Source organism: Coturnix japonica, chromosome 21 (assembly GCF_054131305.1).
Source record: "Coturnix japonica strain WE chromosome 21, WE-NBRP24, whole genome shotgun sequence".
NCBI classification, from domain to species: Eukaryota; Metazoa; Chordata; class Aves; order Galliformes; family Phasianidae; genus Coturnix; species Coturnix japonica.
The window spans coordinates 8986722-9563437 of NC_140683.1; the positions used below are offsets into that span (position 1 = coordinate 8986722).

Consider the following 576716-nt stretch of genomic DNA (forward strand, 5'->3'; position numbering starts at 1 on the left):
AGTGGCTACAAGGAGATCTAAGCACCAGGGTATGGCCCTACACAGAAATAGATACTATTTTTTTTTCTTTTTTTTCAGGATTTCCAGTTCTGAAAAACAAAAGTGCTCTTCATCTCCTTTTAGACAGTCTGTCTTACCATGTGTCATTCTGTATGCCTATGCAATGCTGTTCCTTTGCTCACTCTTGCCTAGAATCTTCAAAACTAGGAAAAAGAAACCAGTGCGTGTGTAGTGACAGCAGCCTCAGCCAGTCCCAAACCTATCCATTTCCCCTTAAAAACAACACTAAGAGGATGGGTGGGGGAACCTTTGTTCTCCCAACCCAGCGCTCCCTGTGGATGCTCTCCATGGGGGCTGTGGTTGCTGGGCTATGAGCTGGAGCAGGGCACGGCCCCTACTATTTGTTTGCTGCATTTTCTCTCTGCCATTCTGCCCTTGTTGTGGTTTGAACAGTCAGTGACCGAGGTACCTCGGAAGGCTGTTTTGCCTCAATAGGCGTATGATGAATTGATCTTAATTAGCTTGTGGAAATAATATAAGCCTGAGCGTTAAGCACACTTTGTTAGGGTTTTGACATCTTCTTTTATCCGTACATCTACAAATAAAATCAGGTGGATTAGCAGTCACTCGGAAATTGTTGTTGTGAGTCATCAGCTCACAACTGCTGTGGGCAGCCCGTCCCCATTGCCGTTAGTCACTGCCCACCCGTGGGCAGCTCGTGCTGCTGGGGGCCACCTCAGCCCCATTGAATTGCCTGAGGTTTGCCTCCCAGCTGACCCCTGTGGTTCCAGCATCCCCCCACCTGCAATTCCAACCTCCCATCCCTCTTGGATCTGCTGTGGATCAAGGTAGAGCATGAGCCAAAGCCACACAGCTGTGGAGCTCGTGCAGTTGGTGTAAGCACGCATCCAGCCCTCGGACGGCATCAGGACACCCGTGTGATGGATGGATATGGGCACCCGTGATCGGACCTCAGCAGCATTTTGGCCTCTGGCTCCCATTGAAGCACCTTCTGTTAAAGACCAAGTCAAAAACCTGCTATAAGTCAGCGACGTGTCTGCTCCAGGCTCAGCACTGAGAGCCATCTCCGTGTGCCCACAGATGTCTGTTCACCTGTAATGAGCTAATTACGAGTAAAAGCTCACTGTGCCTATTGCAGCCAGAATGATCCTATAGGGAAGAATAAGCCTGTGGGTACATGCAGCAATGAGCTACATCCCATCGCCAGAGACTGAGCAGATGTAGAAGGGAAAAGCTGGATAAGTAGGAAAAGGATGGTCTGCAAAGGATGGTGGTGATGGGAGGGAGATGTGATGGCGTGGGGAGATGGGAGAGGATGAAGTGGTGGTGCGGGATGGCAGGAGGGGCATGATGGGGTGGCACAGAGCTAAGGAGAATCACCGGATCACAGAAGGGCTCCGGGGGCCTTAAAGATCGCCCTGCCGTGAGCACGGTCGCCAATCGGACTGCCTGGGATCCCACCTGCAGGCTGCTACAGGTAGCGAGGGAACCGGGGCCCGAGTTAACCTTAAAGCGAGAAAAAAACCGACGGTGAGAAAGGAACCAGCTGCGAAACTGAGCATCTCTGCGGGGGGTAACGGCGGGCGAGCGGGGTCGGGGGGCGACGGGCCTGAATCCGAACGGGGCCGGGGCGGGGTGGGGGAGGAGCCGGGGGCGGAGCCGGGCGGCGGCGGTGGCGGCGGGCTGGGGCGGCTCAGTGCGCCCGGCTCCGCTCGCATCTCTCCGCTTCGAGTCGCTTCGCCGCGGTTCACCCGCGCCCCGGCCCGGCATGGCCGCTCCGCCGCGCCGCCGCTCCGCGTCTCCGGCCCCGCTGCCGCCGGTTCCGCCGGTGCTGTTGGTGCTGGCGGTGCTGCTGCTCGCCGGGCCCGGCGCGGTGGTGGCGGCGGCGGCGGCTGCGGCGTCGCGGGAACCCCCCGGACCGTGCCGCGTGAAAACGGTCACCGTGTCCACGCTGCCGGTGCTCCGAGAGAACGACATCAGCTGGAGCGGAGCCCCGCCGCCCGCAGCCGCCGATTCCCGTCTGCTGCTCTTCGTTCGCAGCGAGCTGCCCGGCCGAGTCGCCGTGCAGGACGATCTGGATAACACCGAGCTGCCCTTCTTCACCCTCGGTAAGCGACGGCCGATCCCGGCCCGGTTCTGTCCGTAGCGCCCACAGCCCGTAAAGGCACCCGGCGCTGCTTGGCGGCTTTCCGTTCTTTCTCTTCTTATAGAAATATCGCTGCTATTTTTCTATTTCAGCGGGGCCTGAGAGCTGCCCGTGTTAACCCTGCGAGTCAGCGCTCCCTGCCAAGTGCCGCCCGTACTCGGGTTCAGCCCCGGGGGAAGCACCGCGGCGCCGGGATCTCTTTTCTCGGCAGCCCGCATTTCTAAACGCTTCGTCTCGGCTCTCTTCAGCTTCGTGCCCAACTCCCGTGTTAGGCTGTGTGAACGCCTGCCGACTTTCTCCCTGTTTCAACCTTTGTGTGTGTGTATTGGGGGGGATTGAGCTACAGATAGTCGCATGGCCGTGCTTTGGTGTCGGTACCGGGGATGCCCCGGCTTCGGTCCGGTCCCTTCCAGCCCTTTGTGTGCCGTAAGCAGCGCCGCTCAACCCGAGCGAGCTGCTCAGAATTCTGCGTGGAGTGCTGGCTGTGTGCTGTGCCAGAGCGCCGGCGGCTTGTGCTGATCTCTTTAGCCAACAGCTTTCTTGCTTTTTTGGTGTCTGCACGTTAAGGTAATCCCTGCTGAACTTTGTGTCTGAGCTGCTGCTCGATACAGCCGGGCTGCGTGCATTGGTTGCACTGTGTGTCCCCTCGTGCAATAACCGCCGTCCTCCAGGTGCAACGGGAGAACACCTGGCTGTGCCTCCCTCCCCCCTACCCCCCATGAAGCCTCGTAGCAAATCCCTCCAATAAATAAGTTGGTGGCACTTCTCAAACTGAGCCTCTTCCATTCTGCCTTTGCCATGTGCCTCAGAAAATCCCCCACAGCCCAGCTGCTCTATTTCAAGTAATGTAAGTAGGAATGACGTTTGCTTTATAGTGATTAAAAGTAACGACAAGTTTTGTGGTTCGCTGCCTTGAATTCCCCCATTAAAGCGCGGTTTCTTCAGGGTCTGGGTGTGAATTGGGCACTGATCTGAATGTATCAGAGGGCAGAGAAACCCCGTTGTGTGCAGTGTAGGTTACAGCTCAAGTTGGAGGAGAGAAATGTGTCTTGATAGATCCGAGACGTGATCTTGTCTCACAAATCCTATTGCTGTGACTGACTGCTGGTACAGAGACCACGGCTTGGGCTGAGAAATCCCATCTCCTTGCTCGGCGTGCTGGTTATGTGTGTTCTATGAAATAACAGGACACGTTTCTTGCAAATCTGTGTTTCTGTCGCTGTCACTTTGCAGATGTGAGACCCCTGGATGTGTAGTGCAGCTAAATGGGGTGGTGGGATGGCTGTTGTGGGCCTGAAAGCACTCAGTGGGATGCCATCCTGGGAAGGGAAAGCCCTCATCATTGCCCACAATGTATCTCATTGCCCACAATGTATCTCATGGATTGGGGTGGATGCTCAAATATGTTTCTTCCCATCTCCTGGAGTGGCATCTGAGGCTCAGGTTTAGCTGTGCTCTGGGTCAGTGCTTTGCAGGACCGCTGCTGGCCGTGAAGTTTTGTGCTGTTTCTTTTCCTGCTGCTCCGTCTCCTTCTAAACTGAGCGGTGGTTGAGGATTGACCTGAGAGCTGCTGCTGCCTCAAAGTGGGCTCTTGGAGGTAAAATTGTGCTTCTGGGGGGGAGATGAGAGCAGTCGCTTAGCTGGGATTGCTTTAAATACTTCCCTGCGCCGGGTTCTTTGGTAGTCCCCATTGATGGTTAATTTCTGATGTCTGTGTGTGTGTTGCTGGATGTGTTTGCTGGGTGTCGAGGCTGGAACAGAGGGAGATGTGTAAGGGCTGAAGTCCCATTGCTTTCTAGTGTGACAGAGGCTCCTCAGTGCCTCTGAGCCCAGGCTGCTGGCAGCTCAGTGGGTGAGGCTGCGATAGGGAGCTCTCCTACAGCCCGTACTCAGTGCTGGCATTGTGGTATCAGAAGTGAAATTATTTGGGATAATAATGTGATCCTGTCCATGTGCAGCACGGTGGCTGCTGGGCACTGCCCTCTCTCTGTAGCTGCCAAGCGCTGCTGCTTGCACTGCCCTGCTCCATCCCGGGGCCAAAGCCCTTCCAAAGCATTGCCCTGACATGGGTATGGGTTGGTTTGGGTGCTGTGGCTGCAGGAGATGGCCTGTCCTCTTCTAGATTCTGAGCCCCTTCGTGTTGCTGGAGGATGGGGTCTGCAGCTGGAGCCTCATCTGCAGCAGTGCAAAACTTCTGCTGGATTTAAAGGTAGACGGGTGGAGGGAAAGGCTGCTTGGAGCCAGTGTGTGCTGCAAAGCACAGCCAGGAGCCCTCCTGGGTGGGAGGTGGCTCCGTCCTGGGGTTGTCCCATTGGCCGCCTGCTTAAGGGGTGATGGAAGCCCGGTGTGGCCCCAAACTTTGTTCCCTCCTTGCAGTGCTCCTGGCTGTGGCAGCAGTGCCCGAGTGCAGCACTTGGGGCCCTTCTCTCCAGGTCTGAGCCATTTGTTCCCTCTGTGGATGCACAAAGGATGGGTCTCCCTTTTCTCCACGCTTGTATTACTTGAAAATCACACAGCAAAGCACAGTGATGGCAGGAAATGACAAATGTAACTTCGCCACCAGCGCATTATGAATTGCTGCGCATCCCCTTTCCTGAAGCAGCCTCCTGCCCTTTCCTTAACCTTGGGTACAGCCAATGCTTTGCAGTAGGATTTTTTTCCCCCCTGCCTCTCATTCTTCTGGTGTTACACAGCAAATGGTGCAGCGTGGCACTGACTTTGTTCTTGCACGACGAGGCTGTGTGAGGTGTGTGCTGTGCTGCAGTCCATGCCGTGCACCACGCAATAGCAGCATCCTGCCTGAAGTGCAGTTTGGGAGCGGAGCAGTTCGTTTCCACCCTCGTTTGGCTGAGCTCTGTGTGCACACAGATATAGGGGGAGGAAAGAGGCAGGCAGACGTTTGCTGCTCTTAGCTGATAGTGGCTTACATAAGGATGGTTTACTACTATGGTTTACTATGGCTTTGCTGGATGCAATGTGCCATACCTGGGGCTGTTGCAGTGGTGCTGTGCATCACCTGCAGCCCATCCCAGTGCAGGTATCCCCATCCTGGAGCCACGCAGCTCCTCCAGCACTTCTCTTTTTCTCTCCGAACTTTTCGCAAAGCCATCTTGGAAGTTCTCTTTTTCTCTGGGATAAGAATGCATTAAAATAATGGAAAGCACTTAGTTCCCTGTAGATTGTTTGAATTTACTGCTTTTCTCTTTTTTTTTTCCCCCCCTTTTGAGCAGACGTGAGCAGGGTTTTGCTGCCTTTTGCATTTGTCAACAGCTGCGGGTTTTGTGGAGCAGGTGGGGAGGCTGAGAGCTGCCTGGAACCCTGCTGGGAATGGAGCTTTTTGGTGCTGCTTTAAAGGAGGGCAGGTCCTCCAGGTGCTCGCCCTGCTGGGCAGAGGTTTGGTCAATTAGGTGCTATTTTTTTATTTCTTCTCTATTGCACTACCTGAGGTTTAGGTCAGATCTGCATAGATGGGGACAACCTGGGGAGGGCAGTGGCACTGCAGCGGTACTGAATGCTGCAGTTGCATTTATCCCTGTGAGCTCTGGGAGGAGGTCCTGGGCTTTGAGGTCCCTTTGCAGTGGATGCAGGGGAGGTGAGCACCCTGATAGCACCCAGAGGGCTGTAGACACAGAGGTGTTTGTTGGGGTGGGTCAGCCTTGAGGTGAATGCTGACCCCAAAGCACTCAGTCAGATGTGGCACATCCAGGTGGGCTTGCATTGGTTTGGTTTCATCTCCAGGAGAGACGTTCCCAGCTCAAACTGGAATCTGTAGTGGAAGCTGTACTTGGGGAATTGCTGCTTTCCAAGAGTACCCGTGTTGACCAGCTAGTGGCAACAGAAGATTAACTATAGCAAAGGCAGGCAGCGCTGCGCGGCAGGGCTGGCGGCTGGAAGGCTGTGCTGGGATCCCCTGCTCCCCATGGCAGCAGTGGGGTTTGGGATGTCAGTGTGCCAGGAATGAGCTTTGTTAGTGCAGGGAGGAATGTGCTTTTGTCCAGAATGAGGTTTCTCTGTGTGCACTGGGGTTGGGGGGTGGGGGTATGAGTGTCCTCCAGAGCAGCCTGTGCTCTGTGCAGGAGGGCACTGCCTCCAAAATGCACTGCCTATGCCTTTCTAAGCCCTGGGTATGGCTGTAAGCTGGGTTGGCTGGCCAAAAAGCCTCAGGGCTGCCATAGTGATGGGGTGCTGCTGCTGGAACCCCGCTGAGCAGCAGGGCTGTGCTGGTGCAAGGCCAGGATGAAGACAGATTGATGTCACCTGTGGGAGCAGTGAGGGGCTGATCTCATGCTGCTGGCACATATGTTAGCAGTCACAGGTGGCTGGAGAAGCACCTCCCAGCACAGCAAAATGCCTGTTGGAGTGTGGGGGCAGGCAGGAGCTGGAGGCAAAAAGGGTGGAAATAGAAATGCTTTGGTTGAAGCCTTTCATTGACAACACTGTCCCTGCGGTGCAGCTCCTGCAATGGGATACCTCGACCAGCCCTCCTCGCTGTGCTGGCATTGGGCAGGGATCTGTCTGTGTGTAACTGGCTGAAGAAGTGGTGCCACTTAAAAGAATTGAATGCTTGTGCTGCTGCTCGGGTCCCGGCTAATTTGGTTAAGGTTTCCAGTGTCCAGACAGTATGGAGACACTTAATGGTATTGAAGAAGCAGAATGGTATGCGGAGGGGTTGAGCAGCGATCGAGGCTTCCTGCGTCTGCTCTGCTGGGCAGAGCTTTCTGGCAAGGAGATGGGGCAGATAGGAGCAGACAGGGGCTGGTGGGGAGGCACAAGTCCCTGTGTTTCTCATTACCAGCTCCCTGCCAGTCTTACACCCCTCCCTCTGTGCCTCCAGCTCCGCTGTCTCCGTGCAAGACAAAGTCTGCATGAAACCAGACTGGCTTTGAAAGCAGCGGAGAAAGGGGAGAAATTTTCCATTAGCAGCATCAGCAGTAAAAGAGATTTCCCAGTCACCTGGTAACTGCTGTGTTTAGGAAGATTACGGGGCTGATGGGGTTGCTCCTAGGCACGTTCAGGAGAGCTGTTCTGGTAGGGACAGGGAGCAGCGGCCACTGGTTTTAGGATCTGGGACTTTTCTTTATATAGTGTTGGTGGGCTGGCAGTCCCCGAGGACATCCATGCAAGAACTCAGCTGTATTGCTGTCTTTGTGGCTTTTGGTCACGTTCTTTTTCCCTTTCCTCATCTCTTGGTGGGACAGGAGGGGCTGAGGCCATGGTACCTGCTCCAATCATAGCTCTTTCTCATCTTCTGTACCTCTCTGCTGTGTAAACTGGAGGAGTTTAAGCTCTGTGCTGCCTGGGGGGGTTTATCCCTGGGTTTCTCTGCAGCACTCCTGCTGGTGTCACTTTGCAATGGGGTATGAGGCTCTGAAGCTGACGAGGAGGGATGCTGCAGAGGAGCTGCTCACAGCATTTTGGGGACCTGACAGGTGCATTTGGAACAGGGAGACAGCCTGCAGGCTGCGGGGTGGGTGGCATCAGTCTCATCTGCTCAGGCAGCCCACTGGGTGCTGCATCCCCATCTCTAGTGATGCTGAGTTGGCTTTGTCACACACACACACACACACAGCCCCCAGGCTCTGGCTGAACTTCGTGTTCCAGCAATAAAACCAAGCTGGGAGCTGTGTGCTGTAACAAAGCCCACGGATGTAACACACCCGTCTTGCAGCACACCTTTCATCTCCAGGAGTTCCAGAGGAGCTTTGCAGACCTGCTGTGCTGCAAGTGATGGAGTGCCATTGGTGATGGCTGCAGATGCTCCCTGGGAGCTCTCTGGGGTCGGGTCTCAGCTTAGTGCTGCACTCACTTGTTTTTCCCTAAGCATGAGTTTCTTGGGAGTCAAAGGAGAGCGGTGCAGCTGTTTGTTATGCAAAAGCAGTGAAGAAATATTCTTCCTGGGGGCAGTAGGAGTGGGTGGGGATTACTTTTTTGCACGGCTTCAACAGCTTTGGATGTCGGCAGCAGAAGCGTTCAGAGGGGAACGTGCCCTCCATGCGGCCCCTGGAAGGTGGGTGATCCAGTTTTGGAGTGCTGAGAAATGGCTCCTGGCCTTAAGGACAGAGTTCAGCTGTGGGGTGAGGGGTTGCTTTGGGGGCAGAGATCACGTCTTGTCACCCCGCATCCCCTTCCCAAGTGACACCTGCTCCTGGCATCCCCAGAGCTGCGCTGGTGGGAGTTTGAAGTGCTGTCGTTGGTGGCAGCACCCAAAAATCCACATTGCAAGTGGGAGAAGTGGCACTAAAAGGAGCCGTCATCAGAGGCATATGCTTGAAGAGCTGAAGTTAGCTCGAATCTATTTCGGTTTGGAGTGGTGCTCACTTAGCCCGTGCTGTTTAAGCAGTTAGTTTATGGGATGCATTTTCCCATCCTGTGTTGCTCCTGCAATGTGTGCTGTAAAACTGTAAAATCTGAACTTGCCTTTGTTAGTACCCATTAAAAGGGCATCCCGGTGCACGGGGGATGGAGGATGTGTGCTGTGCAGCGTGGAGGGAGGTCAGAGCTGCTGCCTGTAGGGGCTGCTCACAGCCAGCGTGGGGATCAATGCACAGCAGCTTGCACCGTCCTGGGCTTTGATTTGCTTTTGCAGCAGCTGGCCGTGCTGCCGAACAGCAGGCTGTGCCTTAAGCACGCTGTGTCCTGTGCCATGTGGGAATGGGGCTGAGAATCACAGTGGCAGGGTTTGGGATTTGCTGTGGCATCCCAAAATTGAATTGCTCTACCCAGAATGTGTGTGTCTGGGGAGTTGGTCTCTGTTGTCCAAGCTTGCTGTGCAGGCTGTTGTAAACCTGCCCCTCCTGAGGGGTTTTACAGCATGTTTCAATGAGTCACTGAAAGGCAAAACAGGAAAATAATCTTGTTTGCAGCTCTGCTCCCTGCAGGGCAGCCCGGGGCGAGGTGAGGATGCAGGGTGCTTTGGGGGATGCTGCAGTAAAGCTGTGAGGTGAGACGTCTCCCTCTGCAGAGCGACCCTTTGGTGTTCCTCCACTGCTCCTCCCCTAAAGCTGTATTTGTTCCCCACTGGTGGGGACCTGCATTTGGCTGTTGCAGCTCTTTGGCGTATTGCTGCTCAGCCTTGGTGCATTTTTCAACCGACCTTGGTCTGCAGAGCCTCCCCTTCCTTGCAGCAGGAATGGTGCACAACTGCAGCAGCTCCGTGGTCACCTCCCTGTGGGGTGGTATCCCACATTGCTGTGTCCTACATGGAGCTGGCACGGGGCAGCAGCTCCTCATCCCAGGGTTGCTGGGAAGTGAAGAAGTCCATGCCCTGACTGCGGCACCAGTTGCAAGCATTGCCTGTTATCGTGGGATTGCAGTTATCACTGCTTGTTCTGATTGCCTCTCTGTAAAACGGTTCTGAAGGCACCTGAGGGCAAAGCAGGAGGTGTTGATATTCTTCTTTTTGCTGTTGTTGGGTGAGGGAAGGATTGGATGGAAGAAAAGCTTTGCTGCTTGTAATGGTGCTTCTCACCTTGTCTGTAGCAGCTGGAGGGCATGGATGCTGGGGAATGAGCTGCAGCTTCACTGGGACAGCTGGGAGTGTGTTGGTCAGCCTGCTCTGCTTCTTCCAAATCCATCCTGATACCTGCAGGGCTGGGGAGCTGCCCAGGGAGCATCATCTATGCCCGAGGGAGGACTGCAGTAGGAGCACAGTCCTGTTATCTGTGGCCCGAGAAGATGTGATGGAGCTGGTGGTGCTCCTGGAGCTGGGGAATGGTGGGAGCAGCTGGGCCCGTTGTGGTTCAAGCTGGTCTGAAAGCTGACAAATGCAAACAAATTTTTCACAGCTGTTTAGCAAGCATCTGCATAATGGATTAGTCAAAGGACAGCATCTGGGCTGTGGGTGGAGGGGGGAGACTGGAAATGGTCTCCTGCAGTCCCGGGCTGCTCTTGCTGGGGCAGGGGCTGGCTGTGAGTGCAGGGTCAGGAGGGGCAGAGAGTGGGGAGCTCCCAGCAGCTCCCAGCCTTCTCCAGAGACTTCTCTATAGAGTTCTCCATCTCCACATCCTCTGTGTCCCAGTGCTCCCTGAGCTCCAGGCCTGCTGCCCTGGGAGCTGTGCTGGGGTACAGCCTTACCCCAGCCCTCACCTGACCCCAACAGTTCCATGCCATCCCCCTGGGTGCACCCCACTGGGATGCAGGACAGCAGATGACATCTGTGATGTGTGATGGGGTTGGATAGCACAGCTGGACATCCATCTGTGCTTCTTGGCATTTTCTTTTCCTTGACCTAAATGCATCGCTGTGGGGGTGATGGGTTTGTGTTACTGTTAAGTTCTAGTTTCCATTGTGTGCTCTCAGATACCCAGTGCCTCTGAGGCTGTGCCCTGTAATTAAAAGCCATCTATTATGATGTCTGAGGGGGCTGTGCTACTTTCAGGGCCACGAGCCCTGGCCTGCTGCAGAAGCGCTGTCAGGCAGTTCCTTCATCAGAAAATAGGCACCAAAAATTCTTCTTCCACCCCCAACTTTGTCTTCCTGCCAGTCCTGGATTCCAGGTTTATTTTGGGGTCCTTTCTTTTGGGTTCGGGTGGGTGTGCAGGGAGTATTTTTTGCCATGCGAGTCTGACAGGCCCTCGGGGAGGATGAGTGGGTGCCTCGGAGCATGAGGGAGAAGCTTGGCAAATGCTTCATTTCCAGGGATCTCTTTGCATTTTTGGCTGCAGCTGCTTTTTTATTCCTGCTGCTCTTCAACTTCTGTGGAACAGCTCAGTGCCGCCCCAGCAGCACCGCCATCCAGGAACAGTGCTTATCCTGTTCCTTGAAAGCTTGGCCATGGATCCTGGGCAGGTCCTGATGTTCTCCCACTGTTGCCAACGTCTTCATTGTGATGGATGGGGCAGCCCTGGGCTCTCTGTGCCTGCTGCTCGCACGTGTGAGCATGCATCGTGTACCAGCATGGTGATGTATTGCCTCAGTGGTGGAGGGGAGAGTGGAGAAGTTGGGTGCACTGGTTTGCAAAGCAGGGCTGGGTGGTGGGACAGTGCACTGGTAAATGTGGTTGAGACTGGGAATCATAGAGTCTTTTGAGTTGGAATGGACCCTCAAAGGCCACCTGGTCCAATTCTGCTGCCATGAAAGGTAGAGGGGAGGCTCTGCATTGTGCCCTTGCTGCTGACTCACAAGGTGACCTTGACTGAGTGAACAGTGTGTGCTGCTCAGTGCACGGCAAGATGTGAGTGGGGGGGAGATGTTACGTGGGCTGAGCATCCTGGGGTGTCCCCATTGCCTATGTGATGGCAGCAGCTCCCCCAGGGGCTGATGGGTCTGGCTGTGGTGGCACAGTCCCATTAGTAGTTAGGGCACTTCTATGCTTTTCCTGTACTAAAACCACTCTGCATTGTTTCAAGTTCCCCTCCTCCCCACCATGTGCACAGCATCTCCCGATCTATGCTGAGGGGTAACCTTAGCAACTCTGCTTTGGGAGGTGTAGGGATGCATGCAGCTGCCTTGCACAAGACCCCAGGAGTGTTTCTGTCCCTGAGGTCACTGCAGAGCCCCCCCTGCAAAGCAGCACGAGTGCGAGGAGCTGCATCTGTGCTGCTTGTGCTTTCCTTGCTGATGGCTGGGTGCACCGCCTGGTGCTGCAGCCCTGGGGAGATATGGGAAGGGAGTGCTGCAAAAATAGTGTGATGCAGGAGCCTGCCTTCTGCTCACCCCATCCCATAGGTGCAGGCAGTAGCCCTTGGCTACTCCAAATGCTGCTTGGAATATATTTTTTTCCCCCTTGTTATTATTTTTTATAGCAGCTGGGAGCGAGCCAGGGTGAAAATGAGCCGAGGCCACTGAAGGGAGATAAGCTGAGACGTAAACTGTGATTTTCTGCCCTGTGAGCCCTATGCATGGATTTCATCTTTTAATGGAAGTGCAGTAAATAAAAGCCATTTTCACAATAAGCTGAGCAACAGGTCATAAGTGTCTGAGCCACTGAAATTGATAGAAGTGAGCTAAGCGTAACAAATCTCCCAAAATTGCACCAGACTCCACTTGTATCTACTCCCTTCCTGCATCTCACCAATTACAGCAAATGGCAATTATTTCTGAGCCACAGATTTCTCTGAATAAAACCTCACTCGAACCGGAGATGCTTTATCTTCTTTTTTTTCAAATACATTTGTGCCGGAGGAAAAAAAAAACCCCGATGGGGAGAAATCCCTTTTGATGGGGCTTTCCTGTGCAGGCAGTCAGTGCTGGCCCTGCAGCTCATCCTTGTTGGGATGGAGCATCAGTCACCATCCCTCAGCCCTGCTTCTTCCCTGTGCATAGCAGTGGGGTTGCTGAGTGCTGCTGGAGTTGCTGATGGATGTGTGCTATGAAACAGAGGGTGCAGGAGGGTCTGTGGGCTCTGACTGATGCCATCAGTGCTCCCTTATGATATAACCCTGGGGAAGCTGGGTGGTCTCTGCCTGGTTTTCTTTGGGAGCTGTAGATGAGCAGCTCATTGAGTGTGCGAGGCTGCTGATGTGGCACCCTCCTGGGTCCCTGAAACCCAGCAAAAGGCCTTGAATTGCTCAAGAAATGATTTGTCTCTCCAGTGTGTTGGTAGGGGAAGTGCATTGCTGGGGGTTGTGCATGGTATGGGGAAGGACAAGAGGGGTGCAGTGTTCTCACGAGCTCAGCAAGCTCCCCAGGATGCTGCGCACTGCACCTCCCCCTGTGCTCCATGGAGCCTCCCCTGAATGCAGATGGCCCTGCTGCCCTCTGCTCGGTTTAGCAAGCACCCTCTTTGTTTCCTTCTGTCTTAACCAGCTGTAATCCGTGCCCGGCTGTGCCTCTTACTGGGCAGCCATTTATTTTCCTTAATCTCTTATGAAGCACTTTTATCATAAGCTCTCCGAAAATCTGCTGAAATTAGACCCTCTACATCATCTTCCTCTGTTCTGAAGCCTTTCCTTGGCTGCCTGTACCACCAGGCTTCCTGGTGCCTCTCCTCCATTGTTCCTTATGGAAGTGATGCTGCCCTGACCTGCTCAGGTTGTGCTGCATTGCCTAATGTGTTGGCTGACCCTGGCTCAGAATAGCCCCTTTCTGGCCCAGCTGCTCGTCTGTCTCCTTGAGGTGAGCTCTCCCTGCTGGGACAGGTTGCTCTCAGCTGATAGGGACATCACCTTCTGCATCCACTAGGAAAACTTGGAGTTTAGAGAGGTCAGAATAGAGAGTGAGGGTTAATGTTCTATATTGTTTAGACCAGAGCTGTTGCTTTCATGATCTGGCCATTCTAGGAACAGCGGCTCTGACCATTGAAGGAAAAGTTTGTACCTTTATATACGTGTGTATGTGTATAAAAGCATATTTAAACATGTTGGCTAATCTATTGCAAGTAATTGTTATTGGTTACACAAATTACTGGCAATACTGCTGTGACTGTATTACAGCTTAAATTCTCACTTGATTGCCAGCACATAATTTTTAGCAAATAACTAAAGCATTCCAACTTAAACATTGTCACAGTATCCTTTAAATAGGCAGATGAGGTAATTACAATCTCCTTGGATAATGGGATGGCTTCTACCTATAGTGGGCACGTAGTGCATCTTAGTGATTTCAGCAAGCTTCACTGGTCTGCCTGTCCTTAAGTGCTAGTTCTGTAGAGCTTAAAACGTATCAACTTTGGGTTGATGGAGAGCTCTGTGAATGGGAGGGAGAGAATGGAGCAGGCGGGCACCCACTGCCAAACCTGTCCCCCTGGATGCTGGCCCCTTTTCTCCCCATGCTGCTGTTTGGTCCAGGAAGGAATGCACAGCTGCAGAGCGAGCCCCATGGCCATACCTTGCTGTGCTCACCACCTCTGATGATTGTTCATGTAGGAGCACGCCTGATTGCTGACAGCTTTCAGGAGTTGTGGCACAATTGAATCAGTTCCCTTTCAGTGCATAGAAGCCCTCCAGATTGTAATCACGGGCCATTCTCCATCTCTGTGTTTTGCCCAGCAGGCAGCTGCCTCCAGTGTGCTCTTCCTGCTTCTCCCAGCCCGCTCCCTCCCTCCTGGGATGCTCCTCTGCCCCAGTTCCAAACACTGAGGTCCCTGCAATGGGCCGGGGACCAATGCTGTCTGCACAGAGTGAGCCGATGCACTGAGGGTCAGCAAGTCAATGGAAAATTGAGTGTGGAGAGAATTAGGGCAGCAAGGCATAATAATAAAACCTATTGCTGTTGAAGCCGAGCCAGGAGAAGCTATAGAAGGAGGGCTGGGTGCCAACTCAAGGGAAAAAGTATGATTCAGTGTGGCCCTTAGCTCATCCATCTGCAGGCTGGAATGGAGACGGGAATAGGTTCTGGGGGCATGCAGGCAGTGGGGAAGTGTTGCAGAGCCCTGTGCCATGCCTACAGCTGGGATGAGGCGTTGGGGAGGTGATGCTGAGCCCTGTGCTATGTCCATAGTGGGGGAAGGTTGGACAGGAGGCACCTCCAGGGTGTACAGCAGGGTACACAGGGGGATGTGGGGCTGCCCTGGGTGCCCTGAGGCTGCACTGAGCCTCGCTCCTCTCCTGCAGCCCCATGCCTGTAGCTTGTTCTGCTTAGCTATGGTCTGGCTGCTGTCAGGAACTGCTCTTCCTCTTCCCTGTAGGGTTTGGGGTGGTAAAAGTGAACAAAAATATTCAATGGAGAACTGCTTGAGTGTGGTGCTGTGCACTGAGCTTTGTTTTTTGTTGCTCTGGCAGTACTCAGCATGCATGCCTTTTTTCCAAGGGGGAAATCTCCAACTTGTTAAACAGGAGATGCCTGAGGTCCGTGGTGTGAAGGGCTGGGTGGGAATTGCTTTGCAGTGAAGCACCTGTGCCGTGAAGGCTCTGAATGAGTGTGTGTGCTGAAGAGCATCCTGTAGGCTTCAGGGCCTGCTTGCTTTGCTGTGATCCCTCCCTTTGGAAAGTAGGGCTGTATGAGAATGGCAGTCAGATGGAAAGCAAAATGTAGAGCCCATCTTTGTGATCCTCCTCCCCACAGTCAGCCCCAGCAGGGGCTGCTGAGCATGGGCTCAGCTCTCACAGCCGTGTTATCGGCTGCCTATAGGCTGCTTTGTCTCCGAGGCTTTCAAACTTTTCTTTGTCCCAAGAAGTAAATTGCAGGCAGCCAGCTAGAACGTGCTTTCCTCAGGGATGCATTTTCCTTGGCAGATAAGCAGGATTTTGTTAGGCATTGAGGTCTCTGCAGGCTCCTCAGCTCTCCCCCTGTACAACTGGTGATTATGGGCTGCAGGATGTGTGCCAGGGGAGCCCCTGACCGAGCTGGGAAATAGGGCATTGGATGGGGAAGCACAGGCATCCTTGCAGCATCCTTATTGCATCCTCCCTGCATCCTGTCTGCACCTCGCTGCATCCTGCAGCATCCTCAGCTGCACACATGGATGATGCTGCTCTCACTGGGAGAAGGGAAGAACCAGCCCTTGTCCTATTCTAGAGCCTCACATGGCCCCAACTCCAGCTTCAGATGATGGCTGTGAGTCGGTCCGGGTGGAGGAGCTCATATATCCTTGTTTCCCTAAATGAAGGATGCACTCAAGCAATTGAAAACAACTTCTGGGACAATCTCGTTCCATTATGTCTAATGGAATTGGGTATACGTGGTGCGTAGTGTGTGCTGATATCTTAGAGAAACAAAGAGGGATTTTCCCATTATACAGAGAATGGATGAGACGTGAAATGAACTCCTCAGAGGCGTTTCAGTTTGTCACAATAGAGCAAAGTGAGTCACATTTGGAGGATTTGGGAACAAAATGTGTGCAAGTTTGTATTCCCCATGTTTGTATGTTCCTTCCTCTTTATTCCCCCCCTCCCCCCTTCCTTCTTTTTCTGTTAAAATTTGGCAGCAACAACCCAAAATCCAAGGACATTGCTTACAAAGGGATGACCCTCTTGGCTTTGTCCCTCTCTGTCCCCAGGGTGGGCTGGGGCTCATGGCTGTGCTGTGGGCTCCAAGCTTTGCTCCTGGCTGCTGATGCAGGAAACCACACAGGTTCCCAATGGAAGCATCATCAGGCTGTCCTGGAATGGGCTTTATTTGCCATTCTGTTGGCGAGCCCAGAGGAGATGTTGTGTTGTGTCTTAAAAGCTGGCAGTGACCACAAGGACTGGTGAATGCATTGAAGCAAAGCAGAGCATCTCAGCTCTTCAGAACGCAGCATCTGGAGCACACCAGGAGTACCTGAATATTCTGTTGAGCTGCAGTAATTAATCTCATATTGATAAGTAAGCTAATGGAATCAATGGACTATGGGATGTTGTATGGGCAGTGTTGGGATTACTCAATGATTGACAGCCAGAGAGGAACCAACAAAGCTTTCCTCACTGTTTTCCACTCAGACTGTATACTTCCACTGAAGAAATAGGGGAAGGAAAGGGGTGAAGGCTCCCCTTGGGCTGGCTGCATTAGAATTAGAAGGGTAATTTTACTTGGAAATATTGTTTCCCGTGTCTCAATTCCAGGAGGTTTTACTGGACGTTGTTTGGCTGATTCTTCACTGTTGTGTTTTTTGGGGGCTGGGATGGGGCTGGAGATGCAGCGTGGGCAGCAGCTCCCCTCCATCACCTTGTGTTGAGTTCAGAAGGGATTTGGAGTCTTTGTTTCATGGCACCAAACACTGGAGTTTGTTTCTCCTTTGGCCGCACTTAATTTTCTCCTGCAAAAGCACTGCCTGAGAATAAGGTCCTGACAGGAGAAACTTGATTAGAAAGAGACATAAATCTCTTCCACGGCCCTGCAAGGGCCCGGCTTCATCCCTGCTCCTTCCTTCTTTGGGTCTTTGTGCTGAGCTCCTCTGCTGCACCCTGACGAAGAGCTGCCTTGAAACTCGCAACTCTTAAAAGGGCTGTTTCCCGACTTAACAAATCAATGCATTAAAGTCTATAAATATTTAATCCCTGCTCGCCCTCTGGAGGAGCTCCATGCTTGCTGCCTTGCACTTCTTCCTCTCTGTGCTGGGGTGAGAGCCCTCCCCATGGCACCCCATAGCACAGCTGCCCTATGGCATCCCACTGTCTGTAGGGGAAGCCCTCAAAGACCACTAAGAGCATGGGAAAGCCCGGCTGGTGTTTTTTAGATGTGAGTTAACTAGCAGGTTGCATGGCATTCCTAGCAGGTTTAACCCTGGAGCTTGCAAGGGTGTGGGAGTTTAGTTTCTGAGTGTTCTCCCATCTGCTTGAGGTGCCCAATGATGATCTTGGCCAGATAAAGAGTCTTTGGGAATCACAAAATCACTTGAGTTGGAAGGGTCAGATAAGTCCCGCTCCCCATTCCAGTTTCCTGTCCCCACCTGTTGTGGGAGCATGGCTCACCCATAGCCCTCATTTCTGTGCATGCTGCAGCCCTGAGCTGCAAAACACCAGCCAACTCTAACAATCTCTAGAGAAGAGACATCAATAATGTGATGTGTGATAGGGGTCCTTCATCACTATTGCTTTTTTTTCCCCCTATCCCCACTGCAATTACATGCAAGGCCTTGCATCACCTGCTGTCAGAGCTCCCAGGGAGAAGCAGGGATTGGCTGGAGGGTTTTGGGGGCTGATGGCTTGAGGGATAACAGGCCCTCCTTCAGTCACTCCTGTGCTGCCATCTGTGTGTCAATGAGCTGCGACTTTAAGAAGCCTCAAGGATGTGGATGCTGACATTCTTTTGGGGCGATGTACCCCAAAGTGTGATGCTGGATGCCTTGATGCCCCATTTAGTGCTGGCAACCAGTGGTGGGAATGGGAGGGCTGCATGATGGCTTCTGCTATAGGAACCTTGTCTGGGTGTCCTGCTGCCCATGTGTTGTCTGCAGTCTGTCCTGAAAATAGGACAGAACCCAATAGGTAAGAACGTCTGGGGTCTGGCTGTGATGTGGGGATGCAGCCTGCAGGGAGGTGCATGGGATCCATCCCACGCTGAAAGCCACGAGATGCCGATCATCTTAAATTCACCCCACTCCCTGAAATGGAAGGGAAATTCCAGAACTCTCACCGTGACAACTCTGACACTTCTGTTCCCATTTGCTCCGAAATTGTCTTTCAAATATAGTTCAATCCTTCTCCAACAGAAGATCTGTCAGAGAGACTCTTCCAGGACAGCTGAGAAGGAGAGAGAATGCTGCAGCTTCCCTCGGAGGGAGCTGAATGTGGCACATCTCCGCTCCCAGAGCCGTGCTGTGCTCTCTCCTCCTGCAGCACGAATCCCAAAGGGAGGCAATGTTCTGAGTATTGTAATTTGATGATAATAATTCGGCATTTACAGAATCTTCCATCTTTGAATAACAAAGCGTGTCAGGAAAAAAAGAATGTGATCCCCGGTGACAGGTGTGGGGGGATGAGAGGTGAAGTGACTTTGCTGGCTGAGCTGAGCTGCAGATCTGGGGGTGAAAGCTGCATTTTGGGGCCTTGAGCTGTAGGGTTTCACCTTTCTGCATTGAGAAGGGAAAAGGAGTCTGTGCTGGAGCTTGGGAGAGGAAGGGATGACATTGTTCATCTGCAAAACAAACAAAAGCAAGCTCCTGAAAAATGATCCCACTGCTTTCTGATGACATGTGAAATGTCAATGCTGGAGAGAGCAAGCAGTTTTTGCTCTCCTGCCCTTGAAGAAGTGTTCAGACATCTGCATGGAAGCAGTGTCCGCATTATCATTATACCTAATTGTTCCAACTCCTCCTTATCTGCATGGCTTCCCCTCTGAGATGACCGAGTGAGGGGATATGGGAAGGGGAGGGGACAGTGAGTCAAACCCCGGGACTGGAACGGGAATTGTCTTTAATTAAAGTGCTGCAGTGCTGCACTCACTGACGTGGCTCAGCAAAGCATGGCTTGAGGTGCATGGTGGGCAGACAGTGTCCTGGCAGGCAGGGAGCAGAGTTTGGAGATGAGCACTGATCGGAAGCTGTTTCTTTCTGACGTCTTTGTTAAATGCTCCTGAATTAGCGGAGCTGCCTGCAGGCCGGTTGCTGGGCACTGGGACGCTGCCTCTTCTCATCCCTGTGCTCTCATCATAGAATCACTAAGGTTTTAAAAGACCACTGAAATCCAACCCCATCCCAAGGTGCCCACTGTCCACATCCCTCAGTGCAGCTGTGCCAATGCATCACCACTCTTAAGGAGAAGAAATGTTTCCTGGTATCCAACTCAAACCTCTCCTGGCACAACTTAAGGCTGTCTCTTCTTGTCCTATGCTGTTACCTGGGAGCAGAGGACAACCTCCACCTCACCATAACCTCCTTTATTGCTGGGGGTGCACAGTGATGCTGCTGTGGTGTGTTGTGGGGTTTAAGGAGCCCGGCATGGAGAAAGAGGGGGCCTGGATTGAGCATCCAGGCTGCAGTGCTGGTGAGAACACACATCCCTGCAATATGCAAAACACTTGCAGGAGCAATGGGAATTTCTGCCTGACCTCAGCTGGTGTGATCAACTGATGCCCTGAAGCATGAAAATAAATAGCTCTGACTCATAAGAACAAGTGGTGCAATTACTTTAGCTCGGATAAAATATTTGTAAGTATCTAATCCTTTCCTGTACCGTGTGCAGAAGCGAGCACTTATCTCCCTGCTGTTCCCCTTCCCCACCCCGTGCTCTGTGTACAGTGCCTTTGCTCCCGCAGCAGTGCAGGGAGGGATGCTGTGACCCCACAGCCACCATTCACCGCACAGAAGTTATTCTGTCCATCCCATGCAGCTGAGAGCAGGGCAGGGGATGCTCACAGTGGTCAGCCCCATTGGATACCATGCAGAAGGCTGACTGCAGGTTGCTTTATGCGCAGGGAGCTGTGTGGGGTTGCCTGTGGTTATGGGGCTGAGCGTGGGTTGCGCTCACTACTGGGGTCCCCAACCAGGCTACCCAAAAAGGGACCCCCCTGTGCTGACTGCTGCCTTGCCCTGCAGCTCTTTGCATTCGCCTTGTAACATCCCAGGCTGTCTTTGTGCTCATATTGCAAAGTACAGAGATTTTTCTGACTGAAACATCTTATGTTTCTTAAGAAGTATTTTTGTCCAACACTGAATTAATGGTACTTTTCCTCAAGCTTGCTTTTCCTCTCAAGCACTCCGTGTTTCCGAACTAATTGTCAAATGAACATTAAGTTGACAGCAAAACATTTTAAGTGGTTGTTGTTGCTTTTTTTTTTTCCCCCTCGATGCTTTCAGCAAACAGAAAAATGACTTAATCACATGGCTGTGCCCTGATGTCCAATCTGCCTTTGGTTGTGCTATATTTGGACAGATGTACGTGGCAATACGTCCCTCTATTTTTTTTTCCTCCCCTTCTTTTCCTCCCAGTTTCACAGTCAGCAGGAAAATAGCCCTGACTTCAGCTGTGCTATTGCAGGATTAGCATCTTGCCAGGATCTGAGCTGTGCAGCTGGAGGTGTGCAGGTTTGTGAGTTTCCCTGCAGCACCAGAGTGAAGCACTTATTACTGGATGGGGACTGAGTGGCACTGGGCTGCTTCACCTGAGCTGCTCTGAGGCAATCTGAATCTATAGAGCTAACAGTAAGGATGCTGGACTGCTGTTCCTCATCCTCCTCCCAGCCTTCATCCCATGTTCCTTAGGGCGGTGGTGGTGGTGGGACTATAGGGTGATGGGACATTGCATCCCATCAAGGTCAGTAAGGAGAGCTCTGTGCTGGGAGAGTCATGGTGGTGTTAGGGCTTTGCTGGCCTCGTAATGGTGCAGACGGGTTTCTGCATCTCAACGTAGTTGTAGCTGCACCTCAGGTGCTGTGTTCAAGTTTAGGGCCCCTCACTACAAGAAAGGCACTGGGGCCCTGGAGTGTGTCCAATGGAGGGGTGAGAGGTGATGGCCTTAAGTTGTGCCAGGGGAGGTTCAGGTTGGATATCCTCAGGTATGGAGGAGTCATCTGAATGTGTAAGAAGGACGTAAGACCATAGGGATAATCCTTCATCTGCTTTCTAGAAGGTGTTTGCTTATGGGAAAAGGGGCACCAGCCTTTAGCGAGGTGCTTTTTGGACAGCAAATAACTGCAGGGATGAGGCTGTGTGATGAGAGCTTGGGGCACACGTTGGGCCAAGTTTCTCTGCTTGGCAGTTTGAGTATTCCTGCCAGGCACTCTTAGCAGGGCTGGAAACCAAAAGTACCTGTGACACACACAGACTAATTACCATGGGCTGCCCCTGGAGATCGGCTGTGAGCAGAGCGGTGCGTCCTGTATCTCCATCACTCCCTGGGAAGGAAACAAAACCAGGCTTGTACCCACGGTCCCTGCGGACACAGGGAGATGTGTGGCTCAGACTTGATTGTATTACTGTCTGCTGCCATGATATTAAAAGCATTTAATGAACACATTTTGGGCGTGCATCGATGTACCAGCACTCTGCTTGCTTTGGGAGGGAGGTGCAGAGGTTCCTGATGGAGATAGCACACCCTGCCACTGGGCTGCCACCAGTTTCCCATAGAACTCACTTCCTGGGCATTAAGGGAGGAGACAGTATCCCGTAGTGCCTACGTTGTGAGCCTATATGTCATATTTGTGGGGCTTTTTGTTTCCTTTCAAAATGGAGCTCTGTCAGTCTGCCTGTCTCGGGCATCCCAAAGGTTGTGTTTTACAATGTAGCAGGATTATTTCTTTGGCTGTCTTACTGATAAGAAGTGACAAGAGTCTCCATATGGCACTTGTCAGCCTTCCCTCTAAAATGCAAGTAGCCTGGAAGACTTTGGCTTGAGCAAAGCGTGCCCTTCCAACAGAAACCTATTAGCTGCTGCTTTAACTTTCCTCCCTCCTCCGTCCTTGTTAGAATAAAGTGCTTTGCATGATTTTCCCCCTTGTTTCAGCCAACAAACATGTTTGTTTCTCCTTAATTACCTGGGTGTCAATGGGGTGCTTCATCACTGTCTCTCCTCAGCCGGTTCCTTTTCCTTTCCATGTGTAGCAGCTAATCAGAAGCCTGGATTGCAAATCCTGCAAAATCCTTCAGACTTGAAACTGGAAAGTAACCCAAAAGTGACCTTGAAATGACTTTCCGTGTCCATGGAAATTAAAATTAACTGGACTGATTTGACTGGCCTGAGGGGAAGAAGGTATTTTAAAATAAGAAAAAAAATAGTAATCTGACAAATGAGCCAGGAAAGTTTTGAATGTCTCAGGTGAACAGGAACATTAGAATATGCATTAGTTATAAATGCTGTAGTGCCTGGAATTGTTAGAGGAAATAATCAGTGGGTTTGTAAGATATATGAGGATGTGGCCGTGGGAGCTGCTCAAGAACTGTGGAGATGTGGCACTGGGGCACGTGTCAGTGGGCATGGTGGGATGGGTTGGAGTTGGACTCAGTGATCTTAGAGGTCTTTTCCAGCCTTTGGGGTTCGATGCCAAGCAGACAGAATTGCAGCATCCACAGGGGAAAGGTGTTGGTGTGCTGACTTGGAGAAACATGGGGTATGAAGGAGTACTGGGGTTACATGGCAACCTCTGTTTCCCTGTTGTCAGTCCCATGACTGCCAATGGCCTCATTTGTCAGTTTTGAGGTTGGGCAGCAGCCTTATCTTGACAAGAGAGAGAGATTTAGAGCTCTGTAATCCATGCTTGTCCATCCTAATTACTTCCCTTATCAGCCTTCAGGAGAGTAAGTTCACAATGGTAATTAGTCCCCTCGAATCCCACCCTGTCTTAATAATTAACAGACAGTTTGAATAGCAGGGAGGGGGAAAATTGCTGTTTTGGGCTGGGAAGGTCCTTTTTGGGTGGAGAGTAACACAGATTTCTTAAGCAATCAAACACTGTCTGCAGAGGGCAGCCTGGGGAGGGACTCTCGGCTGCAGGATGATGAGCAGGAGTGTGTTGCATTTGTGTTTGCATAGCATGAGCTGTTCCAGAGCAGGGAGTGCTGGTGGGGCAGCATCAAGGCTGTGAGCGCCTGTGGCTTGTGTGGGTCCACCTGGAGCTGGAAGCAATGCCATTGCTGCAAATGAGCCCATTCATCATTGCTGGTGGTGGAGATGCAGCACAAAAAGAGGGCAGTTTGACCTAATGCTGCCCTAGAGCAGCTGCAATTACTGGAGTATAATTCATTTCAAATGGATCCAGAGATTTCTTTCCATTAACATCCAGAGCCAAATAGAGGATTCCTGAGCTGAGCGGGGAGAGGCTGCATGCAGCAAGGGCAGGGCTGGACCTGGCAGGACTCCTCCATGCTTCCCTGGGTAGGCACCACTTGTCATTGCTGCTGTTTAAATGAGCATCTTAACACAGGTGGCATTATTGGGTGTGATGTGATGATGATGAAGGGCAGCCAACGGTGGCAAATCTCTTGCAGAAAAGCTTAATGTTCATCTTTTTCCAAGTGGAAGGGCTTCGGTTCATAAAATGTGGTTATTCCAAGCCAGCGCGTTGTTTTGTGTCCAGAAGTTTGCAGGAGATAGAAAAGTGTGATTAGAAATGACTCAGCTTTCATTGATTTTAGGAACTGTTGTTGGGGTTCAATGCGCAGAGAATCATTAAGGCTGGAAAAGCCCTCTAAGATCCCAAAGTCCAACCCCAACCCATCCCACCATGCCCACTGACCACATCCCACATCTCTATGGTTATGGAATGGTGACTCCATCATTCCTTGGGCAGCTGTGCCTCTGCACCAACACTCTTTTGGAGAATAAATGTTTCCTAATATCCAACCTGAACCTGAGACTGTGGTGTTAGTTTGGATGCCTGGTGTCTCCTTCACTAGAAGATCCAGCTGTGAGTTTTGCATTTAGTGGTTCTTTGAAAGCAGATGAGTCCCAACCCAGCCCTGCTGTGTGCTATGGAATGAGGCCATTCAGCAACAAGGTGGGTCTGAGGGGCAGGCGGTGCTTTTGCATGCTATGCTGGTTCGGAGAATAAATGCAGCTCGGGCTCCGTGCTCCAGAGCTGACCTCTGTCTCCAAGGACCCTGCAAATAAATATATGTAACAGGAAGGACAGAATTGGAATCTTTTTTTAGGTCGCTGCTTTAATTTTCAGATGTCTTCTATCTAACCTGGCTCCGGGAAAAAACATCTTGGTTTTTATTACAAGCCCCAAAGGCTCATACTAATAGGTTGGTTTAGAGCTGGCAATAATACCTTCCTGAAAGTGTGTGCAAAGCTGGCCGAACTCGAGGCTCTGCCAACGCCTCAGCATCCCCATCTCAGCATCTTCAATGGCTTTTTCCATTCCCTGCTCCCAGCCCATGTAGACCATTAGCCATGTCCAAGAGCTCATGGTTGAGCCTAGATTTTTGGGGAAGGGTGCAGGGACATGAACTGGCATGGAAGGTGCGTTCCCTTCTCTTTCCAAGGCAGTTTGTTCCTTGCGATGGTGCCAGGCAGTGATGGCCATGAGGAGGCAGCGGGCACAGGGTAAGGACCCTGGTGGCTCCCACATGGTTCAGCTGTGCTGGGGGCACAGCTCCTGTGCCATCTGCCTCTCCTTCTGTCACTGTGTCTCTAAATCAAAGAGGCATCTCTATTCAATAATTCATAGCCTCGTGTCGCCTCTGTAATATTTAAAGGGGGGAAAGATGCCATTTGGGTTGTCCTTCCTGCAGGCTGGAGGGAGAGCAGCTGGAGTGGTGGGGATGGGTTGGTTCCTTGAGCAGTGCAGTTCATCTGGCAGCCTTGCTATTCCCAACACTGACTGGCAAAGCTGTCCCTTAAGGAGGGCCTTATAGGGGTCTTATCCTGCACCCAAGCAGGCTTATTTTCATTCCTGTAAAGACTGTCCCAAAATCGAAGTGGAGTGGAGGGTGTTATGCAAGTCCAAAGCGTTTGGTTGTTTAGAAGTCACTGGAGTATCCCATGTTCATTATTTTAACAATTGGAGAGAGGATTTTATTTTCTCCAGAATCATAAACACAATCTTCAGTGTGTTTTATGAAAACAATAAAGCTAAACTCTAATAACCACACATTTTCATTGCTTTATGTGCACTCATCCTTGGGGAACGGGGCCTCAAGGACTCATCTTGCTCTGCTTTTAACAGAGTTTTAATGTGCTCAAGTTTGGAAGCGGTGTTGAGCTGGATTCTGAATTTGCTTTGGTACCTGAAGGAATTTCTTTGCCTTTAAAAATGCTCAAGGTGAGCAAAAAGGGAACGTTTGGATGAGAAAATTAGTGACACAATGCAAAGAAAGGACCGTGATCTGCAAGCCAGGCTTCATTTAAATGCTGTATATCACTAACTCTTCTATACGAGGTCTAATTCGTTTTCTAGCATCTCTTTTTTTCCCCCCTTCTTTTTCCTTTTAAATCCTGTGAATAATATTGTTTTCTTTTAGAAGAGATCTGAGGCTCTCAGAGGCAATTTGTGACATAGAACCAAAGTGGGGAGGTGAACGAAGCGGCTCCTAAAGTGGTTAGCCACCTGATGGATTGTTTTATATTGGAGTGCAGAAGTAGGTTAGGGCCCCAGCTCCTTCTGTGGCTGTGAGTTTTGATTGAGAACTCACTTAACGAGATACTTTTCATCCAGAAGTGTTGAGAAATCCAAAATACCATGGAGATGCTCCAGTTTTGAACACTTTTCGGGGAGCAGGGAGGGAAGGAAATGCCATCTTATGGCATTTCTTTGAAGAAGTGTGGGTATAGAGCATTCTGTGCTGTAGGCACTGTGGGACAGCAAATAGCAACTGATTGAGTGGAGGAGGAGGTGGTGAAGTGGGGGTCGGCCTCTCCTCCCAGGTAACAGCGATATGGTGGGATGGAATGGCCTTGAGTTGGCTGGTCCATGAGAAATGTGAGTGGCAAGAGAAGGAACCCAATATGTGAGACATGGAGAAGGATGATTTGTGACTGTGCATCCCAAAATCTCGACTCCAGAGGGCTGAGGAGCCCAAATGGTGCTGGGGTGGGAGGAAAGGAGAGGAGATGAGATGTGGTGCTGCTGCTGATGGCAGGACATGGTGCGTGGGTGTGGGCATTACTCAGAAGGGGACTTTAGAGCCAGCTCTGTGCTTTGTACACGGACAGGTCCCACACTGCTCCTTGGGGTGTTTGGAAGGGTATTTGGGGCAGCGGAAGAAACGATGTGCTCTGACCATCCCCAAGGGCACACACAGACATGTGCTGAGCAAACCCTGGGATGCACACCTGCTCACACACGTGCCCAGCAGTGTCCCTGAGCTGGCAGAGCCATCCTGGGTAGCAGTGCTTAATGAGCCCCAGCTTGAATGTGCCAGCACTGCTCGGTGCCTGTTGGAGCTGACGCGGTGTTCTCACGTCCCGAGCCCTTTGATGCTTGTCTGAGAGCATCGACGCGCTCAGGCTTCCAAAAGAGCTCTCGGCAGAAGAGTGATAAATGTGTTTAATTTTTGCAGAGCTTGTAGCCTGGTTTTATCCCAGGATCCGTCTCTTGAGGTTTTATTAGCTGATGGCGACTGTAGGAAAAAGTCAAAGCAACCAGATAGGAACAGCCGTGGAATTGATGTCGGAAGCAAGAGCGTGTTTTGGAGATAACGTTTCTCATTCTCACCATTGCTGTGTGCTGAGTTCTGGCAGCACAGTCCCATTTCTGCTGTAGCTGTGTGGCTGCTGCACACCAAAAACTCCTCCTGTATAAATGGGGGGTGCTTTGTTGTGCCCTGCTCGGGTCTGTCAGAGCATCCCTTCAGGGACTGGTGATGAGACAGGTGACAAATGCCCATTTCCCTGATGTGCAGCTGATAAACCTGTGCAGGGAGAGCTCAGTTTGGGTGGCAGGAGGGGGCCCAGCTCCTGTGTGCTGGGTGGGGGAACCGTTACCCACCTCTGGGGGCTGCAAGAGGGACAATTTGCAAACATGCGTTGATGCGTTGCCGTAGGGAGCCGGGCTGTAAATCATCACCTTGCAGCCTGCATGCAGATTCATCCAGGGAACCTATTTAATTAGGGGATAAATTTAGAAATCAATTATTATTTGCAGAAACAGTTTCCTTCCCTCTAATGAGGCTGCAAGGATTCATCCCCCTCTGCCTCTCCCATGACCTTTGTGTATGCAGAACAGGGCTGGAAAGGCTCGATATCTTTTCTTATTATCGACGATCCCTTTTGGTGTGGCGATGTAGGACTTTCCCCAGGACTCTTGTAGGGCAGCAGATGAGGATACAGAAGTGAAACCATGCTGTTTATGGATCTATTGGTGCAGTGATGGTGGGGGAAATAGGTCCAGTGTGAATGGGGATGTGGATCAGCCTTTCCAATGAGTGGGCTGCTCTCTTCATTGCAGCAAGCAAAGCACTTGATGTGAGAGAGGTCCCATGCTGGATACAGGGTGCTGTGCCCAGCCCAGTGTGGCAATCACATCACTGTGAGAGCATCACTGCTCTGGGCTGCACGTGTCTCTGCCACTTAGGTGCTTTTAAGCTCTGACAAATTGCTTCTCCTCTCTTTTGATTTATCCACTTCTGAATGTGGAAAAACTACTTTACCCACAGGCTCTGAGAAGTCTTGAATAAATTCATTTGCTTTTATTTTACTTTATTTAGGATTTTAATGCCTCCTCGTCATCTGATGCCACTTGCGGAGCCCTCTGGCTGCTCTGTGCTTTTAGCTCTTTTGGCTCAGTCCGCTTCATCTCAGCACAGCACAGTTCAGTTCAAGGAGAGGTGGCAGTTTTCATAGCCCTGTTTCCACAAGCCTGTATATTCTGGTAGGGGATCTGTGGGCAGCCACTGTATTGCCTGGTACATGGGCACCTGTGGGGCTATCCAGGGAGCAAGAACTCACAAGCATCTCTCAGAGAAGGGCCAGAATGCTCAGCTAGTCCTAATCCTTGCTTGAAGTCTGCCTTGAAAGCAAGGGCAGGACCCTATTGGAATGCGATCCCCATCACAATGTACATGGAGGAGTTTTGTCAAATGTTCCGCTTTGTATCAGGTAGTTCTTGCCTTTTGGGCAAGGACAAGCCCAGTCTTTTCCAGGCTGCTCATCCTGCTGCTCCAGTTGATCCCATCCTTGCTGTCCTGGTGCTGTCAGCCCATGGGCAGCTGCTGCAGTTCACCGGCTGCTGGCTGTGCCAGCGTTCACCAGGATGGGAGGATCCATGGGGGAACCGTGCAGTAAAAATTGCTTTGCTTCACCATCTGAGCAACGCCGTGAGCTATCATCTTACCTTATGGTTTTAAAAGGTATGTCTCCCAAAGAGAGACGTTTAAAAATGCATGGAGGTTATAAAGATCTTGGCTAGTTGTAATCAAGCTCTGGGCGATGCTCGCCCCTGGAGTGCCGCTCTGTTGCTCCAGTAGTGCGCTGTGTACACGTATGGATGCTATAAGCCTGCTGCAGTGCTCGGCTTTGTGGTGGAGCCTGCTGGCTTTGCAATGCCCTTCGAGTCACCCCAGCAGGTCCCGCTGCCCTTTCCTCCCACAGCAGCTTGCAGTGAGAGGATACAAAGCTGCCCCATCCCTGCGGACTGTGCTGCAGCCATGGGCACTGCCTGACTTGGGGCAGAGCATCCTGCCCTTGTGCTGCAGGTATTTTCACAGAACTGAACTCCCAGCCCTGCGTGTCCCTTTTGTCTCTCATAACCCAGCCCTAGCACAGTCACGGGGCACTGCTGGCAGTGAGTGTTACCTGCAGGAAGGCTTCCCAGTTGGAGAGACCTGCACCGGTTTCTTTAATCGGGATTAATAGTTGAGTTATCAAAAAGGAAATGGTGCTTATGCGTTTGAAATAGCTGGCAAAAGCCTCTTCAGACTATCAGCTATTCCCATTTATCAGCTGTGTCTGCTTGGCTTTGGGTATGGCACTCCGTGAGATCTCAAAGTGTCCTTGGGGACACTGTTCTGTCTCCATTGGGAGTGGGGGTGCAAAAAGGGCTACAGCACACCATCCTTCCTGCAGGCCTCCTCCATCTCTGGAGGGCACACAGGAGCAGCCGTGATGCTTGAAGTTGGGTTCCTTTGCCTTTTTGGGGGTGACAGTGATGTTGGCCCAACTGGATGAGGAAGCCACCCCCAGCATCTCTCCAACCCTGCTATTCCGGCATCGATTTAGTGGGCATGGTGGCAGTGGGTTGGCAGTTGGACTTGGTGATATTAGTGATCTTTTCCAACCTTAATGATTCCACGATTCTCTTCTGGGCTCAGCATTCCCCATCCAAGACGCAGTGCCCTGCTGTGCTGAGCCACATGCCAGACATCTCCATAGGGCTGGTTTAACACGTAGCAACACCATCTGCCTGAGTGCAGTTGGCTTCCACGGCTGGTCAATGGGAGTCTCTGCTGACAAATAAAAATGGAATTGAATGGAAGGGAATTGAAAGTCAAAAGGGCCCTGTAATAATTTTAGACTGCCTGAGGCTCCGCGCTGAAGCCCTGGCATTATAAATAAGGGTAATGGACTAGGGACTGAATTGCAATCAAAGCAGCTGTAAGAACGGGGAACGTACACAGAGCTTCCTTAAGGTGCGTGGAGGCTGATTGTGATCTGCAGGCAGTGAATGCAGATCAATATCTGCTCGTGGCTTCTGTCAGCCTCTGCAGCCTTTGGTTAGAGGGGATGTGGGGGCTGCAGAGCCACGAGGAGGGGTTTGGGGTGCACGGTGGGAAGGGCTGGCTCTGTCCTCATTGCTTGTCCCATCTCATCTCCTGGTCCTCAGCTCTGTGTGCACGGTGATGCAGCCTGCTGGCCTCCTGCTGTGCCTCACCATAATTGCATCTGCCCGGAATATGCACTTTTTAGAAGGAAAAGCACAGTGTGCACACATGAATGTATATGAATTAGTTTGGTGGGAGAGTGAGAAGAATCCCAATGTTCTGGTTGGGTTCACTGTGCCCGATGTACACTACTCTATAACGTACACGAACCCAGCTTCTCATTCTTCTTCTAGACAGACCCAAAACAGCAAAACCCACCTCCGTGTACACCTAGCCTTGTGCTGGGCTTTGGCCATTTGATTCATCCAGCATCAAGCAGAGCAGATGCTGAACTCGAACCCTTACAGTGCTGAGGCTGTTCCCCATGGACCAAGGCTTTCTGCTGCCCTCCTGCATCCACAGCAGGTCCCACTCCCAATCCTGTGGACGTGCTGTGCCAGAACCACCCGTGGAGTTCCTTGCAGGTGCAGAGCATCTCATGCTTTGAAAAGAGATGATCAGAGGGATCTTGTCAACCTTCTTAAACTTCTGAGCTTCTCAATTCCTTTTTTACAACGTGCAGCTGTGTTTGTGTGTTGCCCTGGGGAGCACTGCGAGGGGAGCACGTTTAGAAGGAAAAGAACATGTTAACATTGAGCGGAGGGAAAGGGGAAGAAATAATGAAGTGAACTAATGATCGAGGAGGAAAAATACCCACCACACTGCCAACAAAAGGCCCAAACCTTAAGAAGTGTTAGGGCCTGTTTGACTGCAGAATTGTTCCCCTGGGGAGCGGGGGGAAGCCCCATTACTGGAGTCATTTTGGAGCAAGTCTGCTATAATCTGCTCTGCAGGGAGCAATTGTGTGCTGGCAAGGGCGCTGGGGAGATCTCTGTTTATGACTTTGTGCATAATTTTGGTTCATTAGCATAAGTGGTAGTAGCTAGCACCAGAGAATCTATATACCAGCACTTGGACAGTGGGTGATGGCTTTGGAGAGCATGAGCTGGGGAGAGCCAGTGGCTGAAGGCAGGAGTGATGCTGAGCATTAGAGTGAGGGATCCGGGGACACTCTGCTTCTGTGGGTGCACCCAATGGGACTGGGGATGGGGATGGCTGTGTGTTAGGCCTGGGGCACAGAGCAGGGGCAAAGGGCACTAAGCAAAGTGGGTTATTTTAATGCCGACCTTCAAGGATGAAACAAAACGTGGGCGACGGTGGTGGATTAGCAGAGAACAAGCCAATTAAATACAAAACACGCTTTGTGAAACTTGGTGGCAGATAAGGCAGGGCTGCAACCTCCCGAAGAACTGATGAACGCTGAAGCATTGCATAAAGGCTGGTGTGGGGGGGGAAGCTGCTGAATATTTCAAGCCTGGCAGCCTGCCTTGGAGAAGGCAGGGGTGAAAAGGCTATCAGCACTCTTTGTGCCATCAGCCAGACAGCGCTGGAGGAGGAGGAGGAGGAGGGGGATTGGGGGGGGAAGGCAGAGCGCCCGACAGCCGGGAGGCACGAAGTAACAATTCTCCAACTTTAATATCTGCTGTTTCATTTTATATTCATCATGTCAGCATAATCTGCTTTTATGGGAATCGTCTTGGTTCCCAACCAAGTGCGTTTAGGCCTTCTTGCTTTTAGGTTTGATTGTGATAAGAGCTGAAGACTTAGAAATGTTTGTGTGTGAGGATTGTAGGAATGGTTGGAGGGAAGATGGAATTTCCACATGGATCTGAAGGAGCCCTGCTGGGGTCCCACATCCCTCTGTGACCTGTCCTGGATTGGTGTCTGTCCTATTGCCATGAGCAGTTTGGGTTCTGAGCAGTGGGAGGTTTTTGTTTGGAAGGTTCAATATCCAAGGAAAACATGAAGCTGCAGCCTTACGGGACCCAGAGGAAGGGCAGAGAAGGAGAAAGTGCTCTGTGTACTTCTTCTTGAATTCAGAGCATCGCTAGCAGATGCCATCCATCCTCTGGGGGCAGTCAGCATCATTGCCAACACAGGCAGGGCTGGATCTGTGGGTCAGCCTGACCATTTTCTCCTTGTTTCACCCACAGAGCTGTGTCCGTTGCTTTAGGGCCGGCTCAAACGTTGAATAGCTCGAGTTCTTGAATAGCTACAGCCTACAAGTGCTTTTCCATTGCTGCCCATTTCGAACCCTCGCTGTATCTCATTCTATTTTAGTGCAGGAATGCCCTTAATTTGTTCCAAAAGTATTTGAAAGCTCTGATAACAGGCAATCTTGGCTGCAGACTATTGCATTCCTGCTGATGGACGGCATATCGCCGCTGTAACTACCGTGTAGATAGCGGAGTGACAATGCGTGTCCGGCGCAACATGGGCAGTGTAATATTCGTGTCAAGTGCTCGAGGCCAAGAAACTTCCCTGCATTTGGATATTGAAGGGTTCAGCAGCTAAAAGGGCTTGAGAACATTTTTCTTGCTTTTTTTTTCCCCTTTTTTATTCTCTCCTCGAGCAGCAGATCTGCTGGAAGGCTCCCAGTGTTCTGGCAGCGCTGGGGGTGGTGATGGCCAGGTTTCTTGCATCGTGGGGTTCAGGGCTTTGGGGAGCATTCAGATATTTATAAATGGATGGTAAATGGCACCCGGTGTTCATCAGGAATTGCCTCGCTGCCGGGTTTTGCTTAACGTCGCGAAATGAATGTTAAATTGAAGTTTCTACTTTTGGAAGAGACCTTTTAAACATGAAACAGGCTTATCTCCAGTCTAGGCTAAAATCCAAAAAATTGCCTGAATCTCAGAACTCCCCAGAAATGTTCTCTGTGATCCGTTTAAACACCCCTTGTGAAAAAAGATACGTGTGGAAAGGGAAGAACTTTGGAGGATTCTGGCTGCTCCTGGGGTTTTCTCCATGCTGCCCGTGGTGTGGTGAGCCTTTGGGAGTGGTGGTGGTCGGGTCCTGGAAGCACCACGTTGTGTCCCTGCTGTGGTCCAGGCAGTGCAACTTCTGATCCTGAGCCCATTTGGGAAGCTGCAGAGATGTGTGGGAAGTGTGTGTGCCCAGCAAGCAGTAGTGCAGATCACCCTGTCCCATGGGTGACTGCACCTCTGAGCAGAGTTAGGATGGCTTTGAATAAGGAGGGTCCTCCCCTGTGAGGCTTCTGTTCTGTTCCCTCCTTGTCTCTGTAGGAGGGGCTGTGCTATCCATCCCAAAGCTGTCAGAGGTTCCGCTCCTCCATGTCACCTTTGTTGCAATTTTAATTAGACAGGTAGGTGTTTTTCAGTGCTGAGCTTTGAACTATTGGTATAAAGACAACCATGGTTGAACAGCCCTGATACTGCCTTCATTTTGTTCTTACTTTTACCACCATACGAGGCCCTCCACTCTCATCTCTTTGCAGGTGAGATGGCCGTGTTCCTTTCCTTACTGTGCAGTCTCGCACCAGCTCCTGTCCTGAAGTGTGAGCCGCAGACCTGACTTGATTTGCAGGGCAAAGACTGCGAGCAGCTCCTCTTGGTTCTGCTTTGCTCCAGCAAACAGCTATTTATATTAAAGGAGAGAAGGGATTATTAGGAGACGTCTCGTTGCAATGACGGAGATGTGACAGTGAGTTCACGCATCCCCTCCAAAGTGCGAGTGTGGGCTCTTTATGGATCCCATGCATGGTCAGGAGCTGTTTAGTTTTTTTCCTTTGAGTGCTCAGATGTGCACAGAAATTGGGGATAACGACCAGTGCTGTGCTTGGGAGGCAGCGCTAATGAGCACAGCCCTCGATGAGGTTCAGCTGGCAGTGGCACGCCTGCAGTGTCATTAGCGATGTGCTGAATAAGAGGCTGGCAGTAGCAAGGTTGTCTTGTCCTTGCCCCAGCCCCACTGAAGCCCCACAGTAGCAGTGGGACATTGCCATCCTGCAGTGGCAGCCCCATGGAGCCATCCCGTAGCACAGTGGGGACTTATTTGCTTTAATCTGTGGTTCAAAGCCCAGAGTCTGCTGCTGAACAATGTGCTGCTTTCAGGGTTGGGAAGACGTGTTCCTGAAAAATAGACTTTTGTTGTCGGGTCAGGAGGGGTCAGGACATGGGTCTGTAGAAATGGAAGCGCCTGATCTTGTGGCTTGTGAGGCTACCAGTGATCCAGCACCTTGAAGGACCTTGACCCAAAGGATGTTGGGAGCTCTCAGGATGCCCTCAGCTGGGCTCACTTCACTGTTCCAACTCCAACCCCAACCCATCCCCACCATGCCCACTGACCATGCATCTCGATGCCACAGTCCACTCTCCTTGAAAACATAATTTTGAAGCATGTCACGACCCACTGAATCAGATGTGAGGTGGCTCTCTCCAACAGAAGGGAATTGGGTTTGGGTTCCCCATGATGTGACTGCCTGCTGATGCCTCACGTCCGGTGACTCAGAGAACTGCCACTGGGAACCTGACATCCTTCCCATTGCTTGTCTTGCAAATGGAACAACAAATGCAAAAGGAGAGGTGGTGGAAGGAGAAATATTGTGGCTTATTTAGCAGTAGTATTTTTTTTTTCAGTTTCAGTTTAGCTGCCAAACTGACAAATCGGTTCTTTGCAGAGATCTGTTAAAAACTTGATAGGCAGCTGTGGAGCTGTCAGCACTCCTGTTCTGCTGCTGCCTGGCCAAGCCAGAAGCTGCAGCTGCAGATTGGAGCTGCTGGGAGTGCTGAGTGCAGAACTGTGCTTGCTTTCAGTTGCATGATGCCCAAATTGTCCCAGCTCCTCATTTGTCAGGTATGGTGCCGTGGTGGTGTCGGGTGGGGATGCTGCAGTGCTGGGGTGTGTTGGGATGCTGTCATCCTGGCTCCCGGTCCTGAGATGGGAGATGCAGGTTAGATGTTAGGAGGAAATTCTTTATGCAGAGGGTGGTGAAGCCTTGATGTCGTGGAACAAACTGACCCTCCGTTGTGTGTTTTGTTCCTGCAGAGATGTCAGGGACGGTGGCGGACATCTCGTTGGTGCACTGGAAGCAGCAATGGTTGGAAAACGGCACCCTGTACTTCCATGTCTCCATGAGCAGCGCTGAGCAGCTCTCCCGGACCACCCCCCCCAGCCTCCAGGAGCCTTCTGAGATCGTGGAGGAACAGATGCACATTCTTCATATCTCCGTCATGGTGAGTGGGAGTGTATGGGGACAGCGGTGGTAAAGGACAGGCTGGAGAGTCTGACGTGCGTGTCTTTGTCCTTGTCTGTGTCTTCTTGTCCCTCCAGAGAGAGAAAAGTTTGTATGAAAGGGCCAGGAGACAAAGTGGGGCTGGTCTTGTATCAGAATGAGATGGTGGTCTAGAAGTTAGGTTTCTAGATCCCCAGAGCACTGTGTACCTCACGTTGCTTGCACAAAGGAAGTATTTTATAGGACTGGGAATCCTATTGCAGCATCCCTGTGCACGAGGTGCATCTGTTTGTGTTTTACAGCCTGTGTGCCATTTCCATGCCGTCTGTTTTTTCATTTTGGAAAGCAGAGCAGAGGTAGCTTCATGATGACTTTCTTTTTTTCCTGCTTGAACAGGCAGCTATTTGGCTTCTACAACCTAAATCTGGTGGGGTTTTTTTTCTGGGTGCCTCAACCCTTGTCAGCGAGGCTTTAGATTGGGCACTGTGTGCAAGTGAACACAGAAGGAGGCTTTGCATTAAGGCTGTTGGGTGAGGGACCACCAGCAATGGGTGCTGTGCTGGGGACCTGCAGTGCTCCCTGGGCCAGCACTGCCCACCAGCAGGAAGCTTTGCCCATCTTTTGGAAGATTCATTAACTTCTTTGAGTGAACCCAAGCCAAGGTTGGAGTTACTAGCAGAAGATAAATGCCTTTTGTGGGTTTCTCTCAAAACCACATGGAGCTGTGTAGCTAAAGTAAAACTGTTCTGAAGTCTTTGTTTCTTGGATTAAATTCTAATCCATGCCCCTGAGCTTTGGGCTGCTTTCCCATACTATTACCTTCCATCCTGACTCCAAGTCATTGCATCCTGCAGAGCCCACACTGCAGGTGTGCCATCCAAGTGCCCAACTCCTGCCCTCCCATGTCCTGCTGTGTGCCATTCACTTGACATGATCATACCATCATTTGTCTGCATCCTGCCACAAGCCCCAGTGGCAGCTGTGACCCTCCCTGCAACTCTGCTCAAGCTCAAGGACATCTGTAGCAGCACAATAATACTTTTTTTTTTCCCTTTTTTTTCCTCACCATTTTGTCTTAATCTTTCCCTGATGAAACATAACACATTAATTACTGCAGTTAAAGGGAATTCAGTCTCCATTACTGTTTGCCACCCCTTTCTTCTTGGCTTGAGCAACTAAGATTTGTCTCCCAGATGAAAAGGGAGGAAAGGAAATATATATATATATAAATATATTTATGTAAATGCTAGATTTTATTTACTCTTTATTTTTTGTGCAGCGCCAAGTAGGAAGGAATCGATATTTTTGTCATTATGTCTGTTGTGTTTTTTCCCCATAATCTTAGCTGTTATTTGGGTTTAATTGTGTTGTTTCCTCTTGTGTGGAAGTAAATCTTATCTGTTTTGGATTAAAATTCAATGAAGGTCACAGCAGCTCGAAAACTTACCAGGCTGCAGCAATTAATGTTCATTTGGCTTTGATAAATTGGAATGTTCCCCACAATAGGACTGGAGTGGATTTCAGAAGCAATAATTCTTCCATTAACTCAATGATTCCCTGCATGATAGAACGTCTTGTCACTGCTCTGTTTGTCGTCTGTCACTTTGAGGATCTGGGCATATGCCTGATATGATTTATCATGATTATTGGGGCCGCTTGTGTCAAAACATTTTAAACCACTAATTATTCCAGCCTTGTAAATTGCTGAATTTAGCAGAACATAAGATATATTTTTCTCCACCATATTGTGCCTGTTCAGTTATTGTTGAGCATCGTTGTGGGCTTAGGCTCAGAGCCACGTTTTCTAGTACTTGCTGCAGCTGTGTGTGCAATTGCAGGATGTAGAGCTGTGGGCATTGGCAGGATGGGCACATTTCACCTTGCACCTGAATGGCTGAGCTCTTTGGCAGCTCTTTGGCAGCTCTTTGGCTCTGTGTTGCCCTGTGCTGTGCCCCTAAGATGGGAATGCACGACCGGTGCCCATGGAATGTGATCGGTGGGGAAGGCCCCCTCTCACCTTCCCAGGATGATAACACACCAAAGCCTCATTTCGTCTTGTACCACCTCCATGCAAGGGGCTGTTGGAGTATCTGGAATAAAGATGACCAGATATCATCAAACTGATCTTTATTTTGTAACTTCCTTCTTTCTGCATGAAGCAGACAGTTAGCTGCTGGTTTTTTGGTCTCCCGGCAGATTTTTCAGCTCTTATTTAGACAAGTTTCCTTTTTATTTCTTGATCTTACGCATCCCAATGTGTCCCTAATGATCAGCTGCTTGCGCTGTGCTCTGTCAGCTTCTAAGATGGGTATAAAGTGTGCTCTTAAACGCTTCCCTCTGATTGAGCATCCTGCTCTGAAGTGGAGCAGAGTGGCATGTGCAGCCCAATGCCTTCCTCCCATTGCCAGGGTCAGCACTATAGGTTCAGAAACATTGCATCTGTATCTAAGAGCTGGGGGGGGGGGGGGCAGAAACTTCTGCCTCCTTCCTGAAGCTGCTTCTCTGCCATCATCCATCCATATTTAAACTCTCTTTTTCCCCTTTTCCTGTCGAGAATGTCATGACTCTGCCTCTCTGCACTGCCTGTGTTTCCTTGAAGAGCCCCGTTCCCATTGGGCTCCCAGCTTCAGGTTGGCTGCACAGTGTATTGGGTGTAAAGGCTGAGAGCTCTGGTGTTTGTAGGATGCTTCTGGAGCCTTGCTGGCTCTTTGCAGTGTGCCTTGTTGATGGCAGCCAGCTCATTTGGAGAAGAAGTGTGTAACATGAGTAATGAGGTAGTGAAGGAGGCACAACATCTGTGTCATCATTTCTGCACCAGGAGGTCAACCGGATTCATAAAACATGCACTTCCAGCTTGTGATATGTTTAGGAATTAATTAGGGTAGGGGAAAAAAAAAATTGCTGCAGCAGCAGATTTCCTTATCTGAAAGTTATTAAGCGGCTAAATTGATCTCCAATGAGCTGTTTGGGTTTAGTTGTTTTTTTTTTCTTGTTGGATATTTTATTTTGCCAACCCTATATGGTGCGCTGAGCACTGATGGTCCCGGTAGGAGCTGCCCCATGGCTGCTGTCCCTGTCCATGGTGCTGAGCCCTCCCCGAGCTGTCTTAGTGCGCTGCTGGGCTCCCGGCTGTATCTGATGCCCATCAACCAACTCTTTCTGGTCTCGGAGAGACAACCTCTGCCTTTCCCAGTCTTTTCCCCTCCTCTCCACCTATGCAGAGATGGGATAGAATGGGAACCGGATGTAATTAGCGATGTGCCCTTGTATTTTGGGGATTCGTTTTGAGGGGATTTGTCTTTCAAGTGTTGCTTTTATGACAAAGCGTCCTGTTATGTTAATAATTCTTCACTCATTCCTCTTTTTTTTCTACCTTAGTTACTGGGATTACATTATTTTATAACTCTCCATCTAGCAGAACCCCCTGTGTTAAAATATGTAACTGGAGTGCTTGATTTGCATCCCTGATAAAGTAAGGATGAATAAACACTCTTAGTTCATCTGAGCTGAGCAGCGAACCAACTTTCTGATGTCATCCCCAGGGCAATCCAAGTTGATATTAGGGGAAAAGCAGCCATGGGAGGGACTGCTCCTTGCAGATGGCATTGAATGCGTGGGATTCATCTGCTGCCATAGAAATTTTCCATCTTCAATGTGCTGAAGAAGGAGAATAGTTGGAGGGGGAAAAGCATGAGCTCATGTTAGATAGGTGGTTGGTATGACAGAGGGTGCTTGAGCAGATGCTGAAGTGAGGAAATTGAGGAGAAGCATAGGAATTTGGGGAGAAGAGTAGGGTTAGTGCATGGCTCAAAACATGGGCAAAAGGGAAGGCGCTGTGTGCATCTGCCCTCACCCTGTCTGTGTGCACCTTCATGCTACTGAAATGTCAGGTGTGTGTTGATAGTGGGGCTGTGTTTGGAGTTTGCGGATCATAGAACCACCAGGTGGTTTGGGTTGGAAGGGATCTTTTAAACCCTTGAACCCCACTCCCTGCTGTGGTCTGGCTGCCCCCCAGCAGCTCAGGCTGTCCCGGGCCCCATCCATGGCCTTGGACACCTCCACGGATGGGACACCCACAGCTCTCTGGGCAGCCAGTATGGGAGAGGAAGGCACATTCATGCCCCATATGGGCCTCCTGTGCCTTGTCTCGCCTTTTCCTCAAACTCAGTGTAATTTGCAGCTTTGCCTTCTCTCAGTAGTTGTCCTCGTTTGAATATATGTGCAGTGCTGCTTAGAAATGCTTCTATCAGGTAAACGTTATCAGCATCGGGAGCCGGCTCTTGTTGAGATGAGCTGTGACAAACCTGATGTAGGATTGCTTTGAGATGCTTGGGAGAGATTTTTGTACGAGACAGAACGTTTTGTTGGCAAATCTCACAGCCTGGAATAAGTCTTAATGACAGGATGAAACACAATATCTTATTTGTCCCAAGAAATATGATGTTTGCTTTCATTTAGAGCTTCTTTTTTTTTCCCATTTAAAAATAAATTGGACTTAGTTTCACACAGCAGCATAGCAAAGTGAAAAGGCAGAGTGCTTTGTGCTCAGGAAAGTGTCAGAGTGAAATGTTTCTCCTCTTCAGCACTTTCCATATCCTCCTCACAACGCTTTCGTTTCAGCTGATGTGAAACTGTCTGAGCAGACAAACCGTTTGTAGAACATCTTGCCAGGCTCTTTTTTTTTGGAGTAACTGCAGCTAAACCATGGGTGAAAAATATTTGATGAATGGCCGTCAGCATCTTCATCACCCAGGAAGAGGGGATTGGCTGGAAATAAACCCGAATCTGAATCTGGGTTCCATTGGGAAGGGATGCTCCAAAATGTGCTGATGAGAAGCAGAGGAAGAAGCTCATCCATGGGTGATTTTTTCTGATTGTTTCAGGGCTGCTAATATAGCTGAGAACTTCTTTGAGGGGAAAAAATGTGTGTGTGCGTGTCTGGATCTGCTGCAGGAAATTGGGCACAATTCCTACTGGTGTAACTGGGAGCAGCGTGGGCCACACGTGGTTATTTTTGCCTGTCCTGCTCCTGCTCCACCTCCCCCCTCATCCCCCCAGACAGCAGGACCCAGCTCTTTTTTAGCCTTCACAAGGTCTCAGTGGTGTGCAGCAAAGAAAATAAACTAATGGTGCTTATTATAAAAATCCAATTACCTAAAACCACGGGAAAATAATGATTACTGAGGGAGCGACGAGGGATGGGTGCGGGTGCTGGTTCAGCCTGAACAGAAGGCTGTGGGGAGAGATGAGAGAGTGGTCTGTCGGTATCTAAAGGGGCTGTAAGAAGGAAGGGGGCTGACTCTTTAGAAGGGACCATTGTGGTAGGACAAGGGGGTGTGATTTCAGAGGGGAGATTTAGGTTGGATATAAGGAAAAAGCTTTTTATGGTAAGGAAAATGAGGCACTGGCACAGGTTGCTCAGAGAGGTGATGGTGCTTCATCCCTGCAGACACCCAAGGTCAGGCTGTTGGGTCTCTGAGCATTGATGGAGCTGTGGGAGTCTGTGCACTGCAGGGAGTGGGACCTGATGGCCTTTAAGGGTCCCTTCCAACTCAAAACGTTCAGTGATTTTGTGACTACCCTGAGCCCAGCTTTCCTTGTTGCACCAGACTTGGAGGACTTGGGTGAAACCATCATGCTGATGGCAGCAATTGCAGAGAGAGCTACTGGGGAGCATGGAGCAGCTGACAAGGTGAAATAGAAACACTGAGGAGTCCTGGGAGAATGATTGAGCTCCAGAGAAAGCAGGGAGCACTGTGGTGAAGTACAGGTTTGCCAGTGCTGGGTGAACTTTGGGACATGTTGTATGGATACTGTCTCCCATGCCATTTTAGGACGTCATTCTTTGAGACCTGGGGTGCTGCATGCTGGTTTTGGACATCTCTGAGCTGATGCTGCTGGTCACAATCACCTGTGTTGTGGGGTTGGGAAAGACAAGACTTGCTTACAAATTGCAAACAAAGGGCACGGTAGCTGCAAGGCTTACAAAAACAAACAGAAATGAGGTGAAAGCTGCACATGCATCGACCTACAGCTCAAATTAGTGCCAGAGGCTCATCTGGCTTCACAGCATCAAGTAAACGAGCTGTAAGGCGCCTCTCAGCTTCGTGGCTAAGGTCTGGTTATGGAGGTGTGGGGTTGCCCCAACCATAGGGTATTGCTTGGGTTGGGGTGCCCCTCCCAGGACCTGCAATGGGTTTGGGTGAAATGCAGGCCCGCAGAGATGCTTGCCCCATTGCCTCGTGCTGGCCACGTTTCCCTCAGCAAAACAAGCCATGTGCTTTGTTTCTTTGCTTTTCCCCTTTTTAAAAGGCCACTTTTCAATCCTTTGTGCTCTCCCTCCTTGGCATGCAGGGCCTCGAAGGGGAGGGAGCCCTCAGCCAAGCTCTCCATCACATGTCCCTTGTTTTGCTGTGTTATTTTTTCCCCACTGCTGCCCTTGCCAATGAAAGGACATTGTAGAGCTGCTGAGACTGGCAGGGGCTGGGACACTGCCTGCCAATAGCCTCAGTGTCTGAAAGGGCTTAGGAAGTATGAGCTCTAAATTAGTTCCTAAATTTTCCTCTTTTTTCCCTGCTCAAAGAGCCCTGTAAAGCCTCCTCAGCACCCCCGGCATGAGGGGCTTTACTCAGAGAGCATGGGAACACCAAGAGCACCCTTGGAGCACCCCATGGATGGAGGGGGGCAAATGTTGGGCATATGCTCTGGCTGTGCTCCCCCCTTCATGGCTTTACAATGCTCCCTTGGCAAGTGCCTTCAGGTCCTCAGCTGCAGTGCTGAGAGGGTGGGAGGGGAAGTGCATGGCTGCCTGGAGGCAGTCAAAAGCTGTGGGGTGCCCGGAGCTCCCCTGAGGCTTTGGGATGCCCTGAACTTTGTGGAGCCATGGGGTGCCTCAACCTCCATAGGGCTGTGGGGTGCTCAGAGCTTCCTAGGGCCTCAAACCATCCCTAAAAGGGCCCTGTGCTTTGAGACTGTGGCTTTGCTCTAGGGAGGAAGGAAATCCTGCAGCCCCGAGTGCCATCAGGGTGCATGGAGGGAGCAGGAGCTCTGCATAGTAGCCTGGGGTACCAGCATTCTACCTACTTTCTCAGTGGTACATTAGGAAACAGCAAAGGAAAATTCCAGTTCCTGAAGCCTACTGTTGTCTTTCTCAGGGCTCAGGCTCCTGCTCTCCCCCCTCTTTATGCCTTGCAGCCAGCTCTGAAGCAGAAGCAACGCTCTCTGCCAACCTAATGATTAGCCTTTCTGCTAATGACCCACGAACAGTGTCCAAAATAAATGAGCCCAACCTGCTCATCTTATTAGCCAAATGATAGTGAAGAAGGAGGAAATATCTGCTAAAAATTGCTTAGGCAGCTGGAATTTGGAAGCGTGATGGAGTCAGTGCTTGAAGCGTGGAAAGGGATGGATGAGTTGTGCATCTCCAGAGCTATTCCTCTCCTGGAGGGTGAACCCTGTGTTTCTGGGGGTGTTTCTGCTTCCTCCTTTACTCACTGGGTTCCTGGGGTCATGGTGCTGTTGAGCTCATGCTTAGACCTCTGCACGGGGCAGAATGGGTGGGATGGATCTTCATGCTGTCATGTCCCAGTGGTACACAAGGAGGTGTGTGCAGCTGGGGAAAGCCCTGCAGTGGTGTGGGCTGGGAAATGGCATTTGTTTGGCTACAGAAATAGAAATGTATCCTACAGCAACATGTGGGGCTCTGGCTGGAGCTCCTGTTAAGGACCAACCGTCTGCCACCTGTAAATAGGGGGTGTGGGAACACAAAGGCTTTGCAACATTGCGGCCTGGTGATGGTGGTGGGGAAGGGCTCTGGGGTCTGAAAGCATTATCCAGTCAGCCCCAGGACTGGCCCTGCAACCTCATGTTTAGTAGCAGAGAAAAATGTCCTTGTTGCCTCGTCCCCTCCTCAAGCAGGAGACCTGGCTGAGGATGCTGAGGACTTCCTACTCCATCCAGCACCCAGCGTGCCCACCATATGCTCTCTGACATCAGCACTGCAGCTTATCCTGCAGGCTCCTTCCGTTGTACATAAGCTTAAATTGTGTCTTGGGATTCTTTCTTCCTTTACTAACTGGTAAGGGAATTGCTAATTGTTTGGTTTTGTTCTGAGGAGTTTCAGATTGAAACGATTATCTGTGCTGAAGAATATCCTGACAGTGCAAAAACCTTCAGACAGGTGGTGGATAACCCATGGCTTGTTGTTCCCATTGATGCCTCCCTCTGCACTGACCCATCCTGCAGAGCTGCCTCTGCTTCCCCCACTGTGACACCTGGTGCACATGAAACTTCACCCCCAAGAAGGCTCAGTGCCAGCTCACAGGTGTCACCTCAAAGTCATTCCTGTAAGCGAGTTTGTCAGGTTTATGCTGACGTGGTTTTGCTGGTTTTGGACTGAAGGGTTGGTTTTGAGAGTGGAAATTGTTTCCTCAGTGCTCTGATTTCACATCCATGCATAACCCATCGATGGCACCAATACCCATTGAAATGCTTCAATGAGCGATGGATCTCCATAGGGCTTTGCTGGATGAGGATTCCTTCCCCATAGCATCTCAGCAGTGGAATAGATATGGAGACATCATTAAATCCATCCCTCTGCTCCGAGCGGGATTAATAAACCCCTGTCACTGCTGATGGATGTTTCCCTATCCTGTTCTGCACTGCTGCCCTGGTCCTGCTGGTGGATGGAGGTTTGGGGCTGAGCTGCAGCTGACCTGGGATCACCGCCTCCCAGCATGCTGACTGCAGCTCCAGTTTGCTCCTATTTCAGGGCAATTTTACACTATTTGGATGGATTTAAATAAGCAGGTGGTCAGAAGTGATTGATTGAGATCCTTTCCCTATAAATGCTTTGCTCCGAGGGTTTAGCAGCCCCAGTGCTCCCCGCAGTGCCGTGTGTCTGTCCTTCTCCCATGCAATGGGCTGCGTGCAGCTGGCTGCTGCAGGACGTGCTCCTCCTTTCCTTGAGTGTGAAAGCCCCTGTGCAGCCCAGCCCTGCTCTGTGTGAGCATTAGCAGCGTGTAGCTTCACCTGCTGCTGCTCTTGGGACGGGCTCTCCTTTCCTCGTGCCGCCGGGGCTATTACAGTAAATTGCCAGATGCAATTGCTTGGCCATCTCATAGATTCGTATCTCAAGTGTCCTTTGGAAAGGGAGCCCTCAGGTGATGCTGGGAATGTTAAAACAATAAATCCGCTTCTTCCCATTGCCCTTCTGCAGAACAGTGTTAGAAACTGTACCGGTGTGTGGGCAGCTCTGTGCCTGATGCAGGGCAGGAGCAGAGAGCAGATGGGCCTTGTTGCTTGTCTGCTCTCTCAGCTGCTCCCCATTGCTCTGTTCTCAGACCCCTCACAGCTCTGCTGCCCATCTCTGGACATGCTGCATTGTGGTGAGGGACCCAACACCAAACACAGCACTTGAGGTGAAGCCAGATGTGACAAAATAGGGATTAACTCTACCAGCAGTATGGAAACCTTGAACTATTTAGAGCTGATAGAAAAAGAGATGTTTCAGCATGGCACCATAGTACCCCATCCTGCTTCATCCACTGCTATGTGCCACCGATGGCCAAATGGGCACTGCCTTCATTCACAGGTACTGCAATTACACAAGCCAAAACTGGCCAGTAGCAGTAATATACACATGGGGCTGGGAGGGGGTATGAGCCTGTTATGATCCATTTACCCAGATATCCCAGCTAATCAGCTTTCAGATGGGGAGAATTAATTGCTTTCATTCAGAGAGCCGGGCAGGTTTAATTGAAATGAATCCTTTCCTGTTTTCAAATGGCCACTTCCTCAGAGGCTGCAGCGTGGAGCTCTGCCTGGCTGCCTGCTTGTAGCAGGGCTGGGCAACGCAGCCCCCAAATTGTCTCATTCTCCCCATGAGTGCAGGGCAGTGTGTGTGTGGAATGGATTTAGGTATGGAGCTCAGTGTGTGCCCGCTGCTCCAGGGGAGGTGATGGATGGATATGAGGTGGTTTTGCTGTGCTGTCCCCAGAAATACAGGGCACAGTGGGGACAAAGCTGCATGTAGCATCACAGTACTGTGCCGGCAGCACAAGGCAGGCAGGGACAGAGCTGTCACCGTGTCCCCGAGCCGTGCTGCTGCCTCTCCTCCTCCCCACTCCTCTGCTGTCTCTGCCCAGGCAGCGCTGGGCAGGCTGAAACCCAGCTTCCCTTAATTAAAGGTCTGTCTCCTCATCACAAGGATGTGGTTGTAATTAGAGCTGGATGCAAAGACTGCTCTGCAATGTGTGGGAGCACAAGTGACAGCTTGCCCTGGTGAGCATCCCCTCGGATGGCACCAGCAAGGACACAGCTGGGACAGGTGGCTCTGAGCTGCCCCTCCAGGTCCCTTCCTGCAAGCCGTGCTGCAGAACAAGTTTGCTTGCTGTGGGCCTGGAAATAGTAACAGGTTTGCAGATGGTGGTGCTCTAAATCCAAACCTGTTGAGCAAATCATTGCTCAGAGCTCAGCCCGTTTTCAAATGCAAGCATCTCGATGCCTGCCCAGCTCCTGTAGCATCCCACAGGGAGAAGAGTCATGTAGGACAGGGGAAAGGTGTGGGAAGGAGCTGTGATTTCTGCCTTGTCCTTTGCTGGGTTGCAGAGCGCAGTCGGATGCTGTGGGTGCTGTGTGTGGGCTGAGTGTCCCTGCTGCAGTGCCTGAACCCCCAACAAAGCAGCGGTGGTGCTTGGAGTGGAGCGGTGCTTTGTTCTGCCTCTGTTCAGAAAGGTGCTCGTTATGCTGAAATATTTGCACTTAAAGAAAACTGCCTGACCATATTTACACAATAGGCTGGATCGTTCCCAAAGCAGCTGCCAGCTGTTGGCTCAGTCATAAACCTTTAACAAACCCCACGGGCAACGAAGGGAGCTCGTTCTTTCCTTCCCTACATGCACGAAAGCATCTTCCCATCAGCTCTGAGCTCTGTAAGTTTTGAAACATCCTTATATAAACCTTCACAATCCTCCCATGTGTCATTGCTTTGTCCCACGTGTGGGCAAAAGTGACAGCAGTTCACTTGGAAGCAATGGGGACCCAAGGCACAGCGCTGGGCCACCAAGTGCAGGGCACATCCCAGCTCCCCCATTACTGATGGATCTCTCAGTGATCCTAAGAGGTCCTCTACTGTAACCCTGCTGTGTTATGCTGATTTTTTCCCCCTTCTTTGCCATCTTCTCTGGACAAGTGCACAGGAGCTGGCAGCCCCATGGAGCTGGCTGGCTAATTGAGCAGAAGAGCTGTTGTAACGTGCCACTCACAGACACTTGGAAGCTGGAGGCACAATGTGAGTTGTGTTAATGTTCCCTCATCCGGAGATGTGCATCTCTTATTAGATTAATTTTTTTTAATATATGCAGAATATACAGTGGGAATGGTATTAATTCGCACTAATGGTTGTGAGATCCAGCGAGAATTAACCACGTTTTTTTGTAAATGAGTGGGAAGTGGATAAACACAATTATTACAAAAACAAAAAAAAGGCGCTGTTTGCAGCAGTGGTACATGGTACTCATTTATCTGACAAGTGTTCTTTACTTTTAATTATATTCCATCACTTGCTAGCAAATGCTTTGCTGGTAGATGTTGTAATAATCCAAGTTGTGCGAGGGCTCACTGCGGTGCAGGGTGTTTGGTTGGAGAGCTGGCAGTGTGGGTGGTAGGAGCTGCAAGCAGTGGGGATGCTGAGGTTTGGGTGGCCATGCAGGGGGGCTGAAAGCAGCCAGGATTTGCTTCATGGCTCCTAAAGGATGGAGGAGCTTGTCCACATCCCTCCTTCTCTGTCCCATCACTCCAGGCCATTTGCTGTGCCTGACACTGGTGCTGCTTGGTGCGCTGGGTGAGGGCTCCTTTCTTTCTCCTTAAGCTCAAGGAGGAAAGGTTTAGATTGGATGTCAGGGAGAGTGATGAGGTGCTGGAACAGCTGCCCAGAGAGGCTGTGGATGCTCCACTCCTGGAGGTGTTCAAGGCCAGGTTGGATGGGGACCTGGGCAGCCTGGCTGAGTGCCACATTTGGAGGTTGGTGGCCCTGTGTGTGGCAGGGGGTTGGAATCATAGAATCATGGGATCACGTAGACATTAAGGTTGGAAATGACCTCTAAGATCCACACATCCAACCCCACTGACTGTGTCCCTCAGTGCCACATCTCCATAGTTCTGGGACACCTCCAGGGATGGTGACCCTGTCACTCCCTGGGCATCTGTGCCACTGCATTATTGCTCTATCAGAGAAAAGATATTTCCTAATATCCAACCTGAACCTTAAAGCCCATCCAGTCCATACTCCTGCTGTGGGCTGAGTGCCAGCACAGGCCAGATAAAGAGCAGAAAGCAGCACACCCTGACTGGCCCATTATCCATGTGTTCTGCCAGGGGGTTGGGATGTGCCATGTGGTCACCCAGCAGCCCAGGGCATGAAATGCTGGCAAAACCCCACTGGATGTACCATTACTGGATGTAGTGGCCCCTCCTTTAACAGCTTTCCCGTTGATCCTTAGCTCAAGAGGCTTTTTTCCCCCTCTGTTTTATAATCTGACTAAAACGCGATACACTGAGCAGCTCTCAGTGAGCCGAGCAGGAGGAGCACGTGAGCATCACTCAGCAGGGAAAGGGATGGGGCTGGGGAGCTCCGAGCCTTTGTGTTCCTCAGCGATTTGCTCAGTCTGTCTGCGTAAGAGAAACACACTACCATAATGCATTTTAAAATCATCCCTCTCTTAGGGCAGGCCCCGGGTTAGCAGGTCAGCCCAGCAAGGTGAACCGTTCAGAGCGCATTAAAACCACAATTTATGCAATCTGCACTCAAGTGTTAGGAAGAGCCGGCAATCAGGTGCTTAATAAAATCACCTACAGCCCTCCTCTTTCGGCTGGCTGGCAATAAATGCCTTTTTTACATGATAAAAATGGATTAGGAGTCATTTGGAATTGTTAGCCAGGCGTGGGGCACGCCAGAGTACGGTGCCATCGGGGCAGTGCTGGGGAGTGCATTCCAACTGCCAGCAATGGAACGTCCCCTGTCTGTGCCTGAGCTGATTGGCAGCTCCACTCCTTCTTTTTGTTTCTGTTCCCGAATGGAAGTGCAAAACAAAATTCAGTGTGGCTTGAAAAAAAAAAAAAAGTAAAATTATATGGAAATGTGACTTTTTTCTGACTCTTTTCTTTTAATGTGGAAGAGGCAGAGATTTTAAAGTTATGGTTCCCACAGCAACTGTAACTCTCATCTCTTGTACCTCTGCGATGCTTTGCAGGACTCTATGTGCTATTAGATTTATGCCCGATGTGCTTATGTACAGCATAGCAAGCAGCGTGCAAAGATGCATGGGCTGGCAGAGCAATGCTGCAGGAACACCAGGGCCAGATCCTGCACTCTCCTGTGCCATGGAAACACAGAGTGACTGGGGTTGGAAAAGACCTATGGGATCATCCAGTCCAACTGTCCATCTACCACTAGTATTGCCCGTGCCCACTGATCACGCCAATGGGGGAGGTGACTCCATCACTCCCTGGGCAGGTTGTGCCAGTGCATCACCACTCTATCTGAGAAATGTTTCCTAATATCCAATGTGAACCTCCACTGGCACCAGTGGGACAGTTTCTGATCCCAGGCTGTGCTGCATGTGCTAAGTGTAAGGGAAGTGGGAGTCCTGGGGGAGCACGAGCCTCTGCCTGTTGGAATGATGTTCACAGGGTCTCCATCCCACAGTTTGCCATCACTTTGAGTTAAATTAATTAGAAATCTGCTAGTTCAAATTACAGCTCGGCAAAAACCTCATGCAAATGTTTGCTGCACCTGCTCCTTAAAACTGCTTTATTACAGCCTTGGACCTGGAGAGGTTTGGGCATCCAGGTGTGAGGTTGGTCCATGCTGCAGCATCCTCCCCGCTTTGGTGCATCTGCATTGAGCTGGAGTGGGGTGAAAGGTTTGGAAGAGAGATGAGGTGCTGGAGGGACCCCAAGAATCATCAAGTTCCAACCCCACTGGCAGAGGCAGGGCCACCAACCTCCAGGTCTGGTACTAGAGCAGGCTGCCCAGGCCCCATCCAACCTGGTCTTGAACACCTCTAGGGACAGACTGATGGACCAAAAGGGGCTGTGGGGTCTTCTTGGACCTCAAGACTTCCCTGGAGCCTTTTATTTCTCATTGGAGTAAAGCGTAACTTTTCTGAAAGCATCCAGCCCTGGTATTAAAAATAATAATAATAATAATAATAACAATTGACAGTGATGGATAATCCAGTGCAACCCGTGGTAAATTGTTCTAGTGTTTAATTACCTGTACTGCCAGAAAGGGAAGAGAGGAAAAACTACAGTGTGGAGAGCTCTGAAGGGCTGCATGGCCATCACTTGTATCACAGCACAGCCCCTGTATACCACACCCCTGCTGCTTTTCAGCTTCACCTGAGCCTTGTTCCTGTGCTGGGTTTGACCCCAAAGTTTTGCAGTGCTGCACGTGCCCTCTCCTCCCTCGTGCCACATCCTTAGCAGGACCAGCTCCATTCCCCTCTTTGCTGTGCTCCCATTGCCGTGGCTGTGCAGCTGGGATGTGTCCACATCCCCATGGTGTCCGGGGGGTCATGGCTGCGTGCAGCCCAGGGATCTCGGGAGAGCAGTGAGGAGGAAGGACATTACGTGGGAGAATATGCATGTTCACAGCTCACAGGATTAAAGGCCCATGTTCTTATCACTGCAGAACAGAGTATTATAAATCCAGCCTTAGCATACCAAATCCCCTCGCGGCTCGGCCATTGTTTGGGAATATTAAAAAGCTCTGAGACAGAAATAATCAGTTTCCGAATGACACATTGTCAAATAAAACATTTCTCATATTATCCCTTCCTTCCCCTTTCTCTCTCCCGCTCCCTCAGTTGGATAATTTAACATGAAAAATAGATTAAAATGAGGCTGGCTTGAATGCCTCCTAAGTTTGACTTTTCTTTCCCCAGGAAGCTCTCCCTGCGTGTGCACAGCACTCCAACAAGCGGCTGTGATGCGGGGTCAGGGATGTGGGGAGCACATGAAACTGAGCTGCTGCTGAATGCCGGCGGTTGGCACAGCTCCTGGGCACATGAACCTGACCCAGAGCCACCCAGCGTGCAACAGGGCCGTGAGGCTGAGAGTAGGGCAGCAAGTGGTGGGGCCCTGCTCCATCCTATGTGCAAACTGAATTGGGAAAGTCAAGCTGAGCAATGTCATCCTGAATCTTCCAACCAGGCTCCCATTAGTGTCAATTAGTGGAGAGATGAGAAGGCAGAGGGCAGGGCAGCAGGCTCCTCCTGCAGTACTGCCCACTCCACACCCTGCCCCATCCACAGCACACTCACTTCCCATGCCGCCTCTTTACAGATGATCTTCTCTCTGCACGGCGCAGTGCTTTGTATTGTGTGCAGAAGAAATATTTGCACGTCTTCACGCTGCTCTTGCATGCTCTGTAAGGTTCCCAGCTATGGCATTCTCTGTGCCAAACAGATGCTTGCCTGCCCCAGCTGCTACATGTCACGCTGCAAAGCACCAATTGCTCACACTGCTCCTGATTTATGTGCTTTGCTCATCTGCTGTGGGGTGAAATTGCTTCGGTGCTGCAGAGATATGGAAGGGCCCAAGGTGGGTGAATGCACAGCTCCTGCTTGTTGTTTCCTAAGCAGTGAGATGCAGATGGGAGATCCTTTCCCATATCCTTGGGCAGGGCAGGCTGACTTGGTATCCATTCACATTGCCTGATAGGACCAAAGGGATGAGGACAGAAGGAGTGGGCAAAGCTGAGCTGGAGAAGTCACTGGGGTGCTAAGGACCTCATCCAGGACTCCATCCAGAGCACAGGGAGGGCTGTGTTGATTACAAGGTTATGTGTAAGAGGGGAGCAAGCGCTGGTGGTTGCTACTCCTCACCCATCCCTATGTCTGCTGATGTGTCTCTTTGCTGTCCCACAGGGTGGGCTGATTGCCCTGCTCCTGCTCCTCTTGGTCTTCACAGTGGCCCTGTACGCCCAGCGACGATGGCACAAGCGCCGCCGCATCCCACAGAAGAGCGCCAGCACTGAAGCCACCCACGAGATCCACTACATCCCCTCGGTGCTGCTGGGCCCCCAGGCCAGAGAGAGCTTCCGTAACTCACGCCTGCAGGCCCACAACTCGGTCATTGGTGTGCCCATCCGTGAGACCCCCATCCTGGATGACTACGAGGATGAGGAAGAGGAGGACACGCCGCAGAGGGCAGAGCCCAGCAGCAGGGAGGATGAGTTTGGCAGCCAGGTGACACGAACACTGGAGAGCCTGGGCCGGGGTGGGGAGGAGAAGCCTGACTACGAGAAGAAAGGTTGGTGGCTGTTCTGCCTGGTCTTCCCCTCACCCTGTGCCCTAAGAGTGTCTGAGCTGTGTGGGGCTTCCTGAGGAAGAGGTCCTGGATCTGCTGTTTTGTCCTGAGATTTCATCTTCCAGCTGATTCCATAGAACCATAGAATGGTTGGGTTGGAAGGGACCTTACAGCCCCCCAGCCCCATTCCTGCACCCCAACTTAGGCTGCCCAAGGGCCCTATCTACAGCCTTGGGCACATCCAGGGATGGGCACCCACAGCTCTGAGCAGCAGTTCTGGGGCCTCACTGCAGAGCATTGCACAGGGCAGAACTGTCAGTCCTACTACTCCAGCAGTGCTGATGTGCATTTGTTCCTATTTAGTCTGTGCCCCAGGCTCCTGAGTAGGTTGGGAATGTTGGGATCCCTGCTGACTTCTTGCTGTGGGTGAGCACTGGCACATGGGCATCAATCAGCCTGGGCTTTATTCTCTAGGTGGCAGAAATGCTCATTGCCTCGCTGTCAGGTAGTGCATCAATTCCAGCACAGAACACATCAGTGGGGCCCCACTGAGCAATGCTGCTCCTCAGAGAGCTGTACTGCAACGCTGTGTTTTCCAGGGGCTCCAAAACATTGTGATTTATTCTATGAGCCATCAGACAATGATCCTGGAGTTCTTAGGGTGCTGGGTTGGGTTGGAGCTCAGGTCCCTTCAGGTTTCCCCCCAGGTAAGGCAGCGTGGTGCTGGGGTTGGGTGCAGCAGGACAGGGAGCTGTGTGCCAGTGGGCTCCTATTGCCTGGAGAAGAGCAGTGCTTTCCCCAGCATGTCTGGGCTAATGCACATTTGATTGCCTGCTTTTTTAAGGTCTGTCTCTGGGAAAGTGTATTGCCCGCCTCTGCTTATTGAAATATCATTAGAAGCAGTTTGATGTAGTTAACCTGCGACGTGGTGAAATGCATTGGAATAAACAAAAGCGGAGCGCGTTGGTGCTAATTGCTGAGCGACTGCAGCAGGACTGGGGATGGGCATGGGGAAGGGGTTCTGCTTCCTGCTCATTGCATGCATCCATCCTTGGAAGCGTGTCCTGCTCCTTTGCTGTCCCCATTGGGTGGCAGGGATGGGGACAGGGACCCCAGGGCTTGGCTCATAGGAAACAACTCCACACGCTTGGCATTGGAGGCTGTTCTTTCCAGCCATAAAGTGCTCTTTGCCCTTCCTCTTCCAGGCAGAGCTGTTACAGCAGTGATGGTTATCATTGCTCCAGCAACCCAGGGGTTCTCCTGCTGTCCCCATGCACTGCTTGGAGCATCCCCATTGGCGTCCTCCTTTGTGGCTCTCATCAGTTCATGGGGTTAAGAGGAGCTCCCCCAACCCTCTGCATGGTGAGAGCGAACAAATGAAGGCCTTCATGTACTGTAACTGAGCAGCCTCTTTTATTCTTTCATATTCTCTTCTTTGTTTTGCTTTTCTATAAATTATTTAGAGTTGTGTGAGTGGGGGAGACAGCAGTAACTGCATTTCAGTGCTCTTCAAAACATAATAGTAAACAAGATCTAGGGCAGAATATTAAACTATCTCAGGGTTTCGGGAACTGGCAATAACGTAATTCTTGTGCTGAATGCAGAAGCCCCAAACCAGGGCTGAGGGCAGGGACAATCTGCAGCTATGGGTGCAGTTGGGCTTCCCTAGGGATGCCCAGGTTGGACGTTGCAGATAACACGTGCCCAGCGATCCGCAGGGGAAAATCAGGGCTGTTGAGGCACAGTTTCACAGGTGGCTTTGAGATGGATGTGGCAAGGGAATCCCAGCTGGGGCCTGGCTCTGGGCTGCGTTTGTATGGGCGCAGCAGGTTTGGCTGCGGAGCTGTGCCTGTGAGCCTGGCAGTGCCCAAGGGAGAAGCTGCGTGTGGTGCGTAACGTGGTGATAAGACATCAGCTGGGACTTGTCAGCAGGCTCCAAATGCTATCATTGCTGGGACTGTCACCAAAGACTCTTTCAAGTGTCAGTTCCCAACATTAATTACCAGGGATGGCAAATGCAATGAAGATGGAGTGCTTTGGCTCACCCTCACCTGCCTGTGCCGCTCACTTCTCCCACGTGCCGGGCAGTGATTGATTTGCAGGTGCTGGTTCTTTCCATCCATTGGGATTCCTGCATGCTGTGAGCTGTGGGCTCAGTTGCCTTTGCCACGCAGAGGAGTGCTGTGCTCTCAGTTGGATGGACAACTTTGTGTTGTTACAGCCCTGCAGAATAGGGGGGGGGGAGCACCCAGTGGATCTGCAGCACGGATATCTGCTGTGCCAAGCGTGGGTGCACCCGGTGCAAACACACAGCACCAAATGTCCCCCTGCCTGCTCAGGCGATGCGCTGCAGCTGGCGCGGTGCAAACAAACATGGGAGCAGTGTGCTGAATAATGACATCTAGCAACAAGCGTGTAGCAGTGATAAAGTTAATGAAATTACAGGTTCTGACCTGATACCAGGCTCTGCAGCGGGTTGATAAACAGCGGGGCAAAGATGAGATGTTTATTTCTCCCCAGCTGCAGCCTGTAATCTGGATGCTCTGCACGGGGACATTAACATTATTTGCTGTTATGCAAAATCAGTTTTGATTTGGGGGAAAAAAGGAAAAAAAAAAAAAAAGAAAAAGAGAAAGAAAAATTCCCCCAACTGCCTGGGAAATGGAAAATGGACAGCATTAGAATTGCAGTAGGAGCACAAAGTGACCTCGTGACATTGCACAGAGCCCTGATGAATTTAGACAGAAGAAAAATCTAAGGCAGTTTAGGAAGAGGGAAAGTAGTTTTTTTTTATTAACGTATTGAAATGAGAGAGAGAGAGGAGGCAATAGGCAGCTCTAATGAGCTGAAAGGAGGCCTGTGTGCTGGCATGGAAAGGGAGCTTTGAGGTCTCCCTGCAGTTTTGGGGTTGTCTGTGGCAATTTGAGGATGGAACCGAGTGATCTTTGAGGTCTTTTCCAATCCAAGGCGTTCTATGATTCTGTGAATTAGAAAATTTCCTTGTGGTTTGTGCCTCATGGATAACATGTGTCCAAACCCATGTGTCCAAAGCCCCATGTGGATGAAGCACTCTGCGGTGAATGGCAGTGAATGAACATGGATAGAGCCCAGCAAGTGTGGCTGTGGGGCTGACCTGGGTTCCATGGGGAGGGAAGCCAGTGATGGGCCATGGAGAGCAGACTTTGCTCTACCAGGCAAATCAGCTGTAGGGCTCTGCGAGTTATGGCACTACCAGAGGCTTCCTGAGCCTTCAATGAATAAAATGATGGCTTATCATTAGCTGGAGCTGGGAACAAAATGGGACAGTACATCAGGCTGGCATCTGATGCGTCCTGGGGCTCAGCCTTCTTTTCAGTGACCTAATGGGATCATGACCCTCTCTGTATTTGATCAGCTTTTCCCAGATCTAATCCCCGCCAGCTCCATGCGTAATTGACAGAGACCTTTGACAAATACATATTCACGCAGGCTGCGTGGCCGTGGCGCAGAGGGTTTTCTGCACTCTGCTCATTCCTGGCTGCAAAAAAAACCCCACTGCAAATTCTAGTTCTGAGAAACTCAGAATATATGGGACGCAACAGGGTGGGAAATGGATCAGCTTCAAAGATGGGTTCTTCCCACCATGGCTCACCCCAGGGATAGCTGTGTTCCGTGCCTGCTGTGTGCCTGTGTGCTCAGGGATGGGGCAGCTCGATGATAGAAGGCTCCCAGGATGAGTTTCCTCGCACAGTGTTGTTTTTCCACCCCTCCCTTTGCTGTCGCTTTATCCCACTGGCTGATTTTATGAGACAGAGGAGGGAAGAAGCAGATGGAAAATCAGCTTCTTGATGGCACTGTGGGGAACGGAAGAGGAAAAGGGGTGTTTTAATATTCCAACACTTTGCTGAGCATCCCAGAGGGACGGTGGCTTCGTGACATCTGTATCACACCGTTGTGACATCCCATACCCACAGCCACCAAGTGCAAAGGGAAGGGCCCTTGGGGATCCCCTCTGCTGGCTTGTGGTCCCCCAGCTCTTCAGCTTGAGGTTTATGTTGGTTTTATGTTGGTTTTATGGGGCTGTCTCAGCCCCTCAGTGCTGCTGGAGATGTTGTGACAGCTTTGTGTGCAGGAGCCCTGAATTCCCCAGGTGTCCAAAGTGCTTTTCATCCAGGCAAAATCACCAGCGTGCAGAAGATGAGCTGTGAAGTTCTGGCTGTCCAAGGAAAACAAGCCATCAAGAACTATATTTCTATAAATGCCAGGCTTGCGTGGTTCATCACTTTATGCATAACTATGAATGTTTGATAACATGCTGCATTATTAAAGGTGTAGCTGGGTTGTAGGCCAGTTGTTGACCAGGATAAGTTTCAAGAAGATTGTTTTTTGCCTTGCCTGGTGCAAAACATAAAAAGTAATGTGGTGGCTTTTTGTTGTCTTTGAGACCTGAACATCCTCCCCTCTGGGGCTTTCTGTGCTGGGTCTGCCCCATGGTGTGCTGTGTCTGCATTGCTGGGAGTTGGGATCTGTCCCCAGCGCTGTTCTTCCATCTGTAACATGGTGTTGGCGTAGAAAAGCTCAGCTCAGTTTGGAGTGGACCCACGCCTGCTACCCATGGCCTGAGATCCCCAATGTTCCCCTTCCTCCTGCCCTGGATCTGAGCTAGTGGCTTCCTTGGGCAGCTGGGGATGAGCTTCATCTTGCTCTTGGTTTTGCATTAATTTAGGGAGCTGGAGGGAGGAAGGAGGGCTGCTGGAGTTCAGTGTGCTCAGCACTGTCAGCTCTCCCTCCTGCCATGCAACATTAACCTGGGCTGCTTCGTGTATCCATTAGCACCAAATGGGGAAGCTTCCTCCAGAGTGTTTTTATTTAACTTTTCAATTATTTTATAACTTGAAGAGTATTAGCTGCTGCTGAGGGTCTGCCCATCTTCCTGTTCCTCTCTCTGCTCGCTGCATAAGCTAAGAAGTTATGGTGTCTCATAAAATAGGGAAGTGAAGGGTTTTATTAGGCTGGGAAGGAGAGCACCTGGTGGCCTGGATCTTCTCAGTGCTGGGGCAGAGAGAGCTGGAGCAGGGTTGGAAGGGCAGCATCCTTTTTACCAAGGGCTTTTCTTTGCTGTGGTTCCATCAGGAGGAGAAATGGGCTAAGGGGATGTACGCTGTGTTAGTGGCAGGGGAGGGCTGTGCTCAAAAAGCCTTTGCCCCATAGGAAGAGCTGAGGATTTCCTATGGAAAAGCAGCCTTTGGGGAGGTCAGGGGTAGGCTGAGACGGTGGTTCTATAGAAGACGGAGCTGGGGCTGTTGGACCGTGGCACACGAGCTTTGATCTTTCACAATGTGTTTATAATTATACTGCATTATCTTAATTACCAAAATGGGAAGTCAGGAGCGTGACGAGGGGAAGGGAAAGGCAGAAGGAAGAAATGCAGGGAAAGCAAGGGGTGACAAATAACTCGCAGCCTCTGTCGATGGGGCTGCTGGTTGTGGTCGGAGCTGGGAGTGATGCTATTAATACCACGCTTATTCATTTCATATAATAATAATAAAAAAACAGGGAGCTCTTTGCAATTACCCGATTCCAAATGAAATTAACATTCCGTGGCATTTCCCAGTAAACGGTTAGTTTGCACACATGAGTGGAGGCAATTAGCTGGCAAGTGATTGAGCGCCGTGACTGGAGAGAGGATGAGGAGGGTCAGGGCATTGGGTGCTGGGGAGGGAATGTGTTTTTTCTTACCATCAGGTTGTTTTTAAAGTCTGCCTTTCCCCTATACATCACAGGCTCCTCCAGTTTTGGCTTTTCCAAAGGAAAAGGAGCATTGAGTTGAACCTCCAGACATGTGTAGGAGTCACAGCTTTCCAGCAGGTAAAGCAGGTTCCAAACCCAAAGGTCTGTGGGGTGCTGCCTTGTGCCCACTGTGGGACCATGATGGGCAGCTCTGCTCCCATCCCCACACATCCCCCCTCCCCAGGCTGCATTAACGACCGACGGAGACTTTTCTCCAGATTTGCTGAACTACTGAAAACTTGTGATCATATCAGGACTCCTTCCTGCCTCGTACCAGATAAGGACAGTGCTGGCTCAGAGCCCGGAGCTGAGGGTGGCAGGGAGTGGGGTAGGGAAGCATCAGCTCATGAATATATGAAGGAGGAAAGTACATTTGTTCGGTTTCCTTCAAAGGAGACATCTCGGAGGAAGTTTTATCTCTTCTTCTGCCTCCTTCCCCCTCCAATTTGCAATTACAATTAGGGTTTTGTGGTTTTATTTTTTTCTTACGTATAAAAAATCTATTTTTATAGCTAGAGATTTATTAGTGGATATAATGATCTATTAGTGTATGTTAATGTATATTAGAGAAGAGGAGATGGGTGCATCACAGGAGCTGCTCGGTCCCCTGAAATAAAACTCTGTGCTATCTGGCTGTGTTTTCTTCCCAATCAGGGTAGAACGGTTGTACAAATCTCCCACCTTCATCACACAGGCTATGGCATAATTACCCAATTTTATGCTTGTAAAGCTCTCTGCTTCCTGGAGCTCAGTACCTTGAGGGTGGCACTGTTGAAAATCAGTCCACATCCCAGTTTCAGAACAAACACTGCTGCTTATTTCATGCTTCGGAAAACAACAAACACCTGTTATGTAAAGCTGGTGAGAAAGCAGGGTTTCCACCATTCAAAGAACTTCCAGTGTTGTGAAATTGATGCCTATCCCAAAAAGAATAGGAAGGCTGATATTTTAAAATGCTTTGTGGAATAGAAGTCTCCAAAAGGTCGACCCCCAACCATTCAAGTAAGTGTATGGAAACTCAGAGAGTTCATAGAATGATGGAATCATAGAATGGCCTGGGATGAAAAGGACCACAATGATCATCTAGTTTCAACCCCCTGCTATGTGAAGGGTTGCCAACCACCTGACCGGGCTGCCCAGAGCTTTGAGTTGGTTTGCACAGAGTAATTATGACAATATTAAAGTGTTGTAGGAATCTGACACATAAATACACAGCGTGTGATGGCCATAAAGGTGCATTGGGATTTCAGAGACAGCATTGAGGGAGAGCACCCTGCTCTGTGCATGGCAAAAGAGGGCTGTATTGGGAATAGTGGAGACGCTGGTGAGAGGGGAGGAGCTGCTTTTGGAGTGGGGTTTGCTCTGGGATGAGTCTGCTTTGCACACACGGCCACAGGACCAGCAGAAATGCATGCAGAAGTCAGGATGAATGAGGATGCAAAAAGACCTCGACCTCGATTTCTAATTACGTCCAAATGTTTCTGTTTAATCCCTAATTGAGTTTGATGTGCTGCTGGGAAATGTTGCGATCGCAGCATCACGGTGCGCTCAGCTGTGCTGCTCTGGAGCTGCTCTGTGCATTGCTCTGCATGGAGCATTCCAACCAATTGTTTTGTGGGAGATGTGCAAACGGATAGGGGAGCCATAAGGAGAGCAAATGGCTTTCAAAATAGCGTATGGGGGTGGACAGGAAGGAGGTGTGCAATGGGAAGGCGTAATGTGCTTCACAAAGGTACGGTGACCTTCAGCTGTGTCCTTAAATCACTGACGGGGCTGGAAGCTGATTTGGAGGAGGTTGGGAGCCTCGTGCTTCCTCTGTGTGAGCATAGTGGGGGGGGTGACTTTGTGCTGTCATGGCGTTTTAGGATGGGGTGAGATGGAGATGGTGGTGGAGCTGTGCCAAAGCCGGGGTGGATCTCACCACCACCTCTGCTTGGCTTCAGAAACGCCCCACATGGCGATGAAAATGTGAGCTCAATGAATTCATCCCAATTGTCCTGATGAATTCATCTCCTTTACCTTGGAAACCAAGGCAGGAGGGAAGGTGGACTGGGAAGCTGTGCTCAATGAGAGGGCAGTTGGCTGGTGAGCAAAGCTGCATCCTCAGCACTTGGGGAGGAGGAGTGCTGGCACTTTGTGCTGCCACTGCATGGTTGGGGCTCTCCCTCCTTGCTGGTTTCTCTGTCCCCTTATTTAAGCTCATGTAGGATTTCAAACTGAACAGGGAATATCTATGGCCGCAAATGGGCACAGATGTGCTGTGGGCAGGGGGAGCTCTGGGAGCTGATCTGAGGCTCCAGGACTCTCCTGATGGAGGCAGAGGTCATGCTCCACTAATGAGTTTATTCAAGCTGCTGACAGAGGCCAAGCTATTTGTTAAACCTGGGTGACCTCTGTGGCCTTCTGGAGGGCAGACCTTTTGATCCCAAATTTCATCTTTGCCATTTGCAAACATATTCATTGTTTCTGCCTGCTGTGTGGGTGGACAGCAGGTTTCATAGGGCAGCTCTGTTTGGAGTTATTCTTTTTGGCATTACTGTGTGGTGGGGCAGAACCAACCCTCACCTGACCCTCCCCTGATGCAACTCCATGCTGTCTCCTCAAGCTCTGTTGCTGTCATAAGAGAGCAAAGATCAGCTATGCCCCTCTGTTCCCCTGTGAGGAGATACAGGATGCCATGAGGGGCTGCAGGATGCCATGATGAGCTATTGGATGCCATGGTTGCTTGCTGCAGTCTCCTGTTCCCCTGTCCAAACAAACCCAGGCACTTCAGCTTCTCCTCACACCTCTCCTCCAAACCCTTCTAACTGCTCTCCCTTTGCTGGCATTGCAGCTCCCGAGGTGACTCAGGAGACGGTGGAGTCCCTGATGCAGAAGTTCAAGGAGAGTTTCCGCACCAACACTCCCATCGAGATCGGGCAGCTCCAACCAGCCCTGCGCAGCACTTCTGTAGGGAGACGCAAACGCCGGAGCCGACCCCGAGGTAGGATGGTGTTTGGATGTGGTCATGGCTGTAGGGTTGGCCATGACTGTAGGGTTGGCCATGGCTGTGGGGTTGGCCATGGCTGTGGGGTTGGCCATGGCTGTGGGGTTGGCCATGACTGTAGGGTTGGCCATGGCTGTGGGGATGGCCATGGCTGTGGGGTTGGCCATGGCTGTGGGGTTGGCCATGGGTGAGGGCATGGCAGAGCAGTGAGCCTCACATGGAGATGGATCTCTTCTTTTATGGGGGGGGGGGGTGAGCAGATGTGTCTGCCCAGCACTCTGTGGGAAGCTGGGCAGGAAATACTGTGCTTTCTGTTTACTATTGGGTTTGTTTTTCATTTATTTATGAGTCTGAAATGTGATCTTTTATTCTGGATGCATTTTGCTGCGATACAGGCCTGGAGAGGGCCTTTTTTTTTTTTCTTTTTTTTTTCTTTATAGCTCTGTCCATAAATTATTCACTCAGTGTGAAGAAAATGTTCTGACTCTTTAACTGGTTTAAATTATTTGGTATGTTTTCTAGTCGTTATTCAAATCCGTGTAGCTGGGTTTTAGTGTGGCCGAGGGGGGAAGCTTTGGGGTCCACAGTGACTGCCTGCTAAAATATCCCTGATTTCCTGCTCCAAATTCTTTGTTGCTGTAGATTTGATTTTTCTTTCGCTTTAAACCACATTGTAGGCATTTTGGTCACTAATAGAACAGCTGGATTCATCCTTTCAGCTGAACTCAGGAGGAGCTGTGATGTCTGCTACAGGAGCACAGCCACAAGGCAGCTGCCAGTGTGGTGCTGCAGCACCCATCCATGGGGGGTCTCTTCCATCTCCCCTCACTGAGCCGATGCTCCTCCATACAAGCCCTCTGCTCCATGTCCACTTGTGCCTCAGGGTGTGGGAGGACGTCTTCTGGATGTCCTCCAAATGGTCTCCAGGGCAGGAGGTGGCCTAGAAGGTCCCCAAAGCCCCAAGTCAGGAGGATGTCTTTTGGACATCCTTTAGAAGGCTCCCAGGAGCACATTTGAGTGAGACCTATGTTATGCAAACCAAGGCAGCTCCAGCAAAGAGCTCCCCACGGCCCCATCCTCTCCTTTTTGCTCCTGTTTCTATTCCTCTCTGCCCTGAGGGCGGTGTCTGGTCACTGCTCTGGGCTGGGAGTGTGGGTTTTACAGCCCACATTTAATTGTCCCTGAGGCCGTGAGTGGTTGGAGCGCTCCCGAGCATTAAGGTTAAATGATGATATCACAACTTACGATGTTTGCATTTTACATCCAATTGCAAACACAAACCCTTCGCCTCATTAATCCTTTGCAATCCGTTTTGGGTTCTTTTTTTTTTTTCTTCCTCCCTCTAAATGAAATTGTCCGTTTGGGATGCATTTATTTCCCTCTAACAGCCACATGACAGTTCTGCTGATGGAGTTTGCATCCAACTTTGTTACTGGGTAGTGACAAGTTGGCCTGACGGATGCGTGTGTGTAATTATTTTCTTGCAGTTCGATTTAATTAATGCTTAACCTCATCAGAGTCCTACAGCTGGAGGGCTCCCTCTGCAAGAACTGCTCGCAGCCAAAGGATTTTCTCCCTTGCAGAAAGGCTCCAAAAGGGCCCTGAGTGCATCACGGCAAGAAGGGAGGACTGAACCAAACCACAGCAGAAAACAAACAGCCCCAAAGCTCAGCCCTACAGAAACAAATCTCGGCTAAGCTCTTCCTTGCTACGTGTCCCCACACTAAGTGCATTTAAACTGCTGCCTATTGCTTGTCATTAAATCTGACTCTGCGCTAAGTGTTTCTAACAGCTCTGGGAAAGGTCATATTTTGCCGAGAAGATGTGCTTTTATATATATAAAAAAAAGAAAAGCACCAACCTTCTCCATTTACAGTACCACATAACTTTTTTGAGTGTAATGCCTTTCTCGTACCAACTTTCTCCCCAGATGCTTTTATTGAGTGGAATGTGTTTAAGCTTTATAAATAATACAGGGAGAGAGGATGGTGTGGGTGCAGGTGATGGTGGGCTTCACATTGCTGGGGATACAACAGGAGCCCTCTACATACCAGGATGGGAGCACACTGTGCTGCATGCCCATTGCCGTGCTGCTTGTCCCTGTGCCCCCCAGGGCCAGGCTGTCCCCAGGGCTACCCCAGGAGCAGCAGCCAGGCTGGGTGCTCAGAGCAGAGGGCTGGAGGTGGCCCTGGGGAGGTGGGTACGCTCTGAGAGGGGTCTGGTGCCCTCTCCTGGGGCAGGAGCTTAAAAGCACCCTGTCTGCCGGTGGTGTGTTGGTAAAAGTCATCTTTGTGTTTGTAAGAAGTACCCAGATGCAGCAGTGGAGTGAGGTTGGTGGCTGAGTTCCGTAGGTGCTTTGCTCTTTTAAAGTAAATGTGTGATTAATGGACTGTTCAACCTGAGGCTTGATTTAGTGTAGGTGAAGGTTGTGTCTTAATGCATTTTAGAAGTCACCACTGTGCCATAATCGACCAAAAGTTACAGACCCCAGAACAGCAGCTTGGCCAGACTGTCCCATTGCTGCTCTCCTCCCTTCTAAACTCATCCCATGTTTTGTGGCTCACTCAGGGCATTTACCTCAACCAGGTCACAGCATCACATCCTGCTCCTGCCGGGTGCTCCTGATGGAAGCAGAATGCAGTGGTCCCATCTCAGCCGAGCAAGTGTTGCCGTGCTGTGAGGTTTGGGGTCTTGGCAACTCCTGACAGCAGTCCTAAAAGGAAAATTCCAGATCATCTGTCTCCCTTACCCACCCAACAGCTTCGTGTGCAGTCACAACAGAGGGGCTGTGGGGACATTGCCACCTCTCTGAGCTGCCAGGTGGGCTTTGTGGGACCATCTGGAGCCCTAGGACCTGTGCACATGTCCTTGGCCACCTCAAATCCCCAAATCACAGGGCTTACACAACCCCAGCTGGGCTGCAATGCACGCACCTGTTAATGATAGGATCTTTAATTATGTGATCGTGGGACGTGTTTGCCTTGGATCCCTGCCTTGCTCCCATCTAAATGAACATCGGACTGAAAGCCCGCATCAGCACATGCTGCCCAGCGTGGGTCTGAGCTGCAGCTGTTTGAGGGGATTAATGAGTTTGTCAATCTGCAAACAGGATTAGCACCGGGAGCACCTTATTGAGATGTCTGGCAAGTGCTGCTGGGCAATGTGAGCACCTTTCTGCCGTCCTTTGGGGCTGGCTTCATCCGTGGGTGCTGGGGTACATCAGCACTGGAGTTTGGGAGTTGTTTGCTATCAAAGTCTTGTAGGTTTTGTGGGTTTCTTATTATTTTTGCATGTGTTTTGCAAAGTAATTGTGTTGTCAGCTCCCATTTGCTAAAAGTTTCAGTGCAGTGCTGCAGCACTCCTGTAGAGCTGGCGTTGCGCTGTGCCAGCACAGCTCTGCTGCTGCAGTACTGCTGCAGGGGGGTTGTGTCTGTGCCACGTTACCTCCACCCAGCCCTTCATTCTGCTTTGGGATTGGGGTGGTGATCAGGGTCTCCTCCATCCCTATACCCTGAAAACCATCACCAAGATGAATCCTGGTGCCCGCAGCAGCTGGGGGGATAAAAGCATCCTTGCCCTGATAAATTGGAGCAGACATTTCCACCACGGGCTGGGGAACTGCACTGGGTCCCCACCTCCTGTACTTTGGCATCCCGCACGGTTCTGGGTAATCAGAAAATGCAATATTGCTGTCACCAGTTCTCCGAAGACATCCAGCCTGAGTAATGTAACATGTCAGCACCATCCATCACGGCAACGCGGGCAGCAAGCAAACACGGGGCAGCTGGTGGCCGGGATTTGGGCTGGCACGGGGCTGGGCCAAGCTGAACCTGGTCCTCTGCCCTGCAGAAAAATATGGGGTTTTGCTCTGTGGCTTTTATGCAGTAAGGCAGCACTGCTCCAGCCATCCCTGCTGCCCTGCCAACACTGCTGCTAGTTGCCAGCCCTGCGGTTTGCAGCTTGTGTGGTGGGATGGAGGGGACCCTCAGATCCCAGGCTTGGGGGTCTGGAGGCACAGCTGTGAGTGGGGTCCCAGCCTCACTGCGACCAGCCTCAGTTCTCTTGTCAGCTCTGTGCTGCATTAATGCCCTCCTGCTGCTTTCTAGGACCCTAATAGAAATATCTCGGTAACACCAGGTAATTAATGGTCACACTTAAGGGCCCTAAATCACACCTGGTAGTAAAGCAGCAAACACCAGGCAGCGTTTAAAGCAGCGTGAATCACCTCAGAGCCCTTCATTCCCATTTCTTCTCAGTGCCTCTTATCCTGGGCACTGCCTGGCTCCAGACCTGGGAGCTGCAGCTGGGGATGCTCTGGGTACAGCACATCCCCTGCTCCATCCCACAGAGCTCTGGGTCTGAAGGCTTTTCCACCCACCTCTCATCCCAGTGATGGAGAATTCCCAGGGCAGGAGGCAGCACTTTCATTTTCTGTTCCCCTGCCAAGAATCTGTGCTGCTGCCTTAGAATAAAGGATTTTTTAAAAACAGTAAAATATTTTAATGGCGGTTTAAAGGCCCCACTGTCAACCTCCAGGGGCCTCTTTGCTTGAAACTTTGTTAGGATTTCAGGCCTCCTGCCAGAGCTGCTTCTCATCTGTCTGTCCCTCTGTGTCACAAGGAGGTGACACACAGAGGTGTCTGTGACTCCCATATCCCCACTGTGTGTGGGAAGCAGGTGGAACTGGGTGCTTGGGAGCCAACCCTGCACTCAGTGCTCCTGAATGCTCCTGAGTGCAGGATCTGCTCTTTTATTTCTGCTGCTATTCCTGTGCATTGAGCCCCTGAGATTCACTGTGCTGCACTGCGTGGGTGTCTCTGGGAGGAGCAGCTCCTGGGTGTGGAGGTTTTCCTTGTTATATCCATTGCAATTGTCTCATTGCAGCAAGAACATCGTGAGCGTTTGCTCGTGCTGCAATTAGGTATTGGCAGAATCATGAGTGGCCAAAGTGCCTGGCCACATCTGGAGGCTTCAAGTCTCCAATGAAGGCAGTGAGGCCCTGGCACTGCTGCCCAGAGCTGTGGGTGCCCCATCCCCGGAGGTACCCAAGGCCATGGATGGAGCCCTGGGCAGCCTGAGCTGGTGGGAGGCAATAATCCCACTGGTTGGGGCTGGGGGTGTTTTGAGGTCCCTTCTGACACAATCATTGTGTGCTTCTCTGATCTTTTCTTCTCTGTCACTTCAGGTGGCATCGGCTTTGGTCGCGCCAAAGGGAACTCTGGCTCAGAGGCAGATGATGAAACCCAGCTCACCTTTTACACCGAGCAGTACCGGAGCAGGAGGCGAAGCAAAGGTAAGAAAGAAGCAGCCACTTGTGCTGCACATGGGTAGAAGAGATAAAAGGGGCTGAACACCTTGGCTGCACCCTTGGGTAATGCATGATTGCAGGTAAGGGCAACAGTAGTTCATATAGGGAGAGCATCCTGTGATGCAGTGTTTCTGTGATGCTGTGTGGTGCAGGAGCTGCTGATAGCATTACCCAGTGATATTGTTGAAGTTCATAGCTTGTTAGTTTCTGGTGTCAGTTATCTACTATAGCTGGCCAGATGGTTGCTTCCAAGCCCCATTTCCCCATGGGGAATGGCTGGGGATGCTTCCTCCACAAAGCTCCACTGGGAAGCAATTTCAGAACTGTGTTGTGGATCTGCTCCCTCTGCTTTCCATGTTGGAGCAGAGAGCAGCACACCAGAGTGCCCAGCACAGCACACACCTCCTTTTGTTTCAGTGATGAGGCACTGGGATAAATGCTTGCAACGTGTTGATTTGAATGTGAAATTACCTCAGCACCTGTGATCAATCAGCTCATTGATTGCATGCTGGAATAAATGTATGCACACGTGGATGTATTGTGTGTGTTCCTGCTGAAAGGTGGGAATTCCATCTTTTCCTGTGTGTTTTAGAGCCATGGGAAATTCCCACTGGGTTTAAAAGGAGCTTTGGAAGAAAGGCCAGGAGAGAAATGAAGGCTGAGTTACACTGCAGTGCTAATGCAGCTGGATTAAGAGTAAAATGGTTTCTTGGTGCCTGTTCTTGAAAATAAGGAAGAAATGGCTTGTGTGGCACACGGTGACAGCAGAAATAGTGCTGCAATTCAATGGCACAAGGGGGAAAAGTTCCATAGTCCTTTGTTCCGTGAGTTACAGTGCAGTGCTGGGCTGTGTGTGAGCCCACAGGTACTTTGGGAAAGTTGCTGAAGTTGGGTTTTCTCTCTTGTTTTGTTGGGAAGGGGATCATTGTGTGCGAGCGAGGGGGAAAGATGTGTTTGAAGGGAAAGCAAATAAAGGCTGGCTTTCCTGCTGCCTCTGCACCATCCCCATTGGGCCGAGTGCTCCATCAGTCTCTTGAAACCCCCTGTAGCTATTGCAGAGACATCTGAGGTGTGTTTGTTTGGGTTGTTTGTTTATGCTTCCTTTACAGCAAGGAGAAGGGAACAGATAAACAGGAAGAATGCTTTATTTTCCTTTGAATACAGCCTTGTTCACCTGAGCGACTTTGATGGCTGAGTTAGAAGGGAATTCAGGAGGCAGAGCTGGCTGTTAGATCTGTGTTAGGGATTGAGTGATGTTGCAGAAAGCAGCTTTGTTTGTGTTTGGTAATGGCTAAACAAGGGAATTGTCTAGCGTAAAGTCCCCATTGTATTTTCCTTCCTGTCTAGCTAAATTTTGCCGTCACTTCGTCCTTGAAAGGAATTTTCCATTATACTTTCATTGACTTCTCTCTCCCTTGTGGAAGGAAAGCAGTAGCTTAGTGGGAAGTCACAGCACCGAACTCATAATTACAAGTTCAGAAAGATCCATAATTGGACAAGATCATAATTCTAATAGAGGACGCATGGTCAGATATGGTTCATTCATATGGCGATGTTCCCCTATCGATTCTGCGATGGTTGTGTGTCACTGATGATGCTGCAAATAGTTATTGGGTCCGAGGAGAGAAATTCCTTGTGACTCCTCTCCTTAATTTTGCAGATTTGAGCTCAATTACCAATGCTGTCATTGATCCCAGACGGCGTGATGGGAAGTTTCTGCTCCGTGCTGTGCAGGTTGGCTCTGAGTTTGTGCCGCCCCAAAGCAAGCGGTTAAATGGTCGTAGGCTTAATTTGTCTGCTGCAGAAGAAAAGCTGCGGGTTTCATGGGGCCCAGGGGTGTGCTTGACAAGGTAAATGAGCGGGACGTTCCCATAGGTAAATGCTGAAGGAGGGCAAGTGTGCTGCTGTGTGAGCTGTCGGCCTGCTTGGTATCTCCACAGCAGCAGCCACTGACATTTGCTTTTCAGTATGGGAATGCATAGAGGAGCAGTGCTGAGGCTGACTGGAGGGACCCCAGCTCCATCCCAGCACAGAGAGTTGCAGCGGGTTCAGCAGCTGCAGTGCATGAAGGGCTCCATCTGAGGCCATCATACAGCAGCACTGAAGTCTCCAAGAGAGCCCACCTACTTGCAGAGATGCTATCCCACGTCCTTAGATGCCCATCATGAGAGGTATCAGACCTCGATGCATGTTCAGTTCCTCCCTTCTCCAGAGTGGCATGGGCTGTGTTCAGCCAGATCCTGCTGCTGGGTTTGAGAGGAAAAGATTAGTAGCAAAAAGCAAAGCGGAGAAATGGAGCCTGGTGCACAAATCCTTCCTGCATGGTGCACAGCTCCTGCTCCATCCCCACTGCAAAAAACATCCAGCACTGAGCTGCACAGATCCCAAGGGGACGAGCCCCCTGGGTCACTTTGCCTTGAGCTGCAGCCTGGTGCAAGAGGAAAGATCCCAATGAATTCCTATGCATTGCTGTCAGCTGGATGCTACTTCGATGTCCCTGGAGAGCTCCTTGGTGCTGCAGGGATGTGGGATTTAGGGATTAAAGGATGAAGGGATGTGGGATGCAGGCATTGCAGGATGTATTGTGTATTGTGGTGTGGGTTGCCCTTGGGTGAGGTCTCCCTGAACAAGGCATCCAACTGTTTCCATAGCACACGGCGCTGTGGAAAATTAGCACAAATTAGCAGAGCCCAATTATGCACCTTGGATTGGTGTCAGACGCGTGTGCGCACGCATGTGTGTGCCTTGCTGGCTGGCAAAGTCTTCTGAGGGCTGTTAGAGAAATGAGAAGCCGAGCTTTGATCTGCCTCTGTATTTGGTGTTTAAAACAAGGCCTTTTATAAGCGAATATTAGGTATTCGGAGTCTGTTACATACGAGGAAGCTTCTCTTTGATCCTCTCCTGTCTCCAGAGGCGGCAGACACTTATTATTTCATGGGGAACTAAATGAAATGCAGAATGAAATTTGAGTAGTGCTCTCGGTGTGTGCCGGCCCCAGTGGGGCTGAGCCGTGGTGGTGGGGCAGCGTGTCACCGTGTCACCATGTCACCATACTGTTGGTCTCCATGTGCTGCATCCCTGCTCCGTGCCATTACAGTGGTGCAGGTCCTTACCTCTGGAACACCAGTGTGCATCCCCCACCCCACGCACAGCCCCACATAGTGATCCTGCCCTGCTCACAGCCCTACTTGATGCCTCCTGCCCCATGCTCAACTCCACACTGGACACAGCTGCAGGCTGCTGTGACTTCCCCTCCTCCTCAGCTACGGGAGCTGTGCTGTGGATGCCACTTTTCCAGCAAGCTAATGAGCGCGGTGCTTTTTGCATGATGGCTTATTTTGCGGAGAGAGCTCACATGCCTCCCATCAGCAGATAAACCCCCAGCCCCTCATTCTTCCCTGCTCGGTGGCATCCAGAAGCCGTGCTGGAGCAGCTCAGGGGAGAAGACCCACTGCAGGAAGCAGCTGCAAAGCGAGGGGCCGGCAATTAGAGCGGTCGCAGTGCACAGCAACCACAGGCGCTTTAACTTCCGCAGACTGCGCCGCAGATAACACAGTTACAGCCGCTCCCGGAGGCAGCACGAGCCTCCTCATTTATTTATTTATTTTTGATGGTATCTGATGCAGCCTCCGCCGGTAATTGAGTGTTTTGAGAGTGAAAAATTATCTCCCCCAGCTCGGCCCTTATCTTGACAGCAAAGCAGGGCTTTTAATTTAATTTTGTTCCAAGCACGCGGGTAACAAATTTCACTAATCGCTGCGCTGTCGCCCTCCGCATGGTAACAAGGCTCTGCTCCCCAGGTAGTCCAGTGGGGTGGAGGGGGATGGCACATGGTGAGCTGCTTCTCACTCTGCCCATGCTGAGATTTATCCCTTCTTGGAGCAACGAGTGTGCTGGAGGGCAGAGTGGGAAAGGAAACAGAGACACGGCCATGGCCCGACCCATTGGGAGCTCCCGCAGAGCAGGGATTCCTGTTGTGCGTCTCCTTTGGAAATAGAAAGAAAAGTGGTTGTTTGGGGTGGTTTGCGTTGGAGCAGCCCAGCTTGGCTGAGCATCACCCCATGTGCACTGTGATCCCATCTCAGCTTGCTGGCAGCAATCCTCCCAGGGCTGTGACATGGCATGAGCTATTGAGTAGATCGTAATTACTTTATTTTTCCCTTTTTCCTGTAGGAAATACGTTTTCATAGTGCTGGATTGAGCATTGCTTGCCCTCCTCCTTGCAGTGAAGCTTCCCGCTCAGATTTGCGTTTGTGCTCAAATAGTGTAGAACTGGGACTGGAGTTGAAAACAAAGCACAAAAACGAGACCTTAATTCCGAGCGAAATGTTTCCATTGATTTGCATGAAAGAAAATTCCAGTGCAGACAATCTCTGGCGTTCTGCATGTAACTGCTTCTTTAATGTGATTTTATCTCAACTGATTCTGCACTGAGAACATGAAAGCAAAGCTGACTTCATTGCCTTTAATTGTCCATGATCTGAGAAATGCGAGAGAAGTGGCAGCACTGGAGAACAAATGGGGCTGCAGGAATTCTCCCCTACATGGGGAGCCTGGCCCCTCTGGGACCCCACAAACCCTCAGTCTGGGCTGCCTCTCTCCTTTCTCTTTCTTTCTCTTCTGCTGTCCCATTCCATGCCAGCCTGCAAGGCTCCCTTTTGCCCTTTTCTTCCCCCTTCCTCCTCTTTCTCCACACCAAAATGTGCTCTTGACGTCTCACTGCAAGCTGCAGGCTCTGCATTTTAGACTGAAGCGGGAGCACTGCTGGAAATGGCATAAACACAAAGCAAATGCATGAATACGAAACAAACACTTTTATTCAGCACAGGGGCAATAACACTCCAGAAGCACATCAGCAGCTGCAGCACTGCTGGGGTGAGCAGGAGCTGGGGTGCAGGCTCAGCCATGGGCCCAGGACTTCACAGTCCCCATCCACCCAGCCTCAACCTCCCCTCATTTCCTTCCCTGTCCCTAAAACCCTGGTTTGCTTTTCTTGCAGCCCCCTATGCTTGGCTGATTGCCAGTGGGTAATTCATAAGTGTTAATAGCATTAATCTGATTCAGCGTGTTCTTTGCAAGATGAAATTCTCTCTAAATTCAGATGCGTCTGATCTCCCCCATCTGCTGCTGACACTGGTTGGGAACCGTAATGCAGTGATGTGCATCCCCTGCTGGATGCAGGCACTGGGGCAGAGTGGTCCCTGCAGGGGGGGCTGGGGGAAGAGGTGCATCCCGAGGGACCCGGTATGGGGCAGAGGTGTGGGGCAGGGAGATGGGAATGGAGTGTGGGGCTCTGTATGCTGACAGCAGCCTGCCAGCACTGCCGCTAATCTTGATTGGTATTTGATTTGATTTAACATGATCTCCCGCTTGTAAAACACCTTGAGATGTTTCTGTGTGTGAGGCTGTCCTGGAAACGCTGTTGTAGTGTATTAATGAGCCTCTGCTGGAACATAAAGAAGCATCATTAGGAGTGCTGAACTCGTCTGACGTGCAAAAAGCAGCGCGCAGCATGGGCACGCCTTACATGGAGCCCTGTGCTCGGGCTGCCTGCAGCTGGGCTGCTACTGGTAGTGCCAGGATGGGCTCGGGGATGTGGTGGGTGCTGGGATGCAGTGGGCACTCAGGATGCAGTGGGCACTCAGGATGCAGAGGGCACTAAGGTGCAGAGGTCACTGGGGTGCAGTGGGCACTCAGTATGCAGCAGACACTGAGGCACAGTGGGCAGTGGGATGTAGTGGCTCCTGGCACGTAGCTTGGCATACCCGTGCTGGCAGCAGTGCTGTGTGTTACTAAGCAGTCGCAGCACTTGCTGTGCTTCCCCTATCCTTGTCTTTCTCAGGTGGCAGAAATGCATTTTAATATCCGAGTAGCCTCAGAGTGTGCTGTATTATGCTGTTATCATGGGGGGGCGGAGAAGATTGCGAAGCACTTGGCGTTTCACACCCACATGTGGCGAACACTCTGGGCTGTGTGCTGATAAAGGTGGGGTAATTAAGGTTTATTTTTTTTTATAGACTAATCTCCCAAGTATGTATTTATGAGCCTGATTTAGAAACATCGTATTACCGAGAGCACGGGGTGTTTGTGTTGCTTGTAAATCCATACGTGGTCTGAGCTTACCTTTCTTTTTTTTTACCTTTCTTGGATTTAAGCAGTGCTTCCACTGTCAGACAGTAACAAGCCTGGAGTTTCGCTGTACCTTCCCCCCACCTTGTTCTTTAGATGAGCAAGGGACAGTGTACAAAGCAGTGAGTAATTAACTGCATGAGCAAATGATGTTTTGTAGGAGGCACAGTGTGTTTGGAGGGGCTGCTTGCAGAGTGCTTTACACCGGTGGCTTTGAATTTATCTTCATCGTGCAGGAGGTGTGCAGTGTTCAGGGGATGGGGTGCATTGCAAGCACCAGCACAGCTCCCTTTTCTTTCCTACTTCTCCTTTGCACAGTATGGCAAGTCAATTCTCCTCATGTGATAGGATGTGATTCCTCCTGCCCACCCTCCTGGGGCATCCCCCTCTGGTGCAGGCACTGCTGGTTGTTGGGCTCCTGGAGCTGCCCTCATTGCTTTCTCCCCCTACAAGTTAGGCTACATCCAAGGCTGAGCTCTGCTGGAATCACCCAAGGCACGGCAGAAAGCTGATTAATTAAAAATAAGGAGGGAGCATCTCAGGATAGCAAGGATTTGCTGGGAATCTGGGGAGCAAGCTTGGGTTCAGCTGTGCCCAGACAAAGTGCAGCAGTCATGTGCACTGCGGGTTTCAGGGTCTCCCGAGTCCCATCCTCCACCTGGGGAGGTTGTGCATTCCCTTCCACACCTTCTCCTGTAGCTCACGGCTGATACCAGCCTGTTCAGTGGAAGTACGTTTGCAAATCTGCAATTTAAACACTTTCCTGGAAGCCCAGAGATCACAGTGGGAGGAGGGAGGTACCCGAGCGCAGCTTCTCCTGCAGCGCTGAGCCGCGTTGGATCCCACCCCCAGGACAAGGGAGGAATTATTCATTTTGTTTCACATCTCCAGCCGGAGCGCACAGCCCTGCTGAACCTGTTGAGGTTTGTTTGGTTAGCAATGGGTTGTTAAGAATACATTTGTGTTGCTAGAGGGCTGCCGCTCAGCTGGTTACCTCCAGATGGGTGTTTGAGCACGGTGCAGGAGTACTTATGCTGGAGAATCAGTGGTGGGATGGAAAGCAGGAGTTTCCCTCTGCTGAAGGAGCTGCTTTTCCATCAGCATGCCTTGAAGCTGGCAGCAAACTGTCTGTGAGCAATAAAGAGCTGAGCTGGAAAGCACATTGCTGCTCGAGCAGAAGTCCCGCAGTCTTGGTTCAGTTGGTGAAAGCCAACTGCAGGCAGTTCTAGGGGTCAGTAATTAGCAGTGTGATGGAAACAAGGCGGGGGGCAGAGGAGCTGGGAAGGCAGCTGGAGGAGAACTGTAGCAGCAGCCTTCCCCTTGGGCAGCCAAGCTCATGCTCATGGAGATGGAAAGGGCTTTTGGTTGGCTCAGGCTCCTGTGCCCCTTTCTTCTTAGTCACAGGGAGAGAAGCAGCCATGGGGATGGGGGTTGGGGTGGATATGGAAGCTCCGGGGCCCTAATCCAGCTCCACTCTGCAGCAGGGTGCTAAAGGCTGCCTCATATACCTGTGGTTCAGGCTCTTTGTGAGAAGGGGATAATACTCCCCTAACTCATAAGGGATTTGTGATTTGCAAAGCACTTTAAGACCCTGGATTGAAAGGTGATTTATAATGGTAAAATCCGGTGTTCTCTGTTCTATTGTGTACTTGACTGTGTCCAATTATCTCGATAGCAGCCTTTTTTCCCTTTATTTTCAATTTTTTTTGGTATCTTTTGCATGAGTATCATAACTCCAACCTGGAGCTGGGTTTGTGGCAGGCACGGGATGTCCTGGGAGGGGATGAGGTTGGAGGCACTGATTTATGCTGATGATACAAATAAAGATTGGGAAGGAAGAACAGGGTGTTGGGAGGTGAAGGGCGCAGGAGATGGGTGATAAAGCTGTGAAATAGTGGGAAAGCTGTTTAGATGCTGCATGCGTAAAGAGAGTGAGAGATGCTTTGTAAATAATCATTTTTGCTACTCCTGTTGGTCACAGGGATATGAGGTGTTTTCCAGCAGATCAGCCACTCCTCCTGTCCTGCAAATGCCAGGAGTGGGGAGGCTTTGGTAGGGCACACTGCTTGCCTGGAAAACACAGGCTGTGCCCTGGGCTCCTCCAGTTCCTTGCTCTGGCACCAGCGTCTCTAAGTGGATTTGATCAAATTATAGGGTGAAACACACGAGTGCTAACTCGCTGGATGCATTTCCTGTTCAATTTTCAAGCAGATGCTTTTTAAATCTCACTTTGCTGATGAAAGAGCGAGCGCAGGGAGCAAGGAGGGGGAGCTGGATCGGATTCCAACGATAAAGATGCGTCCTTGCCTGAATCCTGAGCAGCAATGAGGCCAGAAGGGCAGGGAGCAGATCTCGGATTGATGCCTCCCTGGAGCCAGGATGCTGGGGCTGTCCCTGTGGGTGGGTAGTGTTGGCTGGAGAACATTTCTCCTGCTCCCCTCCATCAGCAAAGTGTGGTTCATGTGCTCCTGGTCTGCTCAAAGCAAGAGCATCTCTTTGGACAGCCGGGTCCAGGCGCTGGATTCAGAGGCTCCTCTTTGTGCTGGGAAATATTAAGTTGGCACTTGTAGCAAACCCTTCGGTGAGCTGCTTTTCTGAAGATATAAGCTTCTGTGACTGACGAAATAAAACTTCTTTTGTATTATCTGCTGCCTGTAAAAAGTGGCTGGCTCTGTAGATTACTTTGTTGTTCATCACAGTCCATGTGTGATGACTGAATGTTTATACGTGTTTGTATAAGTAATTAATGCTCATCAATGCTAGGTAAGATCTGCAGGCATGGATGCTACATGAGAGGAAATGTTGTGATGGTGCTGGCTGCCCTTGGGTTTGGGTTGGGTGTTTTTGTGACTTGATAAAATTTGCCACATAAACCCAGGCTGATGAAAACTACCTGAGGCTTGTCTGGAGGGTCCTGCAGGACCACAAGCAGAATGTGATGGGAAGGATAGGGTTGGAAGGCTCCAGGAGCTCTGCCAGTGGGGAAGGGAAAGCAATCTGGGGAGCTTTGGGGCTAAGGCATGAGGCAGTCCCTTCTGTGGCTCCCATCTCTCTCTCTGCCTTCCAGGTTCAATGAAAAGCCCCGTCAACAAGACAGCCCTGACCCTGATTGCTGTCAGCTCCTGCATCCTGGCCATGGTGTGCGGCTCACAGCTCTCCTGTCCGCTGACCGTCAAGGTGACGCTTCACGTCCCCGAGCACTTCATTGCTGATGGTGAGAGCCCACGGGCATCAAACTCCTTAACCCCTCCTAATGCCTCCTTAAGTATGCACTCAGCAAGAGGACCGCACCATGGAGCTGAACTTGCCTCTTCTGCATTGCACCTTAATTGTTGTTATCACTGTACATATCTGGTGGGTGTTCCTGTTTTCCCCTGGACTCGCTGATGAGCCCTGGGAGCAGCACAGACAAGTTCCTGTCCTGCAGCAATTGAGCTGCTCATCTCAGCCCCTTGCAGCAGCACGGAGTGGAATTACTAGTGGTTGAGCCAAGGCAGAGATGCTTTGAAAAATTAGACAAGGGCTGCTGTCACTATTTATTGCTTTCTCCGACTGGGCTCCTTGCATTTGTTGTGTTTCGCTGACCTTTTCTTTATAATGTGCAGCGAGCGTCAAGTGCAAGTTTGCAGTAAGACGAGGGCAAATTTCATTTTCTTCCAGTCAACGAAAGCCATTATTCAGTCGGTTCCAATTGCTCAGCTCCTGTACTCTCCATGCTGCTCGGGGCGTGCTGAGGGCGGGTGGGTACAGCTTCACCCTGCAGCACCCAGCCCCAAAGTGGGGTCAGGATGGAGGGCAGGGAATGAATATGTTGGGGATGGGAGTTGACACCACTTGAAGAGGTGCAGTGGTGGTGGAAGGAGCAGGGCTTAAAGCAACATCCCATGACATAAAGGAGTTCCACAGTCTTTTTTAAACGGGTTTCATCCTTACTAAGGGTGGTTTCTTCCTGGGGTTGGTATTTGTATGTAGGAAGTCACTGCAGTGTAATACAGAGCTCTGCTCAGCCTGAGCCTCACCACGTGTGTGTGTCTGTGCCTTTAAGGATGCTTTTAGGATGGCACTGCAGGCCCAGGGAAGGCAATGTGGGCTCGAAAACTGAAATAAAACGTAATGCGGCTGCTTAGAATTGAAATGAAAAGCTGAGCCCGTGCTTGTCACCACGGAGGGAGTGGCAGTGCAAATTATGCAAATATGGAGAACACTCGAATGGAAACAGCAGTGAAATACCAATAAAATAGATTAATATCCTCAAAACTGGGGGGAAATGGGATGATCTCCGGTTCCGACTTAATGACTTTTCTAAAGAGGAAGTGGCAGGAGGAATGGTGAGGACGGTTTGGAGAAGAATTAAAACGAGCTTTGTAATGAAACTGTAAAATATAATTACAAACTGCGAAAAACTTGAGAAATATTTTTTATGAGAAACAGTCAAATTCTGCACGGAGGAGCAGTGAAGGAGTTTTGCAGCGGCCATCAGTTTTACTAAAATCCCATCGTTTTATGCAGTGTCAGAGTCCTTTACAAGGCAGAGTCCTTCGCCTGGGAAGGGAAAAGCTCTTCCAGTTGTCCCTTTTATTTGAATAACAACAAATCCCAAGGCAGCACCAAACTGGCAGCAAAGTGCTGTGAAATGTTTAAAGGCATCACTGAGCTCAGTTTGGAGATTGTAATGGCACCCAGGAAAACGTTGCTGGCTGTGTTTGTAGAGATGGGATGCAGCTCGATACCTCCTGGTTGCCAAACGTTGGGTCTGGGCACGTGGGCATCACGATGTGGAGCTAGAAGGAGCACGGCCCCAACGAGGCTGGGAGTTTGGATCAGCCTGAATCCTGCTGCATGTAGCAGCTCATCATTCTGCCATGCTCTTAAGCAGCCTGGATCCTTAAGCTCTTCTCCTTTGTATTTGCATGATGGTGAGGCAGGCTCAGCGAGCAGGAGGGGCACCGCATTCTCTGGAGATGTTCCTGCACGACAGAAGGGTGCCCACTAATTCCCATTGGATGACAGTATTTCAGTAGATGCCAGCAGCCAGGGAAAATCTCACAGCAGAGAAGGAGGCTACCAGCACCTCTGCAGGAAAGGCCAAAGAAAGACAGGCTGAAAGCTATCCTGCAACTAACAGATGAAGACTCAGCTTTGAAGGAAACTTGAAATAGACATGAGCCAGCTCTGGCGCGCCAGGATCCAAAGCCAAGAGAGAGGAGGGAGGGAGGTGGCCCCAGCACGTCTGCAACCCCCAAAGAAAGAAGCTCTTCCTGCAACCAGCAGCAGCAATGGGAAAAGGAGCTCCCGAGCCTGTTGGAGTCGCTAATGGAAAGAGGAGGGGGGAAGGACTGGGACCAGGAGCCAACTGGCAGAAAAGGCTAGGAGAACAGATTACCACCAGCAGTATTAATAACCAGCCTGTCTCTATTGCCCTTATTTCTCTCTCTTGGTTCATTTTCCTCCTTTTGTTCATTTGATGGGTTCTCCCCCCCTTCTCCTCTCCTCTCTTAACAATTATTGCCTGGTTTGTACAGCTGCTCTGTCTTCATTTTCCAGGCCAGCCAACTACACGAGGACCTGGCACAAGCTGCCATGCTCTGTGCTGCCATGGCTGGCAGGGGGAGACTGGGGGGCCTCCCAGAAACACATCTGTGCCCATCAGTCCCCTCTTACAACACGCTGCTGCGTGGGGCTGAGGAAGGTGCTGGCTTTGTCCTTGCCTTCCATGCTGCAAGATGTTTCATTAAACCAGCAAGGACAGGGACACTTCTTTCTCCTCCTAAAATGACTTGAACATCATCTGCTCCTTTCTGCAGCATCCACGGAATCATAGAATGGCTTATGTTGGAGGAGACCTTAAAGATCATTGAGCTCCAAACCCTTTCTATGGACAGGGATGCCAGTCACTAGGTCATGCTGCCCAGTGTCCCATCTTCTGCTCCCTCCTGCAGCATCCTCCTTCTCTTGCTCTAGGCTGTGGGATCATGTCCCCCTATGGCAGCAGCTCGGGCAGCCTCTGTTTGCACCCAGCAGCAGGCACTGTGCCCATTTCAGAGCAGGCCTGAATTGATGGCAAGGCTCACGGTGGCTTTTATGAGGATTCGGAAATGCAAAGCATTATTTAGAGGAACGTTTAGCAGCATCAGAATGGGGAAGAAGAAAAGGGAGCCCCCTCCATCCGAGCAATAAACCCCCTTATGAATATGATAGCCACTCAGCTCTGTGCATTCAGGGGGACTTTTTTCTTGTAAGCAATCATTCAAAAAACGGAAAGGGAGAGCAGAGGGAGCTGATTGCAGGGAAAGCAGGGATGGAGAAAGATACCCTAGAGGACTTAGCCTGGAGTATGTCCTTGCTGAACAACAGTTTGAAATATAGTATCAATTAAAGCTTCCCGTTTTTACGGCCTGCAAAGGGGTTATATATGGTGTGGGTGGATGTTTGTATCTGGATACTTTAGTGGGAGAGGTAAGTGAGGTCCACCGCTGCGTACGGAAGGAAGGAAGAGCTGCATTTAGCCAGGGGCTTGTAGGGCTTCATGTTATAAGTGGAAATAAAGTAAAGGACATAAAGCAGCCTTCTGTCGCTTCAAAGACATCTCCGGGCATTTACAGCCTTCTCCCTTCCTCATTGGAGATGTGTGCCAGAGAAAATATGGTGATGCCTCTGGGATGTCATGCAGCTCAGGTCAGAGTGGTTTATGGAGGTCAGAGCAGAGGCATTGCCTGTGCAGCTGTGATGCAGCCAGCTCTTCTCACAGTGCTTCTGTTGCTGCAGCTCCAGTCTGGGGTTAAATGTGGCTATGTCCTCCTCCAGCTCCTGCAAGACAAGGGGAACACAAACCGAGCACCCCCGTGTGCAACCCATATGGGGCTGGTGAAGCCAGGTGGGCAGCAGAAAGGGGCACTGCCACTTGTGACTGTGAAAACCCAACCCAGCCCCACAGTGGGTCCAAGGAGCTGGTAAGGTGGAGGGAGCTGTGCATGTGGCTTTGTTTTTGTTCCAAGCTCTGCCTGCCTGAATGATGACACTGTGAGATTGTCACGCACCTGATCAGTAATTGTTTTGTCTGAAGATTATTTATTTCTTCCCCTCCACAACTGTTTCCTTCAAGACGCCACTGGAATTGGATGTTGCTATTAGCAGCTTCTGCTAATTTTCCCCAAAGATCTCCAGAGCTCTGCAATTGTTGGACTTGCAACAACTTCTCATTTTGGTTTTAATTAAATTTGTTGCTTTAAATTGTTTGCTTTTGACATCTCCTGCTCAATCTTGTGCAGCCCTCAGAGGTGACCAGGCATTAGGTTGGTTCCTCTGGTGCTGGCTCGTGTGGGCTCAGCACGTGCTGCGCATGCGCTCGCATAGAAATGAGCAGTATGAGAGATGCAGGCGGTGGGGAATTGCCCAGTGCTGGGCTCTGCTTTGCAGTGAGGAAAAGCTGGAGATGCTCATTGATTTACAAATGAAGCATCCCCACTTTGCACCAGGAGGATGGAGGAAAGGCTCCAATCTCAAAGGAGTCCATCCCTTAGCCTTCCCTGGGAGCAATCAGGCTGCAGTGCTCCCCAGCTGGTCCCAGCCTCACCAGCCCCCTAAAATCAATGTGGGGAATGGGCTGCCTTGAAATCAGACCATTTGCTCAGCCTGGAGCCTTTCATCTGTAGAGATGCTGTACAGAGATGTGGGTCAGTGCTTGGGCAGGAGCAGCAGTGTCCCCTGTCAGCCTCAGCCTCACTCTGCCTGCCCCAGACGTAACATCTTTTGGTGAGGTGGCTGTGCTGGGGCAGCTCTGCAGACTGCATTTAATTTCATCAGCTCTTAATCACCGGGTCATCTCCTGCCTTACAGCTTGCTCTCTCTCCCGCGCCTGCTTGGCTGGCAAGAAAATGTGAGCAAATGGCTGCAGCGTTACCAGACATGAACTCTAAATATTAACATCAATTTATAAACTGTATCAGCGCGGATCAAAGGGATTCCAAGACGGTTTTACGGCGTGAACACTCTTTGCATGAGGAACTAATAAGATTCTGTAGGCTGGAGTACATCATGTTTTTATCGTGCCTCTGTCAGGCTGTGATCCTGAGCTCGGCTCGTCCCTGTGCTGGGGCAGCTCTGTATGCAGGGGAAGGCAAATGCCTCCTCCCCAGTCCTCAGCAGGGTATATAGGAGCTGATTAGTGGGGGTTGGTGCTGGTGTTTGACTGGCGTCAGTGGGGACCTGCTGGGAATTATGATACCCTGCGAGAGGCAGAGTGTGTCCATCACTGGAGGGTGGCATCTCCCAGTGTCTGCTGAGCTTGCACCAATGCCATTTACCCTCTAATCTGGGAGGAACAGCAAGGGAAAGGTACAGTAGGATGTAATGACTTTGACCATCAAGCATATACTCTTCCATAGAAAGGAGAGATGCAAATCTTGGCATCTGTATTTGCAGGATGAGACCCTGCCCAGTCTCACCAATGTGGTAGTGGGCTGAGTCTGGGGAGCTGACTGAGGTCATGCTTGGCAACCTGACTTAGGTCATCCTTGCTTTTGTACAGAAAATATGGGATACCTGCAGCAGCAGCAATGCAGCAATGCAGATAGGATTTACTGAGGCTGCATAGCCAGGAACATGCTGAGTCGTGTTCTGATTCTCCCAAGCGATGACATTGGTGTTGCGTATTAATCTCATGATGAGCAGCTGGTAGCTCACTGTGGCCCTATGGCATGTAGACTTTGCATGTCCTGTGTCTTGGCTGCATGTTCTGCAGCCTGGGGGGATGTTTGGTCTTTGTGCTGGCTGAAAAAAATCTCTTGCATTCACACACACTTGGTGTTTCTTAAAGCTTATCATAACTCATCCATCAGATACGTGGAGGAGTGATCAGATTTAGGCAGGATTTCCCTGAACTCTCATCCAGTATCTTGAGAGTCGCTGAAGAAGAGCCTCTGGCTGGAGCGTGGGAGTGGGGAGATAGGGAGCAATGAGGAGAAGCTGTGTTTAGATATCTGATCTGTGTCAGCTGTTGCTTGCCCAGATGCCTGCTAAGGACACAAACGTGCTGGTACTGGATGGTTATGATGTCTTGATAACACCATAGAGAGGGAAGGTTGTTTCCTTAGCTGTTGGAGTTGTAAGCTCCAGCCTGAGTCTCGCAGAAGCGAAGTTGCAGCACATTTGCACGTGGGCGTTTGGGTTCCTTTTGGGTTTGAGAAAAGGCATCTGAGTGATCACTTGCTGTATGAAAGGAAATACAGGCGTTCTTTGACAGAAGTTCAGCCCTGGTGAAATCTGGACTGATTTCCAAGAAAACTCAAAGAAAGAATCTGTCAGAATTATCAAGCAAGTAACAATTTAACAATTAAAATGTAACCCCGCTCTTCCCACAGGAAAGATGCTTCTGTGCTGTAATTGCATACAGGTTTATAGCGCTAATTTGTTTCTGCTGTACCAAGTTGAGCACTGTGCCAATTGATGGCATTTATAATGCGTGGCCATGGGCTGGGCAGCCCACGGTGTGTATGGAGCTCAAAAATACCTCCTGGAGCCGAGCCCTGCCTGATGGGAGCTGCTTTCAGTTTGGCTGAGAGATAAATAAATAGACAAGAAAGTCGTACGTAGAGGCTTTTGTGGTTTTAAAGGCTTACTAAACTTTCTGTTTAGGCGTTAGATAAACAGAAGGGAACGTCTAGGGTGGATTTGAACACACAGCGATACTATCCTTAGTTTCGATTGGGGAGGAAGGACTATAGATGTGACTTGGAAGAACTGAAATTAGTCCAAAATTCTCAGGCTTTGTGCTGAGCAAAGAGCTGGAAAGCTGGGCTCTGTGTCAGTCTGTGGGTGCAGTCCTGCCCCAAGCCCTGTATTGCTCCTTGGCTCACTGTATGCGTGTATTGGGAACTGCATGTTTGCTTGACTCTTTGTTCAATATCCTGAAAGCAAATTAAGAAGCAGAGTTCTTTATCACATAGTGCAAGGATGGGAGAGCAAGAGCTGATCAACAGGAAGAGCTGATAGGGGAGGAGTTGTCTCTTTGGGAAATATTCTTTCAAGATTTACAAGAAAAAGAAAATCTCCAAAGAAATGAAATCATCCTTTGTGCCTATGGGGGATAATCCTTCCCGTGGTCTCCAAGAAAGTAATGGGAATCTGTAACAGGATTATAATTGTGAGATAGTGTAGGGATGGATGCATTATTAGCAACCTGTCGTACGACCTCCTGCAGGGTTCTAACACCAAATACTAATTTTAGATGACAAGGAGTTTTGTTGTCCAAGATACAACAAATGGAGCAAAGAAGAAAGAAGGAGTGGAGGGAGGAAGAAACAGAAATTCTTCAAGAACATATATATATATATTTGATCTCTTCCCTCGAAAAAAACACACAGAGAGAAAGGAAAAACCAGCCCCTTTTGGCTGCCTTTTGGGCTCTTTGTTCTTTTCCCTTGTTATATATCTCTCTTCTGAGCTGTTTTATCCTGTTTTGTTCTGGCAAATGATTTTCGAAATGTCAAAACTTCAAGCTTCTTTTGTCACGGCTTAAGCAGTCCCAGTGAACTTTGAAGGAGACCTCAGCATGAGAGACATGAACTTTTGCTGCTGTCTTAGCCGGCCCGGCTTTGATCAGCATTGAAGAAGGAAAGGGGGAAAACACACGTGCAAAAACCCAAACAACGCAATTCCTTGAAGCACCAGCACTGTGTAGCCATGCACTGGGGTTCTCCTTAGGGCTGTGATGCCAATTTGCAGCAGTGCCTGGCTTCTGACTGTGCAGCTGCAGGGCCGCAACCTACAGCAGGGTTCCTGGGCAGTGGTCCTGCTGTTATCTGCTTGACACCTCACCCTGCTTGCTTTACCCCAGGCCCTCAGCATCACTGTTTAAAAGAGGATTTTGCTCAGCTTTCAGGTGGGAATATCGTATAGAGCCTGTGGATTGTGCTGCCCTTGGAGTGCTTTGAGTTACAGTTGAACCCCATACCCCAGAGGGTGTTTGCAGCTGGGAGCTGCAGCTTCCCCCACCATCAACACAGGCAATGTCTGATCATCACCGCTGGCCCCATTTGTTTACCTCTGCTGAAGGACCACGCATTAGACAAGACAGATCTGGCGGGTCTTTCTGACAAGCGAACCATGTTGGAAATGACACTTGCTTAGAAGATGTTTGTTCTTGGTGGTTTCTAAAAGAAGCTGCTATTCAGCCTTGCCCCTTTGTAGCTATTCATGATGGTTTTGATAAGCGCGCGCCGGTGCCTTGTGAAAACTGTTTTATGTCTGAGGATTCTTTGAAAACAAAATTTGTGTAAAAAGGGCTTTGAAATCTTCGGAATTTGAGCTTTCAAAATGTTTGTAAAACTACTTTTCCTGTTCTTTTTTTTGTTTTTGGGGGGAGGGTTGTTGTTCTTTTCTGAAGCAAAGTATGAAAGGATCGAGGTTGGGATTTTTGTTTGTGTTTTCAATGGGGAAAAGTGTCTGTGGATGCATTTAAAATGGTACCCAGCTGAGCTGGAATGTGAGAGGTTTCCTGGCTGGAAGCAGCCCCTTCCACACACACCCCCCCTTGGAAAGAAAGTGCTTACAGTTAACCAGAACTATCCATTTCCCTGCTTTTTAATTGCTTATTTATTTGTTTATTTTCTTTTTCTGAGGTGCAACAGTGTACACAGAATAGAATAGGAGAAGGCACAATTCCCTTCCCAAATCTGTCTTGTTTTTTCCTTTCTCCCAAACAAATTTACACCTGATCCATCAGTCCCACCCCCGAGGTCACCCTGCCATCACCTGCTGGATTCTCTCCACCAAGGTCCTGTGCCAGGACACTGCTGGCTCAAGTCAGCCTTGTCTTTAATGAAAACTAATTATACGACTATTTTATGTCTGATTTCCTTCTGTTGCTTTCACTCTGGCTCCATTTTAAATAGGAGTGGGGTTCATTAAGGATTTAATCAGGAGCTGGTGGTTTTTGCTTTTGAGTCTTTGGGCGCAGAGGGACTTGTCTGTCACCAAACCTCCAAATGCACTTATGTGTTTCTCCAGCCACACTCATTACTAAGAAGCTATAAAAATAAGTAAGCAACCAGGACTGATGCTATAATAGATGTAAACACTCCCAATGGGTTCATGATGTATTTCCATTTGGTAAAAAAAAAAACAAAACACAAAACCCAATGACCAGTAATAGTTATCATTGGTTTTTTAAAGCTGTCTTTAAATATTAATGGAAAAGAAGGATAATTAACAGAAAAAGTTAGGCAGCTCTAGGGTCCTTTGTGCTTGGTGTTACAGTGCAGTTGCCTTGAGCTGAGAAGTTCTGCAGCACTCAGTATCGTACTTAGACATTATTTTTCCAAGTGATTTAAGCCTTCAAGTTTCAAGAAAATACACCCTGGATCTATAGAGTTCTTGACTAATCACAAAGGAAGATTTGAATCTTCAGATAGTGCTTGCAAAGCTTGCCCCTATTTCCAGTCCTAGCACTTAAAATAAGGGTGCCTACCAGCTCCTGGGCTACCTGGCCCACTCCTCTTCTTTGAAGGTTACTTCTCCCCTGTTTTTAGAGGCTTTTACCTGAGTAACTTCTGCAAAGCACCTCTTAATGGCAGAGGCTTTTTGGCTCCCCTCTGATCTGTACAGCACTATTATGGAGGCAGTCTTATAATCAATGTAATTGAAGATCAGAGTTAATGAGGACCTCTGCGCCTGCAAAATCCCCCAAGCGATGCTGGGCCTCAGATGTTAGATAAGGAAATGATTGGGCTGAACTGAAAATCTATTTGGCTAATTAGATGATGCATATTCCCAGAAGTCAGTGGGGAAAAATACATTTCACAAAAATAAAGAAACGTAAGATTTTGTAAGAAAAGGGTTTTTTTTTTGGCAGGAATTTACTTCTGACTCTCAGGAGGGAAAGTGCAGTAAGTTGTTCTGATAGAAGTTGTGTTGGGTCAGTTCACTTGCCTTGAGCTGGGAGACATGGAGCAGAGACAACCCAATGGGCTGCTGCCCTCTCCCATCCTGGTCCTGGGATCTGGCTGACTGGTAGACATCATCTGCATTAGCTGGGAAAGCGATGCTCCGATCCTATGGATCTGAGTAATTGCATTTTGTCCACATTCCTGCAGAGGTGTAGGAAACAAATCCAGCATTTTGTGACAGAGTGTCCATTCACTGGCCGTATTCATATGCTTGCATTAGGAATGAAAGAGTGCAAATAGTCTGAATAGTCTGTCAGAGAGGAGAGCCTGTAGCTGCAGGCCTTTGAAGCTCTGCTGCCTCACGTATAGATTCCTCTGTACCTTATTTAGAATCATGGAATGGCTTGGGTTGGAAGGGACCTCAAGGATCATGAAGCACAAACCCCCTTGCCAAAGGCAGGGCCACCAACCTCCACATGTAATACCAGCCCAGGCTGCCCAGGTCCCCATCCAATGTGGCCTTGAACACCTTCAGGGATGGAGGCTAAGATAACTCTGTTCCTTCTTGCTACATGCTCCCTTTTGGCATAAAATGCTTTTCATTTCCTTTCTATACTCGCCTAACATGCTTTTTTTTTCCACTCTCAGGCAGCAGCTTCGTTGTGAGTGAGGGGAGCTACCTGGACATCTCCGACTGGCTGAACCCAGCCAAGCTGTCCCTTTACTATCAGATCAATGCCACGTCTCCCTGGGTGAGAGATCTCTGTGGCCAGAGGACCACCGATGCCTGTGAACAGCTGTGTGACCAAGAAACAGGTAAGGGAGGCCTGGGGAGAGAGAAAACCCTGTAGAGGCTGGAGGTGTGTGGGAGTTTTATCATGATCAATGCAGCATGATCACTTCAGGCATCAGCAACTCAGACACCTCTGAGATAAGGGAAGATGAACTCAGTTCTACCCAGGGGAGGAAGAAGGTAAAGCTTCTGCCTCCAGCAGAAAACATGGAGAGGGTGTATGGAGGCAGCCCCAATGCTCTACTTGCCAGTCCTGTGCTGCCCTTGGCACTGATGCAGACCCTGTGTGATGTTGGCTGTTCTCCCACAGCAGCCCAGCTGCTGCTCCCCGTGCATCCTCAGCTCTCTATAGCAGCTTGTCCCTCTTGCTGGATGCTCCATGCACGAGTAGGACATGTCAGATCTCATTTGCAGGGAAGGGAGTGATGCTCTATAGCTCAGCTCCAGCACAGTGCTGGCTCCTAACCTCATCAGCTGCTTTACAGCTCCCATCTCTGCTTCCCATCAGGCCAAAACCTGTCAGCATTGACTCTACCTGATAAAGGTTGAAATATGGTGTGTCCTGGATGTGCCTGTGAGAAGGAGAAGTGGTTCAAGGGGCTGTGGCCTGCTTGGAGCAGGAGAAACAAGGCAGAAAATCTGTGATGAACTCAGGCACCTCGTGTTCCCAATGCTGAGCACACTGGGCAGTGTCTGTGTGTCTGCCTGTGCCTTCAGCTCTATGATGGAGGTGAGGGCAGAACAGCCATGCACTGAACCATCAGGCTCCTTACCTCAAATCTGTACACCCGCTTCTTTCACCTCCCTTCAACATGGGAATTTGCATATGGATAAAGCAAAACCTTTCTCCTGTCTATGCCAGTTTTATCGCAGGGGTAGGACAGAACTGGCTGGTGGGGCTGTGGATTTGAAGTACGAGTTTCCAGACTTTACCAAGAGCTGAACAATTAACTACTTACTGACAGTGAATCCTTTGGAAGTACCTATGGGACTCCCACCCCAGGAGATAGCCCCCAGCATCGCTTCCAATCACTGCTGTTGATGAGCCTTCAGCTGGTGAGAAGTTTCCATGCCAGGCTGGGAGCAGATCGTAATTCCATGATGCACAGCATGTATTTTTAGATTTATATTTATTAATGTCATTCTATTTTTAAGGGTGATTTATTTTTATCACCACGAGAGAGAGAGAGGCCTGTGGTTTTACAAGGGGACATAAATCCTTTCTAGATTTCAACCTTTCCAGGTCAGGGATTTTATCGTCGCTGTGAGCATCTAGAGGAATGGGTGCGGGGGGTTTCCCTGCCCTCCATCCTCTCTGGATGGAAGAGGAGAGGTGCTGGGTCAGGTTTTGTCCGGTGTAGGACACGAGTGACCTGAAGGTTTCCCTTATGAGGAGCAGCAGGGCAACCCCTGAGGTGCTTCAGTGTGTTCACAGCCATTTTGCCTTCAGTGCCCCTTGGAGGCCACTCTTCTTCAATGAATGCCTTATCCCAGAGCTTTCGCCATTCAAGCTGTATGCAGACCACCTCTACCTCTGTGAGAGGACTCATCACAGGGACTGCTGGCACAGGTTTGGACAGAAGCCACCAGGTCACACATGCTGTCTGGTGACGCTCAACCCCTTACTCCTCTTCTGGGCTGGAGTTTTGTCCCATCTGTCCGTGCAATGCACTGATTCGTAACCAAAGCCACAAGTGCTGCTTCAGTATGAATAACAACCCACACTGAAAACCATGGCTCGGAAATGCTAGGAAATGCCAAAACACATCTTGCTTGCCTGACCTTAATTTGCTTTCCCTTGTGTCTTCGCAGTGTGACTCATTCTTTAATTAAATGATTGCTGCCCTTGACAAATTCCAAGCCCTCACTGCAAAGCACCAGCTCATCAGAGCTTTTCAGGGAGAGCACCAACATCTGCACAGGAACAGAATATCATCCGTGGCTTTGGGTGAGCTGGGTGCCTCTCCTGCATCTATCCTCAGCCTCACACAGTGTGGATAACGTGCTCCAGAGCTGCGCCATGGTTGGGTTTTCCAATGGACATCGCATTCATGCCACGCTCTGAGATGCTTTTTTCCTACAATCGAGGAGTGCTGTTTTTTCATTCACCTCCCTTACAGGTGCTGGTAACATTTATGAGGGCATCCTTTTTTTTTGGTGGCATATGCAAATCCTGATTTGTGAGCACAATTACCTGCTTTGTATGCACAAAACTGATTCACTTGCACATTCTGTGGGCATCGCTTAAGAGACCTGCTGGAGAATTAGTCCCTTAGGGCCAAACGCTGGAAAAAACAGCCTCTGATTCTATGCTGTCAGGCTTGCCGGAGCAGTGGCATAAATGAGATGGATCGCTACCTTGATTAACAGGTGCAAGTGCGTTGATTTTTTTTCCCATCCATAAATCAGGCACTTACCCGTTAAAGCTGTCTTCTATGCATTCACAATTGATTGCACCCACCAAACAATAGGCGCACGCTTGTAAGAACCCAATTAGATGTGGTAGCAAAAGGTCTTTTTCTGGAAATTGGCAGGGGGAAAAGAGGAAAAAAAAAAGGTTTCCATCATCTTCCAAATGGGTGAGTTCATCATTGGGGCTGCAGATGGATCTGCTGCTCTGCTAGGACAGGGCACTTGTGGGTGGGAAGCAGATGGAAGTCGTTGTTAAACATAGCCTTTCTTTAAAGGCACTTGATAGAGGGGGGTTGGAGGTTGCAGAGCAGGACGTGTAAATGAGCAGATGACCAACCTTGGTGAGGGGCTACCCGTGTTTATGGAAACAGCCATTTTTGCCAATAGTTCAATTTAATATCATGTGGCTTTGGCGCGCATCGAGTAATATTTGTTTGTTCTCATGAACTTGTGCTATTTTCGCTGTTGGAAGATCCTAGTGTCTTTATTGACTTTGACTTTCATAAGATGAGGTTCTGTCTCTCTAAGGTATGTAGTTTAATAACTTGGTCAAAACTCACATAATATGCAATTGCTTTTCATGCGGCGGCGCAGCTTGCCTTGCGCACCAAGCAGGGCAGGAGGCAGTTAACTCCCAAGCTAACTGCTTCGGGCTGTGGTGTTAGACATAAACAGCAATCAAAATGCATGCCCGCGAGGGGGCTGAGTTAAGGTTATCTGTGCTGTCTTTGCACTCTCATTTTCTGCCATTAGAGTGTTTAATCCTGCAGCTGCTAATGTTCCTGTAATGGCATTTCTGAGCTTGTCTAGAGGCATTGGAGAGGGAAGGGAGGGAAGCGCTGTGGCTGGAGGTGCTCCTGGGCACATCTTGCCTGCTTGGCCCGTCCCACCAGCCCTGGTGGCTGACTTTGGTGATGTCAGCCCAGAAGGTGATGGCTGGGCTCTGCAGAACACCCTTGTGTGCTGCCTGCTCCGGACCTTGCATCAGCCACACACGTGCGCCCATGGGGAGCTTCCTTAGCCGTGCAGCTTAGGGGCTTAGCAAATGATAATGAGAATAATATCTGTGTTGAGCATAAACCCAGACACAATCCTCACAAGTTAGGTTTGCTCTCAAGTGCTTTGATGCATCTGGGCAAGGAGAATGACTTGCAGTGGGGGGAGGGTGTTTGTAGTGTTGATTCCATATTTTCCCTCTGCATTTGTAGCAGAGCTGAGCTCTCTGCATCTCCTCTCAGCCACCTCGAGCTGCCCCTCGTGTCTGTACCAGCTTGATGCTGCCCATGTGCTGCAGTGGAGGATCTCTGGGGGTCTGCTGGTCATCCTGCCTCATGGTAGCTGTGTTCCTTTAGGGAGGAAGAAAATAATCAAAGAGAAAGAAAGTTTGTCCTGCTAGGAAAGAGTTTTCCTTTCTTGTTCCTCGAGAGCTGAACAGCTTTTAGTGAATTTCTCATCAGGATTAAGCAGAGTTTGGAAAATGCCACCGCCAAAGGCCAGGAGCTGTAGATAATGAGGGTGGAAGAGAAACTTAACAGAGCTGGGAGCTGCTGAAGAGTCATGGCCTCAGCTGGGCCGGTCCTGGCTGCAGCAGCCGCTTTCTGAGGACCCCTCACTTGTCCATTGAATTTAGGAATTTAATGATCCATTAAGACCATTTTTATCCTTTCTGTGTTGAATTTTCTCAGATTCTCTGCCATCCCACAGGGTTGCAGCAACCCATTTAAAGAAGGGTTTTGTAGAGGTGCCTTTTTAGCTTCCCTCTCATCCGCACCTGTATCAATCAGATACCCGTGCCAACCCTTGTGCACGTGTGCACTGTGCCTGTCCCTGGCCAGCTTATCCACTCCATTGTGGCTGCCAGCCAAGGACAGGAGCAATGAATGCAGTGTTGGGGTGGTGGAAGGGACTGAAGGGTCAGGCTGTGCCCTGGAATGAGCCCTGCAGCCTCCTGCCTATACCCAGGGTACAAGTTGTGCTGCTGGGAGAGGTGCCCAAGGGCCAGACCTTGTGCTGGGATCCCCAAGGCAGAGGCACAGTCCGTGATTCCATGAGTAGAAGTTCTGCTGCCTGCAAAGAGCAGCTTCCCCAGGAGCACAGGGATTCTGGGAGCCTCTGCTATGTGCCAACTGGAGGATTAGAGGGATCCCACAGCATTATCACAGCAGATCGCCTCGCCCTAACGAGGATAACAGGATTACCAGCACGCTGGCTCAGGAACACTTGGCTGCATTGCACTCATGCAGCCTGGCTGTGCTGCTCTGTGGATAAGCAAGGAGATGGCTGGGGGGTGTTTTTGCTTCAGGAGGAATAGAAATGTGGCAGGCAGACGTGTGCTTGGTTTGCCCACCTCCTCCATGCTCTGGGTCCTGCTCCTCTTCCCAGTTGCAGCAGTAGTGCTGGATGGAGGCATGGCTCTGCGTGCCACTCGGTGCTGCTTTGATCTCTGTGCTTTCTCGGTTCTCTGCCAGTACTGTGGACATGAAAGCACAGCGGGAGGAGGCTGTGAGATGTGTCTGGGGGCTCTGCATGCATCCTGCAGCTTCTGCAGCCCTGGAGACTCTGTGCTCCCTGCCATCAGCCATGGCTGGGCAGTCTGATCCATCCTGATTTGTGGGCTCTGAATTCGAAAGAAGACAAATGGCCTCAGCATCAGAGTTTGCACCATGTGCACAGCACGGGTCGGTGTCTGCAGAAATGGGCTGCTTGTCACAGCACTTTGGAGATCCCGATTCATTTGTCCTCCCTCAGCAGAGGCACAGGGTTTTGTAGCCCTCAACAGAAGCGCTGTTGCTTGGGCTTTTGGTGGTGGCAGTTTTTAGCAGCGTGTTGATATCTGCTCTTAAGGAAGCACACCTGCTCAAAGGAGGAATGAGGGGCTCGGGACCCCCGCCTTGATCACTCTGAGCTCAGGATGATTTGCCCCACAGGCCATGGCAGCAGCTGGTTCAGCATCACATGCAAAAGGGCTGAGGACAGAGGAAACGCCAGGATATTTTGGGGGGGCTGAAGGAAAAGGGTGCTGATGGACTCAGCCCTGCACAGCATCCCTGCTACGTGGTGCTCCCGCTTCCCAACACAAACCTCCCCATAAACCTCCCAGTAGAGCCTCCAAGCGCTGGCTGTAGCTGTTGAAGCTCTAGGATTGAAGTCAATAAAATCAATATTTCTGCAGGTTGATAGAGTTCCTCCTTCCGACACGGAGCTGCCTGAACTGTAAACAAACTGGCGGACAAAATAAACACATCGTGCTGCGGGAAAGGGGTTAACGGCCCTGGCACCTGCAGCCATCAATAACCAAGGCAGGGATCGGGCTGTTGGATGCCAACCTCTGTGGGTATTGTTTTTTTTTTCCCCTTATTTGCTCTAATTTCTATGGCAGGCTCAGGAAGTGAGCCGGTGCCCCAAGACTCCCATCTCTGCTTTGCAAGCACTCTGAGATGTCTCTCATTTGCAGATCATATATTTGTTATGTAATAAGCGCCGGGAATTAATGATCCACGGCACGGCTGGGGGAACTTGCGTACTAAGCACGCAGGGAAAGAAATAACTTCCCTTTTTTTTTTAACTCACTGATGGAGCCATTAGGACATGAAGTTCTTGTCATCAGACCGCCCTGGGCCAGGCAGGCTGCAGCATGGTGAGCCAGAGCAGGAGCTCACTCCATCTCCTTCCCAGCTCCTTCCCTTTGGAGAAGTAATGCTCCTGCCTCTCCCGTTATGAATCATGAGGTTAGCAGCTTTTGACAGATCATAAATCAGTGCTTGGAAGTCACTAGGACAAATCCCAGGACATTTAATCTTTAATATTAGACGCGTTTAAAGCAGTGAATATTTCATGAAGGTGCTGTTGCATTTTAGCACATCATTAGCTGTCTCTTTCTTTCTCCCCCCCCCACTTCTCTTTCCCTACCTCCCCTTTTCCAGACATCTCTTTGAATCTCGTGGGCTGCACCCCCGTTTCGTTCCCTCCTGACAATAAAGCTCTTTACTGTAATCCCTACAAGACACGCTGAGCTCTGCTGAGGACTGAGGTGCACACAGTCCCTGCCCACCTGCAGCACTGCTGGTGCTGGGGGCTCTCCTTTTCCTCCCCTCTCCTTGTGGTCCCCCCAGCTCTGCCCCAGGGCTTAAAGCCCAGCAATGAGGAGCAACACAAAGCGAGGCAGAAGGAGTGGGAGAAGTAATCGACAGATGCTTGTAACAAAACTCCACGTGCTAATCCAATTCATCTTTTGATTTTGCTGTTTCTTGCTCCGGGTTATATATTCATACTGAAAGCAGGATCGATCTGGGCCAAGCTCAGGTCTGTGCTCCTGTTGTCAGCAGGGTGTAACGGGGGTGGGAGCCCCTTGGCATGGCAGAGGCTGGAGGCCAGGAGGGGAAGGAGGTTGATTCCTTTGTGCTGAGTGGGCCAGAGGGTTGCAGAGTGGGCTGCACCTATGGGGTGGGGGTTTGCTGTCCTGGAGAGAAGCTGGTGTCATGCTGAGCTTCCTTGGAGGCCATCAGGCAGGGCTTGGCTGGGTCTTGGGAGCTGCAGGGATGCACATGGGTTGGGGTCTTGCTTCGTTGCATCATATCTCCAGCTCCAGGAACACATCATGTAACCTTGTCAGAAGAGTCAACCTTTTCCTAACTTTTTCCCAGCTGACGCAGCTCTACACTGTTCTCATCGGAGCAGCCAGTGTGGTGCTTTCTGTGTCTTTCACGTGTCCCTGGTCTCTTGCAGGGGAGTGCAGCTGTCATGAAGGCTACGCACCGGACCCCATGCATCGCCACCTGTGTGTGCGCACTGACTGGGGACACAGTGAAGGGTGAGTGGGAGCTGAGCCTCTGTGCACAGCAAGCTGGCTTCATGCTGGGCTCAGCTCCTTTCCTTGTGACCTTCATCGTTATCACCAGAGACCTGGTGGTGCTGCTGTCCTTGCTGGGGGATGTGACGCAGCTTCTCTCTCCCTCTTGGTCTCCCAGGCCGTGGCCGTACACCACACTTGAGAGAGGATACGACTTGGTCACAGGAGAGCAGGCACCGGAGAAGATACTCAGGTGGGTTGGGTAGCATTCAGCTTGTCTGTTTGAGTTGGAGGTCTGCCATTCACTGTGGATTCTGTATTCCTGTATGACATGTTTGTCCCTATTCCAGGTCCACATATAGTCTGGGACAAGGCCTGTGGCTCCCTGTCAGTAAGAGCTTCGTGGTGCCTCCTGTGGAGCTCTCCATCAATCCTCTTGCCAGCTGCAAGACAGATGTTCTGGTGACAGAAGATCCGGCAGATGTCAGGTAGGAAACAGGTTTCTCATTTCACTCGTGCTTGAGTGGCTAGACTGGTCTTGGAATTGCTACTAAGGATTCAGTAATTTATATAACAAGTTTGGTCAGTTTTCTTCCAATAAGAGATCTGATCTGATGTTATTCTCCAGCTGATTTTTGGTTGTTATGGGTCTAGGTTGGACTTGTCATGTAACTGGAGCCTGACAGTCCTGTCAAGTGAATTGGTCAGACCCATGACAAGGCTGTTTCCAAGTGGCTTAAATCTAATGTTTGCTTGCATAGCTCAAGTCAGTGCATTTATAGGTACGGAGGATGTCAGCATCTTTCTGAGATGCTGATGTGTATCGCATCTACTCAACCACTGATTTTCTATTTTGGGCCTCATGAAAGGCCAGGGTCAGAGCCTGGTGAAAGGTCGTGATGCTCGTCCAATTACTATGCAATTAGAGGGGTTATTTTTCTCCCTTGATTCAGCAGATGCCCAGATTGTTCTCTGGCTCTCCCATCCTCACTAGCTTGTGCTTCAGCCAGACTTCCTCTGACATCTCATTCAGCAGGGCTGAGGGTTGGCAAAGTTTGGGGCTTGGAAAGAGAGTCCAGGCAAAACAATGGTCTTCTGTGCCTCAGCTGGAAGGTGGTGGTTTTATTGCCCACCTCCGCTTGGTTTGCAGAGGTTCAGCTGTTTGATTTGTAAGCTATTGGTGTGTATTTCCTCTCCTTGCTTAAATCAAGATGAAGTGTGTGATCGCAGGGTGCCAGGGATTCCCTAGGAACCCTCCCTTGCCTTCCTGCTTGCTGCCTTCTCCTGCTAAATGAAGACAATTTCTTGATGTATTAATTCTCGTCTGTGCTATGGATCATATTCCTGTGGGTCCTTATCTCCCCCAACCCACATCCTTGCGTTTTTCAAGAGCAATGGGATACTGGATTTCCACTTTCCTGTCCCATCACTTTGGCAGGGATCCTCATGGAGGAGTGCTGGGGCAGGAGGGCAGTTTCTGGCACAGAGGCTGTCGTCTGCTCTCCTCCAAAATGAAACTCCAAATGAGAATTCCTGATATAAACCTGATAGAAATATACCAGGGGTGACCCAGGTAGAATAAAAGAGGTGAGTTCGTGGCGCTTGTATCCTACATGCGGGAGATGCTAAATTATTAAAACTTTAATAAACGGAATGATAAATATTTGATGCTGAATTATGGAGGTTTTCACAGATACAGTGAAAACCCCAAACTGAGATGTTATTATTCTTGCATTAGAACCTAAATGCTTCTCAAAGGAGGATCAGGCTGGCAGCTTAGGTTCCTGAGCATCCTGTGAAGGATGGGATGGAGGTGGTGCTGCATAGGGGCTGCTGGAGGTGCTGGTGCAGAGCAGCTGTGCTTGGGATGCTTGGTGTGCAGCCCATGAGGAAGTATATGGTGGTGTTTGGCTGTGGTGCTTTAGCTGTGACCCCTCATGTCCCCATGCCAGCATCAGCCCTGTGCTGTATTACAGCAGCTGGAGCACAGCTCAGCTCCTACAGTGTCCTGTGTGCTGTCCTGTAACGCCGTGATGGTAATTCAGTCCAGTATTTCTTCTGTACCTTTAGTAACAAGCGTACTGCATTCCTGCAGACCTTTCATTAGTCTGGCACCTTTTCACTCTGAGGTCACTTCTTGTGAAGAGTTTAATGGAGGAAAATTGCAGAAAGCCTGGCTTGGAGGAAACAAGTGATGAAGTCTTTACAATTTGGAGGGTTAAAGGTTTGAACACGGCCCTGTGGTTTTATGAAGACACCGGGGACTGCAGAAAGGCCGGGTGGGGCTGTGCCATCAGCAGATCTCTGGAGCAGTGCTGGCTCCCTGTGGCTCACAGGGATGGTGATCTATATGTGCTTCACTGCTGAGGCTTCTTCCAGCCTTCTGCCATGGCTGTAGCCCACCCTACAGGTAGGGGTGGCAGGTGGGATGCTGCCTGTTCTCTGTGTGCACCAGGCAAGGAAAAAGGACTTTTTGGTCCTGCTGGAAGTATCACTTGTCCTGTGGGATGGAACATTGCTGTGCTTGTTCAGCATGGGCTGCTCATCCCACGGGCATATCTCTATGTACATCAATGAGGAGGACATGCAGCTCCTGCTCCCACCCCAGCACTGAGTTGCAGCAGCCCTTGGTGGCCTTCCAGGTGTGTGGGGTTACACTGGTGCTGAAGGTGTCCTCTGGAGGTGGTGCAGGGTCTCCTGCCCTGCTATCACCGTGCTGGTGGTGTCACCTCGTGTCCCTCCGTGCCACCAGCTCCGTGCAAAAGTTTGTAATTTCTCCTGAGCACGTATAAATCAGAGCAGTGAGCCTCAGCTGCTGCCTGACATGACATATAGCTCCATTGTTATGGCAACCATAGAAACAAATAAAAGCTTTGCCTTCGCTTGACAAGCCTTTGAGATGTCCTGATGGAGAGACAAGTGTTCAGTGGCAGAATGAATTCTCTTGAACTCTCTGTCAATTCATCTTCGTTTTGTTCCCAAGCGAGCCCCTTTACTCTTGGAATTCTGTGCCACAGTACAATCAGTGAGATTTTTTGTTACAGTTATTATTATTATTTTATCTTCATTTCTCCCCATGCTTCACACACTGCATTTGAGCTGGTTATGCTCCTCAGCTCTGAGCCCGTGCATCCTATGGAGCAAAGGCTGGTCTGTGTTGAGGCCGGGAGCTGTGCTTTGCTCTGGACACATGGCCTGACCTGGCTGAGCCCCTCCGTATTCTGTAGCACACTACCTAGTCTTGCTGGTGCTATCAACCAGTAACACCAGTGTGGCATCAGCTTTTGCAGCAATTTGGGTACTTTACACCTTGCTGTGAGTCTCCCTGTGCTCTGTCCTTGCAGCATCACCTGCTCCCAAGCCTTGAGATGTGTTTGTGCAAGGGAAGCCCATTTTAGGGCTGTTTCTCAGCAGGAGCAGTGACCCCGGGCTGCTGCCTTCCCAGCTCTTTCCCTGAAGATAACAGCAGCCACAAGCACCAGTGATGCTGCCGTGAGTGGCTTGACAGCAGGTGTCTGTGATGAATGGACAGTTTAACATGATGGAGCAAATTGATCATTCCATCACCAAGCACAACTTACTCATTTCTGGATGGAGGGCAATCCATTACTGTGCACACTGCAGAGGCACCGGCATCCCCAGAGATAACATCCTTGTGGCTCTGGCTTAGGCTTCTTAACACCCCAACATGACAAAAGGGTAGAAAAGCAGCTCCTGGTGCTTAAGGCATCATCTTCCTTGGGGAAAGGGTGGGTGCTGCTCAGAGGCAGCTGGCAGCCTTTGCTCTGTGTATGTCAACCCCACATTGTCCTGATGCTTGTGGGATTTTCCTGCTCACTGCCTCCCGGTTTGATTTCCTAGAGCAGATTGGAGGAGTCAGCTCTGTCTCATTTGGCAAAGGGATGACTAAGTGGGGCTGTAACCTTGTGGCAGCCACCGACAGCTGTGAGTGCAAGGAGGGAGGAATTGCAGGAGTGGTGCAATGGGGGGAAATGAACAGCGGAGAGGAAATGAAGGAAAACAATTAAACTCAATCTGGAATCACTCAGGGAGTATCTTGGTTAGGTCAGAACCAAACCCATGCCTAGCAGCACCTCCATCATACTGGGAGGGTGCAGAGACCTCACTGTGCTCTGAGTATCTCTCTCTGATCCCCCAGCAGCAGTGGGATCTGCGCTGCCCAGAGGCAGAGGGATATCTCAGCCCTCCTTCTTTGTGGGCTTTGCAATAATCCCTGCTGCTGTAATGCTGAATTTCCCTTTTCATGTGATCCTGTGAAATTCCTGAGCTCTTCACACCGCATCATAAAGCTACGCAGAAAATGATCAAACCACACAGGGGCAATGCCTGTAAATTTGAACCGAGCTCATAGGCAAATCCATTACAGAGAGCACACACCAGGAACAGCCGTGAGTTGTGCAACAGAGTGATTGCTGCTCCTCTCATCAACAGTGCCACAGAGCCCAGGAGGGAAAAGCAAACAAATGCACAAGCAGATTTTGTTTATGTATTTATTGAGACAATTAAAACCCCCAACACTTGCCAAATATACACATGCTGTCTCATATCCGGAATGGTTCCCTTTAATGTAGCTGGGATCTCCCATTGCAGAGCATGATTTGGCACCGAGCTCTGAAGCTTCTCCTTACCACAGATCTTCAGTTGCTGGTAGCTGTGTGTGTGTCCGTCTGTCTGTCCATCAGAGCAGCTCAGCCCTGGGCAGCAGCTGGCATCCAAGCAGGATCTGGGCATAAGAGATTTGCAGGGCAGGCAGTGGCTTTGAAACACAGGACGGGTGTATGCACTTAGAGAGATGGAAGGCTGCTAAGCCAGCCATTAGAATTGCTTTAGTGAAAGGAGTTCTCCCATCTCTGTTTGATGGCAGCATTTGTTTTTACATCCCTGCCTTTGTTTCCTATTAAACACTGGCTGGAGCGTGCTTTGTAGCTGCAAGTTCAAAAGCAGCACAGCCCCATGGCTTCTCATTTTGTCCAGCCTGTCTGTGCTGTTTTTCTCTAATTATGTATTTTCCCTGCGTCTGAGTTTTCTTAGCTGTCCTTTGTGAGTGTCTGCTGCTTGGGCAGGGCAATGGGAAACAGGAGAGGGACTGGGAGATCACCTCCTGGCATCAGCTGCATCCAGCTTCTGCTGAGAGACTCTATTTTCCTCTTTCTCCTCCTTTTCCTCCTCTTCTGCCCTTGCTGTTTCATTTGCAGTGAATGATCGAGCTGTGCAACCTGCCTGGGGTTTCACAAGGTTGTGCTCATGTCATCCAGGGCAGCCTGGGGCAGGCAGGAGGCAGCTGGGGAACACGGTGCTCCCGGGCTGCTGAGCTGGTATTGCAGCAAAGGAACAGGCTTCGTTTTGCTGGCAATTGCATGTGAAGGAGAAATGAGTTAAAAACCACAACATTGCTTGGGGAGGGTGGGATGCTGGGGGTTTGCAGCAGGAGTGGCAGGTGCTTCCTGGGGTTGGCCAGGCTGTGAGCAGAGCACAGGGCATGGCTGACATCACTCATCACAAGCCGAGTTGTGCAGTGTGGCATTGATTGCTACAGGAGAAGGAAAGCTGGAGAATGGGGACAGTGGCAGCAGAACAAGGGCCAGGGCTCCCCGTGTGTCTGGGGAAGGATTTGCTGAGCCTGTGCCCCCTCTCCCAGGGCTGCCAGGAGCAAACTTGTCCTAAAGACACTGCGGTGCTTTGAATCAGGAGCAGATGGGATGATGGCCTGTACCCGCCTGGCTGTGTGCCTCCCTTCCAGTTCAGCTGTGTGAGTGGCAGCTACAGTCCTGTGTGTGGCTGTGACACTGGGAAAAGATGAACACCTTTTCTTTAGCTATTTTGTAATGCAATTGGAAGGAACTGGCCCCATCAACCGGCCGCTTCTGATGAGATTTCAGATGCCATAAACTTGCCCGATGTGGTCCATTTCTGCTCCTCCTTTCTGGTTTTTTATCTCCCGTGACTGCTGTTGGATCACTTCATCCAGAGGACAAAACTAATAAAATGCATCCGAGCTGAAATGTTCCTGGGAACGTGCCAGCGACCTGCGATGGGCTTCAGAGCTGCCAGAGGATGAGAAACAACCTCACAGTGAAGGCAATGGGAACAGAGGTGGACATGAGGCGGGGGGGGGGCTTGTCCTTCTGTTTGAGGGATGTTTCAGGGGAGACACCATCCCTTGTAGGTTTGGAAAGGACCTTTAGAGAAAATAAACCCCTGGGGTCATTTGATTTCTAGGTGGTTATTTTAAGGGATGGTTTATGCACACGTGGCTGTGAAGGAATCGTGTTAACCAGCAAAACTGCCTGGGAAAAGCCTCATGCAGCTTCAACCACAGGTCAACCACAGCAGCAGCTGGTGAACCAGAGAGGCTGTGCTATCCCAAGATAAATGCAGTTAATTAGTGTCGGCTGAGCTCCTGAGCGGCCAGGTTGATGTTTCCACTGACCCCGCTGTGCTGGGCACAGTGTCCTGCAGCTGCAGCATTCTCCATAGGCTTTGCTTTGCTCCGGGATGTCTCTGTGGCTCTTGTGGTGCTTTGTCATGCCCTCTGCTCTCAGGATACCCATAGGGAGAGACAGTGCAGCACTTCCCAGATGTAAAGCTCAGAAAGCTTAGCATGCGTGTTGTGTCTGTATCAGTGTCCTGTGTCCATCATTGCCCATTGGCATGGATAATCCTTGAGCTCTCTGTGCTGTGCCACAGCTGCAGACCCTCTGCCCTTTGCCTCCGCTATGTCCAGATTCTGCATCATTGCCCTTTTTCGTCTGCTTATTCACCGTGTATTTGACTTCTCTGTCTGTGATGTAGCTAATGCTAAGTCCTGCACAGGTTCTGCAGCCTCCCCAGGTCTGGCTGCTGGCTAAACAGCGAGAAGAAAAAGCTCCCTCAACTTTTTCTTGCTGCTGTGTATGTAAAGCCCGGGGGTCTGGTGGGCGGTGATGCTTTCCTGAGTGCCACACTGCAGCGCATTAGGCAGGATATTGTTTGGAGAGACTAAATCAAAGTGCTGCTAAGCTGGAGAGGGTGGGAAGGAGGGCCGGGGAGCGAGCGGGAGGAAAAATAACACCAAGAAAATTAGGTGAAGCTTTGCAAAATAATAATCCCATCCTGGGAATTGCCCTGCTTTCACTGCCTGAAGAATTCCTGTGTGCTAATCAATTCAGCTCCAGACATTTCCTCCGGTGCTTTTGATATAATGAGGTGCTGGCAGCTGAACCAAGAGCCTGTTGTTGTAGCTTAGGGTGCAGGCAGGGACCTGCTGCACCACGAGGCACTGCTGCTTTCTGTGCCCTCTGTGTGCCACTGAGAGCATGCTTGGTGGCAGTGTCCTGCTGCCTCACATGCATACTTTGCAATGGGCTGAGCAGTGCCCTGCCAGGAGCCCTGGATACCCTGAGCAACTGATGTAGAGGATGCACCAAAGTGACATGCAGGGGTAAGGGGATGTACCTGCAGGGCCACATTCCTATTCCTTGTTCTCTGTCAATGCCCAGTTTCCCTAGCCTAGACTGAGGCTCTGCCTGCATGCGTCTGAGCCATGTAAATATCATTACTACGGATGTGAGCCCTTAATGCCTTTGAGGCTGTCCCCTTGGTGATGTTCTTGGGCAGTTCTCACCTCAGGGAGATGTCCCACATCACTGCCTGCCCGTGTCCCTGCTAATCCCAACCATGCTGCTCCGACCACCCGTGGATGGAGGGTCTCCCTGCAGCAGCCCTTAACCCAGAAGCACACAATTAAACACCAGCTAATACTTCCCCGCTACTGTGCAGGGCTTAAAATGACACAAATGAAGAAGCTGAGAATTAAGGCAGGATACTGTGTAAATATGCACTGAGATTTTGCAGTAAGAAGTCTCTTTATTCAGTTCAATCCACATTTCCTTTCTTTTCTTCTTAATTAGTGTGTACTAGACACAGATGGGCAGAGCTGAAGGTGTTGGCTCTGAGTTGTGGTTGCTCTGGAATTGGAAGCAGCTTTGGGCCATAACTGAGTAGTTTATAAAGGGTTAATGATGAACTGGTGGGTGGTTTAATAAAGAGCTCCTTGAACTGTGGAATCCGAGAGGCAAATATGTTGCTTATAACCATCTATCGCAAGGCTGATCTGTGTGTAATGGGCCCTGACATCTGCTAGGGCTCAGCTACCTGAGTAAATGCTACGGAGCAGCTGCTGTGCGCCAGCTCCCCAGAGGGGTGCCCTGAAAACCCCATGGAAAGGCATGGAGTTAACCTGCAGCGAGGCTCTTGAACCCAGCCCCTGTTTATTCAGTGTGTGCCCGTGCTGACAGCCTGTCATCTGCTGTTAACTCTCATTGGAAGTGTCACTGCAGGCTCTTAACACCAGAGCTGAGTTTCCTGGTGGCAGAGCCTGGTGCATGAGGTCCCCATGTGGTTGGGTGTTGGTACCCAGGGCTGTTCCTCCTTTAGATGTGTGCTGATGCTCTCCTATGGGGAAGCAGTGGGTTCCTGCTCCCTACCTGCCCTGTAGTGGTGGTTTACCCAGGAGCCGGTGATTGGATTCTATTGGATCTGTTGGATTTCCTGGTTCCTCCCAGTGACAAAACCAATACCAAAAGGCTTCCATTAATATTCCAGGAATGGCAGAGAAGATTGACTGCCTCATTAGCAGGCATCGTGTGAAACTCTGACAATAATTAACAACTCAACGGTCTTATTTGCTGGCCTATCACAGAAGTATTCAATCAAAAATGTAATTTGCTCGACGCTCCCATTTACCATAAAGAGAATATTCCTTCAAAGTTTTAAATAGACTAATTAAGAGGGAAGAAATACAGGGAAAAAAATTATTAACAGTATAGTTTTAATGGGAAATTACTGGAGCATATTAATAATGCAATAACCATTTTTAACAGCTGTCTGTCAGTTTGTGGGCCGGGGTAATTAAATTAGTCACTAAAGGGTTAGTCAAATTAGGCGTCAGAGAGCAGCGCTGGGGCTAACGAAGGAACGGCAAAGCTTAATGCTCAAGCACAGGGAGGACAAGGAGAAGGAGGAGGAGGAGGAGGAGGAGGAGGAGGAGGAGGAGGAGGAGGAGGAGGAGGAGGAGGAGGAGGAGGGGATAAAGGCAGGAGGCACTTAGTGCTGGGGGTCACCCCATGCTACCAGGGCTTGTGCAAGCCCTACATGGGGCATAGTCTCTAAAAGCACCCGGGATGCAGCAGGACTCTGAGCATGCGGATGGGGCAGCAGAATGCTGGATGTGTGCTGGTTCCTCTCCAGGAAAAGGCATGATTTAAGAATGAAGAAAAAACACCTAAAAAGCTCCTCTCCGAGCATGTGCATGGCCTGCAGTGGCCTCCTTCAGCCTGATGTTGCTGCAGGTTTTAATCTCTTTGCAGAGCCAGGAGGCAGCTGTGCAGGGGCTTTTTGGCAGTTGCTACTAAGGCTTTATGTTCTGCGGGTTTCAGGCTTGTGTTCCCCCTGCTTCCCCCCCTTCACCCTTTTTGAAATGAATCTCAGTTAATTTGGGATGTTGTTGAGTCTGAAACACATCTTTCTTGCCGCCAGCCTATTAAAAAATGTATTTACAGCTCCATAAAGCAAAGCCAGCTGTCAAGGTAATGTCCTGCTGGCTCCAGTGTGTTCAGGGCACGGGGTAAGGATGTGGAGAGGTGCTTGCATGGTTGCAGTGAAGATTTTAAGCTAAACAGAGAGTTTTCAGGCTGGGAAAACCATTGCATTTGCCTGGGGTTGTGTTTGTAGGGGGCCTGGGGTTCCCTGTCAGGGAATGGTTGCTGCTGTGATTCACTTTCCTTCTCTGCTCACTAAATCAGGATGAGGATGTTGGCCTCTGGGTCTGTGTGGGACAGGATTGCTCCTTCCATTGTGCTCCTCTAAGACTTCAGATGTGTCCTCCATTTTGTATTGATGGAGTGGGACCTTTTCAGTAGTATGTAGTATGTAGCTGGAGATGATTCTCTGACTCTTTGATAAACCCTCACCCATAGAGAGGTATCAAACATGGCTGGGGCTTCTGGAGGGCACAGAGCTTTCTGAAACCATGGCAGGACATCATGCAGGACAAGAACATGTTTGTCCAAATATTAGCCAGAAGCCTGGTCGATTCTGTACATTCCTCTTGGTCTGATTTTGCTAAGAAGCTCTTGAGTTTGGAAACAGATAGAAGTCAGGTCCAGGTCTGTGTGTTCCCATGAGAAGTTTCAGTTTTCATCAGTCAGTGGGGTTTGGTAGCATCTTTTATTACCCATCACACCCAGTTTAAGCCAACTAGAGACACCCCTGCCTACCTCAAGTACTTGGGACTTTGTGTTTCTTTCGTTTTTGTATCATTAGGGTGAATGCAAAGTAAATAGTTCCTTTAGCTGAATGCTCTGGGGAAAACAGGTTATTCTGTAGTGTTGTAGAAGATGGTGCCTTGCTGGAAGGGTAGAAGGGACCCATTGGATCCATGTCATCTGGCAGTAAAACCAGCCAAGCTCCTGGATACCCCAGCAACTGTAAGAACACGTTCCCAGCCATGCTGCAGCTTTGGGAAGGGCTGGGCAAGGCACACTGGCAAAGGCAGGCTCTGCTCTTTCTCACGTGTTGGAGAGTTACGAGCCGTATAGATTATTTTAATGGCGGTATTACTTCCAACTGTGCCTCCACCATCTGTTCTTCCCCAATTATGGATGCAAAAACCCAGCATGTTTCTCCATTCCGGCAGTAGAGAATGAAATATAAGCACTATAAAGGGGTGTATATTCTGTATATTCCTTGAACAATGGACTTGGCACCTGCAGTATTTCGCTCACGCTCCCCATGCATGGTGGTCAGCATGCCCTACCTGGTCCCAACATCGCTCCCTACTGATACCATGAGCTACACTGACAAAAGGAAGAGCATCATGTGCTGTATGATTTGTCCAAGCTGTGTGGGGTGGCATAATTATTAATATTGACCAGGCTTTGTGGTGCTACAAAACTCAACAAGAACCTCTTACCTCCTGAGCGGTGATAAACGGGACTGAGGCACAGCAGGAGGGAGGGAATTAAGGCAGGACATCAAAGACCGGCTTCCATCAAGTAAATCATGCCATTGCTTCAATAAAAGAAGCCTTAAATGTTTTATTAGGGATTTTCAACAACTACCAAAATTAAGATGGAAAGGATGAATTATTAAAAAATAGATTAACTAAACTAGCCTCTGAATTAAACATGGAAGGTAACTATGAGGAGCAGCGTTGCCGCTGTGTATTGCAGGCAGTGAGTCCTTCAGCTGGGCTCGGTGCTGAGGGGAGCAGTGCAGGTGGGATGGAGGTCTGATCCGGTCCGATGTGATGCTCTCAGCCCATGTATATGGAGCACAAAGAGCAGGAGGTGAGGAAATGCTTTTCTCTCTGTTCTTTTTGCTGTTCCTGCCTCCTGGAAGTGGGCGCTCAGTCTCTGGGTGCTGAGCACAAGATACGGTGGAATTTCTTTCTGTTTGTTCTCCCCACTACCTCTCTTTCTTCTTTTTCCCCTCAACTCATTCAAAGCTGTTATGTGTGAGCCCACAATGCAGCTCCTGTGAATGCCAGCAGTCGTACAGCCGCTAGGAACAATTCACAGTATCTGCCACAGCGCTGCTTTAAGGTTCACTCTAATGGAACAAGTGGAAGATTCATTCATAATAATAATAAAGCGCTATTTTGCAGTTATATACCGCTTTTCATCTTCACGACTCATAGCAGCATTAATTAACTGCACGGCACCGTGGGAGCTAGGTAACTGTTGTTGTCCCCATTTCACAGTCTGGAGCAGTGACATATCTGGAGTCGCCCGCGGTTGTGCAGTAATTCAGCATCAGAGAGGCAGTAAATCCAGGAACGCCAACTCCTGCTCTGTGCTTTATTTGTGGGGGAACGTTTTCTCCTCATTCCTCTGGCAGAGCAGCCCCTTAGGAGACTTGAAGTCATCTTCATTTCTTAAGCTGGGCATCAGATGGAGAGGGAGATGTTGCTGGAGTTGAACTGAGGCTGAGGGGGGCTCCTGTGATGTGATGGGAAGCAAATTCCACACCCCCAGGCTTTGCTGGGCTCCTTCCTCCTTCCACCCAGACACAAAATTGGAAAGCCAAGTTCTCTTAGGTCTGTTCTTTTGCAAATATGCATCCATAAGCCTGCTGTGGTAAAATGGTAACGGACAAAGAAAGAAAACCCTCAAATTCAGGCTATTTTCTTGCTTGTAAAAGCTCAGGTTTGCCTCTCTGGTGAGCTCCAGTTTTGCCTCTCTGGTGAGCTCCAGTATCTCTTGGTTAACTCCTTTTCTAGGGGTCACATCAGCAGCCATTCCCAAGGATGTTCCTCACTGACTGCGAAGTTTTGTCCCTAAGCCACCAAAGTCTTGTCAGTATTTTGAAGGGGCATTTGTCTGGGAGACAGTGGGGGTCAGCAGCACTCCATGTGCAGAGTGCACCAGGACATCGCCATGACCAAAGCATCGCCCCATGACCAGGGATGGAATGCATGCCCACATCCCCAGGGACCCCACATCCCATGGCTGCTGATGTGCTCCCAGCATCCCATCACCTGCAAGGATGAGCATTTCCCACCATCCCTGAATGGCAAGGATCGTTCCCTACCTGCAGGCATTTCCCAGTACACCCCAGGTGTGCTGTAGCCCCACAGCTGCCCCTGCCTGGAGCTGCTCGCTGGGTGCCTGCAGTCTCACTGCTCACATCCTCCTTTGTATTCTCTCCTCACCCTGCCGACCTTAGCTGGTGTTTTGTGCTGTACAAACACCCGTTTTGTACTGAGCAGATTCCTGCTGCTGCCTCCTCGGTGCTGGGTTTTATGTTTCTCTCTCTCATATCTGGTGGAGGAAGCAGTCTGTATTCTGTGCAGTCCCCTCACGTCCCTGTGAGCAGGCTTCAGATTAGCATGGATACATTTCCATTTAGTCCCTTTCATTAAAACAGACATAAAAATAAAGGTGGTGGCTGGAATGCGATGGGCAGGAAGAGGGTGGTCTTGCAGCATGCAAAGGTTTCTCTTTTCCTTCCTTTTCTCCCCCCTCGTCTTCCACTGTGATCAGTCTCCAGTTGCAAAATGTGCATTCAGGGAGCAGATTCCCCAGCAAGCTTCTCCTGATCTGCTTTGACAGATCCATCTGGGCAGGAGTGCTGATGGCCACATCCCATGTGTCAGCATCTCCTCGTGGAGTTATGGTTCACACTAAGCATCCCCGCTGCCATTGGCTGCTGGCAGAGCTGCTGGCTGAGATCAGGATGGCTCTAATAAAGGTTCTGCCTTTAATAAATGCACGTGTTCTTCGTGTTGCACTTTGTAATGAGATCTCATGGAGATGTACAGACAGAAGCAGGATGTCTGCAGGTGTTTGGTACGTGGGTGCATCCAGAGGAGCTCCAAGGAAACCCAGACATGGTGTGTGAGCACAGTGTTAATGTGCTGCATGGTCTTGTGTGGGGCTTCAGGATGCTCAGTTGTGTATGTGATCCCCCGTGGACTTATCCTGGGATGTGTTCAAGGCCAGGTTGGATGGGGCTTTGGTTGGACTGTTCTGGTGCTCATTTAGTGGTTGGCAGCCCTGCCTGCAATAGGATGGTCTTTGAGGTGCCTTACAACCCAAGGCATTCTAGGATTCCATGATTCTGTGTGGGGTTGGGGGAGCCTTGTTCTACAGGCTGAGACACACAGTGGAGTCCTGAGTCCTGGCCCCAAGAAATCCCAGTCTCCAGTGCTGGGCTCCCATGGGAAACAGGACAGCTGGTTCTCACCTGAGGTATGGGCTTGGCTGCTCGTTGCCTTTAACCCTCTCCTCTCTTTAGGTAAATGATAATGTTCCTTTTTCCAACACTCCATTCAATTTATCTTGTTTATTGACCCAAGCAGAAAGTCAATGTTTTCTTCATCTGCCATTTGCTCTGATGGCAGCCAATTTGGGTTGGCGGGAGCAGAAATGGTCGCATCAGAATTCAGTGCCAGTTTACATCTTATTTTTTTTAAATGCTGATTATCCTTTTATTTTTCAGTACACACCTGGCCCTGGACACAGCACTTGCTACAGGATGTAGCTGCAGGCAAGGCTAAAAATGTGCAGCCATCACCCCTGGGGCTGCAGAGCTGGGAGGACGCCTGGGGGGCTGCTCATTATGGGCACTGGGGGCTGCCCGCTGCCTGCCAGTGCACAAAGTTTGGTTGTGAAATGGTCACGTCTGCAGGGCTTTGTGCACATCTTAAGCTCTGCATCTTCCTCTGAAGTCTGGAGGCCGGACTTTTCAGCTGTTCTCCAGGTTAGAGGGGGGCAGGCACTGCACTGAGGCTGTCCAGGTCTGTGTTTTGTGTCTGCTGGCAGAAAACTTGCTTGCTGCCCATAGAGAACTTGCTTCTCTGCTTGGGTATTCATCAGAGTGCAAGTCAGCAGGGGTTCAAAACTAATAAATGAGCAGAGCTGTCCCATGCACTGGTCTAAACACAGCTTTTGACCCAAAAAGCTCCCAAGCTGGGTACAGCTGCTCTTAAGCAGCAGGGATGTGCTGACAGCGCTCACTTTTGCAGTGGTCAGAGGATTAAGGAACATCTGGTGCACTCATGGCAGAGGTGCAAATGAGGTGAACCCTTCTGGCAGGGTGTGGGCAGCTTTGGGGTACAGCCATGGAGGTCTGATGGGGCATGGGTGCTGCACAGGGGAGGTATTGGTGCTCCCCAGCCACTGATGCCCATTGTTTTTTCATGCCAGTGGTGGCATCTCTGATCCTGTGCTGCACCTCATCAAGGAGTTAAACCAGCAGAAAGCCCTTTCCTTGTGCATGGGAGGAAGGATTGGCCCTTTGGGTGCCCTCACCCAGCCAACAGTGGGATGGATCCCTACTAAAGGCAGTGACAGATTGGAGTGCTCGAAGGACCAGACCCACAGGGGTGGAGTCTCTGGAGGGGTTGGGTGACCAGCCAGCTTCCCAGTGTGTGCTGCACCTAGTGACAAGCCCAGCTGTGCTCCCAGGAGCTGCTAATGAACATTGGGCACCTTGCATAACACAGTCTGCATTGAGTGCCTTAGATAAGAGCCAAAGCCCTTTGAAAAAAGCCCATCCATATGGACGGAAAATCCCTATGCAAATCTCTCCCCAGGTATAAAATTAATTGGATTCCAACTTCAAAGGCTGCTTCAGGAAACAAGCTCTAAATAACCCAGTTGTGCCTCAGTTCCTCTGTCTGCGGACACTCACCTGGCTTTTTCAAAATCATTGAGTGTTGCTGATGGAAGATGCTATATATAGCAGCAAAGCTATGCATATATGTATACTTATGCATAGAGACACCCCTAGTAAGTGACCTGGTGGTTTTGTTAAGTGCAGCTTGCTGGTTTGGCTCTCCAAACCGCTGTGGTTTTGCATCTTACAGGTGCTGGGCAGCACCACAGCCAACTGCAGCAGGACCAGGGCACTCGGATGGGGCCTGGCACTGTGATGGGTTTATGAGGAGATGCAGGGGGATGTTCCTGTTTTCCAAGGGCTCAACCCTATCACTTCCCAAGAGATCAATAGGAGCAGCAGGTGCTCAGCAACTGCGAAAAATCAGAGGATAAGCGTTTGGTCTAGCAACCCTGGCCGTTTCCTATTTATCTAATCTAATTCTATTGGCATTTCTAAAGTGCTTTTCGCCGCTGCATCTAAGCACTTTATGTGTATCTAGGAAAAACCTACAGCTGCCATGTAATTAGGGCACCTGAGCCTGGGATGTGGGTTGGTCCTGGTGCCTGTGTGCAGGTGAGCAAATGGGATCCTGCTCACAACATCCAACTTCCCCCTACTGTCCCTCACAAATCACTGCAATGTCAGATCCAGAAGAACCTTCTAGACCACACAACTTACCCCAAATACCCCTGAAGGCTGTAGGATGGAAGGAAAAAAGAACAAGTGGGTTTGTGCCTAAGCAGACACTGAAGGCTGAGTGGTAGATATCCTCAGGCTGAGGTTTGCAGACCTGCTGCTGTTGCTGTACTTGGGGTGGGGGTGGAGGGGCTGACCCATCTCGTGTGTTCAGCCTTTAATAATTTTGGATATCTCATGCCTTCTGTCCAGGATTTTGCTTGATTGCTTGTTTTTTCTGAGATTTCTTTTGCTCCTCCAGGCAAAATTGTTGTAGAGACATGGAGGCAGATGTTTGTATGACATGTGGATGGAGGCAGATGTTTGTATGACATGTGGAGCTCTTACAAGCCAAAAAATAACCCAACAAAAACCAACCCTCATTAATTTGGCCAGCTTAAAGGCTTTTCCGAATCACTCCAATTGCTGCACACGGAGTGAAGTCTTGTTTAATTTTAGCAGCTGAATGGGCAGTGCACTCCTGCCTGATCACAGCCTGCATCCCTGCCCCACAGCAGCTCCCAGAAATGCCAGGCTGGGACTTGGGGGGAATGGGAAGTGCTGGGACGAGAGGGGATGGGGACTGTGAGTGGAGCAGGAAGGTCCCTGCTCATGCAGGCTGAGCATGAAGGGCTGAGTAATGCTGCATCCAGCAGCCGTGGGTGATGAATTCCCTCTTTTCCTACCTAAACTAACCTGCAATACCTTCCCCTTCCTCCCTGTCCAGAGTAAAACTGTGTGTGACCTCGCCTTTAAAAAATGCTGTTAAGATTGGAGAGCTCCAAAGCGAATAGTTACCAAGGTCAGCTTGCTGTGCAGCCTCCAGGCAGCCCCTCGGTGTGGATGTGTTATGAAGCCAGCTTTAATGGCGTGACCATGTGCTGGCTTTTCACCTTTGCCTCGTTCAGCGCAGGCAATGAACCTGCTCTGGGAATGATCTGCATTAATGTGGAGCAGTAAAAACTTCCACCCAAGTCAATGAAAGCTGCTCTGCAAGCAGAGGAAGTGTCATTTAATGCTAAGTACTCTGAAAGAAATCAAGTCTAAATGTCACAGATTTGGTGCATGTAATGTACTGGAGATTTTCTTGCATTACCATTACTGGGTCTTGGCACCCCATCTGTAAAATGGGGATGATAACAGAGAGACTGGGAACTTAATCACTTTATTGGTTGTGAAATACTGCTGCTTTGTGGTGTTGAGCGAAGAATAAGCACTTGTGAGGAGCTGAGTAATTGCACATAGAGAGCAGAGTAAGGTAGGAGCTATATGTCCTCCAGTGAGGAGGAAGGAAGGCACTGGGGAGCTGCTAATGGAGCTGTTTGTAGGGCACTGAGAATCCAACAGCCATTCATCAGACCCAGAGTGGGTTTTGGGATGCCTTGGGCTGCTGCAGGCACTCAGTACTACTCAGCACCCTCTCCTTCAGCAGCAAGGCAGGATCCTTTTGCTGGAGGAGGACCCACCATGCAGCCATACAGGTCTGGGATCAGTGCCCCTCCAGGGCTCAGTTGGAAATACCAGCCTAAAATGTATTTACAAGTTGACAAGTTTGAAATGAGTCTGTCGAGGGGATGGGATGGGAGGAATTGCCGGGCAAATGGAGCTAATAAAAATATTAATTAGCATAGAGAAATCATTTGATAATTTTCATTTACGTATTTTTAAATTATGCATCGCTTCCATGACTGATAACCCCGCACCATTAGTGTGATCCATTTTGCTAGATAAACATTTTACTTTGTGAGTTAATTAGCGTTCAATTACTATCAATTACTACGTATTATTACTACCAATTCCATGTTAAACAGGCAGATTCCACCGCTGCTAATTGTTTCATTTATCAACGCTTGGAGCTGTTTGGAACCCCTTTGCATGGAGTATGAGGGGTCCCTGCAGGGCTAGGGGTCCTGGATGTCCCCTGCACTCCTTGCTGTACATGCAGCTTTCTTGTCCTGGTGCTCCAAATGTCACCATTTCTTGTCATTGGATTTCTTAAGATGCTGAATCTGTGCTTTTCTTCAGGCGTGCTGCAGCTTTTTGAACTGTTAGAAATTGTGTTAGAAAGTTTTTTTTTTTCCTTTGCAAGTGAAATTCGGAGCAGCGCTGTACAAAGAAAGGGAGGAGAGGGGAAGAGAAGGGAAGGGAAGGGAAGGGAAGGGAAGGGAAGGGAAGGGAAGGGAAGGGAAGGGAAGGGAAGGGAAGGGAAGGGAAGGGAAGGGAAGGGAAGGGAAGGGAAGGGAAGGGAAGGGAAGGGAAGGGAAGGGAAGGAAGAGAGAAATGGGCCAGGCTCATCTTGGATAATTGTAGTGCCTTCGTAGTTAATAACAAAAGCTAATACAACTAAATTAGGTATGTCTGTCTCTGGCTGCTGATACAGTCAACCGAGGAAAGCAGATTGCTCTGTAGTAATTTGGAACAGTCAGCTGAGAGCAGTAGCTGAGGTTTTAGGAGCAATTGTACCGATATCACCAGGATCTGGGGTTCTGTGTTGGTGTGAAGGGAAGAAAATAGTTCATAAGTGCTGGCTACCTTGAAAAGAGGGAAAGTCATATCCCTGCCTTGAGTAATTAGCAGCTGGTGAAGCTAACAAGGAGCCTGTGGAAGGCACACAGCCAGAGGGGATGTGCCTGGTGTGGAGGGGCTGAGCCCTGCAACCTGCTGGGACATGGTACAACACCCCCGGGATGTGTGCACTGCAGTATGGGCTTTGTTGGCTTGTTTTTGTTGTGTTCTGTTTGTTTTGTTTTGCTTTAATTAAATTTCTGGTCCTTCTGGTTGCCAAGGCGCGCTTCAAAACACTCCGACGGAGCGCTGGTTTTATTGACTCTCCAGCAAGTTATTGAAGCGTGGTAGGAAATACTTCACACTTTCAACCTCAAGGTTTTTTGGAGAGCTGGTTGGTTTGTTGTTTTTTTGTGTTGTGTTTTTTTTTTGCAAGTGTTTATTATAGCTTTACCACATGAAGTGTGCTATCAGGAAAACTGATAGTAAGCAGCTCCTTGGCAGCGTGTGACAGGTAGCTCCGCTGAATGCTGTCTGTGGTGCCACCCAAGTAAGGAGGAGTTCTCCCAGTTTAGGACCTAGCCTGGATGACAGCTTGTCTTCAAACCTCCCACCACTGTTAGAATGACTGAAAAATGCCCGTGGGTATGCTGGGCTGATTTGAGAAACTCATTTCTTTACTTAAGGTAATAAATCTGCTCCATACCAACACGTCGTGCATCACGTTAGGAAATGTGGCACTTGAAGTTCACAACTGCAGTGATAGAATCATAGAACCACCAAGGTTGGAAAAGACCTCCAAGACCATCCAGTCCAACTGTGTCACCAATATTTCCCACCCTTGTCCCTCAGTACATCTATGCTTTGCTTCACCACGAGTCCATAAAGTCAAAGCTGCCACTGCCTTTGGGGCTGCCCTCTGGCCTCCCAGCACCATGCATACCTTCCCAGTGCAGCTTAGCTCTACCAGTTTAGGGCTGGCTTGGTGTGTGGATGGTTATTTATTGCACATTTGTTGTAATTTGGGTGTTAAACAGCATGGCTCTTTATAAAAACAGCTGAGCCTGTGCTATGATGCAGCTCGACTGGAATGGTTTGTGAGTGTCTGAAGTGCTACAAGCACTAAAAATAACTGCAAGCATCTGAAGTTGGCCACCCAGCAGTGGCGAGCACCTTTAATCCCCATTGCTTGTTGCCTTGGTTCCTCAGCTTGAGCAGGAAGAAGAGAAAACACAGGGCTGTGGGAAGAGCTGCAAAACAAAGTGATGTGGGTGAGGCTTTGGGGTCTTCAGTGGTAGCTCCAGAGCAGGGAAGCCCCCAGGGGATGCTGCTCTAGCAGAGGGAAAAGAGACATGAGGGGAAACAGGAAAGGAGCAGAAAGGACAGGAGTGGGTCTGAGAGCACTTGGGGTCCTGAGAGTGTTTTGCATGGGGGGAATGAAGTCCCCTGGCCCAGGTGGAACTTCAGCTACTGCTCAGGGTAAATCCATCCTTAGGCGAGATGTCCCATGTGCAAGGAGGAAGACAGAAGAAATGGGAGATTAAAGGAAAAAAGGGGCAGTGCTTGCATGATGGCAGAGCAGCACAAGCTTAGTTCTGGCTGGCACCCTTTTTTTCCTTGTATTTCTCAGTTATGGTTAACCTTGTAAGATGCTGAAGCCTTTAACCATTAGCAGGCACTAAAAAGGGGCAGCTAAGTTGAATTACACCCGCTAATCCCCTTCCAGAATGAGCTGGAGAGAAGAGCCACTGTGATGCTCAGGAGCTTATTCCGAGTTGAGTACTTTGGAGGCTTTGAGAATTGCATGGTGTTGATATTTCATGAATAAATAACCCACAGCAATATTTGTCACTGAATCTGCTTCATTAATGAGGTCCTGGAACAAAGGGGAAGGACAGAGAGCTGTGACAGGGTTGAAGACAAAAGCTTTTTTGAGTAAAGCAGTTTGCAGGTGATGGGAAGTGGCACAGGGTGCATGAGGGTGGGTGCAGGAGCTGTGTGGTGATGGGGAGTGGGGCTGCTGAGCATCACATGGACCACTCACTGTGATATAACATGGGGACTCCAGGATTACCAGGAACAGGTAGAGAAGCATGAGGACATTGCAACATGCACCTCCATCTGTGTTTACCTGCCTCTTTGGGAAGCTAACATGTTAAGATGCATAATGACTCATTCAGGCTCACTTGTGGGGATCTGCTGTGCCAGGTGCCATGTCAGAGAGCAGATCCCCACTGCCCCAGGGCACCAGCAGCCTTTGGTTTGGGCTTCCAGCTTGGCATTATGCAAGCACCCGATTGATGCAGGCTGAGCCCCCGGATGGGGCTGTTTTCCAGGTGGATGGAGGGAGAGTTGTCGTGGTTTTGTATTTTTATTTAAATAAGATCTTTCTGTGTTTACAAGCAGCATTTTTGGTTAATGAAAAATATGGCCTTTCTGTTCCCTCTTTCCTCCGCCGATATACGCACCCCGATCTAATATATTCTGCCTTTCTCACTGCCTCACTTTGGAGGAGCTGCAAATTCTAGTGGGAACAGAGTGCTAATAGAAAAGGGCCTCTGAAGACATTTGAAACATGACCAAGAAAGTACAGAGGGAGATTGAGCTCCAAATATGCTGCAAAATCTAGGAGATGGGCCAAGAGAGGAGGAATATGGGAAACGTGATCATGGGGAGGGAAAAGTTAATTGGGAAACATTAATTGGGGTGAAAGTGGGCAGCACAGGCAATGAGTCCCAGCTTCTGGAATCCGAGGAAATACGAAATCTGAAAATCTGACCTGAAAACAGTGCAGGTTTTCATTGTGTTGGGTTTGTCTTTAGATAATTCTGAGCCCTCGTGTTTTCAGGGAGAAGCCTGGTTACACCCTTAAGGCTCAGAAAGCAGAAGGCAAAGTAAGAAAAGAGCCCTCCTAATGATCGATTTATTTTTAAAACCTCATCATTTTTCCTGCCAATCTCATTACCATTTTTTTCTCAATGCCTGACTCATGGCTTTTTGAAGGCGCAGTGTTGGCGGGGCTGCATGCGTGAGCGTGACGGCGTGTGTGCAGAGCCCCTCCTCCATCAGGAGCCTGGTGCCGATCCTCAAGGACTGCTGAATATTCTTCCTCTGCTGTTTTCTTGCCAGCTTTTTGCATTTAAACCCCAAATCCAGAGAGAGACAGTGGGCACTGAGTCATTGCATGGGTTTCAGGTGCTGCTGGGGGATGCTGCAGGGGAAGCTCAGAGCGCTGTGCGGCTGCCAGCGCTGCCTCGTGGGTGCCTTAAGGCCACAAGGGTCAGTTTATTTGCAGCCTTCTGTATATAATGGTGTCTTAAACACCCTGCGGAGGTCAAATCTGTCTCCATCGCTGCCTTGTCCTGTGACCTTGGTTGGGTAAATGCTTTGTTTCCCGTGCGTCTGTGCTGCCAGTGAGAGGGTGACCGGATCTGGAGCCCACGGTGCGTTGCAGCAATCTGTTAACATATACAATGTGCTTTGAAGATGAAAAATACCTTGGAGATGCTCAAAGCTCTCAACAAGCATCTGCATTCCCTTTGCCGGAACCCAGCAGAAAGAAAGTGCCGGAGTGCTTTGTCACAGACAAAATCTGCTGTGTGCGCAGCGCGGAGAGGCAGGGCTGGGAGCTCCTCAGGTCTTTAAGCGGTCACTGAATTTGTTGGTGTTTGTGCTTTGTGTTTTTACTGTTGGTTAATATGGAGTTGGATTCACACCAGCGATGCTAATAAGGCCTCTTTGTTTGCATGGAAATGGTGTAGGCGCTTTGCATACTCGGAGCAGGTTGGTTTTGGTCAAAGATGTCAAAGTTACACAGCAAATTATGTACATACAGCAAGACCATAAACTCCTCATTGTCTTAGCAAACTTCCTCTGAGCAGGTTTCCATCACAACACCATGATTTCACCCCTGTGGATGAGGTACAGCAGTGCCACACCGTGTGCTGCCTCTCCCTGCCCCCCCCCTCTAATGGTGCCTTTTCTCTCCAAGGGAAGAAGCGATGCTGTCCACCTACTTTGAAACCATCAATGATTTGCTGTCATCTTTCGGGCCGGTCCGGGACTGCTCCCGTAACAACGGCGGCTGCACTCGCAACTTCAAGTGCGTTTCAGATCGCCAGGTGGATTCAACAGGCTGCGTGGTATGTACAGCTGGGGTGGGCTGGGGGCACTGCAGAAATGCCCAGAGGGATGGATGTGTGCGGTGCTCACTGCCCCATCCCCTCTTGGTAGAGAATCCTAGCTGGGAAGTTTGCCTTAGGGACTTTGGGGGAGTCGGGGATTGGGTGTGGAAAAGCCAAAGGGATGAGGCGGAATTTGTGCCTGGTGGGGACGTATCCATGGGGCTGCCCACTGTGCCTATAGCAGAAGGGACATCACCTGCTGTCCCAGCCCTGGCTCTGCAAGCACAGCCTGTCCCCCCGCCAAGGCAGGAGTTAAGTGTCTCTTTATTTATTGAAGATGTTTATACACGGCAGCAGCCTGGAAAGGTCAGACTGGAGTGGTGCCGTCTCCAGGGCGGCATTTTCATTATCCCCTTCTCCAATTGCTTGTTAAGGCCATTTAGCACGACAGCCTGATGTGTCACCGGCAGCACCCGGCCCCGCAGCACCCGCTGTCTCCTCCTTCCTATTCCTCTCCCTTTTCTGCTTTCTTTTCTCATCCTTGTTTTCCTTTGTTCTGCTCCTTACCAGGGAGGGGCTCCATTTCTGGCATATCTTTTCCTTTTATTCCCCTCTCTCTTTATTTTTTCCACCATCATTTTGCTCTACAAACTAATGTGCCTTGCAGACACTGTCAGAAACAATCGGGGCTCTGATTGCCCCGTGCCTCTGGGAAGAGACGCCTCTTTTTAAAAGTCAGGATATATTAAGATAGAAATTGTCAATAAATTACAGGCCCAGCGCTCACCACAGAGCAGCAGGAATTGAAAACAGCGTCACTCAGGGAAAATAGACCCCCTGGCTTTTTGTAATGGCTCAGTAAGGCTGGTTTTAAAGGGAAAGAAACACATCCAGCAGGAAGGATCGGAAATCACCCCAAGGTCCATCTTGCTCCCTGGGAATTGCAGCACTGAGAGGAAACATGGCCATTTCCTAGGGGAAAAAGGAGCGCAAAGCAGTGGTTCCTCCATCCGTGCTCCCCGTGGGCTGTATTCATGGCACAAGATGAGGTTACAGGTGATGGGAGCTGGGTTGGTAACCCAGCTGCACTCTACTGTCCCTTCAGCCCCAGTCACTTGATGACAGCATCTCTCCAAGGCTGTGGGCCTGAGTTGGCTCCCCAGCGCCGGGAGGGATGGGCTCATTTGCTGTACATTTGCAGGAATGTCAGTTAGTTTTAAAGCTGAACTGCCGTGAACTCAATTTGCCAATTTGGTGAGTGCTGTGGGCAATATCGGGATGTAATTTAATTAAACTATCCCCTTTTTATAGAGTTCAGGGAGCGCTCGCCCGCTAATTTTAGCACTAGGTTTTCTTCAGCTTTACTCTGGACACTGTTTCTCAAATCATGACATGTTGTTAATCTTTACCAGTCAACAGTTTATTAATTTGCCGAGGACCACAGAAGTATATAATCAGTGGTTCATCAATCAAGGCTAAATCCAACGAATGTTCCAGGCAGGTACCGAGCATAAAATATACATGTGGGCTTGTAAGCAATTAATGCACAGCAGAGCTGGAGCCCAGCAGCTCGACCAGGGAACAGCGCAAATCTCAAAGATTTCTTACTCCTTTTATTTATAATCATCATCTGTTACTAGTTCCTTCATGCCCTTAGCACAGCTTCCAGTAATTCTGCAAGGATGGAGGATGCATTTATCTTGGGGCTTTTAGCAGCGCGCTCCTTGCCATTACCCAATTGCTTGGCCTTCAGAGGACATGGGTAAGTGTCAGGGCAGCTCCCTGCAGCTGTTGGTTGTGGCTCTTTGGGTTTCTGAGTGAGACCTGAGCACGTTGTTCCATTAAAGCCCCAGTGCACAGGTTTGAGGTTCTGAGCCCATTTCCCACGGGGCAAACCACCTTTCTCATGTTTTTTTTTTTCTGTTATTTTTCCTTGTACCCAGTAGGTGGCATTCGTGTATAATGGTTTTCTGCAGTTCTTTACTTATCGGAGGCTTTTTATTGCACGGTTAATTATACGAAGCATGGGTTGCCACTTTGTTATGACCTTTGTTTGGAACTGCTATCTGGTGCATTGCTTCTGAGCCCTACCTTGCAAAATAACAGAGCAACCCCCAAACTCTGTGTCTGTTTCCATCCCACCTGTCCTTGCTGTACCCAGAGCTGCTGTCAGCCAGGTGAAGCCACAATCACTTCCCTGGAAAACAAAACCCCAGTGAGCATCTCTAGACCCAGCAGGTCTTAAGTGTGGCTGTGCAAGCTTCCAGGATCACAGCAAACCAGGAGGAACAAGACAGGTTATTTATTGCTGATAGAGGAATGTGCATTGCTGAGCCCTCCTTCCAGCATGTGTGTAGCTGCTCAGCCAGGAGGGAAAGGATGCAGGAGGACGGAAAGGGCTTGACCTTTGCATGTTGCTCATTTATAATTTAAGTTGAGAAGCTGTGAATTGGACCTGAGGGAATGAAGGGAACACCTGTAATGTGGCTAAAACTCAGGTTTCCCCACCTGTCGCTTGGCTGGGATTTGCTCACAGCTGCCGATGCTCCCATCGCTCATCTCTGTCACCCTGGCAAGGTGACCATGTTGGTGTGCATGGTTCCTGCACCACAGCTCATCAAGCATCATTTTGGGCTGAAGTCCTGCTAGCAGAAAGGTGTTTCTAATACAAGCAATTTGGCTACAAGCACAGTATAAACTGCTCTTCTTCATGATGGTTATGGGGTCAACCCATCAGCTACAAGAACATTTGGCTCCGTGTTGTGCAGAAGGGAGATGGTTTCTTAATTGCATTGTGGCCCACACTGTGACACCTGTGCTGTGCCTCTCCTGGCCTTTTCAGACACAGAAAGAAGAGAATTTGGCATGGTCCTCACAGGCGTATAAACCTGAGCTCAGCCTGTCTGGAGCTAATCCTCCCCTTTTGCTCCTTTCTATGTCAAAATGAAGGGCAGCTCCTCAGCCGCTGTGAAGCACTGCAGAAAAACGGTTTAATTTAAGAGGGTAACCAATTGACAGAGAAGTGGGATTAGAAGTGAGAGAAAACCAGGGGCCTCTCTGGTCTCCTACCAGCCCAAGTCATCCTGGGGCTTCCTGGGACCAAGGAGAGGATGGGAGCACTTGGAAATGAAGTGAGTGGGGCTGAGAACTGATGTTTATTGGAGACGTTGGGTGTTGGGAGCTCCAGCCCCAAAAATCTGTGCAGAAATGCCCCACAAATGCCAGTTCCAGACTGTGTGGGTCCAAAACGTCTCCATCCTATGCAGGAGGGCGAAATGTTTCATTTCAACATTATCATCTAGAGTTTTATGTCATATGTTATATCATCCCAGCGTTCAACCTGAAATAAAAACAAAACTAAGCAGTGGAAACCAAAACATTTCAACCCTGTCAAAATTAAATGCTTTCCTAATTTCCCAGTGAATTTTGAGATGTAATTGATGGAATCCCATAAAGCACTTAAGCTCCATCAAATCTGCATTTTCTGACAGACAATTGTTCATTGAAAAATAAAAACTCATCCGTCCCTGCCTTAAGAGGCACCTAGCTAATTATGTGGAGATGCACAACACGCAGGGGAGGGAGATGAGGAGGAAACCATTCTCTTCTAATCCTGTTAAAGTTTAGCTGGCTCCTTGAAGCAGAAGATTACTACTTATGCAGATTATGGGTGGAAGCAGAAACCCCTGGTGCTATTGAGATGGAGGCACTGAGGTGAGCTGGATCTCTCCGTGCCGAAAGGAGGTGATTGAGATGATAAAATCCCATCTTCTGTGTTGGCTTTTGCAATGGCATTCCATAGAGGTCACCAGTTGGCACCTCTTCCCTCCGCACCACAGCAGACTGGGTTGCTGTGTGTTCTGGTCGTGTCACACTTGGTTTAGGTCCTTGGCTTTGTCTTGGCTCTTGGGCTTTTGTTTGGATCCTGGGTTTTGGTTTGGGTCCTTGCCTTTGGATTCAGTCCTTGATTTTGGCGTGTAGTTTGTGCCCAGCCTGTCCCCTGAGGTCAGGTGAATCTGAAGTTGAATTTTTGGTCTCCCAAAGGGTTCTGGTGGTGCCAGGCTTCCCTGTGTCATGGGCAGCAAGTGCCCCAGTGGGCAGCAGCTGATAGCGTGCTTTGAAATGTGCTGGCAGTGTGTCCTGGGGACACGCTGAGGACATGAGCTACTACTGCACATGCTTTGGAACCTGCAAAACAGATGGGTCCAATTTTCTGAAGCTAAAATAATGACTGATGATCTTGCGATGGAAAATGAAGCAGGGAGAAAAGAGTAGGAAGATAATGACTGTTATTTCAGCAAACGGTTGTAATGTTGCCCTCTGGGAAGGATGTTCCCTGCAGCGGGGCTCTGGGGGGGTCAGGACATCGCTGCCCAAAGAGGTGATGGATAGAAGGATGGCCCCGGAGAGAAAGGGGCACAAAGAGCCCCAGAGGGCCTTCAGATCCAGGGAAGTGGATGCAGTGCAAGCCAAAACTGTCTAAATATATCTATGGGCACAAAGGAATTTAATGTGTTTGTATCATTTCTGAGCTCCAACAAGCAAATAAAATACATGCCAGCGCATAGTTCAGAGCTCATTAAAACACGGGCACTTGCTGGTGCCTCAGCAGTGCCTCGGATTAATGGTTTTGTTTCCCACTGGAGAGGTTCTTCAGTGCTGAGGAAGAATGTCTCTAACGAAGGTGAGTTCATTAGTGCCGTTGGACTCTTTCACACCCAGTGCTGGAGCTCCACACTGCTCTGGGGGGTAGGAGAGAAAGCTGTGACCTCAGGATAATGGTTTGGTACACTGCCCATCTGTCTGTCCATTCAATATAGAGGATCTGTTCCATTGGTGCTCTGACTACCTGAGCATGTTGTGGATGGGTTCGGCATTGCAAATTAAATTCCCAGTGACCCCACCGCTCCCCTGGGTGCAGGACTGAGTCCTCACCTCCATGCCATGGGTACGGGGTCCCCAGCTCATATCAAGACGGGCAGAAACAGGAGCTTACATGGGAGAAGTGCCTGACAAAAAGGCTGCTAATATTGAGAAAACAGAGCAGAATAATAAAATTCGCGCTTTGCTCTCTACCAAAATACTTTATTAAATATTCTTTTTTTTTAAGTAATGGAGAAGAGGAGCGGAGCTGTGAGCAGGCAGTGCTGGGGCAGAGCGGGTTCCTCTCAGGAGGAACCACATCAGTAATGAGACAACGCGTTTTGTTTCCAGTGACCCCATTGCCTGTCTCACTGCTAATGATCTTTGTAAAAGAGAAAGAAAAGAAAGGGCCTTTGCTCACTAACACAAACAGTACAGATAGATGTTTTCCTAAGCAGCAGTCTTGTATGGATTGTGGCGGATGCTGGCTGCCTTTACCCTGGGAAGGGGCTGCCTTGTGGTGTGTCTGCCCTGACTTGGTTGAGGATGAGGGCTCTGGTTGGCAGGAGGTGGCTCCGTGGTGTTCCATGGTGAGGTCCTGTCACACAGTGAGGTCCTGCTGGGTTGACACTATGGGTCAGGGGGATCCCCTTTGGTTTGAGCCAGCAGTGCAGTGGGTTGGAGTCCCCAAAAACAGACGTTCCTGCACCTGCTGCTGCTCCATGGCACCCTGGTGACATCATTTCAAAGGGAACAAAGCACACTGCTCTGAAAAACAGGTAAAAATAGCGTGTTCTTATTCAGCATCTGTGCTCCCTGTGTATGTTTGGAGTCTGTTTTGCTGACAGCAGTGACAAAGAGCAGGACCTTGGGCTCTGCCTGGTGCAAACAAGGACAACAGGCTCATGTCCATCTGTGCCATCAGCAGAGCACGCACCTCAGCTCTGCCTTCCCAAACCCATTGGCAGGAGCTGGGCTGCAGTTTCGTGGCTGTGTGTCACATTTTGTCTGCAGGATCCGTGTTATCTGTGAGAATGCACAAGAAAACAAGAAGCTCAGCTTTCTTTCCAATCCCAAGAGCAATTTTGAGGGTGAACCATCACCACGGAGAAACCAGCGCATTCATGCATGTGTATCTACAAAGGTCTTTTCCAATCTAAATGGCTTCTTAGTGACACACATGGATCTGCAGGACACTGGAATTGCCTTGGCACAGTGATGTCTTTGTGGTTTTCCAAGGCAATGGCAAGCTGGATTCTCTCCCTATCTCCTCTTTCTGCAGCCTGGACTAAGCACCACTTGTGAGGTTCCTGTTTTTGCTGCTCATATCCCTCTGTGAAGCATGGGCTGACAGGCTGGAGTGAGATCCCTTGGTTCCAGTGTAATAATAAAATAGTTGGGAGTTGGAAGAGGCCTGAAAAAGCCATCTGGTCCAACTCCCAGCAATGAACAGGGACACAGCTAGATCAGGGTGCTCAGTGCCTGCGTCGTGAGCCATGCTGATGTAACAAGGGAATCCCTGGAGCTTGTGGGTGCTGGGATCCCTTTGTATCCCTGAAGCCAACAGAAAATCCAATTTCCATGCTGGCTTCCCCAATGGAATGGGGTGGGACGTGTCATCTCCGAGCGCACAGACAGAATTATTGGCTGAGTTACTTATTGATTTTCTAATCATTTTCAGACACAGCCCCCCATCCTGTGTCACTGCCAAGGCAGATCGCAAATTGAACTGCAGCTGAATTGATGTGGGATTGATTAAAACTCTCAGTAATTATTGGTTCTCTGCTGCCCAAGCCAGACAAATCAATGTCAGCAATAATAGATATGGTCCTTTATAAAAGCCCAGAACACACAGAGCAAGTGCTGTTTTTGTAAGGAGCACAGGGAGGCCAGGTTGGTGCACACAGTGTTTTTCTGGGTAGTTCCAACTCTCTCAGCCTATGGGCAATAGCAGAGAGGCACCCAAATGTGTTCTGGCGTTCTCTGTTCAAACAGCAGGGCATCCTGCTGAATATCCTCTGCAGGAAGTTTCCTTGTGCCAGCTGCTCTCCATCCACCTGTGCATCCCTGCTTTCTGCTGGAGTTGCTGGTATCCTGCAGGAGGAAACTCCCAGTCCTGGGGCTGGTTGCCTCTGCCCGCATTGTGCCTGCTTGATTTGCTTGCTGCCCCCATTTCCTTGTCCCCAAAGAGGAGCTCAGCTTTCTGTCCCCAGGGAGCCCCGTTAGCAGCTGCTGAATGGCCAGGATGGGGACAGATGCAGGGATGCTTTCGTTTGCACATTTTGTGCTGAGTTATTAGCATGCCATAATTAATGCATATTAGGATGCCCAATTACAAACAGTAGCCAAGCGTGATTCCTAGTGATTAAAAGCTGAACTGGGATATCCCAAGGGGTCTCCTTGAGCAGAACAGGGTGAAGGGGGGAGCTCCCTGTGTGACCCACTAACCCAGTCCCAGGAAAGGAGCCATCGCTTTGCCCTGTGGGCTGAGCAGGGTGCAGAGCTCAGCCTGCTGACTTCAGCTCCTGGCAGCTCCCACCAGCATCCCTGAGGGCACCCCAGGAGGTGCTGGGTGACACACCTGGCTCAGGAAATGGGGACATAGGGAGCTGTGGTGGAGATGTGTCCCTGCCAGTCTGCACAGCTCTCTTTGTACCCCGGGGCTGCAGATGCAGAGGAGGCTGCAGTAGATAAGTATGATGTACACGGAGTCACAACCACACTTATCTCGATGCTGCTTCCCAGGCAGCTCAGCAGCAAAAAGCACAGGTTGTTCTGAGTATCCTCTCCTCCTTCATATTTATTCTGTATATGCAGCCAGTCAGCTTCCTGCTCCCAGCTCTTTAGGAGCGGTGCGGGTGCTCAGAGGGGACAGGAGCTGCCCCCTTCTCCCCAAAGCACTTCCCCCACATCCCATGCCAGCAAATTGCTGCCATTGGCCCTTCCCATGACAGCAAACACGGGGTGCAGTATCTCCTGAACTTTTATTAATATGTACAGCGTTTTGCTCACATGGAAAATTGATTTTCTTTTTTAAGCACGAAGCAGAGCGGTTTTATAACCTTTCTTCTGCTTGACAGAGGCCATTTATAACCTGCCTTCATCACTACCTGTACAGGCTCCAGTCTAACTCATCTTCAAGAAATTCCATAATGCATTTTTAATTGCGAGCTGTTCCTCGGCAAGATTTATGTATTTTCTCAAGGACTGGCCCTTTCTGTTGTTGTTTGTGCGCCCTCACGTTTGGTGAGAAGGGATAAATAACGGGAGCGGAACAGAAGAGTGCTTTAATCTGGGTGACAATTTATTGATGGCATTTGCTGCCTGCTGGCTTTTATCTTCTGGGACAAGAAAAGCCAGCTGGGGAGCTGAAATTAAAACCCAAAGCCAGGTCTTTGCTTGTGTGAATCAGCACTATTCCTGCCCTCACTGGGGCTGCTGTCCCGTCCTCCCTGCTCCTCCATTGCAGAGCAGTTATGGCCATATCACACAGTCACAGGGATCTGGGGGTAACATCACCGTGTCCCCTCTCCCCACAGTGCCCCGAGGACCTCCGGCCCATGAAGGACGGCACCGGCTGCTACGACTACTCCAAAGGCATCGACTGCTCAGATGGCTTCAACGGCGGCTGCGAGCAGCTCTGCCTGCAGCAGACCCTCCCTCTGCCCCACGACCCCTCCTCCAGCACCATCTTCATGTTCTGCGGGTGAGTCCCCCCAACCCCTCCACGCTCCCATTTCTCATGGGGTTGCTCTTTGGAGATGGGGTGCCCAGCAGGAGGGCTCTTTGCAGAGCTCACTTTCAGCGGGAACCTGCTCTGCTTGTAGGGAAAAGCAAACACGAGTGGTGGCAGCGGGGTGAGCAGATGCACCCTGCTCGTCTGGTGACGATATGGTTGGATCTGTGACTCAGTGTGAACATACTCAAAGATCGTTCATTGCATGTTGCGGGGAGTGGGGGGGAGGGTGGAGGACTCTTTTTTTTTCCCCCCAGCTCTTGTGACTGTCTTAAAATAGAGCTTCATCCCTGATTTTGGCCGCGATCCTGTAATCCTACACAGTGTAATTTGCTCTCAGGAAAATCTCCCCGGCTGCAGGACGCTCTGAAGGCAGCGTGGTGCTTAGCAGCCTTCCCTTTGCACGGCCACAGTAGCCGCCATCCATCAGCCACAGCATCTTGCCCTGCTCGGGGCTGAGCATCCATCCCTGTGCCAACACCTGGCAGCAGCCTCTTCTCTGTCATCATGGGAGGGTTGGGGTGAAGGAGGGGGAAGAGGGTCTTGTGGGAAGGAGTTTGCCATGGGAGAGTTGGACAGAAGCATGGAGAGGAATGGGAAGGTGATGGTGACCCGTGGATGCAGCACAACTCCCCAAGGAAGTGCTGGCTGTGTCAGAAAGATGCTGTTTTGGTTGGCTTCCCCCCCACCCCCCTTTTTATTTTTTCTCTCTTCTATTATTATTGTTTAGCATCACACAGCAGCTGAGTCACCAACAGAAAGCACATTGCCTCAAGCACATGCTTGAGAGTGGGCTGGAAAGCCATATGGGCACCACCTCTGCAGGGTCAGGGAGTCTGAATGCAGGACAGGGCCACTGTCTGAGCCCACTGCAGGCTTAGGGTCTGGATAAGATCAGGGTCCCTCTGATGCAGCTCGCGGTCCTGCAGGTGCGTGGAGGAGTACAAGCTGGCCCCTGATGGCAAGTCCTGCCTCATGCTGTCTGACATCTGTGAGGGCCCCAAGTGCCTGAAGTCAGATGCCAAGTTCAACGACACTCTCTTTGGGGAGATGCTGCACGGCTACAACAACAGGAGCCAACACGTCAACCAGGGCCAGGTGTTCCAGATGACTTTCAGGTACGGCTCCACTCTGTTCCTCATCCAGGGGAAGATGAAGGTGGGCAGATGGAACCAAGGTCTGGTGGTGGAGGGGCAGCAGGTCCAACACATTGGCTGGCAGATATCTGGGGAAGAGAGCACGAGGGCAGCACACTTCCATGGTTTTCCTCTTTGTTTATCCTCCTGGTGGATGTCCTTTTGACCGAGTGCTTTGATGAACTTTTGTCTGCCTTATTGTCCCATGAGTGTTGATATATTCCATCTCCACCACATCTTGAAGTGAGTGCTGCCATGTAATCACATCTGCTGTGAAAAAGAATTGCCTTTTGCATGTTGTCATCCTTATGGGTGTGAATTCAGGGAGGAGCTGTGGCAATGGCATAACAAGAAACAGCATTGACAAGTGATGTGAGATGAGTGGCATGTACCACAGGGTGTCCTCAGGCAGCATCCTTTACTGTCCTCAGAGGACTTCAAGAATGCTGGAGATATGGCAATGAGGGACTTGGTCAGTGCCATGGTGGGGTGGGTTGGAGTTGGACTTGGTGATCTCAGAGGTCTTTTCCAGCCTTAATGGATCTGTGATCCCGGGTGTCAGGATTGCAGAGCAGGGCTGCCATGTGGTTTTCTTCACTTCTACTGAATGCAGCCACATTTTGAGTGAGTGCAAACCGAGGTGGACCCATGAACTTTATAGCACCTGTGCTGAGCAGTGTCAGAAGGGGACCCAGCTGGGAGCGCTCAGCCCATATTCAGCCCAGACCCCACTCTTGTGCAGCATCTGCAGCACACCAAGGTTTGTTTCCTTATTCAGTCACTGAGACCTCGTTGCTGCCTGTGATTTCAGCTGAGTTGTGGGTGCTCGCTGCCTCTGGCCTTGCTGCTTAGCCGGGTACTTCTTCCCCTGCTGAGTGTGAAAGTCTTCCTAGCTACGAATTCACTCTGAACTCTGCCCTTTTGCTCTGGGGATGGCAGATGAATTACGGGCTCCACCAGCAGCGAGGCGTGCAGAAAGCGGCAGCCAGCAGAGTGCTCGGAGCCAACAGAGCCGCAGCCTTTGCTGGAAGTGAGAATTGACAGCACGCGAAGGCAATTTTCCCTGCAGGCTCCTCTCTGCTTTCTCTCTCTCTCTGTCTCCTGCTGCAGATCTGTGGGTCCTTCAGAGCAGAGATCTGCAGAGTTGAAATGCTTCATCAGCTCAAAGGTTGAGTGGATGTGAGGGGTCCATAAGCTCCCCAAATCGGGGAGCTACCCAGCTTAGATGGAGTACCCCAGCCCCAGCTCGTGCAGTGACCTGTGGCTCTAGCATACAGGCTTCCTGGTCAAAAAGGGTTCTTGGAGACATCCTTGTTTCTGAGGGCACAAGTCTTGCTTCCAAGAAGGGCTCTGCACACCCGCATCCCTCCACAGCCCGGCGTGCCGGGAGGGCTCTGCTTTAGGAGCACCATTACATCATCTCCTAACAAGGGAAGAGAAGGAGGTTAATGGAGAAGAAATTATTAACTAAAAGATGTAATTTGCCTCTGATTTTCATAGATATTCAAGAACCTCTCTGAGCATTAAGACACCAGCTGTTAGAGAAGCCCTTAATTTGGTGCATTTGAAACATAGCAGGAAACTGCCTAATACCAGGGATTAAAAGCCTGTTTCTGCAAAGTAGGAGCAAGAACCTGCTATCAGAACAAGGGGCTGAGTATTTTAGAGGGATTTATAACCGCCGGGATCCTTTAGCTATGCAGATGTGACAGTCCTCTGAATGGTGTCTGCTTCCCATGTTGCTCCATCTTCAGTATCTTTAATAAATAGGATATTCTGGACCCACCCGACATGTCATTGTGGTGCTGGAAGGGAGCCTTTGTGCTGGAGGCAGCAGTGCCTCTTGCAGAGTGTCCTGAGCAACGCCTCTCATTTACAGCAGCATTTCCATCCCATCAGAGCTGGGTGGTCCCTCAGCCACCCAACAGCCTGCAGAGATCATAGAAGCACAAAATGGCTCGGGTTGGATGGGACCATACAGATCATTGTGTTCCAACCCTCCGGAGCCAGGGGAGTGCTGATGGCTGGTATTTTGTCTGTAGCGGTTGAGTTGCTCAGCAGACCTGTTGGAGAAGCAAGAGTAGAGGTTTCTGCTTGGAGGAGTTCTCCACCTCATTGCTGCTGCTGCTGTTGTTTTATTGCAGGCACTTCTATTTTTTCTGGGCACCCTTTTCTATTTTTAGCTTTCTCTTCTCTTTGGCCAAGCACTGCGTGGTGTTCTTAACTACACGGGATCAGAGCTGATCTATTCCAGTCATACCTCTGGGTTTAGCCAGGAGCTCAGCACTGGCTCCAACTCACTAAAGCTGAGATTAGAGTGATTTTCCCCCCTTTGCCTCCCAGTGGGGCAGAGCCTGAACTCCACACAGTGCCCAAATCACCGGGGGACGATTTTCCAAATGGATTGTTTGTTACTTCCTTATCTGTTTTCTGCCATCTCTTTGCCACGGGGGAATAGAGATTTTTGTTTAAGAGATGTTTGCAGTTTCAGACTGTTGCTTTTATGCCATTAATATGTAGAAAACCCAAATTACTACCCGCGGAGCAAGCTTTGCTCGCTAGCTTATTGCTGCATGGCAAATGGGATGCTGGAACCCATGCACCTCACCCTGCTCCCTGCCTGTTACAGCTTCTGCCTCTTGCCCCAGAGCATCGTCCTGCAAAGCAATGAGCAGCTCCTGTCTGCCTGTCGTGCCATAGAGGTCCCCCATTGAGCCCCCCAAAGTTTTGATGCATTGAAGTTCCTTGATGATGGGGCAGAGAAGTGGCTGAAATGGCTCCAGGGAGGAGGAAGGTGCACATTAGGTGGCTGCAGTGGGCACAGGATGGGAGGGACATGAGGGGCTGATGGGGGGTTGCAGAGGGATGGGTGCCCATGTCCATGTGCTGCCAGTCTGCTGCTGCAGCTGCAGAGCCCCACTGCTGCTGCCAGGCAGCACGCTGGGTTGCTGAACCGATGCAGGGAATTGTTGTAATATTGATGGTAGTTTGGCAAGTTCATTTTGAATCTGTCGCTCCTTCCCTTCTCCACTTCTCAGCCTTTAATAAACCAGCAGGGCATGCTGGCAGCCACACCAGGAGCTGTATTTAGAGACAATGCCAGCCCAGGGCTTGCCCAGCATCCAGTGCCCACCCGTGGGTGCTGCGAGACCAGGCAGGTGCTCAGCTACGCACAGCACCATGGCCATGCATGGACTGTGCTGGTACGGCCCTTTGGGAGCACCTTGCAGCCCCGGTGAGGCCATCCTGCTGCCCTGCAACACCACAGACATTAAGAGTATAACTAGTTAAATTAACACTATTGATTTCTTCTTCTCCTCTTTGAAAGCTCGGAGTGCAGCAGTTATAATTGCGCTGTTTATTATTCCTGTGCTGGCAAGCTGTGTGCCAGGCAGTGCCTGAGTGCCGTGTTTACCCATTACCCTTCAGGCCAGGATAACGGATAGATCTCTTTTCCAGTGGCTGCCTCCCATTTCATCCCTCTTTTTATTATTTGTTGCTGCAGTTCCATTACCTGTTCACACTCTGAAGCCTGAGACATGCTGGATGGAAGCAACGATGCCTCTCCAAGGCAGGTTAATGCCTCAGGTCCCGCTTCTATGGAGCTGAACCACACCGTGCCAGCCAGAGCGAGCAGTGGGGCTGTAGGGCTTTGGCAGCTCTGTGGGGCTGAGGTGGGATGCTGTGCTCTGCTCTGTGCCCCACTGCCCGCTCCCAGCTGCACATAGGGTGCAGTGGTCAGGACTGGACCTGCCACATCTGGTGGCATTGCTACCCCTCACCCTATTGCAGGTAGCGTAGCTGCTCTCCTGTGTCCATCCAGCCCTTTTTAGAGCCTGTAATGATAGCACATAGGCACATCTTACGTATTTCGAGTGCGTCTGCACTCAAAAGGATAAGCACCGAGATTTAGTCAAGTTCAGGATATAAATGACTAATGCAATTAGCACAGCACCCCATCAGTTAGCTTGCTATTGCATCCTGCGTGCATCAGCCCCACTCCATTTCAAAGTTTGCATCCCACAGAGCACAAGAACAGATTGTGCTGCTCGGAGCTGGTGTTTCCAGCAGTCTGCAGCCACATGCTTTAGCACGGGGTTGTTAGCATTTTTTTATTGTTGTAGCAAAACAAAAACGAGCCTTGTGCAAATGATACCCTATGGACAAGGCAGGGGGGCTGGGCGGGAGGGAGTAAATTGTTTTTAAACAATACTGATTGAGATGTCAGCAATAGGTGTGGCTTATGTACTGCTGGTTTTCAGACTCATTCTGCACCTGGTGGGGAAATGGGACTTGAGTAGTGGGGTGGATCAACTTAGGGGAGCGTGGGCATGGCTGATGCAGCTCCTGCTGTTGCATTGCCTCTCTGGGCACGTCTCTGAGCTGCTCTACTGTGTCTCACCCTATGTCAGGAGCAGCTTAACCCAGCACAGTGCCTGTTTGCTGTTTGGCCATTGCTGGTGGAGCCCATGCTGCAGCTCATGCCTGGCTGCCATCAGAGCCGCCATTCCTGAGGGGGTGCCAGGGAGCTGCTGCCATCCCGCTCCCCTCGGCCCTGCAGCACGTCTGTGTCTGCACAGATGTTTGTATTATCTGCAGCCGATGAAAATATTCATTATCTTGTTAGCTGCTGCGGCGAAGGAAGTTCAGATTTGCATTTTCACAGCTAATCATGCAGTGCGGAGCAGAGCCTGTCACCCACCAGCAGCATTAATTGGGCAGGAGCCCTCCTGCTGCCCCTGCCCATGGGGAGCATGGACAGGGCAGCTCCAAGAGAGGGGCTGGAAGAAGGCTGTGTGCTGGGCAGGTACTCAGTGCGAAGTCCTGGATGGGGAAAGAGTCAGAATGGGAGAGAAGAGGCACAAACCCACACAGGAGGGAAGAGACCTCAGTGCTGGCACTGCTGCAGCACCTGGAGTTCCCATCACACATGGTGGTGGGGAGCAGCCCTGGGAATGGCCTCCCTGACCTGTTGGCTTTCCCATTGCTGACTTTTATGACGCTAATTATAGCTGGTGTTATTGCACAGTTAATCTGTGTTCTTAAGAGATGGGGCGGAGATTGGTTTTACAATAACAACAGCTCAGATTCATAGAGTGCAGTGCGTCCCAGGGGGTCCTTGCTGGCTTTATAGCCTTACAGCATGCAGGGAGGAATCACTCCTCTCTTCCCTACTCTGACACAGGACACAGCAGCTCCTGGGTGTGGGGCAGCCTCACAACTTAGAGCTGTGATAGCTGGGGCAGGAGACACCATGGACACTGCTGCAGCTGCACCTCTACCCTTCATCAGTGCCAGCACATCACTGGAGCTTCCCCACCCAGGGTCTACATCAGCCCACTGTGGCCTTGGCACTGTGGCTCCTGGCTGTAGGCAATGCAAGGAATACCTGAGTTGAGCCAAGCTGAGCCATACCTGCTTCCTGCCAGCAGCACAGTGGACCCAGTGTCATGGGCTACATCCTGTACCCAGGGCTGCCCCACGGGGATAGGGCTCCCATGGGCACCCAGCCTGGCCCCACACATGGATCTGATCTGGCACACGGCAGGCGTTGCATGGAGGGAACACGGGTGACTGAACGGCACTGAAATGCCTTTGTCAGAGCGCCAACATATGCAATGCATGGTGATATTACAGCCCTGCCGCTGCCTGTGGCTGTTTTTTCCTCTGCTTCTAATGACTAATAGAGAGAAGACAAAACAATTTCTATTAGTTTCTCCCACGCTGCAGTGGGTTTCTTATTTTCCAAACCTCATTAGGGTTTGTAATACCGCCGTGGTAGTCAAGAGCAGTCCGAATCACCCTGGGGCGAAAGGAGAGCCGAAGAGATAGGATGTGCAGCCTGGGCTCAGCACTGATCCTGGCTCAAGTCCGGGGGCCCTTCTGATTCCTTTCCAAACACTTAACGCCTTAACTCCATCTTAAAGGTTAATGATGAAGCCTAGGAGAAAAAAATACTTAAGATCAATTGTTATAGAAATGGATGTGTGCGCTGGGCGGAGAGCTGGGGCTGCATTCACATTGGAAAGGCAAGGGCTTTTTGGAAGGCAATTGTGTGGTTCCTGGCAGGCTGTAACAGTGTGGGGCTGTGACTGTAGGGTTCTCTGACCCCAATCCTGCAGGCACTGCCTGTTATTGGGCACCTGTCTCCTTGGGAAGTCCCAGTGTGCAGTCCTGGCTCCTGTGAAGTCAGTGGGAGTTCTGTTATTTGTTGCCTCGTTACAAATAAGCCTAATGAAAGCAGCAGGCTTGGAGCTGCTTGAGCAACACTCGGGAGATGATTGCAAACAGCGCCCAAACCAAACGGTGGGAGGGGAGCTGTGAGGCATACAAACACCCGGCTCGTGGCACACTGCCTCCCCATGATGCTGCAGGATGGTTGTCTGTCCGTCTGTCTGACTGCATGACACCTTCCCACCCAGCTCATCTCAGTGAGCCACAACTGGCTGAGCTATGGAGCCAGCAAGGTCAGCCTTGAGGCTGTGAGCCACCACTGATCCCATGGAGGACAACCAGAGCAGCAGAGCATCCTCCCATCAGCCCTCTGCAAACAGGCTCCTTCCTCATCAGCCACAGCAGCTGTTGGACATCCCCAGGGCTTTCCCATTGAGTCAGGCTAGTGTGGCACCAATGGAACCTCCATGCCCTGCCACTGGGTTGCTGTGCAACAGGACAAGCAGCAAGAGCCAGGCTGCCCCTTTGCTGCTTTAATCCAGTGTCCACTTTTCCTCACCTCCTTCTCACTCAAACACTTCTTTATTCCCTACCTGAAACCTCTTGCAGGAAATCACCTCCGAGCGAAGGTTAAGCATTGGAAATTCCAAACCCAATGGGAATCATCTGTATAATTTGCAAAGTTGTGAAAAAAAAAACAAACATAGAGCTTTTTTTTTTTGCATGGAAACACTCTTGCAGCCCCAGCTCCATCATTAAGGCATAAATCCAGCTCTGTAGACCTTCGCTCTGCCTGCTCCATAGGCACAATGCGTTGCTGTGGGAACCGCAACTTTCCGAATTTGTTTCTGCTCTGCACTGTTTCAGCACGTTCCCAACAGGAGCTCCAGAGGGAAAAAGATCCACAGCCTGCTGCGAGATCTCACCCCCCAGGAGATGCGTTGTGCTGGAATAAATAAATAGCTGTGTAATGGGGAGCGAAGGGGGAGAGCGGGTGGAGGAGGGAGGGGGGGAATGATAGCAGGTGACAAACGGGTGGTGCTGGGTGTGAAGATGTGGGTGCTGGTGGTGGGGTCTCGGGGTTGATTTGAAGTTTGGAACTGCTGGTGGGCAGCAGGGAGCTGTGCAATGTGCTGCTGCACTTCTACGTGCCTGGCGGTGGGATGGTGGTGGGTGCTGCTGCTGGTTTGGTGGTGTCACCCATCGTGGGGTCACTAGACCTGAGGAGGGGACAGGTGGGTGTTCAGACAGTTTGGGGCCACCTGGAGGAGGATGGGGTTCAGGTGGCTGTTTGCAGTGCAGGAGGGATGTGATGCTGCTTGGCACGGGTAGTGTGGAGAATCCATGTCTTGGTCCAACAGCAGCACTAATGCACCTGCAGGGCTTGGCTTACTCTGAACTGATGTCAGTGTTCTTGTCTTCCTTAAGCCCCACATCTGGACATCATTTGCTGGTTGCTATCTTTAGGTGCCCACGTGCTTGCCCACAGTCCTTGCTGGTCCCAGTTCCCCGAGGATGGTTCTGGGGCTCTGAGGGGATGCTGCGAGGCAGAGTGTGATGCTGAGCACAGCACTGTGCCCAAGGACAAGGAGCACCATGTGTGCCCACCAGCAGCCACAAACGTGCTGCATCCCCAGTGCTTCATGATTTACCTCCCTGCAGCACCTCAATTTAAATGCTAATTCTCCCCGTGCTGAGAGGAGAAGCAGCTGGTGCGTGGTGTTGGGTGGTTATTGTGCACGCTGTGCGGCCAGGAGGGATGGCAGTGTGAGGACAGTTGTCTGCACTCCCCCAGCCCCATTGGCCAAGTTTGGGAGCTAAAGGAGACCCCCAGGCCTGGCAAAGCCTCCTTGGTCTCCACTGCGTCCCACCTCGTTAATGGGAGAGGGGGCTCCACTGGCATAATGAGCTGTGTTTGCAGTAAGGACAGCACTGCACATGGTTTATAAATCACTGGTACCTGAGGTTGGGGAGAAATGTGGGGAGATTTATGGGCTGCTTACCTTCCCCAGAGTGGCTGTGGAAACACAGCACCCTCATGTCTGTCTCGTAGCAACTCCATAGATCATACTTTGTACAGTTACAAGGAGCCCTTTCTGACCATCCCTGGATCAAGCTGGGCTCTGCTAAGCTCACAGTTGCTCCAGCAGAACTCTTCTCTGAAGGGACACTGACTCAGGAGCTGGCATTGAGCAGCCTTAGATGCACTGCACACTCCCTGTGCCATTGCAGGCCAGAAGGATGCGAGATGATGAACAAATTCTTACAGGGGAGGGCGTCCTCCCCAACTTCCATAGCAGAGCTGTGCAGAAAGCACAGTCCTCACATCGCCGCTGTGCTCAACGCAGCCACCCTGGATGATAATGTGATTAACATTTGTAGCTGTGCCGGCTTAGATAAGGGTAATTAAATCTCACGCTTCAGGGCATCAGCTAATCACTCACGGGGTCATTTCAATTTATAACTTCTTTTTCCTTTTGCCCCTTCCTGAATTTATTTGCCCATCCACCACGATGCGCTCTGTGCATCCTGTCAGCTCCTCAGCATGTGGTCACTGTGGGACCTGGGGGGCTGTGGCCACATCTAGGACAGGCAGAGAGCTCTGACTGCCCCCAGGGACTCTGCTGATCCATGGGACCCCATGGGATGCCCTTGGTCGCTCCACTGGCTTCCCGTTGGCTGTGTGATGCAGTGCTGTAGGGCTGCAGCTCTGCACTGCATCATAGATTTATGGCATGACCTTGGGGCTGTTGTTTAAGGTCAGTTCCCCCCCCCCCCCAAATTTCCTAGTGCGTGTATGTAGTTTCAGAAGGGCTGGAGGACACAGATGCAGCAGGGGAGCACATTGGGCTGAGTACTTGGGGGACTGGGGCAGCAAGGGATAAATACTTCTCTCTGCAGTGACCCAGGATCTGTCAGTTGCCCCAGTGCATCCCTTGCAGGAGTGCTGTGAGGTGATGTGTTGGGTCAGTGTGCGTTCTGAGCAGTAGTGGTGTGAGGTCTTGGAGGCAGGACGAGAGGCAGGAGGATGCTGCAGGGACCTGGGAGCAGATGGGTGTGCTGCTTCTTCCCTCGATCCCACTGGGATACTCAGGGCTTAGTGGGCATCCATGAGCCCAGAGTGCATGAGCACAGGGCTGCTGCATCCCTCCCACCATACCTCCAGCCCTCCCCTGTGGTTCTGACAGAGCCCAAAGCGCCGTGGTTCTTCTCAGTGCTTCCAGTGGGTGCAGAAACTCTCAGTTTGTGCTTGGAGGGTGACGGTAACTGCAGGGTTATTAATAAAGAGAGGAAGAGGAGCTGCAGCCCTCTGCCGGCTGCTGGCCCTCAGCACACTGCCCAGCTTACTGAGGCCAAAGAGTGGTTTTGGCTGATCCCCCCTCAGCCCTCCCCAGTGCAGTGGGTGAGGTGGCAGCACGGTGGGTCTGCGGTGCCTGCAGTCACCTGGCGTGGTCACAGCGGTGGCACAGGGCAGGATGTGTGCGGTGGTGCTGAGCTGCACCCCGGCAGAGAAGCAGCTTTGGGTCAGGGAGGGAAGAGATGCAGGAAAGTGCCATTGCATTGATGAAATTCAGGCTTTGAACACTGCTGTGAGCATGTGCACACCCACGTCTGTATGCGCAGGACCCACTTGCACCTGGCCCTTGTTTTTTCCCCAACCTTTCGACTGCAGAGCAGTTAAAGCAAATGACATTACAGCAAGCAGCGCTGCAGAGCACGGCTTTTTGGTAAATACCTTCTTGCAGAGGCGTCAGCAGTGACCAGCAGCCGTGCATACAGATCGGCCTTGCACTGCCTGCACTGCTCCTGCTGCATCAGCACAGCCCCTGTCTCCACTGGGACAGTGTCCCCAGTGTCCCCTCCTCCCCGTGCACACTGGAGGCAGCACACAGGGCTGGGCACATCTCAGCTGCCTGCACCTTGTTGTCATTTATGGGTGTCATGCTGTCACACTGCGGGCTGAGCTGTGTCCCACACGTAGCATCTCTTCTCTCCCAGCTGTAGAGAATGCACTGGGATTGCAGTTCCCCATTTGCATTGCACAGGCAGCAAAGGGCTTAGAACAGCAAATCACTGCTCCGCCGCTGGGGATCCCGCGTGTGATCAATGGGAGATTTGTGAGCGCACGTGTGAGCAAGAGGTTTTTCCCTGCAGACAAATAAAACACTTTTTTTTTTCCCTGGCAGTGCCTGAAGTGAAGCTCCTGAGACTCCATCAGGCACTGGAAGCTTTGAGATGCAGAGCAGGGAGATGCATCCCCTGCTCTCTTCCTACATCCCTATGTGCTGTTCTGGCTGCATCCAACCAAGAGCAAGTGGGGAGGACCCAGGAGGTGCTTGACCAGTGTCACAGCACACCAGCACCCATTGAAGTGGATATGTCCCTCCAAGCAGGATGCCAGAGCATCCCCTGAGTGTGGATGGGTGCAGGAGGGGGGAAATAGGGCTGGTGGGAGCCAAAGCTGGAGCTGATGGGAGGAAATCAGCTCAGAGAGAGGGCAGGCAGTGCCAGCCTGAGGGCTGACCTGGTTCTGCAGGAACCTCCTCGTTTTGTCGCGGCTCTGGGAGGATGCAGAGCATCCTGGCCTATATTCTGTCTCTATGATCAATATTGAACATCTCCCCTCCTGCGTTCCCTACGCAAGTGCAGGGTTTGCCGGGGGGGGGGCTCGTCTCGCAGCCCTGTCTGCTCACCATTTCAAACAATTCCTCTGCTATAGTTGTTCTAGAAACAATTCATTAGGGGCCTATTATACAGTGTTACACCTGCTAAGGTTGGGAAAGATCCCACATATGGTGAATTTGCAGCCTAAGCTGCGCTCTTCGGCTTTTTCTGGCATCTGCCTGTACATTGACTTCTTTGTCCTCATTCGCCCTGGAGCAGAGCTGTGCCTGTAGCACTGCCGGGTGACCAGCACGAAGCCGCACGTGGTGGGACGTGAGCAAATTAGGCTGCTTTCCTCTCAATGCTGCCTGCCATCCCTCCCACATCACACTTTGGGAATCCAGGCCAAAAGCAGCAGGCAGGTCCCCAGGCTGGCAGCAGTTCTGCTGGAAGCAAAGAGCTGCAGCCCTGGGGAGCTCGTTAAGCATCACCTCGCAGCCTGCAGATGGGGCAGAGAGGGAACCCCATCCCTGCTAGGATTGCTCCCAGGAACCCACCTGGAGGTGTTCCTTGGCCGTGCCACCCAGCCGCAGCCTGCATCCTTGCTTTGCAGTTGTCTTTTTCTCTCTGCAGGGAGAACAACTTCATCAAGGACTTTCCGCAGCTGGCTGATGGGCTGCTGGTCATCCCGCTGCCCGTGGAGGAGCAGTGCCGTGGAGTGCTGTCTGAGCCCCTGCCTGACCTCCAGCTCCTCACTGGTACGAACCCGCCCTGCTGGCCAAAGAGCATTCCCCCATAGTTGGCCATGGGGGCTGAATGCTGACTGTTCCTTTGCAGGAGACATCAAGTATGATGAGGCGATGGGCTACCCCATGGTGCAGCATTGGCGGGTCAGGAGCAACCTGTACCGTGTGAAGCTCAGCTCTATCACCCTCTCTTCAGGTGAGAGATGCTCAGAGAGATGCACGGGAGATAGAGAATCATAGAACCATTTGGGTTAGAAAGTCCATCATCAGCACCACGTCCAGCCATCAGCCTACCATCCCGAGTCCCATCAGCAACCCACAGCCCTCTTACATACCTCAAGGGATGAGGACCACACCACATACATGACAAAAAGCTCACTTATGGTTTATAGGGATCCAAACTGTTTGTGAATGCAGGTCCCGTCGTGCAGGGAGTGGCAGACGAGGAAGGGGCAGACGGGAGGATCCTGCAGCCGTCAAAACATTTCACTTCCATTTTTTTTATAACTACACGTTTTGTTTCAGAGATGCTGAAACGTTTTGTTGTGACCTGAAAATGTTTTGCTTTCTTTTCGTTTCAAAACAGCATTTTTTATTTAAGAAATCAACCTATTTTTAAATGGGGAAAAAAAACCAAACACAACCAAACACCAAACAAAAAACCCAACCCAAAAAAAAAAGAGAAGATCCAGCACAGCCCCAGAATGAAGCAGCCTCCTTGGAGCTGAGCAAAGTCTTTGGGGTCAGCTCACAATGAATTGTTCCAGCTTTTTCCTTCCACCACCCTTCTCCTTCAATCAACCAGCCAGGCAGATAACCTCGTTTGGGTGACAGATGCGACATATTTCCTTGCAGTGTGTTTTCACTTCCACCACTGAAGCACAGCAGCAATAGGGGCCCTCTCCAGCAGTGCCTCTGTGATCTGTGGGCTCTGCAGAACAGTCAGGCTGGTGGCACTGCCCTGTGACACGTCTCAGCTGTCTGCATGGCTTTGCAGGAGGCACTGCCTTGGTGCAGAGCTACCATAGCCCTGTTAATCCACAGGTTGTGCATTGTAGCAGCTGATGCAAACCACAGCAGAGCATGGGGGGAACGTCTCTGTGCCCTGTGGGGGCTGTGTGCTGCAATTTCCCTATCCAACCCATGCTTTGCTCCCTCAGGCTTCGCCAATATCCTGAAGATCCTGAGCAAGGACAGCAGCCGGGAGGAGCTGCTCTCCTTCATCCAGCAGTTTGGCTCCCACTACATTGCTGAGGCTCTGTACGGCTCTGAGTTCAGCTGCACCATCCACTTCCCCAGCAAGAAGGTGCAGCAGCAGCTGTGGCTCCAATACCAGAAAGGTGAGGAGGGCAATGCCCTGAGCGCCGTGTGCTTCCTTTGCTCTTTGCCATGGTTCACCCCCAGCCCTGAGCTGGGGGTGCGGGTGGGTTTATGGAGATGTGACATAATTGAGCTGTCTGAGAATAGCTTCGTTTTATTGCTTGTGACAATGACAGTCTTTAAGGAAGTGTATTAAATCAATAGCAGACTCATTGTGCTACACTATAAATAACGAGACACATCATTAAACAGGGCAATAAACTTCAGGACTTTGAAGTAATACAATTAGGTTATGTTTATAAAAACTCCCTTATCGCTGTAGCCTTCCATTTGCCAATCCATCTCCCTCCTCCAGGGAGCTTGGGATATTCCTGATGTTGTCCTCTTGAATATATCTGCAGTGCTCCTTAGGGCACACTGCAGGGCTCAGGAGCTGACAGGTGCTTCCATCACTTCCATCTCTTCCATTGCATCCATCCCATCCCGTGTGCTGCTGTGGTCAGTGCAATCTGGCTCCTGCAGTGTATTCTGGTTCATTTTCCCTCTATCTTCCCAGCGCGGCACTCCTGTGTGTTTGTAACATCCTGCACTCATTTGTTTTGTTTTTAAAGAGTGATAAATGGAGTTTGCCAAAGCAATGCCCCCATTTAGCAGGAGGGAGCATTGCGGAGGTGTGCTACTGATGCACTGTGATGTGGCAATGAGCTCACGCTCAGCCCTCTGCAACATATCCATGGGGAAAGGATCAGCCCCTGCTCCAAACCCTGCAGGATGCAGGGAGGGATGGAGGATGGTCCCATTCTGCACATGTGTATTTGATCCCTGGTTGCGCTGTGTTATTTAGGTAGTAGGTGTTGGCACTGATGTTGTTCTTTGTGCACGGCTCTATCTGTGACATGGGGCTTTGGAAGCCAGCAGGGTTGGTGAGGTTCATCTCTTCCACTTACTGCTACAGTGGGAGTGACAAGTTGTGTAATTGGCTGCTTGATGGCTGGGAAAGGCTCCTGGGAGCAGGCTGAGGATGCTCAGGGCTCTTGCAGATGTACCAGGGATGCTGCTCACGAGAGCATCACGAGGAGCCCAGGGCTCTGTCCTGGAGAAGTCCCAGTGAAGAGGCAGAGCTCGCCAGTGATGGTAGATGGATTTTATCCCCATCTTCTCCCCTGATTTACCCTCATTTTAGCAATGCTGTAGGGAAGATCTGGATAAATAGCCCCAGCTAGATGGTTCTGGATGCATTCTCAGCTCAAAAACAGCCCTGTCCTGCTGTTCTCCCACTGCTCCTTCCAGCACTGCTCCAAGTGTGTGTGCATATCATCTCACATTAATACAACAGCAAGGCCGGGGTGAGTGCAGTTTGTTAGTGAGCAAAGCAGGGGGAGAGGAGAGGCTTGAGCTAATTGAAATGGCACCAGATATGATCAGAATGCATGCTGTGGCATGCACACAGAATTATTTTAATATTGTAATCAACTTCATAAATCAACTCATGGGCTTTGGGAAGGAGCTGCTGCCAGGAAAGAGCATGATCAGTGTGTTGAGAACTCATGGAAAACACGAGCAGTGACATGGCTTAGCAGCTGGGCATCCATTTCTGCAGACATTCAGAGGAGAAAGGGATGCAGCTCTTGTGGAGCTGGCAGATGGTTTGTGCTCTTGGGACAAGCAAATTGTAGGTGCCGCCAGCATTTGTGGACTGCTCTACCTGTGGAAATGGGGATAGGATTCAAACAGCCCAGGAGGAAGCTTCCTCCTGGGGCAGTGGGAGCAGCCTGGGGACAGGGATGGGGACAAGGACATGGAGGGTGGCACCACACTGCCCTATTTGGGGCAGTTTGTGGGGATTCCTGGGAGGCAGAGCCTTGTTCTGCAATGGAGCTGCAAACAGGAGGGGTGGGGAGGCTCTGCTCAGGCAAACGCAGACACTTCCCCAGGCTCTCCTCGAGGAACTGTGTGAGCAAAGCAGAGCAAACCCAAATTTTTATTTCATGCTGAGCAATTAAAATCCTGTTTTCAGGGCCTGTTTGCTTGGGCACTGTGCAGCCAAGCGGTGCTCTGGCTCAGCAGAGGGGCTTCCAAGCAAGGACCTGCAGATCGACCTGGACATCGATCTGTGCCACAGGAGCCTGCATCCGTTTTTCCCGTCATTGAAAGCAGTGCTTAATGCTGACGGTACCTCATTAAGTTCTCACCAGTTGTGAGAACATCTTCATTTGGCATCTGAGGCCAATGTGACAACCCAGACCATCCCCTGTTGTGTTTAAGATTGGGCCACGTCTGCCTACAATGGGGCAAACCAATGGAGCTCTGGCTGAGGCTGAGCACTGCTTGCACAGTGTCAGGGCTTTCCTGTTTCCTATGTCTGGGGATGGGCAGGAGGCTGGGAAGGGAGATTTTGGTTAGATTTCAGAGGAAATGCCTTACTTAGAGGGCAGTGAGGCCTTGGCATTGATGCCCAGAGCTGTGGGTGCCCATGGCCATGGATGGGCTCTGGGCAACCTCAGCTGGGGGCTGCTTTGTTCACCAATACAGATGAGCCACAGACCTGCTTGCTCCCTGGCTGGAAGAGAAGCAGAGCTGGGTGAGGAAAAGGGTAGAGCTGCTCCAGCAGCACCATCTGACAGCCCCAGTGGGATTTCCTGAGCGCCGTTCTAGCTTGCTTGCTCCCACTGCGATACACAAAATGCAGAACAAATGTCTGTAAGTGCTCTGGCACTTAGAGAAAATGGAGATGTTATCAGTCGTAATGCAGAGGGTCTCGTCTTGTCAGGCATTTGAATGACAACTCTTTTCCATCTCACCTTGCAGACGAGCTGAGCCTCAGCGTGGGAGATGTGTGTTTTCCAGCTGGGAAGAGCTCACTTCTCCCATGCCACAGGGACCTGGGAGCAGGGCTGGTGTGATTGGGGCATGCATGGGTGGAGATAAAGAGGTTTTCAGTACCAAAGTGTTACAGTGCTGTGTAAGGTCTGAGAGATGCTCGCTCTTGGCAGCTGATCACTCTAAAGCAGGAGGGGCTGTGCTGACAGATGCTGTCACGTTCACTAAGGCCTCCTGACCATCCATCACCCTCTGCTCGCTTATCTCCCTCCTATCATGTGTCTCTGGATGTGTTTCCCTGTAGGAGGTTACAGATTTCATGCTTTCTTGTGAACTGAGCAGTTTAGACACAGATCTTCATGAAACATAAACCATAGGATGCAGCCTAAGGGTCTGCTGGAATAGAGCAGGGCCTGTGGGTCCCTCCTGTCCCTGCATGGTCTGAATCCTTTCCCTTCAGGTCTGGCACTGCCATGAACTGCCCATGGGAACCTTTAGCTTTTAATTCCTACACACAATCAGGTGCATGAAAAAAGGTGAGCTTTGCACCTATTAAAGGTCATAATGGCCTTGCCTTGTCACCTGCTTGGTCAGAAGTAAAGCACTTTGAATTTCCCTATCCTTGAGATAAGCACCTACAAAGCACCGCTCAGTTACCTTTATAACACTCTCCCAGTTTGTGGTTTAGATGATTCTGTTTGTTTCAAACCTTCAGATTTTGACATTTTGCTCAGAGGAGGAAAAAAACCAATCTAGCTGGTTGCCATGAAATTCAGTATAGACTAAAGTCTGTGCTGTGACTCAGCCTGCTAAGCGACCTTATGCACCGCTGATTGTAATCCAGAATTACCAGGCGAGTAATTAGTTGTGCAAAATGAAATAACTTAAAATCCTCACATGGAGTAATGACCCAGAAAAATCACTTAAGCTATACAATGGAAACAACTCAAAGCATCTGGCTGGAGTTTTACTTTTGTAGCTCTGCCCCCTTTGATTAAGAAGCGTTCTCCTGCTCATCCCCCATTCGAAACCATGGCTGTCAGCTGCTGCCCAGAACAAATGTTAGAGCATTCGTAAGCTGTAACTGATAAACTGGCAACTCGTTGCTGTTTAAAGAGCTGCTCCATATCATCTGAGATGAGCACGAGTAATGACAGCCTTTCCCCTGATCAGCAGCTGTGCTGTGTGGCAGGGGAGAGCCTGTATGTGCTGGTGATACACAGAGGGTTCTGAAAGCTGAGTACAGCGCTGCTTTGCTCCCCTTTGGCTCCATGTAAACGCGTTGTTCCAATACAGATGTGTTGCAGTGTTGAAGTTACATCAGTTGCAATGATGAAGTTACATGAGACCTGACCAAGAGATCAGATCTGTCCTCCCCACCGTGACAGCGCAGAAGGGTTGGTGCAGCCATTGTGTTAGCGAGGCTCATACACCAGCCATAAAACACAACCTGCCACCAAAGGGAGAAGACAAAGGGTTTTTAATAACAAAATGAGCCGTCTGCAATGCGCTGTTAATTGGATCAATTTTTCCTTTATTACACCATCTCGAAAAACCGAACACATACGTACAACCAGACAAGTTCTTTCTCCAGGTAGAGAGCAGAAGCAAAACTATTTCATCACAATCTGTAATTGCCCTGTTTCATCTCATTTGGCAGACGATCACAGCATCACACTGGGGGCACCACAGCAAGAAATACAGCTCTGCAATGTCACCTCACAACAGGGTTGTGGCAAGGGAAGGGCTAAGGATAACAGATTTCCTTTCTCCCTTCCTCGCCTGAAACCCCAGCCCAAAAGAGCTGCAGACAAAACACAGGCAGGCAGCCCTCGCCCTGCTCTGTCCCACCAATGCATGGCACAGCAATGTTCTTCTTCCCGAGTGTCTGGGCGAGCAGCAGATGACAGATGCTTTGTTTGAGCTGTGTACCCAGTAACAGAGCGGGGTAAACAACAGCTCAGCCCATTTGCTGGACAAGCTTTTATGTCCCTTTAAGCACACCAGGACACGTTCCTGCTGGTAGTGCGGTGTTTATTGCAAAACAAAATTCCATTGGAACAGAAAATGACAAGAGGTACATATTATCATAGATAATATTGCTTCAATTATTCAGGTCCACAGTAGCTTCCTGCTTGGAGCAGTTCTTAGAAACAGGAGAGATGTTTAAAAGAGATCAGTAGGAGAGGAACTGACATTACCATAATACTGGAAAAAAACGCCTTGAGTTACAGTGTAATTAACTGCAGAAGGTGCCAGTAATAGTAGTCATCTCCCAAAAACACACATGCAAGATGAGATCAGCTCCCCACATTGCTGTTACGTACCTCAGGCAACTGCCCCCTCCCATCCAGAAAGAGAAGCAGGGAATGTAAACAGTTGTGTGCATATCGATGGCCTCAGCAAATACACAGAGCAGTGCAGGAGGGAAGGGGGGTTCAATTCCCTTGGGCTCCTTTAGTGCCTTCCATCGTTTGCCCTGTTAATCATCCCCTCTTAGCTCCTATCCTCTTCTCTACAACCTTTCTACAGTGCATTACAGTGGGAAGAACAGGATGTTGTCCTGCTTATGGGCAGCTCCATCATTCAGCTGGGCTCCTGTTGTGCCAGTCCTGCTCTGTGCTGCTGCTGAGCACAACAGGGAGAGGGAAAAACCAAATTGTGCCAAAGGGTTCTGCTCCCAGAGCTGCATCTGGAAACCCCATCAATGCCCTGCAACGGGCTGCAGCAGCAGCTGCTCTGAAGGCTGTTATACTTTGCTGCTTCACCAGGGAAAAGTATACAGGAGCATAAACAGAATCACCTGTTGCATACATGTTGTAGGACAAGCAGCAAACAATTTGCTGTCGCATGGCAGCCCACCATAAAATCAGCTTTTATATTGTCTGCCATGCCCCCAAATTTGCAACTATGTTGTTGATAGCAACAAAATAAATGCACTGCAGCGTAACTATTATCTGTGGCAGATTAACATGCTACCACTGTGCCCTATTTGAATGCGTCCTTCCTTCAATAAACTATTCCAGGCAAGCAGCACCACACTGAGGTACACATTTATCAGTGAGGAGAGCAGCGCTGTGGGGGCTTGGTTCACACAGCTGCAGTTTTGTGCTTCATTTGGCCCAAAGCCGTGATGAACATGAACTCTGGTGCCTGCTGGTGCCATAAAAAAAGCTGAGGAATGCCGTGATTTGCTGTGCAAGGAGAAAAAGGCAACGCACCAATGGATGTGCTTCCGAGTGCTAAAAGAGATTAAAATGAAGCAATCTCCCCCCCTCCCCAGCCCCCCAACCCTCATCGTGGGATATAAAGTGCAGACATGTGGAAACCTGACTGTAAGGGTGACGATCTGGAGAGCAGGCAGTGAGGTGCAGGTGAACATACAGTTGTGTGTGATCTAATTTACTCCCCCCCGCCTCCCCCCCAGATGAAGGTACCTCCCAAAGACAGTTCCCAAGATACATTTAATAACAGAACAATCCTGAATATCAACAGATTTCCCCTGTTTTTTTCTCCTCCAGTCCCCACCCTCCTCCTCCCCAGCAGAATTCTTAGCAGTAATAATCACCCTGTTGCCATCAGAGGGCAGTTTTCTGGCTCTGCTCGGTCTCCCATGATTGCACTGTACTCACTTCACATTGAACAGACGCGGTTCACAAACGGCACGACAGGGGCAATCTCCTGAATAGCAGAAAAGCAGAGAGAGAAACCCCTTGCTCCTCAGTTTGAAAGTAAGCTCCATCTCCGTGCAGTTTAAGAGGGCTATTTTATTTTATGCATTGCTGCAATCAGAAATTGCTTTCTGTAGTAGTTGCCCAGACAACTGCTACCGAGTTCCTCGTGAGTACCATGGCGAGGAGAGGATTGCCTCTCCAGTCCCCTAAAGGAAGGTGATTTAGGGCAGCCAGTCAGTGTTTATGGCACAAAGAAAGGTACAGTGGATGAAGACATAGTCAATGCAGAATAAGGAGGTGAGAAGGGTTAAGGAGCGACTGGTCATTTAGCAAAAAACCAATATTCCAGAAGGATCTCTTCCTTCTTGCTTTTCTTTTCTACTGTGCAGATTCAAAAAGAGAAAATGCAGGGCACCACCATGTTAGTTGTCTTGTTCCCAAACAGAAAACGTGATGGCCTCCGTGCCAATCCCTGTTGGGCCGTGGTGCAGTTTTCTCAGTGTTTGACACTGGTTCCTGTCAGATAGCAGTGAGGCTGGAAGAACTGCTGCTAATGACAGGGGTTTTCCCCATTGAAACGCCTTTAAGGGGTGGAATATCTTCTCAGATGATAACTGTAGATCTTAATGCAATGATCCCAACAGTCCAGCACCAATAGCTGCCCTTTGGGAGTAATGGCAATACCAACTGGGCAGGTGAGTCCCTCCCGGATTAAGATATTATAGCCACCTCCTTTAGGAAAATGCAGGATTTCTTTACGGCTGCTGTCAGCAACGATGAGGTCTCCTCTGGCATCTACGCACATCCCAGCAATGCACCTGAAATCCTCATTCTCAGAGAAGAAGTGGCTAATCTGGCGTCCCAGCTGCCCGTCTGGGCCGACAGAGCCAATAGAAAAGCCTCCTTCTAAGTGGTGTTCGTACTGCCTGTTTTCCAAGTTGAGCCCCAGCCCCTGAGTGAAGTATATGGTCCCTTCAGCATCACAAGTGACAAACTTGGGCCGCACCGCGCTACACAAGCAGGTGTACTTCACCACCCCCACGCCACGGTCCACAGTGAAGCACCACAGCTTCCCCCCTTCCACATCAGTCACCACAAACTGCCCAGAGGGCAGAGCCGCGATGCCCCAGGGCTTGCTTAGCTGGCTCCTGTGACATGCCACACAGTGGCCATCCATGGTGTACACCTTGACAGAGTTATCATAGCTGTCGGTCACACCTATGAGGCCGTGGCAATTCATGGTGACAGAAAGGGGAGTCAAATTAGGCAGGTCTGCTCCAAGGAAGCTCAGTACAAAGCTATCGATTCCGCTGGGGCTCCGGCGGATCTCCTTCAGGAAACCTTTGCGGGTGAAAACCTGGATACGAAAATTGCCTCGGTCCGCCACAAGCACCTCTCCTTGGAGAGTGACGTAGAGGCTGACGGGCAGATTGAACATCCCTGGCAGGCTACCCTTGGAGCCCATCTTCTTGATGAAGTGACACTGTTGGATGCTTGCAGCTGCTTCGGGCATCCTTGGTTTGACTGGGGAGGAATTTGGTGTGCAGCTGGCTTCTTGTTGCATCAAGTCAGGCTCTCTAAATGATGCCGATGAGGATGCTGCGGTTTCCATGAGTGATTCTTCCAAGTTAACAGTCCGGGGTTTCTTCACCACCTGCCCAATCTGCAGTGGTCCCACATGGCTCACTTTAAGGAGTTCAACCTCGTGAAGTATCAGCTCCCCTGGGAGACTGTTTGTCAGTTCTGGTTCTTCCTCATCTGCTGCCTCCTCCAAGAGAGCAATATCTCCTTGCTTTATTTTGGCAAGGAAATAATCACAGCGAGACAATATCTGCACTTCTGCTAAGTTCAGCAGATAAGCTTGTTCCTCCATTACCTGATTATTTACCTTCTCCACTTCAGACAAAGAGGTGGTGAAGAACTTGCGTGACCTGGCCAGTTCTTCCTGGATCTTGCGCTCTTCTTTGCTGTAATCTTGCAGAACTGCTCTGTATCTAGATTGCAGGTCACTCGAAACACCCTCCAGAGATGCTTTTCTTTTCTGCAAATCATCCATGAGCTCCCGAAGTCTGGCAAGCCTTGTCCCAAACTCCCTCCTACGCTCTTCAGCAGCCTCTTTGATAGCAATGACATTATGCCCTTGGGGCACGTGTGATGTCTCCTTGCACGGCTCACATAACACCAAGCCACAACTCTTGCAGAAGTGTCTTGGCAATCTTCTCCCACAGACTTTGCACATGAGGAGACCAACCACTTCCCCCAGCCCCGTGGTGTCTATGATCTTCAGTACAGTAAGATTGTCAGTCAGCTGAGCTAAGGTTTTGATCCGAGTGATTTTGCTGCAAAAAGGGCAGCGTATCCCATTAATGCTGGTTGCTAGGAGCTTCTCCAAGCACTGTTTGCAGATGGTGTGCCCGCAGTGTAAGAGCTTGGGTCTCAGGTGCTCCTCAGTAAAGGACTCCATGCAAATGGGGCACTCCAGGACCTCTCGGAGCGCATCCGAGTTGAGTTGAGGAGCAGAAGCCATGGCTTTCCACAGGCAGCTTTACCCAGTGCAGAATCTGGTACTCGCATGTATTCTAAGGTGCTCCAATTCTGTCCAGAAAGAAAAAAAAAAAGAAAATGTGATTTATGTCATCACCAGCAGTTACATATACATGCAGTTTATTTCTGATTTATCTCCCAGACCTGGAAAACAGAAACCCAGTTGGCTTTTCCACATGTGAGAAGGGTAGATTTATCATTGCTGATCTCAGAGTGGGCAAATCCTAAAACTAACCTGCAGCTTCTAGTGCAATGAATTATTCGCTTGCAAAATTTATAAGTAGAACTGAAAGAAGTGTAATGGCAGCAATAAGGAAGCCCAATATATATTGATGACTGAATCATCTCCTCATGGTGCCCATCTCCTGCTGCCAAGCCTGTGAGTTTACATAATTTACTCTGAAATCCAGAGAGATTAAACCAAGCGTTCAAATGTTGCGCATCAAAAGAGGAACCAGATGGTGCAGCGCTTTAGGACATTAATATATCACCTCTGGAGACCTGCATTCAGATAAGACATCAGACATGAGCAAAATAAATGTTCATGGTTTAAAACTGCTTTTCTAGAAAGCCAAAATAAATTTTCAAGGTTTCATGTGTTTGCCAGGAGGTAATCCTAGAAGGAATGATTTGTCGGTTTCCACTCCTTCTGTGATTGACTGTTTATAGTGGAAACATGCGCTGATGTCTTTAAGCCAGTGTACTTCATTAACCTCTGCCATGCTGCATCATGCAAATAAATACAGCTTGATGCAGCAGTGTTCTATCAGGTATTAGCAGAAACAGAGCTACCAGACAACTCCAAATGCTTGATAATACAGACTGCATGTGTTCTCTCTTAGGTCCTGAACTTAGCTTAATTGCATATAATTTCTCTGTATTCTATACTCTTGTAGCACTGACTTCATTCCTGTGTTTTGGTTCAGTTTTGTTGTACCGCCGTGGTTGCCATTCAACTTCAGCCCAGGTTTCTTCATCCTCACATCCCGCGCAGCGGGGAGCAGATCCCAGCAGCTCCCTCGCTAAAGCAGCCATCCATTCAAAAGGAACAGAACAGGGTTCACATCATTAAGTTATTATTCAGCGGACCGAGTTTCAATACCCCTGCTATCGCATTGCTTAGCCGTTAAAAAAGAAACGGGGAGAAAACATTTCTTCTAGGGGGAGAGGAGGAGAAGGAAGTGGTTGGTCTTTAAAATGAAGAGCCGGGCACAGAGGGATGCGAGCAGAAAGCTTTCTTCCCAATAATGGCTGCATGCGCGCAGCACTTTGGCTTCCCCGCTGCGATCGCCTGCTTTGCCCTCAGGAGCATTTCAGACAGAAAGGTTCAGTGTATTTCAGTTCAGCGTTTGCTCGAGTGGAAGGAGACAGCTGGAACGGAGAGAGGTTCTTTATATTCATACAGAGAGATGGGGGGGAGGAATTAAAAGGAGATCTGTATTTATCGGCTGTGAGGTCTTTTTAGCCCCACGTTGCAGGGATGGGCAATGTGGGATCTCCAATGGTGGGGTCTCAGGCTGGGTGCTGACCCCAAAGTGGGGGCACAGCTTCCCTTTCCCTTTCTCTTTCCCTTTCTTTCCCTTTCCCTTCCTTTTCCTTTCCCTCCCTTTCCTTTCCCTTCCTTTTCCCTTTCCTTTCCTTTCCTTTCCTTTCCTTTCCTTTCCTTTCCTTTCCTTTCTTTTCCTCTTTCCTTCCCTTTCCCTCTCCTCTCCTCTCCTCTCCTCTCCTCTCCTCTCCTCTCCTCTCCTCTCCTCTCCTCTCCTCTCCTCTCCTGCTGAGCAGCACCTCAGCTCTGATGGATGGACAGCAACGAGGTTTACAGATAAAGCTGCGGTCAGAAGGCATATTTCCATTTAGTTGGGCTTCCCTTTGCTTTTAATTCAGGTTCGGTCTGAAGGTCGCTTTGTGTGATGCTCTTTTAATAGGCACAACATGCAAGCGCGCATCTCCGCCATGCCATTATCCCCGCAGCGCTCTCCTCCCTCGGTTATACCCCACATCGGGCCGTTGATCCCACACATAAAACAGTGAACCCGAGGCCGAACCGAGGCCTGGCCCTGCTCACGGCCCCGCAGCGCTGTGGTAGCGCCGCCTCCCTCCCGCTCCATCCCGGTCCCGCTGGGTCGGCCCCGTTGCTGTGTGTAACCGCCCGCCCACCCGCCCCGCCTGCAGGGGGCGCCACTCACGGCGGGGCCCCGGCTCCGCTCCTTCCCTTTACCTGCTCGCCGCTCCCCGGGCCGCGCAGCCGCTCCCCGTCATACCCAGCGCCGCCGATGACGTGGTGCTGCGCGGCGCACGGAGCGCTGGGAGGTGGAGTCCTGAGGGGCCGCCTGCGCACACACAGCGGGTTAATGGAGGGGAGGGGCCATAAAGGCCTGTAGGGCCACCGTGATGGGCTACAGGACGCCATAAAGGCCTATAGGGCCACCATGATGGGCAACAGGATGCCTTAAGGGCCTATTGGGCCACCATGAGGGGCTACACGAAGCCATAAAGGCCTATAGGGCCACCATGAGGGGCTACAGGATGCTATAAAGGCCTATAGGGCCACCATGAGGGGCTACAGGATGCCATAAAGGCCTATAGGGCCACCATGAGGGGCTACAGGATGCCATAAAGGCCTGTAGGGCCACCATGAGGGGTTACAGGGTGCCATAAAGGCCTATAGAGGCACCGTGATGGGCAACAGGATGCCTTAAAGGCCTATAGGGCCACCATGAGGGGCTACAGGATGCCATAAAGGCCTATAGGGCCGCCATGAGGGGCTGCACCCTGCTGTCATGTCATGTAACCCTTCCCAAACACAAGGAAGGGTAGAACCAGCTTGGATGCAGCTACTGCCACCATCTCCTTGCTCTATAGGTTTTAACTTGCTCACAGCACTGTGCTTGCTCAGTTCCATCCCTCTCTGCTGTTCATGCCTGGAAATAGAGGAGGGTGGTTCTATCACACAGGACTGATGAGCAAAGTCATTAATCATATAATCAGTCATTTTCCTCCTGCCTCTTCCCTCCTCCTCCCCATCCCTCTGACCTTTCTATCTGGCCTCTCTTCTCCCATCTGATGTGTTCTGCTGGCTGTAATTAGAGGTGGGATTTAGCAGCCAGACTATCTGATAGGAATGTCTGGGCTTGGTGGGAGCACAGGTGGAGAACTGCAGCATGGAGAAATTCCATCTGTGGAAGAGCTGAGCCGGCAGTGAGGCTGTTTGCCATGATCGCTGTTTGCAGCCTCCCTGTGCATGGAGAGACTCGTTCAACTTCGTGGTCTGGAAGAATCTCTGGACACTGGGCTTACATTGGTGCTAACACTCTCTGCCATTCGGAGGCAGGGTGGTAAGGGGGTGATCCCTACTCGTGGGTCTCCCCGGTTCCTGCCGTCCTGCTCCGTGCCACCAGAGGGCAGCAGGTCCTCGCGGAGCTCCGGCCACTGCTGCCCCGTGGGGATGGGGACAACAGCCCCAGTGCTGCATCCCCCACCATCACACCCACCCACACCCTCCTTGCAGTGCCCATCTCTAGCACTGGGCAGCCATAAAGCTGGCTGAGCTCCTCGCAGACCTGTTGGATCCTGCGGTGACAATATCTCACCGCAAGAGAAATTCCCAGGCAAACGCAGCTATTGATTTTCTTTCTAGCTCCCTTTCGATGGATTCGCCGACAAACGGGTTGTTTTTCTATCCAGTAACGAACCTGCAGCCTGTGCCTGTATCAGCCATAAATCCCAGCACCCTGCCCATGGCAGCAAGGCCTGCACAGCCAGGGGAAGGTGGAACAGAAATAACTCAGCCTTGTTGGGAAATGCAAAGTCTGGGTACCAGCTTAGTCCTGGCAGAGCATCCTATTGGTATCAGTGGGGTAACTTGGAGGTATCTCTATAAAGGTCTACTCCTTAAATTCTCTTTACAGCTTTAGTTTGCTCTGAGCTTTTCTGCTGTTGAAGAGCTGCCACATCCTTCTCCTGATGCGGTTGTGTTCTTGTGGGAAGCCCAGCGATCCCCAGTTTTGGAATGACCTGGGATCCTTTGGCAAAGCACAGTGTAAAATGCTGGACCACTAACAAAACCTGCACCTCTGGGGAGCTCTCAAAGCAAAGCAACACTCCAATACAAGAGAATTACGAGTTACATTTGGTCATTGCTCTAGTAGTGTTGTTGTGCTTCCCTCTGGTCTAAGCACCAGGAGGTGCTGCTGTTAATGCTGTGAGCACTTCACCTCTGCAGTCCTGGTGGAGCACAGAGGCAGAGCTGAGCACTGGAGCAGGAGGTCAGAACTCTGCACTCTCTGCTCTGCTCGTCCTCCTTTCTTACACAAGGTCTGACACTTAGCAGAAGGTTATTTTATTTCGTGTCGCTGTTGTTTCTTTTTCTAAATACATATTTCAGGCAAACAAACAAACAAACTAATAGCTTCCACAAGTTGCTGTGATGCATCTAACCACATCCGCGGCGCTGTGCTTCCCAACAGATGCTGCCAGGACTCCCTGAGCCTCCAGCAGCAATAGAGAAAGCATGTTCAGATCCAGAGGCTGATAAGGAATCCGGCTGCCCTCCCTTCCCTGCACTGTTGAACCCATCCATCCCGCAGACCAGGTCTGAGCAGTGCCCATCAGCAGTTACCTGTCAATGAGAATAGGGCACTGGAAGAGAGATCTGAGCACTCCAGGAGGTCACTCAGTCATGCACAGGGCTTGTGCAATGTGGACCGAAGCAATGAAGGTGAACAGTGTTACTCAGCACTTCTCCCAGCTTGCAGGAGTGTTTCTATTGGCTTCGCTGGCAGCTGGGGGTTGCATTTTAGTGTTATGTTTTGTGGTCTGGTTCTGATTCTCTCTAACCCAACTGCAGAACCTTCCTTTGATTTCATCAGCAGTAGAATTGGCTGTAGGTTTTCAAGCCCAAGAAGCTGGCGAGCTGCGTGTCAGCAACAAGGCAATAAAAGCCAGAGCAGACCTCCAGTGGTGTGTGGGGCTACTGCAGCTTCCCGTTGGGTTTCTCTGTGCAGAGAGGGTCTGCATGCAGGCAGCCAGGCAGATACCTCGAAGCCACCACTGAGGGATGAGAGAGGAAGGCACAGGGACCCTTCAGCTCTTCTTCGCTTTGAGTTGTAGTGGCAGGTCCAGGAATAATCTCACGTGTTTGAGAGGAAAATATCCCCCAGCTTTCAGTAACCTAATTTTGTTAGGACTGTCCTTAAGCCCCTTAAAGCTCATTCCACAAAAGCTACCAAGAATTGCACTCCAGTGCTGATGACTTCCAAGACTCGTGTGGATGAGAGCTGGTGATTTGGCAGTGAAGCCCATTTCCTTCTGCTGAGCCATGTCCTATTTCATTTTCCTTATTTGGAGTTGTACCCAGAGCCTTTTCAGTACAGGGGAGCACTATGAATTAGTTCCCAGCACACTGAACTGCTAACTTCAGCTGCAGTAACCCCTTACGTCCCCAGGAACCCAATCTACAAAGCACTCCTTTTCCCCTTAGTGACTGGAGCTTCAACTGCAATAAAGGGGATTAAATGCAGACACCCATTTCCACCTTAGCTATGAAGTCTGCAGCGCTGACAAGTCTGCCACGAGTCACCTGGCTCCACGATCAATCTTCTGTGGCTGAGAGCATGGCTGCTCTGCGAGGGGAGCTGTGCTACGCACACAGCCTCCCTGATCAGCTGCTGGTTTTCTACCTTCTTTTCTCTGCAGACCTCTGCTTTTACCCACTATACAGCTCCGTTTGGTGGCTGCTGCTCCTGAAATGGCTTTACCTGACCTGTGTTTGAGCACACACCTCCCTGCCAGCATCTTTAGGGAGCTCTTTAAGCCACCATCTCCACCCCCCTGGCCCCACCACCTTTTTCTGGGTGCAATGGACAAACAAGGAGTCTGGAGGTGCAGGATATGCTGGATGAGCTCGCATTCAAGCTGGGTTCCCCTGGAGTTAACTCTCTGCTTGCTTAGGGTTATTTTGCATCTTACCTTTGCTTGCTCATTCCAGAAGCAGAGTGCAGCTGGGGGAGGCCAAATGGAGGCTGCTCTTCCTGCTTCTCCATCTCACTCCTCACACCTGATTTGCACTCTCAGGGCTCCTGAGAGCAGAAACACCAAGTGTGAGTGCATCGTGTGCCCCATGCTTGGAAGTAGAGGAGAACACCGTCTGCAAAGCACAGAACAGGGAGCTCAGGCACCTCAAAGCATTCTCGTGTGGTGCTCCAGCAGCTTGGCCATGTTTGTTGTCCCCCTCTAATTCCAGTGAAGACGAGTTGCTTGGAATTTGCTCCTTCTTCCCGTGACAGCTTTGATCCTGTGCATGTGAGTGTTCTCTGACAGCCAGACAGAAGGGGAAGGGTTGTCCCTAGCCTGAAGGGCTTTAAGAATAATGAATGAATACTGTGTTTGTTTGTATTTCTAATTGACAAGTGTCTTGCCAGATCAGCTGCATGTTGCTGCAAGCCAAGGGTATTAAGACAAAGCTTGTTCCTGTGCAGTTCCTTCTTGGGATGGGGAAGTTGTTGCTGAAGGCGGCAGCTGTCTCCATGTCCAATGCGTGGTGTTGGGTGTGTTATTTAGGCACAGGATGAGCAAGGTTTCTCTTCTGTAGTCCCATCTCCAGGCTACGAAGGTCAGCCTTCTTTCTTGGGTCAACCCAAGAGGAGATTCTACAATTAAAGTTTCAGTAACAGCGTACAGCACTGAGATGGGAATCTTGACTCCTCTTATCAGGTACCACCAGGTGTGATGCTTTCTTGGACCCTGGCAAACATTCAGGCCAAGGCAGAGGAAAATCAGTCTCTGTGGGTTTGTCTTCTTTTGTTTCAAAGGCCTGAATAGTTCCCAAAAGCAGCACCTTCACAGCTTGGTGTTGGAAATAACTCTGCCTGTCCCCCCTGCAGTGAGATTGTTCTGTTCTGTCACTCTCTGCCATGGGGGTTCATCCTACACTGAGTCCATTTGCCAGCCTACTTCAGTTCTTGGTGCTGTGGCTTTTGTGTCACCCAAAGGAAGGAGCAAAGGACCTCATGCACTGGAGGGAACTGGTGCAAGGGCAGGGTGAGGACACTTGGCTCCCTGTCCCGTCCCCTATGAAAGAGGTTCTCTTTGGCAGGAAAGATATTCCTGGTTGATTCTGTTACATTTCAAAGTGTAGAAAGTGAAGACACGAATCACGAAAAAGGGGAAAGGGAACATGGCCAGTTCCATCACTCTAGAAGTGTTTGGCTGGAAATGCTCCCACTTCCTACCCACTTGCAGGTCCTGTTTTTCTCCTTCTCTCCTTGACCTTTCTGGTTTCCTGCTCCCACCTGGCCCATACCCTCAGCAGCTGCATTTACCCTGGCTGCAGTGAAGTTTAGCTTAGGGGAAAGTACTGCCCTGAGATTTGTTTAATGCTGTTTATTTTCTTTCTAAACCAGAAACAACTGAGCTGGGGAACAAGAAGGAATTGAAATCCATGCCGTTCATCACCTATCTCTCGGGCTTGCTGACGGCACAGATGCTTTCTGACGACCACCTCATCTCAGGTGTGGAGATCCGCTGCGAGGAGAAAGGCCGCTGCCCATCCACGTGCCATCTGTGCCGGCGCCCAGGCAAGGAGCAGCTCAGCCCCACACCGGTCCTATTGGAGATCAACCGTGTGGTGCCTCTGTATGCCCTGATCCAGGACAATGACACCAGGGAGGTGAGTGAGCTGGTGAGGGACCACTGTGAACCTTCCATTCACCACCTCTTCAGCTTGCCTTTCTTGGTCCCAGTGGGTGCTTGGCTGAATGTGAGCTGGTAGTGTGGCCAGGAAGGCCAACAGTATCCTGACTTGTGTCAGCAGCAGTGCAGCCAGCAGGACAGGGAGGGGTTCACATCTCTGTACTGGCACTGGTAGGATCACGCTTGAAGTGCTGTGCTCAGTTTTGGGCCCCTGACTACAGGACAGGTATTGAGGCCCTGGAGTGCATCCAGAGATGGGCAATGGAGCTGTGAGGGGTCTGGAACAGAGGTATGATTGAGAGCAATTGTGGGAACTGAGATGGTTCCGTGCAGAGAAGAAGAGGCTCAGGGGAGACCTTACTGCTCCGTGCAGATACCTGAAAGGAAGTTGTGGCAAGGTGGGGGTCAGCCTCTGCTCCCAGGTGACAGTGATGGGATTAGAGGCAGCGGCCTTAGGTTGTGCCCGGAGAAGTTTGGATTGGGGATTAAGAATAATTTCTTCCCAGAAAATGTGGTAATGCATTGGAACAGGCTGTCAGTGAAGGTGGTAGATTCACTGTCCCTGGAGGTGTCGATGGAAATGGTAGATATAGCAATTAGGGACACGATTTAGTGGGTAATATTGGTAGTAGGTGGATGGTTGGACGAGATGATCTTTGAGGTCTTTTCCAGCCTTAATGATTTTGTGATGATACAATGAGAGCAAATGGTTTCGGGCTGCACCAGGGGAGTTTAAATTGGATATTAGGAAACATTTCTTTTCAGAGAGGGCTTTGGAGCAGCATCAGGGTAGTGCTAGAGCAGATGTCCTTGTGCCACCCCCAGCCCTCACAAATGTGCCTCTCTGTGCCTACATTGCAGCAATAGCAATGCTGTGAGCAGGTGCTGTTGGTGTTCCTTTTGCCCCTCATGTCTCAGCAGCTGGGCCTTGTCCCCCTGTTTCCTCTGGGATGTTCTGTGTCAGGAAAGCCCAAAGCCCTACCATACTCTGCACAGCACAAGTGCAGAGGGATAAGCAGCCCCTCGGGACAGGCCCGCAGCCACAGGAGGTCACTGTTACTCCAGGAGGGACCAGCAGAGCTGGAGGTGACCCTTCCTTGGGGCTTGGCTCCTTTCCCTCCTGTGAGAGCTCCAGTGTTAATCATTTATGGATTTATTTCCCACTTTCTCTGTTCTCTGCAAGTCCCCACTCCTCAGTGCAGCCCCCTAACCCCAAACCCAGAAATGACAGACCTGCTTAAAGTCACTTATTAGTACTGAGTCTGCACTTGATTAAGATGCTTGGAGTGAGCCAGCATGCAGCAGCTGTGGGTGGGACAGAGAGGGCTGCAGGTCTGGAAACAATCCTGGCAAATGGAGGTGTGACCACCAAGAATGATACTTCCCCTTCATGTTCCCCCCCCAGATTCATGGGCAAAAGGGATCCTGCTCTTTTCCGGGCGCCCAAGTCCCTTACAGGGACTGTCCTTTCTTGTCTACCCCTTGATCTTGTTTTGCTCTTCCATCCATTAACCCTTATGCTTCTTCCATACAGCCATGCCTGACTTACCTAATTCTGTCCCTCCATCCTTCGAGTATTCCCCAGATGCCCTTTCTCCTTTTCTCCTTATGCTTTTCCCATTCCTGTCTTCTGCTTTTCCCTGTTCCACTTTCACTTGATGAAGTCTCCACAGCCTGCCTGGGACTGCTCCCTCTGTGTCATGGCCACACTGGTGCCCCTTGAGTTCCCTGCCTTGCTGCCTTCCAGAGACCTGATGTGGCTGTATCCACAGCAAGGACAGGGTCATCCCTTTTTAGCTATGAACCGAGCAGGTACTTCTGCAGAGTCAGAGCACCCACTCTGACTATTTTCACTGCCAGCTCCTCTCCCAAATGGCACTGCTGCCCTGCCATGGCTGGAGGGTATTCTCCTTGTCCTGGGGAGCCAGAGCTGCCTGTCCTCAGCAGCTGCCCCCTCCTGCCCTGGTTCACTAGAGGGCTGCTCCCATCAGCTGCAGCTGGAGGACAGCCTGCATTGTGCTCTCTGCTGAGATGCTGGGGGAAAAAACAAACAAACACTTGAACAAACAAAACCCTAAAGATGGAGCCAAACAAGAGAAGCCCTGGCAATCTTCTGGAGGGCTGTGCTAGCCTTGTGCCTGCTGTTCATTGCTGCAGGAGGAGCTGCTCGTGCAAAGGTTCAGTGCTAGGACTAGCTACTGCCAGGGCTAGGGCTGTGCTGTGGGGCTCAGTGATGGAGATGGATCTGAGATCTGTAGGTAGAGAGCCTAGGAGAGGGTGGGAGGCTGTGTGCAGTCAGAGGCCACCAACTCTATAGTGTCAATGTGATGTAAAGCCATTCATTTAAATGTCTTCCTTGGTTTGTGCGTGGGAATAGATGTTCAAGGGGTGTGTGCTGCAAGCTGCACCCGATGCAAGGTCTGGATGGTGAAACATCCTTTTTCAGCATCAGTTTGGAGGCTGGGGGTGGTCCCAGGCACTAGGAGAGTGATATTTGCCTGTGGCATAAACAAGATGTGGAAATGTCTGGGATGAGCACTTGGATGCTGCTGTTTGGGGCAGGGGAAGATCCCTTTGTCTAGGGACGTGGCTGTTGTGGTGACAGTCTGGGGACATGGCCTGCACAGTCACCAGCCACCTCCCTCCCCTACCCACCAAGTACAGCAGCTGCTTCCCTGCCTGCTGCCCTCATTTCTGCATATAATAATCCATGGAGCAAATGCTGGCTGTATGGGGACTGCAAGCAGATCCCAATTCCCTCATAGTATTAAAAAAAACAAACACCCAAGATAAACATTGAAGACCTTTCTTTTTGTGTGTGCTCATACACAGCTAACTATGTATGTGTACAGGAAGGTAAGGCCATTGATAACATGGATGCTAACATCTGTTGTATTCCCCGGAAGCTTTCCATTGTAGACCTAGCAGCAAGAACGTAGTTAAGATACAGGTAAAGAAATATTGCAGGCAGTTTTTAGGTGTCTTTTCATCTACCTCGATAAAGGGAGCTATGCATTTCTTAACATCTGCAGCTACCTCATGTACATGCCTTGTTCTCAGTTTCTGATGACCTTGCCAGACTTTTAAGTGCTGGGTTTATGTTTCCAGGCGGAGCGTCTGTCTGCCTTGGGCTGATTTTTGTACGTGTGTATGTTTGATTTCAGCTCCAACTGACCATTTGCAAGAGAGAGATTAGGTGAAAATATATTGCTTTGCCCATATGAAATAAGTTGGAGACCTATTTCCATGACATTGAGACTAGCTATTTTCTTCTCAGCTCAAAGCAAGGACTTGGAATTTAGCAGAGATCCAGAAGTCAGGTTTTGCCTTTTGCTGCCCAGGGAACGTTTGTCCAAGGCTGTTTGTGCTGTAAGCTCCCAGTTGCGGATGCTCAGCAGGAGTTTTGGTTTATGGTTGCAGTGCTGTTCAAAGCCTCTCATCAGCCCCCAGCAGTGTAAATGTGCATGAACAGCTCCACGAGTGCCTGGTGCTGCTGTAGCAACTGGTCCTGGCCAAGCACTGCTCCCAGCACCAAAGGGATGGGAACATCAGGGGCCCCAGGCTGGGTGTTGTATGACAGCCCCTCTTTTCTTCCTGGTGTGCAGTGAAAGTTTTACAGGCTGAGCCTCTGCCAGGGAGTGCCTCTATTTGCCTCTGTTGTTAAATAGTGTTAGTCAGAGAGCTGGTGCAGCCAGCGGGTATACCCAGGGGCTGTGCTGGAGCAGGGGATGTCCCAGGCTGCTCTTGCCATCCCAGGACATGTGGCATTTCTCCTTTTGCAAGTGTTTTCTGGGACAGTCTCAACCACCCCCTTCCAGGAGCTCAGAGCTTTTGGGGAGCGAGGCAAAAATAGATAAGGGTCAAGGAGGTACTAAGTCCAGGTACCTTCCGAAGGGCTTTGTTGGATGGTGAGATCAAGTGAATGCAGGTTGGTTTCTGGCACCATTGCTGTTGCAGAACCCCTCCCTTCATTCTACACACTGGCATCATGAGCTCAGGAGATGTGACCTTGGCAGTGGCTGCACCTGAGGTCTGTGGATCCTGCATCACGTTTCAGCTGATGGATGCTCTCATCCCATGTTTACTTCAGCCAGCACTGAACTACCAGGACAAGCTAAGCACATCATGTGGTGAAACATCCCTTGTCCCTGTGTCACCACCCAACACCGTGGCAGCAGGAAGCCCATGCTGATTTATTCAGTGCTGTCTATCCAAGTGCTGAGCAAGGAGCTTTCTGCATGTCCCTGTTATGGGAACAGTGCTCTCAAAGGGCAGAGCAGGGGAAGTGCCCTGGCAGCACAGAGATGGGATCGTTCCCTGGAGCAGCCTCAAAGGCATGGGGAGCTGGTGCCAGTGATTGCTTTTTCCACTGCTGAATCAGAAAGGCGGCCAGGTTGAGCAGGGACAGTGTTTGAATTGTTGAGGTGCAATTTGTTTTGTTTCTTTGGTCTGGATTTTGGTATTGTTGCTTTATTTTCATGTCTTTTAATAGGCCATCCTCCTCCTCACGCCAAAGCCCAACACTTGTGCATCCCGATGCAGCCCTACCCCACATCCAACTCATGTTAGCCCAGGGAAGAATAAAGGCATTGTAACTGCCTGACTGTGCTGATGGGGAGCTCTGGAGCTGAGGTGTGGAAGCAGAGCTCCCTGGGCCAGGACGCTCCTTGCACTACGAAGGCTGCACCACCAGGTTTCAATGTCCTCTTCTGCTCTCTTGGTTCCCATAAATAACAGAATCCAGGATGCTGCCCACCCTGGGTCCCTGCCAGTGCCCTGACCTTTCCTACGGATGCTTCCTAGGATGAGGTGATGCTGCTCCCTGGGGACAGGCAGCAGGGTGGGAGCGGCGCAGATGAGATCAGCTGCCAACAGCAGCGGTGGGGAAACTTTATCCTCCTTTGCTGTGAACCTGGAGCAGACATTCAGACGCGAGCTGCGTGATCCTGGAAAGAGTCTCTGGCCTGGGAAAAACTTCATTTTCCTCCTCGTTTTTGTTGTTTTTCCTTCTGGAGGTGTCTAGACTGCTAGGGAGTGGCATTTATCTCCTGTGAGCAGCATTAAGCCTCAGCATAAGGGCATGGAAAGCTTTTCTTCCAGCTACTCTCATCATAGCATCCTGTCATGTGTGCATCCCACACCTTGGTGGCACTCAGTGCAGCTGGGCCAGGTGCTCATTGCCCCATCAGCCATGCAGATGACTGCATCTCCAAAGCCAGCTCAGCACCAGCGTGCTCCCCTTGCAGTGCCCCACCTGGAAGCAGCAGCCTCTGTACTGATTCCTGCCAATGCTGCTCTGCAGCGTTCCTCCATGTCCTGTAATTTTTCTCTCTGGGGATGTGAACAGAAAACCCACGGTCAGGAAGAACTCGATGCTTTTCCCTCCATCAGCCAGGTCTAACAGAGGACAAAGAGGAAATGTTCTTCTCTGTTCGCTGTAGAGCATCTGAGCTATAAAATGGGGCCAAATGGCCTCCCCCTGAGCACAAATAACAACAGGAGAAAGATCCATATGCAATCGAGTGTGGGATAAATGTGCTTAGCTGATCATTCATTTCCTTAATATTTTTTTTATGAATAGGCTTAGCTTATGGTAAGATGGGACTTTATGGTCCTGTAAGTCTTGCTCGTGTCAAAACAAATGAACTAGCCATCCTATGGGGGAACTATCAATCCAGTATATGTGTGTGTATGGGTGTGGGGAGTCAGACCTATTATACCTTTAAGAGCAAATTAGATGCTGTTCCTATGATTCATAATGCTATATATCTAATGGCATGACTCGTCATCTAGAAAATAAATGTTTCGAGCCAGTTTCTCATCTCATAAATTTCCCCTCTGGCACTGAAGGACATAAACTAAATGGGCTGACTCACAGGGAAACAATACAATTTGGATACTTGTAAATGAAAGATAGAATTGCTGTAGGGCATGGGGGGCACTGAGGGGCTGGGAAGCAGTAGGCAGAAGTGGGGCATGGCCACCATCACCTCCAATGGGCACTGCCTGTGTGCTGGGATGCCCTTCCTACTCACAGAGCCCAGTGGTTTACTTCTGCTGGCTGCCTTGGTGTGGCTACTGTGGCTGAGCATCCTGCCCAGAGAGATGGTGATGCCCCATCCCTGCAGACAGCCAAGGTCAGGCTGGTTGGGGTGCTGAGCACTGATGGAACTGTGAGTGTCCCTGCATTGCAAGGAATGGGACCAGATAGTCTTTAAGTTTCCCTTCCAACTCAGGTGGTTCTATGATTCTGTATGACATTACCTATTTCCCCTATCTGTTTGCTCCTGCTGCTTCCATGCCCTTCGACACAGGGAAGTCCCATATCTTTTGGCCAAACTCCCTGATCTGACTGGTGTGGGAGGCTCTGTGTGCCCATCAGCCCTTGTTCTTCCCATAGCAAACCTTGGGCAGGGGGATGCTGCAGCCCTGCTGCTGTGTGTAGGTGTGCTGCCCTAATGAGTGCAGCTGAAGGACGCATCGATCCTCTAACCTTGTTTGCACAAAGGTTGACACAAGGCAGATGATGGCTGCGTACCTGCAGGATCCAATTAATGTGGGGTAAAGCTGGGCGGGTGCAGCGCATTGCTCATCCAGCACAGTGCTTAACAGCACAAAAATAGGAAACAGAAGGGGAGCACTGACCGGTGGGTTTGGTCAAAGTGGAATGGGGAGATGGAATTTCTCCCTTGCAGACTGTGTGGGGTCAGTGGGCAGGGAGGGATCGTGCTGGGGCTGGGGACAGTGTGACAACAGTGACATCAGGCTTCGGTGCCTCTGCAACCCCTGTGCTCTCCCAGGGGGGCTGTGGTGCTCCATCCTGCACGGCCACAGCAATCCCTACAGCTGTGCACCCACATTTATCCATGTTCACAATAAACTCCTTTCTGTCCTCCCTGCTCTCCTGTTACATTGAGGTGCCCTTTCTCACCCAGTGCCATAATTACATTCTAAAGAACAAAATCAGGTCACGTTTTCTCTTTCAGTGTTTTTTTTTCTTTCCCATCCCCTCCCCACCCCCCCACCCACTTTTCTGGAACAGTGCTGTTCTGTAAATGTCTGCAAGCAGAAGGATTGCAGAGGCAGGCACCTCGCTAAAGGTGCTGCTGTGTTTGGGGAGAGTGATGCAGCCCCGTACAATAGCAGCCTGACGTCAGGCTCTATTTATACCTCCTCTTTTCACTAATGTCCCCAGGACAGCGCTTTTCCTACAGTTCTCTGCTAAATGCCACAGCACTGCAGCTGTCCCTGTCCCCTCTAAAGATGAGCTTTATCTTGGAGATGTGAGCTGGGATGCAGGCGGTATTATCACCAGAACCCCCCCAGTATTTCCCAAACCCTGCACACCCAGCACTCAGCAGTTCTCAGCCGGCCCGCTGGCCGTGATCCCCCCATCCTCATGCTCTCTGTTCTCACGGCAGGCTTTCAGAGGCGCTCTGATGAGCTCATATTGGTGCTCGGGGAAAGGCGACGTGATCGAAGACTGGTGCAGGTGTGACCTCAACGCCTTCGATGAGAACGGGCTCCCGAACTGCAGCCCCCTCCCTCAGCCTGTGTACGTATCCTCACGCTCCCCAGTGCTGGTCCCCATCGCAAGGGATGCAGGGGCATGTCCTGCTGTGTGCTACTGAGCCCATTGCCTTGCTTCAGGGTGCCTTGTTGCTTGGCCGCTGCGTGTAGGAGATCCTGGCTCTGGCTGTGGCCCTGGAAGGTTTCCTTCCAGATTTTCATCACCTGATTAGCAGGGCTCGTAGAAGGGGATTTCAAATGCTGAAAGAAATGGAATTATGGTGCAATTCATTGTGGCTTGTCAGAGCAAAAGCAAATCAGGAGCAAGCTGATGGGGAATTAGCTGAGAAAGCAGGAAGACTGGCTCCAGAGCTCCACAAGGACACCTGAGCGAGCCAGTGTTCTCCAAGGGGGATTCATTTCCCATTCTGAGTTAACAAACACACTCATACATGTGGAGCTGGACTCTCCCAAGCCTCATGTTGCATTGCTGCTTGCCCCATTGTGGAGGGGGCAGTTCCCCTTGTGTTAGCACAGAGCCTGGAGCTGCTCTGCTGCACCCATGCCCACAGTTTCCAACCCAGGCAGGGTTTCACTGCCCAGCTTTTGCTTTTTTCTTTCACTCACACCCATCAGAACTTGTTCCTCTGCAGCTGAGTAAGTTCTCAGCCACACCTGCCACTTCTCATAGCACAGTCCCAACCTTCTCTTTGTGTGATCTCAGCCCCACTGGTTTGCCTGGAGTTAAGCTGGGTCCTCTCCTGCTCCTGAGCAGTCAGTCCTCAGCTCCCCATGGAGCTGCTGAGCTCCAGCAGCTCTCCCAGGAGGCAAAGTCTCCTCTAGATGGGATATTGAGGATTACAAGACCTCAGCTCTGCTAGGAGCCGGGAGGTGAGGACACCCACACAAATAGGCTGTACCCAACTGCAAGCTTCTTTTGTGCTCTATGTGCATGCTTCTCTGCATGAAGGCGGGCAATTCAAGACTTGTACTGCTTAGAGAGGGAATTCCTCATGGAAAAGGAGCTGAAGCTGATGTGTTCTTTGGTTTCTGCCCTGCCCAGCCTGCGGCTGTCCCCCAACGTGGAGCCCTCCAGCACTGTGGTCTCCCTGGAGTGGCTGGATGTGCAGCCTGCCATTGGGACAAAGGTATCCGACTACGTCCTGCACCACAAGAAGGTGGATGAGTACACAGACACGGACCTCTACACAGGTGGGTGATGCTGCGGGGTGACTCTGTGCCCTTCAGAAGTGCGTGCTGTGCTGTGCTGAGCTGTGCTGTGCTGGGTGTCCTCAGAGCTGTTACTTCTGTGCAGAAAGGTGCAAAGAGTTGAGGTGGTGGTGAAGACTTTAGGAGAGGTTTCTGAAGGCTGATGTGGGTGTAGGACGGGATGGGAAAAAACAGAAAAGCAGTGTGTTGGACTGAACTGATGTGCATTTTTTGGGTAGGAGAGCTGTGAATTGAAGTTCTTGAGTGAAGCTGGTGTTTGATCTGATCAGCATGAAGAGCTTCAGGACTGTGGGTGCAGGGGAAGGTCAGCCTGCAGCAGTTGAAGGGCTGTTCTGGTCCTTCCCAGTAAGTGGGAATTGCATTCTGGCCTTTGGTAAGACACTTAGAGTTACCTTGCACAGCTAGCAAAGCAACGTGAAGCCTGCAATTTTTAGAGGGATCACATAAGCAGCACAGGGAAATCTGAAACTTCCCTGGGCTGGAGATCAGTTTCCAGCTCTGGGCTGGACTGAGCACTTTGTACCCTGCAAAGCCTTTGTCAGCAGTTCAGTTGTGCTGCAGGGGCTGCTGGGCGAGGTGGAGGGATGTGAAGGATGGGGTGGATTTCAGTGAATCAATGATTTATTTCAGAAAATACATTGGAGGCCTTGAGTGTTGCTACTGCTGCTTAGAAAACCAGGGAAAGCCTCCTACTGCTTCTTGCTCAAGGACTTTGGGTTTAGCTTGTTAAAGTGGTTCATCTGAGCAACTGAGGGCAGCTGGTTGTTGATTGAAGCAGAGATCTGCCTTTGTGCAAAGGGCCCCTGGTGCTGGCAGTACCAAATTCCATCCATCTCTATTAGAATAGAGAAGGTTTCCACTCGTGGTTGGAGTGAGAGTTTGCAAAGGCCAATGGCTGCTGTGATTAAAAATCAAATTTGGTTGAAAGTGGGGCTTTCTCCTGCACCTCCCTGCTAGCACCTGCTTACAGAACTACCCAGTGCAGCCCCAGCCCCAGCATTGTGTTTGTAGTTTCCTGGCCTGGAAGAAGTTTTGCTCTTCATCTCAGAGGAGCAAATTCCAATAACGGAGAAAGAAAACAAGCCACCAAAGCTCTGTGTTTGGGATGGGGATTCCAGATTGCTCACGCTTCGGTCAGGTGAGGCCAGACCAGGGAAACATGGGGTTGCTCCTTTGAAGTGGCTGGAGCTCTGCCTGGCAGCCAGAGGAGGAAACACAGATTATTATTATTATTATTTTTCTTTTTATGACTGCCATGTGTTTGACAGGTCATTGAATTCACTGTGAGGAGCTGCCCTCCCCTTTCCCTGCTCTGGGGGACCATTCAGGACACAATGACCCCATTAACAATTAAAAAGAAAAGCCAATCCTGAAACTCTCCCTTATTTTCCTGCATTGTTTATAACCAAACAACATTCCTTCCTTCATTCCTTCCTTACCCTGCAGGCCTCTGATGCCAGATGACTTTATTCTCTCTTACCTTGCATAGATTTACAAAGATGCTGGCTGCTACAGCTCTAAAAGGCATTGCTTGGTGACTGCTTCACCTGACCCACCATAGGTATCCCCTTACTGCCATCATGTCTCCGTCCCATCTAGGAAGCACAAACAAGAAAAACGTTTAAAAATAATTCAGCCCCAGAAGGGGGGAAGCCTTGAGAGAGGGGTGTTGCAGGATGTGAATCTTTAAGGGTGTTTGGATATTGCTGGGTCTTCTTTCCCCACCAGTCCTTTAGCTGCTGGTAGGTAGTGGCGAGTTGCTCCTGTTGTTAGGAGGTGCGCCCATGTGTTTGCGTAGCATTGGCCATGTGGGGTTGGGAGAATCCCACAAGGTGAGAAGGCTCTTGATAATGCTGTTGTTTGGTCCCTTGGTGAGTCTAAGCATGTGTGCTGTTCATAGTTGGGCATTGTTACAGTTGCAGCCATTTCTGATTGTTTGAGGTTCTGCCAACCTGTTATCCAGTTCTATGGAAAGCTTCAGCTCTAGATGGTACCCGGCCCTGCCTTCTGCTCCCTGCAATAACCTCCTACTTGCAAAACTCTATGGCCTCTCCTTGCTTTGCAACCGGAGGATGCAGCCATTCCCTTGAGCCAGAAAATATTTTCTCCTTTTCTTCTTGGAGTTCAGTCAGGAGGAATGAGTTTGGGGCTGGTCTAACACACGTCTTCCGCTCCTGCAGTGGGGTGGAAGGGGCTGGGAGCTGATGTGGGTCAGCTGCCCCCTGGCTGGACGTGGTTTTTAAAGAGGCTTCTTACTAGTGCTTGGAAACACACAGCCCTCGGCCCAGCTGATGTGAATAGGAGCAGTTCCCGAGGTGAACTTGTGTGCAAAACAAACCACACTTTCAACACCAGAGCGCGGGGAGTGAGCGGCTCTCCACTCGGGAGCCAGCGGAGAAGACAGAGAGCAATTACATCCCAAACTGTTTATTAAAACTTGTGGAAATTACTCATAACTCCATGTGTGCGATGGCTTTGTAGTTGAGTGATGCTCTTTGTTTGAACATGAGGCTCTCGAAGAGGGTGCGAGCGCGTGTGTGTGCACGGCCCAGCCGCCAGCGCATGATGTCATGGCCGAAGCAGGCGCTGCGCTGGAGAGAGGGAGAGAGAGAAATGTGTTTTACAGGGTGAGGTACAAACTGAAATGGCTGTGAACATCTGGAACTGATATTAGGCTTGGAAAATGTTTTCTGTCACTCCAACACTCCTCTAGAGGAAGGTTTCTGAAGTTAAGAAGCTCCGAAGGGGATGAGGGGGAGGGATGAGGGGATAACGTGACCGCTGTGCAAAGTGCTTTTTATTTCTCTGTCCTGGTTGCTGTTGCCAGGCTGTCCATGCCTGTGTCAGACAAGGGGCCTGAGTGTCACCAGAGCTTGTTGTGGTGGCCCCACTCAAAAGGTCCCTGGGAGATCTGAGCGCTCCATGTAAGATGCTCTGGTAGATGGGACATTGTATCCCCTATTGGGGTGGGTAGGATGGAATCTCCCAGTGCATCCTACCCCAAAATACATCCAAACAAGGGTCAAACCCTTGGGCATTGCTGAGAGTGGAATGGAGTTTGTGCTTCTTTTGGGGTATGTTGTTATGATGCTGGGGGAGCTCTTTGATCCCTTTCTTGATGTTCCATTGCCATTTCTCTGACTGCCTTCACCCAAAGAGCCCTGTGCCCGAACTTTTGGTCCCCAGCACCAGAACAGCCCATGTCAGCATCCTCTGCTCCCAGCCTTCAGAGACCCATCCTGCAGCCCCTCCACATGGCTGCAGTGTGGAAATCAGAGGACCAGTTCAACAGAAAAGCTGTTATCCAATGTATTCTCATGGGTTGAAGCTTTTCCCAGGGAGGCTGAGGATGCTTGCTCCATGCCTGGATGGCTGGGGCTGGATAGATACAGCTATTACAACCATCCCTTCCACACCCTGTGTGTGCAAGCTGTGCTGCTGGTCATGTGGAAGCCAGCCGCAAGCTGGAGGAAGGGGAGAAAAACCTGTTTGGCCAGAACAAATCCTGGGCCTGTCAGGAAGGAGCCCGTGTGCTCTCCTTATGACCAAGCTGCACTCACGTTATGTGCCTTAAAATAGTCCTTATGGCTCTGACTTTGGTACAAGCTGAGCACCAAGGAGATGATGCTGCCCTTACAAGGTTGCGTGAGTTGAAGTCAGTAGGTGTGTTAATTATAATTAAAGCCAACAAGTATAGCAGATGTTAAGGTTTCAGTGGTTAAACCAGTTGTTGTTAAAAATGCTGATGATCTTGAATGTGGGTGATGATATAGATTGCCTCTGTGAAAACCAAGCTCTACATGTTGATGTAGGTGCTGTGTTTGTAGATGAATATTTGGTTTCAGTGTTGGCCCATGGGATGCAGGCTCTACAGCTGGTGGGGCACAAGCTGAGGCTGGAACAAGAAACCAGGGTTTAGGGCACAATTCTTCTGTAGGTCACCTGTGCATTGGACTTGGATTCAGAAAGTGTCCTTGAGCATCACTGGTGCAAAGAAAGGTGTGATGGTGGGTGGGAGCTGAGCCAGCCTCATATTCAGTACTCAGTTGTCCCTTACTGATTGTTCCTTGTGCTGGATCTCTGTGGGCTTCAGGGTGGCAGGTGCTTGCTAGACTCCAACTGCCCCTAGGTGAGCAATGTGTTGTTTATGTACTGGGGTTGGAAATGCAGCAGAGCTTTGGATGCGTGCAGGAGCCTGGCCAGGGTAGGGCTGCTGCATGGACGTGTCATTGCTGCTGCCTCCCCAGTAACCAGCTCATGGACAAAGCTGATCTCCATCCCACAGGACCTTACTCGAGCGCTGCATCCACTTCTCTTGTTAGCAACAGGAAAGTTGATTCAAAAAGAAGCCTTTGAAGAGAAGGTCAAGTTTTTGGAAGCTGCTTCCTGGGATGTGTTGTGTAATAACACCAAGCTAGTGCTTAATTTTGGCCATTGCGCTCACTGCGAAGCACTGATTTCTCTCCCACTGGGACAGCTGTAGTTATTTCCACCTACCAGTGTCATTTTTGTATCCTGGAAAGCAGAAGGGAGGTGGAGGGTTCTCAGCTCTCAATTAGAGTTGAGTCAGTTGCTGAAATATTTCATTAATTCACATTTCCATATGGTTGTTCCAGGCATCTATTTTTATCTGCCCAGACACCTTTTGGACAGAACTGGGCACTATCTTTGCTTTCTCCCGAATTGTTTCATAGGTGGAGAGCTGGAACTGGCTGCTGCTCCCTGGGTGGTGCCAGGAGCATGGCACGTATTGAAGAGCACGGTGTGTGCCAAGGGCTTTGTGCTGTCTGCTTGCAGCTACCTCGCCCTCCACGCAAAGGACAGCTGTGGATGCTCCCTTAGAAGGGAGCAGAGGAGGCTCTGAATGTCTTAAATGGCAGTTAATGAGGCCAGGCATTGAGTGTTTTGCTGGTGTGTAACTTGAGCTCCTAGGATAAACTTTCTCCCGATCTGGAAAAGTCAAGGCCACAAATCCGTCTTGTCGGAAAGCATCAGATGAGAGAGGGCTGCTGACATGGTTGGGCTGATTGTGGCACGTGAACGCACCGCAGTGGAACTTTTTCATAGGAGCCATTATTGATTAGAAAATCCTGTCTAGTCAATAAATTGTGCCTGAAATTTGGAGGGAGGCTCAGTCTGTGTTTGCAGAGCTGATGTTTGGCAGTGCAGCATGGAGAAACGTGGGAAGCTGGGGCTGTGGGCACCCATGGATGCAACGTGGCCCCGCTCTGGGTGTGTTCTGTGTTCAAAGAGATTTTCCCTTTGGATGGGCTCAGAGTTACACCCAAACTGGCCTTCCTTGCCAGATTGGGATTTTCCTGAAGGTTTTGTGTGTTCCTCTTTCCAAGCAAAGCCTGAAATGAGATCCTGAATGGGACGGCGGATCTGCTTTCCAGTCCTTTGGCTGCTGTTGAGGTCACTCTGTGTTCGGTTCTGTCAGATGGCTGAAATGCAATCCCAGAAGTTAGGTAGCATCCCCCCGTGCTTCTCTGGAAAGAAATTAGGATAGGAAAGGGATACAAGAAGGCACAAAGGCTGCCTTGGGACAGCCTGCCAGTCCTATTGGAGGATGAGGAGGTACTCTGGGGACAGCCCCAGAAGCAAGGACAGTAAGTCAGCCTTGGCTTGGAGGCTGCAGTCCTTCTGAGCTGTGATCCTGCTCTGCCACATCAGTACCAAGGCTGCTCCAGTCCTCACCATTCCCCAAGTGGGTCTCTGCTGTGTGCCGTGAATGCCCTGAGCCCCACCATCCTCTACCTCCCTGCTCACTGAGATCTTGGGGGCTTCTCCTGCTGAGCTGTAGCTCCAGGTGGAGCGCTTCATCTGCTTCCCATGTTGCTTTGGCATGAGGGAAGTTGAGCAAAAATGGAGAGGGATTAAACCTTGAGTCTGGGGATTTGCCAATTAAAATAGCTGCTCCTCCTGCAGGTTTCATATGATACAGGAGTAGGGAGAGACCCTCCCCATCTCCCCCGTGACCCCTTCCCAGTTTGTTCAGCTTGCTAGGGATTGAGATCTGGCTCTCAGGAGGGAGGGGGCAGCTGGGTCTACGTTACATTTCATGCTGTTTAGATAGGATAAACCTTTCCTTTTCATAATTGGGTGATTGGACTTGTGAGCTTTTTCAGATATTAATCTGGAGACCCCAGAGGAGGTCAGATTAGGTTATAGAGACAAAATAGGAAATACTGCTATGGCTAGTGGGGTTTTTGAGGGATATAGTGGATATTCTGCAGCATTCCCCTGCTGGGTTCCCACTGATGGAGCTGCACGGAGGGTCAAGGAGCAGCCTTATCACTGCATCAGGTTGGTTTGGAGCAATTGCCTCTGAACTCTTTCCAACCCTCTAATCCTTCTCTCCCAGACACCCAGACCATGACCTCTGCTTTACCATAGGGAGGGGCAGGCAGGGTTGACCTGCTGCTTTGGCTCCCTTGCAGAGCAGTAAACGTGTCTTTGCAAGTGGGTGACATGGCATGAGGAACCCCGGGACAGAGACAGCTTCGTATCCTGAGTTGTGTCATTTGGACCAAGTGAGAGCTTTCTCCTTGTTAGCCCATGTTGTGCTGATTGGAGTGAAGGGTTTGATGCACTCCAGAGGGAGTCATTAAGAGCTATGAGCATTTAAGTGTGTGCTTTTACATGTCCTCTGTGAGAGCTGTGTAATGAGGGATGCTGTGTTGGTCCAGTCAAAGCCTGGTGTGTCGGAGCTGTACTGATCAGGAGTGCTGTGTTGCTTCCAGCCCGTGTTTCTTCTGTTAATGGGGCTTGGCAGACAGGGGATGGCCATTGATTCCATAAAGGAAACTTCCAGTTATGAGTGTTGAATAAAATCCCGAGGTTCTTCATGGCTTGGGTCTGCTCCTTTTGGGGTACCCCACCAGGAGTGGGTGGGTGCAGTGATGGTTGAGCCTCAGTGCAGAGCACAGCAGAGCTGAGGTTGGAGATGGGAAATTCCTTCCTTCCTGCACCCCAGCTCTCATCAGATGCTCTCACCAGGCACGTGATAGTTTCTCTTTATCTGCTAATATTAGTCATAAAACAGTCTGGTTCTGTCCATAATCCCGTTACAGCCTTTGACTCTTGTTCCTGCGACTCCCGGCAGCTCTAATTACAGATACTCACGCTTGTGATTAATGGCTTGATTCACCTCTGGTGGCACTGGTTTGATGTGTGAAGCCCCTTCCCCCTCACACTGGTTTGTGCAAAGGGGGAAATAATCTCTGTGAAAAAACAACAGCACAGAAATGCAGCTCTCGGTGCCTTCATCTGGCCCTTCTGCCTCTTGTCCATCCTCTCGCTCATCTCCCCTCTGCTTTTCATCCCTGTAGTTAATGAGAACGCCCATAATTGCGGCTCTCTTTAATTTTGCTGCACTGTAACCCATAAATCACTCCGACACGAGGAACATTTTCATGCTCCTTCACAAAAGGAGCGGGATTTTCTCCTCTGCTACGTGTTTCACAAGTGACTAATTGCATCAAGGCACCTTTGAAGCAATGACTTCATCAATTGCTCATCCTGCAGACGCACGGCTGGTTATATGTGCCTGATCAGAATCCTACATTTATTAGGATTAATTTATTCTCCAATCATTTTTCTTCCACCACAAGGACAGAGAAGTTGAGGGATGTTACTTGCTCAGCTACGTAAGCATGATTTCTTGCCTCATTACTGAGCCTGAGATATTTTTGTTGCATTCTGAAACTTCTCCAAATGGGAATGAGTAATGTTACGTCTCAGACAGAAGTTCTTCTGGGACACCAGAGAAATCAAGTTATTTCAGGGTGCCTACAAATTGGCTTTAGATCCTCGGTGTCTTTCTTCCTAGTGTTCCCTCCCATGTGTTATGGGGCTGTTGTCTTCATGAGCAATAACAAGTCTTGGGGGCATTGTGCAGAGGGGCTGGTGGATGTCCCTGCTAGAAGCCACCCAAACATGGAGACAGCCAAGGTCAGGCTGGATGGGGCTCTGAGCAGTGATGGAGCTGTGGGTGTCCCTGTTCATTGCAGGGAGTTGGACCTGGCGGCTGTTAAAGTCCCTTCCAACTCAAATGGTTCTGTGAAATGGGATCATTTGGGCAGGAGCCATGCACTGGGGTGGGGGACCGTGGCAGTGCTGGGGGGTCTCGGCTGGGTGATGTACAGTACAAGGTGCAGGAGCAAGGATGGAGCTGGAGTGGTTTCCTTTGTGCTTGTGCACATTGCTGAGCTCACAGTAAAGGAGGTGGCTGCTTAGAGAGGCTGGCAAGAGGACAAGCTCCAGACCTGGACGCTTGGAGCCATATAGACATGCTTATTTAATTTTGCCAGCAGTGAGCTGGCACCAAGCTGGCTATTTTAATGTCAGATCTGTCCTGCAAGATGCCCAGCCTGGGTGCACATGGCCTGGATTCACATCACCAGGAACGGGGCAGCCCCAGTGGGTGGCAGAGCAGTTGGTCCCTGCTTGGCTCGGAGTCCCCATGTTGGGGGGCTCATATGAGGCTGGGCAAGAAGAAATGTCACCAAAAAGTGTGTCAATCAGCGTGGTCTGCTGGTCAGTGAGGGTCTCTGCCTACAGAGGGGGCTCCTGCACTGCCCGAGGCCGGCTGGGCTGCAGGCAGTGCGGGCTGCAGGCTGCCAGCTGACCTTTCTCAAACAGTTCATGGGTTTCCAGAGCAGCCGAGGTGTCAGCGGTGTAGAGCAGTCACAGCTTCCCAGGCACTGGAGGAGGAAGGCAGGGGGCACTCGAAAGGGGAGGAAAAAGCTCCGTCCTGGAAGGGTGGAAACCTTGCAACCTATTAACTGTTTCTCAGCGGAAAGCAAACCAGGGTGTGCTTTGCTCACCCGCTTCCATCCTTTCTGCCCTTCTTCTCTTCAACTACCCACACTTCTCTTCTGGCTTCTGCAGAAGCAGGACCTGGAGGGCAGCGTTGGGTGTTGAGGTGATGGATGGCTCAGCCCTGAGGATGGGAGCAGACCTGGAGCAGCAGCGTGCTGAGAAGCACAGCTCCGAGCACTGCAGCTCTGTGCAGAGCCCTCTGCACTGATGAAGTCTCTGCAATCAGATCTAATTAACAGCTGTGAGCACACTCCCTCAGCCCTTTTGTGTACCCAGCATGTTGTGGGGTGCTCGGTAGTTCCTGACAGCTCTGCTTGCTGAGAGGGAGAAGCCCCTCTGAGCTGTGCTGTGACACAGCCTACAAGGAATAATCCACTGTCGCTTGTATGTGCCAAAGCCTGGGAGTAAATTAGCAGGCAGAGTCTCTGAAAGGAAATGTTTCCTTAAATGATTCCATAAAAGCTAATTGGCCTCTGAGAGCCACGTACCGGTGGGTGCTGTGTCCCGGGGGCTCTGTGCTGGTGGGATCCATTCCTTGCTGCTAACGATGCTCAGTGTGATTTGAGCAGGCCACCTCAGTTCCCTCTGCCTTGGTTTCCCTGTCTGAAATGGGATGAAAACGCCCATCCAGAGCATCAATAAAGTTTATGTACTAAAATTTTATTACTCCATTGGAGATCCTTGGCAGAGGGATATTATGCAGAAAGAAGGTTAATGATGATAGCGAGGAGAGAATAAAAGAAAAAAGAAATTGCTGTTTTATTTTTATTTTGTTCTTTAAATGATGTTTAATAGCCAGTTTTCAATTCAGGAATAAAAGCCAATCCTCTGTGACCACCAAATTATCTGCTAACACCATCCTGCACACTCACAGAGCATGGGGAGGAGAGGAGCTCACCCTTCTCTGCTCTTAGGAGCAATTGGCAAAGTGCAAGTTGGAGCAGCCCCATCTCTGGAGAGATTTTTCTTTTCCCAATTAAGATTCTTATCTTCGTTCATGAATTATTAAGCTGACACTTCCCAGCTGACACGGCCTGGACTGGTGTCCCCATTGGGGTTGAAGAATACCACCCCAGTACCCCTATTCAAACCTAAAGCATCAGGCATCACTTCTTAGCTTTGCTGTGAACCTCTTGATTATATTTTCTTCTCACCACTTGAAATCATAGTTTTTATCACCTGTTTAATAGGCTTGTAGACAAGGGTCCTTGCAGTGTTCCCATCCCTTCATTTTTGGCTCCAGAACTTCCCCAACCTGCTCCTCTCACACACTGCTCCCTCTGGCATCATATGGGGAGGGCTGCAGGGTGTAAGTGTTGGAGAATTCATGATAACAAGGGCTGATTGGTGGTTTTGTGGGTTTTTTGTTCATCTTCCTATCTGTGTCTGTATGGAGCCAATGCAGGTGGTGATGGTGATAGTATTTGAAGCAGTTGTTGTCTGTTGATGTGTGTGTACAAAACCTCACACCACAAGACCCTGACCTCTCTGGGGACCTTGAGGTGCTACTGTAGGATGAAATGGTCAAATACTGTTGCACAGCAGAATGCCACATTGCATTGCTACAACTTATCCGTGTAAATGAGAGGAGTTTAGAGCCAGGCTGAGTGTCCGTGCCAGACAAGCCAGTTAGGTGTGTGTAGGAAATAATGGGAACTGTTAGGATTTGGGATGATTTTCCTTCCTGCACCTGTTCTCCAGGTCATTTAGCATCATCAGCTCCTCTCTCTCACAGTGGGAATAAAGCCAGCCCTCCCTTTTTTGACCTTAAGTGATGCCTTAGGATTTCTTTTATTTGTTGACCTTGTCTTGGCCTTCTCCCGCTATTTGTCTCTCCAGAAAAAGGATTCTGCTCTTTCAATTTCTGAGCCCAAATTGGAGTTGGGGGGTATTACCAATTGGGATCGGTAAATAGCTCATCTGTTCTTGTAACACTTAGCATTTAGATAGTGCTTTCCATTTTCCCTTTGCAAACTCCAAGTAATCCTCCCAGCACCCCTCCGGCCGGGTAAGTATAACTAATCCCAAACAAATAGCTTTGGTGTAGAACTAATGTAGAGAATGGGGAAGAGTAATTTTAGGTTTAAAAAGAAAACGTGTGGGTAATCTCACAGGAAAATTAGGGGGGATGGGGAGGGGGGGGGGGAGAAAGAAGGGCAAAGAGAAGGAAAAAAAAGTCCAAGGTATTGATTGTGAATAGTAAGTCACTTCCACTTCTTGTTGTGCATTTCAAATAGCCTGGATAAGTTATAAGTCATAGACCAGAATCACAGAATTGACAAGGCTGGAGAAGACCTCTAAGATCATCCAGTCCAACTGTTCACCTACCACCAATACTGCCCACTAAACCTTGTCCCTAAGTACCATGTCTCCATGTTTCTTGAACACCTCCAGGGACAGCAACTCCATGGCTCCCTGGGCAGCCTGTGCCAGTGCCTGACTACTCTTTAGGACAAGAAGTTTGCCTTCATGCCCACCCTGAACCTCCCCTGATGCAACTTGAGGCCATTGCCTCTTGTCCTGTAGAATGCTGCAACTACAAAGCATACACAGGTCCTACCATCTGCAGGTAACCTCCTGCCCTCAGTGTTTCTAAGCAATTACATCTTTGCTCCAGACCTCTTCTCCCCTCCATGCTCAGCCCAGGGGTTGGAAAGGAGAGCAGAGTAAAACCTGTCTGAGTGGGAAAGGGAGAGGGGACACACCGGGGCTGCCCACCCTCCCCTCCACAGAGAACTTCTGCAGGAGAAAGAATAACAAAGGCTTGGCAGGTCTGTTCACACTGTGTGAAATTGAATTAGTGGAGGTATGTGGGGAACATGGCTCAATTTCCATGGGGATGAGGAGATCTTTATCACCCCCCCAGGATTACCCCTGGCAGCACAAAGCCCCTTGGTGTGCTTTGATGGGGTAAAACCAAGGTGATGTCTGAGCCAGGCTTAGTCGTAACCCCAAATAAATGTGTTCATGAGGTCCTCCCAGCCCAGCAGGGCCCCACACACCTCAGGGAAGGGCTGAGCATTGGTGGCAGCACTGCAATGCTCATGTCCTGGTGCTGGGGAGGCAGAAAGCACAGCGAGGCTTTGCTCTAGCACAGAATGGGAAGGAGAAGCTCACAGCTCTGCTTGCACACACCCAGCCGAGCTCGGCGCCGGCAGCCTCTTGGCTTCCTCCACCTCCACCCTGCAGTAGGTGGGTGGGGAGGGATGCAGCGGGGTGGGACCTGGCTAAGTGTCCATCCTCACTTGCCAGCGCAGCTGAGCAGGGGCAACTCGGGTAGAAAGGGGAGAGAGGGATGCAGGGTGTACAGGAAGACTGGAGGGAGCTGTGTGCATCCCCAACCCAGAGCAAGGGGCGGCAGGCAGATTTAGGACTGCAGTCTGGCCCCTTCTGCCTCCATCTCCATTGGCAGATCTGTGCTCTCAGCAGCTTTTCTAGTTGTGAGCTGCACGCTTGTGGCCCCAATAATCAGCAATGGGCAGCTGTGGGTTGTTGCCATCCCACACATTGCAGGCTGAGCCTCATCTTTCTGATTCAGAAAAAAAAACAACTGTTTCCTTGAGATGTGACCCTCAGACATCTTGAAAGTTACATTTGTTATTGTGCTTGGACACAACCTCAACAAGCCTCTTCACTGAGCCTGGTTCCTTAGGGCCTCTCTCCACATCTGTGGTTCCCCAGAATGACAACTGAGGGCTCTAAATGAGTCACAGAATCATTAATGTTGGAAAAGACTAAGTCCAACCCCCAACCCATCGCACCATGCCCACTGACCATGTCCCTTGGTGCCACATCAACATGGTTCTTGAGCACCTCCAGGGACGGTGACCCCACCACTCCCTGAACAGCCTCTATGGGTTGGAAGAAACCTCAGAGATCATCTACTTCCAGCTCCCTGCTGTTGTCCCCCACCAGGTCAAGCTGCCCAGGGCCCCATCTAGCCTGGCCTTGGGCACCTCCAGGAATGGGGCACCCTCAGCTTGCAATGAGGAGCTGCTCCTTTCCCAGCACACGTGTCTGCTGGTAACTGTGTGCTCCTCCTGCAAAGTACCTACTTGTGAGGCTCCAGCGAAACATCCAAGCATCTCCTATAAAGGGTGGGATGTCTGTGTAGGGATCCGAGGCACTGCAGCTGGGTGCTCTCAGCCACTTCCCTTCATCCATCTCCTCCCTGCTCTCAGGTCTGCAGTCTTGGTGCTGGGGATGGGGTGCAGGGCAGCTCTGCACTACTCAGTGATGGGTTAAATGCAAACCCATCGTTGTAGGCAGCCCAGTGCTCAGCCCTACTCCTTGGGTCTCCTCCTGCCACCAGCCCGTTTGTTGTTCTGAAAAGGTTAAATTGGTCAGGGGAGAAAAAAAAACACAATACAAAAGCTTTTTTTTTTTTCTTCCCCTTTCTAATGAGAGTCTGGGGACCTTTTCCCTGCTGACGTCAGAGCCGTATCCAATAGCCTTCGCAGTGAGGCCTGATTTGCAAAGGACACCCTGGGGTAAAGCAGAAATCTTGGTGAAACCTTTTTTTAAAAAAAAAGAAGAAGAAAAAGCACCCTATGAGATGATTTTCTGCTCCTTTTACGTCCTGATTTCACCTTCTAATTACTCGCCCTTCATTTCTTTCTTATTTATTTCCAACCTGTGGAGGGGGCAATGCCTGCAGCCCCCGTGTGCGCTTCCCGTCCCTCCCCATGCTTGGCTCTCCCCCCCCAGCTGCCATGCAAGGAGAAGCCAAGCCTGAGCAGCTGGGCTGCTGCGTCCTGCCTTGGCCGGGAAGCTGAAGGGGCCCCGTCTGGGTCGCTCTGAACACAGCAGCCCCAGCGCTGCCATTTGCAGCCGTGCGGTGCCGAACGGCTCCAGGACCATCACGTCCCTTCTTCCTTCCCCAGAGCTGGCATTAAGTGGATGCAGTTGTACTCCTGTGCCCACCTAGAGTTGGGGAGCTGCACCCCAGCGTCCTTTAGGAGTCACAGCAAGTACCACGCTGCCCCGTTCCCATAGCAGGATGAGAGAAGGTAGAGGTGGTCGGGGCTTTGCTTTTGCTTGCCCGGTGTCATGCTGGGTATAGCTACCAAAACATCCACTTTGTTGTAGCAGAGATTTTGTTTGAGTAGAAACGTAGTAAATTTAGCGTGAAAAGTTGGGGAGCCTCTTCCTGCTGGCCTGTGCTGCTGAGGGATGGGGGCTGCGGCAGCTCTGTAGCACTTGGGCCTGTCTTGATGCTCCTCTGCCCACCACCAGCCCTCAGAAGCCTGGGAGGAAGAGGTCCCTCTGGGATGCTCAAAGCCCTCCACACATTGCGAGTGCTCCTCTCCCACAGCAAAGCCACGTAATGCCCGGCTCATAGTGAAGAAGGACAGGGACAGCTCCACCAACATGTCCAGCAAAACCTGGAATTTAAGCAGTGCATATCAATAGCACTTCAGTTCTGGGCCCAGACATGATGGCCATTCTCTTCCTAATAAGTTGAATCTTTTCCCAAGCTGAATCCATCCAAACTTTGAGCAGGCTCAGCTTCTGCTCTGGCTCGAGCCAAACATTGCAGATTCAGTGTCTCCTTCCTTCTACTTTGCTCTGGACCCATTTCAGCAGTCAGCAGAACCTGGACTTTCCTGATAGCCACAATCTCCTCATCCTCCCAGAAGTTTTCCTGGGTGGCACAGGGTAGCAAGTGTCCATCTCTCTGTGCACCTCACTGCTGCATTTAGTGGGACTTGCTGTGAATCTAGTTGGTGCCTCCGACGAAGTGCAGGCTGTGACCATGGACTCAAGAGTTGGTGTGACCAACCTTCATGTTCCTCTGCTGAGCGCTGGCTCCTCAGCACAGTCTGCCTCTGTGCCCTGGTGTTGAGGGCATCAGTGTGTGAGTCCACGTTTGTGGCTTTCTGGTGGTACCTGGGTCTTATTGTACTACAAATTGAAGACCTTTGTGTTAAAACAGATGCTGGGTGAGAGGCTTCACCAGCATGGTGTGACTCCAATGGGAAGAAATCTCAGGATTTTGTCTGGGAGCAGAACCCCACCGCTCCAGGGTGCACCCCAGCCACCATCCAGCCCCATGTGGGCACAGCCAAGGACACATCCTGGCTGCCAGGGGCACTGAGCACAAGGCCATTGGGATGAGCACAGTGCAGTGACGCAGACGGGTGAGGAGGTCCCGCTCTGGGCTGCAGCCCCAGCTGTCCTCTGGAAGCCTGCTGTACAGCCAAGTGTTGTCTCCGAACAGCCGTGATACGTTGGGAAGATCGGGAGCACCCTCCGGCTGCCCCTCCTCCTCCTCCTCCTCCTGGTTTTCCTTCATCTCCCTTTGTTTTTCCTTCCTCCCCTCCCCACCACCACCACTGGAGTTACCTTCGGCAAACACGGCTGCATCCCGCCCCAGCCAGGCAGCCCCGCTGCCAAATGTAGGCTTAGAGGCACAGCACAGACACAACTCCATTAAGCCAGGCTGAGCCTTACGGGAATCGTTCCTGGCCCGGGCTTGGAAAACAAATATAGCACGTTGGTTTGCTTTGGCTGCACCAGGGGGGTCACGCAGGGACACAGGTTTGCTGTTCAGATTGGAGGCAAGGTCCAAAGAGCGGTGTAATAGGCTGGAAAGCCGTGGAAATGGTCTGTCATTATTTACATGTCCAGGCTGGAGTCAGAGAGTGTAGAGAACAGGCAGGCTGTAAGACAGTGTGGGGCTGTGCACTGCATGTGTGGGAGGGATGCAGGGCAGCTCGGTGGCAGCGGGTCCTGCAGGGCAGGCAGGAGATTAAAAACTTTCTGATAGCATGCAGAGTTTAAAAAACAATGCATGTAGGATGTATATAGGATTTCTGCAGGAGCAACATGACCCTATGCTGGGTGCGCAGCCATGCGTTACACCCACCCGGTGTCCCCAAGATGGGGAAGCATCCAAGGATTGAGCAGAGGTTGTGCCTCTGTGCACCCATCCTTCTATGTGCCACGGGGCCATTCATGCTGCAGGCGTGCTGTGCTGCCTTGTACAAGTTGTTCATTCTGCACTACGCGGGCAAGGACGCTTTTCTCCCACTTTTTTCTGCATCTAAAAGCTCTGAATTGCTCGTTCTTTGGGATTGGAATTATTCATCCATAAAGCATCCAGCATGTGTTGGCTATTATTTGGATATGTTATTATGAGTCAAATAGGCAGCAATAATTTATGTTGGAGCTGGAGCTGACCTTTGTACACCAGGGAAACCAACCTGCAAAGAGAAAACAGTGACGGCATCCACCGTGTTTACTGACATTTTGGCTTTTTACTGGCGGGTTGTCAAACCAAATAGAGCCAGTAAGTGGATTCTCTCTTAGTATGCATAGATATATTGAAATGTGACGTACAAGCATGGGGTTTGTTTCTCTGTCTTTGAGTGGAGGTGCATATGTATATATATATAAATACAGAAAGGCATGGAGCAAAGCTGCAGAACTAGCATCTAAATGATTTTCTATTTGCATGTTTTCTATTTACAACCAAAACACAACTTCCTTTTCTTTCATAACCCAGCATTTCAGCTGCAAAACAAAAAAGCCATAAATCTAGATTATATATAAAAGCCTCTCATATCATCTGAAGCTTATACTAGACTAAGAGGAAAAAAATATCTCAAAGTTCATTTACTATTTTTATTGCTGTGTTTGGGGCAGGGAGAGGAAACACAGACTGGTAACGAGGTTCAGTCTTTGTTTTCTTTTGTTTTTCCTTTTTTTTTTTCCATTACATTTCTGGGTAGTTTCATTGATGGTTGCTCACCCCACCCGGAGGAGGGTATGGGTGTGTGTATGTCCACACACACATGCAGGCTCTCTCATCTCTCTGGTTCTCACATCCAGCCCAGCCCAGTGTAGACAGCTCTTTGTTCACTCATCACCTTATAAATGCCTTTTCCTTCCCGTATTTGGCGTGATGCACAGAGCTAGTCCTGATTGCAGATTTGCTGCTGACCCTTTATGGGACTTTAAGTGAAGTTCTTTGCCCTTAGATCCTCCTTCTCCGTTTTCTTTGCTCATGGGCTGTTGCTGTCCACGTGCCCAGCACAATTAGTGAACCCCAGGGGCAGCTCTGAGGAAAAGAGGGGTTGCATAGTATCATAGAATCATTAAGGCTGGAAAGACCACTATCAACACCAAATCCAACCATCAACCCATCCCCACCATCCCATGTCACTCAGTGCCACGTCCACCCTGTCCTTGATGAAACCTCCAGGGATGGGATGGTGTCTATGTGCACTGATCTATATGCACAAAGTGTGTGTATTTTGGTGTTAATTACACCAAAAAGGAACAGTTCCCCTCCTTTCCTTACTGTAGTCACCTGAAAAATTCCTTATATTAAATCTCCCCTGTATAGCCTCTTACCTTCTCTCCCTGCACCCCAGTAAAATCCATTTGGGGTTAATCTAGTTGAGTGAAAGTGAGAAGCGTTTCTCTTCCTGACCTTTTTAAAACCTAGTATTGTTAATGATCAGTGATTTTTGTTTAAAAGAACTCACTTTGAAGGCTAAAATAGCATTGTTCCATTCCAAAGATGTTGTAATGGGGCAGTTTCAACACTATCAAAGGCATTGCCTTGCTTTGTTTCCCTCGAACCAAAATTTCATTGAACTCTACACTACTTCTAAACCTGTTATTTTTAACCAGAAGGGGATTTGTTTTGCTGGAGAACTGGTTTTGACCTAATATTCCCAACCAGTTCTGCTCATAATTGCAGCCTGGTCTTTTGGGAACTGCTGTATCTCAATGAGGGTGGCCCAAAGCCTTTTGTTGGTGAAGGGTCACCAGTTTGGGGCTCTTTGTGCCTTTGGTTCCCCACCACAGCAGTGGAGGGGAGCAGTGGGGTGCCTGGGACACAACTCAGGGTCAGTTCCCACCACTGCTGCCCAATGCCAGCCAAGCTTTGTGCACTCTGCTCTGCTGCCTTGAGTGCAAAGCGGCTCTAGCACTGCTGAGGACAGACAGAACCTGAGGTTTTGTGCCCAGCACGTGCACAGGTGCACGTGTGCGCCTACGTGCACAAGTACCCTTGATTTATTATTATATGGTTTTGAAAGACCTTCCCTTCCCTGGTCAGCCAAGAACGTGTCCTGCTCCTGCTGTACCACAGCTCCCCATTGGCTTGGCTCACCGGAGGGTTTTCATGTTTGCTCCTGTGGTCTCTCAAGACAAAAGCACTGGGATTTCTCCAAGCCTGGGATGTTTCTGTTTTGTTTTGCTGTGATTCCGTGCATTGTCCATGCAAGGTGAGCTGCTCCAGCTGACATGACATGCCTGCATCCCTCCCCTCCTGCCCCCATCCACTCTGAATGCAAAAACCCCACAGTCCCTCATGGGCCCTGGGTGTCTGCAAGTGCAGGAACCCCTTTGGCTGCCCCAGGCCCTCGATCATGAACGTGCTTGGAAATAGCTCCAGCAGCACCTTTCTTAAATCATGTATATTACATGCAGCCTCGATGTTCGCTGGGAGGCCACTGGAATGGCTGGGAGGGATTTACCAGGTCCAAATTCACTTGACAGAAAAACAAAATTCCAGCATAATTTTAACCAGCTGTGGTAGGAGAATGAAAGAGAGAGAGACGCAAGAGAGAGGAACACTCGGTGTGCAGGGGGAGCACAAGAGACGGAGGTGGGAGATATTTGGGGCTGGAGACAGGCTGTGTCCCACTGACATTTGATTGGGGTGAAGTGTGGCCTCGTGTCCAGGTGCCAACGGGGTCCTGGCTCCTGCCCCTCCCACATAGCCTCATTGTTGTCATAGGAGAAGACCCACGTGCAAAATACTGAGGTTGCAGCATGGAGCATCCAAGCAGCCCTGGAGGTGCCTTTGTGCATCCCAGTGCCTTTGGGCCTCTGCAGTCCATGCCACATGGACAGGGCGATGCATTGTCCCCATAGAGCTGTCCTCTGCTTTCATAACATCTTTGGTTCCTCCGTAGGGAATACGTGCATAGCATTACAAAAGTTGCCTAAGAACTTCGAAAAGGGAGGGCTGGGGGGGAAAGGTTTAAAGAGAAAAGAGCTAAAAAAGAGAAAAGAGAAGAGAAAAGAGTTCAGTACTTATTCTCCATTTTGTGTGTTCTTTGGTCTTAAGGAATGAGCGTGGTGCGCCCTACCAAGACATATGGCAAACAAGTGCATTTAGTCTTAGTATGACTTTAATTTTAGATTTAATTTAAATAATGTAAATATGCATTTTACAATGCAATAATACCTTTTGTACATGTGTACGTTGTGTGTATTTTGTAGATATAATTGGAACAATGCAATTTTAAGTTAAATATGAGCTACTTTCAAGTCTAACTTCATAAGGGTACGCTGTAATGATTTTAAGAGTTTCAGAGCTTACAAAGAGAGATTTTTTAATAACCTGAAATGTTTGAGGATGTTTTTTGATAGTGTCTTATTATATTTCCCATCCCCTATTTCCATGGTAGGCTGTGATCGGGCATCAGATGAATCTGAGGGCTCTTGTTTGAACCCTGTTGCTATGTAATAATTTTTCCACATACATAAAAAATAAGTACAACTTCAAGCCTCTTCAGCGAGCTGCAGATGAATAGCTCAGTGAAGCCAGGGAGATCTCAGGCATACACAAAGCTGTGCCCTTGTAGGGATTTTGCAGGATCAGAGCAATGTGTTATGATGCATAAATGTTCGTAAAAATGAGTTCTTGTAGGACATAAATAGAGGAGAACATTCACACCATTTACAAGAAAAAGCTGCAGCCTTCATACTTGTAAAAGTGCCCAGCTGAGCGCTGGCCTGCGGGGAGGGACACCCAGCTCAATTAAGAAGAAATTTCTTAGAGATAAACGAGCTGAGCATGCTGATCTTCCCAGTGTTCATCTTCCTTGGAAGAACAAACAGTATTTCTATGTATTTATTTATTGAAAAGAGCAGCCCAGCATCATAGCATTGATTTTTGGGAGGATTTCTTTGTGTGCCAAACTTGATGCAGGCAAGCAATGGTGTGTTGGGTTGGGCTGAAACTGTGGGCTGGAGAAAGAAATCTGCTTAACCCCTCCTGCAAAGGAGGCTCTGGGGAGGCAGTTGTCATTGGAGGTGAAAACCTGATAAAAATCAACCATTATGGTATCGATGGATGACTTTCAGAGCTGGGATTGCTCCTTTCTTATGCATTTGGGTGTCGAATGGTGTTGGAGAGTTAGCTCAAGAAAGGAAAGCATTTAAAGAAGTTGTATGAGTGCCCCAATTGTCGTCCAGGTTGACGTGGCACCTCCCTTTCCTGGCAGCCTAAATGCTGGTTGTTCAGCATGGTTTGAGATCCTGGGACAACCATTCCTGGCCCCCAGCTCTTGGTCCCCGTTGCGGTGCATGATGTGGTTTCTGTCAGGCCAGATGGCCAAACTAGGCTTAAAGAGATTATTATTATGACTGACTCTGTCTGCTCCTCCGTGGCTGGGAAAGCTGTGAGGAATTTGGGAGGCCTGGAGAGGCGGCTTTGTCCTGTGGCAGGTTGTGTTTTGCCTAGATGTTGATTTCTCATGATTTCTGAGGTACCCTTTTCCTCCGAGCATGGTGCTGGCTGTCCGGAGGGTGTTACGTCACCACTTCTGGAGATGCTGCTGACTTTAAGTATGATTTAGTGTGAAACAACCAAGCTTAGATGTAACATGTGTCTAAGAGGATCTGCTTCCCATGGGAGCGTGGAGGTGTCAGTTCCCTCTGATCACTCAGTCCTGGGCTTTCACCCACGGATAATTACGTTCTTTCATGGATGGTTTCGAAGGCCAAGTTCTGCTGGAGCAGGAGGACGTGCAGGTGGGCAGCGATCCACTCCTTACCTCCTGCTTTGTACATCTGTTGCCGCAGCCACTCTTTGCTGTTGTGTCTGGGGAGGGTTGGAGGCAGGGAAGAGAGAACCTTGACGTAATTGTCCCTCCCTTCCCCTTTCGGTAGCAGCAGTGAAATTGGCGATCTGTTCCTGTTGGCGCGGAGCTGCCCTTGATGGCTTCTTGTAGGAGTGCTTTGGCTTGGCCCAAGGGGTGACATGGAGCAAAACACTTCGTACCTCAGCCCACAGTGATCCGTGGTCTGGAAGCCAGGCTGCTATGGTGACAGTCTCCCTCGAGATGCCTAAATCAAGCAGACAGGGACACAACATCTCCAGTCTCTCCACTTTTCCCCATTGCCCTCCCCCATCCCATCTCTCTGCATGTTCTGTGCAAGATACCTACCACTCCCAGCCGGTAATGACTTCCACATGGGGCTGGACCTTGTGGACAAATCCCCTGTAACAATAGGAAATGTTCCTTGGTCTCTCATTGTGTCTGTCTTTGGGAAGGAGGAGAAGGCGTTGACGACAAGCCGAAGAGCTCTAATATTCCTCCCGGACAGCTGATTAATTCCATCCTCTGCATCCGCTCTGGACCATCCCGCCCCGCCCCGCGCCTTCTGCTTTTTATTGTTCTCTCCACCTGGCTCCCTCTGGCAGGGAAACCGATGGGATTTTGTGCCACGTGGAGCTCCGAATGGAAAACCCGGACAGCGGGAGCCTCCACTCCCCCCGCAGCCCAGGCCCAGTGGCTCCTGCTGGGGGAGGAGAGGCTGCGCCTTCCTTGCAGCCAAGCCGAGCACTGGAACAGGGACGCTGCATTCCTCCCCGGCACGTCCGCTCCCACCTGGGAGAGATGAGACCTTGCCTTTTCCCATTCCTTCCCCCGCCATCGGCATTGCTCCCTGCTTTGGGGATGGTTGCAGGCTTGCTCTCACGCTCAGACCATCTTCCTACACATGTTTGTGCATTCCTGCTTAGAAGTGATCCTAGAACTGCGGTGTTGTGCCCACCCTTGCCCTGAAAATGATTCACCCATTGCTCCTTGGCCCCTTGTGCTCCTTCCTGCCTGTGCGTTGCCTTTTGCTTGCTCTCATGCTGACGTTGTGAGGTGCTTGGGATGGGTCCTGTGCATATACATTTGCACACACGTTTGCATGCATGCTTGCACGCCTACTTGCACGCTGCTCCTTGCCATTTGCCTGGAGCCAGTTTTTGTCCCGAGCGTTCACCATTCCCTCTCCAGACACACACTCTAGCCTCGTTGCTCAGCTGTGATACACAGAAGAGGGGGAAGAAGGAGACAAGGGCATTTTGATTATGATTATGGAGTTGATTTATTAGAATAATTTTAAAACACAAAGCCATCTGTGTGCCTCTTCCCCATCCAAGATTTATAAAAGACCAAACCATCCATCTGACCCCCAGCTCTCCCTCCCCTCCTCTTCCCCCGCTTCATCCTCGCCTTCCATTCTCCTCTGTGGTTCTCTTGCCAAAACACTTGCCCATACTTAATTCTCCTCCCAGAGAGACAATGCTTTGCATTCTTGTATTGGAAGCCAAAGAAAAGACAATTCTATTCTGTCTCTGCTTTGCAGCTTGGTCTGTTAAGTTGCTTTCCCGAGAGTCTGCATTTAAAACAAAAAGAGATAAAGGAAAAGGCAAGTTGGTGCTGAAAGGTGCTGGAACATCATCATGTGGGGGTAACGTTTTCATTCACTCCACATATCAAACAGCCCTTGGAAGGCCATCCCTCGGCAAAGCCAACACAACTCCAGCATGTTCCAGAGGGCTCACCTTTAGAGCGGAAAGACACTTTTGGACTCAGTCTCCCATGCTTCCTTTGCTCCCTTTTGAGGGCCTTGGCTCGAGCCCCAGTTTTCTAGGGCTGAGGTGCGCTGACAGATTCTCTGAGCAGGATGAACTGGTGGCTGAAGTCCAGAGCAGGAGGAGAGCCGGGGTGCGGGTTTCCTGGATTCACATTGGGACAAGCAGGAAGAGGCTCAGCCCTCTTCCTTGCTGCTCTGCTTGGTGCTGCTCCAGCCTCCCATCCAAAGAGCTGCAGTGATTTACGCCTCTGGAGGATTTGCTTCTCCCTCCTGTGGCCAAGTCTTGTTAGCATTCCTCCACTTTTCCAGATCTGAGTTGCTTTAGGCTTTTCTATAGAAAAAAAGAAAAAAAACACAACAACAACAAAACAACAAACCCGGCACTAACTGACAGCTGACATTATAACATTGGCATTATGACACTGTTGTCCTTCTCACGAGGTTGGAAGGCGAGCAGGTTTAAAACTTTGGAGCTCTTGTCTTTGTTGAAAGAAGAGCTAGAGGGAGTATTAGCATAGAGTTTGAACCAAAAGCAATCAGTTGAAGTCTGGGATTAGCTAATGCTGTTGAGCCTTTTCTTATTTACACATCAGGGAAGCATTTTCCTCTGTTTCAGTGACTTAATTTGTAGCCAGCGTCTTGCACTTCAAATGGCAGCGATGGTGGGAGAAGGTCGTGAGCGATGGTGAGCCCAGTCCTGACCAGGAGTGTTTTGAACTTTGTTTTATTTGTTTGTCATTGGGTACAAACAAAGGCTTTCTGTGTTTTGTAACTGTTCTTTTGAACTTCATCTTTCCATATAAATCTTATTTTTATGTTGTTAGTGGTTCCCATATGAGATCTGACATTTGTTATTTGATACTGGCAGAGAAGAATGAAACCTATTAGTGAAGGCTCATGGGTTCAACAGAATCCTAGGGAATAAGAGCTGGGGTTGTGAAAAGACCTGAGGATTTAGTGTCACTGTCATCCACTCGAGCTCTTGAATCTCTTTACTAACCCATTTCTATCCAAAGAATTGTCTGTCTTCGGTTTCTCTGGTTCCAGGTGTACGCTCTCTGAAGCTGATGACTTATCCACTTTGTTGTACACTAAATCACCCAACTGCTGAGCGTCCTTCAGGACCTCCTTGCAATTCCTGTATGACTGCTTAGAGGAGATAGGCATAACCTCATGCATCTCTTCTGGAACAAAAGAAATCAGGAGTTTTGTCCAAAGAGCAAAACTGCAGCGGCTTTGTGTGGCACCTCTTTGCCTTGAGGTCTCCTTGTGTTTTAGAGGCCCCTCTGACTAGTGCATGCCCAAGTGAGAGTGCAGGCAGCAGGCGGCTGCATCTCCCAGGCTCTTCTGCAAGGGTTGCTGTGCAAAGATCTCCATTTGCTCTATGAATATTGACCAAATTGAGTTTCCAGCCCACATTCCCATCATGGGTGCAGAGAAGACTTTTTTTTTTCTTTTTTTTCCCCCCTCCTCTTTCTTTCCCCCTTTTTATTTTTTTTATTTTTCCTCTTTCCATTGGTTGTTTGGATTAAGGGGCCTTAAAGGGGCCAGACATTTTTTGTGTTCTCTCATACCCTATAAATAACCGGCACCTCTCCAATGCTTTGCGCTCCACCCTTCAGTTACAGATTCCACTGTCTAGCTGCCACCGCTCTGCATGGCCTTTCACACTCTTCCTTTCTATTTAATATGGAACCATTATTAAAAAAACAACAACAAAAAAAGTTGCTGTCACCAATTCCCCAAGAGGAAGAGCGGGGGAAAGGAGAGAGGTGGGAGGCAGGGAGGAGAGGACACGACCAGCCAAGAAAAGTATCCGAAGGAATGTTCTTCTCCCTCCCAGGTTTACAGCAGTGCCTTTCCATCCAGAGTCATCTGTTTTGTTTTCCTTCTCCCTCAGCCTGAAAGTGCTGCAGCATTATCATGTAATGTTGCTTAATGTGACCAAAGGCTTCAGCGAGTCGCCTCACGGACCGCAAGCATAGCCCAAATTCCAAGGCAGAAGTGCCTGCGGCGTCTCGTTAAAGCTCAGGACTTGCAGCCCTCTATGTGTCCCATGAACAGTTGTTTGGGGTTTTGTTTTTCCCTTTCTTCTTTCCTCCCCAACCACCCTGGGTGCCAGGCAGGGATTTTGTAACCACACCGGCATATCTAGGAGGTATGCATGGAATCCTTCAAGGCAGTCCTCTGTGGTTTCCTTTGAGCAGCCGCCCACCCTGCCAGCTCCCACTGCCCCTTCCCAAACCCCTGACACGCAACCAGTTGCGCCATCCTCGGGAGGTTCACATGACTGTTGTCTCCTTGGGAATGTTGGTTACAGCAAAATTCCAGGGTTTCTCTCTGTTCTTCTTCCCAACACGTTTCCTGCTGTTGGCAAAGGATCACATGGTAGCCCTGAAGACTGGGGTCATTTGTTGAACCACAGAGCAGGTAGAGATACAAGGCAGTCTCTGTCTACTAAGGGTCCCAACCCAACATAGGAAGTGAGATTTAAGCTTCTCTCGGTGCTAGAAGGTAGTGAGATTATGGTGAAGTTCATCTAGCAGGTGATCATGTAACTTTTTGCTCTACCTGATATTTTGGTGCCCACAGCTGAGCCATGGGCTGTCACTGATGGTACCACATACCAATACCCCCTGTAGCTCTGAGGAAGATGTGCTGATGGTTTGCAGTTTTGTCCTGTTTAGTTGAAACTTACTGACTGGCATCTCATGCTCCTCCCTGAAGCTCAGTTCCATCTTTATTTCAGTTGTAATACCTTGGCTGTGAATGCAGTAGCAGTCTCAATATGAGCTGGTTGTTTGTGTGACAGTTTAGCTGTAGTTATACAGAGGTGACAAAGCCATATCTTCAACACGGCGAGCAATCAGCCAAATGCTGAGTCCCTGCTCTGAACAACAGAAACACTGAGGCTTCACAACCAAAGTTGTAAGTTGGTTTAGTTTTTTTCTGCATATTTTTTTTTACAGAAGGAAAACTGTATATTTCCCAACTGCCTGCTTGGAATTACCTGGATTTGTTTGATCTGAAACTTTCCAAAGAAAATTCAGCCTGAGGCAGATACCCAGTGTGGAAAATTTCAGCCCGAATTCAGGTTCAGGTTTGGCAGCGCTGTCAGAGCAGAACATATGGGCTTTTCAGTGAAGTGCATGAGGCCGTCTGCTGACACCGTGCTACCTGCAGGGCTTCTTTGCTCCACTGTTGTTGGTGGGAGGAGGCTGTGAGCTCAGGGCTGTCTCTCTGCAGATGCACAGCATCTTTTGTCACCTCCCTGGTGGCCATGAGATGTTCCTCTCCCATTTGTGCCACCCGCATGGGGACAGCCATACACGCTCATGTGGGATAGCGTGCTACCACCTGGTGGTCCTTGAACCCTCATTGGCTCAAATGGGACCCAGGCTGCTCGGTTTTACAAATCATGACTTATTTTTTTTCTTAAAGAATATATACAGAGGGAAACCCAGTTTAATGAGGAAGGTTGGACCAGGCAGCACGCCAGGCCCAACTGAGTGTCACTGCCATCTTTATTGTCATGGTTCAGCCCTGTCCCCCTCCTTACATGCTCATTAAGTCAATGTGTCACTGAGTGTTATAAGTGCAAACTTAGGCAGCGTTTGTTTATTTGCTGTAGCAGTGTTGCTTTTCCAGCGTTTGTTTAGTTTTCGTTCAATGCATAAAATATGAAGAGAACAAAAATCATGCATGCACATTGTATCGTGTAATTAGACAAGCAGATGTTAATTAATATATGAATATCATTTTTATTTTCCAATCGTCTGGCTGTGGTTTGAGCAAACCTATGTCCCCCAGCTGTTGCTACACAAGAGACAGTCGGAGCAAAAACAGAGCTCGAGTTCATCTGCTCTATTCCCAGAGCACAGACCATTCCCCGGGCTGAAAGAGGAGACGTTTCTAGGATGTGATGTCCCCAGACTTGACACAGCAGCATGGCATTCTCTCTATATCCAGTGGAGGGCAACAGGGGATGTGCTTACAGCCATGGCCCTCCAGTCTGGGAGCCCTTAGAGCTGTGCCCACATGGAGTTGCACCCAAGGCTTTCATCTTGGTCACTGCAGTCAGATGGGGTTTCTACTACCAAGCAGTGGTTATTTGTACACCAGCTCTTAGCATTCTTGATAGATAGATAGATAGATAGATAGATAGATAGATAGATCTGAGACTTCCCTCCAGCTCTCAGCCGGCATCACCTGCTTGTATTGCAGTCAACTGATTCATCCAGGCATTTCTCCTCTTCCTCTCTGCAGAGCTTCCTAGTAACAAAAGAACTATGCCAATGTCCATCTTCAAGCTAATGTGCATTTCTAAATATTAAAATCCAGTCAACTTTTTTTACTGTAGTCCTCAGGATCTTTTACTTTCTCTTTGCTGACACTGATCTGTTGTGCACCCATAACGCATTCCACTTCATTGGTGCTAAAATCCTTGTTGTATTTCCAGTGAGAAATAAGACTGATTACAGAGCTGATCATTGAGGAACTCCACTCTTTATAACTCAATTCCCATTACTCTCTTTTCAGCAGTACCTGTTTCTGCCTGTCCATTACTCAGTTCCTCACCCAATGCATAATTCTTCTGTTAATTCCCATCTTTTCAAGCTTAGCTAATAACTACCCATGTCGTGTCGTGGCTGGTGCCTCTCGATACCCAGATAAATTAAATGGTACCACGCTCCTCATGTCTGGGGAATGAACTGTCTCACTGAAGAAATACATCAGGTTCGTCACACACAATTTGCTCAACCTGGGCTTGCAGTTTATTCTGCTTGTCTCCATGTCATTAGTGATTCCTTACCACAAAAGAAAAACGACCTATAATGAGATCATTTCTCTCCCAAAGCTACACCTGTGCCTTGAATATTGGCACAGAGGGCCGTGCTGTTCAACCTCTTTGCCCCATCACGTGGTCCGGAGATGCAGTGACTTTCTTGGGGCATCCAATCTTCTGCTAAGTCAACACAAAGGCCCGTGGCTTTCTCTGAATTGCACATGAGCCCCCATTTTTCCTTCTCCTCCCCACCCCCCACCAGAAGCTGGCATGAGGAGAATAACAGTAGAATCTCCCACATTGCTGCGGTCTGAGCAGGTTTCCCCTCACATTATGTCTAAATAAATATTAATAAGAAAAATGGAATAAGAGCTCATTGACAAATTCAGCAAATATTTGCCTTTTGCCATCCCTTTCCAGCCGCCTGGCTCCCAGAGGAGAGTTTTGCCCTTTCTCCAAGCAGAACTTTCAGGAAATAAACATTCGTTTTATTTTCTCAGAGGAGGAGGAAAATGAGAATAGCACGATGGGGCCCAGAGCCCACATCTCACATTTGGTGTGCCTGGAAGCAGCTTCCAACCACTCACTTGAACAATGGCTTTTGTCTTTGCCTTCATGTGATGCAAGCTATCAGCAAACTGACCGGGCTGGGTCTTCATTATGCTGATGATTTCACCTTGAGGACCTGCAGTGTTTTTCCACACCTTTGGAAGGGCTGCGTGGCTGAAAACCTCCCAGAATAAGCTGAGTCTTGAAACCAAAGTCTGCTCTTGAAAAACTGAAGCAACAACAGGCAGAAAGAATAAGGAGAATAGGGAGAAATAACAACAGGGATGGACACAGCATTATTCCCCTGGGTTCAGCCAACTGTGGCCATCATCACCAGCAAACTGCTGTTGGAAGGGGTTGGTGGTGCCATCTTGTCTTCATGCTCAGAGGTTTCAGGGATGACTTTGAGCCTCTCAGCTGCCACACATTGCTTCGTGTTGTGTTCATGTTGTGCTCCTAAGAGCACAAAAGCTCAAGAGAAGCCGCGTTCAGAGTGATGCTAAAGGCAACTCTTTAGCCAAAACTAGTAAAGATCTGCTTTCAGGTGACAGCCAGGTGACAAAGCCATTGGGTCTACATCTGCTGTCCCTGGGATATACCACGTGGTGGCCTTTCTTAGCTCTCCAGGGACTGAGAGGTGAATCTCATTGGTTCCCTAATGAGACAGACTAATTATTTATTACAAAGGAGGTTGTAGGAATCTGGAACGGAAGCAGCTCCCCAGGCCAGCCTGCTCACACCTAAGTATGCCAGGCTGCTTTCATAGCCCAGCACATGTCAGAGCCATCATACCTGCTGCTGGGAGGCTCACAGGAGTGGGACCAAGGCTGTTTTATACACATGTGTGTGAATGTGTATATATGTATGTATAAAAAGTGTGTGTCTCTGTATATTTTACTATGTTAAGCTATAAACTGTATGGGTTAGGTATGAATTAGAACCTTATAAAATGTGTTTACTCATTCTGTGTAACTCAAAGCGGGGATTAAACAGTAGGAAAAACTGACCAGGAGAATTTTCCAAGCTGAAAAAGGTTTTACAGCTCTCATTGTGAGCTCGAGAGGGAGGTGTTTTTTGTTGGTTTTTCTTTGGTTTAAATATTTATTTATTTATATCTATGTTGTGTTTTTGTCAGAGCAAGACTTTTGTCGTTGAATTTTAGATAAAAGGAGAGGGGAGAGCTGAGGAGGAAGGATGCAGGGAGGATAGCAGGGGAGCTCTCTGGCAAGCAGAGTCTCCCTCCAGGCATCCTCCTCCCTGTCTTCTGTGACAGTGTGTTTTCTGTGCCAGTGGCATCCAGGAGGGCCTCCCCATGGCATGCCGTGCTCCTCGGCAGGTCCTGCTTTTCTCATCTCCTTGAAGGCATCTTTTATGGGGAAAACAGAGCACTGCTGCCTCAGTTCCAGTGGATGGCTGCGGGAATGGAGCAGTGGATACAGAGGCAGCAGGGAGGGGAGGCTGCACTGAGCATCCGCAGAGAGAGAAGGTCAGGGAACGGGGATGGATTGAAGTCTTACATCTGTTCTTCCATCCTCCTCTTAAAAAAGGGGCTGGACAGAACACCAAGGGAATAATTTCACCATTATCAAGTGAATCATCCTGAGTCAGTTCCAGCTGAGTGCTGTTTGATGAAGAGCAAGGTGCACAGCACCCGGAACTGTTTCATTTCTTATTTCCTCCCCTTCTTGGATGCAACTTGCCTTCCCCACCCTCTCTCTGGTCCCTTCTACCTTCTAGCTGTCATTGCTTTGGTGAATCATCTCCGCTTTAGGACTGGTGGCACTGCTCAGTTAGCAGAGCCTGACTCACTGTTCTGCTCTACATGTTGTTTCCATAGCCCAAGGAGGGTTGGGTTTTGGTTGTTGGGGTTTGGGTGCTGTTTTTTGTTTTGTTTTGTTTTCCACTTCACTTTATGAGTATTTTCCAGGGGACCAGGGGAAGGGAGGGAGAAAGAGAGATGGAGACCGTTTGTTGTTTGGGTAATTTTCCCTACTGCTAAATGTCAGCTTGCTATGTCTGATGCTCAGTATGGGAAGCAGTGGGGCTTCTATTTCAGGCTGTGCAAGGGATGGGAGAGATTCACCTTATCTTCCTAACATGGCCCAAGCGATGTTTGGGTTCTATTTACAGTTTTGAAGAAAAGAGAGAAGTGATAACCTCTCCATACAAGCTCTGGGTTGGCTACCTGGCACTGGCTTTCCTCGTCAGCACAGATCCCAGGGCTGCCCTGGAATCCATTTACCACTTGGCTTAATCCTTCTCTGTTTATTCAGGGAATCTGTCTTTTGTCCTCTGAGTTGAAAGATGTTGCACAGTTGCTGGTGATGACGTGTCTCCCACGGACCCGGCGCTTCTGGGGATGGGGAGTGTGCCCAATACCTGCCTTTGCCAAGGACATCTAGGAGGCAAAGCATTTTTCCCACCAGAGCAGGCCTATGTTGAGATGGGTTCCCGGGGACGTCATCCATCAGGGCTGTCCTGGCTACCAGCAGCTCCCTGCTCCTGTGGATGCCAGGATTGATTTGTCTTGGTTTCGAGGAATTGTGACTTAAAATTCAGAGCAGAAGTCATTCCTTCTGTGCCAGTGCCCTGCTGCGTGCTTGTGGCAGGCGTCCTCAGTGCCCAGATTCTCTGTAATCATAGAAAGGGGTTAATGGTCTTTCAGAGACGAAAGCCTGGACTGAATGCCTGGATTCTAGCCCCAAACCTGCTGCCTTTAAAAAGTAACTTCCTTTCTTTGCATCATCTTTGTGAATATACGTTAGTTACCCAGGTAATTCCTTGTTCACAAGCAGATGTCAGCTCTTGGATACATTAGACCCAAAGGGGTGGGTGTTTTCTAGATTAAGAGTTTGGTCAGATAATCACTTCTTCCTGAGTTTTATCATGATACCGTCTGTGTTTGGCTTCTCCTGTGATACCTGCTTAGATAAATGGGAAGTTAGGAAGAGAAGCATGGTAAGATGACATGCCTTGCAGGCCGAATATGAGGCAACTGAGCATACCTACAAAAATATTTAGAACTCACTTGTGTTTTCACAAGGTTTAACCTCAGTTCTGCAGACATCTACATTAGTTTATCTGGCGCACGGGTGTAATGGAACAACCCACATGAATAAAGCTAAACATGTGTAAATGTTTGCAAGATATGGGTCCATAATTCTTTGGAAATCATAGCAAACCAACTCTATTTTCCTGTGCAGTGGTGTTCTCCTATCCATCTCACACGAGTGATCTGAAATATCTGTAATAATCATTATGGTGTAGTTGTTCCAAATAGCTCACAGCCAGGATGCAGAAACTCAGCTAGTGTAAATTGTTATTGTTCCATTGACTTCAAGGGAGCTACAGGAGATTTTATGAACTGAGTAGCTGCCCCCACATTCTCAAATGTTCAAAAGTGAGCATTAGGGCCAAGTAAGAGATCTGCTTCCATGCAGGTCTCTCCATCAGGACCAATTTCTGTAAGTGTTCGTTGGCTAACAAGCTGCAGATCTGGCTGCAGTTGTGTGTGCTGAGCCCTTCTGAATATACTGGTCCAAAGTCTTAGCATTGATTCTCTGTGAACATCTGCATCTGCACGTTGCCTCTATTTAGAGTAAATGGGACTAAATGAAGAATAGTTTCTTTAAATTGATCGCCACTTCAGACAGTGAACTTTGTTGAACAGTTTGGTCCATTTCCCAGCACTGAAGTGTAAGAAGGGACCAGGAGGAAGGATAGGAAATAGTGATGATATGGAAGGAATCTGCTGAACTCACAGATCCAGAAAGTACAGGATGAATTGAAGCACAGATCAGCCGATGGCTTTTCAGCATAGGCTTACAATAATTTGATTTGACAAATCACCCAAGATAATCATATTTGTAGAGGTTAATTGTACCCTGAACTTCTTTCCAGGAAATGTTCTTACCCCTCCTGCTAGTCTGGTGTTTGAGGCTGGTGGATGTCAGTGTGCATGCACGTATGCGTGTGTGTCCTCTCTAATGGCTTCATCTCCAGTGGACAAAGCCAGCCAGTGTGGTTATGTGTGAACTACTGTAGCATCTGATCATAAAGAACAGAAAGTGAAGATAAGGGATTGTTCAGCAGAGCTGGAAATGAAGGAGAAGCTCTTGCTGCTTGGCAGATATCCCCTGCTTTCTCCATAAACCATAATAAACTAGGCAAGTTAGGCTGACTGTGTAGTAGCCAAGTTTGTATGTAAGACATAATGTCTGAATGTCACTAGGGCTGCTTAGTCTGGGCAGATTCATCTCATCATCTCATCCCTTTCCTGTTCCCTTCTTTAGGAGGTTGCAGAGAGCCGTTTGGTTGCCTCTTGGCCTCCTCCATTCCAAGTGTGAGACTAAGGACAACATAAAAGTGTCCTCATCCTCTCCTTATAGGACGTGCCTTCCAGACTAATGCACCCCAAAAGGTAGTTCGCCCTTTTGGCTGCCGACTCGTGTTAAGATGTTATGATACAGGGCTAATTGCTGTCTCTGAAATATCTGAATGACCTTTTTATCCAGTAGAAGAGTGACTGGGTAGTGGGGCACGTGGGCTTCCTGTTGGACATGAGGCTCCATACAGTCCCTAGATGATCTGCAGACTGCTGACCATGGGCCTTGGGGACTCTGGGCCACTCGTCTGTTGTTGAGAAACCTCTAATTAAAAAGAAGCAGTATGAAAAGTAAGCAGGAATGAGGATGGGAACTAGATCTGTGGATAAAATCTTCTCCCAGACAAGAAGTGTTTGAGGACAAAGCTCATCGTGTCTTTTCTTTGTGTCTGCACAACTCCCAGCTCAAATGGGTTCCCACTTTGCCTTGAAATCAAGTAACTCTTTAACATGTTGCAGAGTCCAAAACTAACTCCAAGGGAATACGTACATTCACTTGGACTCTCCGCCATGCTAATGTGAATACGTGGCTTTGAGGTTGGAACTGGCTTATGTCTGGATGGCTCCAAGCATAGCAGAGTCTGCTTGTGTCTGGCTGTGGTTGACCCTTAGCAACCCAGTGAACCCTGAGAAATACTGGAGGGCTCACAGTACAGAGTGAAATGCTTTAATTCTCATTCTCTTCCAACAACGTACTGCCTTGGGGGAGATGGAGGAGGCAGTGCTTTTTTACGTGAGTTGAAGGAGTTTTTGCAGGGTCTTAAGAGACTGACTGTGAAAGAGCTGTGATAAGCAATGTCTGTGGAGAGCTACGTGAAAGAGCAGTGAGTCCTACTGGTGACCCTAAGGGAAGAATACACTCGTGATTAACCTTGTGCATCATGCTTTCAGAACATTGCAGCTCATCCTAATTAAGACCATTTTCTTTATGTGCAACTGGCTGCTCTTGATAAGAATGGTGCAGGACAGCCCATCCTTCATTTCCACGTGGTTGCTGCTCATGCAGTATGTTGTAGCCCTGGAGAGGACCAGCAAAGCCATTCTTGGGGTTTCTGTGGCACTAGAATGCAATTTTCACTCTTAGCTCAGCTAAAAAGTTGCTCGTTAAATTCATCCATCTACAAATGCAGCATCAGCAGAAGAAGTGGGAAGCCCAGAGGAGGGCCCTTCATCATTCTTGATGTATCTGGTAATGCACAGATGTGTGAAGGGAGCTCCCCCAAATTCATAACTTAGGCAAAGTGCCATATTTTGTGCCATTGTACAAGTTAGCAAGTGAGGCATGAATTGTGCCTGAAGTTGCACAAAATAATCACCATCTCAGTACAGACAACTTGTGTTGAGCCAGAGAAATTGGAGAAGTCACCAGAAAGAGGGGACTTCTTGTATTTCTGGGCATGGGGGCTTAGGGATGCTCCATGTACACAGGAGGACAGTGAGTGTGGGTGATCCCAGAATGCAGGCGGAAGGTTTTTCAGTAATAACTAAAATACAGTCTGACACACCTTGCAGGGAAGCAGGTTTTGACATCCTTCCACCAGCATCAGTAGGGACCGTTTGCTTTTAGTGTTCTCCAAGGCAGAAGACAGGCCATCTGCTGATGTAAATAAGAGCAACTCTGATGCCTGAGGTTATGTAACACTAATTTAAATCAACCCTTTGTCTCCAAGATGAACCACTTCTCACTTATTTCCCCCACCGGGAGCCATTCAGCCCAGGTATGGCCCATTGGGAAGGAGCAGCCCTGCTCCCAACCCTTCTCTCCCCATGCTGCTTCAAGCCTTCTGCTCACAGACCTCCTGGGATCCTCCTCCTGTCTTCAGGGGCAGAGCCCTGGAGGAAGCAGAGGGTGTGACGAGCTGCCCCAAAACATGACAGATTTGGAGGGTTCAGCGTGACATTTGTTTCCTCATTTCAGGAAACAAAAACTGGCAAGAGCAAAGTGGAGTAGGGCCTTTTTTTCCATCTGCTTTGCTGGCCTTGCTCTGGAGGTCACAGCCGGGGACAGAAGTCCTTGCAGGGCCCCATCTGCCTTCCCTGGGCTTCCTCGTTCATGCCCACTTGGGCCTCTGACATTCTACTCTGTTTTTCTTTCCTTGAAAATGGATAGGGAATTGGGAGCCGCTGTGCAGGAACGCGCCTGTTCCCTATTACAGCTCCACCGGGGCTGTAACACGATCGTGCCTGCTCCATACCCACACAGATATTTATTTATCCATACAGGCTTTCTCCTTGTTTTCATTAAGTTAGGCAGAAAAGGTTAATCTTTCTTCTGCTAAAGCTTCAAAACCAACCAAGCTAAATAAAATATGATTTCTTTCATTTCTTTTCTAAAGGACACTCTCTTTTTCTCTCTCTCTCTTTTTCCCCCCTCCTCCTAAGTACCAGAATGAGGTCACAGTCAGAGATGCCACAAGAGTAAATTGAAAACAGGTTGAAAAAAAAACAAAAGGCAGAAAGACAGAGAGAAAAAACCACAATCAGAAGAAAGTGGCTGGTAACGTTGCAGGGTTGGTTCAATCCAGTCTAGTAAAGAAGCTGTCGAGACAGAGATGTTGGTGCCTTTCTGCTTTCCCCTTCATGATCTTTCTAGGAATCTCCAAGGTCAATCTCAGCACAGGTCTCCTCTCTTCTGCTCTTCCATTTGGATTCACAGCATCTCCCTGGAGGTGTGGGAGCATCTCTGAGAGTCCCTTTTGCTCCTCCAACCTCACCAAAGCTCCTGGCCCCGCTCTCTTGTTTAGTCTGGAGGAGCTCAGTGCCACAACCTCATTGCCTTCAATGGGATGGCTGGTGAGCGATTCATCCCATGTGCTGTCTGAGCCTGCTGACCCACTGGCACATGTTGCAGTGGATGGAAGCTGTGTTACTGTCCACCAGAGCAGACATCCTTTCAGGTTCCTCATTGTCTCTCCCAGAGGCTGGTGGCATGACCTACAACATGCCTTGTTGTGAGCAGCTTTGGGCCATTAGATTGCAAAGCTTCATTCAGTAGAGCTAACTCCCAGCAGGTTGCAAGCATGCTGTTATTTCCTTCTGTTTTGGGGAGAACACTGACTCACCGTGACACCACAGCTAGTTTAAGATTCATGTTTACACAACAGAAAAGAGGAAGTTTGCCAAACTCCACAGCTCCGTCTGTGGAAGAGGATGAGGCACAATGAGGAGTTGTACTGGAGAGAAGGAAAATGCCTGGAGAGAGCTGCATCTCTCCGAGGGTCATTAGCAGAGCAGAGATTGGTATTCTAAAGCTGCCTGGGAAACTGGGTGCTTTGAGGCTGACTGGTCTTCGGAAGGCAGTGGCATGGAAATGAGAAAGAAGAGATTCTGGCATGGATTTGGTGTATGATTAACCCAGCACTGAGCACTATTTCTCCATTGGCTGTAATTAGTGTGTGAAGTACCTTCTTTGGCTCTGTAAACAGCACTTTATATAGAGCCCTGGTTTGGATTTCTTGCCATTGAGAACTGAACACAGGTGAGGCATCCTCACAGGAGCTGGTCATTTGTCCTTGATATCTGTAACAGCTCATAGCTTTATTTAGTGTGACATCAATTATTTATTACTATTAATGAAGGGCACAGATGTCTGTCTGGTCAATAAAATATCTCCTCCTCCACGGAGATGATCTACTTAGCTATCATTTACTCTGCAGAGAATCTTTCTGAATTCTTACTGAAATTTAATAATGCGAGCAAAGCTACTACAGCAGTCTAGAAGGACTGCGCTCCAGGGCTGCTCTGGGAGGCTGAAATCCTTCTTTATATTTGCTGGCGGGGTATGTGAGAACACAGGTCCAGACGGGAAAGAGAAGCCCCATTGCTTTCCATCACAAGCTACTTATCCATATAATCCCTTTTATAAAATGATCAAACTCCATCCAAAGAGATAGTTAGGTTATTTGTCCTTCTCAGGAGTAGACCATCTATTCATATCCAATTTACTTTCTTGTGCCATTACTGCCCATTAGCCTAAATATTTAGTTTCCATCTGAGTGCCTGCCCTGGTGATGCATTCACAGAGCCACGTATCTCTTCTAGGTCTTTTTATGTCTCTGCACGTACGGTAAACTTGTGCCTTTTGTTATCTCCCTGTGAAACCTCTTCTCTTGCTTTTACCTGTGCCTTGTTTGTGAGCATAGCAGAGCAATGCAGCATGGTGCCCTCCTGCTGAGCCCTTGTCTGGGCTTTGTGCAGCCAGGTGGGTACTGCTCTATTGCTGCAGCACCCCAGGTAGGGTTCATGGTCTGTCATCCTTTTGCAACGCTGGCAAACACACGTGCTGCCTTGTCCAGCTGACAAGCTCCTGGTTTACATCTGGGGAATGATTTGGTGTATGGTCCCAGGGCAGCGCAGTGACTGGGTCAGATAAATAGCTGGCTTGCAAAGAGCAGGGTCCAATGGAAGCAGGAAAGGAAGTGAAGAAAATGCAGCAATGAAAACTCAATAAAATGAAACAAACACCAACAATTTGAGTAATGCTGTAGGAGCTGCCAGACAGGCTTGACCCGGGGGCTGGGTGCTCTGTGCTCCAGAGGAAGATGTGGGATGCCCACAGAGACACCATGGGATCGTCTGCCCCCCATGAAGTTTCTTCCTCATCCAAAGAGAGGTCGTTCGAGGTCTGAAGAGGATCAAAAGGTCTTTCTGTAGTTCAGCAGCACACTCTGGTGCTGCTTTCTCATGACGTGTCAATGATTCATCCATGGTGGCAGTGGTGACTTCTGGTGACAGGGAGTTCCCCAGTCCAACCCGATGTCATATGGGGGAAGGAATGGAAATGAAAATTGGAAATGTGCAGCAGAGTGTTGTTTGTTTGTTTAAACCATCACCCCAGCGCTGAGGGACTTGCTGAAGGCCGTGCAACTTCCAGGCAGTGACTTTTGGGTTGCCAACCCAACCTGCCCGCTGAGTTGACCTGGGCTGTGGTACAGCCCCAGCTCTGGTAGCCAGGGTAAACTCTGGAGCCTGGTGACAGCTGCCTGAAAAACGTTTGGAAAGAACAAGTCGTGCTGGGAGCATTAAAATGAATAATTAAGGCTTGGATTCCTTTAGGGAGGAAAAGTATTTATTGCTGCTCTTTTCTCTAGCCAAGGGGGACATTTGTTACTGAATTGTGTATCTTGAGACGACTCAAACACAGCCTGGGGGGGATGGAGAGGATGGGTTTTTTTCTTCTACCTGGGTAATCCGGCCACACAACGAGGCATTCTGGGCTGGGTATACCAGTGGGATATTACTTACAGTCTATACCAAGAAACTAGACTTGTGCTTCACTTCAGTAGTCCTCAATTTTGCTTACAGAAGAATAAAGGGAGAAGTGTGCTGAGAAAGGAATTCTCCGATCTCTGATGCGGTGCTTTGACATTTACACGTGCATGAGTACCCAGTGCTGCAACCTGGGCCCAGCTCTGCTGATCCCAGCACCTCTCAGCAGCTGCAGCCGCCCTCTCTCTGCTTCTCCAAGGGCACAACCAGGGCAGCTGCTCAGGTTTTGTACTGCTGGGTACCTCGAGCTTTCAGTCACACCGATGCAAAACGGGAATGGAATGCTCAGCATCCTCAGTGTGAGGAGCCAGCTTGCACAGCAGCGAATAATCAGGTCCAAAGAGCTCAATAAATTGGACATTTTCAGTTTCAGCTGGGTCATGATCTAAGCGTTTAATAAGCTTTATAACCCAGGAGACAAAAAAAGAAAAAAAAAAAAAAGAAGTATTTCAGCAGTTTTTTAATTGTTATTTTTCTTTGAATGCCTGTAATGGGGCGAATGTCCTTCAGTGTGGCTGAGCCGAGCGCTGCAGCAATCAGCTCCAGGAGCCGGCGGAGCTCACATGAAAGGGAGTGCAAAGCTACTGATTTCCACTGAATGAATAAAAAAATAAACAGCACATTGAAAGCAATTACACCCGAGCTCTATAAACGTCTCCTTGCTTGATAATCTCACATAGCTGGAGCATATTTCACAGTGACAGGGGGTGTTTTGAAAAAGGCCATGTCCCTTTTTGAGAACTGGAAGTGCTTTCAGGGCAGGAGGGCCCTGTTGATTGTGGGTGTCCGTGCTGTCCCAGGGACCTGGGGCCCTCCTTGGTGGTTGGTCCCACACATGTTGCCACTGTTGAACACTTTCCCAAGCTCTGACTTAGCACTGGGCACAGTTTCTGCTTTGGATCCCGGTTACAGCTGTCGGCCTGAATGTGTTTTCTACTTGCTTTGTCCCCAAGCAACATTCTCCACATAGACGTGGGGCTATTCCTTCCAGCTGGATGTTGTTGCTTCCCCTTAAGCTGTGCTCCATAGAGATAGTCCTGCATTATTTTGTCAGTGTCCAGCGATAATTTGCACCTATGTTGATGTTTTGGTCTTTCTCATCTCTTTGCTCTGCAGGAGAATCCTTAAGCTTTGCAGATGATTTGCTTTCTGGCCTTGCAACATCCTGTGTGGCAGCAGGTCGAAGCCATGGAGATGTCCCTGAAACCAGCCTCTATTCAGTTATTTTCAAGTGCCTGGAACCGGATGGTCTGTACAAGTAAGGAGAGGCCTGTGGGGAGGTCCTGTTGGCAAGGGGGGATCTCTAATGGGCTTACATGATGGTTATTATCCTTTTTGGTCAACACAGTGTTACACTAGACAGTGGACAAACAGTGAGGCTGTTGCTTTGGGTGTTGGGCTCAGTGAAATGGGAAACCAGTGTCTGCCAGTACAGCAGTGGAGGCACTGGGAGCCTGCGGGAGGCTCCACTTACATTTGTGATGGGCTTCCAGGTGGGATGAGTTTGTCTTGCATGGACAAACCAAGCTGATGTTGCGTACCCTGTCTTCGTTCCTGGTCAGCTGAGAGGGCAAGATGTCAAGGATGTGAGAGGGGTTGCTCACATCAGTTGCTGTTTGTCTCACTAAGACACATTAACCAGATCAAAGAGGCCCCAAGTTCACCTGCCCACCATCCAGTCACTTCTGTAGGGATGCATGGTTGCACCTATGCTGATGTTCTTAATCACTTGGCTCTTCTGAGATAACACATTTGAGAGCTTGAGGCTGGATTTTTTTGTTTGAAACCCATGTTTCCCTCTCCTCATTGCTGCAGCCATAGCATCCTTAGGATGCTGAGGAGTATTGCTGCCTATCCCCCTTGGCAGGGTTGTTGTAACTGGGTGATCTTTGAGATCCCTTCCAATTCAAGCCATTCTATGGTTCTATTAGTATGATTCTATTCAAGAGGTCCCAAAGTGCAGAAGTCTGTGGGAAGGATGATGCCAAGGGATTCAATCAGCTCTCTCCTACTGGGGAGCTGAGATCTTAAGACTCTTCTCTAGCCATGGCATCCTTTGTCCTGTGGGGTTGGCAGGAGTTGGGAGAGTCAGAGAAGAGAAAAAAGAAAAAGAAAAAGAAAAAAGAAGAATAAAAAGGAGGCAAGGAGATGAAGGAGAGACAGAGTAAGCAAGAGAGAAACACCCAGAGCTTAATGTCAGAGCGACTGTAATAATTAAAACACATTTTGTAGTGAGTAATGAAACTTTTTATGGGACCACAAAAGCAGTTAAAGCAAGAGCTGGCAAACGGTCTGTCAGCAAGAACTTTTTAGATCTTGATTAATACTTTCCCTTTGCCTCCCCTTCCACCGCCCTGAAGTTAAATATGTTGACAGCCTCCAAAGATGGCAAAGTCTTTATTTTGTATCTCACAAGCAGAGCGGTGTCCAGGAGAAGGTTCCTCTCTCCATTTCATCATTTTAAATGTTTTCTTGTTAAATATCTATAATGGTTAAATATAATTATTAATTTCATTGGGAACTGGGCTGTTCTGAAAAGGTGCCAGGGACAGCTTGGAACAAGTGCAGAGCTCGCTAATGACCCACTGTCCATAAACTTGGTTGTGAGCTATCAGTGATTGCAGCTGCCAAAGCGCCGGGTGCAGGACGAGCTGCTGGGTTGGATGGGGGGGTATAGGGTTGGGAGCCAGGAGGTCTGGCTGCTTGGCAGCCTGCACTGCCAGATCATCTTCCCCATCTGCTGGGCAGGGATAATTGCGCTCACTCGTCTCTTCGGGGGCTCTGTGATCTAATTCCTGATGGCTGTAGAGGGCTGGGAGAGCCTTGGGTGGGAGGCTTTGTTCAGGGTTGTGTCATCCCTTTGGCCAAAGCCAGGCTTCTGCTTCAAGGTCTTGCATCACACTGCTGTGGTGGGGATGAGCAGGACTTGGCGATGCCCTGTGTCCTGGGGTTGCTCCTGGCAAATGTCCTGGGCTGAGGGACAGCAGTTCTGCATGGGGAGCCATCAGGCATCAGTTCCTAGGTACTTTGGGGCTTTAGCCCTATTGCTTCTGTGGGGACAGGGCAGAGTTGCTGGGACAGGGCAGGGTGATGCACAGATGCATTGGCTCTGTCCAATAGCTCATGCTCAGCAGGGCTTGGCATCCAGTTTTCAGGACTGTGCACACTTACACACGTGTAGAGACACACATACGTGCTGGCATGTGTGGGGCGCAGACCTGCTGTCTTGGGCATCCAAAGAATGTGCACACACATGACAGCCCCCTTTGCTCAGCATCTGCTGCTGTGTGCACCAAGACACCTGCATGGACCAACATTCCTATGCTCAGTGTGTTTGCAAACCCTGCTGTGCTTCCACATCCAGTGCACACACGTTTGCTCCAGCCTGGGAGCCAACCAGCACATATTTACTTAGCATCTGTGCATTCTCAGATACATAAGTACACACATTAAATATTCCTCTGTTCAGACGTCCATACAGTTGCGACACAGAGTGAAGAAAGCCAGAACAGTGAAATGTGAGGCTAACACTCTGTTCTGAACCCGCGTGGACATAACAACAACAGAAACACGGGCACGGGGTCACTTCTTAAATTGAATTTCTTCTGCTTGTTTCATTTGTTTTTGTGGGGAAAAAAAAAATAATAATATCTTTGTTGGAAGGCTCCAAGCTGGTATTAATCCTGATTATAGCAGCTCGGCAGGGATCTGTACTTGTCTCCAGGCTGGTAGGTGAGCACACAGATCCTGCAGCACAGGAGCTCTTCAAAAGCAAATACTTTTGCTTGTTCAGTAGTCTGAGGGTATCACTGAGACTGGGGGCTCTGAGATCATGGGAGTCTCTTCTGCTTTGTAAATACATCTGATGTCCTGTCCCATTTCTTCTGTAGTACCTACGGCATTTTCACTGCTGTCGGCCACTCGTTTGGCATATTACCACCCTGAGATCAAAGCTGAGCTGGCGCATGAAAAACAAATCCAAACAAAAAAAAAAAAGCTCTACAAACAAGCAAACAAGCACTCAGATTGATTCCTCTGCTTCTGAGACTTCTGTAATTTCAAAACACACACTAACAAAGGGAGAACAGATTTCATTGTCCTTTGCAGTTTCAGACTGATGGAAATATGTTTCCTGTCAGCCCTTTTCTTTCCCCTGCCTGTAGTATGCTGGGGTTGAGATGATGGAAAGTAGTCCACTTCAGCAAGGCTGCATGAGCTCCATTGGCTCATGTATACAATGGACGTGGATGTCCACATGTGGAGGTTAAATTCAGCCTGGAAGACTGACCTTGCATATCTCACGGCCCATACATAGCTCAACACCCTACAAACCCAATGGTGCTTTTCGCTGCTGAGACAGAAGCTTCCCTTGTGTGTCCCTCAGCCTCCCTGAGCCTCCAGCCTGGCTCAACTATCTCAGCTTCTCCCCTCGCCATCCCCTGAGTGGCTGGGGATGCTGAGCTGTACCTGATGGGCCACTGGAAAGCATCCCCGCCAACCCAGCATGATTGTTTCAGATACTTGAGGATACACCAAGAGGTGGGAGCCAGAAATGGAGCATTTGGAAAGGGAAATAAACCCCCCCCTCTGGCTCCTCTATGGAGCTGCAGTGCAAGCACACCAACCTCTTCCCTGCGCCACAGATACTATAATTACAGATTAGATTAAATCCCAATGTTTCGCTTTATTTACATTCCTGACCTAGCCTATTCATTTCCGGTGTTTGTGCCAAGAATCAGCACAAAATTTACTGGAAATAATATGGAAGTCATCAGGATCCCTCCCAGAGCCTTTCTTAGGAAGTGTGTTCATGCGCTGACAAGGAGATCAAATTTACCTTCCCCTCGTTGGCCCACATAGGGTTTCCCGTGAGCGATCCCAAACCAGCCCAGGGGATCTGGGAGAGTGAGTCTCAGAAATGTTGGGAAGGTGGATGGATGAGGGTCAGGCCCTTCAATGGGATAGAAGTGGATTTAGAGCTCAGAGCAACAACGCAAGACTCCTGGCCAAGACCCACATGCCTGCTCAGCCAGCAAGGATGCCTGTTGGCCTGGAGGCCACCTCCAGCATGGCTAGGCTTAGCCTGTCATCACACAGTGAAAACACTTCTTTTGGATGGGCAATAAGGAAAGAGGCAAAGTGGTTGAGTGTTGGGAACCTTTGTAGCACTGAGAGACAGGAATAGCAGTTCAGCAAAGCTGAACGCGCTGAAGGAGCTGGCTCAGAACAAGACTGATTAATGTTGACTGACCTCTGCCGTATGCATAGCTGGGATAAAAAGTGGAATGGAAACCCTTGGTGCTCAAGTGTCTACTAGTGCTGGCAACAGTCTGCTGCTCCTTATATGATACTAATTGTTATTGTTGGTCTTCCGTCAGGAAGACACATGAATGAGTGGTGGAGAAATCGGAGACAGATCCCAAATAGCTCAGTGGCATGGGTTAAAACACATCTGTTACAGCCCTTGGCTGAGTCCCTCCTGTGCACAGGAGCTGTGCTGCTTCACTGAATCCACCTCTTCTATTCCACATGCTTTCCAGCTTCCTGAAGTTAAGCAATGGATGGCTGTAGTTTCTTCTCAGGCATTTCTGGCTTGCAGAAACTCAAGGAAGGCAAGTCAGGAGTAGAACAAGTGATTGCTAAATCCCAGCCTCTGAATCCTGGCTCTTCCTTCCCCAGCAGTCCAGGGTTCCTTTAGAACCAGGCTGCCCATGCATTAGCTTGGATTTGCAGCTGTTTTTGCTGAAGTAAACCCAACACCGAGCAGCCCATCTGGACTTTGTGCAGATCCCTGTAGTGGAGGAAGATTGGCCCCTTGGGACATGGTCTGTAGGGAGGCCAGAGGCTCAGCACAGTGAGGAGACAATCTTTCTGCTAATGTCAGTGACATCCCGTGCACGTTGGACTCTTGTTGAAGTTTCTGAGCAACCTGATTGAGCTGTAGATGTTCATTTCAGGGAAGCTGAACTAGATGGTCCCTTCCAACTCAGATGGTTCTATGACTCTGTGTTTGTATCCAACCCAACCTGGTTGACTCAGAGCAGGGCCTCCAGGATCTACTGCAGTGTGTCTGTTCCAACACTTGCCATCGCCATTCTAAAAGTTGGGTTTGTGACTCAGTCCTCCTTCACATCCATCTCCTAACAGTGTCCAGCCGCCTGGGACAGATCTGGCATCAGGAGCAGCCTTTCCACTGGCCTCTGTGGAGCCTTCTCCCTGAAACCTGCCAACTGTATGAGCATCTCCTGACTTTTTGTTGGAAAAGCCAAATTATTCATCCCAAATTCTCTGCTTTTTCTCCCACCTCGTGCCACAAAGAGAAACAGAACAGCCTTTGTTGCCTCCCGTGGCCAGCTCCTCCCCACCCTTTCCTCAGGACATCCGGATTGAAATAACATTCTTGGTGGTTTTGTTCTGAAATCTCCTGGCACCCAAGCTCCAGCCCTGGCTGGGTCCAGGCCCAGTTGCATCGCTCCTCTGGGGCAATGGGAGGAAGGCATTTGATGGGAGCAAGGAGGAGGAGGAGGAGTCACAGCTGGATGGTTGGTAGGGGATTGCATCTGGGGGAGTGTGTGAATGGGGGATTCTTCCTGGAAATGGCAGTGGGGTGGAAAGGAGGGGTTTGTCCTGTTGGTCTGCTGGTAGGCAAATGGACCTCTGCAGTTCCACCTCTACGCCATCATAAATTTACTCACCCCTTACAGTTATGGACTTGGAGAGTATTTTTATCTCTCTGTGTGTGTAGAAACCTAATGCCACTAACATAGATCGGTCCAAGTCTTATCTCATTGACTAATGGCAGAGCAAGTACAAGAGATGCAATATAAATACCAGCACAGATACCGCTGGCTTTGATTTGCCTCTAAGCTAGCAAAAGTTGCACTGCACTGCTGTGTTGGAGTCCTTTGTTCTGTTCTTCAGTTCTCCATGTTGCAGAGCACCTTCTTTCTTAAGACTGGAAAGCTGAGGACAGTGTTGATTTGATTCTTAAGCAGTGTTGGGGTTTGGAACCACTTCCCTTCCAGGACAGAAGGATTTCACTGTTTGCAGTGCATGTTTCTTTTATATTGTACAGGAGAAGTAAGTCAGGACATGGACAAGTGGTTTTGTTCTTATTGACCATTTCTTAGCAGGGGAAACTGAGGCAGGAAGCAGCAGTATGCCTTGGTCTGGAGCTGAATGGGATGCCTTCACTCACACTTCACCTAAGCCCCTCTCTTCAGGAGAGCACTTCATAGAGTTGTTTCTTTATCCAGAGGCTGTGCAATATATATATCATACACAAAAGTGGGGCCTCATCTTCTTAAAGTCCTTGGGTGGTCTGGGCTGTAGATCTGAGAATCGACATCAAGGAAGTCGAGGCATGCCCGTGAAAATGCAGCAGACTTATTTGGTGCCTCACACTCTCCTCTCTCTCTTGTTCTTACCCTCAGTGTGTTTCTTTTTCCCTAGCAGAGCCAATCTGATAGCAGGATGACCTTTTTGCACAGCGACAGTGCCTCTTTGCCAGCTGCAGTTCCCCCTCTGCTGCCAGGGCTCAGTCCATTGACTAGAGCATCTCAACTGGGGCGCAGTGACATCATTCATTGTGGTCTCCCTGTCACTTCCAGCCCAAGGCAGGAAGGTCAGTGTGGCAGCAGAGGGTGAGGTGAGTTTGATTCTTGAGGGATGCTACTTCTTGGCTTTCTGTCCCCTGTTTGAGCTTGGCAGATCCTGGCTGCCTCCTGCTCCAGTCCAGTGCCACCTTGTACTGCCAAGGATGGGTACATTGCCCCAATGAGCAGTGCCCCCAAGTACACATGTCCTCATCACTGCTGGTCACCTCTCATACACACACACGCACACACTTACCTCTGCTCATCAGGACTGAGATAAATTTGATTATACAGCAATATGGTTTCTGTTATGAAAAGAGGAAAGAAAATACCCAGGCTTTCACTGAAAGCCCTCGGAGCCAAAGCTTATGTCATATATTTAAATGTTTCTAAAAAAAGACGGAGGGTGAGGGCTGTACTTTGTTCAGGGAGTGATGGCTGGAAGGCACAGGAAGACACGGATCCTCTTGTCGCTGGATGAGCTGATGGAGCTGTGAAGATCTGCTGCTTTGAGGAGTTGTACCCAAATGTGGGGGGCTGGGTTGCTGGCACATGGTTGCCCTATTGGCTGGGCAGCTTGGTGCTGACCTATTGGGCTGTAGACCTTCTGGGATGTTCAACCTTTCAATCAGAGCCTGTTGTTTTCCTTCCATGTTTTCTGCTCTTGATTTCTGCTGGGGACACCCCAGGACTGTGCACAGAGCAGGGACCTGAGTGACATTGGCACACACCAACCCCTGGCATTACCTTCTTCCTTCTGAGCATCTCCTGCCCCTCTCTACAGTTATGGAAACATCCTCAGCTCTTAATCTTATTGCACAACCCTGAGCAGAAGTGCCTGCTGTTGGACTGGGATGCTTTCATGCTTTTTTTTTTCTGTCTGGTTTGCGTCATTGCGACATCACAGCTCTCCAGCCCTTCCATGTCAGCTTTGTGCTCACTGCAGAGCCAGGATGCCGGGGTGCGCCTTGTACACACTCCTCAGGAGGTGATGGGCAGGAGCAAGCACCCTGATCCAGAACACTTCTTCATTGTCCCTCAGCACGTCACCCAATGGCATGTGTTCCAAGCTATTAGGGCTGCCACAAGCTGTGCTCCTGCCCTGCACAGTATTTCTCTTCCTGCTGGGGCATCCATCATGCACAGCCAAGGGCTCAGGTGTGTCCCAGTATGGGCAGACTGTTCTCCTGTGCTGGTTGCTGTCTCCATAGCTGCAGTTTCTTCCCTTAGCTGGCCCAGAGTAAGGCTGGGATGCTGCCCAGGAGAGCAGTGCTGCTCTCCCTGCTTTTGTGCCCATAAAGTAAATTAAAACAGAGGGAGGACTCTGTCTCTTCTCCACTGCTTCACGTCCTTCAAGGCAACACATGGGAGGCTGGTGGGAGCCCCTAGGGTTTGTGTAAAACTCACAGTATTCTGTCCTCATGGGTCATAGCATCCGTCAGTCCTGGGCCCACATGCATGGAGATGTGTAACAAAGACTGATGGTGTGTCTGTCCATCTCATGTATCAGCTTGGAACCAGGGCACCTCTTCTCTGGTAGCTTTTTCATACCAGTAGCAGGAATGCATAGCTTACCACAACTCCATACCTTGTCAAACCACCCTGCAGTCCCCAGCCCTGTGCAGACCCCCTCTGGCTTTCAGCTCTGCCCATACTTTGTACCTGCTGTACACAGGATTGTTTTCCAAGTGGAAACATGAGGTGAAGCATTAACTCCACAGGGGCCTTTCTGTGCAATGTGCAGGGTTTAAATATTTATGTTGGCAAAAAGCATATAATAGGCAGCTCGAGATCAGAGATAATGAAACTGAGGTGTGTGGAGAGGCAGGGGGAGATGGAAGCAGAAGGGAGGGGGACCCAAGTGGGTTGTAGTGTGCATGCACAGGTGATTGCTTTTGTTTTCATTAATATCCACCTGTGTGGGGAGAGAGATCCAACCACACTGCTGGGAGCTCTGTAGCACATACTGGGAGAGGAACCGGCTTTGGCTGGTGACTGCCCTGGTGGCATGTGGGGACTATCTTGGGGGTGTCATCCACCAATGATGTGTGGCCCTGAATCATCAATAGTGCTGATACAGAATCCCTCACTCCTTCAGATTGCTGCACTCAAGGTTATTGACCAGTGGCTGTCTCTGATTGGGTAGTAATATGGTTTGCATTTGTAGCAGAAGCGCTAAGTCACAGCTTGAAGCAGTGATTGAGCACCTGGTGGGAAGGCAGGGCCAACTCAGAGGAGCTCAGGTGTATGCAATGTCCCTTATTGGAGCCAGGATCCACCCCTTCCCAGACCTCATTTAAGGGTTGGCAGTGGAGGTGAAAGTTTCTCACTGGAGATTCCTGTGCATCTATAGCCTTCTGAAGGTAAGCAGCTTCTTTCCTTTGTTTCTATGGCTGTTGAGTTTGGGTAAATCCTTGCTTGGTGCAGCCTAGGACTCTGCTGTTGTGCTTCTGTTCCTGTGCTTTCCATCATGTTGCAGCATTATGTAGAGGGTTCTCTGGTGGGTCAGGAGCTGTTTGTTGCTGTGATAACAGCTTACTGAGCACATTAATGGATAGCTTTGCTCTAATGAAGAGCATGGGATGGACTAAGACAAGGGGAGTGGGCAGGGATGTGGTGGAGTCACAGTCCCTGGAGGTGCTCAGGAATGGTGGAGTTGTGGTACTGAGGAGCAGTGTCAGTGGGCACTGTGAGATGAGCTGGGCTTGGTGATCTTGGAGGTCTTTTCTATGCTCTATGGGGAGTAGATATAGACTCTGCAGGGAGAGCTCATTCCATTGCAGGAGGGGAAGAAGGAGCTCACACAACAGCGAAGGGTGCTGCTCTTTCTCAATTCATTATCTTTACGAGACAACGACTTCTCTCTCCCCACTTGCAGCAAATCCCCCAGAAGTGGGGGGGGAGCCCCGCGCCACGCAGTGGGACCACAGCCAGTCATGTAGCCCCCGGGGAGGTATGAAATGAGGCATGAATGGAGTGTTAGGAGAGAATGGAAACTCTCAAGCGGCTCCCAGGCCGGCTCTGTTGCGGGGGGTCCCTTACTCATGATGACAGCGCTGCCTCTCATAAACATGCATTTCCTCATCCCCGTTTGTTTCTCTCTCTTGTGCAATCGCGTGTACCAGACGGGAATGGGAGCGAGTCCCAACGGTACGTGAATGTGTCACAGAAAACCTTCCCACCCTGCCACCAACGAAGTACTGAGACATAACAACAGGATTTGAGGGAGAATGGAGAGAAGCAGGAGGGGGAAAAAAAAAGAAAGAAAAGATGGGGAGCTGGATGGGTTTGCTACCAGCCATGAGTTATTATGAGTGTAAATTTGAAGGCATAGCTGCACTGGTAGTTTGCAGTGTCAACCAATACTCAGAAGCCCCCGTTGCACTCAGTGCTGGGCATCCTCTTGGGAAAACAAAGTTCCAGATGGCTTTAAAAGCGGGGCAAGGGGACAAAAATAGGGGCAATGTGACTTGGCTGAGATGACACAGTACTAAAATCAAGAGAGAAGCTCCATCCTCTGTGCTGGGCTGGTTTCACTTGGTAAGTGAGAACATCGCTGCTCCTGTGCTTCCCTCCTGTTGATCATGCTGGCCATCATCCGAACTTTGCTTCTGAAATAGCACTCTTGGCATAGATCACAACCAGGGTGTGTTGTGGTTGTAGGGTGGTAGGGGCATCATGCACAGCAAGTCCCCTGGGCTGGGGCTGATAGAAACAGTGCTGGAGCCCTCAGCTGGGCTAATGAGCAGGATGGAGGAGCAGGGTGTCAGCTCAGAACAGCTTCTGGAAGCTGCAATCCTTGCTCCTGCAGCAAAAAGCAGGAGAGGAGGCCTGTGGGAGGGATGATGCCTCTGAGCACTCACTGACCCAGCTCATTGCATGCTCCCTCCCCGGAGCGAGGTGGCTTTGTGCTGTGGGAGCAGGGTCTGGCTGCTCAGAGGCCATCTGGGGGTAGCAGAGCTCGCTCTCAGGGCCGTTCGGCCATATAGCCACCATTTCAATAAAGAAATGATTAAAAGGGGGTGGGGGTGTAGAAAAACCCAAAACATCTGTTTTACTTCAAATCGGTTAAGATTCCTTTGCTCGCAAGGAATGTGTAAATCACGCCGGGCTGGGAGATGTACATAACCCTGCCTGAAAGCTCCCTTGCACTTCAAACGAATTCTAACGTACTTACTGGGATTTTGTTTTTATTATTTGTTTTGCTCCCCCACCACCACTGGGGCTGTGAGAACCATGTCTAGCAAGGACCTGGACCTGGCCAGCATCCTTCTGCTGGGTGTGCATTGGGGACAGAGCAGTGCAGGGTACAGCCTCCCCTTGCTTGGATCTGCCTTGAGTTTTGTGAGCAGAGGCATCCCCCACCTCCCAGCCCCATTGTGTGCCTTTATTGTTGGCAGGCTTGGCTTTGTTTGATGCCGAGGGCAGGCGATGCTGGGGGACAAACCCAGAGGAGATGTGTTGTGCTGGCAGGGAGCACGCGGCCTCCCCGTGCCGACCAGCGGCAGTCGGTGCGACCCATTGCCTTTCTTCTCGGGCTCTCAACCAGGAGGCCCTATTGTGGTGGCTTATATAAGAACAGAGAGCCATCAGCTCGTTTGACATAGACCACCCACCACTCCTCAGATGACACTGGCTTTTGAAGTCGCTACCAGTCAGGGCTGGATTTCAACCAGCGGACCAGATGGAAGCCAAGCCCCCAGGAGGATGAGAACAAGCCCCACCAAGGGGAACTCCTGGGGTAGCGAGCTGTGGAGTGTCTGGTTCTTGTTTAGAAGGACTGTGAGGTTGGGAGGGGAAATGTTTCCCAATTTGCCAAGGGTCACCACCTCCCTCTCCCCCCCATCTCCCCAGGGCTGGCCATGGCCAAGCTTTGCAGAGCATTTGTAGGTTAAGTGGCTGGGATGGTGAGCTGTGAACATTTCCATTGTGGAGCTCGTCACAGGGGTCCAGGGCCTCTCTTCTTTCTCCTTTCTCCCTGGCACAATAGGAGGAAGAGTTTGATTTATTCCCCCTCTTCTTCTGAGCAGCCTTGTCATGTCCTGAGCTGCAGCCCTGATGGGAGGAGGAGGGCTGTGCTCCTAGCACAACCCAAGGCACAGGAACCCAAAGCAGTGTCCCTCTGGAGGCCCACCAGGTGTGCAGGACTCATGTGCTAATGCTTTCAGATGAGCTGAAAGGTGCCCAGCTGCAGGTCTGTGTGTAGAAACAGAGCAAAGCCTCAGAGTGATGGCTGATCTGCAAATGTGTAACACTCATGTAGCCTGGGCAGGAGGCTGTGGGGTGCCCAGGGCTTTATGTGGCATCTCAGGGTGAGTCCCAGCAGAACAGGGACCTGACATTTGGCAGATGAATGCAAGCTGCTATTGCTTTTTGAGAGACAGAAGCACCAGTGTCTATCAGAGGACACTGAGATTCCCCTCCTGGGTGAGCTGGGGCTGTCTGTGACCTTGCCAGGTAGGAGGGGGGCACCTCACCGAAGCTGTGGGACTAGCAGTGGAGTTGTGAAGATCCTGGCCAGTTCTTGTTGTATTGCCTCTGTGAGCACATCTGTTAATCCTCATCTCTACAGCCAGCAGGACAAAAGCAAGGACACAACTGCCAAGAAATCCAGGTCCCCAACACTCCCTCTATGATGATAGTTGCCCAGTGGTCCTGCTTTTTCTGTTGTCATCTCATCCACAGTGTTTGCAGGCTGTCCCCTGAGGGTCTTTTGTGCAGCTTCACTGTAATATAAGACCAAGTCTACTTGGTCTTTAGTGTAAGCATGGGGACAAAAGCCCCAAGGTCGTGACACTGCGTAAATGTTATTTCATGTCAGGGCTGCTGCTTTGGGCGTACTGTCTTGCTCCAGTGCCAGGGAGCTGTTCTCTCATCCACATTTCATCCCCACCAGCAGCTTTATCCAGCACAGCAGCACTTCCCTCTGTGTGACTTGCTTTGCCCTGCCTCCCTCTGTGGTGTAAAGCCCCAGAGCATGAGCCAGCCACCTGCTGGCAGTATCTGATGGTTGCTGCTTTGTGTGCATCCAAAAAGCACCTGCCACCTGAAGCACATGGTGCTGGGATATCTAATTCCCTTCATCTGACAACTGTGCTCTGGGAGGCATTGGAGGAAGGATACAGCAAGGATCAGCCAATGCCTTGTGAAGCTTTGCTATAACCCCAAGCTGGGGTGTGAGCCCCCCTCACCAATGGGCACCACAAACAGGTACAGTGTGAGCTCACAGTATTTTCATATTTGGAGCCAGCAATGGACAGGGAAACGCATTCCTTCTATGCAGTCTCTCATTTCTCCATGTCTGCTGGCTTTAGGATGAGTGGTAACGGCCTTAAGTTGTGCTGGGGAAGGTTCAGGTTGGGTATTAGGTAAGACTTCTATCCTCAGAAGAGTGGTAATGCACTGCAATGGGTCTTCCCAGGAGTGATGGGGTCACCACCCCTGGAGGTGTTCTGGGACCATGGAGATGTGGCACTGAGGGATGTTGGCAGTGGATGTGGTGGAGTGAGTTGGGGTTGCACTTGGTGGTTTTTGCTCTTCTCCAGCCTCTGTAACTCCATGATTCTGTTTGCTTTGGAGTGATGTTGCTCTCATTTACCTTTCTAAGTTCTCTCTAGTCGCTGAGTTGACAATGGACTGAAATACATTCCTTTTCATGAGGAAGCCATAGGATTAGTTTTCAGCTGGAACGTGAAATGTGAAGCACTGGCAAGAGCACGTTGTGGCTGCATCACTTTGGAGAGGCTGAGCCTTGTCCTGTCCCTCATTTATGTAATACAGCTGGGTTTTTGCACAGCCACAGTGCATGTGTACAGCCAACACTTGGGCACTTTGCATGGGTGTTTGGCAGATGCTGGGGTGTTTATTGGACCCTTTTCCCTGCAGCTCATGGTGGTTGAGCATCTCATGGAGCTGCACAGGACAGCAGAAATGTCTGTGTTATCTCCTTAGGATGGGAAGAAATCCACCACCAAGCCCAGGAAGGTCAGCACAGAAGTCCTTATCTCCCTTCCCACAAATAAGGATCACGAATAAAGCACTCAAACATCGTCAGCATCATGAGATGGAGTTTAAAGACCTTATGAGCCAGCGTTGTTGTCTGTAAATAAATAACACGTTCTGGGCTTTCATTCTCAGCCTTGCGGTTTTGGGCCTTTAGAATTCAGTATTTTGTGCTTTTTTTTTTTGCTTTTTTTTTTTTTTTTTTTTTCCTTCCTCTGCATTGAGAAAAGCAAGAAACATATTGTTCTTTTTTTTTTTTTTTTTTTTTTGTTCTTTTTTTTTTTCTCTCTCTCTTTCTCAATGCAATTGACAATCTTGACAATCTTCCACAATCACTGGATTCCAGGAACTGAAGCTTTAACCCCCCCCCTCCCCCAAGAACTATCTCAAACCCAGTGATAAAATCCCTCCTTTAGCCAACTTTGGGTGGGGTATCTACAAAGAAGGTGTTGCTGACATTTCACGAGGGCACATGTTAATTGTTTCCTATCTCTCTCTAAGAGTTCCTTCTGGTCACAGTAGGTTTCAGTGTAGTAGTAAACATTAAAGCAGGATTATTTTATAGGACTTATGCTTTATTTCTCTGCAGCGGTGGCTGCATTTCCAGGCATGGAGGGCTGCTCTCTGCCAAAAGCATATGCGCTTCCACTGGTGAAATTACTGTACAATGTATTTACACGTCCATGTATGATTGTGCTGAGGGTACTGGTGGAAAGGAGGGAGCACTGCAGGGAATGCTTATTGCTCCACAAACCAACCTCTGAGGTATGGGGGGATGCAGTGCTGTCTTATGGCATTTCGGCCTGGAATTCTTGCAAGTATGGAGCCAGCTCCTTTGGTTTCCTGGCTTTGCTGTCCCATTGGATATCCTTGGGTAGAACACTCAGAACCGCCTGTTTGTCTTGGTTTTCCTTACAGGCTCCCCAAGGGCTCCATTGGCACTGTTGGGAGCAGCTCCGTTGCTGTCAGAGAGCCCAAATGCTGTGTACATTTGGCCCCCACCTTCCCCACAGTTGCCATGGGTGGCCCCTGGACAGTGAGCAGAAGCCACAGATCTCTGTGCTTTCTTATCAATTTCCACAAATAAAAGGGAAAAATAACCAGCACGCGATGTAGGGCTATTAAAAACTGCTCTGAGAGAATTCAGCCACAGAGAGGCTGAGTGGTCAAGGAGGTGGGAAACCATTATCTCCGACTTCTACAATCCGCCCCTGTTGCTGTGGCTCTCCTGGTTGAGTTGCTTCACCCCATACACATCTGTCTGCCATCGCTAAAGCAGAGCTGTCAGTACAGCAGTGCTTCAAGTCAATCTTTTCAATGTTAATGGCAAAGCCCTTTGAGATCAATCAGATGCTGAGTGGAAATGGAGAAGAGCAGAGGGTGCCCAGCAGCTCTACTTGAGAGTAAATCAGAATCATTTGAATTGGAAGGACCTCAAAGACCATGAAGTCCATCTCCCTGCACTGAACAGTCAGGTGCTCAGAGCCCCCTACAGCCTGACCTGCAGGGGTGGGACACCACCACATCAGGGCAGCCTGTGAGCCACTGTCTCACCCCTAAAAGGAATGGAGCACAAAACCATTCTTCTAGGAACACTGAGAGGACTGGTTTCACATGACTCAAAGCATTCTCTTCTGACCGGGTCAAAAATCACTTTGCTTCTGATGATTTCCCATTTAAGCATTTCTTTTTCATTATTATTATTTTATATATTTTTTTTCACTCTCACCTGATGAATTGACAGCTCTGTGTGTGGATCAGTTTGTTTTAACCCAGCCTGGACCATCGTGGATACTGTTGGCAGCCAATGACTTTACTCTGTTGATGATGGCAGAGGGCAGAAGCACAGCCCAAAGGGGTCCTACCCCCCAGCACACAGGGGATGCACTGTGGCCACAGCCAGGCAGGCAGCAACATCCCTCCTGCCCTGCAGCTGGTGGAATAGGTGATGCAGGCACTAATATTACCATTGTTTTCATCAAAATCTGCTGTTTTCAAGGGAAGCACCCTGGTACTTATTGCCTCGCAGATAATGGAGCCTTCTTGATGAAGCCAGCGTCGACAGAGCAGAGGTTTCACATTAGATGTGCTCACCCATTCACAAAGGAAAACACAACCAGCACAGCTAAGCCAGTGAGCCAGGATGAGGACAGAGGTCAGCTTGCAGCAGAAATCCACCTTCTGAGCCCCCCGAGAGCTTACCACATTCACAGTAGTTCTGGGGAGACTGTATCACACTCCGTGACTCCTGAAAGGAAGTTGTGGTGAGATGGGGTCGAGCTCTGCACCCAGTAATGCAATAGGACGAGAGGCAATAGCCTCACATTGCATCAAGAGGGGTTCAGGTCATGTTTCTCCTCTCATGGAGTGATGCAGTCACTGTCCATGGAGCTGTTCCTTAACCTTGAAGATGTGGCACTGATGGCTGTGCTAGGATGGGGTTGGACTTAGTGATCTTCAGTCTTCTCCAACCTTAATGGCTGCATTCTTCTAAGAGCATTGCCTCCTGATGGGTGCCGGGATGGGCTGCAGGACTCCTGGGGTGCCCTTCTTGACACTGCATGCCCCAATTACTGCTGCTTTATGGACCCAGAGAGAGCAATCTGTGCTGCCAAGCTGCCCACAGGAGACTCCTTGCTCAGTAGGATGAGTAGAGACAGCAGCTCTGCAGAGCCCAGCAGTCACACTCCTGACCTGAATTCGAATTCCCCTATTGCTCTGCTGCTGTCCCTTAATTATAGCGGGAGAACAGCCTGTGTGTGGTACTTGTGAAGTTGCACAGCACGGACATCCTTCCTGAGATGCTCCCACTCTGAGCAACACTCCCTGTAAAAGAAGGAAAATGATGTCATGCCTAAGAATAAAATAGCAACTCCTTGGGCAAGCACAGCGTCTGCATATCTCCTGCCTGCCCCAGCTTTGTCCCTTTGCACAAGTGGGTTCCTTGGCAGTCTGCTGGCATCCTTTCAGTCAGCAAATATTGTTACAGAGCTAATGCTAATTGCTCAGAGAGAGCATGTCCTGTGCTGGGAATTGCTACTGTGCAGACATCAGCTCTTATCAGCTGCTGGTGGGATGCGGGAGCAGCACAGGGATTGGAAGCAAGGAGCAGGCAGGCATCCCTGCTGTCCCTGATAAGGATGCTAACAGTTAGGGCCACTCCTTAAATAACAGGTGCCTCAGGGTCTCACTCCCCTTTTAACTTACAGCTGCAAGGCTGTGTTATTTCAGGGACCCATGTGCCCAACTCCTACTTTGTGTCAAAAGCAGCTTTAGTTTCCATACCTGGCTCAGACTGGGTAAATACAAACCAATCCTTCCTAGGAGAGTGGATGAAGATCACTGCCCCTGCTGCAGAGAAGCATTCCCATTTTGGAGCTTTGAAACTGAGCACAGCTCTGAGCTCAGCATTGCAGGACATCCCAAGCAGCCTCAGCCTGTTTATTCAATACTCCATCCAGCACAAAAGCTGTATTTTACTGTCAGATGCTCTCCATTAGCTTCAAGTGTGAAATTATCATTCCCACCCTTTTAACCAGCCCCACCCTGGTGAGGAAATGATCTAGAAAACAACCTCAGGGGCCTTTTGCAGGATGTGTGCGAGCTGTCGCTTGTCAGCACAGACCCTACTTAGGGCAGAAATACTGCAGGGAGGTGCAAGCACTGCAGTGTTGCTGCACTGCTTGGGTGCATGGCACCTCACACAGAGGTGTAAGCATCCTTCCGCAGCTCATGGAGCTGCATGCAGTCCATACTTGGTGCATGGGGATGCTGTTTCCTGCCCCCATGGCTCCTCTTGCTGTTTGTTTTCTTGTTCGCAGTTGGAAACATCTCGCATCCCCTTCAGAAGCCAGAAGTAACTGATGGGAGCCAGGACCACATTTTTCACTTCTCATGAAGTCAGCTCCTGTAATAACCCAGTGGTATCAGACTGAGAGATAAAGACATTTTTCTTTCACTTTCTGCCTTCCAGGTTCACACTGTATGCAGTGGACACACGAGGGAGACACTCAGAACTGAGCACGGTCACCCTGAGGACAGCCTGCCCACTGGTAGATGACAGCAAGGCAGAAGGTCAGTCTTCAGGCACCTCATTTCCCAATACAGAAGTCATTTCCTGTTAATTTTGCTTTTCCTGTATCCACTGCACACTTGCAACTCACTCCAGTCTCCTCTTCCAGTGCACAAGCTCCTGTAAACAAGCCCTGGGCATAGGAACATGGGGCTGAAATGGATAGCAAAAAGCAGACATCTTGTAGTGGAGGCTCTGTGGTTCTGCGCAGCTCAGTGCCATCATTTCTATTCCCTTGCATGACCCTGTGGTCCTGCCAGTAAACATCCTATGGAAGAGGGCAATTGCTGCCTGCAAAAAAAGGGGCAGCCCTGGCTGGGGCCCAGCTCTGAGTCTTCAGTGGGACATCAGTGGCAGCTCTGTTGGTTCTGAAGCTGAGACACCAACCACATTCATAGTTCCACTCTCCAGCTTTGAAACCAGTCAGTCCAATTCCTTCTCTTCTTCCCAAAGCATTTTGCTGCTTTCAAGTTCCAAAAGATTTGTCAAAGACAAAAAGGCCTGCTGCCTATTCCTTTCCTTCCTACTTTGGGAAACAAACAAAAGAAAGATTTGATTAATGCTTTGTTTAGTGTTATTGATAAGCACCTCCAAAAAAACAAAACAACAGAAAAAACAAGAGCAAATGAGAGGCTTCCAAGAAAAGGAAAGAAATGGAGGTTTGTGCATTTTTCATTTCTGAAAAGGTATTCATTCCTACAGCAGAAAATGCACCTTCTTGTTCAATAAATCAAGCTGCACTTGCAGCCATCCCAGCATCTCCCACCCAGGGCTCTCTGCTTGCCCTTTTTCCCTGCTGTGATGCTATAATGGGGTGGAAAGTACCATGATAATAGCAGGGTGGCAAACTCTTTAGCTGCAGCAAATGAGGGTGAGCCCAAATGAAAGAAAAATAAAATGAAAGAAAAGAGCTGCTTACCTTGAGAAGGCTTCAGGAAGGCAAGGACCTCCAGACAAAGATACCCTCACTTCCACTGCCAGCCCTTAAATGAGGTCTCAGAAGGGCCTGGCTCCACCCTTCCACTCATTCAGGTGCATTGTGTACACCTGAGCTCCCCTGGGTTGGCCCTCCCTTCCCACCAGGTGCTCCATCACTGCTTCAGGCTGTTACTTAGCATTTCAACTACACCTGTGCTCATTAAATCCTGTCCTCTGCTCCCTTTCAGAGATAGCTGACAAAATCTACAACCTCTACAATGGCTACACCAGTGGGAAAGAGCAGCAGACAGCTTACAACACACTGATGGAGGTCTCTGCTTCCATGCTGTTCCGTGTCCAACACCATTACAATTCCCACTATGAGAAGTTTGGAGACTTTGTCTGGCGCAGTGAGGACGAACTGGGGCCCAGGTACCCACCCTTATCCTGCATCCTCCTAGCCCTGTTGCCTCCTCACAGCTGAGAGAAGGCCTCTCCTGTTATTTGCCATCCAGTTGAGCAGACCCTGCTTGGTCATTCATAAACACCTGTGGGACATCAGGGATGTGGGTGGAAAACAAATCTGAGCTGGGTGGTACTGCAAAGTACTGGGAACATCATGGGGAGACCAGAGGGTCTTAATAAGGTACAGGTCCTTAATCAGGACCAGAGAGGAACAACAACTGAGGAAAAAAAAAAAGAAAAAAAAAAAGGCTAAAATGCTTCTAGGTGGTGGTTTATATGGACTTTCCCTTCTAGTGATTTCTCTCCCTATTGGACCTGACACATCTTTATCCTCTCTGTGGCATATGATTGCTGTACACACTGTAAATATTTCCAAAGTTCCCTTTTCCACCTTCACTCTCCCATAACAGTGACTGAAGTCACTGATGTGGGCGCTATGAAGGTTGTTCTTAATTTCATTGCTGTGATACCCCCAGTGCTATGCAAGGATACCACAGGTGCACAGTGCCTCATCTGTTACCTATGTACAGCCTTATGCTAGACGTAGCCCTTGGTAAACACTCAGCAAGAAGTGTTTGGAAATAGTCATAGCTCTATGGACAAGTTAAGATGTCTTACAGAATTCACGTAGCCTTGAAGCTTTTGTAGACACTGCTCTTGAATCATCCTCGTCTAACTTTGGATGGGGCCCTGAGCAGCCTGATCTGGTGCTGAATTTAGTGGTTGGCAACCGCTAGGAACTAGATCCCTTCCAACACAAGCCATTCTATGATTCTTTGTTGTTCTTTGACAAACTGGAGCGGGGAGGGATGGAGGAGTGGGGTTGGGCTGTCCATGAATAACTGGAAAAGAATTTCCTTCTTGCTCCTCAACTCCGGTCTGCTTGTTGGACACGAGTGAGGATCTGTCCATAATACCAGGATGACGGCACTTCAGAACAGCTTCTCCTCTCCCAGACATAAATCCAGGCTGGCCTGGTGCTTGCCCTCCCACAGAAACGACCTTGGTCATAATTTCTTTGATTGCTCATTAGCGCCTGACGCGGAGCCACTCTTCCTTCCCACTGCTTTCCTCCTTCTCTGATGACACTGCAGACTTGTTTGTCCTTTCCAACTGCTCCTCTCTTTGTGAGCCCCTGGGGTCCATCAGCCTCTTCTTGCACTCTTCTTACTCTTCTTACTTCCCTTGTCACTTGAGATCCAACTTATTGCATGTTATCCATGTTTGCTACCCTGATACCTACACTGCGTCGCCAGATTTGCAAGGTGACATTTAAATTGCCTGCATTGTTGCACTCCGTACCAAGCTACATCTGGAGCCAGTGGTCAATTCGGCTGCTGTCTGCCTTCCTCACCAGGCAGATGATCCCTTGCAGAGCTCATGTGCCCCCACTCTGTACTTGAGCAGTGTTTGACCTGCAGCCAAGGGGAAATGCAGCAGCAGTCGATGCCAGACTGTGACAAGAGGAGAGCTCTGCATCCCGCCCAGCATTGCCGGGAGCTGGGACAGAAGCAGAGGCACTGACGTGGGGAGGATTTGCCAAGGGAGGCCATCTCGTAACGCGATTTTAATTGACGGGCTGTTCTCCTTCCCAGAGGAACATTCATTTTCATACCTTGAAATGTTTATCAGATGAGCCTCAGATTCGCAGTAAATGTTCGCTCATAAAACTGAGCGACAAGAGGGAAGTTGATTGCCTCCGTGTAATAAATACATCACACTGGAGTCCTCGTGAGCCCAGTTTCCATGAAAGCCACAGGTTACTGCAAACAGCTGCTCGCGAGAAGACACGCTGACAGCCAGATGTCCCAACCAGACGGTTTACATTAAGGAGACATTAAAAACTTAGCTCATAGGTGGCCCTAAACCAGGACTTTCTGTGGTCAGCAGCATCTTGGCACCTGGCTTGCTTCATCCTGCTCGTCTCCTTCAGCAACAACAACCCCTTTCCTGCTCCCCCCATTCCTCTTACAAACACCAAGTGAGTCTCGCAGAGTTGATTTGTTCCAACAAAACACAGGAATCTGTCTAAAGCAGTGAAGGTTTAATGCTACTGTGCGCTCAGACCTTTGGATCAGTGCAGCAAGAGCGCTTCCTGACATGGCAACGGGGAGACTTCTTTATTATTTTCTCATACTGTATTTTTGGACTATCCTTGTGACCACTGCAAACAAAGCCTGGCTTTTAGGAGGAGGCGGAAGAAAGAATTAGGTTAAAATCTTCCTTCTGTACCCCTGCCTGTGGCTACCAGGAATAGCAAGGTCAGGATGTGGGGCTCACAGCTCTCTTTCCCTCAGGCAGGTCCCCAGGCAGCAGCCGGGATGGCCACATGAGATCAGTGCATCCCCAGAGCAGCTGCCTTTCAGGGGAATGCAATGTACCGATGGGAGGCTGTGATAAGAGGCCATCGAGTCCCGGACTCATTATCCTCTCAGATGAGGGTCTGACAGACCTGGGTCAGTTCTCAGTAGAGTGGAAAAATCTGAATTTATGACAAAATTGTCCCATATGGGAACAGTGCAGACAGGCAGCCACCTTCTCCTGCAGCAGACAGAGGAAGCTTGTCCTCTCTCTCACTTGGCACCTTTCTTGGCAGCCCCCTTTCCCCCTCCTACCCCTCTCCCCACACCAAGAGGGGAGCAGCCGTCCAGAGCTGTCTCTATTTGAATCCCTCTCTCCAACATTTATGATGTGGGTGATGAACTCCCAAATTCATCACTCAAGAACCGGTCCCTGGGGACACTCAGAGTGGGGACGCCCTGCAGTGGAGCTGGGCTAAAGGGGGGAGCAAAAAGGGGCTGTTCCATCCCTTGGAGGGCTGAGAGCTGGGAGTTGGCCGTGAAAATGACCCCCGCCTCGCTCCCCTGCTGTCCTCTCTTGATTCCTGCCCTTTAATAAGGCAATAAATTATTGTTTCTGGCAGGGATGAGGTTGGTCAGCATTTAGGAAGATTTCATTTCCAGTATTTGAAAAGGTGGTCGTTCTGACCCGACAGCCATCCACAGGGAGCACTTGGGTAATACCCAGGGCTTGATTTATGGTGTTAAATTGGCAGCCCAAGAGCTGCTCCCATAATTTATTACCCAGCCTTCACCAGAAAGCTTCTCTCCCTTTCTCACCCCTGCCCTCACCCGCTCTGTCTCTCTTGCTCCTTATTTTTTTTTAAGAGGGAACAGCTGACAGCCAAAAGCTAAATCTAACATTTACACATGACTTCATTACCCCACTAAAATAAGTGACTCAGTCTCAAAGCGGTGAAACCCATCAAAATTAGGGCTTTGGTACCAGAAACCAAAAGTAAGGAGCACGATTCCCTCCCTCCCATCACCTGGACCATGGTGCTGTGCTTTCTCAGCATCCTTGTAGAGTCAGCTCATCGTGTGCTGCATCCCCTTTCCTGGGGCTGATTGCACTGAGCACGACTGCAGATGCTGCAGATGTGGAGACCACCGACCCAAGAAGCATTGCCTGCAGATAATGAGAGACCAGCAGGTCTGTGTGGTTCAGCCCTGGGCTTCTTGCTGCTCTTTGCTGAGCTGTAGGTTTAGATGTTCCTGCTCCTTGCAGGGGAGTTGGATCAGATAACCTTTGAAGGTTCCTTCTGACTCAAAGCATTCTGTGATTCACACATGGGAGTGTTTGCCTTGCCAAGAGACCTGTATTGTCTATCAGGAAAAGAAGGCAACCTGGTCATTTTTAGCAAAATCTGAGTTATCTTGGGGTGGTGAACTGGGGGGTCAGTGGAGCTGTCAGGAGGTGCCGATGTGCCCTTGTGCCTCATCTGCCCTTCTTCCCCACCTCCCATAATGGGTGCTGCTGGTGCTGCTCCTTGTTGGGAGCTCACAGCCCAGGCTGCAACGCTGCTCAGCTCCCATAATCAAGTAATCCCCATGTTTATGCCTCGCTGACTGACAGCGCTGCCTCTGACATATCATTATCGGGAATTTACATTCCTCCAGGAACTGTGAAATCCCCTAACCCCAAATCCAGAGCTTTCCTGTGGCACCAGAGGGAGAGGAAATAATCTGTGATCTTGAGACTTTCAGACCACTGAAGTAAACCCTCTTCCCCTCCCTTTGTTTGATTTAGCACTTTGCAGACTCCCACAGGGGGATTCTTGGTTTCTAACGGGTTTATTTTGTTTTGTCTTAATGTGTTGTGCTTTTTCTCCTCGCTCTTCTAGTGTCAGTCCTTTCGGGCCATTTGCCTCCTGGAGCCTTGGGGAAACAGAGCGGGGAGGGCAGTGTTTGTGGGCTGGCCAAGCTGTGGGGCATGTTGATCTCTGGTGACCACCTGGCACTGTTCTCAGAGCACCTGAGCTGCTCTGCTGCTCAGACCTGAGGTCCCTCCAGCCCCATGCATGGATGTGCTATGAGCTTTGACTCAAAAAGAGCTGCTCTCCACCTGAAATGGGCAAGGCAATGTCTCAGGCCATGGGCCTCATCCATTGAACCTAATGAGTTTCAAGAAGGCCAGATGTGGGCTGTTGTGCTTGAGTTAGTGTAATCCCAGGTGTAAGTACAGAGTGAGAGAACGCATTGAGAGCAGCCCCGTGGAGGATTTGGTGGAGAAAAGCTGGGCATGAGCCAGCCATGAAGATACTCGGAGGTTGGAGCACCTCTGCTATGCAGACAGGCTGAGAGCTGGTGGTGTGTAGCCTGGAGAAGGCTCTGGTCAGACCTCATTGCAGCCTTCTTAAAGGGAGCTTATAAGCAGGAGGGAGAGTGACTTTTTACACGGGCAGATAACGATGGGACAAAGGAGGAAACAGCTTAAGACTAGAAGAAAGGAGATTCAGGTCAGATGTGAGTGGGACATTCTTTACCCAGAGGTCAGCGAGGCACTGCTGCCTAGAGATGTGCTAGTGCCCATCCCTGGAGGTGCCCAAGGCCATGGATGGAGCCCCAAGTAGCCTGAGCTGGGGGGGCTGCCAGCCCACAGCAGTGGGGCCAGGGGGATTATAAGGCCCCTTTCAACCCAATCATTCTGTGGTTCTGTGATTCTTGCCATGAGACAGAAACAGTGATGGAAGCCAGGTGTGCCCTGGGGACTCCTCTGCCTCTATCTCTGGTTCTTCCCTCCAGGAAGGCACACCTGATCCTACGGAGGTTGGAGAAAGTCAGCAGTCACTGCTCAACACTGCTCCGCAGCGCCTACATCCAGAGCCGTACTGAGACCATGCCCTACCTGTTCTGCCGCAGTGAGGAGGTCCGGCCTCCTGGCATGGTGTGGTACAGCATCCTAAAGGACACCAAAGTCACGTGTGAGGAGAAGATGGTCTCCATGCTGCGCAACACCTACGGGGAGTCCAAGGGGCGGTGAGAAGGACGGTGCTGGCCTGGAGCTGAGGGAGGCTGAGGGACTCCGAGGAGTCGAGGACTCGTGATGTGCTGAGTGCTGCTGGGGTTTGGGGACGGGAGGTGTTCAAAGGGGTGAAAGGGGACAGCGAGGCCAAGCAGGACTTTCTCACATCGATGGCAGAGAAACACGAAATCTGTGAGTTGGACTTTTAGTTTCCTTTCCTTCCGTTTTTTATTTTTTTCCAGAGGAAAAAAAACAAAACAAAAAACACAACAAAAAAAGACCTACAACCAACCAACCAAAACCCAACACCTGACCTGACGCAGCATAAAAGTCTCTCCTTTTTAATCTTTTCTTACTGAATTTCCTGGACTGCCCACTCTGAAACCCTTGGAGGAGGTGAAACCCACTGGAGGCCAGAGCCTGAGCAGGGAAACTGCTGGGCCTGGGGATCCCCTGCCCACCTGGAGCTGTGGGGCCGGGGATTTGGTGCCGTGTTGGCCAAGGACACCAGGAGCATCCCAGCTGTGAGCGCGTGGCCCAGAGGTGGATGCCAGGCAGGTGCCAGGATGTTGTGGACACGCTGGGGGTTTTTATACCACTCCGAGGTGGCAGAATGGCTCCGTGCCTTCGTTCGCAAGGCTCCCGGCAGCTCATTCTGTGCATTAAAGGTTCATATTAAGTTCATCTTCATGCTTCCTTTGGTGTTTCTTCCTGATGCTGTCTCGCCGTCGCTTCAGCTGAGAGGAGAGGACATCCCCAATGGCCAACACCAATGACCAGAGACTGGTGCTCACCCTGAGAGCAGGCACTGGGAGAGGAGGGGAAAGTGCAGCCTCTGTGTAGGGTCCTGACCCTGCCCAGCACCCATCCCAGCCCCTCTGGGAGCTTCAGATGTGTGGGAAAGCCCAAGAAGGAAGCCAGGGGCTAAAAAGACATGGAGAATCTGGTTTCTTTTACTGTCAGATGTGGGTTAGGCTGGCCCGGGATCTGTGTGGGTAATGGATTTTTCAGTCTGGTCGCCAAACCAATAAGTGCAGGAGGGTGAGAGGAAAAAAAAGAACAACACAAATCAGAGCAGCCCAAAGCTATTGCTTTTTCTTTCTTAAAGCAAAACAACAAACCTGGAGGGGGGGCTGGAGGGGGAAAAGGAAACAACTGTGGGCTGAATGAATCAGTTCAGTCAGCCCAAAGCAAATAGTTCTGTTTGTTGTTGTTTATTTTTTTTTTCCAGGTTATTTAACCCTTTAAAGAAAAAGAAAAGCAGGAGGTGAGGTTCAAAATGGCCATTTTGAAAGCAAACAAAGTGCAGGATTTGATGTGGAGGAAGGTCAGCCAGAGTCTTATGTTTCTTGAGATAAGTCTCTATACTTATTCTTACCTGTTCTCCTGCTTTGGGTAACTGTGACTGTGTCTCCCACATTGCTCTCATCGTCCCCTTTTTCCTTTGGTCCTTTCGTTTCATTTGGATACTGCAGGTTGGGAAGCCCTCCAGCACCTGGTCAGCATCCTGCTGGAGCTCATGGGAGAGTCTTTGGAGCCAGAGCAGCACAGTGTTGTTTGTGGGGATGGAGGGGGCAGCTTCATCTTGCTGCATCCCAATGCACACTTTGCATTTCCTTGCCTGGGTCTGATGAGCCCTGGTGCAGCTCGGTGCATTCCTGCACCTAAGTGTAACCGTTGGCCTCATCCAGAGTCGGTCCCAAATCTTGTACCTCTGGAAGTGGGCAGCTCTGCTCTGAGAGGAGATATGGCAGCATTATGTACTCAGCTTGGCTATTGTGTGAAGCAAAACAAAGTGAAAACCCTCGGACTGCAAACATGCAGGTGTCCCAGCCTGATGGACCTGAATGGCACTGCTGGCATTTTCTGCAATGCCAATGACATGACAGATGGGGATATTGTGGTTACAAGACTAATGCTATTATGGGATGTCATGAGTGCAGCGCTGTAGGAACTGGGAATGGAGTCCATGCACCAAAGCCCACTCACATCCTTGATAATACTGGTAGAGGAAAGGGGGGAACACAGCATGTGGATGTGCTGGTGCAGAGTGGCAGAGTACATATGGCAACCGTTCAGCTGTCGAGGAGCACACTGAGCTCCCATCTCAGCGCCAGCCCCAGGCAGACTGTGGCTGCGGATGCTGCCCGGCATGGCTGACCCAAGCCAAACAAACCCGAGGAATTCGTCGAGGTTACACATCCTTGGGCTCACAGCTGAAAGGTTCTGTGTTTTCTAGCTGGAAACTTTGGAGAATGTAACCCTCAGGCTTTCAGGATAAACAGCTGCAGTCACAGCCAGGCAGTGCTGGCCCATGAGCTTGTGATCCACTGTGTGCGTGCCTGCATGCAGGGTGCACTGCAGCCATCCCCCTGGGTGCATTGAAGGGAAGGAGCAGCACAAGGGGCTTCCTCTGCAGGCATTGCTCACCCAGCGCCCTGCATGTGCTCACACTGCAGTTACACCCATCCTCACCTGCCCTGTTTTTTGATCTTTTTTTCTCTTTTTTTTTGTTAAGAACACCTGCAGGCTAAACAAGGGCATGTGGACAGCAGCTGAGATGGGAAGCTTGTATGCTTCTTAAAAAGAAATAATGAATGTACAACTGGGGGGCAGGGGATAGCTTCCATAGAACTATACATACATCTGCTGGTGGCCACAGCCCTATCACCCACTTTTTGAGCAGTGCCTTCAGCCCTGTCAGTGCAGGTATTGATGTATGTTTTTCCTCTCCCCTACTCTTTAGTGATTGATTTCCAGACAGACACATGAACTGGACATAGAAATGGTGGTTTTGGCCGCATGCAGCAATTGATTGTGCTCGTGTGGTTGTTCACATGTGAGGACTGGAGATGAGCATCACTCAGGGGCTGCAGCACAGGAGCCGCCTCCATAAGTTGCTCCTGTCTTAAAGCCTGTATTAATGCTTAATAGATCCTTCAATGCGCAGCTAATTGATTTATGTATTGCTATAGACACAAGCCATTTAATACTCCGTTTATAGGCCTTTTTAGCTACAGTGTTTTCTATTGACAGGGCTGTCCAGCGTGCTTATACTCCATTAATAATGCACTGGCCACTGACAAGGATGGTGTAGAAGCACCATGCGCTGTCACGCTCTCTCCCCACTCAATATATTGCAGTGGATTTTGACAGCTGAAATGCAAAACATCTTTTTTACTGACTCACTTATGTCAGTGTGAAAAAAATTAATTTATTGCTGCCCTTCAGTTTATTGCCCCCAAGCGCCCCATAGACTGCAGTGTGGAATTCATCTGTTGTTCAGTCCCCAGCCTCCTCACACACAGCAGTATTGCTGCCACGCTTCTAAAAGTGGGCAAAGTGTTGCTTTTTTAGTAGTGCACATGGATCAGGATGGCAAACAGAGCTGTCTGCCATTGTAGTCCAATGGCAACAAAAGCAAAAGAACCTGCAAGTGGTACAGCACAGCCGGCATTAAGGCTCCTGCCCACATGCTCCATGTCCTCTCCAGCCTCCCTATCCTGCCTGGTCTTCCCTGGGGAGTTAAATCATTGATGAAGCTGAGAGTTAACTGGGTTAACAACGACCCTCTTCAGGATCAGGGAGTCAATAACTGTCAGGGCTGAATGGCACCTATCCTGACAGCGTGCACAAGCCCAGTTTGGGGACATCGATGCTGAATCAATTCACATTGTAAATGCTGGGTCGATACACATTTCCCAGCTACAGCAGCACAGACGTCCCTCCTCTGACTGCTGCAGCAGCTCCGAGCTGGGAGGTGGGCTGGGGTCTGCACCACAGGTTCCTGCTGTGGGGTGGGCATGGATCTGAGCCCCGTCTGCTGAGCAAAATGATGTTAATGGGACACAGAGCCTCATTCCGCAGTGCCCACAGGGTTCTGCATCTGGCACGCTCAGCCTCGGGGTGCACACACAGCTTTCAGCCTTCCTCCCCGCATAGGTCATACCCGTCATAGCAAGTTCCTGTTGGGACTCATCTGCTGGATGACAGAGCTGTGTGGCTGATAGAGAAGGTAAGGAGCAGAGGGCAGGGGCAGAGCACTGAGTTCTTTGATGTGCTGGATGGCAAACAGATCACAGCTGAGCTGCAGAACCAGACCCATTGGGAGGGAACAACACCACACCCCAGGGGGGTTCTACCAACCCACCCCTGCCACCTTCACCAGAACACTGTAAGTGCCACAGACCCTGCCTGACACCAAGGCACAGGAGCACATGGGCAGGACAGCACATACAGCTGTGCATCCAGATGTTAACTCCTCCCCACCACCACCACCACACACACACACACACCCCCAGTGATGCTTGGGGTCACTGAAAGCAAAGACGTGGCAAAAGCAAACAGTCCAGTTCAGAACTCTTTAATACAAGCTTATATCGTTTTGTGTTTCTGATTCTCTGTTCTCCCAGCATCTGGGGACATTAACCCTCATATGTGTGTGAGCATGTGTATGAAGATATATACAAAATCACACAGTTAAATATTTAAGCATACAAGGTATTATATATTTATATAATATAGAACTTTAGGGTATAGGAATCAACAATGGCAAAATATTTCTGATGAATCTGACAAAAACTTATTGGAGTGAAACATGACCTGTTCCTGAAAGAGCAGAGGAAGTCGGTGTTTATTAAAAGGAAGAGAAAAACCTGCATAAAGAAATTCTGTGAAAATGAGAAAAAAAAACCAAACAAACCCAAAACCTCGTGAACCAAAAAAAAAAAAGAAAAGAAAGAAAAACTGTTCAAAACTGTATTGAAAAAAAAAAATAAATTAGATGAACAACTGTGTAAATATAAATTAAAAAAAGATGACAATCTTAATAAATAAGCTTTACTATTTACATCTTTATATATTGCTTGGAGACTTAAATTAGATCCGTTAAAAACAAACGAACGCAAAACGAAACCCAAACTCGGAGCAGCAAACGTACAGGCGTGAGGTACAGAATTAAGGGTTGAACTGTATTTTGCTTGTTTCTTTTTTTTTTTTTTATCTTTTTTTTTTTTTATACAGTAGACCAGTAGAATCCTTGTGAAAGTAGATCCTCAGCACTTCATTGGAGTATTGGTTGGCGTCGCTTCCAAAAGGTGCCAAGAAAGATTCCATAATAATAATAATAATAATAATAACCGTAATAACCATAATAATTATAACAATAATAAAAAGATACAATATGATACATAAATATGGAAGAGCGGTTGGTAATATGAATACATTTTTTTTTCTCTAGACGAGATCACAGTTTTATTTGTAAATATTACACTGATATATATATATAATATTACACATATAATATTATATATATATCATATATATATTTATATATATATATTTATATATATAGTACGGCTCAATCCTGCTCCCAGTGAAGTCAACAACGACAACAACAACAACAACAAAAACCCCCGTTGACTTGGTGGAAGCAAAATTCAGCCTATCATCTGCAGACAGGTACGTAATTACAGAGGCCGTACAATGCAAATTCCACAATGGTTCCAATTCCCTCTTTAATTGCTGGTGAAATGTTTCATTAAAGCCCTGGTTCTTCGCACTCAGAAGATGGAAACTGGTGGCTGAATTGTGGCCTCGCCAAACGAGTGAAATAAACACGAAAGACCAACCCAAGCCAGAATGGGAACCAAAGACAAATTGGACTCAATTAGCTCTGCATCTCGACCTAACAGGACTAACAACACCGAGTAGCACCAAGATCCTCGTCTGTCATGTGAAGCCAACGCAAGTTCTTGGTTCTGGCCTCAGAAGAAGCGATGATGATTCTTAATGAATCTTGGATGTGTAGATCAGGTGAAAAGGGGAAAAAATCCACTTGCAAAAACTAAAACTGAAACAAAACCTTAGGCCCTACTTTGCTCCTGTTGACACAACCAGTGGCTTTGAACATTGGTTGTTCCCCAGGTGACAGGAACAGCCCAACACAAAGTCCTCAGATTGCCCAAATCAGCCATAGCTCCAAGAAAATACATCTTGGGCCACCTGGGCCTGCTGGAGCCTTGGTCACCAGAGCCTCGGTCATGCTCCCATTGATCTCAGTGGTCAGCAACCTCCAGTGGCAAAAGAACTGGTCCCTGGCCTTCAGGGTGCACAACACACAAGGCCAGCTGCCCACACATGGGAGATGGCCACAGCTGGAGGATGGGGTGGCATGGAACAAAGGTGAAGGATATCACCTTCATTGCACCACTGAGACTTACATGGGACCACTGAGATCGCGACCGTGAAGGTACAGAGAGCGCTGTGTAAGCTGGGCAGAGGGTCTCCTCCCAGTGACACAAACACACCCACCGAGTGTCACTGAGGCATCATGGATTGAGCAGGGGAGGTCAGGACGAGGCCATAGAGGTGGTGATTTCCATGGCATCCAAAAAAATTCAACAGGCAAATCTCCAGCTCTGAATCACCCTTGGGCAGCCCAGCCTCGCCTGACCTCACCGCAACACCTCCTGTTTTCCATATTGGCCTCGAGTGGGAATGATGGGGCAGGAGTGCAGGAAGGGGACATCAGCACATCACTCCCTGCCAATGGGATCACCTGTCTCCTCCCACTCATTCCCAACCTCTTGCAACTCTTCGGGATTCAGACTGTGCAGTGCTTCTGAGTGCAGTAATTAGAGCACAGTGAAATACTGGTTACATGGGTATGTACAGTTGGATAATGTAAAAACAAGCACAAATTCTTTAAAAAAACCCAAACAAACAAAAAAAAAAATCTGGAAAAAACAAAATAATAAACACCCCCCTCCCCCCAGACAACAATATAGCAGGGGAAAAAATACCTTAGCCTTAGTTCCTGGACTTATCACAAAGCACGAGGAAAACAAAACCAGACAATGTTATAAAACCTCACAGTACTTCTAGGGAAATCTACACTTAAGTATCTAGCTCTACTCAGCTGGCACAATCAGTGTTTTCCTTTCAAACACACAAAAATAGGCTTCGCTCTTCTTGGATTTGGATTATGCGGGTTTTTCTTTTCTCCTATTTTTGTTATTTATTTTTTTCCCCACTTGGATCCTTTGTAGCAAGAAACTTTTGTTGGCTATTGGCTTTCTTTTTCTCTCTCTCTTTTTTTTTTTTCCTTCTATTTTTTTTTTCCTTTTTTTTTTCTTTTTTTTTTTTTTTCTTTTTTTTTCTTAAACACAGGTAAAACCCAGAACAAACCGACAGTTACAACCAAGTGAAACCGAAACCGGAAGGGAGGTAGCTGGAACCCGACTCCAAGAGTCCTCTGGTACCATCCTCCATTCTCAGCCTGGGAGGGGACAGCAGGAGATGCAAGAAAAGCGGGATGACACCAGCTCAGCTCAATCTGCGAGAGGGTGGGGAGGGAGCGGGGTAGCAGCTGATAGGAGTTTCCCACCCCATCCCTCACCGTTCACTGCTTTCTGCTCCTGCTTGCCCTCCTGCTGGCCATAGAGATCACTGGTGGCCCTTTGGGTGCAGCCCTGGATCACAGACTGTGACAGAGATGCCTTTGGCACCGATGTGACCTGGACTTCATAAGCAGCTAAATTTCATCAGCATGAGCACCTTCTCCTATTCCCCCAGTTTTCTTGTTTGGTTTTGCCCTGTGTCACCCTCTCATCTCCCACTGGATGTCCATCATGAAGGCTTGTCCCCCAGGACTCTACCAGGCAATCGAGGCCCATGCAGTGGGTAGATGCTGTAAGGCCATCCAGCTGCATCCACACCCCAGGGGTACCCTCTCCTTGTTCCCCTTAATGCAATCTGATCCCATTGAAAAATTAAGATGTAGCGTTCTTAACATGAGTTAATGTGACTCAGAGCAGCACCTCTGCTTGCGGTACTCTCAGCCCCACTGGAGGAGATGGACAGTGCCAAAAACAGGGGTAAAAAACAATAAATCAAATAGCAGCATGGAAAGCCTCCTTGTGGGGAAGGGACCTGGTTGTCCCCAGATTGCTGCGAGCAGAGGCTGGCCCTGGTTGGAAAGAGTCACTCATAAGGTCCTGAGCCCACAACAGCAGGTGACAATAACGCTAACACAGACCTGTCTCCCTTGGGCAATTCCTAGGTGGGAAAAGCAGATGGAAAATCTCCTCCATTCTGAACTGCAGAACTGATAAAGGAGTTCTGCAAACTGGTCTGCCATCAGGATGCACGTAGGGCCTGAAGTGGGATCTCCTGCAAGGGTGAAATCGGGGTGGTGTGGATGGGAGAGTTCCTGCCAAGACGCCTCAGGTGATGATGTGCTGACAGCCTGAAAGGGTTTAGATGTGCTGTGCTCCTCCGATGGGCTGGATGGCACATGAAGCAACTACCAGCAGAAAGGAGGAGGGTGAACGACTGAGAAGGAAGCAACCTTCTCCCAATTACTTATTTCCATTGTTAAATAGGTGGCAAGAAGCACAAGTGAAAGTTTGCTCAAGACCCATTTTTGCTAATGCTCTCTACACTGGCAGCCATTCAGCTTTGCTCCATAGAAGCCCTGATCCCACTGGATCACACTTTCCCCATAGCCCTGCACAGTGGGTACCAAGCCATCTGTATGGCTCCCATGGCCAGGCCCTCTCCAGGAGCTTCCCAACAGACAGCTCCTCACCTTCTTATGCTCATCTGCTCTCCAGGCCTCCAGATTTTAGGTTATGAGACTATTCTCTGGGTTATACCCATAGAAATGACCCCAACAATGGGTGAGAAGAGCCTGGCTCTTAGCACCTAACAGCTGTCAATTTCCATTTCTAGTTTTCCTACCTATCTTTACATCCATCTCCATGAGCTAAATGATTCCCCTTTTCTTCCTTGCTGTAGTGCCTGAATATTCAAAAAAGCAAGAGAAGGAAAATATCTTTCCTACCTGTCTTCTCCCAGTAGGTTGTATAAAGCAGAAGAGTCCCCAGGAACAAGAAGAATTAACATTTGGGAAGATGCTCTTTCAGATGTGTGCTCCTTGCAGCAGGAACCCAAAGCAGCAGGAGACAAGCCCAGGCCACACTGAAGACATCTCCAGGCTCTACGTGGGATGGTTTTAACAGCAGCAACAGCACTAAGATGCATTGGACATCTCAGTGACTCAATGTGATTATGAACCCTACGATGAAATGAGCTCCCAGGAGTCTGGCACAACATGAGCCCCTCTGGGCTGAAACAGGAGGATGGAGCTATATGAAAGGGAATTATGAGGGCTGCTGCAGCTAATGCCCTTCCTGCTGTAAGATTACAAGCAGCTAAGCTCCTGGTCTTTCAAAGATGTCCGACCTACAGGCCTGAATGCTTAATACTGACAAATATGGCCAAAATTCTAATACTTTCTCCCCATATCACATACTTCCTCCTCTTCCCATCTCCTAGGAAAACAAGAGCACGAAGCAGTTGTCAAATATACACAGCCATAAGAGTGGGGTAAAGGAAGTTCAGAGAACCCCTTGGGTGGGTGGAGACCAAAAAGCAGATTCCTTTGGCTGGCTGGTGTCCTGTTTTCTTGCCCCAATGCTGAGGAAGAGACCAGAGGGTTTGAAAGGCAGGTTATAGGTAAGCTTTAAGGCAGACTGTTTGGTTGCATGGGGTTGTTTTCACCCTGTCCTGACACAGTAAGGAAACTAGTTGTATGGGACATAGCAGCAGCAGTAGCAGCAGCAGACATGCTCAAATGACAAGTGCGGGGGCGAGTTACCCTCTCTGCTCCTCAGAAGCAACCATCCACATTCCTCAATGCCAGTCCTGACTCCCCACTCCCTGGCTCCACAGCGGGATCACTTGCCCACCTCTGCAGAGAAACCTCCCAGCAGCCCTGAGGCTTCTGGCCAGGTGACAAGGGGGCTTTTTGTTTGCTTTTTGAGGGTAGGGGGGAGAAGGAGGAGCTGTACAGAAAGGTCACTGCAGTCTGCTGAGCTCTCTGGCTGGAAGTAGCGTTCTTGTGAGGAGCAGATGAGTCCCACGTCTCGAGCTGACTGGGCACCTGGCAAGTCACTTGCCAAGAGACACAGCCCTGCAGAGACCCCACCCCAGCATCAGTGCCCCGAGCATGAGATACCTTGGCATTCAGCATCAGAAAAGGCTCAGCCCGGAGTCCTCCAAGAGCACAGCCTCTTCCACGAATGGTCTGAGTTGTGAGTGCTGGAGAGGGGAAAGTGTTTTTGCGTTCATCATTATCTCTCTCACTCTTTCTCTCTTTCTCTACTTATTTCTATAAATATGTGTACATAAATAGCTTGTTTCTCGCCTTAAATCTAGATATGAACTGTTCAAATTAGGTGGGCATAACATGCTGTTTTGATACATGAAAGTCTTCTCGACTTGACTCTTGGTTGTTTCTTGTCATCACTATTTAAGATATAGTTAATACATAAACCCCTACTTTGAGTTCTCCTTGGACAAAAATTAAAGGCAGACTGGTTGAATTCTAAGGGTCTCTGGTGCAGAAATGCCATCCAGTTGAGCAGCTAAATGTTAAAAATGATACCAAAAGGGATGTGGTGTCTCTCTCCATTCCATGTCACTCGGCGTTACCCAAGACTGAAGCCACGGAGTTCTTTCTGATTGTGCTCTTGGGCGTTGGGGTCCCGGCAAGCACACTCTCCTTGTAGGTCACAGGACATAGGGAAGGGAGTAACCTGGGGAAGGAAACACAGGCACATGAAGGGGGGGGAACACACAGCACCGTGGAGAAAAAAAAAAGACCTCTGGAGTGATATCCTCAGAGATCAGCTGGAGTCTGCAGCTGCATTAATTCCTATAGTGATTCATTTCAGCGGCTTCAGATGAGCCACCTGTCCCTGCGAGAGGCTGTAAAAAGGATAAAGAAGAACCTGCTCAGCTCATGCAGTCTCTGGTCAGCAGATCCTCCCTTAACAGCTCAGGTCAGGCATGTGGACACAGCTGTCCAAGGAGAAACGTACTGCTAAAGCAACCTGGGGGTGTTTGGGGTAGTCACCTAAATGCTGGGACTGCATTACGCTGCCAGACTCTTCTAGAGGGCCATCCTTCCACCAGAGCCTGCAGACATCAAGAGATGGCACAGCTACCTAGCAGATCAGTGAAAGTGCAACTGGGTAAACAGACTTCTCCAAATACCTGCTGAGTTTAAGGGGAAAAGATGCAGCTAACGGGCACTGGGAAACAGCAAAGGAACACAAGTGAGTGGCTGCTACGTGCAGACAAAACCTGACCATGATCTCTGCAGAAGCGTGGGAAGGAGCTGAAACAAGACTGCAGTGCCTGGCTAGCAGACGTTGATTTTGGCATATTGCATCATCGCATTTACATAAAGAAAAGGGGGTGCCAAAGGAACAGTGTCTTCCTTGTCCTGAAGTGAATTCCCAAGAATTTCTCCCATCTGCACAGACTCAGGAATGACCTCATTCCCCTCCTTAACACTCCTTCCCAGACAGTGCCACAACCTGTTCGGTGCTCCCGATGTCTGCACTCCATGGCCTTGCTGCCACACGTTTGCTCTCTCTTTCACAAACACGTTTCTCCAGGCCATGAAGGTATGCCCGTTCCCTATACATCAACAACACATCTAGGAATGCAGACCAAGCGCTGTGCGTGAGCACACAGCTGTCATTTCCCAAAGACCTTCCATACGTGTCCCTGCACGTCCATCATAGCGTGCTTTTCTCCTGACACATGAGAACGGGATAGAGGGGTGTGGGTCTTTATTTCACAACTGGGGAGCGTACGGCAGGGACATGCTGACAGAGACATTAAATAGCCAACACTCATCACCACATCAGGCTTCAGAGAGCCTCCTCCTGTTGCTTTTGACTTCTATTCCCAGAAGACGTGACCTTCCTCACCAACCTACGGCCTCAGTGACTTGTGAGCTTAAGAACCAAGCAGTGAATAACCTGAATCTACTGATGTGCCAATGTGGGGGGCTGCAAAGGAGAGAGAGAGAGTCCAAAAGGTTAAAAACAAATGGATTCAAGTAACCGGATACTAAAGAAGCTTTAGAAACTGCAGAAAACAATAGGAGCTTACGGGTCACTTGATCCAACAGAAGCCAGCCACAGTAGGACTGTTCCATATCACAGTATTATGAATATTCTTCGATAGGAAAATGGAGAAGTCTGTAAACAATGGGGTTCGGGAGGGACTGTTTAACGACTGAATTAAAATACTGCAGAGAATAAAATGACACATGAAAGGAATTGACTTATGTTGTTCAGCGGGGAGGGAAACATTTTGGTTTAGATTATCTGCTGCAGTTCAGGTTCGACCTTTCCTTACAAGAAACGAAAATAAAAAGGGCTATTCAGAGCAAAATTTATGTCTTGGAATGAAAGCTCAGTTCACTTAGAAAACGCTCAAACAAAGCATGTAGATACGTCTGGAGTTTTCCCTTACTTTTATTTTTTATCCTGAATCATTCAGCTCAGCCTGGATTTGGCAATGATTTTGACTTAAAAAATCCTTCCTGTTGTACAACAGAGCTACTGGTTGGAGGCGAGATCTGGGCTCCTGGTTCTTTCATTTGTCTTGATCAAACTTTTTCCTCTCCCTGGCCTAGATTCACATTTGTCTGTAACAGTCTAACAAAGGCAATTCAGTGTCCCTGCATTCAGTGGAGAAAGAGGCTCACAGAGAAGGTGGTTTTGCACTGAACACAGGAACACCAAACACAGGCATCTCACTAACGTGGCTGAAATTAGCCATGACCATCTCATTGCTCTTTGTCTCCGCTGCTCTCCACACATGAGCAGGACTGCACCATCTCTCACTGGCACAAGCATCCCATAAATGCTAACATTTCACTTGGAGGAACAGGAGCCAAAAGTGAAAGCCCTGCATGACCGTATCCCCAAACTGCTGGCTCTCACTAACCCTAACTTACTTTGAGGAATGTGCTGAAATTGTGACCTTAGGAACCCAAACTGGCAGGAGTCTGGTGTTGCATTGGAGTGCTCTACCTCCTGCATCCCCTCTCCTCCCTATCTGAACAAAAGCTTCACATAAGAGAACAGACCATTACTGCACTGCAGCAAATATCTGGGAAGGAGTCATTAGGGAAGTGTCATCCCATGTGCTGTCCTCTGGAAACCCTCTGGTCTTTCCTCAGTGGTCACGGACAGAAGAGACAGAAGCTGTCCCTCTGGGGCACTGCCAAGGCCCCAATAGCAACACTACACAGCCCAGCAGCAGTCACAGCAGTGGGGAGCCTGACTGGGAGAGGGTTTCTTCCTGATCAGATTAGCCTCATTCACTTTATGACCTTTACAGATTTTGTATGCAGTTTAATTTTTACAGTGCTATTGTCCAGAGAGATGAATAGTGTTGTCTATGGAAGTGAGCTCCAGAGATCAGTTTTCTATTATGTGAAAAGGCAAAGATTTTTATGGGTAGTGAGAACATCCACAGTCAAATTAGACAGGACAAAATTTGCCAAACATTAAACAGTGATGTGGGACTTCCACTTTAAACATCATCTACAACAATTAAACATTTGATTTCCTCAAGGACCTGATTTCCAGAGGTATTTAAGGAATCAAACCCACACACAGCATCTACTGGGACTGCCAGAAGAGCCCAGCACAGAGAAACCTTAAAACGCCTTAGAACAAGGACTGTCTTTTGTCTCAGGCTCACTCTATGACAGCCCTGTGGAGCACAGATACATGAACAAAGCCGTTGGATGTGCTACAAATAATAAACACAGAGCATGTTTCTGAATGATGGCCTGTTTAGGTGTGGAGCCCAGATACATGGGCTCCGAGATTAACTGCTGCCTTTCTTTTTTAATAGACTGGGGAGAGCCCAACTCATTAGCAACATGTATGATTTGCACAGAAATTCTGAGGTATATCCATTGTAAAACAGTGTTAAGGAACTGTCTCCTCTTCCACCTGCCAAGTCCTGTGTTCCCCTTCCTTTCCCCACATAGAAAACCTGGCTAATATCTATGAGAGCGTGGAATGAAAGCTGAAAATCAGGCTTATGGCCTGGCTCATTACTGGATGAAGTACTGCAGGATACTGTCTCCACAGGCTACCTAAAATAATCTGAGAAAGACAGAAGTGAAGAACACAGCTCTGCACACCTACACGCTCCCCCTACACAAGCACACATCTCTTGGAGGTGATCCAGAAACAAAGCCATGGCTTGGATCAACAGCACTCAGGGGAATGTGGGCTGCACCTAAGGCACAGAGGAGCACAAGCCTATTTTCGAGGCAAAACATGCACAACCTAAGCCATGTCTGTCACCTTGGCAGCACGCATGGCACAGCAATTATGACCTGGACTGCCCTGCTCCCTTCCTGAGATGCTCAAGGAGTTCTGGCCACACTGCTGCAGGTGGGGGGATGCCATGCTGGTATCCAATATGCTGGTGGTGTATTTATGCATGCCTGGCTATGACACCACCCAACTCCCAACTCAGCACCAATGTGGCCAGTGTATGAACCTTTTGTCCTCCATGAAAGCATGGGAGCCCTAAGAATCCTCTCCCAGGCAAGGTGATGAGACTGTGGCCAAAATTCACACTGCTTTTGGAAGCAGGGCTGCATTTGCCCTTCATGCCGCATTCCAGACTATGGGAGCAAAGACAATCATGAAACATAACGGTGCAGAAATGGGACCCAGGTCATGAAATCAGTCAAGAGCCACAAATCCTATCTAAAGAGGCTGGTGATATCCCAAGACAGATTCCTGCTGAGAAAGTCCAGTGTGGGAACAATGACAGAAGAAACAGCCAAGAGGTACAGGGAGGGGTGGGAAACACTTCTGTAGAGGGTCACAGCTCACCCCTAGCACACGCTCATATCATACAGACCCAGCTCCACCTTCCATCCAGGGTGGGAAGCATTGGGTCTAAGCTGGAGGCAGGGGGAAGCAGGGGAGGAGGCATGGAAAGTGTTGGGAAATAACTTCTTGTTAGACTTCAACTCTGAAGTGTTTGCAAAATCTCCCAGATGAGATGAATGGGAGCTATGAAGACCCCACTGCACACAGAGCCTCTGCAATGAACGCAGCACTGAGATAAGCGTGGCAGGCGGTGCTGAGTGCCATGGCCCTGAGGCCCTCACAGCTTGAATGCTAGGGAGTATTTTGCTCCCTGTCAAAGCCCCTGTGGCACAAAAATGCATCTTGTAATGTTCTTCTCAGTGATTTTTAGCATTTAGGTCATAAGGGCTGTTTGGAGATTATGGAGCAAAAAAAAAGAGCCCCCTTTTAACTCTGGGGGGTGGTATGCAGGTTCACACCTAGGGCACCTCTCAAGGGGGCCTGGGAAGGGTGAAGATGAGGCTTGTAGGGAACATCCTGAATTTCTCTTATTTGCACCACTTTAAACTGGGCTTTTCCCCATCAAAGCCAGCAAACCCAATGTAATAAAACACAGCTCACCTAAACCCAACTGACCCTCATCAATGTCCACCAGGTCCAAACCACACACAGCCCCACTGGTGGACCAAGAACGGCCCAAAGCCAGCTGGGATGCTTGGGAGAGCTCTGGTGGCACAGGGCACTGGGTGCTCAATGCCCACATCCTCACCAAGCTCTGGCACTCATGGGGCTGAGCTACACGAAGGAGCCCTCGTGCCAAACCACACAGAGCTCAGCCACTCAGCCATCAGCTGCGCTTCCTACCCTTGTGCTACTGATTGTGCAAACATGAATGTAATTAGTCTAAATAATCACCAAAGATTTAATAGCAGCCAGACCACCCAGAGGCCAAATAGCTGGCAGTGGAGCAGGGAAGGTTTGTTCGCTGGTTTTTGTAACACTTGCTAATGAAGTGAGGTCGGATAGCAAAGCAAACACCCTCCACGAGCACTTCCCCTGGGAACGCTGTATGTTGTGGGAAGCCCCATGTCCCTTGAAGCCAAGAATGTTCTCTCAGGATAGGCAACATGTGCTACTACCATCCCTGCTTTTAATTTATCACCGCCTGGAAAGCCTCCCCGAACGATTATGAAACCGGCTCTGAGCCCCAAAATAAGCTCCCATCCCAACCAACCATGACTGGAAGCGCTCCTCACATGGCAAGCAATGAGCCACTCACACTGCGATCAAAAGCTCCTGGGGAAGTGAGTTCACCCAAAGGCCTGGGTGAAGCAGCATGCTCAGAGCACGCAGCAGCACCGAGCTGCTTCCAGGGGCATGAAGCAACACTCCTCATTGTGTCCGGCCTTCCTCCGTGCTCACCCGCCATTCATTGTATCTCGCCAGCTAATTATAGAGCTAACACACCCGGCTGGGGAGGTTCAAGCTGTTGGGAGCAGCACGGTGTCACAGCCATCGATTCTTCTGGATAAGCAGAGTTTCCTCAACTGAGGTGGTCACTTAGTCTCTTAATTGTGCACACTGCCTCAAAATCATGTTCTGCAAAAGGAACAAGACCTGCAATTCCCCAGGATATGTCTGTGTATGAGGGAGAGCAGAAAGAAAGCAATGATCTCTCCAAAATTCCAAGAAATGACTATTTCTGTTTTCTTAGAGGGGGCAGACCCCCCTTTCTAGGGAGACAGGGACAGTCTTGGGAAATCCCTCCTGGAGCCAGCAGCAGCCCTTCAGTTCAAAGCTCCTTTCTTTAGGCCTTGAATTCTTGGCCATAAAGTCTCTGAAGAGGTTTTGATAAGTTGCGTATCTTGTAGATAAGCAAAGCTGTGGATGAATCCCACGCGGTTCTCTATCTACCGCAAGTCCTCATTTGTTTTCCGCCAAGGCACTTGCTGGTTTTCCTCTCCAAGGTGTTGGACAGCAATGTCAAGAGGCTGAAGGGGCGGCATTTGAGATGGGAGTTTTTGCCAGGTTGATTCTCCTTTTTCTTTTCTCAGGGCTCTGGGGCAAAGGGGTTGAGGGAAAACCCAAGAGATAACTGAATGAGATGGGTTTTTCTCATGGGGGCTGTAGTTCTACCCCTTACGTGATGAAAAGGAAAGGCAGAAAGACAGATGAAAGTTTGCCCTTTCAGATGGTTTAGGTTGGGGCAAATTTAGAGCAGCAAAATTCCCTGCTCTTAAATTTGCAGAGATGAAAATGCAGGGACTTCAATGTGAAAATCTGCTATTTGAGACTGGAACAAAGTACGTGAGCAGCCTGAAGAAAAATGTTTCTGACTTCTATGAGGCCTTTCGAGACAGCCCTGAGCTGGGCACATTTGTAGAAGGGAAGGGAAAGAGAAGGGAAGGGGAGCAGTGACTGGAGAGAAGATTTCCTGAAACTAATCGGAAAGAAAGAGCCATCAGCCCTCCCTGGCACATCACACGCCCCAGGAGCTCCACGCAGCCGTCGCCAGCCCAGAGGCAGCCAGCTATGCCCGGGTTATTTATTTTCCCCACTTTAAGCGCTGTCATATATTTAATGCTTTAAAAAATAATATCTTCTTTTATCTGCGGCAGGACACAAAGCAAGAAGCAGTTTCCTGGAGCAGCCAGGCGGAAGGGAGCTGGCAACCTGTGCTGGGTCAGGAGGAGATGAAGATGAAAAGGAGACAAGCTTTTGTTTTGTCCTTCACGGAAGACTTTATCCCCTCCAGATACACAACAGAAGCCTCCTCTCTCTTGGAGGTTGGCTGGCAATGGCCTTCCTGTCTCTCCAAGCTGCTCCTGGGTCATGCACAGGGCAAGCTGTGCAGCCCCATCCGCTGCCACTGCCTCCCTGCTGCTCCCCATGCCCTGCAGACGGCTGTCCCTGCTGCCCTGGGTGCTGCTGCACAGCCCCGGCCTCCCTCCCTCTGCATGGCCACACTGATCAATTAGCACAGAACAAATAATTAAGCTGATGAATGTCTTTTTTTTTCCCTGATTGCTGATGGCCATTTCCTCGAATTTATGCCTAGAATATGACTGAATTTACTCGTTGCCATTTACAGCATTCAAAAGAAGTCTTTAATGATTTCTTCTAAGCTCCCTGGACAGATTGTGAGTAGCACAGGGCAAACACTCATTATTTCCTATCTAAGCAGCAGCACTGATTAGTCAGTGGTTGGCCAGATAAGCCACGCCACCCTGCTCCCCTCTCTCTGCTGAAATGCACAAGGTCATTTGCTGCTAATACTCAAATGCAAAGCAAAAACGTGCCCTAATGAAATGGCACATGGAAGCCTCCTGCGTTTTTTTTCAGGCTAATAAAACAGGAGTGTGCAGAATCAGACATTAAGTAAGAGGACTGGGGATCAAAGTGAATGTGGGTTGAATCTTCGTGTTTTCAGGCAACCCAGTTCACAGCACTGTGTGCAGCTGAAAGCGTTTTTGGGAGGGGAGTGGGAATGCAGTGAAACTTAAGTCTTGACAGTTCGCGGACATTAAAGATCTGAAGTCAGCTCTTACTTGCCTGTTAGCTCCTGAATCTTCACATGATGCAATGCTAATCTTCAGCCCTTTCCTAAAATAACGTGCCGAGTTGCTATGTTCTGTTAAATGTGAACCATGTGTCACCTCAGCAATGGCTGAGACGGCGAAAAGATGATAAATCTAAAGCTTGTAAAATGTCCTGTGACATTTTGGGAGAAAAACAGGTGTTGCATAAATGTTAGACATTTATGGGTAAACTTGCAGGGGCTTTGAAAGACTGACACATCTGCCACATAGTCCGTAACCCTGAAAGAAATGGAGCAAAGCAGGCGCTTGCATGTGTCTCACTCTTTCTACAACTGTATGAAAATACATCCTCATCTGGTATTGGAATTAGCGGAGCTGGACTCACCCCTCCCTGTGTCTCCTCCAGGTTTTTGGCTTTTACACCCAATGTGTATTTTAAAACTGTGCCTGTTTAAGTAGGTGGCAAATTGTGCTGGAAGGATTTGGTATGCGGAGTATTTTTATTCAGCTCCCTTTTCTCACACCTTTCATTGTTTTTCCCCTTGGAATATCTCCTGTAACGCTCTACTCATAAAGCTCTTCAAAGGCAGGGCTGTGTTTGAACAGCCTTGCCCAAAATGTGCTCTCCAGTCAAAGACCTCAGACAGGAAAATAACTCAACAGGGCCGCGCCGCCGCTGCTGCAGGTGTCCCAGTCTGCCTTGCAAGGCTGTTATCCCCTCTTCACTTGATAAATGTAATAAACTGGGACTTGGTTTTGACCTGCCAAGGTCCAAGGAGAAAGCAGTTTTCTCACTTCCCAGTGCCCTGTTCTGCCCCTGGGTCATCAGTGGGGTTTAGGGAGAGAGGCAAGGCTTGGGGAAGCAATAAATTCCGCTCCCAAACATTACTCCTAACCCTCCCCTCAGTTCAGCCCCACACTCCATGTCCCAGTCCTGTCTCTGCCCCGCCACAGCACTGCACTGCCATGAAGTTTTTGACTGAGCCAAGGAAAAGAAATCTCCAGCAAAAGCTGCCTTAGGAAGGACTGCTCCCAACAAAGAGGACTTCAGTCCCTCATCTGCTCTATGTAGAGAGGCTGCATCTTCAGCCTGGTAAAATGCATCATCTCATACACTAAGCCCATGCTTCCCCTGTCTACTCTCAAGCTCTCAGATTTATTAACGTACATCAGATACTTAACATAGCCGGATTTTCTTCAGTCTGATCTACACTCAAATCCTCAAGACAAGGTAAAAATTTTACATGCCAGAGGCTAAGATTTTCTCTCTTTTCTTTGAAAAAAAAAAAAAAATTAAAATCTGTCACGGGTAGAAATATATGAAATGTTGTAGTGCTTCAAACCACAAGCTTCATCACTCTCCTGTCTCTGTAACACTGGCCAGAAATGAGTATTAAAAGAAGCATAAAAACATGGGGATGTACAGAGGGATCCTTCCCTTGCTCAAGCAGTCCATGTTTTAGATATTCCTGTGCCAGAAACTGCATCCAGATCACTGTGATTAATAGCCACTGATGGGCTAAACGTCCATGAATGTGCCTATTCTTGTTCTGAATTCAAATATATTTTTGTGTTAATAATGCTCTATGGGAACGCATCCCATCATTCAGATACACACTGTAAGAATGGGTCGAAGTTCAGACTTACTGATGCATTTGTTTTGCTCTCTGCTCTTCATGAATCCTCACTTTCAGTTTCCCTTTTGAACACTGAGGGCAGATGTCAGGACAAGCAAATACAGAGTTCTCAGAGTGCTTGACGGAACATCTCCTGAGCACCAGGTACAAAATGGATGACCAACAGCTTTTCAGATGAACATGCCCTAGCATTCTGGAGGGAGACAGCCTTTGCCTACAGAGCAGTAAGGCTTCCATTACAACAGGAATGAATGATGGCCTGAAACTGGACATGTCTTGCACAGGTTTATACCTGTGGCAAGGGCAGGGCAGGTTGTGATGAGAAATGCACATACCTATCAAGAGAGAACTGCAAAATGAACCAAGAACCGAGCATCCATAGTGAGCTGATGCACAGACTCAAGGTCCTTCTGAGGACCTTGGATCCCCTCTTCTAGTCAAAATAAATTCTCCCTGGACACAAAACAGCAGTCCCTGAGGGATTCACAGAGAAAACAGGAAGGGACATCCCTACCTTTTTGGTCTTGACTGTTGAGGCACAGCAGTCCCCACCATCATAGTTGCAGAAGGCTCGGTTGTTGATGGAATCACAGTAGTTGTCTCCCATGAAAGGCTGGAAAATAAAAGAGCAGAGACTAAGGACATGGACACAGATTAACAGTAACAGTTGTCAGAAGGAGAAGATGAAGCCTTGAAAGAGCCATGTAGTTTGTAACATTACCAACTGCCCTGAAAAGCAAGAGATAATTATTCCCCTCTCCTTTCAAAGCAGAGAGAAAAAAGAAGGACACTAGAGCCCTTGTTGGCTTTTCACATCCCACACAAGATGATGCTTTGGGAATATTAATTTGACTAGACCCAGAGACAGCATCAAGGCATCTAAAATTGTGTCACCTTTTCACAATTTTAAGCTAACCTTCTGAAACTATGTGGGATAAGAAGAAGGTTATGCATAGCAACAAAACTGGCTTGCTTTTAATAGTTGTTCTTTCAACCACAGCTCTCCTAACTACGCAACAAGTGTCAGCAAGGAGAGTATAGAGCGTATCTCAAGGAGAAGTGGAAGTGGTCTGAGCTAAGTACAAGGTCCACATGCACTCATTCCCCAGTCAGCACTAACTGTGTGTGATCTTGGCCATGACACCTAATCTTCCTCCACTCCACTGCTCAGAGCTGGGATAATGGAAATTACTCAGAGGGACGCTGAGGAGAGCTATTAAGCAAAATTCATAAATCACCTTGAAAAAGAAAATGTGGTCTCTGTGCTGCACAGGACCTGAATAATAATCACAGCTCTGAAGAAAAGGCATGAGGTCTGGATCTTCATTACACCTCGGAGCCTTATTGGTCATTAAGTAAAAGAGCCTTTCTTGGAAATCCAAACTGTGTCTGATGATAAAGAGTGACTGTGCCAGGTATAAGGAACAGAGGCAGCTCCGAAAGCTCAGACAAAGGGATGCTGAGCACAGAGCACAGTCACACCTCCATAGTACTTCTACACTCACAGGCTCATGGGGCCATTCCCATCTTATTCGCTCTTTGGAAAATTCATTTGCTCTGTACTGAGAAAAACACACCAGGGAGTTTCCTACAAGAGGTCGTCTCTGCAGAGCAGGTGGGGAGGATTTCACAGCAGTACCCAAATTTTTCTGATGATAGAGACCTAAGGAACCAGCAGTGAGAGCTTACCTGAAAGGCAATGGCCATGGCCATCCAGATTGAGACAGATTCTTTGGACTGGTGAAGATGCAAGTTTTCACTGCTGCTGTTTTGCAAGTTTACATATTTCTATCAGGGTATAGGAACTCCAGGCCATAATGGCAATACTGAACCAGAGCAGGACCCCCATGAAGTGACTAATTGAGCATCACTTCTTTGGTTACAAGCAAATACTGCAAATGCCAACAAGGAAAGCAGAATTAAAGAGTGAGATTCCAACCCCTTCAGACAGGCTGAACTCCACTGACTTCCACAGAGACTGGTTCACTTATACAGACAAAGGCTTGACTTGAAAAAGCCCTTCCAATTTCACTAATATAACAAGAGTTACGTGGAAAATATTTATAAATCAATGGAGAGATATTTTTATGCCAATCTGGTCATATTAAAAACAGTGAATTCTGTTCAACCTCCTAAGACATCTTGATAGGCTTCCCTGTGCTTTCCTTGTATTGCCTGGCTGTGCCTGCTCATTAAGAAGGGCTTTGCTTTGATTTCCTATGCCTATGTCTGTACCTATGAGCACTGAAAAATTACTAGCAAGAACTTGTAGAAGAATCTGCTTTTTACTTGCACTGGTACAGTAAGTAAGATCATCCTTTGGAGGAAAACAATGGGACAAATAACATCTATTCTGATTTGGTACCCAAATCCTCATTTGGGAAGCCTTAGAGGCCTGGCTGCTGAAGTCTGTAGAGGTCTCTATGTGTATCTTAGTGCTCCCACATTTTTGGAGGAGCTTTGTTTTCTCCACTGACTATATAGGTAGGGGGTGGGAGGACTAGTTTTCACCAAACCATCTAAGTTAGCTGCCTCCAGGTATGTGGCTGACTCATAAACCTCTATTCCAGCCACTAGGGAGCGACAAAAAATCACATTGCAGCAGTCCGGGTTACTGCTGGGAGTGCCAAGAGTGAAATAATGCCCCGCTTACAGCCTTCTATTCAGGGAACCCTCCCTAATGCTAAGGATATTAATACATTAGGGATTGTATCAGCTTAATGGCCCGGTATTATTGACCTACTGGCTTATTATTTCCTGTTTCCATAGTTATGAAGAAAGGCTTGGTGAAGATGGCATTTCTTCTGAAATCTTATTGCCAGAGAACAAGCTCTGGCCCATTCTTGGATCCTGGAAGCATCATGCTCTAAAAATGATGCTAGAGGCCATTATCAATTGTCTGGGCAAAGCCTCCCACGATGACAGATTGCGATGCAGTGACACTGCTGAATGAATGATGAAAAGAAGGAAGTTTCTACTGATGTAGAGGGATCTGGCAATTAGCAAGGATGGAAGGAAAGAAAAGGTGGAGAAAAAGCATGTCAGTAATAATGGCTTCTGGTAAATTATTACATCACTGCAAAGTTTGCGTCAGTAACAGCTATCCTTAAACAGCAGGAGAATGGATACCCAATGGTGCATCAGCACCTGAATGGCATTTCTTAATGGCTGCTGGATGTTATTTTAGCTCTCTTTGGAGAATAGGGGCGCATAGCCAGCCTGCATGAATGTAATGCGTGAGATGGCTTATGACATTCAAAGCACTGACAGCAGAATGCTTTTCATTTAGGGAACAACTAGACAGAAAGTATTACATTGTTGGAGAGTTATTACCCTCTTGGGCTCAACTTTTGTATGCGAAGGAAACCTGCCTTTCACTTCAAGAGAAATCGTGCCGTGCAGCCCTGTGGCCTTGTGTTTTGTGTCAGATTTAGGAGCTCTGTGCCATGGTCTACCACTGCAGGCAAATAACTTCAGTGTGCTTGTAAAATTGGGTTACTGAGTGCCAGGAGCGCAGTTGGTGCTGCAGAAAGTTGGGAGATCTGGGCTTGAGACACAGCTCTTCCAGAGCGTGTCAACACAGCCAAAGCTTCTGCCTGTGAGTACCAGAAAGGGCAAGAAGCTGCCCAGCCTCACAGAGATGCCACAAGGGTTCACTTCTTCATGTCAGTCCTGGTGAGACACTCAAGTGCTGGCATGATGGAAACTGTATGACCGGAGAGACGTGATCCAGCACTGCTTATGCTCTGGCCATATTTTAGGAGTTCTCAGACTTCACAACTACTTTTGCCAACAGAAACATCTATCTTTAAAAAAAAACTGCTTAGTGCAAATAAGACAGAAGACAGCGAGCACGATTTGCTCACTGTTCAGCTGTGCTGTCCATCCAATGGCATCATTCCTTCCTCTGGCTTTTTAATCTCCACATCACAGTTCAAAGTCTAGCTGACCTCAGAAAGAACCGGTCCTCTAAAAAGATGTCAGAAACAAGTAAAAGAACTGAAGCTTTTTGCAGCCTTCCAGAAAGTCCCACATCCTGGGAAATTCCAAAGGTCGGCCAATTACATTGAGCCATTTGATCATTTTGCTCATGCAAGAGTCACCCAACCATCAGTTCTAGAGAAACCACCAGTTTCAACCACTGAGTGTCAGAACTGGTGCAGGAGATCTATGTTTAACTGACAGAACAGCCAGGGCAAAAGCCTGTTTGCCCCACTGGAAAAACATTTTCAGCCCACATGGCTGCAATGACTGTTAGCATAACACGTAGGAGAGTAAGCATGACCCATCTGAGCAAATGCAAATGCTCACCTCACAGCCTTTGACACAATGAATCAGGGAAGGGTGAGGGTACCACTTGAGTCCCGCTGTGCAGACAACGCTCTAGAGGAGAGAAGAAAAGAAAACAAACATCAAGTTAAGACAAGGAAATCAGTGTACAGAAAGTCAGTGTGCTGGCTCCTATGGCCCTACTGTACTTAAGCAATGAAGTTTAGTTCCTAACACCTCTTGTGTTCTCAGGACCTGGCTCTCCTCCAGGTATTTACAAGAAGTGTTGGACTTGACACTTGCAATAACAGAACATTTGAGAGTAAAATAATATTTAACATTTTCCCTAAAATGTCATGTCCAATATTTCACTCATGGTGGGAGAACATGGCAGAAAAAGGCAAAGGAAGGGGTCCACCATCCAGCTCCTGGGTAGTGGGGAGGCACTTTAGGAATTCACTTCAGGATTTCTTTGGGGCTGCAAAGCATTGCTGTGTTTTGGTACCCATCATGTCTTGTGCTTCCTGAAGATGCAAACAGCTAAAGGTGGACTTTCAGAAACATTTTCGCACCATCCTTTAGATCTTAAATAGAAGCACCTCCCACTACACACCTTCAAAATAACCCCCAAAAAGGACAGCATCATCTGTTACACTGTATGAGCTTTATAATAATTTTGGTACTGACTACATTTATAGGTTTTCTGTAAGAAAAAAAAGTTGACGTGCTTAGTTTTGGAGAAAAAATGAGACACTGGCCTACTCAAAGACACACCATGGCCAGGCATTGTTTGCCTGCTGATATGGAAACCTGGATTTTAAAGAGACTTGACTAGTCAATGGCAGTGGTGGTTCAGTACCATGGAGGTCCAGGTGATGGGACAACCATCCATACACCACAACATTCACCAAGACAAGGATTGTTCTGGGTTACCATCCTCGGATCAAACAATGGCCAACATGAACACGTGGATACTCATCAAAGGACAGGGGCTGGGGTTGGATGGAGGCCTGGGGAAGGAAGGGATTAACATTTGGGAAGACCTGACGCACAAGCCATCCCTCCCCCTGTTTATCCAAGGCCTAATTTAATCCATCTGCAGGGGAACCTCAGCATGTTTTTACAGTTTCTGTCATTTGAAGCTTACCTGGCGTGTGCTAGAAAAAGGACTTTTATACTATCTGACTGGGGCTGTTTATCTTTCCGATGCTCTCGGATTTTCCACTATTAGTCAAGCCCTGCTTGCCCCACCTGCCTCACAACAGGGCCTGTCTGTGTGAGCAGGGCAAGGAGGGGAGGCTGCAAGGTGCGGGGGCCCTGCGGTGTCAGACGCTCCCCCAGCGCGCTCCTGACAGGCAGCTGGAGATTTCCAGCCTGTTGCCTGCCACAAATGGCAAGAGGGGTTGTTTTTTTCTTTGCTGTTTATTGCACTTCAGAGGAGAAAAAAGAAAGGAAACTTTTTCCAGTTTTCAAAATAAACAAGACCAGTCAACAGGTTGGGAGAGGGAAACACTTCAAGAGCCTTTGAACCAAAAAAGTGAAGTAGAAAAACTCAGCCATATGCCTCCTGCATCTGAGGCCAGCCAATGAGGAGGAAAAGCGCCCTTCCAATCAGCACCTTATATTCCCAGTAAGAAGCATCAACATCTACACAACCCCTTGATATGTGTGAGCATGTGGAGTTATCGAAAGGAGCCAAACAGCCTTGAAACGGGCTTTTAAGGAAGGAGGCTTCCAAGTGAGACCAATCCCTTGCAGAAGATGCACTGCTTTCCCAGTTTTAAAAATCCAGCAGCTACTGAATCTTGTTGTTCCCCTTATAGGAAGAGATGGAAGGTGAAGTCTCCTCAAGCACAGATCTCTGCTCTTACTCAAGGCTGCCTTGAATCCCAGTGGCTAGAACAACTTTTGGCTGGCCAGCCTCCAGGAAAGGGTGTACAGCCCAGGGCTGTAGTGCAGCAGAGCCAGCTGACCCTGCATGACATCCATCACTGGGTCAGTGGGACACTCATACGGCAGCTGGGAAAGGCTGCGGGTCCCAGCAGATAACCAGAGCTTTTCAACACAAACACCACTCGGCTCTTCTCTCCACAGCAGCCAGGATGTGCCAAAAGGATTCAGATGGACAGTCCTGCACAGGAGCGTGTGCCAATGGCTTAGTCCCAGTTACTTTGCCTTCTCTTTGGATGACTCACTGCTAGCAGAGATGATTAGAGCTACTCTAAGTTCAATCCTGCTGACATCCAATGAGCTGGAAGCAGGGTACACTTGGAAAAGGTCCTCGATAACAATCCTGGGTCTCCCTGCTGGTTTTCCAAACCCAGATTCACACCACAAGTCCTGTCCGTGCCCTCAACACAGGGAAAAGGGAGAATCTGGTCTGAAAACCTGAAGAATGAGGGATGATTTGGGTAGCTGTGTATCACTCCTGCTTCTTGTGGTGCCAAGAGGTCCAAAGGTGCAGGAGTGCAGTGTGGGGCAATGAGGCGGATGGAAGGGTGCAGGCAGCACTGCAGGAGCCTTGTTAACACTACTGAGATGGCATCAGCGCACAGAAGGGAAGGCTGCACATGCCAGGAGGTGCTGAGAAACCACGTAGCAGGGTGCAGGCCTCCCTGGGTCACTGTGGTGACACATGGCTGCCTGATGGCCCAGCTGCCCTGGTGCATCAGCTCCTGCAGCACAGCTGCCCTCCCGCCTGGCCTGTCCCCATCCCAGAAATGCCGTTTAGCTCCAGCTGCGGTTTGGTGGCTGTGACTCCATCTGCTGCAAACAGAGGGGAAGCCGGGATGCGCTCCCACAGTAGGTAACAAAGAGCCAAGAAAGCAAATCAAGCTGTCATTTTCTCCTTGTGAGGGAAGACCTAGTGCCTCCGGTCACGGCGCTTCCCTCCCCATTGTGGGACTAACACAATGATGTCAACCATTTGCGGCCTGCAGAGGGGATTAGGTTTCCCCAGGAGAGGCTTTGGAGAGCTCTCCTCCACCTTAGATGGGTCAAGTGTCCCCCAGAGCCCGAGAATGAGGACTGGCATCCACCGGTCTCAGCAAACCCTCTCCTCAGGCACTAAATGAGTGTGGCAATTAACCAAGAGAGCTGGAGAGGGGATCGGTGCTGCTGACAGGGCAGGGAGATGTGGCTCATTGTGACTGTGGTCTCCCAGGGCTGCAGGTGGGTGGCAGCTCCTGTGCTCCTAGAGTTCAGCCCCCATGTTGCCCTAAGCTGTGACTCAGTTTCCCTGCCTGCAGAACAAGCCTGACACTCGTTGGAAGGGAAGAAAGGAGAAAAACTACAAACCCTCCCTGAAGGGGGACAGATGCTGGTTGCTCACATCATTTTTGATATCTTCTGAGCACCCAAAATTGCAGGAATTGTAGTGTTCAGGGGGGAAAATGCACTGCCACTACTAGGACAGCATCCCCACTCGCTCAGCCCCACTGCCAGCCAGCCCTTTGGAGGCTGTCCCACACATTGACACAGTATTTGGCACAAAGGCAAGCACCCAAATTCAGACAACCCAGGAAATTAGGTGTCGGCACTCACTGGGAAAGAGCTGTCAAGCTGTCTTTCTGAGGCACTTCACTTTTTTCTCTTCGCTGCCTTGTAGTCAGCCTTGGCAGCTCTATCTATAGGTGTCTTCAACAGCTCACTGCCCCTCGCACGCACGCAGCAAATGGGAAATCACAGGAAGAGCAATGATTGCCCCAACCTCAGTCTGCCGTAGAACAGCAGACGCACAGATTGCAGGTGGCTTTTTGTTCCTGCTGAAAATTATTTGGGAGACGCTGCAAATTTGCACTGATTTCAGCAATCAGTTTCAGACCAAGCAAAGCAACTCAAAGCCTCAACCAATGCTGGAAAAAAAAACAACCCATGGATGTGATGACATTTGGTTGCTGTTCCTGCAAGAAGACACTTGATTTCTAAGCTTATTTCATTTTTTTTCTGAAGCAAAAAGAAAAATGCTCATTTTTCTTAAACGACACAGAAATAGTTGGAAGTTAAATATGACGTTATGTTCAAACCCAACATGGTTTTCCTCCAACTTTTTGGTTCACCAAAATTCACAACAACAAAAACATCTCCCTGGTTAGGACAAAACATTTTGGGTTTTTTTTTCATGTTTTAATTTGACAGAACTTCCAGAGAACCAAAAAACACCAAGTGATTTGCTCAGCTCTGCTCTAAACAGCTCCCAAAGGAGGGATGGTTCCCTCTTCCCACTTTGCCTCCATAACAGCTGTTGCTTGAGCAGCCACACACAACTGTTGTTTCTTTCTTGCTGGCTCTCCCTGTGTTTTATCTGTCCTCTCAAACGCAAGTCCCACAAACTGGTTCTGCTTTTATCTGCTGCTCATACCGCACTGATCTGCACATTGTTTGTGCTTGAAGTTAAGTAACAAAAAGTGTCTCCCTTGTATCACTGGAGTACTTTGAGACCAACAAAGACGCCTGTAAACGCAAGCAGCTGGTCGCTTTGCTCGCATGGCACAACAACGGGCTGTCAGCGAACGTAAATAGAGACACACATTATTAATGATATATAACATATGGCCATGGGGACCTTCCCCTGAAGCATCCCAGTCCCCATCTCTCCAAGGTCTCCATTGGCAGCAGCATTTCCCACAGCACGGGCTCCCTGCGAGGCACAGCTCACTGTGGGTGACATCCTCTGTCTGGGGAGCAGAACAAGATGGATGTCTCAGAGCTACCAACCACCCCCCCACATCCAGCATCACCCCACCAGCTGCCCACCCTATGGGTCTCCTCTCAGCACTGAGCACACAACTGCTGCTTGACAAGCAGAAAGCCCTGCATGACCCAATGGGGCTGCCAGGACACAGCTCTACATTCCAAGGAGACATGAGAGCAGAGCTGTTTCCTCTACATGCCCCAAAAGCCTCCCTGCCATCATCCAGCAAGTTTTCCTGCCTAAATCTCACCCTCTATCTACAAAATAATAGTGGGGCCAACATGCAACTACTTTCCAATTGCAAAGTCCCCAACCATCAAGACAAACAAGGTCTTATTTACACCACTGTACTCTGGGAAACCGTGATTTTTGCCTCCATCCCTCGCTCCCCTCGTCCCCCCTTTACCACTCTGTGTTTTCCCTGCTGCCTAATGAGCCCTCCAGAGACCTGAAGGTATAAAACTCGTTACAGCTCCCTCTGCGCACCCGCATCAATAAACGAAGGCGCACGGCACAGAACGGGAGGGAAGCTGTCACTTTATTTCACCATGAATTACAAAACCACTTTAAAGTCTAGCACTCGGGAAAGGGCCAGTGAGAAATTGCCCCTAATACAGATAGGGGTTTTCTTTATGTTCCGTGCCAGAAACTTGGCAAGGCCTGGGCTTAGGCAGTAATATAATCTCACTGCCTGGAGGGAGTGGGAAGTGGGGACGGACACTGTGAGCTTGTTGTATTCTGTGGACTTAAGTTCCTCATCCCTTTCCAGGATTTATTCTATTGCTCTGTACGGCCCCATGTGAAACAGGGAAATACAAAGCAGCAGAGCAGCTCCCTAACCACAGCCACAGCACGTGTGTGTGTCTCCCACTGATATCCAAGTGAAAACAAGCAGCTATTTGCTGCCTGCACATGCCTGAGTTTGTGTGTAAAGCACTGAGTATAGGTGTGTATGCCCCCATGGGGGCTGACCTATAAGCTGGAGGGCACCCAGGACAGCACTCTGCAAGTGGTTAACGCTGCTGTGCTTCCGCAGCAGGCAGAGGGAGAAGAGGTGACCTCTGGAAGGGGCTGTGCTGAGCTGGCAGCTCTCACATGCGGGTGAATGGGGGGGCTGGCAGGACCCAGCCAGCTCTGCTGCTTTGGGAAATGAAATACCCCGTGTATCAGCTTCTTTTGTCAGCCAAAAGCAGTGCAGAAAAATCCAGCCCTACCACCCAAAGCGTGCGAAACACTGAAGAGGAGGAAGAGAATAAAACCTGGCGGGTGCCCATTCTCTCATTTTCCACCACATGTTCCTGTATAATGAATTGCAATCCCCACATCGGCCCTTTGGAGGTTCTGGGTGGATCTGAGCACGACGACTGGGGGAATCTACCTTGAATGGTTTTTCATTGGGAAATCACAGAAAGAAAACAACTCAGAGAGAACGGCACCACGTTGCTGGAACAATACACAAAGACACTACAAAACCCAGGAGTTATTTCTTAAAGGGCAAAAGACCTTCTCCACACATTCCCCTTCACTGGATGAACCGTGGCAAAATGATGGTTTCCTCACTGCACACATACATATAGTGAGGGATGTAGTTAGCACAAGTGCCAGGCACTGACCTTCACTCTTTGAGGGTTCATCCAGTGCTGGATGTCCTGCACGGTCTCATTCACACGCAGGAGGATGGGCTCATGGCTGTGGTCCAGACACGAGGTGGTACACTCTGCGCCTGCACAAAAAGGGAGATGATAAAGCTACAGGACAAAGCACACAGCTCCTCACCCTTCCAGCTGAAGGACAGGATTAGGGCTCACTTTTCCTAAATTGCAATTAGCAGTCAACTGTAACTATCACATATCTTCTAGCCACACATGAAATGCTGAGTACAACTCTGAATCTTAGCAGACTGTGGGGGTGATAAACACACCAAGGCCTTTTTGTACGAGCTGTATATATCGGTATGTCTCTGGTTATTAACTCCAGGGAAGGGCTCAGGTTTTGTTCTTTCAGATCATCAAGAAAATGTGAAGTTTCTTCCCATTTTGACTGCTCGTTCAAGCAATGGGGCCGATTAAGGTAAGGCTGCCAAACTCATCACCTGTGACATGACATAATCCCATCGTTTCATCTGTCAGACTGATGGACCCTCAGTAACAGCCCTTCTTGATGTGACCAAGCCTAATGGTACTGCAGGCAAACTATCACCTAAGTCCCATACTTGATAAGAAGAATGCAGAGAGGTAATGATGGCTTTCTTCACACATAAACCTGTTTTTTCTCTGATTAACTGTCATACCCAGTGGGAATCCTGTCCTCCCTTTATTAAAACATGCTGTGATCCTCTACAGCAATATCCCAGAGCCCTGTGGTGACACGACCATAAGCCATAGCGTGTTGGACCATTACCGTTTTCCCCCCTGGAAAATCACTCCTGAATGGCACAGCTGCTGCAAACATGTCATTAGGATTTCTGCACTCCCATCAGCACTGGGGGAGGAATTAATCTCTGCACTGGTTTAGAGAGCTGAACCATTGGCTGAACACACACCTCAGCCTGGAAGGGCAGATTAGGTGTCCGAGGAATTACCAAAGGTGTGTGGGATTCATAGTGACCACAACTGAATGCTATTGTTTTCCCCACCTGCATCTGTCCCCTCACATCTTCCCTCATGGAGGAGTCAATGGGAAAGAGCAGACCTTTCTCAGCCAGGGAGGCTTGGGCAGCACTTGGGGTTTGTTTTGCTTTTCTAGCACAGATGGTAGCAGCTCCATTGACTGCTGTGTAAGTGCCCATAGACACCAACCCAACTGCATGGGAACAGAAGGAGCATGACTTCTCAGAAGGCTTCCCAAAACCACACACGTAGGCAAAAACCTTTTGTGGTTTTGTGATGTTCTTTGTTGCAGCAGAATAGTGCTTACAGCCAAACACTTTGCTGCCTCTCCTGCTATCAGAAAGGCTGGGGGGGGGGGGATGCAAGAAGCTGGGGGACAAAGTTAGGACAGCTGCCCCACACTGACCAAAGGGTTATCCCATACCATATGGCATCACAGTCAGCAACAGAACTGGGGTAAAGGAGGAGGAAGGTGGGGGCGGGATGGGGATACTGGGAATGATGGCATTTGTTTTCCCAATAAATCACTATATGTGACAAGCCTTGCTTTCCTGGAAGTGTCTGAACATGTGTTTGCTGATAGGAAGCAGTGAATGGATTCCTTGTTTTGCTTTCCTTATGCACACAGCTTTTGCTTCATCTAGTAAGCTGCCTTCATATCAACCCATGACTTCTTGTACTTCTTTCTGATTCTCTTCCCCATCCCACTGGGGGAGAGCAAGGGGTCATGTAGTGCCGAGCTGCCTGTGGGGTTAAACCCCAGCAAAACCCCAACAACCTGCTCCCAAAAGGTGATGCTGGACAAACTAACAAAGCGTGTGGTATGTCTCCATCTGCTGAGGATAAGAGCCAATGGCCGCTGTGCCCTCTGAGAGCTGCTCCTCACATCTTCACAAGGATCCCACCCACTTCCTGACCTCTATAAGGGCTGCAGGGTCTCAGGACAAGGACACCAGACCCCACATCAAGGCACAGCACTGGTGGCCAAGCCAGAAGGGCAGCTGTGGGCCCTCTTCCTCCCAGCCCCCAGCTGCTGCTCCCCCCCCCCAGACCAGAAATCTGAATTTCTCTCTTTGCAAAACCCTGGTAGGTAACCTCATCTCAAGGGTAAAACACCTCGCCACATTAAGAGCTGCCGCAGCCTGCTCACCACCTCGCTATTTACACTTACGGAGAGGAGCGAGCCTGAATTGTTTTGATATACGATCTGTAATTGGCATCATTACAGAGCGATGATCTCATCCAGGTCGTGTTCTCCTCCCCGGGGAGGGAACACAAGGCAGCTCACGGTCCCTCGCGTGGCTGAGATATAATGAGGGAGCTGCAAAACGAGGAAATTTCTCCAAGTTCAAAGGGATGGGCAGGGAAAGGGGGGCTGGTGTGGGGCTGCAGAAGGGGCCTTGTGGGTCTGCTCCCCTTGCAACCCGGGCAGCAGGGGTTGAAAGTATAATACAGTGTATTTTTAGTATGGAATCTATGCCTGGGTGACACAAAGCCAAACTCAAAACATCCCCCAAAGCTCTCAACTCATTGCAGAGTGACCCCAGAAGGAAGGGACAAACATCCTCACGTGGGCTTCAGAACAACTGGCATAAGAAAGGGGACACTCAGTTGGTCTCATTCCCTCTGGAGAGAGCTGAATGCTCCTGCTGCTTTGCTTCCCTGCCAGCACTCTGCTTTTTGGCATCGAAGGTACATGTGTGTGTGTGTATAGTTGAAAGAGATTACAAAACTGTCAGAGCAAGTGCAGGTACAACTTCTTCCCTTACTCTGAGGACTGGATGTGTCTCTGGTGCAGCCTGGCTTGCTGCTTGGCCAGCTGGCCAAGAAGGGACATGATGAAACTGGGAATGCTGGAAGGAGCAGGCAGTCAGCACATTATGTGCTGCCTGGCCTCCTAAAGCATCACCCCAAAGCAGCTTCCTGCCCTCAGCAGCCCCTCACTCAGGTAAATGGCTCCATGACAGAAAGAGACCCCAAGGACTGCAGACACCCTCATCTCTCCCTCTCAGTCCCATCCTCTTCCTCACTCCCCATGCTCACATACCTATGCCGTATCCACTGGAGCACTGCAGTTTCAGGTGGCTGTTGAGCTGTGTGGGCAGAGCACACTGGCCCTGCATCTCCCTGCAGAGATGAAAGGAGCCGCTCCAGGTGCCATCCTTCCGGCAGTGAATCACATTGCTTCCACGGCCCTGGGAACCAGACAATAAGGAGATAACAAGGACGGTCACAAAAACAACAGCAAGGACAGCAGACACAGGGTGAGAGGGGAGAAGTGGGCAGAGCTGAGCTGGGAGCAAAGCTCTGGAGCTGGGAGAGCCCCAGGAGGGCCTGCCAGTTCTGGGGGGCAAGGAAGGACTTCTCTGCTGAATAATAAATAAAAGGAAGGCTGTGTTGTACACAGAAGCACACACACACCTCCTCTATGCAATGTTATGCTTTTACAAGGTCTTTACAAGGTCTCTACATTAAAACGGATCCACTCTAGCTGCAAAAAAAAGGTGCATTCACTCCACCTGCCCTCTTTCCTCTCGCTGAGAGGTTCATGTTGACTGCAGACAACCTTTTCCCTCTTCCATTTTCTAACTAGTTGCAACGTATTTGTCTCAAAAAAGAAAATATCCCCGATGGCCATCTGAAGGAGGAAGGGAAGTGGCACACAAGAGGGTTGCTTAGCAGGGCAGAACGTGTTCTTTAGAGCTTGGCTGCCTTGAATGACAGCAAGTGAAGCAGCAGAGACAGACCATGCACAGAGGCAGGTGTAAAGGAGAAACAAATCCTCTGGTATGGGAATGGACAAGGAATGGAATATGACATTTCTCTTGTAGAAAAGATTCTCTGTACAATACTGAGGAATGAATACCAAAGTCCAGAGAGAAATACCATGCCCTTTAGAAACAACAAAGCAGTGTGCAGGCAATCTTTTGTCAGATCTATCCACGTGGCATTGGGGAGTTCTACACAAGCTGTTGTGCAGGAGCTGTGAGTCTCACTGATACAGGGCAGTGGGGACATGCAACAAGAGGGTGCTGGGGTTGGGCTCCAAGACTCCCACAGTGACACTGCTCAGAGCAAGAACCAGACAGGACTCTGCTTCTCCTTGTATTGTTGCCTTCAAGTCTACCCACCCCGCTCTTGGAGATTGGGCTGGATATCTTTGGGGATGCTGTAATGTGCTCTCTATATAGGGATCCCAGTTCCACCACGGATGCTGAACTTGCATTTGGAGCTTCTTCCTGCATCCCATGCCCCTTGTTGCATGGGGATTTGCATAAGTCCCTCATATAGATATGGGAAATTGCACTGCACTCACTATTAACCTTGTGTTTGATAACCTGATGCTTTTTTTGCTCAGCTTTGGTGATGAAAACAGTGTGTAGTGAGATGCAAAGTGGTCTCACTGGCAGACTACTGCATGGGAGATGCATTCCCTTCTCAAAACATCTGGCCATTGCCAGACATAATAAGAAAACGTTATGAAAGCATAATGGAGCAGATGGACTCAGGATGTGATCCAGTTTGGTGACTCCCACCTAAAGGTCAGTTTTGCAGAGCTCAATTAATTTAGATCTGACCACTTACGTGATGTGTGCAATGTGCAGAAATGGCAGACCCTTGCTCTGGGTGCCAGGGGAGGTACCTGCTTAAATGACCATTACAGTCCTGGTGATTAAGAGATGCCATCTGTAGAGCTGAGTAATGACCTTTCAGCACAATGACGATTTCAGGAAGAGATGGCTAAGTGATTATTGAGCACAATTTGCTGTCTTAGGAAGTGTGTTGCACTTCCATCACAGTTTGCACGCCGGGGTTCAACTATGATTTCTAAAGGTGAACCATGAAACCTGATTCACGTTCCTCAAGTTGTTTGTTCTCGAGGGCACTATTGTGTAGTTTCTGCTATGTGCTCAGAGATCCCAGGATATCCATTGCTATAGTAACATCCTGTCTATCATCCCCTGACCTGCAAAATCTCTTGTGAAAATCCCTGCTGGGTTTCTTGCTTGGATGCAATGTGCATTATCACCTTATATAGCTGAGAGAGACTTAGTGGGGTTTAATCCTTAAATAATTAACACCTCTCAAGTGGTTCTGGCTTGTGCCAGGAGACCTCCTTCTTCTGTTGTCTGTTTTCTGGGATATCTGGAAATACCTTTCTCTGTAAATCCCTTTCTTTGGATGTTATCTGCTTCTCTGCTCGAGGTGCTGTTGCATCCAAGCAGTCACTACAATCTTCCTTACACTGAACAGAGATGTAGCTGTATCTTTCACTTTCCACAGGTCATTTGTTGACGTAACCCTAATTCCAATCCCTGCCTCTCTCCACGTCTAGCTCCTTCCAAAGCTCCAAAGCTTCCTTGTACCATTTGTTAGTGCCTTGGTGCAGCCAGGCTGAGAAAGCAGAGATGCACAGAGGTGCTGCATCCCAGAGCTTCCCACCCAAACTGCGTCCATCTGTGCATTTCCTACTTGTCATAAATTCACAGCAACCAAGCCAAACTTCTTTAGGGTGCTCTGATACACAACCCTAAGCTCTGCCTCTCACCCCATGAAGTAGGCAGGACAGCTTTTGCAGGGAACAAATGTGGTTTTCCAGCCTCAGAAACCTCACTGCTGTTTCTGCTGTAGCTGTGGATTTTAATGCCTGGAACAGGTATCAGAGTTGGGTTTTAGATCACTGTACGTCACAGCAGGGCTGATCCCCTTTTCACACACCCTCAGGACTGATATTACAAGGCTTTTGACAGAGCACTGTGCTCTCCGCAGTGCATGTAGGAACAGCAGCTTCTACATCCCCACTTTCTCTTCCCCAGCATATGAAGCAGAAGCAGCACTTCTGGGAGAAATTACTTATTTCACGACTATAATTAACTCTGGTGAGGAAAACGAAGCATTTCAAACATGATATTAAAGGCCAGACCTTCTTTATCAGTGAACACAGCTCCTAGGTAATCAAAGGCAACGTGCTGATCTATGCCAGCTGAAGCTCTAATGACTAATGACACCTTGCAGCCAAAAAACCCACTAAGGTTTAGACAGTTCACCTGAGCAGCAATAAACCCTATAACCCATCATAGAACGCACACATAACAGTATCAGGAAAAAAAGAACTGGAGAGAAAAGCAAAGTGAAACAGAACGAACAAACAGGACGAGGGCACGCACCTCATACCCACTCATTACTACTTCTTTCCTCTTGCATTAATGTAATACCAGAAAACATGTTTGATTACACCTATCTACATCATAGAGACACTAGAGCAGATTTTCCAACCAATTACTTGTCCAGCCAGTCATTCCTCACTACTCCTCTATTGTTAACATTTAATAAATACCATTACTACAGTCTTAAAAATACTCCCAAGCTTTCTGAAGCAGCTCTCTTCTACTACTTTAATCACATATTTCCCTTCTTCATCTCTCTGCCTCTGGTCTCAAACAGTCTCAAGGGAGGTTTGGTACTTGGTCCCTCCATGATCTTAATCCTCAAGGACCGTAAGATAAAAACTCACTTTTATGGTATAAGATAGTGAAGATAAGAGAGACTCACCGACTGACTGTCATCATCTTCACACTTGATCCTGCACTCGCTGTTGAACTGGAAGCCATTGGAGCACTGGTAGAGCCCGTGGAACTTGGAAGGTGGAGGGTCACACGTTACAGGCACACAAGCACCCGGCAGCCACGTGCCATCCTGAGTGCACTGGATTTTAAAGGCCCGCCTTCCCATGCAGAAGAAAAACACAAGACCATTTAGTGAGCAGCTGAGTCAGCTAAGAGCCTTTAGAGCTGCTGAGTGCAAGTAGGTGTGGGGGATGAGTGTGCTTGAGCTTTTAACACCTGGGGAACAAATCATGAATCTGCGTCATGAGGTCTCCAAGTGAAAATAATGATTATTTGCAAAGCCAACATTCAGCCTGAGCTCTTTTGGCCTTGAAAATATCTCCTACAAAACTCTGCTTCCCAGCCTCATGGGCTGCAGTTGGTTTGAAGTGGGTTTGTACCAAGTCAGAAGGACAGGACAGGACAGTACAGTACAACTCTTTCCCATTCAGTTTCAAAGGGGACTCCCCCAGTCTGCATACCAAAGAGTATCTCTAAGGTAACATCTGCTTTTGAGCACTGGCAAAGATTTACAGAGAAGCACAATGGAGTGAGGTGCCAAATACCCCCTTAAAAGTGCTCAACTATCTTCATGTAGGAAGCACTCAGTGGTGTTCCCTACAGCACCCTGCTAGAAATTACTCTTTTTTCCAAAATCTTTTTGACCTGTGGTTTTCTGAATCAAGCTGACTGTGTGGAATTACTATTTTACGTACTTCCTTGATTTTCTGGAGGATCCAGGGACATGGTAACCTGGTTTGCATTTGTACTTGCAAAATGAGCCCACTTTGTGCTTATCTTCTAGGCAACGAGTAGTCTGAAGATCTGCATTAGGGACAACGGAAGGTGCTCGACACATCAGTTCACACAGAGCCTCTGGAAAGGACCACAGCCCATCGTCCATGCAGGTCAAGTTGCTGTTGTTCCCTGAGGACAAAAAGCAAAGCTATCAACCTTAAGTCAGCATTCACTGTCATGACATTCTTCATTCTTCTTCTGTGTTCTACCCGTTCATCAAATCAGTTCTTTCAATTTTGAGCCTTTTGGAGTAGCATCTGTTTGTTAGCATTACAGTCACTACACCAACACACTGAGGAGCCCTTCCCAGCTGAGGACACTCAGTCCTTGGGGAATACTGTGATAAATATGATGCATAATACTCATTAGAGACTTGTTTTCCTTAGGAAGCTTTCCTGGCCAGCACCTCACAGGTAAAAGGTACGATAGATTTCTTTGCCTCTGCTGTGACCTTCTTGACTTCACAAGGTTAAGCTAAAAGTAGCTTTGTCTCATTGCACTTCACATTCTTTGTTATTTTATACTTTATGCTAAAAAGGAATAAGCTTTTCCTAAGAAACAAAACACAACTATGAACCATTAACCCTTCAAAAATCCTTAATACTCTATTGAAATCCTCGAGCATTGCTGCAGGAACTCTTCTCAACCCACAAGGCATATTTTCAGCAGCCAGCCAACTTTGGTGTTATCCAAAATAATACTGACAAACTTCAAACCCCAGAGCAATGCCTCCTCCTTGAGAGGAAAGGAAGAGAGCCTGGGCACAATGTTGGAATTCAAAGAAGAAAACAAAAGGCTCTGGAAGGCTCAGGAAGTTATGTGGAGGAGCCCTCCTGCCCTTTCCACAAAGATAAGAGAAGTTTCATTAAATCAGCCCTGGCTTTCTCTCTCCCCTCCCCAGCTGCAGATGATTGCAGAGGTATTTTGAACAGCAGAGAGCTCTTTTCTGGAGCACCAGCGTGCTCCTCTGACTCATGCAGCAGCTCTGCAGACCAGTCATGGTGATATCATACTACCACTGCAATGTGATAAGCTGTGACATTACCGATGGGGCTGTCATGACGTCAGTGATTGAATTAGGCATGAGTCATTTGAACGCCATTCTCCAGAAGTTTAGTGGCAGTATCTATTAGTCATCACCGATGGCTGTACACCAAGTGGTGCCATTAACTTACAACTCACAGAGTGTCTGGACAAGAGTGAAGTGATGCTGAAACCCACAGCTGTACTCTCTGACCCAGGGTGGGCTATGGGTCCTGCAGCTACCCCTGCCAGAGTCACCAACTCTTGTTGGTCACAACTTCTACTCTCTAATGCTCAGCCACTTGGATGCTTGGGGTAATATTACATGCATGCGAATGGAAAAAGGGAATTCTTTGATAAAAATCTCTCCCTTGAGCCTTAGCTTTCACTGTGGGTTGGCTTCTTGCAGTTACCTTCCCAAGTCTGAGTAAAAGAATTGAGTACATCGGTTATGTATAAAGAAATCAACAAACATCCTTTTACCAAAACATGGAATACTTCATGTACTTCTTCTGCAATGTGCAGTGAATCCTGGCAGAGGAGGTGACACCGAGTGTACAAAAACAGCTTATACAGCAATTGTACCTGAGTCAACAACAGCAGCTAAGATTACTTTAGAGCAAGGTGACATGTTTATACAGCTTTAATGTTCATCCAAATTAACAGTGATAAATTTTCTTATTTCCTAAGGACCGGATAAGAAAGGTGAACTGACAGTGAGCAAATGAGTGGATGGTGCTGAGCAGGATGGGGATGCTTCCAGCAAAGCAGCAGGGAAAATGGGGGAGAAAAAGAGAGAATGCAGCAGAGAATGTTATTTTTAAGAATGAGAACTCGCAGAGATTCTCAAACATGAAGAGAAAGTCAGAATTAGAGCAAAAAGAGAGGTATGATGGATCAGGAAAAACAGTGATGGGGGACTGTGCCACTGGGACGTGGAACTTTTCAGTCTTTTCCCTCCTTTTTAGGCACGTGGAGGAGGCATGAAAGGGAGACAGGCACAGAAAAAAGCAAAGGCATGGAAAAAGCTGAGAATTCAATTTGATTGATCCCCATGACTTCTCTGTGTTTTGGTTGTATGGAAGTAATATTTAGCGTCGTTCCTGCCTGGCCAGCCACGATCAAGCAAAGGTCAAAGGAAGGTAACAGAGAGATGCAAAGGAACTCAGCTTCTAATATAAATAAACCTTCCCCAGACTCTCATAATTCTTCATACTTAAAATATCATAAAGAATTCTAAAGAACAGCCAAAGTAACATATATAACTGGCATCATTCTGTGCTAGCTGTGCAGCCATGCCCAGCTCAATACCCTCTGTTACCTTTCAGAAGAGCAGGAGGTCGGCATGTGAAGGAACATTTCTTGCCATAGGTGGTCCCCTCGCTGCAGTTGAATGTGGCTGGGTAGACGTGGTATTGATCTGGGACACCGCAGTCCACGGGCTCACAGCTCACCTGTTTGCTCCACTTCCCATCCGTGCAGGTCATGGTGATGCTGGACTCCATCTGGAGGAAGACATGAGAGACCAAAGCTTTTTAAAGCCTATTAACACTGATTTTGTGTCTGACAAGTAAAACAAAGTCACTAGAGTGCCCACCACCTGACAGATAAACTCTTCCTGTAGGATTTTGCAATGGATGGACCCAAGAGCCTGGGAGGGACAGGAGAAAGAGAAACATGAGAAACACAAACCTAAAACACTGTGCAAAGGGAAGATACCAGCGAGGAATCTGACCAAGCCATACGGCAGCACTCCTTTGTCCCTGGGGAATATTTTACTCAGGCTGGTACGCTCACAGGAGATTTGCACCGCCAGCCATTGATCTGGCTTTATAAAAGGAAGGGAAATTTTTCTAGCACACATCAAAGAGACCTGGATTCCCTTTTTGCAAAAACACCCTAATGGTTTCAGCAGAAGTTCAGACCTGTCTCTCTTTGATATATGGTTGCATTCAGAATGGAAAAAGCAGTCCCAGAGCTGAGAAACTGGACACTTCCCAAGTGGGCACAAAACCCCTTTTCTGGACCATGCAGTTTATTTAAACAGGGAGCACCGCTGATAGGAAAAAAATGCCTTTTCTACACATTTAGAGTAGCACATCTGGGGATTCGTGGAACGCTCAGGTGAAATGACACTCTGTGTTCTCATTCCAGTCATTTTGCTCCCCAGTGGCTCTTAATTCTTTATTGTCCAGTGGATTGTTTGCACTATTATATATATATTCTGTAGCTAGATGATGACTTGAAGATGCCTGTGTTTTCAGGAGGTTGCTGTGTAATTCCAATGGCCACAGGAGAAGGGATGACAGCATATTCCCATGTCTTCATATTGCACGTGCATAGCAGAAGCACCACACTTGTGCTCCAGGACACAGCAAAGCCTGCATCCCCCCTCAGCTGTTGTCAAGTAGTGCTCCAGCACTGTGGCTGCAGGGTACCTCAACAGCAGGAGGTTAAAGCATAAACCCAAGGGGCTATCCAAATATAAAGGAAAAGTCATGGGACTGGGACTGTATCCTTATTCCACACTTTATGTGACAGAAGCCGAGGTTTTCGAGGTCAGATGTAATAATGAGACATTTTAGAGCACGTCTATCACTAAGCAGCATAACTTCAAGTGATAGGAGTTCATGCACGTAGCAGAACATAACGGAGCCAGCTTCCCACCATGCAGCAGGATGATGGCTTTGTTTGAAAGTGCAAAGGACAACGCTACCATAGAAAGCATTGCAGACGGCACCTACTGGCTTACAGCTCCACCTTCCCCAACATGCCACTGGAGGGTGGGATCACTGCAGCACCTGGCTGCAGGACCTCAGAAGGAAACACCTCGGGGTACTTGCATGCAGCACAGCCCAAGCACTGCTGCTCTTGGATCCGGCTTCGGGTCTTTGTGGCAGCATCTGTGCCTGCCTTTGCACATCTCCCACCTGACGCCTGAGCAGACATGTGCCTGTTTCGCCTGTCTGCTCTGACAAGGTCACCCCGTGCACAGCAGTCCACGCGAAGCACTTGGTTTTCTCATCTGGTTTATTAGCTGTCACTTTGGGCACCTTGTGCTGCTTTGACTGGCATCGCAGCAACCGCTTCCCTTCACGTCCTGCCTTCCAAAAGAGGCTTAAGCAAGGAGGGAGAGAAGGAGAAAAGAAAAAAAAAAAATAGATACAGATTGAAATGCAGTGGAGAGGATGCAAATTTAAACAAATCTGGTGTCAGAAAGATTTGTTTCTTGGGACTTTTAAGAGCTTGGGAGAATTCATGTCTCCTTCCTGCTGCCCGAGATCCCAGCTGGCTCCTTCTTCAAGCGATGCTTCACGTGTGAAGTTTCCTCTCCTTAAAAATGAACAGCTGTGCCCTCCCCTCTAAGTATTCTTCCACTTCTGCCCACTACTGTGCCTCTAATTGAACCCACATGAGCCTTGCTTTCTTTTCCTGGCATGATTGATGATGCCTTTGCACAACATTAGGGAGCTGCTGGGTTTTAAATAACACCTCTTGACCAGAGCAGCAGTGGTGGTAGCTTCAAGGAGAGATGACAACAAGGAACTGAATGAGCGGGGCTTTCAGTGAAGGACAAGGGGGAGGAAGGCAGTGAAAGACAAAGGGGGAAGCAGGAGAGAGAAGAAGAAAGAGCGATGGAGTTGTCAGGGGGCTGGGAGGACATTGGGGGAAAATGAAAACATCCCAGGATCTTCTTTGTGAAGAAAGATATGTGATGGCTTTGCCTCCATCAGTATGCCAGCCCGTTTGTTGTTGTTGTTATCCCTAAATTAAGATGTGAGAGAGAGCCTCAGACAAAGAAAACAGCTCAGGTTTTGTTTTGTTTTAAGGACAGCAAATGGTTTCTACTGCTGCGCATGGGGCTGATGCTTTTAGGGTTTGGTGACTTTGTGGAGTGTTACAGGGTTTGGGAACAGGAACTGCTCAAAAGAGCAAAGATGAATGAAGTTGTGTTTTTTTTCCCCAAGATTTTTTAAAATGGTGGCTTCAAGAAGACAAAGAAGCCAGAAGGTGCAGGAACTGTTAGGATGATCTTCAAAAAACCTTTAGATGTAAAAGATTGATTTGAGATGTGACTCGTGCCCTTCCATCACCGAGGTGCTTTTGAAAACTTTGCTTTAATTCTCTGTTTGCCCTTCTTTCCCCCTTTTTTTCCTGCCTTTCAGTGAATTACAGAAGATGGATGCGGTTCAGATGCTAAACCAGAGCATCCTCACTTGCGTGCCAGTCATCACCAGCACTAATGCTTGGACTGCTCTTTGAGGCACTGCACCTCTCCTTCGTCTCCCTTCTACCCAAGAATGAAGTATCAGCACGTGTAAAACTCCCTTCCTTCCTCCCCCTTATGCAGCCTTCCTCACTGTCAGCTAAGCAAGAAAAACAACACTCTTGTCCCACCAATCAGTCTAACCAGGACACACACCCAACTGAATGACAACAGTGAAAGACCCATCAGCTCTATGGAAAAGCTGGAAGTCCCACAAGCAGAGATAACAAGCCACGTATCCCATCTCATCTCCAACTGCCTGTGATTAGAAGAAGAACCGAAGCTGGGAAAGATTTGTGGCAGGAGCACCATGCAATTCAATACAACACAATATAAAGAGTCCAAACCACAGATTCTGGAGTTGCTCTGATAGTTCATTTCTTGCATGCACGTTCCACAAATTCTGGCTTAAAACACCTTACAGAAAGAAATAAAACAAGATGATGGGGAAAGAAACTGTCTGCTCCTATTCAACAGATCTCTGAAGCACGTGCGTACACTTGCAAACCATGTGCTGATAGTGCTCTGCTGATCAGGGACATCTCTAAGATGCTTCACTCCATCCCTGCACAGCACAGAGCAAATGAATCCATAGGGCTCTCGGATTGTATCAGTGGAAAAAAAGACAAAAAGTGCAATAGTAGAGAAGAGTGAGAGGAAGGATGTTGTAATAGGCAGTGAATCATATTAGCTAAGGGTGCTAAAAGCCTCCACTCCTGTCATATGAATCTGATCAAGGCTCCAAAACCAGACTTCTCAGAGAAGAACCATACACAGTTGGCTGAGCCTCCCCAAAAGGTACTTTCTGCATTTAAATAACACAGCTCTGGTGAAACACGTTTAAGCTGTTTTATTTGGTTTTGGATTCCTGCGTGCTCAATGTACAGATCATTTCCAACTATTTCCTGGTTCAGCCATTCAGGCTTGTTTGAGAACTTGTTTTCTGTTCTGTAAAATTGCTCAGCTGGAGCTGGGGTTCTGGTGCTGATGCCAATTAGGATGGAAGAGGCCCAGCTCACGGGGTCCTGTATTTGTTTTGTAATTGAGTTGAAAGGGCTGACTCATTCCCCTCCTCTCTGTCTCCCCTCTCTGGGAGCTCATGAAGAACACGATAGTTCACAAATACAGACAGGCTGCCGAGAGCACCCGCCTGCCCCCAGCCCCAGATGTGTGTGCTGTCCCCACAACAAGCAGGGAGGTGCCAATGGAGGCCACCACCAACCCAGATGGCTCAAACTTGGAGAAAAAACTATTTGGATAAGGCCCCGTCCCATTGCTGAGCTGAGATTCTGGGTTATTTCTCAATGTCTCCACACCCATTTGTTCATCCATCTTTTGTGGCTCACACAAAACCATTAGCACAAACCTGGTTCTTGCTGAGATCGTCATCTCTCTGGACCTGCAGAATGTAGCCCGTCCTGCAGCTCACGTTGCATTGGGCTCCGTTGTACCATCCACCCCCGGTGCAGTTCAGCAATGCGTTGTCTATCTCCAGCTTCTGGCAGTCTGTGGCTTCACAGGAGTAATGGACACAGCTGTGGGGAGACAAGAAGTGGCATTTGCATTCAGTTCCTTTAGGTCATTCCAAAACCAGCAAGACTGTGTGCCAGGCTGCAGGGACATGATTGCACGGCGGACCCACTTAGCAAAGTGGTCCTGACCAATAAACACACCCTTTAGTGGCATCTCCTGAAGGACTGGGGCAGTGGGAACAGTGATGACAATGAGAGCAAATTGCAGGTCTTGCTGCAAAAGGGAAGAGCCTGCCAAGTCTGCAGAATGGCTTTCTGTTCTGCAACACTCTTAGACAGAAACAACACAAAAAACAGCACCACAACCTTCCTGTGCTGTACCAACATGCATTCGTACATCCCATGTGAGCAATCCCCCTCCAAGAGCAGCATTTCTGCCCCATCCGAGCTACTGCTGAAGTCAGGAGTGCCTGATACTGCCAGTGATAAGTGTGCATGTGTGTACATGGAGGAAGGGTTTCTCTTATCTCTGCGAAACCCGATAGCAATCAACACATCCATTTCATTCCACTTCACGGGGAACACCAAATATCAGCCGTGTAGCTGTGTTGATAAGCTCTTATCAAGCTCAGCAGCATGCTGTCATTTCAGATCTCTCTGGTTGCTGTCCTGCCATCCATAAAATGTTTCCCCAGATGGAAACTCACTGCTCTCTCGACAGTGAATTATTCTAACATTCAGCATAACTTGTAAAAAGAGCATTTTGTTTTATTCTTCTATACACGGAGATGTCTGGCAGACATCAGATCTTTAACCATTTCTGATGACCCGAGTCAAACATTTTAGCATGAAACCAAATGGGGTGTGGGACGGTCCTTCAGCTCCAGGGCAATGGAAGTGTTGGGAATCCTAAAGCACATGCAAAGATATTCTATTGGATTAGTGGCAAAGTCTCTGGGGTTAAAGATTCCTACAAAGCAATCTGCCTTTACATTAAATACAGCTAAATTCTGAGAAGGGAGAATCCTGACATCATTCACCAACTTTATGGGTGAAAAACCCAAAACACCCCAAGTTACAGAAGGAAGTAATGCATCAACACACATCTTTAGACACTGATTACAAGCGAGATATTCCTTTCTCCTAGAAAAAAAGGTTAAGAGCCACCAAAAAGCCATCCACCTCACTAAGCGCAGGACTTAGCATGTCCACGATGTTTTGTTGCGTTCAAAGTGTTGTGCAGACATTATCTAATTAATTTTCTCAGCACCCCTGTGAGACACCTGGGCTGGTGTTGTTATGCCCACATTAGTGATGGAGAAGCGCATTTGCACTGAGTTCTGTGCCAGGTGAAATGACAGCATTACGCACCTGCACAGCTCATTTCTCTGCCCCAGACTGGTGCTATATGAGAAGTGCTCCCTGCCAGTCATTTAAAGTTGCTTGTTCCCTGCAGAGTGATGGGCTATACACAATTTCTGCATTCAAACAGATCTTATTTTCTCATCGTGCACACAAAGTATTGACATCAATGGAGCTGAGGAAGAAGAATTCTGCCTCTACACTGGCCAGCTCAGTGCCCTCATACACAACACACAGCATGCAGTCTGCCAGCAGTATGACTGGTAGGTGATGCTCATCACAGAGCACAATGACCCTCCCTTCAGTAGAATCCCTCTCTACCAAGGGCTTCATGCATCTTTTCCAGTCATTGCAACTCACTGCCTGACCTACAAATTTAAACTGCCACTGACTTCACTTTTCACTGATGAGAAAGGCATGAGATGGGGGAAGAACAACCGGTTGGTACATCCCAGAGCCCAGGTGGTCCCCTCCTGCAAGGAAATGAGGTTAGAATAGACAGTGCCCAATATGAATTGGCCAAGAGTGTGAACTGCAGCACGTGAGGCTGAGTAGTCACTAGTTGAGTACGTCACCAGTTAATCAGAAGAATATCTGAACATGGATGCTGAGAGAGCATAATCAATGACTGATACCTCACTGAATCCTTACTACATGTCCCAGTTCACCTACACATGAAGTCTATGCATTATGTCATTCCCCTCCATTTTTCAGACAGTGAAGCTGCCATATGAGTCCCTTCCATGCCAAGACTCCAGAGACAAGGAAGTTGACTCATTGAGGGGAAAAAAATGAACACTACTGCCAAGCCATTCTCAGAAGCACAATATTGCAAACCTTCATGCCCATTGCAAAACATGCAAAATCTGAAAACGTTTTTGCACAAAACTTGGAGAAATAAAATAACAGAAGACCTATTTCATTTGATGTCTCATGTGAACCAATATTCAACGCACAGATGTAGAACTGAATGCTTTCCAAGGGAAGGATGAGCCTAAGAAAACTTTTGTTGCACCAAGAGAAATCTGGAGCAACACCACCACAGAAAACAGCATTGCTTTTCACTTCCTTCAATGTAAAGGAGAGAAAGAATCTAATTCTTTGAGTTCAGATCAGGACACCAGATGAGCAAGCCTGAGCTTAACAGTCCTACAGAACTGAAACACCACAGACAAAGGCATTAAGAAACACTTATTGTGATGTTCTTCTTTCTGTTTACAAGTCCCCTTGTGGTCTTCTTAACTGGCCAGGGAACATTTTTAGCCACCCCCTCTAGGCTCCAGATTATGCCTCGGTTAGCAGATCATCTGGGCAGCTCTCTCTGTCTGTAACTCTATATGAATGACTTCAGTGACAAACAATACAACCATTCACTTTTTGTAAAAAAACAACCACTGCCACCAAATGTTTCTAATTTAAATATTTCTGGTTCTCTAGCTACTGGTTCCAATTTGGTATCAGCTACTGTCAGCCATAAATCCCAATGAATTTTGAAGTCATGATCTTGAATTGAGTTCTGCAAACGCAGAATAAAGGAGAAATGAGTATCTCCAAGTAGGAAATTTAGACAAAGAACCCATCACATCCGTATTACAGAACTGTGGGTTACAGAAGCTCTTTTGCTTGGGTACTGCCATTTAACAGTGGTTAATCATCACATGTTCCAGAAACCATGTATGACTCTGGAAAGAAACAATATAGAGTATCTGAACATTAAATCACTTCTACTATAACTCATGTTGCTTCCTGGCATGAGACAGCTCAACCCATTTTCTTGCAATCAGAACTGAGTGACTTCATCAGCACTGCCTATTCCAAGTCATCCCTGGTCTATTCTGACTCTCCAAATGCATCTGGGAATTGCTTGCAAAAGTACTGGACAAAAGCCAGGAAAGTGACCCAAAGACCACTCAGTGTTCTGATATCAATAAGAATCAAGCATCGGTGCTTGGGTTATACTCTGACGTTGTCTATTTTATGAGATCCACCTCGTGATTCACCTGCTCCTGTTCTTGCTCTACAAATGTACGACTTCCTAAAACAACATTTTTGCACCAAGCTGAGTGCAAGAACATTTCACAGTTTCCACTGCCTGCAGAATGTTACAAACACAGACCAAGACAAACCATTTCAGCCATGTAAAAAGCCCAGAGCTGAGTGAGTTTCACATGCAGGCTGAAGTTCTGAGCCAGTTCTTACTTTACTCAAATCCATTCTGCCCATCCCTAATCTAAATGAGCTCAGTCATTAGCTTCTAAATCTTTATTTCTCTGTGCCAATATTGGCCCCGATTCAGCAAGGCACTTAAATATGTGCTTAACTTCAAAAGCATGGTTAAGTCCCACTGATAGATTTGACTACAGGGGGATGTAAGCAAATAGCTAAAGGCTTTGCTAAATTGGGGTCTTGGTGACACAATCCTAGAAACATTTGTATTTTAACATGTTTATAGAAAACCGTAACAATTAAGTGGAACTCTTCCTTCCTCGCACAAAAACAAACCAGCACTTCCTCCTTCGAAAAGCTTATAGCAGCCAAATGGTTTTTTCCCTAACCTCAGGGTCAAGCACTTTTCCAAAAACTCAACACAGTGCCTTAATTATCTGTTTCCTTAGGACAGCTCTGACACATATATACGTATAGGTGAGCATGTAAGCACACAGTACATGCTTGTGTACAAGAAAACTCCAACCATCATCCGATTAACAAAGTCCCTATTCCACAGCCCAGGCCAACATTGGCTGCAGATCCAGAACATCATAAGGTTTTGTTCTGTAGCATCACACATACGTCTCACACCAACACCGTGATTTACTGCAAACACTCAATCCAGCCCCAGGTGAGCTGTGGGGGATCTGGGACATGCCATTTCCCACACTTGATGGGGCAGCAGCCCCAGGAATGGGCTCGGTGCACCCTATAGTGTGAGCTGTGCTGGCCAGTGGTTCTATGGAGCCCATAACACTCTCAGGGCCCCACACACTGGGGCAGGCCTGGGTGCCTGAGTGCTCACAGCCCCGCCAGCTCTTCACAAACAAAGAAAGGGCATCACGTTCCACTTTAATAAAAGCCAAATGATGCCGTCTGCCAATTACCAAAATGGGGCGAAGGTTAAAAACCCACTGAATTATAACACATGTCACGGACCAAAGCTCCTATGATTAACAGTTCTGTGAGAAATTCATTAATTTCACCAGAACCGAGCTGACAGAGATTGTGCTTAATGACAGAACACAGGGCAGGGGAAAGGGCCAGGGGAAAGGTGGCCCACACGGTAAATAGAAAGCTGCATTAAATAACAAAAACAGAGATGAGGAAACCTGTTCTTTTGGTATAAAAAAGGAAAAAAAATAACTACAGTTATAAAGGGCAATTGCATTTTCTACACTGCTGGAGATTTCTCTTCATTTCTTGTTGGAGGAGCTGACAGCAGGAGAAAACAAGACAAAGCAAAGGGGATGGAGTGAGATCCTTGGGGACCAGGTGGGATGAAGGGGAAATGCTGCCCAGGAGAAATAGCACTTGGCAGGGGATGCCTTGCCAAGCATGGGCAGCCCCTGCTCTTATTTCCCTACATCGTGATGAAGTCAAAGGCCTCAGCAATCAGGACAAGGGCAGCCCCAATGCACAGGTTTCCATGGTGCTCCAATGACTGTGGGGGAGGAACTATACGACTGCTTCTGCACATCCCATTTCACTGTCATAGAATCATAGAAGTTATTAAGGTTGGAAAGAACCACTAAGATCATCTAGTCCAACCATCGGTCCATCTCTACCATGTCCTGCTCATACATCTGCTCCCCAAGGCTGAACAGGAAATAATACAAGTGTTATCATTTGAGTACAAAGCCAATGCCAGAGAACAAACTGGTCACCATATCCAGCCTGAGAATGCCATGTGATAATAAAGAGCTTTGCTTTTACAGCCCATCTCCAGCAGTTGGGTAAACTTCTGCTGAAAGAAAAAGAGCTTGTGATCAGCTGCGGCAGAAAACACAACAACAACTGCAAAAACACAGCTGGAAAGCACAGAGAATTTCCTTAAATCCTCTATAAATGTCTTCAGAAGGATGGAATGGATTTTCAGAGAGAGCTAATGATAACTAAGGACAGCTACCTATAAAGCTGGATGGGATTTTCACATTTGAGCTCCGTTTTCCCTTTTAAAATACAAACTGTAACTCATATTTTGAGGGGGGGGGGGGGGGGGGGGGAAATAAGCACGTTTTATTATCGTTTATTAGGTTGCCCCTAATTCACAGCAGAGATCCATTCACCCTCATAATAAAAATGGTGTTCACATTTAAGGGCCGATATATTTCTTTTCCCTCACGTATTTAAAGTCTACACCCTCGCCTAGAAGTGCCTGTATCTGCCTATAAATCCTCTCCAACCAAAATAATTCTCCTTGAAGAGAGAGAAATAATATCTCTCATAGAGAGAAGCCAAAAAGGAGGCAAAAATATCCTTGTTTACATAAAGAAAATGAAAGCGGTGAAGTTGATGCTTGTGCATAAGAAGAAATTCCTTAAAAAATAACTAAATAAAATAAATCTTATCAGGCAAATGCAACCAGTGGGGAAAAGGGAGTAGGAAATGTGGGCTGCATGGGACCATGCTCAGATGGGGTATGGCAAAGAACACGAGTGGTAAAAGGGGAGTACCCAGCTCCTAACCTGGTAAAGAGTGAATGCAATAAGTCCTGCTCTATGTTGTTACTGGGGAAATCAATGAAGCAGGAAGAGAGCAAAGGGCTTTGATGCTCACCTGCCTCTTGGCTGCACAGCTGCTTAGAGCTCATAGTACAGAAGACGGCATAAACCATCACCCCAAACGATCCCACCGCAGGGCCAGTTGGACACCTTCCACTACAGCGCTGCAGTCAGTGGAAAAAAACCCACTGATTTCAACTGGCTTTGGATCAGGGCTCTCTTTCAGTCTCGTTCCTTGACTGACATGGGCAGCTCAATGTCCAAGCCTGCACTGCAACCTGCAAGACCTGCAATGTTCCTCTGAACAAGAAGGGCTGTGACTGACGGGTTAGAGAGCAAAGGGCTGGGACAGTGCGCTGCATCGGCAACACAAAACACTACCAAAAATTCAAGGAAAAGGGGGGAAAAAAAGAGGAAAAAAAAAGAGGGAAAAAAAAGGCCGCACAGAGCAGGTGATCCTTCAAGAGATTTCTAAAGGCCGCGTTGCTGCGCTGCAGAGGCCCTCCGAAGCTTTGCCTAAGGGGAAAGCATTTTTTATTAAGGAAATAACTTTCCAAACACGGAGCACTTCTAATTTCATAAGCGAACAAACGGTTCAGTCCCCACTGCAAAACCAGAGGGAGGAATGTGGTTCTGAACTGGGTCCTTCTTTTTCTGTCCCACAAACTGCACTTCTCATCGGCAACTCGCTGCTGCTGCCTTTGGGCCTCTCCATTCACACAACCTATTGCACAGAACGATCAGAGTCCTTGAATCTAGGTCAGAACACATGGACTGGATTGATTTAGCCATAGATACACTCTTATTATTATTTTTCTCCTTATGATTATTTTTCCCCTCCCTCTCCCCTTTTCTCACCCTCCCCCCCCCCCCTCCCCTTTTCCTGGAATCAAAGCAGCTCCTAAAAACACGCCAGAACATTATCAAAACCCTGACAGCCTGCTTAGGAGGCTGAGCAGAGCTTTGCAGGGATGTGCGACTTGTTTTACTATTGCTGCTATGCTATGACGACCGCTCACAACTCGGAATTCACAGCGGGGAAAAAAAAATGATTCTTTCAGGGTTTTTTTGTTGTGTTTTTTTTTTTTGCTAAATTCTCCCCCTCTTCTTTTCACCGCTCTGCTGAAAGGCTCCGCAAAGCTGCCGCACCAGAGGCCACCAAAGGTCACCATCTCTGTGGGATGCTGTAAAGCAGAGACCGAGAGGGGTTGGTGGTGATCTATTGATGTGTCTGCAATAACAACAAGAATAAAACGGCAGCCATAAACCTTTCATCCTGGGGGGTCCCACTGAGCTTTTCAGAAGGTGGGAAGGATCCGGAGAGGTGCGGAGGGCACTGCTGAAGCCGTGGGAGCACTGCGAGGGCTGGGAGTGTGGGGCTGAGCACCGGGCAGGATGCAGGGCATCACTTTGTGCCCGCATGGACTCTTCCATGGGAGGTCCCCCCAACACTTCAGCAGCACAAAGCAGGCCAGATCCGGGCCGACGTGTGAGTGGCTGCAAGCAGGGGGATGCACGGGGTGTTAACTGGCCCCAATTCCAAGCGCAGCATAAAGGAGGGAGGAGAAAGGAAGAGGAAATAATTCACTAGCGGTATCCTATGCGGGTTAAATGTCCCATCCATCCTTCTCAATAAGAACAGTGCCGGTTTCTCAGCGGCAGCACAAAGGGGTCAGCAGGGTTCAGGCGTGGTGCCCCCCTGCCCTCCCTCGCCCGGTGTAGGGCAGTGGGTGGGGGTGAGGGCGCGGGCCGGCGGCTCACCTCTGCTCTGCTGGGCTGTACGTCTGTCCTCGCTGGCAGCTGCTGACGGTGATGGGGTCGAAGTTGTGGAAGGAACGCAGGGCCACCCCAGAGATGGCCACAAACTGGGAGCTGAAGCTAATGAGGACAGCCTGGGTGTGATAAAAAGGGTGACTGAGGTCATGGATGACGGGGATAATCAGGGGATTGTTCCTGCAGCTCAGGACGTGGACACCTGCCAGAGGAGAGACAAGATCAGAGGAAGGGTCAGACTGAACACAATCACTTCCCGAAGCCGTGAGCACTTCAGAAGCATTTCACCCATAGGAATGGCCCTATAGAGCTGAAAAGTTATGGTAAGCTGCCTGGAGGGGCTTCCCAAATCGCTCCGGAGAGCTTAGCACAGAAGTATATCCCTGCAGACAGCTGAAGAAAGGCTGCCATTCTCTCTGTGAGCACGGCAGACTCTCAGAGCTGGCTCTTTAGACCACAGCCACATTTCTATTGTGCTCTGTTAAATCAGGAGCAACCATCACGGAGGAAGCGGAGTTGAGCTATTGTGAAACCCGTCGGAGGGGACAGTTGGAGCCTTTATCCAGTGCATCAAATGGGACCGGCAGGCTGGGTGGCTTTGTGCACCACGGGCAGTGCACCAGTGGCTTGTTTGTAGCTGTGCATGTCATTAGCACCCAGCATAAAACGTGTTTTTTTTTTCCCCTTTTCTTTTTTTCTTTTACATGACCTCTATGCCAAGCGTGCTCAGTTTTGCTTTTCAATAATGGTTTTCAGCCTTGGGATATTTCATTCTTTCCTAAAAGAGGCAAAGATGGTCCTGGAGGGAGAAGCAGAAGCGATGGACTGACTGAGGGTGAGGAGAATTTTGTCTCAAGAAAAAGCATCTCAAGATGTTGCGGTGCTCAGCAGCACCAATGAAGTGCTGAGGGGACTATTTAGTCCCGTTTCTCCAGCAGAGGAGGTGCTCGGTGGCCACCAGGATGAAATCCCTACCTGCCAGCAGAGCCAACCTGCCTTCCCATGGACCCAACACATCCAGGGCAGCTGGGAGGACAGACAGACACCTCCTGCCCTCAGCACCCTTTCCTCCAGGCTCAGGCTGGGTGGCTGACAGCAAAGCCTTGTCCCGGCAGCTCCGTGGCACCGCTCCGAGGATCCGCTTGGCTTCAGCTCCACACTCATTGCTGGAGCTCCCCCAGCAATGGCTTTGGCCCAGGCCCTTTGGCTACCCCGATACACTCCCGCCTTTGAAATAAAACAAATCCCATTTGCATGTTTAACTGGCTCAGGGATCACTATTATTATTATTTTCCAGTTCAGGTTTCTTGGTTCAAAAGGGGAAGAATAAAAAATAAATAAATAAAGTTTTCATTTTTTTTCTCCTTAGAAAGTGATTTCCTGTGAATTAAGACAGACTTCTGACCACTCTCTTTAAACATCTCCTACCCTCTGCTTTAAAACAATCTTCCTGTAATAAAAAAAATAAAATAAAATCAAACAAAAAAAAAAGCCAGCCTCTCTTTGTTTTGGTCTTTATCTGACCCTGAAATAACCTCCCTGTCTACTTGCCTCCCACAAGTCTTTTGATATCAGCTCCTTGTGGAACAGTGCACGTTTCTCACTTACAAACAGGTGCAGTTAATACTTGAAATCCTGAGTTCCCAAATTCCTTGGAAGTTTCTGCCTTCTCTGATGGAAAGCCAAAAAAGACCTTATGGTATGAGGCTGTTTATTCACTTCGGTTCCATTCCTTGCACTCAGGTGGTGTCCACAACAAACTAGACCTCAGAGCTGTGCTGCAGTTGCTGGGGCTTTCGGATCCCAAAAACTCAAACAGGGGCTTAACAAGTCAGGTTCATTTAATCCACCTGACTTCACCAGCAAAAAAAAAAAAAATCCCTCAAGACAGCACAGGAGCCCATGGCAGGGGAGTGAGAGTTGTCCATGTTTGCCCCCATAGCTCTGTGTCCACCTACTGGACCCTCAGTGCCTCTTGTAACTCACCCCAGCAACTACAAATGCTCTGAATTAACAGTGCTGGTGTCTGGCATCCCAGCCTCTCCATCCCCTACCAAGGCTCGAAAGAAGTTTCTCATTATTTTCTGCGAGTCCACATGGAAAAACCTTGTTCTGGTCAGAAAGGAAACAGCACTTCTGGATACACTGCACTTCACTCGTGGGCAAGAGCTTTAGTGCTCTGAGGACTGACCAAGCTTTAAAAATCACTGCTTCTATGTTCTGGCTGCTCTTGTCATTTGCCACTGCTTAGGGCTGGCCAACTGTCCACGGTCCTGCATGCAGTGCAGGCCAAAGTTTGCAACTCAGCAGCAGTTTCCAGCTTGCCACTGTGATAACTCAAAACTATCAAGTGAAACACTGGGGAAAAAGGGCTTCGTGCTGCACTGAGACTCAGTGAAAACAGCAATGGGAGCTCTGCCTGAGTGAGAAGTGCTGGGCAACCTACCTACACCTCTGCTCTGGGAGAGCATCCGCAGGAGGTCAGAGGGGCTTTTCTATGATGAAGGGAGCATCTCAGCCATGAAGATCTGCAGGCATCGGCTTAAACCATGCCAAAGCCATGTTGCAACTTCATCCAGGATTTCATAACCTCACCCTCAGCTTTCTCTTTGCTCCTCTTTCTTGTTCTTTCTCTCATAATCTGTCTGTCTCTTTACAAAATATTGCATTAAGTATTTGTTGGCACGCTCGCGTCTCCGTCATTTATTTCTCAGAGGGAAAGAACTATGTGCCACTGTTTTGCAAATGGAGGATAAAACCAATCCAGGGCTCCGGCCAACTGGGAGCTATTCTGACTCAACCTGCACAATTGCTCTGAATTTCTCTTTGTTCTCTGACAAGAGACACCACACACACTGCCTTTCTTTTCTTCTACATCCCACCAACGTTACATATCACATTGGACAGTCATCCAACACCTTTCACTTGTGTTGGTGTCTGTTCTTCTTGTCACTAGGAGGAAGTTCAATGGAGTTTGAGCTTGCTGAAACCATAAAGTTCTAGTCACACAAAAATCTGGGGGAGGGGGCTGTGTTTGCTTAAAAACTGCCTTCAAGATGGCACTGTCAGCTTTCTTCCCAGCGGATAAAAAGGCAAAGGAAGGCTGGAAAAGAACTTCACAAGCCCTGCCCTAACACAGAGTTGGAAGCTCAGAAGAGCTGCTTGGTCCTGAAGCTTAAATGCAGCTGTAATCAGAGCACGAGACACAACTTTCCCAGGTATTTCTGCTCAGAGTAGAGGTACAAATGGTCTATCCAGGGACTTCACCATGGCCGGCAGGTCCATAGCTTCTGCCAGGCACAGGCTTGAGGCAATGCATCTCCCATCCAGCCCATGTGGGCCCTTGGGTTGGACCTTCATCAAACCTGGAACACTTTGGCCTATATAAAATGCTGTTTCTCATGAAGAGGTTGTTACCCCCAGAAAGAAAAGAATCTGTGTGAGTAACAAAGTTTTTACATTGTAAGGCATCAAAGCATCTTGATGATGATTTTCTTACACTGGACAATGGCACCAGCAAATGGCCCTCACACAGCTGGCTCAGCAGCCATCCCTGGAGCCCCTCCAGAGCTTATGGGAGGCATTACAATGAAGCTTTAGAAGATGCAGTTTCCAGGCTGTTAAACAGCTGTGGAAGCCTCCCTGCGAGCAGGGCTAGATGCAGCCCCCTCTGACTGGGCAATCCAACCAACTACACCTTGTGAAACAGAAGCATTTGCTGCTCCAGCTGCCACAGAATGGGGTTAATGTCTCTCTCTCTGCTACCAGCAATTCATCTGTATCACTGTAAATGTCTCTCCAGGGGGGTTCTCTGCATGAAGCACTAATGTGATCTTATTCTAATGACTAAATGGGAACTAAACTCTTCTGAAAACGGAGAAGAATTGTGGAGAAATGTCTGGGCAAAATGTTCCATTGCTTTCAACTGACTCCAGACAAACTCAGGTCTAGAGGCATTAAGCGAGTGCCCTTTCTGTCTGACCTTGAAAAAACTAAGCAGGAGCACTGGTCATCATTTGTGAATGGGGCTACCATTACGCTAGCAATAAAGAGGGTCTTAAATTCAATACAATCTCACCGAGATCGTGGCTTTGTTCTTTGGTGTCAAACAGCTGCACACCAATGGTCTCCTGCTTCTGATCCAGGTAATAGGTCCCATCAGTTACCAAGTGGACAAGGACTGCCGCAGCCACCATAGGTGTGGAAAAATAAGCCTGGGAAAACAAAAGCCCCACATGGGTTGAGACTGAGTACAGCAGATGTGCTGTGCTTGAAAAAATACAAAGAGCCAGCACTGAACTTTTGAAAGATCAATTCCCATTCCAGGTCACGAAGATGTCTTCTCTTCCAATCTCTCCTACACAAACTAGCTTAAACCTGAGTTAAAAAGCCCTGCAGCTGGAGCTGCAGCCTCTAAGAAACTCACCAGACCTGCCATAGGGATGGACTTCACCACTGGCTCTCTAAATGGTGTTCAGAGACCTTGTTTTGCCATTTCCCACTAAATGTACTTCAAAGAAAGTCGCTGTTTGGCCCTGGGAAGGCAGTCCCATGGTATTTTGTCTATTGGAGTAACTTCATACAAGCAGGCAAAGGGAAGACTTGCGAACAACATGCGTACTTACCTTTAGCCAGAAAATGGTCTGTGCCATGTGGGAGTACTGGAAGTTGGCAGTGCAGGGATACCAGGCGTACTGGGAAACACCATCATTCAAATCAATCACCTTCGTGCGACATGTCTGAGGGAGAAACATCCAAACAAATGTAGGTGTCAGCAGGAAAGGACTGTGACTATTTAAAGCAGGGGAAAAAGTCCAGGTGCACTGCTAGGATAAAATAATACACAGCAGTGACATTTCTAAATACCACGAGATTATTCAAAAGTTAAGTTTCCAGGTCTTCCACCTCAATGAGAAAAACTGAAACATAAAAAGGAGTGAAAGACTCACAGCAGCCGGATGGCAGCCAACAGTTCCCTCCTAATTTGGTACAACAAGGGCCTTGACAGCATGCAGCCCAGCTCTGCTCCCACCCAAACAGACCGCAGCTCTTCCCTTTGGACTCAAAGTGACGACCGCTTCTGGACATGCCAGTTCCAAGCACAGACAGTCTGCAGATGCTCTCCACAGTACTCAAGCAATGTCCTGTTTAAACCTGCATGTTGCTGTAACCCCAGGGAAGCCACAGATGGCCATATGAACTTAGGAAGAGGCGTAGCCAGCAAAGTCCTGTCTGTACAACCCAATTTCAGCAAACTCATTTCTCTTGTTGTTAACCAGTCTCCATAATTTGAATCATCATCTTATAACTACAGTACCTCCCATGGAAGGCAGCAATGGGATCATTATTTCTCTTTTCAGTGAAGAATGAGTAGATGAATCCCAAATGCTGGCATAGATGAAAAGCCTGAACAAGAGAATGCCTGAATTTAAGTACCACAGCCTTGCAGGGCCACCAGGAGATAGAAATAAAGCTGCAAGAAATGGTAGGATTGACAATGAAACCACACAATGCAGTGATACTGCTTTATGCATGACCATAGCCTTCATACAGCTTCCATTCCCCAAGGAAGAACAAGAAAGGGAAGATGCACAATCCAAAAGGCAACAGCTGCACTCCAGGACTGCTTCCATCAGAAGAGTACCTGCTAACATCCACAGCACTTGGGTAACTCATGGGGAGGGAGGCAATTCCACATGGTCATGCAGTGTGCTGGCAGCAGAGCTGTGAGTGCAACCCGGGGGGCCCAAGCAGCCTGGTGGGTGTGCAACGTGGGGAGCCCAGGGCACAGGCACTTGCATCAGGTGCTAAGTGAAGCCGTGTACTTTTGGGGACATTATGAGATTTCTTTCCAAGACTGGAGAATTAACTGAGCAACCTGATGGTGACGTGCTGTCAGTACAGCCATTCCCATAAGCAATTTTCCTGATTATTCAAACAAAATGAAAACCTTGAAGTATAATGAGAGTATTAATGGAGGTGCTTTTAATCTTTCAAAGTCCTTTGCCTGCTTGGTAGCTGTGCGAGACCTCTTGGTCTCAACAGGCAAAGTCAGTGCAATACAAAGAGCCTGGGATGCCTGGGAACGAGAAACCAGATTGGCCAAGAGTGAGGTAATCCCTTCTATAATCTGAGTCCCTCAAGATCCAGCACAGAGGAATCCACGGGCAAAACATAAATCAGCTTTAATGGGCTGGAAGAAGATTTTTAGTTTATTTATTTTCTAAAACAACTGTGACCAAGCTTCATTGAGGCTAGCCAGTGGATAGTGTTACATTTTACAGCAGAGCAAGGCTTTACATAAACTATCTTTGGCATTTGAAATCCAGGCCAGCAATTCGACATGTACCATTTCGCAACTCTCCCTTCTTGCATTTTCAGCAGCCTGTCTCTTGTTGGGAGCGTGGTTTTTATTTTAATACCTCTCCAGCTAGGGAATTTATCATACCCACATCTGCAATTTATATGGTCAGAGAGCTCTTTGACATGAACAAAGGTCTCATTACTTTTATGTGATTTTGTTGTTATATCTCCTCCAGCTCTACCGCTCCAAAAAGGTGCTTGAAACAAACAAGATTCCTGACGTTCAGTGTGTTTTAAGTGCCACTTGATGGATGAGTGAAAACCTGTATTAAAAACTTCACCCGGACCTTTGCCAAAAGTTTGAATCAAACCCAAAATAAACCCCTGCTGAGGTGGGCTGGAAATCTCTGATAACTTCTAAATGCCTTGTTTGATTTGTGTGTGTGCGTGAACTCCAGCACTCTCTGGTTCTGCCTGAGACTATCGGCAAAAACCTCAACATAAAGAGCCTGTGTTGGAGGCTGTGCAGCCTTGGGAGAGTGTTCTGAATCCAGCAGGTTCGACAGACTCCCTCCTGCTGAGGTTGATCCATTGCTCCTCAGTCAAGGGATTCAAAACAGCACCAGGGTAAAATGTTCTTCCATGAGAAGAGCATGGTTGGCAAGTAAGGGGAATGTCCAAAGACGTGACATTAGGAGAGACTTCAAGATCCTCTCCTACACTAGCTGCTCTCCAGCAAATCCACCTGGTATTAACATATTCTTTGAGACTTCTAATAACAACCTGATTGGATAAAAGGTTCCAGTAACCTACTCATGGCAAACACATCCCCCCTTTTCAATTCTAACAAGCAACTGAGTGTCATTCAACAACTGCAAAGTCAGAACCACTTGCTCAGACAGCCCTTCACACTTCTGCCTCCAGGGCATCCCTAGAAGGAGTCAGCAGAAGGCATCTATTACTGCCATACCATCACTCCTAAGCCACAGTTGAGCTGTATGGGACAGCTGCATGCAGGGGAAAGAGGAGAACACACAAGAAAGGAACACTAGGAGACAGAAAGACTAGAAAATAGCATCTCAGTGCATTTCAATGGCCAGGAAGACAGCATCACCTCTTCTCATGGCTACAAATTAATGCTTAGGAGAAATAAATTATTTCCTAACATCCTCCTGTTTGCTACAATGATGAAAAACAGCAGCTAAAGCACCTGACAGCTGCGGAGGGAAGAAGGGATAGATGTACTTTTCATTTCAGGGTGTTACCACACACTAAAGTATTTGCTTTGAAGAATGACGGAATCAGGCAAGACTCAAAACTTCACTCACTGGGGCTTATCCAGGTTCTCAGCCCCACACAGCAGTGGGAACCATAGGAGTCCAGTCTTTGTTCCAAACTATTTGGGACTATTTGTGTCTACTTACTGGAAGCCCATGCCATACCCCTCCCTAGAAAGCTGCTTTCAATTAAAAAAGTTTATGTCTGTTCCTTTCAGAGGTTCTAATCCAGCTTGTCTTCCACCCACACACTTTGTACACAAGCATCGAAAGACAGAATGAGCATGGCCAGGGAGCACTGTGGGATCTTCTCACAAGAGGGAATGCCTGGAGGATTCCCTTTGACTGATTTATGCAGCCCCCTGTCAATCACAGGGACAGCATGTTCTTCAAAACGCCTCTCCTGTTTTCCTTCTCTCACTCAAGGGGACCAAAGAATGTGTCAGCAGGAAGGGAAAAGTGATATATCAGGAGTGCTCAATTCATTGCCACATCTAAAAAACATTCAGTATTGCAACCAGCTTCATTTCCTCATAACATTTTTTTCCCCTGCAGGTAATGTGGGAAAATTTGCTGAAGACCAAATTTTGGAAGGCAGCCTTGTGAACGTTGGCCCAGCCATCCCATGAATAACAGGTAGATTGCAGACAGCACCACAGGATGTTCCACTGTAAGCACGTACCACAACCAGAGCAATGGTGCCTACCTTTGGCCTCATAGAATCATCAAGGTTGGAAAAGACCTCTAAGATGACCAAGTCCAACCTCATCCCACCCTCACCATGCCCACTGACCACATCACTCAGTGCCACATCTCCCACTTCTGAGACTCCACCTCTTCCATGGACTCAAATACTTGACCACTATTTCAGAGAGGAATTTTTTCCCAGTATCCAACCTGAACCTCCTCTACACAACTTAAGGCCATTACTTCTCATTGCATTGCTGCCATGAAATGCTATGTTGTGTTAGAGGGATCTATTGCCAGCACACCACAAGTTAAGGGTCACCATTCCTGTGGGCTGGGCATGTGGTCCTGGGCACTGGGCTTCTCCAGTCCACATTGGTAAGGTGAGAGTGATACTGCTCCACATCACAAAGGTATCCTGAGGGTAAATGTCATTGCCCCATCTCTGGACACACACAAAGCCAGACTAGATGGGGCCATGGATAACCTGGCCCAGTGGCTGGCAACGCCACCCATAGCAGAGGGTTGAAACTAGATGATATTTAAGGTCTCCTCCAACCTAAGCCACTCTGTCACTCTATGATAGCCACAAAAAAGGTGCTCAGATGTTATGAAGAGACACACACATGTGGAAGAGATGCCTCCCATAGGAGTGGGTTAAACATGCATCAGTGACACCCAGCCCTGTCCTTCCTATTGAGCAAGCACAGCCCGACACCGCAGGCTTTGCAGACACTGGTAGTTCTCAACTCTCACATCGTTGTATCAAAATAATCCTAAATGCAGACAGGCAAAACTGCTATTCAAACTGGGACACTGCCCTGCTCAGTGCTGGCACCCGCAGTGGGAGCGGACGTGCCTGTCTGCGTGCCCACAGGCGCCTGCACACAGCAAATCTGTTCCCCAAAGCCATCTGTTCCCCATGGCAGGGCTTCCTCCAGACCACGTCTGCAGGGTACGCATGGGAACGGCCATCACAAGTGTCTGTCCATCAGACAGCACAGGGCTGACGTGGCTATCGCATCCCAAACACCACAGTGCCTCTCCCTCCTCATTCCTGCTGCCACTTCTGTATTGAGACAGTTTTGTGGGTTGCTGTCCTATTTGCAAAGTCACAACCCCAAAACAAACAGGAGGAGGATCCACTGATAAAACCCACAGTAGCCGTCTACTTGTGAAGCACAGAACATCCCAAGTGAGGCTATACAAGCACATGGAAACACTCACACACCGATGGGAGATCTGCGGAGGCACAAACAGGACATTCTGTTTGAAGATCCAGCTGAAGAACAGATTTTGACTGTACTAATGAACCCTAATTAGCCTATAATTTTTAGCATTCTGCTCAGCAGAATGTTATTTATATTTAACTCAACAAATACCAGAGCATCCCAGCCATGGCACATGCATCATTTTAACACATCCTTATAGATGAAAACCTCCTCTCTTCTCTGCCAGAAACAGGGGCTGACCATTACCCAGACATTTTATCCTTCAGTATGCTATTATTCTTGCAGACCTAAGGTCAGTTTTTCCCACAGTTGCTAAATATCAGAAAGGTTCCTGCCTGCTCACTGCCCAATGTTATAAGGCAGCTTGATTGACACATGGACACCCCCAGTTTGCCTACTGCAGCACAGAGCTCCAATCTGTTCTGAAAGCTGTCGTACTGCTCTCCTCATTTCAGCTGGGAACTGGGTTGGAGTTGCAGGGGAAAAAAAACAACCCCAACAAATCGCCCATATTAGTGAGCACTGGACCATTAAAAAGGTTCCAACAAACACTACAAAAATCAGCCAGTTTCTAAGACCATTTCAAACCCCTAAAGCCACAGAGCTCGGATGGAAATTGTACACAAATCATTTGAGATACAGGACTTGAGAAATTTTGCTCAGGGTTTTCTTCTAGGTTCTAATCAGACAGATTGCAGGACAAACCTCCTCACTAGTGTTTCTGGATGTGATATTTCCACTGTTCAGGATCTGCCCTGTCAGGAGATTCAAGTCAACACCTGGCTGACCAACACAGAATCACTGAGGTTGGAAAGACCAATAAGATCACCCAGTCTAAACATCAGCACATGCCTATGTCTGCTTTGACCACTCAGTTCCACATCTGCCCTTTTCTCCTACACCTCCAGCAATGGTGACTCCACCCCCTCCAGCCAGTATTGGGTCATTTCATGTTGGCCTCCTAAACTTAAGAAAAAACATCCCAATTATTTTATCCAAACTATCTATGCATTATTTTTCCGTGCAAAAAAACCATGGATTTACAACACTCTGATACTGTAAAAACAAGAAAGAAAACCAAAGCAGATACAGCAGCACATGTTACAAGCACGAGGCAATGGAATTTGTGTCCTCTGTCTTTCAGTAGCCTTCTACTCTGCTTCCTCATCTTAAACAGCAATTCTCCCTGACCTCTGATATTTATAAACTGCAGCTTCTACTCCAAACCTCTCCTGCTCCTCTGTGTCTGATTTGTTTGCAGCGATACAATCCTTGAGTAGTGGTGCTTTTAAAGCAGCAAAGAATGAGTCCGAAAAATGCAGTGTGACTAAATTTCATGCTCTTTGTCTGCTTTTGCCTATTTTACTTGGGGTACTCAGAGGTCTGAAGGCAACAGATGAAGGACCGTAGTGTGGTTGCTTTTCGCCAGGACAAAGGCATGCAAGCAGGTGATCAACAGAAAAGCTGTTATCAACTGGAAGCTGATAAAACTCCCAGGGTAACACACTGATGCTGTATTACTCCCAGATTCAGTTGGCTCAGAAATAAGAGGAAATCACATCTGTCAATTTTACCCGTATAATGAAGAACAGGATTTGGTGGTGGGATTGAGAGGCAGACTGCATCTTGTGCAGGATGGAATAAAGCCCCACTGCCACTTGCTGCATCCAGTCTCAGCACAGCCCCTTCCCATTTGAATCTGGAGCAGCTGATGGTGTCTGGGTCTTGCAGACCTGGCATTCAGTTTCCCTGTTACTACAGCTTTCTTAACAAAGAACCACAATTTTCAGCTGAAGGTCTGGCTGGATTTTTTTATTAATTGAGAAATGACCTTTAAGTGCGTGGAAATACCAATGCTGGCATCTGTAGTTTGCTTGCAGTATGACAGGATGATAAATTCCTCTACTTACACAGTAAGAAATGATAGTGTTCATTACCAAAGGGAAATTTCTCAGGGTAGAGAATTAGATGTAACACAGGGCTCCCATTCAGAAATGAGTGGGAGATGCAAGGGCTATTTTATTTTGTCATGTAAGTTGACTTAATTTCAGGAAAGCAAACAAGAGCTGCAGGGATTTCCATCAGATGACAGCCCAGATTGCACGTGTATCCAATGTGTGTTATTAACATCAGCTCTCTCAAAATACATAGTTATTTCACTTCCAATGAGTCCAAATAAGCAACATAGTTGCAGGCTTTAAATCACGCAGACCCACACCCTTAAAGCTCTCCTTTGAATTTCTGCTATCTCCGAATTCAAAGCAAACTTCATTTAAAACAAATGAGTTAAAAATCAAAATCACACCATACCATAAACTTCACATGGCGTACCTGGAAAAAAAACCCTGTAAATCAATTCTGACTGGCCCTCTCCCAAACCCACACTGGCTTTAACATCCAGCCAAGTGTAATCAAAATACATAGGATGCGAGCTGGATGTGTGGAAAAAACAATACAGAGCCCTAACTTTACAATAAAACCCCAACCAGGTGATCTCACGGTTCAGAGGATCACCCCAAACACATCACCTGAGCCAGGGCTGGGAACGATAGCAAAAGAGCAAGGAAAAGAAGGGGATTTAATAATCAACTCATCTTTTGCACAGGCTCACAAGTATATGCTACCACTCAGAGCTCAAGGGGGCAATTAGCACTTGCTCTTGCCTCTTTTGCTATTCAGCAGTTCACAATGAATGGGGGCAAAGGCAAATGATAACTCACAGTGCACTACACCGCAGAGCACAGTCTTATAGGAGGCACATGAATGTGCAACGGAAGCATTTTCCTGCCATGAGCTCCTGGTTCCTCACAACAGGAGCTCACTCATCCTTCAGAACAGCGACAGGACATGCAGGTGCTGCTCTCAAACAACAGCATCTTGCTCCCAGTGCTGCCAGGGGTTCACCTAGATTAATTCTTAGAATTAGCCCTGAACTGCACTCTCCTATCATGATCTGACTTCTAAATATGGCCACCATTAGAAACAGCAGCCAAATGCGACCTGCTGGACAAACAGCAGGAAGAAACAGCAAACAAACAAGACCTCATACTCCACTTCTGCAAACATCAACCTCATTAAAGTTAATTGACGCTTCCAACCTGCAGCAAAAGCTCTGTCTACAACTTCCACACTGTTGCTCACCAACGTGTGAAGGCATTATAGACTGACAAGTGCTTTAGCAGACTGTATATCCATCCACTACAGAGCGAGGTTAAACAAATACAGTAGCCAGAACATTATTGTTGGCTGCATGCTCGGGCTCCAGAACTGCTCATCGCTCACAGCCTGGTCCACTGCAGCAAGGGCTGCACAGCACTGCGGGCCAAGGCTGCCCATGGGGGGCTGCAGTGATGGAAAACAATCCCACCCCATACATTTTTACCACTGAGGAGCACAGCAAAAGGCTTTTCTTTCATCTTTCTTTTCCCCCCTTTGATGGGAGCAGTTCATTTGAGAGCAACTGGCACCGGGAAATCAAGCTGTTAGAGGCAGAACGTGTGCCACATACTGGGAGGATCTTCAGTGTAGTATTTTATTGTTGTACTAGTGGATTCAACTCACTGGATCCATTGTAGTTTTGCTAGCTTGCCACTACTGCAAGGCAAAGCAGGACTGAGCATCCCCTTCTTGCTACCCAAAGCAGGTCGCATAAGTTTACTCCTATGAAGGAAGCACGCAGCTCGCTGGACAAAGCCCCAAATGCAACAAGAACAAAATCCCAGAGAACTTCAGCTTCACCTCTTCAGAATATGGGCACACAGAGATGCCCAGAAGGACTCGTGCAGCATTTCTGATATAAAGACAGGCGAACAAGAATAAAACCCAAGGCAGCAGCTGCCATGAGGTGTGGGACAGGTACCACCAGAGCAACAAGGACACCGCTGAGCTTCGCCTGCGGCCACAGAGAACAGCCAAGCAGTGGTTAATGTCAGCTCTGACCACATGGTCACATTCAGGAAAGGTCAAAAGAGTGATTTTTCATCTGAAAACATCTGTGTGTTTAAAGAACAAAACTTTCTCATGTGCAGAAAACTAAGGGTTTCCAGCGCTTTTGTTTCCAGAGTTAAAACTCGTGCTTTTCAGCTTTGTTTAGGGTTAGGGACATGTAAACACACTGCACAAACCACATGCAACCTTCGCAACACAGCACTTCCCCAGGCAACGAGAACTGGGGGATGCTAAGCCCCCTATCCCCACCTCATTTTCTCTCTCAGTGCAGCTCAGCTGTCCTTACTGCACCCAACTACCCACCACATCGTTGGCCTCCCCTATATAAAGACATCCACATGCCTCCAATCCCATGGGTAGAGGTCTGCTCTGGCTTGTCAGCAAGCTTTAATTAGTCACATCTCAGGAGATGATGCATTAAGAAGAGGCTCCAAGCATAGCAGCAAGGGAAAGGCTGCAGCAGGGCTTGCAACCCATGCCGGCACAGGGAGCTGGTTGCACCTACACTCCATCCAGCCCTTTGGTTCCCTCCTCATCTCCTTAGCTCCAGTTGAGATTAAATTAGTCTGCAGCTTGCTTTGCTTAATTCTTGAAGGCACAGCCTATGGTGTACAAATCATAAGGTTCACAATTGCTTACCTGAGTTTTTCCTATTGGAATGCTGGGATAATGGAGCTGCTGCCACACAACCAAATTCCTCAGGTTGAGCTGGGCCCTCCAGTCCATGCACATCTGCAGCCACACAGCACCATGAGTGGAGGTGTCAGGGGAAGCCTACCACCTTCCTTTAACTCTGGTATAGACCTGGTTGCTCAGAGAAACCCCAAGCTCCAACAGATCAAACCAGAAAACCACGTGTGTCCCAGATGCTTTCACTGAGCTGCCATGGTGACTCAAGGACAAGCATCACCTGTGTGGGAAGCTCACAGCTTCCTCAGCCTCACCACTCATCAGGAACTCACAGCTGCCAGGTCTCAGCCCTTCCCAGCAGAAACAACCCCTAGGACAAAGGAAAGCTTCCATAAACCTTCCTCTTTTAGTAGGTCACAGTGTGAACACAGTGCAGTGCCCCAGGAAAAGGTCTGCTTTGCTAGAAGGCAGGTTTTCAAATATATCTGGATGGAGAAAGGTGAAGAGAAGGGCTAAATAGGGCCTTCAAAAGCACTTTGCTCATTAGGAATCCAGCAGCAGGTAGATGCTAAGGCAATAAATACTAATAAATACTAAACTAAGACTTTCCCAACTAAACGCCCAAATGCACCTTGGAATTTGGCCTTGGTTGCCTTTGTAGGATTTTCATTATAATTACTTTTTAAGAAGCTGAACTGCACAAAAGTACCACTCCACCAAGACAAGGAGGGCCCAGCAGAGGGCTGGTGGGACTGTGAGGAAGTAACAGGAACACACGAGGTCACAGAGGATCAAATCTACCTTGCATCCCCTGTGCAACCCTAAGTTATCCCCAAGTCATGCTTCAGCTTCTGTGTCAGAAGGGGGACTTATGATGCGAGGGTTAATTACCAAAACGTGGAACAAAAAGAACCTCTGCCTCAAATGCTAGGAATAAGCAATGACCAACATGGCTGGCAGTTTGATCTTCTGCTGAAATGAGGGCTTCTCTTTGGGTGTATGTACATGTGTGCATGGGTAGCAGCACTGATCATGGAAACAGCCATGTACAGAGTGGGCAAACTGTGTCTCTTACCAGATTCACCACTGAAAAGACAACAGAGGAAACTGATTCTTAAACTTCATGGGTAACTCTTATAAAAGAAGAGTTTTAATTTGGGCTTCCTCAGCAATTACGGCTCCAACTGAAGCCGGATGCTTCAGGAACCTGTAGCAACACAAGAGTCGATCCAAGTGGACCCCAGCTTAGGGCTTTTATTTCTGAAAGCCAGGTGGGGACAGAGGGATTGACTGGAGGGACTTTCAGGACAGAGTTGGATAAGCACTGCCATCCAAAAATCATGCCTTTTAGAGACATCTTGAGATGAACACCCCAAAATTGAGTGGCATTCAAAATATGAGGTCTCTCATTACAATGTGGGCGAAAATGCCTACAGTACTCCGGACGAGTAGTGCAGACAATCCTCCATTTAAAAGAAAAAATAAATTCCCTGCTACTGGCATGAGAAAGTTTACTTTCAGGCTTAAAGAAATGATCGTGTGGTTTTGAGGATGGCATTCCGTTCTGCTGAAGAATAGCACCCTGCCTGCCTGTCTATCTGTGGCTTTGTAGCTACATTACAATCTTGGAGAGCTCTGTTTACATATTTTACATGTTTTCTTGTGCAGAACATGAGACCAAATTACATAGTAAAGGACGTTACGGTTTCACTCCTGCACACTTTTCCGTCCTCTCCTTCCAAACATGTTTTAATTCCATCCAAAATAATTGACTGGGTATTTTTAACCGTGCTTGATTGACTGGCAATCCTTCAGGCAGGTTTGTTTGCTGTTGCACGGGGAAATCATGCAAAAGCTGGAGAAGCTACATGCCAGGGGGGGTAGGGAGAGGACGGCCAGGGCGGGGGTGGGATGAGAAATGCCGAGAACCCTTCATGCATGAACAAAGCAGACGTGTCGATGCATTTATGCAAAATCATTCTGCTCTGAATGGAGAGGGACCCAAGACAAACAACCCGGATGGGATGCAGGAGAGCTATCCCACGCTTATGGCTGGACATGCTCTGCATCTAAAGGATGGTGAGCAGCAGCAGCAGACGGAGAGACTGGCAGGTTGAGGGGCAAGGGCCGAGGAGGGGGGTCTCCTTTCAGAGCACTGCATGCTAACGAGCATCGCCGTGGTTGCAGGGTCCGGCTTTCCAGCTTGCTGATGCCGGGGGGTCCGAGCTGTTTTCAATTACAGCGTGTAATCTGGGTAGGTGGCTGGGTGTACAGCAGATATGATCATAAAATGGTAAGTTACTTCCTAAAGAAGCACATAATCCTTTACTATTACCCAGGACAATATTCCTTTCTTGCCTTTCTTCTCCTCGCTTCTAACAATGACAAATGGGATGGAATTCTGTTCTTCTTTAGTTAATGGTACATGTTCTCCTGGTCCTGGGAAGAGACAGCACCAATTTCCTGCACCTGAGGAGTTTTGGTTTAACCTTCATCTCTGAAAAGGTCAGACCGAACCTCTCCGAGAGTACTGATCACTGCTTTGCTCTCTGCATCATCCTTTGTTTCTTTTATCTATTTTCTGTACTGTACACAAAGGGAACACAGTGTACCAGCCCCTGGTACTCACTGTTCTTTCCCCTTAGATGACTTGCATATGTGCTCTTGAAAAATTATTCTAAAAACTAGTGGGGGAGGGGAGTGGAAAGAAGAAAAAAATCCCTTGAGTGTTTGGCAAATTTGCTTGGAATCTCCTCTGACATCTCATTGTGTTCTCTCTGTCCTCCCCTTACACAAATCAAACAGAGGCTACGGCATCAGGCGTGGGATCTGCTGGTACCACTGCCAGGAGCACGGGAGCACTGCAAGATGAGATGTAGGGGTGAGAGGGAGGGATCCACTGCCCATCCCAGCAGGAACAGGCAGCCAGGTGATGAGCAGCACCCCCTGCTCTTCAGCCAGCTCTGGATTGCCCTTAAGAGTAACACTCTTTCTCAGCCATCTCTCTGTAAATGGGTGTTTTTTCAAGTTATCCCATGTCTCTCTCTCTTTTTTGTTTCTTTCTTCAGAAAACTGAGATCATCTCTAAGCAGAAGCCACAGCACAGATGTGAGCACACATCTTTGCAGCATCCCTCACTTTGGCACAAACTTTCTGCATGGACCACATCCTCCAACGAGGCAAAGCAGCAATGCAAACACATGAAGAAGGACCAGTGGAGCTCCCCAGGCAAACAACATCACCATTTAAAGATCTCCTGAACTTCCTGGTCCTGGGGACACCTGGGCCTAACAATGCCCAGTGCCTGCAATGTCTCTTAGGGAAAGTGACGTTCAATACTCAAAGAGTAGCTTTACTTTTCTGTTCCCTGATTTTCAACTCTATTAAACTAACTGGAAACCAGAGAATGTGGCTGTGAAAAGGCTTAATTAACCCATATTCACTGAAAAGATATGAAATATACCTTAACTTATGACAAGGTGAGTGCGTTGCCCAGAGTTCCCTTGCCTGAACTCACCTGAGCTTTGGGCCAGGCTCAGGGTGCCCTTTCCCAGCTCCTGGAGAAGGAAGCTCTGCATTATCTGTGGGACAGCTGAAAGAAAAACTCAGTTTTGGGCTCCCTTGAACTAATTTTTGACTTGGAAATTCTCTGAACTATGGTGCATCAGCCAGCACTGGAAATGTGCTCAGACGAGTACAGCAAAGCTACATTCCTCTTGCGACAGCCTGTACAATGTCCAGTTCATCTTTTTCCAGAACTGGTCTCTGATCACTCATGGTTCCTCCATTAATGGTTTTTCTTAGCGGGATTTTGTACTCAACCTCCGGAGATCAGCAGTTCAAAGGCTGGCTCAGCTATAAATAACAAAGACATTTGCGAAGCAAATCATCTTATTAAAAATGGGGATCTTTTTCTCTTCCACCAACCACAATAAAACCCTTACCGTTGAAGAGCAACAGGACTTGGCTGCGAATGGGGAAGTTCAAAAAGGGCCACTTGCAGAGCCGACAGACAGACACCCTCCCTCTTCTCAGCAAGATCACCCCAAAGGAAAGGAATGGCTTCTCCATTAAAAGTTGCAGGTTTCCTTTCTCCCCGCTCCTGTTCATGACTGCCCTATTTGCTGGCTTTGCCGGGTCTTTGGGGAATTATCTTCAGAGTTATATTTATTAGTCAAAGTAGAGCTGTGTGGCAGAGAACTTCATCATTTTTCTCTTCAATTTTGTCACAGTATTTTCTTCCCAGCCTTGAAGCTTTCGCTCTGCCATGCTATTTCTTCCAGCATTCAACACGTTTTTGTGCTCTTGCCTTTTCCATTTGTTGGAAAGTTCAGGTATACTGCGATTCCTGACGTCTTTCTCTGGACAGCTGAAGACTGTGTTTGCTGCAGTGAGTCTGGATGAGTGCAATTGTGGGAAGTGCAATAGGGGCAGGAGGGGGCCTCCATTTGTGGGAAAGATGTAATAAGAATCCTCTTCCACAGCTTCTTACTCCATAGCAGCCCCCGTGGGGTACCCAGGGGGAGAACAGGGTGTGTTAGTGTGGGAAGAAAAATGAATCCCAGGATCTGTGCACCCAGCAGCCTCAGGAAAGAGCCCCCTTTTCATTAACTGTGCCTAAGATGTACGAGTCCTTCCTGCAAAGGGGAAAAGCCAGTACTGACAATGGCTTAAATAGAAATATATATATATATATGTATGTATGTATACACACACACACACATATATATGGTTACTTGAACTAAACAGCTTCTATGCAGTTGGGGAAAATGCAATGAAAGACAAAGCTGCTGGGGGACTGCTGCTCACAGTCATCAAGGTAAACACCAACTTCCAAGTCTTGAGCACATGTTGCTGTTACAGGTACGGCAAGGACAGCAATAAACCACCTAAAGTTCCATCAGTCCCTTCCCATGCTCCTCTACTATAAAGGCCATAGAGAAACTACAGATAAGCCATTCTCCAGAGGAAGGAGTGCCACCAGCAAGAGGAAAGGAGCAATGGCATCACTTCCCAGGCTGCTCCAACCATGGTTCCCCTACCATTGTGCAGTGAGAGGACAGAAACAGAGTCCACCAATGCCACAGCAAGAGTTCTATAGGACAGCCATCCTGTTACAGTGCTCACACACCACACATTCCAAATTAGCAGCCCTCACTGATGGATCTTCACTGGGATTGGCCATGAAGACCAATGGCTGACTTTCTGAGCCCACACTTTGCCAGGCTCAGGAGTGCTTTACATGGTGTAAGAAAGCCACGTCCTCTCCCTCCTGCTGGTGATGAGAAGCCTGACCCTGGCTGGGTAGGAACTGGTTGGAGAAACAAGTCCCAGGGGACTGCCAGTAGTGGCAGCTATTCACAAAACAGATCAGTCGTAACGCCCTTTGTCTGCCTATTTGTGCCAACTGGATCCGTCCTTCAGCTAGTATAAATCTGCCCAGAGCTACTGCCTTTTTGCAGTCCTTGCCAGCGTACACCAGCTGATGACTTAATGCTAGCATCAATAATCTTTAGCACAAGAAAAGCCCTGAGAATTAAACAGAGCTGCAGAAAACCCCACACAACCAGTCCATCAACACCGATAATATTTCACACACGGCGGATGGCAAGGAGAGCCTGTTTACAAACTCACTGCAAGAGCAGGAGGGAAATGAGAGGCCCAGGAGCATGCACAGCCCTTGTTGCTGAATTCCTCCTGCAGCTGATAACAGGTACCAAGGATCTGCAGAGGATGTCAGATTAGAAATCAAGCTGTAAAAATACCCTGTGCTGGTGCTCGCATTTCTGTGCTGGTGTGATGTTGCTGACTAGTCCTCTCCGGCTTTAAATATGATGCTGTCAGTGCTGTGAATATTTCTTAATCTGCACCGACGAGTGGCTGCCAGGAAAGTAGAAGTGGCCGTCTATCAGCTTTGCTTGTGCAGAAAGAACGGCTGTTTGGAGGGGGGCTCTTTGACCTTTCCATTTTTCAAACACGTGCCTGTTTGCCATGAGCGTGTCGTACTTTGTAAGCATTTTGTTGTTCAAAACACATCTTATACGGCAAACTTTTTTCCTCCTCCCTCAGTATGATGCCATTCTGCAGCTTCATATGAGCATGTAACGAAGGCACATGTAAGATCCACTTCAAAACAACAAGCAAGGGCATACATCCTTGTTCCTAAAGAACAAGAAACAGGCAATGTCTTAACTGTGCAGACAGGCCCGGGGTGTGCAACCTGCAGAAGGAACCCTACGATAGCAAGAAAGCACACTCTGGCTTTTGCTCATAAACAGTCCTCCAAGAGTAAATAAGAGTAAATAAGTAGACATGGCTGAGATGCACCACGGTGAGAAACATAGAGCTCAGAAACAGGCTGAGCAAAACTAAGGCAGAAATACAGCCATGCGGAGGAATGGGTCTCGAGATGGCTAAGGATGAGAAAACGTTTTAAATTGGGAAATACATCTTTAAAATGCTTTCAAGCACTTTGAGAGCGTCAGGTAATTATGAGAAATGGGGATGGCTAACAAACAACCGGCTTATGTATTCTGTACATTACCGCCCGCTGCACTCAAACATATCTTTCATGGCATTCCTGATGAGAAGCCAACACAAATGCCACTCTGATTAATCAGGAAACTACCCAGCAACAACATGAAAAGTTTGCACAACACCAGCAAGCACACAACCTACTCTGAAAGATAGCTGGGCAAAGAAAGGTGCTCCTTTCATCAATACAAAACCCCCTAAGGCGCAATGCTTGCGCAGATAATGAAGCCAAACATGTTTACACACCAGTGATCATTACACGCGGTGATTAGAGGAGATGCTGGGTTAATTTTCATCTCAAGCACTCCGCTAGCTAACAGTGATGACCTGCTGCCCCACCTCATCTCCCCAGAGCAACAAGTCAGGTGCTCCTGCACAAGCTGCAAGTCTGCCTTGTTCCTGGCGAAAACAAAGGCTTTCCCAACATATATGATTAAAAAGGTCAATGAACCCCACGTGCCCACACTGGTGTAATACAACCAGCTGAGCTAAAGCAAAAATTCCTTTTGCTGGAAGTAAATAGCACACTGTTATCTCCCCAGGGCCCAGCCAATAACGGGAGGCATGTTCCCATTCACTCCACCAGTGTGTGATATGCTGGTGCTCTGCCTATAAATACAACAGCTTGGTTTCCTTGTTTTTTTCTTAACAAGGATGTGACAACTTCATCTCTTCTGGGTATAACAAACACGCTCGAGCTGTGGGGACACAGCAGGGCTTTCTGCTGTGTGTGTTCACAGTGGTGTTTTCTCCACCGCGTGACCATATGCTGCCTACTGTACAGTGGCTGCATTCCTACCAGATCATGAGGAGAAAATGAGGGCAGAAAATCACAGTCAGAGGGCTCAGGGACACGCACATTCAGCAGCACCTGAACTGAAGACAGCAGACTTTGGCGCTACAGCCCACTGAGCTCCAATCAGAACAAAGTGATGAAGGCATTGGTAAAGGTCCAGAAGAAAGTTCCTTTTCCAGTGTGAAATAATAAGTGAGACCATGACAAAAAAAGGTAATACTGGGTTCAGGATTCTGTCTTGGTACCGTGCCAGCTAACCATGCTTTGGACATTTAGAACTGACCTGGTCATTAATTTGTTACAGACTTGTGCAATGTGAACAAGGCCAAGTCTCTCGGATAAAGATTTTTTTCTCTTGCAAGCCAAGGGGAAATGCTCAGTGTTTACTATTCACAGAGAAATCCACTCGTCGTATCTGTGACATTGCATTCCTCTCTGCACTGCCCACTCAGGACACCTCCCAGATAACCAGACTGCAAGAACAACTTGGCTGCATCAAACCCAAAGTCCATTTGATTCACTGTTCTGCCTCGCAGGGGACAGTGGTGGATGCTGAAGGGAGAATATACAAAGTAGCTCCTTTTCTTGCTGTATTCTCAATTCTGGCTTTCTTAAATCAGAGGGTTGCATCTGGACTGTTGCATCTGCATCGTGTACAGCTCTGTTTTCTAGGCATTTATCGAATGTCTTTTTGAACTCATTTGGATCTAATTCTCTCAGGGAGACAAAAGGTAAAGTTATGGTAACTGGAGCTATTTATGTTACAAAGGAGACATGTAAGAAAGGGGTTAAAGCTAATGAATGGCTTTGGGAATGGAAGGGACCTTTCTCAGAATAGAACAATAGGGTGCTTTTATGAAACCGGGAGGCAGAAAACACAAAACTATTAAAAAGGAAAGAACACTCTTTTGTATTATTCTACATTAGCCTTAGGAACTCATTGCCACAAGATAGAACCCTGTGCTGGCAGCAGTGAGCCTGCCTAGTCTTTTGGGTGGTGATAGTTTGCTAGAGGTGGCTGCTACACAGCTTAATGAACAACGCAGGGCACAACTTCAGCCAGTTTTCAGATGGACGACTAGAACTGAATCTCAGCTCCGTCACTACTCAGATAGAGGGCAATGGCCGCCATCTTTCATTAGCAGGCACACATGGATACTGACCATCTTCTTACTTACACTCGTAGGTGTCCTCGATGGACTCAGCTTTCAAGGGGAGGTAACAGTCTGCTTCCCTTACCTGGGTTGCTGCTGGTTGACCGATGACCACCCAGCCTGGGCACTGCTGGTCGCTGTGATGGGAGACGGAGACGTTGGAAGCCCACTGATCGAGGAAGCCTTTGGGAGTGTAAACACCACAGTCTTTGATGCTGGTCATTTGCTCAAATTCCTCGCATACTCCATCACCATCATGGAAATAACACCTGCTGGGTTCATCTGCCAGGAGAAACCAAAGAGGAGAAATAATAAAATGGCTACATGTCTGTGGCTTAGTTGCTAGGATCTGATAACACTGGTGGTGCATCTGCTGGTCCACAATTCTTTTGCCAATAGAAGGCCATTTTAAGAAAGCTCATCAAGAACAGCTCATTTTGTTATTGGGCAAAACCCTCAAAATATTCCTCACCGTAAGAGATTTTCTGCTTATTTTTGTCTGTCACTATTTAAAAGGACGGCGACAGAAGAAAGTAGAGAGCAAAAACACATAGGAAGAGAATGTGGGTACTGGCATCTATTTCCATTTCTGACTTGGATGGAAAAAAGCCAACAGAGGTCTAGTCTACAATGTATCCCTTTTTGTTCTTAAAAGTTATCTGCAAAACAACAACAGCAGCATCTATGAATTGAGAGATGGCGAAAACAGCCAAGTTCACAGCCACAACGACCAAGGGCCATGCAGATCTGTTTATCCAAAGAGCAGACAGAGGATGCATACATAGTGTGAGGGTAAGCTTGCCACGTACACACACAGCTTCAACCAACGTAACTCAGATTTGACCTGAAAGGATCAAAAGCAGCAGGAGACTTTATTATCCTTGTCCATTTATTCTGTGGCTTCTCTAATGAGACTACCAACAAAGATGCCAAATTTTTGAGGTTGTTTCTCTAACACCGGCCCATTAAAAACTGAACCGAGATCCATCTACTCTTTTCAAACAGACTGCATAGCAATAATGACTTTCAGTCATTAGAGTACTCTGTGAAATGGAAACCTTTGACCTGTTGGTATCCTATTTTGTATTGTATTATCATCGCCGGTCCCCAGAGGTATCCAGTTCTGACAGCCTGTTGTATTTTTGTCTGGCAAATAAGACTGCTGAAAAAAAAATGGTAGGAAATTAGCCAGAGCTGTGAGCTGGACTGATGGAAACGATCCCCAAGGACAGCCCTGTCCATAGCGTTGGACTATCTCAAGCCAGGTGTCAGAAAACCCAAAGGCTGCTCCATTTTGAGCTACTTCCAAACTATGAAATCCCCTGTTTATTTTTCATCCTATTTACTCAGTGAAATACCATCACAAGCCTGAAAAAAAAAAATAAAATAAAAATCATTTCACTGCGATTCAATTATTTAATGACTTTCTCTCCTTTTCCCTTCTCTTCCTCCCTGAAAAACTGCAGGTCCTTGAGAGAATATGAGTTTGAAAGAACAGAGAAGCCTATCAGGGAATAATGTCATTGTGGTTTCATTTCATCACAACCTCTGCAGCCAACTTGCATACGTGGGTGAGCGTGGGGAAGTGCACATTTGCTGGGCCAGGATTTGGAGCTGGCAAAAGTGAACCTGGAAACTGTTCAGCAGTGTGAGCACAGCTCTGTGTCTGAGGTAATATTCCAGGAGTGGCCAAACTTCTTGACCTAGCAAATCACATCTTTAAATCTTCACATGGTCAGGAGCCACTGAGCATGTAGCACACACCTTGGAGGGTCTGGAGGAGCAATGCTGTGACTGCTTTGCAGAAAGAGGATGATAATGTCTCCCCGGGGTGTGTCATTACACCACAGGGGGAGGGGGCTGGGGTGGATGTGCAGATAAGCCCTAATGCAACTCAGCAGCTCTGGAATGGCCTGCGGCCCTTCCTCTCATATTGCCCAAGGGCCCCAGTGCCAGCAAGGCCCCATTCCCCATCATCTGGTACCAACCACACTGGGAATATGAGCCTGAACTGCTCATAGGCCCTGAGAGCCCCAGCTGGGTCACACCTTACTCTTAACAGCGTGCATTAGTATCACACCAGTGTGGTGGGGGAAGAGACTTGGCATGTGCCTGGTGAGCCTGAGGAAGGGTAGAGCTCCACATAATAGAGGCTTGCTTCCCTCACCATATCTTCCTGCATCTCCTGCTCTGTAATGACGTATCGAAGGACAGAACAGATCTCTGCCATGCACAACAGCAGGACAAAGCAAAGCAGATCATGTGCTGCAGAGCACTGTGTCCCGGTTTGAGTGAGAGCCTCAGCAGAAGCCTCTGAGAAAGGCTCAGCTCTGGAAGGGCTGCGGCCAGCAATCAAAAATCCTCAAAAACAAATCCAAACACATGAAATACCTATTTTGGGAGTTTCTTTGTCGTTTAATGAAAAGATGGGGAAAATTGGGGGGGGGGGGAAAGACAGCCCTACTGTATTAAAATGATCCAACCTCCAGCCTATGAGCAGTCAGATGGATGCTTGCAGTGACACATTGGCATCTATATACATCCTGCTGCACACCCACATTGACACAGACACTGACACACATATACGCTCCTTTTACACAGCCCCAGCAATGCAAACACAGCCAGAAACTCACAGCCTACTTCCCTTGCCTCCCTGAGGTTTGGACTTCTTTTCACGATAGGCACTGAAGTAAGCACAACATTTATATGGCCAACACAGTCTTGCACTGGCTCCAAACGTTCCCTCCTAATGCGATGATAAACGTAATGGGCTTCTGATAAGATCATGTGTTTGGGATAAAAGAATACTCAAGACCTACTCCAATCAGATGACTTAATTCATGCTCACATGGATGGGAAGGCAGCCCTTGAATAGCTGCGATCCAGGCCAGTGTGTGATCCTAACAGAGGCTAATTTGTTCCTGATTATGCTTAAGACCCCAATAAATCTGTCTGCTCGGAGCCTGCAACACCCGAGGGAGGAACAGAATGGAGAGACTGCGATGTCTGAATTCAATGGAGCCTGTCTGAATGATTAACAAAGTCTCACTGAGCCGCACTGTCACCAGCCCCTCTGCAGTGCATGTCCCCTGCCTGCTGTACCCACTCACGTTGTGTGCTGTGTTGGCTAACCAGGACCTCTGCCATGGGCTGCATTCATCAACACCACGGACCTCTCACTTTAGAGTGGAATCTGATTCCAATGATGTATGAGGGAAGAGAACATTCAGTAAATCTGATTTGTCCTCAAGGTAAAATGACTTCAAAAAATTAAAAAGCAGTTGCCTGGAAATCCAGCTTAAACCTAGAACAGCAAAATATCTGCAGGCATAGCACCTGGCAGCAGGATACAGCAGCTCTGGGGGATGGCAGCAGATGCTTGAGGATCCTGAGCTGAACTCGAGGAGCATGTGCTCATTCAGGCAGTCAGAGCAGCTTTTATCTGACAAAGCCCTCACTGAGGGCACCAAAATGTCAGAGCCAAACCCAAGTCATGGAATCACAGAGTGTTTTGATTTGGAAGGGATTCTTAAAGGCCATTGGGTCCCACTCCCGGCAATGAACAGGGACACCCTCAGCTCCATCAGTGCTTGGAGCCCCAACACCTGACCTTGGGTGTCTGCAGGGATGGGGTATCCAACACAAGTCCCTTGTTTTGGGATGGTTGCTTAGTGCAACACACAGTGTTTAATACATCCCCCTGCCTTGGGTTCAGAGACAAAAGGACCCACCAGGTAGGGCACATGGCAGTGCTTCCTCCCCACCAGCAGCACCTGCTCAGAGCGAGGGCAGAAAAACTCCAGCGACACAAACTGAGTCTGGCACGCATCAGGAAGCAGACATGCAGGATATACACTTATCTGTGATAGGCAGCCTTCCACCTCATTAAAAAAAGAGAGAGATAAAGAGATCCACTTCATAGCAGAGGGCACATCCTCTGATGAGGCTTTTAATGTCCGAGCTGCACGGCCAACATGCCAGGGACAGACACTCGGGGCGGCTTCCTGTTTTCAGTCAGGATGCACTGACTGCCTTCAACTCAGTAATAACTACTGTGATTTTCTTTTAAGGCCAGACAGAATAATAATAACAATAATAATAATAAGAGAAGTATTTTTAAGCTCAGCTGTTTACTTAGGGATCCTTCCAACTCTAACAAGCCTCATGGCACTGAACTATTCGTCCGAGTTAAAAAAAAAAAAAAAAGAGGGGAAAAAATAAATAAAGGGAAAAAATGGGGGACACAAAAATGCAGCAGCATTGTCTCAGAGTTACAGCTGCACGTGTTAACCCCCAGAAGGTCCAATCCGACCTCCAGCAGATCCTGCAGGAGTGGGATCTGACCTGTGGCACTTAATGGCACCTCCAGCATTGCTTTTGGTGTCCGGAGATGAGGGGAAATGTAACCAGAGGTTTCCAGCACAGCAGAAGGAACAGTTCCACTGCAGATCTACATGGTTAGAGGATGAGAGAGAGCAGAACCTGCCCCATTTATTTCTGAGAGCTTCACCTTTGGCTGCAGCGGGAGCAGGGTGAGCAATGTGGCTGCTTCCAGGATATCTGCTAATCTCTTCTTTAGTACTGAAGAAGCCAGAGGCAGAGATATTTCCTGCTGCAGCAAAATATTTGAGAGTTATTTTCCTTCCTGGATATTCTGATCGGAAAAGACACAACACCAGTGCACAGAGCTCGGGCAGACCTTTCCGAATCAAGTCGCCTATCAATACATGGTGACATTTTCCTTCAATGAAATAAAGCAGACACCTTGGAAATGAAGTACGGGCGGGTGTTGCAATCTACTGCAGGGCATCCAGGGGCCTTGCAGGAGGCAGCTCCATGCACAATGTGACGATGATGGCTGAGCACAGCATAGGCTGGCACCACATGTGGCTCCCAGCAGTGTGGCTGCTTTGTGGTGATGCATCCCTGGGTTGGGTCTTTGATGGAGCACACTCTGTGTGTAGCCATCAGGAGACATTATGGCCTTCCCCTCATGCTAGGAGAGCGCTACAATACCTTAAGGAGCAAGGATAGATGGAGCTCACAGCATTTTTCAGATGAAACACACAATAGCCCCATGACTGTCCTGCATCATGAAGCCAGTTGCAATCTTCTTCCACCCAACCTTGTTTCCCTCTCTCGGTGTTTGGATAAATTGCAAAAGCAGTGCTGGTAATACTTTAGTATTTCCTTACGCAAAGTTATTAGCTGCACTTGGAGCCAGTTCAACTGCAAATCTTGAGATTTCAGTCACACAAGGCAGCAACTGCTCCCATTGACACCTGGCCGCTTGCTGAGAGCCTGGGAAGGAGCCCAGGAGGAAAACTGTTGCTGCCACTCACTAAGGAAAACAAACAGCTTGTTTGTGTGTGTGTGGTGGGATGTTATTGCAAAGGGAGGTCTTGTGCCTGGCATCACCCTCGGAGCACAGCAAGCTGCTGTTGAGTCACAGAGGGTGCTCCAGGGAGGGAAGCTCCAGCTGCGGAAGCCTCTTTGATCCACCAGGAGAGCAATGCATGAGGGACACAGCAAATAGAGGAGAAACCCTCCACTGGGCTCTTGCTGGAGCTGTGTCCTGGACTCCAAAGCTGGATTGAGCTGGGCTGGAGTCACTGGCCAAGAGAAAAATGCAGGCAAATGCCACCCCAGCCCACATGCTCCCCCACAAGAAAGCATCTGTCCTTTGTGCTTTGCTGCCTGAGATGCCTGTGTGCTGTGGTTCAGCTGGCCCTGCTAAGACAGCACTATTAATGATGACAGTCTGAAAATCACTTTCAGAGACTTTATGACGATGTTGTTATTACTAACTTGCCAAATGAGTGCTTAGACATTTTGGAACATGTAGCCACACTCCCATGAGCCGCAGGAAACAGTCAGCTTCAAAGTATTTGCCTTAAGCTGAAGGATTCACACAAATACTATCTGAATAGCTCCAGTCAGTAAATTAATTGCTATCTGCTATGAAATTCTGCTATAGATCCTCAGCTTCTCTACCCATGGCTGCTTGCTCAGTGCCTTACTGATGCACCATGAGATGCTGACTTTCGTCTGCAAGACAACTCTGCTTCTCCCAGTGCTCTGCCTTGTTGAGAGCCCTTGGTGGGGTAATACCAGGCCTTGAATGCTGTGTGTGGGAGAAATCCCCATTAGCTGCTGCATCACAGCCATGTTCCTTGTGCAGGGGACAGGAGGGAAGGGAACGGGATGGAGCGCAGCGCGCTCTCAAAGCATGCCCACAATGAATATGGATGGTCATCCATCAATGTATTTTAAGCACATTACTTCGCTGTCAGAAAGAGGGAGGTGGGGAGAAAGAAAAAAAAAAAGGGAAAAAGAAAGGAAAGAAAAGATATATAAAATTAAGTTCGTGTCACTCATTTAACACTGCAATTTCCCCAGAGGATTATGCACCAAACGGAGATAGCAAGCTCATGAATATTAATCATTTCCCTGAATGCAATGCAGCCCTCCAAACAATAAGATTAGGGGAAAGTGCTATGCTTAATTTATGGATAATGGGAGAGGTAAAGGACAGAGCTCCCACAAAGGTAGGGCTCACAGCTGGAGGGAGAGGCCTCCAGGAGGTGGAGGAGGGCAAGATCCAGATCTGTGAGGAACCAAACAAGCTCTTGGGGCCAAGCAGAAGCAAAAGAAAAGGTGTTAACGGATCGCTGACAAATTAAAATCATACTTCTCTCTGCACAGCCACTGTGACTAATGCTTCAAGCACGCCAGAAATCGGCGGCAAACTCAAGAGCTAGAAGAAAGCTTTTCTGCTTTCTTCCATTCTGTGCCTTCTCGTGGTGTTTTGCACCCCAAGCCCCAACCCAGCGCCCATGGAGCTGTGTGTCTGACCCCACACCCTCCTCCAAAGGCAGCAGAAGTGCTGCTGTACAACGCTTTAGTGAGGAGCCCATCCAAGCAAAGGAGATAAAGTGCAGCAATAATAACACCAGTAAGATGTGGTTCACAGCCCCATAAATTACCAGGCAAACTTACAGCTAGATAGAAGTTCTGCAGCCACTTTCCAGCTGGGTTGCAATGCGTCTATCAGTCTTTACTCATCTCTTTTCATATTACTCTCTCTCCCCCTCCCTTCTTTTTTATTGATCTCTGCATCTTTTCTATTATATCCTTCTCTTTCTTCAGCTCTGGAGAGCTAAATCAATGCATAATGCACATCACACTCAACAAAAGGAATGCAAATGAAAGCAGAGCTCTTTTTCAATGCACGCACATATATCTGGAAGCATGTGCACGATGTTTGTGGGAGAGTGCACACCAAGGACGAGGTGCTCAGCTGCTTATTAGACACCCATTTCCCAACAGCCCGGTGGGAACGGATCGAGTGCTAAAAGGCTCCGGGTTCACACAACTGCAAATCATAACTCTCCCAAGCGGGGCCTGTTTTGAATGGGATTTTGCTCGAGCTCGAGCAATGCCAAAAGCCAGGTGTCCTGGGTGAAACCACAAGCAAGGTGAAAGCAAAACAGCCAGGAGAAGGAGAGGGGTACATCAACCCCCATGGTTCGCTCCTATTCCATGAACCAAAAGGCAAAGCGAGGCTTTCCCTGTGGGACCTTGTGCAGGGCAGATGTAATATGCAAAATCTGTTCCAAGAGGTGGGGGGAGAAGAGTACAGGTGATAAATTTCAGCACGAGGATGGGTGAGTGTGCTGCAGAACTTCAAAATAAAGCAGCGCTGCCAGATGCTCCCATTAATTAATTAATTAATCTCGCTGTCGCTCTTCAGCATGTTGCAGGGGGAAGATGCTATTAATCTTATCTGTTTTCTTTGAGTCGGCTTTGTGTGCAGAAAAGGCCAGGACAACCTGACAGCAAAGACCACACAGTTTTGTCCCTGCCTCCCTCCCCCCCGCGCCCCTCCTTCCAGCAGAGCAGATTGATCTGCTGTTATCTGATTAGAGAGGAGAGGAGGAGGGAAAACAAAACCAAGAAGAAGGAAGAGAAAAAAAAAGAAAAGCCTAATTTTATTACAGGCACTAACACAAAGTGTCTTGTGCCATTTATTCAAAGGAAAATCGGACCAATAAAAACAAAAAGAAAAAACACGTTAACATCGTGATCCTAAAAGGCAAAGGGAGCTAAAGAGAGAGATGGACACCTGCAAATGGGCTGCCTCTGTCTGTGGGGATGTCAGCACAGCTGGATGTCAGCCTGAGCCATGGGCTGCAGCACTGAGGCTGGAGCCAACTTTTAAGGACCAGAGACCTCCAGGGACTCCCTCCAGCCTCCACAACATTCACAAGATCAAACCCTACAGCCCTGTCTCTGCAAAGCCTCTGTACATGATGTACATGTGATGGGAGGCTCTCTGAGTTCTTTGGTGAAGAGGAGTGATGGACAGCACTTCGGTTCTGGTGCAGGCTGCTCAAGAAACTGGAGCATACCCCATGAGTGCTACGGCCAGGAGGGATGGGGCTTTGGGCACTTGCTCTGCTGGGAGGTGTCCATGCTCTCAGCAGGGGTTGGAACTCAATGGGCTTTAAGGTCCTTTCCATCCCAAACAATTCTGTGATGCCCAGGGCTCTAAAAAGCTGCACAGTACAACAAGAACATCACTGCATAAATAACAGACTGAAATAATTTGTCGTTGTCCTACAAGATTATAACATGTATTAGCCTCGTAAACATAGAAACAAATTACGCTTTATTTTCCTCTGCTCCTCAGACAGGGACCCAAGCAGTCTGTATTTTCCAAGAAAACAACCCACCAGCCTCAAAGGAGACTTTTGTTTGGCTAAAGGCAGAGGACTCAGGGTTATATCCAAACATAAAGGTGGGGTACGGCCAAAGAACCAAACTGGACCAGGGAACTCAGACCTATGAGGGTGCACAGCTCCATCCCCAACCCTTGCTGGAGCCAACCTCGGACCATGCTTGACTTTCCAAAAACCCAAAACGTCTGCATAAGTGTTTATTTCACTTTCAAAATATTATGACTAATATCTTTCAGTGCTTGAGGTCTAATTCTGCAAGTTACTTGAAACACAAATGTCACTTCAAGACCACCAATAGTCACAATTAGCCCTGACCATAAATATTCTCAAATTTCAATAGAGATATTTACATATGTAAATATGGAAATAAGTACATCACCAAATCAGGCCTCAAGTATGACTGTGTGGGATGCTGAAGTAAAAATGTGGTGGATGAGACAAGCAGTCCCCAGCTTACCACCCAAGGGAAGCGTGTTGCTTGTGAGGTCCTTTGTATGTTGTTCCAGCCACAAGAGATAAGCATCAGATTGCCAAAAAGAGCAAATTTCAGTCTTGCCAACATTATATTAACTGCTCAGGACTGATGCCCTGAGCTGAAGGTATCGGATCACAAGATGGGACAGACAGAGCATTTGCTTGGTTAGTTCCAGATAAGGAATCCCATAAACCTCTTGAGAAGAGACTGATCCCTTATAAACATTAACTTTGGTTTCAGAAGGTCTGCATGTTTCATCCTTTCCCGGATCTCCGAGTCCTGTTTGGGAAATGCAATCCCCCAACGCAGGGCTGCCCAGCACAAGGTGCAGTGAGAATTGGTCTTTCCCCTTCTCTGCCCCCAGCATTCCTAGAGAGTTTAATAAATATGTAAAGCTCACAACCACAACCCAGCTATCCCAGATAGCCCGAGCATCTTCCGGCCATTGTGCTTACAGGTTTTGCTAATCAGAGCAAACCAGGCTTGCAAATGAAATCTGATTAAGTAGTTTTCACCTCTCAAAAAGGGGATTAGCCAGACCTTTGATCTTCAGATACTGATTTGCAACTCAAAGGAGGTGTGACCTCAGCTGGACTTGCTTCTGGTCTCAGCCCCTTCCCCTTTCACTCCTCCTCCTGTTTACCAGAAAAAAAATCAGTTCATGTCTTCTCACGTAGCCAGATCTAAAGCCTATTGAAGGCGGTGGAAAACCACCCTCTGACTTCAATGGGCTTTGGATCAGTCCCACAATGGCTGACTTAGCCCTAAGTCCTATGTTGTTTCAAAGCCAGCAGAACCAATTTCCCATCAAAACGACCAGAAGCTGGGAAGATATGTTCGCCTTTCAAACATACAAATTCCAACTTTTTTCCCTCTTCCATGACAACTCTTCAACTGGAGATGCTGAAAACGCTGTTGATTTTTTCCCTCGCGCCTTGCATAGAGCAGTTGCCCACCGTAAGTGGAAAGGCTCTGAGCCAGACTTACCAATGCAATTAAAGGATAACTCCTGCAGGCAGAACAGGGAGCAGCCGTCACCATTGATCTTATTCATGTCATCGCATTCTTCCCCCAGGTCTCTACAGGCAGGGCACAAACAAGAAAAATGAGTCAGATGGCAAATGGCGTCATCCCAATGATCCACAGAACCCCAAAGCCCTGACATCCCACAGAGTGGCACTGCGTTCCAACCCTCGACACTCCTCTCCTTTCTTTCTTCAGCTCCTACTTTCATCATTCTTGGTTCACAGACTTGCCTGGCCACTTCTCTCCTGCACATGTGGATACCACTCGCTGTTCTCTGGATATGAGGATATGAGCAACTTCCTTCATAGCTGGTGCGGCTGCAGCTCAGCAGGTGGGGGGAAAGAGAACAGGAATCCCTGAAACACTTTGTGTTAAATCTGGAAAGGCCAGTCTATGACCCCAGCATGGGAATAACAAGGTACAAAGCCCATTGCGGGGCTATTCCAGGTGACAGCGGTCTGCAGGCAGTGGGTGGTGTCAGGGATGGGATCCTGCCTTGCTCCAGCCTACACTGTTGAGTGCAAACCAGATGAGAAAGAGGCTCCACAGCTGCAAGTGGGGACACAACCAAGCACACTGTGACATAGTCTGGTTCCTGCTCGCTCGTGAGGCAGCTCAGCTATTGTTCGATGCTTGCTGCAAAGCCACAAGTGATGTTTGAGGAATGTGCAAACATAACAGTAGGAGAAAAGTTATGGAAAGCAAAATTAATCTGTCTTTCTCCACCTCTCTCTCCAAGACTGGCCTGAATTCGTAAGTCAATTGGCTGCTCTGTTTGATTTTCCTGCCTGTTGGGCCTCATCCTGCAAATACTTGCTGCCAGGTATATAATCTGACAATATCTACTGGAACCAGGATAGCAGGGCCTAAGTTCCAATTAAAGGTCATCATCCTGGCAATCATCAAGCGCATGAATCATTACGTGCAGATGAGAACTAACCTAAGCTAAGGAGACATTAGAGGTCATCACTTTCTTTCTATGCTCAGTTTGTAGCTGGGTAGATGTGCTCAGATTTATCTGTTTGCTCTTCCAGACTTACGTTTGGATAATTCCATCTCCACAGTATCCACTCCCAGAGACGTAGACAAGTGCTGGCGAGGGCTCGCTCTCCTCCGCCCCAGAAACAACGATGACCTGGTATGTGTACGTGGTGCTGTCGCTCAGCTCCCTGCAACACAATAGGAAATATTGAGTGATAGCACATCAAAGGCAATGACAAAGGGCAGAGAAGGAGCTACTACAATGAGGGCTGGCCAACAGAAAGCAAGTCCTGCTTCCATCAGGCCCTCAGAACTGCTTAAATCCCGTGAATCTGTAAGCAAGACAAGATTCTTTTTTGTATACAACACAGAAAAATATAAACCTAATATGAATATTTAGGTGTTTGGTGGCATGTTTTGTGTTAGCAGAACTTAAGATGTTCCACAAAGGAACTCGTTACAAATGTCCTCATTGCACTGATCTGCAAAGCCACAGAGCAAGGGAGATATTTGTCCTCTACAGAGCACCAAGCCATTGAAGTAGGCATCACTGGACTGAGGTCAACCTTGCTGACATTACTATCTCCTTACAACACTCATTAAGTTAACAAGCAAGACCTGCTGTGCCGTGCCCACAAACCCACATCCCTCAGTGCTACGTCTGCTCTTTCCCTTAGCACCTCCATGGCCAGTAACCCTACCACCCCCTGTGCATCCTGTGCCAATGCATCACTGCTCCTTCTGAGAAGAATTCTTCCTAATATCCAACCCAAAGATGCGAAGCATCCGATACACACCAACAAAACCAAAGCAGAGGCGAGCTTTGAATATTAAAGGGATATTATCACTCTGTTTCACAAAGCCGTTCATAAAATATTTAAGATGAACAAGGATATTTGTAGAAATTCAGACTTTGCCTCCGGATATCTTCCAACCACCAAAACGTTCAGCTCTTACAAGAGGCTGGTTATCAATGAACCATGCAGGCAGCTGCAACAACTACAGAACAAACAGACCAACAGCGCTTTCCGATGTGCTGAAATCACAAACACACACACGGGCCTGAAACACCGACAGAGGTTTTCAAGTTGTGATTTTGCACGTCATTTCCAGCAGCAGGTGATGGACGGGCATCCAGCCAACAGAGAAAGTGCATCCCTGCAAGTGTGCCTGTGTGTGTGGGAGTGTTGGTGTGTGCTGGTGTGTACGGGGAAGCAAAGCAAAATCAAGGCAAAGTTCGTGTTTGTTTATGCACAGGGTGGGAAGTTGGCAGAACAGAATGGAAGAGGACACGACTAAATGAAGCACAGGAGAGAACACGGAGTTTATGAATTATGAGGTGACTGGAGATGAATGCGTACGTGGGTGAATAAGACAGAAAACTGGATATGAAAAGTTATTATGTGGGGAGAGCTCTGGTGTATTTAATTATATTGACTGAGAATGCAAAAGCTGGTATGCAGGAAGCATCCTGAGCACGTTGGGAAGCGCTGACATCAGGCAGTGCTACTCTGTGCTGTCACCTGCAAGACAAGGGCTGCTCCAAGCAGGGATAAAAGCAGGATTAGGGCCATCCATTCCCCCTGGCTGCTGGGGGCATTGATGGTGACAGTGCTCCTTGCAGTGCCGCCAGCCCCACGCCACTCCGCAATGGGAGGTGAGACAGGAGAGCATCCTTAACACTGAGGATGTGAACAAACACTCGTTTAAATTTATATCTATGGTCTTTTAATGACCTTTTCGAGAACTGAGTGAGCCGCATTGATCGCTGCGGCTTCCGCCCGTGGGGAGGCACTCGTATTAAAAAGCAATGACTCAAGTGCTCTGCTCAGAGGGGGAACTGGAGCGTGCCGTGCTGAATGCCACCAGGGCTCCTCACCCGTCTGCTGGTGAAAGCAGCAGATCCAGGGTTGGAAATGTACAGCCCCCTCTCCCTTCTCCTGGCCTTCCTGGGGATGGGGGATAGTCACGTTGAAGTTGAAGCATCCTGTGGGCTATGGATTGCTACTCTCTGATTGGGTATTTCTGTACAGCTTTTAGGAAAAACACCACTGGGAAGCAGTTTTCTACTCAGACCGAAGTGGTTTGAAAGGATCACAGGTGCCCAGCCATGCCCCAGCCACACCTGCCTGATGCCCATTGCCAGGCATAGACCCTTAGAGTTATGTGAGTTGGAAGAGACCCTTAAAGGCCATCTGGTCCAAACCCCTGCAATGAACAGGGGTACCTACAACTCTAGCAGTGCTCAGAGCCCCATCCAGCCTGACCTGGAATGTCCCCAGGGATGGGATATCCAGCACCTCTCTGTGCTATTGCCTCACTATGTGCATGGCCCCTGAAAACACTGAGGGAAAGCAGCAACCTGCTCCCCTCTCCCCACTACCATGGCATGTCTGTTTTTCCTGCTACAAATAATAGCAGGAAGTTTGTTTGTTTGTTTTGAGCATGACAGATTCCTGTTTTGAACAAAACTGAAAACACCTGAAAGGCCAGTTTCTGCCTATGAATAAAGAGATGGCCAGAAAGCTACAAAAGCAGACAGCATTCCTGTTATTTAAGGACAAAATGACAAGGTTCGAGGCATCTCCAGTTAAATTACAGCTGTCAGAGGTACTGTTAAGTGAAACAGACACATTCTGCACCTCAAGCACCCTACAAAGGACCCAGCTCGCTTTGGCCTTCAATAGTCACCAAGTCTTACGCCCAAAGGCAGCACTTCCATTACAGCTCTCTGCATCCCAGAACAAGCCCCAGTCCATGAGTAATGCCCCCATATCCCTACAACATAGTCAACATCTACAGGCTCCCGACACGCTCCCAAAATCAATCAATAAAGTGAAACCCAGAGGAGGAGGTCATTTTAGGACAGCGTGGATAGATGTGCTCCCCAGCTCCCCTCCTTCTTCCTGTGTTGCCATTTGCATTGTCCACAGAAGATCATTCTCTTCTTTTACCTTCTCTCTCACATGCACTCCTCTTGCTTTTTCCTTTTCTTCTTTTAATAAAAATGGCATGACAAGCACGGCAGAAGATAATGAAGAGAATTCCTGCCTGGTTCTGCGGTTGGGAGAAAGGAGGGGCGAGATTCTGTAAACAAAAAGACGTCAAAAATCCGGGCTGTTTTTCCAGCTGCAGCCCAGTCTCGGGCTGTTTGGATAAGCCCAGAGAAGTGGCAGGTGCAAAGACCTCAGAAGTCTCTGCCCCTCTCCTGGTCAGCGAGCTGATTCAGAAGACAAAAATATATAAGGAGCAAACTTGGAGCGGTTTCTCCCTCTACCCATAACAGGTTCCCAATAAGGCAGATGGTTTGCTCTGTTTTCCTTGCTCCCAATGTGGGAATGGAATGAGAACTCCATGTATCAGGAAGGTACTTCCAGTGAAACGTCCCATAACCGCCATCACAGTATGGGGAAGACTTCATGTGATCAAGCTTGAAGTCAGAGGTTGAAAGGTTGGGCAATTAAACCTATTAGAAAGAGGAAAACATTCTTTTCTCCATGATACCCATCCACATACAAAGGTTACCACCACCTCTCGTAGTTATCACAAAACCCACATGGTCGATTACTGTGTCATTTGTGCACACTGGTGTAATCGTGGAACAGCTTCAGAGACCTCAGTAACACACCTGGGTTGCAAACACACCATCCTTGCTGCAGCCCATCTCTCTGAGTTGCATGTTTGCTCTGCTCAGGACCTTGAGCACGTTGAGCATTTACCTTGAGAGAGAACTCACCCTTAGAATCACAGAATCATTAAGGCTGGAAAAGACCTCTACGATCACCAAACCCAACCAAGGATCATAACTTTTAAAAGCAGCAAACATATAGATATATATGCAACTGATTAACTCCAGCAGACTTTGATATAATCGTCCAAGTATTTGCCCTGGTACCAATTTAAATTGCAGTAGCACATTTAATAAAAAAAACAACTGTGTAGCCAAGGCCTGAAAGATAATTCTGGTTGGTTTTTCTTCTCTTAAAAATAAATCAAACATCAGCGGTCAATTTTCTACTTTCTTGGTTGAACAACAACAGCAAAAACAACCACGTGAACGCTTAGAGTGGAAGACAGAGATGCAGGATCTACGTGAGATTGGGTTACAATTACCAGAGCAGTGGAAATGTGAGGGGCCCGGGGCCTCACGTGGGTGTTTGCACTAGACAGGCAATTTCACGGCGGTACACAGGTTAAGTGTCGGAGCACCTGGTTGCTATTAAAAGCAGGGCAAGAGGGGGGAAAATCTGTTTTGCTCAGTTCTTTGCTGTTCCAATCAGCCCTGAGCTGAGAAAGGAAAACTCTGTGCCCTGACCCACAGCAAGCCCCACTTGCAGCCGGAGGGAATCAGTGCATCTCTATTCATTCCCAGGGACTGGTGCCAGTAACCAGCGCCTGAGGACACAGTGCTGCGGTGCATGGCAGCAGGGAGAGAACAGCATCAGGGCTGGCAGCGGGCTGGAGCAGGTTGGTAGCTAAAAGGCCATCATCGTCACCAAAGAACCTCTCTGCCTGTTGCATCGTGCCTCTGGATGAGCAGCGTGTGATTACACTGCTAACGATGCCCGCCCTGCAGCACCCCGCTATCTATGGCCAGGTTTGGGGTGTCCTGGCAGCATCCTGCCCCAGGATGTACCATGGGGCTCTGCCTGCAGGAGGAACATTCTTCCCCAGCCTGGGGTCAACGGTGTGGCAGGGGGGCGTTCTTCAGTTTCCCCATATCCACCTTGACCTCTAGCATTTCCTTTCAATGGAACCAAGATCTGATTTTCAGAGCTTAATGCCCTCCTGCGTCTGTGAAATCCCCCGAAAGGGTAAACAGAGCCACGTGATCCTGATCTGACTGCTCCTGGTGCCCGGGAAAGCTGTGTCTATTTTCAGCAAGGCTTCAGCCAGGCCCCCAACACGCAGATGTTTGCAGTTTCCTCAGCTTCCACCTCTATCACTGCTCCTCATCAGGGCTCTGCATGGAAGGGATGGGCTCTGGGACTGTGCTGCAGTGCAGGGTGAAGAAGCAGCCTGAATCCACGGGCACATATAGGAAAGATGTATGTGCTGTCCCACATGAAGAGCACAAAGGGGTGTACAAGGAGAGGAGGTGACTCCTCCAGAGGAACATTCTGTCATTTCCCCCCTCAGGGGCTCTGTGTTTTGCTTTAAGCCACGTCAGATTATGAGAAATCCTACTAGCTGGTCTCCAGTGGGATCTGTAATGGTTTAATAACCGAACATTACTGAACATATTTCCACTAGCCTCTTTCTAAAATCCCATCATGAGCTAATTTCCTCTATTGTCATTAGATCTGCAACTGGTCTTACATCTAAGAAAAAAATCTGCACCGCTGCGAGGAAACGATCTGCACTGAGCTCTGAAGGCAGCAAATCCACTCATCCTCAGTGGGTACAACGTGCTGCTTCCACTCTGCCTAACTGTCACAGCAAGACACAGGGTAGTGCTGGAATGATAGCAGCAGCGTAGAGATGCCCATGTCAGAATGTGTTTCAGAGGATCCTGGCCTGACAGAGCAATCCTGGGGGGGAAGTGATGGAAAGCGTTGGGCTCGCAGTGATGAGCAATGAGGCACTGTAAGGGTTTCTGCTTTGGCTGATGCTGTGCTATCCGATCGGGTACTGAGGACAGCAAAGCATTACTCCCTGCTTGAGGACAGCTCCAAATGTAACAGAAACGTTATTTGGTAGGAAAACATATTGAAATGAAATGCCCAGGAAGCAAAGGGGCCAACAAAAGTGGCAGAAAAAGCAATCAGTGCTGGCTGATGCTGCTGATAAAAAGGCAGGTAGCACTTTGATGCTGCTGCTGCTGCTGCAGTATTTGAGGCTCACTCCAACTTTTACAAGAGGGTTATTTTTAAAGCATTGCATAACACATCTGCCCAATGCTTCTTCCCCAGCGGAGCAAAAAAATACCCCAAATAAACCCCCCAAACCAACAAAACCATTTGTTACACCCGGGAGATTTCTGGTTCTTCTCATCTTATTGAGAGCCCAAAACAAAGATGCAAACAGGAAGGCAAACATCAGAGAGAAATTACGAGACAACACACACCTGAATTTACCACATCGCTGAGACTGTTCCACCTGCAATAAATTATTTCACCCAGCAGGAAAAGTCTCGTTTGACCTTCATTTTTTTCTTTTCCTGCAGCTGAAAACTCTGCTACTGCTCCTAGGTCGGGAGTTCAAATTCCAGCCTGGCTGGGAGTGATTAAATATATCCATTTCTAATAGTATCTATGCGGTTAATAAGAGGAGGGCAGTGAAGGCTCATTGTTTGAGGGACGTTGGCACATGGCTGCATTGGAGACCTGGCAGTGGGATGCTGGGGACACCCATGCAGTGAAGCAGCAGCGTGTGGGGAGTCCCTGGTGGGAGCAGAGCTGCTCTCTCCTGAAGCAAAGTGCTGCTCCTGAAGCGGGGCAGACACTGCTTGCTGGCTATTCCCATGCTCTTGATCATTCAGAGCCATGTCTCATGTCAAGAGTTAAACCCAGGCTGAAAAATCACTCTGGCTGCTCAGTTTTAGCACCGCAAACCTAAGAAGAGACGAACCCGCCCTTCCTACCTTACTCTTGCATCATATGCAGCTGAGCCAGAACAGGAGCTACAGTTCTGCCAAGTGCCAGCTATAGCTACAGCATTACATAAGAAACCACAACAGCAAAGAACCACAAATCTATCACTACTGCTGGCACCGAGCAGCATCTCAGCACAGGCTGAGCAGAAAAGCTGCCTGCTGAATGGGCACGGCCCGCCAGATTGTTCTTTCTCTTCTCTGGATCAGGGTTAAGGCAATTTGGCAGAGGGTGGTAGGGAAAAATTGCCGTCTTGCTCTGCGTGTGGGGTCAGGAAGTAGGTTTTATTCATCTGCTGAGATAACCTGGCACCTCTGATGAAGACAGGAAGATGTAAGGAAAGCTAACAGTGGTTTTGAGCTGCCAGAGGCTAGCAGGGACATGGAGAGCCTGAGCTTCCTTCACATGGCTGTAAGAAGGATAAAGGAGTGGATGTACCTGAGTCTCAACACTGTAGTGAGAAGAGAAACCTGGTGGGATATGGGAGAGTAGAAAGTATGAGTAAGTGGCTAATTAGGGGGAAGAAATCACCCATATGCAGACTAGTGATTTTAATAAGGACAGGTCTCAGGCACTGCTAGAGGTGATAGAAGGCATCAAACACTTATGGACTCAACAAGAGATGATATTGCTTTGCACCTACTTCTGGTAGCTGAAGACGGTTGGACTGAAAGAAATGCTGAAGTGAAATGTACATTTTTCCTTCAGTTACCACTTTGAGATTAATTATTTGCAGGAATGAAATGTTTGTCAAATTGAATTGGTATACAGACCCAGCCAATGCAGAGAAGAACAGAGTTAGAATACAGGAATCACCAATTTACAGGACTGGATGTCTCAAAATGGTGCTTACGTTGGTACAAAAACATCAAGAAATCCCAAATAAGCTCAGAGCTCTTCAAAATGAGAAGGCAAGAAGTAATTGGTTGCATTCATTCAATTGGAAGGTAACTATAAAACCATCAGCGGGGAAGATTCATGAAGAAGTGCATGAGGTCCTTGCACACATCAAGGCAAGGCATTTCTAGGCTTGCTGTAAGTATTCATGCTGTTGCACAAAGACATCTGGATTCACCAGACACAGTTCTACAGCCTGTTGGGAATCCAGATGTGTAGCGTGCCGATATCATATAGACAACCTAGCAGCTTTTGTAGATAAATCTGGGCATGTAAAGTGCTTTCTTAACATTTCAGTCCTATCTTAGATACTCCCCAGTATTTCCTGGCATATCAAGAGAGATTTGGCATGGCAACTGGGGAGGAGGGGGGGCAGAAGATGTTGATAATGTGGGCTTCAGCTTTTGGTATTGGGAGAAAATCCACCCAGCGATCTGTATCTTGTTTGGGTGGAAATATGCTGTTAATTATCTTCATGACAGATGGATCTGGCAATTCATTTCAGCTGCTTTAGATCATACATTCCTCTGGCTGGTAGAGGTTCAGAAAATAGAGAAATAGATCTTCAAGATGAATGCAAAGGAAGGAATGCCATAACAGGGACAGATGTTGCCATGAAATTTTAGTGTTGCATTCAACAGGGCCTTAATGTTACATATCATCACTGTGATATTTGTATTTTTTTCAGAGCCCTGTTGAGCTGGGCCTGCAATGAGTAACTGCAGCCTTCCAATGGAGCTCCTGCTCACCTCCAACAGTCACTGCTCTGCTGATTCTCCAGCCTCTCTGCTGTCTATGTTTGAAGGAGTTTACAATGTATTTCATATGCATTCAGACTAAGCAATGTTTTCCATCTCCTTCAACACCACATCATCAAGGGTTTCTGACAAATCACGTGCATGGCTTCCGGACCGCATACCAACAAACACAAATGCCATCAATAACACACATTTTGAAACAAACCCCTTCAGATACAGCCTGCAACGTGCCAGGAAACCATGAACAGCACCACAGCAACCTCTCCAAATACCTGCAGTCCCAATGATGTAATTCCTCAATCCTTCGCAGTCACGTCAAGAAGCCCTACTGAGATCTGGATCCTACTCTCTTAGGTGCTCAGTTAAAACACTGCAAGTAAAATTGAGCTTGCAAGCTTAGCACTGGATGGAACTCCTGACTCTAACAAAATGTTTTAAAATACTGTACTTGCTTAAACAATAGACGACAACCAGTCCCCTCTATTTCCAAGGAACAGAAAAGGCGTAGCCATAGAAAGTAGGTGGAAAAAAGCTACGTGTGACAAGGAAAATATATTCTCTATATGAGAAAATGCAGGTTTCTCTCTCGGTCTCTTTTTCTTTTATTTTGAAGTATGAATGCAGTATCTCCAGGTGTCACTTAGGTACTAAAGCACAAGTCAGTACGGGAATAACTCAGATGGAGATATCACAGGAAAGCATACTTGCTGCTCAGTGATGTTCAACTCTGCAAAATCAAAACTCGTAGCAGGGCTTTGTGCTGGGATTCTTTCTAAGGCTATTTCAGTCAGTGCCTTTGTCATGAAAAATCCCACAGGTTAACAAAGAAAAAGGTTACAAAGATGACCCGCTCCAGCACAGTCCACCACGTTCTGAGGTTTCCTATGAAGTCCGTGGCAGAAAAGTCAGAAAAAATTCCAATTCTCAGAAACTTTTCCAGTTATTCCAACTTTACAGAACTAACCTCAGCACCTCCTGGCTTGGCACGTTGGAGGGATGAGCTCAGATCGGAGCAGGAGCATGGTGGGAAACATGGGCTGCTCCCCACCACTTCTCAAGGTACCCACCAAGCACTGGTGTCCAGTTGCCCTCTGACATCCTCACGTGAGCTTCCACTGGGGGCACTCCTCTCACTGAGCTCTTCCAAACATCAGTGGTTGCCACAAGTGATGACAAGAGCATCCATGTGAGCGTAAAAGCGCTACAGCAAGGCCAAAGTGAGAGCAAAACAATTACCTCCATCACCATCCTCACTATCTCGTGGGATATTCCCAGGGAACAGCAAGAGCAAAATGTAAGAGCACAACCTGAACTCTGGATTAAACCGTGAGCTGAGACTTTGAGATCTGCAGATGTGGCTCTGCCCTTATTGCTGACTGCGGCGTGACGACTCAGCAGTTCCACACTGCACCTGGCCCGACCTTCTTCCCCCCATTGATTTATTCAGCTTTCTGCTCTCTTCCTAGGCACTGAGCCTCATTTTGTACTGCATATTACAGCAATTCTGGCCAATAGCACTTGGTGGAAGCAAGAGCATCTTGCTTTGTTTCTGGGAGGTCCAAGGATAAGGTCCCGTCCCTTAGAAATGACTGAGCCAAGAGCTGAGATTAAAATTCAGCTTGAGAACAGAAAGTCTGGCATTATTTTGCATTTCTTAATAAAAGGTTTCCACTGCTGAAGCTATTTCCTCTCCGTTGTGGAGCACCCACTGCTGACTAGGCAAGGGCTATCCATTAAAGGCTTAAAGAGAAGTTCCCTCTCTTTGACGGGAAGAAGGTAGGAGAAATTAATTCTTCTTTCAGCATCGCCACACCTGGGGAAAGGATCTTGCTCACAGATAACAGTGCAAGCAAATATTTTCTTTGGGAGAAAAAGAGAAAGTGAAGATCAAGGTCAGAGGAGGCAAGAGTAAAGACAGGCGACTGCCTTCAAAATAACCTTCCATAGAACATGTGGGGGTGTCGTTTTATTTAATACGGAAAACATGCAAAAGCATAAACAGGAGGAGGGGGACTGGCTTGGGGCTTACCAAGAGATAAAGGGGTTGCAGTGTCTGGTTGTACAGATATGCTGAATTCCAGCTGTACAGAAGGAGACAAACAGATGAGGAAGGGCTGAGATATTGCATTTACCCCTCTATGTACACACAGTACACCACTATCCTTGACTTTCTGAGGCATCTTCCTGCTCTCAGAGCTCAAGGGCCGTGGCTGCTCTGTGCTGTGAAGCTGCAGGACCCCTCAGCTCCAGAGGGTATGAAACACTGCTATGCACATATGCATGTTAGGATATGAAAAAATCACTTTTCAAGATTTCAAATACATGCCAGAGCAATGCATTAAGAAAACCCATCTCTAAGAGCTAAGAAATCTGCATCTTTGACTCCTTACCCAGTAGCTAAAGGCTTCATTTTAGCTTTCCAAGTGCCCAGTCACAGCTCTCTGTCTGGATTTTCCCTGCAGACCCTTGGAGGACCCATTGCTCAGAGCTGGCCAGATGAAAGGCTTTGGTTGGGTTGGCTTTGCCAGCCTCTGCCAGGTGCTTCTGTCTCCTGACTGCAGAAATACAACCTTCTATTTTCCTCCTGTTTCAGCCGACTCCATAACCGAGACATGCAGACAGGTACAGCAGCGTTACTCTGTGTGATTTATTCAGTGCCATACAGGAAAACTGCTGTTAATCCCTGGCTACCAATTGAACGGTCAGAGCACCTTCCCATTTTGGATGGCTATAGGCTAGAAGTCACCTCTAAAATTATACCAAAAGATACAGGAATAGCAGTTAGAATACAAGTTATGTTTTGGACTTTTTTTTTTCACGCTCTATTATGAACTCAAAACTGGACCTGCTTCTGTGGGAACTTATGCTAAGGTATGCAAATACTTCAAACCAAACCAGTCCCATTTTCCAGTGTGAGTGGGCCAGGTTTCAGGCAAAGATGCTTTCGCAGCAAAACTATGGGAAAATTCACCAGTTTTCCACGTTTCCAATATGCCAATATTCATCTCCTGTAAAGTGCCAGCAGTTGTTGGAACAAGGCTATAACCCAAGAAAGCACTTACGCACATGCTTAACTTTCAGCATGAGGTTCAGGGGTTTGCTTTTATATTCACTATTGTCAGCTACCTTGAATTTTTCAACCCATAGGGACAATTTGCATCTTCTGAGCTGTATAATTGCGCCATGAAAGGGATGGTAGCTCATGATTACTGAATTGTTAATTAATCATTTTTATTATATTTAAACATGCTTCAGAAGACCATAATGATGTATGCTTCCTTGATATTAGCTGTACTAATTAGATCATCTTTTCTAAATTAGAGTGCAGTTTTCTTAGCAGGTTTCCTTTTATCTGGTGTTCATTTTCAAAAGAGCTTCATGTTGTTCCCACAGATGAGTGAATCACTTCCAGGGAATCGTGTTATGCAAAAGATGTTTTTCTTGCTTCTGGAGAATGCCTGTGGGTAGATCATGGATCTCCTCGAAATCATTAAATATTTTGAAGCTGAGCTTTCCTCAACAATCATACATTCCTTTAACAGATGAGCATAACTGCAGCTGAGATGAAATTCACTCCCTACAACCAAGTGGCACGTATGATGTGTTTACTGTGCAATACAGCCTGTGTCAGTGACACATGAAAGGAGAAAATGAAAGCAGCTGAAATACATTTACATACCTGAACACCCAATTTTACTTCCTGCGTTCTCTCTCAAGCAGTTAATTAGAAGTTACGATGCTCTGGCACTGAAAGCAATGCTGCCTCCTTCACCAAAATACTACTGTGAAAAAAATGTCTAAGGAAACGGTGACCGTGATACTCCTGAGGTCCTCCCTCAGGTTATCTTAAACATTCAACTTATCAAAGCTCAAGTGGTTTGCAATATCCTTTCAGCTTAAAGGAAGATGGAATTTCACCTTTCTCCGTGAGCAGCAGGCAATTTCACCTGACTCTAATGCTCCTGAATTCCAGAAAGAAACAAAGAGAATAACCCTCTCTTGGTGATAACTGATCCGTCTACCTGGTTTAGAAGTCCAGTGCTCAGTGGCAATACCTGACATCAGCAAGTTGAAGAGGCTATAATCTTTCCCTGATTGCACCCCTGCAAAGCAGTACTTACATGTCAACGAATCTTCTGCTGAGGTTCGAGATGACAACAGGAGATCCAGACTGGAAAGGAGGGTCCCGAACCACTTTGTATTGGATGGGTTTGCAGTCTGTGCACAGTGTGCTGTGCGGGACGGAGCTCAGCATGGCAGCATCGATTTCCAAGTGCTCATCCAGAGTGTAGATTTGGATGCCATACACCTCCTCGCCCACCTGTCCTGCATCCAGTTTGATGGTCAGCGGGATGTCACAGAAAACATTCTGTGGCCCAAGAGAGATGTTCTTCCCACTGACAGTGAGCAACTTGACATCGTTCACCGCTCCACTGGAGTCCCAGTCGGGGGAAACAAATGTCACCCATACTGTGAGGGACTCCGGAGTCAGGGGGTAGCGGAACTCCAGCTGCAGGTAGCAGCCCTGGGGCTCAGGGCAGGCTGGGGGCACTGTGTGTTGGTTGACAGCTGAGTTGGGGCTCCACGTCCGAACGCTGGATTTGCAAGGCTGCTCAACGTCAGGGTGCCCTGGAAAGAAAGAATGAAACTAAGACAGTGCATAAAAGAAAGCAGAGAATATGGCTCATCATTGACAACAGTACTGAAAGAGAAACTGGTGGCAGGAGAGCCTATCTGTCCAGGACTCAACTGGGCAGAACAGGCATGGCCGGCATGGAGAGGAGTTTAATGCCTATGTCTCATAGCTGGGTGAGACACAAACCCACCTAAACACCGAGATGGAGCAGACACCACCCAGCACACACCATGGTCCCACACTTCCCATTTCTGGTACATTTGCCTGTGCCAAACAATATTTTCTACCCTTTCCACTTGGTAGTTTATCTGATAAACAGACTCACTTTGCTTCCATTTCACCCTTGTGCTCCTCTTACACCCGTCTGTTACTCTAAGACGTTACCTTTTCCTCTTGTCTTCAGCAAAGACAAAGGAAAGAGCTTCTGCTGGCTCCATGAAGTCACCACATTGTGCTGTTGGGCAGCAAAATACTCAGCTCACTCCTATGCCCTTTACAGGCTCATCTTGTACATTGTGTAAGATCCCTTTTTTGGAAGCACACGGAGCACAGGTTTGAGTTGGCTCTCTGCACTTGTCATAATGAAACAACAGGCACTTGTGCTTTTACGTGTCTCACCGTTGGCTATGTTCGGCTACATGGGAGGTATTACCAAGAACTAATGAAAGCCACAGCACTTGCTGGGATCCCAAATACTATGGTAACATTACAATTTGGCACAGAATCATGGACTGCAAGATCCAGAGAGGTCATATGGGTGGAACAGTTGGTAACAGAATCCAGCGAGTGCTATAAGTTCCCTCTTCCTTCTCAAATAATCACACAAAAAGGGAGCGAGTAGAACAGAGAGAAAACAAAGTGTAGGAAAGAAGAAAGGAAAAAGAAAAGATAAAGAGAGGTAACAAGAAGAGAGAAATGCAGATGGCAGAGGAAAATGAGAGAGGGAGAGCACAGCTGTTGGCAACCGAGGGAGAAAGTGAGATAAAGCACTGGGCAAACACAAACAAACAGGACATCACTGCTAATTTAAAGAGAAAAGGGCAACGTGTGAAGGTTATTCTTATTGTCTGTGATCCAATGAAGTGATAGAAAAGTGCCTTTTCTGCCAAGGATTCGCAGCCCAGGGAGTTCTCCCGTTCATACCAAATGAACCCAGACACAGAACAATTCCCCAGTATCTCAGCAGGCCTCTCAGAAAACCAACACGATGTTCTACCCCACAGCTCTCCCCTGTTCATCACATGCCACAAAGCACTGCCACTAAGCCAGCACCTGGCAGACCAAAAGCATCTGTGCACTGTGCAGGAAGCCAGAATTGCAATGAACACCCTCAGTTACTCCCTCTGCCAAGCTCACAAGGACTCAGAGTGTAATCCCTGTGAGCAGAGAGAGCCCCACTCAACCCACACCATCATGCAATGCTTCCATCCACGTGTGCTTGGCTGGGCCAACAAATGGTGTTCCAACATTCACAGCGAGCCTCTTACTGCAGCCCTAAGAAGGCAAGTTTTTACCCCAGTATATCCCATGCTTTGGAAAGAGTTGTATTAATGCTATCATCTTGCCAATAGGAAAATGGAGTGGATGAATGGCTCACAGCCTTGCATGTATCTTGATGTTGATCCCCTTGGGTTCCTGCAAATTCACCTCCACCAGTTCAAAAACTCTGTAAGACTTACGTAGAGAATAAACTCACGCACTTTGGTAGACAAGGGAGTGTTCAGCTGAACTGAACTCAATGAGCACTGCAGGGAGCTGAAAGCAGATCATTGCTGCCTACTGAGTGAGAACAGCTCTGCCTGGCAAGAATGGGAGCTTGACCATAGTCTGGCATGGGAGGCTTCACTCAAAATATGGGCTATAAGCACAGCCTGGTGTGTCAGTGACAGACAATGACCCAGCTGTGCTATCTGTAACTCAGACCAAGTGCAAGCAGGCAGAAATCCTGAATGTCAGGGACACTGGAAAATTAGAGAGCAACAAATACCATACACTCAGTGTATTTTCTACCCTAAAGCAAAGACAACTTGTTAATGTAGTAAAAAGATAGGATTCCCAAATTTTCTTTCCAGAGCAATGGCAAAACAGCAATTGAATGAGACAGATAAGGATCTGACTTCACCCTTCATAGTTAAGAATATGCAGGAACACACTGTACAAAGAGGAAATTAAATGCAAAATGCAGCTGAGTAATAAATCTTAGAGAAGCTTCGTTTCTCTAGGAATGATGCCGCTGGCAAGACGTGCGAGATCCAGAAGTTTTCAAATCAGAGCTTGTTGGAGAAATTTTGATGGAACGGAGCATCTCAATGGAATACAGACCTTTCAGAATCAAAACACAAAATTGGATTTATTTGGCTAAAATTTTACTCTGGAAGAGAAGATGGGAAGAAAGTTCTAACAGTAATAGAACGCCGTGTTTTGACATTTCTGGAAGAATTCATTCAGCTTTTGCACTTTCAAACACTTTTCACTTTGATATTGAAAGTTGCTTTTGCCCTACATTATATACTAAGAGGAGACGCTTTCAAATGTCATAATTGAACTGAAGTTCATGAAAGAGGAATTACATAAGCTAAATAAAACATCCTGGCCAGCCTCAAACACTTTTTGTTTTTAATTTTCCTTCATGGTGAAATTCAAAAGTTTCAGATTTTGTTCCAAACAAAACCAGGTTTCAAAGTCTTCTAAGAGTTGGCGGAGTGGAAATTCAGTCTTCCACCCTGCGTTACAACTGCAAGCCATCCAGATTTTGCTAATCCTGTTTACTTGACAATCAGGTCACACCTGTGGCTGGAGAAATGCTTCCCAGGATGGGGCTCCTCTGCAACCTCCATGCGAGGGACAGGTGCATTCTGTGTTGGGCTCAGCAGCCTTGGCCCTGGATTTTCAATGGGTTGGAGTGAACTGCAGCCCCCAGTGAGCTCCCACCTGGGATCTGTGCATGCAGGGCAAGCAACACTTTGTTTACATATGTATTCCCATATTAATTAACAGATAATCTTCCTTGCAGATTAAATCCCATGTATTCTAGATGGAGGACAGAGAAGCTCTTAACATAAGAAGACATCTGTATAAAGAGTTAGTAAATTCCAGGTGTGAACCTTTGAGTTCAATGAGATTCATGTACGTATGGGCTCAGAGGGTGCTGTACCTGAAGGAAAAGTTATTGATGGGCAGATTGAAATAACATTCTGCTCTTCTCAAACTGTAAACTGTGACCTCTGCCTGGTATAATCACGTAGATACTCTCCCACATCCAACTATGTACACAATAGGAGGTATGGACGTTAGGAAAAATCAGGTTGGATATTAGTAAAGATTTCTTCTCAGAAATAGTGGTGAGGCATTGGAACAGGCTGCCCAGAGAGGTGGTAGAGTCACCATCCCTAAGGTGTTCAGGAAAAGGACAGATGCAGCAGTGAGGGATGGGGTTTAGTAGGTTTGGAAGGATGGTTTGATTGTTGGACCTGGTGATCTTTGTGATCTTTCCAAACTTAAAGATTCTATGCTTCTCTGCTTCTTCCACCGTGACTGCTGGTGCAGCCTGTTAGTAATTCAATGTAAGTGAAGGCAGCAGAAATCAAGCCCAAAGAAATAACATGCAATTCTTCATTTTTGGAGTCAGAGCAGAAGGACTAAACTGCTCCCCTGAGGAATTCATCTGGCAGATGTGAATGGTCAGTGTTTCTTGGCACTCTGCTGCTTTCTGAAGTTCAAGTTCAGCTCCTGAAATTCATTAAACTCATGGGCAGGGTCAGGGCACAGGGACCAAAACACAGGGGGTATTACTTCAGGAACGCAGTGCATCCATCCGCCTCTCATTTTGTTCTTGCTACTCTCAGGTACAACCAGCCACCCTTCCCCAGAGGTCCCCACCTGCTCTGTGGTCTCCTTTTGCTCTGGCCACGATTCTGCCCCAGCCCCATGCTTACCTTCTGCTTCCCGTGGGCTCCAGTGCCCCGAGGGATCGCAGGGCATTGGGGACGAGGCGCTGAAGGCATGCTGCACCAGGACTCTTCCCTCCACGCACAGATCACATGCTGATCCCACTTCTCTAGGAGGCCAGGAAAACAGGAAAACACACCACCTTAGTAACAGCTGAATGAGCTGCTTATTCAACTATATTAAAAACAGTAAGATTTGGAATTCAGTTCCACTTAATCCTCTTTTCTTACAGCACAGACAAGAGTGCTTTCTGGCCTTGGCTTGGCAGGTTTGGGCTCATGGCTGTGAAGATGGCATCAGTGTGAGCCACCATCCCATACAAAATGATAGCAACCTAGAAACTACCCTCAGCTGTAAGGTTGTTGGGGTTTCTTTTCTGCCCTCTATATCTGGATGAAATCCAGACAAAAGAAAACGTGTGTTATTTAGAGGCAGGAGCAGAGAAACGGGACTCAGGAGATATCAGACCTGTTTCTACTCCCATCATGAGTTTATTGCATGAACTCACAGCATCTTCAGGACTTTAAAGGCTTTGGGCCCAACTGGACCACTGATTAGAGACAGAGTTAAGCCCCAGATCTACAAACATCAGAGAGCCGCTCAGAGAAGCACGGCTCAGTTACATGTGTGAGGACCTGCTTTTGGAGGTGGATCACTGCCCAGATCACTAGAAGTCTGGAAACGGGTTGGGCTGTGATTATACAGCAAGGAATATACCCTTAATCCTTTCCACAGGGGAAACTGGATTCAGTACCTGGCAGTCTCGGCACCAGCAGATGGCTCTTTCTGAACTGAAACCCTCCTGGTTCCATGCCATGGGATGGCACGATGGGGCACTGAGACTCAGAATGTGTGGTTATTGATCCCCCAAACTTGTTCATTATTCACAATTCACTGTTCTGCTTTAAGGAATGATACCACCACACATGAAAGTAGGAATTCTTGATCTTAAGTGAAGGAATGCACGTAGGAAAGGACAGAAACATCAGGCAAGCAACGCTGTGCACAATGCAGTGCACTCTCTAAACACCCTGAGTGCAGTTAAGCCATCAGTTATTACCACAAGTGATGCAAACTTCAACTCTCTCCCATAGTGAGATTTATTTCAGCACACTTTGCAAAGCACATTGTGGCCCATGGGCAGAAGAGAACCCTGGGACAGGGGAGCTGCTCTCCCAGCCCTCCTAGGCTGTCCCTGTTTCCATTTGGCACCAGGGACAACTCTCGCTCAGCTGCTCTCTGGCTTAGCATCTCCTATTTGTTGACAGTGATCTGTGTGAATGTCGGCTTTCTGTTGGCTTAATTAAGCGGAAGCAGGGATTGTCAACAGGGGGGACTTGGAATGAAATCAGTGGCAAAACTCGTATCCATTTCAGTATGGCCCACTGCCACCCTGCAAAGAGTCAGCAAATGTGGGGGGGGATGCACCTGCTGGAAACACTTGAAGTGTGGCAATGGGGAAGAGCAGAGAAATAGGAAGCAAAGGTGCTCTCCCCTTCCCTGCACGTTCTGTACCAGACATACCGAATACATTTGGGCACACCGTGAGTCACGTCTTCACTCTCTGTCTCACTTCACCCACTTGTATTATTGTTGAGACTACCTGCTAATTTCATCTCTCAATAGGCTGCTTAGCAGTGGTTTGAGTGCTTAATTCAGCTTGCCCATATAATGTATGCTAAAAATATATATATAAAATTAAGACTCTGGAAAAAAATGAGATTGAGAAATAAAAATACGTAATTACTATTGTGCGGGATTTCTGTTGTTGTTTTAGACACATCCACCAACAGAAAGGAGAGAAATCCCTGCAATAATAATCTTTCAGTTTCTCTACAAAGAAACTCCTGCATTACTGTTCAGTCCTGGATGAGGACGGGGAATTGAAAGCCAACTTTCCACAATTAGGACCGCTTTCTACTCAAATTAGCAGCTATACAATTTCATCACAGGCTGCCATGGTGGAAAAAAACCGTAGGCTTATGGACAAACATTTCCTTTTACCAGCAAGGACTTGGAGGTAGGAGGAATCACAAGGAGCATCATGTGGGAAAGGCTATGAGCAAACTTTCTCTTTTTACTTTTCCAGTTCGGGAGCCAAACTCAGCCCTGATGTAACACCAGTGGCTGAAAGGAGTTACACAGCGATGACTCCTGGGTTAAAGATTTTCGTCTGCAGCTTCTTGAGCACAAATCCTGCAAACAGCCATGGATGTCAAAACTAATTACGGAACTGCATGTAAAGGCTTGTGAAAATCTAAGGCAGACCTTTACACCTTACACAGCCAATGACATCAAGACCAAATGAGCAGAAAAAGGATCAAAACACCATTAAATAGGAATGATAGCATATCTGACACCTCATACACTGGGCACATGACTCCTGAAAGCGAAGGGTAATGAACAATGTAGACTTTGCTGTTTTCTAATAAGCCAAGTACTGGGGAAATTCCAACTCATGAGGTTCAGAGCACAGGAAAGATTCACTCCTACAGCATCATATTCCAACAAAGTGGATTCAAAACATAAAGAATACTAGTGGAAACCAGTTCTCATCAGGGCTGGCAACAGTTCAGAGGCAACCCAAAACCAGTAAAGATCTGTCGTTCCTTTTGGTAACAAATGCCTGTTTTCAGTCTAAATTGTACTAGATTATACCTGCTTGGTGTGCTACCTGATTCGAATTTGTATCACTGATGGCACTGAAACTTTCCAGCAAGATTCAAGCAAGCAGTTATCGAGCCCAGCCATCTAGACCCAGGAACCATACTGGCCAAGATATTCTCTTGCTAAGAATGAGATAGCATCAGATGCATGGAAATTAATACAGTCACCTCAATGAAAACTTGGAGGAGCAGAGGTGTTTAAAGTTTTCTGTCCAAGCAGAATTAGCTGCAGAGCTCTGTGACAATAACTGTTTACATCCCGCCTCTGCATATCAAACAGGAGGCACATGAATGGATGCTTAGCGACAGCAGATGAAGGCATCTCATAGATGCAGTCAGGAAATGAACAGAGTTTCCTTCTTCTCGCTTGTTTTCCCTTGTTTTGTTGGCTCTGTTATTATTTTATTATTTCACATTATTTACACACGCAACATTCTCATGCTTTTTTTATTCTTCTTTGGAGGTAGCATGGAGAAGGGCAAGTATTGCAGCCCCATGTATAACAGCTTCAAGAAGAAATAATGGGTTCTTATATATTTGGTAATTAGGGATGGTCAGAAGCTCAACCAGCTGCTAGAGTTTAGGGCCAAATACATGTGGGCAAATTTCTGTGCAGCTAAATGGCTCTACAGAGCAACACAGACCCATCAATGGCTTACAGTACTGAGGCAAGGAGGGTCTGCCAGAAAGGCTTCACTTTTTGCTCAGCTTGTGCACCTACACTTGTGAAGGTGCGAGGACGTGGTTGGATGGATGGACCAAATGGTCTCAGTGGTCTTTTCCAACTTAAGGATTCTGTGATTCTATGACTTGGGTGGCCAAACCCACATCCACAACAAGTCAGCGTTGCACTCTGAACTCCTATTCCACAACACTAACAGTGCAATTCTAGAACCGAGGCCTTAAGAGGAAAGCACCAAAAGCTGCAACACCTGTGACACAGTTGCATCTGAGCAGGGAAGAGCCTGAAGACAGAAAGGAAACTGTGCCTCAGGACCACACTGATGTGCCCCAGAACTACCGACATGCCATACCCAGCCATGCACCAGGCTGCAGCAAGTGCCCTAACACCCCTGCAGTGCTGATGGTGGGTCTTCATTAACAAATGTTTTGCACTAGAGATCTAATTATATTGAACCACAATGCTTGCTAATGTAGCCAGAGCCATTCATCCTTTTAAGGCCCTTTTACACTGTCAAAACAGCTCGGAAGGGGCCTTCGTGCATTAGAAACCAGGCCCAAGGCACTCAGCAGTTGAGTATCAGTCTTCTGTTTTTTACATGAATAGTGCCATTGAAGTGAATGAGTTTATTCATTCAAGTGAGGCAAGTAAAATGTGGGCCATGGTGTGCACTTTGTGTAAAAATATCTGCAGAGATTTACAGTATTCCCACACACAGATAAGATTATACTTGGCCAATTTTACCTCCTACACGTCTTGCACAGTGACCTCATTTCAGGAGCTGACACAGGCAAGCATCCCTAAACAAGCAGTGCTGGACACATGGGCACTGAAAGCTTCCAAAGTTTCTCACCATAACACTATCAGACTCATTTTGGTTAATACATCAGAAGTATGGGCTGGCACAGGTGTGCTCACTGATCTATTATATCTATACACGACCTATTGATCAATCTAGGCTCACTGATCTATGTCAGTGAAGTTTTAGAACAGTCACAGCAACATCTCCATATCCATTAGAAGTGGGAATCTCATTTCAGCATGGAATTGGCCTCGTGTTTGAATTTGCAACTGCCTCTTTAAATCTCCTCAGTAAAATGGGGCACACACATTTAAAAACCCAAAGGGTGGTGTTTTTTTTTTCCCTTGAAAATCATTATTTAACATAACTCTGTTATGAAATGTTAGATTTATCAAGTGATCCACTGTATGTCATTTAAGAAGCAACTAACTGGGGGTTATTAAGAACATATTGATCGAGTTATAAGAAATATGTAATAAAGGCATATTTGGTTACATAACAATTAACTCTGTACCAGTGTGTTTTAAGAGGCAGATGGTATTTATTTAACACACAGACAGTATCTTCTGAAATCTAAATTAAATTGGAGAAACTTAATTTACCTAAAAATGATTACGGGCCCAAAAATTCCAAATTAATTCTCAAAACTTCACATAAGTCCTTTTCACACATAGGGAATAAATGGATTCAGTTGCAAAACTGAAATTAAAACAGCACGAGTCCTGTCTTTCTTCATCAACTCCTAATATAATTTGATTCCCCCTCTTCCCCATATTAACCTGCAATAAAAAGGGAAAATCTCTGAGCGCTCAAATTGAGTGCAAGCTGGACACTGAAATGGCCACACTGTCCTTATAGTGCTGGAAGGAGTTCCTTCCATGCTGAAGATGGTGGCTTTCAAGGTGCTCTCAGTAAACAAAGCAGTGCTGAGGCAGCTCTTCGGGTGCTAATATGCCTGTAAATTTGGCCTCCTGCAATACGTGCTGCTCCAGTCCTGAAGGACACTCAAAGTTTGTTTTCTGCAATGTATTAAAGCACGAAGGGGAGAGGAAATGCAAGCACAGAGGTGAGCTAATGACAGTGTGAGGTCAGTTATCCAGGTAGTTCTCCTGCAGCCCATCCAAGCTCTGTGCTGGGTGCTGCCACCTCTTCCCCTTGGAGACCACCACTGCCCATGAGCCCTGCACTGCCATGGGGGGAAGAACAAGATTCCCCATGACCTTGCAAAGGAAACTTGAAATAGGAGGGGGAATGTGTGGGCAGAGGTGAAGCCAACAGGTATTTGTGAACAGCAATAAGCAGGAATCACAAAGTCAGAACTGCTGATTGAAAATTCTTCCCGTGGCACACGGAAAAAGATTTGCCCTTTATATGGCAAATCAATGGCTCTCAACAGAGTGCTACAGGCTGAGGAGGGAAGAGCGGAAAACAGATCAATAATCCCCTCAATACGAACCAATTTAGGAAGGAGCCTCAGCCCAGGCTGAGTGCAGCTCATGTTGTGGCTGCTTACCAATCCCCTGCCCACCCAACTGAGCACAAGAGAACCGAGCAGCGCGTGGTCACCTTTCAAAGAAGTGCCCATCGATGGGTGGAAACCACTCCAGGGTGACAGAGGTGGGAGTCCGAGCCACGATCTGGGGGGCAATGGCGACAGGAGCCGGTTTCTTTGCTGGCTGCCAGCTCTGATAGACCAGGTCCAAGTAGCAGTGCATCCTGGCCACTTGGTTGGGAGTGAAGGAGTCGGTGCAGTCATCGTCTGAAACAGAAGTAGAAACTGCATCAGATGCACAGGATTGACAATGGGAGAATTACAACCTGATGAATAACAGCTCCTGGATGGGACAGGATGGGGTCTCACAGCCCTCAGAAGTTAATGGCCTGTGGAGAAATTAATGCAGACACCACTTGTGGAGGTGGGTGGAAGGAAACAAGTTAAACAGGGATACAAGTAAATAAACGCAGGTTCCACCCCTCTGAACTGGGATGTGTGTGAAGCACCCAGAGGCCATCCCAAGGCAGGACACAAGGCTGAAGGTGAAAGCAAGGATTTGGAAGAACTTTGTGCCTATGAGAACATCTCAGAGAGGATACAGAAGGGCAAAGTGTAGAGAGTGTGAGGATAAAGCACTGACCGGCAGCCATATAAACTGTGTGTGATGGACCTTGACAGTTTTCTTAATTGAAAGAAATCAGAACTTAAAACAATAGTTAAATAACTTTTTGCAAGTTCTTATATGAGCAAATTTAGATCAGTCTTAAAAAGTAGTTTCTGCTGATTAAGAGTGGATATTTCTGGTGCAGCAGAACATCTTTATTTGCACTAAAGCCTTCCCCCATCACTCTGCTTCTCATCTCTCCCTGAACTTCTCAGAAACATTTTTGATATTTCAAGTTTCCTTTTCATTCAACACGGAGAAATAATTTGCTGGATCGTTTCCCATAAATACCCATTTCTCGTGCCTTATTTCATCTGTATTTCACAAACACGATTTGGCAACAAGAACACGCCTGGTACCATCTGAATAATGTACGGTTTTACAACTGCAATGCCCTGGAGAAGCAGAAAATGACCAATCCTCCATTGGGCACATCACAGAAAGAGTAACTGCATTGTGCAAAGCCACCCAGAAAAGCTGTGCTGAAGGCCTTGGTGCTGGCCTGGGACTCTTCCCATCATGTGAACAGCTCTTGAACGCCCTGAGTGTCTGTTCATGTATGACTGCAGAGCTCCCAGCCCAGTAAATCTCAAGCCCAGATGGGACCTCTGCATGCTGCCACAATGCAAACAATGACAGTTTTGCACAGGTCACGTAATACACTTCTTGGGGAAGATGCAGGTCACTGAAGGCTGTTTGGAGCATCGCCTGCATGCACACAAGTTGGCAGTTTGATATTGTAACAGCATTATGAGATGCTCTCATGTCTTCGAGTCCATGCCCTGAGAAACTCACAAAATACAAATCTGTTCTGAAGAGAAGTGTGAATCTTGGTGGCTAATTTAAAACCTTACCGCATCTTCCCTGAACCACAAGGAAAAGGAATTGGCTCTGGTTGGGATCCTGCTCAGACTGCAGTCCCAAGTACAGCCCTGATGCTGCTGATCCGATCCGAACACCTCGGATTGCACATCCTCATCTCTCCCTCCTGACCCCACCGAGCAGTGGCCCTCCCCTGACCAAACAGGCACAGCAGGCTGACAGACACCACCAGCCTAAGAGTCTCTGCAAATACCCATGGTTATGCAAAAAGCTGCTTTAATATGACATCTCTACATACCCTCAATAACTGCCGATGGTCTATCCCTGAGCATGCTGTAAAAGCCATAAATACTCTTCACGGAAGCCCAGAAGGAGACAAAAGGCCCTTAATAGCCATCATAAAGGAACAATAAAATATATATAGGACAAAGCAGTGAGACAATGGCAAGGGAGAAAGATGACCTGCATTTTCAATCTGTTTAAACAGCAGCACAGGCTGTGTCCTGGGGGAGGGAGAAGGCGAGGGCAGAGATGTTTCACTTGATCACTCAATTTCAAGAAGGGCTGAAGAGCCTCAAATGAAATTATAATTAGAGAAATTCAATGCACTTTGCTGGGATGATTATTCCAACAGAATTCAGAGGCGGAATTCCCGCTGACTTTGTGGAGAGTGGTCTAAAAGATTAACCTATATTTTTACCTAGGAACACCACAGCCAGTTGGGTATTTCAAATAATAAAAGCACTGCTCACACTTCTTGATGTTCTAGATTTTGTAACTTGGTATTTTGGGGCTGTTTTGTTTGCTGCTTTGCTACAAAGTTGGGGGTGACAGGACAGATGGATGATAGATGGACAGACACTACGTGCTACAGTTGTATGCAGGCAGCAAAAGGCAAGGAGATGTTTAGAGCTGCATGACCTCAACCAACATGTTTCAAAGGTATTTCCACAGTGATTTAATATCCTGATATGGTTTTTATTCCACTGGCAACAACAGAAAAGCAAACAGATTCATGCATGAGTTCTAGAGATACCTATCATGTCGCTTCACTTCATTTTTCAAGGGAAAAAAAAGAAGGGTTCTGCTCAGAACACCAGCACACACGTAGCTCCCAACAGCAGATAGATATCGCTGTGCTCTGTCTCATCTCTTGACACGGCTGGCAGGGCAAGTTCTCTTTGGAAGATGAGACCTTGGGGTTTTGAAACATGCATGTATCACCCTTCTACACATCCCCACAAGCAGATTTGGTGGAGGGATATTGTAAATCCAAAGTGCTGCTGACTTATTTGTGTGGAACAGAGAGAAGACTGCATGAGACGTAAAGACATTCTGCCCTACCACATGTATAGAAGTGCATAACACATTTAGGACCTCACTCACTGCTTGTATGTTGACCCTAAAAACACCCTCTAAATGAACAGAAAAATAAAGAGGAAACGAAGCACCACTTTTAGCGAGTGCCACAAAGGGCACGAAAGCATTTATGTTATAAATCATTTCAATCCGTGCCCCAGATGACATTAAACATTTTGCTTTCCTACAGTTTTATTACAGAATAAGCACTCTTATGACCTTTCGAGTGGGCAATCTGTGTTTCTGCCCATACTGTTAAGGTGCCCTTCAGTGTCTCTGCTTGTATTGGTCACCTTTGAAGTGTTGTGGATGCTGCTAACTTGGTGCCACAGACCTTCAGCACTGCTAGACCCCAAGGCCTGAAATAAGAAAATACAACCCCAGGCATCCTCTGCTCCTTCTGAGAAACAACAGAGCATCTTTCAGCTCCCCTTGAACTTCCAGGAGTGGAGCAAGAAGTGTCACTCCCAGCACAAAGCAGCACAATATGCTGAGTGCCCCTGACCACAGGAGCACTCCTAATCCAGGTGCTGCTGATGGCAGAGAGTCTAAATCAAACAACAAACATGATATCTGAACCGCTGCACAAAGGTGTGAGCAGTGTCTCATCAGACGCCTATTGCAGGTACATCCCACAGCTCTGGTGGTGTCAATATTCATCTGACATTTGCTATCTCCCAGAAAGAGTGTAAACAATCTCTGAGCTTGAGCTTTCCAGAGAAGAATTCTTAGACCAGACATCCAGCTCTCAGTCAAATAGTGTGTCAGATTTGCTGAAGAGCTTTTAGGTGGTGTTTTCTTAATGTTTGACTCATTTCTTCCCCCCCCCCACACACACATGATGACCTAACCAGTCACCATGTGAAACTATGGACAGTTTGGGAAAGGAATTCCTGAGGCCATCAAACTCAGTCTCCATCAAGACTGGCCCTAGACCTGCCAGATCTAAACCTAGACATGACGCATGCCAGCATAAAGCCCCACATGAGATGCACTGCAGAAATCAGAGATAATATTGCTGCTCTCTACTCCCACCCAACCACAGAGCCCAGTAGCAAACCAAAAAAGCCCAGGTACCTGCATAGCTCATGAAGTTACTGAACGGTGTGTTTAAGAAACTGTGAAAGCCACATGTGTCGTTGCCAGGTCCAGGATCCCCGCACAGCTTGTGCTTAGGAGCAGGGTTGGTGTCTCTGCAGAGGTCCCCGGTCTCGAAGGAGGGCTCTGTTTCCATGCATGGATCGCTGCAGGACAGGATCTCTGAGATCCCACGGAAGACGTGGTAGAGCCCCAGGCTGTGCCCAATTTCATGGATCATTGTGTGCGTGTGGCCAGGAATGCCATAGAAGGAAGGATTCAGCACAATGCCACCTGCAAAGGGGAAAGAAAAGAGCTTCTACACTTGTCTGCCTTCCTCAGAACAGCAAGAGAAAGATCCAGCAACTGTTCGTTGGATCCTCCATAACGCAGACTGTCTTTGCACGATTGGGCACATCACATGCACAGCAGGGTCTAATCTCACCATAACATGGGACTCCTAAGGATGAGGATCACAGCACACAGTCCCACAAACCCAATGTCACAGCAACAACTGGTCATTCCACTGAATACGCTCAGTTTGGTTTGTGTGTTTTTAACTCAGACAAAACAAAATCCTACATGGAATTATTTCATACTGTGCAATTTCACATCATTTCATGTGCTTAGACAGAATGATTTTGCCCAGACAAGCGTAAGCAATGCATCTGACACCAGGAGTCAAACAAAACATACCTGGAGCCCTTGATACGTTATTCCACAGGGTAAAAATATAACACAGCTGAACACACTAATAATTGCAGCGGGTTGAGCTGATATTTGCAAACTAATACCTGGGTGAAGGAAATGGAATGCGTTCAGTGCTGGAAAGAGGGAGGGATTTGTGGGGTGTGCTCTGATCCCGTGGACAGTTTTGAAGTAACAGTGAGAAATACACTGCTCATATACTCAGATGAGACTCGTTTGGTCTGAGCTGCACAGTCCGCTAATGAATATGCATAAGTCCAATGTGTCAAAAGAACATCAAATTCCAGAACGTGATAATTCTGAACGAACTGCTCGGCTGTTAAACATTTGCAAAGAGAAGCAGTGGTGATTTTTTGTTGTGTGAATTATGGGATGGGTAGATGAGCAAATAGTAAATTTGTGAGGCTTGACAATTTATTGAATTAATCGTAAGCATGATATTTTTAGCCCAGCTACATGTACTTTAGGATTTACAATACGCATCGTATTTTCTTTATTTAGCTTGTTGACCTCAACTTTTCCAAGCCTTTTATTTAAAACTCTTTGTATATGTTACCTACCATGAGAACAGGAGTCTGCTTCGTAAAAGTAATAGTGGAAAAATAAATCTTGGATATGGTACACTAATAATTCAGTGACAACGGGGAGAGAAAAGATTTAAGCAGGAGGAGTTTTATCAGTGACTGCAGCACAGGGAAGATGAGGTCACTAGGTTCTGATGCAGCGTAGACTGTTCATTCTCATGTGCCTGGAGACTTTTGTTGTAACAAGCATGGAATTACAGGGAAATAAGACTGAGAATATCTCAAGAAGTCACCTAATCAAGTTCCAAGAACAACATGGGACCAATTACATCTATACCATCCCTCACACCCATATGACTGATGTCCCCTTACAACCTCCAATGGTGCGACCACAAAGGCAATCAACTCCAGCAGTCATCGTCCTCATGGCTGCATGAATTTAACTCACATCTAATCTGAACTGATTTTTTGACCTCACAGAGACTCAAAACACAGAAGATTCTCCTCTCCTTTCATCAGCTTTTATGAGATTGTCATCATCCCAACTTCAGGCTTTTTTCCTTTTTTCCTTTAGTCTGAATAGCCATAATCCATTCAACATCCTCATGCAGCTCAATTCTTCTTCTAGACCTCCCTGACCATTCTTCCTTGGTTTACCCAGTTGTTTCATGTTTTCCTCCAAAGACAGTGCTCAGACCCAATGCAGAGCTCCAGCTTTAGTGGTGAAGAGAAGGAGAACCACTTTGTATGTCTTGCAAAGATAAATGCACAGACAGTGGGAGAAAGCAGACTTTTTTGTGCATTGGCATATGTGAATGTATGCACACAGTGGAGTCACTAGTGCACGTATAAGTATTTATTTAGCACTAATAACTTAATAGCAAGTTTAAATATAAACACTAAAGAGAGAATATAATGTCATACTGCAACATCATGCCCATCATGGCACACTCAGACCCTGCACATCCTCTCCACAACCCTGAGCTGGTCCTTACACTAGTTCTCAACAAGCCTGGTGTACAGAGAGCCACAAGTATGCAGCTACTGCCATCACCGTGCTCCTGGCATCATTCTCTCCCCCTTCATATGACACATATTCCGATCCCTCCAGTGCTTGGGTTCCACTTAGATGGATCCATTCACACTCGGAAGGAATCTTGGCACGTTGTTTGGTTGTTCTCTTTCTCCAAGGTACTTCCAGAGTTTGTTTTCAAATGGTGGGAGTACTGGTGAAATTCCCCAGCCTTCATAACAGAGGCTGGCCAAATGGTTCTGGCACTGGGCAGCCCTGAGGCAGCTGGAGAGGGAGATTTTATTTTTGCCTTTGTTGAAAATTTATATTTTTCACAGCTGTCAAGAATCTAAATCAATTGCAGTTTTACAGAAAAGATAAACTCCTGCACCCAGACAATCTCTATCCCAGCCTTTAGATCTGCACCACAGGACATATTTCATATTTTTTTATTAAGTACATATTGGATTTATAGAAGAGAGTAAAAAAGATTAAAGATGAATTCTTACAGACCAAGCACAGGTCTGGGAGGGCTGTTATGACAGGAAATTATGGCCATTATTTATTTATTTTTACTTTTTTTCCACTGCAAGTTAACTTGAAGCTCTTGGCAATGTCTTCCTTTCTTCCATCTTCTTCTTTTTTTTTGTAAGATCTCTTTTTTTTCATCAATGGATTCTGCCAATACACTGTAGGAGCTGCATTTAAATTGTTTCGCTCAGGCATGATGTTAGCAATTAACTTAACGAAGTGACAGAGGAACCCATCAGGGCTTTGGGCAAGCCCCAGCCCTCTTGCAGAAGGTTCTTCTCTGTTCTCTGGAGCTCTTTCCTTGTTCTCTGCTTCCTCCCATGGCAACACCAAGGGAAACTATGAAAATACTCATTTAGGGGCAGATCTACGCCAGCCTTATTTCACTCCAGCAGTAACATTAGGGGTGGTGTTTCCTAACACCAACCAGAAATGCTGTGGGCTTTCATCAGTATGGGGTTGTAGTACTGCGAAAAGAGAAATCTCAGCAGCGTGGGGAACAGAGGAGCCTGGGGTTAATACATTTCTTTGTTTTTGCCAAAAGATGTAGCCATGGGGAAGGCTCACCAGCAGGCATTCCCAGCTCCTTCTGTTCTGGGTGCTCCCAGACAGAGCCCATAGAGATAGGGATGGAAGCAAGTCAGTGGAAGTGGCTTCACTTCCAGCCTTTCTCAGAAGGAGGTGACGACTGGATGTGTGTCAGTGCTGGTTCCTGCAGAGAGGAGCTTGCTCACGCTTCTTCCAAAGCAGCTGCAGATCTGGATGTCACAATGAAACACTGGTAATTGCAATAGGACAGCCAGCTTGGTCTGAGCATGGTCCCTCTCAGTCACAGAGATGGGTCACTGTAGAGAACTGTTAACACCAGTGTCTGAAGTAACGCAGTTCTGAGCATAGTGAAGTTGTAGTTCAGCTCTTATGGCTATAGGATGCATGTTTAGTATGCTTCACAGTAATAAAAACCATATTTGCTGTCTTTTTCTGGGATTTATGTTTGCTCATCTTTGTTTTGCTCATTGCAGACTTGGATTATGAAACAAAAAAATGGCTAAAACAGCCTTTCATAAAGGCTGTATGAACATGGCTGAAGCTGGGCTACATCTGCTTAGGGAAGCCCAGTCAGGCTGGACAAAGTATCTGCTATGAAGTGTGCAGACCCATCTGCAGGGCAGCAAACTCTTCCCTGTTCCACTCAAACAAGCATTAGAAATGCAATCTCTGGGCAGTTTGTCTTTTGCATGATGGTGGGGGAAAAAAAAATAGCAACAAAATGTCATCTGTGAGGAAAATTAATGGGATGCTTAGTAACAAACTAAGGATCATAACGTAACAGGTTAAGGTTAAAAATTCACGTCTGTCTAGCATTCCCTCACCTATCTCCCCCAGCCCTCTTTGCAAAGTGCTCTCATGGAGCAAATGCCCTGTAAAGTAGCTTCACTTAAAAGGTGAAATACTTTCAGATTGACATCATCTACAAATACCATAATATGCTTTGGGTTTATAACCTAATATTTTCCTGGTTGTGAGCCAGTATCTGGGAATCGTGAAATACTTTTTTTCCCCTGACTATATATTAGAGGAATGATAAGAAATCAGACCAGAGCTTAGTGCATATTTGTCTTGCCTTCTTAGCGCCTCAAAAGAATGCTTTACAAAGAAGAAACATCTTTATCACTCACCTAGATGCATCAAGGCCTCCTTGTCCCAGGGCCAAGTTGCCACTCCAGCCAGCTCTTCCTCGGAGGAGTTGGCAAAGAAGATGTTGAGGTGTGTGGATCCATCCAGTTTGAGTATGTTCTTCAGTTCATTGACATCTAAGTATGCTCTGGAAAAAAATAAATAATAAATAAATAAAAGGAAAAGATATATGTATCCTAAAGATGGCACAGAAAGCAACGAAGTATTGAAGAAACACTGCAATCCAGGCAAAGATCTTATAATATCCTGCATATCACTCACCTGAAATACTTTAATAACTCACTCCCAAATTTCAATTACTTCACATTCATGCAGTGAATCTCATCTGAGGACTTCCAGCCATTTCTTGACTATGGCCACAAAACCCAAGGTAAATACATAAAGCTGTCTATATTCCCAAGATAAGTATAGGAATCTTTTTATTATGAATGTAATTAACCATGTGCTGTGGCCAGTAAATCTTCCTATATCAGCAGTTACCTCGCACATTTTCTCTAAGCTATTTGGTGTTTTAAACTGCTATTCTCCCCCACAACAACAAGCTCCATGCCTTCAGCCTGGCACCAGCTCCCAGCATTACTCCTGTAACACCAGTGGCATTATTCCTGCTGAGCTGCACTCAGCCCAGCCCTGACATGGGATGGTTGGTTAGGAATTGCTATTTCCAGAAAGGAAAGCTGTAACAAGTAGAAGGAAATAAAGAAAACAAAGTTAGATCTGCTGTATTCAGAGCTTACCAAATAATAATGAGAACCAACCAATCACTTGGTTATAAATAGATTTTGTTGATACCAGAACACAGGAGGAACTGCTGGTCCAAGTGCATCCCATGGTGCCACGCTGGTGCCAGTGGCACTGTTATGCTCTAACTCAGAGCAGAGCTGAAACAAGAGTAAATCTTGTTCCCCGTCTCCAGCTCACACTGCCACAAGACCTTAAACATGTGAGTTCTGCTGTCTCCACCTGACAGGTGGGAATATTGGAAGGGGAGTCAAACATGGCTGACCAGCTTGTTAGGAAGGACACCGTTATGGTCTCCAGCATTGTGTTCCTTCTTGCTTAAATCCCATTTCCATACGTATGTGGTATGTATAGATCCACATATCTTCACAAAGCAAACTCACTCCCATTCAGTAAGGGTTCCTTGCATATCTTACAAGGCTTTTGTTCCCAGAGGGATGAAAAGAAAACAACCAGGGGAGCTGGCTCAGCACCAGGATCTTTCTGTCCTTCCCTGGAGGACTCCCCAATGGAAAACACATTCTTATTTCCACAATAGCTTCCCCTGCCACTTGCTGAAGTCATTGCCTCCAAAATAGCTCATGGCTGGGTGTCCCCAGGCCCTCACTGACTCATGGAGGAAGACGTACTCTTTGGGGACACCGATGGAAGGGTATGTTTCCATTCCATACAGTGTTTATCTTCCAATCAATGCGGATGACATCCTGAAGGACAGGTCAGCACTGTGACCCTTTACACATTCCTCATTTCTCCACTGTTCCCAACACATCTTCCTAAAATACACAGATCATTCCCTTAGCTCCTCGAGCTTGTTCTGCATGTATCCGCACAGCGATCTGGGCTTGCGCTTAATCTATTTCCAGGATCTTACTTGTGCTTTTGAAAACATCTTTTCCAAACATGGGCTCACAGTAAAATGTGTCTGCAAGCACTAAGCCTGAAATCACATAGGAGAGTGAGTGAGCATTTCCAAATGATAATGTATTAGTGGGAAAACGTGATGGGAGATGTGTGTGTTTGGAGGGGACAATGTCTGCACATCCGATAGCATCAGTAAAAGGCAGCGAGTAAAAGTGTAAGGGAGAACGTGGGAGTGATGTGATACTCTGGGCAAGGGAGTAAAGGACAGAAACAGAAGCACTGAACACCCCTGAGCAGAAAAATGTTTGTGTTTTGTATCACTGTGGGAAGGAAGGGCCCACTGTACGTATTTGAGGCTGCAGTTGTTGACTCTGGATGCAGTCGCTTTATTGCCTGTGCAAATCCCTGTAGCAGTTACTATAGTCAAACTCCCCTCCTGAGATTACCAGCTTTATTCTCATTCTTCTCTAATGGCTTCAAATTATTTAAACTGATAGTTCTTTATTCTCAGCTGCCTTTTTCTTGCTGTTTACACAATCCATTCCCCATCTATATCCTCGACGCATGGCCACAATCACGCTCTCAGTTAGGTGCATGCAGGCTATGTGCTTCACCATCTAGGGCTGTTCTGTATATGGATTATTACTGCAGACAGCATTTAACTAATTGGCCGGTGATGTCAGTGCATCACTGATCCTGAATTCATGCCCTACGTAAATCCGCTGTAATAAGTCAGTCAGACTTATCTTTATAGTATTTCTCTGTCCGCAGCTTCTCTGTGAGCCAATGAAAGGCTGCAGAGGAGCAGGACATATACCAGGGGGTAAGAGTGGAATGCTAAGAGGATTTTTAGCAAAGGTGCTGAACAAAAGTAAGGAAGTGTAAACAGCCCATGCTTGGGAGGAACTAAATGCAATCCCCGTCGTAACAGCACCCTGCAACCCCCAACACGTAAACATGCTAAAGCATTTAGCTCAGGCAAATCCCTTGCAAGCGTGTGAACATGTGCCTGCATGTGCGTGCATGAACGGAGGTGTGAGTGGAAGCAAGGCTTTGGACTGTGCACACGTGTAAGCCAGCCAAGGGTATGTATGCAAAGGAACGTGTGTGTGTGTAAGAGATAAAAACATGAGCTGGAATTCCATCTTCTCCTTCCTCCCCATGTTTCTAATAACCTCCCATCCCTATCCATCATCACCACATTCCTACACTCAAGGAGGCATAAATTAACTACTTTTGCAGTTCATGTCCAACTTCTCAGCCCCAGGCAGCAGACCCAACAGTTACCAGGTCAAAACAGCTTTCAGTTATTGTGTTGGACCGGGCTGACTCCCCCCTGCTGCTGTGGCTGCTTTGTTATCAGCCCAGACTATCTGACCCAACGCAATGTGTGAGCGCTGCTTACACTTCTCAAGGTTATGTGGGTCCCCTGATAGAGGACATAATGTCTGTCACATGGGCTTGTGCCAAAGAGAGCCAAAGAGCCCAGCCTTTCCAGAACTGCCAAACTTGCATTTCAAAGACATGAGTGCAGTCTTGGAAGGGGATCAAAGCTTTTCTAACTGTCATTAGAATATTTCCTTTATGCATCTCTCTGTGAGTGCCAGCAACATATTTCATCAAATTCATTGGCTCGAGATGGTACCTCCAATATAAACCTGAATGGGGGGGAACTGTCAGGGCAAGTCTAGGTGGAAAACAAAACAAAACCCAAAGCACAACAAAACACGTGTAATTCCTGTAATGGAAAAAACATACGATGCCGTGTGCATGCCTAGCTCAAGAAATCCTAATGAGCCTATTAGTGCATCATAAAAAGTCTCCTTTCCTGGAATCTGTTTTAGACATAGAAACTCTATGGTCTGCTCCAGGCCATTTAAGACACCGAATCCTATCAGACAACAAGCACGTTCCCACCCAGGTCTTTTCTCTGAATTATCTGTCCAACACAAATCTCTGGTTTGGTTTTTTTTTCATCCACTCTGAAAACTGTGCTGTACAGCAGCTTGTTCTTACCCAGTAAGCCCAGACCTCAATCAGTGAGATGCATCCTTTCCAGTGCTCCAGTTTCAGTCTAATGGGTCTTCAGCGGGCTGCAGCCTGCCCCATCCGTCACAGAGCCATTAGCCCCATACCTGCATCATCTGCCAAGCCCATTTCCTCTCTACTTGGGCTCTGTTTGGACCCCCACCCCAAAGCCCATTTGGCCAAAGGGCTGCCATGCAGAGCTGCCTACTGCGGGTCCTCAGCTCCACTGCCAGCCTCAGACCCCTGCTCTTAATTACATACACAGCTGACAAGGGCTCCTTGCACTTGGCCATATCGGGTATCAGATCCAATCATATTAAATCTAGTTTTGTAAGAGGGTTGGAAGCTCTACCTCCTGCTCTGTTTTCCTCTTGGTGCAGAGGCAGAGAGCAGCCCACATTTCCTTAACACAGCCAAGGTGCAGCTCTTGCTCTTGTGGTTGTTTTTGCATGGCAGACAGTGTCCTCCAGCCCTCATTGTTAGGAAATGTTTTCTACTGTTTGCTCTGAGTTATTCACTATTTGTCTTTGTTTTGTTTTCTGTTTTGTTTTTTTTTTCCCCTTCAAAGATAAATGTCACTTTGCAGCAAGAAAACAAACAGGGCACTTAGGGTATTATTTGCAAGACCCCACACAAACAAAGAGTAGGAACTTAGCTATCTGCTCACTGTGGAGTACAGTCTCCAACTGTCTGATGGGTTGGTTAGGAATGAAAGGCACTGAATTTCACCATCTAAAACAAAAACAAACAAACAAAACAAAACAAAACAAAAAAGCAAACCAGCATTGTCTTGGGAAGTCAGCCTCAAATGTCTCCCTTTTTGCCTTGTGACACAGTGCCCTGTCCCTTACCAAATGGGTTCAGCATACAGCAGGGAAGAGTAAATCTGGTGGATCCACACGGATCTGGTGGATCCATCACTCTCTTTCCCAAGACCACTTGTCTGTGCTTTCATTTGGTGCGGCCATTTGGCAGCCCAGCCTGAACCATAGCATACAATTTAAGAGGCACAGAGAAAACCCATCTCACCCACTCAGCATTGATGAGCCAAGGTGTTAGGGTGCACCTAGAGATTTTTAAGCACCTGCAGTGAGCAGCAAGGATAGTTTTGAGACAAATGATGCTCTTCCTGAAGCTAATGGCAAATGCACGGCTTCACCATGCTGAAAGGCTCTGCAATTGCCTCAGCAGCCAGAATTCCATGTTTTGATTCCTTTACTGTCAGGAAGCTTTTCATAAGATCTTCCTGAATGCTTTTTGCTGCAATAGAAGCGAAGACCGCTTGTGCCATTTCCCACAGACAGGGAGGTTAGATGATTTCCTTCTGCTTTAACTAATCTGTTACCTATTTCAAAGCTTACAATATCCCCTGCAAATTATCTCATTTGGGGGTTGAAGTTACCTTATTTCTTCAGTCTGTCCCTGCTGGTCATATTTTGAAGGCTTCTGGTCATTTCCGATGCCCCTATCTACATTCTGTATCTTTCCTAAAGGCTGTCATTAAAGGTAGACACAGTCCTCAAGCCGAGAGATTATCAGTGCTTTATAACTGCTACATTCAACTTTATCCTGACATAAAATACACAGCAGAGCTTTCAGACCTCCAAACGTTCCTACTGGTTTTTCTTCTTCTTTGTCAAAAGTGCCCCAGGTCTATCAAAAACCTGAACAAAAAAGGACAGCTACAAACCCTCCTTAGCAGTCGACTTGCAATAAAATTTTTGTCTGACCTCATGTTAAAGATCTGCCTTTGTTGGCAAATTTAATTTTACTCCTCATTTCAGACGGACTGCCATAAATCATGAGGAGCAGGAAGTGTGCCTCATCTACATTTAGTTTAGTGTTAATTTAAGACACTGGTGTAAGTGTAGTAAAAGTCATGATAATTTATTGATAAAGGTATAAATCTTTCAGTGATTGGGAAAGAGCCTGAAATAGAGTAGAGCCAGAACATTACAAGTGAAAGGTTTTTGGTCCCAGTTTAGATCCAGATCACTGCCTGTATCCGCACTGACATCCAAGTGTCTAACTGCAGCTCTGACCGCGTCCAAGCCAGGCAGCCACCAGGTCATGTCCACAAGCATAAATCGCAAGCACTGTCAGCACATGTAGACTTGGCAGCTTTGAAAGAATTTCGGTTTATCTACTTCAGCAAAACATCCTCTACAGCCCCCAAGTCTGATCTCCCATTACAAGAAAGAGGGTGTTTATGGAAAAGAAAAAAAATAATGTTTAGAATCCAAGAAAAGACTCTCAGCATAAGTGCTCAAATAGACCCAACTTCTTGGGTAACTTCAGTAGCTGGTTCTGAACCCCGTATCACTCTAGTGAAACTGGTAATGCATCCATGTTGGCTGGTTAATGCTGGTCTAGGTGTCCCACAGTGAAGTCCATCCCTAAGCAACACATAGGACAATAGAAAAGTCCATGGGTGGTTGTCAACCCTGCACATAGCAGGGGGCTTGAAACTAGATGTTGAAACAAAACCATGACATCACTGTGGTCCTTTTCAACCCAGGCCATTCCATGATTCTATGATACTATGAAAAGTGTGGGCGTATGGTGGTACAAAAGTCTGGGTGTTTCACTATCCTAGGATGTCCTGAGCTAATTCTACCATTATGCTGGTGACTCAGGCTCCACACACCCCATGGAAAAAATAAAAAAGAAAGAAAAGAAAAAAAAAAAAAAAAAAGGAAAAAGGAAAATAAAGGGTTTTATTATGTTAAATATGGGACTCATTTGGGTCTGGCTTTTCTTTATCCTGGATCAGAGACTGAGAGCAGCTCCTTGGTCTAAAGCAGGGATTTTTTTACAATTGTGAAGTCATCAGTTTCGTTTCGTTTCATTTGCCTTGAAATGCTGGCTTTCCAACAGCACTTCTAGACAATCCTAGAAATAAGCCTATTCCTACTGGAAAATTCAGCATTATAAATCCATAGGACTGCAAGGAAAACAAACCCATACATAAAGGACATTAATTGCTGCTAAATTCCTAAGTCAACACTAACAGCAGTACCACCTAACACTGCAGCCTTGCTCAGCCCCAACAGCCTTTCTCACAATGAGACCACTAATAAATATAGCTGTATTACACACCATTGCCTATAGGTAACTTCTGGATGTTGTAGTTGTGAATGTAAATTTGCTTAATGAGCTGAACCACAACAACAACATACTGAAGTAAACCTGGACTGCTCTGTACTTTGGTCCAAGTCCTCTTCTGTTTCGGGTCACACGAGCTCACACTTGGAGCCAGCTCCTTACTGGGCTGCACATTGAATATCAGCTCTGAGGGTGATGTATTTGTTCCAGTAAACCCAGAGTCAGTCAGAGCAATGTTTGATTCTCAAAGAGCAGCTTCAGGTTCAAATCCAAAATCTCAAAGGAAACCTCAGTTGAAACAACCAATTTTTGCCCAATTTCTGGCCAACGCGACTTGCTTTTTTACAGAGGGAGGCGGGTTTCCTCAGATCTCCACACGGATTCTCTCAAAGGTTTGTAAATCCTTGCCAAATCCTTCACAAACCTGGGCTCGGATTCAGAAATACAGTGAAAACAGATTCTTTTTTCTTTTCTTTTTTATTATTATTTTTTTATTTTATTTTATTTTATTTTTTCCCCAGCACTTTTGCTGCTGGTTCTGGCCAGGAGAAGAAAGAGCAGAAAAAAAGAACGAGGGAAAAAAGATGATGCAAAAAAACTCTTCAAATGTCAAACATGTTCTGTCTGAGCTCTGGGCAAAAGTTTGGGGTGGCTGTTAATGCTCAGCAGATGATTCATCCCCCCTCTGCCTTTCATCCTCCCTGGTTGCACTGCCCACTGCTTATACCAGAGACCCCATCTTTATATAACCTTTTTTATAGGGTTATACAGAGTTGCAGCGCTACGGGCCGTAAATATGTGATCACTGAGCCTTCTTCCTTTGCAAGGTTTACATCCAAGAACAGAGGAACATTTGAGTTCACTCGTGCAGCAAGAACCAAAAAAAAAAAACACAAAAACCCGTTTCCTCAAACAACCATAAAAAATAATTAAGCAAACCAGCTCCGCGGTAGTAGGAAAAGAGCTGCTGGCCAGCCAACTTGAAGGGAGAAAAAAAAAAAACAAAGGGAAAGCCTTGGCAAAGAGAATAGTGATCTTACTGTACAATCAACTTCTGAGACAATGAGGAGGATGAAAGCATGGAACATCTCAAGAAACGTATCTTTAAAATAGCAAAGCGTTATGAAGCATACATGCACATTTCACAGGCCTTTGAAATCAGCAACACTGGCAGGTTTATTTGTTTTGATTGCCTCTTTCTCCTTCTTTTACTACTTTGGGATTTTTCTCCCTCTCCTTTTCAAGCCTAAAGCCAAATGACCCATGAGAAATGTGCTGTAATTTGTCTCTTATCCATCCCTCATCTCCATCTGATATTCCCTCTGCCCTGGTTACCCTGATGTTTTTCCAGACTCTACAAGCTGAACCAGTGTAACAAGGAGAAAAGTCAAACGATAAAGAAAGAAGTGGCGTAAGGATATTTTCAGGAACCGGTTGTTAAAACAGATTTCCTTTGCCGCTTTTCCAAAACCCCTTTTGGCTTCAGCAAGCCTCATTCACGTATAACAGTGAATTCAAAACAGTATAGGAAGGTATATATACTTGAGGCTATTTTAACCATCAGTTATATTGCTTGGCACTTCCACGGTGCTTCCCCTCTGGGCCTCAAAATGCTTCCTAAACATAAGAGAGAAATTCCACTCTGGTCAAAGCCCTGACACAAGCCCTCTGCACTGCTCCAAATCCCATCTGAGGGCTTAAGTGGTCCTAAAGTGGGGCAGGAACTGTCGCATTGGGTCTCCCTGCAAGAACTGCTCCCATGGCTGAGGAAGCCATGAAACGGGCAGACAAGAAAACTTCCTTTGTCAAGCAAAGAAGAAAACAGAGGTATAGAAATGCAATAATTTATTCAAAGGAACATAATCATTCAGTGCGACAGTTGGGATTAGAAACTCAACCTCTAAGCCTACGTTCCTTGATAACATGGACCATCTTTCTTTTATATAAGCGATGGTTTGTGTTACTGATCCTTCAAGTTTTCTGCTGGTGGCCACCAATCATATTTTACAATCTCATTTTACAATCTTTTACTCATATTTTACAATCTCCAAAACATTCTAAAGGTCCGGCGCTCGGCAGATGGAAAATCAGAGCTCCCTACAGTAAGCCGGTCCTTCCTGAATCCCTTGGCTGTTTCTGAAGACGACGTAGCACATTCAGTTCATAAACAGATTTACTTGTGGAACCAGGGCTCTGCTTTCAATGAGTGAGCAGCCACCGTTCTAATGATATTTGGCATTTACATACCAACTCTCATCCCAAAGAGCTTCCAAGAACAACCAACGGATACGTGCATAGCACACTGCACAATAGTTCAAGTAAAGGACATTTTGGTTTCCGTCACCAGAACAAACTTGATTTTTTATGAAAAGCACCAGAGACCAGGAATGCAGCCTGTCATCACTGCCTTGAATCAGGTCAAGAGTTAGGTAGAGCCTCTGTTAATCAGACTGGAAGCTAGAGATCAAGAGGAAACTTGAAGCTTTGACACAGAATGTCCTTTGATTATAGGAGTAACTCATAGCAAATCTGTACATTAAGATTGCCAAACAATTTCTTCTGTTAATACTCAACTTAGTCCCAGTGGCTCTTGTCCCCATCCTAGTGACTCCGCAGTTCAAAGTCCCATTTACAGCCTGCCACAACCAGTGCCACAGTGACTTTTGGGAGTCATGTCCAGGACTGGGCACTTCTGAAGCACTGGGATGCTCACTGGGCCCTTTCTTTAGTGGACGCCAGAAGCGTGGGGTTGCCCTATACACAGATCCTGCTCCATGCTGAGCTCCGCAGCACCCACCCCTGCCCTCTGTGCATTCACATGGGCAGTGAGGAAGAGCAAGGAGTCAAGGAACACGCCTGGAGCAGCCCTGCTGGGCCACCTATCATGGAGACATTTGTCATTTCTTGGAAGCTGAACGCTGTGCTGTGGCCTCAGGGTTCTCGTAATGTGATTGCAATTAGACCCAGCTCCTTCAGAAGGGTGAAACATTGCTTTATCCCTGCAGGGTTGTGCAGCTGGGACTTTAAGGGGCCTGGACATTTAGCTACTCGATTAGCATCTTCTCTAATTAACATGCAGTAAAAAACGAAGGGTAAAAAAAGAACAAGATCAAATTCTTTGCTCCTTTCATCTCACTTTTTGACACTAATCCTCCCTGCACATAAACCCTGTGCCACAAAGTGAGATATACATTGCTATTGGAACAAAAAGAAACTTGGAATCAGGCCGACATCATCAAAAAAATAAATAAAACCATATATAACCACAAAGGACCCAGCAAGTTTATTACAGATACTTCTGGAGATGATGGGCCAAAATAATCAGCCCAAATATGCATCTTGCAAAACATCACTTTTTCTTTGGAGATGCCGCTTCTTTTCTGTTTTTGTTTTTACAACTCATGAACTTGCAAATCTCATTTCTTATCCTTCTGGCAGTGCTGTGCATAAGGCTGGTCCTGCTGCAGTGGGCAGATCGTCAATGGCATGGAGTTAGGATAATCCCAATTTTCCTCTTTTCTGAGAAAGAATTGAAAACCTGACTCAAGTGAGAGTTCCTCTCATTCCATCCCATGCAGGAAAGAGTAGGAGACACCAAAATGCGACTGCAAAGAACATAGTGGTGATGGAGACCTCAATCCAAGGGATACTGAGAAAAACTTAAGCACTGATACTAAAAACCTCAAGTTTCCAAACTTCTAGAGAGGTCTCTTTCAATAAAGAACTAACAGTTGGGTCTATTGGTTTTCTCTTCTATTATATGAGGGTTATTGGTGTGTCATACCCAAAAGCCTTTCTCTTCAATGGTGATGTTCTGGATGCAATTTTTAAGTCAGGTTCAAGGAACCACTAAATGTTAGGAGATCTGTGGAAGCTGATTGCTCTTGTTCTCTCCCAACAACAAGCAGATTACAAGGAAAGAGAAAAATGTCAATCACTGAAAGAGAAATTTCACATAAGAACATTCAGCTTTGAAGTTCCCAGAATCCACAGTAAATTGCCAGGTGATCTGGCAGAAACACGAACACACCTGCAATGGAAATCGTTCAGAGCTGCAGAAAGAACAGGCTGTGCGGAGTGTATTTCCTAAATCCAACATTCTTCTTTTCCTTATTTTTAAGTGTTCTATTCCTGTTAAGCAGGAAGACTTTGTCAAGAAACCACTGTTGGAGATGGAACACGTGGCAGCAGTGGCAGTAATGGGAACTGCTAAGATAATTAACTTCCTGACATCAAAATCTTGCCTCTCATTTCTCTCTGCTGAGGCAGAGACAAGCAGTGGGAGGAAAAGATGCAAATGTTTTATTGGTTTTTGTTTTGTTTAAACTCCTGCGGGACCTGCATCCTCCACAAAGACATGAGGTAAAGGAAAAGCCATTGTACGTGTGTGCTTCTACAAGCAGGCATTTCTTGAGCTGAAGGATATGCCAAGCACAGAAGGTCTTCAACCCCTTATATAAGCATGGGCAGCAGACACATCAAAAGGCAAGGTTATTAGGTGGATGGGAGGATGTTTTTGTTGTCTCACATATGGATCTGCTAACACGTCCACCAGAAAGCAGGCACTGTCAGTCCCAAACATAAGACTGATTGTAAGCATTCCCCGGAGGACACATTTCCCAAGACCCTACAAAATTGGACTGGCAGATTATGAAAGGTACAATACAGATCCAGCATGTAACAGTAAACTAGAGGAAATCATACCCATATATTTGGCCTTCAGACATGAGCGCAGAAATTGCCTGTTTTGGCACCATAGGACCGTGGATCCACTTGAATCAAATACAGACCCCTAACAAAGTGCTATGAGAATGCAAAGATCTGTTACCCATTCTCAAATGATAACACAAGAGGGGGGAAAATGATTTTCCTTTGTGCCAAATTTCTTTACCACCCTTCAACATGAGTATCACCACTGTCAGCGGGCCATAGTCTGACTTTGGTCTTCTCTATGACAGTGGCACCCTCTGCAAGCCAACTTACATAACTCAACCACGCATCTCAATCAACATTCACTCTGGTTTACTGCAGTAATGTATCAGTAACATGTCACTAACAGCTCCTAGAGGACTTAAGATCTCGATGATGACAAATCTAGCTCCAGCAAATGAGCAGGATGGAATTTTTGTCCACTGATCCCTACACACAGACCCCAAATCATACAAACCTGAGTTTATAAATGTATGTTAGCGTGAAACATCTTGCACCTCCCTGCCAAAATTAGGCGTCCTACAGCAAATTGCCTAGGAAAGCATCCAGGCGCGTCTTGAATATCTCATGTAGAAGACTCCACAACTTCCCTGAGCCAGTTCCAGGACTCTGACACCCCCACAGTATTCTACTTCATGCTTGCATGGAACTTTCCAGATGTGGCCACACAACTCCACTCCAGCAGGTCTGCCCCTAAGCTGTACTGATGCATACGTTCCTTCCTCCCCAGGTGCAGGGCTGAATACCTGCTCTTGCTGAACCTCCTCAGGTTCCTCTCTGCCCAGCTCTCCAGTCTGATCAAGACAAGGGTGAGCCTGAACTTTTATGGCAAAACAAGACATTTGGAGGCAAAACACACGAATAAATCTATCCTGAAACGTAAAACTATCAGAGGAATTCTGAGCAGATGAGGAGAGAGCCAAGAACTTCTATCCCTTATCTGAACCCAACTGGGTGCAGAGGGGGAATCAAACAACACGAATATCTTCAGACGAAGTGGGAGAAACACTCTGATGTGTCTGACGGAAGCATTTTACTCTGTGTCTGGAAGTTTATCATGACCGATCAATTCTGGAAGAATTAGTGAGTGAGTTCTGGTTTTTGGCACCGACACAGCAGTGGTAAAAAGGCTGGAGGCAAAAGGGAAGTAATTTTCATAATGCTGTGAACTGTTGCCATCAATCCTTACCCAAAACATTTCTTCCACTTACTCTGTGCAGTGCTGTTCTGTAGGAGCTTCCCTTTTAGCTATTGCCCTTCGTTTCAGGAAGGCTCACGACCTCGCACGTGCTCTGGATGTGGAGATCCAAGCCAAAGTCTGTTGGAGTTCAATCTTTCTAGGGACTTCAAAGAGCTTGGGATGCGTAACTTACTCCAGACAGAAAGCATAACATACACTTGGAACAATATTACACACATAAAAATAGAAATGATTGAATGACTGTTAAGGAATGCAGTGTGATGGGGAAGCCTGATGTAAGTTGTGCATGGCATTTGCATTCCTATTTCCATCTGCTAACCTAGGTGCTCCAGATAGTAGTGGAAGTACTGGAAGTACCTACCTTCTTCCAGCAGTTACAAAGACTTCAGATTTAATTCTCTGATTTGTGCCTATGCTGCATGTCTGTGTGTGCTGCAAGCAGATGGCATGACTGCTCCCCTAGGAACTAACAGAGCAACAGCCACAAATAGCCAGTGCCAAAGGAAAGCTGCAACTACCCATTCTGGGAGGAATCAGCAGCCCATACTCCTCACAGACACATAAAGGTAAACTAAAAACCCTTTACTAGAAATAGAAGATGCAGACATAATGAAGGTCCTTTGAATGACACAAGTTTATGTTGTTCTATATATCCCTCAGACACTCTTACTTTGACTCCATTTGTGCTCACTAGAATGGAAGACAGGAATAGAGCATTGCCAAGCTCACGGAAATCAGGAGATCGCAGCAAAAAATGCCATTTTGCAATTGTTCCCAACCAGCTTTGCAAACATAAACAGTTCAGGCTGTTTGGAAAGATATTCACACTCTGATGCTCACTTGAAGCAAACTACAGCCTGGTCTTTTCAAGGTCCTTAATTCTACGTTTACTTACTGTTTCTCACCAGTCAGTCTCTACTTGTCTCATTTTAATTAAAAGCAAATACAAAATCACTTAAGGCAACACCTCCATAATGCTTAGGGTTTTTGATACCCACTTGCTACCCGTGGGTGCTGTTTTAAGCAAATAATTCCCTCTCGTGCCTTTGAAAAGAGCACAAAAACTGTGTAGACGGTTACAGTAATGGGCCTATTAATTGATATCCTTTTGGATTTTATGTTATTTAATCAATGTCTGAGCTCTGACTGCAAAAGAAGCTTAAATTGACAACCTCATTCCCTTCTGCCCAATGCTCCCCAGCCTGTCGGCTTTGATACACAGATACTCTTTGCAAGCCTGACAAGGGCACAAGTCTCATTACGTCCTATCATGGAAATTAGAAATGAATCAATAAGCAGCGAGGCAAGCTCTGATCAGCTCGCTCCTACCACACAATGCAGAATTCTTCCCATTTCACTCCTAATCCCGCATCTGATCAAACTGAAATGTCTTTGGGGTCAGGAATGCCTCTGCTTCCTTTGGTATTTCTCTCACAGCCTAATCAAACCTCAGAGAAGTTGATGGTTTTGGTCCGTGCCTTATCTCTGCCCTCAGTATTTGTGCTGTTGAATGCTGAAGAAATAATTCAGCAACGTGCTTCATGCGATGGGGCAAATCATTATTGGAGCAGAAGTGCTGGCGAGGCCCGAGTAACAGCCTAAATCCCCTTCTTGGCACATCCACTTGTACTGTGTCTTTCAGCATAATTTTGACATGGAATTTTCCTGGCATAAATCACACAGGTTTCCCTCTTCCCTTCCACACCACGCTGCGTAGCTCTGTGTTTTGGTAAATCTCATCTATTAATAGTTGCCCTCTGTGGCTATAAAAAAATACGGCGGTAGTCAACAGCCAGTCCTTGGTAGGGAGCAGCTGCGGCTGCCTGAACGCACGCAGGACCCGGCATCGCACAGCAAAGCCCTTTCTTGGCTCCGTGTCAGAGCAAACTGATTAAATAAGGCCACAGCCAAGCGAACGGAAAAGGAGCCCCTTCGCTGCAAAGAGGGGAGAGCGGCTGCAGCATCGGGCTGCAGAAGCATCAGGGTATTTCCATTTTCTCGTTGACATTTTCTTTTTTTAACCCAGCAAACCCCCCCCTCCTTGCATGTCTTCCTCGCTCCACCCTCCTGCCAAGTCCCTGCAAACTCTCACACTTGAAGAAATAGAACAAAGACGTCATCGCAGCCAGCACCAAAGGTCGCAGGGTACATTTTAAGGTCTATTCTACTTCTTCTGTTTGATTGATTTAAGTGATTAAAGCATTTCTGCTCTTCCTGTGCTTTCAGCGGCATCCTGGGTAACTCTGGGGAAATTCAAACCAACCAGCTGTGATCTGTATTACAAAGTCACGGCTGGAAATACACACAAGGATGGCAATGGAGCCATACCATACTGGAAAGCATGGAAGGAGAGGAATATTCCCTCCTGATAGAGTGAGGAAGGGCTTTCATGTGTTGGGTTGAGAAGCACTCAGCTCAGCAGAGGAGATACAGGGTTGGATATTAGGAAATACTTCATTGAAAGAGTGATTGGGCACTGAACAGGCTGCCCAAGGAGATGGTTGAGTCATCACAGAATCATAGAATGGCCTGGGTTGAAAAGGACCACAATGACCATCTCGTTTCAACCCCTGCTGTGTGCAGGGTCACCAACCAGCAGCCCAGGCTGCCCAGAGCCACATCCAGCCTGGCCTTGAATGCCTGCAGGGATGGGGCATCCACAGCCTCCTTGGGCAGCCTGTTCCAGTGCACTTTGAATTGTCACATGCATGAAGTGAAGCTCTTGAAAATCCTTAAGAACTGCTGAATCTCAGGGCCGGCCACACCAAGTCCATGCCATGCCACGGCCATCGCAGAGCCCTGCAAGCACTGCAGCACACCTGGCTCGAGCTGCAGCCGCTCCAAAAGCCCATGCCACATAACTTCTGTGCTTCTCAGATTTCCCTGTGGATGTTTCACTAAGATAAATTCTCCCTGCAAAGCTGATGGGAATGATATGAAAACGAAGCCTTGTGCCGGGGAAAACGAGAACCACAGCTTCTCATTGAAGTCCTCAATTTATTGACACTACAAGGACATAGCATGAGAAGCAAATTTATTCCATATTATCTACTGTCAGTATAGCTCAAAAGATGAATTTTGAGGGAGCAGAAAGAATTTTATTCTCCCAAGCCCTGTAATTCAACACTGCTGAAGCTGCCCTCACGCAAATCAGTGATGACACATCTTTTCAATGTCTGGGGCCAAAATTATTTTTAAAAGCACTGCAGGTAATTGCCATTGCTGTTATTCCAAACCACTGCTATTTCCACTATTTTGCTATCACTGATGTAACTCGACAAGCGGGCTTATTCTGCAATTACTGAATTAAAGGAAATAGTATATTTCACAACAAACAGCTCACACGTATCCATGGCCATGACCAGATCTCGAGGTGGAATTGCCATGAGATGCCCCCATGTTTCCACGCTCTGTTCAATACTACCCAACCATCTGGGTACCTTCTAAAACGACTGGTCTGCAGGGTGCAGATTTTATCAGGGTGTTGTTTTTTTTTTTCACCGGGGTGGATTGGCCACAAAAGCCTTTAAAACAATGGCTGGGAACAACCAAACGCTGAACCTCGTTATCCTGAAGAATTTCAGAGAGATCAAATTAGGCCAAAAACTCCAATCTTGATTTCAGCGAGGTCCCTTTCTAGCAGGGGTCCTTCTAACAGGGTCCCTCCTTTAAAAGAAAAAGGAAATTAAAACTGAAAAACAGCACTGGGGAGAAGTTAAGCGTGTGCTTCACACTCACACATGCCAGGAAATTTAGAGTTAAAGGTGAAACCCCACCCTAAAGAGCCTCATACTGGAGACATTGCAGCGAGCAAACATAACGTGGTCTGAAATACAAAGTCCCGGTAGGGTGCACGAGGTATGGAGTTTCAGCCTTCATTCCAAATTTCCTGGCTTTTTGGAGGTTTAATAGGCTTTCATACCCCAAGCATTTAAGTACTCCAAGAAGTTTCCCCAGTGCAGCTCTCCTTGAGCCTTTTGGAAACTGAGCATCAGCACTGTGATGGCGAAGCTACCCGTCCCTCACTAATGAACCTAAAAACCCCTTTCTTTGCCATTTTATGCCAAGCTGGGGGCTGAGGCTGAGTGCAAACTGCTGCAGCCCGTATAAGCAAATGTTATAAATACTGAGCTGGTTTCACAGTACCCCATCATCATTCTAAAATACCTGTTTTGAGGCTCTGCATCGCTGCCTTTCCTAAGAGCTCTAAGGAGATGATTACCAGCAACTCACACGCTTCATCTCAGATGTGCACGCAGAGGAACCTGGAGCACTCTGTGTGATGACTGCAGTGGGTGTCCTGACACACAGCTAACAGAGCAGGCATCCCCTCCTCTGTATCAGTCTCTGTGCATAAACTCTCCCTGTGGCAGACAGCTGCAAAAAGGATGGAACAGCTCCTGAATGGAGACATCACTTCTTGGGCTTCCTCCAGCCCTGGACCAGGCAGTGGGAGAGCCTGAAGGGCCGGGCTGCCTGCAAGGGGGGAAGAAGGAGACAAGGAGGGAACGTGGAGGAGGCAAACAGGGACTGAAAGCTTCAGGAACTGGTGCCAAAGGAGTTCAAACGAGGGCCAGTAGACACTAACGGTGCTTCGGGCTGTTGCCTTCAGATCTGCCTCTGCATCCCTTCCCCTTCAATCTTTTCCAAGACCTTCCTCTTTCCCCTCACCTTTCCATTTAGTTAATCCCCTCTTCACTCAGCTCCAGCTATCAAATTTAAACATACACACATGGCCAAATCCCCTGCCACACACACTCCTTCTCATACCTCTGAAATCCTCCAACAGGCCAGCAAACTAAAAGCAGAAAGCCCACAAAAAGATCATAAGCAATGATTTATTGGCAGTGACCTCACTTTTTTTTTCTTCTTTTTTTTCTTTTAAATAACAATAAACTGATTAATTTGGGGGGAAAAAAAATAATGAGAAGATTTAAACTCTCAAACCCTCAGAATCACAGCATCACAAAATCATTAAGGTTGGAAAATACCTCTAAGATTGTCTGGCCCAACTGTCCAACCCTTTTTTGTCCTCATCTTTTTGTCCTCACACTACGGCTGTGCTTAAAAAAGAGGCAAGCTGCCCTTCCCCCTGTCTCACTTGTGAGCTCCAGCTCTCACAGTGCGTCAGAGCATCGCTGCTCTGTGAATCGCAGCACTCGCACAGTGTCAGCACTTTATTCTGCTCCCAACTTGCATCCCTTTTCCCAGTCCTGCCATCGCATCTACTGATGCTGCAGCCAAGTCCTCTGTGGCATGAAGGTATTCTTCTGCCCCAAAATATAAACTGCTCATAGGAACTATTATCCAAGTAATCACACTGTCAGGTTGGCTCTCTCCCCTGGCATGAAGTTCACAGATATTGGGCAAAGATAGAGCTGCTGGGCCAGTATTAATGCCTCCACTCACATCAACATTTTCAGCTGAGACTATATAAAGAAAATCCACCTTCACCTTCTCACCCCTTCTCTCCTGAACCCTGTGAACTGCTACATGAAGGCACCAGAGATGCTGAAGTGTGTCTGCACAGAGAGAACTCCCCTGGGACACAGCACAAGTCAGCATCTTCTCTTCTGAAAGGTTTCTGTACATTTCCACTGGCAGTAATAGGGAAGGGATAGCTAGTCAAAACAAAAAGCCCAAGTACTGTTTGTCCACATGCAGCACTGCACGTGAGGGGCAAAGCATTGTGCTTTTCCACGATGCAAACAAAGCACGGTGGATATGGCTGCTCTGTATTTCCTCAATGGACAGCTTCTGCTCACATGAAATGGATTTCAATTCCTATCAAAAATGAACTTAGAAAGGTAGGGTTGGAATTGCAAATGGAAGAGTTGCACCTGGCTAAGCTTGGTATAGAAATAACTTGTGCTTTGCATCTTTTGGTGTGAAAGGTGCAACCTCCTGTATTTACAGAAGGCTTGGGTTGCTGATAATTAAAAACACAAGGAGCACCTTGCACCCTGCTGAAGAGAGGCTGTACCTACTTGGGCACAGGAGAAAATAGTGTTAAATGCAGAGCTCCACAGCATTCCAAGAGGCATTTTGGCCATGACCAAATGGGATGGGTTAGACAGTATCACCTGCACTGACCAGCAAAGGGAAGAAACCAGCCTTAACCAATCTGCTGCATTCCAGAATGTGTGGGGGGATGAACCCCAGCTGGTAAAGGGGTTATGGAGAACATTGGTGCCAGTGTTGCAGGGTCCCTCCCAATCATCCATGCAGGGTTCCAGAGCCAAATGGCACCGGCACTGGAGAGTATGACAGGACTTTCATCTCTTGCCTCCCACAAGGATTCATCATCATCTCTGATAGTTTACTCCATAGATTTTATAGGCTGTCTCCATTCCAAGCATCCTGCAGTTTGACCAGACAGTGATCTTTTTACATAGTGGATAATGTCCATGAAAGAAACCGTGAGTCCTATGAGTCTTGAGGAAAAAATGCTTCTGGAGTAAAAAAAAAACTGTTGGAAAAGATGACTTTGACAATTTAAATAGAGCAAACTCCTAGCAATCTGAGGGTGTGCAATTGCATACACAGGGATGGTTTCTTTAGCAATGAAATCCTGACTATATCAGAATTCAATAGTAGACTTATAAATGTCAGTTGCTAGCATGGGAACAGATGCAATTCCTCCCAGCTGATTAACATCCCTGACATCTGGAATAGAGGACAGAATAAACAGAGAGAGAAGAGGATTTCCTGTTGGGACTTGGCTGTTGGGTGCAAACTACCAAGATACAGCAACTTTGTCCTTGAGAGCATTATCTCACCACCTTCCAAACAGCCCTCGGGAAAGACCTGGACATTCAGCACTGAATCCCAAGGCAAAAACTCAGGTATTTGCTACAGTTCTGCCTGATACCTGTGTGAATGCAGGAATCCTTGATGTCAAGAGCTGTACAATGGCCTCTTCAAGGCAGGGGATTAAGTCCTCAAGCTTCTTGAATTGAACAGCTTTGATGAATTTCTTCTGTTCTTTTCAGTGTTTCGGATTAGGTTGAAAGTAATTTATTCTTGGGAATCGAGGAGTATTTCTTACAACTCTCCCAGCTCCTACAAGAGGGCACTGCGTGTGCCTCCTTCCCCCAAAATAAATTGATTGCATTTTGCAAAGAAGCCTCATGAAAGGATTTTCAGTGGAAAAGAAAGAAAGGCAGTTAAGAGGTTGACTTATTCAGAAACTCCATGGAAGAGCCCTGACCTGCAACCACTTCGCTACCTGAATGAGGCTGAGTTAGGCTGAGGATGAGCCACCCCCTCCTGCTTCTCATGTGTCCCACATGGCACAGCAGGTTGTGCCTTTTGTACAGGGCTCTGCCATAGCTACTGCAGTTCAAAACTACCCCAGAAGTTATTTCTACACATGGTTCAAATGTGTATTTAAGAGTCTGTTTCATGCATGACTGGAAATGTCCTCAATTCTGAGTTGAGCTGGTGTGATGCAATGCTGGGCTTGCCCAAGCTGCACAGTCCAAGAGTTGGAGGAGGCACAGAAAGGGTTGGGACCAGCAGGGCACCAGGCTCCAGTTCTTTGGCTCCATGACACTCTGAGCTTGCAGGCAGGTGCTCTGCCCTCCTTGAGGTGAATGTAAAGTCTATAGGAGCCTTCAGGCCACATATGTGGATACTGAAAAAAAATTTCCCCATGGTCAGTTATTTTGCATTGTCTGAATTGAGGGAGTAGCCTGCACTGCTTCAGGAATTTCATCAGAATTTTCCTAAGAAGCCATCAGGGGAAGGCTTCCTTATCTGTACATGCAATCCTGTGGTGAAGCCTGATGTGAAAACCCAATATTACATAAAAGGAATGGTTCAGTTAGCCATGGTATGGTGCAAGAATTCGCCACATCAAATGGCACTCACAGAGGATAATTTCCTATGATCCCTTGCTGTTTGTTTCAAGTTTTTTTGAATAGGAGCCATGGTAGGTGTCATGAGCCCAGTCTTCCCTGTTTTGTAACCAGCAGTATCCCAAACAACACAAGGAATGTGTCTCTCTGGCAACTATGTCTATCCTTGCTCCTTCCTTTTGTACTGGGACAGACTGCATGATCTTAGCATGTTCTCATCTTCCCAGAACTGCAGAAATAAAGAAAAGCTGAAGAGTATTTGCAAACCTTGTGTTGGGACTAAACACATTCTGTCCCACTCTCATGAAATTAGTAAAAAGAAGTTGGGCAGATGTCTCGGGTAGAGCCTGTTGTGTGAATAATGATAACCAGTCATGTTGGCTTTCTTTCCCTGCAGGCTAATAGAGGGGACAGATGATCTAGTTGGTACCACAGTGTTTACAGCTTTTCTCCACTGCAGCTCCCAGAGCAGAGGCCCCATCCATCAGTGCTGTCCCTCCGAACTGTCCCCCTGGCAAAGTTCTTTGCAGATTAGATTTCTATGTACCAACATCCCCACTAACTGACTATAGCACAGAATCTCAGCTCAGAGTTTTGTATTGATACAGCAACATTAGGAGATCCCAGGATAGAGGCTGGAAGGGCTGGGGCTGAGACAGTCACACCAAGACTGACACAAGAAGGAAAGAGACAGGAAATGAATCCACCTCCTTTTGGGGACGAAGAGGCACTGTAGAGGGTTCCTGTTTATAACAGCATTAATCAAACATTAGCACTTTCTGGTTGGTTCCAACGAGCAGAATGATTTCAGGAATAAACTCCACATGGTGAACAGCTGGCTACAACTGCTGATGCTGAGCATGTAGGAAGAACAAAACCCAGTAGCATCTGAAGAGTTACCCAGTACCATGGAAGGCTGAAGAGCCTCTACAGCATAAAGCTCAGGGAACTCCATATTGGTCACATTTCACCTGTTCCATCCTACTTTATTTGAAGCCTTACCAAACCAAGGGCTCACTTCTCTTTCTTCTGCTGTTGTTAGACAGAACTCTGGCAGAGGAGATACCTGGAGTTCGATGAGAGCTCTCAGCACTGCAGAGATGCCCTCACTGATGCAGTGCAAGGCCTGAACTAGAGGGGACCGAGGGCTGCCAATGAAAGTGCTGACAAGAGGGGCTGGTGATGCAAAATGGGCCCAGATGGTGCCAACTGAGTCACACATTTTGACTGAGTCAGTAATTGGCATCAAAATCTCTCTCAGGGGATGGTGCTGATTGCCCTCAGCCAAACACAGGATTTGAATCTTCACCCTTTTAGTCAATGAAGTCTTAGCTAACAAAGCCACTGCCCTAGAACTGTATCCATTAGCTCAAATACTCCAAGCAGAGTTCAATCTTAACAAAGCTCATTGATCAAATCTACAGTCCTAAGTGCTGTGTTCTGGAACACTGACTTTGAGCACCCAGCAATGTGTGGGCAGGAGCTCAGCCAGCAGGAAAAGGCTGCAGAGAGAAGGCTGCCTTCTGCTGCCCTTGGTTTCACTGCCAATGGTGAGTGCTGCACTACAACTTCTATGCAAAACCAAGTAAATGAAATCTAAACATTGCAAAAAAAAAAGTCTGTGGATGGACTGCAGATTTACTTGGGCTCTGTGGGGTGGAAGAGGAACTTCAAGGCCCCCAACAGTGACTGATGTGTGTCACTTGAGAGCAGGTGCTGCACAAAGACCCTCCAGACAAGCCAAGCAAGGTGGTTGTCTCCAAAGAGAAGATACAAATGCATATGAGAAGCAAGTACGCCGTCTTAAGGTAAATGAACATCTTGGAATTGAATTACTAGCCTGGGCTTGTGCAAATGCAGCAAAGAAACTTCATTTGGAACAGAAACAATAGAAACATCAGAATAACGTTAAGGCACAGCCTTGAATCTGAAAACTACCATTTAAAAGGCATCTCTTGTTTCATTTTGCATGGGTATTACGCTGGTCACAGAACAAGTGCTAAAAGGGTACTATCAGATTAAAAATAATGCATTTTTCTAAAAATTGTCATAGCTGTTATAACTAACACCTCAAGCTCCCAGAACTACAGTGTTAAAACAGCCACACTTGCATTATGCCTTTGATGCTATTTGCTCAGTTGTGTTCCTCTCCCGTCAAACAGCATTAAAAGACTGGTATTTTTCCTTTTTCTCTTTTCAATAATTAGTGCTTCCCATTTGAGCCTTGTGCACTGATAACTGGATGAAGTCAAGCTGAGCTATACAGATGTTTTTTTAAAGAATACCTCACTGGAGTGGGAAAAGAAAAGGGAATGGAAGCATTTCTTCACAGCTTAATTATGTGTATTTTAAGCTCCAATTGAGATGATAATGTTGTTTAAAAACTTCCCTCTGCTGAGGAAATTACAAATATAGTCTGAATTGATATAATTAGAAGAACTCCAGAACAGCTCATACTTTCCTCCTTAACCTGAACTTCAGTACTGACGACACAGGGTGTTCTGTCTCAAGGCTTTTCACTGTGACTCCATGAATTGCCCTTAAAAACAGTAACATGGGATACAGACAAAAGAATCTTATCCCTCACCTCCATCTCCCGTGTGTTTACATCACCAACTCAGCAACAAGCAACTATTTTTTTCTACCGAAACATACTAATTCTTGTCTGAAAGTGACAAAGAAATTGGAGTAATCCTCGCTACGCAGTGCTCAACTGATGCAGGTAATTCAGGAACCCCCCTCTTCAAACTACAACACGAGGAAGCTGAAGTTGAGACTCTCAGGATTTTATAACCTGCCATCCAGCTCCAGCAAGCTGCTCACCCATCTGTGGTAAGGGGGCATTATTCCCAATTTCATATGTTTATAGACTCAGAAGTGGTGAGTTACCCACCCACTATGTGCAACAGCACTCCCAAGAACCGAGTACTTCCTTCCTCATAACTCAGAGGCTCAGCGGCCCCTTACAGCAATTCTTACAGTAATCTGCACTCATACAGCATTAAGAACATAGAATAACCTACCCATCTTCAAAGGCATCTTACAAAATTTAAGACTGCTCTGGAGTATTTATGTTACATGCCTTGTAGGGCTCTTCACTCTGTAAATACACATGAATCACACAATTATAGAATCACTGAAGTTGGAAAAGACCTCCAAGATCATCCTGTCCAACCATCCACCTACCACCAATGTTTCCTCACTAAGCCATGTCCCTTAATATGATACCTAAACATTTCTTGAACATCCCCAGGGACAGTGACTGAAACCATGTGAGCTTCCTATGGCATCTAATCTAGTTTGAATAAGCTGAGCAATGCTACAATGCACTGTTCAGAACCAACAACTAACAGGTCTTCCAATATAGTTAAGATTTCAATGGTAAGACACAGTTGAAACCATTACTGAGATTGCACTCAGGTAATTGCAGTGTCAGCCAAATACCAAGAAAAAAACTAAATGCATTAAAAACACCAAAGCTCATAATGTCAATAACACAACAGTTCAGCAGCCAGCAGGCTGATCAATACCTAGACAGATACTCATTAATATGAATGTAAAAAGCTCACTTCAGAAATTGCCTACCTGTATGGAGAATATGGATCAAAGCACGTCTTGGTGACTTCTGTTATCTCTGGATTGCAGCACTCCCCACCATCGAAGTTGTACCTCTCGTAATTGCAATCCATGTCACACACTCCATTCTGCTTCTTCTTATTGAAGAGCGTGTGCCGTACATGCCGGCAGTCTCCTCCATCGTACCCGGTCAAGGTGTGGTTGCACTCGGGGTCGCAGTTCTCATCCCCTATCTTGCTGATATCACAGTTGGCCAGGATGAGTCGGTGCCGAAGGGACGAGTTCTTCACCTCCAGCACCTCCAGCTCCCAGGTGATGTTGTAGCGGCTGAAAGCCTCGTTTAAATGCTGGTGCTGGAACTCAATCTGCTGCTGGCTGACGGTGGGGTTCTGGTGTTTGTCGTCATAGAGGTTTACCACGCGGTAGCGCACGATCTTGTTACGGCGGAAGCTGGGGAGTTTGTTGTAGCTGGCAATGACGTCCGTGTTGTCACAGACTGTCTGTCCACAGAGAGGAGGCTCTAGGCTGGTATCCAGCAAATAGCCGTGATGGTAGCTGGACTTGCTCTGAGGACTGCTGCCATCCTTCATTGGAGACCAGGTGTTTTTCACATTCAGTAAACTGTCTTGAAGAACTAGCTGAGGTAGAGGCATGTCTTGTCTGTGAATAGCCTGGCCCATGTCCAACAAGATCTCCTTCTGAGTCCTGGCTGTCCTCCAGAGGCTGAAGTGCTCCACATAACCACGATAGTTCTGGTTCAGGGCATTTCCTCCAACCATAAGCACCTTGCACTTCAACGTCAGAAGACTGAAGATGCTGCCCACCTGCTCTCCGCTTGTGGCTACCTGGGCACCATTGACGTAGAGTTTCATCAGGTGCCCATCGTACGTGGCAGCCAGGTGCACCCACTGGTTGGGGAGGTAGCTGCGATGTGCTGCAATGGTGGTCACTTTGCGAGCACGGTCTGTCTTCAGAGAGAAGAAATAGCGGGGGTCTCTATTCCCCTGGTCACTGACGGTGTTAATCCCCAGGACCCATCCTCGGTCACGGGAGGTGTAAGAACATTTGTCATACAGTCCTATGTGCCCCCAAAAGAGAAATACGGATAAATAAGGATGACAGAGCAAATAAAGCAATTAGTCTTTATACCGTATAAATCTCTCCCTAGATTCGTATAAACACACGCTCATCTATATATGTTAGAAAGTTAGTGTACAAGAAAGACATTAAATCATCCAGCACACAGCTGTGGGAGGTCATGTTAAAATTTGCTATTAAAGATTTGCCAGTGGCATGTATGAGTGGGATTTCCCTTTACTGACCAAAGACAAACGTTGTTTACAAATTCCTATCAGTCGGAAGTTGTACTGTGCATTTGGTCTTCCCTTCATTCAAGTCATACATCACTGGCTGAAAACAAGAATGCTCTTGAGAAGCAATTTGTCGAGCTCACTCATATCTCACACCCCTGAACCCTTTATCTAGCAGGGGCCAGAGGCAGGTAGGTACGAAATCCAACCACTGCACAGTTTGGAATTATCTTGGTATGATCAAAGACACCAACTTTGCTAAGAGCAAGTGTAACACTTTAAGGCTGCCTTCAAGCTCATATCCATGAAAAAAAAAAACCAAAAAAACAGCATGGAAACAGTATACACTGGTGTCCATGAATAATTTATCTCACACACAAAGTGCAGTTCCACACCTACAGTTCTCTCCATACATCCTCACCAACAAGAGATGGAAATAGCCCCATTCCCCCCAGCCTGGGACACGAGGGCTGGTGAGTTAAAGATGTACATTTCCAACGCTCAGTTCTCAAAGGCCACGGGCTGCGGTGAGACCCTTTGACTGCAAAAATAATCATTAGAGCCTTCAGCACCAACGGCCTTCCTACTACCAGCACACAGAAACTCCTTCCCCCAAGCCTTCGCTTCCAAAAACCTAACCAAAAATCATAAATCTCTGACAGTTCAGTCCTCATGAAAAGACTAAATATCCCCTTACCTCACCTCTGCACCCTAACCCTCCCAGCACTACAACCAAATAACATCTTCTGCTTCTGACAAAGTTGCTCAACAGCCATCTGTTAACAATCACTCATTAACAGCGCAGTCTTGTCTAGTATCAACAGAGCAAAGGTTACGGGAGCATTCACTGTATTTTTCCTCCCCTCTTCCAGCACCCACCTTCCCCCCCCTCTCCTCACACCCTTCCCCTCACCTCTCCCTCCTTCCCCCCCTTCCCCCCCCCCCCAAAAAAAAAGGCTTCTGATGGGAAAGTTAAAAAAATTTAAACAGGGTTTTTTTCTGCACGCTGGTATTTTGTTAGGGACTCTGAGCTCCCCCTTTTCCTGTTTCCCTTGGAAGGGAGATCCCAGGGTTCGGAAGGTAATGTGTTTATTCATCTGTAGGGCGCACTCAGTTCAAAACTTTTCTGTGACCAGCTTCTAGTTTATATTGCTACTTCTGATCACGGGAAAGGAGAGGAGGAGGAACAGCAAAGGAAAAAACAAATATGCCACAAAAAAACCCCCCGACATTTGCTGGGATGGATGTTTACCTGAGAAACTTGTGATATAAAAACCAAAGCAACCGGTGACCTTCTGGAATCAGGGATCTCCTGTTTTTTGTGGGTTTCTCTAGTTTTCTTTATGGAATAAATGCTTTCAGAAGTCACTCATGTTTTGAGATGTATGACAGCCCGTAAAGGTCTGCATTTTTATAAAACTCAAATGAAGGTATTGTCCAAAATTAGTGGGTGGATAACGTTGCAATGAATGAGAAGACAGTTGGCAAGTCAAGTCCCTCTCCTGAATAAGCTATTAAAAAAAGGTCAAAAAACGATGTTTTATTAAAAAGTTGCCCTGCCAGTACAGCAGGCGGAGGTCCCTGAGAGCTGGGCAAGCATGGAAACAGTTGTTTTTGGGTGTGAGGGGCATTACAGGAGAGACACGAGCTCTCTGCTTCTGGCACTGACTTCTATTGATTCTCCCCTCTGCCCCAAAGAAACACCTGAACACGCTCTGTATAGAGGTATGGCATCCACGTAAACCAAAGGTGAAGAGATGGGATGTTCCAAAATATACCCAGTTCTGGAAAATTAAACTCCCAGGGGAGTCCATTCTGTTTCAATAACTTTTTGTTATTGAATATCTTTGTTGCCAGCGTGGGAAATAGTGAAGGAAAAGAGTAAAAGCATATCATATAAAAAGAACCCAGCATGAAAGAAAGCCTCCTCCCTTAACAAGGAGACCTTTTTATAGGTACACCACGGTCTCACTTTATTATAATAAGGCCATTTGAACCCATCAGACATTTTGTAATGGAGTTTTTGCCTGCCACCAAATGCCAACCCACTGAAAGCAGAAGTGATGCAGACATGGGCTAATCCTTACAAACGTCCCAGAGAAGCTGTGGGTCTGCAGCCTGGCCCAAGGCCCTGCTGGGTTCCAATGCAGGCACAGAAGTCAGCCCGCTGCACTGCGGCCGGTGCCATCCTCACTATCTCTGCAGCCCAGTGCCTGGTTCTCAAGGTGCCCCACATCCCCACTGTCAGGCAGAGGGTTGAAGTCCACCACACAGACTGCCAGGGCTGAGTTTTTGGGGCTTTCTGTATTGACTGGCTGGAAATATTCCCCCAAAGAATGAATAAATTAACATGGAATGGAAATTCAGTTTCCTGGCCAGGATTAAAGAACATCTTCCCCTCTCTCTGAAGTGCTGCATGATGCTAGTGATTGACCTCAGCTGAACAGATGGAGCTGCTGGAGGAATACTACAGAATAGTAGCAATCCTCCCTTGCCTTTGAGCACTTAAACCCTGATGTGATGCAACGTGTCTTGAGTTTGGCTCAAACAGCTGCCATCAATTCAAGATTTACAGGGAGCCAAAGGAGGGCAGAGAAAGAAAAAAAAAAACAACAGTGACAATAGGGACACCACTGAACAAGCCAGTATGAAAGCTGCTGAACTGAAACAGTCTACTATTCCAGTTCCTTACATTTTCTAGTTTAGGGCGAAGGTCATTACTGAATCCATATGCCAAATCCAGTATTCTTTTCTTAAACTTTTACTATTACAGACATCCAACTCTTGATGAAAAGATGGATTGATCCCAACGCCTTCAGCAGAAAGACTTGTTTTATTCTTAAAAGCAAGGAGAAAGAATAAGAACGGGGATTAGAAACACACACTCCCTATAACTTGCAGAGCTGTACCATTTCTGTGTGACCTTCTTTCGCCTGTATGCCGTACCTACTTTCCCACTCCTTCACTTACTTTTGGCTTCAGACTCCAGTTCCTCCGGCTAAGGGAGTGTCACTTTTCCGTTTTGTCCCCAGCACAATGAAACTCATCTCAGCTGGGACTTTGGATGTCATAATAAAAGAATTTATTACTTCTTCTATGACAACTAATAAGGGCAAAACCATTGGAAGAGGGACCATGTAAGATAATTGCCAGAACTTCTGAAAACTGAATAATTCGATGTTTTCACAATTTATTTCAATTCAGTAAAAGGTTCCATAGCCATGAGTTATTTCTTAGACATAATTAAGAACACTTTAAACATGAAGAGGCCTCGTTTACCCCAAACAAGGCTGTTTTTGAGCAAAATCACCCCCCTCATGATGGTTCACACTGAATTTCAAAATTCAGCTGTGACCGCAACTGACGTTTACATGAAAAAACATACAGAGCGTGGATGCTCATTTACACAGAGAATTCTTTACAATAACATCGCAGAGGACATTTTTAGCTACCCTGCCATCCCTCAAGAAACCAAGAGCGGTGTAAAGAGGCCTCATGGTAAATGAGACTCCATCCAATGACTGCAAAACCACAATTTGGCGAATAGGCCTCAACTTCCCGAGCCAAGAAATGGTGCGAAATAAAACTGATGTTTGTTTTCCCCACAGCAATTAGATTAAAAAAATATGTACAAGTTTCATACAGCAGCAAACAGTTTTCCTCACTTCTGCTCTCCGAAAGGGATGGAGCGGCAGCTGAGAGAACAGAGACAGCCCTGCTACCCCCTCATCTGAGTGACTTCTTTCCCTGCAAAGCTCCTGTTCCTGAAGCCCGAGGGATTAAAATCGAATTTATCTTGCATTAAAGAACAGAAGAGGCACAAGTTCAGCTTTCCACTAAGAGTCATCGGTAACCTTCCCTCCCCACAAGCAGTGAGTCAGGCAGCTCTGGAGGACAGCATGAACACACCACGATGCTACCAGACTCAGCAAGGGGAGGGAAGGTCCATCGGGCTTCTTTCAGCCCCTTGATGCCTGTCCCTTGTGGGAAGGTGACTTCCTAGGCACCGAGATAGCGGGTACTGCTGGAAAACTGGACCCTGAATGCCCAGTGTCAACAGTCAAACATGGAAAACCAGTAGTACAGTTTCTCTCTTTGTTTTTGAAGTGAAACGTCACTTCTTCAGCTTCCAAGCCACAGCTGCTCCCAAATACAACAGCTCATCACACTTGATCGCATCCAGGAAACATTAAACAAGGCCAATGTGTGATTTCTTTCCTCAGAGGGCAATGAGGCCCCGGCACTGCTGCACAGAGCTGCGGGTGCCCATCCCTGGATGTGCTCAAGGAGATGAGCCCTGGGCAGCCTGAGCCAGGATAATCCCAACCCATGGCAGAAGTTGGACTGGATGTGTTTCAGGTCCAGTCCAAGCGAGTCTATGATTCTACGACACTGTCTATCTCAGTTTGTTCTTAGGACCCCACTAGGAACTTACAGCCATGCTATTGAGCCCCGTGTGCTAGATGGGATAGGGCAGCATGAGGTCAATGGGCAACATCATCTGCTGAGTTCTGAGGGATGTCCTGGCTTTGGGCACAGGGCACTGCATCCTAACGGTGCCAAGAGGAGCACATAGCTCCCAGGAGCTGTCAGGAGCCGCCACAGAGTCGGGAACTCGCAGCTAGAGGCTGAGGCTGAGAGTCATAAGCAGCTCTCTGTGGGCAGAGTTTGAAAGAAGAGGCCAGAGCAGCCCGTGCAAGCTGCTGTAATTCGTTTTAACATTATCAATAACAGACTCCAGGCCTCCCTCGGCCCCTTCAGTGCCAGCTCTTGCATCTCGCTAACAGCATGCTTCCCGGTAATCAGCCCAGCCATAGAATTACCTAAGAATTTATTTCTCTACACAAAAAAAAAAAAGTTTCCCCTCTTTGCTGAGCAATGGGAAGGAATAAAATCGAGACTTTGTTTTGCTTTACTTTCCAGGAGCTGAGGCTGGGGGAAGGGGAAGGAGGAGGTTGCTCTGATGCTGACCACCTCGGGCGCGTTGCAGAGCTGTCCCAGCCGTGTGGCGCAGAGCAGAAAGCGGTGCTCTGCACTTCTGGAAGTTGGCTGTGCCTGTTTTGCTGGGAGACTACAACCAGAGGTGACAGGACTCAGTTATGAAAGGGGAATTTAGGTCAACAATCAAAGCCGCAGTCAGGGGGCCCAAGAACAGGGAGCTAAAGGTTGGGGCTGTTTTTTTCTTTAGCATGCTTTAATCGTTTAGTATCAAAGCACAGAGGAACGCTTGAAAGAGCAAATATTCTACAGGAACCTATAGAAAGCTTTTATCTGTCCAGAGGAAAATAATTAAAACCGACAGATTTGGGTTAAGTATCCCCATGTTCCATGCAATTGGATAAGTCAGCGAAGATCCACTGGAGCAGTTCTTGAGTTCTGCACTGGATATTTCATGGTATGATGTTGAACCCAATATAGTTTTACAAAGGGGAGAAATAATCTCTCCTTTCCTTTGCCGTGCTTCTCCCAGCCCCCAGCTTCCTTCCACGATAGTTTAATAATTCAAAGTCCAGAGTACTTAAGGCAACATCTCTATCTATACCATTTCCAATGCAGTTAAGAGGCCTCCTGAGGTCAGCCTCAGAGCCCAGGAGTGTCTCAAGCAAACCACCTGGGACCTGCTCAGGTGGCAATGTACTAAGTGAGGAAAAGGGGGATATTTGCTGCTGCTATCAACCCAGCTAATTTCAGACAAGATATTAACATCTCCAAGCTATGCAACAGGATTCAGATCCAAGACAGAAGGATGGAATTCCTTCATTTTGACACGAAAGGTGAGATCTTCATTCTCTAGAAATAAAGAGCCTAACACAGGCTATGTTGTCTATGTATGCCTGTCTAACGCTGAGAATTTGGTACAAGGCCCTTTGCAGTATCAAAATCTTGATATCGTTGCCATTTATCAGTGCACTACACACATCTTCTATACAGTTTTTCAAGTTCCCAGACACTCGTATGCTCAACAAGATAGCTTGAAACCTGAAAACAAGGAGGTGAGAAAGGCTACAACAGCAACACATGAATTTGTAGTTGCTGGTTAGCTATGAACAATACATAAATCCTTCTCTTCTGATCAGAAAATCATGTAGGCTGCAGCTGAGCAGCCACTGGCATGGACAATCATGTTAGTGACACTTGGCTGAGCCCATTGTGAGAATATACCCGCTAACAGTATATAAGAGCTTACTGCAAGCAGTTCTGGTAGGCTGGGGTTAGTGAGAAATTATTAGATTGTGGGGGACTTTGAGGTGTAAGCAAACACACAATGCTGCATAACCATGTGGCACAGAGGAGTGGGCTCCAGGCCTGGCAGCACTGTAACAGGGTCATCCTTGGACCACGCACTGCTTTTGCAAGGGCTCCTCTGTATATAGGATCAGCGTAAACAAGTATGAGCGGGAAGGGTGCCTTCTTATCTAGATCTTCCTAAGCATTTCACAATAAAGGTGCAGAACCAGTGGAGACTGGTACTTGGTTAACAAACTGTGGCTGTTTATAATCCAATAACTACAGTTGGGCTTTGAGACGGATGGAAAAAGCACATCCTTCACAAGGATCAAACTGTAGGCTCTTCTATAAAGCCCGGGAGCATAGAATGAGGGTAAGAACCTTCTAATATCTGCAGAACAATTTGTTTCTTCCACCTCATTCTCAGAAACAACCAAATATTTTGGGCTGAAGCTTGGAAAACCAGCATGTGTCCATGTTATTAGAGATGATCACAGTGAGAGCACACATGGGAACAGTAATTAAGATGGCACAGGCAGTCTCTGATGGGTTACCACTGTAGGCAGCCACCAAGTTTGATCCAGACAAGAATTAGGCTTTAGACACACTACTGTGGCCCACTGATAATAAAGCAGTTTGGTGCTGATGAAAACCCAACTTCAAGCAGAGACTGGGAATGGAAAGCCTGGCAACAGTTTATCAGCTTAACTCAAAGCAACCTGAAAACTTCTGGGCTTCAAAGCTTACCTGCACTCAGTGATCAGCAGAACTCGGTTACAAATTAACCGTCCCATTGTAGCTCAGGCAATGGGTTCACCTTTAGAGAATCTCAGTTGTTTTTTCCCACCTTGTAAGCACATATTGCAAAGCATATGGGTACATATCAAGAGACACATGTGAACATTATCCACCTTCCACAGGCGCACATACAAAGGAACTGGAATCACACAAAACCTATAAAAAGGACATAAATGCAATGGCATGCCAGGGAACTGTCCCCAGCAACGTGCTTATTGTCACATCCGCTACCTCTGCTTCCAGGACTCCTCCTCCCCTCTGTGCTATTAGCCAAACACTGATTAGCTATCAAGTTCTATTGACAAATTTACTTCTGAGCATGCTAACACGGAGCGACTTTCCTTGCTTTTGTAAGAGTTAATGCTTGAGAGCAAACAGAGAGTATCTTCTGTGGAAGGGACAGATAGGTAAGAACCACAACTTCCAGGCAATCTAAATGATAAAGTGGTATTTCTGGTCTCCTTTCAGAAAACAGCAGAGAGAATTGATCATAAACTGGGTCAAGATAGGTCAGCATACCTCAGAGTAGATCAGATGGCCAGAGCATCCCAGGAGGAAACACTCTCCTGGAAGGATTATTAGGGGCACATCTGTGCCATCAGATGACCGCGCACAATACCCATCAGCTCACTGGGAGTTCAATATGGCATTTCCTTTCAAAATGTGCTTTGTGCCTGACAAGCACTGCAAGTCAATCAGCTGCAGCAGTGGTCGAGCCCGGAGCTGTGCTGGAAAGCCTCCCAATGTGCTGCCCTGCAGAGCCCTCACCACAGCCAGCAAAGCGCAGCAGCAAGCAGGGGAGGTCTGCGCATGAGACTGCTTGTGGTGCTGATCAAAATACATAGCAAGAAACGAAAGGGGGTCAACAACACAGCTTGTTTTGCTTTTTAGAATTCCCTAGTCACTGACCTTTACAGCAGCTTTAGGGCAGTGCTGGAACCAGCTGAGCTGTTACTACTCCCAGCTGCAGAGAGAAGAGCTTTTACACCATTGCACAATGCGTGTGTGTTTGTAGGGGGCAGGTTAGGGCTGGAGAACAAAGAAGGAAATCTAGTGGCACCTAAATCAAACATTATTATCAATGAAGGAGAGGGAAGAGAACCTGGGGAGCAGGAACAACCTTACAACCTTTCTGGGATCAGACAGATGGCCAATATCCACATTATTACAAAAACAAAACGAAAACAAAAAATTCCATGAATGCAAACTAGGGCACCCTGCAAGGAGACTATAAAAATCACATCATGATAGCTTAGACTTGTCTTTGTAATTGAGGGGCATTTCCACATGAAACAGTTCTAGTTATTTAATTGGATTTTGAGAACATTCTTGGGCAGACACTTTGTGAGCACAGAACTGAGTGGTTCCAGTGCATTTGCACTGATTTATACCATGCGAGATCTTGGCCTCTGTGAGAATTAAATCTCTTATTGCAAAAGTATCTTAGATCTAATCCAGACTCAAATATCTTACCGCATCTGGCTTTCCCATATGACTGCATCTTTCCTATACTCATAGAAGCAACTGAGGGATCTACCACCCTTACCAGAAATGCTGCAGATGCAATACACAGAACAGAGCGTGGTATCAGCAGGCAGAGCAGAGCTCACTGTGCCTCTGTTCTGCTGTCTCTTTTAAAAGGGATCCAGGTCCTCTCTAATCATGACTATTTCAGGCCTCAAATTCCCCGCTCCATACTTGCATATAAGTTCCAAACCCATACACAAACCACAGAGATATTTCTGCTTTCTAGGAAACATCCTGCTGAAAAAAAAAAAAGAAAAAGAAAAAAGATCTGCTTCTCTACCATGATATAACTACTATAGTATGCATTCCAGATAGGCTGTAGTCACCACACACTAACTTTAGTACATGATCTTTGAGCTCTGTTTTCTCTGCTGAGTTTGAATCTGGGTTTACTTGTTTGGGCATCGTTTTCCTCTTGGAAATACCTGAGTGTGTATTTCTGTGATACAAATAGCGGTGATCCCTTGATCTGTGAGCACAACAAAATGGACATCTAATAGGAAAGTCTCACGTAAATAGCATCTCAGAGGTGTACAGATGCAAATTCACACCTATTTAAACTGAAGGCTGGAGCTTAACATTCAGCCCTTAATTCTTAAAGGACGAGATGGGACAGCGATGGGCAAACCTCCAAAAGGTCATAATTCTAGTTCACTTTCCATGACTGTTGCCAAAGTCAAATGCTTCTCAAAAGTAATTGACCTTCTCAAGTCTGCAGAACTGGAAGAAAAAAAAAAATGTAAAAGAAACAAGCTACCTTGGAAGATTGTTGGCAATTCTTATGTTTAGCTGAGCAGCAGGAAATATCATATGTTCAACCCTTCTTATGTTATTTCAGACCTTCCACTTTCGGTTAAATCTGGAACCAAAGAAATGAAGACTAACAAAAGAGCATGTACATGTACTACCTTCTCTGTGCATACACATTCACATGCACATAGGACTGAAGGAGCAGGCTGGGGCTATTTGAGCACTGGGCTTGGTTCTTTTTTTTAAGGGAAGAACTCCAGACGGGTTTGGATCACACAAAATTATTCTTCTGAAACAGAATTTCATTCCTTTGGTTGGGTCTTTATTCTGTATTTCTGTTTTCAACTTGGTCAAAGTCACAGGAATGGGTCATTGCAGCATAGAGCCTACATGTCCTTCTGGAGTGCTGTTCTGCCTTGAGACTGACAGACAGACCACCCAGCAAGGAGATGACAAACAAAAGTTACCCCAAGCTTATTTTCTGCTTTCTCATTCACTTCTTTGTTTTCAGTGATGTCTGCTGTGTTAGTTTCACAGCCCTGACGTAGTCAGTGCTCCAGTTTGCAGTGGGGAACCCCAGTTTTGCTCCCCAAAGGTCACATTCTGGAAGTAAGATCTTGGTCTCAATGAAGCCAACAGTTAAGGTTTTGAATACAATGGCCCGAGTTGAAAAGGACCTCAAAGTTCATCTACTTGGAACCCCCCTGCTGTGGGCAGGGTTGCCAACCACTAGACCAGGCTGCCCAGGGCCACATCCAGCCTTTAATACCTTCAATAAGAAAAGATTCTAGTCTTAGAAGAGCCAGTCTTCAGACTTGTATGCTTTGAGGCAACCCCTCCTGGTTAAAGGTGACTAAACCTAACTAAAATGAAGAACATCATGTTATACTAAGCCTGACATTTCAACCAGAGCAATGCCCAGGAATCCATAGTTACAATGGAATGTTAAAGGATTTGATGTCAGCATCCTACTGTTCTCTCCAATCAGTTAGAATCATTGAACCATGTAGTATCCCAAGTTGGAAGGAACCCACAAGGATCAACTCCTGGCTCCACACAGGACTACCTAAAAATCAAACCATATGTCTGAAAGTGTTGTCCAAATGCTTCTGGAACTCCAGCAGGCATAGTGCCATGACCACTGCCCTGGGGAGCCTGTTCCGCCCTCTTGGTAAAGAACCTTTTCCTAATATCCAGTCTGAACCTCTCCTGAGGCAGTTTCATGCCATTCCTGTTTTTGCAGTAATAACTGAAAACCCCACAGTGATACGACATTAGAAGCACTCAGACACAACAGGAGGTGAGGACTGAATTAACTCCTCTTTAAAAAAGAATCTGAAAAAACACTGAGCTCTCATTTAAAAGAACCTGGTGGCAGAGTGACAGACACTCCACCATTCGGCTCAGAAAAGCTTCTCAATGACTGAGTGCTTTCACCAAAACAGTGCATTTTCTCTCAGTTCTGAAGCTGCTCAGTTTCCATGTGCGTTCATTGGATTTACTCATATCCTCTTATTATTAGATTTCCAAACTCCAATTATCAGATTAATGTTCCCTAAACATATACTTAAAGATCATGATGACCAACTCACCTCTTAATCTTCTTGAGTCAAATGCTTTAGGACTTGTTACAAATCCTATAATCATTCTCATGATTGTTTTTTCTTTCTCTAAATCCTCCCTCACACAACATCCTTCTTAAGCTGTGAATGGACACCAGAACTGTACAAAGTGCCTCAGCAGCAGCTTCTCCATTGTCAACACAAGGATAACACAACCTCCTCAATCCTGTTCAACGTTTCCTTGTTTACACAGCTAATGATGACTCGAAACCTTTGGCCACGGCATCACACTGGCAGTTCACATTCAAACACTTTATCTGTTCCGACACAGAATCACTCCAGCACAGCTTCCAGGTGAAAGATCTTTCCCCCACCATCCATCCTTTATGCATGACCTGCCTCCCGTCTTTCTATATGTATGACTTCACATTTGGCTTTATTCTGATGCATACTGTTTGCATGTTCTCAGTTTATGAAAACACCCAAATGAGAGTCCTGTTTTGGTCATTGTTTACCACTCCCTGAACTCTGCAACATCTGCAAATTTTATCAGCACTGATTTTATGTTTTCTCGCAGGTTGTTGACAGAAAATATTAACTAGTAAAGAGCCAAGATTGCATTGTGCTGAATAGGAGGGAATGTGGCCAGAGTCACTGTTCAGGCAACAGCTCTGTTTTTCATTGGGGGGAAAACAAATACCTGTGATGTTCATGAATACAAGCTTACACAAGTCAAGACAAATTGACAAGCTGAGATAGGCAAGAACTGCATCTGTCTTTTTGTCTCTTCAGCATTCTACAACCCCAGTTCCCATTTTGGAGCTGCATAACACTGCAGGGACCTAATGTGACCCTGGCCAATGGGAATCCATGGCCAAGCATTTCTTTCTCTTTCTACAATGGGATGGCGTTCACCATGAACTGCATCACACACAACCAAAGAGCTACGCTGGTGTAATGGCCATTTCCTCGCATGCAGTGTCTCTCTGCAGGCTTCTGAGAGCCATTCTCCCACCCTCACCGAGCCCAGGACTGAGCTGAAGACACCTCCGAGCAACTGCAGAGGAGGAACTAAAACCCCAGAGAAACCTGTGCACCACCAGCTACTCAGCCACAAAACAAGATACTTAAACTTGCAGGAGAGGGAGCCTACTTATCTCTCAGAGGTGTCACCAAACACTTTCTCCCAAAGCATCTAATTTACTGCTGGAGGAAATGGCTGATCTCCTCCCGAAACCACCAGTAAAAAGGGAACCTTTTGCAACTGCCTTTGTTTTCCTCTCTGCCAGTACCTCTCAGTCTGTCCTTCCCTTCCAGAACATCTTGTTGCAATGCCCACAACAACTCCATAAAAACGTGTGCCTCATCAAGCTTGCCTTGTCACCAGTGTTTGACAGCTGTCAGAGAAACCCCATAAAAGCTGGGCTGAAGCTCATCGGTGCAAAGGACACCATGTGTGGAACACACTGACAGCTCTCAATAAATAACACTGCTGCTGAACAGCTGGTTGGAGCACTTGGCTTCAGAAGAACGTTGTCCGCATTTCCCATTTACGTGCTCAGGATCTTCTCAGTGATGCACTGAAGATCCTGAGCATGGGAGCAGAAATACATCACTTCAAGAAGATACCGCAGGATTTTCCTTTTTCAACTGTACCTGAACAGAACTTTTAGACCCCATTTCAAGGTTTATGGCCCATTTCAGCAGTGCAGTTGTACAATAAGGCACTGACTTCTTGATAGAGATGTTCATCCTGAGGGAGAGGTGATAAGAGATAGTAGGAAGAGCCATCCCCATCTCAGTCCCTTCCTCCTTCTCTCTCAAGAAACACATAGCTCCCACTTCATTTAGCGTTTTCTTAAGTACCAAAGCACAGAAACCATCAGAGTGGATGTTGACTGTCTGGCCATCACAAATGGGATAGAAAACACACAGTTGGTGTAAAAATGCCCATGCTTTTCTGCCCTCTGCGCTTGAGGCAAAGGGAAGAGTTCAGTGCTCACCTTCTACAGCTGGGAGGTATCTTCCTCCTGGCCCACCTTCACTGAGAAGCCCCAGCCCTGCAGACAGCAAACTGCAGAAGAAACACAGATCGCCTCACAGGATCATTCCACCTAAGTGAGATGCAGCTGCTGCTTCTTTCTGGCTTGTTCCATGGAGCCTGCAGGTGTTTGGATACGGCCTTTTCCCAGTAAAACTGGTGACATGCTGATGTTTAAAATAAAATAAAATAAACCCCTAGTATTATGGCATATAGCTGAAGACCACCCCAGTTTGAGCATTGCTTCTGGTGAGACTCAGAATGTAAACAGTCTGTTTGATTAAAGCATCCCTAACAAGAGGACTTCGGGGAATTCCAATCTTTCCCAGCTCAAAGAAGAGCAGAAGATACGCTGGTACTCCATCCTTCATTAACTCAGAGCTCTCCAAAGGGCAAAAATGAAGCACTCAACTTCCCTCATGGGACAAATTGATGATGGTTACCCTGGAATTCCTGGAGGAAGCTCACCAGTATAAATCAGGTCTATTTTCTCCCTTCTTTTTTTTCTTAATCTGTTCGGAGACAAAGAGGTTGTGCAACGTCTGATAAACTTTGCCCACGTTGCAGTGCAAAATCCCCATTTCTGATTGAGAAGGGGAGGTGGAAAGGCCACACTGGAACTGTCTTACAGATAAGGCTATTAATTACATGCCAGAAAATATTTGTGCAGTAAGAAGAACTGCTCTTTCAACAAAAAGCAACAGATAAGACTGTTGGAAGCCATCACAATTTAAGGTACAGAGATTCTGCCAGCACTGGAGACCTTTTGTAACACATCTAAACTTTCAAGGTTCTTAGAATGAAAAGTGGGAACACAACTTTCACACCTAAAATAGCTGGGAAAACTCCTTCACCCTCACTTCGCAAATGCACTCCTGGGGACAAGAGCACTGCATGGCTACCACACTTCTGTGCAAGTAAGGAACCACAGCCTGACCACTGCAACCTCCTCACTCACTGAGCCTTTCTTCATCCCATTATTTTCCCTTGCATTCTGAGAAGCTGGAAAGGCTTTTCAGAGGATTCCAGTGTCTCCTGGATGGAAGCAAACAGGTAATTCCCTCACCTCTCATCTGAGACCACCATGGTGCACCGTCAGAAGCACAAGCAAGAAGAAGCCTCAAGACAAAGACCTTTTGTTTGGTTTTCCCCTGTGCTGGAGGTGTCTCTGGAGCACGTGAAAGCAAGTTCATCCAAGCTTGTCTCCTTGCTTGGGGTTCCCAGCTACTGTGCGGGCATTACATTAAAGCAAACTGACCCCGTAATTTGCCTCCATCATTTTTCTTCTGTTTTCCAAGTCAGTGGGAAAAGAAGAGAAGGGCACATAGAGAGGCTGACATCTCATCAATGAAACTCATCCAAGCAGATGTAGAGCAGGAAACATCCAGTAACCCTGCTGGCTCCAGGCCACCGCTTGGACCTGAGTGCACGGTTGATTTTCATTAACTAACTTGTCTTCCTGTGAACTTCCTCCGAGGGTGTTTGTTTATAAACAGAGGAGGGGATATTATTGCTGGAGATGGAACAGTATGGAAAGGGGTGAAGAAGCTTAGAGCCACAAAACTGGACAGCAGAGCTGAGAAGTGTTTGTTGCTGGAAGCACAAAGGGCTCACTGTAAAAGCGGTATATGGCCTAGTTTTACAGCCTAAAGGGAATAGGTTAGGTGTATGTAGAAAATGCTCCAAGAAGTAAAAACAACCCCACATTGTACAAACATTTCCCACTGCATCATCATAACCATTACACAAAGCAGCGGTGCTTGGAGGCTGTTCTCCATGACATCCACTTCTCAGCTTGTTTGTTTTCCCCACTGCACGCGCTGTATCGGCCCCACACTCAGCATGACTGCCAGCCTGCAGCAGCCCCCTGATTTCCTCTCCAAAGGAGTAACTCTGGGTTTGCATTGGTGTGCTCAACAGCAGAATCTGGCTTGTACTACTTACCCTTCCCTCTGCCAAGTACATGTTTCAAAACCGTGTGCGTAATGCATTTAGTTAACATTTGCTTTTTCTCCTGGTACTGCATTTCTCCCTGAACATCTCCATTCATGAGCTACAGCACAGGAGGCTTCCAATTCTCGTCTAGTTTGTGCTGAAAATAATTCCTATTAAATTATCACTGGTGGAAGGTGCTGTTTTGAGCTCAGAGAAGCTGCTCAGTTTATCCACAAGGCAGAAGCAAAGAAAGACAGTAGTAGTGCAGGCTCCAGATTCCAACCTTAGCACCACAGCCTTTACCAGCACAGACGCTGATGAATTAAGAGCAAAACACAATTTGAGTGGTTCACATGAGGCACAGCCTTCCTGCTGCCATTTCCAACAGAAGCACTGGCTGTTAAGACACGAGGGTGTGCATTGGCTGCTGGCCCTTCCCCAAAACAGGCTACAGTTACTGGGGCACTTATACACTGTGTTCAATGATCTGTCTGCAACCACGTCTGCACCAGATGTAACTGTAATCTGTTAGATTACAGTTGCAATACAGATACAGATGCAATCTGTAACTGTAAACCAGATGTAAATTAGCTGGTTTTGCCGTTAATTAATACCCTTGGCTAGGAAGAACCTACATTCAAAATGAAGTAACACTGGTAACAGCGAAGGCCCATCCTTTCCACTTCTTCCCCTCACTGTCTTAAATAAACCAAACAAAACAGTGGTGATAGGATCTCTTTCCTCAATCCAATGGATGATCTTTGTGAATACGCTTCCAACACTAACAGCAGAGAATAGACAAGAGAAGGAAGAAGCCTGCATCTGATGCTCCGTGTTGGGAGCAGACCTGCTCTTCTCCCAGCTCCATGATAATAGAAGACTCTGGGGAATCAGAAGAAGGAGGGGAAGATCGGTTAGACAAGAGATCCATACGGGAAAGTGATTTAAAGCAAATAAACAATAAGCTCCATAAGGAAAAGGAGAAAAATCACAGCAGAGAGCCTTAAGTATCACTTAGAAAGAAGACTCAAGGAAAGCCTAACAGACCCCGGGAGCTAATCAGCAAAGAACAGCCTGCTTTTCTTCTCCAGTGCTGCAATTCTTTCATTTTCTTGAGCCGGTGTCATATCTCTCAGATTCTGCCTCGCCAGGCCAGTTCCAGATGCGTCTCAGTTTCACCTCACCCTCACTCCCTCTTTGTGAGGACAACTGCTCGCTGCTTGTTTGTGCACCACTAGGATAGATATTAAACAGAACCATGCTAATAATTCCCAGAAAATATGCATGAGCATCTGCCTGCCCAAGCACACAAACAACAAAACCTTCTTACCCTGTGTTCCCAAACCACTCCAACACTGTGTGGCTGAACACGGCAGCCACCAACATGGGAGCAACCCTTGGTCTGCAAGGAAGGGACACCAACCTCATATGGGGACAGAAAAGGACAACCGCAGAGAGCATGAGGCTTTCCATGACATGAGTTTGATAGGGAGGAAGAAAACAGCAGTTGTGCAGAGCAGGAAAAGGGGAAAGATGGAGGAATCAAGGACATCAGATAGTGGAGAAAGAACTGAGACTGTGATGGTGATAAGAGAGGGTGGAGGGATTGGACAGGAAAGTTACACACGTCACCCAGCAAAAGAGAAAATCAGACAGCGTGTTTTGAATAAGTGCTCGTTTTAACACTGAAGAAAAGGGAGAAAGGTTGACAGAGACGGAGGCCAAAGTGGGATTTGGAGTATAGCAAAAACAACTAGAATAAACATGTCCCCTTCCCCTGGCCAATTTCTCTGACGTTAGAGCTTTGCAATTTTTCTTCTCTTGTATCCAAAGCAAGAAACGACAGCAAAATAAAGGATGATAATACGAGGACCAGGAAAGAGTCTGGGATGTAGAGGAGGGATGCAAAAGACTCTGAAATCGGAGCCTAAGCCAGAGTCAGCCAAGGTCAACGGTATTTTTCATGATTTTGGATAGGTTTAGGATCAAATCCATGCTGTGTGCGTAAGTCTAGCAACGTGAATACATCTCCATCCTCACTACGAGATAAGCTGACTTCTATTTAAGCTTGTTCACAGTTTTAGCTATGATACACACTGCAGCTTCACTTGGTGCAGCAACCTTACCGACACCGAGCAGTTCCCAACTAAGCAAATTGCTCGGATGGCAATGAAGAACGATAGCAGAAACACTCTGCAATAAGATGCTCACTTATTCTCTTCCTAATCCCTTTTTAGCTTCCTTCTAGAGTTGTGCTCTGCTCACGTTCCAAGTAAGAGCGCTTTGGCTTTATGGATGGCTGTGGGGAGAGTAAACTATATAAAAGGCACTACCATCAAATCAAAGCAGTTTACAAGATCTGCCACTTGTGTCAGGATACATAGGGAAATAAACAAGCTGCTTTTCCTTGATCATTGGAGTTTAAATGCTCTATTGATCTGGGGGAAAAAATCAAAGGTGCTTTGGAAATGGTGTGTGTGTGCATGCGTGCTTACACCAGAGAAAATAAAGAGGTTAGGGACAGGCAGAAATTAGCAGATCAGGCAAGGATTTCTCCTCCACAGAAAGCTGAAATAAAACTAAGATTCCCAATCAGATGCCAGCAACCATAAGGTAGGGAAACACTCAAAAAGCACCGTAAGATCAGAAGAAAGAAACACCTTAATTATTAGAAGTCTCATTTTAAGGCAAAAAAACAAAGAAAAGGGCAATGTACCCAAGTGCCCTGTGTCTACAACACAGTTAATGAATGCCCAGAATAAGGGAATGGAAAAGCCTAGCACCCTTTCTGTATTTGAAATAGAAGGATTAATATATAATGGAAGATTAATACATAATGTATAATGGTTAAATGAAGGGAAAGATGATATTAGACTGGCTGATACAGCTTAGAGAAAAACGCAGAGGGTTTTGATCAAACAGGACTTTACTGATCCACGCTCAGAATAATGGGGGAAGAAGCAAAAATGCAATGAAGTGAATGTGTACGCTCTTCCTATGACGGGATATAGGAACTGCTGTACAGACGATGATCAGAGAAGGGTGGGAAATGGTTGATAAAATATTTTTCTCAGGAAAATGGGAATTTAATCAAAACAGCCCATCTGTGGGAAAGGATCAGCCCTGGCAGATATTCCAAAGTAAAATTTCAAAAGAAGTTTCATAACTATCAAAGCACCTGATTCAGTTGTAACTTTCCAAGAATAAGAAAGCCGGTATCTTACACCAGAAGATGTTTTTCTTTCTCATAGTTGACATAGTTAACACTTATCAAATCAATGCTTTGGATTTCTGGCTCCTTAAGATGCTGTCAGTCTGTCCGTCTCTCTTCCTGCCTTACATTATAGCGGTGTCTCCAGGTCTTTGCTAAAAGATCTTTGGTTTACAGTAGAGCGCTGGGAAATTTTCTGTGCCCTGTGCTATATCAGAACCAACAAAGTGGATATTCTGTGAATGTTTGAACTAATTATCTACTGTTATATCCCCGACGCGGCAGGGGACTAAATTTGGCAACCCAGGAGGTCCTTTCTCTGCTTGTGCTCCTGTAATTTCTTTCAGAGAAAAGAAAAGAGGAGCTGAAAAACAACAGCTAAAAATCAGAAGCAAAACTATTATATAGGAACATCTCAGCTGACCCCTCCCGGAAAGCTTTATTTTATTATTTTTTTCCCCAACACATCTTTTTGAAAAGAGATGCTGTATTTTAGCTTTGCGTTCTTGCTTAGGCTGACCTGAGCCTCAGAAATCCAAGGTGAATTCTCCCAGTTAACCCCCTGGTCTGACAGCACCGAGCTCTGAGAGCACCCTGGTCCAGGGGTCCTCATGCCTTCAGGTTGCCCAGGCATAAATCCTTCCTTCAACAGAGCTGAAAGGTTTTGGGGTGAGACAAAATACACAAGATAGGCCTCTTTACACCTGCTCCAGAACTCAGCAAGACCTTGAGGATGTGAGATTTATGCACATCCCAGAATTAAATCAGGACCAAGTGAAGCTCAGTGTGGTCAGCTCAGCCTGGGACACAGCTCACATACACCTGATGTGTATTATTAATTCAGTATCAGACTCCACAACTCCAGAAGTGGACCAAATGAAACCAAATCCCAAACAGATATTCTAAAACCCTGTGGAGGGAGCAGATCTATGCAGTGTCAAGTACACACCTTTATCACTGCCCAATGATTGGTCTCCAACATAGATGTTTCTCATGCAAGAGCTGTGGCTTTAAGTGAGCTGCACTGTGCTGATTTTGGCATTTCTTTCCCTTTGGATTCTGCTGCAGTTTTATGTTCACCAAGGATCGAAGTTGGGAAAACATAGGCACTCCCTTACATAGGAAGCTTTATTAAGTTGGGATCATGCTCTCTGTTGGCAGGCAGAGGGACAGAGAGACAGAGGAGAATGAAACTGGGAAGGGAAAAAAAAACCAACAACAAAACCAAAACACAAATAACTTTCACTCTTCAGAGCAGGAACGCCTTCCTACTCCAGCTCCTGCTGCCAATCATTCATCCCGCTCCTCTAAGCTCCCAGACAGCAAAGAGTCAACATCCCCTTCCTACAAAAACATGAGCTCCTGCTCCTGAGCCATACACCAGAAAACACCCTGACAGGGACTCAGGAGGATCCTATTTCTCAGGATGGGGTTGCATTTCCACAGTAGAACTGAAATATCTTTGATTACAACAGAAGCAAGGTCAACGGTGCTTTTGAAGCATTCTACTTTGCATGGCACGCGTGTTATCTAACTTGATTACAGCCCGGACCTTAACTCCTTCATTGACAGCTGGAGATGTATTCAAAGGCTACAGGAGAAAGCACGCAAACTTGAGTGATGAATGCCATGTGCCCATGCGTGTATCTGTGAGAGGGATGCACTGTGCCAATAGGTGCACACTTACAAGGAGTGTCCATCCAAGAACAGTGTAGCCCAGGGACTGACCCAAGCACGCATGAGCCAGAGCTGCACCACGGGAGCCACGCGAATGAGGCACAGCCCAGCTCCCAAAACACTGCTGAGTTTTTGCGTAACACGGATCAATGGGTCAGACTTCCAGTTTCCCAACTGCTTTCTCTGACAAATGCCAGAACAGATATGAGTGAAGTCGAACAGGGCAGCAATAACATCACTGCCAACCAGCGTGAAAATTGGCAGAGCCTGGCACCGAGGGCTGCCTATCATCAGAGACAGGGCACAGCCCGGCGCAATGACGAACCCACTTAACAGCGCTGTAAAATTAGCCATTTATGAAAACAAATTGAATACTGCAGCAGAGGGTGACGTAAGGAGAGCTGGCTCCAGACAGAAACAGAAACTCCTGTAGCAGGATTAGCAGAGGAGCTCCTTTGTATCAGGGCTCAGGCAGAGAAGCTGATAACAACTCGAGTCCTACATGAAATTTTTAACAGACAGGCTTCCCCTATAGGCTCACATGTGGGTGTGTGGCTCCTATATGACTCGCAGTGACCGGAGGAATCACGGAAGAGCTGTCAGCACAGGCAGAGGACAGGGGCAGAAAACAGATGAAGATAGACAGGCAGGACTCTGTGAATGAGGTTCTCTCCAGCCAGCCCTGCCCTCCCCTTCAGATCCGTGCAAACAATTTCCCACTTTCAAGCTTCAACAAAAGTTGGGGAGAAACTCACTGTCCGCAAAGCAGAGCCATTCCCTGCCCACCCAACACCCAGAAGGGCTCTGGCTTTCAACGAGGTCCTACAGATGTAACATCAACAGCAGAACAGGGCTCCGGAGCCTGTCACATCCCAAAACAGTGAAAATGAGAAAGCCAAACGTTTTGGCAGCCAGAACCCTTGATTTCCTCACGGAGGGAAGCGTAATCTCTCCCTAAGCTTGCTGCAGGTCTGGGAGGCTGTGGTGTGTGGAGGATACTCCGAGTGAGTTCCTCTTGGACCTCATCCAGGTGTTTACACACAGAGCCAAACCTGGCTCCTCTTCAAGAGCGTGTGATGGGGGGGAAGGGGGAGTTTAAACATGAAAATAAAAATCACAAAGTCCTCCCGAGCAGAGCTGAGAACTCAACAGGGCTAAACTGGGCCATTTCTTTGCATTTTTTCACCGCGGAATGTTATTTCCATGCATAAAATGGGTCAAGTGTTTCATACAGGCAACAACCCAACCTCCCCCAGCCAATCAAAGTATTTTACTACAAATGATCTTAGTGTGTGTTTGTCCAGGTCCTCTATGGTATGAATTACAGATACTCGCACCAAAGGCAGACGTGGGGTCTTAGATGCCGGATTAAACACAAACAAAAACACAAACCATATTCTGAGATCTGTGTAAACCCTAATTCTGCCTCCGCTAAGCTGAAAGGGAAGCACTTTGAGCCCGGGGGTTTAAGTTAAGATTGGGAAACAGAAGAGTGGAGCACGAGAAAGCCTCCTCCTATGGAATTACTCATCCGACCGTCCTACTGAAAGCAAAGGGGACCATCCCATGCCCGGCACCTCCTGCCCACCCCAGCAGCCACACACGCTGCGTCCCCCTCCCCACCGCGAGCAGAGCAGCTGCTGGGACTGGGGAAAGTTAAGGAAACGCGCTGCTGAGTTCATCGTAGTTTTTGTTTTCCTTCGGACAAAGCAACTTCACCAACAGGCGACAGCGGTGCGGGTCAGGGACGGGGCAGCGGGGACGGAGTAGACGGCAGCGGACGGCGGCAGGGACGGGCGAGAGGGGCGGGCGGCGGTGCCAGCAGCGCAAGCATCCGCCTGCTCTAGGAAGTGCCTCCAGTTAAAGGGAAAGGGGAAATCCTCCCTGTCTCTTTAAGGCATCCTAGGACATGGAAACTTTGTGCTTTCAGGGAATCTCCTTGCCAAAAGAGCTGTAAAACATGTCTTTCACCCACCCCCCCTCTCTTCCCCCCCCCCCCCTCCCTTTGCCCCCCCTCCCGGCCCGTTTCTCTTTCTGACTTGCTTCCTTTTTTTAAGGGCATTTCCATTTTCTATGACTTCCTCCGGAGCAAAGATGGATGTGGCGACATTTATAAGGGTTTGTAACCCTCCAAAAAGTATCCGATTTCACGACAACTTTGCTGCACTTTATCACTAAAGCGGCGAGAGGGAGGGAGATGGTGGGGGGGGGAAGGGGGGAGTGGACGGTAGCGAGCGAGGGGGGAAAGGACCCAAATCCGCGATGGGCTCGTAAAATTTAAGCAAGAAAAGTGCAATATTCCTCATTATTGTTCGGTTCAGACAGCTCAGCCTGGTAGCTGCTTTCAGTACTAAATGGTTTTATAGGGCTATTTGACCTTACAATCATTTGTGTTACACTTGCCGTTTCTAAGGGGAGACGAAAATACTTGACATCCTCTAGCTGCAGCGCGAGTCCCAGCCCCAGCTGAGTGCCGAGGGGTTGGGAACTTTATAAACTCATTTGATTCATTTGAGGTTTCACAATAGCCAAAAGTTTCTTTATAGCTTTTTGGAAACCACATGCTAACATAGCATCTAAAAAGGTAACAGTGAAAGTACGCTAAAGAGCTCATAAAACTAAGGGAATCGTACAGGGACCTTACACATGCATTTCTCTGCAGCCACACACTAGACATACATTTCTTTCCATACATACAAAAGCGAGCTACTTTTAAATGCTCTACTTACAGTTTTCTGACCTGCAAATGAGTTAAAAACCCACCGTAAGAGCTCTCCCTCCTGTCTGCATCTCAATCCATACACACAGAAATACAGAAACTAGCCCGGATACTGCCATTTCCCTATGTAAAAGTTTACATAACTTTTCCTGCCAGCATATACTTTCAGAGAGTTTGCTGAGCTCCAGTATTCCACAGAACGTATGCCTAATAAACACACCCGTGCATGTTTACACATGCACTCACATACGTCCGTATGTTGCAAGGCACACACGCACATTTAAATGTACACACACATATCCTATACACACGCACGCCTACAGCTGGCTGTTCTGCCGGCTCCCGAAACGTAAAAGGGATGCTGCAGCCACGGGCACGGCGAGCGACCTACCTGCAATGACAGCCGGAGATCTCTGTCCTCCTTCAGCTTTCAGCCACACTTGCAAAGTGAAGGCATCTCGGGGCAGCTCAATATCTGCCTTCAGCCGCAGCTGATCACCTTGTCCACTGAAATAGAGCGCCCTGCTCGGGGTAAGGGACTCCTCGCCGTCCTCTACCTCCCGCTGTTGCCTCCTGCGGGGGACATGCCCAGGCTCCAGCCCAGCAGTGGAGCGCCTTCCTCGGGCTAACCTGGTGGCACAGGTGCCCGGGGCAGTGTAGAGGCGCTGGCGGCTGTGCCTGGTGTCCCTTCTCGCCCTGCGGGAGCGCTCGTCCATCCCACATTCGGGTCCACTGGCTAGGGCTGTACAGAGAAGCGCAAGAGGCAGCAGCAAACTCCAGAGCTGCATTTCCAATCTTCCCCCCCCTTCTCCCCTGCAAATCCTCCCGATCTGCCAGCTTTGGGCTCCTCCTTGCCTTGACTTTCTTCTCTTGTTCACCCTTCTTGGTATTTGCTCTTTTTATAACCCTTCTCAGTTGCTTTTTCTTTTCTTTTTTTCTTTTTCTTTTCTTTCTTTTTCCTGCTTATAGATTTTTTTGTGTGTGTGTTTTTTTTTTTCCCCCTTAAAACAAATAAAAAATAAAATAAATCAAAACTGCTTCTTGGTTGAAATGTATTTCTCTGTTCTTCCTCCTCTATCTGTCTTCTTCTCCTCTATTCCTCCACAGCTGGAATTCCTCTCTCTTCTTTTCTCTGCTGGATTTTCTTCCCTTTATTTTTTTTTTTCTTCTTAAAAAAAACACACACACTCACACACACACACACACAAAACAAAACAAAAACCCAAAACAACCCCCCAAAGCTTTCTCCAAGACTCAGACCCACTGATTTCCCTCCCCCCAAAAGATGCTCTAATCTATTTATTTTTTTGGCCTCCTTTATAACATAAGCCACAACCCCCTCCTTCCCCCCAACCTCCCCCCCTCCCTTCTTCTCCACAAAATGAAAGAAAAGAGAAAAAGCCCCTCAGAAGATGAGTAAACAAGAATATGCTAATCTACTCTAGGGTGCTCCACCTTCCCAATTGAATGATTCCCATTAAAACTGCAGGGATCATGACTAATCAATCAGCTTGAAGAAGCAGATAGCTCCAGAGGTTCAAACAATTTTGCTGTTTTTCTTTCTTTCCCCCCCCCCCCCTCCCCTTCTCTTCTCCTCTTCCTCTTCCCCCCTATCACTTTCTCCTCTCCTATTTATTGTTGTTCAGTTTTTGTTGTTTTTCAAGGAGACAATCAAGATGAATGGATCAATGTGACAGCAATGCTGCACCCCCCTTTTTGCAGTCTCCCCAGCTTTCTTTCTCAGTCCAGTCCAAAACACACATTCCTATTTTTTTTTCTTTCTCTTGGCAAAAGAGAAAGCTATTTCTCCTCTCAGGCTCCCCGTTGCACTTTGCTGGTAAACCTTATGCTCCTCTGCAGCACATAAAGAGTCTTGAAACTTGAGTCTCAGATATTTTTTTAATTGCTTTCTTTCTTTCTCTCTTTTTCACTCTCTCTCTCTCTCTTTTTCTCCTAATTCTTTCTCTTCCTCTTATTATTTCCTTAAAGTTATGCAATCAGCCAGGCTCCCCCTTTTGTGGTCCCCCTCAGAGCGGTTGTGTGCAGCTAATCCAAATGTTGCATCAAAAGGTCCCCATCGAATCATGAGCAGCTAAAAGGAGAGAAGCTTGTTGGAGAGCAACTGCCTTCCAGAAGCTGCAGCAACAGAGCAGGATTTGGCTTTTGAATGCTCCCAAAGACTCCTCTTGTTGTTGTTTGGTTGGTGGTTGTTTGTTTGTTTGTTTGTTTTAAGTATTAAAAATAATAATAATAATAATTTTGTTGGTGGACTGAGTCAAAAAATCCTCTGTCAATATTGGTAGCTTTCCAGCCTAAGGAATTCAGCTCCCCTGGTTTCCCTGGCTTAGTTGTAGCCACAGGTAAGCTTCTGGCTGCTTGCTGGTTTGAAGATCTCTTTCTGAGCTGGGACGTTTCTTTTTTTTCCTCCTTTCCTTTTTTTTTTTTTTTAATTTTTTTAATAATATTTTTTTTTTCACTCTTGAAAGATCTCAAAAGCTCCCCCTGATGGCAACAAAAAGTATTTTTCCAAGTACTTAGTAAGTGGAAATAGCAGCACGCTGAAACCTACTGGCCACTGCTCAGTTCAGGTGAAGCCCAGTAGAATGGAGCTGAGTTACACCAAATTCAGCCTCAAACCCCAGAATTCTGACCATCCTCTTCTTCCATGTCAAACTTGCTGTTTGACTTCCATGTCAAACTTTGCTGTTGCTCCTTGTTTGCCTACAGACAAACTCTCAAAGAGTTTTCCTATGACTGTAACCTCACTGCTTTTGCAGACTGCCCTGTTGGTACAAGTTGTTACGGCCACTTGAAATATACCTGATGAACTTCATTAAGGCAAATACTGCCATGTGGAAGAACTGTTGTGTGTTTTCAAGGCTTCCAGCAGACGGTTTTCCAGCTCCTCACCAATGTGCAAACACTCAGGGATGTATAACTGGCATCTGATTCTCGGTGACGTTGTGCATAGCCACAAGGATCCACAGAACTCAATAAGAATCAGAGCTGGTCAGCCCCTCTAATCGTGTGACCTTCCCTCCATGCAGCTCTGCTAGCAATAAAGGTAAAGATACCAGTAATGTCTATTAAGTTTTGAATACAGGACCTCAAAGCAATTAAGCCTCTCACCAATCAAGAGGAAATTGTTAGGTAGCAAACCAACCATGGTCTAAACTCCCACAAACATCCTGAGGAACTCAGAGGGATGCAAAAAGCCACTTAGACAAGCATGTCTGCTCAGCACAGCCTGTGCACTCCACTTTACTATTATAATTCTGCAAGTATGGGATACTGAAAATCAAACAGAGAATCCAAAAGTTTAACGTGAACGGGCTCAACTTCAACTAAGAGATAAATCACGATGAGTTTTGATGCCTGGGATGCTGCTTTCCCCAACTGGAAAACTCAGTGTCCTCGGGAACTCTGCCCTGCCTGGTAGGACAGGTCCTCCAGCTTAAATAACGTGGCTTCCAGTCTTACCCAAGGAGAAAATTAATCCTGCAAAATCAGAATGTTTCTTTGGGGCATTGAGATTTGGCTGACATCATCAAAGAGAACTGTTGGAATATTTCAGTTTGATGGCATTGCATCATTTCATTTTGAACATACTTGACCTTCTACTCTTAAAATAGCAATGGCAAGAGCAAGAGCTTCACTATGACCACACTCAGTGTTCCAATGCAATGGATTACAAATCATGTAACGATTTCAGGAGTATTTCTGCTACAAGCAAAATGCCCAAATCTCACCTTCCTGTATTTATTGTGGACAGAAGAAAGCATGAAGAGATGGAATTTACTTCTGAAGGACAAATTACAAGTTCAATCAGTTTGACTTGCAAGATGCTGCAAAAGCATAAAGAAAAAGTGGTGCCGAGTCCTGAACGATGAAGAACAGAGAGTAGAAGAGTGATGTGATTTTAAGAATAGGGAGTAAATCTGGGATTCCTTAAGTCCATGGGTCAGATCTAACTTCCCTGACAACAGATGAAATTCTACCCTGCACAGATGGACATTTATTTTCTGCTTAAGCCAGTACTTAAGTGATGTACGGGCCTTCTGGCAGGGGGGTTTCTACCCAAGGAGAATAATCCTCCTGTTGAACTCGAGTGGAGTATTCTCTTAAGTAAAGGGAGCAGGATATTGTCCTGCATATACAGATATTCTCACAAGAAAATTGGGGGTTGGGGGGGGGGAAGCACCAAACCCTCGATACACAGAGAGAGAAAAGAATTAAAATAGATATTTATGATATTATGCCAAAAAAACAGCACTGAGCTACATGCTGCATGCAGTCATTATAAGTAGAAATACTCAGCAGGAATCTTAGCTGAAGCTGCCAATAACTCCCAGGTTCAAGACTAGAGCTGAGTGAATAAATCATAACAAATAATGGTTTTGTCAAATTCTGACTTTTTCTCCCCCCCTCCTATTCGCAGGCTGACTGCAAAACCTCGCAAATATGTTTGAAATTACATGCCCATTTCTCCCTCATATTTAGGATTTCTTTAAGGCCAATTAGCACACAATTTGCTGCAATGTACACATTTTCACATTTGTTCGGCGGCAATTAGGCAAGGAAGTCACACAGCATTATTCTTGACTCCCTGGGGGTCAGGTTTAATCACTCTTGGTGTAGTAAAATTACTAATTACACATATGACGGGAGACTCCACAGTCTGAAATCTTCTTCGTCAAGAACGGCGTCGAATCTTCAAGTTACTCATGTGAAGGTCAATTAAAAGCAACGCTTCTTGAAAGGCAAGCTGGAAAAGTCTGCCAGATGCAGCTGAATTGAGGCCCTACTATTCTGAGCAAGTATTTGTACATCGTCGTCCTTGCTGCGCACAACTCCATCAATCACAGTGGAGGTTTATATGGTTTTTACCCCTCACCGACATCCCAATCAAGTCTCTCTGAACTTGGCCTGGGTTGGAGATGGCTGACGCGCAATCCAACAGCGACGCTGCTCAGAATCAGACAGGGCCCAGACACCAGATTTTAATGCAACGTGTTGGATTCAGGGAATATTTTATGCAATCAACAGTGGTATGATAGGAATCACGCTGCCTCCACAGCATAGCGAGAAATGAAACCCCAAAGAGCCGAGAGCAGCGTCAAAGCGATGGGGATCTGAGCATTCTGGGCTGCCAATCCCACATAGCCCAGCACCTCCATGCAGACAGAACCATGGACTCAGCATGTGAGCAGTGGGACCTGGAACCTCCACTGCCCCTCATGAGGAAAAGGCAGAAAGGCTGATAACTAAAGAGACAACAAAAACAAACGTCACATGTGCTCAGTGCCGGAAAAGATTTAACAGAAGACCTCGTTTGGACTCGGAAAATTTGCCTTTTTTTTTTCTGCTGTTTTCTCTATCTGTCTTTTCTCATCCTGTTTTGAAAAGGACAAAGAATTCAACCTTGTGCTCCATGCTAATAAAACCCCTCCGAGTTTCTGAGTGTTTTACTATTGCCCGTGTTTTCACAATGCCATCTAATAACCCTAACACGAGCAGAAACCAAAACACCAGCACTGCCTTACCTTTATTAGTGGGCAGGAGACTCAACTGCCCCACGTGTGAAACACGCGTGCTGTTACTTCACGTCAATGAAACAGCCTCACGTCAATTTGAAATACACCATTTGATCCAGAAAAGTTTCCTGGACAATAAAGAAAGAACTGCAATAAATGACAATCAAGACTAAACACATAATTGATGGCTTTACAAAAGTATCAGTAATTTTATAAAGTAATTTGCTGTAAATTCCTACTTGAACCTGGCACGCCACTCTTTTTTGCCCTGCAGAGAGCTGTATTACCTAACAATACTGATGCCTGTTCGCCTGGAATTCAGTTACTTTATCCTCCGAATTTCCCACATGAAATATCATATTTCCAGAAAAGTTACATATTCTTTGTATTTTATTATTTTTTTTTCGCCACATTCTTGAAATACATTCTTAGGGGTTGGGCTATAATCTCTATTCTACAGTGCTGTGAGGAGAGCAGAAAGTGATGTTTCTCACTGTAGAGGATTTAAACAATGGGACAAGTCCTTCCTCCTTGGATTAAACCCCATAAATTCTAATTAATGCCACGGGCCATCTTTGCTTGGCCTGCATGCCAGAATCCGGGTGCTGGGGTCAGACCCATATGAGTGAAACTCTTGCTGGGTACAAGGAGCCAACCACCACAAAGCACGGCCAGGTGCACCCCAATGCCCTTCAGCCACATCCTTAAAGTCCATAGGGTGGCCCTGGGTCCCCACTCAGGTCTGTGGGGCCATGTCTCCACCCAGAGAGCATCGCAGGGTGAGGGAGGCAGATTCCTAACCCGGCGGACTGATGGGGGCAGCAAAATCCCAGCCTATAGCAGGAGATGTGAGATGAGGAAGGTCCTCCTGGGTCCCAAAAGTGCCCCCAGTGGGACCCAGCTCCCAGCACTCTCACAAACCTCCTGGCATCACCTCTGCACCCAAAGCCTCCTCCTCTCACAGTGGTCTGAAGCTTCAACAAGGACACAAACACTTTGCCTCACCTTCCCCCCTCGTGTAAGGGGAACGCCTGTTGTAAAAGGCTCTTTGCCCACTGATTTAAGATTATCAGATGAAATCGGGGTGCTGAACCCTAGAGCTGCAGAATGCTATTTTTATCACTTCTGCACCTCCAACGAGAAATTTCTGAGAGGCCATGATAATAGAGTATTAACAGTATTTTCCTTGAAAAGAGAGGAAAACCCAGCAGAGTACCCACAGAGATACCTTGATTTACCATATGCAAGATACGCTGTGTAGTTTCCAAGCCATCTCATTCAAAAGCCATGTATCCTCTGTTATTTTGGGGGGTTGGCTTAAATGTTGCTGAAAGAGTTCAGGTATTTTGTCCCAAATCCTTCTAGTGTTATAATAACACAAGTCTCTGTTGAGTCATCTGAGGAACCCAGATGGGAAGGAAAGAGGAACAAGATGAGCAGCCAAGAGATGGCATCTCCCAGTGGTTTGCAAATTATGGTGGTTGGGTTCTACAGACAAAAAAGAGCACAGGGCCATTGCTTTACTCAGTCCTGAGCACTTTCAGTTTGTTCAGAAGGGACCATCCCACTGAACCAAAGAAATATCAGCACTTGTACAGTCAAAAGAATGTAACAAAGAAAAGACAGCCTTATTTCACTGAGGTCTCCTTTTGTAAGTGTATGGGACATCAGAAGATATGCTCCATCCAACCAGCAAGTATCCAGAACCCAAAACATGGCTGCAGTTGCTGGCAATTAGTTGCTGTCTCGTGGGCAAGCCAGCCAGCTGCCCTGAAAGCCAGGAGGAAAGCAAGGTGCTGGCACATACATATGTGCTGGGAGAGGTGAGGAGCAGAACTCATATGGGAAATGTGTGTCCCAGGAATAATAAAGAAAACCCAAACATATCAGGCCATGTTTCGGTATTTGCAGGCATCATCTGCAATTAAGTTCAACATACCTAAATGTTTTTCCTAAACTAAATTTCTGCTTCAATGCCAGTACTAACAGGATTAACAAGGGAAACCTGTTGTGTCTTGCTATTGAAGAAGATAATCAAGCAAATGATAAACAAATTGATCAGCAGACAGACACTGTGTGTCATTCTGCAACAAGAAAGCCAAAAGACAGAATTCAGCAGAAAAACTTCTCTCTGCATCTGAGAGCAATTCCCAGCGAAATGGGATTTCCCCTTTCTGCTTTCATTTGAATGGCATTTGAAAAACACAGCTGTGAAGTCCCATGCACATGAGGTATGAAGCCAAGTGGGGAACCCTCCCAACCAGGCCCACGGCCCTCAGCAGCTCCAATGCGAGCAGCCCAGTGTTTCCACATGGCACCAGGGCCCAGATTTACACCTTGGCTCTAATGCTCCCAAATCTGAAATGGAACCTACTCCTTGCCCAGATATGGGTCCTGAAAATCACAGAGCAATGCCATTATCAGCCTGCCTGGAAGATACAGGCGCTTTTCAGTCCCGTGCTTAAGTGAGGTTTCACAGCTTTCTGTCATCCCTTTGCACCTGAACAAAGCTCTCGCCTTCACCTTCCTGTGCCCCCCCAGTGCTCTGCCACCAGAATCCACTGATATGAATTGATTCGTCAAAAGAAAGTTTGGGTAAGGATGTATTAAATCAAAACATTCCACTCATACCTCCCAGGCTTCTCGGTGCAACTGAGATTCCTCAAATATGGTAGAAAAAAAAAAAAACCAAAAACCACACACACACACACACACAAAAACCACCAAAAAAACCAACAAAACAAAACTGAGAAGGAAAGAACAGAAAGGATGGAAATAGAAACCAGGCAGACAAAAAGCAGAAGGGAAAAGAAAACCAACAACAAAACACAAATAAATTGGAGGACAGCTCTCACTAAGACAGCTCGCTCTTGTTTTCTTTGGTTAAGAATTTGGCCTAGGTGGCTTTTTGTGATATGTAACTGCGGGACATAAGTACAATATAGCAAGCATTATAGGAAACGATTGCCATATGTGAGGGTGGTGGCAGCTTGTGCTTTCCCAGCCACCCCCTATTGCTTTCGTCTGTACTAAAGCTGCATTTAAGCTAGTGAAATCCATCTCTATCTGCCCCAACATACAAATATGTTTTCAGCCAAGACCCACCGCTGGCTACAGTTGACTACGGTAACTCTCAATCAAAACATCTAAGCAAGGTTCTGAGTTCATCCCCACTTCATGGTTAATGCATTTAATGGGATTCCCAAAAACTGCCTTTGCTCTTCCAGGTGATACCCAGCTCTCCAGTGGCAGGCAGCAGATCTCTCCAACACAGCACTGCTCGCTACTGAGCATCAAACCTTGTTTGCCCACCAGCAAAACCTTGCGAGGACAGCTATAAAAGCTGCAGAGAACTGGATCTGAGTAAAGCATAACCTTGGTTGTACTGGAGGATATTTCATGAATCTTGCTTTTCAAACTGCTTGCTGTTGCACAAGGACAGCTGTGTGCAGAACTGGACACACAGATGGATGGGACTGTGGAAATGTGTGACCCACGGTAACTGCATTTCAGATACGCTGCCCAGTTGGGTAACAACCCGTGAGTATTGGAATGACCTGGTTAAGAATCTCAGGAAAATAAAGAATTCCTCAGGAGGCAAAAAAACTAGAATTGAAATATCAAAATTTATCCTGCAGCAAAAAATAGCCTCCTTTCACTTCTCTGCTACCAACGCTTTAAAAAAAGAATGAGGAAGAAGAAAAGTGTATCAAATGAAAGCCCAAATAATACATGAAAATATTCTCCTAAACTAAATAGGCATCGAATAGCAAAAGCCCTGGATAAATTCAATAATATTCGTAGAAAACCTTGAAACCTACAGACTTAAACTTAATTTTCTAAAGTACATTTCTACAGTGCAATACAAATCTCATTAAATTCCATAGTCTGTGATATTTATACAAAAAGGTACCCGTTGTTATTAAATGCTATGCGACCCACCCAGAAATGTTAGGAACTCTTTCTGGGATACCAAAATCTTCAGTTCAGGCATCGGTTTTAAAAGGAGAATGAAACAGTTTGGTCTGATTTTAATTTGATCAGACTGGAGTTGTTTTCAGAATAGTGCACTGAATAGATACAATGAAAAATAGAACGGCTTTATGTGCACAAATGAAATCAACTTTGTTAGGAGTATTCACAATATTTCAGCTCCTAAAATGCCATGTGCTCCAAAACAGTGCATGCTTTGTAGCAAATCACATCCTGCCAGGTTTTAATAGAAGATGATGTATGTGGAGTCTACAGCTATTACTGCATGGGGAGTGTGGGCAGCACTAAAAGTGAGCAGGGTGATGAGCTCCACTGTATAGGTTGGGGCAAATCTAACAAAACATAGAGCTATCTAGGCATATTTGTGCCTACTCTTCCAATTATTTCACTGCAAGCAAGGGATTTAATGAAGAGTTGATGCTTACACACCCAACTGACTTCCAACCTTGTTAAGCATTGCCAAGGTTAGTAAGTTGATCCAATTGCTTGTGATGGCCTTCTTTGATGTGGTTTGTTGGAAGACATCATGAGCCTGCACTCCTCAGAGCCTTACCTAAAATGATGCCGGGAGTAGCATAAGGTCCACAACAAAGGTGAAGCACACAGAAAGCTCAAACCTTCACCCTTCAATGTCTAGATTCTTTTGCCAGCACTACAGTCACCAAGACTGTCATCACTAAGTGCAATTAAAAACTGAGGAGTATCAGGCACAACAAGAGTACTTCAAACCACATCCTACATTGGGGCTATTTGTTTCTTTGTTCCACTAACTTACTTTTAATAAGGCTGATTGTAACAATGGCATAAAACTAAGAGAGAGGGGGGAAAAGAAGGAACACGTATTATTTGTTTCACTTGGGTCACACTGTGAACTTAGACTTCATTTTTCTCTCAATTTTGTGCAAAGATCGGCTTTAAGAAGAAACACATTTCTGGAATGGGGAACCTTCTGCATGGTACAGTTCTCAAGATACCACGCCAGAGCGCCTTCCTAGTTACTTTTTAGATGAATTTCCCATGGCAGATCATGTCACAAGAACATTCCACATCCCTATTTATTCAGCAGAGAACTTTCTCTCTAAGTTTTTAAGGGGTTTCAAAAAAACATGCAGAGACGTTTCAGAACCAACACCTGTGGGCTGGAAGTACCCAGCTCAGGTTCACTGGAGCCACGTTCAGCCAACGCCTTCCAGTTTCAACTGCAACTTAAGATTAAACTCAGGATGCTCATAAGGCAACAGACTTGTTTGCCTTGCTCTGTTCTCTCTCTGCCACCACACCCAGGAGTAAAATCCTAACAGAGCTCCCTGAAACTATGGGTACATCCTCAACAACCCTTTTCAGGGTATGGAATAAACCTGTTCGGCAATTAAGACATTCTTGACGTTAAGGATTACTAAATGAGCGATAATTAGTATTCACCCCTAAGTCAGCTTCAGCCAGAAAAGCTGTAAGAAACTCAGTGCACTCAAGTGCAATCCATTTTGGAGGTCCATGGCAGGAGGTACTGTGGGAAGCTGGCTGAGGGTCTCAGATCTCAATGGGCAAGAGATGAACACAACTGGTGCAGGATGCTGGTGCTGGGGAGAGAACGGGTGGCCAATGCTCAGGCCAGCATGGATCCTGAGGGATGGGTTGGAACCTCTCTTAGGAGGAAATGGAACTTCACTCCAACACCAGCTCTTCCCAAAACAGCTGCTGAAGCCAGCCTGCTTTTTGTTCTCAGTAATCACTTTACCAAAATTTCAAAGGCACTATGTAACTGAAACAGTGTAAAGTTATTGCTACCGACATTGTCAATAAATCATTAACATTTCTTAACAGGAACAGCACAACTGTTCATGTCATGGCTGTCTCATTCACTTTCAAATCAAAGCTTTCAAATTAAATATTCATTTAATATTTAAATATTAATGCAGTCCCACTGTTTCTGTAACAAATATTAATTTCTTATGGCATTTCCAGGCAAATGCATATATTATAAACTCCATCTCCCACAGGAGAGCCCTCAGCTTTCCCCTTCCCTCTTTCAGCATCATCCTGACACCGGGCCAGGAAGGGACTTTGAAAGAAGGAGAAGGAGGGGCAGACTGATGCAGGGAAGTAAGGTGGATAATTTAACTTAAAGTGTACCCCATTCCTCTCCTCCCACACAACCTCCCCACCCTTAGATCAGGATATCGAAGGCTGCCATTATATCTCCCGCCTACAGAATGACTCATTCATACATTCAGCAATTCCTGTTGGGAAAAAAAAAAAAACAGTGAATGCCTCTGTCACCAGAACCCATTACAGAAATTAAACTTTGCAAATCATCAGGGAGGGGCAAGTTTTGAAGTCTTTCAAGGCGCACGCCTTGGTCTCCCAGGCCTCAGTAAGAGCAGAATTGATTTGACAATAAGCTTTTACAGCCTTAATGCCTCTGGTAGGCAACACTCACATATCTGGGTAGGAAGCAGGTCAGAGGAACAGAGTACTTCTCTCTTGCAATATTTTTCCCCCAGTGGTTCTTCTCAAGTAAAAAGACTCTGAACAGCAATTTGCAGTGCTATTCCCATTGCTGTTTCATAGGTTGATTTCTAAGAGTTGTACAAAGGGCATTCCTTGCCCATCCATTCTGCCTCCCATCCCATGCAGGGAAAGCTCCGGGCTTCCAAGAATGTTACTCAAAAGGAAAACTCAGATTGGAAGCATCCAGAGGAGAAGCTAAGATTACTCACTGATAAATATCCGTGATGCATCCCCATTCACACAGACTAATTTTCTACACAGTTTACTATAATTACTTCTGTTGCTTGTAGCTTCCTTATCCCCTCTCCTGGGACCATTAAGCCTAAGTTACCCAGAATGAGGAATAAAAGCTCTATGGCCTTCAGGCTCTTTCATATTTTCTCTCACTATTTCCTTCTCCAGTCACGAAGCATCTCGGTTTTTGTTTTTACAAAATACTTTGTCCACATAAAATTCATTCACACACAAGGGAAGGAAAATTATTCCTTGTCTCAACTTATTAATGGCTCCATACCTCCCTTTCACCACATATCAGCCCACGGGCTCTTCGGAACGAGGTCAGCATTTTCAAGAGTTAACAATAAGGCTCAGAGTGGAGTGGACATGGGTTGCAAATGAAGTACTCTGGAGATGGATTTCAGCAGTCATTTCTGATTGCTTGTTGGATATTGACTCAAAAAATGATGTTGAAAGATTCCTCTCAGAAGAGCAGGAGGTGCTTGCCTGGCGGTATCATGCAGCAGGAGCTGCACGACTTGGTACCACATCTCAATGCCCTTCTAACCCCACTACTAGCTAAGCCTTTGTATTCAGGCATTCATGACCTGAGTGTTTGATAGGCTTATGGCAGCTACTTTTTAGTTAATTCTGAAGACATGAAGACTGGAGTTTAGGTGAAAATCCTGCCTCAAGTGGGATCTCTCCTTGCCTTCACAGAGTAAGAGGCAAAAGCCAGATAATCACTTGTGATTAAAATCACAAAGGACTTTGACAGTGCTAACATCAAGTACTTTGACCACTGAGAGAGGAGTCTGGATGCTTAGTCTGCCTGAGACAAGTCGGGGTGCTTATACATAGCAACCTTTCCTTCAATGCCAACCTCATAGAGACAGGCTTTTGCTGGAAAGCCCGCTCCTGTGCAGAATTCAGTGGCCTATGAATCCCTGGCTACTCAGTGGCATGAGAGGTGAACCAAAAATTGGAATCACATTTCCTTAAAGTCTCAGAAATCTCATACCAAGGTACTTGTCTTTTCTCCATCACCTCCAGAATCATGGAAGCCCACCAGTGTGGTCAAGCAAACACCTCACCCTCCCATCACCCCTCCACTTACAGCCCCCACCACCTTCCCTTCCCTCCCAGAAGCATCTTCTTGCCAAACCCACCCCTTCCCCTCCTGCCAAAACTTGTTCCTATTCTTCTAACCCCAAAAGTAATATTCACCTCCCTTCCTCTTTCCTTGTCTATAATTGCATCCTTCTCCTCTCTTACTGTTCAACTCCTCCACGTTCATTTTCTTTCTCCCATTACTCTCACTTTCCATTCTCGTCTCTCATCCTTCCCACTTGTAAATGGTACCCATCCTTCTTTATACTCTGCTTCATCCTTTCTCCTTCCAAAGCAGCATCCAGCTCCTGGAAGCATTCAGTGCCTATTTTACTGCTGTTCCATAAAATACTTCCTGAGAAGAGAGAGATGCTACAGAAAAATAAACTATATCCATTTTCGAAAGTCCCTGTGCCCATTAAGCCACCTCACTCAGCTGAGTTTTTTACTGCTCATCATAAAGCCTCCTGCAGTCCCATTATAGTTGACTAAGAATAACGCACGGCTTGAAAATAATCCCAACATTACTGATTTCCTCCTGTGCTTCTTAACCTATTTAGAAAAATCAACATCTTAGGAGCAGCACTCCACCCTGGGTTTCAAGGGCAGTGCCCAAAGGAGAAAGGTGATGGGAAGCACAGGCAGCTCCTGCTGCGTCCACCAAGCTCTTAGCAGCCCTTGAGCAACACAGGGAGTGGTTGCAGCGATGCCAGTGCTCACCTTGCCCTGAGACACAGGTTTGCTATGCATTAGGGCAACTTGAGTGATGTTGGTCTTGTTTTTCAAGCAGAGATGAGAGGGAAGGTGCATCCAGGCCTCCAGAAGTGACACAAGTAAGCAAAACAGACAAAGTGCAGGAGCAGCCCCAGCAGCAGATGGCAATCCTGGAATGGGCCCCAGGCTTGGCTGAGGGAGCAGGGGACCAAAGGCCACTTGTGTTTTGGGGTGGACATGCAGGAGGAACACGAAGCGTGAGTCAGAGCCACACCTCACGCGTGGCCGTCAACAGTGTCTGATATTGTTAAGCAGGAGGACTCTGGCATCATCAGAGGGAAGGTTTTCTGGGTCCTCGCCAATGAAGTGATTGCTGAGGAGGATATTAGGTGTAACAGGATGTTTTTCTAGCGATGGCTGAAGGCAGAAGCTAAGTCACTGCTTTGGCTTCCCTTCTTCCACACCTCCACCAGGGATTAAAACAGATCCCAAGGCGGAGGAAAAGCTTTGGCTGCGCAGCCAGTGTAATTCACTCACACTCTTTCTGAACAATTTATTTAAAAAATATTAATAATTTCATTAGAGATGAGCGCATTTTCCGGCTATTCAGCTCATTCCCCCCTTCATGCTGACACTTCAAATATACTGTTATAGAGTTATACCATTACTAGATTAAAAGGATGTCACAGGCAGTGTCAATTACGAATTCAAGTGATTGCATTAAAAAAAAAGATCTCCTGGAAGTATTAATGTTGGTTGCCTGGCATTATTCTCTGCAGCTGTGGTATGCACTATAGGCAAGAAGGAAAGTTAGAAAAGCTCTGCGTCCTGTATCAGGAGGTGGGTAATGGTGGCCAAAGTTTGTCTTACCTCTATTTAATGATCCCCATTAAATTTCATACAAGAGGAGCCCAGAATTGCCAGCAAAATATGCAGTAGAACAGACTTGGGAACCTTTTGGCTGATGGATTTATGTTTCTTGAAAAACAGAAGTAAAAGATTTGCCATCAAAACACCAAACCCCCAAAGAACCACGAGCAACATGGAATCCACAGGACTGTGCCACATCACAGCACAAAGCCAAGCAGGGCAGTGAGGTGGGTACACAGGTTTTCCCTTATGTTGTCTTTCACCAAAGCTTCTTTGGCTACCATTGCTGGCTCTCAACCTGCCACTACCTCCAGCTCAGATCAGACATAGCTTTTCCCCTGCCTTCCTGTAGACACTGGGCAGGGACCGGCATGCTGTATCAATGTCACCAGCCCTGCCAGCAAGCTGCTTCATTACTGTTAATACTCTTCTCCAGCTATTACGTACATAACGATCCTTGTCCTTTCTCTGGAATGGTGTCACCTGTCCCTTGCAGCCTGCAAGACAGATGTACATTCATACCAGCTTTGCTCTATGTAAACAGGCTGAGATGATGATGATGCATCCCATGGAGCTGAGCTGGATGAGCTGTAACAGTGACAAGTGGCTCCTACGACCTGCCACTACCCAGGAGAAGGTTTGTGCAAAAAAAGTGAGCAGGGATTTTTCTAAGATGAATCAGGATTACTGCATTTCATAGCCAGGTGAGCACCAAATGTATATCTGTATCAGAACATGACACTTCACACAGTGTATGATGGTCCCATGTGCCAAGTCACTCCATTTTTTACTATTTCAGTTTTTCGCCTTATCACGTTTCCTACATTACTTTTTTTAAGCAGCCATCTGTTGCAATTATAGCAATGAATTGCACCAGCACAGATGGGAGAAAATCCGTAAGGTTGCAGAGTCAAGATTTCAGTGATTAGGAAATCCCTGAATTATGCTTGATTGTGCAATCAGAATTTGTTCCCCATACACACACACTCTAAGAGCCACCTCCCGAATGCTGCCATCATGTGCCGCCTTATCACATGCTGCTTACCTCTGCCTCACTCCACACACAGATCCTGGCTCTAGGAATGAGCTGAAGCAGAAAGAAAATGAAGTTCTATTTCTTGCACAGCAGAGAGGGCTCCTCCTTTGCCATGCATTAGTAGCTCAGGTGCGAGGAAGCTCCAAAACAATGCAACAGAGAATGAGCCGCAAACGAAGCTCCAGCAAAATGCACATCAGCAATAGAAAAGTGTCAAGCCTGTGTGAGTGGAAGTTTAAGAGTTTCGCATTGAAACAGCTGTGAGGTTGTTTGGGTTGGGGTTTTTTGTTGTTGTTGCTGTTGCTTTTTTTAATGGGTAATACAACATAATTTCCTCCCAATTTGTTCCTGGAAGGAGAAGACGAGTTTGGCTCACATCTTATAAGAGACGAAGCAGCAGGGAAAATTTCAGCCTGAAAGAGTGACTGAGGAAAATGAGAAGGTTTTATCTTGAAAGCATGAGAAAACTGTAACCTTGGCTGGTACTTCTCATTCAGCCCACACTGTGAAGTAGCTGCATCTGAGGGCATTTCTTTCCAGGTAGGTTTGATGTCCATTCTCTTGTTTGTTTTGCAGCCACAAGGTTTAATCACATTCTCTCTTGAAGCGATACAAAATTAAGCAAATGGTTTTGGCCAGAAGAGATGGAAAATAACAGAAAACAAAGCTTTTGATAGCTTGAATGCTTAGGCTCCAAACCTTTCAAAATGATGGGATTCAAGTTCTCCCTCTATGTGAGGTCCTGAGACTGATTTCACCTCTGTTTAATTCTGAAGCACTGAGTTTCGACTTCAAAGATCACTGTCTGATCTGAAGCCCTCCACTCCTTGAGGGTTATGTAGGACTCTCCCTCCATGGATATGGTTTGGAAGATGCCTTCTAGAGATGTGTATGAACACTTCCGTATTTGGCTAAATGCTGGTTCAAGGTACCTTTGGGTCTTCTGCATGGCCAACTTCCACCTGCAGCATTCACTTAGCAAAAGGAGATCTCTGCAACAGCACTTTGGTTCAGCTCTAGACAGCTGGCGGAAAAGCCACCATTGAAACTATTTCTTCAAATCACACAAGTCCAAAGAAGCAGTGATGTTCTTCCTGCCCTTGGAACACTTGTAACATCTTGCAGGGGTAACTTACTGCTTAATCAGTTATTCCCAAAAATGCATTTCTTCATTCTGGGAGGGGAATTTCCCCAATTCATTGCCTGGCTCCATCACCTTGATGATAACCAAGCAACTGAAGGCAGTTCTCACTTTGCAGAAGGGAGGTCAGGATGCTGATTTCCTTTGCCATGCAGGAAATACAAGTCAGACTGTGCTATACTATCAATAAACTCAGCCTACTTTTTCAGCAACAACCTATGAGTTTTTTCCAGCAAGTGCACTTATTGTAAGTTTGTTTGCCAAGTGGAGTGGTGTTGCCTCCCTCCTTGATTACAGTTAAGTAAAAGTGTTTTTGTTTCAAATGGGAAAACAAATAGAACAGATTCTCTGGCCATCCAACACTCACAAGCACCTCTGGCACGAAGTTTATCACTCAGCATGGGTGGGAGAGAGGAAATAGCTATTTGGACACCCCTTGCTACAATATGGGAAGCTGATCATGATAGAAGATAGTCCACAATCTATTATCTTTGACAATGCTTTACAAAACTGTCACACTGGTATGCAAGCCAGAGAATAAAAGCTTTGGGCCAAATCCCTAGAAAACACAAAGCGATATATACTGGAGAATCTGCCCCTCTGTCTACCGTGTATGGAATGATTTGTGCCAAATCACTTCATAGGAAAATCTGGGCTTTTTTCCTGTTGCTGGACAAGTTATTTGGAGGCACAGTGTTGCTGGTTCCTGCACAACAACCTCTTTATCCATGCAGCCTCCACCTAGCTCAGCATCCTGCTTCTAACTGCATCCAGGTGGCAAAGGGAGAGCCTGGAGCAGATGAGCCTTCAGCCTCAGCACTGCACATATGATGCCTGAAGATAAGCCAAAAGCCTCAGCTTCTTCATCCCAAAGGAAAGTGAACAAAGTACCCACACCATTTCATGAGCTCCTGTCTTACTAGTGCAAAGATAACAACTCCCTAAAAATTGTACCTGTTTGTTAGCCAAGCATTTGTTCCTACCCACCACCTTCTGCTAGCTCAGTGGTGCAAGCATGTGTGCACTTGGGATGTGGAGCTTCGGGCACCCTCCTTCTGGTATCTCAGATGAAATATCCATATTCCACTGGCAAAGAAGAAAGGAAGCACTACCTGTTTCTCTCATCTGGGACTGTTGGACATTCGGACTGCAATTTCTTATCCACTAAAGTTTCTGGGGGCTGACCTGAAGGACATGAGCTCTGTTTCCTTGAAATAGCACACAGCGTATTACATCAGGCTTGTGTCTGTCCCAAGCTGAACTATTCAGTAACTGGAGAATGGAAAAATGCTGCCAGCGCCCAAGTTGCATGTTGTCACCTCCCTGTGTAAGCTCCTTATCTGGGGAATGCCCAGTGGATGGGACACCAGAGATTCTGCCAGAGAGCCCCATCCCTTCTGGGGCCCTGAATGGCCCCAGACATCCCACTGCAGCAGCAGAGCTTGTCCTGGGCAGGAGCAGACCCGACATCACAAGGCAGGAGGAGGGACACAGTTAGGGATCTATGGGGATCACCCTTCCCAGGCTTTCATAGTGCTGTGTATAATGCAGCAGGATTCTGATAAGCACAGAGGGGCAATGGGTAGTTTTGCCATCAGAGGGAGTAAAATCAGCTTAGGTGAGCACCTAAGGGTGTCTGGCTGGCAGACTGCCTGCTTCTAACACAGCCCAGTGAACTCAGCTCCACCACCAAGAAAACAGTGGGATTTGTATTTTAAAGTGCCTCGTTAGATCAAGTGCTCGTAGCCAAAGCTGAAAGCAAGTCATAAGGGGAGGAATGGGGTGGTGGCAGCTGGGAATCTGGCAGCTGTGTGATCTCTGGGGGCTACAAATGAACATGTAAATTTCTATATTAAGCAGCAAACTCATCTATTAGGGTAAAATTGCTCCAGCTTAATTGTTAGATAGGCATGTTTGTTAAAATACAATTTAAGCAAGATCGTATCATTCTCCCTCACTCAAGAGTGTGTGCTCGATAACGTCGTTTGTCAGCAACTGCCTATTATGTTAAATAGCTGAGGAATTGCTGGATATCTTTCTGCTTAGATAATAACATTAAAGTTTCTTGAAGCATTTTAGAAGTCTGACTAATCTCTCTGTCTCTCTATTTTATTTTTCTAAAGTGAATTTAGTGCTGGTGAAAGGTTCCAGATTGACAGCCCTGGAGACAGGAGCAGACTGCTTATTCACGTAATAGGCCCAAGCCAGACAGCTGCAGCCAAGCAATGCTCCCTGCAGCCATCAGCTCCCGTGCCGTCATTTCGGACACTTTGCTGAGTCTGAGATGGTGACGGGCATGGCTTTGTCTGGTTAATATTATATGGTTTCCTTTATACCCAGAGAGGTGGCTAAATCAAATCATCTCTGGAAGGGCACCAGGAGCCTAACTTGGTCTTATCTCCATCCTTTTGACTATTAAGGGTTCATCAGGACTTCAACAAAGGCGCAGTGAGCAGGGTGAGTTACTCTACGTGGTTCGCTGATCTGAGAAGTGACACTATGTGGGCAGGCAGCCTTCACAACACACAGAGCAAATAACTGCAGCCTCAAAGCAGTCTTGAAGTCCAAGCCTGAAGAAATGCCTGTAACTGAGAACCAACAAAGATGTGGAAAACAGTCTTGGGTCGAAACTGCCTAAAAATGCAACAAATGGAGCTAGGTGAACGACTGAAGATCTGTTTGCCATTTCCAAAGCAAAACAAACACGTTTGTTTGACACGGAGCGAGCTGACACCACCTGGCTGCCTGGGCAATCATCAGCTGGCAGCAACCAGGAACCACCACACCGAGCTGCATTGCAATGACAGCCTGGCTACAGAATAGCTGATGATATGTGGTACTAATGCTATCCAAGTCCCTGACTCACAACTTGCTCTCATTACCAAGCAAATCTAACCAGAGTGGGTAGATCTGGCTGCTATCTTAAATGAACGAGGAGGATATTTTCTTTGGCTGTCATTTCTGTTTTCACTTGAAGGAATGTTGTTGGTCTTCGGATGCCATCATGGCACACTTGGAGGTAAGAAATTAACACGGGCTATTATTTCTCTGAGCCAACAGCATCCAAACATCCACATTCAAGCCCAGCATTAGCAAGCTCGCTACTATATTGTACTGGGGTAATTTCCAGCATCAAATCCTTCTGAGTGAAAAGCCATCCTATACAAGATAAATGACCTTTTACTCAACAATTCTTAAGTTGCTCTTGAGAAACCCTGTAATTGTTGGAGGAGGGAGGAGGATAAACCACAAGCCCCAACAAGGAGGAAGGTTTTACACAATAGTTCCTTGTTTTCCAAAATTTCCCCAAACAAATATCGTACTGGCAATTTCCATACTTCTATTTCAATCCGTTCTGGCTGTCAGAAGAATATCTACATCCCCAGCCCTGTGAAGACATATGTACATTCTTAATACACACATAATGATTGCTGCTTCGTGCAGCTACTCCCAGGATGCGAAGTTTTGTTTGTACACAAAAGCCTTTACAGAATAGGGTTTTTGTCTTCTTATATACTTATTCAAATGAGCTCGGATATCAATTCAGTTTCCTACCATGGGAATATTACAATTGCAAATAAATTCTCTTTTATTCCAAATATTGACTATTCCAGGACACAAAGTGAAATTGCAGACATTTGGTTAGAGCTGTAAGCAGTGCACTCAGCCTAAGTGCAAGGAGACGAGCTCACCCCAGTCCCAAAATTGATTTGGCTCCCACACCTCTGCAAATGAGGTTCCATATTTCCATGCTCAAGTACAAAACCAACCTGTAACTCTAACGCTTCGTATTTAAATGAAGTGTTTAATGTTCACACAATAAGTTCTTTTTTAAAATGTAAACCCTTGCCTGAGCAAGACAGAAAATAGCAATGGGTGAACCTCAAACCACTGGAAGGCTGAGCCCAGTTCAGAAGCTTATCCAAACCTCTTCTGTGTGTAAAAAACATTGACTTACAGACTTGTAAGAACATGAGTCATCTGGATGCAGCTCTGACTTATAGGCCATCACTTTTTGAGTGATGGCCCCCAAGTTCTCTTTCTGATCACCAATTTTGCTATTGCTTTCAAATTTAATGATGCTGAGTCACACAGATGATAAAATCTTTGGAAAACCAGTTTAATCTGCCTGCAGAGCCAGAGCCAAACGGAGGTCTGTCTGAGCACTGCCCTGATTTGCTCCCATCTCAGCCTATTCCAGTCCACCCTGGAACATTCCCTGAGGCCAGGGCTGATGCAAAGGATGATACAAAATTAATAGATTTGCATTTGACTCCCCAGTCATCCTATTACCAGAGGTATTCCATAAAGGCCCTCTGATTTCACCTGCAGCACCTCTCTGTCAGCTTGGTTTATGTTAAGAGCCACAGAAAATTGTCAAAGCAAACCTTGTGGCTAATGTAAGATGTAAGAAGCTGATGCGGTAGTTATATAAACCTCCGACAACTACATTCACCCAAACTGCACCCCAGAGCTGGGCAATGCACCAGTTGTTTTTTTACCTCAAGACTGAATGTATGTCCACCATAAAGAGAAAGCTGCACACACTGCAGCCGTCCTTAGGGACTTCTCTCTAGAGACTGCAACAGCCAGAGCCTCCAAAGGAAGCCATGGACAGGTCTGAGCGAACTCGGGGGCCTTCAGGACATCAAATGCCTTTCCTGATCTAACTCACATTATTCACCATTAATCCACCAGGTTGAGGCAACCCTTCTCATTTTATCTAACCATTTATTGAAGGGTGATACAATCCACCACGAAACCACATCAGCCTTTATACACCAATAAACAATTTAAATAGTCATAGCTCAGTGGTCCAGAAATAACAACCATTTTTATCATTGAGGGATAAAGGGAGACTAGAAAAGTTAATAAAAAGGGAATAACCAAGCTTTCTGGAGCCTAAGCTAAACCTGATACAGCTCAAGAGTTTCAGTTCAGTCATTGTCTTCTTCAGCTTAATTCCTAGTGGAAATAAACCTAAATAGTTAACCGGTGCCATTGAGTCCATCAGAAGGAGAAAGGAAAAGAAGAGTTTTGCAGTTTGAGAAGGACGATTCCCTGAGCAAACAAACAATTACAACAAAAAATTAAATGAAATTAAAAACCAAACTGTTTAAACTCGGTGTTCATAGCTGCCGATGCTAATGGGACTAACTTCACTGGCTTTATCATCTTCTCCATCATAATTGCTCTGTCTTGATGGAATGACTTCAGTAACATCCAGACCAGCCTCACTACTCTGCAGTTGTCCACCTCAGGGCACCAGACTTTGACCCTGCAGATGCAGGCAGTGGTTGTGCCATAATGAACCAGCTGGGACAATGTCAGCTGTAGCAGGAATTTGTCCATACTCGGGTACTTGGCTTTTCTGTTATATCATTCCAAAACAGAAAGGAAAGGACAGAGAGCCAGAACTTAAGAAAAAATTACTTCCTTTAAGCAACAGCAGTAACTTACAATATTATCCATCATCCATGACACTTCCTAAGAATTTCTGGACTCATTCCTGTGACAACTTCAGAGACGAAATCTGGGCTCTGCAAGGACCTGAGTTACATCCTCTGATGGCAACATCACAGGAATCGAATTCAATCAAGGGAACCCAAATAACCTCTTTTTGTTCTTGCAACTTCTGGTAGATTTTATTTCTGTGACTTGAGGTGATTATTTTTCCCTTTTGATACCATTTTCAGTGCATGCCCTTCATTTCCCCTGTGGAGCCAGCCCAAATGTCACAGAGACTATTAATGGTGTATACTTAACACACATACTCACAGTATGTTCATTCTCAGGAAGACTAAACATTATTGAAAGGTTACAGCATTTATTTTGATGTGTGTCTGTTTAACCAATTCTAGCAAATGTTACACAAACACGAAATGGGCTTTCCTTCCCTGTTCCTCACTAGCCATCCCAAGCCATTGATTTTTAAACAGAAATCCTTTCTCAAATCAATAAGGAATTTAAAGCCTGATGTCGCTCGGCGCATGGAGATGGTTCAAATGTACAACAAACAAATATGTAAAGAGGAAAGAAATGTTTCATCCTTTCTCCCCGTAACTCTGTTGAAGCCCGTTAACAGCTTCAAGCTCACCACTTTCTACCAGCTTCTGGCTGATTTCAGGGGCCACGTCTCCAGCAGCAATATTAGGAAGAACCAGAAGTTTGGTTTCCTCACTGTTTTGATTCTCATTTAATGGATGGCATTTGGACGGACTTCTTGTGATTCCTAAGGATTTCATTGGGACTGAGCACAACAGTCGATAAATAGAGCCCTTCTTGTGGCTGTTCCAAGAATGGAGAAAACAACAAACTTGTAAAACACGAGTTAGAACTGAAATTTGCACAGAGTCCCAGCTGCAGTTTGAAGCGGACCTAACACTGTGCATTCATCCTCATCAGCTACCACTCATGGGCAAAAGTGGGATTAATCATCTCCACTACAGCTACTAACAACGGTATTGATTATGTGTTATTTCTAGAGAGTTAAACCCGCAGGGCAAAAAAAAGAAAACCAAAACCAAAACAATAACAAAACAAAAATAACACCAACACAGAAAAACCTAAAGCAAACAAGGCTTTCCCTGCTCTTGAAAGGCAACACTGCATAAAATCACCGAGATTTATTGCGAGGGAAGCCCCACCACACACCTTGGTTGACATCAAAGAGTGTCAAGGGCATCTCAGGCCACGATCAAGTCAGGCAGCTTCTTCCACCTTGTTTTTTCATTACCTTAAAGTTGCTTTGGACAGTACATCCAGTGCCATCAAAACACCGTGCTAGCACGAATGTTGCTCACACAAAGCCAGAATCATAGCAGTCAGAGCTAATATTCAGAGTATTAGCAAAATAAATGGATAAATGCCCTCAGTATACATTTCCAGCCCAAAAATAGAGCGTTACACAGTCAGACACCAATCAGAAGTCAGTGTCTTGTCTTTATGCTGTGAGAAATTAGACTGACTGGACTCCTTAACCAAGAGGTCAAATGCAAAAATAAAGTCAGGAAAGAAGGCTGTCCTTTCCTCGAGCATTTTGCTGCTCTGACACCTTGTCCTTGAACACTAAGCAGCCCTTTTTTGTCAGGAACTCATCATCAAAGCCACCCACCACTGCCCTGCTCCCCACATACCTTCCCACTGCCTGCAGCACCTGCCCAGGCTCTGACAACCTGGGGAAGCTGGAGCAGCAAGGAGATTTGCAGCTGTGGGCAGCTAGGAAGTGGTGTCAGAGCCCATGGAGGCCTCCTAATTGCTCCCAAGGAGCCCTGTAATCCTACCTGTGTCTTCTCCAAATGGAGCAATGTTGAATCTTGGGTGATGTTATGGGGTGAAGGAGGAGCTTGGAGTTAGGGCAATAGAAGCAGAATAAAAGAGCAGCCCGTTCTCCATCCCAGCCTCTCTTCCTGCTCGCTGCAGTGTCTTTTTGTTCACGCCCGTCCCAGTCAGACTGGGCAGCTCTTGGTGCACTGCCTCCAGCTGAGCAGGCTTGGAAGAGGGAAGGAGAGAGACGTCATGCCGCGTCTGGAGACAGCAATCTTTGGTCCTCAGGAGATGACCTTGAACAGAAATGCCCTTCTCAGGGCAGACAGCCCAGTGATGCTATGGAAGGGAGCTTAGCAGCACTAGCACAAATAGCCATTGGCATTTTCCTATTGCCAAGACCGCAGCCTTAAAAATAAGTAAATAAAATAGAAACCTTAGGCTGGGTGACATCTTCATTCCTTAGCCAACTGTGAGGAGTAACAGAGAGGGTTGCACCCTCTGCTACCAGAGCAGATGCTCAGTCCCACAGTGCCAGGGCCCTCTAGGAATACAGCAGCCCAGCTGTGGGCCAGTAGGGTTTACAGTGACCTGTTCCTATCATGCCATCCCACGTTGTCCCTGTGCAGCAAGGACACCTGGGGGTGACCTCTAGGGACACCCCAAGCAAAAAAATCCTGCCTTTCTCTCACCCCAGAGAATGAATGAACCACCAAGCACAAAAACTTAAACCCAGCTGGAAAGAAACAAGGAACCATTCCCAAACACGATACGAAAGCTCTTACTCGAAGTATAAAAGTAAATATTTTCATAATTCATTTTTCAATTTCATGCCACCTCGGCAATAATTATTTGCGGCAAAGATTCTGCCTGCCAAAAACGTTACAGAACTCTACCACCACAGCCAGACACATCTCTGGGAGAACTCTCACACTGCAGCCCCACAGCCACGAGAAGCAATGGATGCAGACATGCATGGAGAGGGGCAGCCAAGGCACAGCATGGACCCTTCCCCAGGGCAGGTCCCAGCCACTCCAATGGCCCTCCACTATCCCTCCTGTTTGCAGCAGGGTTCGCAGCAGGGGAGTTTGCCCAGTGTTCCGACAAAACAGGGCCCTACGGGGTGCTGTGAGGCTGGACGTGTGCAGAACTATTTCGGCAGAGGACTCAAACAGCTGCATAGTTTCTGACCATCTCAGCACAACAACCCCATGTCAATACGCCGAGAGGAATGCGGAGACCTCAACGGTGCCTCTCGACACCCATCTGTTTTTTAGAGTCAACTTCCCTGAACTCCTCTGCAAACTATTAGCACGCCGAACGTCCAGTTGAGGGCTATGTTTTGTGTGTGTGCTTTAATTCCAAAGTAAACTCTTCTGCCTCAAGAAACATGCAACACAATAAACTAATTTGAGCTGAGCTTAGTTTAATCTTTCTGGGCTTTTTGTTGTTTTGATCTGATCCCAGAAGTGGAAGTCTGGTTTAGGTATCGTGTTTTTGTTTTGTTTTGGGGTTGAGGGTTTTTTGGTTTCTTTTTTTTCCTCTCATTCTGGGATTTGCTCTCCACAAGCCAGATTCCTGGATTTGACAAGTTCTGTTTTATGCTACTTACACTACCACCTGCACAGCCAGAGAGATTTAAAAGGCTGACTTCCCTGTTGGTAAAAGCAACAACAAGCAAACAGAGCTGCGTTCAGGACAGGCTGAAAAGTAATTGGCTTCCTTTCTTCTCATGAATTTACAGACGTGTCCTTCCCTGTTTTCCCTGTACGCACCCAGTCCTTTTCCTCTTCATAATGTTCTTGCTTCATCTCACAGAAGTTCTCCTGACGTGTCGGCATTGTTTAGTAATCCTCTTTATTTACACTCACTAATTAGCCCCTGTCTAAAGACTTAATGAAGGGGAGCCACACCGTACCCTGGCTGCCACAGGGGCTGCAGTGGCCTTTCCTGCTGGGCAGCATCACCTCACCTCTGTGCCAGTTCATTGCTTCCCTCACCAGGCCAGGAAGACCCATAGACCACAGCTGTCCCATCAGTAGCCCTGTGATGCAATTTGCCCAATATCCAGGCAAAATGAGGCCACACTTCCTTGCCTGGTGAAGTGACTCACACTGCACACAGAGTCCTGCATGGGGTCGAGGGGAGGTCTGAGTGTCCTGATTCTCCTGTGTGCCTCAGCAGACCACAACTGGAGCAGGAAGGGTGGGGAGTGAGGGTGATGGAGCAGAGCAGAGTGGGGGCTCACTGAACCTCACAGAACCAAGCTGATGGGTAGGAGATAAAGCGGACCTACACGCTCCTGCTTCAGAGTTTAATTTTGGAAAAGCAAAGGTCAAAGGACTGGAAGTTTTGCTCAGTTCTTGAGGAAGGTCTGCCAAGCACTACTGTAACAGCCCAGCTCTCCGAGTACATCACACTACATTAACGGAACAGGAAGAATAATAATCATAAAGAAAGAACAAGTAATCCCTTTGTATAAAAATAAAAGCAAATAATGTAGTGTAAATATAAAAGTTATGTGGAGAGGTGAGATCTGACATTACAACTCAATGGGATTCTCCAATACAGTGTGCAACTCAGAAAGCTGCCTTAGAAGTGTTTTCCTTGACTTCTCATTCTTTCACATAAGTATCATTCTTTAGTCAGTAAGAAAGAACTAATAGCAACAAAAAATAAAGGCCAGCTGTTCCCAAAGGAAAGCGGGACCCTTCCTTCAACCTGCACACCCTCCTCACTCCCTCCAGTCTCTCTCCCTCCACTCAGATAAATCTAAATGAGTAAAGCACACGGGGATACAAGAGAACACAATGACTAAGAGCTTGATATGTAATAATACGTCTGTGCTGTAACTAGACATAAACCTTTTAAAAATTAAAATAGGTGAGTCAAAGCTACAGAGACCTTTCTAAACACCAGACAGAACCAAGAAAAAAACCTCATCCCACATTAGGGCATTTTGAGTTAAAGCACTTTTTACTTAAATAAAGCTGCCTATTATTGTAATTGCAAAAAAGCTCTTCATTTCTGTTTGGCTTTGATAATGATGCATTGAGTAAAAGCAGCATCCTGAACAGACACTGCCTCCATTTGGTTCTGTCTCCCTCCAAGTCACTCATCTTCACCCACTGGAGACACAAGAACAGAGTATTGCTTCAATCCACTGCAAATCAGATGCTGTTTTAGACAAGCCAGGATTTGAGGAAAGAAGCAAAACTTCTTGTAAAGATTGCAGTGCTTGTTGGTCCCCAGAGCAAGATGAAATGCCAACAGGTAGGAGGAGATATGGTCACTGCTGCACAGCAGATGCTGCATGAACCTGGAACTACGGATGACTTGCTTAAGGTTGAACTCCTGTAGGACTGAGATCTTGTACACCATACAGCAGCACATCCCTACACAGCCCACACTGCAGTGAATGGCACCCAGACCCACAGAGCGACAGCTTCACAACCCAAATTCTTCTCCCACTGTAAACACTATCAACTTGCAGCTAAGAAGCTAGCAAGACTCACATCCATAAAATGCAGAGTTAAGAATAGCTCCATTCAGAATACATCGATCAGATAGGCCATAAAATACATTAAAAAAAAGAAGAAGAAAAAAAGTGGTGTAAAGAATATTCAGCCTACGACTGACAAAAGATAATTCCACATCAAGGTACTCTTGGAACGCAGGAATGTAAGATATTCTGCTCCAGGCCTAATCCTGATTAGGTGCCTTGGGCTAAAAGGAAATACTTGATAGTTCTGTTACAAAACATGAATAAACAGAAGCCTTGGGTCACAAAAAGTGAAAACTGAGTAGGGATTCCAAGATTCACCCCATTAATCATAAATTACTAAGAAAAGCAAATCATAAAAGAGCTCGCTTTGTTTCCTTTGGGTTTGCTTTTTTTTTTTTTTTTTCAAAGCAGGAGAAGCCACAAAAAACGTAAGAACCGATGATAAAATAGCAACGATTGTGTAGGAACTGCGTCTAGGATGTTCATGGCCAGTTGTTCATTAGGATGGCTCACTTCCTAATGGAAGGGACAGGTTGTGCAACAACTGCTTGCGCAAGGAGGAGTTATGGATGCAATGGTCCCGCCGGCCTTGGTGGAGCTGGAGACGCCCGTCCTGAGCGCTGGGGCCGTGGTCTGGCCATCGGCTGCAGTGATTCAGGCAGCAGGGCTTTGGTTTGCCTCCTGGGAAGCTGCGCTCAGACCGTCTGGGCTGGAGGTGGAAACGTCTCGTTAGATCATCCAGCTCATCTTCCTGCCAGCGCAGGTTTGTCTCCAAAGACATTTTCTAGGATTTAATCCAAACTGCTTTTATGAAGTCCTGAACAATGGGATTCCACCATCGTGCTGCTGGGACTATTTCATAGCCCGGTGTCCTTTGCTTGTAAACATTTCCCGATAGCCACATTTATTTCATGTTGTTCCCGTGTTACTCTGCTATCTGTAACCCCAGACTGCTCCCTCTCTGGTAAAGGGATGGCATAGAAGAACTCACCAGGATTCACCCTGCCCAGACTGCAGTGGTGCATCCTGCGGTGACAGATTTCTCTTCAAAGGAAATAACAAAATTCCACTTCAGGAAACAAGATGTCCCCTGGATCATCACAGTCTCAGCTGTGTTTGGTCATCAGCTCAGCAGATCTGAAAAGGATCATTTTGGGATCTCCCTGCTCTCCCCCCTTCCACGCTTAGAAGCTCTGTATCCCACAGTCACATTACACCCTCTGTTTCTTGCTCCCTCTACTGCACAAAGCCTCATTTGGCCACATCAGTACAGAATTATTCCTTTCTTTTTTAATGTTGTTCTGGACTTAAGGTTTACGCCCAAGAAACCAGTGCACACAGCATAGCTGCCTTAGTCTAATATTTCTCACCACAACACCATATGAACCCTGAAACTCTGATCAATAATACATTCTAGCAAAAGATAAATCCATTTCCTTCTATTAGCTACAGTTTCAACCTAAAATAGTAAAGGAGTTATTGGGTTACTAAAGCAGCCATGGTTTTATTAAGAGCATTCACCATTCAGATCGCACTTTGAGCCCAAATAGGATAATTTCACATTTTGGTCCTCGTCCCCCTCCACTTATTGGCAGTGAGAGATTTGCCTGATTTGCTCCTTCACTTTCCAGATCCTTGTAGAGGCTAATGAAGGAATCAAGCCTTCCTTTGCTGCATTATTTAATCTCACCTGGGCATAATAAATGGGAAATCCCCAGCACTCTTTACAATATTTGTAGCACTGGGCCACTTTTACGACATTAATACAACTGGAGCATTGTTGTATCCTGAGATTTTTGGAGAGGTCTCACTACTAGGCATTTTCTCTCAATGTTCAGCATGAGTTTTACTTATTTCCCTGCCTCTGCCTATAGGTTTGCCTCTGTTGGCTCCAACTAGACATTTCTGTTTCTCCCTGGTATTTATGTGTTTGAAGATAGTTATCATATGCCTACTTAGTCATTTTAAACCGAGCAGCCATATTTAGCTCTTTTTAATCTTCTAGTCATAAATCATCCCGCCCTGGTCCCCTTTGCCAACATCAGGAATGTTTTCCTATAGTTCCAAAAGTGAAACATGCCCTGGTTAGAAAACAGTTTGTATATGACTGCAGACAGAAAAAAAGTTAAACTGAGTATCCTCCAGCAGGTACAATTCCCGTGAGTCCCCAGTCTTGTGCCTTGGGTTTCCTGCTGCAAAATCCTTAAAGAACCTCAGAAGTAGGCAACGATAGATCAAAATATCCAACAACACACCTCATCATTCATGTCACTTCTGACCCTTTGCCACTTGGGCTCAGGGCACTTCCTTCCTTGCACTTTGTTAAACGTGTTTTTAATCTGCTTAAATTGCACAGCAACATGGCAAAGTGTAAATGGGCGCATAACCCAGGTACTTTTTAAAGGACCTTTTTACAGAAGTGGCTCTTTCCTATTTGACCAATGAAAAGGACTGAGCCATATCTTACCTTGTGTATAAGCAAGGGAAGGATGGGAGGGAGTCCCAACACCCTCTTTCTGCATTGCTGACCATGCACTCCCCTCCATATACCTTCAGTCATTCACTGCAAGAGCAACGATTCTATCTGTGCTGCCTATGCAACAAAACACATTTTGCTGGGAGGCAGAGATGCTTCTGCAGTCACTCTGCCCAAGGATGCACTCCCATCCATACTGTGCACATGCTTGTCTGCTGTTCACACTCACTTTGGACTTTTCATTCTCACTTTTCTAACGGGATGGTGAGTAGAGAGCAGAGATCACAGGTAATTATCCTTATAAACCACTCTGTATTCTTCCCCTCCTCCCTTCTTTATTTAAGAGTTAATGCAGAGGACTTCTGTGTGTTATCACCCAAATACTGCAGTACAACTCTAAAAGACAAAACAAGGGCTTTTTTTTTATTTTTTTCCCTAATACATTTCTTCCACTGTTCACTTGTTTATAGGATTCAGTCATTCTCAACAAGCCAAACCTGGCAGGACTAACCCTGATCCCACGTTCAGCAAAATTGCTGCAGTGTTTATATATCCAAGGGGACTTTTCAGAGAGGGAGAAAAGCACCTCCAGTATGTTAATTCCTAAGGACTCAACGATTAATGAACTAATCTTATTACACGTGCCGGGGGCGGAATCCTGCTAGATGAAACCTGAGCTAATGAATTAAAGCCCCCAAACTCCTTATGGCTGCATAAACATGCTTTTAATTTCAGCTAACCTTTCAGTAATAATCCTGTAGGATTTTTTTTTCCATTATGCTTATGCTTTCTGAAGATACGTGACTCCTCTTGGATACAAGCTCCTTTGTTATTTTATTTCTTGGAAATATTTAGCAATGTCCCAATAACTTCTTGTTAAAAGTGTATTTGCTTTTCCTGTCCTGAAGGTTGTAGCTGAGTTTTCCTCGCTCTATGGAAGGTCTTTGGCTTTTTACTGAGTTTTTACTGCTGGGAGTAAACAAAGAATAGGAGAAATGTTTGCCATATGTTGATATAATGGTCACATTGTGGGAGGTGAGCCGAGAGGAAGGTTGCCCCCCTGACATCATGGTAGAAGTGCCCTTTTTCCATGGTTAAAGGTGGGTATATAAATTACGGTAAATAAAAAACAACTTGAACTTTCACTAAGCACTTCAAAGGAAACCCATACCCTGTATTATTACAGAAGTTGAAAAAAGCTGAAAATAAGCACTGCACATGTTTAGGGACATTGCTCAGAAAGACGCTCTAATTATGAGCAACTCGTGCTCACATGAGATCAACTCCCACACAGGGACTCCCCATAAAAGTCACTTTTTCCTGTGAATGCCTTACATGCCATAATGGATAACAGTAGAGGAAACACAGAGGTAGAGATTTGGGACAATCTTTCAAACCTATTTGTACCTCAGCACTTTCTGTTCAATTTAGATCCTTATCACTCTCCTTTTCTTTTCTGTTTGTACATTGCCCATGGAAATGGACTTAATTTTGTTTTAGCACTTTTACCAATCTCCAAAATACATTAGAACTCAGTTAAGAACTTGTACCAGAACATGTTGGTTGAGTCACTGATTAGCCTCCAACCACGGTCTTTATTTGAAACAGTTTGAACGTTTATTCTGGGAGCATCAAAGAGATTTTCATGTCTTACTATGCAAAGAAAGTTGTGAATGAATAAATGAATAGCAAATAGGAAGGACTCGCTGCCTCAACACGATCCATAAGAAATAAATTTAAAAGAAAAAAAAATCCTTTTTAAATTTTACACCAAGACAGTCAAAAGCCCAGTTGGGCAGGGAGGATCATCACTTCCATAGCCACCTCGCTGGCTCTGAAAACCCGCTAGGGAAGAATCAGTGGAGAGAACCTGTCAAGCTTTCCCTTATGTCCTCTTTCTTCATGGAGTCTTCAGCAATAGTCTTTGGCCAAGTCTTTGGCAAGCAGGAATGGCTGTCAAGGGATTCCTAATGTACACAATTCCAAATGTACTGCCTGCACCTCACTAGCAGCTGGAAGGAACCCGACTTGCACGTATGGCATCCTCCCTGCTCCGTCTTTCTTTTTCCAGGCATCCCACTAGAAAATATCACATCTAATAATACACCTCACTGGCAGCGTTTACAAATAATTCTCTAAGTGGGACGGCAGGGATGGCCACATTGGACCCTGCTGGCCAGGCTATAGGAGGAGCAGGGCTGGGGAGCCCTGGGGGCCATGGCTTGGCACAAGCCACTGCTCAGCTCCTGCAGGTTTATTCCACATGCTGCTGTTGGTTGTTTTTTCCCCCTTAGACTCTCCATCCGTCAATGTCATAAAATAATACGCAAGTATGTGATACCTCAGGAACGGGATGGGGCTGTTGCAAGTGAGACAAAAAAACAACAACAACAACCACCTGCTATTTTACATTCTCTGGAAAAACGGGTTATAGATTCTATATTTAAATAAAGGTTAGAACAATAAAAGCGGCGGGTTTTTTCCACAGTTCATTCTCGTCTTCTCAGACAGTGAATGCTGAGTAACTCCTCGGCCCTCCCGTGTCCCACAGCCAGCCAAGGCGCTGCTGTTTACCGAGCGTCTGCAGCCATGGTGCCAGCCGCAAGGCACTGCTGGATGGGGAGCATTCTGCTTGTCACAGGGCGAAAATAAAAGAGGGGAGGGAGGACGGAGCATAGGCTGGGCCCTGGGGAGAGCCTTTTGGTGGGTGACATCAGGCAGTGTGAGGGGTACGACCTATTTTTATCCAGCTGGAGTTTCCACGAGGATTCCGAACTCTCTGGTTTCATTGGGGCGGGTGTGCTTTTTTAGGAACGGGTCATTTGAAATTGTGGTCGCGTCGCTCTACTTCTTTCCCTTCCAGCACGAGGCTTGGGATATAAATAACAAACCTATCAAATAAAGCAGCAATCCCAACTGTACGATGCAGATAAGGACTGGCCCAGAGTCTAAAGCTGGACTGATAAACGAGGGTGGGGTACGGCCCAGCCAGCACTGCTGACAATGGGTGCTGTAGTGGCCGCTGGGTTCAGCGCTGTGTCCGTGCTTGCAGGGTTGCTTTTCCCAGCCTGTAACAAAATCACATTTACCCCCTCGAGCCAATCACGGTCCAAGCCTGTTTTCCATATGCATGCAATTTCTATATGCTTCGAAACAAACAACACACACGAAAGCCAAGCTCTCACGCTAAGTCCTGCGATGCCCTGTATGGGACCTGCCCATTGCAGCCTCTCACGGCACTCCCAGTGATGGGGCTGTCAGCTCCCTGGCCAGGAACTAGCACACATCACCCCCTGACCCCAAGATGGCAATCCACCCCTTTCCCATCCACTCAAGAAACTACCATTTTTTCCCCCTTTCTGACAAGGCTAAACTGTCTACTTACAGCTCCCCACACAGCAGCAGCAGCTGGGAGCATCTGGCATGGGACATATGGAATTTAATTTCCCGATATTTACATAGATTGAAACAATTCCGACTCCAGACTTCAGAAGGCCTGCTGCACCAGACCTCAAGGCAAAAAGCTTTCAGTTCATTTCGTTTTTCTCCTCTTCTTTTGGCGAATGAGCTGGGAATACCAGTTTAAAGTCTGCACGGGCTTTAGGAAGTTGAAAGATACTCAAATCCTTGATCTACAAGGCTTACAGGGTAAGTGCTGCTTTTTTTTTTTTTTTTTTTTTTTTTTTGGCTTCTGGGGAATCCAAAAGGACTTTTAAGAGCCCTAGCCACTTTAAAAATAGCTTTTTTCAATGACCTTGACTAGATTTGAAACAGCCCATTTGAGAGCTCTGCACATGTGGCTATGGATAAAAGTTTCTTTGTAAAAATAAAATGGCTAAAGGGAAATATTTGGTTGTACAGGGGAGAATGAAAAGGGACATGTCAAGTGCTGATTGCAGGGCCAGCGCTGCTGCTGTAGAGCAGAGAGTTAAACCAGGACATGCTCCTGAGCAAGACAGATGCTATAAGCAAATGGCAACACAGAATGTGGCTGAAACCCTGTACTCCTCTGAAACAGTTGGTTGTCTTTACTTTGCTGGTCAGTTACTATCCATGACATTTCCAATAATTGCAGAAACAGAGACTTTAGAGGTGATGGAGTCCATTATCAACAAAGAATTGCCAGGGATGGCAGTGCACCAGTCCAGCTTTGCAAAATCCCTCTTGTAACAACACTTCAAGAGAATGGCTTAAAAAATATCCCACCTCATTTCAAGCAAGTTCACAACACATTCATCAATTAGAAAAACAGATAGGATGCTTGTCTACTTTATGGCTGTAAGTGACCAGAGTTTTCAAATGGCACTGATGCAAATGTGAATACCAGCAGTATCAGTCACTGTACAGCACCAAAGACCTCACACATAGCAGTGCAATTTGCCAGCAAAATCCCAGAGGCTGAGCTAGAAAGATAGTATGGTTTCCTGGGAGAGTTCATCCAACTGAAAATATGCCTCTCACTTGGTGTATACACATTTTTTAAGACAAAGGTAATTATTTTTAGGAGTGCATCGGGATGAAGCCAAAATGGGACTTGGATCAACAGGCATAATTTAGATTCCTATGCTCAAAACGGCAACCTGAACACTTCTGCCAACCCTAAAGGCACCTCACTTGGTTCCTTTGAACTCCCCAGACTCCTCGGGTTTTGCTTCCTTTCTTGTTCAGCTGTTCCATGAAAAACACTTCAACGAGCTTTGAGCTGCAGGAGGACTCAGGTCTCCCATCACTGGCAAAGTGGTAGGAGGCCCTTATTACATATATGTTTTACAAGGCCACAGATTTTTTCTTCCTCATCATCCAGTGACTCTTGTATTCTTATTAGGAGACCAGTAAAACTAACTCCAGCATTGGAAAATGCACCCACTGCAGAGCAATCAGCTCCCTGGGCAGACATCTTTCTTGGAAAGAAGGAAACTTGGGTCTGAATCCTTCCAGACAGTGGAGAAAACTGAATCTGGGTCGCCCGACATCCTGGCTAAGCATGTGGACACAAAAGTGTCACATAAGAAAGGGTCACTCTTCCTTAATCTCTCAGTTTCTCAGTCTGACCTACCACAAGAATCAGGGGCTGAGCCTTTATCAGAAGGTGACCATCTCTTTATAGCACTGTTGTTCAGATATGGCCACCACTGAGACAGCCTGCAGTGCACAAGGCAGATCTCCGCTTGTGCTAAATTAGAGCAACTGAGACTGGAAAGTTTTAAATCCCCACTCCTAATTGCTTATTTAACTTGCTTGTTAAATTTGATTTTATACTTGTGTGCCAAAGGATCTCCTTGTTATGGACTTTAAAAAAACCTAATAATATATAGTGTTTTAATATTGGGTTCGTTCAACTTTTGTTACTCTATTTAGAAGACCTTATTATACTTTTATTGCTATAAAATAGCTTTATTCTCCTTATGATTATTTTACGGGGCTCTAGATAGTTGATCTGGATGCTGTCTTATTAACTGTACCAGGTGGTAGAAATGCCAATTACCCTCTTTAATATCCGTAATTCAGACTACATTGCAAGGCTGACCTCAGCGTCTCTGATACCCAAGGAGGAACTACATTATATAACTGAATAAGGGGTCAGAGATGAGAGAGCTTTTGGCAAGGGACTTCCACTGTGTAGATGAAAGTACCCTGATTAAAAATGGTGCTTCCTGCACAACATTGCTTTTCTCACACTTTTCAAACTCACAAGAGATTGTTTTCGAAAGATGGGTAAAATGATCCCTGCATGGTTTATGTAATATCTGATGTCTAATTTTAGGATTTTTCAGGATGAAAGATACCATAGGAAAGTCATGCTTCAGGACTGGTTGTTCTGCATCCAAAAGTAATTGGTACTAAGAAAGAATAAAAAGATAGTCAGATGCCTCTGGGCTGCTCAGAATTCGGCTTTAGAATCTGTATGTGTGATTTACAGGATCTATCAGCTTCCTTCCCAAACACTTCTTAGTGTTAATGCATTTGTCCTCACCAATCCCCAGGAGGCAGAACTTTGAAATAGCAAACAAGCAAACCAAGAAGTCAGAGCGCACAGGCTGAGAACGAAACTGAGCAATAGCTCTGAGTGCTTCTGCTCCTGCTATAAGAGCAGCCCAGCCACTCACACCCAATGGTGTCACACTACTGCAAACCACACGGACATGAGGCAGAATCAATCCCAGGGTGTTCCCAGCTTTGTACAAGAAAGACAAGGACATCCTTCTGAAAGCCCTCAGCCCAAGCGTAGACATTAAATGTAAGCTATTTTCATAAGTGTTCAGCATGCAATCTATTGGGCTCTTTTGAAAATCTGGACCTTATTTAGGTGAGTAAATGAAAGCCAAGCTATTTTCCAAAAAAAGAAAAATAGGGTTTAATAGAAAAGTCTGCTGTCTCCTATTCTTAGGCCTCAAAGTGGTGTGTGCTGGTGCATGGCTGGTGACTGGCTTTGTATTCCCAGGAGATCCTATGGTTTATTCAAACATCCATGGAAAGCCAACAGAAAATGGTGCACAAACAGAGCGGGGAGCAAAAAATCAGTTTCATGCTACAGCAGATGCTCAGGGAAAAGGTTTGCATAGGTCTGGTGTGAACTGGTTCGAAGTCCAACCCGCATGCTGGTCTCCTGGCAGCGAAATCCATATTACAAAATCCCATTGCCTTAGTTCACTTCAGAATTGTCTCAGCTACTCATTCCTATATCAGTGGGAAATTTGGAAGTGCTTTGGATTCGCAGTTTCCTTTTGATAAATGTATTAAAAATACCAATATAACAGCTTTTTATATCATAATAAAAACACATGGAGGATTAAATCCTGCCTAACTCTTGCTGAGTTGGAAGCAAATTTGCATGCTTTCCTCACATCCAGATTCAATTACACTAACTCTTAATGTACAACTTTGCCAGAAATGTTTTTATTAGACAAAATTGCACTTGGTCCAGAATGTGGCAGAAGAAATGATCTCTGGCATGCATGGTAACAGGCCCTTCTCACCAATCTGAGATCTCGACATGGGTTTTTAATTTCAGCTGGAATTAAGCTTAAAAATTGGCTTTTGGATCAGTAAGAGATTGCACACAATTATAGGTAATGCTGGACTCTGGAAGTCTTGGACAAAATCTTTTGGCCAATAGGATTTTTGCATTATGTTCCTCAGCCGGGAAGCTCTGTGCCAGAGTGTACTCACATTCACTCTTGAATTTCCTCTCTTGTTACCAGACTGTATTTTACTCCTTAAAACAACTTCTTAAAACCCTTTATTTCCCAAAATAATGTAGCTGCGTCTGGAACTGAACTATCCCATCCCAAATAGCTTTTAAAAGCTCTGATAATTTGGACAAGGGCATTGAAATACCAACTCTGAAAGAAACTGCATAAATGAAATGGGATTGAATGCTTGACGATCTTGTTTCTCTTTTACTGGCTCACTTTGTACTACTAACTACTGATTGACTACGCAATCAATTAGCCTGACATATTTCTAAAGTGTCTTTTTTATGTATGCACCTTTGGCATCATTCATTGCCAACTTAAAGGGAACCGATAATGGTTTGAACAGTAAATGATCGTTATTTCTTCCATCAGATTTATACCTTCACATAAAACGTACTCAAATCATTCCCACTACCTTGCTGGAAGGGACTGCATCTCCATGCATCTGCATAGTGATTCCCCTCATCTTCTTCTAGGCCTGCGGACAGGAGTATATCATCACTGAAAGGAGAGAGCTGCAATAAGGGACTGAAACTAACATAGTTCAGGACTGACAGCCATCTCATTTTAATGGGCTGACTGCATCTCTGAGGACTCTGAGGAGCACAGGCAGCAAGATCTGGAAGCAAAAGCAAGAATCAGGTTGGGAGTTGAGCCTAAAATGAAGGACAAACTGAGGTTTCTGAAACCAGCCAAGAAAGTCTAGGTCTCAATCTTGTGAGATTCCCAAGGCGGGCAGAAAACACTTTAATTACATGATCAATACAGTTTCAGAGAAAGCACAGAAGCCACAATGACTCTGAGGGCAAAAACGTTATCTGAAGGGTAAAATGAAAACCTATTGAAGAACATGAGATCTCTGCTCTAGAGAAACCAGTCAATGTCTGCTCAGTCTCCTACTTGTATTGTTTAGAACTATTTGAAGACATCTGAAATAGAAGCATAGACAAAATTATGCAAGCACTCAGCAGCTTCCCAGATCCCTCAGCAGCCATACAGCAGAACTGCAATCACCTGCAATGAGTTCATCCTGCCCAAGCAAAGCGGGTGGCTGAAACGTCATTGTAAAGTAAACATTGTTTACTGCAGAATCACGGGACTCCCATCACGCAGAACAGCAGCGGCAAATGTGTTGTGCCCTCCTTCAATGCTGTTGTTTCCTTGGGCAAATTAATGAAGATTTCTTCTTCACTTAGAAAATTCTGGAGCCAATATCCCATGGGAGACATCAGAGTGAGATGCTGCGGCAGTTAAGTACATAACCTACCCTTGACTTTATCAATTAAGGTAATATTCCATAATTAGAGCGCAACCATCAGAGAAGATGAAGGAACAAAAGCAATGATCTCTATTGCCTTCATTTGCCTTTCTGAGAAAAAGCTGATTTGTTGAACCCAACACCGAAGTGATAAATTTTAGTCCCACTGCTGTTATGGAAGGAAATCAAGAAGCGCTTCAAGAATACATTCCAAGATGCCCTCTGAGATGGCTGAGGTACCCACCAAGATGTGGGAAGCCTGCATTTGACTCAAGGCCTGAATAAAGAAAAGAAGGACTCTGCATTTGAATCATCTCAATCCAAGCCACTGGATGGTGATGGTTTGGGAGGGATGTAATCACATCTTCTCACCTCCCCCATCCTAAAAAATGTTAAAAGTTTTAAATCTGAGGAAAAAATGAAAACAAACATTAGAAACACACACACAAAAAAATGTTTTTTTGTTGAATTGAGTTCTCATTTTCTGGCCAACTGTAACAAAAACATTGTAGAAGTACTTGAGCAAAGCCAGATTTTCTAGGCTGGAACAAAGTCGAGCCATTAAATGAAGACCATCGCAGTTGTGTCCCTCCTGCAACAGATAACTGCATCATTCCATCACCTGCAGTAATCTGTCACCCTCCATCCTGAATGCACTGTGATCTCCAGCAATTAGGTAACACTATCATGGCGTAACACAGTAGAGTGGTATCAGAAAGAACAACTTTGCATAGTAAGAATAAGCTTGAGAGGGAGAGGAAATTTAGTTGATAAGGTTAAAAAAGGGCAAACTGGCAAAGAAAGGCTTTTTTGTTCCTGGTATGCAAAGTCCTGTTTCTGCATTCCCTATTCACCCCTTTTTCTGTTCTGTTTACCAGATAAGTAAATTCTTTATGACGGGACATTATCAGATTGTGTATTTAGAACACCCAGCTGCATCAGACACAGCCCTTTAAGCCAGTCCCACCAACTCCTTACACAGCAGAACATGCCAAAAGTGGAACACCCATCCTTGGTCATGTCCCATTGGGTTTTGCTGAGGCTTTGAACAAAGCAAGCGTCCATGGAGCTTCCACCAGAACTCAGCAGGATCCTGATGCCAGCTTTTTCAGGTTCCTTAAAATATCCCCACTAGTACACAAGCTGCCCTTTTCCCTTCAGAGTTAATTTCTCTTGCCCGGAGCCAGTCCACAGCTGAGTTTTATGGACCAGGGATTTAAGGGTAGACGCATCCAACAGAATAATAAAACATGTCCCTCCCAAGGTGTCCCTAATTCCCTGCATTTACAGAATGAGGACACTGCAGGTTTTTATTACTGATGAACTCCAAGAGCAAGAAAATTTCTCTGTACTTATTAAGAATGATAAAGATGTAAGTGTGATTATTAATGTGCATCTCATCCATTTGCAATTATGCAAATGCACATGCAAATGAAGCACAACCTTTGGGCTCCTGTCATCTTGCCAATGCTTCCCTCTGTGGCACAAATTTTGGGTAATGCTCCTTGCTTTAATATCAGGTCTTACACTCAGGGCCCAGTTGCTGTTGGATTTTGAGCATCTCTCAGCAAGCTATTAACAGTATGGGTACCTTTGACTTAAACAGATACTAAAAGCTCTACATACCATCCCCAGGCCTCAAAGCTTCTCTTGGGCAGGTTAGGAGGACACCAAACCCACCACTCACATGGGAGGCTTTGAAGTAAAGGATAGATACGTGAAGGAAGGCAGTGAGCATCTCTCTGCTTTACTGGGTCTGTAATCACTCAAGAGACTATTTAACACGGGCTCGCAGCAAAACTAGAGACTGTGCTCACCTTTCTGTTTAATTAAAGCACAAAATGTAATTGGTAATTTGTTTGTGGGCTCTCTTGGGATTCTGAGCAGCAGACCTACTAAGGTGAAACTCATCTGGATGCAGCAGGCAGTGTGCTGCCTGCCCGCTCAGACTCTGCTCGCCCTCCCCACCGCCTGCCCCTGCCAGAAGCAAGATGAACCCACCTCCTGGAGGAATAAATCTGTTGCTTTAATTCCTCCCCAGCCATGCACACATTGAAAATCCTGATAAATGAAGGGGCTATAAACTTCCTACGAGAAGTGCTGACTGTACATCAAAGTTAGCATATTCCCAATGCTGATGTTGGGGGTTCCGCTGCTGGGACAAGCCATGACTCTCCACATAACGTTGCCACTGGGGCTGGGAGCACGTCCTCCTCAGCCCCTCGTGGTACAGTGGCTGAAGCTGAGCCTGGAGCTGCAGCCTGCCCTCCTTCTGCTCACTATTAACCAGGAGCCCAGGCAGACCTGGTGCAGGCATCATGCTGCAGGTACAACAAATGTGGAAGCCCGGTGGTTCTTCCAACAGTTGTGCAATGCACACAGAAAAAAAAACAGAAGCCAAAGTTGATATCTTCTTACACATAAACAAGACTCCTCTGACTTACAGACAGCAATTTTACTCCTGAACAGAGGCAGAGAACATTAAGAACAAAGTAAGACGGAGAAATGAGCAGGCACGTGATAATTTTCCCTGCAATGCAGTCTGTGCCCTGCATTCCCTCTCTTCAAGAGATGGTGAAGCCCTACTCTGATTTGATTCCCGTTAAAAAGAGCCACATAAATCTCCCAGATCAGAAAAGTATGCAGAGAAAAGCACTGCATGGAAGTACTTGCAAGGTGACTGCTGCCAAGGCAGGTTCTGTAGGAGTCTCCTACACATTCAGCTCCTATGGATCACTCCCGGAAGAGAAACTTTTTCAAGGGAAGATGGGAAAAAAATCAGCAATCAGATCAGGGGTTAAATACAAAAAGGCCCCACAATTTAACTGAGCAAACATTTGGCAGAGTATTTTTAAACTTTCTTTGGTGACTCTGGGACTGCGGGTGTGGGTGGAGGTGGAGTATAAACCCTGAAGAAATCTTTTCCCAGGCAGTTATCTGCAAAGCGATGTCAGTGTGCAGAGTGTTCTGCTGTGCTGAGGACAGCAAGGGACTCTGAGTCCTGGCGAGGGCCAGGGAGGATTGAGCAAACATCTTCCAGTGTGTTTGCATTGCGCCTCTCATCCCAGCAGTAGGGGACCAGTCCTTTACCTCCAGGGGTAGAAGCACATGGCAAGTCTCTTTCTAAAAGGATCTGGATCTGCAAGGAGCTCGTCTCCCGAAATGCACTCCACAATCATGCCTGGTTCCCCATCCGTGCATTTCCTGGAGGCAGAAATCTTGCTTTGCTTCTTTCTAGACTGCAAAGCCATTTCCCCCCCTCATAGCGTTGGGCTGTCCAGGAGGAATCTGCCCTGCACCCCTCGTCCCATCAGCTCAGGTGAGAAGATCCAAACAGCAGTGGCCAATAGGAGAAAATGCACATTTTTTTCAGTTTTCACCTCCTAAAGCAATTCAGAGTGAGGATCCCCAGTGGACCACAGCTCCTTTCTCTTGCTCTCTACTGCTGCAGCAGTGCCACCTCACTGTCTGCCCGTCTCTCACACTGGGCAATGCACAAACAAATGGGGAAGGAGAAAAACAGACAGAAGGGAGCCAAGATTAAAGAAGCCCTTCTCAAAGCGAAGGGCAGACACGCTGCTGCAAACTGCACTGATTTAGACAGGATGGTGTCTTCCTCAGCTATGCAAAACAGTTGAAAGGAGAACACCATGCACCAGCCAAAATTCTTCATGTAACAGGATGTCATCACAAAAGCAAGAGACATTAAAAATGTGCCAAGTGACACCAGAATTTGAACTCTGAAGTGCTGCTGCATTGGAACTCACTCCTCATAGATAGCCCCTTGGATTGACACAGACCAGTCTGCGCTGAGAAAGTTGTTGTAGGTTGAAATTCAGAAGAAACCGGCTCCGTCTGCTGATATACTTTGTTGAGTCTACGCTTCACAAAAAATGCAGCGGCACCATTCAAAGTATGAGCAGCATAATTCATCATCAGCGAGATACCGTATACGCTCAAGTCATAGACACAGTTTTAACCTCCAAAAGCCAGGTGCAGCAGTTGCGCATGCTTGCTTAACATGTCAGCAATGTATTGCTTGCTGTAAATCAGGACCGATGACTCCATAGTGGAAAATATCTTACTCTCACACGGAACATCTGGGTACCTCTATCTGTTCAAAATCCTGTTTTTCTTGTGTCTCTTTGAGAGAGCAGCGAAAATATAGGATGTAACAGCAGATTTTCAATGCAATTACACGTCTAATTTTCAAGCACTTACAAAGTGTTGTCTGAAATGGCTTTTCAAAAGTTATTCAGCAAGATAACCAAGCAAAAAACACATTTTCAGTCCCATGCAACTAACTTCATTCGTTCAACTGTTTATCTCGTCCCAAGAAAAGGGATTGCTGGACTCGTGAAAAAATACTGATGGTTTCAAAGTTTGGGGCTGGGAAATGCTGAACATCTTTTCTTTGAAGCTGTACATTAAAAATTCATTGAAACGATCTTCCTTCTGTTTCAGAAGTGTTTGTTTCCTTCTAAGCCCCATATTAGGAACAATTCCTTCTCAGAATGAGTGGTAACTCATTGGCACAGGCTGCCCAGGGAGGTGCTGCAGTCACTGTCCATGGAGGTGCTCAAGGATGTGGCACTGAGTGGCACACAGTCAGTGGGCATGGTGGGATGGGTTGGTGGTTGGACTCGGTGATCTTAGAGGTCTTTTCCAGCCTTAATGATTCTGCGATTCTATGTTCTCAGGACATGCGTTGAGAAAGGTCCTACCAAGGCCCATTGAAGCATGCTGGTGCTCGGCCACCAACATCTCCTGTTGTGACATGACCTGGGCTGGGCATTCGTGAAGAGCTCTGAACAGCAGCATAACATGCAGGCATTGCTGGAAACAAAACTTCAGCAACCAGAACAATGTTGACTTCAGTTTTGCAGCTATTTCACGTTTCCTTTCAAAAGGGAAAAGTAATGAGGAGCCTGGGAGGACGCATTACCGCCAGCACCGATCCTCCATATGCATGTGAACTCAAGTAACCTCTTATTCATCCAGGCCCTGAAATAGGAAGGCACAGTTCTGGACGAGCATATTGATCTGGATTCCTGTAACTATCCCTTTGAAACACAAATAAACTATTGTTAAAAAAAAAAAAAAAAGCCAACAGATCTCAGTGTGTGCTCTGGTTCCTTTGCAATGTGTACTATCTGACTACAATCCATCTTGGCAGCGGAACAGCTACGCAGGCGTTCTTCTGAGCCAGCTCTAACGTAAAGGGATGCCAAGTATGTCTTCCCTTTTGTATTTACAGTAATAGTCTCAGCTTTCCCCACCACTGGGAGTGCTGTTGTGGATCAGCTGGCAAAAATACACTTATCTAAAAGGACCACTGTAATTCCACTTGAAGCTGAGCTGTTTTGCAGGGGTTGTCGGCGAGGACCTTCTCCCACATTAATCTGAGCTGAGTAAAGTTGTGGTGCTGTCACTGGCACGGAGCTGACAGCAGCGCCTGCTCCTGCCTCCCCCCATGGCCTCAGCTCGGCTCATACACTGCTGGGCTGGGGGGGCTCTCGGGTCTGAGCTGTGCTGGCTGCTTTGGAGGAGGAAGGAAAGCCAGGGTGAAGCATGACAGCAGCAGGCCCTGGGAAATGCAGGCATACAGATGTAGAATATAACAAAGCTGCAGTGCAGGGGAGGGCTGTGCTGGCCTCCAGGAGATATCAAAGGACAGTGGAAGGATAGGGGATGTCCAAGCAACATCTCTTCACAAAGGAATGGGAGAAAGACGATGAAGGAAGGCTGCTGTGAACCGCATCACTGCATCAAGCAGCCTGCAAACAGGGCAGTACACTTAGACCCACAGGTCTCAGTATCGCCCTGAGCAAAATGCCTATAGGGGCAGACAGCAGGTAGAACTAGTGCAGTGCTAGAAGGCAACATTTTGCACACAACAGGACGAGCAAATCTGTGTTGGATTTTGAATGCAGCCCATCTCCACATACTTTTACTGAGCTCCTACACATGCACAACAGTCTGGATCCTATGGTCTGGCCACTCATCATTTTGTTTTTGCACCTATAGGAAGGAATGAAATAAATCCCCCACCAGCATGACAGCACATCAGGCTTAACACAGCTCTGTTGTGTTCACTCTTAACAATACAGAGAGGGAGTGCACTGAGGATTCCTTTGCAAAAGGGGGGAAGGAGGAAGAATTCTTTTTTGGTCCTTCCAGGAGATGCTCTGGGGTAACAAAGCTTTGTCCACTGGACTGTGCAACACAACACAACCACTGAAATGGAACTGCAGGGAGTAAATTCCCATTGGGAAGAGCAAACACAGTTTCAAGAAGCTGGGAGGTCTGAACACAGCCCATGTGTCCTTCCCTAAAACAGGGTACAGCCACCATCCAGCCACCCTCTGCTCTCAGTAGCACAGGATAACGCACAGAGCGAGAAAAAAACCTCCCACCAGGAGTTCAGAAGGACTTTTTGTTGTTGATTTTTTAAGGTGATAACTTGTGTAAATAAACCACCTCCCGCAACCGTTTAACATATAACATATCATACCATTATCCTAATTTATATTTTGTTAAGCCTTAGGGGATTTAGCTGAGAGTGCAGATCCATTGAAGCAAGTGCTATAAAGACACACAGTAGAAAGCAGTGTGCGCTCCAATGAATTTACAGTCTGAGCAGACAAAAGACAGGAGAAAGGAAGAATTATCCTCCAGGCCCCACCAAAACAGCCAATAAACTTACCCCACTTCCTGCTGACTTGTGCTCCAGAACGTCAGCTTTCATTAAAAAAAGCAACAACAACAAAAGACATTTCTAGCTCCTGTGGTTGTAAAAAGACTCTTGAAGACGCGCTAAATCAATGCAATCACATTTACCCAGCTATGCAGATGACTCTGGAAAGAGACACAGCCATTCATCTCTGACAGAGCCCAAATAATTACAAGTTTCTGCAGCCACAGAGTTCTCCATTTCAGTGCAGCTCCTCTTGGTCCTTATTGTCCTGCCTTACTTTGTCCTATCTGACATTGTGAGTTGGCTTCCCATTTTCTAATCCCAAATCAATGTCCCTGTGCACGTTCACAACACAGCTGCAGGCAGCAGCTCTAAGTTTTGGGGCCTGAGCTTGAGGTATGCATCCTACATTCAGTGTTAAGAGCAGCATCACATGGGAATAAAAGATGTGGGGCTGAAGAGTACCATGCAAAAGCAGACCAGAGGAACAGATCAAGGCAACAGCCTTGTGTCCAACAGCTACAGTCTGGGGGACAAGGGGCATTTCACTGAAAGGAAGCAAAGCATTCTTTACTGCATCGTTTGGGTGAGTACCACAAAACAAGTCCATCCCCCATATGAATCCTCACTGTGAGAAAAGAGCTCATTGGATTTCAAAAAGCATCCCCACTGCACATGGAGATGGAAAAGAGCTCATGGACTTCAAAGTCAGCACCTGAGCCCAAACCAGATCTTCCACCCTGCACCCACCACGTTGTTCTTCTTTTCCAACAGAACATCTTGCATGCAGGTAAACCTTACTACCCATACACAACCATAAGCATTGAATGCACACAAAGCTCTTCAACACAACCCCAAGCCTGTCCTCCCACCCTGGAAGGACACAGCTTGTCAATGTGGTGTTGGGAACACAGCACACAGGGAACACACTGGAGCTTCCACCACCTGCTGGCATCCATGAGACACATCTAGCTCTGCGAGCTGCACCTCCCCTGCCAGCAGGAAATAAATCTTGTGGTTTTAGAGTTGGAGAGTGAATCCATATTCAGTGAGGAATTTATGGTGACTTTATGGATCCCACAAATGCTTCACTACCACCATTTTCTGGAAGCTGTACAATTCCTGCAGTTCATTCACTGCATTCAATTGGTTTTTCTTTTTCTTTTTTTTTTTTTTTCCAGGGAAGCGCTTCTAATTGCTTTTTTACAGATATGGGTTTCTGTAAAGAATAGAACATGGCTCATATTGTATAAAACGTTACCATAGCCTTTTCAACTATATATAGCTTTTACAGCTAGTTTTAATTTCCCCATAGTGTTCATCCCAAAGGGTCACATCCATCCCCCGTGCAACTCCAATAGCTGCACACCAGAGTACATTTGACACAATAATCACAGCGCTACAACTCACACAACGTTTTCTCATATGATATCTGCCATCTCAGAAGGGCTCTTTTCCCTTCAGCTCCACCGCAATGTACAGTGGTAAGCAAATACCTGCAGTCTGCACTGATTTACAGATATCCAGATGCTGTTACCAGCCCCTACGTCCCCACGGCTGTTTGTTTGTTGTTGGGTGGGTATATTTTGTTTTTAATATCACACTGGATTGTTCCACTCTTTCCCTGGGAAACATCCGTACGCATTTTTGCACCACAAGCACTGCGAAGCCGGTATCAATTTTCTTCCTCTATATTAGCCCCTCTGGTACCTTTACATTAACCCAGAATGAATCGCTGGCCTCCCAGTCATTTCTTGCTACACACAGTTTTGAGAAGCGGTATAACTCACATTTCGGAGAAGGCCTGACGTGCTCCTCAGCTGCCAAATAGCTGGTGCAGTGCCTCATGTTTCCTCCGTGCTCCTCTGCTTTTTCTCCCAGCTCTTCATCCAGCCTTCTGGCAATGCAGCCCCACTGCATTCAGTGCAGCGCGCCTGGGGTACATCCAGCCGTCCCACCAGTATGAGCTGTTTGCACCAAACAGGGTCAGGTTTTGCTGCCAGCTCAGTGTCCTTCTGTCCACATGGCTCATCTTTTTGCCGATCTGACTCTGTACAAAAAGAAAAGACATGCACACTTACTTTGAGTGCCTTGCAGAAATCAGCTCCATATCAAAAACAAAGACACTGCGCGCAATCAGAGCCAACATTTAATTAGCTGGCCATCCACGGTAAAATCCAGGTGAGCTAATAACAAAGAAAGTGCCTGTAAAGTGTATGTTGGACTGGTGAAATCTGTGCTGTGGTTAAGAATGAGGCAGACTGAGGTGGATGAGAGAGTCTAAGCCACCAAAACATCCAGTGAGCAGAGGGTGCTTCACAGTGTTTGGAGAAAGAGGGGAATGGGACATGTTGGTGACTGGGGATTTGAGCCTGGAAAGCAAGAACCCAGATGTAACTGCTGCAATGTCCCCTTTGCTCACAGTGGACATGGAGCACACAACAGGTCTGAACACACACCTTCTCCCTCTGCTTTTCCACTCCAGAAAGACCGCAGTCAATCTTGCTGACACCAGCAACTCTTCAGGCACTGAGAAAGTCACTCTCAAACCCAAGATTCTTCCAAGATGAATTTTCCCTTGCTAAGGGAAGAGCACAAGAGAGAGAGTCCGAGAGATTCAGAGACTGAAGGGCATCAAAAAGATGCGCCTCTTTTCACCAGGAAAAAGGAAATTAAAACAATTATTTAATGAGCAATTAAAACAGTAGGGGAATAAAAAAGATTTTAACAAAAGCATTGAATCTGGCACTGAAAAGACACTTTCTTCCATGTGCCTGATCCGAGGTCTCCTTTCTTCATCAGTCTTATCCCCTCCACTCTCAAAAGCATTGTTGTCCCCAGTTTACTCATGAGAAACTGGGGCATAATAGAAGTTGGTTGGGAGAGGCCATGTGAGGTTTGTATAGCAGAGCAAGAATAAAATATTTACAGCATTAAATATCCAGTCCTTTTCTCCTTAAGGCACCGCCAGGCTGAGAGGTATTGGCTTCTTACAGCAAATCTGCCTTGACAGCTACAGTAAATCTGTCTCACGACAAGGGTGTTAGGATCAGCCCACTACACTGCATGACATAAATCTATCCCTTATAGTTTGAGGAACAGGTGTAGATTTGGGTATTAAACCCATGGAAATCTCCTGTTACAAAACCCCAAACTTCATGAAAAACATCTGTTTCTTTTAGGGTCTGAGGTCCAGATAGCTGAGGTTCATGAAACCTTTGGTTGGGGTTAATACATCTGGTTGGGAGAAAAAAACAATACAGAGATTCAATAAACAGTTTTGGTCCATAGCTTTGATGCGATTTTTTGGGTACTTTTGGACAATTGATCCTTTGACCATCATATGGTGCCACCTGGTCTCCTTAGCTTGTAGGCTCTTCATGGAGAGGACCATCTATCTGTACAAGAACACACAGTGCTCAGGACCCAAAGCCCAGAATCAGATCTGGATATCAGCTCACTTAACATACAGCATAAATGCTATCATATACATTCTGATATCTCACCCATTATTAGCACTGCCAGAGGGGCAGCTATGAAACAAAACTGAGCACGTTTAAAGATGAATGTGTTTGTAATAATTCAAGCTTCATTGAAGAGTCACTGTGAGTGCTTGACTGGTAATGGACCACATACATTTGTCAACCAAACACAAATCCATTTGAATAGATTTCTCATGGCCTGTTATTTTCGAGGGGAAATATCCCCTGGTCTCAGGGCTGATGAGAGCCCATATTTTCCCTTCTAATCTTAACTGCCTATTATTAGCAACCCCATTTACAGAATGTCCCTCTGCCTTATATATATATTCCAGGTTCCCCAGTTTTCCACTCTGTATGGGCACGAGGCAGGGGAAGACACAGAGCACTCAATTACTGGCATTTCAATGTGCCTTTTGCAGCACACTCCTACACTTGGGATAATCTAATTACACAGGGCAGAAACCTCACCCTACCATATATTTTCCTTAGGCCCTGTTGCCACCAGCTACTTTTACTCATTGAAACAGAGTCCCCCTCTTTTATATATATATATATATATTTCCTTCTTTTTCTTTTTTTCCACGTCGTTAAAAATTTATTATTTAGACGGATGATGACATCATCTGGAAAGGGACCCAGGCTGTGGTCATCAGGGCCTTTTTCTGCATTACAGAGAAGCCGTTTCTCCTCTCTCTCTTGCAGATCATTAATTTTTAAAATAGAGCTTTGCTTTAAATACATCCAGCTCATTTTGCTTTTGGCTGATGAGTCAGAGGAGCTGTCTTTCAAGCAGACCGGTGCCCCCCATGCCATGCTCCCTGCCCAACCCAGCATGTGTGTTCCCCAGTGGAGCTCTGGGTTGATCTGTCCCTGCAGAGCCCATCACCCAGACCTGACCTTGTTGGGAGCAGTTCTGGGTATCTCAGATCTGCTTCCATCCACTTAACTTTTCATCCAGCCCTAAATCAAAGGGTGGTGGCTGCAGAATGCATTACCTGAGGGAAGGGGAGGATGGTTTTTCTCGGCTGTGCACTTCTTCATCCTTTGCAAACATTTCTCTTATTTAAGGCAGTATTTTGTGGGTGCGAGTTCCCTCAATTAAAATGAGTTTTATCACCCCCATCCACAACTAAGTATTCACAGAAGCACAGGGGACCACAATGGGCCATGCAGCCATCTTGGAAATGCTTTAACAAGGCATAGCAACCTAGGAGGAAGGGACAAGGCAGGTCTCATCTGAATGAGGATGCAGGACACGCTTCAAGAATGGGGATGTAAACATCACTTAATTTTAGATACTCAGCCTGAATCACAAGACTAATCTCTCCAGACTTCTTGTATACTTAGTAGGGGAATAAAAACATTTCAGAAAGCAAGTTAGAGCAGAAACTTAATTTAGATGTACTCTCCCTCCACAGACTAAATGGAGGAAGAAAGTGATGCAGGGAGCCTCCTAAGTAAGCTGCAATCCATATAAATGGCTGCAGTGAACACAGAGGAGGCTGGCACTGATGGGTGGCTGAGCAGGGCTCACACAGCAGGGCAAGAGCTGCCCTGGGCTCTTTAACGAGCACACATGGCTTCAGCTTTGGTTTTAGGCTTACTCCAAGCACAACACCAGTCTTCCAGCTGTGCTGGGGCACGAGTTCAGGACAGGTCCATGAAGAACAGTGCTCACCATTCAATCATCTCCAGCTATTACTTTCCTTAATGCCTTGTTTTTCACTGAATTTTCCACATCCTAGCACAAGCCCATCCCTTAGCTTATGAGCACTCAGATGCTACAGAAACCCTAGCATGGGATGCATGGATTCAGGTTTAAGAAAAGTCATAAGATAGTCACTTATTTTGTTGTTGTTATATTACTTTCTATAGCTCTCTAGTCGATAGTGAGAGCTGTCAAAGTTTGTACACAGGAAACAGTGTCATACATAGCTTGTGAGGAGAATATGAAAAGGTCAGGAGTATAAACTGGCTGCTACATGGATTTGTGCTGTAATATTTTCTTGGACTCGGTGACAAAGCCCATCAGAAAACCCAGAGTGCCTCGTTCCCTCTCCAATCACTGCTCTCCCCTCCAGCTCCTCACCCTGAGCACTGGCAGGTCCAGAGCTGCCTCCTCACCCCATGGGCTTCCAAGGGATAAGTTATAGAGCACTCAATGATCCTTCTTTCTTGGCTGAACCAAGCAGAACAGATGGGAGAAGGAGATGATACAACAAAAAAATAAGTAAGAATCACAATCAAATGCAGTTCACTGCACTTGTATAGAGTTATAACTATAAGAAGTGTGATCCTAACACAGTTTCTCCAGGGAACAGCAAGGGCAAAGAAGGAAGGATGTAAAGCAGTACAGAGATAAATGGAAAAGACCAGCCCATAAGAGAATCTCTGGGAGCAGTAGGCTGAAATCTGTGGAAATTTTCAAGAAAAACAAAAGAAATCTCTCACTTTCAGATTGCGGCAGAACCTGCTTTAAAACTCCCTGCTTCACCTACACCTCTCATTCTCCTGTTTACTTCCCAAGCTCCAAATGCCCTTCCCAAGACCTCCCACTGCCCCCAATGAGGACACCAGCCACCCTCCTGCTCAGCACCCAGCGCTGAGCCCTCTGCACAGCCTGCCCCAGAGGTGCTGCTGGAGGAGGGGAAGGCTTTGTATACAGCAAGGACTGGAAATTAATTCAATTATGGCCATATTAATTCAGAGCAGCCACCCAATCCTTTCATCAGCTTGAATCTCCTGCTACTGCAGCGATGTATAAGTGTTATAAACTTTAAATGTTGTACGTTCTTTAAGCTTCATAGGAAACTACTACTATTAACAAGTGGAGAGGAAAGAGGGATGCTATACAGCATTATATATGAGACTTCCAAGGCCACAAATACCCAATTTTACCCTGAACATTCCCAGCACTCAGGACAAGGCTTCCAGACTGACATCTGAGGGGACATTTCCAAGCCCCCCAGCCATGTGGGACGCTTTCCATCTCTTAGGTCATTTGCTGCCTCAAAAGGAAATGTTGCGGGGCTGTGACTGGTGCCAGCACACCGAGCCATTCAGCCTAACCCTTCACCCTGCAGCCCAGACAACCACAGGCGTGTGGTTTTCAGAAAGTTCCCTGAACTCCTGAACTCTTCTTTTTTCTCTTAGGTGGGGAATTAAGTGGACTTAGTCAGAGGGAGCTGCAGGCAGGGGCTTTGAAGACGAGGAGCTGGCAGTGATAATGCCTGGTGTGCATGTGCACGAGGCGGTTTTTCCCCTCAGCCCTGAATGCTGCGTTCTGCTCCTCAATGAGGGGGAAAAAAAGCAACAGGAATGAGGGCAGCAGCCTTCATATGGCAATGAAATCACTTCTTCCTAATCACCGTTGGAGCCTCGGCAGCAGGAGAGCAGCAGGTCACAACCTAATACCTTTTCCAGTCATAAATTTCTAGATATCTCCAGTAATGGGTCTGATCTCAGTTTACTGGAGCTGGGCTCTTTTTTTGAGTGTGCGTTTTTCTCAGAACAGCCTTATGGAAGAGGAGATTCTTTACAGGTAGTGCCCAAATTTATGGAGCTTTATCTCAGCCAGGGAATGACCATTAAAGTCCATATTTACATCTACAGCCAAATGGGTAAACAAATACTCAGTAATGCTAAAAGTCTAATCTCCATTAACTGTTACGCAGCTGAAGATGAGATGAAAGCTCACAGGCATCGAGCCTATAGCCGCAGTGTGCTTTCCAGGAATAGAGCTGTGCTTATCTTCCAGAAGGAGGATCAGGAGGAAAACTAGCCATAGTTTTGCTGATTATAAATGAAGATACTGCCCTAAACCAATGTTTGCTCTCTTGAAGCAGCCCCACCACCTTCACGTGCCCATTCTCAACCTTCCACCTGCACAACAGAAAGTTAAGAAAACAGAGCGCTGGATGTGTTTTGTAACCAAAACATCCAACAGCAATAGGGGAAAAAAAAAACCCAGGAGCACACACACACACACAGTAATAGCTATTTTCCTTTCCTCCCAAAGCACCACAATGAAGCAATTACGGCGTGTTGTGTTTCCCAGCCTGCGTCAGCCAAAGCGGCACGGAGGTGTGGCGGAACGACTCCTACCAGATATGATTCACTGGCAACAGAAACAGCCCCGTTGTCCTTTTTTACTTTCAGGGGATGAGGACAGGTTTTCCACCAGCAGAGTTTTCCAATTAGAGGAATTTTGCTGTAATAGGATTGATGACGTAGGTGTCAGTATGAAAATAGGAAGGAGCCTGAAGTTACAGCTAAGCTGGGAGGCTCCCATACCTGAACTGCTGCACAAAGCCCTTTGTGGTATCCAAAGGATGGGAAACCCAGTAATTTACCAGATTAAGGGGAACATGTTGATCTGCAATGACCTCTCTGGAGTTACACTGAATGGAGAATGAAGGAATACCCACAGAACACAACTGCCTGGTGCTGGGCACGCAACGGGAGCCCCCAGCCCAGCCTGCAGAGCACAACATGAATTAGAAATAGATTAAAGAGCATCGTGTAGTTGTGTTCTGTCTCCAGGCGAATCACCAGAGCCACTTGATGTGTGTTATGTTCTGAGATCTGTTTTTAGTTCTGATGGCCTTTGGCATACAGCTTTCGTATGAACATTCCTGTAAATTTGCATTTGTTTTAACAGTATTGAAGGGGGAATTGGCCGCAATTTCTACACTTAGTTAGCTTGGCACTTTCTTTTATAAAGATTCTTTAAGTCTTTTTTTAGAAACCTGAAAAAATTCTATGATCCACCCACTATAAAATTAAATCTTAGGACAGGCACGTGCGGGAGAAATACTATGGCAATTTCCCTCCGTGTCAGCAGTCACTCACAGCTCCATGTTTTGCATTATGGCACACAAGGCTCTGTAATGGTCTCTCATGGTGACGAACATTAGATGAGACATAGAGCTGAGGTTAGGGGCGTCTGGGACTTCTGTCTGCTATCCTGAGAAGGTCTTCATAGCACGCAGGTTGTTGTACCTCAGTGGGGAGCCTAGTGCCACAACCCGGAATGCAGTTAAAGCCCGTGTTGGTCTGACAAGTGACTAAATTGCTGTAGAATACATTTGAGGTGCTGTCTCAATATAAGGTTACATGTTTTTGCAGCTTGGACTGCAGCTGGCGGTGTGCACAACCGGAGATGTGAGTGGTTCATCTTCCAGCCAAACCTTTTGTAACCATCGACCAGTGGGTAACGTTCCTGCAAACAATTAAGCAGATGACTTCTTCCCATCCAAGTCTGCACGACCACAGCAAGTGGAATCATCATTTTACACCCAAAATGTGCTTTGGATGAATAAACAAAAGGAGGCGTGAAACTAAAATACAAAATGTTAATTTTCACTGACTTCTTTTTTTTTTTTTTTAATAGATAACAGAACATTGTCAAAATGCATGAAGAGCAATTTAACTCCTCTTTCAAATGAATGAATCAGCCATATGATATGGGCCTATTAATACCAGATTTCTAGTAATAGGTAAAACCAGACCTAGATAGAATAATTCGTAAGAAGAACCCACACCCATAGCATTGGCAGGAACAGCGTATGTTGTGCAAAAAGAAAATGGCAGGGAAGTTCATAAAGCTTCTACAATAAAACAGCTCATCATAAAGACTTCTGCCTTATAAAAAGACAAGAAAACACACCCGTGTACAAAATCTCAAACTAAAAAAATACTGTTGTGTGCCTATGTTTATTTCCCATCCCATCCAAAATTGCTTCCAACCCTTCTACAGTGAGGAGCAGGAGAGCAGGGGAAATAGAAAAATATTTTCTTTCTTTCTTCTTTTCTCTAAAGCTCATAAAGTTGATGGTATTTAGAGAAGAATGAAGAATTTGTATCAGCTCGGCCCATCAATCATAGAACAGTCAGTCTAACCTAAAGTTGACATTCATCATTTGTGGATATTCCACCCCAAAGCAAGTGTGAAAGACATGAAAGCTTCTCACTCAAATGAATGTTTGCCTTAGACACACCTGAATGTACAAACAAGCATCTCAGATACACCCATTACTGCAAACAGTACCTGAACTGAGCAGCAAGAATCACACTTGCCTGCCCAAGCCATTTAGGAGCGTGTCACCCACTAATTACATACTGAAATGTAGCAGCATTCAGTATTGTGCTAAAAGATGTGCTGATTCATTGATGCTCATTCTTTCACTTCCATAGCAAATAGCTGAATTTGTCTCAAATAAACACGTGCAAATAAAGCCACCCTTTCCATCAATATATTATGTTTTGTGTGCTTCATGCCAATGTGAAAGACGTTGTATGAAAAGTAGTTTGAGGATGGTCAAAGAAAATTGCAATTAATCTGCCAGAAAGAGTTATGGTAAATATTATTATGATGATTATTAATGATTTGTAAAGCACTGTAAATCTCCATGACAGTAATTATGATGCTTTGTATATATAAATTTGGCATTCTGCATATACAAGCACTTGGGCTTGAACTCTTCCTAGATCATTAGGAAATCAGAGGTCATATCATCGGTCACTTGGAAAGTAATTTCCTGCAGATTTGCTGGCAATTCTCAGATTTTCCCTCGCTGTAAAAAAAAGGTATTAATGATTTCTCTCCAGGCAAACCAGCTGAGATGGAGGCTGCGATTAGCGGCCTTTCAAACACAATGACCCAGAGCTGCACAAGAGCAGCGGGGCTGGAGCCCCTCTTGTGTCACCAGCACAAATCATGGGTGGGTGCCTGCTCTGGGGAAGAGAAGTGGCCAATGGAGAGCCCGTGCTTTCAAATATGTTGGTAGTTCCAAAGATAAACTGGATGTGTAGAAAGCATTAATCTTCAGGGGCCTCCTCTCAGTATGTGTCACTTAATGTGTAGAGAAAAGCAGCAGGATGGAACTGATCTGATCCTTTCCAACCCCATTCTCAAGGCCTACACATGGGTTTCTGGAAATCTGTGATTCCAGGTAGGGAATTCCCACTAAGCATGACTTGCTATTAAAAGAGGAATGAGGCAGCTCCTTATCTCCTCTTGCGGGATCAATAACCTTTATGCTGGCAGTACTTCAGCTGCACTTGGTGCTCTGCCCTCCTTTTCAGAAGATTCCTCCTCTGGTGATAAGCAAAAAGGACATTACGAGTCAATTTCATTGAAGATTAAATCCAAGTGTCCTCTGCTCAGCTAAACAAGCAGCTTCTGTAGTTTGAAATAATAACCAGACAGAAATAATTTACCCACTCCACCTCCCCACCTTTGAGGCCAGCAGGAGCAAGCAGGGATGTGCTGGGGGGTGGGCAGCCTGCAAGCAAGCACAGCGAAGGGTTGCACACTCACAGGTTGAAGTGATGGTGGTGGATGCAAAGCAGAGCACAGTATTGACATTGCCTCTCACTGCTCCATGCTGCCCAAACAGGGAGCGCCCAGTCAGGCTGGGCTCTGGCGTGACATTATTTCTCCATAAAAATCCTAAAACTGTTGGGAGCGCTTTATCCACTGTATTACGACCGAGTTCAATAGCACTGCAAGTCCAAGCCTCGGAGTGATGGCTTTATGGGAACATCAAAAGCAGCGAGAGCCTGACCAACCCTCCAGGACTCATGCATACATCTCCTACAAGGAGCCGAAAGCGGCTGCAGGCAGCGTCCATTGGGAGCTTCCCAAAAGTGAACCCAGCCTGAGTTACGAGCGGGCCCACACACGCACACGTTCAGCTTCACAGTCCATTGCTTTCCCAGGAGCGGAGTCTGTGTTGTCTGCACCAAGGCAATATATCTCTTTATGGCCTGCCAGTGACTTTACAGAGAGATAAACAAAGCTTTTAAATCAAAAGGAGACGGAGCAGAAGAAAAAAAGTTTGGCACCCCAGAACACAGGCGGCTATTTATTTTTTAACCCTTCCCAACAAACAGGGAAGCAAGGAGTTCCTTATGCGGGATCTAACTGCTATAGGAGAAACTAGAAACCCAAGGGTGGAAATTTAAAGGATTCTCCTAAATTTGGAAGCGTGGGCCTGCATCCATTTAAAATAATCTGAGAAACATAATGTGAGAAATAGATGCGCCACTGAACGGAGCTGTAGGACAAGTGGTCCTAAAGTATTACAGTCTCAGTTTGCTGTTAACCAAAGATGTGAGACTAGACTTGGGGACAAGGAGACACACCTGCTGCACACCTGTAGCACCAGGAGTGTGATCCTTGCACAAATCACTACTGAGCCATCACTGGACCTTCAGGTCAGGGAATGGCAGGTAGGACTGCAGCTCCACCAGCGACCAGAAGGGATCATTTCAGAGCTGAGTGGAAAGATGCCGTGGGTATCAAGACACCTGAAGGACCCAAAGCATTCCAGTGACTCATTTCATTCCCAAGTTTCATTTCACCTGTTTCATGTATGTGGGACATGGTTTATATTCTTGGTGCTGGGAGAAAGAAAGAACACCTCCCTCTCTCCCAGTCTTTTGGTACTGACTGAAAAGTCCTTCCCCTTTTCACTGAATTTGAGCATGTTCAAGGTTTCCCTTCATTCCCTCATGGAAAACCTCTGGTACGTGCAGGAAGGTTAGCAGTGTGTATATGTGCAGTGATTTGTCCCTGTTTGCAGCCAAAAAGGGATATTTTTTACGATGGCAAATCCTTTCCCTAAAATGCTGGGCCCATACAAACCAATCTGATGTCCACCTTCCCAACCCCAGCCCAAGCCAAACTGCTACAACAGAAGACCCGCTCAGATCAGGTCTTGCACAAGACGACCTCCAAAACTGTCAACTAGAAAACATAAACGAAGCTGCAAATTCCTCCCTGCCTACTCAGAGTTCTCCATCTCTCCTGCTGCGCACACAGGGGCAGAGAGAGAACCCAGAAGCCCAAACCCAGCACAGAGCAGCCACTCCCATGGCTCTGATCATGAACCTTCCCCAGAGCAACCCCAGCATCTCAGCACAATAAGACACGTTGTGCTATCGGCTACTTTTCACCCTTGACTCCAAGTACACAAAGACAACCAGCTATTCTGATTTTTTAATTATTATTTCTAGCATCTGTGCTTTTTTTGTTTTTTTTTTGCTTTGTGATCACAGCTGAAATTCCTAGTAGCCCACAGGGAGAAGAGAGCAATAACTTTAAATGGCCTCATAGATGCAGCCATGGCCATAAGCCAGCGCTAATTTCCAATTTCGCTATGTTGAAGAAATAGGGTGAAAAAAATAAAAGGAAAAGAGAAAGAATGGAAAGCAGGAAAAAAAACCAGAAATATCCCTTAATGTTAGTGAGAATTGGAAAGTCCTGCTGGTGGTTTCACTGACAGGTTTAGGTTTCTATTAAAAAAAAGAAGAAGAATTTGGAATATCTGTTTAAAATCACAGTGAATATTTTCTCTTCGACACAGAACATCCTTGTGACATTCAGGTCTTTGCGTACTGCAGGCAGGGTGGAATTTTACTGACCAAATAAAGCATCGTCACTACTTGAGTACAGCAAACATTTGTAAAAACATATTAAACATGTCATAAATTAACTGAATTTGGGAGCCTGTAAACACTCACTTGAACTTACAGCTCTTTGATTTCACCAGCACATCCAGATACATGCATGCCCAGAGGACCATAAGCCATCCCTTGACCTGCAACAGCACTGGATTTTGACTGCTTTGCTATTTCCTAAACACTTTGGACCTATTTGGTCTCCTTGCCATTCCCTCCTGCGACCATAGGTAAAAGCTAAGAGCGCTTGGGAAAAGATATCTTGCAGCCCTTTTCCATAAGCTCTTGCTTACCAAAGTTATGCTTTTGCCATGAAAAAATGCATTCACAGCAAGTGTTCATTAAGACAAAGTAAAATTTTGTGCCACACAAGGAACAGATGCAAAGCAAAACAGAACTCCAAGAGGAATTCTGCAAGGAAGCCAAGGAAACATGAAGGAACCACATAGGTTTGGCTGGGAACATGGAGATGCTCTTACAGGGAGCAGCCAGCACCAGCCAAGGCTACAAAGTGAAACTTTAAAAAGCCTTAAAACTGACGAGGACCAGCAGGTAAATCCAGGTTTGGTTTAAAAGGAGTTACAAAAAGAAGCATAAAATACTCAAAGGTGTGTGGTAATGTGGAATATAAAAAATAACAACTCATCCTATTATACCAAATTAGGGACTGGGCTGTACAGCTTGGAGAAGGCTCTGGGGAAACCTCATTGTGGCATTCCAGTACTTGAAGGGAGTTTATGAAGAGGAGGGAGGGCAATCTCTTATATGGACTGATTGTGTTGTTGTAAAGACATGGGGGAATGGCTTTAAACTAAAAGAGGGAAGATTTGGGTTATGTGTTAGGAGGAAATGTTTTACTCAGAGGGTGGTGAGGCCCTGGCACTGCTGCCCAGAGCTGTGGGTGCCCATCCATGGAGGTGCCCAAGGCTGTGGATGGGTCCTGGGCAGTCTGAGCTGGGGGGCAGAGAGCCCACAGCAGTAGGGTTAGAGCTAGATGATATATAAGGTCCTTCCAACTTAAGTCATTCTGTAATTCTATAAGGGACAAGAAAAGACATCTCCTACCCTTCACTTTGTTTTTTTCCTGTCCCACTTGCCAGCTTTCCAAATTCCCTAGAGAGCCTCCCATGGTAAATGACATTTGTTTGGAGGTCGCCTCTCCTTGTAGTCCTTGGAAAAGGATGCATCGTCACACTGTCTCCTTTTGATCTCAATAACCACTCCTCAAGGCTGCCAGGCATCTCACTGCTTCAGGTGCTACAGGGATGAATCGATATTCTTAAAGCAGAGCCATTAGAACCAGTGCTTAATTTTAGATGAAATGATCAGTGTTAGTTCTAAAAGGCTGCCACTAAAGCCAAGGAAACGGCTACTGCCTTCAGTGCAAAATCTCCCTGTTTGTCTATGGATAATCCTGGTAGAGCATTAGATACAGAGCCAGAATGGTAAACCAGTAAAAGCATGGTGAAATAAATGAAAGCAAAACACCCAAACAACAAACACAGTCATAATTTCTCAGCATTTTATCTCAGCTGTGAACCCATGAAGAAACTGAGGTAATGCTGTCCAAAAAAACAGATGTTAACTGAGGAGACACGTCCTGCACTGCAGGTCTTTGGCAGTAATGGCCAACCTGTGCTAAAATGTATCTGAACTGCCTTTGGGGGAAAATTGCCCCTGTGAGCAAAGACTGGAAGATCTGGGCAAGGACCAACTAAACTGCTTCTTGTGTAGGGTGCCAGTGCCCTGCTGTGCAAATCCTACCAGCTAACAGGACATAGAACTGAGGAAATGCTGTACAGAAAGATGACACTGTAGAGATATGAGGGTTGGAGCTGGTGGGATCCCATCGCCAGCCCTGCCAGGCACCCTCTGAACATCACTGAAACACTTTGGTCTGGTTCTGCATTTAGCAAGTGGGTCTCAATGGATGCCCTTAGCTCACTGCAAAGCCTGTGAGCCTCTTGCTCCCAATGTGCCTTCAGATTCCCAGCTGAGACTGCACAGCGAGAACTGACACAGCAACAGACTGCTGACCATCCAGCTTCAAACTACTTGACAAACAGCACTGAGAAACACGAGAGATGCTACTGTGCACAAGCGAATGAATTGGCAGAGCAGCATCCATGGTGGGGAGCAGCTCAGCCCTAAGCTCACCCAAGGACAGCTCTGTTTTCTGGGCAGACACCTCCGCTATGCTGGAAGGCAGCCCATGCAGGTCTGTGTTTTGCCAGGCTGATCTGAGGTCTGTGGGGAAAAATGGTAATTGTTTCTCTTATTTTTCATCTCCCCCCTGCATCTCCCTAACAGCTTCGGCTGCAGCCACATTCTATTTTTTCCCCTTACAATTGTTTCAATAGATTCTTTATGGTTTATGGGTTGCTCGGTTTGTTGGTGTTGTTTTTTTTTTTATTTATTTCCCCCCCACGCCCCCCTCTCCTTAAACTGAAGCCTGAAATATGCTCTGAATTAAGAAAAAGCTCCATGTCACTTGGGATTGGACTGCTGCTGAACTGTTCCGTGTGTGTGTGCGCGTGTGTGCGCGCAACCTCCCGGCCAAAAATGCCTCGGGGGCTCTCCCAAACTGTTGGGGTCCTAAAAAGGGTCCGCTCTTCCTGACTGGCCTCCCTCCGACACGGCTGGGGGGAGAGCTCGGGGGGGGGAGCATGTTCTCCACCCCCACCAGCACCACACTCCCTCTCTAGCACATCTGTCCAAGCTTGCTCACTGCTGGCCCTTTCCTTCCCCATATGCTACAGGCATTTTTGGCCTGGCTGAGTCCTCAGTGCATTAAGCAGGAGGCCCCTGGTTCAAGAAATCTCCCCCACTCACAGTGCAGCAGAAATGGTGTGTGTGCAGCAGAGGGGTGAGAAGAAGGGATCAGCGAGGGGAAGGAAAAAAGCGTGTGTGGGGAGGGGGAGTATCTCGCCTGATATCTTTACTGGAGGAAAAGTCTATTCACTGCGGGAAAATAACGTACAGCTTTGGCTTTTAACCTGTTCTGTCGCCAGGCAAAGTGAAGGTGGGATTTTGGAGGGGCTGGCTGCAGGCTCTGTGCTCCATGCAGGCAGTATCTCTAGCTGGGGCAGTTTATCTATGATGATGCAGCTGTACAGCAAAACAACACGCTTGAACACACACAAACACCCCCCAAACACACACCACTTCCAAACAAGAAGCCTTCTGGATATTGCTCTGTTCAGTCCCAGATTTAAGGCTGGAATTTGGGAAGCAATCACTGCAGCTGGAAAGGGTCGGGTCTGCTCACACTGGCTGGGGCTCAGGCATGGGGACAGCAAGTGACACCGCGCAGCCGGCACTCTGCTGCTACCTGCCTGCATCCTGCTGTGATTCGGTGATTCTGTGTGTTCAGGTCTTTTCCAACCTAAACAGCTCTGTGGTTCTGCATCTCTCAGCTTCACACAAGGGTGACTGCTAGCAAAATGACTTAATTTCCAGCATGCAGTTATATCAAAAAGTCAGAGTGAGCTACCATGAGAACCAGCAGCAAACTGCCCAAGAAGACTAAGATCATATGGAACAATTAATCCCAACTGTCCACAGTCCAAATAACTAAAGGTGAGACAGGCACTACACCTCTCCCACAACACAAAGGATATTTCAGCTTTACAGGCACCTGGCCTGGAGGTTTCAGTTTATGTATGATCTAGAATAGCCTTGATGAAACTTCATCTCCTTCATTCCTCACCTTGTGTGAGCGCTGGATGAATTAAATCTTTCACTGTAAGGATTTAGATGCTGCTACAGCCTAATCTCTCCGAAAAACAGTGCAGGCAAACTACCACCACTCATCCATTTGCCATTTTAATCAGCCTGATCTTTAAATTCTCTTACCATTACAAACCATGAAATTAGGGCCAGAGCTGCAGCCCAGTGTATTCCCTCCCAGACCATCCCTCATGGAAGATCAGCTTTTCTGAAAGACCTCCAAAGAAGCGCATCCACTAACCTTCCCACACAGCTCCTTTTAGCGCCGAACTATCCTTGAAGCTAGAAAGCTTTGCTGAGTATCTTAACTTAATCTTCTCTGCTGAAAATTATGCCAATTATTTTTCTCCTACTCATTGCTGCTATGAAGAACAATTCATCACCATTCTCTTTCTAGCAATGTTTTACATATTGGAAGAATGTTATCACATCCCGTCAGTCTTCCCTTCTCTAGACTAAACAAATTCAATTCCTTCAATCTTCCCTCATAGGTTGCATTTTCCAAACCTCTTATCATTCCTATGGCTCTCCTTTAGTCTCTCTCCAATTTGTCAAGATTTTTCTTCCACTGCACAACCAAAGCGGAGCGCAGCCAAGGCTGTATGAAGGTTGCCTGAAAAGCAAAGTTCACCCCTCATCTTTTATCCACGAGCCTCACTACAGCTCTCCATAGCACAGGCTGTCTTTTCTGAAGCACTTTAATAGCATTCTATCATACTCCTTGTATGATCTTCCAGTGCCCTGCATCCTTAATTGTCTTAATTTGTAAATACTGGGTCCCTTGTGAAGTATTTTCTGTTCTGCATTCTGTGCTGTACTTGCATTTCTTTCATCAACCGTTAGGATTTGTGCTTATTTGGGTTTTTTTTTTCTTCTAATTTCAAATATCCAGGTATCAAAACCATTTGAGTTCTGTGTCTCCCTTCCACAACGCTGCAATCCCATCCAGCACAACAACAGTGTGGACTTTCTATCATCCTCCAAGACTGAATACTTCCCAGCCCCGGGCAGACCCTTACAGGACCCCCATTTGACATCCCCTCCCACATTGGCAGGAAACTGTCCCTATCTACTTTTTGAGCCTTAATTTACAGCTTGTCCTACACCCACATTGCAGCAATTTGAAATAGAGCACGTTTCTCTACTTCTTCAACTGTGAGTACACCGCAAATGACAGCGTACAAAGCCACACTAAAAACCAACACACGTATCTACTTCTTGGTTTTTATTTACTCGTTCATCTATCCTGCAAAGAAATTGTACTGGTTTGACATGATTTGCTCTTGACAAATCCATATTTGCTGTTTCTTATTAACTTCTTATTCTCTGAGTGCTTGTAACAGCTCATTCTAGAAAGTTTTGGGGTATTGAAGTGGGTTTTACTGTTCCATAATCCCCCTGGTTCTCATTTCCCCCTATTTAAAAATAGGCTCTGTGTTTACCCTTCGCTGGGCCTCTGTCTCTACCTTGGTCATCTGTGAACTCTGAAAGATAATCTCTAATCACTCTGGGATTGTTTCAGCTCGATCTCAAAGTACTCCAGGGCAGATTTCATCAGGCCCTGCTGAATTCATGAACATCTACATTATCTACATTTTAGCCAGCACAGTCTTTTTGCTGTTTCAGATGATCCCCTTGTTAAAACTTACTGCATTATTATACAATCACAATCGACTGTTTTTTGGAGAAGCAACCAAAAAAAGGCATTGAACACTTCATTCTCTGTATCATTTGTTATTTCCGCTCATCCCTTTTTAAGTTACAGGCTAACTATGCTTCCATTCATTGGCTTTATGTTTGCATTTATATTTTTAAGGGGTTGATTCAGAGACTGATTTACGAGGGGTAAAGTAATGCAAGAGCAAGATCTGTATTATCTAGAAACTCAGATACCACGAGCACGAGTTGATGCATCATTTTTGGCTTGAAATATAGCTCAGAGGCCATTAAAAAAGACAGCGTTCTCTTGGAAATTAACAGAAGTCTGAATAATATAAATGAACATGCAAAAGCTTCTGCTTTCCTTTAGGAAAGGTTATCACAGAACTGGGATACTCACGACCACGTGTGCAGGCTGGTGCGTCTGTGCATAAGCTGGTGACCAAAAGCATTTTGAAGAGTAAATTGAAATGCTAATATGCTGAACAGATACTTTCTCATCTGATCAAATCACACCGCAATACATTTTTCTCCACAGATGTCAAAGAAAGAAAAGGGAGATGATGACAAAAGTACACGAAGCAGAGCATGTCAGAGTTAGGTACTTTTTCTTTCCCCCAACTGTGGTCATTAATAAGAGATCCTTAGAAACTCTATAGGTTTTTTTAGGGTTTTATGAACTCTTAATTAAAAATGGCTGAAATGTAAACTACGGACTTCTGAAAGCTGTGTCTGGATGGAAAAAGGAGGCTTCCCACTGCCTGATGAACACATCGTAACAGACCCAGCTAAGAGTGGTAATGCCAGAGCAGATGGGTAGGGCAGCACCAAGTGCTTCTGATAAAACAACAACGAAAAACAACATCTTCCCAGGCTCAGACCAATATACACTGATCAGAGAACAGAATGAATGGTTCAGGAGCAGGTTGGAAACATCAGGAAAGGAGGATAAGGCTGGGTCAGAGGAGGCCAAGAAAGGAAAACAGAAGTGGAATTCGAGAAACAGAAAGTGTCAGCAATTACAAAAGGTCTGAAAAGCATCTGGGAAAAAAAAAGAAATCCAGATTTTTAAATGAAATTGAGGTGCCTCGCTCCCTTTGGAGTTCTCAGCCTAAACTCCTAACAAATGCTGCTTGAGTGGAGACACTGCTCATTTCAAAGGCAGTACTGCTAATCCCTTCAGACATCCCATCAGCATGGAAGAAATACAGCTACTGAGCTTGCCCACAGTGGGATGATTGAACACCCCCCGTCTCCTCTTTATTAACTCATAGGCCCCAGATAGGGAAAGCAAGCTGCAGCACACCTGGAATCGCTGCAATCCTCTGTGCATCACAGCATCTACCAGATATGCTTACAGGAGCCCTGAGAAAGTGCTCTGAGAGATCTGAGGCTTTTTTATCTATTTCCAAGCTGTACCTGAAAGCAGTACATTTCTCTCTCGCATGTACATCTTAACTGTTCTCCTATTCTTTGAATTTCAGCCTGCATTTGATTAACTCTGCGAAATATTTTGGGATGTAGTCAGGCTGGAACAGCATATGAAGAATAGATTATGATTACGCAGGGTGAGGCAGATCACTGAACATGAGACAGATTAGCAGCTCTACCAGACAGCCAATCTAAAAGTCTTCTGCTTTTCATTGTGATTTAATTTAATTGAAATATTGTGGGTTTGTTTTTTTTTTCTTCTTCTTTTTCCAGTGTATTACTTGGAAATAGGATTTATTTTCTATGTGGAAGTTTAACATTATTATTTAAGGGAGATGCTGCTCTGGACAAACATCCTTTTCTACTCATCACTGAAGAGATTCACTTGGTACCACTCATGTCTTTCTGTATCCTTTGGTCTTCCTCAATGTTCCCACACAGCTTTCGGACCCTATGAGTCGCATGACAGCAGCAGAAGTGCTCTCCTGAAGCTTTTGATTTAAAGCTTTTTCTACAGCATAGTGGAGATAAGCATCAGCAGCTGGACAAGAAGCAGACCGCAGCCCCAGAGCCTGCATAAATACTGAGGTTTCAGAAGCATGAGCTTGTTGGAGCAGCTCAGGGTAGGCAGCGAGGCACAGAGCACAGGCTGTCAAGGTGTGAAGTCCCTTGTCCCAACCCATCCCCACAGCCCCACCAAGCCTTGAGGGAACCCATGTGGTCCCATATGAAGGGAGGGAACTGAAAAGCCAGCATGACCATCCTCAAACATCCTCTGCACCACACAGAGCTGGGGCACTGCACTGCAAGGTCAATGCAGAGCTATAGGTTTATTATACACTAACTATAGGTTTATTTTCTCTGCTACAAAAGACCTTTAAGCCTGCTCTATAACTTTATACATGTGGGTATACGCCTACCCCTGGCTGCAGATCCTCTCTGCAATCCAGTCCTCCACATGGTTTATGGACGTGGTTTAGCATGCAGTATTGGTGGTAGGTGGATTGCTGGACTATATGATCTTAGAGGTCCTTTCCAACCTTACTGTTTCTAGGATTCTATATGAGATCAAGGTCTCCCAGGCGGATCCCGTTTCAAGCCTTCCTCGGACTAATGTTAAAAAAAGCTTACTTAATTCTATCAGTTTTCATAAAATCTCATTTTACCAGCATTTCCAGCATCCTCTGGGATAGCGGTGGAATTAAGCTTTACCTGTCTTGCAACATTTATCCTGGTATCTTGCAGCGTACTGCATATTACAACATGAAGGGAAACAAGGCAGCAGCTCCTCTTTCAATTTTTCTGATCAGAAGGACACAAACAAAACTGCTTCAGGGGACTGCAGCACAAATCAAACCCCTTCAACCAGAATACGCTTCCTGAGAAAGCTGTTCTGGCCTCAAAGGTTGCCTTATTTTTTCCTTTTTCCCAACGTTATTCCATTTGAAAGCTTCAGGGTAATTGTTCTGATCAGCAATAACATCTTCTGTTCTCCCATTTTATGGACATTATGTAAAGTAAAAGGACAATGAAGTAAAATGGATATTTACAAAGCCACCAAACCATTATAAAAGAAGATTCATTGCATAATGGATGCCCTTTTCCCCATAGGGACAGAAAAATACCCTGGCTTCAGCCTAATTTTTTTGTTTTGTCTGTTTGATATCTGATGCCTACCAGCAGGATCTGTAAGAAAATCTAAAGCATTTAGACTCAAATTTAATGGGACTGAAGCGTTTACTTCGGTTGGAAATGCTGAAAACAGTGTGCTAATGACCGAAAGAAAGCCAGAGGACTGGTCGCCTCCAAACTTTGATACCTTCAATAATAATCCATTGGAAAACAGTAGGAAATGATGATTCTGGGAGCAGCAGAATGCCCTGAATTTCCAAAACATTTCAGGTTTTTGGTTCTCAATAACATTATTGAAAACTGCAATTGATAAGTTTGGGGACCATTCTACACGGCTGAGAAATGGCAAAAAGAAAAGATCAGGGGGAGATGGAACAAGAGAAAATAGGAACAGGCTTTCTCAAAATAACCAGAGCTCTGTAGCGGTAACAGGGGAATAACAGAACCTGCTTGGTGTCTGCATCCGCTCTTTTTGCCTTTACTCTTGTTGAGCAGCAGCATTAGTTTCACTGAAGTCAATCAGCCTGCCTCTGGAGTCAGCTGTTATTTAATTTCACTGAAAGGAGAGGACAGAATCAAGCCAGCAAATACTATCACGTTTATAGATATGTTTTGTTATGTTACACGAGAAATAGTAGCATGGGACTGCTGGGAGTTTTCAGGCTGATAAAGCTATTGTATTTCTATTCTTCACTGGGGATCCGCAGCACCAAGAGATCAAGGTCATGTTTAGTAGAGAGCACTTAAGAGGTATTTTATATATGAATAACTTTATATTTAAGAGTATACCTGAATCAGAGTCTCTACAAATGGACTAAGACCAGAGAGATTGAGCAAAGCCCACAGCAGTGAGCACCCACGAGTCCCAGGTAGCAGCTCCAGACTGTAATTGCAAAACCATCAACTCTTTGCAGCGATACCTCTATTAATGTCATCCTTTTTCTCATCCCTGAAGATCATTTCTGCCCCTTACAGTCCATCTAGCAAAGGAAAATAGGGAGACATGAGCTCCAAGTTCCTCTCCGTTTCTCTCCTAAATAGAGCCTCTTAGCTCATTAAGAGCGTCACACACACAGTCCTAAGCCTCTCGTTTTAACAAGAAGAGTTCTACCTGAAGTGCTTCAGTGACTCTCTTAGACAAGTCTGAAGCTCTCGAGACTGGTATTAAATGCACTAGGTGTTTCTTCTGCATTACTCAGGCCCTTCAAGAAGTCAGGGGGATAAATGAATATGTATTCTATATGTCAGATGGTTATATCAGAGCCTATCGGTGTCTAATTATGGAAAACAATCTGCCCATGTGAAGTTAACGGGGAAAGCTCTAAACAGATGTTGATTAAAGAGTGCCTCTGTAGAGTACTTTTTGAGAGGTCATTTTGCTGAGTTTAGATTAAGATGGATGAAGGTGAGGTATTTGGCAGTGAATTGCATCTTTGAAGTGAATGACAAGATCAGGTTCTAGCGTGGAAGCACAGAGGTTGCAGTGACATTCATCCAGAGGGGAAGCAAGTGGAATTATTAGAGAAAGAACAAACTAATTTGTAGGAGCAAGAAGCCTTTCTGAAGTGAGTAGCTGTGTTTACTTTAAAGGTACATGTGAACTTAAGGGTTAGTACAAGTCATTTGAGAGAAAATTAGTCGACGTTTTGCTGAAGGTAACGACACAGAGGGGACACTCAGTAATTTTTAAGGAAACTCTTTTATGATGAGCCTTTACTTCAGCTTAAATTCTTCCTTGCCTTGAACATTAGGGTGATATGTTCTATTAAAAACTTCTATGCAGCCTTGAAGGTACCATCAAAGCTAAATCCATTCAACCAAAGAGAGGATGCTGTTTTTTCCTTCATCTTCCCCAAAACACTGATGGTGAAAATAAAGCAAGGCATCGCCCTAAATCATTTGTGGGTGATGGGCCCCTTTCTCCCCAGAATGACAGACCTGCTGAGCAGAGAATTTGACCCTGTATTCAATCCTTCGTGAAGATTCTGCCTGAGATGGAGTGAAGGAAATGCCACAAGTTCCCTTTTCTCAGATGGTGTTGGCACTCCTCATGGCAATCCCAGATTTATTACATCTCTGAAAACATCCCACTGTGCTTTATACCTCCTTGTGGAATAGCTACCATTTACTGGTAGCCAGAAGCCATTAGGTGGATATGGTCCTTCCTCTTTCTCTTTGATTTCAACAAACAGAAATCCAATGTACAAGAAAGAGCTGCAGATAGGAACTCTACTGAGTGTTTGACTGTAAATGAAACTCTCAGTAGCTTATTGCTTGGAAGTGACAGCAGAAGTTGAAAAGTAAATGCACTTTGTCCAGGGCACAGCACTGCTAAAATAATTCCTGTCAAAGCACTGAAGTCAACAGAACTTGGCGAATCCACCATGATAAATGCAACAGTTAGAAAAACAAACATCTTCAAAAGGCAGCTGGGAATTGACCAACACAAACAATCAGAAGAAAGCCCCACTCAACACCCCTAAAACTCAAAGTAGTCAGTGAAAAAACTACCTTCCCAATGACATTTCTAACAGGTATGGTCAGTCTCTGATTGACATCCACCATGGGTACCTCACTTCTAACCAGTCTATGTTACTAGCTGCACAGATGTGGCTTATTTCTATGATTTCCCTTATCCAAACAACTACAAGATCTGAAAAGCTCCCAGTATTCAAATGTTCTACAGGACCTTCTGTTTTCTTTCCTTGTTGCTTGGCACTGTCATCACTTCAACACTTAAAAAGAGATGGGCACAATGATTTGGGTTGACTTTTGAGTCTGCTGCACCAACACTGGATGTAATATGACTCTAATATTTACTAGACCTGCTGCATTATTTCACAGAGAATGGAGAATGAAATACAGTTTGACTATTTTTTGGCATTTAACTCTTTTTTTTTAACAATTTACCTTATTTTGTTGGCGATTTAACTTATTTCAAAGGACATTTCATTAAGTGCAGAGAAGGGAACGGGATGGAGAGAAATCTGTATGGGAGAACAGTGAAACAGAAAATATATCTAAGAATCGTCCTTTCCTTTGGACCATTTCCATGGAGACTTTAAGCCTAATTTATTTGGTACTGAGAATCTCAGAGAAGTCAATGGAGTTCTTTGCGACTTCTAGAATAAGCCAGGAAAGAAAGATGCAAGCACTTGTAAGGAAATCCTTGAGTTTCCTATAGCTTTTTATGCAATGGCTTAATGTCTAGACTCTTTCTTGGAATGAAGGCTCTGGATCATTTTCCTTTTTTCCCCCAAGTACTGCCCTGCATGACTGCAAGGCATGAAAAGCCAACATCCTTCAAGCTATTCCATTGCTTTCACTTAATTTGCACCTTGCTTTCAAACTCTGTACAGCAAGATTACCTTAGGAAAAAAAATATAAATAGAAAGCAAAAGGATAATTTCATCACCATTATTTACATAGATTTCTGACTAATTCTTCATTTTATAACACCACAGTTTGGCAACAGATTACCATCTCACAATTAGATGTTCCTAAATTATTGTCTACATCTTTTCATACAAGGTTAGGCTGCAGCTTTCCATGCAGTGCTGCTCTTGTCAGATCCATCCCATTCTCTGAGCTCAGATTTGTCTCCATTACGACCATTTCAGATCAGCAAACACCATTCTATTGACATCTGTGTATCAATGCATCACTAGCCTTGCTGCAATCCTACGAATATAAAGCTTTAGCTTTACTGCTGAGTTGGTTTTGCAAGTCCATCTCTACACTTTAATCATAAAGGTTGATAATATACTACAGTTTTTGTTGAAGAGATTTCACTTCTTAATTGCTTGCAACTCCTGCCTTAATATTTCAGAGACAAACAGCCACTGCACATTAATCCATCCCTGAACCAAGTGGATCTATCACCAGTAAGGACTTGTGTGATCAGCAGCACATCCAGCATTTGTGTCCCCACTCAAACGTGCTCTCTTTTGAACTTTAACCACTGCCTTCAACTACAACACTGATGATAGGAAATAGCACCATTTACTAATAGCACTCATTTAAAATTAGAGCTCAAAGCATCATCTCCCAACATGAATGTGAAGTAAGTTCCAAACTCACATCTCCACAACCTCAGCAGTTCTACCCTAACAAATCACTTCTGCCCATCATGGTCCCCCATCCTGGCTGCAGGACACAGCACTGACTGCTACGCTTCCACCAGAATAACCACTTTTACAGACGTTGGCAACTGTGGTGTCACTGCACATCCACAATAGGAGCTTGCAGTGATTTAACAACCAGAGGTTCCAAACTATTTTCTAATTTAACCACGACTTCCAAGTTTAAAGTAGAAAGCAAAGTTATGGTGGCAATGGTAGAACATCGCTTGTCAAGCAGCCCTAAATCTGGGTTGCATTAACAGTGGTTGGAGAGAGCCTATTTATTAATTCATAGCATAGGCTCACATTTATTGTGTATTGCTGTATGTGGTCATAGAGTTACTGGTCTAAACTACAAGGAGTGTGGGATCATTTAGAGAGTGAGGCCAGCACCTAAAGCAGTGATGCAAAAGAGAGGCTTAACTTAGAGACAATCAGAGTCAGCTTTGGTGGAGGTACATATGGTTAGGCATAACTGCTTTACTCTCTGTTTTAGATCATCAGTGGCAACACCAAAACTCTGCAGAGGTTTTACAGACACTTAAGTTTCCCTTTAATCGTGGATCGTTATCATGGATATTAACACAGAAATAGGATAATCGAGTTATGAAAGGCCAACTCAAGTTATCTCCCATCCTTAGTGCACTCCATCAGATGAGCAGAAGTGACAGAACAGACCTCGGAATACATCATGCATTATGGATCATTTCTTGCATCTCTGAGGCACTGCATTCTTACATCACTTCTTTACAGGAGGCATGAGACAGGAACTAATGTATGCATGTCTTAGCACAGTATGTAATGCACTGAAGTCCTGACCTTGTTCAAAGTTACTAAGTGCTATTAATATATATAATGGAAATAAATATTAGCCTTGCTTTGCAGATAGAGCAACCTGAGACACAAGGCCCCCGAGCGATTTGTCAGGACCAACAGGGTGCCAGGTACCCTGACAATTCCTTTTATTCTAAGCACCTGACAAAGTTCATTCCCATCCATCCTAGGGCTCCTGCAGGGAGGAGGAAAGGAAAAAAAAAAAAAGAAGCACTGCCTCTAAAAATGCTCCTGCTTTATCAGCAAAAAGAGAGCGATAACAAAAACAGCTCTGGCCAGACAAAAGCTAATTGAAGCATATGGGCTCAAGCAGATACTTAGAAGCACAGCCTTAAAATAGCCCAGCAGGACTAAGGGATGAATCTTCTTCGAGCACTGCAACAAGGAACTGGCAGCCAGCAGCAAGGCTCAAACCAAAGCACGATAAAGCATTCTCAAGGCAGGTCAGGCACCTGCTTCAGACTTTCTGAAAGGACAATGTGGTCCACTGTGCTGAAAGCAGCAGCGGTGAAGAGAACATATCCCTAAATCACTCTCCTACATGAGATGGCTGCCCAAACTTTCCAGCGGGCAGTCTGAGTCCCTACCATAGCCCTGCCTTAGAGCCAGACTCAAATATGAGATCATGGGTATGGAGGTGCTGTTGATGCCGCACTGAAGTGACCTTCTCTAGAACCTTGAATTTAAATGGAAAACACCATAGGCAACCAGACAAAAATTTGACGCATTGCCTGGTCTCTCTGTCTCACTGAACACAGTGTTTCAGTGCTTGAAAGGGGAATGCTGTATGGCAGTAAGTAATAGGTAGCATCCATTAGGCAGGATCTCTTCGGACACAGATCTGGGGGATAAGTTTTCAGTGTGACATTGAATTCTTCATACACTGTAGTAGGCTTAGCTTCTTTAAAGGAAATTCGCTCAGAGGAATATAAGCCATTTCCAAGCATGAAGAGAGTACATTAAAGCACTGACTCAGGCTTTGATTCAGAAAAGCACTTAAGCACCCTTCTTGTAAAGGGATACTTTTCGGTGCTCGGACCTTGGAAAGGAAGGTGTTTTGTGGTCTCTTTGGCTCAATGCCACTTATCAGGGCATAAAATTAAACTCAAACTAATGCAATTAAGGAAGAACCCTTCACAGTGGACTTACTTAATCCATTACTGCCCAGCGTAGCAGTTTTTGCACTGGGTCATTCCCAGGAGCAACACAGTGACCAGACAGAAGAATGACCCATTTTGACAAAAGCACTCTCTGAAATAACCTTGCAGCCCAGAAGGCCAATGGTATGCTGGGTTACATCAAGAAAAACATGCCTAGAGAGGTGATTCTGCCCCTATTCTCTGCTCTACTGGATGGGTCTGTGAGCAGCCTGGTATACAGCGAGGTGTCCCTGCCTATAGAATAGGGCTGGAACTACATGATCTTAAAAGTCACTTCCAATGCAAACCATTCTATGATTCTATGATCAATGGGCAAGAGCCCCAGAGAACTGGAATCTGTGTATGAGAACAGCATGAGGGAGCAGGTGTGGGAGGTGGAACCAGAGGTAGAAAAAATTTGATTTTCATTAAAAATGTCTGGGCTTGAAGAAGAAAAATAAGCAGAGCAGAAAGTGGAGAGGAGATGTGGAAAAGCAAACAGCACCATTTCACAGCTGGCTGAAAGAGGTTACTAAGAATCTCACCAAAATTTACCTTCTCAAAATCTTGCCAAAATGTCCAAATTAATAAAAACCCCACAACGGAACAATCTGGTGGAGCTACTCATCTCTACCACAAAAAGATCAATGATACTGATATCAAAGATTCTAAGCCGCAGACTCATTCATCCTACAAACAACATTCATTTCTAATTCCACATCACTTTATTTCATGATGCACTAGGAAATGTTCGGTAGTGCATTTTGCAATAATAATAAACTAAAAGCAACATGAGATCTCAGTGCTGTAACTTGGCTGTTAAATCTTTTCTTGAAAGTGCTGCGAGCTTGCCAGAATATTTGGTGAGAGATGTCAGGGTTGCAAACTGACACAGAAAGAATTAACCAGGTCCTATTATATACTGCAGACTTCTAGCTATTTCTGTTACGATTCATCTTCCAAATTCTTTGCAAATGTTTTTACTATAAATATTATTGACATTAATATTCTTATTGTAGGACACCTATAGTTCTAGTTCAAATTCCAGTCTGGGTTAGATCCTCATCTCTCATGCTGTAGACACAACTTCTGCACATCCCTTCAAAACATGATGTAGACTCAGAGTTATTGCACAATACATGAAAATAAGATGGGGAAGGCAGGAGAGTTGCTTCCTTTCAGATCAAAGAACTGATCCTGGGTGTCATAGCCAGGGTTACACGAGCAGTTAACAGCAGAATTTGTTATTCCAATTTCGGTCCCTTAATGATGTAATCATCATTCCTTGCCAGTTAGCTCTCTTTATAATTAAGAGTGTACAATGACGCATGTTTTAAGAGTACAGACAAGCACAGAGTTCATTCCATGTGAAGTGGGCTGTTGAGTAACGGCATCAGCTCTCTCAAGTCGGTCCATCTAGAGATGAACCCAGAAGCACATGAGCAGCCTAAGAGTAAATGATGAACATAGAGCAAAACTCTTAAAGTTTCTTTGTAGCCCTTTCCCCACATTCCTCCCTGGTGCACAGCTCCTGAGGAAGCAGACATGGCCTTCTCTGCAGCATGAAAGAGGCAGAACAGAGCTTCACCTCCAAGCATTGATATGAAGTCAGCAAATTCATAGAATCATAGAATGTCTATTGAGTCTCTACACTTGAGCCACACTCCTTCCAGCTGTATCAAGGCAAATGTTGTTTCATGCCTCAAGATAAGGGCTGCATTTTCAAAAAACAAAGACTGCAGAGGCCATAAAATACATGAACACCATGATGACAGCACTACCGCTCCTCTGAAGCAATGAAAGGTATGAAGAGCATCTCGGGAAAGGCCTGAGCTGATTGTGCTGCTTATATCAAAGAAAACTCTCATGGTTTATCTGCTGATTCCTACATCCCCTTTTATTTGTACTTTCCAAAGCTCTGCAATGCAAGTCCAGAGTTTCACTATTTATTTATTTGGGATGCTGTGTGTCACAGTGACACATTGAGAAACTGGCATCTGCAATTTTCACATGTCAGAGTGACTGTAACTTGAACTGACAAAATAAATTGCTGTTCACACACTCCCACTGACTTTGTTATGTCCCTGAAGCCCTAGGCCTATTTTTTCAATTAAGATCCCCCCTTCTGCTGTTCCCCCTCTTCCTAATGCAAAAGCACAATGCGTGGCTGGCAGGAGGGACATGACTTCCACAGCTGGCAGCAGCTGACTGCAGAAGGCAATGATTGTTTCTGATAACAGACAGCAGATAATTCTCCTTGGCTCTTCAGGAAAAGGGACACGTCCTTCCTCAGTCACCTCATGCCACCAAATCTTTCTGTGTGCACACCATGATCGGGCCATGTCAGGCTTACTCCAATCTTCTGGCTTTCAACTTTGTGGAAGAAGTTAAGTGGTTCTACCAGGATTATTTCTCAATTAAAATCAATGGAAGATCTCCTAATGAGGAGATTTATTTGATCTCTTAGTTAAGGGAATGCCAAAGACTCAGTTTCTTACACTGGGCAAGTAGGCAACTATAGTGATCTCCCCATAGTTGAGCAGAGCATGCTATACACCAGGTATTAGAGGGCAATGAAAATCTCACATATGGGAATATCCCATTCACTGTAGCTCCAACAAGGGGAAATAAATGTAAATAACTGAGAACCCAAAATGTTTGTGCTCATGAACAATTCCCCCACTTTTCTTTGCCTCCTTTCACATTAGTGAGCTTAAGCCCTCACCTCACGCTTGACTCCAACCTTCATTCCTTCTTGTCCTGTCACCACAGGCACGGAAAACATTCCCTTCTCTGCAGTGGCACAAGCCAAATAAAGCAAGCAGCAACTATTTCAAGCAGCAGAACTAGTAAGGCTCATGAGGCAATGCTGCCCAACTTTCAGTCCTGGGACAATTATACCTCGCCTGAGCCCCTGCCTTGGATTCCACGTTGTCTTCATTTGGTAAAATGCATCACCAGCTCCTAGGTGCTACCAAAGGAAAACATATTTTGTCTAACAGTCCAGGTTGACCCAAGTTGTTCCTTCATTTTGTAATCCTTTCCATCTATTTGAGCTGAATTTGGAGCAACAAAACCACATGTGGCTTGCGTGACATTTAATTGCAAGTAGTTCACACACTTCTAAATTCCTTCCTTTCGTGTGCAACACTACATATTTAGTCAAGGACGTGTTGAGGGAGGTCAGTAGGAGGGAAGAGAGGGAAGAGAAAACCATCTTCTGATGCATTGGTCATTCCAGAAAGAGCACCGCTCAACCACAAGAGCTAGTCATATGCATGAACAATGCTGTATTCCTACGGGCAGAGCTGTGAGGGTGAACTCAGCTATCTCATGACAGTCACTTACCAAGCAGCCATCAGCTCGGGGACATATCTGGGTGTCTTGTGGCCTAGGTGGTTATGAGGACACGACATAGCTAGGTTACAAATAGAGTTATTTGGAGGCTTCAAGGTTTGTGGTAGTGACTACCTCACTAAAAATTGTCCTTCTGGACATTGAGACTACAAAGAACAACACGGTGCTGCCCATTCCAGATGAGTTGTGAGCAACAGAGTAAGGAGGAGAGAGAGGGGATGAAAGAAGAAAGGAGCCCAAAGTCTCCACAGAAAGGCTCTCTGAAACAGGAGAATATAAAAAACAAAGCTCATTAGCAATATTTAACTCATACAGTTACTTGGTCGAGTACACAAGAACAATGATTGTGTTTCCTAATTAAACAGTATGGTAAAAAACAGTAAAAAGCAACAGAATTCACGTTCCTGAACAGCTGTGCCCGCACCTTGGTGCAGATCACTGTTGCTGAGCACAGAAGTACTTGCTTTTAATCTTCAGCTCAGACATCACCCCAAGATTTCTGTGCTGTCCTCTCGGTCAGCTTTTCATGGCCTGTCAGGAGCCTTCAAACTTCTTTTCACTCCAATATTTATGAGGGCAGGGCAGAAGATGTAGAAGTAAAATAGGAATAATTCCTTTCTAGGGCAGATTCCAAACTTACACTTACTTGGTCCAAAATAGACAAAATATTTTCCCTTCTTCAGGTTTTCCCATGGAACATAAATATTAACCTCAGAGTAACTCTTCTCCCTACCTCTTAATCTCAGATCCCCTAACTGAACCTGCTACTACCCAAACAGGGCTGCTTACACGCTCCTCTAAATCCCATTCCTGGATGCTCTCACAAGCCAGATGCTTCCATGCACATATGGATCTACTCTGGACTGATTCCGTCCTAATTTCCACAAGAACAAATGGGAATAAAGCCTTTCCAGCCAACTGAATCTTGCATAGGAAGGTTAAGAGATGAGCATTAAGACAATGCGTTCTGCTCTCCAAAGACATTGAGCATGAACTCAGTAACAGTGGATAACATGAGAGTTTAACAGGAGAACAAAATGCATGAGCAGAGACATCTCTGAAGTATCAACAGGAGCTCAGCAGAGATGCCCACATCTCCAGGTATCACTTCAAGCCATGGAAATGAATCTTCCTTCTCAATCTAGTATCTAGTTTGCAATTTCATTCTGTAGCAGAATAAATGTCTGAACCTCTGTATCACCAAGCCAGACCTTCAAGCACTCAGCAGAGGTGCAGCTTTCCCATTAGTAGAGGGATAAAGAAGAATTCAGCAAGGCTGAGAGTGCCCCAAGGTGCTGGGCAGTCAGCAGCAATACGCACAGGATAGATCCAGTCTTTACTGGGCAATATCCACCAAACAGGCTCACATATATTTTTACACAGGATGCAGGAATTTTTCTGTTTCCATTGCGATGCACACTCCTTCAGTCACACACAGATGCTATATTTAGCAGCACTTTTTTTTCCCCCAGAAAACTTTCATACAGCCCTGAATATTTCGACCATCTCCTCTGGAGTATTCAGAACAGCCATCACTACATTAGCCCCTATTCTGGAGGGCTGCATTTGTGCCCGCTGGTCTCTGGAGTTCCTGTTAAAGTGCATTATTCCTTCTCTCCCTTTTCTTCTAGTGCAGAACTGACGGAAGAGCAAAGGAGAATTTCAAGGTGAATAAAAACCCTGTGTTAAGCATGAAGTTATACGCAGGGGTTATGGTATCACAGCAGCCTTGGAAATGCCCATGAATCCCCAAAGCTTTGATTCCAGCACTAAGCAATGCTGGCCTGAACATTCATCCAGAAATGTGTGCTATGCTGAATTTTTTATATCTAACTTTTCGTTTTCTAAAGGTTCGTATCTCCCTTCAGGTTCTGAGACTAAAAAAAATAATGCCAAGAACATTGGATTCACCATTTGGGTCAGCCCAGCAATACATCTGTGCTGGCACCCTGCTGACAGATGAGTCCAGCCAGCACCAGCCACTCCAGTGGTAAATACAAAACTCTGCAGTAGGCAGTTATGAAATAACCTTGGTTAGAGGAAGTTTCTTCCCAGCCTTACCCCAACCCCCATTATTTAGTCATTGCCTTACACCCAGAAGTACACAGCACCCAGACACAGGCGGATACCCCTTTCTAAACTATCCTAACATAATTCAATGTTCTCATTAGCTTTTCTTATTTCTGCCATGATCACTTGTCCCATAAATCAAAATGCCAGCTGTTTACTTCCATGTCAGAGGCAGAATATTCACAATATTCAACAAATAGTTGGTGTTTATACTCTGTCAGACCTCCCAGGCCAACTCTGACCATGCTTTATGCACAACAAGAGGCAGTTTCTGCTCAAGCAGGAAAAGAAACTGGACAGTCTGAACACAGAGCCATATTACCCTATAGAGATGAGAGCAGGCAGGTATTTGGGGAGAGGTGCCCTGCAAGGACAAGGAACTGGATAGAGATCTGCATTTCCCATGCATTCTGGACTGACAACATTTTTGCACATTCATGGATGGCTCAGCACTGTTCTGGACCATGGGGAAAACTGGTTTCACAGCCTGGGGCCAGCAGAGACATGTAAGAGCCTTGCAATGACCACAGACAGGGACACATGGAAAATGAGGATAACTTCAAGGACAACTGGCTATTAAAGCATGGCTGAAAGACAGTGGGAGTATTTTTAACTGTTTATGAAAGAAATAAAAATAGGAGATAACAAAAGGAATCAGATACATCCAAAATACCGAGAGACTCCTATACATATGTGTATCTGTAAGTATTTGTGTGCCCTTTCTCAACCAGTCCAAATTCTCAACCAGACTATAACAGTCCAAGCAAAACCTCATGAAGTTTCTTCTCTCCACTACCACACACAAGTTAGTGATGATGAGGAATTTTCACTGCTTTCCTTGTTCTCAGAAGAGTGAGGACAAGAGCTGGGGAAACACTGAATTCTCTTCCATTTATCTGCAAAACTCATAACAAACACTTTTAGCAGCTTTGGAGCAATGCGAGCTGTTCCTATGTAATCTGTCTTACATTCCTTCTCCAAAGCTAAGGTAAAAATAAACTATTTTCACTTTCTTTCCAAAAAAGATAAGATTTTCCTTTGCTGCCCAGTGCTCCCCCACTCCATTTAGCACTTGTTTCCACTGTCGGGGAGATCGAGCTTTCAGCAGAGCTACTTTTCCTGGTTTACATGGAAAGTATACACAACGGCAGTGAGCACTGATAAGAACAGTTACGACTGGAAAGGATTCACTCAGCTCTCCTAAATGCCTTATTACTTCATCTGGACTCAGCAGAGAAGCAAACACCTTTGAATGTCCTTCCCACCCCGAAAATAAGAGTGAACCCTGGATCACAGCAAGATCTAGAGAGCCTGAGCAAAGTCCACCTATAGCAGACTCAATTCACCTTTCACTTCACCAGTAAACAAATAATGCTCAAGGCTTTGTTTAGCTTCCAGCCTCTGAGGGTTTGGCTTCATTTGCTACTGCTTGCCATCCTTTCAGAGTGCTCAAAGTTTATCCAAATCTCAGCCTGAACAGAAACAAAAGCAACGTGGCTGGAAGAGGACAAGGAAGGAGCGGAAAGAAATGAGTTTTCTTTAGATCTGAACACCTGAGCTGAAACAAAAGTGCCAGCATCTCCCTTCAAACAGCTCTGAACACTCCATCACATCCCAAAGGCCAGAGAAAAGCGAGGTAGCAGCTCTGACCAACTCAAATGTATTTGTAGACGCTGAATCATTTGAAGCTCGTCACTGTAACAAGATGATGAGCTCCACCAGAACTGGAGGCCAGCAGGGGAAAGAAAAAGGCTTCCTTGTATCTCCTGCACCTATAAACAATGTTACAGTGGCTGTGCAATTCTTTTTCCCAGTCTCCCACCTTCCTCGTAGCTCACCGAACGGATGTTTTCCCTTTAATCTGCAATGCCACCTTGTGGCTATAAACAATGAGAACATTTAAAAGGCCACATTTAGAATAAGAAATTCTAGGTCACTTTGACCAGGGATGAAAATACCACATCTGTAAGAGAAAAACCTGAGGTCGAGAGGCAGAAGCCATCTATAGATGCCTGCATTACCAACAGCACAGCATTCCCAACCTGCTGCACTGACGTCTTCGTCAAGCACACAGAGACCTGGCTGAACACCTTTGGGGTGCCCAGGTATCCTTTAACTTGCACATTCATCACTTCTTCCAGCACTGCAGCTCCTTCCCACCAATAATTTACAACCCCTTTTCAAGAGCAGCAGTTCTAATGCTTTCCCCAGGCAAACCAAGCTTTGTCCCACATAGAAGTACGTACTGTGCTGAGCTCCTCATAGAGTGGAAGATGGGGCTTAACATACATTGACAGATATATGATAGATATAGATAGATGTTCAGTTTTCAGCTGAAGAGCTCAGACTCGAAATAATTTAGCCTGTTTCAAAGTCCCCCTTTGAGTAGAGAAGTATTCTTCCCATCTCACAGCTGGCAGGCCAAGGCACACAAATACTGAATGCTTCTGGGTAGGGAGTAGCTGCCTTGCTATGCACAAAAATTATTGTATTTTTAAGCTTTAAAATATGATTCTCTCAGACAAATTAGGAGCAGCTGTGCCTCCCTGGGACAAGCTGGCTTTTCACAAATATTTGGCATTTATCATGCTCTTGTCCGTTGGCCGCAAGGCTTGGTTTGCAATTAGGCCTGATATTAAGACTGAATAACCAGGTAATTGCTTTGGGCTACCTTGATGTGCACTACATCTCAGGTCCTAGATTTGCAGACACAAGATGGAGGGGTTCCCACATTGATTTCACCCCAAATCACCAGTCCAGCAATGGCTTCATTCCCTACTGCTGGCATCCTGTGGAAGGATGCACTGGAGAAGATACCAGTGCAAACTACGTATACAAGCATGTAAGTGTGACTTAATGAGGTGCCTTTCCTTCATCTGCTGTCAGAAAGGCAAACAGGAGTGACTCAAAGAAGGGTTTCCTTCTCCTTGCTGAAATTACCTGTGGGATTGGGCATGAAGAAATCTCTGTTCATGGTTCTGCTCCAACTCTATGGAGCCAGGATGCCTTGTAAGAACATGCTGTGCTGGGTTTATCCCACCTTATGTCACGCACTTACTGAAGCCTTTAAGCAGGAAGTCCAGGAGGTAAAGCCTAGGGTAAGCCTCCTAGTTCTCCACTCTAATTAATAAAGAGACAATAGCCCTCCTGAAAGTAATTAAGATTTTAGAAGGGCTAAGACAATGTTTCCATAACTTACATATGCTGTCACTGAGGCACTGCCAAAGCCCAAACTGAGGTCTTGATGCATGAATCCACTGCTGCTTCTGCACCCACAAGACATACAGCCATGCTGCAGAGGGAAGTTAGATGGCTTTGATAACATTTTGGCAGGTTTTCCTTGTCCTAGTTATCTAACAGGTGTGTTTAAAAGGTTGCTGGATCACTTCTTCATCCAGAAACTGATGTTAGGTTGGTGGTGCTCTAACTCCTCAACTCTTCCTTTTCCTTTTATTCCCATAAAATTCTCTGTGCTGGCTTATTCCCATGCTTCTCATCCCCTCCTCTGCAAGTTAACCTCACTTGCAGCACCAGTATCTTTTCTCATATGTTCTACAATGAAATCTGTAATTCCAACCCATCTGAAAACACCTACATTATCCAAGTTGGCCTCAGCTCATTTTTACATACCTCGGTTGGGACCTTACAGCTCTGTAACTAGTCCTAATTACACAAATCACATAATTAGTGTTGAACTTCACACGAAGAAGAGACATTAAACAATTATCTTCATTGCTGATGTGTGTTGATAGCTTTCTTTCCCTCCCTCCCTGCTGTATAGCAGAACAGTCACATTTAACAGTGGCTCTCAAACACTCTATTCAGTTCTTTGGCCTTTCTGATTTTGTCTGTGCTCCTGCTACACTTCTGTTCTCATTCCTGGGAGCCTGACCTAGTTTCCTCTTTTTGCATGTTTCTTTCTTGCATTTGAGGTCAATGATGAGCTCATGATTAAACCAATTTAGTCTCCTGCTATAGTTGCTGAATGGGACAGCTTGAACTTCTGGCCTTAAGACTCCGTAAGGGTCTCCCAGCTTTCCTTAAGACCAAACCTCTCAGATACTTTCTCTCACTTCCTATGGTCTATTCAGGTTAGCTTACTTTACTGAAAGCATTTCTTTTCTTTTATTGTGCTGTGATTTTTTACTGTATAAAATACATCCACTTTGCCTTTAAGCTCTATGTGAAGGGCACATAATTATTGTATCAATGGATGCTTTATCAGGACTTTGTTTACATCTACATATAATACATGCTTAATGAAAAGCAGCGAGTAGAAGAAAAATATTGGTTGCTCATCAACAATAAGAACAGATTCTGTGGACACTCAAGCACTTCAGTTTACCAATGTTTTATGCTGTGCAAACACAGTACTTGCCAAAACCATTTGTTAGGCAGCATGGATTGAACAAATAGCTTTGAGTTGACAACATGTAGTGCTTTGGCTAGAGGAGATGCCTACCAAGACAAGTAATCATTTATGCACCTAACTCAGGTGGTGCAGTTTGGAAGATTGGTATTTGATGCAAACTGTGTAAGCACAGAAGGGAAAAAAATCCAAAGGAATTGATCTAATTAATCGATTTACCAATTCTAACTCATACTGAGCATCTTAACAACTAGTGGTGCGGTGAATTTTATCAATATGTGTAGTGCACATTGGTTCACCTTCAAGACACAACAGAAACAGATTCCCACCCACAGCAATGCAAAAAGCCAAGAATACGAATAAATGAGTCTGTATCATTCTCATACTGAAAACTGAAAATAAAGCGCCGTCTTTGTGAAACTATTCAGTGTCAATTAAAAAGCTGAAACATGAGGATCGACACCACTGCTCCAGTTTGAATGCTTATTACCCTGTCATCCCACTATAATGAAAATAATCTCATGAGCTATATAACATATTCAGTAATCACATGTGCTACCTGCAGTACGCCCTAAGGCTGAAAAGACTTTAAAATAAAAAAAGAAAAAAGGGTAAAATCCAGCAAACAAGGTTGGAATTGGAGAGGCTGTAGTCTCAACATGGCTCTGCACGCCACATCAGTTCTCCTGCCCAGCAGATCCTGGACATTGCTCTCTGCTGCTGGTATTTTCATCAGTTCCCTGTATTCCAGCAATGCACTCTCACCTTTTTCCTGATCCTCCTCACCTCCTGTCATGTTACTCATGACATCCTCTTTTTCCTCAGGGACAGGGCAGACCATAGCTCTGGGGGAGCCCCAAATGAGAGCCCAGCTTCACAGTTTAGGTAGCCTGTGTCACCACTGAACTGGAAGATTTCCCATCTTCCTACAATGTACTTCAATGGCTCAACAGTTCAGGTGGAAAATATCATAGTAGCAGAAAGAGCAACTGCTTTTTCTCACTTCTTCTGTGATTAAGTGTGGGTGCCAAATCCTGGACAAATAAACGAGGTCTTTGGATAAAGAAAAGTGGAGGGCCACTCAACTTGGCTGAATTACACACGTTGTCAGTGGAACATCGAATGAGTTCATATGGGGATATACACAAAAGTCTTTGCACTTCACAGTCACTGAACGTCCTTTAACCTCTCTGAAGAGGTCAAGATGAGATCGACAAACAAATGCTCATTCCAAATGAGTGCACTTATTTTTTCCCAATGTATATTTTTTTAAAAGCTTTGGATCAAGCTAATACACTTCTGGTGCCAAGTACCCTCATTTATGCAAAGCTTGATTGGCCTCAGCCTCCCAGAGACACCTGAAGGGGATGCTGAGATAAGGCAGCCTCAGTGCCCCTGCATCCCTCACAGAGAAACACAGAGCAAAATGAAGCATTAATTTTGAAACCTTCAGAAGAACGGAGCAGAATGGATTCACTTGTCAGTAATGTCCGTACTGATTAATATAAATGCATGTGGTAGCCGATATCGCGGAGCGCTGTGTGGATTTATTTACATAATTATTGAGAACTCACCCTCCTCCTTGACTTTGATGCTCGTACATATTTATTTACACAACACTGCACTGCTAAACAAACCAAATGCTTTCCAGAAAGCCATCAGAAGAATTACAATTGTTTGAGCAATGGTTATTTCAGGATGATAAAAAACAAACTCAACTCAAACCCATTTAGAGACCAAAGCGTTTTCCCCTGATCACAGCAATGCTGCTGCTGTCCTTGTCTGGTCACCGGCCCTGGGGGATCTGAAGTCACACACAACCTGGTAAATAGTGCCCAGGAAGATGGGGGGTTGGCTGAGGACTAAGATTTGATTCCATCAGGGTGACAGGTATTCAAAAAACTGGGAGAAGCCTCCTCTCTAACTAGAGAGAATAAGGAGGTGAAGGCTGATGGGCTCATGTGAGTGAATCCCCACCTTCCTCAGCTCATTTGCAGACATTGAGGACCCAGCCTGGTGCTCATCTTCACATCATGACAAAGCCTCAGCCCATTTCTGCCTCCCCAGGATGGGGTGGTTGTAGCTCATGGGGCTGAGTCAGGACAGCACAAACATCAGCACCCCGTCATGTTCTTGTCCCAAGACAGAGTGGCAACTAGCTCAGACTTCACCCGATACCTGGCTATTTTAATGCCATTCCTCACTACTTTGCCTAAAAAATAGAAAACGCATTCAGATGTTAAACCAAGCAGAGGAAAACTAATGTCAGCTAAGCTTTCAAGAACTCCGAAAGGTATCAGTTGAAGATTTTGGAAGGAGAGGCTCTGCTTTTACATTCATCTGGACACAACATGTGTGGGGTTTTTTTTTTCCAGATCCTAATTGATCACTAGAGTTACTCAGCACACAAACAATGCCTGTTGTTTTGAAGCTGATTTCTCAACCTATTATGTGTATTCCTGTTTACAAACAGTGGCTGCAGCATGCAGAAAATCTGCGGGGGATTTGAGTGCACCCACTTAACTCTTCTGCCCGCCTGCATGTAAGCAACCCTGAAGTAATTTTCCACGTTCACGCTGTCTGTAGCAGAAGCAGAAACCAAAGCCCGAATACCACTGCTCCCCTAATGGCATCAGTTTCCTGTGGGGGGTAAGTGGTGGAAGGAGTTAAGAGGAGCAGGGGAGGCATTACTGCAACGCTTTGAGTAATAATCGTTTTGTTCTCGTTACAGCACGAGATAGCAGCATGTGTTTTAAACATGTTCTTTGGTTTATATTCTGGAGTGGACGTGTGACTCCTGATGGGCTCCTCTGGGGAAAAGGCAAACAAGTGGGAGACATCCAGAAATGTAACCTGGAGCTTGAGAGAGATCAAGAAGCGAGGAATAGAGCAGCACCTATTGCATGAGCCACAGAACTACGGGCCCAGAGTACTATCTTCAGCTCAGATTTGATCAGAAGCACCAAAAGCAGAGAGTGAAAAATCAGCCAGAATCATGAAGCTGTGCCTGGCTCAGGAGAGGGATCGGATTCATGTAAAATTATAGTTCGAACTGGTTTCCACCCAACATCATAAATCCACCTAGGTCTGCCAATAGGATTGTGACTGTCAGCAAATCCTTTCTTTTGGCAAGAGAGGATAATTTCAAAAGCTTCAGAATAAAGCTCCAAGGGTTTGCCTGAACCATTGGTCTCTGTGGGAAGATAAGGGTGAGGGCCACAGATACCCCTCAGAAAAAACAGCCCCTGATTCCCTCTTGTTGGGACCACCATGGCAAGGAGGTGCTTGCTGGCATTTCTTCCCTCACATTAGCATGGGCTGTGGGCACCATGGGACATCATTGTGGGGCACCCAGCACTCACACTAGAGCTTCATCTACCTCTGATTCACAACTGGTATCTCACCTAAGCCAGCTATCCAGGAAAAGCAGCAACTAAACTCCATGTGGGACTGGAAAACCACATCTAACCTCTGAGGTCCTGGGCTATAAATGCCCCCCACTAAACCTCAGCAAGTGACTTCCACCTAAGTAAGAAAAATACATTCTCTGCCAGCATGTCAATGCCAGCCATACACTTGTGTCACACCAATGTCTCAGCAAGAGAAACATTGGGTTTGGAAAACGACGTTCTGAAATGAAGGGACGATTAAACAATCAGAGCAGCAGGGACCTGTTTAGCATTCAGCATATGGTGGCTCTGGAAGGCAGCATTCACAGTAGTATTCTTTGCTGATAAGTGGAAAGGGCCCCTCGTATTTCCACTTCTTCCTGCAGTTCAGTACATGGGGGCTGAGGCTGTGACCATGACCTCAGCTGTCTTACAATGCTCCCCCATGGGGTAGCCCCACGCTTATCATTTAAGCGAGCATTAAGTCTGCATGCAGCTCTGTGCATTGAGGAAAATCCCAGCACGCATTTCTCCTCTTCCACCCAATGCAAAACGGGGATTGATTTTGCTCCAAGCGAGGAGGAGCATTTGGAATATAATGAAGTTGGAAAGGGTGGAGTGGGAGTACAAAGAGATGAGTCCAAGCTCAGCATGACAAATGGTATACAGGACCACTTGGTTTTATTATACACTATCAAATATCCGTAATTTAAACAGCAGAGCTAATAAGCATGCCAATGTATATATTTACATTGCCTAAAATGTGCACAACCCTGTACAAAAATTAGAGTGCAACTGTTACAATCAAGCCATTAGAGAAAACGGAATCAATCCAAAGCATAAACCAGTTTTACTAACAAGCTCTCTGCTTTGCTGGCTCCCCTTCCCTTAGAAACTTTTCAGCAGAGCAAAGCTTTTCTGATCTCAGAATGAAGGAACTTCCTCAGGAAGCCTTAAGAACTAATTGTAATGGAACTTCATCGAGCTAAAACGCAAATAAAATAGCGGTTGTGAGAAACACGAACAGCAAAACAGCAACTGGGACATGAAAGAAGCAAATTCCCTCTGGATTGATGTAGGGGAGAGGAGAGTTTGTGGAGAACTCTGGGCAGTGGACACTCTCTATCTGCCTCCTCTGGCCACCTGGAGTGACTTCTGCCTCACCATCAGCTTTGGGCCAAAAAAGGTTGTGGGGGTTTTGAAGATTCTCCTTCTCCTCCCACCCCTATTCCAAACCAAACAAAGGAGCTGACATTGCAGAAAGTTTGTATGAATCAAAATGCTAATGAGGAAATGGAGAAAAAAAATGGTTTGAGTAAAGCGAAATGCTCTTATTAAAGTTTAAAAATATCCTGTTTTGCTTTAGACCACTTTTACTTGATGTTTCTTTCTCTAAAACAAGCTTCACTTCAAGCCATTAAACAATTTTGAATTCTTTGTTGTTGGATAAAAATATCCATTAAAAAAAACAAAGCCTTTCTCATGAGAAGTTTGTTATAATCCAGATTATTCCTGTCCATGAACACATTGATATTTTTACTGAATTTTTTCCAAACCAGTTCTGCCCATTTCTTTGGAGGGAACACTCTTCATAAACTTCACATACTCAGTTTTGCAGCCTCTTTCATCTTCCAGTTCTTGCAGATATTTTCTCCAACTTACTCATGGCATTAGATGGCAGCCTATCCACAAAACAACCCTGGGTAGGACTGCAGGGGACAGCATGTTTTGCAGGCTGACCTGGGCTAGACAGGTAAGTTCAAGACAGTCAGCTCTTCCCATTTCCATGCATGGGGATCACCAGCAGCCCTGCTATAGGATGCAGCCAGGCTGCCCATCTGTTAACATAGGGAGGTCTCAGCCTCAACCCAGCTGAAAGAACAGCAGGGTTGATAGAACAACAACTGCAATAGCACAGGGATAGGAACAACGCTGCATACCAGTACACATGGGCAAACTCAAATACGTGGGAAGAACAAGGTATTTGAGCCAGAGAAGAGAAACCCTTCCAGGCTCAAAGATGGTGTATATGAAGAACCAAGTGCTTGACAAAGAGACCTTGGGAGACAGAGATATGGCCCTGTCTGATTACAACTTGAACAGCTTGACTGAAGACATCCTGGAGTGATTCTTGGCAGATAGAAACGTGCGTTCAATAATTTACATCTCCTGAGGATCCACTTCTCCTCTACTGTCATGTCAGATGGGGTAAAAATAAATCTAACGTAAAGAATAAATTTGCATGGCATTTTTTTATCCAGAAGGACCCCAACAGAACTTATTTAGCACTTTGCCATCAAAATGTAATCATCGCAAAGGTCAAACACAACAGCTCCTCATATACAAGCATAAGAGATCGAATTTATCATGTCCAGTGGAAACTGCATGAAAGAGTCATGTTACGAATAAAGTTTATGTCTTCTGGAACGTGGCCAGGATGCTGGGACTAAGCATGGCCATTTGTAAAACCTCCTTGCAAGCCAGAGGAAGAATTCTGATTTTACAGTTTTCCAAGGCAACCCCAACCATCAGATCAGTCTCTAACGGTGCTGCAGTAGTGAGCTCCCAGTACAACATCAAACCACGAAGGCAGGCTGTCGTGCTACTCAGTGACCCCTGCTCCCACCATCAGGTCTGTAGCTCATTCTGCAAACATCTCTTCCAGTTCTCCTCTGGCCACGGCTCAGGTTCATGTGCAAGCTAGGCAAAACAACACACATTTTCCCCTGGCTATATACATACACCAGCAGATGTTTGAGCTGAGATTTTCAAGATGTACAAGAAGGTCTTTTGGTTATGTAAACCCTCTTATGAAAATCTCTACTTTCCCTAGCAAGAGTTGGAGGCCTCCCATCACATACTGTCCAAAAAGAGGCATCCAGAGCATTTTAAGGACAAGGTGTTTTTATCTGAAACACTCAGTGATCTTTTCACAGCAGTGAATTATTAAAACTCTTATTGAGCAGTTCCTGAAAGGAAACAGATGACTGACCTCTACAATGTGAATTCAGGCCAAGGAGGTCAACTAAAAACCACTCACACCCTTTGCATTCTCACAGTTCATTAGCAAACACTACTGAAAGAACCTTATGGTGTGTCAATTGAATGGTAAAGGAATTCACACAAGCACCAAAAAAAAGCATATTAGGTAATTTCATCTGACCATTATCCTCAATAAGTGCAATTACTAGGAAAGGGCATTTGCTGACTGCCTGCTGATATATGCTGTTCCTTCCCACTTAGCATTAATATATCCATTGCTTTTATTAGGCAAATAACCAGAGACTCAACCCAAACTTGGCACATTGTTCTGTTAAATGTTACACCTAGAGCTATATGGATGGCTGGAACAGTCCAGCAATTCAGAAAGGCACTGAGCAGTGCTGCTGGGCTCCCTGCCCCCATAGCAGTAGTTCCTACTGCCACTTAAAACACAGCTTTGTATCCACAGATTCATTTCCCTTAACTTCACAGGTCATATCCATCCATACCTCTATTATCTACCCAGCTATTGTCCCTTTTGTGTAATATATCAACATTAAACTCTAAACATCAAGATCAAGCACAATGATTTGTGAAGACCATGAATGGGACAAGTGGAAGGAAACAAAGATCTGTAGAGAGGTTAATTGGCCAAGAAAAGAAGCACTTTGGTTTATATTTCTGCAGAGAAAAATGTCCAATGTCTACAATACCAGTTAAAACTGTATTTTCAGCATATTCATAAATGTAAACACTTGACATGTTTGACTCTCATTTTTTGGCATTTCCATTGGATTTTTCACAGATTTAAAGTAAGGACCAAATTAGTCAGTGAGCCAAACATTGCGAGCAGCTGCCATTTATCTCATGTACCAGGACCTGCCCACGAGGAATCTCTAGAGAGCTGGGTTAAGCTGTAACAGAAGCGTCCTGATATAACCCTAGTGTAGCAATCATTTAGGTAACTGTAGTAGTAGTCTGAAAATGTAATTTTCTCACTGGTGTCTTAAAGTCTGGCATAGGAAGGTTCTTACTGGAAGATAAACAGCTTTGAGATACTGCAACTATGGTCTCCTAAAGCTCCTTTTTCACAGCAATCTGAGTCCCCCTGGTGCACACATCTCACTTCTAAGAACAGGCACTAAGAGCCTACACCTTCACCCCACCTAGATGCTACTATAGATATTTAGCTATAAGGTATTAATAGAGTTAACCTTTAATGAATGTTTATTAATGTTTGAAATTAAGCTAAAATGCCTATTCAACAGCTCTCAGCTGCTATTGATATTAAATTCCAGGGCTCAGTGATTAATGCATACCGAGTTTTTACGACCTTTAATTCTAATTCTGAATCACTGTTTGATTTGGCCATTGTTAACATCCATTTTTGTTGGCTACTCACAGATTGTTCTATGGTTTTGAAAGCGTTTGAGAAACACCAGCTCTTCTGGTGCAGAACAACTCTACTGCATTCTCAGATGAGCCCCTCTTTAAGAATCTATTCTGCTTAAATTTGGAAGCGCCTGAAAGGCAGCAAGGGACAACAACTGTTATTACAAAACGATTCTTTTTGCCCGAGTGCTAGAAATCAATGGGATCAGGATTTTCATGATGCTAAGTGCTGTATAAATACATAATAAATGAAAGTCCGCATCACAAAGAGCACATCTTCTGAAAAGAAGACACATACATAACATCTGCTGAGACAGCCCTGCCTTGGGCTAGTCTTGGCAGAGGTGAAGCACCAGTAATAGATTTGACTCAAACCAGAAACGGTACACGGGAACACATGCTGGTTTATACATATGCTAATACATTAAATTGTTTTGCAATTGTTTTGCTGTACCAGCAGCTACGTGTTTTTTTGTGGAGAATAAAGGAAATAAGCCACTTTTAGTGAAGGGAGAACAGCTTAGCAGACGTAGTCTGTGCTCTTACCACATAATTGAGGTTGGCTCTACAAACGTTATAGAAGAATATATTGGGACTGTCAGTTTGGAATTGCACTGTCATTATTTTGAGTGCTATTTATTATGCAAATAAGCATTTATATATATATATGTCATGATAGACATAAGCCTCATTGACCACAAGTGCCATGGACACCAACCATAAGGACGACTGAGTAAAGGCTGTGCTCAATTCTCCCCTCCTACCAACCCCAAACCAAAGCCAACTACTGCAACCCCTCACCCAGAGCAGGAACCAGATCACAGGATTCACACTGTGCAGCTACTATAGGAGTTCACAACCCATTCAAAGAGATCACTCCTGGCTTTTTGATCCTTATTTACAACACATTTACAACCTACTGGTTATCCAAGGAAATACATAAATAACTGTTTCCAAATTTTGTTTTTGCAAAGAAAATGGATATGCAAAGATCTATGAGAAAAAATAGGATCCTGAAGCACAAAACAGTGCACAGTGTAGGAGGAACTCTACAAAACTATGTCACTGTTCTTTGGTTTGGGGCAGGTCCACATTCCACTCCCAATTTCTGTTTCAGTACTAAGCATTCTTAAACTCTCTTGCATCGGATGGAAACAAACACAGCTCAGTCCAGATTCCCAGCTGGGATTTAATGATATTGTAACAATCATCTTCATACTGAGCGATGTTATAAGGCAGAAATTCAGTACCGTGGTTCTTTCCCCATCCCCTGAGGTGCAGGCTTACAGATAAGAGAAACGTGGGAATTCAACTCTTCAAACGTCATGCGTCTCATTAAAGTAATAAATTACAACCTCTAATAAGAGAAAGTGATTTTGTTTTAAATTATTGTGCACGAGAAAAAGCCAACTATGAGCAGGGGAATTACTGAAGGTTACGTTCACTCCTTTATGCACCAACTCCAAGTGGGATTAAATTGCCTTGATACAGATTCAAATTTAATTTCAGAACAATGCATCGTATTTCTCTGTGCAATGTCAACCTGAAGAAATAAATTATAAGAAGCAAAAAGGATATAGAAATATGGTATCAGATATGACTTGTCTCCACTTCAGCTGAAGGACTTTATTGTTAGTCAAAAGAAGAAGTGAGTCATTTCTCCATCCACTGAACTTCTGACTCTGATACATCTCAATGGCTGATGGGAGTGTATGGAGCTCCAGGCGAGTCCATCAGCCTCACTTGGAATATTGCAGTGTTTTCATCAGGATTACAAGGACAGCAAATTCGGTGGTGCTATTTTTTTTAGCCATCAAATACTCCCTCCACAGCCATGAATCTGACCAGAGTTGACATGACTGTTTCAGAACGATTGGTGCTTTCTCCCAGTTTATAAATATATATTTATATATAAGTACGCCACCTGTTCGCTACTGTTGAAGATGATTTCTTAAACACGAAGTGTTAATGTTATTCTTCCCCAGCATTTCTTTCAGGCTTGGACTTGATTCACGACACAGTTCAGTATCCCCTGAGAAGTACAACTAATCAGACTCCATTTGAAGCAGCAGTGTGACCGTGGCTCTGGATCCTCATGCTAAGAGCAACACTGGAGATAGGCTTTGAATGATGCATTTTAGCTCTCTCACTCCCTAAGGTGTCTGTGTGAAGCTCAATACCCCAAAGAAAAGACAACCCCACTACTATGCTCTACTGAAGGGTTATTAATGCAAGACGAGTAATTCATGCTTTCAGTTTTCCCTTTAAACACAGCTTCAAGCTTTTGGACAAAGCATCAGTTTCTACTAACAGCTACAATTGTGCCCATCACAAGTGTGGCTTTTTCAGAAAGAACTGCTGTTGGATTCAGTGAATTACGATGAATTTTTCCTGCCTAAGAGAAGAAATACTTTCACCAGACGATGCCTGAGACATTTTCTTTCCCACCCCCACAAACCATGTTGGAAAAAGTCACTCAGCAAAAGTCACATCCTAAATTAGGTTGTACTCAACTGTTGATACTGGATCCCACTACTGAAAGGCTGCGTTCTCACATCACGGATGGCTTTTTCATTCAGCCTAAAGAGCAAGGCTCAGAACTAAGATAAAAACTAGCAGTTGGCATCTTGCAAGAGATGTGTACCCAGCCCTCCTCTCGGATCTCCAAGAAGACAGAATGTGGGTTTTTAGTTCCCTGTCTGCTCAGGTTTCTACAGCATACAATGAGGATCATCCTACAAGGACAGGCACAAGTGTGCATACATGTGCAGAAATAACAGAACTGTGTGTCTCACATACCCCAGAAGTAATTTGGTGAGTCAGGACACAGAAAGCTGTGGCTCTCACCCAAGGCAGAAATCACTGGGTGATGAACAGCAGCACCATACATAACTCATGGAAGTGCAGTGAGGTATCAGCTGGCTTGCTAGAGTCGGTATGGCCCTCAGTTTAGAACACAGCTTCACATGACAGCTGCCTGCCCATGCTGCCTTCAGCTCCTCCAGCTGCTCCTCAAGTTCAAGCAAAGCACAGCAGCTCAGATAAAAGAACCATCAGAGTTGGAAGTAACTTGTCATCTGGCCCAACTCCCTGCAATGACACCCATGGCTCCATCAGGTGCTCAGAGCCTCGTCCAGCCTGACCTTGGGTTTCTCCTGGTTTGGAGCACCCACCACCTTTCTGGGCAACCCGTGTTAGTGCCTTGAAGCTTCACCTCACATACCCCCTGTAATCAGAAACCTGCTGGTATGGGCACTAAGTCACACACAAGTGCATGAATTGCGGCACGCAGGCAGGACTGCACGTCACTCATCTCTTTGCTCAGGAAAAATTCAACATGAACAAAACACCCACAGGGAATAAACCTTCACCATGCTCAGGATAGGACTTTTTTTCCTCCTTCTCTCTGCTCTGTTCTCCCTTACTCCCTTCCCTACATTCAGAAATACAGAATATGTATTTTCAATAAGAATACAGATATAGATTTCTAAAGAACCAAGTATGCAACAGTCTTTTTTTTCCCCTAGGAAGGCAGCACTGACACAAAGAGAATGCTTCTGAAATCCATCTTGCAGGAGAGACAGATCAGTGTTACTCTGACCATAAATGCTGCAATTACATCTTTGGCTTGAGCAGCAGAGCTCACCTGAAAAGTCTGGGCATGGCAGGGATAGCGTGACTGCACACAGCACACACTGCTGCACGCAGGGTCCAAAGCCATGAATGTTTCATCACCCTGAGCCCCGCAGGACGGGAACCACGCGCAGAGCACCGAGGGGAACTCATGCTGTGCATCTGCAAATGAGCATCGCCTGCAAACCCTGCGCTGCTCCAGAGGGACCCGCAGGAAACCAGTGATACAAACGGGGAATCAACGTGATGCTGCTGAGCTTATGAGATGGCTTCCCAGAGCACAGAGGGATACCAAAGAAATAAATTTTATCTTGTAAGTCTAAGGCTTGACCCAAAGCTTATTAGGGTCAGGGGGAAACTTTCTGCTGATCTCTGAATTTTGATCCAGGTATGCAACGTGCCTTGGTTTTGTCACAGTAAAAACGTGGTTACAATTAAGGCTTAATTGTTGGGTCCCTGTGATCCCCCTCTGCCTGAATCCCATGTTGTTTGGTAGAAGCAGCTCCCAAATTTGGGAAAGAAAAGGGGACTGAAACATCATTTGCCGCATCATTAATTCCGATCAGAAAAGGAAGAATTAAGTCAAGCCATTGGGGAAGATTCCAGTAAACAAATGGAAAGACTTCACTCAGCCATTTGGGTACCATCGTGAAACACGCAGCACTTGTTTGCCTTGAAAATAAATAAATATTTTTCTTCTTTTTTTCTTTTTTAAAGTCAGACAAATAGATTCAGTCTGTGCAAAATGAAATCCTAAATCTGGAAAGGCAGGAAGGGGAAATGGGTGGGAAGAGAAAGATAATTCTATACAAACAAAAATATACATCAAGTAGCCAGAAAAATGTTCTGAGCTTAGAGGACATAGGGCCAGATCCTCAGCAGAGATAAATCAGCCCCAATTCCATCACGGTCAATGGAGAGAGCACTCTGCACCGCTTGCCAGTCACATCCACCAACCAAGCTCTCAACCTACTTGTATCTTGGGTCCTACAAAAAGTTTCCTCTTGGAGTATAAAGCCTGTATTTATCCATTGGCCTTAGAAAGTATGCACAGCTGTGACATAAGTAACCCCTGCTCTGTTTTTAAATGTATGCAAACATAAAACGAAGAAGAAAAACGACATTAAAATAATGTTAAGGATTTGGCTTGGGGCCATCAAAGCTAGGACATTCCAAGTCAAAGCTGAAACGACATCCTTAACCTTAACTCACCCCATTGTGCCTGGGTATTGCAGCTGCTGAAAGGGGAAAATCAGAGCGGTTACGGTCTGGCGTGTGAATGAGTGCTGAGGGACTCTTAAATCCATGATTATTTGGCTGCCGCACACCACGCACTGGATCCACGTGCTAGCAATCCTTATGCAATCTTTGCTGGGAGAGGAACAGAAATATCCCTCAGGCTGCGCTTACACAGTGATGGGAGTTCTGGAGAAAGTAAGGAGGCCGCTTATTTTAATTAATGCAAGTTCTGTAATTGGTTTTGGTCAGAGGGCAAAGAGCACAAAAGGTCTGGAGAGGTAACCCAGTGTATGTGTGATCAGCAGGAGACCTGGGGAGCTCCCTGCAGTGGTGATGCAGGTGAATGCTTCGCTGCTCAGCTGCTCCCCATTCCAGAGCTCTTCAGCACAGACTCAGTCTAACAAGAAGGGAATACCTCAGAAATCTTCTTCATTCAAGGTTTCAATACAGCAACCTCAAATCTCCTGGAAAGTCGAAGCTGTTTCATGTTTCCAAGGGGAAAGTTGAGGAACTGGACAAACTTGCGTGACTTAAGTGACAAACAAGCATAGCAAAGGTGGTCAAGGCAGTCTCTTGGGTTATAAATGCTGGCACACTTGACTGACAAAGCTCTCTCCAGCACTGATTTTCTTTAATTTATGGCTGGGCACACTTACACACATGCCCCTGGATTTAGCACTCAAGATATATGGGACAGCAGGCAAGAGCTGGTAGCACAAACACAACCTGTTACTGAGATGGGCTCCAAGAACTTGTCTCTACATTCAGCTCTGCCATTCCTCCAAGCAGCCCCACACACTATCAGCTCCCAGCTGGAGAATGCACAATAAAAGGCATAAGCATTCTTTTTACAGAATGTATTACTATGTCTGAGCCTCTCTGTTCCCACAGGGATGGAAAATAGCTGACTTGGTACAATGACCCCTTCGTATTTCTCTGCTTGCACAGAGCCAGCAGATTTATGCCTATGTAAATCAAGCCCTGATCTCAGGGTGAGAAGAGACAGAGAGAAATGAGAAGACCTGAGGGGCTGGGTGTTCTGCTTTGCCATATTCCCCATCTGAATCTTAACACTACAGCAAGCTGGAATAAACTGGAGCAACCTACAAAACAAGGTATCTCCTGCTAGAAGCAAACCATGCTTCAAATGGCTGCAACCAGAGGAATATATCTAGCAATCTTCTATTACAAGACTGACAGTGAAATGGAACCAAGATGCTCATAGCCACGTTGAGGGTTGTCTTCAGTGAACAAACATCTGCCCGCTATTCTCACCTCTCAGACTTCCAGCTGCTGCTGTGAATGCTTCTGTTCAGTATGAAGGTGGTGGAATGGCACGAGCAGAGAATACACTAATTATTTAATCACACACAAAAAAAATAAGGCCCATTGGAAAATACTGATGAGTAGTCATATTTAACAGTCTGGCCATTATGTTTGATTAAAATACAGTGCAAAAAAATATATTAATTGGGCTAGTCACACAGACAGCTTTATGTCCTGCAGCAATTCATGTAATAACAAATTGATTTTATGCGAGACATTGAACTGCAAAAAAGAGAAACTGGAAATAGAGCCTGAATGCATTACGCATCCTTAGTCTGGAGTTATAATGTATGTATGGCATAAAATGCTGGAGAGAAACAGAGTGGCTCCTTCAATAGCAGAATGGAACCTAATTCATTTAGTGTCCTTTGAATATTTAAACTCCTCCATTTCACATTCATGTAATTTCACTCAAACGCTAAATGCCAGGCAGACTTCAATATTAAATCCCCCACACTAAATTTACAATACAGTGACAAGTTAAAGCAGCTTTTATATAGAAATGCCTCCAGCTAAAATAAGACAGTTGTATTTCAGCTCCTAACAGACAATTCTGCACCACCAAAGTCACTTCCAGAAATAACAGCACCTTCTACTCCTCTTTGCAAGCAGAGCCAGAAAAAAAAGGTTATACGGATAGGAGTCTGCTTCAAGCCCCTAAATCAAGTCCAGCAGAGTTTTGTGCTGTGATTTCAGTGGGTTCCTGCCAGTTACTGAAAGGCTGCCCAGAGTTCTGGGTGCCATCCCTGGAGGTGCCCCAGGCCATAGATGGGCCCTGGGCAGACTGAGCTGCGGGGCAGCCAGCCCAAAGCAGGGCTTGGAGCTCTGTGACCTTTAAGGTCCCTTCCAACCCAACCATTCTATGATTCTATGAAGAGCTGAGAGCAGAGCAAAGGGTTCAGATGACAAGAAGCACTCATGTGAAAACTGCCACGGCTACATAGAAAATATTTTTCCATCCTTGTCTGAATTACTTCCAGATTTTATTTTTTCCCCCTAGTTGTCTCTGAGAAGGATACACAGCTACCAACCCCAGGAAATAAGAGGACAGTCAGCCCGGTATGGCTCTGATGTGATTAGGAGATGTTGGAGATCATGAGTATAAGAATTTGACATGAAAATCTGAATGCAGTGTTTGGATATGTGCAAACACCCAGAGCACTTCTGAAAGCTTAGGACCAATTCACAACGATGCTTGCAGAAGCTATGAGAACAATCAGCTGCCTGAGTGCTCTCATACTCAACTCCTCTCACTGTTTACACTTGTAGTTTCTGCACAAAGCAAGAGGTGGTCTGAGAATAATCTGAATAGAGCTAAAATTCATTTCAGCCAAATTGGAAGTACAGAAGAGAGCCTTAAGGCACTTATATTAACAAAAGATGGGACTCAGGCACAAACATCCAGAGGGAAATCCAAGGCCAGCAGAGATGTAACAATGTGCACTCAGGCACAAGGCACAAAGAGCAGCGGGGAGCTCTCAGTTTGCTCTGCTTGGGGGTGAAACAGAAGCTAAAGAGAAGGCTGATGAAGTCTCACAGTCTTCCACCACCTGATGGAGATATTGAGAAGATGGAGCTCGATGCTTCTCAGAGGCACACAGAGGAGCAAGACAAAACACACAGGTTGCAGTAAGGGAAATTCCAAAGGGGATAAACAAGAGTGTAACAGAACAGATTGGCCAGAGAGACTGTGCAGTTTCCATCCTCAAAGACACCCAAACCACAGCTGTGCTGAGCAGCCCCACCTAACTCAGATTCAGCCCTGCTTTGAGTAAGGGCTGGACCAGGAACATCCCAACAATCCCACTTGCTACTGAGCTCAGCTTTTCTGTGATACTACATTTGATCTTGTATTCATTAAGTATTTTTTCCCAGGATAACAGGGAATCAGTCTTACAGTGAATAAAAAGATTGCTATGGCTTAAGTATGAACACAATTAAATCCAAAAACCAACTCCACGTCTCTGCCCCTCAGTGTAAAGCATCTGACAGTGAGCACATCTAGCAAGCATGTGTGAAATAAGAATACTCTCTGTAGAAGAATTTTGATGCCTCTGGTTCGTCAATAGGGACAGTATGCACAAGAACGACTGAGAACAAGTTGGCAGAGCTACTCAGCTTTAACATATTCATCACCATGGCCCGGTGGTTAGTTCAGACCCAGTCTGAATGGTGACAGCACAGAATCCAAACGGGGTGAGCAGGCAATGATCTAACACCTACAGCAGTCAGACGCAAAGGGAGATCTGCCAAGTGAATGAATGCTCCTGGTTGCTCGGCATCTGAGGAGCCTGGTCAGAAAGCAAATGGTAAAGTCTGTAGGCTCCACACTGACCTGCAGTGAGGTTTCACAGAGCTACACACAACGTACGGTGCAGAAAAAGAATGCAGTGTTCAGTGTGCATTGCACAACCGCTGTTTCCTACACCCTCCTCCTCAAGCAATGCATTCATTCCCCAAAGGAATTTTCCAGTCTGAGGAGCAAAACAAGCCAAGAATGTGTTAAAACAGGTGTTTCAATCAGCCCTGGGTACAATCTTAGTCCAACTGAGGTTAAAAATATTTGGGAATGATGTAATAAAAGATAATAAGTTTTTGCTGTATATTCCCCTCCACCCACGTAGTAAGTCAGCCTGTGTGGAGGCTGTCTGCTTTCTCTTCCCATAAAGCACGTGCTTGGGTTCAAGGGCCAGAGTCAGCTCTGACTTGTGCCAAATTAAGCTACAGCAGCCCAGGATGCTGAGGAACCAGCAATGGCAAGTCTGGGCTTCGAAGGAAGGAGGAAGTTTGTGATAACACAGCACTATTTGCATCCACTCCCATGGTGGGTGTTAACTCCATAGGCAGTAAGCAATAAGCAAAAAAGCATTTGCAGTTGGAAAGTTGTTTCATTAGCAGAGAATGAGGCAACCAGTCAAACACGCCGTGCCATTTGTTTCCAGCCTCTGCATGCTTTAGCCTCACCAGTGATACACAGTGCCCTAAATGAGAACTGATCCTCTCCCCAATTCCATCTGTCATTCTGCAAAGAGTGGTGCTGCTAACTTACCTGGTTAACACACGAATGCGCTGCAACACACATCACTCCAGCTGCTATAGAAACCCTAATAGTGCCTGACTGATGATCTCTGCAGATGCAACTTAGAAAGAATAAGAGCTCTTCATATTCTCTCTACCTGTCATTAGAGAATAAACCCTCCAGGGCTTGCAGTCAATTTTCCTGGGGTGTGAAATCTGCCAGAGAGTCAAAGTGTACCCCAAGATCAATATTGAGGTATTACATGCATTATTACTGCTCTATTTGTTGCCTCCATCAACTGTACTATTATGTGGTTTGTCACAGCAAACTGCTAACGGAGACTCTCAGCACAAAAAGCACAACACAAAAGCCTCTCCCAGACAAAATGAAGGCTGTTAATAGACAACTCAGATCATTGCCATCCTGTATCCTGATCTTAAGAAAGACCAGACTGCTTCACTTGGAAAATATCACATCACTTTACATTCCACTCTCTCCAGCTATAAATCATTGCTTAAGACCTACCTGATTTAAATCTGGAGAGCGTTCATCTGTCAGGCTCCACATCTCCAGCACCTTTTGTGCCAAACACCCCCAGGTGTTCTTATCAAATACTCACATTAACAGCTCAATTAATTATGAGTTAGCCAGACCAAACAGGCCGGTCTCTAGCTTGGCAGGTATCTGATGTTCAGATATCCTACCTATGCAAACTTTACAAAGTCAAGCGATTTTAGATTCCAGAGAGCTCAGATCAATACCCCATTAGGATGCTGAGCTAATCTCTTCACTTGGAAAACTCATGAAAAAAAAGAGTGCAGAATCTGCTGTTTATCAATTCATCGGTGGAATTAAAATAGAAAAACAACTCACTAGGTATTAATGGGTACGTTAGCAACGAGTGCAAACTGGGAGGCAGAGAATTGCAAAACTCTACGAAACCCACACAAATCAGCAAGCAGTGCCTGCTCAATGCATGTCAGAATCACCACAAGGAAGCAGCCCTTTGCTGGTGCTCAGAGGATGAGATATTCCTGGCAGGGAGGCAGGGGATCAGCAAAGAAGCCACTCAGCTCTACTCACCTCTTCATAAATCTCAGCCTAGCTACAAAGAACCCCATGAGCAGACTGACGGTACAGCAGCTTCAGCAGCCCTGGTACCTGGCAAACATTGCTGGGGGAACTTCTGCATTCACCAAAGCTTTGTGAACCAAGTAGAACCACCTGTCTTCTAAGCCCACCCGCCCCATTCCCTCTCCAGGCTAATGATGCTGGGAAGGGAGGCAACACATTGCTCCTACAGATGTAAGCTCTGTGCATGGGATGACATACAAGGTCCCGCAGACAGCCCCTGCTCATTGCTTTGGGATCCTTAGAAACCCTTCATGCTCTGTGGTTTCTGATATCCTTGTGTTTAGAGAGGAGGCCAGATAAAAGCCAATGTATTAATCCTGGCTGACAAGAAAGGGGAGGAAAAACACGCATTGTGAGGCAATGCTACAAGTCCTCAGCATTGCAGAGTTCCAAATCTCAGACCTCTTCTAATATAAATTTTAGGACCTTTTCCAATCACTGCTTTCAAGCATTGACAAATCAAGTGTGTCATCTACAAGCTTGTGGACGACAAAGCCCTCATGATTTTTTATTCTGTTGTTGTTAATGACGCAGGTTTTTATTTTAAACTATTTAAAGAACTGAGTCACAGGTGCCTCCGGAAGAGCAATACTTAGTACTTATGGCAGATAACGCTACCCAGAGCACTACAAGCAAAGACTAATCTATCTTCCTAGTGAACGTATGAGATAAGAAAGCAATATCTGAGTAACATATTATTGGTCAGATCCCACGTACCTAAGGGTACAGAGCAATATGCCTTCATGAGGGTCATTCTTGCAAGAGCTTAAGGGACAGAGGACGAATGCCCTAGCTAAGATGGGCAGACAGTTGCTGCCCCTTCAGAACCCCATAGGCAGCCCACAGACTGCTCTCCTGAGAACTGAAACCAGCCTGGTATCTCTGTTAGTGGGATCAAAGATCCTCCACTGGGTTGTGGTCCACAGCTCTGGGTTCATAATCTCTTTGTAAAAGTACATTTTTGATGGCAATAGATGCAGTGTCACAAACACACTGATTCCACCAGAAGCATCGACTTTGACTGCCACAGGAAAATAAGTCAAGTGAAATATAAATAAAAGGAGATAAATTTTCTGTTCAGTTTTGCTTTTCCTCATTCTTGGTTGTTTGTTTTATGATGCATTGTCTGTTATGATCTTTCACTAAGAAACTCCACCTCATCCACCAGGGCCTTTGTCATGGTTGAAAGTACTATGGTAATTGTTTTCCTCTTCCATTATCATTTATCTTTTATAAAGAGGTGTTAACTCTGACACTTGCATTTGAAAGGCAGTTTTTCTTATTGAAAGCTTAGCTTCAGAGTAATGGGAAAGATTAGAATGTCTTTAAATTGTCTCATTTCTTTACGAAAACATGACAGATAAAAGATTTCACACATCGTATTCAATGCTCATTGGAAGTACCATCTTTAATTAAATGAAGTAGAGCACCTATCCTTCCTAATGGATACTTTCCAGTTTCCCAGCTATGGATTCCTCTCAGGAGCCTCAGTCTGCTGGTCTCTAACACACCTCTGGAAGACATTCAGAGTTTTTTACAAAGCCCTGAAGTGACAGACTAAGTGATGAACGCTTCCATAAAAAATGTAAAGGCCAAAAAAACACCTTTTTAACACAGAACAAGTAATCAGGAGGTTGAACTTCTCCTTGCTGCAGAACATCGTGCTGACCATAAGCGAGTCTTCCATCCCCATCCTCTTTCTTTTTAGAGGGAAGAAATATTTCTAACATGTTTTTGTTGGTTTTTTTCCTATTTGGGATTGTTTGCTTCTGTGTTCAGGAGATGACAACAAAGGCTGCACCACTTCAGCAGCAGCGCTGTGCACACTGTAGCGTTAGATATATGAGATCTGTAGAGGAAGAGATGGATGGCAATGCGACTCGCCCATGTAGCATTCCCAAGGCAAACGAGCAGCACAAGGCACATTTGAAATCCCCATGTCTACTCAACAAAAAATAAACCAATGCAAAACTATTTGTCACGGTGACTTGTAAACATAAAGGAAACAAAGTGAACGATAGCCAGGAAAAATGGGATAAATTGGAAGTTGTGAATGACTCTCATGAAAATGAGAAGATGAGCACATTCTACATGCTTACATACACAGCACGCATGAAAGGGAATCTCAGTTTATACAGCATCAGCCTTAAACAGATGCTTCATGCATCAAAGTTCACTGCCAATAATTCTCTTCAGTGAACATCATGAAGGTGAGAAGCAGAGCTCAAATGTAAAACTGCCTGCAAAATGATTTTGGATGCAGAAAGCAAGCAAACAAGAAAGGCAATCTTTTTTTCCCATCCCTACAAATCCATATCCATGACAGTACCCTTGAAGGTCGTTTGCACAAAGTAGGTCAAGTGCTTCAGACAGAGGCATGGTTTTCAAGTGGGCACTGTGTCTCAGTGCATCTTGGTTTCTGCTTCATGAACATTTTGTCACGCAGTTCTAAGGCACGACGCATTGTAATTCTTAACAATAGGATGACAAAGCACTGGGATCGTAAAGGCTTTGGAGCAGGGGCCATTTCTTGAGCTGGTACAGCACCAAGCACAATGGGGTTTTGTCCCTTACGGAAGTTCCTCAGTGCTATGACGTTAATAAACCCTGATGTGCCATACAAGTCTGATTTCCAGAAATGTCAAACACCTGCAGCTGCCATCAGATAATGGGGCAGTTTGATTGTAATTATTCTCGTGCTTAAAATGCTTCAGTTGCCCAATCAGGGAGCAACTGGGAGCAGTCAGGAACGATACTACCCCGCTGTAAAACAACCCATGCAATGAAAGCAAATGGGGGCTGATTTGCAACTACCTAACCACTATGAAGGCATTAAGTTGTTAATGCTGTTTGCAATGAGCGTGTTGGTCGATTCCAGTGTTGAGCATTCAGGGCTCTTGAAAACAGCAAGTTGATTTCTGCCAAGCTGCAGCTCGGCTGATTCCTTCCATACATCCCTACCTCACAGTCTTGTTATTTGTAGGAAGCTGAGTGCTGAGCTGGAATAAGTCACAGCAGATATATTAGTCTATGGAAATACACTAATTTTTACCAGCTGAACATTTGTACCAGAAGCCCCAGCTCTCTGCAATAAACATTAACAGCATGAAATATTACTTATATTAACAGAACTGGTACTGCTGAATTTTTTTGTCTTTAATGTAAAATACTTATCACTTCTTCCATTTTGCACTTCCAGAAATTCAGAAGTGTTTTCATTGAGCTCATGTTCCCTTTTTTCCCCAACTATCCCAACTGCCAACCCAGAAGCACAGGCACATGTTGGGCTCATGAGGAGGCGATCTTGGTCTGGGCTGCCTGGCAATGAACTTGACAGAATGGTGCTTATGCTTCTATAACATAGACCAGTTCTCATGCTGCTTCAGCTAAAGCCTGGAAAACAGCAAACCTAAACGTCTGTAGCTCTGAGATGTTAAGCAAGCCAGAGTTCTAGGTAAAGAACGTCACTGAAAGGAAATAGAATGGAGAAGAGAAAAAGAAATGGAAAAATAGACCTGATCAGGAGGTAAGGCAGGAGAGGAATGGTATGCTGGATTCCAGAGTTTTCATGGTAATAGTGAGATTGGGGTTCAATAACACAACAGTAATCATTACTCTTATAGAAGTAAAACACAAGAATATTCATCCCACCCTTACGCCATTTCTGTTTGCAGACTTAGACTGCAAGACTGACAGCCCTTCAGCTGTCCTTCCTCTCGTACCAGCAATGCCACAAGAATGAAGGCAGCTGGCAAAATTGAAAAGCAACCGAGAAAAAGAAAACTGAAACAATTAACCACAGATTTGTGAAATTCAAACAATTATAATGGGGGGAGGGGGGAAAGGAGAAAGAAAATTATATAAGTTTCTTATTAGTCTGCATTTGTAATAGCCACACTGGTTCTTCAACCTCATATGCCCAACCTGATGGTACCCCCAGCATCAAGCCATGCCACACTGCAGTTCAATGGCTGAACGAAGCCTGTCAAATTCTGGAAGCTTCAGATATGGCAAAATTGAGGAAGCTGCCTCGCATAGTTTAATCTCTGGATGAGAGAACAAGATGATTCCCAAGCCCCAAAGGAAGAATGTGAACCTTCACCCATGAGAAGGAATTCCCCTTAATGTACAGCCGTGGGGAGAGTCCTCCACCCTGGCTCCTGGATACTGGCAATAGGCTGAGGGCCAGCATCATGCCTTGCCATAGCCTTTATATGGTCAACATGGGAAATGACTAATGGAAACCACCATTTCTGGCTTCTGTCAAGAGTAGCTAAGAATAACAAATAGCGATGTCAATCCCCAATTCTGACTGGAGAGAGAAATTCCCCCAGAGAATAAGAAAACACGAGAACTATAGGGACAGATCAAGCGGATTCCCCTAATGATATCCCTGTTCTCCTTGGAAAACCTTCTTTTTTTTCTTCTTTTTTTTTTCCAGAAACAAGAGTCACGGGGTAAATATGACACTTGTTTCAGTGGCGCCTTTCCCCATTGAAAATAGACACATTCCTGCAAGTCCCTAAAGGATACGGCAATAAAAAAACAAACACGCGCAAGACATCAACACTCAGGGCCAAAGGGAACCCAACCAGCATGGGATAGTTGTAAAGAAAAATATATAGGGAAAAGGACTTTGCCTCTGTCCTACAGAGTCCTGTTGAGAAAGATGGCAGCTGGAAGAGCACAAACATCACAGAACCATGGAATGGTTTGTGTTGCATGATGCAGCTGCACACCAGCACAGCCCAGCACCATCTCCTTCCCTGAGCAGCACCTTCTCAAGGAGATCACAGCTCCAAAGTACCGTGTTATTTCCTCTAGGTTAAAGCTTATAAATTAAGAGATCTCAAACGCACCTATCTTTTCTAACAGAATGTTTTCCCCGCTAATTGTAGAGGATGACACTTCTACAAGTGCTGTCCAATCACGCTGCTTTTTCATAATGGAAAGCCGTTTTTTTCTCTCCCCACTGCACACACAACCAAGCTCATCTGCTTTGCAAAGACCACGAGCTGAGTCAACCCTGCTGGGATCCAGCCCCTAGGCTTAAACACCATGAGTGCTTCCGTCTCCCTTATTATCTAAAGCAATTAGTAGGGAGAAGGAAAAGACAGCATTAGAGCTGGCAGTTTCCTAACCTCATCCCCTGGTATGACGTCTCCCAGAAATGCCTGTATTTCCGTGAGCTGGTCTTAAGCCACAGATATTGGATCCAGACACTGATGCTCATCGCTATCAATTCCCCAGCTTGAAGCTCATCAGAATAAGCAATGCAGCTCAAACATATCAATAAATAGACCTGAAATGAAGTCCTTCGTTCCAAAGTGAGGTCCCTGAAAAGTTCAAGACCAGAAAGGCTGTTTCTTGTGTCTGAACTGCATTGCATATTGTGATGAGCTCCAAGCTTCCAGTGGGCCTGGGAAAACAACTGCAGCAGCCTACGTGTTTCTGAGATGTTTGCCCCATTCTACTCAGCAGCACCAGTTTCACTTGAAAAACCTTTGTAGATGAGTTAGGGACAGACTAATCTAGGCTACAGCCTAGTAATCTTTTTTAAGTCTATGTTTAGGGACCCTGATGCTTTGATAAAAAGTGAATTTCAAACCCATTTAGAGCAATAAAACCACTTAGGTGGTATCTTTCTTGGTAGTCTGAATCACTGCTCAAGCTCTGTCTGATAAGGGCATCACTTCCAAATTGCCTACCTGCATTAAGAGCTGATAAATACAAAACAGCGACTTTGTTTCTCAAGGAAGGATTTAAGTCCAGGTATAATCTGTTACCTTGGAAACTGTTGTCAGAAGAGCACCAAAGAGATGCTGCAAAGTTTGTCAAAGTGAGACTGTCAATCTCAAGAAATTATTTACTTAGCCTCCCCTCTGAGGCTGGAACAATGGAGATCTCTTATGATTTATTCTGCAACTTCAGGAAAGCCACTCTTGGGGCAGATCTTCAGCTGAGGGTCAGCAGGTTTTAAAGGTCTCTGCTGGACTTGGGAACATTGGGCAGCACATCACCTTTCCTTCTTAAGAAAAGGGCTGAGGAGGCAGTGAGCAGGATATGGAGTTGGCCCTTGCTTTGCTAATTCTCTGCAGACTCCCCAATCTCTTTTATTACCAGGACTTAAAACTGCGCTACACGGAGCCAGCGGGGATTTGAACATCATTCAGCAAACCAGCTGACTTTGATGGGAATTACTCAAAGTTCATGTAAGGGCTGGAGGACTGGACAGAAAGAGGGGAAAGAGTGGAGGAGGATATTACATTTTTGGATGTAGATTTTTGGCTAAAGAACATATGAGATGTGAACAGCCACTAAAGAACACATGGAGGCTGCCTGGATTTCTCCTGAGCCCCTTTGCCTCTTGGCTGGCTTCAGATTCAGGTCTTCAGATCTTTATTCAGGTCTCCAGAGACTTTCAGTAGGGCCTGGATTTCGACACAGCCCAGGCAGAGATGTAGGTGAAATTTAAATTCTGAATAAAAGCCTAAACTGATCATTATCTTAACCCAGGAAGCTGTTTACTCTTAGGGGAATGCTTAAGAGCAGAGCCATCACAGGTTTTGCAGCATCATCTGCTTGGCAAGCAGGTGAGAATATCACCAGGCTACACAGCCTCTGCTGTTTAGGGAGAAACCTCGTGGCAATCCTTGTAATATTTATCACACCTCTTTGCCTCACATTAGCATATTTTCTGAATAAACGAGTAAAATAGTGTTGATATTACCCATTATCACCATCTGTTATCACATTGGAAGAGAGCAGATTTTGTGCTTACGCTGATAAACTTCTACGTGAGCTCTGTTAAGGGGGGGGGCCTGATCAAGAGAGCAGACCTGGCTTTCCTTACCCATGTCAAGTCATATAATGGCACTAATTTAGCTGCAGGGTATCGGGGGGTACTTGGAAACGTCACATAGGAAGAAAACAGAACAGAGATTATGAACAAAGTACCAGGACAGGCACCAACCCCAAAGGTTCAGAACACCACTGTAATCCTAAGCTCAGATTCAGACTTCCCATAAGAGCACACATATTGATCCTGAGTCTGTGGGGGCACAGGCAGCTGCACCAAAGCCCAAATCAGATGCAAGAAAGATGCAACTCAGCTTTCCTGGTCAGCCTCAGCTCCCCCCAGGCCTCTGTATGTAACAGGAGGTTTGAAAGCCCTGAGTTCAGGGCTGCCTTTCTGGAGCTTTGTAATAATACATTGCCTTAGGAAGTTTTATATTTTCCAGTTTTGATTCCCATCCAGAGCAAAAAACAGTGAAAGAAAGGAAGACTACAACAAGTGAAGCTCATCGATGTTTGTAAACACGGTAAACATCCATTATTTGCCAGATGCTTTGCAATAATTTAAGCAGATGAAACCCTGTTCCAAGGAACTCAAACAGCAGACAGGCATATGTTACAGAGAAGACTAGAAAAAAACATGAATTTGCTTCACAGGGAGATAGAGGAAACCTACACAATGCATCTTTAATCCAGTGAGCTTGAGTACCAAAAGCAACAATACAGGACTTGCAGTGATTAAGCCTGCCCACATACAAAGACTCAGATTCACTTGGTGCACCCTGCACTAAAGCACAGACTTCGGGTGCAGATCCATCAGCCCTAGAGCTACCTGGACGACAGCTGTGTTGTGAGCACGTTTGTTTCCTTGCAACATGGAAAGAACAGAGCTTGCGTTAGCTGCAATGAACCTACTTTGCCAGCTCTGCCTAGCTTGCCTTGAAGGAACTTATTTTTGCATCCGTGTTTCTGTCTCAGTCTGCAAGATTTGACTCCAGAAAAAAGAGCCTAAAAATCACACCATCCTTTACTACCAATTTTGACATACAAGGAACCTCCGGCATAGCTGGAAGCCAGATTTAATGCACAGCAAAGAAAAAACCTTCCTTTGGTTCTTGATGTGCTTGCTGCCTCTGCCAAATAGCAGGTACAGAAGCATCTCTCTTCCCTGGACTCTAAAGCTGTTCCCTTTGCCAAGAGGAGAAAGGCTCCTGAGAAGGGAGAGCTGTGCTGGCCCATTTCAATAATTGATGCTACAATAAAAGCCCTGGCTTGTTGCCTGGTTAAGACGCTGCACTGAAACTAGATGCCAGGGGCTTCTTTAACTGCTCATGCTCACTGGGTCCTTCTTGAGACATTTTGAGAGCTACAGAAGCAGGCATGTGTTTCCCCACAGGCAGTGCTGCTGCTAGGAATGTTTATTCCTCATCCCCTCTGTAGGACACACAGCATTTCAGGAGCCACCCATGGAAGCTGCCCTCTGAAAAGGACCCCCCTTAGGCTGCTGGGTTCCTCCAGACAAAGCCAACATCATCAGCCCTCAACACTGTATAGGTATGCAGACACTATATACAACACAGAGGTATACGTGCTGTTGGTATTTGTCTTACTACAGAACTCAGTTTCCTGGTTACCCTTTTGTCTTTTTACTCTTTCACATGGCTGAGTTGGCTCACAGAAGTTACTCATTCCTAACTAAGGGTCATTCCATGGCACCAAGAGGCTGAACACAGCCTGCCTTCATCATTCGGTCACCAACCCCATCGTCCCCATACAACTCCTGCAGGCATTTTGCCAGCTATACAGAAAAAACCTGCACCACGGTGCTGAGAAGAAAGCTCAAATGACCCGAAAGAAAGCAATAGATTGAGCTTCAGTTAAAAAGGGAATGTGCAACCCGTGTTGAGCTGGTTGTACTAAAAAGAATATGAAGAAGGAGAGGAAAAGGGTCCACGCAAGTTGACATTAAGAGCATGCAAACTGCAGCCCATCTCCTCTGGAAGATGAGATGTCCCTCAAACCCTGGCCAAAGCTCCAATGAATTTTCATGTCTGCAAGAGTGACTGACAAAGGCACACAGCCCTGCAGGTTGGCAGCTGTGCAAGGGCCACCCAAGCCACCTTCAGTGGAAGATGTGACATCTCTCTGCACCGAGACAGGAGGTGACAGCAGCCACCGCCAGGAGCCTCCAGGAATTCATTTTGTGCTGTCACTCAGAAGAGCTCAAAGCTGAAGGACTTTGTGACCTGCTGCGAAGTTGGGGAAGATTCACCTGAGAGGGCTGACAGAAAGGGGCTGAGCAGCATTTGATGTCTGAGCTGTAAAGCACATCAATTCCTTGTAGCCTGCTTATGGCTTCTATAAGTCAAGGTGGAGCATAAATGGCTTTAGCTGAGTTTTGTAATACAGTAATACTAAGAGCCAGAAGAAAGAGTCTGCATTTCAAGTGTCAGACTTGCAATGAAGAAGTCACACTTTCTAGGCTTTCTTCCACATCATTTTTAAAATCCAATAAATGAATGCACACAAAATAAGGCTGATAGTGGGGAGCTATTGATTCTAAACAAGATCTGCCCGAGCAAAGAAGAGCTAAATGAGTCAGAGAATAAGAAAATTGATGTCTGAGGCCTCATCCAGGCTTATTTCCACAGAAATGCAGCTCAGGCAGGCAATGCTGGGATAGAAACAAGAGCGAGCCTTTTCTCTACCTGACTTGGCCTTGGTGTGAGGTGAGCAAAATTTAGTGTCAGTTTTTTTCAGGCTGTTCTTGTTCACATCAATTACAGCACTGTTCGCATACGCAAAGGGACCGGCACCATAAGCCCTGGGATACTCATGCTCAAAGTATGCCCAACCATACCCTGAGCCGACCTGCCAGGTAGTGTAAATCAGAGCAGCTTCCCAAAAACTGACACTGGAATTTTACTCCAGAAGCAGCCTTCAATCCAATGCATGTACACACAGCTCCTCATTGCCACAGGCCCCTCCAAAGACTGCTTCTGATCTCACTGGCATCCCAGCAAGGCAGAAGCAAATGCACTAAAGCTGACAGATCTCAGCTCACCTAAGTCACCTCCTTTGAATTTCATGAGCTGCATCTGCACCGCATCAGGATAAGGGCTGAAGTAGGGTTACAGCACTTGAGTTATTTGCTTCAAAAATAAGCTGCATCCCTCTGTCACTGCGTTTGCAAAGCACAGGGCTGGAGGATAACAGCCACACTGCCTGAAGGCCCGCTCCTCAAAAACCTCTCCTAGGAATCCACCAGGTAGCCAAGAAAAATTTCCAGCTACCTAAATTACTTTCAGACCTGGTTTTGATATATGTTGTTATGGAGGCCTCAATGCTGAGAGCTGCTCCACTTTGTTTCTCATTGCAGAGAGTTGTTCCAGTTGTTTTTAATCAAACTGCTTAATTACAAAATGCTGGGGGACTTACTGCTTCTTTTTAAGTTTGTTCATTAATCTGTGTTAGATTTTGCTCAAATGAGTAATGGCATCCAGCCAGCTTGCTTCACAAAACTAACATTTAAAGAAGTAAATAACCGAAAATGGTTAAAAGGCATAATTATTTTTCTGATGCAACATCTAATTAATCCGTGAAGCTCACTGAAACAAGCTCTAATTGAAGAAAATACCTTAACAAGATTTTCAAAAGGAATGATTAGACATGGTTAGGAATAGGAATACTGCCATACCAGCCAGTGAAATCAAGCTGCAAAGTCACTCTCGTGTTTCTATATATAAGCCAACCACAAGCAGGGGCTGAGAAAGGCTTCTGTCTGCCTGGCATGAGCAGCCCAATGCAACACAGCGTTGTTTGCGTCGGGCTGAGGCACGGCATGTCAGCCATTATCAAAGACAAGGTCCATCTAATCTCATTATCATTCATCTGCTTGCTTATGGCGGTCCTAATATTGCTGTGTAACATCAGAGGAATGTGATAATGAATAACTGACTCATGATGAAGCCATCATCTCAAAAGCCCTCTATGCAACTAAATGAATTAGCGCTGCTCTGAGCCATGTCTCGATGTGACTAAGCTCCCAAGATAAACCAACCGTTTACCCATTAGTGAAGCAAACTGGAACCAGCCCAGAATGAGGCTTCTGGCAGAACACCTTCAAGGTAATTTCCTCATAGCAAGCGTGACAAGCGTGCCCTCAGGAGATGTGATCTCCTGGAAGAGAAATCCCAGACAGAAGTTACTGAAGATACAGCTGAAATTCTGGCTCCACTGACGCTCTCCCATTTCCTATGGATCTTTAAATCCAATTCCCTGCTCTGTGACTTGGGAAGATGTGATATAAAAGATTAGGAGCAGAGAACATCACCTCTTCACAGCACCAGCTCACCCAAGGCACACGTGGCACAGCCATCGCATGGAAACGCTTTCCAGGGAGAAGAGGGAATCCTCAGGAAATCCTGAATATCTGAAAGCAAAACAACTATTTCTGGCTTCAAGTATTTGTTTTTAATTTTTGCTCTGGAGATTTTCTCCATCTTCAAATTCAACAAACTAATCACGTTTCATAGTAACCTTAACAGGCAAAAGCTCAGGACCACGTACCAGAGGCAGTTTTGATTTCAGCCACGCTCAGCTGACGATTACATTTGGCTGCTGCAAACCAGCTACTATGATACAGGAAAAAACATACAGAGGAGTTCAAAATACAACTTAGAACCGTGCACCCAAAGCATTACCCGTTTTCCACATGAGTAAACATCAGACAATTCTTGTTGATATGTAAATACCCACAAATTTCTGCTCAACTCTCCCCAAAGAAGGTCTGACAGATGCACTGCTGTATGGTTTCACATGTACATAAATGGAAGGCTACAGGGTAAGACACCGCAGAACAGTTTTCCAAGAAACCTTAAGTAAAATCCAGCATCTGGAATTATTCTCATGACATTTTTTAGTTGGTTTTTTTTTTTTTTTTTTCCTTTCCACATATTTTAGAAATGTTTTCTTCGTGATTTCTGTCCCTCAACCAATTTTGTCCAAAGCTGAGAGTTAAAGCAAGCATTTCTGCAGACACACTTCTCCTTTCCAACCCCTTATCAGCAAAGTGCTGGCAGGAAGGATCCCAGCCCGCAGCCCACTGTGGGTCCCTGCCAGCATTGGCTGGAATTGCCTTGCCCCGTCTAGACACCCTGCGTCCTGGGCCTGCACTTCCTTCCTAGGAAGGGCTATTTTCCTAATATTCAACTTGCAGCTTCCAGTCAGCTGTTTTATGGCTGCTGCAAAGCTCTGCTCGGTCACATCCCATCGGCTGCCCATCACCTGAGTGCTTTGTGTTGGATCTTCGCCTGTACATTTCTTCATGCTCTCAGTTTCAGTGCCAGAGCAATACAGAATCAAAGGATCATTAAGGAGGGAAACACCGCTAAAGATCACCAAGTCCAACACCAACCCCTTCCCCCCCATGCCCACTGACCACATCCCGCAATGCCACATCTGGCACAACTTTTAGCCATCACCTCTAGTCCTATCCCTGCTAACTGAGAGCAGAGGCTGACCCCACCTCGCCACAACCTCCTTTCAGGAGTTGTAGAGAGCAATGAGATCTTCCCTGAGCCTCTTCTTCTTTGGACTGACACATCCCAGCTCCCTCTGCCACTCTCCATTAGATTTGTGTTCCAGATCCTTGACAGCTTTATTGCTCTTCTCCAGACACACTTCAGAACCAGAAGAATATGTCAAACTTGAATAGGAAGGAAACAATCTTCTGCACTTCAATGGGAACCTACATCCTGCATCACTCAGGGCTTCCCCCCTTCTCCATCTCTTATCTGGGCACAGGCAGGATCCCAGCAGCCAGCCTTTCAGCTGCTAGTACCTGCAGGCTTTGGTCATGGAGCATCATCACATCACAATAGGAAATTATGTGGCTGTTGGATCATCAAGTACTCAAATCATTCAGAAAACAACAGTGCAGTGCAACTGAAGTAGAATAAATTAGTCTTTATCCCAGTTTTGTCATACGGGCTGTTTGCAGCTGTTACGTTAACATCCATCTGTCTCTGCTATTTGCAATGCCATTCACTGCTATCGTTTAACAGCCACGTTCTCCTTTCATCCAAATGAAGAGTTTCTGTGGGAACAGCTGGGCTGCCACGTGCATCCCATCGCTCCACTCCTGGGTAGCACGCAGGGAGGCACAGCACTGTGTGCCACTTCACAGTGTTTCAAAGAGAAACGTGGCCTCTGGCCAAAAAGCCTATCGTGGTTTTGCCAAAACAACAGGCTCGAAATTCACAACTAAAGCCAGCCCAGAGCCATAAGACTGATTTATTTAGAAGCTGCTGAATGGAGCATCTTAACAGGAAAAAGATGCTGATGTACTTCAAGGATCTGGGCTTTAACACCACATAACTGATACCAAAATCATCTTCACAGCTCTGCCAGCATGCAGGGAGGGTTCAGTCTCACTTTAAAGGACTGAGTGAGACATACCAATAAAGTCCAGCAGTGCTGGCAAAGCAAAACCTCTACTCTGTTCAAACTGCCTCAATTCAGAGCCACGTTTGTGACCCTTCCTCCTGCCTTACTTGGAGAGACACCGTGGGAGTGCGGAACAATGAGAGATGCTTGAGCTGGGTGGCAGCTTCATGTCTTTATAGAATGGAGTTGGCAGTGTAAAGGCTGCTTCCATTTACAGATGAGGCTGGGCAACATCATAAAGGTCTAAAGGGGAAGATGCACAAGAGCCTATGCCATGAGAAGACACTGACCTCAACCTGCTACCGTAAGCAGAGCCCTGCTAGCTTCATCTTGGTAAAATGTAATCTAAGACAATCCTTCACAAAGAAATGCAGTGAAAATCTACAGAACATGATCATGCCATTGCCTGATCCCATGCAGTGACTGAGTCTGCCTCTCTTTTAGACCACTTCCCAACCTCTTCGCTTCAAGACCAGGTTGCTGCTGGTTTCCAAGGTTGAGTTTGCTCCTTCCTTGGAAGCACTCAAAGCCAGGCTGGATGGGGCAATCTGGTTTAGTGGGAGGTGTCTTAGTTTCTTAGAAGTAGCTGCACACTTTTCCTAAAAAGAAGGGCAGTACTTGGAAAAGAATGAATAGAAAAGACAACACTAAGACAGGAGTGTGTGGAATATTCTGACGGTGGCCCTCAGGGCTGAAGATGTTTCTCTGCTTCACCGTAATGGAGAAACATCTGGACAGAGAAAGAATCAGAGAAAAGAGCCTTTATTACAAGCCCTGGTACAGATGGAGTGCTTGCTTGCTAAAGTGAATACAGCAATGTCTTGCGCCCAGTTCACACAGAACATCACTGTTAATGCCTGTCCATTATGCCGGCTGCAGGCAGATACACACAAACTCCAGCCTAAACTGAGCTGAGAGAAATAAACTTCACCTTTCATGTGCAGCGCCGCACAGTTCCTCAGCTGCAGCCTCAGCAGATGACGTGTTGAGGGATCCTGCTACATCTGACATCTGCATCCCTCACCTGGGTCTGCACTGGAGGTTGAGGCTATGGGATAAAAACCTTTTCAACTCATGTGCGTAACCCTAAGCAGTCTCTGAATTTTAATGACAAGCTGCTGCTTCTTTCCCTCGATAACTCTCAGCTGCACTCACTCCAGGACAGCAGAGCTTGCAGCTCTACCTGCCCCACTCAGACCAGTTCTCCCTTACACCAAAGCTTTCCAGAAGCATAAATTATAGCTGAAAGGTCTTTACGCAGCAAATTGCGAATCAGGACAAGAATCTGCATCTTAGTCATTTACACTGAAGTGAGGGTAATCACCCGCAGTCCAATTTAGCAGCACTCCAGACTTCTGCTCTGATGGATGTGACTGCAACACACAGGGCAGCAGAGAAGTGTGTCTTATCATGCACAGGCATCCAGAGAACAGAACAGCACGGGGCAGGTTTAACAGTAATTGTATAGAGATCTATACTGCATTCTTTCCAGTTTCCACTAATTATAGCCAGTATATATATATAACCTATACCATTAATGATATCCTGACAAATGGAAGACTTGAGATCTATGGAAGTTTCAGCTTGGCATCTCTCAGCAGCATGAAATTGGATGAAACAAATCGTATTTGAGACCATTCGCAGGGGGTGAGGATGTGATTTTTTTTTTCCCTATTCAAAGAATCTCTGAATACGATCAGTTTTGGGAGCCAAACACAGGCTAAGAACAATCTCACATAAATACAGGAAGAACCGATGACAACACTTGGGAATAATCACAATGAGTCAAAACTGCAGAAGTCTTCCCAATGCTGCAGGATCACTTGGAAAAACAATCTCTCATTTTCCAAAGACAGTAAGCGATGATAAATGAGGACACATTTATTAAGAGAGAACTTTGCATCCAGTTTTCCCTCCAATCACAGCAGAGGATGGGGTCTCTCTGTGCTGAACGCTTCTTTCTAACGCAATAATCCCAATATGTGCACGGGACTGAGATGTAAGAACCTCACTGACAGATTTGCTTAACACCTTGAAGGACTATTCAGCTCCAGGAAAGAGAACTAGAAGGATACTTATTGCAACCTCAGTTTGCAGAGGTTCAAACAGAAGAATATGTGAGCCTCAAATGTGCATATAAAACTGGTATATATTAGAGTGCTGAAGGCTGCCCAGTGCCTCTGCCAGGGTGGGCACAAGCTTCAGCCAATGTGAAGGTCTTCTCCTTGTAATCCAGTTAACGATGCATGGGCCAAACAAAACCCAGCAGCAAAATGAACCGTGCAGCAGGCAGCTCCGCAGCTTTCTTCTCCTACCATGGATTGCTGCTGTCTCCTGACACAGCATTCATCTCCACCTTGGTTTTCCTCACTTGAAGGACAATCACACTTGGTTCCCATGCAAGACTGAACTGCAGTTCATTCAGAATGGCTGAGAGATATGGGAATGTCAAGCATTCTCTGAACTGGTGAAGCCTGCAGGCAAGCTTCAGCAGACAACCATGTGCTAAGCCGGAGTGGGGCATGCACAGGAGAAGAATTACATTTGGGTGGTGGCACAGGGGAAATTATGAAAGCAATTCATATGCATTGTAATGAAGTACAATGCACTGCAGTGCTGCTCAAATTCAAAACAGGAATAAATTCTTTCATATGTTAAGTGCTCCCTGAAGTACAGAGCTGCCTAGAGCACGAGGCCCGGGATGGGGGCACTGCGGTACGCGCTGGGAGCCGGGCTTGGGTCTGTGACACAACTGCAGCTGAAATGCAAACCAACATGCCCACGGCCCCTCAGCTGTCTGAGCCACAAAAGCCAAATTAAACATTGCTTCAGCTGCAACTTACCCTTTGTACCTTTAAAACCATTATATTTAAGAGCAATGTCATTTACGAGCTGGCCGTGGGGAAGGGCAGGTGTTTGACACTGAGAAATCATTTCAGCTAGGGGCGATAAATCCCATCTATAAACTGAAAGCCTCCAAAATGAGCTCTATGTTCAATCTCAGCCCACTTTTTTCATTTGACTTTGCTGACAGACACCGAGCTCCCAACCTGAACATGCTCCACCACTGCCAGTGGCACAGTTGTAACGTGGTCATAGCAGCGCACTGCTGGTCCAACACCGGATGAATTCAATAGAAGCCTTTCAGTAGGCTTCAACAAACCCTGATTCACTCCCTAGGTGACACTGCGTGGCTTTTTATTGTCTTTCACAGTACTGGGAAGTTAAAAGCGTGCTTTCCCTCTGGCCAGCCTGAGCAGCTCCCAGCAGGAAGCTCCATCTCACCAGCAGCCCCGGGAGCCTTTCAGGGTAAGCACATGTGTCACCTGGGGACTGCCTGGCAGCTGCTTCATTTGGGATGGTTTAAGTATATTCTGACACCAAAACCACACCAACTTCACTCAGCTTCTCTAGGGCACAGAAGAGCCTCAAGCAGAGAAACCACAAGTAGAACTGTAATGTCAAAGGAGGCTTTTGCCCATTGCTCTGATTCTCACTTATAACTGAGAGGCATTTTCAGGTGTCACACGAGCCGTACGTTGCGTCCATCTGTGAGTGGTCTCATTTCCTTACATTTACAACCTGCAAAAACCGTGAATAAACTCTGACTTTATGATTTTTCTTTCCAGTAAACTTCAGATTTCTAACTTGGCAGAGGGAGCCATTGTATGTAACCACCTGTGCAGACTTTAACTAAACACTCCAGCTTTAAAACCGAGAAAATACAAAGCGTTAACACCGCTCTCAGATAGATGCTTGGGCACCTTCCAACTTTACAAGACAGGTTGTGAACGTGGAGCACCCTCATAAAGTCTCTGCTCTCCTATACTGCACGATGACACGGGAGTGCTGCCTTGTGCAAGAAGATTTACAGCATTAGGGCTGTCCCCAGGCAAGAGGCACTGCAAAGAAAGGTGCACGTGGGGCTTTGGGGAGGTCACAGCCTCTCCCTGCGCTGAGCTTACTTGACAAAGGTTGCTCGCAAGCTGGAAGCCACAGAGCTAACCCCAGCAGGGGTTTCCACTTGTGTTATTCTTAATATTTCATTGGAAAACACCACCAGGTCTGAACAAAGCAGCAGCCTTGTTCTGCCAGGTGCTTAACATGCTGTTAGTAGAAATGGCTCCATCCCAAAGAGTTGTAGGCTGTACTGACAACGAACAGAGGAAAAGCTTTGTTAACCACATTTCATAGATGGAAAATTGAGGCACGGGGGGGGGGAATAAAGTGACTTACTGGTGGCCACACAAGTCATAGGCAGAACCAGGATCTGAACCCAGGTCCGGCAGCACCAGGATTCAAAACACTGTGCTGAGTTACTGCTGGAGAAATTAAAAACAAGATCCGGCTGCAGGAAAACACTGAGATGCTTCCAGACTAGAGACATAACACAGAGGAAGGCATTATAACTGCAGGAAAAGCAAATCTTTACCATACCCCGGCCCTCCTGGACTCTTCCCAAGCCCTTGCAGTTCAACACTCGGAGGGCTTTGATTTCAGAGTTGTCAAGTTTCAGTTAATTGTCTATTTTGTTAGGCTCTGATCTGTCATTTCTTCCATAAAAACCACAGTGTGCTGTGCCTGCCTAGGTGGTGTTACATTTAAGTCTGGGTCCCTTTGATGGGGACAGGGTCCAGCACAAGTCCTTTGCGCTGACAGCACAGGGCTCTGGGGTCCTTCCCATGCAGCCACTGTAGGTAAAGCTGCAGAGCTGTGTCCTTACAGGAGACTTCCCCTACAAGATGGGGGTGAGAACACGACAAAGCACTGAACAAGAAGCCCCTGATCAATGGTCACAGCTCAGAATCAGTGCAAATAAACTGACATTGCTCGAAAGTGAGATCACTGGCAATTTATTCCTACCCGAGCCCTACCAGAAAGAAAACAGTGTTTCATGTTGGGGCTTTTTTTCTCCTCTCTCCCGTTCTCATTTCTCATCTCTTTGCTATTTCCATGTGCTTCCCACCACACTGTGATTAATCTTTTCTAAGGCCTAGGGGACTGGAGTAAAGAGGTAAGTCAGACTCTATCAAAGACCCTACACAGAGGCAGCCAGGATCTGCCCCAGCTTTTGTGGGGCTGCAGCATTCCAAGAAACATTTTCCATCCTCAGAAGTTATGAAGAGTCAGAACTTTTACAGCTCATTAGTAAATCATTAATGAGATATTCCTTTTACCTCTCAACAAGCTCCTTGCTTCCCTCCCCCAAACCAATCCTAAAATCCTCCTGTGAAAAAGAGCATTCTGTTTTCAAGGTCCCGTAAATGCCAAACTCCTTTTCTTCCACTCCCCAGCACATTTTCCATGAGCTGAATTCAAGCCCTGCAAAGCAACTGCCAGGGAGGTGCCGGGCTGGAGCCAACCTGCTTGGCGTCAGCAGGAGGATCACCGCTGTGCCATGTAGGACTTGTCCCTCGCTCCCAGTCGCCCAAGCAGAGGAGCAGGATCCCTGGTGGAAGCCTGCTGGATGCCTGACTCCAACATTGATCCTATCTATGCAGAAGGAACGTGACAGTCCAGCCATCGATGTCAAAGCACAGCACGTGGTCAGCTCTTGCAGTGTGCCAGGAAGTGCCTGGCACTTGCTAACATCAGCAAGAGCAGAATCCATCATTGAGAGCGTGCCGGCCTGATGATGATGCTGGAAGAACAGGTGTATTAAAGAAACAGGTGTAGAACAGGCCTACAACTCCTCCACTGAGGAGTTATTTTCCCAAACAACTGCAAAACAGATTGTAGAAAATGGTGAGTGCTGCAGGATCTGAGCGTACTCGAAAAGGAGAGAGGTCCTGCCAATGTGCCCGGGTCCAAAATAATATTCCACAGCATTCATGAAGATGTGGGTTCTGTACCAGATCCAAACTTCACAAAATTACACTTGGGTTTATGAAACAAAAACGTTTAGAGAAATTACTTGTCATCTGAGTTCTGGTTTTCTTTACCCTTTATTAAATCAAGAAATCCCTCACACACATCTCATGGCATGTTAGCACTTATTCATATCCGCGTGGCAGACTCAAAGTACCTGCAAACTCTTGCAGAGTTTGTGAGTGGTCATTCTACCAACAATAACCCAGCACTATTTGATGGCAGCCCTGAAATCTCTGCTGCTGACACCTCCTGACTGAAAGAAACATTCTCTGATGAGGAAAGAGGTCTGTCCCCTGCTTGAGAGAGATGTCAGAGTGTAGGGCTGCTGGAAGATCAGGAATAAACTCAAGGAGCACCCAAAGTAACGTGCTGAAGTATCGCAGGGAACATGGTACTTTGCCACGGTGTTTTAAAGCATCACTGATAATAAGAGGGCTAGAACCTCCCTGGGAATTCAATTTGATTTGTGCACGAGGCAGACACCTCAGCTTTGTGTACTTACAGCAAATGAACACAGCAGCTTTGCTTTCTGGAGAACATTAAGATGGTAGCTGAGGCGCCTAAGTTATTGAATGGAAAACTACACAGAAAGCAAACTATTCCTCTCCTTGCCAAAGCACAAGGAGGGAAACCAGACAAGATTGAAATCAGCAATTCCACCCTGACAGTAACATCAAATCTCTCCTAATGGAACCACATGCAACATAAAAGTGATCTATTGCCGAGATGCAAGTGTTCTGGTTGATTTCAACTCAAGCTAATTCTAATATCAAGGTACAACTGGGGGAGCCCTTGCTTATGTATAGCACAGGTTAAATCCAGAACAACTCTTTGGTGGAAATGAAGCTCTTATACCTGCCCTCAAAATTATCTGGGCTTCCTCTGCTTTCATCTCCCTGCTTTTCAGCCCTGGCATTGCAGGAACAGACCCCCAGTGACAGCGGGGGGACAGAGGGGTACACACTGCAGACATACAGCCACTGCCACATAGATGTGAAGGAGACACAGAGAACTCAGTGCAACCAATAGACACCAAAATATCAGCACAGAGGTAATAACATAAGGGGTGTTAGGAAAAGAAGAGCTTTGAATTAGGCCATGATTATGCACACCAGATGAAGCAAGAACAGCTACAAGTAGTTAAGAGCCAAGCAAAACCTACCCATTAAGAGAGATTTGCATTTTGCGAGGGCCCAGAGAGACCTATTTTTCTATTTTATTTCTCCAAGCATCTTTTTGAGGGAAAGGGTAATTTAGCTCAAATTTTCCTTGGATTTCTTTTTAGTGAGTGCAGTCTTTTTTTATTGAGTAAAGAATGATCTTTTCAGGAAAGTTATTAAAAAAAAAAAAAAAAAAGCAAGCCATGTACGTTCAATTAAAATTTTAAATAAGATAGGAATTAGTTTGCAAAACGTGAAGTGCTAACAACCTTGGCATATTTTAGTCAGACACACTTTAAGAACAATCCTTTTCTGCACAAAAAGCATTTCATATAAACAACTTAAATCAGCTCTATTAGCAGTTTTAGAAATAGGGATGTGGTTAAGAAGACAATTCCAGCCAGAAAAGGGCAGACTTGTATAGGGGAAAATTAAGGGAATGTAAATCATTTTCCAATAAATATTCCATACACAATATTCAGCTGTGTGATATACAATACTGTCTTCTTCCAGAGATATTGCCTTCCCTCCCTGTGGATGCTGAAAGCGATTGCAGTATTAAGTTTCAATTGATTGTTAACAAAAGCCCAAGCCCGTTCCTACTTCTGATTCAATCCACTTAGAATAGCAGGCTGAGCTTTTCTAATCTCATTTTAATTTTCCATGGGGGACTGAGAGTCCAAAATCCTTGAGAGTGGGCTAGAAGTTTCAGCTGTAGGATGCAACAACCTGATTCAAAGTCAATGGAAACAGACCTGCATTGAGCCTGGGTCCCAGCAGCCTCTGTTCATGGCAAAAGCCCTGAATACCCATCTTTCTTATGAAGCAAAGCATCGTTCTATCCAGATCAGACCTCCATATACACTTAATGCTCAGCATCTGGATGAAAAAGAATCACATGAAACAGCCCAGAGAGATTCCATTACAACTGTACTGGGAGTTCCAGTTTGGGCAGATTCACTTCTTTCACTCACATTCCCCCTTTTAAAAACACCCATCAAATGAAAAGCAAACAGGCACCCTGAGCTCTTGGCTTTTTGAGGTGCCATTCACGCAGGTCTGGCTCCTGTCCATCTCATGCTGCCTTCCCTACCCCAAGCTCTCCATCAGTACCAAATTTGCCACGGTGTTCCAATGGGAATTCCAATGCTGGAAGGTGCATGGGGACAGCCTGAAGACTCATTCAAACAGCCCATGTCCTTGAAAATCAGCTCCTCACCCTGCAGTTTCATATGTCTCTCCTGCCCTACCTTACCCCCCTCCCTCTCCACATACCTTTTCTCTGCAACTTCAACGTTTTCTGCATTAATGGGATAAATACAGGAAATTCCTGCTGTATGTTAAAACAAAGTGGTATCACAGCAGCGCTCCAGACTGGTGTATCAAGCAAAGAAAAAGGTTCCATTACAGCTCAGCTCTCGACTCTTTGTACAACTTGAGGTACACTACAAGATGTACCATAGGCACAGAAGTCACATTTCTTGAAATACAAGTAGTTCATGCAGAGAGGATCCCTCACCACCCAATGGGCAGCACCACTCAGTACCTCACCACTGCAGATCTATTCTACAGCCTTAATGAGGCAGACGCAAGCAGCAGGCACTTGTTCTCTAATCAACCCATTTGGCCACTTTGTGATCATTAACCCAGCACTGGTGGTATTTCTCCCTTCCTCACTCTCTCCCTCTCAATCCCAACATATGCCAGGCTTTGAAATCAAGCACATTCCCCATTCCCCAGCACCTGCTGTGCACAAACCACTGCTTCTCACTCAATGCAGCACCTCAAGATATATTCCCAAGATCTAAAAATAAGCTTGTTACATTATTTGACAGTCGAGAATTAAATGAAATTGGAAGTAGAAATTATTTTCTTGATTACTTAATACAGGCCAGACTTTTATCAAAATATTTTGACATGAGAAGATTTGTGAAAATAAATAGGCAATCAGCAAGTCATTGCTAACGGAAAAGAGGGGTGTTTTTTTTTCAGGGAAAGAAGTATATATTACCTGTCACCACCACCATGTGAAAGTCGGGCCTTAAGAGATGATGTGTTAACAGCACTCTATCTAGAGGACAGCCCACCAGGCAGACCAGCAGCCAGAAGAAGCAGTGCCACACCATGCATGGCAATCACTGCACTGCACATGGTTGAGCATTTATGTCTTTGGGAGCTCTTGGGGGTAAACTGGAGCATACATCTGTTCAGTGTGATGAGAACCCTAACCGCAAGCCTAAGAGCAACAAAACAACCCTCACATTCATGTTTCCTCCTGTTTTCTCAGAGTAATTAGAGGGCAGTTGCTTCTCTAGCCCTCTCTGTCAAAATCTGAGAAGAGGGTTTGACAATGTTGTGCCATCTACCGTGTCAGTACTTCAAACTAAATGAGTTTAGGCAAGCTCAGTGCCCTCCTTCCTCCAGACAAGGTGTGGGACACCTCCAATCCCAGCCAGATGTCTGTCATAGCTGGTTATACTCACTGTGACATGCTATTTGTAACCAAGGTAGTGAGTGCCAACGTTAACGGAGCGTGTCTTGTTTTATATCCAGGTAAACCATGTCTTTTAAGATCTGACTAAGAGGAGTCTTGGGATCTGCAACAAATCAGCTGTTCACTGTTAGCTATGAATACGTGGTACCAGTCTGTTACAGCACATGCAGATATAAATGCCTCCTGTTTAACAACAACAACAAAAATATAGCACATATGAAATGGGTTTATCTACTTTAGGGATAGCATTAGCATCATTTTCCTATGCTTGCCTCCTTTTTGGAGCTAGTTTGCATAACATTTCCTAGAAATACACTCATATGTCCTGCTGCATAGCTACGGCATCACACCAACGAGGCAACCGGGGCTAACGGGAGGCGGGGGGAGGAGGGGAGCACCCACAATCATTTGTTAACACCAGCAAATCCAAGGATGGGCTGTGGCTGAGCCAGGTGAATTGTTCCAAAACAGCAGGACAACTCCCATCAGACTTACACAGCCTAGGTCTGGAAAGATTATATTCGGCACAGAAAACACACACCTCCATTTGGAAAGGCCTCACTTAGCATCTGGTGTGGTGTGTCAGATTCCATTTGAGATACTGGGCTCCGGAGACCAGCGGGAGAAAACACACTCCAGAGTACATGTGTAACATGAGGAGTTAATCCCACACAGGCATTCATCTTTTCAAAGTATATATTTCTGACAGTTCTGGAAAGCACGCTTACTATTTCCATAATGTTTGAAAACATACAGACACTTTCCCTCAGTGTCACAACGTCTTGAACTTCTGAGGCCCTTTTCGTGACACCATAAACTTCTCCTTGGAAGCGCAGTATGATGTCAGAGGATGCAACAGTACAAGAGGTGAAGAGGAAAGCTGTGGGAGCATTCAAATAGCTTTTTCTGGCCTTAAAAAATAAAATAAAATTAAAAAAAAAAAACAACTGGAGCTTGATCCAAGAACATTTTGTTCATTTGCTATACAGGGGTGCCTTTTGTATGAGCACAGACTGTTTTGTGGACTCTGGTCCTCTGTAGTCACCATGAAACAGAAAATATACAATGAAGCTAGTGATGTGTTATCATCTAAGACTTCTGTGAATGCTATTTCTGTCTTATGTTCGCTGTGGCTGCTGGTCAAACGTTCATCCACTACAACTCGATAAAAACACGGAGTTTTAAATACTTATCATGGATATTTATAGGTTATTTTCTTCTCTTCTCTTGTCTGCTCAGTTGGCACAATAGCGCTCATTAGCGTCCAGGTTTGAGTGAATCTTCCAATATAAACAGCTGTGGGTTGGTTTTTATTCTTTAAGCTAGTTTCTCTCGCATTCATCAGGGTTAACAATATCTGTATTTTTAATAAATGACCCACTTTGATATCATCCAGGTAAGCCATACGAGTTTCACGCAAGCATCACTGAACTGCTGTATCCACTGCCTCCAGACTTGACTCACGCTGCAGTTCCAGCAGAGATTTAATGAACAAGTCAAATTTGATGCAAGCTTTCTGAAGTTTGGCAGCTCTGATCAGCAAAATAAGTGTGCTAGATAATTAGGGTGTTAAGCTGATATTTATCTCTAATCGCTCAGATGAAAGAACTAGATTTCACAAGAACTGTCTTTGTATTTATTACCATACACTGAAAGGACATCACTGATTGAAAGCAAACATGAAGATGTTAACAAACACCAGCCTGTTTACACATTCAGCCCCTGAGAAACATCTCTATGGAACAACCACATCTGTAGTCACCACAGGGCACCAGCACTAAGGCCAAAAACAGTGCCCAGCCCTTGAAGTAGCCCTACCAACACCCTCTTGAGTATCACATTTGCATTCAGACCCAAGCTGACAAGGCTCCAGCTGCTCACGCTCAAAGCTCATGGCCCCTCAACCACTGCCTCCTACTTATGTCAAGTATCTCAGCCTCTGAAGTGAAAGATATGTCTATAAAACTCAGCAGGTTGTTCGTCTACATCCACGTGTCAAAGACACCAGCTGAGTATATTTGGGATACCTTAAACTTTGTTGAAAATCCCAATCCTCCTTCCATTGTTACACTGGCATTTACACCTACCCAGACACAAACACTTGTGGTTAAAAAGAATTAAATGTAAATTAAACAAAAGAAACATCTCGGGAAGAATATGAGGACTTCAGCAGTAGAATGTGCCTCCGTATGCCAAAGGAAGAAAAGCGGGGAACAGATGGCTTTCTTGCTTTGTCTTCATAGTGCTCTCATACTCACTGCTTCATATTTTGGGTTAATATTTTTATCCTAACCGAGTGATTAAAAATAGAGACAGACGGAGGATTGTATTTCATTCTATAATTAGGCAGACACAATGAGGTGAGTTCTCAGCATGGTACAAAGGAAAATAAAGCATCTGTAGCTCCACTGGTGATATTTCCTATCCACATGGGAATAACTTTTACTCTGATATATGCAATAGAAAGGAAAATTGTAAAAACCCTCAAAACCCACAAAAACATCTGGGGTTTACCATGTTATTAATGAAACAAAATACCACAAGGCCTTCTTTCAGGACGAGACTTCACTCTTCCTAAACTTCAAGTACATGCTTATTTGCTCAGTGCCTTGGAGAAAGAAGAAGCGGGCATCTTATTTCAATGCTAGAAATAACAATGGACTTGCTCTTTTTAAACGCTTTGGATATAAAGCTGCCATAAAATCAGCTTTAATCAGAGTTCAGCATCCCAACTGAAGCATCACTGGATTAACAATGACTCCATCAACACCCACAGTGAGCATGGGCCGTGGAGATGTCAACTCATTGCCCAAGGTCCAGTAAAGTAACTTCAAGATAATCACACACAAAGCAAAGGCAACTTAGCTCTAGGAGAGAGTCAAGGCTCTTTAAACAAGGAGCAACCCAGAGGCCAATTTGCTAGGGTTCTCGTGGCAGGCAAAGAGCAGCCTGTCTACCAACAACACTAAGAGCATTTGAGCCAAGAGGTTTGCTTATGACTGAAATGCTGTCATATGAACAGGTCGGAAAGGATCATTTTCTCGCAAAGCACTTAAGTTGTTTTGCAGTAACTAGTTATTTGGAGTCTCAGATCCAGACACGGGAGCATTTGCTTGTATGACCTAGTGCAAGAGAGCTGGTACACACAAGAACCATACAGAAGTGATCACTCTGGTCACCCACACTCTTGCTGTGGTAGTAGAAACAAGAAAAACAACTCATGAAAAGGTCTATCAAGTCCCATCAGGGTCTCCGCTCCAATGTTTGGGCAGTGTCTTGGTAAGCTGGGCAGGCACCACACCTGCTTTCTATAATGGACTTGTTCTTAAACAGCTTGTGCTTTATGGATGACATCAGAACGACGGCCAACTCATTATTGCCAAAGCAAAAAAAAAACACAAAGCAGGTGCCAAAAATAACATGAGGTCTGTTGTGCTCAACGCAAGTAGCAGGAACCCACAACCCAAAGAGCCAGGACAGAGGGTGACGGCAGCAGCCAGGCAGGGCGTGTGTGCAGGACAAGGCCTGATGATTCGGCTTTTCCAACACTCTGCTCTATTTACAGCGAAGCACAAGGACCTCTCACGTCCCTTCCTCTCCCCTCTTCAGAACACAGGGATTGCCATGGTGACTGACTAGTGGCCCAACAAATGCAACACCCGCTGTCAGCAGGAGCTGGTACTCTGTGCTGCAAAGGAAAAACACAACGACCAGGCAAGACGCTGCTGCAGAACAACTAATCAGGAGGGGAAGGTTCCTCCTAATCCCTTTGCCATTTGATATTGCGTCATGGCTTCCATACCAGCAGGCTTAGACCTTGCCTAAAGATGTCCCTTAATGCAAACACAGCATGAAGCATGAGCTTACAGGCACAAACTCAAATCCAACAGACTTCAATGAGCAGTTTCCCTGTGCAGGAGCTGTGCTCTCAAACATCAGCATTCCAGGTTACAGGGCCTTGTTCATCCCCTGTATGCAACAGCCCCAATTTCCCGCTCCAAGATGTCTTGGACCAAAATGATGCAAATGTAGATGCAAAATTGAGCCAGCCTCGGACAAAAAGGGTCCAAAATTGGTCTGGAGAGGATATCAGATTTCCAAAGAGTTGCCCTTGCTCAGATAAATGCCCTTGCTCAGCCCTCTGCACACTCGCCTGGTGTTGGAAGGTAACCCCCATCAAAAAACTTTTTGAAGCTGGAGTGGTCTGGGGTGCATGGAAACATGGAAGTGCTGCTGAACACTGACACTGCCAAGCAGCAGACAGATATAAATGGTACCTGACAGCGCTTTACAAAAGCTTCTCTGGTCCAGAAGTACTTTTCCAGTTGTGATGGAGGATTCTCTTGGAGAAATAAAGCAGCATATGGAAAACCCCCAGCACTGCATGTTCTCATAATTTTTGGAACACTGTAAATATTTGAGTCAGTAGATCTTAATCCATAAACACAGCTGGACTCAAGAAACAATGATGGTAACTTATTATAATTTAAACAATTGTGTAACAAAACAAACCAATGATAATCACTTTGGTTTTCTAAGTACAATAGGCGCAACCTTTTCACAAAGTTAACATGATGGTACATGCAATTACATAAAAATAAACGTACATATGCTAAGACAAATTATTCTCAGCTTTTAAAGAACATTGTAGAGGGATGACTGCGGAGGGAAAAAAGCTGTATGGTGCACAGCCAGCAATTCATATAATGTACAGAGCTGGAATGGTAACTGCCAGCCAAAGGACATCCCTTTTCCCTTCCATCCCCTTCCAGAACATATTAGTTTAATTGCTTTATGACCAGGAACATCATTCCCCCAAGTTCACCCTCAATGTAAGCCCTTATGCACACAGTTTACATACAAAGAACTGGTGGCCGATCTCTGCTGTGATTAAGGAGAAGAACATTTATCCAAACTACATAAGAACAGACCTGGGCAGTCAACTCACATTTTAAATAAATTAAGGGGAGCTTAAGTTCTTTCCTCAAAGTTCAAATAAGTTCAATTCCTCCTTATTTCCATTGCCTCTTTGCATTTTCATGAGAGACTGCATTCAGCAACATAACCTAGAAACAGAAGTAAACACAATGTGCTTCAAACCCACTCCAACTGTCCTAAGCTGGGTGCTATCCTGAAGTTTTTACCAGGTCAAAAGAGATGTAAAGTAGGTTCAAGTCACACCAAAGCACCCAGCCAACACAAAGCCTGTGCAAAAGCAACAATTTAAGTACATTTTCTGTAAGCAAAGTACTGACTATGGCTCTAGCCTATTATTTCACTAACATGAAAACTCCAGGTTTAATATTTTACATTTTGTAATCAAAAAGACAGCAAGAGTCCCACCTCAGCTTGTAGAATCTACAGAATTCAAGCAAAAACTGGCAGTGAGGAAGAATAAAGCTATTTAATGGAGCACTGTAGAAGTCTGATGTTCCATAACTGCAGTGTTTGTACAATCAGAGCTCAGTCCCTTTGCATATACCCCTCAGAATCACAGGGGATAAGCCTGCAAAGAGGCAACACACAAGCAATGAGCCCGACTCCCAGCTCGTGCTGAAGGCAGTATCATAAAATGGGAAAGCTGCCATCTGAATTAATCCTAGTTCTAGCATTTCTAGTTCAAAAAGAAGCACACGAGCAAAACAGCATCTTTTAAGCCCTCTTCTCTGCACTGAGAGACAGATGAGCCATATTAACTGGAACTTTCAAAAAAAAATCAAGTATGGAAAACATCAGCCCTGCAGTACAGGTCTGGCAGAGTTATAATCAACTAAAATCAGGATTCTATAATAGGAACTGACAGGGAAATTCTAACAACTTGTGCTGCTTATAAATGCTAACATCAGCCAGGAAAGGGATGAAGCCACAGAGCCGAAATCCCATTCTGGACTAAAACTTCCCCAAGTTTTCAGGGAACTTTGATTAAGGAGTTCAACGCGGTCCAGGTGTAAGTGCAAGTCTTACAGAAGTAATGAGAAGGCCTAAGAACAGCTAAAGGTTCAAAGGAACTCTTCATTCAGAGCACAACTACTTTTTCAATAAAGCAAACCACAGCACAGGACGGTAATTCCAGTTCCTGACACATGACCTCTACAGTCAGTACGCTGCACTTCACACTTGAAATATTGCCTCTGCTCCATTTGAATATATAAGAGTATACTTTAAAAAAGGGGAATAATAAATCTAGGACAATGACCACATTAATCCAGACCCCATTTGGCAGGGTCTGCCAAACAAGCATTAACAGCCATTTATGCAAGTTCCTAAATGGGAGATCATTCATTGACTTGCAAATGATGTCACCCTCTAAAATGATGGAACATTTCTTTCCCTTTGTGGCTTTGCCACCCTATTTCTGCAAGGCTGCCAGGCAGGTAAACAGAATTCCACTTAATCTGTCTGCAGCTTAAAAAAAAAACAACCTACAGCTTGTCCACTGAGGCCAAAGCTTTCAGAGATGAGTGCCTGATGTTGGCCAACTAAATCCAAATTTAGGAACATAAACAAGTACCTGCTGTTTTTTTTCTTTTCAAGGCTTTAAATAAGTATCTTATGCTGCACGGTGATCCTATCCCATGTTGTTTTTCAGTAAGGACCTCAAGGTGGGAGGTGAGAGAGAAGGGGGACATTGTGCTATCTGGATTTGTTGTCTCCCAGTGTCTTCCAAGCTCCAGTTTACTTGCATACCAGGATTGGCTGGAGAACAATAATTCTGCTCCACCAAATCCTTCATTGCACATCACTGGTAAAGCACAACAACAGTTTTGCAAGAAATTTAGAGGGAGGTGAGAGAGCGACTGACATGGCTGAAAACAGACTCTGATCTGCTTCAAAGCAGCTCAACCTTACCAACCTTCCCAAACCAACAGCTCTATCACTGGGCTGCCCCAAACCTAATGAGTCTTCCTAATGAGGATTTCAGGAAAAAAATACGACTTCAGCTGCCTTAAATGTTTTCCACAAATGGGAGACTTCAAAACAGTAAACAAACTTTTCATCAAACTATTCTTGGTTATCTCTATTTATAGGACTCGAGTAGTTTTCCTAGCAGATAAACTTGCAAATGCAATCTGGGATCTGACAGCACAGCTCCAGCGCTACCACCATTAACAAGAAGCCAGATGAGGGGAACATTTTCTCATCATTTTCTTCACAGCAGATCTGTGGTGAGGGCTCAAGGGAAAAGAAAGGAAGTTTCTTGAACTTTGGGAGTAGGAATGTTAGAAGCACTCACCCTACTCCCACTGGGGTCAGCAACAGGAGATTAGGCCAAAACTTCAAAAAAAAAAAAAAAAAAAAAGGCCTTAAATATATCAATTGTAGAAGTCAAGAGACAAGTTACCAAAAGATGTCATGTCAAAGAGTGTCTGTTCCTGAGCCTCAGCAGAAACCCCTTCTCTATGACCCATCTGCATTAGGTTTAACACAAGTCTAAAATTCAAGGAAGAGCTCATTTGGCTGCAGGATTGAACCCTGGTGAGCCATTTTTTCCTCACTTTTCGTAGCTAAGTGTTTAAGTTGACTAAACCAAGAGCCATTACAAACTGCACCAAACAGTTCCAGCTGAACATAAATTTGGGATTCCTGTTTCTCAATTCTTGCATTTGTCCCGATTTAGTTTTCCCTCACTGCTATTTTTGTAAATTATTTGCATCAGAAATAATGAGTCACAAAAAAATGAATCAATAGCTGCTTATGTTACAGTGCAAATCTCTCTGTATTTTCTATCTGCTCAATGACTGATTGTTGGGTTTTTCAGTTGGGTATTTCTATGCATGCAAAGCAAAGCACAACTGGGTGGGTTTGTGCTGTTGGGTTTTTTTGTTTCACACTCAAATAATCCAACACGAAACAAGCAAAGTTGTTTAAAATTAGTGAAAGAACATCAAACAACTTGGGAAAACGTGAGGTTACAGATTCTCAAGGAACTTAGATGTGAAGATACTATTAAAAACAAAGCAAGCATCGAAGAGTAACATTGAAAGCAACAGTTTCTTCATATATCTAAGCTTAAATAGGCCACTAAAGGCAGTGAGCACAGCGATATGTGCCTCCACATCCTTCTCAGCTCTGTTTAGCCAAACCTTAGTCTCAAGCATAGCTTGTTTCATGCAAGACTTAAAAAGATGGAAGTTGTCCACATATTTAGAGTTCCTTTGTATTATACATTCCAAAGGAACGCACACAAAGCACTTCGACCCCAAAGCAGACTTCTGGTCTACCCTAAGAGGATAATGCAAAATGAGGACCCAGCAAACCAAACCCCAGGTAGAGGCTCCTTCATCTCCTTCTCTGGGGACTACATTCACTTGACAAGCTCATTCTGTTCTCTTCCAATTAAGTGGCACCAGCTGGCTGGGTGCACCCCCTCTCTCCACTAATGCTTATTCCAAAATGGTTTACAGATTTTTATGGAAGTGTAGGGGAGATGAAAACTAAATATTAGCGAAGGAAAAAGTGAAAATACATTTCGAGTTGAATTCTGAAAAGTCAGTGAGAACAAAATATGGAAAAGTTGTTCCAGATGGCAGGAATTTACTTGAGGAATTTCATTTAATCACATTCTTAGCAAGATGTTTTGATTTGGATGACATACATCAACTGCATACTTAAATTAACAGTCCTTCCTACTGAAGCAATTGCAAAAGTCCCAGGAGTAGAAAAGGGTCTCAGTGCTTTTAAGTGCATGTATGAACCTGAGAGTCTTTGTGTTGTTTCTGAAGGGACAGAAATGATTCAAGCCATGCTGCAACCACATGCCCATTCTTGACAGCAACCTGCACAAGGCCATCTGCCCACCTGATCTGATCCTACAATCTCCTTCCAGTTCCGCAGGCCATGGGGACATCCATCTCCCACAGGGTCATCCCCCAGATCAGTGCCCCAGAGGAATGTTGGTAGGACAGCCAAAGCCACTCAGCTGTCATCAAGTAGATGGCAGAATGGTTTGGAAGGGACATTGAATACTGCTGCTTTTCAGCCTCCTCCCAGCAGATCAGGCTGCCCAGGGCCCCATCCAACATGCAAAGGAAACTTCACATCTCATCCAGATTTCCCCCACCCTCCAACCATTTACCCACCTCTCACTACTAAGTAACGGTTCTGAGAAACCCATTTCATTAAATACATAAGCTGTAACCCCATGAGACAGATGATGTTCCAGAAATCCCACCTGCCCTGACTTTATTCTTAAAATCCGTGGCTGGGGGGGAACACAGATGAAGAGCTTTAACACATGAACAGATCAGTATCAAGATTACAGCACTGACATAATACATTTCTAATAGCCTTTGCTATCTTTATAGGCCATAGCACAGCTCAAATACAACTCTAGAAGTAGATTTCTGTACAGGAGTTTATTAGGAGTTGAAACGCAGTTTACACCTAAAGTGCACATCAAAGTTTTTAAGGATGTGGAGTATTTCAACCACCTCCAAAACGCTCCAAATGCAAACTTATCTTCTTGCACAGCTTCCTCCTGCAGCTGTACTCTGAAGGGAGATATACATACACATACAGGTATGTATAGTAGTTATTAGAATAACTGTAATAAGGCCTTTTGTTTGGCGACTGTCTATTTCTAAGAAGTGAAGTATGATGAGATTTAGCTTGCCAGCTGTGCATTTCACTTTCCCATATCCCCAAACAGAGATTTAAAATAGCCTGTTTATCAGATGTGTATCTAACTCGTATTCCACTGTGAGGTCTAAAAAAGGAATTTCCATTCTTACAAATGTTCCCCTTGTGGGGCATTACCGTCTGTTCTGATCATTGTTAAGGGTTCCTCTTTCCTTCTAAGTCCAAAACCCACTGAAGCATTTCTTTAATGACTACAAAAAAGGCCAGAGGCTTTCTTGCCTTAATTTATACACAAATACATCACCAATTAAAAGGTAACTGTGAAGAATAGAGCTGATAATGGAATGCCTTCTGCAACCTCAACTAGAGCATCACGACCATGACATTATAATAATTAGTTAATCTATTCTCTAATTTGTCTCAATTTGCACTAGCAGAATAGAAGCTGCTGTCATCTTGATTTCTCACTGAACACAGCAGTAGGAAAAGGAACGGAATTTTTCCACCTCCCACCCATTCTGTGCATAAGCTTTTCCCCTCTTCTTTCCATCAACACTGTAAATCTGGAATACAGCTCCATTAAAGCAAATGGAGTTATATTCCAGGTTCAATAATGAAAGCAGAATTTGGCTCAGCACCACCAAAATACACCGAACTCATGCATTCAGAAACACCTTATCACTGCAGCCAGCCTTGCTCCACTGCCAGGCTTCAATCAGTGAACAGGCTGCAGCAAATGTCTCCTGTTGAACAGAGACCTTTCTCTTCCCCTCCAACCCATCACAACCCCAACCTGCGAAGGGCTCGTGAGAAGCTCACCATGTCCCTGATAAAACTTCCCATTCTAAACAGGAAAAAAGGCAGATCCTCCTCCTGGCTGCTCAGGTGGAAGAGAACACCCATTCCTTGGAAACATGAGGGGAAAAAGAAGAGTTTGAGGCAGAAGTGTGTGCCTCAGCAAGGCTCTCGTATGACTTTAGAGGCATGTTTCTTTCTACCCACCGTCAGCTATTCTGCTGCCACATCTGTGTGGCCAGATATCAAATGACTAATTGAGAACCATTAACAGACATTTTAGAATCTGCATGCTGAAAGGTTGGAGCTAAGTCTTTATCAGTACACTTTCCAATTAGTTCAAGACTTACATTTCTTGTCCTTTCAGAAACTATTTATCTGCATACAGAACACCTGATACACCTTATTTCCCAAATGAAGCTCCATTTTGATTGCTTGCATGAGATAAAAGTCACCATCACCCAATAAAAACCCCAAAAACCAAGTACAAAGTGTGCAGCTCTGAGCAAGAACTTGCCAAAAAGTTATCCCTCAGCACTTTTAAAATAAACATAAGGGCACAAGATGACCCTTAAATTGCTTCTTGACACGTACTAAATCTACAGAAATGAGGGAGATTCTCTGGAAAGAGCTGTGGAATCTCGGGATTCACAGTGTATTTTTAACATATTCTAAGAATATTTTGTATACTAATACATGCAGTAAAACCACAGGGATTTCATCTGGTTGTGAAAACCCAAGGCCCATGTTTAATGGCAGTGTAAGGAGTAGGTAGCTGGCTTGAAGCAAGAAACAACCCCTGGAAGCTAATCAAAGCATCAAGAGGATAACACACTTCCATTCCCCCATTCTCTGTTCACCCTATAAATCAGTACTTGGTTATTGATTGACAAATTCCTTTTCCCAGCCACCCTCCTCTGCTCCCAAGACACAAAGTATATGGGAGAAGTGACAACAGGATGAGCTGCAGATTGTACAGGCAAATTGGAGCAGTGCACCAGGATGAACCTCAGCCAGTCAGGGCTTCCCATGTTCAGTGGGTGACTTCCATACCAAAAGGAAAGGTGGGTGGCAGAAGTGCAATGCAGAGAACAGCATAAGGAAAACAGTGCAGATGCTGTCTGGAGAGAATCCTTAGACACCCTTTGCATCTGTAGGGTGCATCAGCCGGGCTTTATGCACATACAGTAACATAGCAGAGGATTTGCTGAAGACTTTTGCTTAGTGCGAGCAGTCTGCCTCAAAGAGAGCTCACTGTCACACTCTGAATGCAAAGAGCATTTTCCTGTATTGCGAATGAAGTGCAATGAACAGCAAACATCACAGGGCAAGTGCAGCCGAGCACAGCTCCATATGGCTGCAGAGCTGCACCCGTTGGCCCCACCATTTAATTTGGTCACAGTACCACACAAGCTGTTTGGGAGCGAGGTGTAAAAGGGCATCTTGTAATAGAGGTGTGATGGTGTAAAAACATCACAGCCTTCCACACAAGACAGATGGAAACTGGATCCAGTAGATGCAGGTGACTGCAAGTATTTACTTCCCTTCACGAAGTGCCAGCTCAGACTTAACTAGATAGGCTTAGCATCACATCTAAATCAAAGAGACAGTAGTGCAAGCCTGAAGGATGAGCAGACAAGGACAGAGTAGAACACAAGGAGAATCTGAAAGAAGCTGCATTTCCTGGACCAATTCTGGAAAACTAATGGGCACAATTAGCAACTTTCAAGATAATAAGTTAAGAAACCAGCACTGCGAAGACTGAGGCAAAGTCAGAAGATGGGCGAGACACCATTCACCAACTATACAATTCTTAACAATAAGAAGTGAAGAACTGCCAACACATTTCTGCCTATTTCTCACTCGCAGACATTCCCTGCAAAGCTCACACAACAAACAAAGCTTTCAGAGCTGGGAGCAGCAGCCCGCTTTGTCATACGCTCCTGAATAAATCAAGAAATTGCTCCGCTCTCATTTTTCTGATGGGAAAAGTGCTGACCAGAGATGTGCACATTTAGCAGCACTGCTCAACTCAGTGCGTGGCAACCAGAAGTTCAGCATCCTCCCCCAGCCTCACTTCTCCTTGGGCAATTCCTTCAGGGAACCCCAGCAGCTCCCCATACAATTCCATGGATCCTCCTCTGGAGTCTCTCTCCCCCATGCACTACACTGTCATTTTCTTGAAGGATGATTGAGTAGGTCACTTCAATGGTAAACTGCAGTAAAAGGGAACAAGTGAAATGTGGACTTACATTACATACAGACCCAGTTTCCAGCTCTACCACTGGGGCAGAGGGGAAGTGAACGCTTTAAGCAGGACACCTATTTTCATTCCTTGTATCAGACTCCTTAACAGGCAGGATGACAGAATCCCACCCCAAGGACCTGCCTCAGTGCTGCCATGAGAATCTCATGGCCTGTACTGCCTGTTACGGAGGCATCAGTAGCGCACGCAGCCATCAAGTTAAAGCAGAGAATGTTTTGATTGTTAATTCAAGATGCTCTCAGAGCTCTGTGGTGACCCAGCTGGCCATTCCTGCTCTTGTTTGTCCGAGCAGAACACTCCACAGATCACAGTGGTTATGAGTAAGCAAGCAAGCATGTGTGCATTTTTGTTGACAGCATCTTCCCAGAAATGATCACAGCACCCGACTGGTACTCATGAGGTTTCACCCTCTTTAGATTTTTTTCCAATACGTTATACATGTGTATTTATAAACCTCATTTCAGATGAAAGCTGCTCCTTCTCCCTCAGCCCTTGATAACTTCCTGCAGACAAAGATGTACAGAAGCCGTCGCTGAGCACGGAGGCACCTTCTTGCACATATTTAAGGATTGCAAACAGCGTTCTCCTTAGCCAAACATTTCCACCCATGGGGTGATGTGTTTACGTTCCCTGCGGTACACGATCAGCAGTTCCTTGGGATATACTGTACCTCCAGTGTTTCCAACCTAGCATGCCACATGCAGGGAATCAGGTAGCCTCAGCTGTTTGACTTCTGAGAAACAGCTCCAGATGTGAAAGCACGTTATCTTCCCTTTTTAGAGATGACTCCCCCCATGATTCCCTTTTTCCCTTACCCAGAAATCCGAACTCTAAAGTTAGCAGACAAATAGTCAGAAAATAGAAGAAATTACATAGCATACAAAATATGAAGTGCATTCAGATAAACCAGGAAAAAAAACTACAAAAAACCCTACAAAATCTTTATTTCTCTGGATAGACCAAGGCCTATTTTCCAGAGCATGGAGATGGACCAACACATTCCAAATACATCACCATGCCTAAAGATGGAAACATGTGACTTTACATTTTCACCACTGCAGCTGCTGTATTGCCTTCGGTGAGGCACATCTGGAGGCATTTCTGGCTGTAGGTTGTGGGATATCCAACACATAAGGCATTTCACGAGCATCATCCTTTGCTAACAAGTAATTCTCTCCCATAGTAATGGTGCTTCCATCCATTGTACTTCTACGTAGTCCACAGTCATTGTGCCCCAAATACTTCCTCACACAGGGGGTGACATTCTTCACATGTGGGAAGCCACAGATGGGCTCAGATATTGAGTAATGCCACAGAACTGCATTCAGTTGTGCTTTGGTTCCTAGGTAAAACTGACACAGACCCCAAATGATTTGCCTAAACCCCACAGGGCTCATCTATCATTCTTCCCCACTCTCTTCCACTTGTGAGCAAGGCCACTGTTGTGCAATATCAGCCATACAGCCGTACACATGGCAGCCTGCAGAACAAGGCCTGCTGAAGGACAAGGAGCACAGGGGTTTACTTGGCCTTGTCTCCATCACCTCCAGCAGGTCTCATGCATTCAACCCAAAAGACCTCAGCCTCCTTAGGAAACACAAAGGAGATCAGGTGCTTCTGAGGACCAATGGCCCTTATTACCTCCCCTAGATGTACCTGAAGGGCCAGCGCCATCAATCCTGACACTGATCTCACAGTGCTTTGCACTTCTTAATAGCTTATTGGAGACTTACACATGCATTCTATGCTTAAGTTCACTGTTCAGCCACAAGCTGGAGCATGCTGCCTGCCATCCAGCTAAATTGCTAAGAAATGCCAGTGCTTTCAGCCAAGTGAGCTGGCAGCAAGCATAAGAGAGGATTTGGAAGGAGAAATTGATCCATCAGGGAAGACAGGAGGCTGGACCACCCCTCGCAGTTGTTGCTAAACATTCAGGGATCCTTAGAAGGCAGCTCAGTCACTGCCATGCTAAGGGACAGCACAGCTACACCCCGGTCAGAACTAATTAGGCAGAGAGGAGTTAATGCTGCTTCTGTACGAGACAGAAGTGGAAGCAATAGATCAAGCCCCAGTCTTGGACTCCTGTTGCAAGCACAAGCCTATCAGGATCCAAGGGACACAGGAACGTTCCTGAATGGCTCCAGTGTAGGCATCCCAACAGCTTCTCTGAAATTTCACAAGCAAGGGGATGTCCTGGATAACGAATGGGAGCCCAGCAGCCCCCAGATGAGGGATTTTCCTCTGTGCACGAGTCCCTGAGTTATTTCAGCAGCATCTGGCAGTGATGCTCTTGTTAAGGCTGCAGATCTATTTATAAAGCCTGATTGTTCGTTCAGGGACAGCTCTCGGCATATGAGGCCTCAGGAGAGCTGGAGTGATCTGGTTAACAAAACACCCAGCAAGCTGGGAAATCAAGTCTGCTTTTGATTTATAATGCAGCAAACTAAAATTATGATTTGCCAGACTCATTTTGGCACACTCATAATTCAGCTACAGTTCTGATTATTTAAAAAAAAATAATAATAATTAAAAACCCAGCGAGTTTAATTACCATAATTATGGAAATAGTCACTGAGTGAAAAGGACTCAAAAATAATGAGGCAAACTCACACAGCTCAAACTCCACCAATTAACGGGATGTTAGGCTTGTGAGACAAGCCTTGGCAATGCTGGCACCGTAGCAGCAGAAGGGACAGCCCACCTCGTGCCTAGGTTAAACTGCAAACCTATTGCACCCTCTTGTGCTGAGGTGACAGCATTACTTTGGTTTGGCTGCCTCAAAATTAATCACTCTGCAGCACCTGACCTTCCAATCAGCTCTCCTGCTGCAGGGTACAGCCATGCATGCAGCATTGCAGCACCCATACACTGAGGACTGTTCTCAGCACCCAAATGATTCACTAATTTCATGGGCAGGGCTGAGCATCCCTGACTTCCAGGCTTCTGTGGATCCCCTGAATCCTCCTCATGTGAGCTCTCACTTCTGTTGAATTCAAATAGATCCCACAGATCTGCCTGGCCAAGCAGCACTAAACTGTGCCTTCTGTAGGATTCCCATTAGGGAAAATAAAGCTAGGTATCAATGGACACCTATTTACCCCAGGTAAAGCTGGCACTTCTTGAAGCAGAGCTGAGCAATGTGGTTTCCTATGGCTCCTTCCAGGCTTGTTCCTCCTATTGCTTTCAACCCTGGAACTGTTCCTGTCTGATCAGCACCCAGGTTTGTTTTCAGAGCATCACACACAGGCTGGTCTAACAGACAAACACAGAAGCCATTCTCTGACAGTCCTATTCCCAGCCCTCAGCACAGGCTGCACCTCCTGCTGGTAACGCCAGCAGCAACACTAATTTGCAGCTCCTGAGCACAGTTAAAACAAAGCATTTTGCTGTCTTAAATGCAATTCAGTCTGCATTAAAGCTGGTTTGTTACAGGGTGAAAAATTATCAGGCACAGAAAATCCAGACAGACCACAACAAGGGTCTGAATCAATAGAAAGGAGGATCCTCTGCTGCTGTGAGTACAGAGCACAACCTCCCTTAGTCCAGTGTCAGCCTGAGGATGACATCAAAAATATGTTAAGTAATAAAGCTTAAAAAATAAACAACAAAAGGGGGAACAAGAGCAGCACAAATCCATCATTTAAAGAAGGACAAGTTTCCTTGTATCTTCCCATCACAGATGCAGGTGGGGGGGATCTGTGAGGATTTGCTGATGGGGAAGTTTCCAGAGCATCTTTCTATGCCCACAACAATTGAAATTAAATTGCATTCTGATCCATGAATCAAAGTGCTTGCAATTACCATTTCAAGGCAGGTGAAACAATAACAAATAAGGAACAAAGAGATGTTTCAAGTCTTTGCTGATGCACTCTGTGCTTACTAAAGAAACTGCTAACCGGACACATTTTCAACAGAGCCAAGGTGATTGCCTGTGATAGCCCCAGTTAATCAAGTCTTCGAGAAAAATGGGAGTAATCTCCTCTATTGTAAAGTAGTATTTCAAATCTCCTCCAGCATCCGATGCAGTTTTTATGCTTAGATTTAGAACGGGAGAACAGAAACCAAGTGTGAATCAGGCCAAACTGCACCTTGGCTTTGAAACAGCGCAACTTAAAACCTCTCGGTGTGGGTTAGAAAACCACACAGGTTTGCACACCATGCAATTGTCATTGCACGTGGGCTTACAGCATGCTAGATGCAGAGATGATGAGTTTAACCTAAAATTTATATTACAAGATCACGAAACACGAGCTTCACCCTCATAAGGATGGGCCTCTTCATGTCTGAAGTCCATTATAAAGGCAATGATTGCTGCTTGCACCATTGAGTGACCACTGTTCCCTGTGCTGCTGTGAATGTTGACCAGTGCAAGCTACTCTGCAGCAACGATGATCTCTCCAAACAAAAACAAGTTGTGTTACTAGGCTGAACAAAAAGGAACAGCCTTAATACTGAGCTTCTGGCTCAATATGTTCTGAAACCAGCGAGTGCTACTCATCTCATAGTCCTCCCAGCTCAGCCTGCTATCAGAGCATGTGCTAAACCCCCTATGATCAGGGCTGAAAGCCACATAGGTAAACTGAAAACAAAGCTGGCCTTTTCTGATGGGCTGATGGAATAGGAGTGTTTGCTTGCAAAAGAGAAATGGGAGGAGAACTCACTAAGCCATGGGCTCCAGGGAATCTGTGGCTGGATGATTTCTGGGCACCCATCCTGCTCGTCTTCTGGAGCCCAAGGGCATTAAGTTCACATCCAAGTGGGGTTCAGCTAGTGACTGAACCCTGACACAGCAGTGAACCCCCCTGCTGACCAGCCATGGGCTCAGGACCCACCGGGCATGGTGCTGAGCTCAGCAGTCTGCATATCCAGCACAGCACCATCACAGACCAAGTACTGCACTGGCAGCAGGACTCGTGCTCCAAAGGTCACCTGCTGCTCCAGCCCCTGAGCTGGGGGAGGAAGGAGGAGGAAACAGAAAAGGAAGCTGATTTTCACCACAGCTGCAAGCTCCAGCTCTAAACCACTAACCCCTTTGCTCCTTGGAAAGCTGACTCCCAAATCCCTAGGTGTTTCATTATCTCTTGCACTCCCTCCCTGAGTTTCTCTCAGGTAATTGTTCCCATATAGCATCTGCTTCAATCTGAGCCAGCTTCCTCCTTCACTGAGGCTTTCCAGCACGAGCGAGGCGACAGCTTTGCCTCAGCTCCCTCATTCCGTGCATAGGCAGTAAAAAGTCTGAGGGAAATAAGCGGGTTTGTGCAGGGGCTGAACTCACTCCTAAGGTAGACTGGGAAACACCATTCCCATGGGAAGCCACGTGTTTGTGACAGCAAGACAGACTGAATGAGGAATCAGCTGAACCCCATCCCACTCACACACTGTAAGGGACTCCTGCACCCCCAGGAGGAACACGGGGATCCTCCATTGCTGCTGATAAAGAATTGGTTTAACAGAAGTCACCAATCCTGCAGTCAGGAGAGTTTGCATCTTTGGTCCCAATCCGGTCACTGCAACCCCTCACAAGGCAAGTGAGGAATCATGAGCTCATCCTTTGGCAGGAAGGGACCGACTGTAGTTTGCAATATTCATAGTAATTTGTGTAATTTAATGCAGAGGGTGAAGTTCTCAGCCAGGGTAAATCAGAGCAATGTCAATTTTCACTGCCGAAGCACCTGGGTTGGCCTATTAATAAGCTTAACTCCTTTTAAAAATTTATTCTGTTCACCTTGAAGATGACCCCTTTAGAAGTATTTATTGTTTTTAGGTTGCTGTAACAGTCAGCTAATTGCTGGAGGGCCAGCGTTACAACAGGTAAAGTGCTTTCCATCACAGCTTGGTTTGATGAGATGTAGGTAAGTGGAGAAAAGCAGAGCAAGCATGCTTCAAAGATATTTTAATCAAGTTGTTAGGATGCATGTGGGTAATCGTGAATCTCAACAGGCAACTAACTCTACAAATAATTAAGTGACTGGCTTTTTAAAGTGAACGATGTTCACTGGGCCAAATTCAATACTGCAGTAAATTCCTGGAAGCACTGCAGAAGATCTATCAGTTATCTCAAGCTTGTCCCATGAAAAGAGACTTAGCAGGCAGGAAGGCTTTTCATTGTTTTTGGTATTAGGAAGAAATACTAGAGGGCAGGGAACAGCTTTGGAGCACAGGCATAGACTGGGTTATGAATACCACGTATTCGGAAAGGCAAAGAGACAAAACAGCAACGCAGCACAGGCACTGGCGCACAGAGTAAATCCTCCTCTTGATCCACGTGTTATTCCTATTTTAATAGTAATATTTAAGGCAAGGGGCTAACATGAAGATCACACTCTGGCCATGGATATGACCATGAAGTTCCTAGAATCTGGGTGAACATCACTGAACATGGCCTTCAAACCCTATTTTCTTCCCCACATAGCAAAGTGATACAGAAACCAGAAGGCTTGTTTCTCTCGACAAGGGTCATTGCCTCCTCCTATGCTACAGGTTCTGGGAGACCATGCTCTTACAGCAGCTTCAGGATCACCTCCTGGACGAAAGATAAAGGATTCTTGCACCAGTCCTATTGCAGCAGTACTCTAATTGTGGAAAAATCACCCCCAGTTTATATATCTAAATCAGGTCCAAATATTTTATGCAGAGCCCAAGGCCATGACCTACAGCACCACTGTGCCTGCAGTTCACCTTCATAGAAGCAGGCTTTTGGGCTGGCTTTTAAGCTGAAGTCCAGCAGCTGAGTAGGTGGCCACTTAATATCTCCAGGTACATTCAGAGATTAGGTGAAAGTCCAAATCTAGGCTGACATCCCCTCTCTCCGAGAAACAGGCCTGCAATAAATAAGGCTGTGTGCAAGTTGTTGTTCCTGCTACAGCGCTCTACTCAGCCACTTACTGCCAATGTGTTCCTCATTAGCACTCTGGGAAGCTGTGAGTGCACAAGGCGCTCTGTGCAGCCCCATTTTTATTCTCTTCTCAAACACATGGAAACACTTTAAAAGTAAGAGCCTTGGGACCTGTGCGAGGGCGACAAGTGACAAGATGAGGAGAGGAGAGCAGAGCCAGCCCCTGACAAATTTGAACCATCCAGTCTTTAATCCGCAACAACCAAAGAAGTGATGCTAAGCAAAGCTAGACCTTTGCAGAAAGGAGATTACATGCATAATGGAAAAACTGCAGGCACGGGGAGCCTGGCCCACAAAAATTGGTTAAAATTAAGCGCCTTCAGTTCGCTTTCCATGATTAATGGAACTGCGTGCAACTCAGTCAACATTTCCATCCCCCTCATAACCCATTGAGAGCCCTTTTAAATTACATTTTCTTTAAATTGGAAAAATAAAAAGACTTTGTAACATTCCCATAACTTACTGTGACCAGGTGATCAGTGGTTCCCTCCTCGAATACTATTGCTTTTGAGAAGCAGAGCTGGCAATCAGAAAACAGAGGGGGATTGCCTTTATACCTCCAACTCAGGAGCAGGAGTTTCCTTGCAGCTCCATAGAGCAAAGTGCAGAACTCACCTTGTCCCTGAAAAAGGAGAAGTGGCATCCCCATACCCCTGCACTGTCACTGATGTACTACTGGGATGCCCAAGCCTCTACAATAAGCAAGAAGAGGCTTAACATAAGAAGCAAATCCCTACTGAAATAGTCGAGTCTTAGCACGGAGCAAAACAGAAACAGACCACTGGTGTCAACTACATAGAAAATTAAGAGTTAAATCTGTTGGATGAAATTTGTGCGTGTACTTTCATGCCAGTGGAAATTTAAGGAAAAGCCTAAATTCTCTATGCTGGCACAGCAGGTACAGCTTTGATCTCTCAGGAGGTTCATTTCCTTCATTAGGCTTTTCTTAAAATTCACTTTTATGAGCCCTTTAATTTTCCCCCTGCACTCCCCCTCCCATAAAAGCCTTTTTAGATTCATTCAACAAAGGGGCAGGGTGGGGGAGGAGAGCCTCCTTTAACTGCCACTAAATGCTACCTGAAGCTGCTAGCTGTGCACAGGGACACCGGAGCCATTCAGTGAGCAAGGCACAGGAACTGAAGGAGGGAAAAACCCCACCAAGGCAATAAGAAACCACTGAAAGGAACAATGTGGGAAGAACAGAACCACTCAGTGCTGATGAAGGAAAAGGTGAGGCAGCACAGGGAGACCTCCTGCACAGTTTGGGTGATTGCTGCTGCAAAACAGGAGGAGAGCACTTACAGCCTGCAGGACCAACAGACCCATCCGTTTCCTCTCCAGATCAGCTACACAACTGATCAAACCAACAGCTGCCCCCATTTCAGGTGTCACACTGCGTATAGAACAGACAACACAACCCTTTTCCCAGGGGAAATACCTTCCCCTACCAAACGCAGTAAGGAGAAATGATCTCAGCATCTCTTTCTGATCAATTCCTCACAGAAAAAAAAACCCTAAAAATAGAATACACATCTCCTGTCTGACCTACACACAGCCACAAATCACAGTGTGGACTTCAATTCTCCAAGTGGAGGGTTGGATCCTTCTCAACAGCACGTCACCTTACACCACAAAAGCCTTTTCAGCAGCAGGGGATGGAGAGGTACCGCTGCCCAGGCTGCTGAATCCAGTCTGTTGCTTTTGCACTCAGCTGAACTGTGCAATTCTATTCACAAGCAGCAGTTTCATTTTAACTGTAGTTTGTGGCTTTACCCCCTCTATTCCCATTAAAAGCTTTGCTTCTTATGATTATCCACTTACTTGGAGTAATTTAAACAATGAAACAATCCAAGTAAATTGTAAGATTATTCACCAGCTCATTTGTGTAGATGAACTTGGTTAACATCCTTGGAAGCAGATATTGTTCTTAATAAGAAAACTGCACCCTGGTTCCTGCTGGGGCTGTAGTGCTCCCCCAGGGTTTGGGCTTGGCCTTACAAGGTAACAGAACCCATTTTGCTCTCAGCCCATTTCTCTTGAAACAGGAAAGAAGATGCATCTTCTAGAGACTGTCCAAGGGACAGATTGTCACCTCAGAAGGAGCATGAAACATGAATTCACCTGCAGATTATTCGGCTTCCTGGTTTGAAGCATGGTGTAGCAGAGATGAGATTCTACCCTGCCTTTTCTTTTTTGGTGCTCATTTAATTCACTACAACATGAACACAACTGGATTTAACAGGACTCAACAACTGCAACAGTTCACACAGCTGGTTTTTTTTCTTCTTCTTTTTTTAATAGTCCTGGAATTACAGGACTCTACTTTTCTGCTACATCAACCCCAGGCCTCCCCCAAGCCCAAACTCAATTTCAATTACATTTAACAAAGCTAGGTGGATGGGCAGCATGAAGTCAGATGAAGTTCAGCACAGACAAATGCAAGGTAATGCACTTAGGAAAGGATAATTTGAACTACACAGGGAAAAAAAAAGAAAAACAGAATGCTTTTGTGAGATAATCATCTGCTGTGCTCTGAGACACAGGGAACTGAAAAGAGTATAATGGAAGGAGATGGCAAGTCCTTTCCTTGGGAAGATGTTCACTCCAGCTCACAGTAACGTGAGCTCACCTAACTCAGCACTGCGGCTATAGAGGAGCTGAGATCAGGAACTCCAAGCAGGTAGAGCTTAACAAGAGTTAAAGTTTGGTGAATTACAGGAGGGGATGCATGAAAGAGCACCTCTTTGTGCATCTTTGAGTCATAGCAAGCCAGGTCAGGGTACCTGGCCACAAACTTCAGTGCACAGGGACTGCCCTCCTCCTACCAAGTTGTAGTTCAGATACGAGAGAATTATGAAGCCTTGGACAGATCTTGCATTAACCACTGCTGAACAGTGCTCACAGTGAGTTTACAGGCTACGATCCTGCACCTAAGATCTCAGAGACCCCTCGCACCTGCACTGCCTTACATGCTGCCCTGACCCTGCAGACACCCAAGCTCAGGTTATTGGGGTTCTGAGCACTGATGGAGCTGCGGGTGTCCCTGTTCACTGCAGGGACTGGGACCTGATGGCCTTTAAGTGTCCCCTCCAACTCAAAACATTCAGTAAAAAATAAAAGCTAACCAGAACCAGCAGCTCTCCATGGTGCACAGATATAGGAAACACAGAACTCTTCAGAGTGCTCCCAGAAAAATATCAATGCCCACTCAGTGCTTTGATAGCCAAGCTCCCATCCCTCCAAAGAAATGAGAGCATGCTGATCTCATGGAGCATTTCCCAGGCCGGACCCTGTGCAGGGAGCAGATTTGGTGAAGTATGGGGCCATCTGATGGCAGAAGCAGGCATTGCTCCTTAGAGCATCCCAAATGCTGCACTGTTTGCTCCATTCATCTTCAGTAATTGAATGCGTGTCCTGGGGGGTGCACTGTGCAGGGGCGAGAGGAAGGAAGAGGAAGCTGTACTTATATTTGTCTTCTCAGATTTAGTTTGTCTTTATCTCCAGCTATTTTGAATGTCATGGGGAGTTAATGAAGACATGTTGTGCATCTGCAACGCATGGAACAACTTCTCTCCTGTCTGAGCGCATTAAAATCTTTCTTACTTACACCAGGATTTACAGAGAAAGAATAAACAAAAAGGAAGAGAGATAAGAGGAAAGCAGAAAGAGATAAGACAGGAGAAGAAAAAGAGGAAATTCCCTTTGTAGAATTTCAGATCTCAAAGCTGCATCACAGAATGTTTTCCAGTCCCTTCTTCAGCTCAGTCTCAGTCAGATATAAACCCTGGAAGAACTGTTGCCACCTATTCAGCAGGACATAGAAACACCCTGAGCACATCATTAAAGATCAGTTTGCTCTCCACTACAGACCCAAGGGAGGGCACACAGCAGGGATGAATAAAGCAGAAACATCCTCCCCAGTGGAAGTGGCACATCTCCAGCCCCTGATAGTGTGTACCTGCAGCCACCTGAGCTCCATCCAACTGTGAAGGACAGCAAGACCTCACAGCTCCCATCAGTGGCACAGATATTTGCTGGATATTTGTAGTTGCTATTTCTGTGTTACAGACAGGAAACTGAGTCAGACAGCAAATACAAGCTCAGATCTGTAAAGGCTTTCTAGCCTCCAACCTCTGTCTCAAGACAATCCCTGGCTTAGATCTGCCCAGTCATTTCCAAGAGAAGAGATGAGGCAGTGGCAGAGAAAAGCCCTTTCCCTAGGATATCCCTTCCTCAGCTCTCCCCTCTCCCAGGAGGTAGAGGCAATAGTACAGACTTTCCTTAATCATAAGCCTGTTCTCTTCAAAATTAAGATCTTCCTTTTCCTGGCACTTCCCATCTTCTCTCTCCCTAAGGCAAGATCTGGCACACCTCAGATGTTCTGGTTTGGCCTGTAGTTTTATTTAGACTGCTCCTTGCTTTGGGGATTCTCTGTTTATATCATTGGAGGGTGTTAATAAGGGCAGAATGGTTTCCAGATCCACACCAGCTGACTGGATTTCCTGAATCCACACCATCTGTAAAAACAGAAATGTTCCCTTCTCCTTGTACACAGATAAATGCAGTAAGGCCAAATCTCGTGGGGAAGGAGCTTAGGAGAGACATGGAGCTCCAGCCAAATGAAACCCAGCGAGCTCCGGAACAAGGTACAGAACTACCATTTTTAATATGGAGGCACATCTGAAGACATGAACAATGTCATCACTCAGTGGAGTGGACAGAAGAGTCCAATGTTTTAAAAAAGCACACTATGGAATTTTTGGCACCTTTCTCTGACACATTTGGCACCAGCCATCCTCAGAGACGCAGGAATACACAAGCTCAGGTCCTGACTGGTATTACAGCACTTGCATATCCCTATCATCCAGCTTTTCCATTTCAAGCCAAGCTCAAGTCACCAGCTACACCCAGCAGCAGTACACTCATCCCTGAGCCCCTTGATCACAAAGAGGCAGCACAGCAAGAAAGGACCCTTGGAGATAGGATGCATAGGGTGAAGTGTGAGTGTGCAACTGGCTTGTTGATAGAGTTGGGTGCATCAGTGGGCAAACTATTGCTCATAAACCTGACACCAGCTCAGCACCACATTTCCAGCCTGGAGTGGGCTAAGCTCACCAAACTAAGAATAGAAAAATCAGCTGCTTTTGTTTGGACCACAAACATGAAAAGTATTATGCATCTCTGCATTTGCAGATGTGTTACTGACTGCTTGGAGAACTACAGGACAGAGCTGGCTATTCACTTTCTTTTTCCAAGTGAACAGAGCCCACGTGTGTGCTCCCAATGCATCCACGTACCTGTACAGTGTTTCTGAGGGTTTGGCTTTGTAAAAGCAGAAATGCTTCGTACTGCAATTTTCAAGGTCTTCAGTCTTTGAGGTGTTCTGAACAACTGCTTGGACCCTAAAATAAAACAATGCTGCTCACTTTAGTATATGACAAGTATTTACCTAAATTAAAGACAGCGACTTGCTACGCCTTATAACACCGCTGCAGTGAAGCAGCCCTGCTGGAACCAGAAGTGTCCCATGGTAAGCAATCTTAGCAACAAAAAAACCTATATTAGCATATGTGTATGAAGATTTGTAGCTTCCTTCCCATCAAATAAGACTGAGTTAACTACAGTATTTTTTTCATACTCCAATTGCAAACAGCTGAACTTGGCCATAACTGTATATTTTACCTTCAATAACAGAAAATCTGGCAATCCAGTTTGATTTCATAAACTCAAAAATTCATGACATACCAAAAGGTACTAAATTGGAGAATTCAATTCAGTTTTGTTCTATATTTAGTGCTCCTTCTAAAGGCCCTTGGAAGGTTGTAAGTAATTAACTACATTCAATAGCAATGGTCCGTCTAATCCCCAAATCCTCTCCCTCCCAATAGCCAAGAACAAGTATTTCCATTTGCAACTTCCTTATGCTTTAACCAGGCTCCCTAAAGTCACTTTATATGGCTTATGGTTTAACTGAAGTTTTAAAAGTATTCCCTTTTGGTTTGGCTTTTTTTTCCCCCCTCTAACCTACCAGCTTCACAAAGCATCCTTATCCCATTCTTATGCTAAGGAGCTTACTATCACTTGCAGTATTACCACTTTGCCTCGGTTTTGCAATACAATTGACTTCAGTTATTGCACAAGTAGCTGTTGTGATGGCAGAAGCAACAATCACCGTTCGCTCCATTAAAGCACTTCATTGTTCCACACCACTGATTTCTCCTCTAATATTAAGAGCACAAAAGGCACCAAGTCTCCCTGGCTCCCACAAGCACAGGTGTCTTCCAGCTCTTCCACGAGCCCTTCCAAGGAGCAAAGCTTCACTGTGTGCCTGTGCAACAAGGATTTGCTACAGATGACATTCCCAGCTCAGTATTTCACGTGCTCCATAGCTCAGCAAGTTGGCTGAGCTCTTTAACGGCTGTCTCCCGTGCAGCACCAAACACAACAGGCATTTATTTCGTACTAAGCTGGCTAGATGATATCCCAATAAAAATAATGTTTTCCAGCCTGTACAAATCAGAGAGATTTCTCTCAGCGGAGAGCCTTACACCGAGCTATCGCCTCTAACTTCTCCCACTTCCCCTTAAAGCCCACTGACAGCCCCTCAGAATAAAGAAACCCCTTTGCTGAATCTCCCTTATCTTATTGTACATCAACTTCTTGAAACATTCATGGGATCACTATGCATTTCATTTACCCTTAAGGCCAACCCCTCTGCTTATTAAATTAAGAAGATGAATGAGGGATTTGCTCTCTTGCTTGCAAGCCCAGGGGATTCATTAGTCAAGTAAATGATTGCACTTGCCTCAAGTTATGCTACTGCAATGTTTGCAATGTGTCTTCTGATCTCAGCTCCCCGTGCACTTTTTGGAATCAAGGTTGGTTTTCAGGCAGGTCACATTTAATTCCACTCATTTGACTTCAGCAAATGGAAGGACAGGCCTCAAACTCACCGCCCCCTTCCCCTCCTTTGCTCAGCCCTCCTTGTGTTTCACAGAACAGGCACACAATGGGAATCAAGAGCTGCATATAAGCTCCAAATACTCATTGCAGTTTTACTCCACAAAAAGCAAACTGGGAACAAACGAGTCTCGCTCGCACAGCTGGGTGAGCAATTCAGCCCTTTGCTAAGTGGCTCATTGAAGAGACGCTGCTGGGACATCAGCAAATGGAGATCGAGACTCGCATTTCTATGCATCGAGTCATTTGCAGGTTGTGCTGCCTCGTCCGTGGACTAGCGAGCAGCTTTCTACTTGTAACACTAGAGATGTTACATCAAAGGGCAGTTACAGGGCAACTGACGGTGATCAGCACCATGCAAACTGCCCGGCTGCTGAAAGCTTCCCTGCAAATCTGTAACTGTAGAGAAAAGATTGGAGAGTTTGGGGGCTCCTCCCAGCGCTGCACCTAATGCACCGGGCATGAAATGCACAATCACACGAAATGCACGTTCACATGAAATTAATCACTACTACATTAGAAGGGGATTCAGCCATCCCAGCTAATATCGCAGCCCTCCCTCCTCCTTGCCACCGAACGCGTGTTTCTTTACTCCCCAGCTTTGCCCCAGGCTCTACTAACCGCACAACACGGGCACTTTCGCCCTTTGTTAAAGGAAAAACACCAGATTTAAAGTCTTCAACCTCCACCAGCCCTGCAGACCCCCCCTCCCCCAGCAGGTACCACCACGCGCCCAAGGGCCGGTCTCCTCAGTACCCCCCCCCCTCCATCCCTCTTTCCTCCTCACACCTCTCCGGTTTATCCCGCACCCAAAGCGCACCTTCATCAAGGAGCTGCCGCCATCTAGCGGGGCTGCAGCACCCACCGGGCACGGAGAACGAAGCGAAGGATTTTAACGGAGCCTCCCGGAGCTGCTCACCCTGGCTGGGGAGCGGCAGCGTCCTGCAGCCTCAATGGAGGGTCTGGGCTCAGCCCTCACCTCCAGGCACGAGGCTGAAGGGGCAGCACGAGACGCTGAGCCCGTCGGTACCGGACACGCACGTGAAGCTGGGATGGGGCTGATTGCAAAAGCAAAGCAAAAGGCAGCACACGTGGGATGTGCAGGCACTGCCTGAGGGTCCTGCTGGCTGTAGGGGGTGCTTTGTGTTGTTAGGATGCAAGAGCCCTGTGCGGATGTGGGAGGCTTTGAGCTTGGTGCTGCCAGCAGAGCAGAAGCGATCTAGGAGGGTTGAGGGAGCGGGTGCTCCCATGGCACGACTGCTTTATGATATGCCGAGAGTTGGCTGTGATAACCTTTGTGGGTCCCTTCCAACTTGAGGTTCATAGTGCTGGGGTTGCATGTGTTGCTCCAGGATGCTGAGGGGAAAGACAGAGTGCAAAAGGAGGCAGGTGTCTGTGCAGCAATAGCAGGGAGAGGCCAGGTGTTTGAAATGGGAGCCGTGGTGGTGGGTGTCTGCAGGAAAAGCAATGCAGGTGCACACAGCAGTGAGAAAGTCAAAGATGGGCGATATCAATGTGCTTAAGTAGGTTACTGCCTCTACAAAAGTACTTACACGTTATTTCAAACAAGCGTGTGTGTGCAGTTTTGTGCAGTTACATCTGCAAGAGCTCTTCTGCGTGCCTCAGCCTGAAATCTGCTCAGCATGGGCTTATTCAAGAAGCTCTTGAGATTACTTTCTTATCCTGAGAGCAAGGAAGGGATTTGTTCCAGGTACGGAGCATTAGCTGCAAGTCACAAAATCCAGTAGTTAATATCACTAGGAATCAAAGTAGTTTTAAAAGGGCTGATGTTGATAATTTTAGGGTATCTTCTGGGGAGATGCATAGAAAGAACAATGAGGATATAGACTAAAGTCTTCTCTGCAGCTAGTGGAAAGTTACCAGAAGTCATGTTCACTCTGCAGTACAATGCATTGAAATGTGCTTGGACATCACCTGGCCCCAAGCAGCCAGTCAGACAATCACATCTTAATGGGGTTCAGGTGGGGCACAGGGATTGAATGGCAGGGTTGTTCTGGCATGGTCTGTGATGGCTCCCATGTCACACCTGCAGTGCTGTGAGTGCAAGGAGGTTCTTTTGTCTCATTGGTGGGGATGCAGAAGCACTGACAGCAGTGCCCTCAGGACTGGTGTTTAAAGAGTGGCCCTGTTTGTGCTAAGCACAAAGTTAACTTCAAACTTGTGTTGTGGTGGTCAGACATGGCGAAGGGATGCCCCATTGCAAGGCCACTGTAGATGGTGAAGCTCTGAACTGAAGGGCTGAGGTTGCCCCAGGTGTTACACTGCTTGCACATGCACTGTGTGCATTAAAGCTTGTTTCCATGGATAAAACCCTCCAGCTTCCAATCTTTTGCCTACGGTTGTATCTCACACTTTGCTCAAGGGTGGCAGCAGCAATTATCACGTTCCTTCCCCATCCATCTTTCTCTTTTTTCATCCCTGGAGTTAATACACATACACTTCCATTTGTCAGTCTACTTTCAATTGACAAGTGGAGCACCCTCGTTGAAAAAAAGGTATTTTGTGTAAGACAGAAGTGCTACACAGTGTCCAGAAGGTGGCAGGCTTTCAATGCATATTGATTTGTGCTTCTACTTGTTTCCCCAGAGCAGAGGCAAGCTAGGACTATGGGAAGCTGGGGCACTTATGGAGTGATTAGCCTGAGTTCAAGTGTATGTGTCTGAGAGAGGGAGAATTGCCTGTGTCAGTGGCAGAGGGAATATTGTCCTGTTACAGGCAGTCACAGATATCAGGCAACCCAGTCTGTCATCCTCCAGGGCAAGGTACTGGGAGGCAAGAAGGAGGGAAGAAGGAGCAGGGCTGGTGGGACTCTGGCCTGGTGGCACTTGAGAGCATTTGTCCTTTCATCTGTCATCTGGCCTGGCTCTCTGCCTGGGGAAATGAACTCGGAGCTTTTCCCTAATAAATACACAACCAATCCAAGAACAGCATCAATTACTGACAGGCTCATCAAGGGCATTAGCGAATGTGATTGCACTCAGAATTGATTGTCCTCACTGAGATAACAACCCAGCCAGACCATCCAAGGGAAGTCAGCACTGCCTATTTATAGAGAATGAAAAATTTCAGCAGCCTCAGACAGGGGACTTTGGATATGTGGCTTAAATTTAGCAGCTCAAAGGTTATTCTGGGTCTGGGAAAGCCCAGATATCTATGCTTTCTTTGTATCAACACTTTTCCAGGCACAAGGGCACTAGCCAGATCTCCAGGACTTCTACATAAGTCACAGCTGGGTTGGAGCTGAATAGTCTGTGAGTATCTGGGAATCCTGGAGGAATGCCCGCAGTGCTTGTGCAGATCAAGAGCAGCATTTCTGCAAGGGGAGATGAGCCCACTGTGCTCACTGTACTCACCCTGGGTGCGCTATGCAGATCAAACATGCTGAATCCATCTGCAATCCTGGTGGGAATTCATTGCTGACCTCACTGTCTCATCCCTTTGGTAACAGAGATCCAGGGCACGGACATCTGGTTTCCATGCTTCAGCCAAGTGGCATGTGGGAACTTCCCTGTTCAAAGAACAAGAGGATTTAGTTAAAATACCGAGAACACCTTACCACAAGCTGGAATTCCTGCCAACTGCTCTTACTGCACATTGCTGGCCCCAGATCCATAGGACTATAAGAGGCTGAGAGGTCAAATCCTGACAGCCTTTCTCATGGCACAGAGTGAAGCAGAGCCCCTCAGTCTCTTGAGCATGCACATTTCTCACAGACATAAAAGAAACTTGGAGTTCTGTTCCCAATGGGATTAAGCCCACATCAGCTGAATATACATCCATCTAAAAACTGTATTCAGTACCTGAGATTATTTTTTGAAATGAACTAGATTTTATAGACTAAAACAATGACTTCATGGTAAAGCAGCATTCCATTCCTGCATGCAGTGTTACAGGATGCCATTTTTGTACTTTCCTCCTTACTTGATCATGCTAACATGGGCCCTTAGGCACTGGAAAACCAGAAACCACGTGCCAAGTGGAAGGGATGGAAAAGTGAGAGTTGCCAGTAATACAAAACACAGCGCAGGAAGCGGTGTTTGCGAGTGTGACAGGGAACATTTTGTCTTCTTCATCAGTCGTTCACAGCAGGGAAGAGATAATACTTTCTGTAAAGTCTGAAAGTGACTCTTAGAGCAGGTCTGTCCCAACTCCCTAGTGGAGCTTTGCTCACCATGTAAATCCCTTCCTCTCTAAAGCCAAAGCCAAGGGACACAGTAGTGCAAGATGTTGACTGCCATTTTATTTCACCTGTTTTCAGAGGTAATTAATATTCTCAAGGAAAAATGCAGCTGGTTCCTAGAAATGAGGGAATCTGTGCATGGTTCAAAATGGCCTGTCCCCACTTTTTTAGTGTAAGGGGAGTTGAGGGTTGGATCTGGATGCTGGTGTCTCCGTTATGGTTTTGGTTGCTGGTCCTATAAGATGAAATCAGTCATCTGGAACATCTGGATGCTGCGGGCACAGGAGCACATTGCCCTGGTTGTAGAGCGAGTGCAAGGAATGCACAACCCAGCAGTTTTTTCGGCCTTCATTAGGAATGGAAAAACACCCTTTTAATTTGCGATTATAGGCAGCTAATGATTGTTCCTTCCACTCTGCAATGTCTATGATTAGCAATTTAGATCTTTAGAGAATTTTGAAATGTGAGTTATTTTGCATTTATATTTAACTGATGAACTCATGCTGGCAATCTGCAATCACGATTCCTATATGGAATTATTGAGAGGTTATTTTTGAACCTCACATTCTATTTGAATGAATAAGAGCATCAAAGCAGTTTCTTTTTTAAATAGCTGTTAATCCAGAAATGCACTCTGATAACATCTTTAAAACATCCAATATCAGTGTTTGACATTCTTAAAGTTAACAGTGATCGAATCCAGCCTTAATCTATGCTGTTTTAAGAATGGGTCTTTAAACTGTGCAAATTCCATATCCAAAGACAGTAATGCAATGATTATCCTTTACCTCACATTGAAGATGTGGAAGATGAAGGAAACAAAATGCTAAGCAATAGCATGGTTTGGTTTTTTTCTTTTTCTTACATGCCTGATAAACCTGGCAAAGAGAAGTGGAGGGAAGAGCTTCACATCCAACAGCAGCACAGTGACACATCAGGGCAAAGAACAGAGAACTTCAGAACTGCTCTTGTCTGGACCATCCCAGACCTTGGGGGCTTGTTGTGTAAAGAGGCATTTGTGTGTGTGCTTTAATAAAGCATGTGAGAAAGAACTGTCGTCTCATACTTACATTCTGGCTGCAAAAACTGCTTCTTTTAATGCAACCACTTTTAAAGCAAATCAGGAACTATTTTAGCAACGTTAGGTTTGAGTTTTAAAATGATATATATAACTCGGGGAGTAAACTGCTGTTTTCCTGGCAACTCTCACAGTTTCAGTCATAGGGATCCAGAATGTTGGTGTTGAGAAACTTGGCATCGATCCTTTACCATGAGCATGATGGTTTATATGGTCAACATGCAAACTGTACAAGAAGAGACTTGGCCTGGGAGCTGAAATGGTGGAGGACAATGACCACATCTAAAGCACAGCTTCCCACAGTCATCCAGGCTTTACTTGGAGGTCTTCCATGAGAAAGCTGGAGATCACATCTCAAGCTGAACTGATAGGGAAGAGGGAATCCTTTCCCAGCTGGAGACTGATCTATACATATAAATATGTGAAGTCACAGCTTCCATTAAAGTCTATCAATCACAAGTGTCTTGGCATGTGATAACTCCTCTCAGTCTGAATGATTCATAGAAATGACCCTGTTTTCACCAGCAATGGAGAATGTACTAGATCTTTGCTTGGAAACTGGCAGCACCAGGAGTTTAGCAGAGAGACGGAAATAATGTACCAAGTAGAAAAAAATGTGGGGGAGGATGTGTGCAGAAAACAGTTTGGGAGCTTAGGAAAATATCCAGCCTCCCACTAAGTTGCTATGGGGTAATTAATAAAATGTTTCATTCTCTCCAACTTCTCTTCCAACCTCTTCCTCCCCAGAGGCAGCAGCTATCATCAAAGAACATTTTCATTTGGCATCGTAGGTTAATAATGATGGATGGTTTAAAAGGATCAGGTTTGGAAACGATCTCATCTCCCACTATTGAAAATTAATCAGAGTATGGTTGACCAAGTGTAGGTGGAAAGGAACATAAAACTTCTTTGGTGTCAGCTGGCACGTCAGTATGCTGTACAGATCAGTAGAAGCATTGCAGATAGTGGATGTATTAAGAGCTGACAGTATGTACTCAGCTGCTTCCATTTTACTCGCCCTCATTGTTTTGTGTAAGCTGACAGATCACCTGCCAGTCTGCTCACACCACTCCAGATAGCAAACGATTCGGTTTGTAGCAACACACATCCAAAAAGAGCGGAAGATCAGTTGGAAGAAGCCCAAAGAAATGCAAGAGAAATGATCAGAGCTCTAGAAAATGTGACCTGCGATCAGAGATTGGAAGGACTTGGTTTATTTAAGTCTGGAGTGGAAAGGCTAAGGAAAGACATGATAACAGTGCTTAAATATGTGGAAGGTAATTTTACAAGGGAAGGAGATAAAAACTTTACTGTATCCATTGCTATAGGGGCAAGAAATCGTAAGTTTAAACTGTAACTGAGGGAGTTTTAATGAGACTACAGAGAATGTGCAGGAATTGTGAAGCCCCTGAATAATTTGTACAGGGAAGTTGTGGGTTTCCTAAGGCTGCAGGTTTAAGGGAGCAGTCAGGTCAGACGGCTGCCTTCAGGCAATCATTTAGTTAGAGGGGATCCGGTCACAGGGCTGGCTCAGCAATTTCTTATGGTCCCTTTCAGACTTTTTCTACGATCTGAACTAAATCTCTTCTGTCACTCTAAATGAAGCACACAGGAGAAGTACACTCATCAACAGGACTTAATATTGACAAAAAAGATTAGATACTAAAAGTGTGACGGATAGCCATCCCATAATGTCTTAATAAAATCATATTTTGTACTGGAGCCTGCGATTTAACCATCAGATAAAGCTCAAATACAAGTGAAGGGTTATTTGTACCGTGACTCGAGACTGGGGCTGGGGGAAATCGAATGTTCCACTCATTAATTTTGAAAATATTCTCGTTAGTAATTGCCCCATTTATACTTAGAGGAAAACAAAATGCTCAAATTCCTGGCAGCAAAACACTTCCATAGTTGCAGATAAATATTGACATTGGCTTCAATTCAGTTTACAAAAAGAAATCAAAAGAAAACAACAGCTCTAGTGATGCTTGTCAGACTCAGAAGCATCTTTTGAGAAGACACTTGGTGAGTGTCGTTCTGCAGGACAGAAAGTCAAAACCATTCGCTATTAATAGTCTGCTTAGTGTAATCCAGGAGAAATTCCCTGTGGAGCTGGGATGCTCCTGCTGGCAGCCCTCAGCCCCCTGCCCATCATACAGGGCAGCTGCATTGGGATCAGTTCCCAAGTGTGTATTTTCATAGTAGTTCACAAGAGCTGCGCTCTGTGAGTGTTTGCATCTTCGAGGATTTGATGCCTATGCTTTGGTTGGGCATTTGGTGGGACTTGAGGGTAGAAATATGGGGCCTAACCCAGAGGAGATGTCTAAAAGGGTCAACATCTATATTGTAAATACCTTCATCCATCACTCAGTGGGAGCTCTGGTTCCAGTCATGTGTCTGCATCCTCATATGCTGTCTCCAGGAGCCCAGTGGTATGAGATGGTACGGAAAAGCCTGGAAAGGAAAAGCAAAGTTTGCAGTTTACTCTTCATTTGTGCTTAGACATCTGTGGCTTGGCTTGTATGGGTTTGGACCTCTGTCTGCTGTTAGGCTTGGAGTCAAGTAGGTGGGCTGAGCCTCAATATGGTGGTTTGCATGAGTTCTTGATCATTCAAATCTCCAACCCAGACCCAGCTAGCAGCTTTTGAACAGCCATTTTCTTCCAGCAAGCTTTACAGTGCGAAGCTCTTCCAGCACATAATGTTCCTTCCTCTCCTCTGCGGAAAATAAATACTAATAAATTATAATAATGATAAACAATATTTTTTATGTTGTGACTTCTGCTCCCGCAGCTGTTCAGTTTCTCACTCTTTCCTACTGCTGGGTGTTTGTTTCGTTCAAGTAGTGAGCCTTTCTCCCTGCCCTCTAACCTTCATGCCCACAGCAATACTTTTCCCTGAGATCAGAAGCCAGAAGATCCTACACAAGCTCAAAGCCAAATGAACCACAGCTCTCAGCAGAAGGCAGCAGGTCTCCTGACCTTGGTAGCTGCCAGGCTGCATGTTGTTGGCTGCCCTGTGCTGCCACCAAGCCTTCTGCAGGAGAGAAAGGTCTCTTTAAGCCAAGGAGAAGGCTATGAAAGCAGGCTTCAGCCAAAGGGACAAAGCTGCATTTATCTAGGTGATTATTTATTGCATGTTATTTTCCAAGTGGCACTGGCACTTCATTTATCTATCAGGAATATTTGGTGGCTTTCATGAGTGATACGGAGAAAAGCTGCAAAGAAAATAGAACTGGCTTTGGTTATTCACAAACTATTTGCAAACAAATCCCAAATCTTTAATTGGTGACGGTTCATATAACTTTGACTGCTGTGTTCTCAGCTTCATTCTATTTTTCTGCCAGGGAAAGATGTGAGAAAATACTACAGAAAGACCCAGTTACCAGGAACAAATAGATACCATATACAGATAAGAGACGGACTTGCTGTTGTGTCTTGGGAAAGTCCATTGCCTCCCCATGCCTCAGTTTCCCCTCTGACTGCATGGCAGTAAACCAATGTGTACACTCATCTGACAGTTCCATGTGCAGGAGTATGAATGTACCAAAGGGACATTAATTGCTGTTAATAATGGTACACAGCTGGCTACCTGATCTGTAGATATTTTACCTCATCTTCCAGACACTGAAACACAGATGATTTGTCCTGGTCTCCTTAAGGACACTGATACTCAGTAATTCCTGTTAATTACCATCTGCATGGTTATAAGGCAGCTCTTTGTGCTGTGGGCAGCCATGCTGCATGACTGTGAGCTCAGGAATATTACAGGCAGGAGGGACTGCTGGCCGTTTTGTGTTGGCCAAACCATTACATTTCACCTAATCATTCTGAACCAAATGGTTTATATTTGTCTACAACCTCTCTCCCATCCAGGTGTCCTGATTGTGTCTGAGGGCATCCATCAGAACAGAACTTCTCCCAAGAAGTTCTTCAGATCTGGTTGCCATTTTGTTGTTGGATAACAGAGAAGCTCAGTGTGGCCCACAGTTTTTTTTCCCAGAAAGGTACTTACGTAACATATTTGCTTCACCTCTTGCCAGTAAAACATATTTAACCAATTTATGTTCTTATTCTGAAGCATTTTCTCAGCTTTCATGCAATTTCTGTCCTTTCTTTTCCAAGTTTTCACACTTCCCACAGCACAGAACAACATGCCACAGCAGAATGGTTTTGCAGTAGATGCGATGGCGCAAGACATAAGTGAGGCAAGATTTGTGGAGAGAGATCTTTATACTTTAAGCTTTATGCTTCATATTTTATGCTTTATACTTTATGTTTTATGCCTCATGCTTTGTGCTTTGTAAGAGCAACTGAGTTAGAAGTAAAAGTTTTCATGTACAGTGGTATTCCTCTGACAAGCTGCCATTCAAATCCCAAATGCTTCTGGTTTGAAGCAAAGAGTGATGTTGGGAGCATGCATGAAAGGGGTCTGGGCCTCCATCAGTTCTGGCCAGAGCCCTCAGTGCTTCACTCCACAACCTCATAGCACAGAAGAGACAGCTGTAAATAGTGTTGGTCAGGGATGTCTGCTTGAATTCTCCCCATTTAAGAAATAAATAAGGGAACTGAGGAATTCTCCCAGCTGAATAATGTTTATCTTATCCTAGTACTGGTTTTTGGATTCAGCCAGTGTGAGTATATAGCTGAGGTAATCTGCTGTACATATATGTACATCACAGCATCGTGTTCATGCTAACAAACTGCCCTAAAACTGGGAGCCCTAAGGATGCAGTGTTGGGGCTCAGAGAACCAATCGGCAGCTGATAGACTAAGGAATCTCACAAGAATCATCTCAGAGGGACTCGTCATTTTGGCAGATACGAAGGGAAAATACTTTTCCTTACAGGGAACGTGAAAAGCCACGAGGATAGGAAAATGTATCGAGTTTGGGCTTTTGTCCATTTTTCTTTGTTGTATTCTTATTCTGGGGGCAAAGTTTATTCTATAGCAACCCCTTTTCTTCCTACTATGAGTACGAACTGAAAGATTTTCTCTGTTTCTAGGCTAACTTGGTGTATATCTTTGACACTTAACACACTGTGTGTAATTGCTACATCAGTACATGACTACTTGCTCAGAACTTTGTCCGAAGCACTGGAAAACTACTGCGGGCTGAGTAATGCAGATATTGGATCCATCTGCTCTGGAGACATTTTTAATTCCTATGATTTACTCGTTAATTGTCTCTAATTACATGCGAATGTTAGTAAGGGGGGGACTGGAAGGAGAGAAACAAGATAAAAGAGCTGCTGGGGAATGGCTGCACTTCATGCTGCAGGCACTAGCCGGCGTGATCCCCACAGGCATTTCATCCTGCTCCTCTGCTCTTCCTCAGGGTGAGACTGAAAAGAGCAAACATTTTCTTTCTAGAAGAACAGAAGGTGAGGTTTTTGTACCCTATTGCTTGCAGCAATGTGAAACAGAGGAATCACCAGCCTGAGGGCTCAGACACACCAAGATGCCGCTGTGTTGGATGGTGTGCAGTCCTAAGGGAGAGGTAACCCACAAAGGTTTCTTTGCCTTGCTCACACATTGCAGCCAGCATCCTGTGCCTTGTTCTCTTGCAAGGCATTTAAGCAGCTCGTCTCATGGAAATCAATCACAGATAATCCCTAAAATGTCATCTGAGCAGAGACTGACGTCACCTGTGAAGTCTGGAGATGTCAGCTCTGAAATCATTACAATCACATCTAGAAAAGAAAGCCAACAACCTGTGGGGGTTTGTGTCATTCTAGTTTACTGATAAAAATATTTCCTAAATTCACTTCATAGCCACATGGGTTATGTCAGCCATTTAAAGGGACTGATAAAATGCAAAAACAACCAACAAACCAGCAGAATTTTGCATTTAAAACCCTTTTCCTGACTTCATTCTGTTTACTTCTAAGCTGTTATCTTTGAATGTTTTACTGTTAATTTTATTATCTCCAACTTAAAAAGAATCCACCAGCAACAAAAGGCACGGCAGACCACACAGGCTGCATTTCTGCAAGCTCCATTTAAACCACTCTGCCTCCCATCCTGCAGTCCAAAAAGCTGACAAATTCCTCTCATCTTATCCCCTGCCCTTGGTTTTTAATAGCCTCGCCACGATGCAGGTGTGAACCACCGGGGTGTTTGATGTCACCAGGTTTACAAGGCTGTGATTAACAGGGCAGGCAGAGCTGCAGGATGTGGCTCCCAGGTCTGGGGCTGAGCACTGGCGAAGCTCCAGCTGTGTGATGGGATTGAGCCTCGACCGTGCTCAGCCCTTCCTGCATTTCCATGCAAAGAAACACAAGCCTGCAAGCCTGAAATGTGAGCTAGGAGTGCACGAACGGGACCTTGGGGAGGAGAAGAAGCAAAGTTTATTGCAGGGCACCAAGCAGAGGCAGCCATACAGTCACATAATCAGGGTATAAGCGACATTAACACTATTTCCTTGGAGCTGCGTTTCAACACTTTCTCTTCCATTCAAGGAACAGTGAGGGCGGGTTGTCTAGACACAAATTAGCCCACACTTGGGCTCTACCTCAGTGGCACAGCTTCCTTATGGCTGCAGGGATCCAGCAGATCCTCCTGCTGCTCTCTGCATCGGTGTTTAGCTGGTGGCTTTGGTAGAAAAAGCTTTTCCCACCTTCTTACACAGAAATCTCTTGCCCAGGGGTCTCATAGATTTTCTGTAATAAGTACTGAAATAACTCTGGCTCTGTCCATTCTGGTAGCCAATGTGTTTTCAATCCTGCACAGGGGGGGGGGGGATATATTTTTGACAAGTGTTGTTAATACTGAGTCATTTTCTAGCACAGACAGTCTCTTGGGTTTTAACCTATAGCTTTCTTTTTCACCCCACTTAGTTCTTCCCACGTGCAAAGTCATTTGGCTCTGCAGAGTCCCTGTCATGCTTATTTATGCAATCTGGACCTCTTTATTCCTCAATGCTCTCCCAGCACAGCTTGGTTCTGCATGGGAGTATCTTCAGGCAGAAAACAAAACACTTCAAAGAAAGAACCCCATTATCTTCTTCCTCCTCCTCCTCCCGTATGTTCTCTGTGCTCCCTAGGTGGACTTCCTAACGTCTGCACAGCTCTTGGCCAAGTCCCAGATCAGTAGGAACATAAAATACATCTTTTTTTGACATGGCAACACATTTCAGTGTTAGATTTCCTCCTTATGTTTTCGTTCTCCTGTTTGCATATGGAGTATTTGAGTTGAGAGGGAGATCTGCAACTTGTGTCATCTACAGACACTGCAAGAAATACGGCACTGTTTGGAAACTGCACACATCCATAGCCTGCATCCCACAGCCAGACACAAACCCCTCTCTGCAGAAGGTGCAGTCGGTCTGGTGCCCTCACAAGGACCATTCCCACTGCCCTAATATTTGAGGCAAGCGGGTAGTTCTCATTCTCCCATTCAAAGCACACCTCAGGTCTTAAGGCTCTGCTGTTCATTTAAGGTTGCACACGGACACAAAAGCTGCATTAAACACCGGTTATACAGTGCCTAAAACAACAGAGTTGCCATTTCTGATGTGATCTAGGTGTTAGCACATTATAAATAATAAATGGCAATTATAACAGGCGTTTTACAGAAAGATATACTCACATACATATATACTTTCCTCCCTCGACATTATTTATTTGTTGCCATCTGGCAGCGCACTCAGCGAGGAAAAATACAATTAGATATGCCTCATATTGTGCCAAGAACATCAAACAGTGTAATGAGTTTCTCTGCATGTATGTGCTGTTTCACCACTGTTCTTTACTGAGTTGAAGGACCTGACTAATGTTTTTTCATCCATTTTTACAGTTAAGTCTAGTGCTTTTGCTGTGAGTAGCACTTGGGTTTTTAAGCATTGGAAGACTCAAATCACATTACTGACGTTAATTGCCCATCTGTGGTTAGGCGCCTGTTGGTTAAAGCAACCTAATTCCTTCTGTTGCTGAATGAAATACCTGTCACTGCCACAGCTTGCACTGTGGTCTCTGATAGCTTAAATCTTCTATAGAAGATACAACACAACACCATACTAGTAACTGCTACAGACAAGAACACTGAAGAACACCACTCACCTAAAGCACAAATCATCATTCCTGCTTTTTTTTGCATTGTGTGACAAAATGGACACAGTCTCCATGAACCTGTAGGAGTAGCAAACTGCCCTGGAGATGCTCACAGTTCAGAGATGGCTGCAGCTTTGAGCAGGCTCTCTGCTTCTGCCTGGGGTTTGGAGACTGCAGTGAAAATGAATGCAGGTCAGTGAGTCAGTTGCTTGAATTTCTTTTGTTAACCAGTTATGGGAATGTCTGGTTCAGCCTGTAGACATTCCCTGTTAAAAATGCAGAAAAGCTTGCTTTCCACATTAGTATTGATGTAGATGCAACTGGCAGATGATCTGTTTCCTTACTTCACAGCTCCCTGCAACAACAAGAGGCACTGTACAGCGGGGCTACCTCTTATGCTTTGACATGGCAAGAGAACATCAGTGTTGCATGGCTCCATTTTGGAGATAAGGTTTTATTTTGCTATGACTCCTCACCCTTGGGAGAGGAAGCATAGTCTATTCTATGGGTTCCTGTACACTGTGCTCTTAGCTGTTGATACTTTGCATAGGCACTGAACTCTTGCAAACATGGTAAGTGCCTCCTTGGAGATGCTGGTAGCTCCATCGTTTCTCTGTCTGCAGTGGGAGGGAAATGGTGCAGCCAAATGTTTATGGTGCCATAAAAACCAACAACAGTAATGAGGTGGTGACATGAGCAATGCAATATCTGCGCTGCTCCCAAGCTGTGCCACTGTTCAGCGGATCCATCATCACTGCCTTGTGGCACTCCCCCAATTCTATGGAAGGAAATCCTTGACAATAATTTTATTAATAAGGAACAAAGTACCAGCTTAAAGATGAAGGTGCTAATTGTGGCACATCAGCAGCCAGATGAAACAATTCCTCTAGGGTCATATACATTAATCTCCCATGGCTGCTGGTCAGAGTGAGAAGCATTCCCTCAGTGGTGATGACAGCTGCTAATAAGAGCAAAACGCTCTGCAAGCATGACCATTAATGCTGACAGCCAGGAAGCTGAGGATTCGCTTCTCCAGCAGATCTCAGTCTCTGACAGTCAAGTACTGGATAAGTTTGAGGGTATACAACAGAGTCCCTTGTAGGAAAGAAAAGAGGTGTAATAGCCTTCCATGCACTGAATGCTGCACTGGTGGTTAAGTAGCACAGCTCTGACTGGACCAAAGCAACTCCATGATGCTATCTCATGGTCTGGATGTTGTGTAACATGGATATGCCTCAACTGGGCATCTCAGTAGTGAATATTTGCCTATGGGGTTATCACAGCCAACACAGAAAGCCTCAGAGTACAGCAGTGGCACAGCCAACCTCATCACCTGTCTTGTCAATAGAGATGTCTTCTGCAAGGCCCAACGTGAATACACTTGGCCAGAATTTATCACTGAAGCACATTTAAATGAAGTAATCAAAGAAAGCAGATTTGGTCACCAGCTGTGCTCATGTATTTACTTGTAAGTAAGAAGCTCAGGCCCACTGTCAAATACTTATCTTTGTGTTCCTTGAGCTTCCACATTCACAGAGATACTTAGAAAGGCAAACAGGAGACTTAACTCTGAAGGCTGGCAGAAACTTATGCCTTAGAGAATAGCAGTTTCTGACTCCATCCAGATTTTGTGACCCTTTTTGGGGACAAACACTTCTTCTCCTCCTCCTCCACCCAGACCCTGCTGTTGTTTCCTAAACTTATGACAAAGCTTAGGACTGTGTTAGTTGTTTTTCAAGTCCCACCAGCAAAACTGAAACTGTCCAATCTCTTTCTTTGCAAAACTCCCAGTTATGCACATTCTGTGATAAGGAGTTGTGATAAGTTCTGTGATATGCTGAGACATTATGGATGCGACAATAGCTCAGCCATGGTGTGCGCAAATACAGCCGCATGTCTGGCTGGAATCTAACAACACTCTTTCCCTAAGCTGAAAACTTTCCTTCATCTCCTTTTACAAGACCCTGACTGACCTCAATACCAAATGAGCCCCCCATCCCTTTGGTCAATCCATCTATTATTTCAAGGCACAGATAGGCTGTCTTGTGAATTCGAAGTTCCAAGAAGAGAAACATGTTGTATCAGTCAAATTCCTTCACTTTTCCTTTTTTAACTTGTAGCTGGGCAAAAACACAGCCCAGTAGGCTGACAGAAAAAACAAAGTGGGGAAGGAAGAAAAGGGGAGAAGAAAATAGAAAATGTGTGGATGAAAATTATGAAATGGGGAAGATAAGGTCTGGGAAAGCAGAGAAGGGGATGAGAATAAAGTGGGAAGATAAGGGAACAAAGAGAACCTTTGGGAGAAGTAGCATATAGCCGCTGCCCAGAGAGTTACCATAGATTTAGATTTTACTATTAAAGAAGGGAATCAATGGCTGGCCCTGAGCCCCATGCTGGCAGCCTCTGCTGTTCTGATCTCAGGACCAGCATCTGTCAGCAATTTTCAAGAGGAACCATTAGAAATCAGAACGTTTAACAGTTTGTCTTGGCCCCCTGGAATCTCACCACCCCCATCAGCTACTGAAAATAAAAAAACAAGGGGTGTTGGAAGGAGGAGAGGGGAGGAGAGTGGAAGAGGAGAAGGGAAAACAAAATGGTACTTGTATGATTTAAGGTGTGCCTCCCTCTTTTCCCCTGATTATATGCCACATCCGCAGAGGTGAAATATAGATGGTGGTTTTGGCCTCATTCCTGTGCTCTCTGGCAACAGGGGTGCTGGTTGAGGAGTGCCCCAGGCTGGCTGGAATTTCCCAGTGAGTGGCTCCAGGCAGCTCTGCTGGGGAACCTTCCCAAGAGCAGGACAGGACAGACGTGGAGATTTACAGTGTTCTGCAAAGCCAACTGCTCCTGACACTCCTGACACAGAGGGACTTTTGGGCATCTCAAACGTAAATCCTACAGAAAGGGAAATGAAGCATTTCCCAGAAGTGGTTCGGTCGCACAATAACCACCAGACGATTTATTCCATCTGTTTTTCTACCCAGATCTCTGAATAGAGACCCACAAAAGACAGTGTGGGGAGTGGGGAAAGGCAAGAGCAGTTTCTCAGAGCATCTCGCCAAGCCTGGGCTTGTGTGCTGCTTGGTGGTCACCTCCAGAGACGGCACTTGACAGTCACAATAAAAAGCTTCTTAAGGGTTTTTAAGGGCTGGTTCTGCTTGGCACCGATATAATCAGTGTTACAAAACTGAATGAAGGAAAACAAATCATTGCGGTGAGGTTTGAATGCATTTTCCACTGTGCCAGAAGAGCAAATTGAAACCACTGTGCTGACAGAGCTAAGGGATGGGCTGTCACCTTGCAACAAGGAGCTCAGGAGCACCAGAAGCAGGTGTCTGGTCTCTAAGTGCTGCCACAAGTTTATAGCATTTAAATTTACAAGGGATTTAAAAGCACACCAAAGGCAGGGCAGTTTCAGGACCAGATCTGAACTTCGACGCTGCTTCAAGTTCTCTAATGAGTTGACACATTGTTTGCTTACAAGGGAGTGAGACCTGCTTGTGTGTGCCAGTCTTCTGCAGTGTGAACCTCACACTCTCACACTGTCTGCTAGAATCATAGAATGGCCTGCAGTTTTCAGATGACCACAGCATTTCTCTTGGCCTCAGGAGAGATGAGCACCTTCATCAGCTAGATGGTTGGATAGAGTAAGGTCTGAAAGAAAGACCCCAGGGAGAGATTTCTCTCTAACTCTCTTTAGCTTACAGAGATGTAAAAACCTTCCAAGCAGAGATAGAGCAAATGAGTTTTAATAACTTCCAAGCAGAGGGGAGCTCAATGAGTTTTTCAGATAGCCTGGACAATTGAATCATGTGCAAACACATTGTGACTTGCAACATTTCATAGCCCAAATTTCAGCAAGACTGTATAACAAAATGCAGTTTTATATAATATTTGCATACCAGGGTGACAGACAAGCGACAGGCCAGATAAGTTTAGTAAGACTATTTAGCAGTCAGCACAGTCTTGGCTATGAGATGTTGAGTTGTCTACACATTAAATATTCATCACATTTCAAGTCATGAGTTTTAGAAGAATGTCCATGGCAAGGCAAGTGACACTTGGCTACCTTTAACCTTAGACTAGATAACATACAGAGAAGTGAGGAAACTGTAGGTGCCAGGCTGTTTTAGATAATTGAATAGATAGCCTCCTATTTTACACACTTATTTTACATTTGTAAGATTCTACCAAGTTTTATAACTCGGTTCTATCTGTTTTCATTGCCAGTTAACTGAACAAGTTACCCTTTAACCAAATGTTTTGTTGTTTTTTTCACTGAAGAAAATAATATTTGCTGGCTAGTGCGACATGACTTGAGATTTTAGAAAGAAACAGAGGAATCTTAGCATCTGTTTTCACATTGCCTCGGCAGGGACAGACCTCAATTAAGTATCTTATTAAATGTGTCTCCTCCCGCATTCTATCAAGTCTCTTTTGCTGGAAGTTCAAACTGTGCACACATGCGAACCACAGACTTCAAGTCCAAAGGCGATGGAACTGTCAATAAACTAAGTAGTACAGATTAGCTGAAAGAAGATGGATCATGGAAATGAAGAAAGATTGTGGCAGCTTGGCTAGAATCAAGGAACACTTTAGATCCAAGTATATTTGGACCTCTACCTGGGGAAGCTATCTAGTACAAAATATTCTCAAAATCAGAGCCAACAGCTTTTAAATTCATTTGATGCTTTTTCCATGTCGTTCAGTTTGCCACAACTGGTTCACTTGATTGATGATGACCTTTTAGCTCTCTTGCAATTATCTTTGGCAACCCAGGTTCTCCCCACTGCTACAGTTAGGATAATATGTAATGTGTAAGAATCAATCAGCCTACTTGGGAACATGAAAAATTCAAAGAAGAAGCAAATAATAAAAAAAAAAAATAGATCCTGAGTTTTCCAGCATCGTCTTCTCCTCTTCAGAATATCTGAAGTATTGGCAAAAGATTTGTATAAACACAAGCTTGTTTTTCTAGACCTAATCCCTGTACCTGCCACAGTGTGTCCACCCATCACCCTTGAACTAGAGCCTCAGCTGCTCTACACCACTGCTTTACACCAGGCAACAACCACATCCGTCACGTCCTTCCTGTACAAATTACCATTTGTTCAATTGTTTAATCATAAAAATCATTGCCTTCATAATCATCATTGCCTGTCATAATATTCATTGCCTTCTCTCTCAGAAGCGTGCAATACCTAAAGAGTTTACTGTTTTTTACCACGCATAAACTTCTCTCTCCCTTTAATTGTTTGAAGCCTTCCAGCAACTTATCTCTGTAATCAACTCAGAAGAGAACATTTCTGGATAATGCTGTCATATTTCCTAAAGCAAAACAAGCAATTCAGAGCAGCAGATAAATTAATTCCCTTTGGAAGTTAGTCTTGATTTCAACACGGCAATGCACATCAGTGTGAGCTGGGGGATTAAGTGGCTACATCCAGCATTCCTTGCTGGGCCCAACAAGGCAACTTCTTTGGGATTTCTGTAACTTTCATTCCTTAAAACCCGTACTGAAAATCTTATTGTGGGACAGATATTTCTTTGGTTCTATGAGTTTGAAATAGAAGCCATAAATAAGAGAAACAAACGTGAACCCAGAGTCAGTGGATGGAAGGTGTATTTCATGCATGTGCCAAGTCAAGGAGAGAAGTCCAAGGCAAGCAGGTGTATCTCTTTTCATGAGCCATACTCTGGAGCAAAAAGAGTGCTCCACATGGCCGGAACTGATGCCTGTAGAGTGTCACGAGCTGAGGTTTTAACCTTCCTACATCACTAAGACCAAGCATTTCAGTGAATTTAAGGAAATTAAGCTCCAGAACATCATAAGCTCCAGAAATCCAGAGATGTTAGTTAAGCCTAACATGCTTTTTATCCCATTTAAGTGTCTGTAAGTTCCTGGCTGTATAAGGCAGTGCTTGCTTATTGCTTCAGATCATATGTACTGTTAAAAGTTTCAAAGGGCATATTCCATTTTTCACCCTAGATGTAAGGGAAATGCAGTGGGAAGATCCTCTCTTTTCACAAGCCAGGTAGGGGAGGATGACTGGCACCGTGGGTTTGCAGGTTAGGAAGACAGGAACTTTACCCACAAAACCTGTGCAGCAGTGGCAGCTGTTTGGCACATCTCACTCCTGCTTCCATGTGTTTTATCCATCTGGAAGAACACAGACAAAGCAAATTCAAGCTGCAAGTGCTTTTCTGCAACTCACATGTTGGTGAACGGTGCCAATTCCATTGGTGAACATCAGGGAGAGATTTTAGCATATATCCACCATGAACTAGCTCAGAAAGAGTGGCCCCTCGTTACTGAAAGCAGCTGGAGTACTAACCTCTGTCTGCTCCTCACTGCTGGCTCCAACAGCTGGTCACCAAAACTGACCCTTCAAATCCTCCCTGATCCACTTCAGTGCGAAGCCAGCTGTGAGCACTGCCTCAGGCAGTCCAGAGCATCCACGGGCCACTGCAGAGCTTCAGCTGTACAGGCAGCATTTTGTGTATATATGGAAAACTTGCAGCCAAACTGTGAACACAACGATTTTAGGCATTTCAGACACCTTCCCAAGTGGCTTATGACCATTCTGGCAAGAAGTAAGTGGTGCAAATATCGAGCATAGACCTCAAGAGCAGTCAACGAAAACAGCTCTGGCCTCAATGCTGAGGATGGTGCTCATTGCTTTCCTTTATGAACTAGAGACAAATATGAATGTTAATTCAAGGTTAATTCAGCCTTGGTAAAGAGTTACCCTGACAAGCAGGCTATACATCCCCATCCATGTGTTGCTAGGATAAATGGAGGCATTTCCTGGATGTCTCCACCCTGCAGCCAGCTGGTGCTCCTGGATTCCATCCCCACAGGACTTAGTTAAAACTAAACACCATAGCTGGACTCAAGTCTCACTGACAAACAGCCAGTCACAGCATCACACTGGGAGACACTTGGAAAACATGCCTATAGATCACGTGGCTATGCAGTGCCCTGTTCTTATTTCTCTCTTACTTGCTTCTGAAAGTCAATTGAATCACCTAGTGACATCTCTAAAACGACTTTATAATTTACCTAGAAAATGACGCATGAGGAAAACGTGTCAGGGCAGTCTGAACCACAGGTTATTCCTTTTCCCTGGAAATTATGGGACAGATTCTGTCTCCCAGGTGGAGTAAAACTATGCACTTTGTGGCAATTACCATCTTTCTCTTCTTAGAAACACAGAGTGGTCCTTAATATGGCAGCAATTCGCAGTGTGGATGAAGGAAATCAGAAGTGTAGCAGGGGGAGGCAGAAAGCAGTGCAAGAAAGAAGCTTTTCTCTCCCTGTGGGATCAATGCACAGCCTGCGCACTGCAGTCCTCTTGGTCCTGTCCTGCAGCCGTATCATGACCCCATCTTGTTGTCTCTCTTTGTTAAGGTCTCTTAAGAGTACCAGCTGAGGAAGTCCTTTTGCATAAAGACCTTTTAAAACTCATTCAATCACCTTTTGCCTCCCTCCCTTGTGCTTGCCCTGCAAACCCTGTGAAACTGCCTTGTCCCTTCACTTCTGTGAAAGCAGGCTGCCTCAGAAATGGAAACTCTGGGTCATAAATCCAGCTGATGTCAGTTAATGTAGACCCACTGGCTTTTATGGAGCTGCAGTTAACTTACAACAGCTGAGGGTGCAAAGCTATTGACATTCAGCAAATCACATCAATTTTTAATGGAGTATCTGGGGCTTCAACATAAGGACTGTACAAAGAAATTCCAAAAGCTCCATTTAAAAGACAGTTGTGGGTAACACCAGAATGCAATTACTCCCACCAAAGAGTGATCTGCATGAAAAACAGGGACCAAGGGCTCTTTGCCTATGAGGGATTTCATAGAAATCTCTCTCTTACTTCATTGTGGCTGGTAGAAATATAATTGCTAAATCTAAAGCAACCCGAGGTCTGAAAAATGCTCTAATTTGCACTGTGTGCATCTCCTATGATATGACCAGATATCACTGATTAGCAGAGGGAAAAGAGGATCAGGTCTTCACTTGCATTGATAGTAGAATCAGCAGAAATGCAATTCCAACAGAAGTTTGAAATCATATTCACCAGGTGGTTGAAAGGAAAATTCAATATTTAACATAGGAATGTTCTTTCAATTTGCTAAAATGTCAGTAAATGATTCCAAGCAAAGTATTTTATTTGGGTTTCAGAGAAGCACTCTTCTTTTTCAAACCTAATCACTACACTTTTTGCTTTCTGGGAAAAATAGAAATAAAACCCATCAACACCTTACCATTAAATCAGTGCTGTTAACCCTCAGAACTGATGGCTAAATTCCAGTACAATGGTGATTCACAAACTGTGATCAAAAATGAACAATTTTCTCTTTATACTGTGAGAGTAAACAAGAAAGTGTCTGGTGAGGATGTGCCAAAGCTCTACTGGTACTGCTGTTGAGCGCTCCATTTCTCCATAATCACCCTCTGCCTTCATCTATCCACCAAAGCCTTTATTATATTGTGGTGTCCAAACCCAGAAGTGACTAGTCAGATTCTTATCATTTAAAGGGAGGTCATAATTTCCCCTATGTGGTCACAAAACTAAGCAACTCTAAGAAAACATTTACAGCCCCAGCTTCAGATTTGGGACTGACTTGAATCAACCAAGGCTGGAGAGAGACCCTGGCCAAAGTCAACCAAGACAAGAAGGAGGGAAGAAATGCGAGACAGTCTGGAAAAGTTTACTTGGATGGAGCTTAGGATCCAGAAAGTGCTGGGGATGCAGACTGAGATCATTTATACATCAGGGAGATGTCAGTATAGCTTTGGCTTTATACTTTAAATCCTTTTTGACCATTCAGTGATAATCATTAGCATTATCAAGTTTAGATGAACCACCTTATTCTGAAGTTCTCCTACAGAACATGTCCCACACCCCTTCCCAAACCAAGATGCTCCTCCAAGAAAGAGTCGCCACCATTTGGGCCACAATGACACAGAGAAAAAGGAGGAATGCTGCCTTGCCACCCTCACCCTGAGATGCTGCCAGTACCTACACACAGCATTTCTTGGAAGCAGAAAATGCCACTGTGCAACTGCAGACACCCAAGACTATAATTAAAGAAATCCACCAGCACCCTGCTAGCAGCTAAGAACACAAACAGAGAATTGTAGGCTTTGAATTTGAATCAGATGGAGATTGTTTTGATGTATTAGCATGAAAAACAACCAACTTATGAGAAGTAGGAGCCAGAGATAGATCTGACCAAATGGACAAAATCAGATGCACTGGTGGTGTGCGGGGGAGAGTAAGGATGGGAAACTTCCTTCCCAAGAAAGACATCATAGGAATAGGACAGGACAGCAGTCTTACAGAAGCTCTTGTTCACTTTGGATCTGTCTCTTCCAGAATTCCTACACTCCATCAGCCTCAGCAAAACTGTCTTGTACTTTGGCTCTGAAAGATCTCATGATGCCTCTGGTTCCAGACAGACTGGTTTTGGAGAGCTGCGGAGCTCACAAAGGGGAGGCAGCAGCAAGTCCTTCCTGAGACAGAAGGGGAAGAGGGCAGTGGAAAAAGTTGGCTATGTATGGCCTAAAATAGTAACAGTCTTACTGTAAAAGAGAATGGAAAGGAAAATCTGCAAATCAATGAGAGAATTCACACGTATAAATAGAAAAAAGCAGATGTTAATGAGTCACTGCTCGCTCAGAGAACTGAGCCATTGGCCTCTTCTTTGAGTCACTGGCAAGTCCTGCAGCAGCGGCAGTGACCTCCTGACATGAACCTCTTTAACAATTCATTACTCACACAACACATCTTCCAGCCATTTAAAAGCTCCATGAAGGACTGAAAAACATGACATCATCTCCTGTTCATGCTATTGCCTACCTGAAATGCACACTGGTTGCTGGGGGAATTTACTCTCGTGTATGAGCAGGAAGAAACAGAGTGTGTAACAGGGCAGGTGCGGAGCTATAGGCAGACAAGGATTCCCCTGCTTGCAGTCTTCAGTGAGGACTGGAGTTCTTTATCCTCAGCGTGGATCCTATAGCATTCATCAATCACAAGCAAAAACTGTGCGGGATAAAAAACATCAGTGTGTGAAGCTGTAGTCAGCTCCACTGTAAAACATCAGCTTCTCTTCTTTGTGTACTGCAGCAGTTCTCGATAAAGTGATGAAAAATGTGTTTCTTGGTGGTATGTAAGCAGGCACCCAGAGGTGTTCTGGGGTCCAGATGTGAAGCTAAAGGGATGACTTAACATGGGAGGAGAGAAGAACTAGAAGATAACACAAAGCATCACAGCATGCTTAGGACTGCCAGGCACGGAGGTCTGGCCTTGTGGTTTGGTGCTAAGCCATTAATCCCTAGACAGAAGTTAGGGGTCTGTAGAGTGTTTTGGGGGCTTATTCCTTTCAAGATGATGTTGGGCTGAAGGATAAGTTTTGTAGGGAACATGGAGCATAAAACTGCATATAGTGCTGAATAAACAGGCATTTAAAGAATGCGGCTAGGAGAAGTAACTTATTGAAATCATATGTTATTTTTACATCGTGTATTTCCAGGCCATGTTCCATCAGCTCCACTTCCTTACATTTTGGTTTGCTTATCACAGACTACCTCAAAGTCCTTCTGTCTGCCAGATTGCTGCGTGAGCTTTCCACTCAATGGCTTGCTATGGAGGACAGTCAGTCCTAGGGCATCTTTGGTCTGCATGGATTTAACCTCAAACCAATGTAATTTTTCTTTCAGAGAGCTTTTCCCACCCTACAATCATGCTTAGCTCCTTTCCCAGGGACATGATGCACCGATGTCAGAGAGAGGAACCATTTCTGATTCCCAAGGGCTGATAGTGGCAGTGTTACAGGGAGTATCTAAGGATAGGTAGAAATTTATGGGGAAGATCCAGACCCCCTGTGAAAGAGTTGAGAAGAAAACATGAGACAGAATTCCGGCAAAGCAGGTACTTTCCATCTGAGAACTGCACCCAGACTAGTTCTGGCAGTTACACTGTAGGAACAATTTAACCCAAGGAAAAGGGTCTTCTCCCAGCAGACCCTTTCAGGCAGAGAAAGTGAATTGTTTTTGAAGGTTAGCACTTAATTGCTCCCTCCTACAACTGACAAACATCATCCCAGACTTGTAATTGCTTTAAAACATTAGCCAACTGCCATGGGGAAGAGGTTGGAAGACTGTAAATATTGGCTGACAAAATAATGGAATGGATTCAAGCTCCTACGCGCAGGAATGCATTGGGTAATATCTCCCCGTGACTTGGTTCTGACTAGAGATGAGCTTAATTCCAATTATTCCAGCTATTCATATCCTTGGGTACTGATGAAAACAGAATAAGTTAGAAATGTTGCAGATAATCAAAAGGCAAATATCTCCCAAGGTCTCTGGGGAATCAGAAACATTTGTTGAAGCAGTTTGCTCGGAATTTATAGGCTCTGCCTTTGCCGACTCTACAGCTGTATTGAGCAGGATCCAGAAACTCAGTTAAGAACAAGCCTCACTGTAAAAGACAGTGTGTAATATATGTGACAGTCAAATAGTTTGATGTAAATAACTTAGAGTCTAAATAAAAAGGAAAAATGGAGACAAAAACAAAGGGCACAGGGAAGGATTGAAAAAAAATATGAAGACAAGGCAGACGCTATTTCCCCAAAGCTTACGAAGGACAGAAACTCTAAGTCTAATCTAAAGTCTACAATAACTCTGTTTTCTTGTGGAAATATGGAGATGAAACTCCAGATGGCACCTTTGAGGTTACCTGAGCAAAAAGCTAATGAAGAACTTTCCTCAGTCTGCTGTTGTTCCCTTTCAACTAGGGAATGTCTGAGGCTACTCAAAGGTGAACCCCGGATGAGGCTTGAAGCAACAGCTGTGCATTGTAGCCTGCCTGCAGTTTAATTGCTATTTTAGTTAAAGCAGATCTCTAGCAAACATGTCTGGTTTTGATTTAAGGTTATCAGAGAGACAATCAACCACAGCAACTTGTAAGCCATTAAACACATTAACTGCTTCACTGTTAGAACAATGCACCATGTATTTAGCCTGATCTTGCCTAATTGCAGTGCCTATTGAGTGGCAGTTTTAAATCCAAAGATGAAGGAAGGGGCTCACAGATGAGGTCTTCAGGCTCTGCTATCCCACCTTCAGTTGTTTCCCTTCCAATCAGTTTCCATAGCCACTGCTCTCTCTTAAACTAATTGGGGCATTGCTTTCCTAGGCAGAAGTGGAAACTCAAGCGGAGTCAAACACTGAAGACGGGGTGAGTTTGTCACAGGATTAGAGGTTATACCATGAAGAACAGAAGGGATATTTGGGATACATCAATGACAGCTGAAGCAGAAACCACGGATCTGACTGCTTAAAACAGCTGTAGCTGAACACAGTCTTTAGGAATAGACTTAACCATAATCCTTAGCACATAAAGGGAGCTGCTTCTCCTCCCTAGCCAGGTCTCTGGCTGGCTGGCAGTGCATCTGGCTGAACTGGAGCAAGGTGTTCTTAAAGTTGCTATGGAAGGAATGAACAAAATGGCTCCTCTGAGCAGTTTTCCAGGTTTCAATAAGTTGGTGTCATTATAAATCTTCTCAGTGTCACTTTGAGGTTTCAGTGACCTCGGTGAAACAACTCCATCTCTCCTCATGGCTTTTGGTGGTGGTGATCAGCTGCATTCACAGCCAGGCAAGCATGAAAGTGCCAGACCTGTGTATGCTGGCCTTTGGTTTTCTGTCTCTCGGGGAGGATGATCAAAGGTGCAGTGAGTGGCTCCAGGGCCCTGTGCCTCCAAGCATCAGCAAACTCTATCCAAAAAAGGAAGCTTTCTTGTTGCCTGTAGTGGGGTGGAGTCCCTTGAAGTGTTTTCCAGGAGCACAAAGGACGCAGCCTGAAGAACAGCTCAGCCAGACTGCAAAGCTGCCATGAATGTCCCTGGAGCTCAGGGAAAGTGCAGAGCAGGACAACAGGAGCTGTAACAGCCCTCCTTGTGTATCAGTTATCAGAAGTGACCACCACCATATCCCTTTTGAGTTTTCATCCTCCAGGAAGCAGAAAGATTAGGAAGAAGTAATATATTTCTAACAGAGATATGCTGGAAGAAAACTAGCAGATAGGAGCCTCAGAAAACTTTCCTCCCTTCCTCTCTGCCTCTCCTAGCAGAAAGGAGCATCTTCCAATGCTGTCTCCTATGCTTAATAGCGGTACCTCCTTCTAAGCTGCTCCGTCTTCTGGCTCTGCCATAATCACACACTGTCCCAGTACTGCTCTGAGTTACTTCACTTATGTTTAAAAAAAGCAGCCATGCTCTGCACTGAATTAGAGCTCCATAACAATAGAAACTGTAAGACTCCAGCTTCATTTCTAGAAATAGCTGTGAGGAAGGGTTTGCTGGAAAAGAAAAGATGATCTCATAGCTCTGGTGATTGGATACACACTTGGATGGGGTATCAGCTTGTACCACTGCACACAACTAAATCATTTCAGCCAGCTTTTTCACATGTGGCCACTTATACATTCCTTGTTTGACCTGAGCCCCAGGAGCCTGATGTGCAGAAGCACAAAGTGCTCACAGCTGCAGCTGAACTCAATGGGAGCTGGGAAGAAATAGTGCTCTATACTGAGAAATACTCTGTAGAGTCAAGCGTTGAGGATGTCTCCTTAAGGATCTGAAAGTTTGAGGTTACTTCTGTGCTGTGTCCCCACTTCCCCATCAGTACCATGATATCCAAATGCAATGGAAATGAATAAAAGAGGGCTTTTAAAATGCCAAAAGGTTGTAGTCATGGGTACAAAAGAGAAGTGGAAAAAAGAAATCCAGGAAAAAGGATTCAAAATGGACTTGAATATTATCCAGTAAATAAAGCATGCAGTGGATCTAAACAACAAGGAGAGCAGTTGCTCATCCTCATCATGAGCAGCTCTGAGTCACACGGGGAGAAAACTAATCATGTTTTCTTGAAACTTTATCATAATGCACGTATATAGAGAAACCAAATTCAAATATGCAGGAACTACAGTTCTGACCTTCCCCACCCTCAGAAAGTTTGGTCTTACAAATCCAAATCATCTTTTATAAAATCACATGTAGTGGTGGACCAGGAATTTGCCACACTTAAAGACACTGAAGTGAATAGCAGTTCTTTAGCTAAATCTCCTGGACAACTCCTAAGGCTTCTAGCTTTAACATTGTGAGAGAGCAAAGAAATACATCTCAACTGTTCACAGATGCATTGCAAAGGAATTGCTCAGTGTTTTCAATTCAGACACAGCGGAAAGAAAAGAAAGGTGCCCATCAGGAGAGTGAGGGCAGCAAAGTGGTTTTTTAGCCAGGAGGTTGCAGTTTAACTGCAGTCAGAAACTTCATGCACAGCCTTCTGAAAACCAGAAAAGCAGCTGCACCAAAGGGATCTCAATGCCAAAGCTCTGTCCTGCACTTGGTCTCTGCAGCAGAGCCCTGTTGGTGCCTTACCAGCCCCCTCTGCATGGATCAGTGTTACCATGAGACAGGATTCTTCCTCCAGGCTTCCAGAGCATAACCATCCATGAAAAGCCTCTCCATTCAAGACCAGGCAAGGTAAGGAACTCCGTTTTGGGTGGTTTTGAAGCAAAGAATATGAGATTGTTACTAATCAATGGTTAGAGATCAACTCCAACTTGTGAAACAGCCCAGTGCTGTGCCTGGAGAGCATCAAACCCACATGTTGAGTCATTCTGCAGGGACTTGAACCTCAGTGGTTAGGGCATATAAGAGCTTACTCTACAATCCTATTTATTAAGGATGTTTTACTGTCCTCCCCTGGTAGGTGAATTGGTAACCAACACATGTCACAAAGTTTATAAGGAGCTGAAGTAAATCTGAGCACCGTTATTTGTAGCATAACTAAGAGATGAGAGAGCCCCTCCTGGCACACCTTCATAACACTTTTGTATCCAGTTTGGTTTAGCAGATTTATTTTTTGATTAAGCACTTGAGTTAAACTGTAGCCTTTCACAGATACATGCATCTCATCTTAAATTACCATCAATAAGAACTGAGTCAAGAGCAGGAAGACAGGCATACTCGTTCTAATTATTTCTGAGAACACTCTGATTTCAAATTGATGGTCATACTTAGCCAGCTCTGGTTAGCTTCCCAAAATCAGAATCCCAAAGCACTTCCTTATGAAAATGAGCCCCTCTGACCTCTGATTGTTGCATCCCCAGACAACTTCCATGATGTCAGTGCAAGGAAGTCTTCTGAAGTGCTCTCCTGGGAACCATTCCTCCATTGGTACTTTCCAAAGGAACTGCTTCTCTGAAGACCTGGGGAAAACATGTCTTTGCTCTGTCCCTCTCTCAGAATTAAGGAAGTTCTCTAAAGCACTGAATGAAGCTCAAGAAGTTGGTTGGTCACATTATTTGTCGATTACTTTTTAATTTATTGCTTTGCATGCAAAAATAAAATCCAGTATAAAACCCGAATGCAAACACACTCGTTTTCTATGCTGGCAGAGAGATTTTCTCACGCTTCTGACAGCTGAGTGACCTACTTTTATTTGCTCATGTCTCAGTGCCTCTGTGGTGGGAGGCACAACTGGGATGCTGCACTATTTAGTAAGGGGCTGTTGTCTGAAGGATAAATGGAGATGTAGAAAGAAAACAAAATGTAGCAGGCTGGATATGGCTCTGGGCAGCCTGGTCCAGTGATTGGCAACCCTGCACATGGCAGGGGGGTTGAAATTAGATGGTCATTGTGGTCCTTTTCAACCCAGGCCATTTGATGATTCTGTGATTCTGTGTTGCTAACAGTGACAAAAAGGGGCAGGTCTGTCCAGCTAATTCTGTCCTTAGTGAGCATTCTTAGCTCTCTCTCATATGCTCTTCTACTTGTAGGCAACTTTCATTCAGCCTTGTGAAGGATGGAGAGCCCACATTCTTTGCTGGTAACTTTAATTGCATTGACTTCTTTGGAGTTACGCAGGCAGTAAATTTGGATCTACAAGTGGAAAACATGCTGCTTCCCCAGCGTAAATATTACTAAAAGGATTAACAGGAAGGAATCCCCTCAGAAATGCACTGGAAACATGGTGCGTCTACAAAGAGGATGTCAAACTTGGCAAAACAACCAATAGTAAATGCTTACTTGTACCAGGCTTCATGCAACCAATTCCATAAGACAAACAGAAGTCCCTTGGAATTGTTTTTCTCAGTTCTTTGGTTGCTTCTCAAGACAAGCATCATTCTTTCTAACAAGAGCTACATCCCACTCCCCTCATTTCATGACAAATTCCAAGGCTGGTGGAATTCCCACAGGGTGCAGCTAAAGGCTTCTGCAGAATGCAGGCTCTGTGCCTGCTGCTGTGTGCGGTTACCTTCAGTGTCATTGGGAGTGCTGATGTTCTGATGATCAACGTTGGCTCTTAGGGCTATTTTTTTTTGCTATGATAGAAGACAAAAAGAGCAGGCACAGCTCAAATAAAAAGCTTTCAAAACTTCAGTGCTTCTACAACATTTGTTTTCTGATAAGAGTTGCAAACTTCAGCCATTGAGGTGAAATGTGAATACTGACAAAATCTGTCTTGTAACAAGACCTATAGCCAAAGAAAGAGAACTGTTTCTTTGTGCCTGTATTTACCTTTTCTCCTCGAGAATCAGAGAATCCTCCAGGTACAACAGTTTAAAGAGATTCCTCCATCTGTTTCAGGTGGTTTCAATTGCCAGTTTTGAATGCACAGAAAAAGACTTATGAGTAAGCTTTTATCATTTGTCTTGGATAGTCTCTCTATGCTGATTTTAAGATGCACTACACCACTCAAGCAACCTACACAGCATTACATGTTGCTCACAGAGGCTGGATTCACATCATCTCCCACGCTGGTCTGTTTTTCAGCTCTTGGCACTTGAGCACAGATTTTCCTCAGCTGTCACATACATTGTCCTATGCTTCATGATCTCGAAGGTTTCAATTGTATGCCAGTCCTCCCGGCATGATGGCTTTTCTTTTCCTGCTGCATGTTTTTCCTATTCCCCACTTCTTTTTTCCATCCGGCTCTGACAAGGGCTGGTTTTCTTTGCAGGAAAACCATGACCAGTGATCCACCTCTATTGAGGCAGCCAGTTGGTCATTCTATAAACACATTTCTTTGTGCTTTATTAACTTTTCCTTATCGTGATAACGATCTGAGTAACAAAGAAGCCTTTCTGGTGCACAAGTGTGTCTGCTACAACAAAGAGGTGCCGGTGGAAGTGCTGTGTCTATACATGCAGTCTCAGCTTCTGGAGAAACACGTAGATTTCATTTCTTCTCTGTCTGCTGTACAAGTGAGGCACATTCCAATTGAAGTCAAGTAATCCCAGAAAATCCCCCAAATTTAGACTTTCTGGAGGAGTATTGGAACATCCCCAAAGGCAAGGAGAGGGATTTTGCAATGCATTCCTGTTCTCATATGAAAATGATTTTGGGGAAATACATACAATGCAAACCACTCTAGTGATTATATATTTAAAAAAAAAAAAAATCAAAAAATAGAGAAGCATTATAATCTGATTTGAGGGTTATTTGTTCTGACTGGCTTTGATGAACTGACAGGTGAGGTAACTGTGATGCAGTTTAAGTACGTAACAGGGTATTGGCTTCCACGTTTCCATAAGCATGAATTCATGTCTCTTTCTTCTCTCACCACGTGTCTCTATTTAGATAGCTAAGTATCAACCATCTTGGTCGTCCCCCCAGAAATAGCAGAATAAATCAGGGATAATCCTAGTGAAATCACCAAACAAAGCCAGTTTAAATAGAGAACCAGGTCCCCAAAAAACAGTGGTAAGATTTGAATTTGTTACAGGACAGACACAAAGGGCATGTGATATGCCACTGGATCAGCAGTTTCTGAAAGCTGCTTTTCAATTCAAGTAATTAATACACAGAAAAATCAGATCCCAAGTTTTTCATAGAAAAAGTAGTCATATTTATTTGGCCTCACAAGAATCTGCCAGTCAAACTAGAGAGCTCTGTATGCACACTGAAATGTACTCAATATACGAGATGTTTTTGATGTATTTCTAACAAGGAAACAACATCTGAATGCTCAAGTGAGCCAACAACTTTTTGGTGGCCTTTTTGAAATAAGCTGTTGGTTTCAGCCCGTCTTCTAAGTAGACACATATCTGTGTTAAGCATGTGTGAAGTATTCATACAGAATTGGGTGTAGGCTAATAATTCCAGGATTTTTCTTTTCATTTTGGTTGTGATTTTGAAAACCAGGCCAGTTTGGCATAAACAGTCTTTTCAGTATAAAATGGGTTTAGCAGAAATGGGTTTATTTTACAGAAAATCTTGTGACTCACACAGGGCAGCAAAGCAACTTTCAGAACTGGGCTAACTGGGCTTTGTTCATAACAAAGAAGGAAGGTGGACCCATTAAGCAGTATCTGGGAGATACCTACCCTTAAACAATCACCTGCTTCCCAGGTTCAGCTACATCTTTCTGCCAAGTGCTTTATCTAAAGTAATCCTTCCTTTGGGAGGAAGGACAAGAAGATAAAAGTTTTTTAGTTTGTAATCTATTGTTTGTTTCATCCCTTCCTGCACGCTAAATCATGGAAGTCTTGATCTATTTTGTACTGAAAGGAGAAAATTTAGTGGCTTTAATCTCACTTCTGTCCTCACATTTCATTTCTCTATTTTCATAGTCTGAAAGTCACAGCGCTCACATTCAGGACAGTGTCTGAGACAGGAGGGAGCTGTTCTGCAGTGGAGGAACAAGAGAATTTTTACTTTCTTTCTACCTAAGGTCGTTTCACTCTGAAGATATTTACGGTTCTTTGATTGCACAAACAAGGGAGTGAGGGTGAGATGTTGCAATCTGACCTTGATTGCACTGTCCAGCCCATGGACAATTCCATCTAAGAGAACAATACGAAGGAGAACAGCAGCTCTTTTTCATTAGAAAAGATCTACTTTCAAGATGCTGAAGGGGGTGAGGTGTAAAACGGTGTCCTCAGTGTTTCCTTACTTACTGGAGGTGACAGTTCTCTGCTTAGAGCTTTTTTCCCTCTTCTGATTTTTGAAGTGTCAGAGACTTTCCATGCAGTGCTCATACAGAACAACAGCAGCATTTAATTCTGCACTCCCAAATCCCTCCTGAAATTTGGACCATGGTAGAAGTGACTTACTTAAGATGATACAGCTGGCAGAAAGGAGAGAAGCAAAGGTGAGCTGCCTTTAAAGTGTAAACAGAGTCTTTATGATGTAACCAGAAGTCTGCTCTGGCTCCTGAACCTCATGAAACACTTCATCCTCACAGTGCTGAGACATGACACACATTAACCAAAGCTTCATTTAATCAGCTTAGGAACCTGACTAAGGCTAAAAGCAAAAACAGCTCCCAGTAGTTGACTGCTAAGAGTTGTTCTTTCTAAGAAAATCTCAGATAGAGAGTAATTCCCAAATACCCTATCATTGCATGAGGATTAGTGAAACACTGTGAAAAGTACACATCTCAGTGGTTTGCATACTACAGTTAGTCCCCTTATTCAACTGGGATTTTCTTTATGATATTCTAGGTCATTCCGATATTATCTTCAATACAGCTGTCTCCTGTTCACATGCATTTTAGCAGCTTGCATCTGAGAGTGATCAGCTGGGTTGTCAGTTCTGCTTCCTTGCTCCTACAGACTGATGGAGACTTTTGTAAGTTTGTGTCCAAGAGCATGCTGGAGTAGATCCCCAAATCCCCTCATGTTTGTCAGGGCACAGTCGCGTCATCTGCATGCAATGGGGCCGAATTAGAGTCCTAATTGAGTTCACAGCATTGAAGCAGGGACACAGGGGACCATTCAAAACCCAGCCCTGGGACTGAGCTATCATGTTGTGCTTGCTGTGCTGGAGGGCTTGAACCAGAGCTGGTCAGCAGAGCGCAGCTGCAAGCTGCCTGCAGCCCTTGAGGCAATACAGGCCCAGGTTTTGGACAGTTTAGGCCAAGAGTGGGACAGGTCACAGAGCCTGCTGAGTGTAGGCTGTAGTGCTGCCGAGTTACTCTGCTTAGTAAGCAGGTTACAGTCTGCCTCTTATGTGTACTTCCCATGGTCAGTGGCTCTGAGGCATCCTGCCTGCTTCTGCTGCAGCACAGCTGCTTTGTGGGGCAGTGGAAGAAAAGTGAGAAAAGTGAGGCTCAGAACATGGAAGGAACACCATGGGGTGAAGCTTTTAACAGCGACTGAAAAATAACCTTTTCAGAGTCATAATATCAATAATTAGTTACCGTACATTTTATACACTAAATGCATCATAAGCTTTCACAATGTGCCAGAGCAGAATTCAACTATCCACATCTGCACAAGATCACGCTTCCTCAGCAGTGACAAGAGAAGGCCACGAGTATGTGCTGAAGAGCAAAGGTGACTGCAATGGGTTTTGTTTACAAAACAGCCCATGGAAGTAGCGTAACCAAGTTCCACTGAATCCTCGTGGAATTTACATGCCTAATTCCCTTATGCTTTTTGAGGACGCCAAACATTAACAAATTATGTGAGATGACAGCAGCAGCATTCTTAACCAGTGAACACAACCACTATGTTTTTCCGCTCTCCCCAGTCATTTCGTCTAGGATGATACCCACGCTGTAATCCACTCATGGATCTCCCTACAGAGTGAAATACCTCATTATAAATTCATGCTCTTAAAAGCTCCCAGATGAGCATTTAGACATTTTAACACTGATTTCTAAACCAACATAGCCAGACCACAGACATGGGACATTCGTAACCAGGGCTTACAGAGCAGGTAACCTGAAGATGACTATAAGGATGGCTCAGACTCACTCATCATCCCCCAGCTCCTGTGACAAGCTGATACTTTTCCTTACTGCTATAGGACTCCATGAATGTATTTCTTACTTTCAAGGGGTCGGTTTAATGATTAATCAAATACAACTGAACACACATCGAGGAATCATTATCTCATCCTTAGTTCTCACATTGGCTGAGCGCACCCGTTCCACTTATGTCACTATAGAAGGCATTTCTTTCCAGGATAAGGAAAGCTGAGATGTAACTGCTGCAAATATAAAGTGTAACCCACTGTGTTATGGCAACTTTCAGAAATCACTCCAGCAGATTTGCTGATGGTTACAGTGTTTCCCAGATATACTTGTATTTGGAAGCTCGCCGCTGCTGACCCTCCTCACTCCCATTGTGTCTGCACAGCTCCACCTGAAGCTACACGACAGCACGGCTATGAAGTCCTTATACCCAAACAAGGTATTTTTAGGCAGGCTCACTTTAGCACTCTTGTTCAAAACCACACGTGGACAGTCATGAAACTACTTCAATGAGCTTTGCTGCCAGAGGTGACATCTGACTGTTTCATTTCTAAAAATGAATGGGCCCTTCTTAATGCTCTGATATCTGCTTATTGTTTGTTGAAAACACCAAATAATCAAACTTTTAATTGGAAAAAAAGCACACGTACAGTATGAGAAGTTACAGAGCTGGTGAATTGCTGGATTTTGCAGGTCTGCAGGAACCCTGCATGTTAGGTAAGCTGACTTTTTAAAATGTCAAGTGCTGTCCTGGATTAATTTAATATATTGGGTTTATATTTGAAAACCTAGAAAAGAGGATTAAGAAACAAGTATTAAACATTCAAAGATTTCAGGGGGAGGGTGTGTGGTCTGCTCTTTCAATCTGACTTTTGTCCACAAAGTCTACAATTTATTCTGCAGTACCTGACAGCATGGGATGGCTTACAAGCACTCCTACAACAGGCCAAGTTCTTTTGTTACACTCAAGTTCCAGTCAGACTTGGACGTGCCTTCAAGGGAGCACTCTGTTAACCCATTTAACCCAGAGAAGTTTGTTTTTTTGCAACACTAAGGCACATTCAGCACTTTTACAGTCTCATCTTGGCTCCGCTTATTAACCTGACCTTGTGCACATAAGGACTCCACATATCAGATGACGGATGGTCCGCAGGCCTTGTCAGACCTCATGCATCCTTCACAACCAATTATTTCTGAAGTGCTGTTAGCCAGCAAACTCAAACAATCTTTTTCCCAAGCTGCCCTTTCACCCACGGCCTTGGCAAGCCTTAAGTGCAGAGCAATCTGAAAGCCTCTCCAGTTCAACTGATGCATTCCAAATGGATATTCAAGAAGAAACTGTTTATTTCTGTTTGAGAACTCCCTTCTCCTGGATCTTTTTCTAATAGAATTTTTGGTGCCCAGATGGTTTCTAAATTGAAACGGATTTCCTTCCCCTGCTCTGTCTCCCTTTAATTCTTCCCTCCTTTTGAAGGCACAGAGACTGGGAGAGTTGCAATTGATAGCGAAGTGGGCCAAATGGTGCTTACTGTGCTATCTAGATACATCTTTCTGTCCAGATTGCCATGCTGTTTCTCACCTAGAAAACTGCCACTATTGTTCATTTTTAACAAATATTCTGAATGAATTATAGTTTTTTTCAGTTCTCAATTCCAAAAGCCATAAGTGCTCCCCTAAAACACTGCATTTTCATTCCCAAAGTACTTTTGTCAGGTTAAGAAGTATTAACCTACTTGGCGGATAATCACAAAATATATTCCTGATCTGCAGCTTGTGCTTGCACAAGTGACAGCCTGAATCAGGAATTTAACACTACTCCCAGGCTGCTGCTGAACATCTCTCCCATTCAGCTGCATCTTGTTGCTGTTGCTCTGGTGAAATGGAAAGTCTCCTGCTTGTTTCTAAGAACTCTAATCTTAGGGATTAAAAGAAATGAAGTCTGACCTTTTTAAATCCATGTTAAAACATCATTACTGACCACTGGGACTTCTGAAAGCCACGCTGGCAAATTTGCCTTTTCTAAGGATGTGACACAAACTTT

The 576716-nt window shown here is 46.8% G+C and overlaps 3 protein-coding genes and 4 long non-coding RNA genes across 9 annotated transcripts; 4 read left to right on the forward strand and 3 right to left on the reverse strand.

The window, feature by feature from the left end:
* Positions 1-1681: 1681 nt before the first annotated feature.
* Positions 1682-232800, forward strand: ASTN2 (astrotactin 2). Of its 2 annotated transcripts, none has more exons than XM_015878748.3 (23): positions 1682-2129; positions 34548-34735; positions 50664-51048; positions 59648-59797; positions 64986-65093; positions 74305-74451; positions 84770-84937; positions 92052-92136; positions 92294-92368; positions 92466-92603; positions 114449-114599; positions 122984-123150; positions 124110-124298; positions 135729-135853; positions 135933-136037; positions 137002-137181; positions 153600-153865; positions 161310-161443; positions 162461-162609; positions 201174-201315; positions 218628-218728; positions 219893-220076; positions 225194-226094. In XM_015878748.3, the coding sequence occupies exons 1-23, from the start codon at positions 1790-1792 to the stop codon at positions 225429-225431; spliced, it is 3915 nt and encodes a 1304-aa protein (XP_015734234.2). In that variant the 5' UTR covers positions 1682-1789; the 3' UTR covers positions 225432-226094. The 2 variants fall into 2 exon arrangements, with proteins under 2 accessions (XP_015734234.2, XP_015734235.2); XM_015878749.3 differs by lacking the exon at positions 225194-226094 and adding an exon at positions 232584-232800 and having other exon boundaries at positions 1688-2129.
* Positions 141495-148494, reverse strand: TRIM32 (tripartite motif containing 32). Of its 2 annotated transcripts, XM_015878751.3 has the most exons (3): positions 148418-148474; positions 147103-147221; positions 141495-146250 (listed from the first exon to the last, which is right to left on the reverse strand). In XM_015878751.3, exon 3 carries the CDS (start codon positions 146180-146182, stop codon positions 144239-144241), a length of 1944 nt encoding a protein of 647 aa, XP_015734237.1. In that variant the 5' UTR covers positions 146183-146250; positions 147103-147221; positions 148418-148474; the 3' UTR covers positions 141495-144238. The 2 variants fall into 2 exon arrangements, with proteins under 2 accessions (XP_015734237.1, XP_015734236.1); XM_015878750.3 differs by lacking the exon at positions 147103-147221 and having other exon boundaries at positions 148418-148494.
* LOC146757463 (uncharacterized) lies at positions 184560-185291 on the reverse strand. The gene is made up of 2 exons (XR_014936174.1): positions 185039-185291; positions 184560-184869 (listed from the first exon to the last, which is right to left on the reverse strand). It is a non-coding gene; the product is annotated as an uncharacterized LOC146757463 (long non-coding RNA).
* A 184-nt stretch (positions 232801-232984) lies between the features above and the next one.
* On the reverse strand, positions 232985-391741 carry PAPPA (pappalysin 1). Its single transcript, XM_015878745.3, has 22 exons — positions 390771-391741; positions 366631-367699; positions 342522-342667; positions 338068-338361; positions 334217-334409; positions 328488-328609; positions 324038-324545; positions 311728-311856; positions 310649-310740; positions 300531-300727; positions 282510-282623; positions 281963-282098; positions 277873-278086; positions 269932-270100; positions 265620-265803; positions 263194-263404; positions 262425-262596; positions 258919-259066; positions 255876-255985; positions 249612-249683; positions 245815-245913; positions 232985-236014 (listed from the first exon to the last, which is right to left on the reverse strand). The coding sequence occupies exons 1-22, from the start codon at positions 391165-391167 to the stop codon at positions 235907-235909; spliced, it is 4884 nt and encodes a 1627-aa protein (XP_015734231.2). The 5' UTR covers positions 391168-391741; the 3' UTR covers positions 232985-235906.
* On the forward strand, positions 293931-294466 carry LOC146757464 (uncharacterized). Its single transcript, XR_014936176.1, has 3 exons — positions 293931-294040; positions 294149-294254; positions 294377-294466. It is a non-coding gene; the product is annotated as an uncharacterized LOC146757464 (long non-coding RNA).
* Positions 294752-295400, forward strand: LOC146757465 (uncharacterized). The gene is made up of 2 exons (XR_014936175.1): positions 294752-294941; positions 295030-295400. It is a non-coding gene; the product is annotated as an uncharacterized LOC146757465 (long non-coding RNA).
* A 14646-nt stretch (positions 391742-406387) lies between the features above and the next one.
* LOC146757466 (uncharacterized) lies at positions 406388-416189 on the forward strand. Its single transcript, XR_014936172.1, has 2 exons — positions 406388-406903; positions 409628-416189. It is a non-coding gene; the product is annotated as an uncharacterized LOC146757466 (long non-coding RNA).
* Positions 416190-576716: the final 160527 nt, after the last annotated feature.

What these genes read in the sequence shown, in the direction of transcription:
- ASTN2 (XM_015878748.3), top strand. Translation starts at nt 1,790, where the DNA reads ATGGCCGCTCCGCCGCGCCGCCGCTCCGCGTCTCCGGCCCCGCTGCCG. An exon ending in GTGGCTCCAATACCAGAAAG is followed by an intron (nt 137,182 to 153,599) that starts GTGAGGAGGGCA and finishes TTTCTAAACCAG; the next exon opens with AAACAACTGAGCTGGGGAAC. An exon ending in AGCCCCCTCCCTCAGCCTGT is followed by an intron (nt 161,444 to 162,460) that starts GTACGTATCCTC and finishes TGCCCTGCCCAG; the next exon opens with CCTGCGGCTGTCCCCCAACG.
- PAPPA (XM_015878745.3), bottom strand. Translation starts at nt 391,167, where the DNA reads ATGCAGCTCTGGAGTTTGCTGCTGCCTCTTGCGCTTCTCTGTACAGCC. An exon ending in AGCAGAAGATTCGTTGACAT is followed by an intron (nt 311,857 to 324,037) that starts GTAAGTACTGCT and finishes ATTGTGTTGCAG; the next exon opens with GGAGCTGAGCGACAGCACCA. An exon ending in CTCCAGTGGATACGGCATAG is followed by an intron (nt 255,986 to 258,918) that starts GTATGTGAGCAT and finishes CTTTTTGTGCAG; the next exon opens with GCGCAGAGTGTACCACCTCG.
- TRIM32 (XM_015878750.3), bottom strand. Translation starts at nt 146,182, where the DNA reads ATGGCTTCTGCTCCTCAACTCAACTCGGATGCGCTCCGAGAGGTCCTG.